This window comes from Cervus canadensis, chromosome 13 (genome assembly GCF_019320065.1).
Source record: "Cervus canadensis isolate Bull #8, Minnesota chromosome 13, ASM1932006v1, whole genome shotgun sequence".
Lineage (NCBI taxonomy): Eukaryota > Metazoa > Chordata > Mammalia > Artiodactyla > Cervidae > Cervus > Cervus canadensis.
The window spans coordinates 29,012,522-29,476,191 of NC_057398.1; the positions used below are offsets into that span (position 1 = coordinate 29,012,522).

Consider the following 463,670-nt stretch of genomic DNA (forward strand, 5'->3'; position numbering starts at 1 on the left):
AAATTATGGGGTTTTTCCTTTTCAGCTTTGCTTCTCTGGGCCTGTCCATATTAATGACTAATATACTTTCTACTAAAGAACAGAAGGACAACAAAAGGCTGAAAACAGCCCCTGTGTCCACCAGTAGGAGCTGGTTGAGTTCCAGCTGCACTGCCAAAGGCTGGGAAAGGTACAAGGACTGTCTCTGTGTTCTGCCCCGGAGTGACCCATGGGCAGAAGACATGGTTAAGCGGAAAACACTAAGATGCAGAACAGCTGATACAGTATTTTATCCGAGAAGGGGCAGGCCCACTAAGAATGTACTCACTCTTTTTTTACATTATAAAGTAACATTACAATGGTTGCCAACCAGGCATAGGAGGGTCAGCAGTAGAAACGACGTTTCTCTAAATGTGCTCATACATTTGGCTTGGAACTGTGTAATTATAAAACCCAAAATAAATCAAAACAGAGAAAAAAACCTCCCAAGATTTGCAAACAAATGGATGTAAAAAGAAGAAACCAACTGTATGTCAGCTTGGTGGCTTAACCAACAGAAAAGGATAATTTCAAGTGACTTTAAAACCCAACAATCTTATTGTGCATACCTAATAGACTGTATACTAAAGACAAAAAGAGTTGCAAAGAAATCTTAAACTGTTTCCAGTGATCCTGGTCTTTGTAATAATATTGATGCTGTTATTCTGGAACTATATAAAGTGGGGTAAAACAAATAAGTAGCATAGTAATATTAGGAAACATTATTTTTCACTTGACAGATAGAAATATAAAATAAATGGAAAAACCTATACTGCTGGAATTGGATATGAAATATTAGTATGAATTAATATAATTTGTAAAATGTATTGCTTAGCTTTGTCCACCGAAATTGTCTAGAACTATTCAATATGGTACCCACTGGACACGTGGCTATTTAAATTTAACTGAATTAAAATTAAACACTTGGACAAATATTTCTACACTTATGTTCACAAAAGCACTACACATATCACAATAGCCAGGAGCTGGAAACAATCCAAATGTCCATCAATGGATGGCTATAATGTGATAAATATATTAAAATTAAATGTGATAGATATATATGGTGGAATGTTACTAAGCCTTTTGAAAAGAATGAAATTCTGACACCTGCTACAACATGGATGAACCTCCAAGATGTGATGATAAGGGAAACAAGGCAGTCACAAAAGAACAAGTATTATTTGTTTTCACTCATATGAGCTACACAGTCAAGTTTATAGAGACAGAGAGAAGACTGTGGTTGTCAGGAATGGAGTTAGGGTGGTGAAGTCTGCGGTGAGTGTTTAGTGGTGACAGAGTTTCAGTCTGGAAAGATGAAAAGGTTCTGGAGGCAGACGGTGGTGATGGCTGCACCACAAAGTGAATGCACTTCCTGCTGCTGAACTGTACACTTAAAAATGGGCACAGGGGTAGTTTTAGGTTTTGTATATTTTACCTCTTTTTTTTTTTTTTTTGGCCATGTCTGGTGCTATGGTAAATAATCCACCTGCCAATGCAGGAGATGCAAGAAATGTGGGTTTGATCCTTGGGTTGGGAAGATCACCTGGAGAAGGAAACAGCAACTCACTCCTGTATTCTTGCCTGGAAAGTCCCATGGACAGAGGAGCTTGGCAGGTTACAGTCCATGGGGCTGCAAAAAGTCAGACACAATGGAGCGACTAACACGTGCATGTTATGGGATCTTAGTTCCCTGAGCAGGGATTGAAAAAGAAATGCAAAATTTCTTTTTTTTGCAAAAAAGGGATCGAAAAAGAAAATGCAAGGGAACATTTCATGCAAAGATGGGCACAATAAAGGACAGAAATGGTATGGACCTAACAGAAGCAGAAGATATTAAGAAGAGGTGGCAAGAATACAAGAAGAACTATACAAAAAAGATCTTCATGACCCAGATAACCACGATGGTATGATCACTCACCTAGAGCCAGACATCCTGGAATGTGAAGTCAAGTGGACCTTAGGAAGCATCACTACGAACAAAGCTAGTGGAAGTGATGGAATGCCAGTTGAGTTATTTCAAATCCTAAAAGATGATGCTGTGAAAGTGCTGCACTCAGTATGCGAGCAAATTTGAAAAACTCAGCAGTGGCCACAGGACTGGAAAAGGGCAGTTTTCATTCCAATCCCAAAGAAAGGCAATGCCAAAGAATGTTCAAACTACCGCACAACTGCACTCATTTCACACGCTAGTAAAGTGATGCTCAAAATTCTCCAAGCCAGGCTTCAACAGTACATGAACTGTGAACTTCCAGATGTTCAAGCTGGTTTTAGAAAAGGCAGAGGAACCAGAGATCAAATTGCCAACATCTGTTGGATCATCAAAAAAGCAACAGAGTTCCAGAAAAATATCTACTTCTTCTTTATTGACTATGCCAAAGCCTTTGACTGTGTGGATCACAACAAACTGTGGAAAATTCTTAAAGAGATGGGAATACCAGACCACTGTACCTGCCTTCTGAGAAATCTGTATGTAGGTCAAGAAGCAACAGTTAGAACTGGACATGGAACAATAGACTGGTTCCAAATCAGGAAAGAAGTACGTCAAGGCTGTATATTGTCACCACATGTGTCCCACATGCCTGCTGCCAAAAGTAAAACATAAAACAGAAGCAGTATTGTAACAAACTTAGTAAAGACTTTAAAAATGGTCCACATCAAAAAAATCTAAAAAAGGAATTTATTTTTATTTATTTATCTGTGCCAGCTCATAATTGCAGCATGTGGGATCTAGTTCCCTGGCCAGGGATGGAACCAGGGCCCCTTGCATTGTGAGTGCAGATTCTTAGCCACTAGACCACCAGGGAAGTCACTGTAAACTCTACTTCAATAAAGCTGACTAAAAATAAAACAAACCTAGATAACAGTCTGCATCTACTGGACCACACAGGACCTGGCTTCTGCCTACCTTGCTCCACAACCCTCACTCCCTCCCTCCTTCCCAGACCCACTGGCCTTGCCTTGCTCCTGCCTCACGGCTTTTGCACATTCCATTCTCTGCCCAGAACACTTACCTGGCTCTGGATGGGGCTGCCTTTTCCTCCAGAAGGGACGGAATCGAATCCAAGCCTCAGCTCAGATGTTACCCCTCAGGATGGTCCTCCCTGTCTGAACTGCCTACCCTCCTCATTACTTTTATCATTCTCCTCATTATTTTTATCTTTCTGAGATTCCTTCCCAGCATGCATTATACTTGAACTGATCTCTTTTGTCTATTTTGTTGTTGTTGTTCAATCGCTAAGTCATGTCCAACTCTTTGAGACCCCACGGACTGCAGCATGCCAGGCTTCCCTGTCCTTCACTATCTCCCAGAGCTTGCTCAAACTCATGTCCATTGAGTCAGTGATGCCATCCAAACATATCTTCTGCCACCCCTTTCTTCTCCCACCCTCAATCTTTCCCAGCATCAGGGTCTTATCCAATGAGTCAGCTCTTCTCATCAAGTGGCCAAAATATTGGAGCTTCAGCTTCAGCATCAGTCCTTCCAATGAATATTCAGGGTTGATTTCCTTTAGGATTGACTGGTTCGATCTCCTTGCTGTCCAAGGGACCCTCAAGAGTCTTCTCCAGCACCACAATTTGAAAGCATCAGTTCTTTGGCACTCAGCCTTCTTTATGGTCCCACTCTCACATCCGTACATGACTACTGGAAACACCAAAGCTTTGACTATACGGACCTTTGTTGGCAAAGTAATGTCTCTGCTTTTTGATACACCATCTGGGTTTGTCGTAGCTTGTTTGTTTACTCACGATTGTCCCTGTTCTTCCTCCTAGAAGGCGAGGCCACTAAAGGCAGGGACCTTTTAAATCTTATTCAGATCCAACATCTAGACCAGTATTTCACAGAATCAGATGAATAATTCCTTAAATGGTTAGATGTTGGTTAAATGAATGTTGGTCTGTGTTGGGGCCTTTCTTGAGGAAGTTTAATCAAAGCATCCATATATCAAGTGTGAAAAAGATTACAAAAAAAAAAAAAGATTACAGCAAACCTCCTGCTTTTATTTCTCCAACATCCTACCCAGGGGATCAGCATGTCAGAGCAGAGAGAGGCTCAGGGAGCTAGGTTGACTTCCTCAGACAGTCTGGGGAGCACAGCTGCCTGACATTTGGGACACTCTGCCAGCAGCCCGGTCAGGACTTTCACATTGATTCAGTCTTGCTGTGCCGTGCTGTTAGCTCAGTTGTACCCAACTCTGTGTGACCCTATGGTGGCCTGCCAGGCTCCTCTGTCCATGGGATTCTCCCTGCAAGAATACTGGAGTGGGTTGCCATGCCCTTCTCCAGGGTTTCTTCCCGATCCAGGGATCAAGCCAGCCTGTATTATGTCTAACCTGCATTGGCAGATGGATTCTTTACCACTAGCGCCACCTGGGAAGCCCTTGATTCAGTCTTGCTGGCCCCTAAAGCTGAGTCTCACTTGATAGGCAGAACTTTGTCAGTAGTGTTAATCTGTGTTTAGTGTTTTCCATCAGGTGAAAGAATCTCCACTTTAAAAAACATAAAATAGGAGAATAGAATTCTGACTTTTCCTCACTACATATGAGCAATTGTACTTGGACATCTATTCATCTTGTGGAGAAAAAATTCTCTAAATGGCCAAGTTTGATCACTTACTGGTCTTCAGGGCCTCAATGACTAAAAGAAGCCATGAAACCCAGCTTCCTCGTGTATCCTTTGTTTGAGCAGACATTGATCTCAGGCTGCTGCAAGGATTTTGCATGTGGTCCTTTCTGCCAAGTAGTCTCTGCTTCTCCAAATGAATGAATTCCATCTGGAAATCATGGGATTAATAATTACACTCTAAGCTCAGGAATATTTTTCTGTGTCACTGCCATCTCCTCTATTTGGTGCATTTTCCCAGGAAAATAATAAAACAGCGTCACCAATGTATCAAGCAGGGATTTTAAAATTAGCAAGTACAGTCTCCCCTCCCGGGTCCCCATGACTCACCTCTACCTCCCGGGGCCCATCCTGCTGCTGCAAGGGACTCAGGCCAGCTCTCTGCCCAAGCTCTGGACTCGGTGCCATGGCTTCCCAGACATTGAGAGCAAACAGCAAAGCCATCACCCCAAAGGAACACGGCAAAACAGGAGCAGGCTGAGGATCTCAAGAGTCAAGCAGACCCCAAACCACACTTCCCAGTTCCCTAGACACTTCCCGTGGTCTTGTCACCCAGATAAGTGTTGAGTTGGTGACCCTGGGGCAACCACGGAAGCAGAGTTTCCACACCTTCTAGGGCCAAGTGTGTGATGCCCCGCTCAGCACCATATGGGGAGAACAGAACGCCTCCCTGCACGGAACAGGAGGGAGGGACCGAAGCTGACACCCGGAGACTGTAACCAGAGCGCTCTGCATGCATCATGCAGCCGAGAAGCTGCCGTGTTACCTGTGAAATAAGAGGAAGGGGAGGGTGTGGGTGAGTTAACTAGACCCACAGGGACCACAGGCCTCACCATTCGGGCTTCCTGTTTATTCCTGTCTGCAGGCATGGACACCAGGTCCCTGACTGTGGTCTTGGTGTCCAGACACAGGGGTGGGACCATCATGTATCTGGGCGAAGAGCACAGACCTCACCTGAAGTGGACAGAGGCCCTTCATCTGACTGATTTGGAAAGTTTCAGCACAGTCAGACATGGTGTGTGGAGTTCTACTTCCCCCCTAAAAAAAATCACAGAGTGAATAAAGATGGGGAGACCCTACACTATTTTCCAGAGAAGGTGGAAGAGCCTGAGCACATACAAATTAGACCTCTGTCTTTAGTGAAGACAGTCCCTTTCTTTGTAACGGGTTCAGCCATGTGGACCTGTGCTCAGGACACCCATTGCTGAGCAGCCCCTCCTTCAGCAAATGAATAAAACAAAGCCAGGAGAAGTTACTCCCTGAGACCACACAGCCAGTTAGGAGCAGGACTGGGACTAGTTCCCAGACCTCTGACTTCAGGTCATTTCCTGAATTATCAAAATGGGGGGAGAAGTGGACTGTTAGCACTTCCCTGGGGCTTGCCTCAGCAGCAGGCCGACCACCCAGCACTGAGGTCCTGGCTTCTTGACCTTTGGTGGGGCTGCCTGAACAGGCTTCCTCATCTTGGGGTGTCTGGAGCTTGTCTGGGTGAAGCAGAAGACGAGGCTGGGGAGACCAACAGGGGGCACATCATAGGCTGTGACTGAGGTTCGGGAGAGTGACTAAGTGATTCTTGAGGAAGGAGCAATGAAGCTTCTCATTCTTGAGATCCAAGCTGAAGCCAATTAGGGGCAAAGTAGAACTGGAATAAAGTTTGTAGACTCTGGGGGAGAAATTTTGATTTAAGGTCAGTGAACAGCGGGCACCCCAGGAGGAGGTGGGAGGGAGGTGTGGTGTCATGGGGCCTGCAGGCGTGCTGAGCACTGCTTGACCTCTTTCTCTAGTCCTGGCTTTGAGTCCTGCTTCCTCCAGGGCTCCAGGAAGAAAAGGCAATTGCTCTTTATTTTGTTGTTGTTTTTAGACTGCACCATGCACTCTAGTAGCTTCCCTAGTGGCTCAGATGGTAAAGAATCTGCCTGCAGTGCAGGAGACCCGGGTTTGATCCCTGGGTTGGGAAGATCCTCTAGAGAAGGGAAGGACAACCCACTACAGTATTCTTACCTGGGAAATTCCATGGACAGAGGAGCCTGGCGGGCTACAGTTCACGGGGTCACTAAGAGTCGGACAAGACTGAATCGGCTTAACACACACATACACGCAGCATGTGCGATCTTGTCCCTCCACCAGGGAAGAATCCCCCAACCAATGCACTGGGAGCATAGACTCCTAACCAGTGGACTGCCAGGGAAGTCCCAGAAGAGATGCCGCACCCAGCACCCCGAGCTACAGCTGAGACGCCCGTGCAGGGAGTTCTCCAGGGAAAGCTCAGTATTAATGTTATGCCTCAGATAATAGAGGAGCATGTAGAAAACTGCAATAATCTGGTTCACTCTGAACCAACTGAATCAGGTGATTCAAGGTCAGCATATTTCTCAGAGGCCCTCAGCACCTGGATCTTCTCAGATCCAAGAAAAGAGTGTGACAGGATAGATGACCAGTGCAAGTTCAATGCATGAAGCAGGGCACCCAAAGCCGGTGCTCTGGAACAACCCAAAGGGATAGGGTGGGGAGAGTGGGAGGGGGCTTCAGTATGGGGGGACACATGTATACCTGTGGCCGATTCATGTTGATGTACGGCAAAAACCATCACAATATTGTAGAGTAATTATCTTCCAATTAAAAAAGAAAGAAAAGAGTGTGACAGGAGGCCAAGCACAAGAGCCAGAGCCCGGACCAGCACAGAGACCAGAACTTGGCGCCGTGCAGCCCCGAGCAGCCCTGAGCAGGTCTGACCACACCCGCTGTGCTGGCTGTCCTTGACTCTGAGCCTAAATTTTCCCACAGTTATTAAGCACCTATCATAACAGAGGCTGTTAGACCCAAGGTCTGCTTTGAAGAAGCAGACAGACAAGATCTCTATCCAGAGGAGGAATAAGGAAAAGGATCCGCTCTCCACACTTTCTCTTGGATTAATTTCTCAACTTCCCATCAGGCCTGTGGGAGGACATGTGGGAATGTGTCCAGAGAAGCACCCAGGACACCATAACAGGCACAGTAGGGCAGCACTTCCAGGTCCCAGAAGATCCTCCCAAGAGGCGGGGTTGGGGGGGCAGGGAGGGGCATTTATGCTGGGACCTGCCTGCCTGTCTTAGGTCTGGGTAACTTTAAGAAAGAAAGCTGAGTGGGTCTCAGCTTTGATCTGTGGCCCTCAGGACTGGAAATTCCCAGCAATGAAGCCTTTTCTAACTCCCCCCACTCCGCCCCCACTCAGGCCAAATGTCCACAGTCACCCACAGGACCCAACCCACTGCCAGACCAGTTTGCCCAGTTTTAAGATGAGGTGGTTGGATGGCATCACCAACTTGATGGACATGAGTCTGAGTAAGTTCTGGGAGTTGGTGATGGACAGAGAAGTTGGTGACGGACAGTGCTGCAGTCCATGGGGTCGCAAAGAGTCAGCCACCACTGAGTGACTGAACTGCACGAGACGCTCACTTCCGGTTGTCAGATGATATTCAGTCCAGAAGTTAATTGACGAGACCAAACCATTAAAGTCTGTGGTCAGCTTTTGGGGGAAACTGCAGAGCTTTATGTTGAGAAGAGTCATCCTAGAGAATTCGAGGCCTTGGCCTGCTCATCAGGTCCGTAGGGGTGGGGGTGGGGATGGGGTGGGGTGGGATGGGGGCGTCATCACGTCAGAGCCGGGCCTTCCGCTTGCCCTCGGACGGCATGTGGGCAGGTGTGATGGAGCTTGGCCCGGCCAGGCGGAGAAGTCCCTGCGTCCGGCGACCAGCGCGGGGTTCTGACTGCAGAACCGCGGGCAGCGGAACGGCAGCACGGCCACCCTCGCTCCGCTCACCGCCCACCCAGCCTAGGTGGGCGAGGCGCAGGCCTGAGGGTTTTGGAAGGAGCTGCGCGTGTTGGGGGTAGGTATCTCGTCGGGTGGAAGGTGGAGGCTTCTGAGGCGCTGGAACCCTCGTCACCCCGAACCTGCTCCCGGGGGCCGTGACCCCACAAATAGTCGACCTCCAACTTTTCCCAGGGCGGAGGTCCGGCCGCGCCCGTCGGTCCGCAGGCATCTGGCCGGCGGCGGGAGGCCGCGCCACGCTGGTCTTTCGCCTGGGTCGCCTCCGGATAGACGCGTGGAGGGACTGTTTGTGGTCGGCAAGGGCAGTGGCGACCGGACGGGGCGTGCCAGACCCCCCGGGGGACTGCGGCCCTCGGAGAGGGGCTAACAGAGGGGGCGGGGCGCGGCAGGCGGGGCGGCCCGAGTTGGGGGGCGGGGCGGCCGGCGCGGGGGGCGCGGCCCGGTTCGGGGCGGGGCGGCTCCGGGTTCCGCGCTCCGTCCGCCCTCGCTCCCGCGCCGCGCGCCCTCCGGCTCCCACCCGCCTGTGCCGCCACCGCGGCAGCCGGCGAAGCAACTTCCCGAGCGCCCGCGACCGCCGGACCCCGGCGCCGCCCCCGGCCCAGCGCACCGCCGGCCGAGGCCATGGACGCGCTGGCCTGGCTGCTGCCCCCGCTCCTGCTGCTCTGCGCGCAGCACCGCGGCGCCAGGTGAGCGAGAGCCGGTCCGCCCTGCGGCCGCCCTCGGTGCGGATCCCGCGCCGCCGCGCCCGGGCTGAGAGATGTAGCCCCGCGCGAAACCTGGTCTTCAGGGCCCCGGTCTGTCCCCCGCCCACCGGTTCCCACCGTGTCTGCCCCCATCCCCTCCTCCACGACTCTCCCCGCGCCGGCCCTCCTTTCTCCAAACTCGCCGCGACGATGCCCTTGGGCGCGGGCAGCGGCGTGTTCTAGGTTCCGGCTGCCCCGGTGCTGTCCGCCGTCCCGGTGCTGAACCCGGCCGCGGGGCCGGTCGAGGGCGTCACAGCAGCTCTCCGTTCCTCCCCAGCCGGGGCTCTCCTGCTGAGCTCCGGTTCCTCGGCCCCGGCCGCCACTTGGCCGGTCCCTGGCTGGCTGTTGTCCTTCCAGGCGCGGCTTGAGCGCTCAGCATGGAAGAAAGGAGGGGTCCTGAGAACACGGGGAGCAGGTTGTGCCCCTTCCCCTGACAGCATCGCTCCCGCAGCAGCTTCCGTGCAGCTAGCAGTCTGGGGTGGACACGAAGGCGCGTCCTGATAGCGGGTCTGGTTCTGGGTCTCCCTTTTGGGGCCATTTCAAATGCCACCCAACTCTAGAGCATGCGAGCGGGGGAGCCAGGTGCCCCTGGCAGGAGAGAGACTCCAGATTTCGCCTTAATTCTGTCAGGAGAGCGGATGAGGTGCCCTGTCTGCCCTAAAGAGGGAAGCGGCTAAGAAGAAAGGTCCCTGTGCTGGGGCTCCCTCACTGGCTCCCAGGGCCAGTGCAGTCCCAGCTCGCTTTTTGCATCTCTGCAGGCTGGACTTGACGTGGGCCCCGGGTCACCCAGTGTCCTGAGCACTGAGTCTGGTCACCTTTGAGGGGCCTTTTTGAAAATCAGCTGGGTACAAGGGCTGCAGAAAAAGCAGGGCAAAGCCAGCTCTCCCCACCCCCTTCCCCAGCATTCCAGACTTCATGGTCAACTAGCTGATGCCCCAGACTTTAAAAGCTAGAAATGGTTGAACGCTGACCTGTGTTTTGGCTGTAGGTGCTCGGTCAACATGTAGCATGACTCTGTGTGTGTGGTCTTACCTTCCTTGTTGGTGGGTAGGCATAGAGTCAGGAGGGCCTGGGTCTGGCTGGAGAGGCGGACATCCTGCTGAGGTCACAGGCAGTGCTGATGTGACCCCTGTCCCATGCCTTGTTTTTATCAAGCCCGATGGGCCGTTCTCCTCTCTCTTCTCCCGTTTCATGGTCCCAGGAAGGACAAAGTGTCCTGGTGTGGCCATGGGCAGATGTGCTGGGAGCTGGGTGGGGTCAGCTGCTGGCTCAAGCCCCGTCTTGTAGCCCCAGTTCTGAAATACAAGCTGCTCTGAACTCCCAAGTCTTTACCCAAGTTTGACACCAAAACTCACCTGGCAGCAAAGCCTGCCCTGCTCATTTTGTCTTTATTCATGCTACTCATGGGGCATATTTACATGTTTCCTGCTGGAGAATTCTCCAAACACCTCTTTCCCCCAACCAAATCCATAAGTGCCTCATATCGCCCTTCACCAATGTTCTGAACCCTGGCCCCATCTGGATCCTAGGTTGTGGGGTGAGGGGGACCTGTCTGCCTGCAGGAAGGCTGAGGCCCCAGTTGGGACAAGAACCTCCAGGCTTTGGGGGCCTTCGTCCATTCAGGCCTCCTTTCCTATCTGCTCTGTGTCCCTCCGCTCGAAAACCAGAGGAACAGTGTCCTCACTTCCTTCGTCACCTCCCCCCACCGGGGCAGTGTGGGGATGGGCCGTGGGGCTGAGGGAAGACCCTCTCTGCTGCAGCTACTAAGCCAGATCCCAGGGTTTCTGGTGGGATGAGAAGGGGGTGAGCCTCACAGACTTTGTGTGTCGGGTCAAGGCCATGCGTCCCTGAGTTTGAAGGGCGGCTCACACAGCGGCCACCCAAGCTTGCCGGCTGCACACCTGAGTGGGTGGCCTCCCCAGCTGCTGGCACCTCCGTCTCCCTGGAGAAGCTGCGCCTGCGGCTCCTGCCCGCCTTCACCTCCCGTGCGAGCATTGTGGTGTTTGCCTTGGTAACTGAGGTGCCAGCACGATGGTGGCTGCTCTAGAAGCAGAGCTGTCAGGGATCTGTGGGCTCTCATGTGCACGGGGGAGGCTCCTGGGGGGCACCTGCCGCCTTGCTCAGCTACGCCCACCTTCCCTTCCAGTCCCCAGGGACACAGACAAGTGATGGGTTGGGCTCTCTCTCAGGAGAGAGGAGAGGAGAGTGAGGCCAGGAGAGGGCGGGGCCTGGCTACAGCAGGGGTAGTCAGGGTGGAAGCTGCCTGTGATTTCAAGGCACCTGCTTCCTTCAGGAGCTTGAGCCTGGCATGTCTCTGAGCTCTAGGCCAGCGCTAGCCAGGACCCTTCTCAGGATAAGGTCGATGCCCCCGCTTTCTAACTCCATGCAGAGCTCCCCCCAGTGGAGCCGGTTCCTGGCCCACCCCCACTGCCTCTGCCTGAACCAGTGGCGGTGGGCGGGGTCCTCCAGGACTCAGAGCAGCATGGCCCTCGGGCCGCCCCAGCCCCAGCATCCCTTCACAGCTGCCGAAACAGCCATCCTCATCCCAGGTGAGATGTGACCCAGGGGAGCCTGCTCCCTTCTTGCCTCTGGAGACAGCAGAGGCTGACTGGGGTCCTGACACCTTCTGGTGAGCTTCAGGGGGGTGCTGCCCTTGACCTTGCCTCTGTGCCCCTGACTGGATGTGGGGGCCCTGGCCAAGGGCAGGTGTATCCACATGTGTGTCAGCCTGAGCTCAGGAAGGATGGCGTCTCCTAACAGCCCGGCTGCAGGTAGGCCAGCCACTGCACAAGATGGCATCTGGGCCGGTCCAAAAATAAAGCCTTGTTCAATCCCTTCACATCCGACCTTCAGGGTGACCTCCATTTGCATTTTCAATTGTGCTTTACTAGGGATCAGGGCTTCAGTTAATTCTGTCTTTTACTTTGTCACCAAAGAACCTGCCCTGTCCACACGCCCCACCCAGCCTTGCCTGGAGGGACCCCGTAGGCCTGCAGGGTGGGGCAGGCTTCGTGGGGCTCACTAGCTGAGGTCCTCCTGTCATGGTCAGCCTCTGCATAGGCACCCGGCCTGGTGCTTCCCAAGCCCCTGGCAGCCCCCAGGGCTTCTTGAGCCCGCCTGTATGGATGGCTTCAGGGCTGGTCCAGCGGGTTGCTCAGCCCCACCGACTGCAGTGGAGCTTGCACCTGGCCCTTCTCTTCCCACCACCCCCCGGTTGGTCTGGACTAGGCCCCTTCCTGTCTCCACAGCCTGGCCAACCCAGCCCAGCTTCCCACACCTCCACGACGGCCCCCAGTTTATCCCCAGGACACTCCCCAGCCCCTCCCTCACCAGTACCAGTTCCCCACCTCCGGCCCCCCGTCCACCCCTCTCCACTCTCTGCCCAATGCCTCCCGCTGCCCTCCAGGCCCCTCCCAGGGCCCCCCATGTGGAGTCCTTGCCTGCCTCCCACCTCTTCCCGTCCCTGAGACTCCCATTCTCTCTCTTTGGGCTCTGATGTCATTTTTCCCAGGGGGCCAGTGAGGGGTGGCTGTCCCTGCCTCCCCAGCCAGAGAACTCCTGACCTCACCTTTCAGTGACTCTGTTCACACTCACAGCCCTTGAGTTGTCACCCCTCACGGACACCGACCGTGTTGGGGTTGGCCCACAATTGACCTTGCCTGGCTCAGCCACATCCCTGGAGTAGGGCGGCACCTAGGGTCTTGCCTGCCAGATGAAGGGTGGATGAATACAGGAGTAACCAGGCAGCTTCCTGCAGGGCCAAGAGCAGGACCAGGAGAGGGATGGGGTCAGTGGAGGTGGGGGGAGTCAGCTTGAAGACGTGGGTGTGGTCAGAGTTAGGGCTGGAGAAAGAGGGGGGCCAGAGGGCAAGGTCTGGAGGGTGAAGCAGGCTTCTAAGAGGGGAGATGGGAGAGGCGAGTCAGGAAGCACTGCAGCCTGGGGGTGCTGGGGTGAGGGCAGAGCTGGGAGGGGTGGGGAGCAGCCCCGAGGGGGCCAGTGGGGCCAGTGGTCTCCTCAAGGTGGCCAGAAGGGCCCAGAGAGGGGACCCGGGCATGCAGCCACACCTGACTCAGGGACAGGGAGGAACAGCCTCAAGGCTCCTTGCAACCCTCATCCAGAACTGGCTGGTCATGCGTGTCCCCTCTCCCATGGGCAGTGGCCAGGCTCTGGCCAAGATGACCTGGAGGCCTTCTCTGCTCAAGGGGATGGAAGTGACTCAGGGGGAAACTCAAGGGTTGCTCCTAAATGTCCCTCCTCCTTCTGACTCTCCGGTTTAGGAGAAATGCCCCTCCCCCATGGTGGGCCGGAAGAGGAAGGGAGTGTGAGGGTCCCACAGCTGCTGTAACAGTGGCTGCAAGCTGGGGGATATAACAGGAATTTATCCTCCAGTAATTCTGGGGCCGGAAGTCTGAAGCCAAGATTTTGACAGGGCTGGGAGAGTCTGTCCATGCCTCTCCCCAGCCCCCGGGAATGCTGGAGTCCCCCGTGTCCCTTGGCTTGTGGCCGCATCACTCAGACCCCCGCCTCTGTGGGCATGTGGCTTCTCCCTGGCCACGTGGCTTCTCCCTGGATGTCCATTTCCTCTTCTTGTAAGGATATCCATCCTGGATTTAGAGCCCACCTAGTCTAGCATGACCTTATCGTAATTAATAACGTCTGTCAAGTCCCTATTTCCCGTTAGGGTTCCATTCTGGGGTTCTGGGTGAGTATGAATCTGGGGGGCACTGTTCCCCAGAGGATGGGTGAGCAGAGGAGAGGTGGGCCAGCAGAGCCACTGGGACATCCGGCAGTCAGCGTGTCCAGGACACAAAATGCCTGTGTGTGTGTGTGTGTGTGTCCCTGTGCGGCACCCCTAGAGACAAATATCACCAGCACCAGCCGACAGTAGGCTTCACCTGAACCAGCAGACATGGCCCACGGCTGCTCCAGGGTCAGGCTGAGCCCCAGAGACATGTGGTAATTTAGGGACTTCTGGGGCCTGCCTAGGAGGGGACAGACAGAGCTGGAAGCCAGACTGTGGCCTCCCCATGGGCCCCGGCCCAGCCCTGGGTCTCTCCCTGCCCCCAGCCTTTAGCCTCCTGGTCACACATTTTTTTTTCTCCCATCACCTCCTACGGGACACTTGGCCCTCAGAGCTGAATGAGAGGCCATGTGCTCTTCATGGGGTCCCCCAAGGCCAACTTGTTGAGGAACCCCAGAAGTGGAGGTGCAGTCTGGTTATGGAGGGAGGCTGGGGCTTCTGCCTGACCCGCCATCCATCCTTAGGGCCAGGGAGAGGGGGTGGGGGAAGAGGTCAAGGAGTTCTGGGTCCTGTACCTCCCGGGGTCCCTGTGTCCCTGGAGGGCCTTCTCCCTGTCCACTCCTGGCCTAGCTGACCAGGATAGGCTCTGTCCCTGGTGCCCTGCCTGTGAGCAGTGGACCTTGTGTTTCCAGGGCAATGAATGACATTGGCGACTATGTTGGCTCCAACCTGGAGATATCCTGGCTCCCCAACCTGGACGGCCTGATAGAGGGCTACGCTCGCAACTTTCGGCCCGGTATTGGAGGTGAGAGTGGCTGCTGGGCTCTGGGCTGGGGCAGACCCTGGGTCCCCAAGAGTGCATCAGAGCACCAGTCCCCAGGAAGCCGGCTGGGAAGGTGAGTCTGCTCAGGTCTGGGCAGGTCTGCACCAAGACAGCCTCCCCTGCCAATCCCCCCGCTGTTCCCTGTCCTGCCTGTGGGGGCATTTGCTGGCCTGGCCAAGTACTTGGGGATGCTGGGGCCTGGGCTCAGCCCAACCCGCCGCCAACCCTGCTCCTTCCTTGCAGGCCCCCCTGTGAACGTGGCACTCGCCATCGAGGTGGCCAGCATTGACCACATCTCGGAGGTGAACATGGTAGGTCCCATTGGCACCCCGCCCCTGCCCCAGCTGTGCGCCCCCAGGAGTGGAGGGACTGACGGCCAGGCCTCTGCACCCCCAGGAGTACACCATGACGGTGTTCCTGCACCAGAGCTGGCGTGACAGCAGGCTGTCCTACAACCACACCAATGAGACCCTGGGCTTGGACAGCCGCTTCGTGGACAAGCTGTGGCTCCCAGACACCTTCATCGTGAACGCCAAGTCCGCCTGGTTCCACGACGTGACCGTGGAGAACAAGCTCATCCGGCTGCAGCCCGACGGGGTGATTCTCTACAGCATCCGGTGGGCTGCCTGCAAGCGCCGCTGGGAGCTGGGGGTGGAGTTGGGGGGGACGGGGTGGTATTTATATCCCCAACAACCAGCAGCTGTGCAGGAAGCAGAGGTTGCTGGCCAGCAGCCAGCAGAGGCCGCTTTTTGGCTAACACGTGCCCTTTCCTTTTTAAATTGAGGTGAAGTTCACATAGCACCAAATCAAGCATTTAAAAGTGAACAATTCCGTGATTTTAGTATACTCCCCACGGTGTGCAAACACCACCTCCAGCCAGTTCTAACACATTTCACCCTCAAAAGGAGACCCTGTCCCCATCAGCAGTCACCCTCTTCCCTCCTCCTGGCTCCAGAACCGCCAATCTGCTTTCCAGCTCATAGATTTGCCAATTCTGCACATTTCACACAAAATTAATCCTACACCACGTGACCTTTCATGTTTGCTTTTTTCCACTTAGTGTAGTGTTTTCGGGGTTCATCTGTACTGTAACATTTATCAGAATTTCCTAACTCTTTATGGCTGAACCACATTCCATTGTGTGGACACACCAGTTTGTGTATCCACTTCTCCATCAATGGACAGCTGTGCTGCTGTGGACACACATGTACGTGTATTTGTTTGTTTTCTGATACATGCCATTTAAAAGTGGACTTAATCGCCAACATTTTAAAAATCAGGAGATTTACACAAAAACCTAAATTCTCTTGGAAAATCAGCCTTTTTCCAGGCTGCAGGGTCAGTGGGGACACCTTGAGGCCATCCCCTGTGATAGGCGGGGGGAGGATACTCAGCGTGGACCTGCCTTCTTGGCTCCTGACTTAGACAGGTGTTCTGAAGGATGAGTAAAGTGAACAAAATCCAGTTATTGATCCCTGAAGCGAGACCCACAAATATCTGTAAAGTGGCCACAGTTTCTGCCCAGATGTCAGCAGCTTGCTGACAAAACCCGAGGCAACCTGGCCACTGCCACCGCAGCAAGGTCCCACTGGCCGTATGCAGGGGCATCTCTGCCGTGGGGGGCAGGGGAGCCACCCGTGGCCCTGGGCTGGCCTCACCCCGGCAGACTGGTGTTGTCTGGGCAGAATCACGTCCACGGTGGCCTGCGACATGGACCTGGCCAAGTATCCCATGGATGAACAGGAGTGCATGCTGCACCTGGAGAGTTGTGAGTGTGGCTGGCCTGCCGGTAGGAGGGAGAGGTTGCAGGGGGTGGGGGTGGGGGCGGGCGTCAGGAGGCACTGGGGGGGCAGGGCACCGGAGGTGGGGGAAGGGGACTGGGTGGGGAGGTGGGCAGGGGGTGCTGGGGGGATGGGGGTGGGGTGCATGTGGGGGATGGGGGTGGCGCACGGGAGGTGGCGGTGGGGGGGGGAGGCAGGGGGCACTGGGGGAGGGGTGCGCTGGCCTGGGGGTGCATGGGGAGAGGTGGGGGCATGGGAGAGGGGCAGTGGGGTGGGGATGGGGGTAGAAGCATAAGGAAGAGAAGGGAGCATCCTGGCCCGCCTCCCTTGGGTCAGTGTCCTGCCCTAGACAGCCAGCCCCAGAGCCCAGATGAGACAGATATCTATGTCATTGTCCAGTATGGTGGCCCCTGCGGGCCACCTGGCAAGGGTGGCCTGCACTTTTGCCAGCTCCTCTGGACTCGCCCACCTTTCCAAGGCCCCAGGTGTGGTCCTGGGCTGCTTGCTCCCTGTGTCTGTGTATCAGACCCAGGGCAGTCCTGTAGGGGCCACCAGGGGCTGGGGAGGGGAGCTGCCAGGGGCTGGGGAGGGGGCTGCCAGGGGCTGGGGAGGGCGTTCCAGGCCCTGCAGCCCATCCACGGCCTCTCCTGCAGACGGCTACTCATCTGAGGACATCGTCTACTACTGGTCCGAGAACCAGGAGCAGATCCACGGGCTGGACAAGCTGCAGCTGGCCCAGTTCACCATCACCAGCTACCGCTTCACCACAGAGCTGATGAACTTCAAGTCAGGTAATGTGGTCTCTTCCTGTGAGCCCTACTGCTAGTTTTCTAGTGCTTTCCATGGGGCCCCTAGTCAGCTCTGAGGGCCCCGAGGTTGCAGCTAGAAAATTGCTGATCGGTGCAGGCCGTGCCTGGCCTAGCTGCTCGGGACAGGCTGCAGTGCAAGCCCAGGTCAGGTTTCCCCCATCTTGCTCCTCAGCCCTTCATTGCCTCCCAGGGTTTGGGGGGTATCTGGTGGGGTTGGGGGTACCCGGGGGGCACATTGTCTCCTGGCCTCTCCTGCCCCTTCCAACTCTTGCTGCACAGTCATTGGAGTCAGTGAGCCCAGACTGGCTCTTTCTTGGTGCGCAGTTGTGTACAGGGAGGGTGGAGAGACAGGGGTCGGGGGCCGTGCCCAGGGAGGGTCCTGGCCTGCCAGCAGCCACACTGGGCTCTCCTCTCCTTCCTCTGGTGGCCCCGCAGCAAGGCTGGCCCTTTCCTGACCCATCAGGCTGTCAGGGAGGTGGGGATGAAGGCCCTCCTTCCTTCGGAGGCTGGCAGTCGCCCTGCCGCTCCCCCAGCCCTCCTCTCCTGGCACTGCTGTGGGTGGTGGGCGTGGTGCTAATGCTGTGGGGGGCTCTCCGGCAGCTGGCCAGTTCCCCCGGCTCAGCCTTCACTTCCACCTGCGGAGGAACCGCGGCGTCTACATCATCCAGTCCTACATGCCCTCCGTCCTACTGGTCGCCATGTCCTGGGTCTCCTTCTGGATCAGCCAGGCAGCGGTGCCTGCCAGGGTGTCTCTAGGTAGAGGGCCCTGGCCTGTCCTCCAAGGGAGCTGGTGGGAGGGTGGGAGTCGGGCCTGGACCCGTCCTGAGCACTGGCCCACATCCTGGGGCAGAGGCCGGCCAGGCCAGACCTGGAAAGAGGAGCCTGACCTGCACTCAGGTTGGGTGGGGTGGCAGGGCTCTAGGGATGGCACCCTCTGTGCCCCCAGGCATCACCACAGTGCTGACCATGACCACGCTGATGGTCAGCGCCCGCTCCTCCCTCCCACGGGCGTCGGCCATTAAGGCATTGGACGTGTACTTCTGGATCTGCTATGTCTTTGTGTTCGCCGCCCTGGTGGAGTATGCCTTTGCCCACTTCAATGCTGACTACCGGAAGAAACAGAAAACCAAGGTCAAGGTTAAGGAGCAGAGGGCTGAGGTGAGGCTGGGCAGGGCAAAGGACAGTCCCTCCCCCACCCCAGCACTGCCAAGGGCCAGCATTGCCGGCAGGGTGGGGGGCATTTTGTCCTGCGCTCAGCCCGGCCCCCCTCTCCATGCACATAGCAGGAGCCACTGGTTGGGTTGGGGTCCCCCCTACTGGCTGGTCAGGGGTCCCCCTGCTGGCTAAGTTGGGGGTCTCTCTGGCTGTCAGGGTCTGGGCCCCCCTGCTGGCTGGGTTGGGGTCCCTGCTTCCCGCTTCCCGGTGCTCAGCCTGCCCCCTCCCCATGCAGATGGACGTGAAGAATGCCATCGTGCTCTTCTCCCTCTCCGCTGCGGGAGTCACTCAGGAGCTGGCCGTGTCCCGCCGGCCTTGCCGCGTGCCTGGGAACCTCATGGGCTCCTACAGGTCTGTGGAGGTGGAGACAGGGGAGACAAAGAAGCAGGGGGTCCAAGGGGGCCTCCGTGGGCTTCTCAAACCCATCGACGCGGACACCATTGACATCTATGCCCGTGCTGTGTTCCCTGCGGCCTTCGCCGCCGTCAATGTCATCTACTGGGCCGCATACACCATGTGAGGCCCACGGGGGGCTTCACCGGCCGAGGACCTCCTGGGGGAAGGATCCTGGGCAGCTCTGAGTATTTCAGAGGAGGCAGGACCACGGGCCAGATGAGATGAGAGGAAAGCTTAGGCCTCACTCAGCGCCCTGAGGCTCTGACCCCACATTTGCCAGGACCCTGTCTGCAGACACCTCCTCTCCAGCAGCCCAGACGCCTGACCCAGGAGCCAGGCAGGCACGGCCCTGGGAGCTTCACATCAACCTGGAGAAGGATCCTGACTCTGGGACTGGCTTTGTGGGTCTGGACCAGGGATGGGGAGGAGGCCGGGTGAGGATGGTGCTCAAGTCTCGCGAGACCTTGGGAAAGGCATTCCCAGGCCTTGGGTCCCAGCATGAAATAAAACGGAGTCTTTGGCCATCGCTCACACTGTGGCTGTGGCCTCCTCTCCTGTGGCCTGCACGGCTCTCCTCCACTGCGGGTTCCACAGGTTTGGGACAGAGGGGCTCCGGGTTGGGATGTGGGGGCTGAAGGTGTCCCTGAGGCTCATGGCAAGGTGCCACCATGGTGCCTTCTGAACATGGTGTTGGGACAACAGTGGCCACCAAGTCCCCACAAACGCCCAGTCCCTCCCACCTCTGCTGCCACCAGGGACTCAGGGTGACAGGGCCACTGCTCTCAGAAGGGCTCCAGGTGCTCCCACACCAGAGCAGAGCAGGTTGTCACACTGGAGGGAACAGAGGCTACCGTGGGGCAGCTGTGGGTGAGCCGTCTACTGCAGGGTGGGGAATGCCAAGCCCAGGGCCCTGCTGTGATCAGGTGGCAGCCAGGCCACGACCCCACTGGCCTGAGGTGCTCCCCAAGCCACCTTGACGGGTATGTGACAGTGACTTTGTGGGAATCAGAAAGGCTACCTGCTGGGCCACCTGCCCTCAGCCAGCATACATGCCCAGGACGTGCAGTGTCCCCAGGCTCTGGGGGTAGTTGCTGGGGACCCTCACCATGGGCAGGCTCAGCTGGCTGTGACCCCTGAGGCCAGCTGAGCCCACAGTGGGCTCCCACAGGAGCAGCCGTGTCTGAGGCCTGTACCTTCCCAGGGCCCACACCTCCAGCTTGAAGACCTTACCTCCTGAAGATGCCTTCCTGAAGGGCTGCCCTCTGGGCCTCTGCTCTAAAGGACTGGCCTGCAGCGCTGGGCAGGGTCATCCCAGGGGCAGGATCGGCCAGGGAGTGGGACCCCCCCCCAGGCCCCAGCATGACCCATGTGGGAGCAGGAGAAAGCAGGAGGCAAAGCCTGGACACACAGGCCCCAGGCCAACTCCAGACAGCGGGGGTGGCAGGCCATACCCGGCCAGCTCTGAGAATGAGGACAGTGAGACCTTTTTCTCCACCTCCCAGATGGGTACCTTCTGGCCTGCATGCCCAGCAGGGTCACTGCTCCCTCCTCCTAGAAGGTGGAGCATGGCCTGGGGGTGAGACATCAAGGCCCAGCTGGCACCCCGAAGCTACTGAGCCGGATCACAGCACCCCCAACCCTGGCACCTAGGGTTCTGCCCCAAGGCCTGCCTTCCCCATGACCTCTGATGGCCACACAGGTGGGTCCAAGATTTCTGGAACTGCTGTCCTTACCTGGTTCCAGAAGCCGGTGAGCCAACCCCCCTCTGCTGCCTGGACCCTGCCCACTCGGCGCCACCTCTCCGCACTGTCCCCACCACTCCCAGGCTGCCCTCTTTCTGCTGCACGTACCCACAGGAGCTATTTAAAGCCAGCTTTGTGACTGCCTCGGGCACCCACGCAGTGAGGCCCGCCCGGGCAGGAGCCTTCTGATTCCACAGCCAGCAATCACTCCCTCTAGCCTGCAGGCTGCTATTTCTGCCCACGTGTTTACAGGGCTGGAAAGAGGGATGGGAAGGGCTGATGCTCTTTAAACGCAGTTCTGTGCTGGTGCTGTTGACTCGAGCAGACTGAAGGCCAGGGGTGGATGCAGGTTTGCAGTTGAGAGGAGCCGAGTCGGACAGGGGGGCAGTATTTCCTGCAGGGGCACCCGGGCTGGGAGTGGGGTGGGGTGGCTGGGAGGGGGCCTGGACTCTGTTTATGGGGACTGGTGACTTTCTTTGCGACCCCAAGGGCTGTAGCCCATCAGGCTCCTCTGTCCATGGAATTTTCCAGGCAAGAATACTGGAGCAGGTTGTCATTTCCTACTCCAGGGGATCTTCCCCATCCAGGGATTGAATCCACATCTCCTGTGTCTCCTGCATTGGCGGGCAGGTTCTTTACCACTAGCGCCACCTGGGCTTCCTTGTCTGTGGTCTCCTGCAGAGGCTGGGACACCTGTGTTGTCTGGGTAGATGCCCAAATGCTTCCCTGAGAGCTAGACCAGCTCTTCCCCAAGGTTGGAGGGGCCGCAGTGTCGGGGGACAGGGCCTCAGCTTCCCTCCGCCCCCACTCACCCTTCCCTCTCCCTCCCTGTGAGGCTGACAGCCTGCCCACTGGGCGGAGCCCACACCTGGGTTGGGGGTGGGGGGCATCGCTTGAGACAAGGACCTGGTGCAGGGTGTTTATTTGGGGGAAGATGTTTCCTTGGGTGGCTGTTACAGAGTACCACAGACTGGCGGGCTTAAAATTCAGAAATTCAGGGACTTCCCTGGTGGCCCAGCAATCAGCACTCTAAACTTGCGGTACCTTAGCCTGGGTTTGACCCCTGCTTGATGAGGAAGTAAGATCCCACGAGCTGCGAGGCACAGCCAAAAAATAGAAAAAGAAAAAAAATGAAGACTTGGTGCTGTCAGAGTTCTGGGGGCCAGGTGTCCAGGACCCAGATGTGGGCAGGCGGGGCTCCCGAAGGCTGATGGCAAGCCTGCCCCAGGCCTCTGCCCAGCTCCCCGTGCTGCTGGCCATTGCTGGTGCCCCCGGATTGTGGATGCATCACCCCGTCTCCACCTCCGTCATCATGTGAGCTCTCTGTGTGCCCCTCCTCTCCTTGTAAAGGCAGCTCTCATCCGATCTGGGGCCAGTGTGCCCCAGTGTGCTTCATCTTAAGTCATCACAGCCATGAAGACCCTATTTCCAAATACGGTCACATTCTGAGGTTCTGTGTGGAAGTGAACTGGGGGGTCACTGTTTAACCCAGTACAGAGGATGACACCCCAGACACAGGAGCAGGGGTGGGGGGCGCAGAGGTAGAAGGGAAGTGCACAGGTGCTGGACTAGCCTGTGGACCCCTACAAAGCCCTGGGTGTGGGCCCCAAATTGTCCTTTTGAAGAAGGAGAGGCTGGGGCTTCACCACCGACTCCCACCCCCAGGCTGCCTGCCTGCCAGCTGAGTGGCACTATGGACACTCTGGACACTCTGGAGGGCACTTGGGGGGGGCTGCTGTTTACAGCAGCAGGGGCAGCGACAGGCAGTTACCCCCATGGTGCTCACGTCTACCAGGACGGCACTGGTCCATCAAGGTGGTGTCTGTCACAGCAGCAGCAGCAAAAAAAAAAAAAAGCGAGATTTAGTGGAACAAGCCATAGTTGGTGCCGCGGTGCCACCAGCTGGGGCTGTAATCAGCCATCCTCCCCTCCTCCCCTACTGTCCCCAGCCAGCACTTCTGCTTGCTTAGGTCACCTCCTGGAGCAGCGGCCAGACCCTGATCCCCAGGGGAAAGCCTCGGTCCTTTTGCCCTCGCCAGGTGTCTGTCTCCGTGGCCCACCCTGTGCCCACAGGCCGTGGGAGCCCGAGAGGTGAATCCTGTAAAATTGAAAGAGTGCCACTCAGATTTCTGCCTGGGGCAGGGGAGAGGGACTCTCCACCTGCCACTGTCACCAATGTTTTTTGACTTACCCTTGGGCAGGGCTAGCGGCCACCACAGTCCACTGGCACCTTTGATGGATGCGGAGCTGGTACCTCTGTGAACCAGGGTGCCTTCTCTGTCACTTGGTTTAGGGGCTCAGCCCCCCATGAGGCCACCAATTCGAGCTGAGCCAACCTGTCTGTGCCACGGCATCCAGGTAGCTCTTAACGTTAACTTCTTCACCCTTGAGACTCACTTGGTGCTAAACTGCAGTGACCGTCCCCACTGTTGCTGAACAGGGCTGTGCTAACTTGGCAACCTCAGCAGGCAGTGGGCAGCTCCTGGCGTGTCAGCACCCGCATTCCGAGATTAGGCACCCAGCCCCCCACCTTGAGGGCCTGGTCGCACTCTGGGAGCCGCTTTCATATGTGAACCAGTCTTCATGCCAGAGGTTCTGCTCACCCCAGACACTCCCCAGCTGGGCTTTAGCACCAGGTCAGAGGGTCCAGAGGGCAGGATGCCCTCACCCCAGCCCAGACCACAAGGTCTATGAGCCAGGGCTGCGGTTTCCTTGAGGCCCCTCCTCCCATTGCCATAACTGCACTCTCGTTGCCTGGATGGCTACAGGCTGCAGGGCTCTGCTCTCTCAGGACCCCAGGGTGTGTTTTCCCATCCACATGGCCACTCAGGCCAGTGCACCTTGCACTCCTTGGCAGCCCTGCACCCTCTTGATCACACTTTCTTGTTGTTTCAGTGAAAGGCCTGTCTCCTAGACCCTCTTGGGGGCCCAGCAGGTGGTGGTTCCAGTGGATTCATCCTCACAGTGCCTCCTGCTCCCCACCCCTGAGTCTTCAAGCTCCTCACACACAGCCCAGGGTCTCCACCATCATATCCCAGCTTCAGGGAGCTGCCCCAACTGTACAAGGTGCCACCTCCCTTGGATGGTCCACCCCAGTCATAGGTGAGCACTCACATCAATAAAGCTGTCCCCTTTCCAGCCTTACATCCACCCCATCCCCATTCCAACATACTGGAGACGGAAGGCGGGGGGAGGGGGGCAGATTCTGAAGAGCATGAGATAGTGGGGTGAATCGTGTCCCCCAGAAGATGCCTTAAGACCTCTTTGTGGCACCTGTGAGAGTGACATTGGGAAAAGGGTCTCAGAAGATGCAGTTAAGATGCAGGTTTAGAGGAAGTCCTGCTGGATTAGGGTGGGCCCAAGACCCACCCCCCACAACCTCAGTGAAGGAGAGGACACAGTGAGATGGGATAGAGGCAGGGAGGCATCCACAGGCCAAGGAGCCTGAGGGAGGGGCTGGCAGGGGTTCTCCCTGGAGAAGCTTCCAGCCTGCCCCACTCTCACCGCGGACTTCTGCCCTCGACCGTGGGAACAGAGTTCTGCTGTTTTCAAGACTCCCTAGTCCGTGGTCCTTTGTTACAGCAGCAGTCCTCAACCTTTCTGGCACCAGGGACTGGTTTTGTGGAAGATGATTTCTTCCACAGAGAAGGAGTTGGTTTCAGGATGATTCTCACAAGGAGCAGGCAAACTAGATCCCTCATGTGAGCAAGTCACAGTTCACAGTAGTGTTTCCACTCTTTGAGGGTCTGATGCTGCCACGGATCTGACAGGAGGCAGAGCTCCCCATATGAGCGATGGGGAGCAGCTGTGAACCCAGACAAAGCTTCACTCCCTCCCCTGCCTGCCACTCACCTCCCGCTGTGCAGCCCGGCTCCTAACAGAACCAGTACTGGTCTAGGGGTCTAGGGATTGGGAACCCCGGATTACAGCATCCATAGGAATCTCATACGGCAAGCACCCTTTGACAAAGATATTGTTGCTGAGTCACTCAGTTGTGTCTGACTCTTTGGGACCCCATGGACTGTAGCCCCCCAGGCTCCTCTCTCCATGGGATTTCCCAGGCAAGAATATTGGAGTGGGTTTTCATTCCCTTCTCCAGGGAATCTTCCTGACCCAGGGATGAAACCTGCATCTCCTGCATTGGAAGGGGGGTTCTTTACTGCTGAGCCACCTGGGAACCCTGCATGTATTTTTAGGGACTCCCAAACAAGGGCGATACGATTAGGGGTACAAGACCCTCAGGTGGACTCACTTATATGGACCGTGAACCTCAGGCCTATGCCTCCAGTCCAGGTCTGGATCTTAGCACAAGGCCTGGCAAGGGCTCAGGTCAGCCCTCTTGAGGGTCAAGGACTGGACCCGGGGCCTGATGTGACATCAGTACCGCCTGCCCTCCAACTGCAGGAGATGGGGTGACCTGGAGAACTTGCTGGCTCTCCCTGCCCCCAAGGCCGCAGCTGGCTCTGGACACAGCAGCGGGAGGTGTGCAAGCCCCTTCTCACCTCCCACATCCAACAGCAGAGCTGGACCCTTGGTGTCACCCTCGAGCAGCAACCCCAGGTCTCTTCCAGGACCCAGCAGTGCATCAGCCTCAAGGACCTCAGTATGTGCAGTGACCTTGGGAAGTGACGCCAGGAGGCAGGAGCAAGCTGGGGCTGGGGGGAGATGGAGGGAAAGCTGAGAGTGTGGTCTCCATCCCCGGAGCCCCTGAAGGGCCCCTCGCCACTGCCCTCTGAGGGTGATCAGCTGGGTCTCTTACCCCTGGCCAAGGGCCGCCCCTAGGGATGTTAACCCCCACCCTTTCAGGCTGCCCCATCCCGGGCCGAGCAGGTCAGAGCAAGTCCCAGGTGGGACAGTTGTGGAGACAGGGCACTGGCTGTGTGCCCAGGGACTGTCCACCTGCTGCTGAGGATGGAGGCGAGCTGAGGGGACCTGGCTGAGAGCCAAGAGCCCCCAAAACTAGGAGGTTCTGGATTTCTTGTGTCACAGGTAACGTTTGCAGGGAAAATGAACGTGTTTTCTCCTGTGCCCACCCTCTACTCCCCGCCCAGTGTGGCTCCTTGGTTGAGAAGTCCTAGAACATGGAGGCTGCAGTGTGGGCTCCTGACCCAGTGACTCTCACGTAAACTTGGGAGATGACTCACCCACCCGGGGACCCTCAGCTGTTAAGTAGGAGATGACGGTGTGTGGTCATTGTGAATGTGAACTGCTGTGAATAATAAAAAGAACCTGCAACAGTGCTTGCAGCCTGCTTCGTTCAGTTGCTGTTGAGTTGCTAAGTTGTGCCTGACTCTTTTGCAACCCTGTGGACGGCAGCCCACCAGGCTCTACTCAGTAGGTGCTATTTAACAGTTGTTGTTGCCCAAGGGCACCCATCTGCCAGGCTGGGAGGCGATTAGCCAGGTGGAGGAGACCGGCAGGAGAGCTTGGCTAGTGCTTGGGTTTGTTGTTGTTGTTTAGTCATGTCCAACTCTTTGCGACCCCATAGACTGCAGCATGCCAGGTTCCCCTGTCCTTCACTATCTCCTGGAGTTTGCTCAAACTCATGTCCACTCAGTCGGTGATGCCATCCAACCATCTCATCCTCTGTCTCCCCCTTCTCCTCCTGCCTTCAATCTCTCCCAGCATCAGTGTCTTTTCTGAGTCGGCTCTTTGCATCAGGTGGTCAAAGAGCTTGGAGCTGCAGCTACATCCTGTCTTTCCAATGAATATTCAGGGTAGATTTCCTTTAGGACTGACTGGTTTGATCTCCTTGCAGTCCAAGGGACTCTCAAGAGTCTTCTCCAACACCGCAGTTCAAAAGCATCAATTCTTGGATGTTCAGCCTTCTTTATGGTCCAACTCTTACATCTGTACATGGCTACTGGAAAAACTATAGCCTTGACTGTTCTTCACTTTGTGACTAGTCACTTTGTATCTACTACTTCCCTTCACAAAGTGACTATTCACCACTTTGTCAGCAAAGGGATGTTTCTGCTTTTAAACACTAAGTTTGTCATAGCTTTTCTTCCAAGAAGCAAGTGTCTTTTAAATTCATGGCTGCAGTCACCATCCACAGTGATTTGGGTTTAGACACTCGAAATAGGGTTTGCAGTGAAGACAGTGGACTTGCAATCTGGGCTGTCTTGAAAATTCCCTGAAGACTTTTAGCTCCTGTCTAGCAGAGCAAGGGCACCTCCAGGAGATGTTGGCCTCTTCCTCAGAGGGGGCTGCACTGCCCTCTGAAGAAGGATTGGTCCTGAAAAATGGGGGAGCCCCCTCTCCCAGCCTGGGAAGGTTTACTCCCATTTCCTGCTGGGAGGCCACTCTCCTTGGGGCTCAGGTCTCTGCACCTCTTAGGACCAAGGTGCCACCTGCCTGTCGCCCTGCAGGGTCTCTCCAAGGAGGCCTGTGCCCACTCAGCGTGCATCAACCCCTTGAGAGAAGCAGGTTGTCTGCCTAGTATAAACACCTGGGTTCCTGGAGCTCAGGTTCATCTCCTGTAAGGGACCCACTGTGCATGCAGCGCTCACCAGGGCTGCCTCCCTCAGGTGCCCACTGGGGGGCCCAGGTGCCCGAGTTCCTGGATGGGGTGGCCGTGGGTGTCAAGTCCTCAGCCTGGGGAGCCTGCAGCCCCACTCTGCTGGGTACAAGGGGCCCAGGCCTGGCCTTCATGGGTCCTGGGAACTCTCTGGCCAGGCTTCCTCTCAGAGTTACCCTGAGGCACCAGGCTGGGGGGTCAGCGGGGGCATGGAGGGGCCCGCCTTCAATCTGTGCTAGACCCTCGCAGGGCCTCAGAGTCCCACTCACCCACCTGGGAGGAGTTGCGGAGATGAAGTGCCGTGTGTCCTGAGGGCATCTGTCAACTCCAGCTGCTCTGCCCGGTGAGCGCCACCAGGGGTCCGTGAGGGCTGAGGGTGCAGCTGGCGGTCCCAAGGGGACAGTAGTGAGAGAATCAATTCCTAAGTAGGTTGATAAGAAGTCCAGGGTTCCCGAGGAGGAGTGAGGGGTCTGGGGTTCTTGAGGAAGAGGAAAGAACATTTTTTTTCTGCATTGCTTTGTCTTAGTCAATATAACAGTGTATTTCTCCTTAACAAGAGCCTTCTGACTAATCCTGTTCTCTTAAAATGTATGTTGTGGGAGTGGGTCTGGTAAGACCTGTCTATTGTTAGTTCTAATCTTGTTAATTTAAGATGTATGTTGTGAGAGTGGGTCTGGTAAAAGTATATAAGGCCTTAATAAGGCTAGTAAGTGGGGACACTCTCTGTCCCCCTTCTGATGTCTTGTCAGAAGCTTTCTCTGTCCCTTTTTCAGTTTAATAAAACTCTGCTACACAAAAGCTCTTGAGTGATCAAGCCTGGTCCCTGGTCCTGAAGCTAAATCTTTGGAGATCATGAATCCAACATCATTCACCGTAAGCTATCAGTAGCCAGGGCCGTGCCCGGAGGAGGCTGCTGACCCTGGGTGACGATGAGACCCCAGAGGGTCTTCTCCCTGTGTAGGAAAACACCTTCCTCAGACTGATGCCTGCACACAGCCTGGTTGGAGCTTCCTGCTGGGCAGGGTCCTGCTTGTCCATCTGCTGGCCTGCCTGGGCTACTCGGCAGGGGTGCTGGCGGTGCTGCTCCTGCCTGGCCACGTGTGCTGCATTGCATGTGTGTGTGCATGCCTGAGTGTGCACCTGTCTATCAAAGGGTCACACGGAGCCTGCAGCCAGGCGGGTCACCTCCCACCTTGGACCCTACAGCTGACGGGGGAACGTCTGGTTCGGAACTGTTGGCACTTCCAGTTCTTTCCTTAAAGCAGATCCCCAGGAGCAGAATGACGGGACCTGACGATGCAGGCGTGCTCTGTGCACTTGTCTCTGGAAGGCGGACCCTGCTGCACCTTCCCTGCTGGACGGGGGCCTTCTGCCTGCCCCAAACCCCCACCCCAGGGTTAAGGACAGCAGTTCAGAAGCAATGATGGGCTTCCAGCCTCGCCCGCCCACCTCGGGCTCCCATGGGCCAGGCTCAGTGATGTGGGGGCAGTGCAGCCAGGTGGGTCCTGACGCAGGTGGCCCACTGGGCAAGGGGCTTGGGCGGAGAGCTGGGGACCTGTCCCAGCTCTGCACCACGTCTCCCTGTGACGCCTCGTGGCTAAAATAGCCCTGGCTCAGTATTGCCATGGCGACCGTGCTGGGTGCTGCCTCCCCAGCTCACTTTGGGTTTTAAATATAATCCCAGGCAGCTGAGGGGATGGGGGAGCGGCTGTTTCCCACAGGAGGGGGAGCACCCCTCCCCCACAGTGCTCTGATGGCTCATCTTAGGTCCCGTCCAGTGGGCACATCCAGCCTGAAGGGAGAGATGTGTGTGTGTCCCCACTGGCCTGGGTAGGGCTGGTCTCAGCCCTGAGAACCTGGACAAAGCACTGGCCAATCTGACCTCAGTGTCCCCCTCTGGAGAGAGGCCATGTCCTAGGTAGGTGCCCAGGGCTGAGGCTGGCATAGGGCCTGCCCTGGGGTGCCTTGCCCAGTGATCCTCAGCTGGGTAATGGACAGCGTGAGGTCAGCCATGAGCGTGTGGGACGTGTCTGCTCTGCAGAGACCAGCCCTTGCCAGCAAAGCAGTCGGTGTCCTGCCGGTCCCCCTCCAACCTGGACACAGCCTGGACACTCACCCCCCTACCCTCTCCTCCCACTCCGCTGTCCTGCATCTGCGGACACGGCCTCTCCCAGCACCTCCAGCAGCACATACATGTGGAAACACATGCAGGCCCACAATCACACACCACAGTACACACACACAGACTGTCTGGGTCCACAGACAAGCCTCGTGGTGCCTTCAGACAGGGACCATGAGTGTAACTGGCGGCTGAGCTGAGAACGCATCGCTGTCGGGGGAAGACAGGGCTGATGCCCTCGGAGAGAGAAACCTGCAGGGGCCCCTCCCAGGTGGACTCGTGGTCTGAGCATATGGTGGAGAACATCCTTAGCCCTGAGCCCAGGACTCCCGCCGTGTCCAGCTGCGCCCTCTGCTGGGAACTCGCAACACTGCGCCTGCGGGAAGGCACTCGAGGTGAGGGAGGCCCAGATGCTCCTCCACACTGGCAAGGCACTGGGTCACCATGGTGACCCACCTGATCCAAGTGCCGGCGGTGCTGCGGGAGAGACCCTCAGCGTCACCTGGAAGGAACCCCATCCAGGGTCACAGGTAGGAAACGGTGCCTCTGAGTCTGAGAGACACACAGCTGCCCAGACATACACAGACATGTCTGCATGGACACAGGCATCCTCCCAACCTCCCTGCTCCCCAGGACCTAGGGCCACAGGCTCCTCCACCCCCCACTCCTCACATCCTCAGGTCCCCTGAGCAGGGTCCCTTCCAAGGCTGTGGGCAGACCCTACTGTCTCCTGTCTCTCTGCAAGGTCTGCCCTGCCCTGCGCCACCTGGGTGCAGGCTCTTATCTGCACGGTCAACAGAATGAAGGAGCAGGTGAAATGAATGTTGTCACTGAGCCAGTCTCTCCAGACTGTGAGGTCCCAGACAAGGAAAGGAAGCACTTCAGTTGTCCCCCTGACAGCTGTGTGCCCAATGCCTGTCAGCGGGTGCCTGGGCTTTCCAGTGACCTGTGCGGTCCTCACCTGGCCCTGCTCGGGTCAGTGTCACACCTGAAAGGATGACCAGACCCAACCCCCTACCTTCCAGGCTCAGGGAGATGCCAGCTCTGCCAGTAACCTCTTCCTGGGCTGCCCCAGGGCTGACTTGGCACAAATGTAGCCTGTGAACTTTGCTGAGAAAAGGGTCCCCAGGGGTGGGTGCTGAGACCAGCCCCTCGGATGGGACCACCGACCCCCCAGTGGAGGCCTTTGCTTCTGTCTGATGGGGCTCACTGAGCATAAACTCCACCTGACTTTTACCTTTCACCTAAAAGGTCTCAGTTGTTGATATTATTTCATAAAGAACATTTATCAAAGAAAATAAGGAGGCCAGCCATGCACCAGGGGCAGGGGGCACTCTGTCTTGCTCACCTCCTCCCAAAGGGCCCACAGTGGGTGGGGCGCACATGCAGCAGCCCTGCCCTGGGTCCCAGGTGACAGGAAGGGGCAGAAGGCCCAGTTGGGTTTGGGAGGGGGGTCAGGGTAGGGAGGAGGTCTTCTCTGCCTGCACCTACTGCTGTCAGAGCTCCACAGTGAGCCTCTGTCACTTTTAAAACCAGCTAAAAACAACACACCTTTGTACTTTCCACTTTGGAGATAATACATGTTTGTGATCATGAAAGTTTATGAGATCTTTGTGGAAAATTGGGAAATAGAGAAACTGCCCAGAGGTGAAAAGGACTGGCGCTCAGCAGCCAGGCTGTTCTCAGGTCTGTCTCCGCTGTTCCACACCCAGGCGCCAGGCGAGTCCTCTCATGACGTCATCACACTGCAGCCTGCTGGCAGGTGATCCCCAGAACAGGCCCAGGGTCCAAGGGTACAACTAGCCTCAGAGTTTCCAAGGGGTCTCCACCCACTCACTCATCATTCATTCCAGCTGTGCCAGACGCTGGACACAGCAGTGACTCAGGTTGATAGAGTCCCAGCCCGCCAACCACTGGAACACCCTGTGCCTGTGGCCGGGATGCAGGGTGAACGGTGGACACCAGGCAGGCACACCTGCCTGTCACTCACTGGGGACCAGCCCTATGCCCTCGAGGCCCTGGGGGGTGGGAGACTCAGCGACCTCACCCTCTGGAGGCAGGTCCATTGGCCTGGGCTGCCTGGAGTTGTTTTGCAAAGCTTGTTGGGGGGTGCGGGAGGGGCTCAGGGAAGCGTTCTGGGCATTCTGGACAACCCATGTACCCTCACCAGGGCCTGGGGCTGGTTATGGTCAGAGATCCCCATCCCAGAATAGGCCTTTCCCCTCCCCCAACCCTCATGGAGAACAGAGGCCCCACCCTCCAAACCCACCTGACCCCGAGCAGACAGTGACAGCCCCCACTGGACTTCCTCACCAAGACTGGTGGCCCCAGCTTCCAGCCTCCTGGACGGAGGGTCCCACGTGGCACTCAGGTCTTCAGGCAGAGGCCAGTATCCATGGGGCCACTTGGATGCGGAGGCTCCCATCGCGGCCAGGGCTTCCCTCCTTAGAAAGGGCTCTTGTGTTTGGTGGAGCCTTGGATGGAGCAGGTCCAGGAGATAGTGCCCAGGGAAGGGCCCCGGCTGGCCAGTGCTGCCTTCAGTGGGCATCAAGGACGGGACCCACTGACCCCTCCTCCTCTATCTCCATCCCACTCTGGGGCAGGAACGTGGGGGGAGGGTGCAGTGGGGCATCTTGCCCAAGGCCGCATGCCAGGCTGGGCTGCCGATAGCCCAGGGGACACAGCCCCAGTGCTGGCCATGGGGCCAGGAGAGGGGGGCTGGGGGCTGCATCCCACACTCTCACCCCTGGGCTGCAGCTTCCTGCTCCCTCGGGTGGTGGGCGTGGAGGGGTGCCCATGGGGTGGGGCTGGGAGCAGACTCACACGGGTGTCAGAAATGTTGAGTGGGCGCTGGAAGGAAGTGTGGGTCTGGGCAAAAGTGCCACCATATACACAAAGGCCTGGAGGCGGAGGCAGCTGGGGGCTGGTGGGGATGAACCAGAATGGGGCTGGTGGGAGACAGGGCAGGAAGGCCCGGGGTCCCTAAGGATGACGGGACCACTGCAACTCCTACGTCCAGAAAGATGGACATGGATGGACTTAGGTTTTAGGGAAACAGAAGGCTGATGCAAAAATCCCAGTTGGACCACGTGGCAGCAGTGGATGTAATCACCAAATGGAGGTGACCACCCAGCACCAGGGAACTCTGAGCTGAGAATGGGAAAAGAATGGGTGGGCACCCTGAGATGGAGAAGGGCCTATCTGAGGGAGGCCTGGTGGGATGAGAGATGGCGGGGGCAGGGCGGGTGTGGTCAGCCCAGGGGGCCATCAAGCTCGGGAACGAATCTCGAGCCTTAAGTGGACATGAGCAGCTCAAGGGCCTGAGAAGCACCAAAGGCGGAGGTGGAGGTGGTGGGGGTGCATTTCCAGGCTGCGGGAGGAAGCAGCAGAGGGAGGTGCAGGAGAGGTGGGAGACAGCAGTGTTCAGGGGTGAGTATGCTGCCAGGGGTCAGTTCAGGAAAAAGCAGAGAATTGGCCAGTGTGTGTAAAACACAGGAGTTGACAGTGACAGTGGGGGACGAGGAGGGCTGAGAAAGTGGAGATGAGGCTGCAGACAGTTGTGGGGGGAGGCAGGCGGGGATTATGTTGTAAAGAAGAGCAGAGAAGTGGGCAGGTGGGTGGAGGGGTGTGGTATAGAGAAGGCTTTGTTTTTTTTAGGATGGGGAGTTCAAACCACCCTAACTAGGAGAGAGGTGGGCTGTCAACAGATTTGTGTGTCCATCTCTAGGGAGGACATAGGTTCTACGACCATAGGGACGTGGCTCTTCAGGGACACCCAGCACCGTGTGCTGGGAGGCGCCAGGAAATGTCTGTGGAATGAAAGAGTGAATGAGAAAGCCTCACACTGTCCAGAGGAGGAGTTGTGAGGGCTTAGCCAGGACTGGAGGCGAGAGTCAGAGGTTGCCAACGGGGTGGCGGTGGGGGAGGGGAAGGAGGCAGGCAAGAGGGGGGTGGCCCAGCGGAGGACCGGACTTGATCCGGGAGGCAGGAATGCCGGGTCTGCAGATCCCCGAGCCCGGATGGGTACCTGGTACCCGGCTGAGGTCCCACAAATTGCAGATTTGGGTCCCTGTGGATGCAACCAGTTAAGGTCGTGCTCCTTAGGGAAAATCTCATCCCAAAGTTAAGGGGAATGGGCCCAGGATAGAGGCACCTGGGGGGTGGCGGCGTGGAGAGTGTTCCAAAGAGACAGTCCGGAACAAACTCCCGGTGTTAGTAAGACCCAGAGAGGATGTGGATTCAGAAGCGAAGGTCTCCGGCGGCCTGGACAAACGCAGCCCTTTTGTCCCGGACCGAGGAGTGAACTGAAGCAGAGGGAGCAAGCTAGCGAGCGTAGCCAAACCTTCCGCACGGAGAGGATGGCCGCTGAGTCCGGACCTGCCGGCTGTGACCTTCGCCGGGCTCTCGGCTCTTTGCAGTCTGTCTCCCCGTCTCCAAGCTGGTCGAACGCGGGTCACTCATTCCGAGCGCCGTTCGGAATCCAGGGTCGAAGGGGCGACACGTTGCCGCCGTCCCCTAGCCCAGCAGCTCGCAGACTCGCGCTCACCTGAATTACCCGGACTGTGAGCTCAGACTGCTGGAGTTTCAATTCAGCGAGTCTGAGCTGGAACCTGTATTTCCAACAAGTTCTCGAGACGCTCAGCGCGGGAGCCCACCTGGGAACTGCGGTCCCAGGAGCCCACTACACCCGGGAGCAGACGTGCCGGGCGGGCAGGGGGCGCGCGTGGCCGGGCGGAGCCGGGCCACGCGCGCTCCCATTGGCCGCAGGTGGGGCCGCACCCCTCCCGACAGGTATTCCGCCCCGCGCCCCGCCATTGGGCCGCAGCTGCGGGGTCCCCCGGGGATTGGCCCAGGTGGCGGCCCCACCTCGCCCTCATTGGCCGCAGGTGCCACCGCCCCCGCCCCGGGACCGCCCGCCCCGCCGATTGGCCGCCGGCGGGGCCTCGGGTCGGCCATGTTCGGACACCCCCCGCCCCCGCGAGGCCTGACGCTGGACTCCGTGCGCGCCCCCCAGCGCGCGCCCGCCGGCCGCGCCCCCGCCACTCCCCGCCCCGCCAGCCGCCAAGTTTCTAGAGTTGGCTGGACCCGTGTCCCTCGGTTCGTGCGCCGCGCGCTCCCTTCCGCGTTCCGCCGTCGGCCCCACCTGCGGCCCGGCTCGGCCGCTGGGGCCCCACGCCATGGCCCGAGCGTGCGGGGCGCGGCGCTGACGGCGACCGGCGCAGCGCGCAATGCCCAGCAGGACGGGCCCCAAGATGGACGGGAGCGGCGGCCGTGTCCGCCTAAAGGCGCACTACAGCGGGTAAGCGCGAGCGCCCGACGGCGGGGCTCGGCCGGGGCGGGGGGCGTGCGCGTCGAGGCGGCGCGGCCGAGTGCAGAGCCGGGAGCAGGAAGCTGCCCCCGACCGCACTGGCCGTCGGGGACCGTGCCGCCTCCGCTTCGGGAGGCCGAGGTTTCGGGGCAGCGGGCGGTGGCGCGGGAGGGCGGGGACAGCGAGGCCCCTCCGGGCCCAGGGGGTCCCAGGAGCTTCGGACGCGCCAGCGCTTAGAGACTGCCCTGGGCGATGCGGGCGCACCGGCCTCATTTGGACTTCACAGACGGAAAAGCTTGCGGGCAGGACTGGGTCAGCCTGCACCCGCCCTGCCGCCCCGACCCCGGCTCGGAGTCGCCGGCCCAGCTCCGACCGCCGCTGCCTCTCGGGTCAGCGGATCTCTCCCCGCCCCGACGGGATTGTCCTGGGCTGGAACTTGCCCGGAGGGGCCGGTGGCGCGGAAGACGGGCACCTTGACTCTCCGCGTCCCCGGGCCCCGTGTTGACATTCTCCCTGGGAAGTTGGCCGGTATCGGTGCTCTGGATTTGACCTGCCTCCCTGTGAAATGGGGCGAACCGGCGTCCACAGGGGTCAGTGGCCAGAACCCTGGACCGGCCCCGGGAGCGCTCGCTGGATTCTTGGCGGCTGGACAGCCCTGGTGGGGATGGAGGAGGCTGCAGCCGGCAGCGCTGTGCCGCGGTGTGCACGCAGAGACTGGAGGAGAATGAGGCTATTTGGCTGTTGCAGCTTTCTGCTCCTGTTGGTCTCCAAGAGCCCCCAAATCCGGCGGCTGCCCCTAGGGTCACCTCTGAGGGGTTGGGGGGTGGGGAAGCTGAACGCCACCTGCAGTTGTACTTGGTGGTTGGGCTGTAGGGCCTGGGGAACCCCAGCTCTTGACCTGGAGAGCACACTTTATTTGGGGTGTAGGTCAGGTTGTGCCTGCCCTCTCTGCTGTCCTCAGCCTGACCACCTTGGGAGCGTGGGGGTGGGGTGGGATGGGGTGGTGGGAGGGGAATTGGTGGCGGTACCCTAGAGAATAAGAATTTGTTGGGGGGGATGACTGGCCATCCCACCTGAAGAGGTTGAGGGGTCGTATCTTCTGGCCTGTCAAGGTGGACTGCAGTCTGAAGCTGGTAAGGTGTCAGCTGGGTCCCGGCCTCAGGCCTCCGCTTGTCCGAGAGGGAGGGGTGGCAGTCACACATCAGACAGTCCTCTTTCCTGTCCGGAACCGTGGGATTGAGCAACTAGTGACTGACTGTGAAAATCAGAGCCGATCCTTAGCCAGAGGAAGTCCACACCCGGAGAGGCAGAGGGCAGGTGGGAACCAGACCCCCAGCCCTCCACCCAGGGACCAGTTCCAGTCTGCGCCCGGGGAGGGGAGGGGAGGGGAGGTGGAGGTGGACTCGGCCGGTGTCCCGGCAGTGCTCTGGGAGTGCTGGCCGAGCAGCCTGTTTAGCCACCCCTCCCCATCCGCCCCAAGCTTGGGCCCCTGGAGAGCGCTTTGGTTACCTTGGGAAATGTGACCTGTTGAGTCTGGTTTCCTGGAGATGAGGCCACACCTTACACTCTTCCCTCTTCTTCCCCTTCCAACCTGCGCCCCTTCCTCTCTCCTCCCCAGCCCCCTCCTTTCCTCCCCTCCCCCTCTTTGTTCCTCTTCTTTCCGCCCCACTGAGGCTCCCACCTGTTTATGCCTCCTCCCTCCTTCTGCGTCCACCTTTCTCTTTTCTGCCCCAGGCTGACTGTCCCATCCCTGTCTGAGCTCCTCTCTCTTCCCAGTGCTTTTCCTAAAGGCTGTACACTGTCACCTGGGGAGGGGCCTGGGTTGGGAAACTTAGTCCTCAGGGACGGTAGATCTGACGCAGGCTCCAGAAAGTGTCCACCAGAATCCTCGCTCACTTATCCAAACCCCGAGGTCCAAGTGAAATTTTGTCCCTGCCCTGTGGCCCATGGAGGGAGGTTCTGTTTAAGCACCCAGGCCAGGAGCTGAGGATCAGATACACTGGAGAAGCTACTGTTAAAAATAGGGGTCTTTAGGGCCCCCCCCCCCCAGAATGGCTTCTGCGATTGCCCTTTCCCGTCCCTTCTCCTTCCCATGCCCTCCGGAAGCTTGAGATCAGGGTCACCCCCTTGCGAATGGGGCCTTTGGAGGGTGTGGTCACTGGAGTCTCAGGGGTGTCCTGTGTTTTGGGGGGTTTCCGGGTGATGTGTGCTGAGTTTGGAGACCCTGCTCTGCCTGGTTTTCTGAGATCACAGAAACACCCTGGCTGGATCTTCTTCTCTCCAGCTCAAGCCTGGTTTCCAGAACTCAAAGGTTGGGCTGCATGTGAGGCTTGGGTGGCCCCATGGGTGCTGCCCCTGCCCAGGGCTCTGTCTGAGCTGTTTGCTCAGGAGGCTGCCTGATTCCGGTTTGGGGTGATGCTCGGGGTGGTGGTCAGAGATCTGGTCAGGGAGTGGGACAACCTTTCCCTGCTGTGCTCAGGTTGTGCGGTGGAGGGAAGAGCTAAAGTGCTGTCACTGGGTGATGAGCTCAGAGCCCAGGGGTCCGACCTGGTGTCGGTTGCCTCCAAACCTCTGGGGAGCCATTCTCCTGACCCCTAGGCCCTGAAGCACAGGGCAGGGGGACGAGCTGCCACCTGGGGGTGGAACTGTGGGGGAGGGTCATGGGGCAGGGACAGATCAGGCGATGGGGTGGCAAACTCAGTTCCAGAGCTCCCCGTGGCAGGAGGACTGATGGGTGTGCCGGGTGGCACAGGTACGAGGTCTGGGAGATGTGGTGGGCATGGGAGGGCTTGGTCTCTGGGGCCCCCACTGATGAGCTGTGAGACCCCTCTATGCCTCAGTCACCCCAATTGCCAAGATGCCACAGGCTGTGGTGAGCTTGGGGCCCTGGGGTGGGCGCTGAGGGTCTGAGCAGATGGGGTGGGTTCCAACTGTGTCTCCCCACCCACTCGGGAGTAGGCCATGGGTTGGACACGGGCTGCCATGGGCACCCAGCAGATGGATCTTGGATCTTGGTGGCCCTGGGTCTGTTACCTGGTGGACCGAGAGGCTCTGTCAACACACGTTTGATGGAATTCAGAAGCCAGTGGTGTTAATGCTAAGTGGACCCTGTGTTTCTCTTGTTGGGGGTGTTTCAAAACTTTTTTCAGAGGCTCCCACCCTTGTGGTGTCAGATGTGGGTAAACTTCCCCCTAACTTCAGTGTATCCTGTGTGATTCCTGCCCAGAGTCTCAGCAGACATACGTTTACCCGTGTCAGCACCAGCCTTGCTTTGGGTGGTAGGTGATGTGGGGACAGTGCATGGGGGGGTCTGAACATCCCTCCCTCCCTGTCCTAGGGAGTCGAGTGTTCCCTGGTGCTGACTTGCCTTACCTCTAAAGGCCGTTCTCAAAGGCTAACCATGAATCCCTGGGTTGTCTTCAGCCATCCAGATTTTATCCCAAGTGTGGATGAAAAGATAAAAGGCAGTGGCATTCTGGGACTTGGTTTTCCCAAAAAACTGGGTCTGGAATTATGTTGTGGCCCTACCAAAGGCAATTGTCGAATGGTCTCTCCAGGGTTTCAAGAGGCTGTGGCACTGGGGTAATAAGTTATTCGCCCTCCCCATACCCCCCACCACTTCCCACTTCTCAAAGGTCCCACACCCTGGATACTGTGTGGCCCTGTTGGCACCATCGAGGTATTGGGACGATGTAATGAGGCCTGTGGGCTTGAACTGAACCTTCTGTGTCCAGTTGCACCCACCCCTCCTGGGTGACTGCCTCTTACCCTGTCCCTCTGCCCCTCGGAGGCATGTTCAGGTGCCGGGATGGGTGTTTCTGCAGGGTACTTATGGTGTAATTCACATGGCCTGTGGGCAGTGGTTCCAGGGTTGGGGGGGAGCTGTCATACCCTTGGGGACAACATAGCTTCCTGTATTTGATCAGCAACTTGGTTAGTTGATCATCAGTATTTCATGTGACTTAAACGTGCTCCCTGGTGAAACCTGTGTGTCCTCTCTGCCCAGGGACCTCCTCATCACCAGCCTGGACTCTGCCACCACCTTCGACGAGCTCTGCGCAGAGGTGCGGGAGATGTGCCGGCTGCACCCAGGCCACCCGCTCACCCTTAAGTGGGTGGACAGTGAAGGTGGGCCTGGGGGGTGTGGTGGTCGGGCAGTGTCCCTCTAAACCTGGGCACGGCCCCTTCCCTGGGGAGGTGGACAGTCCTGGGATTATGCTGATTCAAATTAACTAGCTTCCTGTTTCCAGGGAAGAGGCTGTGGCAGGTCACGGAGCAACTAGGGGGGGTGGGGGTGAGGGTCCTTTGGGGGTGGCTGTCCTCTCACAAGGCCAGCTCTGGTGCTGGGCCCCAGGAAGAGGCTGCAGGAGTCCCCCCACCTTGCGTGGGTCCTGACCTTCCTGACCCCCTTCCTCATGTTCTGGGTTTTTCTGGTGGGTGATTTGCTAGCTGAGCTGTGGTTTCTCAGGGAAGTGGGGAGGGGAGGGTGGCCAGCGCCCTAGGGTCCACCTCTCTTTTCCTTTCCCTCCCTCCTCTCCTGTAGCCAGACACACGTCTGAGATGGTGGAAGGTTTGGAAGACAGTTAAGGAGAGCCTGCCCACCAGCTCTCAGCCTGGACATGGGAGTGGAGGAGGGTGGGGGCAGGCAGACCTCTGGCCACGCCCCTTCCCGCTGAAGCCAGGCCACATTGTCCTGGCTGTGGCTGTCCAAGCATCTGTGCTCCTGTCCAGCCTCAGTAGACAAGGAGTCCTTCCTTCTGGTCTAGGACTGGATAGGAATGGTGCTCATTCTCTCCCAGGCCAGGAAACCTGCCCAGCTCAGCTCCCTATGTGGAGCTGTGGGTGACTTCATTGCCATTCTGGGGCTCGTTGGTTCTGACTTGGGCCTTTGGGTTGGGGGGTGACTCACTCTGGGACCGGCCAACTCTGCCCTGGGCGGCTGGTCACCAGCAGCAACACTTTGCCCTTCCAAAGTTGGGTGCCCACCACCGTGAACCCCTTTGCCTTGGGCCTGCAGTGGCCTCAGCTGTGTCTCTTGTCCGCCTAGGTGACCCCTGCACTGTGTCCTCCCAGATGGAGCTGGAGGAGGCCTTCCGCCTGTCCTGTCAACACAAGGACGAAGGGCTCACCCTTCACGGTCAGTGCTGGCCAGTGGGTGGTCTGGGGGTGGGGGTGGGCACTTGGGCACTTTGTCAGACCAGAAGCCACACAGATCACAGTTTAAGATCTTAGGATGCAGAGGATTTGAGAATGTGGAACAGGAAGCAATTTGGTTTTATTTTTTGCTCTTAGGTCTCATTATCCCAGATAAAAACTGCTCTTACTTGCTAGGAGTCAGTAAGGTGTCCTCTCACTGGACACGGAAGCCTGGGTTCTGGTGGTCAGCCCTCACTGCCTGTCCATGTGCAGGGTTTCCAAGGTTTTGCCTTAATAATCATCTGGCAAGAGCAGGCCATGGGGCTCCATGGGCAGTCAGACTCAGTGCAGAGCTCCTTGTAAGGCCACGGTGGTCACTGACCTTCACTCTCTCTCTGGCTTTCTCTGCATGCAGTTTTCCCGAGCATCCCCAAGGAGCCAGGCATGCCCTGTCCCGGTGAAGACAGTGAGTACTGTCCTCCTATGATGCATGTTCTGGTTGTGGGTTGATGTGTCTGTTATGCCAGGGAGGGGAGGATGGGAGACCGGTGGCTTGGGGCTCAGTGCTCCTCGTGAAGTGTGTGAGGGCAGAGTGGGTAGCTGGTGTGGCCTCAGAAGGGGTTCTCACTGGTGCCCCTGCCCTTGGCTGAGCGTGTTCAGGCACCAGTGCCACCATTGGACAGGTTGTCGGCTTGGTCATTGGTGCCATGAGAAAACATCCGGAAACACCCTGACCTCCCCAGGAGGCAGGACCCTGGGTGGGATGGCTGGATGCGGCTCCCGTGTGTCTGTCCCCACTCATACTGGCCCCGTTCTCCTTCGTGGAGGGTCTGTGGGTTGAAGGTGAGATCCCAGGGGCAGTGGGTCAGAGAAGAGCTTCTGACCACACCCCAGAGGCCCCTGACCCTGGGCAGTTTGGTCCACCTTGTCCTTCAGGGCAGTCTCTACTGACTGGAGCACAGAGAAGCTTACAGGACTGTGCTTGGCCCCTGGCATGGGGCTGAGAGCATGCCATGGTGCTGGGGGAGTTAGCTCAGCCCCTTTCCCGGCAGGGGTCCTGGGTGGGCTCTGGGTGCAGCAGTGCCGCAAGGGTGGGAGCAGATTCCAGCAGAGGCCAGGCTGAGTTTGTGTGCACCCAGAGATATTCAGTGGGCCCATGTGTGTGTGAGTCCTGGATTTAGAGGAGAAATCAGGGCTAAAGAGAGGTTTGGGGGTCGTTGAGACCGAGGGTCGGAGTGGCCGGTGAACAGGGCTGGCCCAGGGTCCCACGAGGAGAACAGGGGACCCTGAAGGAGTACCAGCAAGGCTGGGAAACCAGCAAGGCTGGAAACCAGCAGGCTGGATTCTTGATTTGTGGAATCCTGGCAGGAGGGGAGCAGGCAGCCTGAAGAGGCCGGAGCAGCCCAGGGCTTGGCAGGAGGTGCTGCCCCAGTGGTAGGTCGTGGGGGTGGACGTGAGGGGCAGTTTTGGGGGGGCAATGTGAGGAGCCCCAGGTCCCAGCTGGTGTCAGACTATGGTAAATAAAGCTAGAGGTGGCAGGGGGAGGGGGCCTAGAGATTCTGAGGCCTGGGAGTCGCCCTGAGAAGTGGGGGTGGGGGGCGATAACCAGTTCTGCAGGTGAGACTTTCCAGCCAGAGTGGGAGGGGCTGATGGGAGGCACCTATGCGCATGTGCAGTTTTGCTGTGAGTATACTTGAACCTGCAAGGATGTGGTCAAAGCAGGACCTTGGGGGGTGGGGTGGGTGGCCAGAGAGGAGCCTGTTCGTGGGGGACTCAGAGATGGGTGGGCTGCACGGGGGTTTCGGGGTCCTCATCCCCGTGTGGCTGCCCCTGCCTGGACTCCTGCCCGGGTGCCCATGTCTCCTGGAAGGGGCAGCATCACACTTGGGAGAGCTCACCTGTGTTTTCAGACACACGGAAAGGTAAAATGAGAGCGATGTTCCTGTTGGAGAAGAGGTCCTTTCCACTGTGCTCTGTGGGCGACTCTCAGCCACAGTGACAGGCTGGCTCACTGTCTGCCCAGAGCCGTCTCCAGCAGCCAGAGCTGGCCCGGGACACCTCTGCGTCTCAGCATCCCCAAGGCAGGAGCCAGCCGTTGGCTTAGCTCAGGGCCCTGGATGTGCTGCCTGAGGGCTCAAGTCTGCCCTTTCTGTCCCCACATTGGTGCCCTCCTGGCTTGATCCTCACTCATGTGGACGCTGCCCCATCTGGGGTCTCACATAGGGGATGGCAGTGGGAGCTGCACTCAAGCACCCTGGTGACGTGGGGTCACGGGGTCTCTGCTGGAGCTTGACATGGGATAACGTGTGGTCAGGGCCATGTCCCTGTGTGGGTATTCGGGGAATGTGGTGCCGTCTCTGCTCGCCAGCAGCTCCTTGAGATGCTCACCCGGGGCGGCTCCGAGGCTCCAGGCCCCTCGGTGTTGTTGGAACATTCCAGCAGTACTGTGGAGGATGGGGTGGGGGGGGTTGGGCAGAGAGGAAAGTGGACAGAGAGTGAGAATTGGCATCTCCTCCGCATTCTGCTCATCCGGCTCCGTTGTGATGCTGCCCTTGGGCAGTCAGGATGGCCCACCCTGGTCCCCTCGGGCAGTCAGGACGACTCCCACTGGTCCCATCATGGCCCAGCTACGGGTGTGATTCTAGCACCTGCATCTGTGTTCACTGCCAAGGTCGTGGCCAGTGAGAAGGGTCAGGCTGGTGGGATCAATGGCAGTCACGATCCGGATCAGGACCCCATGCGGAGGGCTGACGGTGTGACAAGCCGTGGCTGGAGGACATGCTGCAGAGATGCAGCTGCGGGGGTGCCTGGGCACATTGGCCGGAAGGGCCACGTCACACCTGCCAGGCCTGTGTTCCTGGCAGCAAAGCCCCTTCTGTGCACGTCCACAGCCTGAATTTAATTGGTTCTCTCGAGTTTTTAAAAAACTGTAAAGCACACCTAACATAAAACTTAACTATTTTAACCACTTTGAACAAATTCGGTGGCATTTAGTAAGTCCACCACCTCTGCCTGCTTCTGAAATGCATTCGGGAAGAAAAGCTTGAGCCCACGAGCAGTCACATCTCTTCTCTGCACCCCCTGATGGCCAGCAGACTGCGCCATCTCTACGGAGTCACCTGGTGTAGACATTGCGTGAAACGGAATGTACGATATGTGGTCTTTTGTGATGGCCTTTTTCACTGAGTGTGATATTTCTGAAGTTCATCCATGTTGTAACATGTATCAGAACTTCATTCCTTTTTTCTTCCAACTTTTAGTACAATGATGAAGTACACTTAAAGTAAATTCACCATCTTAACTTTTTAAATATAGAGTTTGTTGATATTAATTAAATTCACATTGTTGTGCAGCCATCCCCAATATCATCTCCAGAACTTTCTCATCTTCCCAAACCGAAGCTCTGTCCCCATGAAACACGCACTCCCCACCCCACTCCCAGCCCTTGGCCCCCACCCTCCCACTCTCTGTTTCTATGATTTTGACTCCAGGGACCTCCTAGAAGTGGGAACATATAGGATTTTTTTCTTTTGTGTCTGGCTTGTTTCATTCAGCATCATGTCCTCAGGGTTTATTTGTGCTGGAGCAGGTGTCAGATTCTCCTCACTTTTTAATGCTGAGACATATTCTGTTGTATGGACAGACTGCAGTCTGTTTATCTGTCATCTGATCATGGACACCTGGGTTACTTCGTGTTTTAGCTACTCTGAATAACTGTGAACACAGGTGTGCAAATATCTCCTTGAGACTCTGCTCTCAGTTCTTTTGGGTATATATATGCAAATGGAATTGCTAGGTTAGGGGATGAAATGGTTGGATGGCATCGCTGACTCAATGGACATGAGTTTGAGCAAACTCCAGGAGATGGTGAAGGACAGGGAAGCCTGGCGTGCTCTCCACGGGGTCGCAAAGAGTCGGACATGACTTAGTGACTGAACAACAGTGGTGCTGGTTCTGTTTGTAATTTTTTGAGCAGCTGCTGTACTGTTGTCTGTGGTGGCAGCACCGCCTTCCATCCCGCCAGCAGTGCAGACAGTGGCTCTCCTTGCCCCCTGTTTTCACCAGTGCTCATCCTGTTTCTGACACTGGTCTCTCTGGGCTGTGTGGAATCTTCGTTGCTGCCCTTGAGACCTTCCTTGTGCAACATGGGATTTCTTGTTATAGTTGGGGTGTGCAAACCCTTTGCTGTGGCATGTGGGATCCAGTTCCCTGACGGGAGATGGAATCTGGGCCTCCTGCGTTGGGGTCGTGAAGGTTTAGCCACTGGCCCACCAGCATAGTTCCTCCCCAGTGCTTGTTGTTTTCTGTTTTGTTGATGGTACCCTTCCTGATGGATGTTAGGTGGTATCTCATTGTGGTTTTGATTTTTGTTTTTCTGATGGTCAGTGATATTCAGCATCTTTTTAGTTCTTGTTGGCCATTTCTTTGGAGAAATGTCTACTCAAGTTTTTTGCCCACTTTGAACTGGGTTGTTTTGTTGTTGAGTTTTAGAAGTTCTCTACCTACTCAGCATATCAGATACACAATTTGCAAGTATTTTCTCATGTTCTGAGGTTTCTTCCTTACTTCGTTTGTGGTGACAAAATTATAAAATTTTCATGAACTCCAATTTGTTCTTCTTTTGTTGCATGTTTTGTTGTTGTTCAGTCGATAAGTTGTGTTGGACTCTGTAATCCCATAGACTGAGGCACACCAGGCTTCCCTGTCCTTCACTATCTCCCAGAGTTTGCTCAAACTCATGTCCCTTGAATCTGTGATGCCATCCAACCATCTCATTCTCTTTTGCCCCCTTCTTCTCCTGCCCTCAATCTTTCCCAGCATCAGGGTCTTTTCTAATGAGTCAGTTCTTTGCATCAGATGGCCAAAGTATTGGAGCTTTAGCTTCAGTCCTTCCAATGAACATTTGGGGTTGATTTCCTTGAGTTTTGACTGATTTGATCTCCTTGCTGTCCAAGGGACTCTAAAGAGTCTTCTCCAACACCACAGTTCAAAAGTATCAATTCTTTGGTGCTCAGCCTTCTTTATGGTCCAACTCTCACATCCATGCATGACTACTGGAAAACCAGAGCTTTGACTATATGGACCTTGGTCAGTAAAGTGATGTCTCTGTTTTTTAATATGCTGTCTAGGTTTCTCACAGCTTTCCTTGTGAGGAAATCATTGCTAAATCCCCTGTGGGGAGGCTTTGGTCCTTTGTTTTCTTCTTAGGGTCTTTGGTACATTTTGAGTTGACTTTTGCACATGATGTTAGATAAAGCTCTGGCTTTGTTCTGTTCCATGTGTAGGTCCAGTTTTCCCAGCACTATTTCTTGAGAAGACTGTCCTTTCCCCATTGAATGGTCCTGGCACCCTTGTTGGAAATCATTTGACCAAACTTGTGAGGGTTTATTTCTGGGCTCTCTGTTCTGGCCCATTGGTCCGTATGTCTTGTCTGTATGCAGCACCACAGTTTAGATCACTGTAGCTTTGCAGTAATATTTGAAACCAGAGAGTGTGTGTCTTCCAGCTTTGTTCTTTTTCAAGATTGTTTTGGCTGTTCTGGATCCCTTGTGATACCATATGAATTTTAGGATGTTTTTATGCAAAAAAAAAAAAAAAATGGGATTTTGGTAGGGAGTACACTGACTCTTTAGATTACTGTGAGTAGTATTGGGACTTCCTTGGCTCAGACTGTAAAGAATCCACCTGCAATGCAGGAGACCCTGGTTTGATCTCTGAGTGGGGAAGATCCTCTGGAGGAGGAAATGGCAACCCACTCCAGTATTCTTGCCTAGAGAATCCCATGGACAAAGGAGCCTGGCAGGTTATAGTCCATGAGGTCACAAAGAGTTGGACATGACTGAGCGACTAACACTTTATTGATGTCTCAACAATATTAAATCTTCTGGTCCATAGACATGATATCTCTTTCTGCTTGTTTATGTCATTTAATTTCTTTCAGCACTGTCTTAACAGTTTTCAGTGTACAAGTCTGTCACCTCCTTGTTAGATAATATTGTTAAGTATTTTATTCTTTTTTAAAAATAATTTTATTTTTGGCTATGCTGGCTCTTCATTGCTGCATGGGCTTTTCTCTAGTTGTGACAAGCTGTTAAGCTGTTTTGGTGAATTCGTTTATTAGTTCTAACATTGTTTGGAATTTTAGGGTTTTCTATGTTATATGTGGAGAGAGATAATTTTACTTTTCAGTTGCTATTGCTTTTTATCTCTTTTTCTTGCCTAATTGCTCTGGTTAGAACTTCTAGTACTTTGTTGAATAGAAATGATGATACTGGGCATCCCTGTCTTGTTCTTGGAGGAAAAGCTTTCAGCCTTTTTCCATTGAGTGTGGTATTTCTATGGGTTTTTTTTGTGTATAGTATTTCTTGTGTTGAGGTGGTTTCCTCCTGTGGTATAAGAAGTGTTTATGGTCCTCCTCCCTGGTTTATGGCAGGGAGCTCCTGAAACCCTTGGAATCTCTTGAGTGATAGGTGTGTCTTGTCATTCATTAGCAGTTGATTCTGGGTAGGGCCCTTGATAGCCTGAGGATGGGGCTGGTCACTGGAAACACCCAGAGATTAGAGGGTTGGAACCTGACCTCCAGGGAGAGGCAGGGGGCAGGTTGAACTAATCTCTGGTGGCCAGTGATTTAATCTATCGTGCCTCTGTGATGAAGCCTCCATAAAACCCCAAAAGGATGGGGTACCGAGGCTCTCCAGTCAGTGAATACATGGAGATTTGTGGGGAGTGACTCCAGGAGAGCCTCGCACCTCCCTGGTGCATCTTGCTTCTGGCTATTCCTGAATAATCTGAGTTCTGTGCTCTGCTCTAGCAAATTAATCGAATTGAGGAGGGGGTTGTGAGCCTGTAGCCTGTGGGTCAGACCTAGACAGCATATTAAAAAGCAGAGATGTTGCTTTGCTGACAAAGGTTCATCTTGTCAAAGGTATGGTTTTTCCAGTTGTCATGTATGTATGTGAGAGTTAGACCGTAAAGAAAGCTGAGCACCGAAGAATTGATGCTTGTCAACTGTAGTGAAGACTCTTGAGAGGCGCTTGGACTGCAAGGAGATCAAACCAGTCAATCCTAAAGGAAATAAGTCCTGAGTATTCATTGGAAGGACTGATGCTGAAGCTCCAATACTTTGGCCACCTGATGCGAAGAACTGACTCATTGGAAAAGACCCCAGTGCTGGGAAAGATTGAAGGCAGGAGGAGAAAGGGACGACAGAGGATGAGATGGTTGGATGGCATCACCAACTCGATGGACATGAGTTTGAGCAAGCTCTGGGAGTTTGTGATGGACAGAGAAACCTGGCGTGCTGCAGTCCATGGGGTCGCAAAGAGTTGGACACAACTGAGCGACTGAATTGAACTGATCCTGTGGGTCAGAAGCCCAGGCATCAGCCTGGACTGGCGGTTGGTGTCTGTAGTTGGGTTGGAGGGCAGTCTTGTAGAATTGAGCTCTTAATGTAGGGGATCTGCCACTGCCTGCAGGTAGATGGTGTCAGAATTGGTAGTATGAGAAAAAACCAGATCAGGTACCTGCTGTTCCTAGTTTGTTGAATATTTTTATCATGAAAGGATTTTCAGCTTTGTCAAATGCCCTTTCTGCATCAATTGAAATGATCGTTTTTTTCCCCTTTGTTCTATTAATGTGGTTTGTCGCTTTGATTGTTCGTCTTTTTATTCCAAGAGTAAATCTGACTTGGTCATGGTGTATAGTTCTTTTAATATGCTGCTGGATTTGGTTTGCTAGTATTTTGTTGAGGATTTTTCATAAGGTATGTTGGTTTTCTGTCTTCTTTTTCTTGTAGTGTCTTTGTCTGACTCTAGCATTAGGGTAAATCCACCTTCTGGAATAAGTTAGGAAGTGTTCCTTCCTCTTAAGTTTTTTGGAAAAGGAAGATTGGTGTTAGTTCTTCTTTAAATGTTTGGTAGAATTCACCAGCGTAGCCCTCAGGTCCAGGACTGTCCTTTGTCAGGAGATTATTATTATTTTTTTTAATTACTGATTCACCTTACTAGTTATTTGTTCCTGTTCAGTTGCTCAGGTGTGTCCAACTCTTTGCAACCCCATGGACTGCAGCACGCCAGGCTTCCTTCTCCTTCAGTTTCCTGGAGTTTGCTCAAACTCCTCCTGTCCATTGAGTCAATGATGGCATCCAACCATCTCATCCTCTGTCACCCCCTTCTCTTCCTACCCTCAATCTTTCTCAGCATCAGGGTCTTTTCCAATGAGTCGGTCCGGGCAACTAATGTAACTGGTTACAGGTCTATTCAGATTGTCTGTTTCCTAGTGATTTAATCTTGGTAGGTTCTTTGTTTCTAGGAAACACAGAATTTGTGCATTTCTCAATTTGTGCATGTCTCAGTTATCCAGTTTGTTGGTATACAGTTGTTTACAGTGCTCCCTTACAGTCCTTTTTATTTATGTGAAATCAGTAGTAATGTTCCCACTTTCATTTCTGATTTTAGTAATTTGAGCCTTTCTTTTTTCCATCTAGCTGAAAGGTGATCAGTTTCGATGGTTTCACTGATTTTCCTTTGTTTTTCTATTCTCTTTTGTTTATCTCTGCTCTGATCTTTATTGTTTCCTTTTGCTAACTGGGAGATGGTGAAGGACAGGGAAGCCTGGTGCGCTGCAGTCTATGGGGTTGGAAAGAGTCAGACACAACTTAGCCACTGAAAAACGACATAGTTTCGGATCTTAAGCTGTATAGTTAGACTGTTGATCTAAGATCTTTCTTGCTTTTAAAAGAAAGCGTTTATAGCTGTCAGTTTCCACTTAGCTTCACTTTCTCTGTATCCTTTGGGTTTTGGTATGCTGTGTTTTTGTTTGTCTCTGAGTATTTTCTTATTTCCCTTGTGATTTCTTCTTTGATCCATTGGTTGTTTGAATGTGTTGTTTAATTTCCACACATTTGTGTATTTTCCAGGTTTCTTTCCTATTGCTAATTTCTAACTTGATTCTGCCATGGTCGGAGAAGATAGTTTGTATGATATCTGTCCTTTGAAACTTGATTGAGACTTACTGTGTGGCCTGACATGGTCTGTCCTGGAAAATGTCCCTGTGTACCTGAGGACATGTGTGCTGCTGTTGGGGGTGGTTCTCTGTGTGTGTCCATCACGTCAGCTTGGCTTGTTGTGTAGTTCAAGCCCTTGATCGCATAATTTGTTTCCTGTCTGACTGCACTGTCATTGCTTCTTATGGCTGAGTAGTATTCCACTGGGTGTTTTGTCATATCTTACGTATCCATTCATTCATTGACGGACATTTGGGTTGTTTCTGCATCTCGGGTATTGTGGACATTCATGCAGAGATTATAGGTTTTTGAAACGCTGAATTGGTAATAATTTTGTTCTGGCCACAGCACAAAGAATTTTTCGAGTCTGTATGTGTAGAAGCGCCATAAGAGTAAACTGTCAGCAGAGCCCGCGAGGTGCCCACTTTAAAGGGGTCTGACTCCCGTCCAGTTCCTGGGTGAGTAGAGCCCCGTGTTGCCTGGGGGGCACAGGCAATGGAGGTGAACAGGCCATTGGCTCAGCCAGAGAGCCGTGCTCCCTGGTGTGGCAGCTGGGGTTGGGTGGCTCCCTGCCACCAAATGGAAGCACGTTTCTGGGGCTTTTGGGGTTGGGGGCCTGGCAGGATAAGGTGGTCTTGGTGGTTGGTGGGCTGGGTCTTTGTGGGGAGAGGTGAGCTGGCCGGTGAGATCCCTGGGCCAGGCGGAACCCCTGGCCAGTGGTGGCTCTGGGCGGCTTGCTGGAGCCCAGGAATGACGTGGCAGTGCAGGGGCCTGGGGGGGCCACCTGCTGGCTCTGGACAGGGGCAGCTGCAGCACAGAGGGGCTTTGTGACCTCATGGCCCCCAGCAGGCTTGTGTCAGCCCCTCTGTGCATTGTCCGTCCTGCACTGGGTGGGGAGGGGGGGGTGGGCTCCTCTGTCGTGTGTGTCGTCCTGCCTCTGTTCACATGGAGACGTTCATGTTTGATTTTTGTGTTAAATACCGTCAGATCTGTTTCACATTTTCCCATTGCCTGTGCTGGCCACTTGTGTACAGACTGTGGGTCCTCCAGCACGGAGCAGGCCCGGCAGGGGATAAGCATGGCCGAGGCCTTCAGCCCTGCTTCCAGGGACGCTGACGTCCTGCTGCCCACTGCCCCGTTGGCCCCTCTGATGGCCGCTGTCCTTAACATCCAGCCACACTCCCCACAATGTGACTGGACCCCCATCGGCCACTCCTGCCAGCCCTTCCTTCATAGAGCCTCTTCCTAGGGACCTGACTCCAGCCTGGGGGTGGGGTGGAGTGGCCTCCCTTGGTAGGTATGGGCTGCATGTGTGCGGCTGGGAATCAGGCAAGTGTCCAGGCGGCGGCTGGGGCTCCACCAGTGAGCAGCTGACGGGCCCACTGTTACCCATAAACCAGGGTCGTGGGGCTGTGAGTCAGACGTGGTTGTGAGAATGCTGACAGCTCTGTGGGGTGAGCGGTCACTCAGTGTGTCCTGAAGGACAGCTGGGGGGCACTTGCAAAGCAGAATAGATGCAGTAAAGAAGCCCTTTCCGTCAACTTGAGGATTTCCCTGTGGGTGGTGAGCGTTGGCCCCAGGAAGGCTTCCTGGAGGAGGAGTTGTGCCAAAGGCCCTGTCACGGGGAGCTAGCCACGGACACTGGGTGCTCAGGTGACCCCCTGGGAAGGGGTGAAGAAAGGAGGGCTTCTCAGTCCTTAATAGTCTCAGAGAAAAGCTGAAGCTGGGGGGGCGGTGTGTGGCGCTGCAGCCTGTCTTAAAGCCGGGGGTGTCCCTCGAGGCCATGGGAACCAGGCCCTGGCAGCCTGAGTGCTTCGTGTCCTTGGCCCCGCCCTGTCCGCGTGCTCAAGTGAGGAGGCGTCCCTGGATGGCGGGTGGACTGGCTGGTGTAGGATGGCCCCTCTCCAGCCTGCTCCCTGGAGGCAGGCAGCCCTGCAGAGGACCCTACTTGTCACCTGGGTGGCTGGCCTGTGGGACTGGTGCCCAGGGCAAGGAGACTGTTCCTGGTCAGACCCTGAGGAGCCAGGACCCTGTCCAGCTCTACTCCTCTGGTCCAGAGGTGCAGTCTGAGGGGGTCAGGGGCTGTTTGACCCCTGGCTTTGCCCACAGTTGTGCCCCTGCCAGCCCCCGTGGCCCAGGACTGAGTTGGGCTTCCTGGCCTGTCAAGAGTCCTGTCCTTGGGGGCTTTCAAAGTCCTCTAGCCCCTCATCAGTGAGGCTGGGGAGGTGACAGGCCCACCCCTGCTGTCCCTGCATCTGGAACCCAAGCCATTCCCTTTTCTACTCCAGCCACAAGGAAGCTTTCACAGCCCACTGTTAAAGAAGGTACATGCCAGTCAGCCTGTGTAGGGGGAGCTGAAGGGACATTCACTTGGGCTCACCTGGGCAGGTTCCTCCCGAAGCCCAGAGGAGTGGTGACCGTGGAGTGGGGCCAGGTGGGGGCTAGTGGGGTCAGCACGGGCCACAGGAGCCATGGTGGGGTGCAGAGGAAGGGGCGGCCTTTCCAGAGGCTGTGGGGAAGGATGGGGCTCATGCTGCAGCCCACCCCTCTTGCTCATGCCCCCTCCCAGTGGGCCCAGAACTGCTGTCTGTCTCTTCTCTGGCTCTGAAGCTTTGTGTGCTTCCCAGCCATGCTGGACACCCACCCAGGAGCAGAGTCGTGCAGGAGAGGCCATGCTGAGGCACGTCTCCCATGGCCACAACCCACCCAGGCAAGCAGGGGTCAGTTCTGTGGATGCAGGCGTGTTTGTGAGACCGCAGAAGGGGGTGCTTCTGTGTGCTGGGGCCAGACCCCGACTCTGGGCAGGCGGGGGCGGCTTTCTGTGCCTCAGCTCCCCCTGCTGTGTAAAGGCTCTGGAGTGACTGCCCCCTCGGGCGCCGTGTGAGCAAGAAGAGAGCTAGAAGGGCTTCAAGAATGGGCTGAGCGCATGGTGAGGTCAGCTCTCTGCCTCCCCTGCCCCCACTGGTGGGTTGCAGGGAGCAAGCTGCCCCGTCGTCGTCGTGTGCTCAAGGCCACCCAGCATCCTTGGATGAGAGAACAAGAACCAGACCCAGCCTGGGTGGGGGGCCAGGGGGCACTTGGGGTGGGGGGTCAAACTGGCAGGGCTGGACTGGTTACCACTGAATCCTTCCAAGGTAACGGACGCCTGTTATTCCCTGGTATTTATATGTGTGTGTATTGCTTTATTAAAAATCCAGTTTCATTCAGCTTTGTCTCAAATTATCTGCAACCTAGAAAAGCTACTTTTCCATCTAAAATAGGCTGCCATTAAAATGAACAGTCCCCCAGTTCAGGCTGGGTTTTCTAGAGCTCTGCAAAGCCGCACGTTTGGAATGTCTGGAGGAGAGTGGGCTGAAAGGTGGTGACTGTGATGTCCAGCTCACCTTACTTGGGTTTGCCTGTTGGACTCGGGGTAGATGCGTTTCCCATTGAAGCCCCCAGTAGAGGTGGTGGGTCTGTGATTTTGTGGTTTGATAGCCTGAGGGTGATGCAGACATTTCCAGTAAAGGTCCAGTAATGAATATGTTGATCTTTGTCTTGGGCGTTCATGTGCCATGCTGTGTGAAATCAGCCCCCGTGCAGAAACGGGGGGTGAGTGGGGAACAGGGCTGTGTCCCCACAAGGTGTTGTCAGTGGACAGTTTCTTGTGTCTTCTGGGGACCTTCTATTCCACTGGTGCTTCCGAAGTCACCTGAGTTTCAGATGCCATCACCTGATGACTCAACTCTCCCAGGTGACTTTAGGCCAGAGTGAGGGAAGGAGCTGGGTTTTGAACCCAGAGCTTTGGCCAGATTCTGTGCTGGGAACACAGATAAGTGTAGACTCCTGAGCTGGCCACCTGCCTAGAACCCATTGCAGGAGGGTCGCTCCCCTTCCCAGCCCTGGTGTCGCCTGGAGATTGTGGGGAGAAGCTTCCCAGACCTCTTGGGCCCCCAGTGTGGAGCCTGGCTGCACAGGTCAGCCCAGGCAGTTGGGGGTCTAGGCAGGGTCAGCATAGGCTCCTGGGGGTCCAGGGAGGTCGGCTGAGTCCCCTCGTGATTTTGGAATTGGAAGGAGAAGCTGGCAAGGACCAGATGTCACATGGGGGAGCTCAGAGTGACTGTTGGGGCCGAGGGTCTTCTCTGGCCGTAGCCAGCACAACAAAGGCCACCTGCTGGGGGCCCACCTCTTACCTCAGGCTGGAGTGGGTGTGATTCCAGGCTGGTTGCCCCAATACTCATCTCTCTGGGACCTTTGTTCCCTCATCTCTGCCCTTCCTGCTGCCCCCACCCCCACCCCTCAGAGGAGCAGTGGCACCCAGACACCTCCCGACCCGGGTCCAGTTCACCTCACTGACCAGAACCAGGCCTTCCCTCTTCTCCTCCTCCCAGCCATGGCACCCGGGGGCTTGGGACCTGTGAGCATTTGTGTTGGACCCGTTCTTGGCCTCTGCAGATGCAGGTCGGAGGTCACCCACAATCCGGGGGCCACTGCCACTCAGCCAGCGATCCTGGCATGCGACAGGCTGGGGCCCCACTGGGTCTGTTCCCCACAGACACCGCGTCCGGGAGACTCGGAGGCCGAGCTGCTGCCCCGGCTCCTGAGGTCCGTCTCCACGCAGAGACGCTGTGCTCCCGTGACGTCAGCTCCTCGGCATCCAGGCCATGTTTTAGTCGGTGCCTCAGCTGCCGGCTCCAGCTTCCCCGGGGAGCCGGGTACCACCCGGGCCTGGAGACATGAGGAGGCAGGGATGTGAGAGGCGGGGGTCGGGCCGGCCAGCCTTCCTTTAAATATCCATCTGCCCTAGTGTGTGAACCCCCCGCCTATTGTCAGGGCCCACGGGGAGCAGAGGGCAGCGTCCGCGCGTTTGCGGAAGGAGGATGCCTTCTTTCACGCCCACCGCTCCGTAGAGCATAAAGAATCTGCCGAGGAGGCAGGAGAAGAAAGCCCGGTGAGTAATGCGCATCGCCCGGTTGTGTACGGACGCAGCCTCCCTGCTGCACGGATGCTCCAGACCCAGGCATGCTGGTGCCGCTGGCCCGGGCAGGGATGTGGCCGCCGCAGCTCCGAGCTGAGCCGCGGGGGGAGCAGCACTGAGGGGTGACAGGTTTTAGAAAAACAAGCCCCAGGAGAGCCTGCCCAGCGAGGGATGCGGCCGATGCGGGGGTGGGGGAGGAAATGCGCCCCCCGAGATGGACAGTGTGTGCCCGAGGCCTGGCGGCTGGTTGGCTCCGGGAGCAGCCTCGTTTTCATCCGACACCCTGGCCTGGGGGCCCTGCTCGCTCGCTCCTGGGAGTCCTGCTGCTGGGCTCCCCTGCGGAGGGCCTGGGCGCGAGTGTGCATGCTCTGCTCAGCGCTTCGCGTCGCTGCCGCCCGAGTGTGGGCAGCTACCGAGATGGGGCCGCCCAGGCTGACCGTGGCCGGCACCTGTTTCCCCGCCCTGAGCCCTGTCCACAGAGCGGCTGCGCTTCTGCGGCCCTGGCAGTCCCGTGGACAGCGGGTCGTGTCAGTGTGGCTCTTCCACCCGGCCCTGGACTGTCGGCAGCGAGTGCGGCTGGGTCTCTGCTTCTTCGTCCTGACATGGTGGGAGGTACACGCGGATGCTGGGGCTGCGAGTCGCTGGTGGGGACAGGGGAATGTGGGTGCTCTTCTGACGTCCATTTTGCAAGATGTTTTTGTGAAAAACAAAAGCAGCAGGAGGCAGCCCCCCACCAGGCTGGTGGGGAGCAGGTCCCCCCATGTGGACGGTGCTGGGGTGATGGGAGGCTGTTCAGGCAGGGCCACCTCTCCCCCAGAAGCAGGACCCTTGAAATACTGGCCACTCTGCAGCCAGTCCGGGGTGCGGGGGTGACTCGTTTGTTTTGGATAAATCGCAGAATTTGGGATGCACTGGAGGGGTGCGTGGCAAGGGAGATGGAGCGGGAGTTGCTCGCATGTGTGTAGCCACGGAGCAGAAATTAGCTGTGTCATAGTTTCTCCGGGCCGTCTCGGCCTGTTCCCGTTCATGTGATCATGCGCTGCCCGTGCAGGGCTGGTGGGACCCTTGGTGCAGGCAGGCTGCCCGGGGGTCCAGGACATGGCCTCAGGGCCCAGCGTCCCAGCTGGGTTTAGTCAAAGCCTTGAATGGGGGACAGGTTGGAGGAGTGAGCCCCCCAGAACCACAGCCATCCTGTCTGCGTTGGCGCGGCCAGGTGGGGTTGTGGCGGGGCCCACCTGTATCTGTGTCCTGGTCCCATCTGTGTGGCTTCCCCACTCCTGTCTCCACTGCATCAGCCACCGATGGACCGCCTTCACAAAGTTGAGAGCCGCTGACACTTACGTAAGGAGCGTGAGCTCTGTAACCTTCCTGACTTTACCTCCAGGTTGCCTGCTGTTCAGTGGGTCACATGGAGTAGCGAGGAGCCCTCCTGGGCAGATGCCACCCTCAGGCCCCTCCCTGGGCACTGGCCTGGGGCCCCACAGAGAAAGCCTGCTTCAGAAGATCCCCGTCTTCCTGTCTTGTCCCTTTTCACATTTGTGCAGTGAGTCTGGGGGCTGTGTCTTTGCCCTAGAACGAAGCGGGGCCCACGGCAGTGCATCCGTCATGAGTCCTTTCCTCCTCAGTGCTCCAGCTGGCAGGTGCCTGGCTCAGGCCCCAAGCCCCACTGAACGTCCCAAGGCCCAGGGCCACCTGTCTCCTGCTGCTGTGGGGCAGCCCAGGGTAAGGGGGCCGTCCTGAGCGCTGCCCTTGGAGCCAGGGCCTGGTGATGCCAGCCCCTGGAGGACAGACCCTCCTTCCAGGTGTCGTGTCACTGTGTCTACGGCTAAGAACAGAGATTAGTTCCTTTCTGTATTTCCCTGTATTTCTTGGGAATGGCACGTTTGGGGTGGGGAGCCAGTAGGTCTGGCCCCCCCTTGGTAAATGCCTTGTGCCGCTGGGCCTCTGCTTTTGGGGGGCGGGTAGCACTTGGTACCACAGCTCCAGGAGGGTCAGATGTGTGTTTCGTGCTGGGGTGGAGGTGGGGCACCAGGCAGGCTCTCTGACCGTAAAAGCTGGCTGTTCTGTGTGAGGGGCAGGAACAGCTTTGTCCAAGATTAGCCACCTGAACCAGCTACTCATCCAGCGTTCGAGTTGTTTTGGTCCCAAAATCGTGGCTGTTATCTTTCACTCGGGAGGTGGCACTGCAGAATCCCCGCCATGCTTGTGGACGTGGCGGTTTATTTTTAGGATCATCCTAAAAAATGTGGAGTAGGCCACCTTGTTCATTCTGCCTGGGCCCAGTCAGATTCCACACCTCATCACCCTCAACCCCAGTTGCCGAACCACGAGCCTGCAAGTCTGTTTCCTCCAAGAGGCCTCCGGTCAGGAGGGGTGAGGATCCAAGTTGACAACTAACCAGCCTTCTTGGAGATTATCTTGGAGGCTGTTATCTGATGGCCATGGAGGCTGCTTCATCTTCATTTTACTCCGTGATGGTTTATGGGGTGAACAAGAAATTGTGCCCGGGATGCTGGAGCTGGGGGGACCCTGAGTTTGTGTTTTATTGTTTAATTTGGTAGTTACGTGTCTGGTCTTTTTAAAGGTTGCTCTTTTTCATGTGTTTTGTGCAGGAAGTTGAAGAGTTGATTTGCAGCAGCAAGGAGTATGTCTGTGTGTGGGCAGCACCCTAGGACTGCCCTGGTCACCTGCCGCATGACCCCCTGCTCTGTGCTTTGGTTTCCTTTTCTTTGACGTGGGATTGTCAGGAGGCTGGAACGAGGTCATGTCAAACAGGGTGGACGCCTCGTCCTGGTCGGGACATGCTTGTGTGTATGGTTCACATGATATATTGTTTTCACATCTTGAATTTAATTTTGAGTTTTATATATTTCTATTTTAAGGTGCTAAATAGTCCATGTGGCTTGAAGAGAGAAAACTGGTATCACTGCCCCTCCCCCACCCTTGGCACATGTTTTTGCATTTCTGAATCTTGCATTTCTGTCAGAGGTGTTCCTTGTTCTGCTGTGTCTCTGGACACGGCAGTGCAGCACTCCCTCCCTCTGCCCCCAGTGGGGTTGTTTAGTCACTGACCGTTTATGTCTTGTGGATAACATAAACATTCATGTAGATTATTCATGGGGCTTCCCTGGTGGCTCAGTGGTAAAGAACTTGCCTGCCAAAGCAGGAGATACAGGTTCAGTCCCTGGGTCAGGAAGATCCCCTACAGACAGATTTGGAAACCCACTCCAGTATTCTTGCCTGAGAAATCCCAGCGACAGAGGAGCCTGGCAGGCTACAGTCCACCGCATCGCAAGAGAGACAGACATAATTTAGTGACTAAACAACAACTCAGTGCACAAGTAAATGTTTAAGAGCCACCAGCATTGTATTTCCTGTCTTGCACAGCTTGTAGTTTCTCTTGCTATTGATACTTGTCTTGATTTTCTTCCTTAGAATTTTCTAGAAGTCCTGCCTGAAATATTCCCATCATCTTCTCAGTACATGGGCAGCACTCCTTTGCACACCCAGGACCTCTCTTTGATTTTATCCTGTGGATCTCCCACTGCTCTTCTGTATCTGCCTCTCCCATACCTGGTCCATCCCCCACCCTGTGATTTGGGAAAATGACCTGACCTTTCTGTGCCTTGCCCCCTGGCCCCTTTCTTGGCCTGATCTCCAGTTAAGATGTTCTCCAGATACGTTCTGAGAAAGGGGTCTGGAGGGAGAGGAGAGTAAGTCTTTCGAGGCCTGGAGTGGAAGCACGTCTACCCGAGTGGAACATTTGGTGACAGTTTAGCTGGGTATGGAAGCCTATGTTAGAATCGCCCCCATTGGCACATTGAAGGGACTGACCACGGCCCACTGGTCTCTGGTCTGATCATGAAGTCAGAGGCCAGTTTGATTGTTGTGGGATTTTTTTTCTGCTGAAGGTTTCTAGGATCTTTTGATTCCTACATCCTCGAGTTTCATGATGACGTGCTTTGATGAGAGGTGTTTTGTTTCCTGTGCTGGAACTTTCAGCATGGACACTCCAGGCATTCTTGGTGGGACACTTCTGTCAGTTATTCCTTTGATGGTTCACTCCCATCTGGTACCCTTTTCTAGAATGCCCACCAGTGGTTTATTGGAACTCCTGGACTGGTTCTCTGATTTTCTGTTTTCCACTTCTGTTTTATTTTCTAGGTGATACCTTTAATTTTTCTTGTCCAAATCATCTATTAAGTGTGTTGTTTTGTCCTTATTTTTTAAGAGTTCTGTTTTGTTCTCTGAAGGTTCATTTCTGGAATAGACTGTCCTGCCCTTGTTTCAGAGTTGGACAATCATAGTGTTTCTTTGAGGTTATTAATTGTGGCGAGACGCGCCATCATACACAGTGAGTCACTGAGCACTTTGATGGCTTTAAGGCTTCACACACATGAACGCTTTAGTCCTCACGATCCTCTCTGGGCACTTGTTGCTGTTGTCTGTGTTCTGTGGAGAGAATGCCACCCAAGGCACAGAGAGGTCAGATCATTTTCCCAAATCACACAGCTGTGCCTGGCAGAGCTGGGATTCATCTTCCGCAGGCTGAGTCCAAGTCCAGGCTCTCTGCTGAGAGTCTGGTTCCCACTCAGACCCTCTTAAATGGAGTGTGATCGTGGGCTCAAGTCCCCGCCACTTGGAGGACCTGGTTCGTGAATGAGGCACTGGCACCCATAGCCATCTGAGCAGAGGGGGGTGGGTGAAAGAGGAGCTAGTCTTCATTCTAAACATGTTCTTCATCCCTTCCCGTGACTCCATGTTCACCCAGGTTCTTTTTCTCAGCTTATTTTGCCAGGAGGTTTCCCTCGGCCCCTGTGACCCACGGTCACCAGCCCACAGTGACGGGCAGTTTGGTATCCCCACTGGGCTGCTTCCAAGAGGCTGGGGTCTCATACTGTGTGACCAGGTTGCCACCGTCCCCCTGGGTCGGGCCCTCATTCCATCTGCTGCCCAGGTGAGAATGGGGGTCTTCTCCTTAGAATCTAGGAGTCTCCGAGTCATGGCCTCAGGGGCTCCTCCCTGTCCCGTCTCCTATGACCGCACTTGGGTAGCTGCCTTCCGGGGTTCCATGTGGTGTCGTCACCCGCCTTCTCTTTGCTGTGTTGGGTTTATCGGTGTTTCTTTTCCTTTGACTGTGGTCTTGGAGGGAACATAGTAAATGACTGTGTTCCTGCTGCTGTTTGCCCGGACACCTTCTGTTAATAGATGGTTAAAACTGCAGAAGAACCTTGGCTGGCCAGGCCTTCATGGGTGAACGTGGGTGGGTGTGGATGTTGGGAATCAGTGCTTCCAAGGGCCCAAGTGCCCATGGGACAAGGACTGGTGCTGAGAGGTGAGGGTGAGCAGGGGAGCCCCCGGCGGCTGGAGGTGGCAGAGCTGGTACATTGTGGTTCTTCCCAGCCCAACTCTGCCTGTGGGTTGATGATATACACTATGTTTTAGAGCAGGCTTGGGTTTAGGGGGGGGTCGGGATGGTGGTGCGGGACACCGCACCACCCGTGTGTCATGGCTAATGATCCCGTGTTGGCGTGTTTCCTTGGGCTCGTGTCCCACCTCACCCGGTTTCCTCATTTCCCACCCAGGACCCCACGTGACGTCAGTCATCATGTGTGCTCGTCTTCTCTGGCTGCGACAGGCCCCAGACCCCTGTTGTTTCTGTGACCTTGGCCTGTGCAGGAGGTCTGGCTGGGTGTCCATCAAGTGCCCCTCTGCTGGGCTTTGTCTGATGTTTTTCTCATGCTTAGACTGGGGCAGGGCCTCAAGAGGAACCACAGGACTACCACCCTGCTTATCACATCACACCACGGCACCTGCTTTCTCACTTGTGCTCACATCACCAGGCGACGTGGCCTTGCACACCTGGCTGAGGCGTCTCTGTCAGGTGTCCCCTTGTAGAGTCCCTCTTTCCCCTTCTCACCCTGTTTTCTGAGGAAGGTTGTCAGCACAGCCCACCATGAGGGGAGGGGGTATCCACATGGATTTTCTGGACTTTTCTACTCGTGTTTGATGTCACGCCCATTTCTTTATTTATGTTGGTCTGTCTAGACTCACAGATGGTAATTTCATGCTCCTGTTTTGTTCTTCTTGTCTGCATTATTCCAACTTTGACCACTGGGAGCTTGTCAGATGGGCCTGGGGAGCAGAAGGGCCAGACCCTGGCCAGTAGGGTGATGCTGGGTGCTCAGTGGTGGGTGGTGGGCCTGGAGCCCCCCTGTGGAGGGGCAAGGCAGGGGGCTCTCCAACCCCCACAGGCAGGGACACAGACTTCCCTTAAGTCCCATCGTCCGGGAGAGGTGGCCAGGGCTCACGGGTGTGGAGGGCAGCACAGCTACAGCCGTGGACACAGGGTCTTCCCAGCGAGCACGGTCAGTTCTCTTCCACCTGTTCTCCTGTTAAGTGGTGGTAGTGACACAGGCTGATCTGGCTGTCACGGCTCCAGGCGAGTCCCCAGGTCAGACGCTGCAGTGCTGCCCCAGGAGAGCCCAGGCATATTCTGGCCTGAGCCAAAGTGGCTGCATGTGGCTCCCTTTAACCCTGGCTGCCTCCCCCACCTCCATCTCTGGTGCTGTCTGGGGAGGGAACCTGAGCGGGTAACCCTGTGGGGAGCTGGGGCTGCCGAGCAGTCATCCAGGATCAACCAGGCAGGGGCACCTTTCCTCTGGTGACAAGTGTCCCTCGGCCGGTGCGGGGTGAGTTTGCAGGAGACTGTGGGGGTAGCTGACTAAGCATCAGTGACGGTTTTGCACTGGAGGTGGCTGAGCGCTCGGAATGTGTAAGCTTGCTCTCCGATGTCGTTCCTGCCCATTTCCCTGGTGTCAGTGCCGCTGCTGCGGCCGACCTCGAGCTGCCCGGTGACCTGACTGCAGGCAGGGGATGCACAGTCATCAGAGAAGGTCAGAGGGCAACTCGGACACCGGGTCCCAGCTGGTTGATCCCCGCAGCTCAGAAATGCCACTTCCCCAGGCTGCCCACTTCAGAGCAGTACCCACTGCTGTTCACAGTCGATGGGTGAGCCTAGTGGTGGGTGACTTCCTGGAGCAGTCCTGAGGACGTGCGCAGGGGCAGAGCGCCTGCATGGTGACAGGACTGACTGAAGCTGTGGTGAGGGTTGTCACACTGCAGAGACCAGCTTTAAACACCCCGTTACCAGGCTAGCGTTCCACGTGTTGCTCTCCTGAAAGAACTGAGTCTCAGAACAGACCGTGTGGACCACGTACTCCTCCTCTTCTCGCCACACTGTGCTGTTTATCACATTTTTTCCAAATCCTTTGTTATCCGGAGCAGCCTTTCCAAGCCGGTGCCACCCACTCTGTGGTCCCGCTTCTAGCACCAGTGTCTCAGGTCGGTGGAATGAGGGGAGGTCTGGGATGGAGGCTGGGGTTGTGTGTCTGCCGCACATGGTGTCGGCCTCTGTGGGAGGGTTGTCATTGTTGGGGCACTCACGTAGCTGGTTTCTCTTTCCGTCACTCCCTTTCCTGGTGGTGGTGTTTGGTGGCTCAACTGTGTTGTACTCTTTCGCAAGCCCGTGGACTGTATGGCTCCCAGGCTCCTCTGTCTATGGGATTTCCCAGGCAAGAATACTGGAGTGGGTTGCCATTTCCTCTTCAGGGGATCTTTCCTGACCCAGGGTTCGAACCCATGTCTCCTGCATTGACAGGCAGATTTTTTATTGCTGAGCCACCAGGGAAGCCCTTACCAGTGTTAGTTAGCATTTTGTGCTGTAAGGAAGAGCTGTCCCCTGCCTTCCTGTTTAAAACCAACATTGTATCCATGTGGACTGGGATTTTTCTGAATTGTGAGTTTATTAAAATTCGTTTTCATCATTCCTTTTGAGGCTCCAATTTGCTGCATTTGGCTGGCAAGGCCTGCAGAAGTGGCTTCTGCCAGCGTGGGGCATGTTCCCCCAGCATTTAAGGGGGTCCCCACTTTCTGACACAGTTGCTTTTGGGACTAGCAGGCACGGTCCTCGTCCAGCCTGGAGCTGCTCCGGGGACCTGGCCTCCTTGGGGTGGAGGGGACTTTTGGAGGCAGGTCTGGGCTCTCTGTGCCCCTCACACCCAGGAGTGGGGCCTGGGCTCGTGCTCTGACCCTCGAGCTCCCACCTGGACTGGAACTGCCCTGGTTCCAGACGCCTGCTCCAGGCCTCCTGGGCTCCTCGGCCCCAGTCCACTGCATCAGGACACGTGTGCCCTGCCTACGTGCCAACACGCCTCCCTTGCAGCCTTGGTCCTTGGACTCAGCTACCCTGACATGGTTTCAGTTCAAGTGTGGCTCCTGGGGGGTCACCTGGGCCCCATGGCCCCCGTGGGTGTTGTCGATACAGTGGTCAGCTGGGTTTATTTATTTCTGTCTGCACTCACTTTTAGGGTATGTCCCCATCTTTGTTTATTGAGGAATTCTGTGATATTACATGAATTGAATAAAAAATAAAAACTCTGCACATAGATTCCTAGTCATGTACCTTCAGCCCATGTGCAACCAATTTCATTCATCTTTTGTGCTTATTCTTCCTGTGTTTCTTTTTGAAAAAATAGGGGTGTGTGTGTGTGTGTGTGTGTGTGTGTGTGTGTGTGTGTGTGGTTTAGTTGCTAAGTTGTGTCTGACTCTTGAGACCCCATGGACTGTAGCCCTCCAGGCTCCTCTGCCCTTGGGATTCTCCAGGCAGGAATACTGGAGTGGGTTGCCTTTTCCTTTTCTCCTTCTCCCAAGGAGGAAGTGTGTGTTTTGTTTACCCTTTTTTGCTACATGAGGAGTAGCGTGGTACATGTACACTTGTTTGCTTGTACTTTGTGCACTTGTCTGCTTTTACACATGTATGTGCATTTGTATTTAGTATGAGAAGTAAAGCTAAATGATAACTTTTAAAATATGAACAGCATCCCAAAATCTTTAAAAATCACCTTAATTAGACTCATCATTAAATATCTGCTTGGCATGATCCTATAATACATTTCTCCCAGTGTTTTCTAGGTGAAAACACTTTACTTTTCTTCTCAAATGACAGTTTTGCAATATTTCCTATAGAGAAACCTCAAAGATAATTACTTCAGTCTTTCCCATTGTATAGGGTTTCCCTTGTGGCTCAGACAGTAAAGAATCCACCTACAATGCGGGAGACCCTGGTTCAATTACTGGGTCAGAAGATCCACTGGAGAAGGGATTGGCTACCCACTCCAGTGTTCTTGGGCTTCCCTGGTGGCTCAGCAGGTAAAGAATCCGCCTGCAGTGTGGGAAACCTGGGTTCCATTCCCGGGTTGGGAAGACCTGGAGGAGGGCCTGGCAAGCTACAGTCCATGGGGTTACAAAGAGACACCACTGAGGGATTTTCACTTTCCTGTGGTATAGTTGACAAAAGTTTACTTTTGGGCCATTTAGAAAAAAATTTTTTTTCACCCCCACAAACTACTATTGGAGGGACTTCCCTGGTGTCCAGTGGCTAAGACTTCACACTCCCAGTGCAGGAGGTGTGGGTTCGATCCCTGGTCAGGGGACTAGATCCCACATAAGGAAGAGTTTGCATTGCTGGAGCTAAAAGACCAAAAAGAACTCTATTCCATAAAAAAAAAAGTTATTATTGGAAATGTCATGTCTATTTTTAGGACTGTTTTCTAATTTTGGAAAAACCTCAGTTTCTTTCATTTTTGACTTGTAAGACTTTAGAACATTTCAAATTTTCTCATGCAGTGATTCATCTTAAGTATTTTTTGAGATGATAATCATGCATTTACCATTTTGCTGTCCAGGTCCTCATTATAGATGCACACTGCATGAATTTTGTGTTACCTTCATTCACATTGTAGTTTTTAGAGATGCTTACAGTGTGTGACTTGACTCAGTATTTCTGTAAGTGGGTGAAGCACAGTGAGTCACACAGAAGCACCAGCAGCCCCTGGCCCTGCTGGAGACTTGTGCCCACAAATGTGATGATGCGTCAAAGCTGGGATGGAGGTGCCGGTCACTGTCCTGCAGAGCAGCTGGGAGCAGCCAACTCCAGAGCATCCACGACACCCCACGACCCCCTCGTCCCTCATACATCTCCTTCAGTCAGCTGTCGCCGCTTAACACAGGACATAAAAATCACCGTCTCAATCCTGTTTAGGATTCTCTTTTAAAGAAAAGGTTTCATTTTCTAGGGCAAGTTTAGGTTCGCAGCAAAATTGAGAGAGATACAGAGAGTTCCCATACATGCCCCACTACACACACAGCCTGCCCATTATCGACACCCCCACCAGAGGGTACCTTGTTACATCTCCCAGATCCCACAGTTTACGCTGGTGGTCACTCTCGGTGTTATGCATTCTATGTGTTGGGACAAATGTACAGTGATGTGTACCCACCATTGTTGTATCACACACAGCATTTCACTGCCCTGAAAGCCCTCTGTGCTCCCCCTGGCGACCCCTCCTGCAGCAACCACTCATCTTTTACTGTCTCCAGCATTTTTCCTTTTCCAGATTATCTTACTGTTGGAATTATTCAGTATGTAGCCTTTTCAGATTGGCATCTTTCACTTAGTCATATGCATTTAAGTTTCCTCCATGTCTTTTCATGACTTGATGGTTCATTTCCTTTTTTAAAAAAAAATTATTTTTGGCTGCCCTGGGTCTTCGTTGCTGCACATGGGCCTTCTCTTGTTGCGGCAAGTGGGGCTGCTCTCGAATCGTGGTCCACAGGCTTCTCTTTGCTGTGGAGCATGGGCTTAGTAGTTGCCACTGTCAGACTCTAGAGCACAGACCCAGTAGTTGTTGTGCACGGGCTTAGTTGCTCTGTGGCATGTGGGATCTTCCCGGACCAGGGCTTCAACCAACATCTGCATTGGCAGGTGGATCCTTTACTACTACACCACCAGGGAAACCCAGCTCATTTATTTTTAGCTGGATAATATTTCCGTTGCCTGGCTAGAACAGTTTATTTGTCCATCACCCACTGAAAGGTACCTTCATTGCTTCCAAGTTTTGACGGATATGAATAAAGCTATTGTAAACATCTAAGGGCACGTTTTTGTACAGACATAGTCTTCAGCTCCTTTGGGTAAACACCAAGGAGTGTGGCTGCTGGCTTGTCTGGTAAGACTGTGTTTAGTTTCATAAGAAAACTCTGAACTGTCTTCCCAAGTGGCTGCACCATCTGCATTCCCATCAGCGGCCAGCGAAGAGTTTCTGTTGCTCCAGTCCTCACCCGCATTTGGTGCCGTTGTGTTCTGGGTTTTGGTCATCTTAGCAGGGCATCTTAACCACTTTTAGTGTGTGGTTCAGGGGTGTTAACCGTATTCCCATGTTGGACAGCAGAGCCTGAGAACTCGTTCATCTTCTCATCTGCTTTTAAACAGAGTTCTGTGAGAAACAGAATAAAAGACAGGTTTGCCGCCTCATAGCTTAGAGTCATGGTGTTGTCATAGGCTGACCGTGCCCACAGCTGGGCAGAGCCCTGCCTCCCAGAGAGCAGTGGTGTTAGCACCTCTGACGGGGACCTGAGATGCCAGGTGGTCCTTGCACTTACAAGCCACTGGTAAGACCTTTGCTCAAAAGCATTTTAATGATTCCCTTGTTCTTGCATAATTTGGGGGTTTGGGGAGGGGAGGGGACTTTTTTTGGTCTTATCTCATCATCCAGAAATTCTTGTTGTTAGTACAGGGCTCTGACAAGGTATCTGAGCAGTGTGTGTGTTACATCATCAAGACTTGTGAGAAGAATAAATGAATAAGCCCAGGTGGTTTTTCTTCTGAAGCCGGCATTTAGGGGGTTGGGGTGCCATCTTTCTGCCCCCTTGTGTGGAGAAGTGACTCCCTGAGGAAGGATGTGTGACCTAATGGGGCAGGATCATCCCATCCTGCCAGCCTTCAGGGAGCTCGTGCCCCCAGGGAGCTCGTGCCTGGCATGGAGGCCCTGGGGGCAGCAGTGGAGGCAGTGTCCAGGCAGCCGTGGGGGGAGCCCTGGCTTCGCGGTGGGGCTGCAGGTGGGCTGCGGGGATGGCATGAGGGGCCGGCTGCCTGGTGACTGGCATGTGTTGGCCGCCTGGACACGTGGCCTGAAGGCATCCTTTGTTCTGCTGGGGCAGAGCCATGGCTGAATAGCGGCTTTCTCTGCGCCCTTCATTTCTCTGTGGCCTTTACTACCTCCATCCTGCTCTTTCCCTCTCTTGTGACCTGAGGACAGTCACAGCCTCTCCAGGTCTACCTGGCCCAGGCTCCGCCCCCTTACCTGATGACCCTGTCCCTACAGGCTGACAGAGCCTGTAAATGGGCTCTCCCTGGGCTATGACTACGCATGACTCCCCACCTCCATCTCACCAGGGTCGGGGGCCCTCGCTGCCCCAATCCCCACCTCCCTCTGCAAAGGCAGCTCGTGTCAGGAGGTTTGCAGGCCTCCCCCTTCCACCCTTGTCTCTCTCCCCACCACCTTCCACCCCATCTCCTTCCCCACCCCCCTCCCATCCCTGTCTCCCGCCCACCCTCTCCCATCCCCACCCCCATCTCCCTCCCCCACCTCCCAGCCCCGTATCCCTCCCCACCTCTTCCATACTGTCCTCCTCTCCATGAAGACCCCCCACAGTTTGTCCTCCCCCCGCCCAGTACACAGACTCTTGTGCTGGAGGTTGGAATAGGCCTGCTTTGATCTCGAGTGCAGTCTCCCTGGGCATTTATCAGATGGGCTTCTGTGAAGATGTCCCCTTCTTACACCAGAGGTCCCCCCAACCCCGGGACTGGTCAGCAATGGGCTGCACATGCTGCCCGCTGCCCGGGAGGACTGGCAGCCCTGCTATGTGGGTCAGCCTGCCAGGGCCTCGAGCCAACCAGGGCTGGGTCACGTGTGCTGTCCCCTGAAGCCTCTGCCACCGCAGCATCTTCACTCGCCATCTTGGGGGAACGGTGGTGACCGGGAGTGGACAAAAAGACCACATCAGACAGAAGGACTTTCCAGTTTGTATTTAGACAGCATTTCTGGTTGAAACGACAAGCACATGTTGGCCGCAGAAAATTTGAAACAGGCAATAAAACAGAAAGGAAAAATTTTAATTGCCCTTTCTGGAGCTACCCAGTGAGTGGATCCTTTTAAATTCTAATCTAGTCTCACATGCTTACTAATGGTGCTATGGAGACATCATGTTAAAATTCCTCCCCATCTTCAGCTTGGCTGCAGGCAGGTAGCAGCTGCTAGTGGCCCGGGGGCGGCAGGGTCCCCTGGGCTGCTCTGTGTCAGCCCCTCTGGTCGACTCGTCATTGCCTTGGTGCAGAATCCCAGACCAGCAATCACTCTGGCCAGGAACATCAATGTATTTTAATCATTCAGAATCATTTTATAAAGCCACCAGTCATTCGGATCAGGGGACACCCTGTGACCTCATTCTAACTTCAGACATCTGCAGCGACCCTATTTCCAAATGAGGGCATGGTCTGAGGTACTGGGGGTTAGGACTTAGCGTTTGGGTTTGGGGGGATGCAATTCGGCCAGAATGGGACCTGCAGAAGTTGAATCCTAGGGTTCCCACAGGCTCACAGCCTGGCAGGTCTACAATCCTTGTGGTCAGCTGTTGTTGGCGTCCTCTCCCAGTTGGGAACAAGAAAAATGCCTGAGGATTTATAGTGAACGGTGCGTGACTGACCACAGAGGACCCTGCTGACCAGGACCCCAAGCTCAGTGTCCCCAGGGTCCATCACACCACCCGGAGGACGTGGCCAGGCTGTGACATCCTACTCTGCAGCTGCCCCTTCCCAGACAGGATGGCCCGGTCACTGGGCAGAGTCCTGAGCTCATGTGGTCATGAAGAAACCCCTGACACTTCTCCAGGGAGGCCATTGCACATGTAGGAATGAAGGGTTGCACCTCATTTCCTGTGTCCAGCATGCGGTTTGCTCTTCAGATCTCACGTGGCTGAAGTGTCAGAGAGAGCCTGTCCAGATATTTCCACCATGTTAGTTTAGTTTTCCATACAGTCTGCAGAACCTCATTTTTCTTGACATTGTGATCTAAGCAGATCATTGAATACACTTTGTCAAGACCAGTTTTAAAGACCAGCCAATGTACCATCACATGGGCACACTTTAAAAAAAAGGATTAGAGAACTATGGCCCATGCACCAAATCCAGCCCACCATTGTTTTTTGTTGTTTTAAAAAATCGTGGTGAAAACACACTTGATCCCATGATCATGGCATCCGGTCCCATCATTTCATGCAAATAGAAGGGGAAAAAGTGGAAACAGTGACAGACTTTATTTTCTTGGGCTCCAAAATCACTGCAGATGGTGACTGCAGCCATGAAATTAAAAGACACTTGCTCCTTGGAAGAAAAGCTATGACAAACCTAGACAGCATATTAAAAAGCAGAGAGAGACCTCACTTTGCCGACAAAAGTCCATATAGCCAAAGCTATGATTTTTTCCAGTAGTCATGCAGAGATGTGAGAGTTGAACCACATTGAAGGCTGAGTGCCAAAGAATTGATGCTTTCGAAATGTGCTGGAGAAGACTCTGCAGAGTCCCTTAGACTGCACGGAGATCAAAGCAGTCAATCTTGAAGAAAATCAACCCTGACTATACATTGGAATGACTGATGCTGAAGCTGAAGCTCCAGTACTTTGGCCATCTAATGTGAAGAGCTGACTCAGTGGAAAAGACCCTGATGCTGGGAAAGATGGAGGGCAGAAGGAGAAGGGGATGACAGAGGATGAGATGGTTGGATGGCATCACTGACTAAACGGACATGAGTTTGAGCAAACTCCAGGAGATAGTCAAGGACAAGGGAGCCTGGCGTGCTGCAGTCCATGGGGTTGCAAAGAGTCAGACATGACTAAGTGAACAACAAGAAAAAAATACGCTTAATATAAAACTTACCATTTTAGCCATTTTTAAGTATGCAGTTCAGTAGTTAACGTATATTCACATAGTTGTGTAACCATCACCATGATCCGTCTCCAGAACTTTTTCCTCTTCCCAAATTGAAACTCTGTCTATCCCATTAAACACTCCCCACCCACTCCCCTCTGACACCCACCTTCCAGGTCCTTATAGAAGTGGGATCTTACACTGTGTGTTCCTTCATGTCTGCTGTGTCATTTAGCATCATGTCCTCGAGGTTCACCCATGTTTCAGTGGGTGTCAGACTCTCCTCCTTTTTAAGGCTGAATCATCATCCATCATGTGGATGGACCACATTTCACTTATCCATCATCCACTGATGGACACTTGGTTTGCTTCTATCTTTTGGCTGTTGTGAATAACTCTGCTCTGAACATGGGTGTACAAATACCTTTTCAAGTCCCTGCTTTCAGTTCTTTTGGGAATACACACAACTGGAATTGCTGGATCATAGGATAATTCCATTTTTAATTCTTTGAGGAACCATCAGACTGTTTTCCAAAGGAGTCGCACTAATTTACATTCCTACCAACAGTGCTCAGGCTTCCAGTTGCTTCACTTTCTCACCAACAGTTGGTTTCTGGTCTTATTTTCTGGGAGCCACCCTATTGGGTGTGAGGTGGTGTCTCATGGTGGTTTTGGTTGGCGTTTCCCTAGTGGTCAGTAATGTTGAGCATCTTTCCTCATGTTCATCAGCTGCCAGTCTGTCTTCTTTGGAGAAACATCTGTTCAGGTCCTTTGCCCATTTTAGAATGGGATTGTGTGCCTGTGTGTTTGTTGGTTGTCCTGGTCGGTGTATAATGACACACCCACTGTTGTGCACTTTGGGCTCAGCCTTCTCTACTTGAACCCACTGGTTGACACGTCAGAGCAAGGTTGTCCAAGGAATTGACTTCAGGTGAAGAACACATGGGCATCTGTGATGTTATTGCGAAGATGGACCAGTTTTCCTTCTCTTTTCTTTCTGATATTTTCCATGTCTCTTACCACCTATTTTTATAGCATAAAAATTCATTACAAAGGAGAAAGGCTCATGTGGAGGAGGGACTCTTGAATCAGAAGGTACTTGGGGGCCCGTGAGTCAATCAGTCCGTCCCCATGAGGACGTCCTTCTTCGTGCTCCTGCAGGGTCTGCCCAGTGGTGGCTACCCTCTCTGTCCAGAACCCCCAGATGCTTGGTGATGTCAGCAATCCCCCCGGCCCCCAGCATGTTTTGCTACGTGAAGCGACCCAGCGGGATAACAGAATGAGATGGAGTGAGTCTGGGGCCCTGGGCCGTCTGTGGGGTGACAGGGCACACCTGGGGTTGAGGAAGGAAGCCCTGCACCCGGTGGGCCGCTCAGCTGGGAGGAGAGCAGGCGGTGGGGTCCCACCTTGGGACAGCCCAGGGGAGCAGGGCCCAGAGCAGGCTCCTCCCTCCTCTCTGGCCCCCTTGGGAGCACCTGCTGGTGAATGCAGACCACCTTCGCCTTCTCAGCTTTGGGGCAGTGGAGACTCACCAGGGTCCTGTGGATCTGAAGGCCTTGGGTTCGTTTACAACGGAGACTGGAGACTTCGCCGAGCTCCGCAGTGACATTCTTGGGAGTGAACAGAACAAGCATAAATTATTCATGGATTTTAGCTGATCTGTTTTTGTACAAAGGGAGCTTTTAAAGTTAATTATTTTTAAGCAGTAGAGGATGGTTTATCTGAGAAAGCTGGAGGCGCGGTTTTCAAGGTGAGCAGATGGCAGGGGGGCGGGGCACGGGATGGGGGTCTGGGCCCTGTGCTCAGAAAGGAGAGAGGCCCAGATGTCGGGAAGAGCTTGTGGGTAGCTCTGTGTTCAGTCCCGGCCAAGACTTTAAACTCAGCTCCACCATCTTAAACCTTCCAGGCCTCTGACGCACCAACCCCCACAGTGGGGGCAGGCCTTACAGCTCTCCAGGTGCTGCCCTGCGGCCCAGGTGTAGACGCAGCCCTAGTGCACCGGAATGCCCTGTGGTGGGTCTCGGGAAACAGATGCACAGAGATGTTGCAATGCCTGCGAGGGTCTCCCGCCAGGAGGGAGGCTGAAGCCGGAGCCTCTGCAATCCCTGCCCAGTGGGGAGGAGGCGGGTAGCCCATGGGCTGAGCTGGCAGCTGCTGCTCCTTTGAAAAGTGCTTCCTCCTGGGATTAGACAGGTGTGGGCGGGTGCAGACACCATGTGGACATGACGTGGTCGGGCGTGGGTGCTGGGTAGACAGGTGTGGACATGCTGGACATGATGGTGTGGACAGAGGGCCTGCAGCACTTGGTCCCCTCCATTCCAGATGCCTGCCCACACTTGGATAGCCTTGGAGTGGGGTGCACCAGGTAATCACAGGTGTGGACACAAATGCTTGCATGTGGGCACAAGGGAGGGGCCTCAGTGCCAGGTCCAGTCCACACGTCCCTTGTCCAGTCTGACTTGGGGGCCATGTCCCCTGCCAGACACCCCCTTGTCACAACTGCTGTGGGTGATTTCCCAGTTTGTCACATCAGAGACTTCCCAGTGACTTCCTGGTTTGTCACGTCATAGCAGCCGCCTTCCAAGAGAGCCCACATGTCCTTCCATTTCGATGTACAGTGTCGGGGTTCTCCTTTGCCATCACCTCTCCACCCTTGGGGGGCAGCCCCCCTTATCTCTAGACACCGTCTTTGGTGAGAAGTGAAAGAAACCTGGTTCCAGCCTGAACTGCATGTCCCAGGGCCAGTGGCCTCCGTGTGGTCTCCCCATGTGGCCGTGTTCTTGTGTGTGATGTGCTGGCCCACAGCATGGACAGTGGTCACCAAGGGGTAATTAGGTCTTTTCTGAGGCTCCTGCTGCGGCACTCCACCCAGCCCAGCTCCCACCTCCCATATTGGCTGTTTTTGGCCTTGAATTAATTTCTTGTTCCCCAGTCATTTTTCTTAAAGCTCAGTTTCGGTCTCTTTCAGTCTCTTGTCTATAACAAGCTCTGCCCGGTTTCCCCTGGGCTCCCTGCTATTCTTGTGGTCTCCCACGACCCCCTCGGTTCGGTTGGCGGTGGCCATGAAAGAGCTGCTCCTTTCTTTCTGTGACCCTGGGGCTTTGTCCCTCTGACGGGGCAGGGGTTTCCGTGTGTCTGGAGCACTCAGGCCAACCGCTAGGGATCAGAGCTCGGGTCTCAGTGTCCAGCAGCCCCCACTTCCCCCTCTGGTCTTGGGTCTCTTCTGGTCCTCCTCAGAAGGCAGATGTAGACACAGGCAATGGAGTCACATGGATTTTGTGAAGCTTGTCTTTTTTTTTTTTGCAGCAGAGCCTTTTTTATTCAGAAAAACAAAAATGTTTTCCAGCCACACACAGGAGGGGTATGGGTTGGGGGCAGAGGTGTCTGTCCATCCAGCGCAGGCCCCTAGCCCATGTGGTTTGGGCAGCAATAAGGGGTGTGGGGTAATGGCCCCCAAAATAAAAATGGTGTGTGTGTGGGCGAGTCGGGGGGGGGAGAAGAGGGGTGCAAAAGCACTGGGGAGTGGTGTGGAGAGGGCCAGACGAGGTCTGTGCTGGGAACGCCGCAGGTGAGAGGCCACCTCATAACATGTCTTATTGATCATACCGCCGTGGACACCTTCTTTGCCCATCAGCAGGACTAGTGTCTTGACAGTCATGGTGACAGTGGTAAAAAAATATGGAATGCCTCATGAATTTGCATGTCATTCTTGTGCAGGGGCCATGCTAGTCTTCTCTGTATCGGTGAAGCTTGTCTTCAGTGGGTGCTCAAAAGCGACACTAGTGTGTTAGAGTTGTTGACGTATTTCTGAGCAGTGGGTGACAGTTCTAGGGGAAGTGGCTTCTGTGCTGCTCCCATGGTGTTTCCAATGGGAATTAGAAATGGTCCTGGGCTGCAAGTTGGGAGTCAGAAAACGTGGAGGCAGCAAGACCCCAGGTCTACTTCTGACTCCTGACTTCTCCTCTTGCAGAGCCAGGGGTCCACTCTCGCCTCAGTCTCTGCTGTGTCCTCAGCCCGAGTGTTAGCAGCACATGCGTGCACACACACAGACACACACCACACACACACACATATACATACACACATGCACACCACACACAGACGCATACATACATACACACATGCCGCACACGGACACACACACACCCCACATGCACACACAGACACATGCACACATACATACACACGCCCCCACACAATACATGTACAGACACACAACACACATACACACACACACCACACACACATACATTCGCAGACACACACAGAGACACAGACACACACACACATACTACACAGAGACACATGCACACCACACATACATACATGTACAGACACACAGCACACACACATACACACACCACACACACATACATTCACAGACACACACAGAGACACAGACACACACAGAGACACAGACACAGACATGCATACACACTGCACAGAGACACATGCACACCACACATAGACCCACCACACACACATACACACACACACACCCAGGAACGGGAATCCTTGCCCAGAGGGCTCTACTGCTGGCAGTGCAGGGAAGCTGTGACTCGCCCTTGTGTTGTGTTTTGCGGTGTTTAGGGAAGAGGACTGTCAGGAAGACTGATCAGCCGATGTGCACGAGTAACTGGTTTGTGTCAGTTGTCACGACAGAGGCAGGTCCTGCTGGCTTGTCACTGAGGGCATCCTTTGATGTCACCACTGATCAGGTCCCCGTGGCCCTGAGGAGGCTCGGGCAGCAAGCTGGCTCTGAGCTTTGCCTGCTCTACACACGTGGAGAATGGGAGGCTTCAGGGCCCAGCCGGGGAGCAGCAGAGGATCAGCAAGATGCTGTGGATCCACCAGGGGTCGAGGGAAGGAGTAGGGCAGGCTGACTCCATCTAGGCTTTGCCGTCTGGCCTTCCATTGTTCATGGAGGAGGGCAGGTCTCTGTAGGATTTTGACAGAGGTCCAGAGTGCTGCCTGGTCCTGGGCCCACCCCTTGACCCTTTGGTGTAGAAGGAGCATGGCACCCTGACCAGCCTTGGCCCCTGGCCCTGGATGAACCCATCCAGCACCCTGTGCTATTCCTGCTGCCTGTTGGTGGGGGGGGGGTGGTTGTCAGGTGGATGCTAGTGGGGGGTGGAGGGCTGGCACAGGCTGCAACCCCCCAGGAGCTGGTGAACTTGGATCCCCCTTCCAGGCGTTGGTGGACTTGGACATACACACATCCCCAGGAGCTGTTGGACTTGGATCCCTGGCCCCAGGAGCTGGTGAACTTGGTACCAACCACCACCCCCACCCCCAGGAGCTGGGAGGAATTAGATTTCACTTCTCAGGATGGTGGGGACACACCCACAGCCTGTGTGTGAAACACCATGTGGTCTTCCAGGAGGAGTGGTTGTTCTGGGTCCTGGGGGCCTCTCTTGGGGACCCGGGAGGAAGAAGAAACAACTCAGCTGATGAGGATGAGGGAGGGGTGGTGGGTCCCTGCTCTCTGCCCCCATGCCTGGGAGCCCTGGTGAGAGGGCAGTGCTGCCACAGCCAGGTTGAACCCAGGACCCCTGGCAACTCCTCCCTGGAACGCAGCCTGCGAGACCCAGGTCTTCAGGCCATTTCTCTAAACTCAGGAGATGCTTTACTTAAACACCCTGGGAAACATGAATGTGGGGTGCACTCTGTTCCCATGGGTGCTGCGCTCCTGCCTGAAGCCTCCATCATGGGCGCAGCACTGGTCTAAGGAGCTGACTGCCATCTGGGGTTCTCTCAGAGTGATGGGGTGGGCTGGATGGGGGCGGTGGGTGGCTTGTGATTCTGCTTCCAAACAACCCCTCATGCCTGTCCTCGAAGCTGCAGGGTCAGGTTTAAACTTCGGATTCCCCGGTGCCTGGACTCACAGATTCATCTAATAATAAGGCTCCTGCTGCCTTGGACCAGCTCGGTGCTGCCTCTGGGAGGGTGGGGGGATCTGTTCTGAGACCAAAGACTCCTCCCCCTCTGCACCCCCACACCCTCCTTCCCGCACCAGAATGGCAGGGACACCCCGTCCCCAGGAGTTGCGAGAATGAGTTAGGGGCTCTATATGGAATTACAGTGCATGGAGCCAGAGCAGGTGTTTTGCTGATATGAGCCTGAGTTTTCCTCCCTCCCTCTCTGCATCCCTTCCTTCCCTCCCTCCCTTCTCCCTCCCTCCTTTCCCTCCTCCCTCCTTCTTCCTTCCTTTCCCTTCTCCTTTCCCACATCTGAGCAGTGTGGCCCCAGATTCCAGGCCAGGCAGATACTGAGAGAACCATGACATAGAGGATGTGCTCCTAGTCTCACCTGGTTAATGAGCACATGTGCAGAAACAGATAAAGTTGCAGGTGGTAGTGAATGTAAGTGACACCAAGATGGAAACACCGGATGGGGAAGGGCTGGTGCTGGGGGCCCAGGAAGGAGGGGTAACAACCTGAGGTGAGGACTCGCTAACCTGGCCATGGAAAGAGACCGGCAAGGTTCCTGAAGGGTGGGGACCGTGGCCCCTCAGAGGAACTGGGAGAACCTGCTGGTAGAACCCCTGGGGAGGCCAGGGTGGGGGTGGGGCCACACAGGAGTCTCTGGTCACCCCTTAGTCCTCTGTTTTGTGAGCCTGTGAGGTGTTGGTTCAATAGCCCTGAATCCCAGTTATGACCTACTTGCTGTTCCAGTTAAGCTGAAAATCATTTGTCCACATCCAACTAAATCAAATGACTTGCAAGGAGCAGAGAAACCTTGAAATGCATTTTTAAAGCAATGAAAGTGAGACGAGGATTTTTTCTGAGGGAAAATGCAACACTCGAGGGCTTCCCTGGTGGCCCAATGGTTGAGAGTCCGCCTGCCAATGCAGGGGACATGGGGTCGATCCCTGGTCCAGGAAGATCCCACATGCCGCAGAGCAGCTAAGCCCATGCACCACAGCTGCTGAGGCCCACGCGCTTTAGAGCCTGTGCTCCGCAGCAAGAGAGGCCAGTGCAATGAGAAGCCCACAGCGAGAGAGTAGCTCCCGCTCCCACAACTAGAGAAAGCCTGAGCGCAGCAAACCAAGAGCCGGCACAGCCAAAAATAAGTAAGTCTGGAAAAAGGAAGAGAGAACACTCGGACTCCGCACCCTGGTGGCAGCGAGCTGTGTGCGCCTGCTCTGAACCAGCTGGTTAAAACCCTGTGTTACTTCCTGTCCCTGCAAAACATGCAGGCACTCCAGGGTCTTCTCCCGCCCCCAGCCCCTCTTCCTGTGATCATGGCCCTGGGGCAAAGGAGGAACTGGTCTCAGCTCCCTGGGCTGACTCTTCATTCCAGGCTTTTCTTCGGTTTTATTTTATTTTGCAGTGATAGAGGCTCTCTTGCTAAAATTATTTCAAAATCTGCCACCTGGAAAAACAGACCCATTGTGGGACCATCCATCTGTGGCACCAGGCCTGCAGCTTTTGTGCTGGCGTTTGCTTTTTCACCCTGCTTGCTCCTGTCCCCACCCCCGAGGCCCCGAGCTACCCTTTCCTCCCGGCCCCTGCCTGGTCCCCCGAGGTATGTGGTTTGCTTCCAAGGCTCTGCCTGTGGATCTTCAGGCTGCACCCTCTCCGTGGACAACCCCCCAGGGTTGCCATCATGGGGGTCAGCGCCTGTGGTTGAGGATGTCTGTGTGTCACGTTTTGGTAATTCTCACAGCATTTCAAGCTTCATTATTACCGCGTTAGTTGTGGTGATCTGTGATCTGTGTCATTGTTTCGGGGCCACGAACCACACCCGCTTAAGATGGTGAACTTCACCCATCAACGTGCTGTGTTCTGCCTGTCCCACTGATTGGCCATCCCCCCCATCTACCTCCCTCTCCTTGGGCCTTCCTGTTCCCTGACACAACAATATTGAAATCAGGACAATAAATAACCCTGCAATGGGGGGGACTTCCTTCGTGGTCCAGTGGTTAAGATGCCACTGGGCATGTGGCATGTGGGCCCCGGCTCCATCCCTGGTCAGGGATCTAAGATCCTGCAAGCTATGTGGCATGGCCCCAAAAAACCCAAACCAGGACAAAACGAACCTTGAAGTGGCCTCTTAAGTGTTCGAGTAAAAGGAAGAGTCTCAAGTCTCTGTTTTAATCAAAAGGTGGAAATGGTTAAGCTTAGTGAAGAAGGCAAGTCAAAAGCCAAGACAGACTGAAAGCTGGGTCACTTGCACCAAACAATTAGCCAAGTCATGAATACCAAGAAAAGCCCTGAAGGAAATTAAAAATGCTGCTGCTGTGAATGCAGAAATGGTAAGAGAGCAAAACAGCCTTATCGCTGATATGGAGGTTTTAGTGGCCCCGATAGAAGATCAAACCAGCTACAGTATTCCCTTAATACAGTATTCCCTCATGCAGAGCAAGGCCCTGACTCTTCAGTTCTGTGAAGGCTGAGAGAGGGGAGGAAGCTGCAGAAGAAAAGTCTGAAGCCACAGGGGTTGGTTCATGAAGTTTAAGGAAAGAAGCCATTTTTACAGCGTAAGGGACAAAGTGAAGCAGGAAGTGCTGATGGAGAAGCTGCAGCAAGTTTTCCAGAAGATCCAGCTCAAAGCATGAAGGGGCCACAAGTGCATGTGTGCTCAATCGCTCAGTCATGTCCAACTCTTTGCGACCCCATGGACTGTAGCCCACCAGGCTCCTCTGTCCATGGAATTTCCCAGGCAACAATACTGAAGTGGGTTGCCATTTCTTCCTCCAGGGGAACTTCCTGACCCAGGGATTGAACTCGTGTCTCTTGAATTGGCAGGTGGATTCTTTACCACTGAGCCACCTGGGAGTCCCCCACACAAGTGAAGGGGCCCTTAAGAATTAAGCTAAATGCACTGTGCGTGTGCTTTGGAAATGGGATAACAAAGCCTGAATGACAGCACATCTGTTTACCACATGGTTTCCTGCAAGATTTTAGGCCCATTGTTGAGACCTTCTGCTCAGAAAAAGATTCATTTTAAAATGTCAGTGCTCATTGACCACACACATGGTCATGCAAAGCTCTGATGGAGATGGACAAGATTCATGTTGTTTTCATGCTGCAAACACAGCATCCATTCCGCATCCATGGACCAGGAAGGAATTTCAAATTCAAGTCATATTATTTAAGAAATCCATTGTATAAAGCTATAGGTGCCATAGGTGGTGATTCCTCTGTTGTTTCTGGGAAAAGTCAATTGAAAACCTCCTGGAAAGATTCACCATTCTAGATGCCATTAAGAACATTCATGATTCATGGGAATATCAACAAAATACCAACGTTCACAGGAACTTGGAGGGGCTTCCCAAGTGGCACAGTGGTAAAGAATCTGCCTGCTAATACAGGAGATGCAGGAGACTCTGGTTCAATCTCTGGCTCGGGAAGATCCCCTAGAGGAGGAAGTGGCAACCTATTGCAGTACACTTGCCTGGGAAATCCCATGGACAGAGGAGCCTGGGGGCTACATTCCATGGGGTCACAAGAGAGTCGGACACAACTTAGTGACTAAACAACAACAGAAGTTTGGAGGAAGTTGATTCCAGTGCTCATGGATGACTTTGAGGAGTTCCAGACTTCAGTGGAGGAAGCAACTACAGATGTGGTGGAAACAGCAAGAGAGCTGGAATTAGAAGTGGGGCCTGCACTTCAGTGAGAAACCCCCACACCACACCAGAGTAGCTGCTGCTCGCCACAACTAGAGAGAGCCTAGTGCAGCAATAAAGACCCAGCACAGCCAAAAATCGTAATTAATTAATGCAGCTACAAAATTAAAATACACTTGCTCCTTGGAGGAAAAGCTGTGACAAACCTAGACAGCATATTAAAAGACAGAGACATCACTTTGCCAACAAAGGTCCATATAATTAAAGCTGTGGTGTTTCCAGTAGTCATGTACAGATGTGAGAGTTGGACCATAAAGAAGGCTGAACTTTCCAACTTTTCTGAAGAAGACTCTTGAGAGTCTCTTGGACTGCAGGGAGATCAAACCAGTCAATCCTAAAGGAAATCAACCCTGAATATTCACTGAAGCTTCAGCTTCGATACTTTGGCCATTGATTCAAAGAGCTGACTCGTTGGAAAAGACCCTGATGCTGGGGAAGACTGAGGGCAGGAGGAGAAAGGGGTGACAGATGAGATGGCTAGATGGTGTCACTGAATCAATGGACATGAGTTTGAACAAACTCCAAGAGATAGCGAAGGACAGGGGAGCCGGCCATGCTGCAGTCCATGGTGTTGCAAGTGACTTAGTGACTTGTTCAGTTGCTCAGTCATGACAAAGGTTTTAGCATAGTCAGTGAAGCAGAAGTAGATGTTTTCCTGGAATTCTCTTGCTCTTTCTGTGATCCAGCAGATGTTGGCGATTTGATCTCTGGTTCCCATGCCTTTTCTAAATCCAGCTTGTACATCTGGCAGTTATTGGTTCACGTACTGTTGAAGCCTAGCTTAGAGAATTTTGAGCATTACCTTGCTAGAATATGAAATGAGTGCAATTGTGTGGTAGTTTAAACATTCTTTAGCATTGCCCTTCTTTGGGATTGGAATGAAAACTGACCTTTTCCAGTCCTATGGCCACTGCTGAATTTTCCAAATTTTTTGGCATATTGAGTGCAGAACTTTCACAGCATCATGTTTTAGGGTTTGAAATAGCTCAGCTGGAATTCTATCACCTCCATTAGCTTTCTTCATAGTGATACTTCCTAAGGTCCACTTGACTTTGCACTCTAGGATGTCTGACTCTAGGTGAGTGATCGCACCATCATGGTTATCCAGGTCATTAAGATCTTTTTGTATAGTTCTGTGTATTCTTGCCACCTCTTCTTAATATCTTCTGTTTCTGTTAGGTCCAAACCATTTCTGTCCTTCATTGTGCCCATCTTTGCATGAAATGTTCCCTTGGTAGTTATGATTTTCTTGAAGAAATCTCTAATGACTTAGTGACTAGACAACAACAGATTGATTAAAAAAAAAAGAAGTTGGGCTGAAGACGTGGCTGAATTGCTGCATCTCAGGATAAAACTCTAACAGATGAGGAGTTGTTTTTTGTGGACAACAAGGAAGGTGGTTTCTTGAGATGGAATCTGCTCTTGGTGAAGATGCTGTGAAGATTGTTGACACGACAGCAGAGGATTTAGAATAAGAGGTAAACTTAGCTGAAAAAGCAGCATCGAGATTTGTGTTGCCTACCTCCCATTTTGAAGGAAGTTCTCCCATGTGTAAGATACTGTCAACCAGCATTACTGCTGTAGAGCAGTTGTGAATGAAGAATCCATCGATTTGGCAAACTTCATTGTTCTCATATTTTAAGAAATTGCTGCAGCCAGCCCAGCCTTCAGCAACCAGCACCCTGATCAATCAGCAGCCATCGGCATGGAGACTAGACCATTCTCCAGTGGGAAAAAAAAAAAGAGAGAGAGAGAGATTTGCTGAAGGCTAAGATGACACTTACCATTTTTTAGCAATAAAATATTTTTTATCTGAGGTATGTACATTCTTTTTAGACATAATGCTGTTGCAACACTTAATAGGCTACAGTATAGTATAAACGTAACTTTGCACCGAGAAACCAAAAAATCTGTGTGAATCACTTTATCATGATACTTGCTTTATGTTTGCTTGAACCAAACCCATAGCATCCCTGAGGTGTGCCTGTGCTGATACGTGATGTTTCCTGGCGTGCTGTCCCCGTGTGATGTCTCGCCTCCTGGAAGCCCTGGGCTCCTGGATTCCTTAGGTCTGACTTTCTAAAATGAGCAGGACAGGGAGGAAATACTTTATTTTGTAAAAAGACATTAAAAGGTTCTCCGTTGTGTGTGGGGGAATCCCTAGGGGGCTCCTCTGGTGCCGGCCCCACCCCTCCTCTTTCCCCCACCCTCGAGTCCTCTCTTTCTCTCTCTCTCTGTATATATATGTAAATCACACATCAAAATTTAGTTGTGACAGCTTGGGGCTTCCCCCCACCCCCTGCCCCTGATAAATTCTTAAAGCCTTTCAGAAGGCTTAATCTCAAGGAGAAGCCAGCCTCTTGTGTGTGTTTAATCACCAAAGCTGTTTTCAGTCTCAGACGTGATTTAAGAAACCTGGAAACTTGCAGCAGCTGAGTCCTCCGACCAGAGGACCAGAGGGAGGCTGGTGGGTGTCCTCCCTCCCCCTTCCCAGGCGGCCCAGGCTTTCCCGGGGCACTGTCCCCCCTCCCCTTCTCTCCCTTTGACCTGGTCATGAGACCCTGGGAAGACCTCCGTGGGGGTCTGAGGCTGATTGCTTTGTTCTTTCTTCAGCTTGTGTGTTTCATTTATTCACTCATTCATTCCAGCTCAGCTGTCAAGACCACGGCCAGGCACCTTGGGCTGAGCTGGCCTGAGTCAACTCTGGCTGGAGGAAGCAGGACAAGGCTCCCTGAGCCTCAGTTTCCTTTCTTGTGAGATAGGCGCGGGAGGGGCTGCTTTGCAGGGGAGGTGGGCAGGCCCGGCACCTGCCCCCACTCTCCGCCCCTGCCCTGCTTCGCGCCATTTCTCCCCAGCGGTAGTCACAGCTCCCTGACTGTTTGTCCTTCACCCCCTAGAATGAGACACTAGGACGAGAGCCAAGCACAGGGACACAGGCCTCGGCCAGGCTGAAGGGACTTCCGCCATTAGTGTGCGTTTTCCTGTCCACTGTGTGTCCCTTATGTCTGTTGCTCTGTTACTTGGAGGTTAAGGATGAAACCGAGTTTGGAAATAGCGGGCTGACCTGGAGTCCAGATGCTGTCCTGCAGGCCTGCCTGTGAAAGAGATGTCAGTGCTTGCCCCTTCAGAGGCCTGTGCGGGGATCTGGGTTCAGTGAGTCCTTGGTCTAGATCAGCATCTGATACAGTAGAGTGGACACATTCCAGGTTATATGTAACAGAGACACAGAGTCTCAGGCATAGTCACAGGCATATGGTACATGCAGAGGAGATACATAATAGATACAGAGTGACTCATAGATACAGAACAGATACGTCATAGACGTGTGGTATAGAATAGATATGTAGTAGATACATAGTAGATACAGAATGGATACATCATAGACATACAGTAGATACAGTGTAGACATGTAGATACATAGTAGATAGAGTATATACATCATAGACACATAGTAGATACATATTAGATATGTAATATATAGTAGCTACAGAATAGATATATCACAGACATACAATACATACAGAGTGAAGTGAAGTCGCTCAGTCGTGTCCGACTCTTTGCAACCCCATGGACTGCAGCCTACCAGGCTCCTCCATCCATGGAATTTTCTAGGCAAGAGTACTGGAGTGGGTTGCCATTTCCTTCTCCAGAGGATCTTCCTGACCCAGGGATCGAACCCGGGTCTCCCGCATTGCAGGCAGCGTCTTGACCATCTGAGCCACCAGGGAAGTCCAAGTAGATAGATATAAACAGATATAGATTAACTCCATCATAGATACATAGTAGATACAGAATAGATATATAATAGATACATGGTAGACACAGTAGATACATCATTGGCACATAGTAGATGCAGTGTAGATATAAGATATATAGTGGACACAGAGCAGATATATCATAGACATGGTGTAGATATATAATAGATACGTGGTAGACACAGAGCAGATACATCATAGGCACATACCGCAGAAATGCAACTATAGCAGACATATCACTGGTGTGTACATTGAAGGATTAATGTGTGCTAATAGTGGATCACGAATGTCCTGCATGGGGTTCACATCATTGTGGGATCCTTTTCACTGGGGAGGACTGTGATGGGAGTTTAGGAAAACATCCAGTTTTCTCTCCCTGTCCCCCTTTTCCTTTTTATCAGACACAGCAGAGCTGTGCTTCCTGTCTGGTGGGTGGAGGCTCATCCTTCTGGGTTGGGCCCTAAGGTCAGAAGGGTGATGGGCCAGGCTGGGAGGGTTGGGGGTGGTCCCAGAGCCAGTCCTCTCCCCACCCCACCCCTTGCTCTGCCACAGAAGTCTTTTGAATTTACATTTTTTTCCTTCAGAGTCTGCTGTAGGCTTTTCAAGGTCTGCTTACAAGTTTTTGTTGGTTTGTTTCTAGATTCATAGGAACTGTTTGTATTTTGCTCTCTTCTTTACTACAATTTTGCAGAAGAGTCTAAAACGCAGCTCCTCCTCGCCTTACTAAAGGGCCGCAAAGCAAAGATGTGCAGCCAACTGTGGGGTAAATGGCCCCACCATCACTTTTTCTGTTACTGTTTTTCTCATAAAGAGGCCTCTACTTCTGGGGAGAGGGCAGAGCTTCTCTTGACTGGGGATGTGTACACTACTGGGAAGGTGTGGAGAAAAAGCAGGTGTGTCTGTGGTGCCTAGGAGATGCTCTCACGCCCAGTGGGGGAGTGCACCACCCCTCCTGAACACATGTGAGGTGGTTGTGGACACGTAGCCCCGGTGCTCTTTCTAACTGTCTCTCAAATCAATTCACATCGCATCGACATGACAAATCTTTAACATGACGGTTGAATAAGCCGTTTTCTGTGGGAAGCCGTCCCCAGTGGGTGGGGCTGCAGTTTGCTCCTTTGTCCCTCTTGGGGTGGGGAGGGGGCTTGACTGGCAGGTGCTGCTTGTCCGTTTAGCCCTTGCTCCTGCTGCTCACCTGGAAGACACATGAACTCAGCTCCTGCCCCTGGGAAACCCACGGGCCAGGAGGAGAGTAATTCCTGGGGCTGCTGTGAGACTCGAGGGGCCAGTGTCTCCCAGGTTCCTGTTTGGGCAGCAGCGAGAGGCAGTGGAGGGGGGCACTGCACACCCTGTGACCCCGGCTCTACAGGGTGCCTGTCCTGTTCATGTTATGAGACGCATGGGAGAGCCATGGGCTCCCAAGCTGGTCCCAGATGACTGGAGGGGGCAGCTTGGGTTTCAGTTTTGGGGAGGGGGTGAGCCAGGCTGGGGCATTCAGGGTGTGAACCTCCCCCTCCCACCCCCTCCTCTAGGCTTTCTGTCAGCCCCCCCACCCCACCCCGAAACGTGGCGGGAAAGGCAGGGGGTGGAGGCTGTCAACTGCTGAGCATCACAGGTTACCTTCTCTGTGGCTGAAACCAGACGTGGGGCCTCAGAGCCGCAGGGGCTGGTGCGGTGGCCATGGATGCTGGGCCCTTCCTGCAGGGCAGCAAGCAGAGGGTGGGCCTCGCTGCTCACAGGCTGCCCGCACCTCTCGGCTTCTGTATGCAAGGCCCCTGTAACCCGTGTCTGGTTCAGGGACCCAGGTGTGCCACCTGTCCACATGAGCCTGTGCTCTGGAGGGGGGAGGACATACAGGTGCCAGAAGGTCACAGAGGGCTGCTGCCACCACAGGGAGATGCGGTTTTAGCTGAGACAAGAGGTGGGGTGGGGGTGGGGTGGGGCAGGCCTGGGCCCTGGTGTGGACAGAGTTTGGATGCTGAGGGACCTGGTGTGGCTGGAGGAGGAGAAGGAAGCCCGGTGTGGCTGTGAGGTGGAACTGCATGGTTGGGGTGTGGATCAGATGGGCACCCTGCTGCAGAGTGGGTTGGGGCCAGCAGGCCTGTGGGGCCCACTGCTGCCCACAAGGCCAAAGACAGTGGGGCCCAGGGTCAGGGAAAGGGAAAAGGGGCAGGAGTCCAGTGCCGAGAGAAGATTGGCAGGACCTGGGAGGAGCAAGAAAGGGAGAACTGGGGGGTAGGTCCTGTGTGAACCATGTGGGTAAGTGTGGGCGGCTAAGTGTGGACTGGTGAGCGTGGACAGGTGAGTGTGAGTAAGTGTGTGTGGGCAGGTGAACGTGGACAGGTGAGTGTGTTCAGGTGGGTGCAGGCAAGTTAACATGGGCGTAGACAGGTGTGCAAGCCCCATCTCTCCAGTGAGGGGAGAAGCCATTGGGATTGGAGGTGTTGACTCTGCACACATAGTCCCTATTTGAGGACAGATGTGTCCAAGGCACTTATTCAGCCAGGGACACTGGCCTCGGCAGGAGCTGCTGGGCTGACCCCGGGTTACTCCTGTCTCCTGCATAGCCACCATGTGCATTTGTGCATTGTGGCACTATTTTGGCGAGGATGCTGAGGACTCGGCATTGGTGGGAAGGTGGTCTTGTAACCGGGCCTGCAGATGACCAGGAGCCAGCTTGTTCCTGGCTGGGGAGATGGGACCCACAGGCCACCTGCACGAACAGCTTAAAAGGAGCTGGTGGGGGGTGGGAAATGGCAGCCGTGGGTGCACTCGGGGCTCACAGTTCATGAAACGGGGCTTTTCTCCTGTGGCCTGGGAGTGACCAAATGCAGCATGGATGGTGTGTGCAGTTCTCCCTAAGTGGTCATCTGAGCAAATGGATTTGGGATGAGGTGGTCATATGAGGCTAAGAGCTGCAAGGAGGAGCTGACTGGCTGCTTTGAGACATTGAGTGGGGATGGAGATCCTTCCTTTGGGGTGAACAGAGCTGTCCAGGAGGGCCCTGCCTGGCCCCCAGCATGGTTCCAGGACTGCAGCAGAAGGAAGGGAGTGGAGGCCAGTCATCTCTCTGTCTCTCTTGGAGACCTCCTTCTTGTTCCTTATTGGACCAGATGTGGTTGGGGCAGACGAGCCCCTGGGGGCTGGGTGAGTGAGGAGCATAGCCTGAGGCTTCTGTCCTCCTGTCTTCCCTCTCACTTGACCGTCCTGCTTCTCCCTTAGGAGGACTTTGTGATGACACTAACCCCCAGATAATCCAGGATCACCCCCTCCCAGAGTCCTTAACTTAACTGCAGCAGCAGCAGAGTCCCTGCCCCTGTGTGAGGAGGCTCAGGCTGGGGATTAGGACAGGACGTCCCTGGGGGCAGATACTTAGCCAACCACAGGTGCTTTTGGTTTCTGGCCTCCAGGGAGGGATTCCTGGGGTGAGACCCAGACAGAGAGCACCGACAGGAGCCCTGGGAGTGGTGGGGGCAGCCGGGACCCCTGGCCTTGGGTGGCTTCAGTTTGCTCATCTGTAAAGTGAAGTCACAGTAGCCGCCCCTTTCTCCTCTGATGATGAGCAGATGTTATCACAGGCATTCAAACACGCTGGGCTGAGCTGCATCAGGACACCGACAGAAGGCCTGAGGAAGAGGGGAGTGTGACAGCAGCTCTGACTCGGTGGCTGACACGGGGGGTGCCAGGTCTGGGCTCTGCCACCCTGCAGCCCTGTCTGCACACCATCTTACAGACCCACCTCGGGGCAGGGGGAGCCCACAGCATGGCCTGGGGGCGTGTGGATCCCTGAGATTTGATTGTGTCAGTGCTGAGAACCACATGGGACAGGCTGGGACCTGGGGCCCCGGTGGCGGGGGCGAATCAAGAGTCGTCTGAAGGCAGAACCAGTGGATGTGGGTGCAGGCTGGGCACTCAGGGAGGGCAGGTTTCTGCCAGGGGAGCTATGGCAGGGGAAGAGCTGGACAGGAGAGGGCTTTCGTTAGGGCTCCTGTGAGTGAGTGGAAACTGAAGACAGATCTCTAGTCTGGAAAGACTGGAAACCCAATGGCCAGTAGTGAGCTGACTTATCCTGGGGCGGCCGGACCTGCTTCTCTCTCTGCATGCTGACTTCCTCGGAGCAGTCACCCTCCATCAGGTGCCTCATCAGGGTCCCCTGGCTACTGGGTCACACTGATGCCTCATGCCCTTAGTCACTTGTCCACCTCAAACCACTGGTGGAAAACCCCACAGGTGGCCTGGACTGAGCTGGTGGGAGTGAAGCCTGCAGGGCTGTCAGGAGAGGGACTCCCACCTTCTGCATCCTCTGCTCTGGCCTTTTTCTCTTCCAGGAAGGACACTAATCCGTTTGTGAGAGCCCCACCCACCTGACCGCATCTAAACCCAGTCACCTCCTAATATCATCACTGGAGTGGGCTTCAACACAGGAATTTAGGGGGACATAGACATTCAGTCCGTAACAGCAGGTCGGGTGGAAAAAGATTAGGAAGGTATTTTGGGATCACCTAGGGGGTCAAGCCCACTCTGGTACTCTTACCTGGAAAATTCCACGGCCGGAGGAGCCTGGTAGGCTGCGGTCCATGGGGTCGCTAAAAGTTGGACACTGAGCAACTTCACTTTCACTTTCATACATTGGGGAAGGAGATGGCAACCCACTCCAGTGTTCTTGCCTGGAGAATTCCAGGGATGAGGGAGCCTGATGGACTGCCATCTATGGGGTTGCAGAGTTGGACATGACTGAAGTGACTTAGCAGCAGCAGCAGCAGGGGGTCAAGAGAGGACCACACATCAGCCAAAAAGTAGCAGTGGAGTGGAGAGCCAGGGAGCCAGACAGGGGAGATGGGAGCTGATGTGAGGGTCTTGGGGAAGGGAAGGGGGAGCAAGTGGATGCACCCTGGAGGCTGCAGGTACACTCGAGGTCTGTGGGGTCTGGGGGCCTGAGAGCGATGCGGAGGGGTGGAGGTTTAGAGAAGATGAGATATGACCAGTGTGGAGTCCAGGGCGGGAAGGAGTGATGGCGAAGAACTTTGAGTGGGGGGAGGCAGCCCAGCCCGCTGGGTCAGTTCCAGTTAGGAGCCCCACCCACACCCACACCCCCGCCCCCTCATCTGGTTTTGGATCTGCTCCTACGGGCTGGTTCATGCAGCAGAACCATCTTCCTTGCTGCTCGCTTGCTGCTGCCCCTGTGGGTGGCCCCAGCCTGCATTCTAAGGACACTCGCTCTTGAGCACTGCTTCCCCTCTCCCCCCAATCTCCCCAGCTCAGCTTGGACCCAGCTTGGACCACAGCCCTGTCTGGGATGAAGCCCACCCTTGCCAGACCCTTTCTGAGCTCCTGCATCATAAAGTGCAGATCCTCTCCCCAGACCTCATTCCTTATGATTCATCCTCAGACTCAGGATTTACAAAACTTAGCATGTGCGTGTGTCCAACCTGCTGCCCAACCATCTGTCCATCGAGGTTCCTAAATGTCCACCCATGTGGAAGAGATCAGCACAGGGTGAAGGGCAGGCTGGCTTCCTTTCAGGGGGGCCGGGAGTACCCCCCACACCTGGTTCATTCCATCAGGTCTAATGTGGCTGAAGCTGAGTGCATCCTGCAGCCTGGAGTTCCTGTTTAGTTGGCAGTGTCATTTTCTATCTTTCTGGTCCATAAGATCATGGTGTTTCGGAGAGCCATGGTCTCTGAGGTTGGATGAGGGCTGGCATCCGGGCAGAGGGAAAGTTGGGCGCAGCACAAATGCAGGCCTGGAAAGTGGGTGATTCTGAGGGATGTGGGTCTGAGGTGTAGGCGAAGACAGGAAAGGTCAGGGCCATCGATGTTGACAGAGAGATGGGGACCCGTGCCCAGATCTTTGAGGTCAGGATAGACAGTGTTGAAAGTGTGTGGAGAGAGGGGAGGGACGTGGCTGTATGGGCAGCCCACTGACCGTCTGTGACCCAGAGTCAGGCATGACCTTCTGTCCCTCTCACCTCCCCAGGGGTCAGGTGTGGGGCTGGAAGTTCTGACCCTCTAATCTTTCCTTGGACTTTGACGACCAACCCCCAACCTGAAGCCAGTCTCATCAGCTTACAAAGGATGCTCAGAGACTCCTGGGGTCTCAGGAGGCACATGTCAGGAGCCCAGCTGTGATGACCATCCACCCTCATCCCTGGGCTCCGGGGTCCCGCTCCCTGTCCTCCCCAGCCCTGGGGTTGTCAGAGCTCTCTGCCATCAGAGTAGACCTGTGAGTGGTATCACATCGTGGCCATAGTCTGCGTTTCCTATTTGCCCCTAAAGCTGAGCGTCTTCTCACTTATAAGCTGTTTAAGACCCACTGCTGTCAGCTGCTCCTCCAAGTCTTTTCCTCAGTTTCAGATTCAGGTTGTTTAAAAACAACTTAATGGGCCATGTGTCTACTTTACTGATTTGTAGGAACTCTGTGTGTTCTGTGTGTTTGTGACACTGCTGGCATCTCACTCAGCGGCTTGCCTTTCCACTCTTGGTGAACAAAAATGGACACTTCTTTACAGTGTGTGCCTTTTGTTAGAGAAACTGCCCCTGAACCCCAGGTCCTCAGTGTTTTCCCACCTGACAGAATCATAACCCTCATTAGTCCTACCACACCTGGGAGTAAACTGTGTATGGTGTGAGGTTCCCCCGCCCCTGCTCCCTGTGGTGATAGCCAGTTGAGCCAGGACCACTTATAGAAAAAGCATCCTCCTCTCACCATGATTCAGTGATGTCTTTATTATCGACTGTTGGCGGGGAGGGGGGCATTTCTGGACTTGTGTCCCTTTGGCCTTTTGCACAATGTCACATGGTTTTAAATTGGCTTTATAATAACTCTTAATATCATGTATTTTTGTTTTTCTTCAAGGGTATCTTTCTTGGTGGTGGTTAAGATTTTTTTTTTTTTTTTTTGGATGTTCAGTTCAGTTCAGTTCAGTTGCTCAGTTGTGTCCAACTCTTTGCGACCCCATGGACTACAGCACGCCAGGCCTCCCTGTCCATCACCAACTCACAGAGTTTACTCAAACTCATGTCCATTGAGTTGATGATGCCATCCAACAGTCTCATCCTCTGTCATCCCCTTCTCCTCCTGCCTTCAGTCTTTCTCAGCATCGGGGTCTTTTCTAATGAGTCAGTTCTTCGCATCAGGTGGCTAAAGTATTGGAGTTTTGGCTTCAGCATCAGTACTTCCAATGAATATTCAGGACTGATTTCCTTTAGGATGGACTGGTTGGATTTCCTTTCAGTCCGAGGGACTCTCAAGAGTCTTTTCCAACACTACAGTTTTTGATGTGGACCATTTTTAAAGTCTTTATTGAATTTGTGACAACATTGCTTCTGGTTTTTTTGTGGGTTTTTTTCTTTTTTTTTTTGGCATGTGGAATCTTAGTTCCTTGACTAGGGATCAAACCCACACCCCCTGCATTGGACAGCAAAGTCTTAACCCCTGGACCACCAGGGAAGTCCTCCTTGGTTGTTTTTTTCTTTTTCCATTTCTATACAAATTTTACAACTGGTTTTAAGTTTTCCAAAACCCAATGAGATTTTTTATTTGGATTACATTTGAGTTCATAGATCAGCATGGGAGAATGGACATCTTTGCAGCCTTGAGGTTTCCAAGCCATGAACATACACTCAACTCCTCTTCAGATTTTTCCGGTGACATCTGCATCTTCTATGGAGCTGTCCTGCACATTTTTTGCTGGAGCACTCCACTGCCATTTGGCTTTTCTATGCTGCTTTAAATGGTGTTCCTTTTACCATTTTATTTCCCATTTGTTTGCTTATAGAAACATATGGAGAAATACAGTTGACTGTTGATATCGAACCCTTGTCCAGCAGCTGTGTTAAATTCATGTATTCATCCTAGGACTTTATCTGTGGGTTCCTTTGGGTTTCCTCTGTACACTCCCAGTTGACCAGTGTTTTATTTCTCTTTCCAAACCTTCATCTGTTACCTTGCATCACTGGCACTGTTTATCTTTCCAAAACACTGTGGAACAGAAGTGCTGACCACAGGCAGCCTCTTGTTCTAGATTTCAGTGGAAGGTTTTCAGAATTTTGCCATTAAGGATGTTGTTTGCTGAATGACTCTTCTTTCTCTTGTAAATTCCCATCATCAAATTTAGGAGGTTCTATTCTGTTCCTTGTTGAGGATTTTTATCCTGAATGACATAAGATTTTATTAAAGTGCTTTTTTCCCTTCATCTGTTGACATGCTTTTCTCTTTTATTCTATTAATAAGGTGAATTATACTATTTGACTTTGTTTAACCAAACTTGCATTCCCTTAGTTCATCCTGTTTGGCTATAATGTGTTGTTTTTTCTATATTTTGCTGGATTCAGTTTGCGAACACTTATTTGGTATTTTTGCAGTTGTTTGAGAGAAGTTAACCTGTCACTTTCTTTCTTTCTTTTTTGGTAACTTTGTTTTCACAATTAAACATGGGAGGTTATTTTTGTTATTCTTTGCAACCCCGCAGACTGCAGCACTCCAGGTTTCCCTGTCCTTCACCATCTCCCGGACCCTATTCAAACTCATGCCCATCGAGTTGGTGGCGCCATCCAACCATCTCATCCTCTGTCGTCCCCTTCTCCTCCTGCCTTCAGTCTTTCGCAGCATCAGGGTCTTTTCCAGTGAGTCAGCTCTTCACATCATGTGGCCAAAGTATTGGAGCTTCAGCTTCAGCATCAGTCCTTCCAGTGACTATTCAGGACTGATTTCCTTTAGGATTGACTGGTTTGCTCTCCTTGCTGCCCAAGGGATTCTCAAGAGTCATCTCCAGCATCACAATTAGAAAGCATCAATTCTTCAGTGCTCAGCCTTCTTTATGGTCCAATTCTCACATCCATACATCACTACTGGAAAAACTATAGCTTGGACCTTGGTCAGCAAAAGTGCTATCTCTGGTTTTTAATACACTGTCTAAATCTGTCATTGTTTCCCTTCCAAGGAGCAAGCATTTTAATTTCATGGTTGTAGTTACTGTCTGCAGTTATTTTGGAGCCCAAGAAGATAAAATCTGTCATTGCTTTCACTTTTTCCCTTTCTTTTTGCCATGAAGTGATAGGGCTAGATGCCATGGTCTTAGTTTTTTTTTTAATGTTGAGGTATATTTGCCTTAAAAAATTAATTGAGCTTTTTTTTTTAGTTCTTGGGAAGATTTATGTTAAGATTAATCTTATTTCTAAATTAATTACTTGAAAGAATTCACAACAAAGGTCTGTGTTCCTTTGTGGGAATGTTTTAAATTCTAGATTTAATTTTTAAAATACAGATTATTCAGATTTTGTATTTCTTCTTTTGTCACCTTTAGTAAGTTGTGTTTTTAAGGATATTTTCAAGTCTGAAAGTGAAAAGAAAAAGTGAAAGTCGTTCAGTCGTGTCCAGCTCTTTCCAACCCCTATAGATTTTCAGGTCTAAACATACTAATTGGCATAGTGTGTATCTTTATTACCTTTAGAATATCTTTACTATTTATAGACATTAAATTATTACAGATTTGTCTTCTCTCTCTCTCTTTTTTAATGTACAACTTCTCCTTTTTTTTTTCCCACTCCCACCATGTTCAAGCCATTGGGTGTTTTAGTTTTCTGTGGTTAACATTTTAAATTTAATTGTGTTTCACTTATTTTTTGGTTCACTACTGTATTTCTTACTGAGGTAACTTTGTTTTATAACATTATTACAAGTTTCATGTGTATAACATTATGTTTCTACTTCGTCATATTTCTACCACAGCATGATCACCACCAAAAATTTAGTTTTCATTTGTTATCATACAGTTGATCCCCTTTACCCATTTGGAGATGTGTCTTTTTCCTTTTGTTTTCCTCCATGTATTTTGTGCTTTATTAGGTGCATACAAACCTAGGATCATTATATCTTCCTTTAAATGCGACACTTTTATCATCATGAAATTTTGCTCTTTTAGATGAAAAGGTATTATGACATTTAAGTCTCCTTTGTCTGACATCAGTACAACTATGCCTCTGTGTGTGTGTGTGTGTGTGTGTATGTGTGTGTGTGTGTGTGTGTGTGTGTGTGTGTGTGTGTGGCAGAGTGAGGGAGACATATTGTTCATGTGGTATATTTTTTCCATCCTATACTCTCAACTTCTGTGTATCATGTTTTGGAAATGGCTCTTATAAACAGAAGTTAATTGTTGTTTTTAACCTAGCATGAAATCTGTATCTTTTAACTGAAGCATTAGTTTATTTACACTTAATGTTATTCTGGTAAATTACAATTTAAATCTATCATCTTACTGTTTATTTTGTAATTGACCAATATGTTCTTTCTTTTAGCCTTCCTTTCTTGCCTTCTTTTGGTTTAATCAAGTGTTATTTTTCCACCTCCACCCCCACCTTTTATTATATTTGCTAAGTAATACTTTTTAAAAAATATTCCAGCTACCTTAGGAATTATACAAAACATTCTTGGAATGTACCTTAAGTTATTCCTTTTACTGTTTCCAGATAATGCAAGAACCTTACAATGCTTTAGTCTTATTTATCCCCTTATCGATTTTTATGCTGTTGTCTTATATGTAAACTCTACTTATATTTTAAGCCCCACAACCACTATTAATGTTGTTTTAAATAGCATTCATTCAGATTCCCCTTCTCGCGCGCCCATTTATTCCTGAAGGACTGTGCTTACGTCCAAGACCATTTTCCTTCCTGAAGTGCTCCTTTTAGTAGTTCTCCTAACGGAGGTTTGCTGGATTTTGGTTCGTGCAGACGTCTTTTGCCTGCCTTCATTTTTGAGGCTGTTTTCTCTGGGTGTGTTGCCCAGGGGGCAGTGATGCTCTCTCTGCATGCCTGGGGCTTGGTCTCTTGGCTGTGGCTGTGTTACTGTGTCTCTTGGAGACTCGCCTGACCACTCTGTTACTCCCTAGGAGGGGGTGCTTCTCTTTCTTCTCTGGCTGCCTGAAAAATGGTCTTTGGCCAAATTTGCCAAATTATATTCAAAATTACTAAATTGCATTTAAATTTCTTGTATTTATAAATGTGAGAAAATCATATCCCATGACCTATTCTTAGTCTTCAGAGTGTGTGAACTCATGTTTCATCTGTCAGACATGATATTTATTTTACATAATTGTCCTTCTTACACACATGAGTTTCAAAATCTTGGAAGCCAGACTGTGTTTTTATAGCTTGAGTGCCTTGGTCAAGCAACTTAGTCTCTTTATCCCTTAGTTTCTGTGAGTTTTAGAAAAATTTTAGGATACTTGAAACTTCATTGTAAGTGTGGGTCATGTTTAATGCGGTATTTCTGTAAAAAGCTTGAAAGTGAACATCACTCAGTCTTGTCTGACTTTCTCTAATCCCATGGACTGTAGCCCACCAGGCTCTTCTGTCCATGGAATTCTCCAGGCAAGAATATTGGAGTGGGTAGCCATCCCCTTCTCCAGGGGATCTTCCCAACCTAGGGATCGAACCTGGCTCTCCTGTACTGCAGGCAGATTCTTGACTGACTGAACCATCAGGGAAGTCTAGTAAAAAGCTCAGATGGATACTTTTATATAAATGCTTAATAAATATTATCAGTGATTTCAATGAAAAGAACAGCCTTCGTTCTTCTGTTTCAACAGACTTGAGAAAGAGGGGGAATATTGACTTTACCTTGAGATTATGAGCGTCTCATCTTGGGCACAGAGTCTCTTATCTCCACTGTAAGGTGTCAGTCCAGTCCTTTCAGGTGCTGCCTGGCCTCTCCCCGCTTGCCGCTACCCCCTCAGACTCCACATCCTCATCTCTGTCTTCTCACCGGGTCCCACGGGCCCTTTTGCTCTCTTCTGCACTTCCTTCCATCCTGCTTTCCCCTCTCTGTGTCTGAATCTTCTCATCTGAAAGTGAAAGTCGCTCATTCATGTCCAACTCTTTGCGACCCCATGGACTGACTATACAGTCCATGGAATTCTCCAGGCCAGAATACTGGAGTTTATATCCTTTCCCTTCCCCAGGGGATGATCTCAAACCAGGAATTGAACTGGGGTCTCCTGCATTGCAGGTGAATTCTTTACCAGCTGAGCTACCAGGGAAGTTCTGGATCTTCTACTGTCTCTTATTTTATCTAACCTGTTCTTTTTAAATTTTTTAATTTATTTTTCTGTGCTTGGTCTTCCTTGCCTCATGGACTTTTCTCTAGTTGCGGTGGGCAGGGGTTACTCTCTAGTTGCGGTGTCCAGGCTCCTCACTGCGATGGCTTCTCTTGTTGCGGAACACAGGCTCTAGGGTGAGCAGGCTTCCATAGTTGTGGCATATGGACTCAAGTAGTTTTGGCTCCCAGGCTTAGTTGCTCTGCAGCATGTGGGATCTTCCTGGACCAAGGATTGAACCCACGTCTCCTGCAGTGTCAGGCGGATTCTTTACCACTGAGCCACCAGGAAGCCCTAGCCTATTCTTAAATCTGTCTCCTGAATTATTAATTTCAGATGCTGTATTTTCACTTGGAGAATTTCTAAAATCCTAGGGTCTTTAGAATTTGACTCCTTTTTCAATAGATCCAGTTCTTGGGTAAAATTCTGTCCTTTTACCATCTTTTTCAAAGTGCGTTGAATATCTGGCTCTCCTGTGAGTCCGTTTCTATTGACTGTTGGACCAAATGCTCCTGCTTTTTGGCTGGCCTGGTGATTTCTGAATATCGGATCCTGTGTTTGCAAAGCAGCAGGAGCTCTGAGTGATGTTATTTCCTCCTGAAGGGACTTGATCTCATCCTGGCAGATGGACGGTGGATGGGTCACCTGGACTCCACTGATGCTGGTCTGTTCCTCATTTTCCTTTAATGTCTTGTAGTAATTGTAGCTGGAAAAGTCTGGGGGGGTGACTAGGACCCCAGTCTCCATCTTTTGTCTCCCCAACACCATGAGTCAGCCAGAAATCTCGTATTGGGCTTTTTTTCCCCATTTACAGCTGTGTAGCTTCGTTTCTTGGCCTTCTGCCCTGAACTCCACAGCGTAGGACTTGACAGATGCCTCGAAGGGAAGCCTGGATTTTAGGTTCATTTCTTCACATTCCCATTTCCTCGGGGAGTTTGCGAGAGCCCCATAGTGGGGGTCACCCCAATCCTCCAGTGAGGCTGGGGGACAGCGTCAAACCAGGTGGGTCATTCTTGAGCCTCATAGAGCCAGTGGACTTGCCTTGCCAAGTGTGGGCTCCCTGGGGACCTGTTGCTTTCCCTGCTTTTCCATTCGTCCTTTTGGAGCGGGACTGGCCATCCTCTTCCTGTCCAGTGTTGCTTTTTTTTTTCTCTTGCCATGCTGCATGGCTTGTGGGATCTTAGTTCCCTGACCAGGGATTGAACCTGGGCCCCAGCAGGAAGAGCACTGAGTCCTACCCACTGGACCGCCAGGAAGTTCCCCCAGCATTGCATTTTGGAAACACAGCTTATCTGGTCTAACAGGTCTGAACTGGGGCTGGGTGAGGGGTGGGGGTGGAGGTAGATTTCCTCAGGACAAATTACAGCTGAGTGTCACTCCTGCAATTTAGATAATTTTTAATGAGGCTGTGGATGTCAGAGTTGCTGCTGGAGTGGAGCCTCAGAGCTGTTGGATAGAGTGTTTTGCGTGCAAGAGAAGCATGAATCTGGGGGGACCAGGAGCAGATTGTTTGGGACCAAATGTGACCCCCAAAGTCCTGTGCAGAAGCCCCACCCCCAAATGTGTGTGAGGCCATGAGGACTTTGGGAGGTAATAGTTGGGATTGGAGGGGGCTTGTACCCCGTGAGAGGAGACCCTGGGGAGAGGCCATCGTCAGAACCCAGATCTCCAGCCCCCAGCCCTTGCTGGAGGCAGCCTGTGGGTCTGTCACACGTCTAGGTGGACTGAGGTGACCCCTCAGGGAGGCTTGTCTCTGCTTCCCTGAACCCCAGTTGTTTTTGTTTTTTATTTTTTTTAAATTTTAACTATAGTTGATTTACAATGTCATGTTAGTTTCACATGTACAGCAAAGTGATTTGGTTATACGTATATATTTTTTTTCTTTTTCTGTTTGGTTTATTATAGTGTATTAAATGTAGTTCCCCATAAACCCCAGCTTTTATCTACAGTTGGTTCCCACAAGCTGCGGGCCTTCCTCTTCGCTTGGCCTCCCAGGAACCAGCCTCGTCTTCTGCTCTGACCTGCACATCTGGCTGTGATGTGAGCGTCATTTTCACTGTGGCCCAGCGATCTCCCGCTGACCTTCAGAGGGCTGCATCCCCAGTCTCTGCCCATTGTTTCCCCGGGGCCATGCGGGACTCATGTTCTCCAGCCAGGGCTGCGTCTCCGTCGGCCTGGCCCTGTGCTCCCAGCCGTGGATGCAGCAGGTAACACTGGCCCTGACAGCACAGGTGGGCTGTGAGCAGCTCCAGGACTTGTGCTGTATTTGAAAGTGAGTCCGTAACGGAAAGTCTCCAGATGGAGATGGGCTGGTTCGGCGTGAGCTCACTGGCAGTAGGTGACTCGCAAGTCTCTGTGTTCTTCCAGGAGCTCTGAGAACACACTGGTCTTGGTCAGCTGTTTCATCAAAACTGAACTCACTTCATGACAATTTGTCTCTTTGTGATGAAACTTGTTAGAAAGTGGAACTGTTACAATACCCCACCCCCCAGAATGCCTCTGAGGTTGGCTTCCTTGTTTTTGCTTGTGCTGGGTCTTCATTGCTGTGCGGGCTTTTCTCTAGTTGTGGTGAGCAGGAGCTACTCTCTAGTTGTGATGCCTGGGCTTCTCACTGCAGTGGCTTCTCTCATGGAGTGTGGGCTCAGTTGCTCCACGGCATGTGGGATCTTCCGGGACCAGGGCTCAAATCCCTGTCTGCATAGGCAGACAGATTCTTTACTACTGAACCACCAGGCAAGTCCAGGTTGGGCTTCATAATGGTCTCTAATGGTGTCGGGGGGCAGAGGGACAGATTGAGGAGCCCAGGTAGGTGGCCTGCACCTCTTGGGACCCCCGAGGCTGTGACCCTAGGGGGTCTCCACTGCCTGAGCCTCATCAAGGTCTTTTTCTTTGATGGAGCATCGGGTCCTGTGACGGCAACTGAGCCGATGGGGATGGGCCTTGGGGTCTTGGTAGCTGGGGTCCAGGCCCTGGACCCTGGTGCACGGTGCTGGCCAGGCCCTGGCTCTACACGGAGGTCACTGTCCCAGCCTCAGGAAACAGAAGGCTTTGTTCCACTGAAGCGTTTCTCTTTACAAACATCAGAACCCTTGTCCTGTGCCAGTCTCTCATCACCTTTGTGGGAGTGAACCCACTCTCAGGGCCTCTCCTGTTGTCGTCCCTCAAGGGAGACATGAAGGCTTCCTGCCTCGAGGGCCACCTTGCCCTCCTCCCCTCCCCACCTTGGCTGCTCCGGGGCTCCCACAGCCACTCTTCTGTCAACGGAACCTAGAATCCAGACCTTCAGCTGTTGTGTCCTCACAGGCACGGCTCAGATGTCTGTCTTGGCCACTGGGTGGGGGAGTGTCTGGCGGGTAAACTCTGGGGACATGTCTGCCCCGCTGCTCGGCACACAGGGTGTTGCATTGGGTGGGGCCCCTGCACCTCTTCTCTCTGCTGCACGCGAGGCCCCAGGAGACAGGACACGGTCTGGCCCCAGGCTTCCCAGGGGAGGTTCCGTAGTGCACCCTCCAGTGCTGCTGGCCTTGCTGCTGGCAGGTGCTCCACAGACCTCCGGGCCCACAGCTGATGGAGGTTGTTCCCACAGCATGTGTCCAGAGGTGGCGGCGTGAGGTGGGTCCAGCCAAGCCCAGCCCCAGTCACTCCATCTTCCCATGGCTATTGCAGGACTGACCCGCCTTGTCCACGCAGCCAGCCATGCTGGGCCCTGTGTCCCTGCTCCTCTGGCCAGCAGGGGTGGCCAGCCTGGGGGAGGGAGGAAGCCTGCAGCCTGATTGGGTGGTTTTGGTCACATGATGGCCCTGAGGCCAGTCACATGCCAGGGTTGTCCTTCTTGGGTTGTGGTAAACCCAGGTGAGATCAGCTCCCTGCCAGCAATGTCAAGGCTTAGGAACCACGTCAGGACCATGTGAGGAGGACCAGGCTTTGTGGGAGCCAGCCTGCTGAGGGGACCAAACTGCTACCATCCCCACGTGGCTGACTTCCTGCCATAGCAGCTCCGAGACCCTTCCCAGTCTGCATCTGTGGCCTTGCGCCCCTTCACTCACCTCTCAGGGCAGCGGGACACAGTTCAGAGTGAGAAGCAGGAAGCCATGTGAGAGAGGACCGTGGAGGAGTGCCCCCCCCCATCAGCCCAGCCACGTACTGCTCACTGCTGCCCTGCCCCTGTCATGACCTGCAGGGCTGCAGGGGGACATGGGTCTGGGTCGTATGGCTCTAGGGGCAGTGTCAGGTCCCTCCTGAGACAGGTCACCTGGTGTGCCTAGCAGTGGGCGGCTGGATCCACGGTCAGGTGACACCAACCCTTGGGGGAAGGACCACAAGCTGTATGGCTCCATGGGCTTCGTGGGGCTTGTATCCACTCTCACTGTGTCCCTCAGGGATGCCAAGCCTGTGCGGCCACCAGGTTCCACAGCAGCTCCAGACATGTCCCCCAGTTCAGGCCAGCATCCCACCTAAATCTCAGACTTCTTTTTTTCAGATGGTCACATGCAGCCTGTAGTAGGAGGGTTTTGGTGGAACATGTGGTTGGTGAGGACAGGGCAACCTGAGTGAATGCCCTGCTGCCTGCGGCCTGGATCCCAGGGGACATGGCTCCCCCGCAGGAAGCCAGGCCTGGAGGCAGCAGCACTGATCTGCCAAGGACCCTAGCCCCAGCCCAGCCCCAGGGCTGCAGGTACCTCCCAGCTCCCTGGCCTTGCCTTGGGCTGGTCACCAACCTAGAACTGCCAGGGAGGCATTCAGCTGACAAAGTGCCCTGCTGCAGGTGCATTCCTGCTGTAGTTCTGAGTCTACGGGACTCTCTGGGGGCTGTGCTGGCTGGGCCAGTCACCTGGGTGGTGGGTCCATGTCTAGCAAAAAGCCAGAGAGGCCTCTGAGAGCATCATGACCTGCCCTGCAAGTTCAGCACTCCTCATGCCCTCCCCCAATCTGGGGGCTGCCTGGTTTGTTTCGACGCCTGTTGCTCTAAGCTCCCTTTTTAAAGTGTATTTTTTTCACCTTGTCAGAGCCCTCATGATGCTAGATTGCCATAGAAACAGAGCTCATTAAAGTTCCCTGCAGCCACCCTAATTATAGAATTCTAAAGACAAGCAGCGAGCTTCTCTGGGGGTGTCGCTGAAGCTGAGCGAAGGTACCAGAGTGGCCGAGCACAGGGGCCATGAGGGCTGCAGTTGTCCCCACTCTGCACTCAGATTGCAGGCACCCTGGAGACGACGGGATGCTCCCAAGTTGGACTGTGGCTTTGAGCAGCTCCAACTCTGGACTCAGCCGTGACACAGTGACTAAGGTGGAGCCTCCTGCTCCTCTGGGTGGAGCAGCCACAGGGTCAGCTGGGGTCACCCACCAGGGCCGCTTCTTGTGGAGGTCTTGCCAGCTACCCCCACCCACCCCTGGCTGGTTTTCAGGACTGTTTACCACTGAGAGCAGCTGCACGGGAAGGTGGACAAGCAGGGCCCACGGCGGGGGCGGGGGCAGGGACAGGTCATCCCCGTATGCCCGGCCCTCAAGCGCTCTGCACACGCGTGTGCTCTGCACACCTGCCCTTCTCCTTTTCCCGTTGTGTAGGGTGGGTCAGGATTCACACACACGTGTGCTCTGGGCACACATGTGTGCCCTTGTCCGTTTCCTGTTGGGTGAGTTGACACACACGTGTGCACAACACACATGTGTGCCCTGCACCATTTCCTGTTGTGTGGCGTGAGTCAGGATCTGCACAGACATGTGTTCTGCACATATCCTGTTGTGTGAGGTGAGTCAGGATCTGAATGTGCTTCCGTTCTTCGCTTTCTGCCATTAGAGTGGTTCAGTTCAGTCGCTCAGTCATGTCTGACTCTTTGTGACCCCATGGACTGCAGCACGCCAGGCTTCCCTGTCCATCACCAACTCTTGGAGCCTGCTTAATATCATGTCCATCGAGTCGGTAATGCCATCCAACCATCTCATGCTCTGTCGTCCCCTTCCCCTTCCTTCAATCTTTCCCAGCATCAGGGCCTTTTCAGATGAGTCAGTTCTTTGCATCAGGTGGCCAAAGCATTGGAGCTTCAGCTTAGAGTGGTATCATCCGCATATCTGAGGCTGTTGATATGTGGATGTTGTTGAGGCTGTTGATGTTTCTCCCTCCTATCTTGATTCTGCTTGTAATTCATCCAGCCTGGCATTTCTCACATGTGGTCAGTGTATAGGTTAAACAAGCAGGGTGACAGCAGACAGCCCCGTCATACTCCTTTTTTGACCTTGAATCAATCAGTTGTTCCATACAGGGTTCTAACTGTTGCTTCTTGACCCACATCCAGGTTTCTCAGAAGACAGGTAAGATGGTCTTGGTATTCCCATCTCTCTAAGAGCTTTCCACAGTTTGTCATGATCCACACAGTCAAAGGCTTTAGCATAGTTAATGAAATAGAGATAGATGTTTTTCTCAAATTCCTTCGCTTTCTCTATAATCCAGCAAATGTTGGCAATTTGATCTCTATATCCTCTTCCTTTTCGAAACCCTGCCTGGACATCTGGAAGTTCTTGGTTCGCATAATGCTGAAGCATGGCATGCAAGATTTTAAGCATGACCTTACTAGCACAGGAGATGAGTGCAATTGTCTGATGATTAACACATTCTTTAGTACTATCCTTCTTGGGAATTGGGATGAGGATTGACCTTTTCCAGTCCTGTGGCCACTTCTGGGTCTTCCAGATTTGCTGACATAATGAATGCAAAACCTTGACAGCATCATCCTTTAGGGATCTGAATAGTTTTGCTGGAATTTCGTCACATCCACTAGCTTTATTAACAGCAGTGCTTCTTAAGGCCCACTTGACTTGGCACTCCAGAATGTAAGTGTGAAATGGGGACTTTCCTAGCAGTCCATTGGTTAAGACTGCCTTCCAGTGCAGGGGGCACAGGTTTGATCCCACATGCCATGCAGTGTCCCTCCCCCCTCCAAAAAAAAAATGGTATGGGATTCCCTGTGGTCACTCATGGTTCCTTATTAGTCCATGGGGCACTGCTTTCCAGGTGGCAGTGTGGGTGTGGGTTGGACACGCAGGGGCTCCTGTGCCTCTGCTGGGATTGGGGCCAGGGTCTGCCCTGCTGGGGCTCTGACATCTCCCCATCCCTGCCAGGAGAGTCATTATTGTAAGGAGCCTGCTCACAGGGTCATGGAGGACGCAAGTCAGGCCTGCAGGCTGGAGATGTGGGAGGAGCTGCTGCCGTGGTCCAGGTCCAAAGCTGTCTGCCGCAGTATCCCTCGCGCTAGGGGAAGGCGGCCTTTCGGTCTGTTCAGGCTATCATCACGACGGAGAATGAGACAGTTGAATGGCATCACTAACTCAATAGACATGAATCTGAGCAAATGCCAAGAGGTAGTGAGGGACAGGAAAGCCTGGCACGCTGTAGTCCATGAGATCACAAAGAGTCAGACATGGCTGAGCGACTGAACAAAGCCGTCACCCGATCAGATGAAGCCCACCCGTGGGGGGCAATCTGCTCCACTCCGAGGCCATTGATTTAAATGTTCATCTCATCTGGAAGCACACTCATAGAAACATCCAAGATATTTTGACCACAAATCTGGGCACTGTGGTCCACCTAGCTGACACATGAAATGAACCATCACATCCCCACCCCCCACTGCCAAGAGGTGCCTCCTGAATCCACACTCAGTCTCCTGCTAAAGACGACAGCACAGTCACACCTCTGTCCGACATGCGTCTGTCCTGCATGTGCTGGACATACACTGACCCCTCCCCCAGGAGGGCTGGTTGTCTTCTGGGGCTTGGAGGATGCCACTTTCCTCCCATCTGCTCAATACTTCCTTCCTGCTTCTCTCTGAACTTACACACCTGCAACCTCTGCCACCTGGGAGCCGTGTTGCATCTGTCCTGTGGCTCCCTGAACCCACCCCTCTGGCCAGTGTCCTCCCACGATGTGGAGCGTGTGTCTGCAGGCACTGCTCCCCACTGGTCAGGGCACAAGCAGCAGCGGCATGGACATGGTTCCTGCAGTGGGCTCACAGCAACAGCTGGAGCCTCTGTGCAGAGACAACTCAGTGTTTCTCCTAGGATCTGAGATTCGTTTATAACCATGTCATTGTTGCCACTTCTGGCCCCTCCCCGTGTTTTTACAGTTCCTATTGTATATTGTTTACTGCAGCCTTTGAGGCACCCCAAGAACATGGGAATCACACATGTTATGAAATATACAGTGGAGTGGACATGCACACCCGTAGTAGCCAACCTGCCCAACACTGACGCACTGTCCCAGTCTTCCACTTACTAGGATGATGTCCCTTTATGAACATGCATCCTGAAACATCACACTGTCCATTTTCTTGATTTTTAGTTTGATCCTGTGGACTGTAGACCTCCAGGCTCCTCTGTCCATGGTATTCTCCAGGCAAGAATACTGGAGTGGGTTGCCATTCCCTTCTCCGCAGGATCTTCCCGACCCAGGGGTTGAACCCAGGTCCCCTGCATTGTGTGCAGAATCTTTACTGTCTGAGCCACCGGGCAAGCCCTTTTAGTTTGATAACAGGCATCGTTTTACAGAGCCCATTTCATATACATCAGTCTGTCATTTTATAATTTAAAATTCTTTTTGTTTATTTGTTTACCTTTGGCTGTGCTGGGTCTTTGTTGCTGCACAGGCTTTTCCCTGGTTGTGGTGAGCAGCGTCTACTCTCTAGTTGTGGTGCACAGGCTTCTCATTGCAGTGGCTTCTCTTGTTGTGGAGCACAAACTCTGGGGGCACTCAGACTTCAGTAGTTGTGGCTCCTGGGCTCTAGAGCAAGGCTCAATAGTTGTAGCGTACAGGCTTAGCTGCTCCATGGCACGTGGGGTCTTCCTGGATCAGGGATCAAACCCGTGTCTCCTGCATTGGCAGGTGGATTCTTTACCATTGAGCCGCTAGGGAAGCCCCTGTGATTTTATACTGATTTTTTTATTTGGTTTTGGAAGATGCGTTTGTGTGGCCGAAGGTGGCTCAAGCTGGGTTATGAATGAGAGTCCTCCCAGACAGCCTTGCCCAGGTCACCTGTCCTCTTGGACCTGGGTGGCCGCAGACATCCTCCGATGGCCGTGAGCCCACATATGAGGCCTGTCAGGTGCTGGTCTAGGAGCAGTGTGACTGCTGTGTCCCGGGGAAGCACACGTGCCCTCGACCATTGATTCTGGCCATGGTTAAGCTCCCCCAGAAGGACAGGCGACTTCCGTTTACTCTGATCCTTGACAGTATTTGATGTCACGGGAGACTCGTCTTCCGTTCCCGTTTCTGTTTTCCCTCATTGACTTGTGGGCATGCCTCCTATATCCTGAATCATTAGCCCATGTGGCATGGCTGATAATGAGACGGGGGTTTGTCTGGCCTCACGTGGCCTTAGGGTGAATGTGCCTCCTCTCCTTCTTTTGTTTTCAGGGTTTTCCCCACCTTCAATTAAGATCGTCCATGTTTCCTTCTAAGACTTGTCATTTTGCCCCTAGTTTCAGTCCTTATCCTTTTTTAGATGAATGTATTTGTGTGGTGGCACCAGATCTTGGTTGTGGCATGTGGGATCTAGTCCCCTGACCAGGAATTGAACTTGAGCCCCTGCATTCGGAGCACAGAGTCTTAGCCACTGGACCACCAGGGAAGTGCCTCAGTCCTCGTGTACTGAGGGGATGATTTGTGTGTGGAGTGAAGCAGGCGTCTGGTCTGCTCGAGCCACTGTCACAATACACTGGATGCAGTAGAGACCACAAGACCTCACTTCTCAGGATCTGGGGGTGGACGGCTGAGCTCCGGGTGCCAGAAGGGTCGGGGCCTGGTGAGCACCCTCTTCGTGGCTTATAGACACTGCCCCAGCTGGGTCTCCATGCAGTGGAGACAGAGGTCGGGTGTCTCCTCCTCTTCTTATGAGGGTACTGATCCCATCAGGGGGCCCCACGCAGGGGCCCTGCTCCCAAATACAGCCATGCATGGGGCTGGGGAGAGGGGCTGGAGGGGGCGGTCAGGGCTTCCATGTGTAATCAGGAAAGACACAACAGCGGGGTCCCGGCTTCTCTCACTGTGGACAACGGGACATCGCCCATGTTCCCTCGGCCCTGCTCAACACATAAGAGTCCCGAAGGACTCTGTTCTGTCCCCTCGCCTAGCTTTCCTGTCTGCTGGGGGCTCCCTTGGACTCTGCTTGGACATCTTTGAGTTCCTTATTTCGGGTGGCTTTACCGAAATGTGAAGGGCGTCCTGTGGATGCATTTTCAGGCTTTCGTGCTATGTGTGTGCTGAACACTGGAAGGAGCCAGAGCCTTGTGCCACCGAGTCCCTGCCTGACAACCCGGCTCCCTCTGCGTCTCGGGGTCTGTCACTCGACGCCTTACCCTGCCACGTGCAGGGATGGCTGGGGCTGGTGAATGGCGCACACAGGGCAGTCAGCCCTGTGGACGTCAGCAGGGACCTGCCGGGGGCCAGACTTCCCCCAGCTCTGGCTGGGAGGGCCACGCCCTGTGATCAGGCAGGGGCCCTGGGGCATCGGCAGGAACCCCTTGGAGCCCAGGGCAATATAGGCAGAGGAGCCCCATTCTGTCTGCATGTTGGCGTCTTGGCTTCCCCCTGCACCTCTCGTTTAATGGGAGGGGAGCCAGTTTTGCAGTCACTGTGACCAGGTTTCGCAGGTTCCAGCCAGAGCTGGTCATTTGCTTGTTTTAAAAACACTCCGTTACAGTTTCCACTTCTGTATGTTCCTGGCAGCTCCCTGACTCGCATGAAAGTCGCCTTCACTACGGAGCTCTGTAAAAGCACAAAGCTTCCCGTTGTAGCCCAAGTATTTTGTTTTCACATACTTTCAAAGCGTTGGGAAGGAGCAAAGTTGGAAATGTTTTTGAGGAGGAATGAAACCTCCCGCCCTGGTCATACGTGTAGCTCGGCGTGTTTCATGAGCCGCTGCTTCCACACAAGTCTGGTGCAGGTTGGGAACGTGTTTTTGGTGACTTTCAACTCAGCATAAGTGTGCGGTTGGTTTTGCTTTGTTTCTGCCCCTAGGTTTGTTCTTGAAGGGGAGCCAGGGGAGGGGGGGCAGTGCTGGCTGGACGCCTGCCTTGGGCTGACCGTGGATTTCCCAGTGGCCAGGGTCCCTCCCCAGACAATTGGGCGTAAAGGTCCGGAGAGCCCTTAGCTCCTATGTAGCCCGTCCCCATGTGGAACGGGACCTGCTTTTCACGCCCAGAGGGAAGGGAGTGGACAGGAAGCCCATGGGGGGTACACAGGCCCCGGTGGCCTCACAGCCTGACCCCCTGCAGACAGCCGTCCTTGTGGTCGTCTGGGGCACCGTCTCCCCACCCGGCAGTGTGGAACAGCTAACGAGGGTGCTGGCGTCTCAGCTCCGCGGCCACTGCCCCAGGCCGCCTGAAGTGGCGGCCTGTCCCCACTGCCCCCCATGTGGTAGAGCTGGGCTCTCAGCCCCAAGGCCGTTTCTTTACGCTCTTCTATTCTTTCCAGAATCCATCTACCGCCGTGGAGCCAGAAGATGGCGGAAGCTGTACCGCGCCAACGGCCACCTCTTCCAGGCCAAGCGCTTTAACAGGGTGAGTGCCCCCCGGGAGGAGATGCCAGGCTCTGCTCCACACTCAGCCCTGGATGACCACAAGCCCTTCACGAGCTCCCTGAGCTGGCAAGGCGCCAGCTCAGGTCTTTTCTGACAAACGTGACCTGTGTGTCCCTGTCGCGTGACCCCCGTCCAGGTACCGTGTCCCATCATGTGACCCTAGTCCTGGCACTAGGACTCCATGGGCATTCAGAAGGGACCCTGGATTTGTCCCGTAACCAGGATGCATGTGTTACCGCACAGTGTCCCCTGCTGGTTGCAAGGGTGTCCTGTGAAGGCCAGGGCCCGATAACGGCCCTCCATCCCGTGGCCCCGCTGCCCAGCTCACTCCGAAGGCTTTATAGCTACACGTATGGTGTTTCTCCTCCTGCTGCCCTGTGTCCTGTAGAGACCATGGGGCTCGCGTGGCTTTGTCATTGTCCTGTTGCCACGTGGAAAGGAGGTGCCTGCAGAGGCCCCGTGGCTGAAGACTGCCTGCCCCAGGGCTGCCCACAGAGAGCGCCACAGACTAGGCACTTAGCAGGTCGGTCTGGTGTCTGAAGTCCAAAACAAGGACTGCTCTCAGGGAGAGTCCTTCCTGCCTCGGTGTAGCTTCTAGGGTTGCTGCCATCCTCAGAAGCTCTGGGCTGGGAGCATAGCCCTCCAGCCTCTGCCGCCTCCTGTCTCTGCACCCCAGCCCCACCCCCCCAACTCCTCACCCCCGGGACACCAGTCATGACAAGGAGCCAATCATTTCTGGGTGGACATGAGTTTGGGGGACACCACTGAGTCCCATACAGCGGCTGAGCACCTGCTGACCTGGGGCCCCACGCATGCCGGGTACCCTGCCCTGACGGCTGGCCCCTGCACCTGGCACACAGCAGGCACACACACAGCGTGGCGGTGTGTCGTTCCCTGTAATGGATGATTGGAGGAAAGGGCGCCCTGGGGGCTGTGTCAGGAGCGAGGGAGGAATGAAGCATGTCTGTTGGGAAGGATGGGGCCCTGGGGCCTCTGACAATGACAAGAGGACACGCGGTCCTTGGGGCATCAGATACCGTGGGGAAGCTGGGCATCACTGCGCGTGGACAGAGGGCGGGGGCTGCAGGGATGATGGGCCACCCGATGGGTGTGGACGTGAGACTGGGACGTGAGACCCAGACAGACAAGATGAAACCTAGAGAAACCGAAACTTCCAGCCCCGACAACATGAGGTACCACTGTCTGCCCTCCCATGTTTATTTAAGAAACAGATGACCGACCAGCCTGTGGCCAGGCAGCTTCTCTCCTGTGTCTCTGGGCACCAGCTCAGTTCTGGCCAGAGATGGTCTCAGGCAGATGGGCCAGGCCACCCTGAAGGACCTCAGGACGCCCTTCTTGACAGAGTGACTCACTGGCCTACGATGAAGCCCACCCACTTGGCAAGGCTGCTCGGAGGGGCCTGGCCTCTCCTGCCTACAGGTTCTAGGAGGAAAACGCATTTCTCTGTTCATCGGGTGCAGAACCTGGCACTCTTCCTGCCACCCCCTCCCCAAAATTGTGGGCAAGGCTTTTCCTCTCTAAGGAAGAGCAGGAATTTGGGGTGAGGGTACCCACTGTAGCCCTCTCCCATCTGCTCTCCCTCCGAGCACCGACAAGCTTTTAACAAACACCATGAGGCCAAGGAGGGAGCCAACCCTGATACCCGCAGCCTTTCGGCAGCTGGCTGTTCACAGGTGGGGAAGTGGGCGTGTCGCCGTTCGTCCCCAGGCTGGTTTCCCACCTGGGTTCCCCAGACTGCATGTCTGGAGGCCACACCATCCACCTGTGTTCGCTGGGCAGTCACTCCACATGTCTCAGGAGCTGCACGCCTGGCTCTGCAGGGTCAGCAGGGCTCACAGGGACAAGCTGACGAAGGAGGTCATGTCTCTCCATCTTTGCTGGTAACCTAAGGACGAAAGCAAGGGCTGTCAGCCTCCCGGGCCAGAGCTCCCTTCACTGGACACAGCTGATCTTCTCGAGCAGAGAGAGGGGCTCAACCAAGGACGTGCATAGAGAGGAGAGGGGGGCAATGTCCTCCCCAGAACAGGAAGCACGAGGGGGCCGACGGGGACCCCAGTCTGTGGGATGGAACTGACGGTCAGAGCCTGGCCCTGGGACTCAGGATGCGAGTGTTTCCTGTAAGGGTGGAGGGTCATCCAGTCCATCCCAGGGAGATACTGGTTGAGTATGGGTCAGCAGGGAGGGGCTGTCCAGGGCTGGGTTCACGGCCGAGTGAGTCGGGGTGGATCATCAGGGAAGGTGTTCACTGGCGTGGCCCGGTTTGGGACTGAGATCCCACAAGCTGTGCAGTGCCACACACACACACACATAGAATCAAAACCTAGAAGCGCTGCGGGGCTCTAGGGAAACCTGGCAGTGGGGAGCAGGGGGAGTGGGTCTTCAGACTCAGCCATAGGCACTTGCCAGCTGTCTGCAGCCCCCAAACGTTGAACACGAAACACACGCAGGGAAGATGTTTGTAGCAAAACCTGGAATAAGAGATCAAGACAGTATGTGTGTTTAGTACCAAAGAGCTCTGGCCTTTTGCTAAATGCCTAAAATCAGAAATTGGGCAAGGGTGTGAGTGGTCAGTTAGAACAAGAGTGGTTGCTGCACATGAATGCAGGCACCCTTACCTTGTTCGTGACCAGAGAAACGCAGGACATTCAGAGCTGCCAGTGCCCCAGGCTGCTGTTTACACAGTGACAGTCCTCGTACTTCCAGGGGTGCAGACCCAGACCCCTGCTTTCTGGAAAGCAGTTGGGGAAAAGCTCGGTGGCTCTAAGGTGCCCTGTCCTGCTGTCCCTGCAGTGAGTCCATCCTAGAGGAGTGGCCACATCACTGTCATAGGCGGGCAGCATCTGAGCACCCTCCCTGTGCTGTGAGAACCCCCTGCTCTTAACCCCCCAGTGCAGGGGCTTGAACCTCGGCACTGTATATGCCCCCTTCCCATCCTGGGGCAACTGGAGGGGCCTCTGCTAGTGGCACATGGGCCACCTGTGCTGCAGGACTGGCTGGGTGGATGGTTCAGGAACTGCAGCCTTTATTATGAGCAGAGAGTCCTGCGGGGAGGGACAGTATGGAGCGAGAGGCGGGCGGGGAGACCCAGGTGAAGACACCAGCAGGGCTGGCCGTGCTGGTCAAGGATTTCTCCTGGGCTTTTCGAGCTGAGGAAACCTCCCCTGCAAAGGGCCAGAGAGTAAATGTTTCAGGCTTTATGGACCATGTAGTCTCTGTCACAACTGCACAACTCTGCGGTCAGTGTGACCACATAAGAGCAGCCCCAGAGGCTGATGACTGAAAACATGGCCAGCCAAGCAGCATGTGAGACAGACTGAAAAATACTTTCACCCATTAGTTTGTTGATTCATGTGATTTTCTGAGAGATGAAGCTTTATTTTTTTTGTTATTATTTTTACTATTTAATTAATCAATTTTTTTAATATTTTATATTTATTTTTATTTATTATTACTACTCCTTTTTGGCTATGCCACACAGCTTGCGGGATCTTGGTTCCCTGACCAGGGATTGAACCTGCATCTGCTGTGTTGCAAGACAGATTCTCAGACTGCCAGGGAAGTCCCCAAGGATGTAAATTTTTTTAATGGTTCCATGAATGCTGACGAACAGGGCTGGAAACAGGGGTGAAAGCACTCTTGGGCTTGACACTCCCTCCTTGGATCCTGGATTTGCTCATGAGCAGTCACCCTCCTGGGTGGAGGCACCAGTGCCAGTATTAAACTGGACTGGCCAGAGTCAGAGCTCTTAGGAGGGGTGACCCTGGGGTTGGCCTCCCATCTGGCCTTCGCGGCCATCCACTGTCTCTTGGGCCATTCCCAGAGGGAGCCCCGTCACCCATGCTTGCCTCCTTGGGGCGGGACAACTCGAGCAGTGTGGGGGATTGGGATACATGCTTCTTTTCCTGAAGTTGTAAGCAGTGGGGTGTGTGTGTGTGTGTGTGTGTGTGTGCGCGCGCGCACGTGTGCATGCATGCATGGACTTGTCTTCAGCAGAGCTTTACTGGGCCCCCACTGTGTGCTGGGTACCATCCCAAGTGCTGTGGCTGTGACTGAGATGTACATGCTCTATGTGGGGGAGAGGCTCCTTCCTGGGGGGAAATGAGCTCCTTGTGCCCACTGGCTGCCAGTAGCTGGTTCTGCACCCTTGGCTCACTCTTGGGGAAGATTCGCTCTGGTCAGCCACTGGTACAGTGCTTCCTTTCTGTTCTCCAGGAGTAATTTGAAACTTTCTCAAAGGAAAGAAATTTGTTAAACATGGCAAAAGAGGGTAAAACATGTAAATGAGATATGGCTGGAATAGAAGTAAGCGGGAGACTGCCAACATACAGACACCACGTAACCAAGGAGATGACTTGGGCTCCAAGTGGTGGGCGGGTGACCCCACTTCTGGACACACTCATCTTTGCATTTTGGGACTTCCAAAATCACAAAAACCTCACCAAACGAGCCAATCATGATCATGAGTTTCAAGTGTTTATAACCAAGAAGAACAAAGATTGACCACGTAAAATCTTTTTAAAATGCTGAGAAAAATACAAGGGTGGACTAGTACTAGCATGGACACTCACAGGCAAGTCTGGGTCAGTCTCTTGTGGGGTCACTGCTCCTTTGTCCTGGGTCCTGGAGTGCACAAGGTTTTGTTTGTGCCCTCCAAGAGTCTGTTTCCCCAGTCCTGTGTAAGTTCTGACAGCTCTGTGGCAGGGTTAATGGTGACCTCCTCCAAGAGGGCTTATACCACACCCAGGTCTACTGCACCCAGAGTCCCTGCCCCTGTCGCAGGCCACTGCTGACCTGTACCTCTGCAGGTGACACTCAAACACTCAAAGGCACTGTGATGCTAACTCTTGAGAGTCCCTTGGACAGCAAGGAGATCAAACCAGTCAATCCTAAAGGAAATCAGTCCTGAATATTCATTGGAAGGACTGATGCTGAAGCTGATACTCCAATACCTTGGCCACGTGATGCAAAGAACTGACTCACTGGAAAAGATTCTGATGCTGGGCAAGATTGAAGGCAGGAGGAGAAGGGGACGACAGAGGATGAGATGGTTGGATGGCATGACTGATTCAATGGACATGAATTTGTGCAAGCTCCAGGAGTTGGTGATGGACAGGGAGGCCTGGCATGCTGCAGCCCATGGGGTCGCAAAGAGTTGGACACAACTGAGCAGCTGAAATGAACTGAATTTCATGGAGCCCCAGAGCGGTTCAGAATCTAGATGCATTCAGTTGCCAGGCATGGTCGCCTCTGTGTTCACCATGCAGGGGTTATGAGTGGGTTTGGACGAGGGTCATGCAGTAGGTCAGGCTCCCCCACAGCCTTCTCACCTGGGTCAGTCCACTCAGGCGGGGCCCCTCAGCTGTTCTGAGCACAGACAGGCTGGATTTGCAACCCCGCTCCAGGTCCTGCAGGCAAGGAGGCCCTGCCCATGGAGAGGTCTCGTTATCTGCCCACAAGGTCCTATGGGGGCATAGCCCCAGCCCCTCGGGGCTTTGGTTCCCCCAACCTTGGGAGAGACCCAAGCTGGGGCTACTGGGCCTGGGTGGGGCCTGTTACCAGGTGTAAAGAGGCCTCTTCCTGGCCTGGCTGCATGTCCCCCCAGTGTGGAGGGACCACGGGGGCACAGGCCCGGCTGTGTGTTGTTACAGGCCAGTGTGTCCCCTTGGTGTGGAAGAACCACGGGGGCACCAGGCCTGGCTGATGGTGCCTATTCTTGTCCATGCAGAGAGCGTACTGCGGCCAGTGCAGCGAGAGGATATGGGGCCTCGCGAGGCAGGGCTACAGGTGCATCCACTGCAAACTACTGGTCCATAAGCGCTGCTACGTGCTCGTCCCACTGACCTGCAGCAGGCATATGGTGAGTGGACACCTCGGCCAGCTGGGGTGCAGTCCACACTGCTGCCCCTGGGACCCTCAGCCTCCCCCTGCCCAGCTTGGGTCCTAACCCCATCCCTGCTACCCATGAGATGAGAAGAGGGGGTGACGTAGGGGCTGCAGAGTGACGGCCCGGGTCAGCAGTTGGGCCAGGCCTTGTTCCCAAGCCCCAGGAGTCCCCCAGCCCTCTTGGGGCCCCAGGGCCCACCAATAGGGAGCTGCCTCAATTGTGATGTCAGCCATGGAACCTGGAGCTGGGGCCTGACTGTGGCCGCTGTGCGATGAGGGCAGGGCTGAGGGGACTAAGCGTTACTATGTGAAAAGACACATTTTATAAGCACCTGCTGGAACCTGAGGGCTGAGCGGCCACCTCCGCCTGTGGAAACGCAGGTAATTTCAGTGCTCATCTTGCCATGTTCAGGGCGATGCTGTAACAGGTGAATGACGTGTGTTGTGACGTCACAGTGTGTGTGACAGGTGACTCCCGGTCACGCAGTGTCTCCAGAAGCCCCGTGTGGTGCTGCCTAGTCACTCGGCCTGTCTCTCTGCAGGATTCCGTCATGCCTTCCCAGGAGCCTGCAGTGGATGACAAGAGCGATGATGTGGACCTTCCCTCTGAGGAGAGCGATGGAAGTAGGGCTGCTGCTCCCACCCCCAGAACCCTTTCTAGATCCTCCTCCCTCCCAAGCCAGGGCCTGTGAGCATGGCCGCTTGCTGCAGGGCTGGAATGGGCTCTCTAGAGCAGGGGTGGGTGGGTTGGCCTGCCCTGGGTGCCCACATCTCTGAGCTGCTGCCCGTGGGAGTCGGGGTGGAGGGTGGGGTTCCCTCTGTTCCAACCTCGGGAGTTCTAGGAGGCACTAGTGCAGTGGCCGCCACAGATATGCGTCTCTGGAAAGGCCTGCCGTGCCCAGTGTTGCATAGTTCTTGGGTTTTAGTAGGTTTGTTTTTTTTTGGTTGTGGAGAGTTGGTTTTGGTTTTTTTTTTTTTTTTTACTGCTAAGAAGCATTCAGAGAGCAATTTTTATTCCATTTGGACTGATGGCCCTGCTCTGAGCTTCTGCAGTTCTGTGCATGGTCACAAGGGTGTACGAGGGCCTAGACCTCACTCGATAAACACTTGTTCTTTCCCCAGGGGTGACATGAGGCCACGGAGCACGAAGTAGTACAGCACCTCATGTAAAGGAGACTCCCAACCACCACCCACCTGTCCACCCACCATCTACACACGTCCACTCACTCTCCACTCACCCCCACCATCCACACACATCCACCCACCACCCACCTACCCACCATATACACACATCCACCCACCCACCATCCACCCACCCACCATCTACACGTATCTACCCACTCTCCACCCACCTCCACCATCCACACACATCCACCCACCACCCACCCACCCACCATTCACCCACCCACCCACCATCTACACCTATCTACCCACTCTCCACCCACCCACCATCTACACCTATCTACCCACTCTCCACCCACCCCCACCATCCACACACATCCACCCACCATATACACACATCCACCCACCCACCATCCACCCACCCACCATCTACACATATCTACCCACTCTCCACCCACCCACCCACCATCTACACACATCCACGCACCACCCACCTACCATCTACACACATCCACCCACTCTCCACCCACCCCTACCATCTACACACCACCCACCCACCATCTATCCACCTGCCCACCTGTCTACCCACCCATCTGCACACCTTGAGAATAGAGACTGGAAGGCTTGACATCAAATCCTCTGCTCTCTCACTTTTAGAAGAACCATGAAGGAAAGTTGTCACAAATGCAGATTTCCAGGCCTTGGCCCCAGAATCTGAGAGTCAGCAGATGGGGGTGGGCTCTGGAAGCTGTGTTCTCCCAAGTCTCTGGTTGAGGCAGAAGTAGCTGCTCCAGGCCTTCCGCCTGAGCACCAGGTGGCCTGGCCTGGCCTGGCACTGCGTGTCCACAGAGGGACAGAGGCCGTGGGAGTCCCTAGGTCCTGGGCCACATCCCTGATGATGGCTTTGACCCCCTCCCCTTTTTCTTTCTCTTCACCAGTTGCTTATATTTCTTCAACCCGGAAACATGACAACATTAAAGATGATTCTGAGGTGAGTAGAAAATGGCTCGTCGGTGTCTGTGTCTGTTATAGAGGTTCATCAGCTCATTTCTGGGGCCACTGTGGGAACTTAAAGGTGAACTAAGGGTGTCCGGGGGCCTGGTGGGCATCGGGGATTGCATACACCAAGGCGGCGGGGTCACAGATCTGAGAAGTCTTTGAGACTTTTAGCAGAGGCGATCTCCGAACAGGAGGTGGGACTGACCCTCTAATCCCCGGGCTGGTTCCCCTGGCAACCAGCCACACCCTCAGGTGACCTAGAGGCTTCCCTCTAGGCACTTCGTTAACATGACAAAGGGACACTTGCTGGCTGTCTGCACCTGGAACCCCCTGGGGTTAGGAGCTCTGTGCCAGGAATGGGGCCCTGGAACAAGTAGGGACTTTGTATTACCAACCACAACATCACAGTTCGACTCTGGGTGATAAATGAGGCTTGAGAAGCTTGGTCCGAGCAAGGGCGGTTCCAGCTGGAGCTTCTGTCCACAGAACCTCCGAGAAGGGCAGTACCTAGCGAGGCCACGCCTTTCCCAAAGTGCTTGTCCCCTCTGGACTTGAGCTCTTTCTCCCTGGTCATCTGTGTGTGCAATGAGTCAGGAGCACTCGGTTACCTTTCCTCCAGCACAGAACCCTCTTCAGAGAGAGTCCTCAGGAGGAGTGCATGTGCTCACGTGGCCTTTCCCTGCCATTGAGGGTCACTAGAGTGACGCTTGCTGTGGCGGGTCTCCTGAGGCATTAGCAGGTTATGGTTTGTGCCCCCCGGGGAGGGCCAGGTGAGCTTCTGATCCCAGCACCGATGGCCCTGGGGTGTGTGAGCCCATGGTCACCTCCTCAGCAGTCAGGGCAGGCTGGCCCTGCACATCCCTCCTGGCTCACAGAGGGGCCACCTGTGACTGGTGATGGCTCCTGGATCTCTGCTCCTTCCATCAGAAGCACTAGGGGTCTGCTCCTGGGTGGGGAGGGCATGGGTGATGATGAGTCCCCTCCCGCTTCCTCCCATCTTGTCCACCCCCATCAGGACCTCAAACCAGTCATCGACGGGATGGACGGGATCAAGATATCTCAGGGGCTCGGGCTGCAGGACTTCGACCTGATCAGGGTCATCGGGCGCGGGAGCTACGCCAAGGTCCTTCTGGTGCGGCTGAAGAAGAACGACCAGGTCTACGCCATGAAGGTGGTAAAGAAGGAGCTGGTCCATGACGATGAGGTGAGACTGCATCTGTCCCCCGTTGTTGTTCAGTTGCCAAGTCGTATCCAACTCTGTGACACATGGCCTGCAGCACGTCGGGCCTCCCTGTCTGCTCCTCTGCGTGCAAGTAACGCACAGAACAAAATGTGTGCTTTGACCGCTTTCCAGTGTAAAGCTTAGTGACTTTTAGCGCATTCACGGTATTGGGTAACCGGTTACTGCCCAGCCCACGACGTTTCCTCCCCATGAGCAGTCCCTCCCCAGTCTCTTCCTGTCCCACAGTGCCTGGCCGCTTCTGTCTCTGTGCATTTGCCTGTTCTGGACGCTGCATGTAAATGGAACCATGCGCTGTGGGACCTTCTATGTCTGGCTTCTCTGACGGAGCATCTCGTTCTCACGGTCCATCCAAGTGTATCGAGGCGCGGCGCCTCCTCTTTCTTTTCTAGGCCTCAGTCGTGTTCTATTTTATGGACAGGCCCCGTTTGGCATGTGTGTCTGTCCCTGATGAGCACGTGGCTTGTCTCCATTTCTGGCTGCCGTGAACGTCTATGCGGCTGCCTGAGTCCCTGTTTTCACTCCTCTGGGTGTTCACCCGGGAGGGGACTACCAAGTTGTAGGGTCATCTTGTGTTTCACTCTGAGGAACAACTGAACCGTCTTCCCCTGTGTCGTTTTACGTCCCCACCAGCAACACACGAGGGTCCCACTTCTGCCCATTCTTGCCAATATTGGTTGTGTTCTATTTTTTGATTATCGCTCTTCTAGCGGGTGTTTAGTGGCTTTAACAGGCATTCAGCACCTTTTCATGGGCTTCTTGGCTTTGTGTACTTTTGATCTGTTCTTTGACCCCTGAACAGGGGTTACATCCCTTAGAAGCAGAGAGTGACTTCAGAGGGAGCAATGATGATGTCACTGTGAGACGACTTGATAGACATGGAGTGGGGGCCACGGGAGGGCTGCCTAGGCTTGCATCTCAGAGGGCAGAGCCAGGGCTTCACCAAGTCCCCACCTGCCCTCCCAGCAGTGCACACACCACCCAGTTGGCCGCCAGCCGCCGGTGCTGAGCTCACAACTGAGCTGGTGCAACCCTGCCTCTCAGCTGAGGAAGCGGAGCCCTGGGGAGGTGTGGAACCCAGCCGGCGTCTTCACTGATGGGAGGTGTGGGGCCCAGCCAGCATCTTCACTGATGGTCACAGCCCTGCAAGGTGATTCCAAGTCTCTGCCCAGTGCACGGCTGGCTGAAGGGTTGATGGTGTCTTTGGGGGTAGGGCAGTTTCTAGAATGCTGAGAGGAGAGGTCTCCAGGGAGGGTTACTGCTGTAGTTGATCCTGGCATCATCACATAGCCAGGGCCAGGGCTGGAGTCTGGACTTTGAGGTGGTCTCAGGAGAATGAGACACTAGGAGCCGGCAGATGGGCCAGCTGTTTGCATTCTGAAACTCTGCCATCCTGTGGCCCCGGCCCTGGGCCCTGGTCGGTGGACTGCCCTCATCTGATCCCCGGAACCTGTGAGCAGGACCTTATTTGGCGAGAAGTGATTACGGATCCTGGGATGGTCATTCTAGATTATCTGGAGGGGCCCTAAATCCAGGGACAAGTGTCCTTTTAGAGAAAGGCAGGGAAAGATTTGAGACAGAAAGAAGGAAAAACACAGTGAAACTGTTAAGAGGGAGGCAGACAGGAGCCAGAGGCCCCTGGAGGTGCAGGAAGGACCCTCCGTGGGGACCTGGGCGAGAGCGTGGCCCTGCCCACACCTGAGCTCAGGCTTCTGCCTCAAAACAACGAGAGGATGCAATCTGGAGTGTTAAAGCCCAGCAGTCTGTGGCATTTTGTTACAACAACCTGGAGAGTCCAGCAGGCGGGAGGAAGGCAGACCCGGGGGCTTGGCCTCCGTGTGGGGGAGGGGGTATCTTGTACCCACTGAGGTTTCCTTCCTGAGCACCTGGGTGGCCAGGCGCCCTGGAGAACAGACAGGGATGGTTGGCTGTGTTTAAGGCTGGGTTTGCACTTGAGACTCCGAGTGGAGACGCCAGTTGGCCATCGCTTGAGCAAGCAGAGCTGGGGTGGGTAGGGCTGGTCAGATGAAGCCATTCCTCCCAGAGCATCTCCTTGTGGGGGTGGAGGTCAGAGGGATCAGGACCCAGCCTACGATGAGGAACCCAGACGATCTTTGGCCCTCCAAATGTGTGCTGAGAGTTCGCTAATTTTTCCCAAATACCTTGGGGGGAGGCAGGCTACTCTGAACACATCTCATTCTCTCTCACTTTCTCTGAAAGAAGGGGTTTAACTTAGAGAATTTGGGGGCCTGGGCCTCATGCACTTCTTCTTTCTTGGGTTGGAATGGAACCAAAGCTGGGACTGTCAAGCTGACTTTTCTCCAGGTTTCAGCATGTACTGTGAGGGAGACAATCCTATTGTGGGAGCTGGTGCTTGGGAGATGAGTGTGGGGTTTGAGGAATCCTCCACTCTCTGTTCCTCCCTTCTTAAGTGGAGATGATATTACCAACCTTCCATGGCACCATGGGCAACACATGAGGCCAACTCACAGCTGGCGATGGTGGCTTTAGTGATGCTTTGGTAGAAATGGTGATAAATGATGATGGTGATAGCTGATGAGGTAATAGAGATGGTGATTGTGGTGGTGATGATGGTAAAGGCAATGGAGATGATAGTGATGATGGTGGGGATGGAGATGGTGGTCAGGGTGGTGGTGATGGTGGTGGTGGTAGTGATGGTGATGGTGGGGATGGAGATGGTGGTCAGGGTGGTGGTGATGGTGGTGGTGGTAGTGATGGTGATGGTGGGGATGATGATGGTGGTGAGGATGGTGATGGTGATAGTGTTGATAGCGATGGTGATGACAGTGAAGGTGGCAGATGGTAATAGGGACAATGGTGGGGATGGAGAATGTCTTAGTGGGCACTTTCTTTCCTCTCTGCATTGTCTCCCCTCAAGCAGAGTTGACAGAGTTCCTCTCTTGCCTCCCCTTCCCCAGGATGTCTGTGAAGTATTCACACTCGCTGGCTTCTATTTCAGGATATTGACTGGGTACAGACAGAGAAGCACGTGTTTGAACAGGCATCCAGCAACCCTTTCCTGGTCGGCTTACACTCCTGCTTCCAGACAACAAGTCGGTAAGATAAGGGGTGTTTCTCGGATTCTGCTGCTCTCTAGTCTGAACTGCGGAGAGGCTGAGTTGGCGTGAGGTTTCCGCTCTCATCTGCGGGGCCCTCCCATTTGCAAGTGTGGGGGCTTTTTGGTTCATCACATAACTTTGTTCTCAGCTGGTGTCATATAACTTGAATTTCATACAAATGAAGCTAAATTCTTTCATTCTATTTACAAAATATTTATTGAACACATCCCACTGCATGGGATAAAAGCATGGGATTGGGTGCTGGTATGGCCCTGTGAGTGGGAGGTCTATCTCTGTGCTTGTGGGTCTCACTGATAGTAGAATAAAGTAATAAACACCAGGAGCTTTACTTAAAAGCTTTGTATATGTTAGATTTCTGCTTTAAAATGGTTGGAACTACTGGTCTATGATATTCAGGGTATACTCAATTTGGAATTTTCTTGGCCAGATGACTTTAACTCACACAATTTGTTTTATTTGAAAAATTACCGTGTTCTGGGTCAGAGTCCTCAGGGCCCACCCCCAGGTTCGGTGACTTAGGAGAACTCGCAGGACTTAACACATTGTCGAATTCAGGGCTGAGACTTACTGCTGAGAAAGGGTATAAAGCAAAATTGGCAAAAGACAAAGATGCTTGAGGTAAAGTTGGGAGGAACCTGAGCATGCACTGGCCAGAGTCCCTTCACGTGGGGTCCCATGGGACTCCTTGAATTCCTCTGGAAGGAATCGTGAAACCTGGAGTTAACTAGGGTGAGTCATGTAGGCACCTCTGCCTAACACGTGCCAAATCCCAGGCTCCCAGTAAGCAGCAGGTGTCCAGGGCAGATGCGGTGTTTCTGCAATGTGATCGCATGAAGCAAGCTCACGTTTAGGGAGGGTTTGCATCAGCACAGGGAGCCGGTGACTCCACTGGAGTCAGCGTACGGCAGGGCGGTCTCAGCCCTGCTGTGCTCACTGTCTTTGCTCAGGGTCCCCTGTGAACGAGCAGTGAGTCACCCCCCACCCCCGTGTGCCCCCTCACCTCCCCCATCTCCACCCCCCTGTTCCCACAGAACTGGCCTTTCCCCAGGTGTGCAGTTGTCCCCCGGCCCTGTCCCCAAGCTCAGTGATTCTGCCTCCTGAGAGGGTCTCAGCCTCCTCCGTCTCCTCCCCCTGAATCCTGGCCACAGCCTCTCGGGGCATCCGGTCCCTGGGGCACCAGGTTGTCAGTTCCCCCACACAGAAACTGAGCCATGTTTGAAAATACGGATCCGAAACTTCTGACCCTGACCACTTTCCCAGTTGCTTCTGGGGAACATCCAGGCTCCTAGGCGCGTGGATGAGGCCCTGCGACCAGGCTCCACCCCAGTCTGTCCATCTTTGCCATGCAGCCCTTCCCTCACCTCTTCTTCCCCAGCCCGGGGTGCATGAAGAGCCCAGCACTTGTGTCCGGTGTGCTTTCCACACCTCTGTTTGGCCCTGACCAGTCTCTGGGATACGGGACAGACCCTAAGGAGGGCGTCCTCCTGACTTCACTCTTCCTAAATGGATTCTAAAACGGGTTTCACTGTGATGTTCTGTTACCTTTACTACATGGAACATGAAGAGTGTGGACAGACAGGGGTCAGATATTTCAGCCTCACTTCCAGCTTGATTGCTGGGAGCACAGCACCTTCCGAGCTCACACCCTGGCAACCCTCCGGTTCACATGCTCCCAGGTACATTAAAGTTAGGATCACCCCTGTGCGATCCCCACAATACGGGCGCACATGATACTGCCTTTCCAGACCACCGTGAGAAGACTTGTATAGAGCCTTCAGCACCATAGCCGGGAGGCACCCTGGAGCAGTTATCTTCTGTGTCTAGTTTCCTTGCCTCTAACGTTACAGAACCCAGCAGTAACCTCTAGAAGCACCTGAAACCTGGATGGTTGAAGCAGGTGTCTTTCCGGGCTGTTTCTCGGTGCCTGCTTGGACCCAGCCCCTCAGTGTGAACTCCCTAAGAACTGGGCTACACAGGCTTTTCTCATGCTTCGAGCAGTTGGTTGATCCTGGCACCTTATGGGCAGACACAATATTAAAGGATGATTCTGTAAGTGCAGTCATATTCTCGGTAAAGAGGCACAGTGAGTGTGTGTCAGAGTTCACGTGGCTCTCTGATTAATGAGAAAATAGTAAGAGGTCATGACCTGCCCACAGGAGTTCCAGGTCCCGTATGTGTCAACTGACAGGGACCTTGGGATGGACAGACACCCAGTGCAGAGCGGGCTGAGGGCCGGGAGGGGTCTGCACCGGGCATACCTCCTTTGCAAGTCTGTGGATGGCATTTTTGGCATAGAACCCACCGAGTCAGAAAGCATCTGACAAGTGCAGCCACCAAGACCCCCACGCAGACCAGAGTGGACCCTGCAGGGGGCAGCGAGGCCTAGGGCATTCAGGACGGCTGTGGGGATGTGGCTGGGGCAGCTGCTGGCTGCTGCACCATCTCCTCCAGGCTCCTCATGAGTTGTCGCCCCTGAGCACCTGCCATGGGGCCAGGGCCCACTGAGTCCTTGCAGTGCTGCCAAACAGTGGACACCTGCTCAAGCTGAGCTGTGCCCGTGGGCTCCCAGCAACAAAAACCTGGTGAATAAGGCCCAGCTTCTCATGAGCAGTTACCAGAAGGGGAGCAGGTGGGCCTGCAGTGAGCAGACCCAGGGCCCAGCCTGATCACCTACTCCTGATGGGGGTTGGGGAGAACTGGTTCCTGGGGGCCCTGGAGATGGTGGAGGTGCTCACGGTACACACCAGCAGCTGTGATGCAAGAACCTGCACAAGAGGCTGTGAACCCAACAGGAATCAGCTTTGACCTTGAGAGGACAGGTGCCCCCTCCCTAGGATCATGAGTCATGGTACTTTCAAAAGGTAGAGCATTTGTTCCTGTCATAATTTAAACCCAGAATAGAAAGCGGGGTGCTGAGTGACAGCGGGTGTGGGCGGAGCCACGTCAGCCTCTCTTCTCCATGCAGATCCCCTGAAATGGTCCACGTGCAGCCCCGACCCCATGGGCTAGAGTCTCAGCATGAGGGCGCACGTGGGGAGAGGGGCGTACCAGAAGGTGGCTTCCTTTCTTCCCAGTTTTGCTTGCTGTACTTTTCACATTTTCTAGGTAGTGATATCCTCAGTGTCCTGCAGCTGCTTCGCTGTTTTGGTCTCTCCTACTTTGCCTGATTTCGTCATCAGGCATGTCTCCTGTGAATGTGCGGTTCACGTTCCACGAGTCTTTCACATGTGATAGCACCTGCATTTGAGCTGGACTCAGCCCAGTCGCACTCGCCTTGGATCTCGGACATGTGTTGGGTGGTGTGTTGGGCACACGTCCTTTATGGGGAGATGGGGGCTTTTTGTCCTCTTATCCAGGAGGAGGTTTCTCTGGGCCGGTTCATCAATTTCTCCTCTGTCAGTGTCTGTCCCTGAGCCGTGGTCTCTGGTCTGCTTGCTCACAGTGAGCAAGTGAGCAAGCAGGATCATGTGAGCATCCTTCTGAGTCAGGGACTAGGTTCTGATCACGTGGGTCCAGGGGTTGCCTAGTGTTTCTGATCTGTGCTTTCTTTGGGAACAAGGCTGGTCCATCCTGAGATGCCCCTTTGGCTTTTGACTTCCTTTCTTGTCTGTCCTTCATCATCGGAAGCCCGGGCCCTTGTCTGCTTCCTCTGTTCCTTTCTTCTGTCCCCTACCTCCAAGGGGACAGGGGCAGCTACCCTGTGATTGGGGGGTCTATAACTGGAAGTCATGCTCCAGGTGTGGGTTCTGGATTCCTCCAAGCCGCCCAGTATCAGATCTCATAGACAGTAACTGTGGTCCTGGGAAAATTCCTTGACCTCCCAGCATCTCAATGTTCCTGTCTGTAAAATAAGGAAACTCCTAGAACCTACCGTGCGGTTCTTGGGTTAAGTTTCATACACAGGTGTGCTTAGAACAGCACCTGACATTTTGTGAGAGTTGTGAGAACTGTGTTCTTGTTATTTTTTATACCAGGGGTCAGCACTTTTTCTCAGAAGACCAGATAGTAGTATCACCTTTGAGGGCCACATGGTCTCTATGACAACTACTCACTGGGGTGCAGACAGACACAGGCAGTGTTCCAGTAAAGCCTTACTGACAGACATGGGTTGGGGAGTGGGTGTGGTCAGATGCTGGTGGCATTACTCTTGATCTCAGCACTGTCCCATGACATCTGGGTCTCCTCTAGGGTAGGGAGGCTGGCCTGACTTGGCCCTGAGATGAGGAAAGCTTCTCAGGTGGTCCCCTCCTGCCCCCTGGCACCCTCGACCCTCAGAGGGGCTGGCATTCGAGGTTTATCCTGGGTGAGAGGTTGGGTAGGTAGCGTCTCTGGCCCCCACTCTGCAGCCTGGCTCCTGCCCTGGTCTCTGGCCCAGGAGTGGACTGTGGTGTTTACACCGCTTTCTGTCTCCAGCTCTTGATGAATCCTGTTTTGTGAGTTTTTACTATGTTCTGCTTAACTACATTTAGTTAAGTACTAAGGAAACATGACCTGCTGTCTCAGCCCGGGGGGCGGGGGGGGGGGGGGGCGCTTCTTTCTTGTCCTGGCATCACACATGTGCCAACCAAGCCATGCAATCTGGGGCTCACAGGCAGAGCCCCAGTCATGGAGCCTGGAGACAGGCCCTTGGCTGTGCTTGGCCATGGACACTGGGGTGTTTGTCACAGCAGCCAGCTTATCTGAGTCACTTGAAGCGTCATCATTGGGGTGAATCAGCCCCTGGTGGCTCTTGGGGGGTTTGCTGCAAAGAAATGTTGAAGGTAGTACACCCAAACTAAGACAACATCGTAAGTCAACTAGACTCCAATATACATTTTTTTTAAATGTCAAAAGTAGTGTTAATGTTTATGTGTAGAAGGAAGAAAACATCAGGGAACTGGGAACCCATGTGCCACATGGCGCAGCCAAAAATATAGGGGAAAAAAACCATTCTGCCCTGTTGTTATAGCTGATCAGTGTTGCAAATTAAGTGAATTCCTTGATCGGTGACTTACCTGAGACCTGGGGCCCCAGGTGACAGTCACAGACCAGCCGAGTGTGCCTCTGTGTTCACTCCAGTCACATGGCTTCTGTTGAAACCCCCGTTATAGGCTTTCCTCCAGATCCAGAGAGGAAGCCACCATTGCTGCTACTTTTCTCAGTTTTTAAACATCTCTCCTGCTCCCTGAGGCCTCATGTTGGTGTCTGTCTCCAGCACCAGGATGGCACTTCTTTGTGTCCATGTGGGCGGCCACCATCCATTCCCTGGGGAACATCCACGTAGGGTGGACACGTCTCCTGGGGCAGCCCAACCCCTGCTCACCGTGGCAAATATCATCCTGTTCTTTGAAGTACAGCGTTCTGAATAAGCGCTCTTGTTTTTTAGCGGCGAGGCCTTTGGCCTATCCCCAGGGCTTGAGCACCTGCACAATGTTTCCCCCCAGGGTGGCTGCCAGGGTTCAATGTGCACACATGTTGGAACAGTGCGCGAAGGTCTGTGGGGGCTGTGCAGCCATCCTTGTCCTGTTTGTGCCACATCGGCAAGCCTTTTCCGTCTCTCGCCTCTGTTATAGCGTGAAAGCAGCCACAGGCAAATGTGTGAGTAAAACTTAGCTACGGTGCAGACCGCCCAGTGTCAGGGTCAGTGTCACTGGGCCCTCTGCAAGCGTGAGAGCCGCCCCACCCTGCAGGACACATGGAGAGCTCTGGCTGCTCCCCCAGTACTCAGCCCTCAGCCTCCATGTCTGCTGTGTGCGTTTAGGAATTGTTCCTTGTGTAAATATGTGATCAGAGGCTTGGTGGGCGGTCTGTAGCTTGTTCACATGCTCCACATGTGGGGCGTCACCATCATCGCACCAGTGATGCAGACAGGCTGCCAGTGCTCAGAGGGGCTCCCTCTGTGCTCTCAACTCTCTGAAAGCCGCCCCACTCCATACCCAGAGGAACTGTTGACCTAAAAATCCACAAGCCGGCCTCAGCAGGGCATTTCAGGGAAATTGTGTGTGAACTTAATTTTGAAAATGAAACCTTATTGTGAGGAGGATCCTATCAAGGAGGGAAACCACAAGGTAAATTGTCTGGGGACCCGAAGAGCCCTGCCTGCATCCAGAGGATGGGCCTGTCAATCACAGGCCTCTCCCACCAGCACCTCCACCCTCCTAGAGGCCTGTCAATCACAGGCCCCTCCAGCCAGCAGCCCCACCCTCCTTTGGGAGGCCGGTAGCATTGCAGATTCCCAGTGGCCAGGTCCCCGTGTCTGACCCTCTAACTCTGGACCTGCAGCTTGGGGTGGGTCCTATGGGAGGGGTGCATGGGACTATCCCGTGGTTCCAGCCAGCCCTTCCTCTCCTGACTGCTCACCCCACTGGCCATTTTGTAGGCTCTGCCTCAGGCCCTCCAGGCCAGCCACACCAGGAGGCTGAGCACCTCCTCCCCTTAGGCCTGCCCATCTCCCTGCCCCAGGTCCACCCAGACAGTGGCCAGAGGGCCACTGGCGTCCCCCAGATGGCGCACCCGCCCTTCTGGCTTCTCCAGCTGAACCAGGCCCCTCAACTTGCAGGGTTGTCCCTCAGCTCTGCCCTCCCCTACCTCTCCCTACGCACCATCCAGGCCTCTGCTCCCTGGGGAGGCCTTCCACAGCCACCAGCCACATAGCACCCTCCCAGCCCCAGTGAGCCCCCAGCCCTGCCTTATTTTTACATTGTTACCCCAAAGGCAGGCCAGGCATCATTGAAAGTGAAAAGTGAAAGTCACTCAGTCATATCTGACTCTTTGCAACCCCATGGACTGTAGCTTGCCAGGCTCTTCTGTCCATGGAATTCTCTAGGCCAGAATACTGGAGTGGGTAACTCCAGGGGATCTTCCCAACCCAGGGATCGAACTCAGGTCTCCCACATTACAGGTGGATTCTTTACCATCTGAGCCACCAGGGAAGCCCTCTAAAGGCATCATTGGGAGAGTAAATAACTGTGTTGAATGACATGAGTGGTGGACGAGAGTTTCTCTCCCAAGTTTTATTTCATCAGGATCAGAGCTGAGGGGCTCCCGCCACTGACCCCAGAGTTGGATGGCCTGGTCACCACCTGCCTGGGCCTCTCAGGACGAGGGTGACCCCAGCCTGTGTGTCCTGCAGGTTGTTCCTGGTCATCGAGTACGTCAACGGGGGCGACCTCATGTTCCACATGCAGAGGCAGAGGAAGCTGCCTGAGGAGCACGCCAGGTGGGTGCAGCTGGGGTGGGCACGGGGGTGGGGGGCAGGGCAGGGGAGGCCAGACCACAGCCCGGAGGGTCCTGGGAATGGCCCGGCCTTGGTCCCGACCCTCGGTGCGCAGAGTGCACAGTGGCACCGTCCGGCCTCAGCAGGACGATCTTTGTTTTTAAATGATTCTCAGGGACACTGACCACATTGCCCCCACCCCCACCCCCTGCAGCCTGGGCCTCACAGGCGGGTGGGGCGTTTATTTCCACCCCATACACATCCATTTCCTGTTTTCCCATACTTTTTTCCCTTTTCCTCATTTCCTCACTTAAAAATAATCCCATGTGGCACTGTGAGTCACCACCATAGGTCCTTTTTGGGGAGAGGCAAGTAATAAATCAAGAACCCCATACGCTCATGTTTTCCTTTTTTAATTGTGGAAAAATACGCATAACAGAAAATTCCCACCTCAACCATTTTTAAGTGCACAGTCAGTGGCATTGGGCACATTCACATTGCTGTGCAGCCATGCCCACCACCGTCTCCAGGACTTTCATCGCCAGGACTTTCTCTTCTTCCTGGACTGAAGCTCTCCCCATAAAACACTCGCTCCACACCCCCTCCCACAACCCACACTCTCCTACTTTGTCTCTGTGACTCTGACTCCTCCAGGGACCTCAGAGAAGTGGAATCCCATAGGATGCATCCTCCCTCATCTGGTTTGTTTCACTCTGTGTCATGTTCTAAGGTCCATCCATGTTGGAGCAGGTGTCAGTGTTGGGACCTCCTCCCTTTTCAAGGCTGGATCCTATTCTATCACAGGAATGGGCCACATTTTATCCTCATACTTTGATGAAAACTTGGGTTGCTTCCATGATTTAGCTACTGTGAATAGTACTGCTGTGAACAAGGGGGTACAAATACCCATTTGAGCCCCTGTTTTCAATTCTTTCGAGTTATTCACAGAAGTGGAATTGCTGAGTCACATGGTAATTCTATTTTTAATGTTTTGAGGACCTTCCAAGCTATTTCCCACAGCAGCTGCACCATTTTACATCCCAACCAGCAGTGCATGAGGGTTGCAGTTTCTCCACATCCTTGCCAGCACTTGTCATCTTCTGTTCAGAGGGATGGGGGGCCCGTTGTCTAGTGGCTGTCCTGGTAGGTGTGAGGTGGTGTCTCATGGTAGGTTTGGTTTGTGTCTCCCTGACCACAGGGATGCTGCATGCCTTTCCCGGTCCTGTGGGCCCACGTGTGTCTTGCCCAGTCCTGTTGGCCCATGAGCTCATCAGTGGAGAATTCCGACGTCTTGTGTCCTCCTGTCCAGGTTCCTGGTTGGGTTCTCTCTGCTGATGACAGGTGTCGCCCCCTCCCCAGGTTCTATGCTGCTGAGATTTGTATCGCACTCAACTTCCTACACGAGAGAGGGATTATCTACCGGGACCTGAAGCTGGACAATGTCCTCCTTGACGCCGACGGCCACATCAAGCTGACAGACTACGGCATGTGCAAGGTGAGCATCCCGCACACTGCTCCTGCCCACCCGCCTCCCGGGGTCATGGCCAGCCTGGCGCCCTCACCGTCTCACCCATGCCTGGTCTCTGGCACCTCTGCATGACCATGCGTTCTCCCACTAGTGGGGGCGTGTCTGGGGGGTGCCCTCCCTCCTAGTAATTAGCTTTGTCCCCACAGGAAGGCCTGGGCCCCGGTGACACAACAAGCACTTTCTGCGGAACCCCGAACTACATCGCCCCCGAAATCCTGCGGGGAGAGGAATATGGTGAGCACGGGTGGGACAGGCACTTGGCTCCAAGGTGGGAGTGGACCAGGACACTCTGAGCCCTGGGAGCCTCCTCTGCCCAGGGACTTTGCTCTGAGTCTGGAGTGGACCAGGACAGCCTGAGCCCTGGGAGCTGCCTCTGCCAGAGACTCTGTGATGGAGCAGACAGCGAAGGAGGCAGTCCTAGTGGGGCTGACGGGGTCCTAACCAGGGTCTCTGGGGAGCTGGCCCAGCTGCCAGGAAGAGGGTTTCCTGACCAGACTGCATTAAAACACACACCCTTACTTCACCAGCCCCAGGTCATCACATGGCCTCAGTCCCAGCTGTTGTCCCATGTGTCCACCTGAGTGTCCCCTGGGGAGGTCACTGGGCAAGATCCCTCTGGTCAAAAGGAGCCCGAAAGGTTGGGAAGGAGAAGACAATGCAAAGACAGGCCCCAAGCAGGGGTCCCAAGTCACTGGTGCCACCCACAAGTGTGGGTTCCCTAAACCCACCAGAACCACCCACAGCCCCTGTGACACTGGACTGTGTCCACCCTCTCCTTCTCTGAGTGTGAAATGAAAGTGAGATTAGAACATGTGTACATGTGTGTCTGTTTGTGTACAGCCCCTGCATTTTTGGGTTCTTCTGTTTTCCCATCACAAATACACTTTCAAATATTTCCACATATTTTCTTTGCCGTTGAAATTGGGGGGTGGGCAGGTTCTCGCCCCCTCAGATCCCTAGGCACCTAGGAGGCCAATACGATTGAAGTCACTTAGTAACCAAACAAGGAGGATGGACAGCAGCTGTTGTCCAGAGCAGAGTCTATAGCCCTCCCAGGATGGGGGCCCTATGTGTGATGGAGCTGCACACCTTTGGACAACAGGGGCAGGTGGCTGTCCCTGGGCTTCCTTGACATGAAGATAGCTTTGCAACCCCCAGAACAGTGGACAGAGGGGAGGCCAGGCCGCCTGGGAGATGCTGGGGACACCCAGCCTCAGCTGTGGTCCGGGTCCAGGTCACAGCTGTTGCCCCATGACTGGACAGCACAAATGGAGAGTCCTGGCCTGACCAGCCTGGCTCTCCCCCAGGGTTCAGTGTGGACTGGTGGGCGCTGGGCGTGCTGATGTTCGAGATGATGGCAGGCCGCTCCCCCTTCGACATCATCACCGACAACCCCGACATGAACACTGAAGACTACCTTTTCCAAGGTGCGCGGGCCATACATCAAGCTCCCTCCGTGCTCTGCGGGTTTTCCCCTTTTAGAAGTGGGGGTGAAAGGGTCCCCTGACTGGTCACCGTGGCTGCCACAGACTTGGTGTGGCCACCTGTCCACTACTGGCTCTCAGGGAGCAAAGCATGGTGGGCAGGGGGATACTGGTCTTTCACATCCACGGGAAAGAATCTGTCCTGATTTAGCCGAGGCCCCCTTCTCCCCACCTCCGGTGTGCCCGAGTCCTGGGCAGGGGCTGTGCTCAGCCTCAGCTCCTTGCCATCTGGGCCCCTGGACCAGAACTGACTGCCCCCAGGATGCTGGCCCAGGCTGTCCCCACAGTGCTTTCTTGTGCCTGTGGATGTGGGGAGACTGTCCCACAGTGCTCTCTTGCACCTGTGGATGTGGGGAGACTGTCCCCATGGTGCTCTCCTGTGCCTGTGGACGCGGGGATGCTGTCTCCATGGTGCTCTCCTGGGCCTGTGGACGTGGGGAAGCTGTCCAACAGTGTTGTCTTGCACCTGTGGACGTGGGGACATAGGGCCAGCTGAGCTGCTGTTGGTTCATCCCTGATCATGAGCATGCCTGACCGTGGGCACTGGGGCCTCTGAGGCCTGGAGGCCCTGCTGGGGTACAGGAAGAGGCCCAGGCCACCGTGACTGCCCCGACCCTCCTGCCCAGAAAAGGTTCCCAGTGCCCGGCAGGCTGCTTGGCAGAGCTGACAGGCTGGGGGCAGGGAAGGAGGAGCTGGCGGAGGGGCAGCAGAAGGAACGACTCTCTCCTCCGGTCCTGCAGTCATCCTGGAGAAGCCCATCCGGATCCCCCGGTTCCTCTCTGTCAAGGCCTCCCACGTGTTGAAAGGATTTTTAAACAAGGTACACTTGTGGCCCCCTGTGGCACCCCAGGGGCCATGGCCGCAGCCCTTCCTCAGCTACTGGGGTTGAGGCTTTACCACCTGGTCTGCTAGTTCAGTGCCGGACATGGGTGTGACTCTGCTTCCTTCCTTGGTGGTCCTGTGGATGCTTATTCAGACTTGACAAAAGATAATGAGGAGAAATTATGCCAGAGAGGCATTTCCTGAAGGAGCTTAACCCGCTGGGAGGAAGCAGTTTCACCTGGGTAGGGGGCTGGCCACGGGTGGTTTGCTGACGGTGTTTAAGACCCGCTTCTGACTTGGGCTGCCCTGCTCTGTGCTGATTCGTCCTCATTTGAACTCTGACCTCCCCAGGACCCCAAGGAGAGGCTCGGCTGCCGGCCGCAGACTGGATTTTCCGATATCAAGTCTCACGCCTTCTTCCGCAGTATAGACTGGGACCTGGTAAAGTGGTTGGAACCTGATACCTGCCTCCCCGGGGGAGAGGGGCCTCCAGGGAGCAGGATGGGTGGAAATGGGGGTGCCTTGGGAAACACTGATTTAGAACAATGAGGCAGGCTGTGACAAGGCCCTGGGGGCAGTGCTTCCTGAAGGTCCTGAGAGCAGCCTTGCTGGGGCATCCAATTCATGCTATGCTGGGTGTCCTGTCGGGGTGTGTTTGGGTAGATGAGCCCAGCCAGACACCCATTGATTGAGCTCCATGTCCATGCCCTGAGTCAGCTCACAGACACTTCCACTTAACCATCTAGCTAGTCCCAGCTAGACACCCAGGTGTGCTATGGCCCCTCCCCCTACAGTGGCCCTTGACCCACCCAGTACTGGGGACTCAACCTTCTGGGTCTGGGCCTTCTCTCACCCCCACTGCTGCCACCTGGGCCTGAGCTGCCCACATCCTGGACAGTCCCCTGCTTCCTGCCTGGGCCCTGCCAGCAGCCACCTCCTCCACTGGGCCTGTAGGAGTCCCTCGCTGCCCCGACACACTGGGCCCACTCCTGCCTCAGGGCCATGACACAGCTCTGCCCCTCCCAACCTCCACCCGTCACCTCCTTCAGACTGCCTCAGCGCACTCACTCCCAGCCCCTTTGGGCCTCCTCTTTCCCATCACACCTCAGGGCTGAGTGGCGGGACTCTGGGGTGTCACTCTAGGGCAGTACCATTCCAGTTCATTGCTTTTCACTGAGGGAAGAAGAGGCGACACTGTGTGCGGGGAGGTGAGGGGGCAGCCATGTGGCCAGGGATGGGGGGTGGGCTTGGAGGACCCCAGGCCAGCACCTGGCTGCATTTTCCTCATGGTCTGTTCTGACTTGATATTTAAATCTCTTTAAAGCAGCCTGAGACCTAAAGTAGGGAAAATAGTACAAGAGAAATGCTCCTTTTTCTCCTTTTTATCTGAATATATTTCACGCTGACAAGAATATGGAAATTTGCCTGACAGAGAGAAAGCCAGGGGAGAAGGGAAGGCCTTGTATCCCCAGAACAGTGTCCAGGGTGTGGCCATGCCCACCAGCTCCCGTAGCCCTGGGATCACAGCGTGCACATGGGCGTGTGGGCACATGCACACACACTGGTAGCCCCCTTCTGCCAGTGGGTCAGCCCGTCCCCTCTGTTCTGCACCTGTCTCCTGCATCCTCTGGGTGACAGTGATGGGCATGCCTCTCCAGGTGGCTACTGGGCGTGACTGGGGGATTCATCTCTGTGACATTCACTCTTCCTGCACCAACTTCATTAGCAGAACCTGTGTGTTCAGCTTCCCAAATCCCCCAAACTTATAGGACCTGTTTCAACCTTCCAGGCCCAGTTTGCTTTTGTTGCCATAAGTGGTGTTCCTAAGGGCCCTGGCCCCACAGTGCAAAGACGGGGTGTGAGCTGGGGTGGACTGGAGGCTTATTTCTGACTTGGTTGGAGCTCTCTCCCTACACAGGGCCTTGGGACAGTTCCATTTCTCCAACCGGGTCACATGGAGGCCCCACCCAGGCGGGGGGTTTCCAGGTTGGCTCATTCAGACCCTCCAAGGGAAGGCGGCAGCCAGTCGTGAAAGACCAGGATCATCCACCCCTTGAATCAAGCTGCCCTGGCTGTGAGAGCATAGTGGTCCAACCAGAGGGCTGGCTCCTGCCTGTCCTCTGGTTCCAGCTTCCCTTGTGACTGGGACGGTCCCTCCGGGCAGAGACCCCCATGCCTCAGTGTGGCTCTATCTGAGGTCTGAGGAGCAGGCCTGGCCCAGCACCTGTGTGCAGCACACACCTGAGGGGAAGGGAGAGGATGTAGTGTGTGAACGTGGGGGCCCAGGCGCCCCCCTTCGGTAACTGGAGCCACTCTGAGTTGCTCCACCTCCTCCACGTGACTCTGCCCTCTCCAGACACCACTGTGTCTCAGCCCCCAAGATGACAACTGGGAGGCAGGGTCTGGGTCCTCATGTGCCCCATTTCCTGCCTGACAAACCTTTCAATGCCATGCATCCCTTTGGGGTTGGGAACACTAGTCAGAAATGGCCATTTAAGACTTCTCGGGAGGAGGGGTACCAGTGGAACATAGGTATCCCCACCAAGCCCCAGCGCTCTCACGACCAGGGTTCCAAGATTAAAACTCCCCAAACCAGTCTCCTTTGGTTTAAGGAGCGGGGTTGCAGGCCCTTGATGGCGTGGGGTATGTCTCTCATGGCCTGTGTTGCCAGCACTTTTCAGCTCAAGTAGTTTTTCTGACTTTGAGGGAAATTTCTACACTTTAGAGAAAAACAATTGGCCATCAAATGAGGCTTATATACTTAAGCACCATATTTTCTGTTTGATTCTGTGGTTTGAGTTTGCGCAGCGCCGAGTTGGCGCTCGAGTCTCTGACCGTGTATCTTCCCACAGCTGGGGAAGAAGCAGGCCCTCCCGCCCTTCCAGCCGCAGATCACGGATGACTATGGCCTGGACAACTTCGATACGCAGTTCACCAGCGAGCCGGTGCAGCTGACCCCTGACGACGAGTAAGGCCTACAGCATGGTGGGGTGGGGTGTCCAGCTGCAGGGCCGGGACTGCAAGGGGAGGAAGAGTCCCAGGTGGAGGCCGGGCGTCCTGAACTGCTGGGGGCGGGGGGCGGGGGTGGGGGGGGCGGAGTCCTTAGCTCCTGGGGCGAGACAGGGCCGATCTCAAACACGCCCACTGAGCCTTCTCTGTCTGGCGCCACAGGGACGTAATCAAGAGGATCGACCAGTCGGAGTTTGAAGGGTTCGAGTACATCAACCCACTGCTGCTGTCCACCGAGGAGTCCGTGTGAGGCACCGCGCTCTCGTCATGGACGCGTGGATGGCGCTGGCCCTGGCCCTGGCCCTGACCCCTGCGCATGCATGCGGGGCCGGGCGTGGGTGGGTGCCCAGGGCAGAACAACCTCCCCGTGCGGCCCGTGGGCCTTAGGCCCAGAGGAACTTGCTTCTCGCGCCCGCGCCGCGGGGGCCGCGGCGACCGTGTCCGAGGGAGAAACTGCCCCCAACTTCGAAGGTGCACACTTTCCACAGAAGCAGAACTGACCTGCTCCACCGGGAGTTGGCCTGTAATGTCCCGAGGAATAAAGTGTCCCTCTGATGCTGGCGCTTCCCTCTGATGCCTTTTTTCAGCGGGGGGCACCCGCCCATAGTCGCAGGCGCGGCCCACGCGGAGGAGGCACGTCCGGAATGTAAGTGCCTGCGTAGTGGAGAGTTTATACAAATTCGGAACATTTTCTAAATCCTGGTAAGTTCCTGTTGTTAATATTTAACAAGTATTTTCATACCGAGCATGTCAGCAGCTCGTGGTCTGACGCCCAGGTCACACCTTCACCAGGTGGGCTCCATTGGTCCCAACCCGGGCCTTAGACTGACCAGGAAAATTGGGTCATAGAGGTTCTAAAACAAGGCTCACCAAAGCACCCGCAAACCAAAAAAAAAAAAACAACACAAAGTTGAAAACGAAATCTGCACAAAATATATTTCTGGAAACACTAAGCAGTGCCTACATATGTCTTGTGTTATGTATCAGATTTTTGGAGAGTATTTTTATCAGGAATAATAATGCTCAGAATTAGACATTTTAAGAGGGTATGTGTATGATGGGCCCTAGCCTTAAAGGAAAGGAATAAATTTAGCCCCCTCTGCTGGCAGGGCTCACCTCCTCCCTCCCATGACCTGCAGGGGGCACAGTCACTCGGCTACCCTCCTCCTTAGGTAAAAAGCTGAACCCAAGGTTTTCTAGAAAGAGGTAAATCATGTGGGTTTTTTAAGTCCCTGATATTGTCAAGTGTGGCTCAGGCCAGGCAAAGTGGGGAGGAGGGCCTTGTCCACCCTCAGGACAGCAGTTCCTGATGTCCCTTGTGGGTGTGGGTCCCACGTAGCCATGCATCCTTGGGCCTCACTTCTCCCAATGTGGCAGCAGCCTGGTGCAGATCACAGTTAAAAGCTAAATAAAGAAGCTGCTGGCTTGGCCCAACCCAGCACAGACACACCAGCCTCCCCGGGTGCCCCCAGATTCCCTGGGCACCCCAGCCAGGCCCTGATGGCAGAGCAGCATCTCTAGAACGTGGAGACTTGCACACACACACCCTCTCCACCCCCCCACCCCGCCCCCGGAAATGGAAGTGAAGGACCCTGGGACAGAGTCAGGGTGGCCTAGGCCTGGTGGGCATTCTGACCCTGTGGTGACATCATCAGGAGGGCTATGCAGTCACCTAGGGAGACCCCAGTGTGCCCGCAACGGGGTCCCGTGCCGCCTCAGGGACGGTAACACCTCTGCTCAGACAGTACAGGGGCCGTGGATTTGTTCACACTGACGGCATTGATGTCAACGCTGCAGTGGTGCCAGGTACAGCCTCCCAGTCGCCAGTGTGGTTGCTGGTGTACAGACCTGTGTGTAGCCTGGCCTCCCAGGCAGGGTGATTTCGTGCATGGTCCTATGCTTTTATAAATTTAGAAGGCGAAGGATATGCTCAGGTGGGTCCAGTGGCTCCAGTCACAACACAGTATATCCTCTGATATGGTTCTTGGAAACGGGCGCCTTCAGGACTGTGAAGCAGGAGACACGTCCTGTGGTTTTGTACAGTGAGCAGTGGGCCGTGGCCCTGGCCTGCCTTCTGCAGAGGGCATGCCCACAAAGGCCACAGCTGCTCAAGTCTTGCACATTATTAAAGACTTTAATGACAACGCGTGCTGTTATCATTTTCATTATAAGAAGGTGTCTCCAGGAACAAAGGCTTCTAAAGATGATTTTTAAAAACAAGTTTTATTTTTCAGAGCAGTTTTAGGTCCCTCACTTCCATTTCTGGTGGGGAGGAAGACAGAGACCCCTTCTCCCCCTGTTACATTCCCAGGGGGTGCACTTGTTGCAAACGAGAGGCTGCACTGACACGTCAGGTCATAAAGTTTTTCTGCCCTAAAAATCCTCTGTGCTCTGCCTGTTTATACCCTCTCCCCACTAATCCCTGATAACCACTGATCTTTTTGCTGTCTCCATGCGTTCTGCCTTTTCCAGAACAGCCTAGAGTTGGAATTGCTCAGCTTGTAGCCTTTCAGTGTACCGTGTGCACAGAGTTTTCCTCCATGTCTTTTCATGGCTTGCCTGAAGCCTTTCCTGAAAATACTGACTTCTGGATGGTAACCTTAGACTTTTGCAGCCATGGCTGAGCTGGAGATGAGACTCTTCCAGAACCTGTGGACTGACGGCACAGGAGAGAAGACCCCCCTGCACAGGGCCTCTGAGACAAAGCTCACACAGGACGTCAGCAGACGGACCTGATCCCTCTCCGCAGATTCCAGGGGCTGCTCTGCATCCCTGCAGCTGCAGGAGCAGGTTTACCTGGGGATTCAAACATGGTCATGAAGCCCGAGTCAAGTTCACGGAGTCAGCAAAGCGTCCATTCCCAAGCCACCCTGAGTTCAAATACTCACACTGCTGGCGACACTGTCCCTGTTACCCACCTGGGGTTAGTCCGTCTGCTGGGTGGCTCTGTCCACCTCAGTCATCACATCGCTCAGCATCAGCAAAAAAGGAAAAAGGACTCAATGTTTCAGTATCAACACAAAGAGATGGGACATGAGCACTTCACACCGAAGCACTTGAACATGCAGTTTTTGGGGACACAGCAGAGAGGAGGTGGCCCAGCCAGGGTGGGGGAGGCACTGGCCAGGCTGCTCACCACTCTATGTCGTCCGTGCTGTCTGCCAGGCACTGGGCCAGGTGGCTGTCGACATCCAGCTGCGCCAGCCTGTGAGCAGAGGAGAGGGGAGGGTCATCGGCGGGGAGGGCGCCCAGCCAGAGTATGTGTCTTGCACTTCCACGCCCCTCCTGGGAGCTGACTACATGAGAACCCGGGACGGTGCCCTCGGCTGGCAGAACAGGGGGCAGGGGTCCCCTCAATGAAAAAGGGCCTTTCCAAACCCTGTTCCTGGGTCCAAGGTCCCCAGGGCACCAGACTCCTCAAGCGCCTGCATCTGAGGGCTGGGACCCTGTGTCTGAAAAACCCCAAGAACCCACCTGCGGGTGAAGGGTGTGGGTGGGCTCAGCAGAATCGGCCCCAAGGTGGACGTTGGGGTCTTCCCCACCCCCTCCCAGGCAGAAGCCCTATCTCATCAATCAGATAAACTCTCTGGGTGTTTCTGCCTCCACACGTGCCCCAGGCGACCCTTCCCTCCTCTGAAGGCCACTGGGAAAAGACAGGGTGTGAAGGGTGGCGCCTCGGAGAGCGGTCACTATGAGGATGGGCGTACACCTCCGGCCAGACTCAGCCCTGCTGGGGAGAGGATGGCCCATGAGGGTCTGGGCGTTGCCTGTGCTGTCCCTCAGTGGGGAGCACTGTCTGGGCTTTCCTCAGAACCCCCTCAACGAGAGCTCTGAGGTGGATCCCACTCGAGCCCAAAGCCTGCTGCGTGGACTGATGGTCCAGACCCTCCAGGACACCCAGCAGTGCAAGGGGCCTAGGGACCAGTGAGACCCCATGGGCCGACCTGGGTCTCGTGCAAATGCAGGCACCCATCTCATGTCTAAAGTGGCAGGTGGAGCCAGTCTTCCTGACCACCCCGGAGCTCGTGGTACAGGGACCTGGAGGGGTGCTCACATGCAGTCTGTGGCATCCACCACGTGACAGCCCTCGGGTCAGAGAGGAAGCTCTAGAACCACTGGTTCTGAGTGACCTGGAAGCACTAGGCTGCCCAAAGCGCCCAGGCTGCCCGTGCTTCCTGCAGACCAGCAGCCCACCTCCCACTCGCCTCACCCCGCTGCTCAGAAGGTGGCAAGGCTTCCACCTCTGGTCACAAACATTGCCCAGAATCCTGAAAGCAAACAAGACTCATTTCGGCTCCCTTGTGCCCTGGCCTGTCCCCAAGGAGGGGGGTCCCCAAGTCACTCTGCAGCCTTGGGGTGGGGCCTGGGCAGGGCACGCTGTCCTTAATCAAAGGGAAGAACGTATAAGAAGCACTCCAGTCGCATGGAGACCTGGACCGCCCACACCAACACCTATGTTGAGGCACTCTGCCAAGCCTTAATCTGACTGCTCAAAGAGCTCAGACTGGAACATCCTTCCAAAGTCTTAGGAACTCCTTCTTAGACGTTTAGAAAAGCAAGCGATCCAAAAACAAAAGCTGCCCCTACAACAGAGAGGCAGGGCTGGGGTGCCCTGACAGTGTCAGGAAGCTTCAACGGCATCTTCTGCCAAGAAAATGAATTTCCCTCCAGGGCTTCCAATGACATTTCTGTCCCTGGGTTTCTCTCAACCGGTAGGAATCAAGGGGACTTAGTATTTTCAAAAGTGTTCACGGCTTCCTCAGGACGGGCAAGGGAGCTGGTGTCTTCAGACCACAACCATCCAACAGCCTCAATATGGGACAAGAGGTGTGTTTGGTGAAACACTGGGTCTGAGGACGTTTTACAAATTCTCCAGAGCACAGGCATCTCAGCGCAGCCGCCACACCTGCCCTCCCACCACGCCAGACCTGTGCCTACTGGGGGGGTTTCACCACAGGTCCTCCTGGGGACAGTCACCCCTCTTGCCCTCACTCCCTGCACACTGAGCTGTCCAAGCTCTCAAAGGCTTGGTTCCTATAAAACATCACCATTGGAGGAGCCTGGATATCTGAATGCAGACCGTGTTTCTTCTCCCCTCTGCAGTCTGTGCTGCACATTTTGCTAACTGTTTTGATGACTTTTGTCATCAGCTGCCATTCCCTTCACCACTAGGGCCGGTTTTGTTTCCAAAAAACCAGGGATGAGGCACATAATTCAACACAGTCTCCAGGCCACAGGACACACAAAGACCAGCTACCAAAACCTGCCATCTATCCCCTACATCCGACCAAGCTCCTTCCTGCTGTCCTGACCCCCACGATCCCCATGCCTGTGTCCTTAGCTATGTGACACGTGGCTCAAAAGCTGGGCAGGTGGGACTTCTTAGCAAAGTCAAATTCCATCACCTTACTTTACAAAATGCATATATGTTGGATTTCTAAAACAAAAAAGGCATCTCTAGACACTGAAAGTCTTCATTTCTAAAACTGGCAGTCCACCCACAGGGAAGGTTGCCAGAGGGACCATAACAAAAAGCTGCTCTGTGACCCACAGCCCAAACTGGCCCTGGAGGCAGTCTCACCAGAGGATGCCAGTCACCACCAAGTTCCCGGATGTCAGTGTGGACCCCATTAGAGCCAGAGTCTCCCTGCCCTCCCACTGTAGGGGCCACGTCTGGGAGGCTGCAGCCTGTCAGCAGGGCCCCAGGCCGGTGTACCTGCAGGGGGACCTTCAAACCCAGCCCTGTGCCCTCTGGCTGATCAGCACCACCTCTGCACTCTGCCAACTTTCTATGCATGAAATTTCACTTTAAAAAGCCAAAGTTGAGCTCAAGTACCCTAGCCTTCAGAAACTGCCTGTGGTTTCCAAACAGGGCGGGGGCCACGGGGGTGGCAGTGGAGGGGAGGGAGGCCCAGGGGGCCACTCACCCGGGGGCGAAGTCTACTTGGCACATGGGACAGCTCTGCAGGGTTGTCGCCGAGTCCACGGACGGCTGTCGCTGGGAGGGCTGCTCCTCCGACGGCTGCTCCTCAGCGCTGGGGGTTCCGCGGAGCTGGGGCGCTGGGTGTTTTGGGGGGGACCCCGTGCGCCCCCGGACCGCGCTGAGCACAAGGTCGGAGCCGCCCGAGTCCCCGCCTCGCCCCGGCGGGGGCGGCGGGAAAGGCGTCCAGAAGAAGGTCTCGGTTCCCACGGTGAATCTTTCCGGGGGCGGGCGCTCAGGGCTGCGACTGGGCTCCTGCAAGAAGAGGTCGTCGGACCGCGCCCGCCTGCCCGCCCTGGCCCAGCTGGAGACCCGGGGCCACGCGGGGGCCACTGCACACGCACCTGGCCGGGGAAGGCGGGCAGCGGCGGCAGCTCGCCGTCCACGTTCAGGTCTGCGCTTGCGATGCGCAGCAACTGAGTCCACAGCTTCGCGCACTCGCCGCCGTCCGGGAGGGACCCGGGGGGATTGCTCGGAGGCCTGGGGCGGCGAGGGTGGGCATAATAACTCAGCGCGGGGCAAGCGGGAAGCGGGGCCCTCGGGAACAGAAAGGAGGACTCAGCGGGGAGAGACTAGGGGTGCAGCTCTGCAGCCGGGAGGGAGTGGGGTGGGAGGAGGGCTGACGGGGCGGGATCGAGGCGGGTTCCAGGGAGCACGTGGGGGTGTGACACCCGGCTACCACTTGGCCGGGGACACGAGGCCCCACCCGGGACGCTTCCCGCCCCCAGCCCCGCGCCGTCCCCAGCCCCAGCCCCCGACCTCACCTGGCCCCCGAGGGTGGCTTCCGACGGCTCAAACTCAGCCGCGACCTCCGCGTAGCCTCCATCCGCCCAGACGCCGCGCGTCCGGCGGAAATGAGCGGCCGGCGCGCCAGACCCCGCCCCCGACACAGACCCCGCCCACAACAAGACACACCCCCAGGACCCCGCCCCGGGCAGCCCCGCCCAGATAAGACAGGTCCCAGGGGCCCCCTCTTCAATGCCCCAGCACCACCCAAAGACCTCTGTGGACCCAAACTCTCACTCCCACCGGGGCGCTGGACTCGACCCCCAGACTGTGGGGTGACCTCCCTCTTGTGGCAGTATCGGAGGGAGGTAGACGGAGGCCAGGGTTGCTCCTTCCCCCGCGATGGCAGGACTGAGGTCGCGAGGCTGCCTTGCCCTGAGGGATTTTCCAGCTGAGCCAGGGGTTGCCGCCCTCACCCCTTAGGCCCGGGTCTGCAGAGACCTCCGAGGAGGAGGAACTGGGCAGGAAGGCGGCCGGGGGCCCTGGCGTCCCCACCGGCCGCTGGTCCTGACTCTGCCCCCTTCCTCTCCCTGGACAATCCTGAGCCTGGGAGAACGTTTCCAGGACGTCCGCGTTTCCTTACAGGAGGGAGGAGCCTAGTTTCCTTAATTAAGAGACGGAGAAGTGAGAAGACCAGGACCCGGGTCCTCGGAGGGCCTGCGAGGGGCTTCCTGGACACCGTGGGCCCTGGGCGCTCTCTGAGCCAGCGACCTTGCAATCCGCCGCTTGGTGGCAGCAGATGCCCAGCCACCCTTGTCCGTTCCTCTGGTGCAGTCGGTGCCCTGGGGTCCCACCAGGGCTGAGCGGTGCAGGGGGTACTGGGTGGCAGCCGGCTCCTCTCCAGACCACAGACCGTGGTCATGGGCTCTCCCTGGCTCCTCCCCAGCCCCACAGCTTCGGGGACTCTGTTCTGCACCCCCTTCTGCCGGAGTTACCATAGCCTCCTCACCTCCGCCCCTCTTCACATCACAGACTGCCTTTTCCAACTCAGGTCTGTGGCACTCCCCATGTGGCACATTCCAGCCCCTGGGCACCCCAGTCCCCAAGCTGAGGCCACCCAAGTGACCTCCATCCAGCTGCCACGCAGACCTCCAGAGCAGAGTGGACTCTCCTGGGCCAGGGACTGGTCTAGAAGCTGAAGACGCCTGGGGGAGCGAATGAGACAGAGCTCTCACCTGGAGCCTGCCAGCTCCTGGGAAACAGCCTGTGCGTGTCTAAACGAGGGTACTGCTACAGTGGGTGGTCTCGGAGCCCCAGAGGAGGTGACCTGCCACTTTCCCAGGTGAGAGAAGCCCACGTGAGGGGATTCACAGGCGGGCCTGGAATGTCTCAGGGACTGGTTGACTGAGGACCCCCAAAAGGCTCGTGTCTGTGATCCCCAGCCACAGCCCCGCTACCCTCTCCCTGGCTTCAGTCTCCACTGCTTCAGAGCTGTTCCTGGAAGCGTCACTGCATATCTGCATGCCCTCCTGGAGACTCCCAGGAGGAACACCAGTCCTCCCCAAGGCAAGCAGGACCTACCAGGCCTCAGACAGCCAGCCTGTGCCCAGCTCTCAGGGCATGCTGGGAAGCTGTGTGGAGACATCTCTGTGAGCAGCTGATCCCCACAACAGGAACCCTGGGGTCTTCAGCATCCCAGCCACTTCCTCTAAGGACCTCACACTGCCAGCTCCCAGACCCAGGAAAGGTAGCTTGAGGAAGGAGCCAGGAGGGTCTCAGGTGGACCCAAGACAACAGGGAGGCCTGAGGGCAGGTGCCCCAAGGAGGTGCAGGTCCTGGGGGCTGCCAGGGGCTGGCTGAGCCTGGCTCCAGCCTTCAGCACGAGGTGAGCAGGCACCCACTCTCCTTTGGCCTTAACCACCCCAGGGGTCTCCTTTACCCTGGGCTGCTGGAGGGGGCAGAACGGAGGCCCTCAGGGCCTGCATGTGGGGATGGCAGAGCCAGAGCGACATGTCGAGGCTGTCTCCGGGGGCTTCTCCTCTCTGGTTTCATCCGGCTGCTGGGGATTAACTCCCCCATCATCACCAGGACCTCCAGCCTGGGACACTTCCACCAAGAACAGAGCCGGGGTGACCCCTGTGCCAAGCACACGGCAGGTGCCGGCCCCGGCAGGAGTCCTAGCCCCTCGGCCGGCGCTCTCCTGACAGCTGCCCGCCGCCTGCCCAGCCTGCATGGGGACCTTCTGGAGGTGGAAGGAGACTACCTTGTCCCAGCTGTCCCGGCGCTATAAGCAAGATGCAGTGCCAGGAGGGGGGCTGGAGGAAGTTTAAAAGTTGAACTTGATTAAAAGGCTCCCTTTTTCTGAGCCATCTGCTGCAGTGAGGGGCCATGGGCTTTATTGGGAAATAATTTCTGATTGGGACCGATGCTGCACTACGGAAATGAGATTTTTACAAGCCAAATTCATGTTTACAGAGAATGTTTCAGCGTTCTGAAGGAGGCACCCCTCCAGTGAAGCAGAAAGGGCTCCAGTGGGCGGGGGTGAGGGGTGACAACCCCACCCTGCAGTCACAGGCAAGGCCCAGCTGAGAGACTGCCACTCTCTGGTGCTCTGGCTTCATCTGTGATGGCGAACCAAGTCCCCTCTCCCCTTTCCTCTCCTCCCAGAATCAGGGTGCCGTCTGCTGCCAGCTGGTCAGGGTCCAGACCGCTCCAGCACCTTCCGACAACCAGGAGCCATAGGTGTCTGGGCTCCTGGTATCCTCGGAGCCTGGTGACTCTGCTCTGCCCTCCTCTCCATGGAGGGTCTTGCCACTGACTGACCCACACCAAGGCCTCCAACTCCAAGGCAGGCCGGCAGGGTAAGACCTGTCGGCTGGGCCCCAGCCGGCTGGCGAGGTCCGAGCCCCACATGGCTTCCCCATACCCTCCTTTGGTTGCTTGAGGGTCAGTTCTGCCATCAGAGCACCCGGCAAGTGGGGTCAAGACGGCGCAGGCAGGCAGAGTAGGGCCTGAGGCTGGCGGGCACAACCAGCCCTGTGGAGCAGCGGCAGCCTCCGACTGCCAAGTGGAAGTGGGGACTGGGCTCCTGTATTCCATGTGGGTGCTCTGTTGGTGCCTGCGCCACCCAACCTGGCCTTGAGAGCTGGAGCCCAGCTTTCCCAGGTGGCCACACCTGCTGGCCTGTGAGTGCCAAGCGGGCAAGCCGGCCTGGAGCCAGGTGGTGGCGTTCATGGGCATGCGGAGCTCCAGGCAAACAGGCTGGGTTGAGACAGTTGCCTGGGAAACATCGAAGGATCCACTGGGCAGCAGAGAGAGAGCTCAGGGCCCACTCACCCTTGTGGAAGTGAGGGCACCACGGCTTCCTCAGGGCCCCTTGTCACAGCTGCAGAGGAGTGGGTAGGCTCTGTAGCCAGGAGCCGCCACTGACAGTAGGCTAAAGCCAAGGACCAGCTGGGCCTCCAGCCCCCAGTTCAAGAGCCTGAAAGTCGCGGGGCAGTCAGGAGGCGGCGGGGAAGAGATGGTGGCCTGTGACCAGGAGTCCTCCCTGGCTACCACCTCTCGCCTGGACAGCCACCCTCTCCCAGCATGCATAGCGAACCTCGTCCTCCCTGAGGTCCCCACCGCTCCTGCCCCAACACCCTCCTCTGCTGCTGCCCTGTGCTCCCCGGCCCCGTCTCTGTCCCCGCATCTCCACTCCTGCTGACCCCCAGGCTCTCCTCTGGGGCCTGCCTGCAGAGAAGCCCTCCTGACCCTCCCCAACCCCATCGCCTGGCTGGGTTCTCCTGCCCCCAGTGGGACTCATGGGGCCAGGGTGCCATGTCCTTCTCACGGTGTCCCCAAGCTTCAGGAGTGCCGGGCCCAGAGGAGGGGGCGTGGGAGCCGGCGGGGACACCACCTTAGCTCCTGTGGAGAACGTCGGTCCGGCAGAGACCAAGCCTTGAGGCTACTGGGCTGAACAGTGTCCCTGGGAACATGAGAGTGTGACTTTGCTAGAAATGGAGTATTTGCAGCTGGAATAAGGTTCAGACAGTGCCGTGCTGGGTCAGGGTGGGCCCTGAGTCCAGCACGACTGGTGTCCTCGCATGAAGATGTGTGGCTGGACACAGCCACATAGAGACCAGCCAGGCAGCAGGGGAGGCAGCGGGCAGAGGGGTGCGGCAACGAACCCAGGAACACAGAGCCGCAGAAGGCCGGAGGTGGTAGGAAGGGTCCTCCCCAGTGCCTCCAGGGGGCTGGGGCCCCAGCAACACCCTGAGTGTGGAATTCTGGCCTCCAGAGTGTGAGGGTGGACCCCGTTGCTGAGGCCCCCGGCTGGTCATTTGTGCAGCAGCCACTGGACTCGGACACAGGGACTCTCCAAGCTGTCAGCACCACATTCGGCTTGAAGACCCCGAAAGCGGAGGAGGAAGGGGCAGCAGGGTGTCCTCTCTCGCCCAGGGTCCCATCAGCATCCCCCGGACGGGGGAAGCGGCTGTCCTGTGGCCGAGAACGTGGCCTGAGGAAAGCCAGCTCTGCAAGTGTTCTGGGGAGAAGGCCGGGTCCAGGGTGGGGCAGGACCCTCCCTTCCCCTCCACTGCCCCGCCTCTCCCCTTCCTTCCCCCTCCCCCTGCCTCTCCCCTCCCCCTCCCCCTCCTAGAGATGGCGGCCTCTCCAGATGGAGACCCGGGAGTGGCCTGGCTCCTCACTGCAGTGGCCTCTCACCTGCTTACAGCTGATCTGTTGGGCGAAGCCTGGCCTTCTGGGCCCCCACTGCATCACTCCCCTCCCCCGTTTCTGTGGAAGCCATCTCTGATCTCCCCTGCAGGGGGCCTGACATGGAAAGCTCCGAGCCCCTCCCCGGGGGCCTCTCGGGGCAGGGCCGTCTTGGGCAGGGCTGGGCATCCCCCAGAGGTGCTGCTGGGCTCAGCTGCATCCTCTCCCTGCTCCCCCTCCTCCCGCTCCTCCTCCCTTCCCCTCCCCCACCAGCCCCCTCCTCTTTTCACAAGGGCACAAAGGCTTTAGCCCCTCCTTGTATGGACTCAGAGGCTAGGTCAGGGGTCAGCAGACGGTTGTTTGGCCTCCCTGGCAGGCCAATGGGTAGGGGTGTGTTGGGGGCCCCCCACCACAAGCGGCTGTGCACCTGGAGTTATTTAACCTGCTTCTGAGTCTCACAGGGACCCCAGCCTTTAGCCACCAGAGGTCCCAGCAGCAACCACAGGTCATGAGTCACAGCCTGAGACTCTGCAAGAGACGCTAGCCCCTGGCAGAGGACCTGTGTCTCTTCTTTCCACTGCCAGGTTTGGGGCAGCAGCTGGTCAGGGCATGGCTGTCTGTGTCTGGTCTGGAGGTGGGGGGCAGGAGGGGGTGAAGCCAGCTCTCTGACCTGAGACTCCTTGGCCTCACCATCCAGGAGGCAGGAAGCAGGACCCTGAGGTCCCACCTCCCATTGCCCTGGGTACTAGGCTGCTCCAGCCTCAGCTGCCACACGGCCCCCAGGGGCCTGGCAACCCCCCAGGCCAGAGGGAAGCCCAGGTCCTGAGTGTCCCTTTTGAAGCCTGCAGTGGACTGTCCAGCCAGTGAGAGCCGTGGCTGCGGCCCTGTGAGTCACTTCTCTGAACAGGCTTCACTCCGGCCTGAAGCCCAAGGTGGGGCCAAGCAGGTCGTGGCTGGAGTCAAGCCAGATGGCCAGTAGGTACCACCCAGGCAGCCCCCCTCCTGCCCAAGCCTCCTCGGCCACTGAGACCACCCTGCCCTCTGCTCCTAGGGCCTCCATCTCCCCTCCTCCTCCTCCTGGGGCCTCCACCCCCTCAGCCATTCCACAGGGCCTGAGTGGGATGTTGGCAGGAGGGAGGGAGGGTTCCCAGCCGGGGCAGAAGCCCAGGGAGAGAGCAGGCCCTGCTCAGTCCCAAGGCACCTTCAGGCCCATCTGGCTGCTGAGAAGAAGGGTCGGGGAGGGGACCAGGAGGCAGGGACAGGGCACTTGTGTTGGGCCATTCTCCACCTCCCTGAGCTGCTGTGCCCACCTGCCGAGAGAGCAGTACCCCTGTCCCCAACATGACTGGGCCCCCAGTCGGGGCACTGAGGGCCCACTAGGGGTTCAGTAGACTCTGGAGAAAGGGTGCAGACCCCTCCTCCCCTGCTATGTCCTTCCTCTCCCTTGGGAGCAACCAGGGGCCCTCTGTGGCCAAGCCCTCCCGACCACATCACTGGTCACCCCACTTGGGCTGGGCGCAGCTGGGCCAGCCTTCCTGGCAGCCCCGGCACACGTGGGTACCCCTCTCTGGGGCCAACTGAGCCCACACGGTCCTCTTCTGGGCTCAGCCCGGCATTGACTGTACACCCACTCAGGAGGGGAGGTGAGGCAGGTCCCTGATGGCTCAGGACCACCAAGATGCAGGGCTTGGGGGCCGCATCAGGACCACAGCTGTGGAAGCTACTGGACAGGACTGGCAGCTGGGCGGCCTCCTCGAGCTGCTTCCCCCACACCTGGCCCACAGGCAGCCCAGTTCAGGGCTCACTTCTAGGGGTACCCACCCTATGTCAGAGGTGCCGTGCCTGCCCCGGCTGCCAGCCCCCATCATCAGCTGTGCTGATGAGCCCTGAGCTCTGAGCGGGGACTTGAGCCCAAGTCTTCTGTGCTGCTGCCTGGCTGGTGGCCTTGCTGACTCGTTGCCCCTGAGTGGCCACCTTGGGGGTGAAAGTGGTACAGGTGCTCCCAGCACTGCAGGGGGACAAGGGGCAGCTTCTCTGGCCTGGGAGACCCAGGCCAGTAACAGGCAGACAGTGAAGCCAACTCCTTCCATCCTGGGTGCCCATTTGTCCCACAGGCTGTTCCTGAGCTAGGAGAGGCCCCGTGAGGCCCTTGGGGAGAGGATTACCCACCCGACTGCCCACATGCAGCCACCCCAACTGCCAGGGTCTGCTGACCTGCAGATGGTGTGTGTGGCCAGTGTCTCTCTGGTGTCCCCAGGCCTGGGCACCTGGCCTGCCCCTCAGTTAATAAAGACTGCCCCAAATCTCCTGGACCACCACCTCCCTTGAGGGAGCCGTTCCCCACTAGGTGCCCTGGAGAAGTCGGTCCCCTGGAATAGCAAATTTTCCTCCCCACATGATGAGAATGGCTGGCCAGGTGGGCAGGGAGGATGCGGTTGAGACCTGGGGCCACCCAGGACTTCAGGCAGTAGTGGGCGATGGGCCTGCCCAAAGCTTCCCAGGGTACCCTGCACCATGGGACCCTATGAATCAACCCAAATGGCATGGCCCTCGCCAGGTCCTCAGCTCCTGTTCCCAGTGCTGTCCCGGGGCTGCAGTCAGTTGTCTCCAACTTGCCCCCCGTGCCCTTCTCCGACCTGCCCTCTCCCTCCCAGCCTTCGTCTGTCTGCCTGCTCCTCCTCTTGGGTCACTCAAAATTATAGCAGCCATCCCTGAAAAGGGAAAAGGAGAGAGAAATTAATCGTAAAAATATATTTCATTTTAACCCAACGTATCTAAAATACTGCCTTTCAACATGGAATCATATGTAAATTATTAGTATGTTTTCACACATTCTTCTCTTTACACTGGGCCTTTGCATTCAGAGTACAACTCCAGGAGCCCAGCTGATATATGGCTGCCTCCTGGGAAGGTGCCTGGGCACACAAGAGCCCCTGGCAGGTGCCCACTGGAGCCCGTGGTGGAGATCCAGGCTCCCTCTGACATGTCAGGGCTGCAGGCTCCAAGGAGGCTCTCCTATGAGCACGTGTGCTGTCACTTCAGGCGTGTCCAACTCTCTGCGACCCTATGGACTGTGGCCTGCCAGGCTCCTCTGTCCATAGGATTCTCCAGGCAAAAATACTAGAGTGGATTGCCATGCTCACTCCTACGGCATCTTTCTGACCCAGGGATCGAACCTGCATCTCTTACATCTCTTGCATTGGCTGGCTAGTTCTTTACCACTAGTGCCACCTGGGAAGTCTGAGACTCTCCTGACTGCCCCCCAGATACCACATCAGGGTGCCAGAGAATGCTGAGATGGGCAGCAGGAGCCCCCTCAAGGCCCGCCTTCTGTCCCTCACCTGTGGGCTGGCCTGGGCCCCACACCTTGGAAACACCCTCCAGGCAGGGAAGATGAGTGACCACAGGCCTCGGTTTCCCTGTTTCCTTTCAGCCTGGCCTGAGATCTGATGCCCACTGGCAGGGACAGAGATGCCAGGTGTCTTATTCTGTTTGGGCTATTGTAACAAGATACCACAGATGGCCACTGTAGAGAGCATAGATTTCTGTCTTGGTCCTGGAGGCTGGCAGTCTGAGGTTGGATGTCAGCATGGTTGGGTTCTGGTGAGACCACATCCAGGTCCTGTTCCTCATGGGGTAGGGCACAGCTGTGAGGGCGCTAATTCTGCTACTGAGGGCCCCACCCTCGAGACCCAGACACTTCCCAGAGGCCCTACCTTCCCGACTGGGGTTAGGTCTCAACATAGGAATTTGGGGGCCTCAAGCATTCAGGCCCCAGCATCTGTGTGGCTCTCAGGCCCCCTGCAGCCACGTTCTAGGTGCTTTCATCATAGGCACCCTCTGGGGTAGGGGAGGAATAGACGCCCCTATGGATTCCCTTGCAGGCCTGCCTGCAGACAGTAGGTGATGGCCCAGCTTCCTCCTGGGAAGCAAAGTCTCTTGTCCCAGAGACCTGAGTCCCCCTGCAAGCCCGCACAGCACCGTCAAACACACGCTCTGCAGGGAAGATCCTCACGCTGTCCAGGCTCCTTGCCAAGCCCGCCAGCCAGGCCATGAGTCCAAACGCTCAGACAGAGACGCTGCTGTCAGGGCCGGACTCTGACTCCCAAGAGGAAGTTCAAAATGAAACAGTTTCACTAGTGAAAGAAAAGTTGCAGAGCCAAGCACAGATACCAGAAGTGGGAAAGCAGCGCTCTGAGTGCTTCCACCAGATGGTGTGACTTGGTGAGGGTCCCTCCCCTGGGCAAGGCACCCCACTCCACCAGCTGCCAGATGCCCACCCAGCCAGTGCTGGTGGCCTGTCCTCAAGGTGGGGTACAGGGTTTTATGATACAGGCCCCCAGTGCCCCAGGGGTAGACAGGACAAACTACATGGCTGGAGAGGAGTGTATTTCTCCCCAGGAAATACATGCTTATGGAAAAGAAACTGAGAACTTCGATTGCTACATTCCAGAACAGAGGCAGCTTTTTACCTGGCATGATGGAGCAGCCCCAGACTCAAGGACTGCTGACAGGGCCGGGTCCTGGTTGAGGCGAGTAGGCCCCACGTGGCTTGGAGAGCCAGGGTGACCTGTCCCCTAGACGAGGGAGCCAGGGCCTCTCCCCTTGGTCCTCCAGATCAGGACCTGCCAGGGTCCCCTCTGCCTTCTTAGGTGTGGACGGTTGGACACCTAGAGCCAGGAGAGGTTCTGTGTTCCCAAACTCTCTGGAGCAGCCACTGCCAGAAAGTGGCCACGTTTCCCAGGGGAAAGGAGGGCACACTAGTGGGGCCCTGCCCAGCTGGGCACTGGGTGGTCAATTCTGCGTGCATAGACCTCAGGAGGGCCCTGGCCTGCCTGCCCTCCCAGCCAGCTGGACCTCGGTTGTGCTCCTGCCTGAGGGTTTTTCCATCTTGTGCTGAAGCCTCAGCGCTGCAGGCAGGCCATTCCGCTCAAAACCACAAGTTCTGCATGTGGATCTGTGTGTTTGTATGTGTGTATGGCTCTGTGTGTGTGTATGGCTGTGTGTGTGTGTATGGGTCTCTGTGTGTGTGGGTATATGTGGGTGACTGCATGCGTACGTCTTGTGTTCTCTGCCCCAGAGTTGAGTCCAAGGCTCACCCTGAACGAGGTGCTTCCTGCGGGGAGGGAGGCCAAGGCTGAGGGGCTGCCCGGTGTGCTGGGCGGTGCTGGGCCCCTCCTGGGAGCCTCCCTGGGGTGCTGGTCTCAGGCCCGCCTCCTGCCCTCCTTTCTTCCTCTCAACTTTGCCCTCACTCCCCTTCCCCCACTCCTTCCTGGCAAGCAGATGCAATCCAAACTTGTTGTGAATGTCTCCCCTGCAGTTGTCCACCGGCTCGTCCAAGTTAAATATTACTCACCGAGATGCGAGCCCGCTGGGCAGTGCTGGCCTGGAGGTGGACCGGTCTGGGGAAGGTGCTGGGCAGAGGCCAGTGCCAGGCCTGTGGCGTCTGTGGGTGCTGGGGGTGGGGCTGGGGTGGCAGCCAGGAGCCCGCCAGCCTCGGCCTCGCCCTTTGAAGGGGCTGTTTCCTTAACCCCTGCACTGTGCCCAGAGCAGGCAGGAGAGCCGGCAGTGGGTCCCTGGGCAGGGCGGGGCGTGGAGGGGCCACCCAGGGACCGAGAGGGGCTTGGAGTGGGCTGGGCAATGGCTTTCCTCCTGGTTGGTGGCTCCTGCCCTGTGCCAGGCTGGGGGCGGGACTAGGAACAAAGTGCTCGGAAGAATAGCCTGTCTCTTTCAAATCAACCCCTTTCCTGGCCCTCGGTTCTTCCCAGCAGCAAAGTAGAGGAACTGGGGTCTGGTGGCTGGACCCCTCCTCCTCTGGGGAAGAACCAGCTGCTTCCCCTGGCAGCTTCTCCATCCACCTACCAGCGACGGGCTGCAGCTCTGGGGTCCTCCCCAGCTGGCTCAGAGCAGACTGCCATCCTCTGCGGGCAGCAAAGCTGGGGGAGTCACCAGGGCCAACCTCCCCTTACCACCTGCTCTACTCTCTGCATGGACCCCAATGGGATCTGACCACACCCAGCCTCAGGGCCTTGGCACCTACTGTGCCCTGCACTCACCTCTTACCCATCACAGTGCCCATGGACCTCATGAGGAACACTATCCCCCTCGCTTCGTACCCCACCCACCTCCCCCTGGTCTGTTCTTAAAAGCATATGCCCCAGACTAATACAGAACATGTGGAAGTTTCATTTTTCATTGTCTCCCATGAAAACAGAAGCACTTGAGAACAGGAATTCCTTTCTGCTTGTCGACATGCGTATCAGTTTGGCCCTTGATAAACCTGGTGGAGGAGACCGATTCCACAGTCATGCCTGGTATGGGGGTCTCACCCACAGCCACACATCGCCTCTCAGGGCCAGAGCCCCTGGCCTGCACTTGAATCTCAGCTTAGGGTCCAAGAACTCCGAACAGGGCTCCCTGTGAGAGGCCTGCAGGGTGCAAAGGAAACGCGGGGCCGTGGCTGTCCCGGAAGTCTGAGCCACCACATAAAACCCTGTGGGAGGGAGCTGCCTGGTGGCCTAATGGTTAGGATTCCTGGCTTTACTACCTGGAAACCCTGACCAAGGAACTGAGATCCCTCAAGCTATGCAGAGTAGCCAATAAAATAAAATAAAATATTAAAAACAAAAACAAAAGCAAGAAAGAGAGTAGAAGAACAGAGTCCATGCAGTCACCTGTGGTAATAGTGGGGCTGCCCCTGATGTGTTCCAGGGCCACAGGCCTTTCATCCTTAATCTTCACACCTGTAGCATGAAGCCTGCCCCCCACCCCTCACTGTCCAAAGCCCCTCAGACCTGTGTCTTCTGTGGAGCTTGCAGGGGTGGGTGCTTAACTGGACAAAGCCACATGTCCCTCCTGCTGGAGCCACCTCCACTCAGGGAGCAGAGTGGATCCAGGCACCCAGAACCCAGTGCCTGGGTCTGCACCGGCCTAGGCCCACTCTCGAGGGGCCTCCTCCAGGCCTGAGCCCTTCCAGGGACCCAGCCTCAGGACGGGGAGGCCGCTGGGGGAGCCGTGGAAGGCCCACCTGTGCCCCCTGAAAGTTCTCTGCACACCTCTGTGCACGAGTCCACGTGGGGCTCTGGAGACAGGGCCGCCCACCTGCCTGCCTCCTGCCCAGACCTGCGAGTGTGCCTGCCGGTGTGGACGGGGGCGAGTTGGGACTTCGTACCTGAAATCCAGCGGGAGGGCAGGAATGTGAGTCTTGAAACTACCTTCCTGCTGTGTCTGTCGTTTCTGGGAGCAGACATGGCAGCTCACGGCTACCCCCAGTGTCTTCTCTGCCCTTCTAGATGCTGGCAAGACAGCATGTGACCACGACCCTCGGCCTGGCCCATGCCAGCACCTCTGACCCTCACAGAGCAGCCCTGCCTGCCCGCCCTCCCTTCGGCCCCAGACCCAGCATCTGCTTTCTGACTGAGGCTGGTGGGGGTGGGGCTGGGTTACTTTGGCCCCGGGCCCTGTGGGGTGATGGGAGGAGCAGACCCTCTGCAGGTCCAGGGCTGGCCCTCCAGGCTCCTCCGTGGAAGGAAAAGCTCCTTCTGACTGTGGCAAGGACATTGGGAATGTGGGCTCTCCAAGCCTTGCCTGTCCATTCTGCAAGGCCCTGCTGAGATGTCGCGGGCCTTTTGGCAAATGTCTGAGTCCGCAGGAGTGGGGTGGGCCTCCAGTCCTGAGTGCCCCCACTGTCGGTCTGGGCTGAGGGCAGCCCTCAGGCTGAGTGTTGAAGGGACAGTTGGGTAAAGTGTGGCCCAGATAGAGACACAGCCTCGTGACCAACTACAGGACACCTCGGCCAGGGGGAGGGACCATGGCCCCCCAATCCTGCAGTCAGACTAGGCCCAAGGTGTGGAGCCTGAGACCTGCAGACCACGCACTGGGGGTGGGGGAGGCAGCAACCCTGGAGCGGGGGGCAGTGTGACAGCTGGTGTGTATCAGACCAGGCCACAGGGCCTCCCTATGCTCCTGCCATCCTGATGGCCCAGCATGGTCACCAGAAGGGCTTCAGGGGCAAAGCCAATGAAGCCTGCCTCCTGGGCCGCCAGGGTTGCAGCAGCTCCCACAGGCACTGGCGTGGCAGGGAGCCCAGGCCTAGGGCCCCGGGGAAGGGCCTGGCTGGTGGGCAGCAGGTATGGGGAGGCAGCAGGGCCCACAGCTCTGGGGCTCAGCCGGGCGGGAGGCGGGGAGTGGCTGGGGCGGCCCCATGGCAGCGGCTGGAGGCCTGGGCGGCAGGAAAGGGACAGGTGACGTCATTGCCGCCTGGAATCTGCTGTTTGGAGGCGTCGCCATGGAGACCGGAAGGCTCAGGGTGGGTAAAAATAGCAAACCCAAGAGGGTGTAAGTTCCAAGAACGCGAGTCTGAAAAGAAAGGAAAACACGGTCTCCTTCCCTGTTTCTTGAGGAGGACAGAGACCCAGGGCTGCAAGCTGCAGGAGGGGCCTTGAGGCTTCCGGCTCGGCCCCACTGCAGCCCATAGTCCTGGGGTCCCAGCCGCCTGCCCTCCCAGAGCTTTGTCCCTAAGCAGGGCGTGGCGCAGCCAGGCTCCGGCGGGAATGTCTGGAGTCCGCTTTCTCCAGGCAGCGGAGGCATCGCTGCGGCCACTTTCCTCTCCTCTCCTCCCGTGGCAGAGGAAGCTCGAGGCAGGAGCTCGGGACGCCCAGCGGCCTCGATAAGCAGTCCGCATGGAGCCCCAAGGCTCAGTTGCCCAGGCCTGGGGGAGTGGGGGAGGGGTGTCCCAGGGGAGAAGCAGCAGTGGGTCCCTCCGGCCCCATGGCCACCCCTCTCCGAGTTTCCCTGAGGGGACTTGTCTTGCTTCTCTCCAGGCCAGGAGCCAGCATGACTCCGAAACACCCAGCACATGCTGTCTGGACACCCCTTCAGCTGCAGCCTCTGGGGGCCTGCTGTGTCCTCATGGTCCCAGGACACAGAAATGAGGCAGGAGGTCTGAGGTCCCTGGGCTCTTCTCCCCTGAATCCTGAGAGGACCCTGCAGCCTCAAGGGGCTCCTGGACTGCTGCCCACCTCCAGGAAACAGAGCTGCCCTGCTGGAAGCTCTGGTGGCACTTTGTGGGGAGGGGTCCTCTGTCCTGACCAAAGGGGACTCTGATTGCTACTCCTTCCAAGAACACAAGTCCTGGCTGAAATGTTGGGCTCAGGGCCCACGGATGAACCAGGTGCTCTCAGAGGGGCCAAGAGCACCAGGTAGGGGTGCTGAAAGCACAGCAGGGGGCCACTCCCAGGCCCAGAGGGAAGGCAATCCACCCCATTCGCTGTGCCCTGGGGAAATCCCTTCCTTCTCCCCCTCCCGCCTAGACTGGCAGTGGGGCTGCATCTCTGCCCACAGCCCCTCAACGAATCTGGAAGAACCTGTAGTCTCTTCTCTTACACCTTTGTTCTGCAGGGTTTGGGGAGCCCTCTCCCAACATGGGAGGGGCCCTGGGAGTGCAGGGATCTTGCCTCTGGTGCCCAGATGCCCTTGGCTGGTGGCGGTCGATGGCTGCAGAAGCGAGGGGGGAATGGAGCCCCGTGCAGGGGGAGCTCGTTCCCCCAAGAAATAGCTCAGATGCCTTATGTAAGGGTGAGCTCACTGCAGAGTCTGCCAGGAATGACGGCAGGAGGGCGGGGGGGATGCTTGGGCCGGAGTGTGGCTCCGATTTACGAGGAGAGAGGGGCCCAGGGCCTGGCGGCAGGAGGGGGCTGCTGGCCGGCCTGGGGTGCAGAGCCAGGGCACAGGTCCTCCTGGGGCTGGAGGGGCCAGGGAGGGACCAGGCCCACGTGCTGTGGATGGGCCTGGGGTTCTCAGACTGAGATCCACCCTGCTCCCCCATCCACCGGGCACCAGTAGGAGTGTGGTCAGAGCAGGGGCCCCTAAGTGACCAAGATTCTCTGGGAGCAGCCTGGGGGGCCTTGGATGGGGGTGGGCACCAGCTGCCCTCTGTCTTCAGCCCCTTCCGCAGATGCTCAGCCAGGGGGATGTGGTCTCCCTGTTCTTTCTTCCCTGCTGGAGGCCTGGTCCGCCACCCCTTGGTGTCCCCTCCCCTCTGGGGTGTGCAGCATCCCTCACCCACTGCGGGACAGGTCCAAACCTCAGAGCCAGCCCAGCAGCCCTGTCTCCTGGAGAGGCAACCTCAGGCCCAGAGGGGAGGGGCTCAGAGCAGCCGCAGTGGGTATGCCCACGGCCCCGGAGCAATCCACCCCCCCACCCCCAGTAGGAACCAGCTCCCAAAGCAGCCAGCTTGTGGACCTCTGACCCCCTTGGTTGCCTGGACTGGAGGAAGGTCCCTTGTCCCATGAAATTTCCATCAGATGTCCACTAATAGGTACCCAGAGTGCTTGCTCCTCACTGGAAAGGGCAGGTCACAAGCTAGAAGACATGACCCCAGGGCTTGGGGGGCGGTACACAGAGGACCTAGGAGAGGGCTGGGAGCTCAGGGTAGGCAGACCCTGCTCCTAGGAAGTGTGGCTAGGAAGGACGGTGAGAAGGAGGCAGCTGGAGGGGCCATGGGCCCAGGAGACGGGAGGTAGGACCTATTCTAGTGCTGGGGGATGTGGGGGTGAAGGTGGGAGAGGCTGGGGGTCCCTCTGGATCTCAGGCTTTACCTGGCTGCTGGGAGATCAACTGGGTGTGTCCTAAGGTAGGGGCTCCTTGTTGCCCCATGCTCCACGAGGGTCCCTGGGGTCTCTGAGTGGCCCTCAGAGCAGTTTCCTGCCTGGACAGCTCATCAGATCCCCCGTCCAACACCTGCTGTGGGCGGCAGGGCCTCACCTGGGTGCCCATGTCCTCCCCACACAGTGCCCTGGGCAGGCTCCAGGCCTCCAGAGCCCCTGTGTGCCCTGCCATGATGCAGGAAGTGACATCATGCCCTCAGAGCTGTGAGTGTAGGTGCGTGTATCACAGCAGCCCTGGCAACTGGTCTGGAGAGGCCATCCTGACCACCAGGCTCTACTGTCGATACCAACAGCAGGCAGCTCAGTCCCGGAGTCTTTGGAGTGTCTGGTGGGAAACTTCCTGCAGGCAAGGAGCTGCCTTTCCACCTGTCATGTCCCTGGTGCCCACCTGGCACCACTAAGCAGTGTCTGCTTGGCACGGGAACATTAGGGGTCCTTGAAGGGCTTGGCTCCCTGCTCCTTGCAGTTCAGCACCCTGGCTCCTCATCCCAGGGCCCAGGGCTAAAGGCCATAGGCGGCCACCCTGTGATCGGTGGGGTGTGGCCAGCAAGGGGCACGTTCCGCTTGGAGCAGCACAGGACGCTTCAGGGGACAGGGTCCTGTTGGGCGGGGGTGAGGCCGCAGGGCAGGCGCCCACAGAGCACCCTGCAGGGTGAGGCCAAATGCCCAGAGGCTGGGGCCAGGGCTGCTACAGTGAGGGGAGTGGATAGGGCTTCAGGGCCATGGGGTGGGCATTTGGGTGGCTGAGTCTGGCATGGGAAAGGGGCCCACTCGTCCCTCCCCACTCCAGGAAGACGGTGACAGCTCCTGGGTGGGAGCAGCGTTTGGGGCTGTTGCCTGCAGTGGGGGTGGGCAGGACCTGGGGCTCCAGGGGAGTCAGCCCCACCCTCTGCCAGCCTCTGCGGTGGTGTGCTGGACTCACCCTCACGGCCATTGGCGTTTCCCATGCCCTGTGGCCCAGTGCTCAGCTCAGCTTTCCAAGCACCACTCCAGTTGACCCCCATGAAGCAGGTCTGGGCTGAGTACTGGGTGCCAGACCCACGTGGGACCCAGCCTAGGCCTTGGCCCCCAACTACCCAGGTAAGGCACGCATACCCTTGGCCCCTGGGTGAGTAGTTCTTACACAGGCCAGGAGGCTGACCCTACGGAAGGTTCCATGGGGGGAGGGGAGAATCCTTCCCAGACAGAATGATCCAAAAGAAATGAGAGGAAAGGTCAACAAGACTGAAGCAGCTTCTTTGGAAAACTGGAAAATGCAGGTGAGCACGAAGAAGAAATTTAAAATATCTGTGGTTCCCCAACTTGGGAAAAACTACTTTCTTGTTTCTGACACAGAAACTGAGGACCATAAATGTCTGAGCACTACATCAGCTGCACCCATGATTGAAAGTGTTCCATTGACTTTCAGTTGAAAACTTGTGATTTCCATTTTGATTCCTTCTTTAATTGATGACTTATTCAAAGTGTATTCTTTAATGTCCCAAACTGCGTCATTTTGAGGGGGGAATGTGAGGATGAGATGGTTGGATGGCATCACTGACTCAATGGACATGGATTTGAGCAAACTAAAAGAGATGGTGAAGGACAGGGAAGCCTGTTGTGCTGCAGCATGGGGTTGCAAACAGTCAAACACGACTGAGCATCTGAACAGCAACAATAACAACATGCAACTACGTCTTTTTGTTGTTACTTATTTTTAGTTTAGAGTTCCGCTCTGTTTGCTTGAATTCTTATCAAAGAAAGATGCACAGATGAAAGGAACAAAAAGAACCCAAGAGGTTAGGACGCTCTGGACATGTCTGTAGTGGTCACTGAGCCACCTCCCCCTGACCCTGGGTCCAGTGGCCTGGCCTCAGCCTCTCTCAATTCTTTCAGCTGTTCCTTCTCTGATTTTTCTCCATTTTTCTGAATTATGTGCTCCTGCTGCTCCTTTCTTCAAGTTTTGGACTCTGTGACACATCACTGGAGCAGCTCTGATCCAACACCACCTGCCCCTGCCTAACTTTCTCTTCCTTTCTCCCCCCAAATGCGCTAAGTTGTTGTTTACACTATTATAACTCTGTCAATACATCCACTGCTTAAGCCAAGTGGTGAACTCTACTTAGATTTTCCCTTTGTTTTTCCTGGAGTTAATATTTGCCTTGCTTTCTTTTTCAACTGCTGAGCTTGTGCCTAGAGCTAATACTTTCCACCTCACCCAGCAGGCCCTCCATACAGTTGCTTGCTTGCTGAGTCACTTCAGTCATGTCCAGCTCTTTGTGCGACCCCATGGACTGTAGCCCACCAGGCTCCTCTGTCCGTGGGATTCTCCAGGTAAGAATACTGAAGTGGGCTGCCATGCCCTTCTCTAAGGCATCCTCCTGACCTGTGTCTCTTACATGTCCTGCATTAGCAGGTAGGTTCTTTACCACTAGTGCCACCTGGAAAGCCCTCCATACAGTTTGGAACTAGTCAAATGCATTCTATAGTCCATCACATCCTGGCACCCTCTGCTCTCTTGTCCTGCTCTGGGCTGGTTGCTTTCTGGGCTCCTCCTCTGGGCTGCTGGGAAGAATCTCTACATCCCGTTCAGGAACCAGACAGCCCCTTCTGAGCCTGTGTGGTCATGCTGGAAGCCTGGTTCCAGCTCCCATTTGAGAAATGGCCTGTGGCCTCAGCTGCATCCCATGGTGGCCTTAAGTCCCTGTCCTCGGGGGCATGAGGCCAGCTCCAAGCCCCAGGTAGGCTGCTCGGTCTCCACCCTGCTCCACCATGGGTCTTGCCTTCTGTCCTTGTCTCCAGGCCTGCAGAGTGCCTGCCTTCTGTCTTTTCACAGAACATTTAAAGAGCAGACCTATGTTCTCCAGTACACGTTCATGTTGGGCCAGGAAGGGGTCCAGCTCATCTGCCATCTCAGCTGGAGTTGCAGCAGACACTAGTGGAGTCTCACCTGCCTTGCCTGACTGGAGGGCTTTCAGTGGCCCTAGGCTGGTGTCCACTCCATTGGGCAGCTCAGGCTCATAGGACCCAACAGAGAACCCATGCCTCCTCCCTGTGACATTCTTAGAAATAAACTGGGTGTCTTCTAACAATCTCAGGTTAACAGAGAAGTTAGTTGCAAGAATTGTACAGGAACACACCCTCCCCAAACCCCATGTGCCATGTGACAGTGAACTGCTGGCATGGGACTCCATCACACCCTGCAGTGCCATGTCCTGGGCAGGGCTGCTGCCCTATGCTCCTCAGACACATTCTAGGCTTCTCTAATAACATTGTTGGCAGTCACTGTGTCCAGCCAGGGTCCACACATTGCCCTGAGCCTTTATATCTTTCTTCTTCATCGGTCTGGAATATTCTTTGGCCTTTCTCTGTCAGGACCCTGATGGCTTTGAAGGTTCCAGGCCCGCCTTTCTGTACAAAGTCCTTCTGTGTGGGTGCTGGAGGTTCAGCATGGTCAGATGCAGGCTATGCCTCTTTGGCAGGATAGAGGGGAGTGACTCCCCACCACCCCACCACCCCACAGTCAGGTGGTGCAGGGTCACAATTAATCTGATGATCGCTGGTGTCCACTTGGATGACTGGGTTTGGGCAGTGCCTGCCAGTATCCCCCCTGGGAACTTACTCATCTTCCCTTTGCAGATGATGGGAACCTTGTGGGGAAGAACTGTAAAACAAGGCAAATAGACCATTTCTCACCAAACTTTCAAGTTACAAATATTATTATTTTAATACATATTTAAATACATTGGTTATGCACAGCCCTCTGGTTTTCTATTTTGTTTTGTGGTTATGATCCCCTACCATTGTGAGCATCTCTGACTTGCCAGTGGGGGCCCGTCCTCTTAAAGTGGCAACACAGTCTCTCTTGACCAGTCCCTGTTATCCTTTGGATTTTCCTACTTCCTGACACGGTAAGATGTTTCGGACTCTGTCTTCCCTCTCTCTGCCCAAGCCCTATGACCAACTGTTTCTCCAAAGGACCCTGCTTCCTTTTAATGGAGGATGGCACTTAGAAGCCAAGACACAGCTTCTCAGGGTGCTTGATGCTGTTGGGGGTGTTTCTCCTCTCAGGGCCTCTCCCTGGGGAGAGCTCGGGGTTATACGGATGTCTGTACAAACATGCATCCACTTTTACAGTTTCATGGGTCCACATGGATAAGTCCAATCCAATGCCATGCACTTATTTATTCCTTTCCATTTTTAAATTCCCATCTGACTTGTCACCAATAATTCGTTTCCTTATTGGCTCAATCCCATAAGTAATCAAGCTGCCTGCCCAGGAGATGTCTTTTTCCTCCTTGGGCTCTGAGCTCAATCAGGACTGCCCCATGGAATGGCTCTGGGCCCCACAATCCAGTTCCAGGAGCCTGAAGTGACAGGCTGGTTACACACATGCCTTCCCTCCGCCCACCTTCCTCTCACCTGGAAACATCTCCCAGACACACTGTTTGGACCCAAATCTTTGTCTCAGGATCTGCTTAAGTGGAACCCAAGCTAAGACAAGGGAGTTAAGTTTTTATTAAACTTGTGTTACTTACGTGATATTTTTTTCAAATTTAAAGTTTTAAAACAGTATCTTAGAGACTTTCCCCAGTGGCGTAGTGGATAAGAATCTGCCTGCCAAAGCAGGGGACATAGGCTCAGTCCCTGGCCCGGGAAGATTCCACATGCCACAGAGCAACAAAGCCTGTGTACCACAACCACTGGGCCACGCCCTAGAGTCTGCGACAAAAGAAGCCACCGCAAGGAGAAGCCAAGCACTGCAATGAATGGTAGCCCCTGCTTGCGGCTAAGCAACGAAGACCCAGCACAGCCAAAAATCAAACAAACAAACCACTAAATAAAATAAAAATAAACAGGATCTTAGCCCTTTCCTGACAATGGCAGTCTGTGCTTGTCTGAGGCCAGGTGTTTTCTTCCCAAGGAACAGGGAGTAGGGAGCAGGTGGGACCAAGGAGGGCAGGGTTGGTCCTCTGGGGAAGCTGTCTGTGGGCGTCTCTGTAAGGACCTGCTGACCTGAGTCTTCCAGTCCATTCCCCCAGCTGGGCCTCTGAGCTGTTCCCTGTGGCAATGGATACCACATCATCGCCAGCATGCTCATCTCCTGGGTCCTGGGGCACTGCCAGCTCTGAAGCCAGCACCCAACTGCTAGAGGCCTCTGAGGGGCCTGAATGGCTTTGCTCCCTTACAAGCAGGTTTGTCCATCCCTGGCCTCCCTGGCTGCAGGAGACGGATGCCACCCAGGGCAGGATTTGACCTCCTTCCCCACTGGTCCCAAAGCTTGGCTCGTGCCCATCGGGGTACGCATCCCACAAGTGCGTGCTTATCTCTCGAGCGAACATGTGCATGACCAGCTGCCTACACCCATCAGCGCAGCAAGGGCTGGGGAGTGAGCTGGGTGGCCTGGTGCACTGGGTTCCTCCTCTGCCCCCCAACATGGCTGTGCCTGTGGCCTGGCCCCTCCACCTGCCAGTGGGGTGAGTGGCCTGTGGCAGTGGTCAGTGGGAGGAGTAGGCCACTGGCCAGGATAGCTGCGGTGATAAGTTGATGGGAGGAAGGTCAGCAGGTGGGGCCCCAGCTGGGCTTGTGGAGAAGACAGGACTGGGCTGACTCTCTAGGCACAGCTGTCCTGGTCCATGGTGGTTGGGGTGGGCTCGGCTGCTCTAGAAACTCCAACATCTTTTGAGGAAGGAAACCTCAAAGTCCACTGAAGCAGTGAAGTTTTACAGACCAGTCCAGGCCCTTTCCTGAATCTCAGGGCCCTTCACCCCTCATCTGTCCCCCTCACCTATGCAGTCACTTTGGCTTCAATCTGGGTTCTCAAGCTCCAGAAGTGTTGGCTCCTCCACCTGGTCCCCTCTTAAGACCCCTTCCTGGAGCAATGCAAAGCCAGAGGGCAGAGGGGAGGGGACCCCCGGGAGTCAGGCACTGCCCATCCAGGGGCGCCCAGGCTCTGGGCCCTCCTGAGAATGCTGACTTGGCTGAAGGAGCAGGAGGAATCGAGCATTTGTTTGACTGAAAACCCTTCCTGTCCAACCCTCCAACCACCTTCTTTCAATTACAAGTCACCTGATTGTATGGGAGTCAAAGCCATGTAGAAGGAACACACTCAGGTACAACAGAAAATTTTTGGTCTGGATGTTGTTGTTTACTTGTGAAGCCATGTCTGACTCTTTGTGACCCCATGGACAGCAGCATGCCAGGCTTCCCTGTCTTCCTTCACCATCTCCCAGAGTGCTCAAACTCATGTCCATTGAGTCGGCGCTGACATCCAACTGTCTCATCCTCTGATGCACCCTTCTCCTCCTGCTGTCAATCTTTCCCAGCATCAGGGTCTTCTCCAGTGAGTCAGTTCTTCGCATCAGGTGGCTGAAGTATTGGATCTTCAGCTTCAGCTTCAGTCCTTCTAATGAGTATTCAGGGTTGATTTCCTTTAGGATTGACTGGTTTGATTTCCTTGAAGTCCAAGAGACACACAAGAATCTTCTCCAGCACCATGGAGTCTGCGAAAGCAAAAACGTCTCTTGTTTTGTGTGGACCCCTTTCCTAGTTTTCCTGTGTTGGCAGCCATAGGAAAACCTGGTGTTGGCAGCACTGCAGTGAAGAGTGGACGTGTAGGTGGGAGAGGGTTCACGTCCATGGTAGGGAGCTGTCAGTTCTTCAGACGTGGAGCAATGCACCCTGAACCACAAGGTCCCCCCGTGAGATTCTGTGGCCATACAGGTATGGGGTCTCTGCCCATTCTTGCTGCCTCTCTGGACACCTGTCCATGCCTGTAGAGACACCCAGTCAGCTCCCCCGGGGCAGGAGTGCTGGTTTGGGGTCAGTTTCAGCCTCCACTGGGGAGTCAGGAGCAGTGAGGGCCAAGCTGAAGGTCACACAGGCTGAAGTGGGTGGGCCCCCCATGTGTCCTCCAATACCTGGGCCAGCTTGGCTGCCCTGGTCCTGTGGAAGAAAAGACACCACTGCCTAGCTGGGCTGGACTGTCCCTCTGCCCTTGAGTTGAGCACAACCAGAACTGTCTTCTAGATATCTCAAGTCCGCAGTCCCCAGGACTCTGCTAGACACTGTTTCCTCGGGGGGGCCACCGGGTCAGCATGTCCAACCTCAGGCCCTTGTCTTGTCCCACCCAGCGCTTTCTGGTCTGTCCATCCCTCTTGATAGAGCCAGGGTTCAGAAGGATGGACAGAGTGGTCTCACACTGGCCCTGCCCTGGGTGCCCTGCAGATGTATAAATGGCTCTTTGGGCCTGGGGGCTGTAGGGTAAGGGTCGGGCCAGCGTGCTGGGGGCACAAGCAGGAGACAGGGTCCTGAGGAGCCTGGGCCTCGCGGTAACCTGGACGCAAGCCCTGCCCTGGAAGTGGCGGTGGGCGCACCAAGTGTCTGTGTTGGGGACCATGGTGCAGGGTCATTGGGGTGGTCGGCCCTGCGGCCAGTCATCCTTTGGGGGTTGCTGTGTCGCGCCTGCATTGCTCGGGGGGACCCCCAGAACAGTCTGCACGGTGTCTGTCTCCTGTGTGGGGTCTCTGGGGTGTTGCCATCCTGTAGTAATCCACATCCTCTGGCTCGGTGTCCCAGTCCTGCGTGGGACTTGGGTCATATTGCCTGGCGTCCCCGTCACGTGCGTGGGGAACCCGGGGGCTGGGCTGGGAGGCGTGCGGTAGAGGGTGCGCAGGCCCCATCCGCCCGCCCCTCAGCTGGTTTGCGGTTGTGGTGGGGGGCCCTGTGTGGGTTTCTGGGCTCTGGCGGCGACACGGCGGCGGGACGGGCGCCTTCGCAGCCGCGCAGGAAGCGGCCTCCACCGGATGGGGGGCCCGGGGCGCAGCCACCGCCCCCGCCGAGCGACCTTCCGGCGGGCTGGCCCGAACGGAGCCGAACGAGGCTGAGTCCCGGACGGGCGGGGCCGAGCGTAGCCGAGCGAAGCCGAGTCGCGGCCGGGCAGGCCCGAGATCAGCCGAGCGGATCCGAGTCCCCGGCCGGAGGGCGGGCCCGAACGCGGCCGAGTGAGGCGGAGTGCCGAGAGCGGGCGGGGGGAGCGCGCGTTCCTGGAAGAGCCGGGCCGTGGGGGGGGGGCGGGCGCATTCCTGGCTGGCGCTCGGCTGAGGCCGACGCGCGGCCCCAGACGACGCTCGGGGCGGGGCGGCGGCGCGGGGCGGGGCGGGACGCGGGGCGGGGCGGCGGCGTGAGCTCAGCGCCCGGCGCTCAGTCCGAGCTGGAGCGAGCCGCCGGGAGGATGTGCGCCGAGCCCCGCGCCGCCGCCGCCGCCGCGGTCTGAGGCCGCCCCACAGGCGCTCCGCCGCCCCGGAAGCCGCGCGCGCGGGCGGGCGGGCGGGTGGGCAGGCCGCGGAGCCGGGCGCGGGCGGCGGGGTGGGCGCGGGCCGGGCCGGGAGGCCGGCGGTGGGCGCAACGCGGCCGGCCAGCGCCGCCGGGACGAGCCGGGCGGGCGCCGCGCGGTGGGAGGAGCGGGGCGGCGGCGGCGCGCCGCGCGAGGACGGCCCGGCGGGCCCCGCGCCCGCGCCCCCGCTCCTCCCGGGCCCCTCGGCCTCGGCCGCCGCGGCGATTCGCGCCTCGCGGCGCCGGCACCTGCCCGCGCGCCCCCCGCGAGCCCCGGGCCCGCGAGCGTTGGCGTTGGCGTTGGCGGCGCGCGCTGGGGCATGCCCCGCGCCTAGGGCCCGGGGGGCGCGCGGGGGGCGCGCGGGGGGCCCGGGCGGCGGCGGGCGCGGCGCGGGGCGCGTGGATGTGGCGCCGGGCCCGGGCGGCGGCGGCGGGCTCCAGCGGCGGGACCCCTTCGCCCCGCCCGCCTTCCCCTTCGCGCCCCCGGGCGAGGCCGAGGCCGCGGCCGTGATCGGCCGGGAGCCGGCGGCGGGGGGCGGCCGGGGCCGGGGCCGGGGGCGCCGCCGGGGCGCGCGGGGCGGCGGCGGGGGCCGCGGGGGCCCGGGCACGCGGGAGCGGGAGCGGCCTGGGGAGCCGGAGCGCACCATGGAGGCGGCGGCCGGCGGCCGCGGCGGCTTCCAACCGCACCCGGGGCTGCAGAAGACGCTGGAGCAGTTCCACCTCAGCTCCATGAGCTCGCTGGGCGGCCCGGCTGCCTTCTCGGCGCGCTGGGCGCAGGAGGCCTACAAGAAGGAGAGCGCCAAGGAGGCGGGCGCGGCCGCGGCGCCGGCGCCGGTGCCCGCGGCCGCCGAACCCCCGCCGGTGCTGCACCTGCCCGCCATCCAGCCGCCGCCGCCCGTGCTACCCGGGCCCTTCTTCATGCCGTCCGACCGCTCCACGGAGCGCTGCGAGACCGTGCTGGAGGGCGAGACCATCTCGTGTTTCGTGGTGGGCGGCGAGAAGCGGCTGTGTCTGCCGCAGATCCTCAACTCCGTGCTGCGCGACTTCTCTCTGCAGCAGATCAACTCGGTGTGCGACGAGCTTCACATCTACTGCTCGCGCTGCACGGCCGACCAGCTGGAGATCCTCAAAGTCATGGGCATCCTGCCCTTCTCGGCGCCCTCGTGCGGGCTCATCACCAAGACGGACGCCGAGCGCCTGTGCAACGCGCTGCTGTACGGCGGCGCCTACCCGCCGCCCTGCAAGAAGGAGCTGGCGGCCAGCCTGGCGCTGGGCCTGGAGCTGAGCGAGCGCAGTGTGCGTGTGTACCACGAGTGCTTCGGCAAGTGCAAGGGGTTGCTGGTGCCCGAGCTCTACAGCAGCCCGAGCGCCGCCTGCATCCAGTGCCTCGACTGCCGCCTCATGTACCCGCCGCACAAGTTCGTGGTGCATTCGCACAAGGCCCTGGAAAACCGGACCTGCCACTGGGGCTTCGACTCGGCCAATTGGCGGGCCTACATCCTGCTCAGCCAGGACTACACGGGCAAGGAGGAGCAGGCGCGGCTCGGCCGCTGTCTGGACGACGTCAAGGAGAAGTTCGACTATGGCAACAAGTACAAGCGGCGGGTGCCCCGGGTGAGTGTCCCTTGGCAGCTGTGCCTGGGGAGTGGGAGCGGGGCCTGGAGAGGGCGGGGTGCCCTCCTGGTTTGGGGGCTCAGCCTCCCCCATACGTTTCAGGGCTAGGTTTTGTTTTGTGGAAACTTGGTGGTGATGTTGGCGTCCCTGTACGCTGATCCGTATTGGGAGGAAGGTCCTTTGGTCTGACTCCTAGGATTAGCTCCTTGCCTGGTTGGGAGCCTGGGGGGCGGGCCTGGGGGGTGAAGCCCTCCTGAGGCCCACAGCTGTTGCCCAGCTGGGTCAGGAGGGGCAGGCCTCTTCTGCCCTTAGTCCCAGGAAGTTTGATCCTGCCCAGTTCCAGTCTGGAGCCTCCAGCCCAGGCCTTCCTGGGGACCAGGGGATGTCGACGCTGAGTGGGGGGCAGGGAACCGCCCTGGCCTTCCCACTCCCGGGCTGGCACACAGAGGGGCGCCTGCCCGTGTCCCCAGCAGGCGGAACTTGGCTGGGCAGGGTCTGTTTGTGCCTTGAAGTCTTGGGAGACAGACTCCAAAGCGAAGCCAGGTGTCTGGGCTGTGGTGGCCGGGGGCCGAGACTCGGCGACTCCAGCTCTGTGTGTGTGCCTGGCCTGCCAGAGAGTGAGTCTCAGAGTCCCCCGGGTGGGGGCGAGGGCCACTTGGCACCAGGCTCGGGGACTGGTCAGCGGGCGCCTGAGGATCTGAGTATTAGGGGAGCCATTGGCCTGTGGTTTGTTTTGGATGTGCACGTTTTCTCCTGTCCTTTCCTCTGAGACGCAAAGGGCGAGGTGGGGAGGGCCGCCTGTGTGGGGTCTGTTTGTTCACCAGACAGTGGATCCATGTGATCCAGCCTGCTAGCTCCTGGCCACTCACTGGGGTCCACACCAGCTTTGCATGGCACCTCCCCCCTCCCCAAGTATTTGTAACTTTTCTTTTGAGTATCCAGGCTTATTAAATTGCACACACAGAATGCTGCATTGGCTCTGCTATTCTTGGGAGGCCTAATTAATTCAGCTATTGCATCAAACTTTTTTTTCCGAATCTGTGAATAGATGTTCCCGCCCGGTTTTCTCTGGGCGCCCCTCCAGCGGAGTGTCAGAGTCTCTGGGAGCGGAGGAGGGGAGGGGAAGCCAGGCCTGTCGCCTGCGCTCGGGAGGCCCTTGTGCGCTCGTGGATGTGCTGGTTTTCCTGCCCTCGGCTCGGCTGGCGCCCAGGTGGCAGCTGTCTGCAGACCAGGGCTGGGATTGGGCGGGAGGGACGGTCTGAGTGGGCATTGTGGGTGGGGGAGGGTGCCGGTGGCAGGTCCCAGCAGGCTGATCGGGCCCCTCGTTTCAGACTGGGAGCTGGTTTCAGACTGGGAGCTGGCCGTGTGTGGCATGAGGGGTGTTCCCAGTGAACTGGAGGCCTCTCTGTTTGGGGTGCCTGCCCCCTCGACAGCCATTGTGGCCCGAGGGCACCCCGTGTGCAGGATTGTGGTGGGTTCTGGCCGCCTGGATAAGCCTGTGGTTGAAAGGCTGTGGCAGGTCACTTAGTGCAGGGTGGACAGGAGACGGTCTTGTCTGCAGGGTGTGTCTGTGTTTGTGTCCGAATCTGGGTCATGTGTGTTTGTGGTTGTCTTCCTGGGGTCGGCTGTGGCAGCTGCAGGCCCAGGCCTTGGCTCCCTTGCAGAAGGCCTTGCTGTTCTGGACATGAGTGTCCGTAGGCTCAGGGAAGGCCTGGCCTCAGCTTGTGGGCCCAGGCACTGCCAGGCGAGTGGGCAAGACGGCCCCCTGAGCCCCAGCCTCAGAGAGGGGTCCAGAGCGAGCTGTGGTGTCTAGTGATTCCCCAGATGGTCAGTGCCGCCCTTTCCTCTTGTGCCCCGCCAGCGCTGCTCAGAGCTCTCATTGATTCAGAAGGCTCCCCCGGGATGCTGATGGTGATGTGATCATCCTGAGAGTTTGGGGTCTCCAGACTGTGTGTCAGCACCACGTGTCGTCACAGTGGGGTCTGGGCCGGTGGTACCATGTGCCTCCGTCCAGGCCTGGGCTGTGCCACTGTCCGCGCTGGCTCCTGTGCCCTCCTGTCGCCCCCAGCTCAGTTGTCCTGTTCTCTGGCCTCTGCCCATGGCTTTGGCTCTGTGATCGTGCACTTGGGAGTCCTGGGGTGTGTGGTCCTTTTCAGGTCTCCCCAGCACAGCCTGTCTGTGCACCAGGGACACCACCCCAAGAGTGGGAAGGGGATTTCGGCCTCAGGGTGGGGAACTCATGGGGAGTTTTGGAAAAAGCTGCAGGGGAAGACCCCCTCCCCAGGCTGCGGGTCTCTGTTTGCTCCACCCACTCCTGACAGATTATTCATGGGATATGTTTTGATTTCTCCACTTCTTTCTGTAGTTCATTTTAATATTTTTGATCTCCTGAGGCCCAGGACAAAAAGCAGCAGAGACGTGCTGGAACTGCTCTTTGTGGGGGCCTCAGGTTGTGGTGAGATGAAGTGAGCTGATGTTCCTCCTGGGTACTGAGGGCTGCGGGGGCCACCTGGCTCTCTTGCCGCCAGCACTGGGGGGGCCTCAAGGGGGCCTCCTGGGGTCCAGTTGCCTTCACCTGCCCTTTTGTGCCCACAGCCTGAGCACAGCGGGGTGGCGGTCCCTGTGGTCGCCCCAGCATCGGGACAGGGCTCCAGCCTGAGCCTGGAAACCCTTGAAGGTGGTGTGTCTGTGCGTGCTGGCCGGGGGGGGGTGGGGGCGGGTGGTGCTCCTCAGTGATGCCCCTCACACCACAGGGGCCCCCAGGATGTGCCTCTGGTCATCCAGCCGCTGTCAGGGCTGCTTGGCCCTGGTGCCCTGCGCTGGGCGGGTCTGACCGTGGAAGTCCTCGGGGCTGCTCCTGTGTCTTCGCTCTGTCCCTCCCTGGCTGCCTGACTGAGCAAGCATGCACCTCAGTTTCTGCGTGTTGAAACAGGGACAGTATGCATAGCAGTTGTTGGCAGTGTGTTGGGGGCATGTTTGGGTGATGAATGTTGTAGGTGGGCAAGGATGTGTGTTTTTGCTGCTGGACCGTGTAGTAGTGAGTTGGGAGTCTCAGCCTTCCCACGCCCCCTTTCCTTGTCTTCTGCTTGGTTCCCTCATCTGATGGTCCTTGGACTAAGCTGGACCTGTCAGTCATGGAAGGGGCATTGGGATGTGTCCCTCGTTTTGAGGGATGGCTGCTCATGGGTCAGGTGGGCGGTGGGGGTGGCTGCCCGCCCTGGGCTGGAACTGGCCCGGCCCCTGCGTGGTTGAGAAACAGGCCGTTGGGAACTGCTCACTTTCCGAAGGTCCTGCTTCCCGGGGTGGAGACCGGGGATGCTGTTTGTTCATGGGGCCTCGTCCTTCAATGCTGAGTCCCTGCAGGAGTGTTTCCACAGAACTGCCTGCTTGGCAGGGGCTCGTGGACTGAGGGTCCCCATGCTGTGTGAGTGTCCAGAGTGGAGTCTGTGTGAACTCCCAGCAGTGGAGCGGTTTCCCCTGTCACCTGGGACGGCCAGGCCATCGGCGTGGAGGAACGTGGACTCTCATAGTCCCTGCTGGGCAACAGCTGAGGCTTTGGTGAGGGAGATAGGCCATAGGGATTCCGCTAAGGGGGCACGTGTTGTATGGTCAAGCTCAAGTGGCTATGGGAGAGATGGTGTCAAGAATGTCCATTGGGCTGGAAGGGACTTTGGCCAGCCTGCCTTTCCTAGGACCACCTCTTTATCGTGGGGCTAGGCTCACAGATGCCCTCAGTCTGGGCACAGGTGTAGAGGCTTGGCTGTTCTTCGTCCACTGGCTTTGCTCGAGGTTTTTGTGGGCCCCATTGTGATTTCCTGGCTCCTGACGCTTTGCTGAGAAGGTGGGGTGCTGTTGGTGCTCTGCAGCCAGGCTCCTGGATGGGCCCAGCCCCGCGTGCAGGAGAATGGAATCCGCAAGTTGGCCTGGTTCTCAGTGAAGGCCCCAGAGCGAAGGCCCGGGACTCATCAAATGGGATACAGCAGCCTCTGGTCAGCTGAGTGTGAGTGAGGGAGGGTGTGGGGGGCCGGCTGAGTGCCCTCATCTGTGTGTGGTGAGCAGGGCCACGTTGAGGTGGTCCTCCAGGTCGAGACTGTCAGCCCATCAGCCCGTCTTCAGCCATCCTGCTAGTTTCCAGCACTTCTCTTTGTAACTGGGCGGGGCTGTCGGGTTGCCGGGGGCAGCAAGTTCCCTGAGTGGCCCTTGCCTCTGTCCCTGCTGCCTGTCTGGGGACCCTCGACCAATGCAGGGCTTTGAGAGTAGAGCCATTGGCTCCCAACCTTGCTCACAGCCCGTCCGAGTACTGTCTGTCTGAGATGCCAAGCGAGGCCCACGAGGAAGTCTGGGGAGGTGACCGCCGGGCGCCGGGAGGGCCTGGGGGAGGTGGTGCTTCCGGGCCCTGCACCCTGGCCGTCTGGCGGGAGGTGTTGGTGGCTGGCGGCCGGACTCTCTGTGGCCCAGAGACTGTTACACAAGCAGCAATAATGTGTCTCTTTCTAAGGATTGCGAAAGCTGGGGAGGATTTCTCCACTGGAAGAATTATGCAAGTTTCAACTGAAATGTTTTTAAAAAGTTTCTTTGTTTTGAGTCAAAATACAGAGGCTGAATTATTTCCTTAAGATCTGTGAGAGCTGCGGGAGAGGGAGAAGCCTCCACTCTTCCTAGGGCCCTGCTTGCTTGCTTGCTTCCTTCCTTCCCTCCGGCTACCCGTCAGAGGGGATGGGGCGTGTTCGGGGGAGGTTGGGCGCCGAGGTCACGAGTGGGAGCTCCTGGCTACACGTGTCCGTGGGTTAGCAGGGGCTTGTCAGAGCCCCAAGTAGGGATGGGAAGTCATTTCTGGGAGTGTGAAGCTGTCACAGTGGGGTCTGAGGCGGGTTCCTGTTGGTGTCGGGTTAGAGCTGTGACTGGTGTCTGTGTGTCCATGTGAGTGGAGTGGGGCGGGTGGGGACTCAGGCTGTGTGTCCACAGTGTGGCCAGCGTGGCTCGGGCCCTGCAGGGTCCCAGGACGGGCGGAGGAGCCCGCACTGTGACCCACCTCTGTGCGTGCAGGGCCAGCTTCTCTGGTGGCCCGGGAGCAGCCGGGATGCTGTCGGGTTTATGGCGTTTGAGTCTCCTCTGATTTTACGTTTTTCACTTAGAAAGACTCAAAGAACGCTGCGACTTCTTGATTTTGCAGCTACAGATAATAATTCAGGAAGTCTCGGCGTGGCTCTGTGGCCGCACAGCCCGCAGCGGTCGGGCCTGCCCCGCGGTCTGGGCTCTCCGGGGAGACCTTTTTGCGGCCGACCTGGGGGTTGTGTGTTTGTGGTTGTGTTGTTGGCTTCGTGTGGGCCCCCAGTTCCGGGCCCGGAATAAATACTTGTCAAATGACTCACGGAGACATGAAATCACTAATGTCAAGGTTTATTGGCAGCTCGGCGCTCGCTGGCTAGAAATGGAAGGAGCGAGCGCTTTCCCTGGAGTGCACGGAGCCGTCCTGTGGGGCCTCAGGGCTGCTGGGGGTTCAGAGAGGGCTCCACCTGGACAGGCCCCGATGTGGCTTCCGCTTGGAGTTGGTTGGCCACTCTGTAAGGAATGTCTCTTGTTGAAAACAGGCTTCTCAGGGGCTACCATGCTGCTTGTCACAGAAAACGCGGTGACGGGTGGTGAGGGGGCTTTGTGGCTGTGGGGGAGGGAAGCTGGAGCCACTGGGCCTCAGGGTTGACAGGACTGCGGGTGGTTGGAGCGGAGGGGGTCTGAGGGCCCCGGGCACCCGTGAGACCTCACTCAACCCCTGAGCCCCTGTGAGGGGTGTTGCCGAGTGGAGGTGACCATCACGTGATGGGGAGGGTCTGGACCCCTGGGACAGGGCTGGCAGTGAGGAATGGGGCTGGGCTTCGGGACTGCAGGTGGGGGTCACCCACTGGGTGGCCCTGTGTGCCTCCGCTCACCTCCCTCTGCCCCAGGAGCTGTTGGCCACGTCTTCACAGGAGCCAGGCGGTGTGATTGGTGTCTGAGGACCTGGCTGGAACCTGAGCCTTCTCTGCACCCCACTCTCACCTGGTGCATCTCCTGGGCCGCATAGTGTCCCAGGAGGGCTGAGGGTCCAGGTTTGTGTGCAGTACACAACCCCCAATACCAGAGCCCCCCCATGTGTGGCGCTCGCCAGTGACAGCCACGTGGGCCCTGAGCCCCGGGGAGCCTGGCGGCCCTGCTGGCCTGGAGGGTGGTGGGGGCTGTGACTGGGCCTGCGTGTGGCCAGCTTTCTCTGTGCACGTCTGTCACCTTGGCTCTGTCGTGACCCCACGGCACTGGTTTGTGGTTCAGGCCTGGTGGGTGGGTGTGGCATCCACGCGCCGTGCTGTGGTCCTCCGGTCCACGTGAGCTGCCTTCAGAGCCTGACCTGCTTGCTGACTGGGGTCACTGTGGTCCCCATGGTGCTGGTGGTTCTCTTATGGCTGTCATGGTTCCTCCCGCCCGCCCCCGTGGATGCCTCCTGTTTGCCTGATGGTCTCCTCTTGCTGCCCTTCAACTGTTGGAACAAGAGGGGCCCTTGGTCCTGGGCACCCCCTCGCCCTGCGCGGGGCTGGGGCTTCTCTTGCAGGGACCCGTGGGTCTGGCCATGGACAGAGAGCTGCAGAGTCTTCACAGAGAGCCTTGGGGCCTGGCTGGCCTCCCCTGCGCCTCCCAGCCCAGCCGCTGTGGTTGTCTGGGTCTGACTGTTGCCCCCAGTGGGGCAAGTGTCTCAGGTGTTCTCTGAGTCCCTGGAGGAGGTGGGGCAGGGGCCACGGTGCTGCCCTGGGAGGAGGGCAGGTGCGTGTGTCCACGGGTGGTTCTGGAAGCTCCTGCCCAGCCCCCACCTCCAGGTCAAGGCAGGGAGGAGTCTCTGCTGGCCTTGCCTCTCCCTCCACTTGGTGTGGGGACCCTGGGTCTGGCGTGGTCCCTGGGGTGCAGCCTCTGCACGTACAGGGAGGGCAGGCTGGACGTGCAGAGGCTGCTGGCTCCCCCCACCTGCCGCCTCCCACTTCCTGGTGTTAGAACCAAGTTGCCCAAACCATTAAAAAAATTATACTCCCATGTTGAATGATATGCAAATGTAGTCAATTAAGCGAGGGGATTTTAATTAGCAGTTTAAGTTCATGTGTGAAGTGCCTAGCCTTAATTACTTGACAGTTTTGTTGTAAATTTGCTAAGTTTTTTTTTGCAGAACTATCAAAACTGTGATTTTTTTTTTAACATCCTTGTATGTAATAAGTGTCGCCCAGCTTGCCTGACCCTAGTGGGTCTTGTCTGCATTTACAAAGCTCCTTAATCTGTGAAAACAAGGTAGGCCCTGGGCTGACTCCATGCGGGGCTCCGATAGTTAAACTGTGTTCTGAGTGGCCGAGGGGTCCTGGGCTCCTGGGTGGTGGACCTGGGACCCTCCTCCCAGCTGGGGTCTGGCTGCCTGCAGTGGAGCTGGGGCTGGGCAGTGTACCGTGGGACCACAGAGAACTGAGGCTGCAGCCCCTGCCCAGCACCGTGAGCGGCACACGTGCACTGTGTGGCCCGGTCCCAAAGTCCCGCCCTGAGAGCCCTGGTCCCTTGCTGCTGAGGACCTGGAATTCCCAAATTCCCAATCTTGCTCCTTCCCCACCTCCAGGAAGGAGGACCCACTCCTGCTGCCGTGTACCCCCCACCCCCACTCCATTCTTCTGATGATGCAGCCCACCCAGCCTGGTGTCCAGTTTCTACTGAGGGAGAGGAGATGTGTGCTTGTTTGTTGGATTCGGATTCGTGTTGGACTCTTCTCCCCTTTGGGGAGGATCTGCTCTAATTTTCTTATTGCTGTTGTTGAGGTAGTCTCAAGTCATCCAGGGGTCTTCTGTGGTTTTTAGTGCCCCTCCCAGGTTTTATTATCTGAGCTCTGGGTGTTTCACATATGCAGTTAGGATTTTAAGTGTTTTCTCGAACTACTTTGTGATTTCTCTCAGCAGTCAATGTGACAGGGGCCCTGGCCGGGACCCTGCAGAGCAGGCGGCTGTGAGTTGGGGAGGGATGGGGCGCAGGCCTTCTGAGGGGCTCGAGGGAGAGCTGTGGAGCTCCGAGCCACCTGGGCCTCTGCCTTTGCTTGCTTAAGCTTTGAGGGGTGAGCAGAGTGGGCCCAAAGGGTGATCCCAGTCCAGGTTCCTGCCCAACAGTGAGCACCCAACCCCCAAAGGGCCAGCATGTGTGTGGACTTAACAGTGGGTGGTGGTGTGAGGGCAGATTCAGGTGCCCGCGAGTGGGGAAGTGGTTCATGCAGACACGTTCCTGGTTCCACACCTGCTTTCATCTCACTCATTTCCTCTAATGCCTTCTCGCTAAAGCAGACCCCAAGCATCATTTCACACGTGAGTGTTTCAGTATCCGTCTAACAGATACAGGATCGTGGGAAATCATTACCTTGGGGCTGTTAGCGTGTCTGGCAGAGTTGACAACAGTGTCTGAATGCCTGCGGGTCCCCAGCCTGTATTCAGATCGCACATCTCAGACATGGCTCTGCAGGCCTCCCTCATCCACGCCCCTGTGTACACATGTGTCATGTGCACGGCTGTGCCTGTGGGCAGCCACGGAGCACTTTGGTGAGCAGTCTGTGGTGTTGAGGGTCCTGGAATGTCTTTCACATCCAGGGACTGGGCTGTGTTGTTGTTATTATGCTAGAGTCTTCAGAGAGTGTCTTAATGTGGACTCCTCCCAGGAGCCTCAGGGCAGCAGTGCGGAAGGTCAAGTACACTTTCCACCAGCTTCCAGCGCCCCCCGCCCCTGACTCCACCATCCTGAACGTCCCTGTGTGGACCTGTGTCCAGCGCGTGTGTGGCCCTCACCTCCACCTCGTAGCTGGGGCTGGTCCCTGCTCTTGTGTGATGGGTGTTGGGCCTCCCGTGCGGGTGCCTATGGATGGGACTGTGGTGCATCCTTGCTGCAGGCGTGTGCATGTGTGTCTGGGTCAGAGGTCACGCTCAATTGTTTTCTGCAGGGAGGGTGGGACCTGTGTCCCAAGGGGCCTCAGGTCAGTGATCACCGCGGGCACATCTCCTCTAATGCCCAAGACTTGAGCTGAGGCTCTCATAGGAGATTTGGCAGCTCAGAGCGAGCTCCTGACCTTGTTGGTCGCATTTTTGTTTGTTCCATTTGGTTGCTCACACACAGGGTGCCTGTACTTCTCTGGGTATTCCCTTGGGAGACTCTGACCCAGAGAGGCAGGTCATCTTCATGGATTCTTGATTTTGTTGCCAAGATTCTCCCTCTTAACAGCATCAGGTGCCTGCCTATCTTCCTCCATCCTCACAGCCTTGCTCACTGTCATTCAGAATAGCCTTGTTAAAGGGAAATATCTCATTGATCCATTTTTTCTTAAAGGAGTGGGACATTTTATTATTTTTAGTATATTTTTTTCCTCTAATTTTCCGTGTGTGTGTTGTTCTTTATTGTGGTAAAATGACACTTACCATAAAATCCACCCTCCTCCTTTTTTTAAGTGCATAGCTCAGTGGCGTCGGGCACATTATTGTTGTTGGGCGGCCATGCCCACCATCATCTCCAGGACTTTCTCCTCTTCCCAAACTGAAGCTCCGCCCCCACCCTCCTACTTTGTGTCTCTGTGACTCTAACTCCTCCAGGGACCTCAGAGAAGTGGAATCGCATAGGATGTCTCCTCTTAGATCTGGTTTGTTTCACTCTGCGTCGTGTCCTAAGGTCTGTCCACGTTGGAGCCGGTGTCAGTGTCAGGACCGCCTCCCTGTTTAAGGCTGGATCCTGTTCTGTTGCATGGATGGACCACATTCTGTTTGTCCGTCATCTGAGCACGGGCACCTGGGTTGCTTCTGTGTTTCGGTTGCTGTGCACGGGGCAAGTCCCTGCTCTCAGTTCTGCTGGGCACATCCTCAGGTGGAATTGCCGGGTCGCACGGTAGTTCTGTGTCTGCTCCTTGAGGAACCTCTGTCCTGCCTTCCTCGGCAGTGGTGCCCCTGAGTCCCAGATTCCCCATGTCCTCGCCAGCACTGGTTTCTGGTTTTGACAGTATTTGTCCTGATAGGTGGGAGGCTGTCTTGCTGTGCTGTTGATTTGTGTCCCCTGATGATCAGTGATGTTGAGCATCTTGTCATGGGCTTGTTGGTTGTGTGAGTACGCTGGCCTCTGAGGGGTGGCCAGTGAGCTTGACGTGAGACTGTTCTCTCTGGAGCCTATGTCCTGCCCCTGTTTCTTGAGAAAGTTCTTCAGAGAGGAAGCGGCAGTCTTCTCATGCTTTTCCCCACACTGAGACCAGAAGTCGTGCTTTCCCCCTTGCAGAGACCGGAGTCTCTGCCTTTTAATCTTGTCACCACATGGGGGTTGCATGTTGGGCCCAGAGCAGGGGGACACCCACCTGTGTCCTGGATAGCTTGAGGGCAGTTCTGGGCAGGAGAGCCTGTCGGCTGGATGTGGACTTTCCCTCTGGCTCCGGGACAGCCAGGAGCCCACGCCTAGGACCGCCGGCCACTTGGCGTTCTCCCTCCGCCTTGGACATAGTTTCCTGAATGACTGGTGCGTGCGCCCCTCTCATGGGCTTTGGGTCCAGCCCAGCATCCAACCATGATTTCCACTAGTTTGTCTCCGTTGGTTTCAGGAGGCCACAGTGACAGGTGGCCCGGGAGACACAGGTTGTCCAGGCAGATCAGGCTGCTCTGGGCCCTGACTGGTGGCCCTGGCCAGGCTGGGCTGTGCCTGCACTGCCAGAGCAGTTGAGTGGCCTCTGAACCAACCCAGATGTTTGGTTTCCAGACGCCCCCATCTTGGCCTCTTGCAGGAGCAGGAGTGGGCGTGGGGCCGGGAGAAGTGACCCTCTGCTTCTGTGTCCACTTTGTCTTAGCTGTTGAATATTGATGAGCGTCTGGGGTGTGAGGGCGCCCTGCCGCGTAGCTCTTGAAAGGAGGGTCCTCGATTTTTGTTTTGCAAATACTGCCAGGTCTGCCTGCTGGATGGGGGTGACGCCACTGGTTGGATTCAAAAGGAAGGCCTGGTGGTGGGAACCTGGGCAGGGCCCGTGGGGACCTCAGTGAGGGTGGCTCTTTGTGCTCTGGCTGAAGAAAGAAAGAGGAGTTGGAAACCGCTTGGGGTGGGAGGGCCCCCCTCTGCCCCACCTGCTGCCCACAGTGAGCAGAAAGCACTGTCTTTGGATCTAATTTTAACCTCTTTCTTATCCCATTTTCTCTGTGCAGATGTTAGCAAGTATAATTTTTTGGTATCTGGTGAAGTCCAAGTTTCTAGAAGTCTAGAGAGGCAACATTGGGTAGGGGCAGGGATCCTTAAACTTGATTGCTGGGAATTCCCTGGCGGTCTAGTGGATAGGATGTAGCCTTTTCACTGCCAAGGGCATGGGTTTGATCCCTGGTCAGGTGAACCAAGATGCTTCAAGACACGTAGTGTGGCAAAAACAAAAAGAAAAAAGAGAAAACATTGGCTTTATTTTTTTTTTTTTTTTTTGTAAAAAAACCAGATAGAGCCCACTTGATTCCTGGGGCCAGATCCTGGCTCAGCCAACTTCTCACTTGTATTAGAGGCTTCGTCAATTCCCTGGGCCCTGGTGTCCCCGTCTGTAAAGTGGGTGGGGGAGTGGGGTGCTTCCTCTCATTGGTCATTACGAAGGCCTAGCACTGTGCCCGGCCCTGTCTCTCCCTTCCTAAGCCGGGGCATTTGACAGGAGGCAGCAGGCCGGACAGGCCATCCCAGGAGCCCGGCTGGGCCCACGTGTGGGCATCTGCAGGCTGGCACAGTGGCCTCCTTGCAGCCAAGCAGGCCAGCGGATGGGCGCCAGCAGGTGCTCTGAGCGGAGCCGGGCAGCCAGGCTCCCTGTGCCAGCAGCAGCTCCGGGTAGCCTGGGCCTGTGTGGTGCGTGGTCAGTGTGCCCACGCTGGCTGCCCTGATGGACTCGTAGAGTCTCGGCCGACTTCCATGCTGGGCCCCAGATGAGGCGGGTGCTGGTGCGTTTGGCCCGTGTTGGGGTCCTGTTGAAATGCTGGGAGCTGCCCGTCCTGGGTCCCCTGGGCTCTGTATGCAGCCAGGCGTGTGAGTGCGGACCCAGGTGTCCACTGCAGCATGGTGCTTGCTGACAGGCTGAGGGAGTCCCTTCTCTGTCAGGTGCAGCCTCCAGATGGCCCCCTGGACGGAGGGAGGACCTGCATCCTGTCAGAGCAGGGCAGGTGGTTCGGGTTTTCAGATGGGAAGATGGGAAGACTGGGGGTAACTCTTCACGTGGGGACTTGGGTAAACAGCCAACAGCGGTCAGCGCTTCATCCACAGCCTTGGTCTCAGTGGAGCAGCACTGATTCCAGAGCCGTTCTTACCCAGAAAGATGAGGTTTTCTGGAAAGCAGAAACAAGGCAGTGTGTTGAGAACCCTCTTAGGAGGCTCACTCGTTCCCTTCCTGCTCTTGGGGCAGAGCCTCAGGAGGGAGGAGCCCAGGGGCAGCGCCCAGGGTCCAGGGTCTTGGCTGGGGGTTGGCGAGGGGAGGGTCCCATCCACCTGCTCCTTGTCGCTACAGGTCCTCGCATGCTGGATTATGCATCACCCTTGCAGAGAGTTGAACAGAATTGGAGATCTGTTTTTCAAACTAGGGTTTGTTACTGTTCAGGAAAACTTGGAATTTTGAGAGGTTTTTTCATGCTATTGTTCCATTTCTGATGCTTTTGGGTCCGATTTAGAAAAACCACTCAGCGTGGGTTACATGTTGCAAGATGTCATTGCCCTGCCCAAGCTGGGCGTCCCCAGAGTGCCGCTGTCCCTTCTTGGCACATGTTCTTGTGTCCTCATGCCAGGGGGTGTCCACGCCCCTGCGGACAGCTCCCATGCCCCTGCAGACAGAGGAGCAGACAGTCACCCGTTGGTGAATCTGCCGCCTCTCCTTGGTTCAGGGCTTTTTATTTTTTAATTTGTTGTGTACTTGGCTGCGCCGAGTCTTTGTTGTGGCACTCAAGATCTTTTAGCTGTGGTGTGTGGGATCTATCCCTGATGAGGGATCGAACCCGGGTCCCCTGCACTGGGAGCACAGAATCTTACCCACTGGATCACCAGGGAAGTCCCTGGGGCTTTTTTATTATAAGAAATTTTCAAACCTGCAGTGAAGCTTTGAGGCAGGTTCCCGAGGGTTCACTGCCATCGTCCTGCTGCATTGGAGGGAGAGTGTCCGACGCTGTGGTCCTTGGTATGTGACCGTGGGGGCCCGGCTGCAGCACCGTCATGCTTCTCGCCCACTTAGCCCTCCCGTCCAGTTTGCTTCTGCCCAGGACCCACTAGGATGGGCCTTGCGATCCGGTGTCTCTGTCTGAGCCTGTCTGCTGGGATCCCCCCACCTGTGGTCCTGAGGGCGAGGGGCTGTCCTGTGGGCACGTGCCTCGTGTGTCTCCTGGCTGGTGTCGGTGGCAGGCTGGGAGCGAGCCCACCTCCCCTTGGAGACGGCAGCTTCGCTCACACTCGTGGGTGAGTCTGCTTCTTCCCTCTGTGGTTAATAAATAATCTGTGGGCAGACTTTAGACCCTGGCAGTGTCTGGTCCTCGTGAACTTTCTCCTGGTGGGTTGGCTGTCCCTCCAGGATGCTGCCCGACCGGCAATAGGTGGCTGGCCTGCTGCTCCTCTCCCGCCTCCCCTCCCCCCACCCCTCCTCTCCCCTCCCCCTTCCTCCTCCCCTCCCTCCTCCTCTGGCTGGTTGGTATCACCAGATTAGCCCCAGACAGTGCTGCGGTCATTCCTGCCATTATTTGATGCCTCAGTCATCCTCTTTGGGCCACCTGCTAGGGACTCAGTGTCTCCCAGTGGCTTTTCTCTGACCCCCGACACCTGCCCGACGCCCCCACACCTCCCTGCAGCATGTGGCCCATCCCCTCCTGACTGTAAGGCAGCTGGTCACTGGGGGTTTAGACACAGATGCAGCCCCTTAATGTGGTCACACCTACCCCCTAGCAGGAGTCCCCAGGGGGTGGGTGGGTTCCAGTCTCAGGGTTGTGTCACGGTGGGGCAGCAGTCGGTGGCTGCTGACAGTAGAGGGTCTCACTGCCCGTGAAAAGTTGGGCCATTTTCCGAGTCTTGTGGGTCATGGATGAGACCTGAGCCACTTCCCCTGATTTCTGTCCTGGGCCTCCCATGGGCTATATCTGTTGCCAGATAGCCCAGAGGCTATGTCTGTGCCTCTGTTCACTCCACTCTGGATGTGCCCTGACCTGGGATCACTCACCCTCTTCCTGCCTGGGGTGCTCCCAGGTTCCTATGTGACACATGGGGTCAGGAGGGGAGGGCTCCTGGTGGGCTGCACACCCTCCAGATGCCTGTTACTTCAGTTTGAGGTGAAATGGAGAGGATTGAAAACTGTCGCTTTTTCCATTTTAAAAACGAATATTCTACCTCAAATCTCTGAAAGCTCTGTAAAGTTAAAAAAATAATAATAAGGGTTGATTCATTTTAGCAGCCCTAATAAGAAAGATGATGTTGTTCAGTCACTAAATTGTGTCCGACTCTTTGTGACTCCAAGGACTGCAGCATGCCAGGCTTCCTTGCCTTTCACTATCTCCTGGAGTTTACTCAGACTTGTGTCCATTGAGTCAGTGATGCCGTCTAACCGTCTCATCCTCTGTCACCCCTTCTCCTTCTGCCTTCAGTCTTTTCAAACATCAGGGTCTTTTTCAATGAGTCAGCTGTTCACATCAAGTGACCAAAGTATTGAAGCTTCAACATGAGTCCTTCCAATGAATATTCAGGGTTGATTTCCTTTAGGATTGACTGGTTTGATCTCCTTGCTGCCCATGAGACTCTCAATCTTCCCCAGCACCACAATTTGAAAGCATCAGTTCTTGGTGCTTAGCCTTCTTTATGGTCCAGCTGTCACATCCATACAAGACTACTAGGAAAACCAGAGCTTTGAATACAAGTGTCTTGAGAGCAGTAGTCACTGTTCTGGGATGAGGTCCTGCCTTTGGTGTGACCTGATGGTCTGAAGGTCCTCTGGGTCATGGGGGGGGGGTGTTGGGGGTCACGATCCCAACAGGTGGCCCAAGGCCTCTGTGGCTGGGAAGGTGACCCCAAGTTCTGGGCCCTGTGCTGGGACACAGCCTCCCAGGGAGCGTGGGTGGAGTCCTTGAAGGCTCCAGTGCTCTGTACTTGCTGAGAGCTTCTGTCTCTGTCAGCTGCTGACCACAGTGATGCGAGAGCCTGAATGCAAGGACAGACACCTAAGAGAAGACAGACCTTGAAGACACACTGGGCCATGGCCACCTTGCCCTCCAGTCTTCCCATATAGTCCATGGCCCTCCAGAGAGGACTGAGCCCGTGTCCCCACAGCCCCTCCCAGCTTGAGGCTGGTTCCTTGGTGAGGCCAGTGTTGGGCCAGTGCCAGGCTCTGCCAGGAGTACCTGTGGGTCTAGCTATCGGCAGAAGGTTCTAAATACTGAGCCTCACAGGGACATAAGGATGGCCTGATTGGAATGAATGTTTAGGATCTAATGTGATTACAGCTGCTTTGGCCAATCTGTGGGGTACTGTGCACCATGAGTCACAGCCTCATCCGTCCAGATTTGCAGACAAGCACTCCGCCAGCACCACCACCACCCCCCACGGTCAGTGAGCATGGGCCTCGTGGGGCTGGGGGCCTCAGGTCCTCCCCAGCGAGGCTTCCAAAGCAGCATGTGTGCTTGTTTTCCACATACCCTGTGTGTATCCCTGTGTCCAGGCCTCCAGGGAGGGGAGGGGGACATTGTGTGTGTGGGTCTGTCTTTAGAAGGGCCCTTCGAGGAGACAGCCTGTGAAGCCAAATTCTCTCAAACCTTCCTGCACACGTGCCTGGTAACCAAGGCTGCCGCCTCCACCAGGGGCCTTGCTTTTATTCACGAGGACTTGTTCCCAGCATGCATGTATGTAGTCGCTCAGTTGTGTCGACTCTCTGTGACCCCATGGGCTATAGCCCGCCAGGCTCCTCTGTCCATGGGATCATGCATTTGTCAGTAAGGGAGCACATACTCCAAGCCTGGGAGTGAGGCGGAGGCTGAGACAGGCCCCTTGGGGATGAGGAGGAGCTGGCTCTGGCTGTGCTTCCAGCTGGGTGCCATGTGCAGGCCTGGCCTGCCTGCCGCTTGCAGGGCCCATGGGGGTGGGGGGCGGCGTGTGTGAGCAGCGGGAAGAGCAGGGCCTCCCTGTGGCGCTTTCTGTCGCCTGAGGCCCCAGAGCCATTAGTCCAGGGCCTTGCCCCCACCTTGCCTGGGCATCAGGTTCTGTGTGGCTCACGTGGAGCTGAGGGACCTTCATTCGGAAGCTGGAGGATATGTGGCCCTGGGAAGTCCAGCATGAGTGGGAAGAAGCCTCAGAGCTGCCCGGTGGCGTGAGGGGTACAGAGGGGTGGGGGCGACCCGTCAGCCAAGGCCTTGGCCAGGCGTGGCGCTGGTGGCCCCTGTCTGTCGTGGGCTGAAGTGGACCCCCGGGGACTGCTGCAGGGCGGTGCTGCCTTCTGGATGCCTCACACCTGCCCTACTCATCCCCTGCGAGGCCTGCTCTGATGGGGAGCCACCCCAGGCCCAATGTACACCCAGCATGCCTGCCACCTTGGCGGTGCCGCCTAGCCCTTGCCATGGGAGGGGACTGTGGACTGTGCTCACTGGATCCCCTCTGCCTCCCGCCCCTGCAGTCAAGAGAAGGGCTGGAGGTACCAGATGTCCCTGCGCCCTGGAGGACCCCGACAGTGGCAGGGGAGGTCGAGGGCCGTGTGAGCAGCCTTTGGGCTGCAGTCCTGCAGGTCTGAGTGCCTGTGGCCAGGAGCTGTCCTGAACTGTGGTACGGTGTTTCAGGCACCCCAGGCATGTTCCTTGGTGGGTCCAGGGGAACTTCTCTGTGTCTCCGAGACTTTCTGAGACACGTGGGAGCTGCTCGTCCATCTCTAGATGCTGATTCTGTAGAGTCGGGAGGGCCCACTGTGTTGACTGGGCTGTTACTCTGCGAGGTGCACCTGCTTGGAGTGCTGGCCGGCCTCTTGCCGACCCCTCTACCCTTAGATGAAGCACCATCCAGCCGTGATGGACTTGTTTCCAGTTTTGGCACTGATGGAAGGGCTGACCCAGGCTCTCCTGCCCATCGGGGAAACACCAGGGTGCAAGAACCCCTTGCAAGGACCACTGCTATCTGTCTCGTTGCTCTGTCCCTTGAGTCACCCTGCAGTGGAACTGCCTCCTCCCAGGAACGGCCAGACCGAAAGGTCAGGATCCTTGTCGGCTGCTGTCCATTTTGGTTTACGTGGTGCTCAGTCTGGACATGCTGACGTGCACCCTCTGGCTGTCAGACAGCCCTTGTGTGCGCTCCTGCTCGTCACTGTGGCCTCTGGGCGGGAGCAGAGTTAGGACCTTCTGTTTGCTTCTGATGTCCCCAGGGTCTAGGCCAGCCGACTCTGGCTGTGACTCAGCCTTTGCAGGTGGGATCGTGATGTCCTGGGTGGGCACGGCCATGGCGGCTCTTCTTCCTCCAGATGCCCTTCCCCCTGTGGGGCACAGGTGGGACCTTTAGCCCGGTAAGGCCCACTTTATCAAGTGGTAGGAGGTGTAGGCTTGTACCCCCACTCCCCAGGCACACGGACATCATTTCTTCATCTGCCTGGGGTTTGAGGGTTTGATATTTATTTTTACCATTACACAGGTGTCCTCTTACAGCTAAAGGGCAGAAGGCCCAAACTCAGTGTCCCCGTTGTGTCTTCCCCACTTGGCATTGGGCAGGGGCTTCCTGTGGTTCACAGCTTATCCTCTGTTGACTCCATGTTTCTCAGTCACCTCCAGGCCTGCCCAAGCCTGTGTGTCTCAGGTCTGGATAAATCGACCCTTCATGCTGACCACTGTGACTGTGGGACTGTTTACCCTGAGCTGATGGACAGTTCTGATCTCACTTCCTGTCTGCTCTAGGTCCTGCATGCTGACAGGTCCCACGTTCTGACCTCACTTCCTGTCTGCTCTGCGTCCTCCATCCTGGCAGGTCCCTTGGTTCTGACCTGTCTGCTCTAGGTCCTGCATTCTGACCTCACTTCCTGTCTGCTCTGTTTTCCACATCCTTACATCACTTCCTGTCTGTCTGTCGTGTGTCTGGGTTGGTCAGTCACTGTTTCCTGCTCCCTTGTCGGTGCTGTCCCCTCTCGGAGGCCGAGGTGCTGGACCTGGTGTGTGCCCTGCCTCTTCCTCCTGGGCCCAGCATCCGACAGGTGGCTACGCAGGCCTGGTGCTGGTGCCTGCCCCTTTTGGGGTGCCTGGTGGCATGTCCCAGATGTTGGTCCACTGCTCTCCGGTGACCTGGAGAGCTTTCTGGCTGGATGTCGGCCTCTCTGTCTCTTGGTGTCACTTTCTGGAGATTTCCTCCAGTTTATTGTCATGTTCATTTTTATTTTATTTCTAATTTTTATATTTTAAATTTATTTTTGGCTGTGCTGGGTCTTCATTGCTGTGCAGGGGCTTTCTAGTTGCGGTCAGTAGTGGCTACTCTCTAGTTGCTCTGCGAGGGCTTCTCATTGTGAGAGTTCTCATCACAGAGCCCAGGTTCGTTGTGGCTCATGGGCTTAGTTGCTTCTAGCATGTGGGATATCCCTGGATTAGGGATCGAACTGGTGTTGGCGGGCGGATTCTTAACCATTGGACTACCAGGGAAGTCCTGTGGTGTTCATCTGTAATACTTCTTTTGTTGTTGTTGTTTCTTCTGTAAAAGTGCTCACCTGTTCTGTTCCATGGCTTGTCTCCTAGCCCCAGGGGTATTGGCTGTGGTTTCCTCTGAAGTCAGCTTTCAGGGCCTGCTTTTCCCTCGATGGTGGTTCTCAACCATATGGTTTTATCATGGGGAAGCGTAGTGGGCATCAGGGCGGGGCAGGGCCGGGCACTTAGAGTCCACTGAACTGTTTCTGGTGATGTTCTCAAGAAACGTCCTCCTGTGGTCGCAGGCGCCTGCATCCTGTGCCTGTCCACTCGGTCCCTGGTCCTTCTCTGTGCTGCCCGCCCAGCCCCCTCCCACCCCCACATGTGTGCCTTTGCTGGAGAGCGGGGGCTTTGGCAGTTTCTGAGAGGAGAGCAGGGTTGAAGTATCTTTGTTCTTCCATCTTGAAACGAATTTTCTTTCGTTAGCATTTTAATTATTCTGCCTTGATGTGTTTCTCTGAATTTGTAGAAGGTTTTGGCATTTTAAGCATTCAGGAAGGAAGGGCATAAAGAGTTGCTTTAAAAAGGAGGATGCGTTGTTGCCAGTTATTTGTGATCTTAACCAGAAGTAACCTTCAAATAAGCAAGATTTATTTTCTGAAAGTGTTTTATTTCTTGCTAGTGTGTGTGTGCATGTGTGTGCACATGTGTGCGCGCGTGTCCACACAGGGTTCACTGCCATTGAAGGTCTCACACTCAGCGTCACTGGCTGAGTGTGGTCTTGACTGATGTTTGGACAAATGACTCAGACCCCTTATTCTAAGACTTAATCATCCCTGAAGGATGACTAAGTTCCAGATCCTGCCGAGCAGAGTGCAGTCAAGGGAGAATGTGAACCAGGACAATTTTAGAACTGCTTTTTAAAAATGGGTTGAAAACTCTTTGTCAAGAAGCGAAAAGAACCAGCAGGAGCTGTTTAGTAATAGAGGTTTGTCAGGATGAATCTCGTTTTCTTTTCTCTTTTTTTTTTTTTTTGAAATTTTCTCCCTTGGTTATTCTAAGTCAACACACGTGTTTTATCACAGACTGCCCCAGACCTTGGCTCTCCTCTGTGGACCGTGGTATGCAGCTGTAACGTGCTCATTCTTGGCTCTGGATCAGTCCCTCTGTCTTGCTGGTTTTCTAGGGCAGAGGTTCTAAAGCTTGAGCTTCAGAATTCTTCAGTGATGAGCCTGTGGGTTCCACCCTGGAGTTTCAGATTCCTGGGTCTGGGGTGGGTGCTGAGACTTTGCATTTCTAACAAGTTCCCAGGTGAGGCTGCCGCTGGGCCCCCCCACCCCGGCCCCAGAAGAAGCCCTGGGCCGAGGCCAGCCCCCACCGTCTGTGTAGATAAAGCTGTATCTACTCGCTCCTCACCCCTGGCGTCCACTTGGCCTGTGGCTGCTTTTGTGGGAGTCTGGAGCAGCTGGAGTGAGAATGCACACCCTGAAAAGCCAAAAAAAAAAAAAAAAAAAAAAAAGCCAAAAAGACAGTTTGTCCTTTGCAGGGAGTACGTGCTGGTTCTGATCTGGACAAAGAAATGACTTGAATGCATGGCGACGGCATTTTTGTGAATCTTTTTGGGACAGAAAAGGGCGTGTTTGGGATCGACCTCAGAAGAAATGGCGGCATGTGCTGCTCGTGTACACATGTCACTGACCTGTGGGGGTTGTTTCAAACCGTGGAACAAACGAGTCCTGGAATATAAAGGCTCTGGTTGGGATAATTGCTGTATAGTTATTTTAAAGGCAGCTTTTTAAAGGTATAATTAACATAATAAGCTGTGCACATTTAAAACATACAGTTTGATAACGTTGACGAATGTGTACACACGTGAGGCCATTGCTGCAGTCGAGGAGGAGGAGCTGTCCGTCACCCGCAGGGTGTCCCATGCCCCTTGGTCCCTCCCCACCCCTCCCCCACCCCAAACAGCTGCCAAGCCAGCTTCCTTCGCTCTAGATGGGTTTCCTTGTCTAGAGCTTTATGGGAAGGAAATCTTTTTTTTTTTTTTTCTTTTGGGTCTCATTTCTTCCACTCAGCACAATTATCTCAAGATTCTTCTGTGTGGTTGTGTCAGTGCTTGGTTTGTTTTGTTTTTGGCCCACTGTGGGAATTGCCATGGTTTCTTTCTTCATTCACCTGTGGACTGATGGGATCCTTCCCAGTTCTTGGCTGTTACTCACAAAGCTGCTGTGAACACTCCTTGCGAGTTTTGTTGGGACACACACATCTCACTCCCTTGTAGACACCTCGATGTGAATGGCTGGGTCCTGTGTGTGCAGGTTGGCTTTTCTGGAAATGCTGAGCTGGCCTAGGCATCCCCATCGGCTCCCGCGTCCTCACCAGCACTGTTGCTCTCTTTGGGTTCAGTTCTTTTAACAGGTGTGGAGAGATATCTCTCTTTGTGGTTTTAAGTTGCATTTCCCTAATGACTAATGGCTTTGGACATCTTTTCGTGGGCATATTTGCCGTCGTCTATGTACTATGGTGAAGTGTCTCTTGAAGTTTTTGTCTGTTATTTGAGTGGAGTTGTTACTGGTGAATTTTGAGAATTCTATATGTATTCCGAGTGCAAGTCCCTTTTCACATTTATGCTTTGCAAAGCTTTCTCCCTGTCTGTGGCTTTCTTTTTTTGCTCTTTTGAAGAGTAGAATTTGAACGTTTTCATCAACTCCAGTGTATCGATTGGTTCTTTTGGATTGGAGTTTTGATGTTCTAGATGAGAAATCTTCTCTGATGCAGGGTCACAAAGGTGTTTCTCTTCTGTTTTCTTCTAGAAATTTGTGGCTTTAAGATTTACATTTGATGCAAGGTCTGCATCCAAGTTCACCTTTTTGCATGTGGATGATTATTCCAGTCCTGTTTGTCATAGAGACTATACTTTCCTAATTGTGTTATCTTTCCACTTTTGTCAAAAATCAGTTGTGTGTGTGAGTTTATTTCTGGACTGTGTTATGTTCATTTGTATTCGATGTGTCTGTATCAATGCTGTGCTGTTTTTGCTTATTATAGCTTTATAGTTCTTGAAATCAGGTGACATTAGCTTTCCAACTCTGTTCCTTTTCAGAGTTGTTGTGGCTATTTTAGGTCCTCTGCATTTCTATGTGAATTTTATTTATTTATTTATTTTTTTCTATGTGAATTTTAGAATCAGTTTGTCAATTTCTATGAAAAACATCTTGCTGAAATTTTGATTGGCATTGAATTGAGTTACAGGTAACTTGGGAAGAACTGAGATTTTAACACTTTTTCATTTCCATCTCCTAGTCAAGTTACATTGCTGCATTTATTTAAGTTGTTCTTTGTTTCTCTCAGTAGTATTTTTGTAGTTTTCAGGGCATAGGTCTTTGATGCCTTTGGTCAGATTCATTGACTTCTCTCTAAGCTTTCTCTTTTTCTTTTTTGGTGTTATTGTGATGATTATTGGTGTTTTGAAATCAATCTACTTGACCATATTAAAGGAGAAATATCATATGATCATCTCAGTTGATCCAAGAATATGTGATAAAACTGTTCATCAAATTGGGCTTCCCAGGTGGTGCTAGTGGTAAAGAACCCATCTGCCAATGCAGGAGACATAAGAGACACTAGTTTGATCCCTAGGTTGGGAAGATCCCCTGGAGGGGGGCATGGCAACCCTCTCCAGTATTCTTGGCTGGAAAATCTCATGGACAGAGAAGCCTGGTGGGCTACAGTCCATAGGGTCGCAAAGAGTCAGACATGACTGAAGCGACCTAGCACACATGTACCATCAAATTAATGGTGCAGACTCTTGTCAAATTAGAACTAGAATTTTGTTTCCTAATAAAGGGGGTTTACCAAATACCTATAGCAAATAGTTGCCATAATTAACACTGAAATGTTAAAATCATCCTTTTTTAAAAAGCCTTTTCATTTTGTGTTGGAGTATAGCCGATTAACAATGTTGTGATAGTTTCAGGTGCAGAGCAGAGGGACTCAGCCATACTTATGGGTGTATTCATTGTCCCCCAAACTCCTCTCCCATCCAGGCTGCCACATACCATGGAGCAGAGTTCCCAGTGCTGTACAGTAGGTCCTTGCTAATTACCCATTTTAAATAGAGCAGTGTGTACATGTACCTTGCTTTTAAAAAAAAATTATTTCCTGATTATAAGTTGCTGGTACAATTGATTTTTGTATATTGATTTTGCATCTTGCAACTCCTTCTAGTAGCCTTTTTATAGATCCCTCAGGGTTTCCATCTGTGAGTAAAGACAGTGTTGCTTCCTCTCTGACTTGGACGCCTTTTCTTTGTCTTGCCTGATTGCACTGGCTGGAGCCTCCAGTGTTCTGAGAGCAGACAGTGCTGGCCTTGGGGGAGGCGTGGTGTCTCGCTGTCAGGCATGCTGTTAATAGGTTGCTGGGTTTTGTAGACGCTCTTCAGGAGACTGGAGAAGTTCCTGCAGTTCTGTCCTTTATTTTGGCCAGGGATGGATGTTGGGTTTTGTCCAGTGCTTTTTTTTTCTTTGCATTTATTGATATTATTAACATGGTGAGTATCTTTTGTTAGTTTATTAACATGGCGAGTTGCACTGGCTAATTCTTGAATCCAGTGAACCTTTCATTCCCAGGATAAACCTCCCTGGTCGTGGTGTCTCATACTTTTAGAATGTTGTTGAGTTTGACTTGATGAAATTTCATGTATAGCTTTTCCAATTGTATTCATTATGAACATTTGGCTGTAGTTTTGTTTTTTTTCTTCTTGTAATAGTCTGGTTTTTGTATCAGAGAAATGTTGGATTCACATAATTATTTGGGAAGTATTCCCTCCATAAACTTTCTGAAAGAACTAGTAATTCTTTTAGAAATACTTGGTAGCATGTATTTTTGAAGCCTATTTAGGTTTGGAGGTTATTTTTTGGGGGAAGTTTTTTAACTATTCAGATTATCTATTCTTGGTTGAGAGGTTTTTTGTTTGTTTGTATTTTAATGAGTAATTGCCCAGTTCATTTGAATTGTCAAATTTATTGGCATGGGCTGTTGACAGTGTTTTCCTGTTGCCCTTTCATAGTTGTAGAATTCAGGGCGATGGCACCTCTCATATTCCTGATGCTGATCAGTTTTCTTTTTTTATTTTCCTGATCAGTCTGCGTAGAAGTTTATCAGTGTTACTGGTCTTCTCAAAGAACCAGTTTGGTTTCACTGTTTTCTTCTGTTATTTTTCTGCTGTCTGTTTGTATTGATTTTTGTTTTAGTTTTTATGTTTCCCTTTCTTTGACTTGCTTTGTGTTAAGTTTGTCCTTTTTTTAGTTTCATACGGTGGATGTGGAGCCATTTGTTTGTGACCTTTCTTTTCTTTTTTTTTTGTGATCTAAATGTTTGGTTTTCTCCTGAGTCCTGTTTTAAGGGAATTGTACATTCTGATGCATTGTTTTCATTTTCATTCTGTTTAAAGCTCTTCTAATTACTTTTCAAAGTCATCTAAATAATGAGAGGAATCAATATATTTATGTATGTGGTAATCGTTTCTTGCTCTGCTCTTCCTTTGTGTAGTAGACACAAGTTTCCATCCGGGGGTGTTTTTCTTCTGTTAGAAGGATGTCCTTCCACATTCTTTGTTGGTATAGGACAGCTGGTGATGAGTTTATGTATAAAGCGCATTTACTTCCACCTCTTTTTTGAAAGATATTTGCAGTGGGTGTAGAATTCTAGGTTGATAGTTTTTTTCCAAGAAGAGGTGGCAAGAATACACAGAAGAACTATACAAAACAGATCTTAATGACCCAGATAATCACGATGTGATCACCCACCTAGAGCCAGACATCCTGGAGTGCAAAGTCAAGTGGGCCTTAGGAAGCATCACTACAAACAATAGTGGAGGTGATGGAATTCCAGCTGAACTATTTCAGATCCTAAAAGATGATGCTGTGAAAGTGCTGCACTCAATATGCCAGCAAATTTGGAAAACTCAGCAGTGGCCCCCGGACTAGAAGAGGTCAGTTTTCATTCCAATCCCAAAGCAAGGAGATGCTAAAGAATGTTCAAACTACTGCACAATTTGCACTTACCTCACATGCTAGCAAAGTAATGCTCAAAATTCTCCAAGCGAGGCTTCAACAGTTTGTGAACCAAGAACTTCCAGACTTTAAAGGTGGGTTTAGAAAAGGCAGAGGAACCAGAGATCAAATTGCCAACACCTGCTGGATCATAGAAAAAGCAAGAGAATTCCAGAAAAACATCTACTTCTGCTTCATTGACTACACTAAAGCCTTTGACTCTGGATCACAACAAGCTGTGGAAAATTCTTAAAGATTTGGGAATACCAGACCACCTGACCTGCCTCCTGTGAAATCTGTATGCAAGTCAAGAAGCTACAGTTAGAACTGGACATGGAACAACAGACTGGTTCCAAATTGGGAAAGGAGTATGTCAAGGCTGTATGTTGCCACCCTGCTTATTTAACTTATATGCAGAGTATATCATGCGAAATGCCAGGCTGGATGAAGCATAAGCTGGAATCAAGATTGCTGGGAGAAATATTAATAACCTCAGATATGCAGATGATACCATCCTTATGGCAGAAAATGAAGAGGAACTAAAGAGCCTCTTGATGGAGGAGAGTGAAAAAGCTGGCTTAAAACTCAACATTCAAAAAACAAAGATAATGGCATCTGGTCCCATCACTTCATGGCAAATAGATGAGGAAATAGTGACAGACTTATAAAGAAGGCTGAGCACTGAAGAACTGATGCTTTTGAACTGTGGTGTTGGAGAAGACTCTTGAGAGTTCCTTGGACAACAAGGAGATCAAACCAGTCAATCCTAAAGGAAATCAGTCCTGAATATTCTTTGGAAGGACTGATGCTGAAGCTCCAATACTTTGGCCACCTGATTAGAAGAGCCAACTCATTAGAAAAGACTGTTGTTGAGAAAGATTGAAGGCAAGTATTGAGGGTACAGTAGAAGACGAGATGGTTGGATGGCATCACCGACTCAATGGACATGAGTTTGAGAAAACTCTGGGAGATGGTGAAGGACAGGGAGGCCTGGCATGCTGCAGTCCATGGGGTCGCAAAGAATCATACACGGCTGATCGACTGAACAACAACTACTTTGAAAATACTGATATGCTGTGGTTCTTCATTCCTCTTTCTGGGATATCTTTATGATTTTCATTTTTATTAGCCACTTCCCAGGTAGTGCTAGTGGTAAAGAACTCAGCTGCCAGTGCAGGTAGATGTAAGAGATGTGGGTTCGATCCCTGGGTTGGGAAGATCCCCTGGAGGAGGGCACGGTAACCCGTTCCAGTATTCTTGCCTGGAGAATGCCATGGACAGAGGAGCCTGGTGGACTACAGTCCATTGGGTTGCAGAGTTGGACTTGATCGAAGCGACTTAGGATGCACGCACGCATGCACTGCTTTTGAGCATCTTGATTTTGATGCACTTTGCTGTAGCTTTCTTTAGATTGCATGTGTTTGGGGTTTATTGAGCTTTTGGGGTTCATAGTTTTGAAGTTTGGAGGGTTTCTGGTCAGTGTTTCTGAAGACTTTCTGCTCCCCCGCCGCCTGCAGGAACTCCAGGCACCCGTTGAGTCACTGTTTGAAGTAGCCCAGCGCAGGGGTGCTCTTCCCCTCGCTCTCTGTTCTGTTCTGAGCAGTTTGTCACCAGCCCCTCGGGCTCACCTGTGTCCCCTCAGCACATCCGCTCTGCCAGACCATCCAGTGTTGTCTTCATCTCGTGGGCGCTTGACTTCACAGACCTTCTGCATCTCTGTTTAACTCCTTGAATGTGTGGAGTTTGGCCTCAGTACATGTGTGTCAGTTCCGATCTGCCTTGGAGGGTTCATGAATCTCCTTGTGGTGGCTCATGTTTTCCCGCTTCCTTGGCTGTAGACGTGCTGATGCCAAGTGTCCTGAATTCCTGTGAATCTCCTCCGGCTTTGTCCTGGGTCACTTACTCTGAGGCAATTTAATTCTTACAGGTCTTGCTTCTCTGTTTTGGTAGGTTGCTCCACTGTCCCCTCGAGTACTTCTGGTGGGTGTTTCCCAGCCTCTGGCAGTCCTCACACACATGTGTGAAGGGGCTCCTTCAGGTCCCCCTGGACCATCAGCTCTGTCTCTGATTCTAGGGCCTTGGGCCCCACCTGGATCCCCTCCCTGCACTGCTGCCTGGGGGCTCAAGGCAGTGGGCTGGGTGGCCGGGAGCTCCCCATGAGAGCTTCTGCATCTGGGGTCACTGTCCTCGGTCGCCTGATGTCCAGTGCCATGAGGGCGATTGTCTCCTGGATCTTGTCTGAGTTTTAGCTGGATGTTGGAGGGGGTGATTAGTTCCTTTGATGCCATTTGGGCCACAGGTGCGTCCTCTCCCCGTGGTGTGGTTACTGCCCCCAAGTTGGCTTCCAGCTTGTCTAATCAGGCTCTCTTTTCATAAACAGCATTAGAAAAATGAGATCAAGAGTTTAAAATTGCCATTATCTCACCTGATGCTGGCATCTGCATCCGAGAGGCTTCCCTGCCCCGGGGAGCCCTGGTGGGGGACAGCCTGGTGCCACCAGAACCCACAAAAAGCAAAAACGACTGGAGACTGGAGTAGCAGAGCCTTGGGTCATCTCGACTACAGGAAGGAGGGGAGCATGTCCAGCTCTGAGGTAGAAGGTTTTGAAAGCTCTCTGAATTGTGCTGACTGGCATGTCCATTGTGAGCAGATATGTTTTCCTTTCTGCAGTAATTTTGGCTACATTAGATTCGTTTTTGTTAACATCTTCATTACTGCCTTTTCAATTTTAGTCAGAATTGATTATGAACAAAGTGCCGTGATTTTGACTATTCAGAGTAGCAGCTGTGTGGAGCCAGCACTTAACCAGCCTAGTGACAGACTTGTGTCCACACACTCCCTTGGCGGCTGCGCGAACAGGCTTGTGTCCACATGCTCCCGTAGCGCCTATGAGAAGGGGGACGTCCTGTCCATGCGCTCCCCTGGCGACTGCACAAACAGGCTCGTGTCCGCGCGTTTTTTATGGCGCCTACCAGAAGGGGCTTGTGTCTGCACGTCCCCCTGGTGGACCCCCCCCCCCACCCCCCAGAAGGGCAGCACTCATAGTTGAGGCCTTGGCCATTGGGGAAGGGGGTTATCAGCTGCCACTCACTTGAGCTTGAGCAGAGGCAGAGTTGAAAGTCCTGAATTTCAGACACTCCCAGGCGATGTGGTCCCTTTCAGAGGAGGAGATGTACGCTGGTGACTGTCTGGATGGAGCAGGGCTGTGGACAGTGCCTCTGTGCCCTCGTGTCCTCACCCTAGAACACCACATCTGTCCAGACCCTTCCTTTAGGTCTGGAGGCACGGTCAGTAGTTTGGGGTCCAGCCAGACCACGGGGGAGCCATGTTCTCCTGAGACTCCGAGAGGGAGGGGCTCAGGCCAGAAGGTCAGCACTGCGCTGTGGTCTCGCTGGGGGAGGGGCTGCACGACTGTGCCCGCGGTGGGCCCTGGGCATCCAGGTACGGTGGGAGAGGGTCATGGGCCTCCTGCATCCAGTGCCCCCTACCCTGTCTCTGCCCAGAGGTGCATTGGAGAGGCTTCACCAGGCAGCTTGAGCTCTGGGGTCAAGGGGTCCGGTTGCTGTGGTGGCCTGGGCACCAGGTGGGGAGCCCCTCGGCAGGGGTCACTCGCCCTGGACACCCATCCCCTGGTGCCTGGCTCAGGCCCAGGGCTCCGGCTCAGTGCGTTGCACAGCAGGACCTCAGCCCTGTTGGGTTCAGGGTGGGCTGAGGCCCCGGGGCACCTGATGAGTGGAGGGCTTCTGAGGGGTGGAGGTGGGGGGAGGTGCTGCCATGGCTTGGTTGCCAGGGGCGTTTTCCTTACTGAGTCAGGAAGGCCCCTCGAGGGCACATGACTGCCTGGAAAGTTGTGTCCAGGGCACAGGGCCCAATGTGCTGAGCTGACCACAGGGCAGCCTGGGACGGGAGGCTGGGAATGCTGGTGGTGACAAGGAAGGAGGGAAGGAGGCAGGGCCAGCTGAGACCCCAACCCTGTGCAGACTTCTCGTAGCTGCCGCAGGCCCCCGAGTGACCGGAGGGCCATGTGAGCCATATTTAACATCGTTTCCAGGGGTGGAAAAGAAAGGTTGAGTGCTGAAGAATAGATGCTATTGAACTGTGGTGTTGGAGAAGACTCTTGAAGAGTCCCTTGGATTGCAAGGAGATCAAACCAGTCCATCCTAAAAGAAATCAGTCCTGAATGTTCATTGGAAGGACCGATGTTGTAGCTGAAACTCCAACACTTTGGCCATCTGATACAAAGAACTGACTCATTTGAAAAGACCCTGATGCTGGGAAAGATTGAGGGTGGGAGGAGAAGGGGACGACAGGATGAGATGGTTGGATGGCATCACCGACTTGATGGACACGAGTTTGAGTAAACTCCGGGAGTTGGTGATGGACAGGGAGGCCTGGCGTGCTGCAGTCCATGTGGTCGCAGAATCGGACACGACTGAATGACTGAACTGAACTGAACCAGGGGTAGGGGTGAGGTTCCCTGCCCAGTTTAGAGCATGATCCTGCCCCTGGTCCTGGGGTATCGAACCTAATTTAATTTGCTCATGAAGGCTGCAGAGCAGAAGGGTCGAGGGGTGGTGGGCGAACATGTGGAGGAGGAGGCCCGGGAAGCTGCACTCACCCACTTGGGACCCCCTCGGTTCTGGCTCAGGGGTCCCTTCATGCTGGGCCCTCAGTGTGGCTGTGCTATTGGGGATTCTGGATGAGTGTGGTCCATTTGGGACCTTCTGTGATGTCCGGCGTGTCCTTCTGGACAGCAGGTCCCCAAGAGCCATTGCCTGCAAGTCCTCCGCAGGCCACGGGGCTGTTTAGGATGACGCCAGGTCTCACATGGGTGGTCGATGACGGAGGAGGAGCAGCAGTGAGTGCTAGGGCTCCCAGCCTTGCCCCCGGGAGAGGACCAGGTTCCAGGGGTATCTGGTCTCTGGGATGACGATGTGCTGCTTGTCCTCAACCCCTAGGAGAGGGGGTCACTGTACTGATGGTGCCTGGCTTCCTCCTGGCCTGGCCTGGGCTGAGGGAGCCACCGTGTCAGGGTCGGGGTGAGGGTCAGTCTGCACACGGAGTCCTGGGTGTCTTGCCGTGTCCACTGCCATGGCCGTGCCTGGAGAGGTGGCCTGGCCATGGAAGTGCCGTCAGGCAGGCTCTGAGCAGCGGGGCCTGTGCTTCTTCCTACCCTGTTCCCACTGGCAGGCTGACTTCTTCTCGGTTCTCACACAGCAGGTCTAGGAGACACTGGCTCATCACCCTGAGGCCAGAGCTGGATGGAGCCCTGGTGACCTTCGCTGGCCCCTCCCAGGTGGGGCTGTAGCCGCAGGTCCTTGCTGAGGTCGGGCAGTCACTGCGACTGAGGAGGCCTGCGGGCCCTGGGCCGCCATCTGGCGATTGTAAAACGGGCCCTACTGGGTTCTGGAGTGGGGATGGTGGTGTCGCCCCTCCCCTCCCGCTGCCGCGGGCAGACACCTCTGAGCCCTGCTCTCTGGTGTCTGTGCTGAGGGTGAAAAGTTCAGGCCACCAGCCCTAGGGATGGGGGTGGGGCAGCGCCATGCCTGCTCTCCGCCTGGGCCCTGGACTCCTCGCAGGCGGGGCAGTTTCAGGACCCACAGACATGTCCCGCCTGCTCTCCACGCACCCCTCCTCCCCCCGGACCAGCCAGGTCCAGAGTGGGTGCCAGGAGTTTGGGCACCAGGGACATGCCTTCCTGTGTGGTCAGCCTTCCAGCTGCCCCATGACTCTGGGTGGAGGGCACCCACCCCCATAGGGGCTTTTAGGAGGCCCCTATCCTGTGTTCTGTCACCTAGTTCTCAGGGAATGAGGGGCTGGTCTGGGCACTTGGAGCCACGGGACCCTCGGCACAAAGGCCTGGTGCTGCCGACTGAGACCCAGATGCTGCTTTGTGCTGAGTGTGTCCTGCCCACGGGAACCTTTGTTCCTCTGGGCCTGCCAGTGCCTGGTCCCCTCTGCCCACAGGACCTCTGGGCTGAGATTCAGCCCTTGTCCTCAAGGCTCCTGGTGGCTGCCTGTACCATGGGGACTTGGGGGACCCTGGGGTGCCCGTCCTCCCATCCGGGCCATTGCTGAAGGGCCAGGAGGCACTGATGACCTTTGTGCAGATGGCCTGAGAGGATGGTGCCGGGGGAAGGCCTACCCAGCTTACAGAAGTGTCTTCTGGGAAAGGGGACTTGGTCCCCCAAACAGTCAGTGTCCTGGGGACAAGCGCTGTGGGGTGGGTGTGCCAGCCCCATGGGCTTGTGTCTTCTCCCCAGGGGCACTGGCCCCCATGGGCAGGTGCAGGGTCAGCCGGCCCCTCCGGGGAGAGGCGCCCCACCCCCAGTGCTCTCTAGCAGCCCGGCCCTGTGGAGAGGCCGGGTCGAAAGGTCACTGCCCTGATTCTTACGCCATGTCGTGTGTTCTCACGACCCCTCGCCCTCTGCACAGACAGCTTTTCAGGGGCTGAAAGGCCTGGATTGTAGCTCCCAAAGTGAAACGTTTCAGTAGCTGCAAAATGGGGCTAAAACTAAGAAAACACACACACACACACACACACACACGTCTCTGTTTAGGACAAAGAGAAGCCAGGACGGCTCAGGACGACACCACCTGCTAAAGCAGAGTGAGGTGGGAAGGCCAGGTGGGGGGCCGCACCAGGAGCTCGTCCAGATGTGCAGGGTGAGAGGGCCCGGCTCGAGAAAGGCCTCCAGGACGTGCCTGAAACCGGGGCGAGTGGGCAAACTGGTGTTTCTGCGTGGTGACCATTCTGCCGCCGTGTCCTCTTGGTATCGCCCTTGACGTAACTCCATGTTGTGCCAAGCCCAAGACTCCCTGCTTTTCTGGCTTCCGTCCACGCGTGTCTCCGCAGTGTGGGACCCTCACCTCCCTGGAGCAGGTGAGGTGTGCTGCTCCCAGGATGACCCTGGTTCCTTTCTGAACCAAGTCATCACTCTGCTCGCGGCCAAGGTGACAGGGGCCTGGGTCTCAGGTCTGGGGAGTGCCCACTGACTTCTCCTCTGAGGGGACTTGGATTACATGGCTGAGAGTGTGCCAGGCCTGGGCATCAGGGCAAGTGGCCTTGGAGGCAGGCACGGTAGGTAGCCTTCAGGGGATGAGGTGCTGAGGGTCCTGGGAGGGCAGGGTGGATGGGGCCCTCCCCTCCTGCCCTGCCCAACCCCCAGCTCTGTCCCTCATTCTCCCTGTCACTGGGGGCAGGGAAGTGGTTCCACGCTGGAAAGGCTCATGTGTTTGGGGAAGCCTCCCTCTCACATCTGTTCTGGTCTCTCCTGTGGCTTTCCAGGCATTTGTGCAGTGAAATCTGCATGCCCTCCCTGCTCTCGCACCTTTCATGCGCTCATGTCCACCCGGGGGCTCTACATCCACATCCCGGCCACATGCTCCTTGTTTCTAGAAGTGGGAGTCTGGTTGGGACCCAGGGTGTGAGGGACGGCAAGGTGAACACACTGGGCCAGTTCCAGGAGGATGCGGTAATGGGGTTTCAGTCTCGTCCCCTCTCCGCATCCATCCATCATCACTCTCTGACCATTACGGGTGGCATCCACGGCCTGTAGGCTGTTTTGGGGACATGGCACTGTGGTCATGTCCGAGCTTCACTGCCCTTGGCTTTCTGGTCTTTGAGGGTCCCTCCCGCCCAGGGGACCTGCACCCACCAGGTCTTTGGTTTTTTTTTGCGCACCCTACTGCATCTGTCCTTAAACATTTGCTGGAAGCTGTGGCGGGGCCTTGAGGACCCTGAGCATGCCTTGGAGATGGGGTCGTGCGCACCTTTGCTCTCCGGCCTTTACCCTTGGGCCAGGGGGTGGTTGCTCAGAGCTGGCTTTGGCTTAGCTGTGGCTCAATCCTCCTTCGCCTGTCATGCCCACGGCCTGGTTTCAAGTTTCAGCCCACACTGCCAGCGTGCTGGAGGGAGTGGTCTGTCCTGGCACTCGCGCCCAAGGAGGCGGTGGGCCGAGCACACCCCAGGGGCACCGACCCCCTTCTCTGTGCTTTCCGGCCATTGTCTGCTCCAGGAATTGTACTCTTGGTGCCCAACATTTCACTCCAAAAGACGAGGCCCCAAGGTGAAAAGAGAAGCTTGGGCGACTGGGCCCTTGGGGATGTTGGACCCCTGGCTCTGCTGCTCCCTGGTAGAAAGGGCCCACCGGCAGGGCCTGCACTCCTGAGGTCCTGGCCCCAGCCCTAGATGCTGCGACCTCCTCTTGTCTGTCGGAGGACTGGTGCTCTTGTCAGCTCTGTGGATTCTCCATGGAAAAGGTGGAAAGCCTCCCAGGAGCCTCAGGGTTCCCAGCCTTGAGGTGTTTCTCTCTTGTTATGAGATTCAGGAGGTTCTCGGGCCATCATGTCCACACGTGCATTTGCAGTGGGCATCACATGTGTGCTTGGCCTTCAACCGCTCCCCCAGCAAGAATGGGCGTGGCCGTGGATGCAGCTGGGCTCCCCCAGAGGTGAGGAGGTGGGTGCCCATGACCACCAAGCCCTGCACTGGGGGAAGGGTTTCTGGCTGACCATAGAGAAAACAATTCTGTTTAGAAAGAAAGGCTTTTAAAAACCTTCCATGCTTAAAAAACTGAGACCTTTCAAACTGAAGTCCCTCTGTGCATGCAGAGCACACACAGTGTGCATACCTCTCTGGCGAGTGCAGCCTGGAGGCAGGAACCCCTATCCTCACTGATGTTATGCATACTTGCCGCCTCTTGACCCAAAGAGGCTGTTCAGGCCACCCTTCACACCCATGCACAGGAGAGGCTGTCACCCAGGGCAGGATGGAGTCATGTGGCCTTAGGTCATTGCAGGGAGTCCTTTCAGCTAAGCAGGGTGTGCTGGCTGCAAGTCCAGCCATGCTAGCCCCTGTCTGGCCTCCTCTGTCCTTGCCGGGAGGCCTTGCAGGGTGGCAGCTAAGATGGGCCCCGGGGCCAGACTAGTGGCTTTTATGGAGCCATTCTCACAAACTGCAGATTCCTGAACTTGCTTTGAAGATGATTCCCAGTGAGGTCCCCACGTGGTCACTCTCTACCTGGTCACTCCCCAAGCAGAATCACGTCCTCCTCACATGTCCTTCTCCCTTCACCCCGCCCTTCTCAGAGCAGGGGCCTGACCTTCCTGTTCTAAAGACAGAGGCATGGGTCCTGGCAGATTAGGGGGAGACGGAGGTGCTCTGAGGCTAAACAGAAATAGGGTGCTAGTCAGAGCCATGCATGGTCAATGGGGATGCAGCCTCAAGTGGTGTTTTGGTTTTTGACAGGTAAACAATGGAGGTTGCACGCTGGCCTATGGGGCTTTGGCCTTTTCTCTGCCTGCTGCCCTGGGCGGTGGGCGGAAGCCCTGATGAGCCCCAGGGTGGCTGTGGAGATCAGCCTGGCCTTGGGTGGGGATCCTGATCATCTAAGCCGATCTAAGCTGGGCTTCCTGCCAAAGGAAGAAACCATCCGGCCTCCTTCTGGCTCCAGCGCCTGCCAAAGGGCCAGCCTGGAGATGGGGCTCCCAGTACGCGGGGCTGTGGCCTGGGGTTTTTTTGACAGCCATCAACCTCGACCCTCAGGAAACTCAGACAGCCTTGTGTCCCCAGGACACCTAGGGCCTTGAGACGGCTGTAGCCTGGCTGCATGAGACAGATGGACGTGGCCTGTGTGGACCCCAGGGTGGCCCGGCAAGGTTCTTGTGGCCTCCCGGGGCATTGCAGCCCTGGCTGGGCTCCTCTCTCTGTGAGCCGGGTAGGAATCTCGTCCTGCCCTTGACTACACAGTTAGACTTGGATATCCAAGTCCTGCCTGGCCTGCAGGGGTTGGGGGTGTTGTCATCACAGCCGGGTGGGAGGAGTGGCCACCCATCCCCCGGGGCTCTGGTCATTCTGGGCGCTGCTTGCAGCACAGATTTCCTGGAGCAGTTGTCACAGACCTGGTATCCAGAGGCCCTGGGCTGCCCCCATGAGCAGCACAGAGCTGCCCTGGGGCAACTCTCCCAGTCTAGCTGGGGCCGCTGAGATGCTGGGTTGGGTGGCAGAGCCCTGCTGACTGGATAGTCACCTACCTCCTAGCCCCCTGGCATCTCTGTGTCCCTGAGCGTCTCCCACAGTCCTGGTGCCAGGACCCCCACTCAACTGCCCCTGGTCCTGGCCTCCTGTGTTGGTGGGTGCCATGGGTCTGGCGGATGCCCCAGGTGGGGAGACCCCAACATAGAGCCCCTCTCACCTCGTCACCCTTCTTGGAGCCAAGTCCTCCTACCCCCCACTTCCAAGCCCCTTCCCATCCGTGCCACCTCCTGTCCTTGGGGCTTGGCATGGAGATTGGAGGGGGACACAGGAAATGCCTCCTTCCTTCCAAGGACCGCTCCAGCTGCAAGTGCAGGGGTCGGGGAGGGGTGCGGGTGCAGAGAGTTGTCTTCCCCGCATCCCCTGTCCCCTTGCTGAGGCCACCCCGCACCTTCGCCCTGCACACATGGGGCACCTTGCCAGGGGGGCTGTGGCTGGAGGCTAGCGGGCTCCTCCTATCCTCCTAGGAGCTGTATGTCCTTTTCCTGTTTCAGGTGGGGTTTGATTCTGTGGTGACGCCCCGTGTCCTTACTGTTGAGGAGACACGTTAGTGGCCAGGGTGGAGCCTGCTCCTGTGTGGGCGGACGTCCCTTCTCCAGGAGGCACCCAGGTCACTGTCACTGAGGCAGGGCTGGTGTCCCGATGTGGCAGCAGGAACCTGGCCGCTGTGCCCGTGTGTGTCTGAGCCCCAGAACAGCCCTGGCCTGCAGAGAGGAGATTGTGTTCCCTCACAGCGCATGGCGCACCTTTGGTGATGGTGAACCCGCCTAAAGACAGCAGTGAACACAGGCCGCAGCGTGGCGGTTGGAAACTCAGACAGGAGACCCTAGTCTTCCTAATTAGATAATGTGAACTCAGGTCTCAGGTCAGTGAGGGTGGGAGACAGGTTGGGTTGGGAGGTGGGCCATGGACTCTGGTCCCTCTGCCTCAGTGAGCAGACCAGGCCTGGAGCCGGGTGAGGGGGCACTCACCAGCTCTGAAGGTGGCTGCAGCCCTTTGCCCTTGAAGGCCAGATCAGGCTGCGAAGGGCTGCAGGTCCTCCCTCTTGCCCCCACCCACACACAGGAGAAGGCACCAGAAGGCCCTGTCCTGTTCCCCACCCAGGCTTCAGGCACACCCCTCCTTCCCTGTGGGTTCTTCGGCTTCATGCACCAAGGAGAAGGGGGCCTGGCAGGGCGTGTGGCAGTGAGGAGACATTGCTGGGTGGGGCGGGGGTCAGGTCCCCTGGTGCAGCTGTGTCACCCGGCCGCTGGCCTGGCAACGCTGGGAGAACCTTGTGCCTGGGCCCCGGCCTCCTGCACCTGCCAGGCCCTGTCCCCCTCCATTTGCTGGGATGATCCACAGGAGGGGGAGTGTCAGGGGTTTCTGGTCGCTGACCAGCTCACCAGTGGTGGGGATCCTGCAGCTGAGGGTCAGCTGTGGATGGCGTGGTTCCTGCCGTGGGTGGATGACCCCAGTGCTTTCTGCTCTGAAGCAGCAGAACCTGTGTCCCCCACTTCTCAGATGAAAGATAGGAGTGGGTTCTGCAACCTTGTCCCATGCTCACCTTGTTGACCTTGTCCTGGCTCTCCTGGGCCTGGTGTGGCCCACGCAGCCCCTTCCCCACCCCAGCCTATCTCCCAGGCAGTGATGAACCTTGAACAGGAAGGGCCAGGCCCCCTGGGAGACCCTTATCTAAGTGTGAAAGTGACACGGTGTGCTTCACACGATGTGACCTGCGCTTTCCTCGGGACTCACTCTGGCGGCCCTGCCTTCCTGGGAGCTGGTCGGCGCTAACCACAGGCCCGTGGATTCTCAGCTCCGTCTCCACGTGAGCTGTCTTCCAGCTGGGACTCTGGGAATGTGCCAGGGACACACCGTGGTGACTTCCCCGGTCCCTCGCCAGCCCCAGTGCCTCAGCCCGGAAGCGGAGGCAGCCGCCGCGCCAGCTCTGAGCTGCTCCGAGGCCGGGCAGCGCCACCGTCCACCACGCTGGCCAGGGTGCTGGGCTCAGTGTTGTGTCGGTTTCTATGGAGAGAAAACAACCGAGGCTGCCACAGCCAGGAGAGGGAGGGGTGGGGAGGAGGCACTGAGGAAGCAAAACAGACCCGGCTGGGTGGGCGGGGCCGCCGCGTGGGCGGGGCCTTGGGGCCACTTCCTGGCCGGGAAGCTGGCGAGAAAGTGGTCTGTCCCTTGAGCTGGCCGCTGAGGCCAGGACGATCTCAAGAGCCAGGCTGGGCCTTGTAGGCTTTCTCTGCACATGCGGTGCCCAGGGGAGGAAGACCTGCCTCTGGGGGCCCTTCAGGCTGCTTCAGAGTTGGGGCAGCTCCCCTGGGACCCCTCCCACTGGCAGGAAAGGCCACACAGGGTCTGGCCAGGTACAGCGTGTCTTCCCTTCTGCCCACGCCACCCCACTGGCCCCACCGCCCACACCTGCCCTTCTGCAGCCTCCTCAGCACCGGGTCACCCTGCTTTTTCTTTGTGCTGCTTGCAGGTGTGGGTGAGGGGCCAGGCTGCACCTCCTCCGCCTTGCAGTGTGTCTCCGGCTTGGTCGAGTTCCCCTCCTTTCCCCCAGGAGACCTGTGCCCAGAGGAGGGAGGTGGGGGCAGACGGCCACCCTCCTCTGGGGGCACCTGCCTGACAGGCCACACCCATCCAGGGGCTGTGGCCATTGCAGCCGGAAGTGGGGCGGGTGCTCCACGCGGGTCCTGCGACTGCATCTCCGTCAGTGATCAGCGTGGACCGGGGATTTAAGGGCCCATGTGTGTGCTTTCCTGGACAAAAGCATCCCCAACAGTAAAAAGAAGGGACTTGTTTTGTTGTTTGAATTGGTAGTACAGAAAGCTCTTTGGCTCTGTGTTGTGTTTGGGCTGTGGCGGGCGGCCTGTGTGGTGTGTCGTGCTCTGATTCAGACGCCTGGGGTTTCTGCAGGCTTGTGCCACCTCTACCGTGAGTTTCCATCTCCTCGCCGTCACCAGCCGTCTGCATGCACTTGGGGTACGTTAACAGATGGGCTTTTAAAACTCTTTTGGAGGATCTTTCTTCTTACCAGGTTAGAAAGCAGTTTCCAAGTTCCCTCGCAAGGCTGTGCTCCACAGCTGGGGGTGCCCTTGACCCCGGGTCCCTGAGGACCGAACAGCCGTTGCTGAGTCTCTGCAGTCGCGCACTTGGCAGGTCCAGGTGACTGTATGTCTTGCGGGTTCTGGCCGGCTATGTAACTAGCCTTTTGTCCGGGAAGCAGAAAGAAGGGCTAAGATCTCTGACAGACTTGTCTTGGGGGTTTTTGTTGCTAATTAATGCCATTTCAAATAAAAATAAGCTGTTTTGAGTTGTCGCTCTTAAGTTCTTCCGTTCCTCTTTGTTCTGTGCGGTGCAGATGGGTGCGTCTGAGGTGTGTGTGGGGAGCTGCGGCGGGCTCTCAAGTGCTGTCCTTGCTTTGTGAGCATGGGGCCTCTGCAGCTCCCTCTGCCACCCTCTGAGGAGCAGAGGGCGGGACGATGACAACCTGGGAGCCTGACTGTCCTCTGGGCCGGGGTGGGGAGCGAGTGGCCCCCTCAGTCTGAAGGAAAGCCCAGACCCCTGGGGTCTCGTGCTGTCTCGCTCTACGCCTGCACTCTCGTCCCGTTGGACTTCATCTACCAAGCATCAGGTCGGAGTTGACCCCAGCCGGGCATCGGCCGTCATGTGTCCTGGGACGCAGCCCCAGTGTCTCATCCTCAGGTTAGAAAGGCTCTTGAGAGGCCTCCTGGGGCCTCCTCCTCCACCCGCCTCCTGCCCCGGGGCGCTGTGGGAGTCTGGCGTCAGGCTCCAGAGGGCCAGGCAGAGCCCCTTTCTGTGTGGAGATGGGCCTCATGCGACCTTTGGGTGGACACCACATACGGGTGTTTTTGCTTAGACTCTGAAGACAGGGAGCATGTTCCCCAGACAGGAGAAATCCTGATGTGGAGAGGAACAGGAATCTCCCGACACGGGCGGTTTGGACGCTGAGAACATTGTTAGCAGGCTGTCTGCCTGAGGACAGCGCAGGCTCTGTGGCTCCTATGAGGTAGGCAGGTCTGCCCCCATGGACTTGAGGTGCTGGAAGGTGGGGCCTGAGCGAGGGGCTCCCCTCAGTGGGTTGGGGTGTGGGGTCGTGGACCTTGTCCATGTGGGGCCTCCTGGGGCACAGGGAGTCAGGCCAGCTGGAGTGAGGGGGTCGTTGGAAAGCAAGGCTCCCCATCTCTCGCTCCCGCTGTGTCTTTGAGGCCCCCACCAGCTCCTGCATGGTCAGCACGTCTGGTCAGCAGATCTGTTTCCCTCTGGCCTCTCAGGACGCGCCGAGCTGGGGGCTCAGGGTCCATCGAGTGCCCTCTCCCAGTACCAGGTCTCATTCCTGGAGTCACGCCTGCCCGCTCAGAGGTCAGGGCATGCTTGATCAGTGGGGGTCATGTCAGTGCCCTCAGGACACAGATGGTGGCCAGGATCCGGGCATGGAGCTCTTGGTCCTCCAGCCTCCGCCACAGAACCGACTAGCCCCTGCACTGGGTCACCTCCTCCCGACGCCAGGCTTCCCGGTCCTCCTCCCATCACACAGGGACTTGGTGCTGCCCACCCTGCCCGTGCCGCCCTGGCGGCCCCTCTGCAGGAATGGGTCATGGGTGAGATGGTGGGGGCGCCTCTGGGGACACAGCCCTGGCTGCTTCTGCCTCTGACCACGTGTGCTCCGTGGCAGGATTCTGAGCAGTCCTCAGCCTCGTTCTCGCTGGGTCCCGTCCCGCTTGGCTCTCAGCTGAGGCGCAGGCCAGTAGAGGCTGAGGCCCTCAGTGGGCATGAGGCTGGCGTTCGGAGGAGCAGGAAGACCCCTTACTGGAAGGAGGCGGGGCTGCTGGGTCCCAGCGGCCTCTCATCGCGTGTGGCTCCCGTTTCCAGTGACGCTGTGGCTTAGCGGTGCCCCCCTGCCCCCAGTCAGCATCTGGGTCATTGTCTGAATGACAAGACCAGTTGCGGGGGGGCTCTCTTCCACCAGGCCCTGTCTCGGGGCCACCCGGACACCGCCCCCCCACCCCCCAGCCTGCCGGGTTTAGGGCTTTGCTCTGGGTAAGGCCTGTTGGGCCTCACCCGTCCCCCTCCTGACCCCATCCCCTAAGCTGACTCCCACCTGCCCCCTGCCTGGGGTTCTGTCTGAGGCTCTCACCTGGGGCAGTTGACGGATTACACATGAGAGTGTGCAGGCTGCATGTACACCCCCTGTGCCCCCACACACATATACATATGCTCCCCCACACGTGCCCTGACCTTGTCCTGACAACCAGTGCCCCTGTGAGTCCAGGAGCACGTTGGGGTGCTCTGTAGGTGTAGGGAGCAGAGGGTGGCCCAGAGCCGCCGCTGGGCAGAGCTTGCAGCTCTGAGGAAGAGGAGGCCGGTTAGTGGAAGCAGAGAGGGGCGGGGACCACACCCCCATGAGCCTAGAGGGAGATGCCGTGGGTGTGGTGAGGTGCCATGGCACCCCTGGTGGCAGATGCAGGTGTGAGAGGAGCGGCTGGGGGGCAGATCCGGGTCAGGAGGCATCAGGGGAGTGACCCTGCAGAGCGGCCGCCTGGCCTTCATCAGGGGACGGCACCCACGCATCCATCCTGGTTCCTGTGTTGGAGGCCAGTTGGGGGTCAAGAGGGTGGTTGAGCCTCCTGAGGGCCTGGCGGGGCCAGGGCTGCCCACGTGGACCACGGTGTGTCCAGCCCCCCTCCTGCCCTGTGAACTGTTCTGTTCTGGTGAGGCCGGGGCTCAGTCACCCTCCAGGAAGGGTGGCCGCTTTTCCTTTCTCGTTCTGGGTGGACAGTCTTGTTTGTCCCCCTCCCTCTCCCGGGGCTGGAGGCCTGCGTCTACTCCACACTGGCCAGTCAGGGTGCTCACCACCCTTTAAAATCAAGAATGGTGTTGTAGGAGTAAAATAAGCCCCCAAAACAAGAACCATAGATTTTCAGAACAGCTTCATTGTTCTTGGGTTCTGGTTGTTTGGGGTTTTTTGAAAGTCTTTTTACGGTTACTTTCCAGTGACTGCAAAGGAAAAGAAAGGTTCCATTCCCCTTGCCCGGTCCGGCGGGACTTTCCCCGACTTTCTGATTCTCAGAGGCCAGTTGTGCAGGGGCGGCGGGTGTGGGCGGCCTGGTACGGAGCTGGTGGCAGGGCTGTGGCGTGTGGGGACAAGGGCACCAGAGGCCTCTTGTGGTCAGGACAGACGTCCGGGGTGTTCAAGGACACACACCCCTGAGCCCTTCCCCCACCCCCTACAGTTTCCATGGGGGGGGGGGGCGCCAGCCACAGCTGGGGGGTGGTCTTGGGGCCTGCAGACAGTTCACCTGCCCAGGGTTCCTTTTGAGTGGTGTCCAGGGCTCCTTGGGGAGGGAAGGCCCCACCCCTGCCCCCACCCTTGCCAGCCGAGAGCTGCTGAGGTTTGCTTTGTGGGGGAGGGGCAGTGACTTTCATTAGAAAAGTCTTAACTTATTCTCATCAACGATGTGGAAGTAACAGAAAAGATGACCTACTTAAATTTAAAAAAAATCAAAGTGAATCTGTAAAATTGCTATTTTCACTTCATTTTGGGGTTTGGGGTTGTCTTGCAAATTTAATCTGCTTCCTCTGTACCACAATAATCAGAAAATAGGTTAATTTAAGCGTAATATGAAACATGAATGATCACGTGGAAAATATTAATGGTACTTACAAAAATAGCTCGGCAGTTTCTGGAACTGTAAAATCTCCCGGACTGTCCACGACACAGCCCTGGGCTGGACTTAGAGACGGTGGTCTGGAGCGTGGGGCCGAGAGCTGCCCTCCGGAGACCTGGGTGCTGTTGGCAGGGCTTAGTCTTGAAGCCTGGCTGGGACGTGGTAGCCCAGAGCTCCACGCCCACCCGGGGGCCACACTGTCCTCTGCAGCTGCCTTCCCTTGGGGTGGGCACCCCTGCAGGAAGGAGCCTGTGGGTTCCTGCTGTGCCCATCCCAGATGGGGGCATTCTGGGCGTGGCAGGGCTGGCCCTGGTCTTGAGTGGGGGGGTTGTCCACCTGCTGGAGCAGGGTTGACCCCCTGCCCCTGTGGGGCCTCGTGCCTGCCCGGAGCGGAGGCCGGTCCACACGAGGTTTCCCTGTGTCCACTCCTTGCAGGCTGGGTCTCTTTGGGCGTTTCCATCCTGTTTTCTTGCAGGGTCTGGGCATCTGCGTGGTGCTGCCCCTCACCCTGTTCCTCCCAGGGGTCTGTGCAGGCCTGAGGTAATGAGTTCTTGAGAGACTTTCCCTGCATGGCGGGCATGGGTCCTGGGATGCCCACTGCCCACCACAGGGTTTAGGATGTGGGGATCCGGTGGTCCTCAGGAATTAGGGGCCACCCCCTGTGCCTGGCCTCTGCGTTTGTGTGCAGCCCACCACCCCCACCTCAGAACCCCAACCAGGTCCATGCTGTTGTCCTGGACGTGTCCTGGCTGCGCAGCCAGGTGCCAAGTGGATGCCAGCCCCACTGGGACCTTCCCTGACCTCTGATGCCCTCTGGGCCCTGTGGGTCAGAGTGGTCCTGTGGGCGTGGGGCCATTACCCCTTCCAGGGCCAGCCACACGTGGCTCCCCAGGCGTCTTGCTCTGTCCTTTGCTGGAAGGACGGTGAGTCAGGAACCATTGATCCTCGGTGGTTTGGTTTTTCAACCAACAGTTCATTTCATTTTTATAATAGATAGTTTTAATAATAGCTTTATGGAGATGTAATTCACGTGCCATAAAGTCCACCCTTTCTGAGAGCACGACTCCATGCTCAGTCACCAGTGTCTAGTCTCAGCACATGTCCATCACCTGGAAGGAAACCGTACCCCATGGGCCCCCAGGGCCCACTAGTGCACTTCCTGTCTGTGGATCTGCCTGTTCTGGACGGTCCACGAGAACGGGGCTGGAACAGTGTGGCCTCTTGGGTCTGCTCCTCTTGCTGGGCTCCCGGTGTCAGATGTCAGAGCCTTGCACCTCACTGGGACCAAGGGGTGCTCTGCGGTGTAGATGGATGGACCACGTTTTGTTTACTCCTTCGCCCACTGATGGACATGTGGGACTTTCCACTCCTTGGCTGTTAGGAACAATGCTGCTGTGAACACATGTCTCATTTTTTTGTGGATGTGTTTTCAGTGATCTTGAGTGTGTCCATCCAGGAGTGGCATTGCTGGGTCGTGGGCTGTTCTTTGCTTTTGAGGAATTGCTGGGCTGTCCCATGACTGTTCCCCTCCAGTAGCATGGGGTTCCAGTTTTTCCACGTCCTCCCCAACGATGCCACGTATTGTCCGTCCTTGAAACAGCTCCAGCCGTCCTCATGAGTGTGAGGGGCACTCTGCAGGTTATTTAAATTCTCTTTCTTATTGAGATGATTGTGGATTCACGTGTGGGTGTAATAGATGTTCTTGTGCACTTTGTCTGGATTCCTGCAGGTTCTGGTCCCAGGCTGAGCCCCTGTCTCCAGTCCTCTAGGTGTTTACTGTGCTCACGGGGTGGTTCTACATTCAGCTGTGCGGCGGCTGCCTGGATCACGTCCCCAACAGCAACACACAAGCTCCCGCTTTCTCTCCTGCCTCCCAACACATGCTTTCTGGTTGTGATTGCAGTCACCCTGGTGGCCGTGAGGTGCATCGCCGTAATGTGAGACACCGAGTGTCTTCACACGCTTGACGGCCGTGTGTCCTCCTTGGAGACATGCCTGTTCGAGTCCTTTTCCCTGGACTTGGGTTGTTTTCAAAGTCTTTCTTCCATTCTGTGGGTTGTCTTCACTTTCTTGGTGGTGTCCTTTCAGGCACAAATGTTCTGATTATGCTGGATTCCCCCTTTGCTGTCTCACCTTTGGTTCCTTGTGCTTCAGCATCATTGGGGGTTCGTGGGGGTGGGGTTCACCCCTTTAGACCCTTGGTTTCTCCAGACGGTTCACCTTCAGGTTTCCTCTGAGCTGGTGTAAGGCTCTCCACGTTAGCTGCCGCCTGGTGAAAGAGGGCGCAGAAGCAGGTTGCTGGACAGGGTGGTGGAGACGGTGCAGGCAGGCATGTTGTACAGCAGAGCTGGTGTGTCTGGAAGGCAGGCCCAGCTTCATGTGAGCTTCACGTGGGGTTTCCTGCTCACCTGGAGGCTGTGTGCACACGCCAGCCATGTTGGGACATGGTCCTCAGCTGAGCTGTGAAGCTGCCTCTGGGGAGAGGCTGACAGTCCCCCAGCGTCTGATGGTGGGAGGCACGTGTGCCACTGGGGCTTGGCCAGGGCGGCCGTGCAGGCAGAGTCTGGGGGGGATCCGGTGGTTGACAGCAAGGCTAACATTGTCCTTCGAATCAGTTGATGACCAGGGTCTGGCGGCTGGACAGTGTGTTTCACTCCCTGGTTGAGTGCAGTGCCTAGCTAGACCCTCATCTGGGCCTGGTCCCCAGATGGCAGAACTCTCGTCCCCAGCAAGGAATCCAGGGAGCTGAGTGTCATTTTCTCCGTGGAGTGGGTCTTCCATCCAGGTTGTGCTCCTCATCCCTAGTGCAGTTCTCATCAGAGACTGTCCCGCTCGGTTCCCCAGCCACATCGCCCGGTGCCGCTGGACCCTCAGAGGGTGTGTGGGTGCTGGCTGCCCTCAGCCCTGCAGAGTGCCCAGGGTAGCGTGCATCCTGGCCTTAGGCCCCGAGGCCCCAGGGGACACCTTTGTGCTGGAGAGAACAGACCCACCCAGCTTAGGGGTGGGGATGGGGGGCACTGCTCTTTTCTGGGTGCCTGTGCATGCGGACTCCCCACTGAGCTCTGCGTGTGCACGACTGTGAACAGGGGCGTGTGCCCCCATGGGGAGGGTGCAAGGAGTCTCCACATCCTGACCACCCAGGGTGCCCTGGACAGGCACCCTGGACAGATGCCCAGCTGTACTCAGGTGGCATTTCTCAGGGCAGCACAGCGCTTGCCTGGGTAGGTGGAGCCCGGTCACCTCATGTTCCGGGGCCTCAGCCCAAAGCCCACAAGGGCTTGGGGATGAAATTGTGGACCTGGGTGGGGAGGTGACCCCAAGTGGCCACCCTCCTGCCAGGCAGCCACCTGGGTGGTCTCCGGATGTGCCGACCCGCTGCGCCGTACTCCGGCGGCGTCTCCCTCCACCCTGCCTCGTGTCCATGTGCAGACTGAGAGTCTGACCTTCCTCCTGGAGCCCGGGGCTGTTCAGGCCTGGTCCTGCCTCGTGCTGAGCTTCTCTCACTCCGGCCCATCCAGGTTGGCGCTGGGTGGCTGTGGGCTCGGCTGGGCCCCAGCTCTGCCTTTTGGTCAGAGAGAGCCTCTCCTCTGCACTGCCCAGTCACCCCAGAGCCAGGGGCCTGGGGGATGGGCCAGTCAGCGCTCCTGTGTGCAGAGCTCACACTGGGTGCTCTGGCCATAGTCCGGTGCCGTGGGCCAGTGTCAGGAATGTTCTCCTCTTCCTTCCTCCCCCATGTACGCTTTCTCTTTCTGTTTAAGGTGGACAGGGTGGGGCCTAGGAAATGGAGTGTGGAGCCGGGGCTCACAGTGCAGAAGCCAGGGAGGAAAACCCGAGACAGCTTCGTCCTCAGTGGCCCGAAGCCCTCCTCTCCCCTAGGAGCCCCCTGCCTGCAGAGAGGACCCCGGGTTTGCCTGGCTGAGCTGGCCTGCATGACCTTTGGGGCTCAGACACTGAGTACAGCCTTTGTGAGCACGAGGGGGGCTGCCAGGAGCCACCCCTGCTCTGCCTGTTGCCCCCTGGGCTGATCTCCAGGGTGGCCATGGCCTCAGCAGCCATGTGCACCCTGCTCTACCCATATGCAGCGGGCTCCACGGTTTGGGGCCTCTGACCTGGGAGGACAGGAAGGTCATGGGGGTGACGTCACCCCCAGTTGTACCCCAGATCTTGCACATGTATGCAGGTCCATGGGTGATGCACAGGCTCCACAGTGATAGACAGGCGTGGCCTCTGAGCAGTCCCGGGTGGGGGCTCCCTGTGGCACCAGGGGGTTTCTCCTGGAACCCACATCTCCGCGCTGTCCCCGCAGGCTTCTCTGTAAGGCAGGACGTGTATCTTGGAGTGTGGGGAAGCTGCCTCAGGCTCCCAATGCCCCTGCTGCTCGAGTGCGTCCTGGATTTCCAGGGTCCAGCAGGGTCAGGAGCTAGAGGCCACAGTCTCGCCCCCCACAGAGGTGGCCATGCGGCTATCACCACACACATGGCTGTGTCTCCAACCTTCTGCCATCTCCGTGGCCCATCCTTCCTGGGCTTTGAAGAGGGGTCACTCCCTCAGGCCCTGGTGGCCATGCCTCCTCCTCTGCTGCTTCCTCATTCCCATAACCAGCCAGCTGGACTTTGTGGAGAGCACACTGGGCTTTCCTTGGACGGAGTCCCTGAGGTTGCTCGGCTCCTGCATCCCGGGTGGACCAGGGCTCAGGCAGGTTGGGGGGGGCAGGAGGCTCCAGCCTTTCTACCCAGCAGGAAGCCGCCTCCGCCGTGTGGTGGGGCTTGCTGGCCGCGTGGGGGTGGCCTGCGGCCCGGGTCGTCTGACACCTCCCACGAGGGCTCCCTGAGGTTTCTCGGAATCGGAGGAGCCGGCAGGGCGCTGTGGCTTCTCTCCCGTGAGAACTCGGCTCAGACAGGAAGCCCCACCCTTGCGGGCGGCGCCCGGTCCAGCGCTATGCACCAAGCTTGGGAGGCCCCCAGGCATCACCCAACTCCTTTCCCCTCCACACCCCCACCAAGAGTACCAAGTGTGTTCAGGTCTGAGTTGTCTGTCCATGCCGTCTGAAGGACCCTCGACCAGTCTCCTAGGGGCTGGGGGGGCAGGCTGAGGGGGCAGCCACCCTGTGCTGGGACCAAGGCCAGAGCATGCTGCCCAGCCCCACGGGTCTGGGCCCGAGGGTTGCGCGTTTCCTGGAGTGGACTTAGGGAGCCTCGGTGGTGGGGTTGGGAGTGGCCCCTGCACACACCCAGAAGTGTGGGCTTTGTTGCCCTGGCAGCCTTGCACCCAGTTGGCTCCGTCCCTTGAGTTTTGTTGTGATGACCCTGCTGAGCATGGCAGCTGACCGACCACTTCCTCCCCCACAGACCTGGAAGCGCCGGCCCCTCAGGGCCAGTTCTGGGGTTTGGTATTCTCTCCAGGTGCTCCCTGGGGCCAGCAGGCAGGGGGCAGTTTGACACCAGCCGTGGAGGCCACTCTGCCTACAGTAACTAGAAGACACGAGGCTGTGTCCCAAGCTTCCTTCCCCGACCCGAGACTTTGGGGACGTCCAGGGGCTTTCTCAGCGGGCTGAGTGCACTCAGTTCATGTTGGGGCTGTTTCCTTCCAGCAGGGACGGGGCATGGCCCGAGCTTTCTGCTCACCCGTCATGCAGCTGGCCCAGCCCCACAAGTAGTTTCTAAAATTAGTACCATGTGGTGAAATCCAGGGCTCTGGGGGCGCTACGTGTGACGCCCCTGGTAAGCTCTGGGCAGCTCCAAGAAGGCCCTGTGCTCAGCCCGCGAGCCTGCCCGCCGCTGCCCCTTCCAGACCTGTCAGCCCGAGTTGGGGGGGAAGCGGCAGGGGTCCCTTCTGAACTGACGTGCTGTGGGTCCTTGGCCTCTGCCAGCTATCAGGCCTGCGTGGGGCCAGGTGCACCATGCAGTGTGTGCTTGAGGGGTCTGCGTGTCCCTGGGCATGCCTCGTATGTGGCTGCATCCTACCCAGCGTGTCAGCGGGAATTTCTGTGTCGCTCACAGGTCTCTGATCCCCCGGCCTCTGTAAGAAAAGCAGATGACGCCCCCTCCCAGCACCCCACGTCCTCCGAGAAGGACAAGCAGCCCGGCTGGCTGCGGACCCTGGCCGGCTCCTCCAGCAAGGTGTGGCTCGCGGCCCTGGCAGGCAGGGCGGGGGCGGGGTGGCCTGGGGCTCCCCTCTGACAGCCCCTGTTCCCACAGAGCCTGGGCTGTGTCCACCCTCGCCAGCGCCTATCCGCCTTCCGACCCTGGTCCCCTGCGGTTTCTGCGAGTGACAAAGAGCTCTCCCCGCACCTCCCGGCCCTGATTCGAGACAGGTGAGTGCCCACCCGCCATGACCACCAGCCGTGACCCACGGGGCTTGCGGACCAGCCAGAGAAGCAGATTCCTGCTTTTATCGTCCCTGAGTTTGGTGGGCAGGCGGTCTGGGGGCCTCGTGTCAGGCCCCAGCTGTCTGGGCGAGGCAGTCGCAGAAGTGCTGGTCCTTTGGGGGTATGGGGGAGGGTGTCTAGATTTTCTGTGCTCTAAAGTTGGCGGCACACAATGCTGGTGTGGCCTGTCCCACGTGTGGCGGCTGGGGGCCATGTTCCAGCTGCCCCCGGCTGAAGTGTCCGCTCCCTCACACTGTCTGCGGGAGCAGGGCCTGCGATGAGGGGGGCGTGCAGGGGCCGGGGCAGCTGCCAAGGACCCCAGTGCCTGCTCTGTCCCCACAGCTTCTACTCCTATAAGAGCTTTGAGACGGGCGTGGCCCCCAACGTGGCCCTGGCCCCGCCAGCCCAGCACAAGGCAGTGAGCAGCCCGCCCTGCGCCACAGTCGTCTCCCGGGCCCCCGAGCCCCTCCCCGCCTGCATCCAGCCCCGGAAGCGGAAGCTGCCTGCGGACACCCCTGGAGCCCCGGAGACGCCAGCACCTGGGCCCGCCCCCGAGGAGGACAAGGACTCGGAGGCCGAGGTGGAGGTGGAGAGCCGAGAGGAGTGTGAGTGCCCACGCCCCTCTGCCCTCGGGGGCGGTCGGTCCTCCCGGGAGGGGCCCGTCCCGGGAGAGGACGCTCTGCTAACTTGCATCTCCGTCTGTCTGTCTCTGCAGTCACCTCCTCCCTGTCCTCGCTGTCCTCTCCATCCTTTACCTCATCCAGCTCTGCCAAGGACCTGAGCTCCCCGGGCCTGCTCGCCCCGCCCGTGGCCCCCTCTGCCCCTGATGCCGCGGCCCCTGCCGATGCCCCGAGCAGCGGGCTGGAGGCGGAGCTTGAGCACCTGCGGCAGGCCCTGGAGGGCGGCCTGGACACCAAGGAAGCCAAAGAGAAGTTCCTGCACGAGGTGGTGAAGATGCGTGTGAAGCAGGAGGAGAAGCTGAGCGCCGCCCTGCAGGCCAAGCGCAGTCTGCACCAGGTGAGCGGCTGCACACCCGTCCCCACACCGGGCCCCAGGCCACTCCCCTGGGGCACATTCTTGCTTTCCAAAAGGCTCCTGCTGGCCTTCTCTGCCCACCTGACTTGATTGATGATGAGTCCTCAGCACTCGGGAGGGTGGGGCTGTCACCCAGGGCTCTGTGGCCTGGGCCCCCTGGTCTCTCTGCTCTCACACCTCAGCCAACGTCTGGCATGTAGGCTTGCTCAGCACAGCCCTGCCAGCCCCAGAGCCCGCTTGCAACCACTTGCTCGCTCAGCACCCCTGCGTCTCCCTGGTTCTGGTTGGAGGTGTGATTTCCCACATGCATATTCATGAGCATGTTTGTGGGGGCGGGGCTGAGTCCCCAGAACGGCCACCTCCTCTCCATCTGGCTGGCCATGGGGCCTCTGGGGCCCTCAGATGGTGCGGTGCCTGGGTGAGCCCCTCCCTGGCTCTTGAGGATACCCCTGGGGGCTGTGGGCAGTGCTCGGAGGGGACAGGGACCTATGGGGCAGGCGGGTGCTGGGGAGGCCTGGCGTGGGGGCACCCCTGAGCTGGCCCCTCACTCCAGGAGCTGGAGTTCCTGCGCGTGGCCAAGAAGGAGAAGCTGCGGGAGGCCACAGAGGCCAAGCGCAGCCTGCGGAAGGAGATCGAGCGGCTCCGCGCGGAGAACGAGAAGAAGATGAAGGAGGCCAACGAGGCGCGGCTGCGCCTGAAGCGGGAGCTGGAGCAGGCACGGCAAGCCCGCGTGTGTGACAAGGGCTGCGAGGCTGGCCGCCTGCGGGCCAAGTACTCGGCCCAGGTGCGCAGGGAGCCGCGGGAGGCAGAGGCTACAGGCGCGCCCTTGGCATAGCGGGGTCCCTCCCCTCCTCGCCGGGCCATCTGGGTGTGGGGAGCTGCTGGGCTTTGGGCCCGTCCTCCATGGGGTGGTGGTGTGGCCCCAGGCTTTCCTCTCCTGTCCTGGAGGAGGGCTGAGCTCATCCTCACATGCCCATGAAGGCATGTGGCCATTTCCCATTGGCCATCCTGCCATCTGGGGGCCGGGGCTGGGCAGCAGGCTCCCAGGGGTGGGGGGTGGGTGTCGTCCGCTGTCTCAGGGTCTTTGAGACTGTGCTGGTCCTCCTACCGAGCTCACCAGCCTAGGTCCAGTGGGTGGCATGGGAGGCGAGCCTGTGATGGCCTGAGGGTCAGCCCGGGGCCAGGGCAGCGTCAGGGTGGGTGAGGAGCAGCTGGCTAATGCAGGCGTCCCTTTCAGATCGAGGACCTGCAGGTGAAGCTGCAGCATGCAGAGGCCGATCGTGAGCAGCTGCGGGCTGACCTGCTGCGAGAGCGGGAGGCCCGGGAGCACCTGGAGAAGGTGGTGAAGGGGCTGCAGGAGCAGCTGTGGCCGCGGCCCTGCTCCGAGGCTGCAGGTGGCGAGAGCACGGCTGAGCTGGAGCCCTAGTGGAACCCACTGTCTGCTACGTGGGGCGGATGCCGCAGGGCGGGCGGGCGGCGGGGTTGGGGCTCCGTGCCAGCGGGGCGCCCCCCTCCAGTCCTTATAGCACAACGTCTTACTGTGCCTAGAACCAAGCAAGTGTTTGGAACCACATACTTTTGGAATCCACTGCAAAATTTTCTACTGGCCAAGTTCAAACGTGCAAGCCGGTTCCCAACTGCCCCGGAGACGAGGCCAGCTCGGTGGCTGTGGCTGGCCCTCCGCTTGCCGGAACGTTCTAACATTTACACTTTTGTTATAAGCTATTTAAAACCAATAAGGAGACTTGATATTCAGAAAAATCAACACGTTTTTTAATGACTAACTTTTAAAAGCCCCACCCTCACGTGATGCCCCCCGAGGACCCACATGGGAGCCGGGGTGGCCCCCGTCCTGCCCCTCGAAGCCATCGCAGCTCGTCTGCACCCGCGGCCGCGTGACCACACGAAGGGTTTTTCTCCAGAGTCTATTTTTTCAGCGACAAGGACCCGTCTCCCGCACTGTCAGGGGAGGACCTGGGGAGTGCCGCGCACGCGAGCTGGAACACTGCCGCCTTACCCGCCTACCGCCCCCGCCGCCCGCAGGGGCGTCCGCAGGGGCGTCCTCAGGGGTGCTCGGGCAGGCGGTGGGGGCGGGTCCGCACTGGCCGGGCATGTGCCCTCCTCCACGCGCCCCTCCGTCCGGCTGGCAGCCCGCAGGGGCGTCTGCAGGGGTGCTTGGGGGAGCGGCGGAGGCGGGTCTGCGCTGGCCAGGCACGCGCCCTCCTCGTGCCCCTCCATCTGGCCCGGTGGCGCGCCTTCTGTTTGGGCCGAGGCTGCAGCATTGCAACAAACACAGCATTATTTCAGTTTTTCTTTTTCCTTTTGTTCGTTCGTTCATTTAAACGTATACTTAGAACTGCACTTTGTCAAAAACCTTCCCCTTCTCTTTTTATTCCCCAGTTAACTGAGGTTTTTACTTTCAGATACTGCAAACCGATTTCTAGAGCATCCACATCCTAAGTGCTCGAGTGTCTAGAAACCCCTCTGGTGCTTGGTTGAACAAGGGAATCACACGAAAATGAAAACGCAAAAACTGAACTTCGGGGGGTGGTTCTGTGCCTTCCAGCGTCTTGTACAGCAAACCCTGACTCGTCTTCTTCCCCCAGAATACGTCTCCAGTAGCTGTTGGATCTGCCATGATCACAATGAGTTACCTGCATTTATTCCAAATAATCGCGTTTACTCTCAACTGTATGCGAATTGTATAAGGTTTTTTATGCCCAAGCTTGAAAAATGATTTCCTAGTAGACCAGGTGGCTCCCTGACCTAAATCATGGTATTTATTTACGTGGAGAGACCTGACCAGAACTCTCTGCTCATGTCCGTCCCAGCACCACGCAGCTGTGGCCATGGGAGGTGGTGCCATGGCCGCCGAGTAGAGCAGAGTTCGGGTGACCACGTCGGTGGTGGGGTTCTGCCCTTGGTTTGCTGGGTGGGGGCTGGGTGCTGCCAGCCCCCCTTCTAAAGTGCAATGCAAAAGGGACACCGTGTATATGCAGCGTGCGTTTGGTTGTTTTTCTTTTTTCTTTTTTTAAAATTTTTTTGCTTCTGTTTTTCTTTGCAGTTATTAAATCTGTATGCATGGACTTTTAAACCTCTGCCATACATATATCCACCGATGGGCATTATTACCGTGTCGTGTAGAGGGTCGGTTGTGTCACGCAACACTCAGAATGCTGTGTTTACCCTTGTTTTTCCAGAGTTGTGTTTTCCAGTCATTTCTTCAAGGGAAACTAAATGATTTAGTTGGAGCAAAGCTTTGAGTGTGTCAGTGTGCTTCTGTGCAGCTGTGCTCTGTCGCCGTCTGAACCTGCAGTGAGGTTGCAGGGCCCCCGGGACCCGCCACCTGAGGCCGCTGGGTTTGCTCCATTCACTTTCTGAGTTTTTAGACTCCAGAGGGAGACACATTTTTCCAAGTTGCGCATGGGGGCAATGTGTCTCCTCACCTCCCTTCCGCTCACCTGCACATCTGACCATCGGCTCGGTCTGCCCCGCCACCATCCAGCTTGGTCCCTGATATCGGGAAGAGCTGAGGTACAGCCGTGGGGTCAGGCAGCCTCATCCTCCCCACCCCAGGCCCACTGTGAGGGTCCCATGACCTGCCAGAGCCAGTGGCAGCCGTGGGCGAGGTCGGCGTGGGGCTCTCTGTCCTCGTCCCTGTCCTTGGGGGCAGGGTCCCCGGGCTCCCGCCTTGCAGCTGCAGTTGCATTTCTTTCAGAAGAGGCATCTCTCCGTAGGCTGTTGACTCTCCCCGTGTGTAATACCCATTACCAGAATGACCGTGTATTCATTCAGTTTAATCACTCATTATTTCTATGCTGAAAGAAGATTTTTAACGAAGGGAAAAAACAACAGCAATAACATTCATATCTATGGAGCAGCTAACTCACTCACATAGTGTCCTGCTTTTCGTACAGAACTCGCCAGTGTACAAAGCGACCGTGTAAATACTCTCTCCTCTTATACACTCGTGTATCATACGTGTACATGGTGGGTCCTCCCCCGGGACTCTCTCCTTACCGGTAGCTGTCCTATTTTCTGGGTTATTTCTAACAGAGGAAGAACACGCCCACCGGCTCACCCGGCTTCCTGGGCAACCCCACCTGTCCTTCATGCCTGCTCAGCGGGCTTGGGGGGCTGTCTTGTTCTTGCTTTAAGTCAGGAGTCACAAACGACACTTTTTTTTTTTTTTTTTCAATTAAGGAAAAAAACCACAGCTCCACCCTGGTGCCCGCCAGGAGCGTCCGCATCGCCGTCCCCTTCTCTCCTTTGCTGCTGCTAATGACAATATGACGACTTACTCTACTATTCGAAAACTATTTTTATGTAATTAATGTATGCTTTCTTGTTTATAAATGCCTGATTTAAAAAGAAAAAAGAAAGAGCTTGGCATATTTCTCTATTTCTCTGTGTACCCGTCAGTCCTTCGACGCCCCCCTCCCCCAAACAGATGACATGGCACGATCAAGGTCAAGGTTGGCCCTGCCCCTCCCTGGGCACCACCCAGGCCTGAGCCCAGGAAGAGTAAGGGGGTGCCTGTCTTCCCATCAGACCCTGGGGTCTTTCAGTTTCCACCAACTCCGGGTTGACAAGTGGCGGGTCCGGCTGGGGCCCTCTGTCCCTCCCTCTTGGTCATGCTAAACTGTGTCTCCTCCTTGTCCTGTGGGCATCCACTGGGGACGCCTCATCTGCCTGCTACAGTCCCCTGCAGAGCTGTCTCATGTCTTAATGGGGAGGGAGCTGGCGGCCTCAGAACTGCAGACCCCAATGTGCTGCCCTAAAAGATAAGCGGAGCCCCTCCCCCTACCTGTGTCTCTCTGGGGGTTTCTCCAGACCCCCTGCCCCTTGATGCTGGACCTCACCTCACTAGGCTGCCTTTCACCACCCAGGCCCAGCCTCCCAGCCCAGATCCCAGGGCCTCACAGGTCACCTGGAGGAACAGACCTCAGCCTGGGAGACCTCCTGGGTCCCTACCTCCCCCCCCCATCCTTAGTAAGCCCCCCAGAGCTGGGCCCAGGGGTGTTCCCCTGGAGCCCCTGGGGGGAAGCAGGATGGGCTTTGGTGTGGACAAGGAAGCAGATTCCACCCCACCCAGGGGTGGGACTCCACCCAGGCCAGGCAGGGGGCAGCGGGGCCCAGGGTCGCCGGGCGTCACCTTGGGTCTGAAAGGTCAGGCTGGGGACAGGTCAGGGGAAGGGAAGCAGGGGCCCCGAGGTGTGGGTGACAGACCAACCCCACTCATGGGGCATGACCAGGGCCCCCACACCTTCTGCCCCCTAGACACAGGTGTCACCTGGGTCTGACTCCCACTGAGCTGAGGGTCCCGGTAGGGCTGGACCTTTGGGCACTGCCCTGCATGAGGTGAGGTGAGCACGGCCCCTGGGCACTCCTGGCCCCATGTGCCCAGGGTGGGAGGGTAGGGGAGAAAGGTCGGCGACTAGACACTGCATGTCCCCGTTACTTGGTTGGGCAGCCCTTCTGTCCTCCTGACCACTGCCTTATGCCCGGACATCCAGGGCACCACCCAGTACTGTCTTCTCAGGTCTCCTGAGTGGACAGCCGTCCACTGTGGCCTGTAGAGGGTATCGGGGGCGCCCCTGCAAGTGTGGATGCAAGTCAAGAGCAGCTGAAGCCTTGTTCACTTGTGATGCCAAATACACACACCTTCCTCAAGACCTGCACGAAGCCCAGCAGAGTGGGCAGTGTGATGGGGAGGCAACTGTCCATGTCCAGACCCCCCCATCCCTGCAGGGCCCCATCCCCACCACTCATCCCCATCCGGATACCACGTGCTCCGCAGCCTAAGCTTGTCCCCAGAGATGGGTGCAAGGGCTTTTCCTCATCTGTGCCCAGCACCTGGGGCCTCCTGGCTCCACCGGGGGGGCCTCCTTGTTCCACCTGGCTCACCGCTCTGACGGTCCATGTCTCACCTGAGGTCTTGACCACAGGGAGGTGCGGGTGGGGAGGAGGTGTCCCCAAGGGAGGCTGGGGAGCCTGCTGGAGGGCCGTGTGTGTGTGTGTGTGTGCACGCGCGTGCGTGTGTGTGCATGGGCACACGTGTGCAGTCAGGGTCTTCACAGACAGCGCGCTGCTTAGCCTGTCGCGGGGGCCTCGGAGCTGGGCCAAGCACAGTCCCTGGGACTCCAGGCTCATCACCTTCTCTGGCCTTCATCTCTGGATGTGACCTTTCACCTCTGAATGTGACCTGCCAGCACTAAAGGGCCCTGGGCACCCCAGCCCAGAGAAGACAGAGTGGGGGCTGTCTGACCTCAAAACCCCCTTCCTGAGCCCTCGCTGAAGGGGTCAGAGAGCCTCAGGGAGAGAAGGGCCCCTCCTTGGGGATTCCTGGCAGCCCCCCACCCCCACTTCTGGTCCCCAGGCTCGGGACTGCCACACCAGCCAGGGCCTCTGTAGGGACCCCCCTGGTCCCGTCCCCTAGACTGGCCTGTGCCCCCTGCCCACATTGGTGCCAGTTCCCAGGCCCCTCCCCTGAGGCTTAGCGTGAAGTGAGCCTGGGGCAGGGGTGCTCCTGGGAACCTACTCAGCTCCCCAGCTTCTGTCCCTGCCCTGTGGCCCCCACCCCCAGCTTTCACTTCTGCTCAGTCACAGAAAGCACGGGGCCCCACCCCAGCCCCCTGGGCTCTCAGCTGTGCCTGCCTGTCTCTGTCCTGGGGTCCCCACCCCTCCCCTAGGCTGCCAGCCCCAGAGCCTCAGTTTGGCCCCCCCGCCCCCACCCAGCGTCCTGTGGTCAAGGGGGCTGACCGCAGGCCGAGAGCTGGGCCCTTGTCTGGGGAGGCGGGTGCCAGGCGCGCCGTGTGGAAAGAGGAAGCCGCTTGCCCTTTACAGGAACAGCTGGCACAGCCTGTCCTCCCTCCTCTGACCCCTGGCCCTCAATGTGGCCCCCAGTTCCACCCCACCCATACCCCCAGCACAGCCCAACTCTGGCCAGCAGCCCCCACCCTGGCCCACCTGGCCCCAGACCCCAGCCTGCTCTTAACCCCCACTACCTGCTCCCTCGTCTCTGGTAGTCTTGTCCCAGGGTCACTCCTTGTTGGCCAGGGAGAGAACGGCTGGAACATGCCACGAGAAGGTCCTGGTCAAATCAGGCTGCTTCACGACGTCCCAAGGCCTCTCCCCACACCATGCTCACCAGGGAGGGGGTGACCCGCTGCAGGGAAGTGGAATCCCATAGGAAAAAAGCCGGGCTGGTCTGCACCTCTGGCCTGGCCCCCAGGCCAGTCTGTGCCCTCAGGAAACGGTGTGGCCGTCAGCGGGATGTGAAACCAGGGCATGGAGGGAATCCTGTGTCCTCCCCACAGAAACCCCTGTGCTCAGGGGACAGCAACCCTGCACCCTCCTGTGTCTGTCCTGCCTGCTGACGGGCGACCCTGGGAAGGGTGGGGCAGAACTCTGGGGACCTCGGTGCCTGCTGGCCCCTGCCCCCAAGGGTTGAAGATGTCGGCCCTGCAGGCAGCCCCCCACATGGGGCCATCTGTGCCCAGGCCTGTGCCAGGGCTGGGGCCGCTGGGCGGGACTCCCAGCCCTGGAGCAGGTGGCCCCGTGGCAGGGGGTGGGCAGGCAGGTGGACCTGGCTTGTTGGAGCATCCTGTGCCAGTCAGGTGTCCGGCTGGGCTGGGGTCGGGTCTTCCTGCTCTGTGCCCGGCCTGGCAGGCGCCCTGCTGGCAGGAAGCTTGGCCCAGGCTCTCGCACGGGTCACTCCTGCTGCCATGGAGGCCTGTTCCGGAACCCTCAAGGGATAAGGCACCTTGTGCCGGAAGGACTTTGAGGTCACCCTCTCTGTAAGGCCCAGTTGCACATGTGTGTCCAGGGCCACTTGGGTTCAGCAGAGAGGGCAAGCAGGTACCTGGCTGAGCCCTCATCATGGTGCAGCTTTGCAGCCCTAGGGAGGCGGGTGGTGTCAGGTCCCCCCACCCCTCTCCGGGCACCCAGGCAGGCTGTGGGTGTGGCCGTGGGGCCCACACCCTGGCAGCTGAGTGTCGGGGTGCCTGCCCTCCCCCTCCTTGTCCCCACTTCTGCCCCTCAGGTTCCCTCCCCCCATTCTGCTCTCTCACACCAAGTCAGAAGGTGCCAGGTGCCCTGCCAGCTGGAGATCAAGTGTGCACAGACTCGGGGCAGGGCCCACCCCACAAGCCCTCCTAGGCTCCACCTTCTGTCACCCTGAGGCCCCCAGGTCCACAGCGAGGGCTGGGGTGGGGGCCTGCCTGAAAGCCTCCAAAACCAAACCTCCCTGTTCTGGCCAGGAGGGTGGGGGCAGGCAGCTGCTGACCCTGGCTGGACCTTGAGCATGTCTAGGCCGGGTGGGCAGAAGTGGCTAGGAGGGCTGGGTTGGGCGTCCAGGGCTGTGTCCACAGTATCCCTCCATGGGGCGCCCACCAGAGTGGCTGGCAGTGGGACTGCCAGGACAGGTGCCCTGAACACAAGGTGTCAGACAAAGGCAGAAGTGGAGACCCGGACCCTGTCCAGTGAAACCCCTGGGGCTCTGCTGGAGAAGAGGCAGGGCTGGGCCCCCAGAGGCTGGATGGGAGACCCAGGTCCTCAGGCCCAGGACAGGCACGGCCCCTTGTCTGGAGCTGGTGGTGTCCTGGCCTTGCGGGCAGGCCTTGCGTGCACTGCTCCAGTGAGTGTGCACACTTACTTGCTCACGTTTAAGGACAGGCCTGGTGGCAGGGCCGGATGGAGAGCACCAGTACCCCTGCTCCACACGCCTGGGGTTGCCTTCGTGGAGGTGGCAACGACAGGCTGAGTGACCCAGAGGTGGGGCTGCAGCCGCATGGGCTGCAGAGCCGGGGCGGCCAGGCCCCGCTTCTCCTGTTCCCCTCCCCTCTTCTCCCACCGTCCACCCTTTGGCTTCGATCGGGCGCCGATCGCCGAGAGCTGCAGGGGTTAGGCAGGGTGGCGCATTCCCATGGGTCCAAACCCCCACCATGCTCTGCCGACGGCGGGGCCTTGACCTGCGGGACGTGTGGCCCACACCCCAACTTCCTGTTTCTAAGAAAAAACAGTCCCAGAAAAGGCTCTGGTGGTGTGTGGAGGAGGCTCCCTGCCAAGGCCGGGCCGGCGGGGAGGGGAGTTGCTGCGTGCAGAGGGCAGTAGCCGGCGGGCCAGGCAGGTGTCACCGGCCCGTCACCGGGGGTGTCTGCCTTCCCCACGGCTGCTTCCCTGGCGGGAAAACAGCGGCGGCTAAGACACGCCCAGCGCCGGGAGGCCCAGCTGGTCCGGGCTCCTCCGCCCAGTGCGGCCTCCCTGCCTGGACGCGGGGCGCACCCCAACCCTGCTGTGCCCTCGGGCCTGAGGGAGGCGGTGGGCCCGGAGCCCGGGACGGAAGGCAGCGCCGTGGGGCGCCCGGGTCTCCCTCGGCCTGGATTTACCCCAGAACCCGTGAGATCGCGACCCGGCCAGACGCCAGGGTTGCCCCCAGCCCTGGAGTACCACCCCCTCCTCTGAGGCAGACTAGGCCCCGCCCCTTTCCCCGCCCCCTCTGGGCGGAGGGCGGGCTGGAGCGGAGAAGCCTCGGGAGAATTATAACTCCGGTTCCAAACATTCCAAATTCCTGCTCCTTCCGGCCTGGCCGGAAGCCGGGCTGGGGAGGGTGCGCAGGCCCGGGGGTGGGGAATGGTTGCAGGCCGTTTTGGGGTGAACCTGAGCCCCTCTGCTACCTCCCTTGCACGCGACTCCAGGTTCCCGGTGCCGAGTCTAGGGCGGCGGGTACGGGGGCCACGCCCTACTGGGCAGAGGCTGGACACACCCCAAGGCTGCACGGCACCCCAGAAGGCCTCTCCCAAGTCACGCGGGTTTCAGACGCCCCGCAAACGCACCGATGGGGGTACATAACGTGAACCCGAGATACACCCCAGCACTGGGTGTCCGTATGGGGCACGACGCCCAGTGAGTCAGGCAGAGTGGGTGTCACCGCCGGAGTGAGTCACCGAGAGGGTGTGCGCCCCTCGTGGGCGGTGCCAGGAGCCCGGCCCGCCCCAGGAAGACCACGCCCCAGTTGGGGACTAGGCAGATTCCCCCCACTTCCTTCCGCGAAGCTTCCTTCTGCGATCCAACGAGGCTGTTGAGAGCCGGGGAGGGGCGCGTGTTGCGCCCCATCCCGCGGCCGAGGGGCTTCCCGGGAAGGGCGGGGGCGCCTGGAACGCTGGCTGCCGGGTCCGGAAGGGCCGCGCGGCTGCCGCGCCCCCGCCCCGCGGCCCCAGTTTCCGATGACGCGTCTGCAGAAACCCCGACGCGGCCCCAGGCTCCGCTGCCCGGTTTCACTTCCCCTCCCCCTGCCCGGCGTGGGGCGCGGGGCTCAGTCCGCCTCGGATTCCGACGGGGGTGGGCACGGGGGCGCTTCCGGCCGTGGGGCGGGGTCGACGAAGGGGTTACGACGGGGCGGCCCGCCTCCGCACAGGCCCCTCCTCTCCACGCCTGCGCTGGCACCGGGGGTGGGGCCGCGCGATACCCCGCCGCCGCGAGATCGATCCCCTCCCCCGCGAGGGGCGGGATCAGGTTCAGGCCCCGTTGGGGGCCGAGCGGGCCGCGACAACCCCCACTCCGCAGCCTGGGCGCGCGGTTCGGGGGCCCGGAGGCGGCGCGCGCTCGGGAAGGAGGGGGCGGGCCGCAGGAAGTGCGCCCTCCCACCGCGTCCTGAGCGCAGTGACCACCTCCCGCCCGGCGCGCGGGGGAGAATTGGGATGGCGGGAGAGAGAGGGGTACTCTGGGGAGGCGGCGCCTCGCGGGCACGTTGCGCTGGAGCGAGCCCTCGCTCAGGGGTAGGGTGGTGGCTCCCCGGTTCTCTGAGCGTCTTCCTTGCGGGGGCGGACGGGCGCTGACGTGTCCACGCGTCTGAGTGTAGCTAGGTTTGGGGGGGTCGGGAGGGGTGTCGGCGCGGCCCCCGGCGGCGGAGGTGGGAACTGCAGCTCCCGACCGAGCGCGGGGAGGGGCGCGCCCTGGGGGTCCACATTCGAATAGAGGTTTCAGCTCAGCTTGGGTGCTGTTTTTCTGTGGGGGGTCGCTTGCCTAGTATGCCAGTTTCGAAGGAAAACCCCGATCCTTTAAAATCCCTTGAATTCTGGGAGCGCGATCCCACTGGTGTGGAAAAGCATCCCTGTGCCAAAACCTTGCCCCACTCAGCACAGGCCCTTGGCCCCATTTCTCTGCAGTGTTCTCCATCTAGGTCCCTCATCCAGGCCGGACTTTATCCTAGTCACTGCTAGGCGGCTAAGCGCTTCCTCTGGAGGGGCAACCCCAGGGCACCCCAGCAGCCAGGGTGGGAGGTGGGATGGGCCTTGAAGGACGTGACCAAAGAAGGCCTTACTGACCTTCCCCTGCGTTACACTCCCTCCCTGTTTTCTCTAGGCCTGATTATCTCTGTCCCTAAGCCTCTCCGTCATCAGGATGGTAACCCCCTAGTCCACACGGCTTACCTCTCTCTGGCACTGTCCAACACATGGACCCCCCACCCCACTGGCTTCCTGCCCTCCACCAGCTCACCACAGCTGGCCAGCTCCTTCCCCAGCCCTCCAGTGCAACGCTGGCCAGCAGGTTCTTGCCTAATCAGCACTTGTGTGGTGCCCAGGTGCACCCCAGCCCTGACCCTGGCATCTGCCTGATGGCTACCCTTTATGTCTGCTCCGTCTTTTCTAGTGGTGTCCTTAAGAGGAGCTCACCACGGATGAGCCCACAGGATGGGAAACTCCTGGAGGGCCAGCCTGGCCTGACCTGGTGCAGAGGTCCCCATGACTGCTGTGGCCAGGCTGGCACCTGTGCAGGGGGGAGGGCCAGGGAGCACTGAGGGGTTGGGGGCTGGGCAGCGCTCCTCCAGCCTGCCCTTGGAGGCAGGACTCCCATCCGGTCCACCCTGCTGGGCTCTGCAGCCCCATCTGTGGGAGGGCCTCTCCCGGTGTCGGGGCGGGGGGCAGCAGGACGAAAGGGGTGACACCCCTGTGGGCAGTGACCAGGAGAACGGGTAGGAGGGCTGGCCTGCTGGCTCAGTATACCGTACATCTGGCGCATGGTCAGGCTGCCTCCGACTGATGACAGTCCTATTTATAGCCTCCGCCAGAGAACGTCCCTGGCCGTGGCAGTGGGCACCCGCCTGCGCCTCGAGACCTCGGGCCTCCCGCCAGGAGGAGCCTGGGCGGGGGCCACTGTGGCCAGTGCGGGTCACTGCCTAGCTCGCTGCCTGCCCCGGCCGCTCCCTAGGCCTACTGAGGGGCCGAACCTCAGGGTTCCCAGCCTGAGGAGAGGGCCTACTGGAGCCACCACCCACCCATCTCCCAAGGTCCCCTGTGCCCAACCCAGCCTGGCTCTTCCATCAGAGAGGCCCCGGGTTGTTCTCAGTGGCTGACTGTGCCCTGCAGGGATGGGGCAGGAAGGAAGAGGCCTTGGGCGGCTGGCGTATGCCCCAGTGATCTGGCTGAAACAGGCCCAGAGACCCCTGCTGATGCTCCGAGGACCGAGGTTCCCAGGGTGCCTCGAGTCTGCAGTGAGCTGGCCATGCTGCACAGGCGCCAGACTGGTAGGCTGGTCCCCCTGCACCCTCCAGGAAGCTCTGCTTGGGGTGGCGGGAGGTGGTTCTCCACAGCTGGCCTCGCCACCTGCCTGGCACCGAGACTCGGCGGCCTGCCCAGGATGTGGAGAAGGGAGGCCTCCCCCGGCAGCATCCTGGGTGACCCACGGACCAGTGGGAGGGGAGGCCAGGAGGCGCTGCCTGTGCCAGGCTCTGTCCTGTGCTGACTGCTACGCCGCTGCTAATGGTCTGAGGGGCCGTGCCTGCCAAGGCTCTACAGGGAAGTGGGCTGAACAGAGGGCAGATACCCCCACCTCTCTCATCTCTTTGTCTCTGCGTCTCTTGTCTGTGGCTCCAGACTTCAGTCAAGGAAGGAAGACATTCTGTGTTTCTGGTGGTTCCTGACTCAGGACTCAGGCTCGTGCTTGTCACTCAGTAAATGTCCATTACATAAGTGGACCATCTGGAGCCGATGTTGCCACCCTTTCAGAAGTCAGAGGGCAGGAGGAGGGCCCACGGGGGACACTGAGGCCCCAGGGGAAAAGGTGCCCTCCTTGGGGTGTGAGGCACGTGGGGGCAGCCTCATGGCACCTCTACAACCACCTCTGTCTGCCTGCCCCTCACCCTGGCATGGAGGTGGGTGGCTTGGGGGCCCACCTGGCCTGTGGGAGGCCCCAGGAGGCCTGCTTCCTCTGAGAAGGTGGCGCCAGGGTCTTCAGGCCAGGGGCAGATGCAGAGTCCCCCCAGGGAGGCAGGCCCGATGGAGCCCAGCCGTCTGATGCTCTGGCTCTTCATGGTCCAGGCTGGACGCCGCCCTCTCAGGACCCTCCTCCCCACTCAGCTCCTCCTCCAGCCGACATGATGGCCAGGCCAGCACCTCTGGCTGCTGCTGACTCTCCCTCTTTTTTTGGTGTTTTTTTTGAGAATTCAGATTTTGTACAGATTTGTCTGTGGGACACAGGACTGGGGGGTCTTGTCAGGGTAGGGGCAGTACCTCTGTGAGCCTCCAGCTCCCCCACACCTTAAGCCGAAGTCCAGTGGGTTCCTGAGGCCATGGCCCCTAAAAGACCTGCTGGTCATCAACTCAGGTGCACTGGCCAGGAGTGGTGCCCACGCCCCACCCAGGACTCCTGCCAGGGGGTGGGCACGGGGTGGGGCAGGGGAAGTGCCTTTCACTCGGGACCAGAACTGTCATGGGTTCCCCACCTCCCAGACTCCGAGCCGCCCCTGATTTCAGGCTTTGGAAAGTATAGAGGTTTAACTGGTCTGCATTTGGAAGTCAGCTTTGCTCCAAGCTGCAGGGGCCCCACATGGGGAGCCCCTGCCCTGCGTCCGAGTAGGCCTGTGTCCTCATGAGACCGGCCCTGAGCTTGCAGCCCTGAGCTTGGTGACTGGAAACCATGATGTCGGTTTGGAGTTCAACCCCAGAAGATGCCTCCTGACCGGGGCATGCGGGAGACAGCAGCTGCTTCTGTTTCCAGCGTTTTTGTTTTCTAAATTGAAACATCATTTTCATTGTTTTCCTTTTGACAGAAATGTGGTTTCATCTTGAGGAGAAGGAAGAGCTGCAGAGAATTTGCTGTCTCAGGCGGGCCGGGTGGACTGTGGTGCCCAGAGGAAGTGGTCTCAGGGGGCTTTCAGGGGCACGTGGCCCTTTGGCTCCTGGCCCCACACTTGGGGTCCTGCTGGGAATCTGCCCCCACACTCATGCAGCCAAGTGTGGACACTGCTACCCCCCTCACCCCACAGCTCACCTGCACCCCCTTCTGGAGAGGACTGTCCTGCAGTCCCCTCTAGCTATCTCCATGCACTTTGGGCAGGACAGAGACCCCTGGGGCCCAGACACAACACAGGAGTCAGAGCTTCCCGAGAACAGGCCCCTCTGGGGACTCATTGCTGGGACACCATGGCCTATTACTCTCCTACTCTATTACAGATATTCAGAGGTCGAGGCCCGGCTGGACCAGGCTGACATCGTCAGTGGCTGCTTGAACTCCTGGAACAGAAAGAGGCCAGCAGGTGCGGCTTGCTCCAGGTGCCCAGCAGCCCCCTCACTTCTTAGACTCAGAACTAGGTCAGCCCTCTTTTTCCTGGACCCCCTTTTCCTCCCTGGCTGTCACTCCTCTCTGTTCTGTTGTCTCAGCTAGCCCTTTGGGGGCTCAGTGCCCAGCTGCCCCATCTGCTCTGGGAGCCGGGGCCCAGCAGAGGCAGAGGTCACCTGGTTCTGCAGGGGGACCAGCTCCACCCCAGCTGCCCCTACTGCTAGCTGTGTCTGTGTTGAGGCAGGTGTGTTGAGGGGAATTGGGTGGGAACCTACTAAGAGACAAGCAGCAATGGTGAAGGGATGGGTCCAAGGACATGACTGGAATGGTTCTGGTCATCAGACTCCTCTGGCTTTTCATGTGAGAACATAATTATCCCACGTAGTGTGGTATTAGTCTTCAGTTATGTCCAATTCTTTGCGACCCCATGGACTACTGTAGCCCTCCAGGCTCCTCTGTGGGATTCTCCAGGCAGGAATACTGGAGTGGGTTGCCATACCCTCCTCCAGACCTACCTCTTGCATCCATCCATCCATAATTACATCCATCCCCACCCACCATCACTCCATCTGTCTGCTCTCTGCCTGTTCTTCCAGCTGTCATCTGCCTCCTGCCCCGTCCTGCACACCTCCTCTGCCTGTTTGTCTCCAGTGCCTCTGGACACGTCTCAGAGTGGCTGCTGCACCAGCTGGGCGCTCCACGTCCACCCATTGGTTACAAGTACCTTCTGGGCACCTCCTGTAGGCCGCACACTTCACCAGGTGTCAAGCTGTGCTGGTGAACAGAACTGAAGAAGTGCCTGGCCTTCAGGAGATTCCTGTGTGAGATGCATGGCATGCTGGCCCGTAACACGTGTAGGGGAGGAGAGAGGTGGTGGCATGGGCAGGGGGGTGGGCAGTGTTGCTGGATGTGGGGCGAGGCTTTGGAGCAGGTGACCTAGGAAGGTCTTGTGAGCAGGTGAAAAGAGTTAGTTGCTCAGTTGTGTCTGACTCTTTGTGACCTCATGGATTGTAGCCTGCCAGGCTCTTCTGTCCATGGGATTCTCCAGGCAAAAATACTGGAGTGGGTTGCCATTTCCTTCTCCAGAGGATCTTCCCGACCCAGGGATGGAACCGGGGTCTCCTGCATTGTAGGCAGATTCCTCACCCACCAAGCAGGTGAAGGGCACATGCAGAGGCCATGAGGCAGAGCATACCTGGCTCAGCTGAAGGGCTGCAGGGAGCGGGGGGCTGTGGGGGTCAGGGCAGTGAGCGGTGAGGACCAGCTCTGGTTGGGCCTGCGGTCCTGGTCATGACGTGGCCCGACAGCCCCTTGTGTTGGGGAGGGGCGCCGTGGTGAGATGGGTCGTGCTGCAGATGCACCTTGAGCACCCGTAGGATCATTGGGGGCAGGGTGGGGATGTGACTCACAGAGCCAGAGAACAGTCAGATGCTGACGGTTTGGGCCTTGACAACAGAAGGTTGTGGTGTTCTCCGTGGAGCAGGAAGAGCTAGTATGGGGCACATCAGGTCTGAAGGGCCCTGGACTCCTGCCCAAGGGGGCTGCCCCACCATTGCTGCTGGCCATGTCGCTGGGAGAGATCAGGAACCTGGGGGAGGGAGCGGGCTCTGGGCCCCAAGGCTGAGTCGGGGGTGGGGGGCGGGGCATACCAGGGCCAAGAGTGATGTCTGGAGCTCCTTGGGGCGTGCTGGGTAGAGAGGAGGCAGGGAGCCCTGCTGGGAGTACTCATGGGTGGGATAGGGTGTTCATGGGGGAGAAGGAGGGCGTCGACGACCATAGGTGTGGGAGGGCAGTGGATGCTGGACGGAGGGTGATGGTCAGGAGGGCCTTTAGGATGGGAGATGGCAGCTGGGGCTTCAGTGGCCAGTCCACCCTGGCCCAGAGGTGACTGCTGGCCAGGACCAGAGGGCTCTGGGTGTCCCTTTCCCCATTCCATGAAGGAAGCAGGTGGTCAGGTTGGGGACCTGACTTAACCATCAGGAGAGGCTGGGGATGAGCTCGTTCCTTTTGGATGCAGGGAGGTGGGGGTCCTTGGATCTGAGGCTGGGGTGTGGTCAGCCCCAAGTAGAGGGTTGGCTGCCCCCAGGCTTCCCGGTGTGCTGGGCTTCTATCCCTGACCTGAGGCCTGGTTTATCCGCTGGGGTTGCATTTCAGAGGCTGCTGTAACATCTGAGAAGCGATCCCTGCAGACAAGGCCTCTCAGTTCAGTGTGTGACCCAGTCATCAGCTGGTGGCCTCTTGATTTCCCATTTGGGAGCTGTTGTGGCCCCCAGATTTGGGAAGGCCCCTGAGCCACCCTCCAGGGCAGGGATGGCAGGAAGCAGGTGCTGGCTGGCCTGGGCTCACCCTGGGGAAAGCATGGATGGTGCAGCTGAGACAGCGGAGAAGGGCACTGGTCACACCACCCGCCCAGCCTCGGGAGGCCCAGATGAGCCAGCATGGGTCTAGGTGTTCGGGCAGGGGCCGTGCCCTCTGGTTAGCACTCAGAAGTGGTTGTTGAGCATTTTATTAAAGCCAGTGGCAGGAGTCTCAGGCACACCTCTAGCTCAGGGCTTCTGGGTCTTCTCTGGGGACGTGGGGCTGTTGGCCTGCCCCCCTTGCCAAGACCCGAAGGTGTTTGAAGGCCGTGGGCAGCGTGTGGCTCAGGAATGGAGGGGTGGTCACGTCGTGAATCATGAGGACGTACTCGCCTGCAAGAGATGGGCACGTGGGCTCAGCTCCTGCCACCCTCAGATCCTCTGCTCCCACCCTCAGGGCCCCCAGCTCGGTGCCTGGTCTAGGGCGGCAGGCCTTTCTCTTCCAGGGGTGCTGGGGGTATAATGTAAGTAAGTGCACTGGGGGTGAGTGAAGCCACCTCCCATCTCAGGACACAGGCCCAGCGATGGTTCTGTGTCTTCGGGTGGAGTAGGGGCCACACCAGGGATGCAGACCCAGCTCTGCAAGGTGGGCCCGGCTCAAGGCCTCCCGTCCCCGCCAGTGGGGCCGTGTGGCTGAGGGCAGGGGTTCTTTTGAAAATACTTTCCTATCTTTTTAGGAGAAAAATAATTAACTTCCTCTAGAATGTTTTTTAAAAATAATTAGCCTCTGAAGACATGGCTGTCTGGCTTGTTTTGTGGGAAGGGGCAGCTCTGGGGGTGGGGCGGGGGGCCGCCCACTGGGGGACGTGGGGAGAGAAGGAAGTACTTTTCCTCCATAGTCTGTAACTGTCTGGAGAGCTTCAAAGTTGGAGAAACCATAAAAAAGAAAATAAGAAATAACAGAAAGTGAGGTTGCCGTGGAAACCGTCCTCTCCCGCCCGAGCCCGCGGGGGCTGGCACCAGATCGCGGAAAAAGCTCGCCGGGCTGGCCGGGGCTCCCACCAGGAATGCAGCCGCGGCTGAGGGGGGCGCGGAGGTCCGCTCCCACCGTCAGGGAACATTCCAGCACCCGGGCCTGGAAAACAGGCCGCCTCCCTGGCTGCACGGCTGCCCTCCGACTCAGGCCAGCCTGGGGGCCCGTGGCTGCCCCGTGTTCCCCGGGGCAGACGAGAAAGGGCCTCTGGGGCTGGCAGGAATTTGCTCAGCCTTGAGTCAGTTCCTTCAGAAGAAACCACGGTTCTGGGGGGCCGGGGGGCCAGGAGGGGGCCCACATTCCGCAGCCGGGGCACCGGGCCTCCCTGGCCAGTCTGGAGGAAAACTGCGCATGGCAACGCAGAGTGTTTCCAAGCAGCCGGTTTCTAGGTGTTCCCGGGAACATGCAGCCACTCCAGCCGCGGCCGAGGGCGCCGACCGGTGGGGGAGTGGCCTCAGAGCCGAGCCCTAGCCCTCAGCTGACCTTGTTCCTGAGGCCGCCCTTCTCCCAGCAGATGGGAAAGGCCTGGCTGGGGGCCCCCTTGCCTGCCTCAGAAACCACCCGAGGCCTGGCCCCAACCGCCACGACCGCCACGTGGTCCTGCCATGGGCCCAGCGCCCAGCCTGGCCTGGCCCGGCCTGACCCACGTTTCAGAGCCGTCGACCTGGCTTTGCCCCTCACAGCCTGGACGTCCAGCCTATCCCCTGCTGGCCTCCCCCAGGTGGTGCATGGGGTGGGGTGGGGGCAGTCTCTCCACTGCCTCCTTAGCATGCAGGGGTCCTAGGGTTCTGCTGGGGGTGACCTCGGTGCTGACCCTACTGGCTAGTTGGTAGGCGTGTGTGGCTGTTGGGGCAGCGAGCACCAGCCCAAAGGAAAGATGGGGGGCCTGCCCCGCACAAGGGCCTTTCTGGCTGCAGTCAGCCCGCAGGGCTTGCCGACACTCACCGCTGCACGAGGGGTCGGGGGGGCCCACACCTGAAGGCCTCCTGACCTTCTGATCAGGATCCCAGAGACAGGAGCCAGGGATTTTCACGTTGGCTGAGGGGACAGGAGGCACCCTGGCCTGGCATATGCAGTCCTTTGAAGGGACCAAGGCTTGGGAGGACCCTCGGCCCGTTGGCACACCCTCCTCCTGCCCAGGCCCTCTTGGTGCTTCTTCGGAGGGCCCGGAGAGCATGGTTGGGGGCAGCTTCATGCGCCCCAGGGCCCACCCGGAGCCCCAGAGCTGCCCTTTCTGATGATGTGCTCAGGGATTGACGCAAAGGGTCTGCTGGGATGGTGGAGTGACAGCTGGGGATGCCCTACCTGACCGTGTTCGCCAGCTGCCTGCCTACCTGGGAAGGCCTCCGCTGCTGGCTCCACCGTGGCCACCCCATCAAGCCTGCAGGGAGAGAGGAAGAGGCTCTGAATGTACAGCCCAGCACCTGAGTCCGGGCCCCTGGCATCCAGGCCTGAGGATGGCAGAGGCCGCAGGCTGGCCCTTGTGTGACCATCCTGTCCTCCCAGGCCCACTGCTGTCAGCTTCTCTTCGCTCTGCCTGCACCTGGTGGCGGGGGGTGTCCCTGTGAGGCTCTGAGCCCTCAGCCCCTGAACCCCACCATCTAATCCCAGACATGCCCATGGACGGATGGAGCTGGAGACGGACAAACCCGGTCCCGTCCACCCCACAGGCACTGCACGTGCAGAATGCATGCAGAATCCAGGGGCAGCTCTGAGAAGTGGGCACCAGAGCCGCAGCGGGCCTCGCGGACACGCAGTCTGTGTGGAGGGGACGTGAGAGCTATGCTTATTTTCCAGCAGGAAGTGACGAGCGGCAGCCAGGACTCAGCGGGGGCGGGGCCGTGGGGCACTGGCATCCCCCGCGTGAGGCGGGAGAGGAGAGGCAGCGGGTGAAGACAGGAGGGGCCGGGCCCACACGTCTGAGGGCTGGAGACCCTCACCTGTGGCGGCAGCTGCCACAGCTGTTCCCCTTGAGGCCCAGTCTCAGCGTGTCTGTCTCGACCACTCCAGCTTCCGCTCTGCTGTGTGACAGGCTCACCCTGCCTGCCCGCAGGGGAGGGTCACCTGCTCAGGAGGACCCAAATGTGTCCCTGTGTCCCTGGCAAGGACCACCTGGCATCGTCTCCAGGGAAATGCAGGTTGCCCACACGGGGCCCTGTGCCCAGCTGAGTCCTGGCCGCCTCCTCCATTTCTCCTCTGGGTCAGACCCTCAGGCCCCCCACACATCCTTGGGGGACAAGGGAGCCAGCAACGTGTGGATGGCCAGCCCGGATCCTCTCTGGGAGGCAGAGTCCGAGGTGTCAATTATCCTGAATTATTTGCCCTGAATTATCCTCCAAAGGGACCTGGGGGAACCAGGCAACACCCACCCCTGTCCTCCCTGGCTAGCGGTTTCCTGTTCTCAGAGCCCGGGGGGGCTCCTTGCGCAGGCTTGGTGACCCACCAGGTTCTGACCCCTTGCCAAGCTTCGATACCACATGCATGGTTTGGGTGATAAAAAATTAAAGACAAAAGATTTCAAAATTATTTCATTTCGAGTAGGGGAAAATGGGCCTTGGCTTGGACCCAGGAGCCACGTTAAAGATTTTGAAGTGCGGGTAAGGAGGGGAGGCGGATAAATAATTCAGCTCTAAGAATAACCAGAGCCTGTCAGGCTGCCAGCTTTAAGAGAAATAAACCGGGTTACAAGAATCCTGAGAGTTTTTACAGAACCCCCAGGGCTTCAAGAAAACAGAGGCAGAGTCAGGAAGGAGCCGCCGGAGGTGCAGGTTAACTGACGGTTCTGGTGGACCTGTGGGCGCAGCTGCAGCCTGGGCGGTGTGTGAGGTGGTGGTTCTGTCTGGGCCCAGAAGTGCCGACTGGGCCCCCCTGGTGTACACAGCACTGGAATCAGGAGGGCTTGGAGCTGGGACACTTAACGGGCTGCCTCTCAGACTCCACCTGGACCCCAGGTCGGTGGGAAAGCACATGGGGGAGACCCATGACTCGGGTTTGGGTGGGGTGGGGAGGGATGCGTGAGGGGCTGGGTGTACCCCAAGGTCCTGCAGTCCCCCGCCCTGTGGTTAGAGTCTTTGTGCTCCTTTTTCTTGTGCTTCGGGTTCTTCATTGTCTGGTACCTGTGGGTTCATAGTTGTCATCAAATTTGAAAAACTCCGGGCCATTATTTCTTCAAATATTTTTTCCATCTCCTCCTCACCGCATCACTTTGGAAGCTCTGATTTTTGTGTCTATTTGGCTTCTTGAAGTCGTCTCAGGGTTCAGTAAGCAGGATTGGTTTACTGGGTCTGGTCATGTCTTTCTCGCTGGGTTTCACTTTGGATCCACTTGCCTTCTTTACAGCTGTTACCCCTCCCTCGGACATTGCAGTTTCAACCTCCGGACGTTTGATTCAGTCTTTTCATACCTTCCATGTCCTGTCCAGTTATCACCCATCCAGCGTCCTTGTCTACAGATTCTTTCAGCTCTGTCATTCAGGCTCAGTTTTGATTGATGGTTTTACTCCCATTATGGGGCCTGCCTTCCTGCATTCCCTGCGTGCCTGGTGATCTTTGAAAAGATGCCAGACACTGGGGTTACCTTCTTGCAGGCTGGATACTTTCTGTTCTACCTATCCTCTGTGCTGTTACGCTGCTTAAAAAGTTTGATTCTTGTGGGTCTTTCTTTGAAGGTTCAGTGGGGTTTAAGGTAGGACCCCTGTGAGTATTATGCCAACCGACACTCTGTGAATTCAGCCTGGCTGTGAGAATGAGCCCCCACTTTTCACATCTTGCTTGAGCTCTGGGCATGACTCCTTTTGACCCTCTTGGTGGGTCTTTCCTGGCCTCCAGCATGATCGATCCTCACATGCACGGGTTGATCTGTGCTCTGCAGACTCCAGGGCTCCCTCCTCTCCAGGGCTTCTGTCCAGCAAACTCGCAGTGCCTTGGCTTTCCAGGCCTCCCACTCTGTGTCCCCCCTCGGGGGCACTCCTGAACCTGCCCGAGTCCCCTTCCTGCGCCACAGTTGGAGACTCTGGGGGCAGCATGCTGGGGGCTGGTGGGCTCATCATGATGGATCCCCACCCTTCAACATCAGACGTGAAATGTCTCCAGCTCTGTTGTATATCTTGTCCAGTTAATTACATGTGTCCTCGTGGGAGAGCAAGTCCGGCCCCTCGCGATCCACCTTGGCTGGAAGCAGAAGTCTGAATGGACCAAACCGAGGCCTGGCACCCAGAGAGCCCCAGCTTGTCTCCCAGTGACCTGCCCTGAAGGGTGGGACTTCTTGGTGAAGGGCGGCCTCCAACTCTTGCCCCCTCATCCTGCGCCTGCTGCGTGGGGTTGTCCTTCCAGGCCCCCCAGTGGCATCTCGATCTGAAGGATGTGTCCCTGTGAGACGATGCTTGTAGTGAAGCCCCTGGTGGCCCCCCAGCCCCCCAGGAGGACCGGGGGCCTTGCCCTCTGCCAGTCCACTGGCTGTCCCCTGGCCGTGCCTTTCCCTTCCGGAGGCCCAGAGAGCATCCTTCTGGAGCTGGCGCTACACAGGACTGCACCGGCATCACAGAGGCCCCAGGAGTCTGCCCTGGGTCCTGTCCACAGAAATGACCACAAGCACGTCTGTCCCCCAGCAGAGCCATTGCCAAGGCGATGCCCACTGATCCTGGGCACAGCGTGGGTGCCAGAGCCAAGCTCCATGTTCTGTGGCTTCTCAGTGCTTTTCCTCATGTCTTAGGTTGAGAGAGCCAATGGGTAGAGATGAGAAAAGGGCCCTGATTGGATAAGAAGCTTGAGGCTGTTTGGCCAGACCCTGGCGAGTGGGGCACCTGCACACATCACATTCTTTGGCTGGAGCAGAGTGGAGGCAGGCAGTGGGCTTCCCTGGCCAGATGCACCAAGGGCAGTGGCGAAGTGGTTCACATTCTGGGGAGACTGGTTCCCTAGTGGGTCAGGGGTTCCCAGTGGCCCTGTCCACCACAGACTGACAGGGCAGGGGGCTTGGGGCATGGGTTCTGGCCCTTGTGACTGTCAGTTTTCCAAGCTCTGAAATGGACACATAGACAGGGCATGGGGTGTGGATCCCCAGACCTGATCTGGCCATGGCAACCAGTCTGTGAGGCAGACTGGCTGCGAGAGGGCAGGGGCCCCCTCCTGCAGCCTGATCAGGGGACAGCCCTGGGCAGTCTGGGTTGAGTCCATCACCTTGGCAGTGGTGGTAGTGGGGAAGGATCAAACCGGCACTCATGGGAGCCCAGTCAAAACATGAATCAGGGAAATCGTTGCCCTGATGGTCTGCAGCTCATGGGGGCCGTGGACCCAGGGCTTCTGTGGCCCCCACTGAGAGCCTGTAAGAAACTTCCAAAATTGGAAGTCGGCTAATTGCAGCATTGCAGCTGACCCTGATTTGGGGCCAAGCTGGAAACTGTCACTGCCTCCCGAGGGCCCCCGAGAAACAGGAGCCGCAGGCCACGAGCTCCGAGCCCCGGCCCAGGCGCAGGCCCGGTGTCTGGCCTGGCTCCGCTCCCGGGGAGCTCGGCCTCGTCTGCAGAGGCTCTCCTGTCCCACAGGGCACCTGCTGGTACTCAGCTCTGGGCCCTGGACAGTCTGTAGGGTGCTTTCTGTTTGGGGGTGCCTGCCTGCCTGCTGCAGGGGTCGCCCCCCCAGGGGGAACTGTGGGTTGTACCTGTCAGGAGGTGTGTGAAGGGTTAAGGGCGCTGCCCGGCCTCCAGCTTCTCCATCTGCCGTGGGAGTGATTCTTCCAGGCCTGCGTCAGGCGGGAAACATCCTGCCGTGCCGGGGGTGGGGGGGCAGTCGGGGCACCAGAGCCACACGGCCTGGCCAGCTGTTCCCACCCGGCCCCCACACCTGCTCTGGTTTGTTATTCCCACTCCGACAAGGCTCACTTCTCAGTCTTTGAAAGTCGCTAATGGCGGTGCAGTGGTAAAGAACCTGCCTGCCCATGCAGGAGACGCGGGCTCGATCCCTAGATCAGGAAGATCCCCTGAAGAAGGAAATGGCAACCCACTCCAGTATTGTTGCTTGAGAAATCCCACGGACAGAGGAGCCTGGCAGGCTACAATCCATGGGTTCGCAAAGAGTCAGACACAACTAAGCAACTAACAACAACAGAAAGAACTTTCTGTTTTTCTTATTTTCCAGAGGCTCTCCTAACTGGGGTGGGGCGGGGGTGGGGAAGAGGGCCTTCGCCCTGGTCCTCATGTGGGGATTCTTAGGGTCATCTGAGATTCAGTTCTAGAGAATTTGCCTGCACACTCCAGGGCTGAGCTCTGGGTAGGACACAGAGAGGGGAGTTTGTTGTTGTTCAGTCATTAAGTCGTGTCCGACTCTTTGTGACCCTATGGACTGCAGCATGCCAGGTTCCCTGTCCTTCACTATCACCCAGGGTTTGCTCAAACTAGTGTCCATTGAGTCGATGATGCCATCCAACCTCTGTTGCCCCCTCAACTCCTGCACTCAATCTTCCCCAGCATCAGGGTCTTTTCCAATAAGTTGGCTCTTTGCATCAGGTGGCCAAAGTATCAGAGCTTCAGCTTCATCAGTAGTCCTTTCAATGAATGTTCAGGGCTTATTTCCTTTAGGATTGACTGGTTTGATTTCCTTGCTGTTCAAGGGACTCTCAAGAGTCTTTTTCAGCATCACAGTTCAAAAGCCTCATTTTTTTGGCTCTCAACCTTCTTTATGGTCCAACTCTCACATCTGTACGTGACTCCTGGAAAAACCATAGTTTTGACTACAGGGACTTCTGTCGGCAAAGTGATGTCTCTGCTTTTTAATACGCTGTCTAGGCTGGTCAGGATGCCCAGAATTGGCTCCCAGAAGCAGAGGGTGCAGGGAGAAGCCTGGGGACTGGGGGAGGCAGGCAGCCCCTGGCCCATGGCCATGGGGGGAGTTGCCTGTTTACTCAGTCATGGGGGCTGAGGTGGGCCCCATTCCTACCCCATGGCTAGGGGTGCACCTCTCTCAAGGCTGCCTGCCCGGCCTCACCAGGCCCGCCCCACTGGGCCCTGCACACCGCGGACGGGGTGCTGACGCCCAAGACGGCCCCAGTGCCCCCAGGGCTGTCTGGGACTTGGCAGGCAGGGGGACAGCAGGCAGGACACAGGCTCAGGGCGGGTAGCCTTTCGGGGGGATGAGAGCCTGTCCTAGGTGCTTGGCGGTCACGGCGACCCTGCATGGAGGTGGGGCTCGTGGGCCTCGGGCATCAACTATCTGTTCAAGTAAAAAATTGTCTCCATCTGTGTTGGCTAATGACTGATTAAATGACTAATAACGGAAGTCTTAATTAAACCCATTTTTCTCCGAGTGAGCGGGGGAGGGGCCCCATTCCTGGCATGTGTTAGGCTCTGACCGGTCCTCCGCGGAGCAGTTACGGGCAAGGTCAGTGCAGTCACTGCGCTGATGGGGCTGCAGTCGTGTCTTCCTGTGGCGGAGCCGGTGATCTGGATTTTGGGGAGGATGCGGCTGGAGCCACACGCCGTGCGTTTTGACGGGAGTCCGCTGTGTGGCCGGGCAGGCTCAAGGCCATGGTTCTGAGATGGAACCGGTCTTGTGCAGTGAGCGGACAGTCTCACGTCAGCCAGGAACTGCCGGGGCTCTGTGTCACGCTGTGAAATTCCGTAGCATGCCAGGAATGTCTCCACAGGAATGCAGCGGGGCCGGCGGCGGGGCCTGGGCTCGCCTCGGAAGCAGCACCGTGCAGGGCTGCCCGCCGGCCTCCCTGGTCCTGGGGCCGCCCTGTGTGCATACCGTCTCTCCCAACCCGGAGCTCAGAGCTGGGCGACCCGAGCAGGCTCCCCTAATCGTGCTGAGCCAGCCACTCAGGAACCAGACTTGAGATGTGACGAAGCCATGAGTGTGATTGCCAGGAAGGGCCGGAGCCCTGTGGACACAGGCCATTCCCAGGGGAGGAGGAGGTCAGGGAGGCCACACCTGTCTGTGACCCCCAGGCTCAGGCCCTCCAGGGTCGTGCACGCGCAAGGCCCCTTCCAGGCCTTGACTTTCTGGGGGTGGGGTCTGTGGTGAGGGGTCCCGGTGCGCTGAGGCCTGGGAGCCCCAGGACTTGGCAGTACCTGGGCACCTCTTCTCCGAAATTGGGGCACTCACCCCAAGACCAAACATTCTGTCTTTGCCCAGACCCCTAGGCCAAGGGTGCTAGTCTGCCCAGTGGACCCCTTCCTCCACTGTGTTTAGGGAACATGAAGGGAGTTTAATTAGACCTCAACATTGTGACAAAAGGCCAGAAGTTCCTCCTGAAGGCACCCCCTCGTCGCGTGAAATAAAGACCCACTTGGCCATGAAGTTGGGGGCCCGTGCCTTGCCAGACCTTGTGGGGATGAAGAGACAGTGTTTCAAACCTTCCTGTTCTTGGAACCCCTTGATGATGACGATGGGTGAAGCTAACACATGACCATGTGAGGTGTCCTGTGGCTCTGGGGGGTTACCAGGTGAGGACACACGGGGGCCCCAGGGCAGCAGGGCAAGGAAGGCGGTGACTGAATTTGGGGCCATGCAGGTTGTGGGCTGCCGGAGCCTGCTCTGAGGGTCAGGTAGCCCCGGGGCCTCAAGGTTGGCCTGTCCGGGGCCCAGCCCCGCAGTTGGCCGCCTGGGCCCCTTCCTTGGTCACCAGAAGCTGAGGAACAGCTGGCCTGCCCTTGATCTCCTCCTGGGCCACCACATGAATTCAGCAGCTTCTTCCACCCTTCCTGGACCTTGGGATCTGACATCGAGAGGCCAAAACCACGGGCCAGCCTGGAGGCTCCAGGGTCATGGCCGAACTCGGGCCTGTGGATGGGGCATGGACAAACTTGGGCCCCATGGGCGGGATTTTGGGGAAAATGGAAGGGTTTTAAGTGCCAGCTGCTGCATGCCCACTGACCAGACATCAGGGGTGGGCTGGGTTGTGCCCTGCTGGGCACTCCGTGCTCCTGTCTCCCTCCTTGCAGGTGGTCAGGAGGACTGTCCCTTTGCCCCGTCACGTCATGGGGAAGATCTGTGCAAACATCCTGCCCCTGGTGGGGGTTGGCATCAGTGTGTGCTAAGTTGCTTCAGTCGTATCCAACTCTTTGCGACCCCATGGACTATAATCTACCAGGCTCCTCTCTCCATGGGATCCTCCAGGTAAGAATACCGGAGTGAGTTGCCATTTCCTTCTCCAGGGGATCCTCCTGATCCAGGGATCGAACCCACATCTTCTGCATCTCTGGCATTGCAAACGGGATTCTTTACCACTGAGCCCCTGGGGAAGTCCCAGCAGGCCCAGCTGAAACAAAGTGTCCACAACCTCACAGGGAGTCTCAGTGCAAACCAGGTGCTTCTCATTTGCCTGAGCCAGTTGCTGGAAAGGATGGATTTCTCAGAAAACCTAAAAGTGGGCTTTTAGGGTCCAGAGCCAGGTTTGGATGCTGGCTCAAGGCGCTGGTGCCTGAACACGTGTGAGGAAGTAGTGGCGGGGATGGTGGATCAGGAGGCCCTGGGGGCCTCGGGCAGGCTCCCCGCCTCGTCTCTGGGTGGGAGCCTCAGACATACAGACACCCATTGGGGTGGGGGCTCAGGGGCACAGAGCTGGGCCTGGATTCAGGAGGTCTGGAGACCAGTGCCCGCAGGAAGGAAAGGCGCTCACGGCTGCAAAAGCCTGGCCCGGGGCCTCAGAGGCAGGCTCAGGCCGGGTAGGAGGGCTTGGGCCGGGGTGCTGTGGCCAGGCCAGGGTTGCCTGTCCACGCTGGCTTGTGTCTTTAACCAAGGTAACTCCAGGCCCATGGGGAGCTCTGTACACGGACACCTGTCTGTCCACAGCCAGCATGGCTGGGGGGTGGGGTGACCCGGGAGCTTTGGGAGAATATCTCCCCGGGGTTTCTGTATTTGGAGAACAAGCTCAGAGGGGCTCCCCGGGGAAAATGGGCCAGACTGCCCCTCGGGCCAAGATGAGGGAATGCAGCAGAGCACAGGGACCCTCTGCGATGGTCCCAGCCTGGGTGAGGACACTGCATTTCAAGAGCTTGGAGAGCCCTTGGCAGAGCGGACGGTGGGAGGAGGAGCTGGCTGCTCCTGTCTTTTCAGAAGAGGACAACAGTGAAAGGCTCCTTTTTTGCTGAAATCAGACATTTCCACATCAGCCTCAGCTGCCGAGTTACCACAGTTACTGAATCCAGCACACGCTTTGCTGTGAGCATCTGGGCCTGGGCTGTGTTGTGAGTTAGTCCTGGGGGTGTTTCAGCCTTTGGCCGGCTCGCACATCCCTAAGACCGAAACACCGGGTGACGTGGGGTCTCCGTGTCTCGCAGGAGCCTTTTCTTTTTTGGAGCCTGTGCTTCTTTGGTTGTTGTGTGAAGTGAGCTTCATATTTAGTTCACACACCATGACTCAGAACGATGCTGAAGGGTGGCCCCTTCCTCTGGAAATGGCGCATCCCCACTCAGCCTGCGACCCCGTGCCAGCCTCCGAGTGTCCCGGCCGGCCCACGCCCGCTGGCGTCATCGTCACTGATGAGCAAGCTAATTGCAGAGTGTTGGCGGATGCAGTGGCTCAAGGCCACTCGCCCCCTGCCCGTTTGGCCTGCATTTCTCATTTTCCTGGAGTTTTGTGGCCGCGTCTCTGCCTGCTGGCCTCTGCTCTTTTGCATGGCTGTTTCCACGTGTGCCCTAGGCTGGTGGCAAGAGGTGTCCATGGCACCCTGACCATGACTCTCAAGGGCTGACAAGCCTCATGCTGGGGTTGGAGGCCAGACCTTGGTGGGAAGTGGGAGTCTCGGAGGGCCTGAAAGGCCACATCCTCCCCTGGGTCTTGGTCTCTTCTCCAGAAGGAAGGTTCCTGTCTTTGGGGTTCCGTGGCCGAATTGCCAGCCAGGTCTTCTTTGCCTGGCCACACCTCACAGGTTCCACCCCAGAAGGAGACCTCAGGTGGGGGTGTGCTGGTGGCTCCTTGGGGGCTGCCTGGTGCTCAGGGCTCTTAGGTGGATGAGGATCAGTCCCGCCTGAACCTCTGGAGCTGTGGGGCTTGGTGGGGAGGTAGGGGGCAAGGGGCTCCCAGGAATTTCTCTGGAATCCAGCCTTCCTCCTGAGAAGGAACAGCTGAGGGATGTCCCCTCGCCTCCCCCCAGACCCCCATGCAGCCCTGCCTGCTTCTTCAGACAGAAACCTGAACTCAGCCTGGGTGAGCTCTGGTCTCCTTGCCTACAGGCCGGGTGGCTGTGGCCCTGGGTGTGTGACAGCCTGCACAGACAGAAAGGGAGGCACACAGACAAACTCCAGGCCACGGTGCCTGACGTCTGAGGGCCTGCTGCCCACCCGGTGGCCCCGGCCTCTGTCCATGTGCCAGAGTGACTGCAGGCCCCTTGAGGGAGGGGACCCCCTGTGACCACTCTGCTCCCCTGGCCTCAGGCCTGCCTGGGTGAATCCCCACGGGGACAGCTGCGGGACGTGGGTGGGCTCCACCCAGCTGCCCGCTCCCAGGCAAGGCCCTTGGTGCAGGAAGATCGCCATCCTAGACCAGGCCCCAGGCTCCATGGCGTTTGAGTCATCTCAGGCCCCGGGGATACCGGGCAGGCGGGTGGAGAAGGCCCCCGTCCTGGGATGCACACACCTGGGAGGCCTGGCTGTGGCCCAGCTGATGGGGAGGCCAGAGCGACCCCAGTGCCGATGAGTGCTCTTACCTGCTGCCTCCTGGCAGGCCTTGCGCTATGGGCGTCGTCCCCCCGTGGTCCTGGCCTCTGGGCCTGCTGCCCACCTTTTAGAAGCAGCGGGTGGGGGCAGGGTTCAGCTCCCAGCTCCCCCATGCATGGCCTTGGTGTCAGGCTGAGCCCTGTCGGGGGTGTCCCGCCCCTACCTCGCGGAGGCCCTCCAAAAACAGGACGGCGTGGTACCCTGGTGGTGGGGGCCCAAGGCAGACATCGGAGAACTGGACGCAGCCTTGCTTTGCTCGCCGACGGTTCCCGGGACAGCGGGGCTCGTGTCTCCCGGCTGAGGGGAAAGAGGATTCCAGAAAAACAAAGGAAAAGGCCCTTTAAGTATCACAAAACAAAAGTCAGAAAGGGCATTTCCTGTGGCCTCTCTGAAGTGAGACTTGTGTGGCTGAGGTTGTTGGGCCATGGATGGCCACATGGGCCCGGAGTGGGGGCCTGGCGCTACTGCCCAGAGTGCCGGCCACATGGCCATCTCCAGGGGAGTGGCTGGGCTGGCATAGACAGAGGGCTCCATGGGGCGTGGTTTTGGGTCCACCGCCCCTTGATGCCCCTTTGTCTGCGGTCCACCACCAGGCCTGACAGGTGATGCTTTGGGGCTGAGGGGGCCTCCTGTCACAACACCTGTGCCACTGAGGCCCTGGGGGTCCTGGACAGGACTGGACAGGCCCCGGGTCAGAGGCCTTGTGCTCAGCCAGGCAGAGCCTGGTGCCCTCTTCTGAACAGTATGACCGGAGGACATGCCTCCTTAATGAGGGCTGCCCCATGTGGTGACGTCAGACCACACCCATGACAAGCACAGAGCATGGAAGGGCCCACAGCCACCAGCCCAAGGGTTGGCTGCCCGCCCAGGGGACCAGAAACCCTCTAGTGCCGGAGAACGTCAGAGGGCTGGGTTTAATCTGCCTGTCCTGCCCTGGGGACCCCACTGGGACCCTTGCCCACTCTAGCTTCCTCCAGCCCCTCCCCCAGGAGTCCTAAGGTGTGACAGCCACAGGGAATGCTTCTACCCCTCCCCTTCCCCATGTCTCTTCTGCCTGCGGGGGACCCTGCGGTCTGGTGCTGTGCAGGGCCGCCCCACGACCATCCCAAACAGGCGCACATCAGGCTTGTTCTCATATGGGGTTGGACTCAGGGCTCTCCTGACACCCTGTGCCCCAAGGGCCCTGCCCACGTGTACACAAGTGGGGAGGGGCCTCGGGGAGGTGGCTGGACACTCCTGCCAGCCAACTCTGCAGGGTGGACCCTTCATCAGCCCCCTCGGTGGGGGTCTCGGTGAGTGGAGGGGTCTCTCCTCCATACTCTGGATGGCGCCCTGGGGTGCAGGCATTAACACCCCTTCCCTGGAGCCCAGCTTCTGCAGGAAGAGGTGGAGAAGGACCCCAGAAGTATTTCCAAATTACAGGTGGGGAATTATTTCTCTCGGCGGGGTCTTAATCTCATCATTACGGCGCATTATAAAAGCAGAGTCTTTGCTTCCGCAAGGACGTCCTCTGTGCATGCTGTCTCCCCGTCAGCTCGGCTGCCCGGGCACCATGGATGTCCTGGGCAGCGACGGGAACGCGCTGCTGACGGAATGGTTTCCAGCTCTTAACGCACCACGGCTTCTGTGCGGCTTCGTGGGAGCTAACGTCTCCCACCTCTGGACAGTAAAGACCCCGCGCTGTGTCCTCTGCCAAGGTGACCGGCTAGTGGGCCCCAGATGGAGCTGGGCTTTCTGAGGCCATGGTTCCTCCTGGGCAGCAACCAGACCTAGGCCCACAAAGCACCGTATCGGGGTGCTGGGGACTAGGGGCCTGTGTGGAAACAGCTGGTGTGCAAGTTCGTGCACGTCCACACCAAGCCCAAGCTGCTGCCCCCTGGCTCTGGGCACCGATGGGGCTGCTGGAAGAGGACGGTCAGTCCTCCCGACCCTGCAGGACGCCTGGAGCACAGATGCTCCTGTGTCTGCCCCGCGAGTGAGGAGGGACTGAGGAACCGAGGCTGGACCGTGGAGTGAGACCCCAGTGCTCTGGGTGCACACACGACCCTGAAACCAAGCAGGCGGATGTGGCGAGGAGGGGACACCGAAACCCTCCCTGACAGCGGCTCAAGACTGCCTCCGCCTGAGCCACCCTGACCCCCAGGAAGCCTGCTTACTGTCCAAAGACAGAAGAGGGAGGGCTCTAAGACCTTTTAGTTGCGAGTGACAGAACCCGGCTCTGTCTAGCTGAAATCCCATAGGCAGCTCTACCTGCAATCCTAGGAGGGAACCTTCTAGATTCGGGGACATGTGGACCCTGGCCTGGGGCTGGGGGCTGGGGTGGCGTCACCAAGGGGGCAGGAGGGCTGCCTTTGGAGTTGGGATCAGGGACAGAGGAGACGGGGGAGGGGTGTCCATCCGCACAGACGTGCACTGCCCATGCTGGACGGCTGGCAACTTCCTGCCACCTCCGCTCACGGGTCTCATACCTTTCAGGGGGACCCCCCCAGCTGCCCACTGCCCTCCCTGGTGATTGCCACCCCACTGAGCCTTTCAGCTTGGCTCTAGGCTCTGGATGTCCAGTCTACCCCTCATGCTCCAGTGCATGGATCCATCTCTGCCTGTACCCTGAGCACAAGCTGATCCTATCCTTGCTCATGGCTGAGTGGTGCTGAGCCCTCTGGTCCTTGGTGCTGCTGGCCTCTGCCCACACTTCCCCATCAGGTCCTTGCTGTGGGCACGATGACCCCTCCCCACCCTGTCTGCCCTGTGTCCAACCTGGTCCCGAGAGTTTCAACCATCCATAGGAGAGGTGGGTGCCCCACGGGAGGGAAGACCCCACTTCTGACAACAGACTCGGCCACAGAGACCCCGTCAGGCCCCTGGCTGCCCACTGCCTTCCCTGGTGGGGACAGGCTAGCCGTTCTCCTGGCCGAGTGTGCATGGGCCAAGTGGCCACTTCAAGTATACCCGAGTCCTGAGGATGCTGCAGGAGAGAGAGAGAGCCCCTACCCCTCGTGTCCTGAAAGGGTCATCACTCCTCGGTGAGGGTCCTGCCTGGGCCTCCGGGGCCCTTGAGGCGGCTCCTGGCATGTTTCTGCAGCCTCCCCAGCCAGGCGGCCCCGCGAGCAGGTTCGCGACTCCAGCTCTCTGGAGTGAATTCCGAACCTTTCTGTCGATTTTAATTACATCAATTATGGCTTTATCAGCAAGATAAAGGTCACTGTGCTGCCTCCAGGGAGCAGGAGGCCGAGCTGGCCAGGGAGAGCGGGCAGCTTGACCTCTCCGGGAGGGAAATGCCAATTAATTATCTTTTTACAGCCGACTCAATTAGACTCCCTAATCACCTGTGTAGGACACAGAGGAGGCGCAGAGACCTCGGGAATAAGCACCGCTGCTGTGGGCCTGGTGTCTCCCAGACAGCTGGCTCCTGGTGGGATGTTTGCTCTCTCTCAAGACTTGAGCCCCTAGGAGGTTATCAGCCTGAAGAGGACGAGCTGGCCCATCTGTTGGTGACCAGACACACCACGCCAGTCTCAGGGTGGACTCCTTCAGCAAGGGGCTGGTGGACGGCACCACAGAGACGGACACCTGGGCAGCTGGCAGCCAGGGAAGCAGGGAGGTCCACGCGGGAAGGACACCTGGGGCCCTGGGTCTTGATGGCCAAGGCCAGGCGAGGCAGCCTGAGGGCTGGGGGCCTCCCCACCCTTCTCCAGCTGCCTAAGACCTGGGCGACAGCTCCCTCTGAGTTGTGTGCCAGCCCTCTGGGCCCCGTTTGTCCCTGGGTGCACACAACTCTGCAGGGGCCTGGAGTCTGGCTTGGAGGGTCTGCCTTCAGCAGGTCAGCTGCCTCCCCACCTGGCACAGATGCGCACACACACGTACATGCGCACACACAAGTCCCGACTCTCGCACGTCCCTGCCCAAGAGGCCTCCAGCCCCAGGGCCACCGCACTGTGACCCTCTCCACGGGCTGCTTGGTGCCAACCTGTGGGTGTGGTTGAGGGTGCCGACCCCACCCCTGAACAACTAAGCTGCCCCCACAGACCAGGCCTTGGTCCTGTCAGTGGTGTTTGCCTGGGAGGGCTTCCTAATGTCTGTCGAAAAACCTCTTGAGTCTCCTCACAGGGCCCCTCCTCAGGCCTGCCGTGGTTCCTGTGGGAAGGGGAGGGGGAGGAAAGAGGAAGTGCCACCCCCCACAGTCATTGGATGCTGCCCAGGCTCCTCCATGTACATTTGGTGAACCAGCCGGAGGGAGCAACCTGGATGCCTGGGCGAGCTCCCCCAACACCCGTCCTGACGGCCATCCTGCAGAGCTGTCTGGGCTTCACTTCCCATGCAGTAGGCCCGAGAGCCAGGGTTCCTGCAGCAGTGGACCCACGCTCCTGTCCAGGGAGACGACAGTGACAGGAACACTGGAGTCAGGGATGAGCAGCTCTGAGCTACTGACATCTGAGGGGTCAGTCTGTCCTGTTGGCTGATGGGGTGAGCGGTGTGGCTGGGAGAGTCAAGTGCACCCTGAACCCCCCAGGTGACCAGAGGTGGAGCAGGGACCCCTAGCCCCTCTCAGTCCTGCCCTCCTGACCTTGGAGCCAGGAGTCATTTCTGGTGCCCGTGAACCACTTGATACCAGGAGATGGTCCAGGAAAGGAGGAGGTAAGAAAAGCCGTGGGTCTTGGTTGTTTGAGGCCAAAACTGCCTCAAAACCCTGCAGGTGGGTCCATGTGGCAGGGACCAGAGTGGATGGGCCACTGTGCCCCAAGCATGGCTGACTCACTCAGAGTCCTCCTTTCTGACCCCACCTGGCACCCCCTAGACAACACATCCTCTCTAAGGTTAGGCTGTGAGCATCCTTCACTAAGTGGGGATTGTTTCTGTACAGAAAACAAAGCCAGAGCCTCATCCATTTCCTCCTGGCTCCTCCCCATCTCCCAGGGTCCCTGTCTACCTGGGCCTTTCTCCAGCTTCGCTGTTGCTCACCTCTGCTGGCTCCTCCAACCCCAAACATGCTCCTCCCTAGACCTCCTTTCACACCTTGTTTGGATGCTGATACCCTGAGGAGTGAAGCCTGCTTCTCCTGGACAGTCCCTCCTGGCTCTTATGGCCTCAGTTCTTAGGTGTCCTTGGGACCAGCTCTGCCTGCTGCATTGTCCTCACCACCCTGGCTACCACCATCATCCCCATCACCATCATCATCCTCATCACCACCACTTCACCATCTTCATCACCATCACCACCATATCATCACCATAACCACCATCATCACCACCGTCATCACCACCATGACTGTTCTCACCTCCACGGTAGGGTCACTCTGCACTCTCCAGGGGCCAGATCCTTTGCTAAGCTCTTCCCAGGTGGTTTACACACATGGAACCCTCACCTCAGCCTAGAAGAGGAGCCATCGTCTCCCTGTTTACAGAGGAGGAAACTGAGGACAGCCAGCTCTGGCCAAGGTGCCTGCTGCTCTGCTGGTGCCACCAGGGTGGAGGCAGGCGCACAGAGCTTGTCTTTGAAGAGCCCCAGGCTGGGCCTGCAGGTCCCTCAGGAGCCCCTGCAAGGATGCCCTCCTCCATCTTGGTTGTACTTGTCCAGGCTTCCTGCACCTGAGATGGAGACATGGGCCTAAGATCAGCCCCAGAAATAAATTCTCCGTGTGGGGAACATGGAGCCTTATCTGTAACTGGGCCCTCTTCCCAGCTGGGGGACTCAGCTTGTTTTTTTAATAAGAGATTTCCAAACTCAAGAATTTCCAGGCCAGCCAGGGGACTGTCACCTGGCTTGGCCTGGCCTGGGAGGGGGTGGGCATGTGGAACCTCCAGTTCCCCTGGTGGGCAGCTGCAGATCATATACAGCCTTGACATACTCCTTTTCCAATTTTGAACCAGTCTGTTCCATGTCTGGTTGTAACTGTTGCTTCTTGACCCACATACAGGTTTCTCAGGAGACAGGTAAGGTGGTCTGATACTCCCATCTCTAAGAATTTTCCACAGTTTGCTGTGATCCACACAATCAAAGGCTTTAATGTAGTCAATGAAGATGTTTTTCTGGAACTCCCTTTCTTTCTCCATAATCCAATGAATGTTGGCAATTTGATCTCTGGTTCCTCTGCCTTTTCTTAATCTAGCTTGCACATCAGGAAATTCTCGGTTCAGGTACTATTGAAGCCAAGCTTGAAGGATTTTGAGCATAACCTTGCTAGCATGTGAAATGAGTGCAATTGTATGGTAGTTTGAACATTCTTTGGCATTGCCCTTCTTTGGGATTGGAATGAAAACCAACCTTTTCCAGTCTTGTGGCCACTGCTGAGTTTTCCAAATTTGCTGGCACGTTGAGTGCCGCATTGTAGCAGCTCCTGGAGATGCCCGCTAGCCCACAGGTTCCCATCCATCCCCCAGTCCTTGGCCAGAGACTGAAAAGCAGCCAATGGCCCCTGGGTGTTCCCTGTGTGTTCACTTTGTCTCGTGCAGGTGGCTCGCTAAGCAGCAGTCTCGTCCTGGCTGGAGGAGGAGTTGGGGTGGGGTGGGGCCCAGACCCCAGGAGTGGCCCAAGGATGCTTGCCCAAGGTCTTTCCTGTAGAGATGTGTCCTTTCACATGCTGGGAACTTGCCGTTTCTGAAGCTGCCACTTTGATGACAACCATCTGGGGGTCTCAGATGGCCCTGGTCAGAGGCCTCAGGGGCCATGAAGTGGCCTGAAGCAGGGCAACTGGCAGCTGCTTTCCACCATGAGGGTCACTGCGGGGAGCAGTCAGCAGGCAGGGAGGCTGGATAGCTGTAGGGGAGGCCTGGGGTCTCCAGGGGCAGAAGCTCCTCTCTCTGAGTGATTGAGTCAGCCTCAGACTGGGTGCGGCTTGTACTTTTCACAAGAAGGAACTCACGTGCTTCTGTTCTTCCAGAGAAGAGTGGAGGGGTGTTTGTCGCTCTCTCTAGGAGACCATCGGGCCAGGGAGCTTCTGGCTGGCATGTGGGGCCTGGCCTAGGTCATGCTGTCGCTGCCTCCAGCCCCCTCCTGCACAGGGCACGGCTGGTACAAGACCCTAGGCTCCGAGGAAGGAAGGAACTGAGTCAGCAAACTGCCTTTAAAGAGAAAAAGTGGGACTTCCCTGGTGGTCCAGCGGTTAAGAATCTGCCTTCCAATGCAGGGGACACAGGTTTGATCCTTCGTCAGGGAACTAAGATTTACATGCCATGGGACAAGTAAGCCTGTGGGCCACAACTACTGAGCCCACACTCTAAAACCTACACACCACAACTAGAGAGACAGCTGTGTTCCACAGGAAAGACCCAGCACAGCCGAGAAAAGGTGCTGATTCTGAGGCTTTGAGAAAAGGCTTGTAGGGGCTCCAGCCACCAGGCGCCTGGGAGCAGCTGGTGGTGGGTGGGTGGGGTCGGGGGTTTTGGGGGCGAGGGGGTTGGCGGGCGGGACCTGAGGAGGCCATGAGACTCACCCTCTTCCCTGCGCTGCTCCGGGAAGCATGCCCTGACTGAGGGGTGAGTGCACGGTCACGCACACACAGAGCATGCACACACTCATACTCATTCACACACGGGACTCAGTCACAGGGAAAACACCCTCCCTGGTGCAAGGCCCCCAGACTCCAATGCACACACACACATACGCGTGTACAGAGACTTACGTGTGCACACACACCCCCAAAAGTGCAGCCCCTCACCTGGCCCAGGCACCCAGTCCTGACTCTGTCCCCATCCCTGGGGGCCGGCTCAGGCCTGCCCTGCTGCCCCCGGGACCACAGTAACCCCCCCAAGTAGACCCCTTCCTCCATCCCGGGTGCCTTCGGCATGCGCTTCCTGAAAGAGGCCGGGTCCTGGCCTCTCGTGGGAGCCCTGGACAAGTTAGGGCACCCACCTTGCCTCCAGTCCTCCATAGTCTCCTGGCTGAAGCTGCTACTGGACCCCAGGGGCCAGACACTATACCACGAGCCCCCGTGCCTCCCCTCCGGGCCGTGGACCCATTGACCAGCTGCGGCATCTCAGTCAGTCAGTGCAGGAGCCTGACCCAGCACTGAGTTCTGGGTGTCCCCTGTGGACAGGGGCCCGCAGGCAGCATTTTGGCTGACGGAGGAAGCCATGGGTTCGGTGACATAGTGGGGTGACAGTGGGGGCAGAAACTGTTCCTGTGGGAACCCCTGGGGTGAGGCTGCAGACAGGCAGGGGCTCTGACCACAGAAGAAGGGCAGCCCCAGGGGGGGGGGCGCCCTGGTGGGAGGCAGAAGGGGTGACGGAGGGGGACGGCCACCCCATTTGATCCTGGAAGCTGCCAGCAGCCACTGGCTAGTTAGTTGGCTTCTTCGTCAGAATCTGAACATGAGGGAGACCAGGAAGCAAATAAGTGACCACCCTGGCTGGTCTGGTGGTTCTAAGTGGCCTGGGCCCCCATGACTCCCAAGGTCATGAAGAGAGCCCACTGGATGATCCCAGCAGTGGGGTCCTTGCCTCAGAGGCTGTGACCCGGGGCTGAGATGGGGGTCAGGCTGGTGCTGTGTTGCCGGGAGGCTCATTCGGCCCACCCACGGTTCAGTCCTTTCTAAGGACACAGGTGTACCCAGCGTGAGCATCCACATGGGTGCAGGTTCGTGGCCATGCCAGACCTTGGCTGCACAGGGAGCCTGGGTGCACACTCGCCTCCCTTTCTCTCTCCACTTCGTGCCGCCCACTGGACAGATGCCAGAGACCCACCGTCAGGGGCCAAAGGGCATAGGGTGTCTGAGACAGCATCAGAGTCCTTCTGCTGCCCGTGCCCATGGGGCTGCAAAACACACGGAGGGGCTGGTGTCCCACAGCTCCTGGCCGACCCCAGACCAGGTGTCCAGTCATGGGAAGGAGGAGCTGGCGGGGGCTCCCATTGGACGCTGGAGGTCAGGCCCCCACTGCCCTGCAGAAGGGCCCCTCTTCCTCCCTGGGCTCCCAGATCGCAGGATTGCCGCAGGGCCAGAGGGCTGTGTCCAGGAGAGCCACCAGCGAGGGCACCCCCTGAGGCCCCGGCTCCCAGAAGCTGTGGTCTCGGGGGCCTGCAGCCCCTACCCTTCTGATGCTAGTTCCAGGCAGACAGCCCCCTCCCATCTAGGTTCACTTCCCTTGTCCTCCATGGCATCGGCCCTGGAAGCAGCGCGGAATCTTTTTATATTTCTCTGGGACGTTCCTTCTAGCTGGGACAATTCCTAGATAAGAAATTTATAGCAAAAATTTCCCTTTAAAAATATGGATCTTTCATGCTATTCTGCCATAATTAACCATAGACAATTAATATTAAAATGCGTTATCACCCCAAGAGGCAATGAAATTTCCAGAAGATCTCTGCTATGCGTTCCGTCACTTTTATTGGCAAGACCGGATTAGTGGCAAAGGGCACCTTGATTTTTAAGATCGTCTCACAGATCCCCTCTGATGGACACTCAAAACCATGTTCAACAGTGAAAATGAGGGCCATTCAGATTAACTGGAAACATTTCCTGGTAGGGTTTTGTGCATTAAGAAAAAAACAAAAAACACAAAACAGCAATCTGAGGTTCTCCCTCCCTGCTTTGGCGTTTTTTTAGGTTCCCAAATCCAATTTACAGGGGATTGTCTGAGGCACCCGGGCTCTGCCAGCCTGACAATGTCCCTCCAGCAATTAGCAGCACCTGCATTAGGATTCAATGGACTTAAATTACTGGGGGGCGAGGCAGACACCCCACTGACAACAATTAACACAAAAGCCCTGCACCGTTTAAAGCTGTGGGTGGGAATTACAAAAGGTTAAGAGACTAAATATAAAAAAAATTTTTGAATATAAAATCAATGTGCTTTGTTACTAAAATCTGGGTGCTATAATTTAACCAAATTAGGGTTGAGAATATCTGGCAATGGTCCACGTCTATGACATCGTCTTTTATTCTCAACAAAAAGCAACTTGTCTATTCAAAAGTTAAAAACAATTAAACAACTGAAATATTTCATGTCAACAAAATAATAAAACACAGAGTTTTGAATTACGTACTACTGACATTAGGCCTTTGGAAAGGGAAAGCATTTTCTCTCCTCGTTTCACTTATTTGTATAATTGGAAGCCAAGTTCTCAGAGGTTCAGTTTTCTTAATTGCCTGCCTGATGCGGGAGTAGAGTGCTGACCCGCCATCTGTGAGAGCCTGGCCCCGCTGGGGCTGGGGCAGGTGAGGGCTGAGCCCCCAGGGTAGGGGGCCTGCGGGAGGCTGGAGTGGGGGGTGAGACCCTGAGTGGGGGTGCTTCCCAGTGGCCCCTCCTTTGCAAACAGGCATTGGCTCTGGGCACCCACAATTCTGAACCACTGACCAGGAGGCTACATTTCCTTCTGCCCAGAGAAGTCTGGGGTGCAGGGTCGGGGCGCAGGGGTGCCGAGCCCCTGTAGCTGCTCCTGCTGGCTGGGGTCTGTGCTTATGCACATCCGGGCTGTCAGAACAAGTTGAAACAGGAAAGCTGCTTTAAAATTAAGATGATGCGGGTTCCATTCTAACTTGTGGTCAGCCTCAGCTTCGAGGCTTCTGCTCAGGGCTGTCTTTCCTCCCTCCCTTCCCGGGGCAGCTGACCTCTGGGAGACCCCTAACCACTCCCGGGTTTGAACCTGACTTTGTGCTCCAGGGTGGGAAGGGGGTGGGCAGGAGGCCACAGCAGCTCCCCCCATCCGCTCGCTGAACGCAGCGCTTCCTCTAGGATCAGGGTTGCGGGTGCCCCTGCCAGGGTCCGTTAGACATGCCCACCGGGGCTTCAGCTCAGGGCAGGGCCCGGGGTTGGTGGCTCCTGACCCCCAGCACTCAGCCCTGGCTGGCCTGCCCCACTGAGTAGGCCTGGGGGGGGCCTCATCAGCTCCTAAGACTGCGACAACCCCATGGCACAACCACTCCATCTCCCTCGGTACCTGCTGGTCTAACAGAATCAGCATCTTTACCACCAGCCCATTTTACCAAATCCATTAACCACAGCCTACAGTCCTCTCATAGGGCTGGAGGGTGAGGTTGGGGGCAGGCAGGGGTCACAAATGGGCCTGCTTTCTACGAGGAGATGTGGGGGGAGGTGGGGGTACCTGCACGGAGGTGGCAGGAGGCCCAGATCCTTGCCCACAGGCTGTGTCCCATCCAGCTCTGTGCCCTCCAGGGACTGTTGATACAGCGAGATGATCGGGTTTCTGATTTGGTCTTCAAACCATTTGGCAGATGACGAGAAATATCCAGCCTCCACTTCTTCTCTGGTAGCAGAACCTGGTCCAAGCTGGCAAACTGCTTCTTGTTTCTGCATGGCCTAGTGGGGTCCTGTGACCAAGTTCTGGCCAGTGAGGTGTAGGCGGCAGTGGGAATGATAACTCCAGGAAGCTTTTTAGAAGGGAAAGGCTTCTGACTCCTTATGTTTCCCTCTTCCTACTAGCTGCAACATGGCAATGATGGCTGGCACTTGTGCAACCCTCAAGGGCCACGAGGTGGTGCACAGAGTAGCAGAACAGGGAACCGAAGCAGGAGTCCTTGGTCACCGAGAGATGGGTGACCACAGTGGGGCTGCCCGATGAGCACAAGGGGCCGGGTGACTAGGCTTTGGTGAGAGCCGCCCCATATCCGGCTGTGCTGGTCACAACAGGCAATCAGTAGTGCTCGCAACTCTGGGGGGGAAGCTGGATGTTTCACTGGACTCTTCTGGTTGGGGGCGGGGGTCCCTGTAAGTCGCTTCAGTAGGAACATTAACCTCAGAGGTTCTACTGGCCCGAGTTTCTTTCAGGACTTGTGCTGGGTTATCTTTGATCTGAAACCCACTGGGCTTTTCTTGAGACCTGTTTGTGCAGGGATCCTGGCTGCAGCCGGCAACCTAAAGAGATGTCCTCCAGGCTGGGCCCATGGCAATGCCCCTGACCTCAGACTCAGCAGGGGCCGCCCTCCGTGCTGTGTCCTGCCCCTCTCAGACCTCACCCAGGGGAGCACGCAGGCAGAGACAGCCACCTGAGACCCCTGGGGCCCTCAACAGGCTGGAGAAAGGGCTCTGGTCCCTGGCGAAGGTCTGGGTCTAAGAACCAAGCAAGAAAGGGTCATGGCTGTGTGTGGTGAGCATGAGGGGGACAGGGCTTAGTTTCCTGGTTCTGAGATACAGACATTCACCCAATGTGGAAAGGACTCCTTGTTTGTGATGCCCTTATGGTGAGCTGCCCCAGAACACTGTGCTCTCTGCTTTCCTTCCAGACAAGGGAGAGATAAAGAAAACTTGAAAGTTATCCTCATATAGCTGGGCTTCCCAGGTGGTGCAATGGTAAAGAATCCACCTGCAATATGGGAGACACAGGAGATGTGGGTTTGATCCCTGAGTGAGGAAGATCCCCTGGAGGAGGGAATGGCTGTCCACTCCAGTATTCTTGCCTGGGAAATCCTGTGGACAAAGGAGCCTGGCGGGCTATATAGTCCATGTGTTCGGACATGACTGAATGACTGAGCACATATACACACATCCCCATAGAGTCACTAAAGGAGGTTTTATCAGAGCCAGGAAAGGCCTGGTCACTCCTCTGGCCATTTCAGGGCTTTGCTCCACCCACCAGGGTCCTAGGTCTGACTGGGTGCCTCCCAGACCCCCTGCAACCCTGGGCCCTCCTTCCTGCTGACCGTGTATATGACCCACAAGTTTTAACCGTTATTGTTGTTGTTGTTGTTCAGTCGCTCAGTTGTGTCTGACTCTTTGTGACCCCGGGGACTGCAGCATACCAGGCTTCCCTGTCCTTCACCATCTCCCGGAGCTTGCTCAAACTCGTAGCCATCAAGTCGGTGATGCCATCCAACCACCTCATTCTCTGTCATCCCCTTCTCCTCCTGCTTTCAATCTTTCCCAGCATCAGGGTATTTTCTAATGAGTCGGCTCTGCGCATCAGGTGGCCAACGTGTTGGAGCTTCAGCTTCAGCATCAGTTCTTCCAGTGAACATTCAGGATGGGTGTTCTGTTATTTTCTTAGGGTTTCTCTCACTGGAGGCTGACCGCTCACCTCCTTGCAGCAGAGCTGGAGTGTGTACCACAGGACAGACAGATGCAGCATGTTCACCACCCTGGGCTGACCCAGGCTCCCTAGCAACAGGCCCGAGGGGGTGAGTGTTGTCGTGGGGGTGGGGACTTTCACCCGGAAGGGTCCCACGTGAACCCGCTCCCGCGAGAGGCAGGCTGAGTCCTAAGAGGGGCAGAAACAGGAGGAGTGTCCTCCTTGCCCTCTAGAGGGGGGCCCTGCTCCCTCCTCAGGGCACCGTCTGGGGCCAGACCTGGTGGCGGGGCAGAGGGCGCAGGGGAGCTCAGTCCATCGTCCTGCAGGCAGATGCTGAGGGCACCTCATTTTGTAGAAGAGGAGCTGAGCCCCAGGGAGGTTCAGGCGGAAAGGGACGGAGTTGCTCCTGCTGAGCACCCAGGGCCTGCGACTCGGCAGCGAACGCCAAAGGGGCTGGAGCCGACTGGGTGCGGACCCCTTGGCTTCCCCACGGGCCATTTTCTATGGCCCACATGACACCCACTTGACACCCACATGCTGGGTCCAGTCCATGGGCCTGCACATGGTCACTGACGCGGGGCTCACACTTGGGCTGGCAGAGAGCCTGCCGCCCAGTGAGAGCCTTCATGTAGAAATACCAGCACATTCTCCGATAATGACAATGACGATGACAACACAGCTAAATTTGCTTCCGTAAACAGAGGGGGACGCAGAGACAGGGTCCTGGGCCAGGTCACCAAGGGTCCCCTGAATCAGCCAGCCCTGCCCACCCTGGGAGGGAGGGACCCAGGCCTGGGTCTGGACGCTGCTCCATCTGACTCTGGCCCTGGAGGCGGCAAGTCTGTGCCCCCACCCACCCGGGGCATGCCCAGGCTGAAGGAGAGTGTGAGGCCCTAAACTGAAGAGTATGCACCTGCCCAGTGGGAACCCCAGCTCCAATTACCCAGGGGCCCTCCCAGAAGGGTTGAGGACCTGGGGTACCAGGTGGGACCCCCATGGCTGGGACACTGCTCTCCCGTAACTAAAACGCAGCCCCTCCCGACTAAGACAAGAGCCCCAGGTTTGCAAGAGGATTCGATTCTCAGCTCTAACTGCAGAGATTAAAAACAGACAGCCTCACTCTGCGTTCATGGCCACAAGGGACTTGCTCGTGCAGCGCGCAGGACAGTGGTGTGGCGGCCCGGACCACTCACCCCCTCACCCCTCCCCACCGGGGGCTCAGGATCTGCACTGTGAGCACGTCCAGCAGCCTGGACGCCGGGTCGGCCACCCCCAGCCCGCCTTCAAAACCCCGGCCACAGTGACTGCCCTCGGAACTGTCTGGCCAGGGCCTGGGTGTGTCTTCCCCGGACATCCCAGGTCTCCCAGGTCCGCTGTTCTCAGGGGTCAACTTCACTTCCTCCTGCCCAGCTCTGGGGGACACCGCTGTCAGCCGTGCCTCCCGGAGCTCACGTTGCCCATCGCAGACCCCTCAGTCAGCCCCACTCACCAGGCGGGCCACCGGGGTCCCCCTCAGGGAATGGTGAGTCAGCGCTGGCACTTCCCAGGGCAGCTCTGGGCTCCGGGCCCCCGGACTTGGGGCTGGACAGAGGGTAGGAGATGCACTGGAATCCACTGTGGAGGGAAGGACAGTGTCACCCAGCTGCAGAGACATGGGGTCCAGGGAGGAGAAAGGGCCGGGGTGGCTCCTCAGAGGCCAGGGGGTAGGGAGGAAGGAGGGAGGGGACGGTGTCTAACTCGGCCTCCCTGCCTCGCCGCCCTCGGCCCGGGACCCCTGTCTTGCTCCGCCACCACTGTCAGAAGAGGCCTCGGTTTCCCCTCCACCAGACCAGTGTGTGAGGACCCCAGTGCCCACGTCTTGGTGTGAGGAGTGGGCAGGGACAGTCCCAGCCAACCCTCCGTAGAGGACGGACCGCTCCTGCCATGCCTGCCCAGGTGCCGCCCAGGGCCACCCTTACTCACAACGGGGTCTGGATGGGCGTCTGCCCGAGGCCGTTGTCCACTCTGAAAAAGCTGACCTCCGAGTAGGCCGGGAGCTGCACGTACCGGACGCCTGCGGAGATCTCCAACTCCCGGCCGTCCTCACCTTCCAGAAGGAGAGAGAGGTTGCTGAGGGCCGTGAGGGGGGAGCGGCACGACATGGGCCCCCGTCTCCCTGGGCCTTTGTGAGGAGCAGGGCACTGGATGGGGCTGCAACCAGGCTCACCTTGCCCCACCCTTGCACTCCTGGACCCTCGGCTCCACCCTAATCTCAGCCAAGCTGCCCACGGCCCAGAGGAAAAGGACATTTATATAGAGATGTGAAGGCAGACTTCTCGGGGTAAACAGCACAGAGAGGCAACCCCATGCGGCAGTGGAAGATGAGCTGGGATCCTTGACATGGTAAAAAAACCATGACACAGGAGAGCTGAGAGAACTTATCACTAGCAGATGTATGTGGCAAGAAATGTTAAAAGTTAAGTCCTTTGGGCAGAAGGAAAATGGCAGCAATGGAAACCTGGGTCTACAGGAAGCCGTGAGGGCCAGAAATGGTACCTAGAAACAGATGAAACTTCCTTTTCTGTTTGTCAGCTACTCCCCAAAAGATAAACAACTGTTTAAACAAAAATGATCTACGTGTTATAAAGCTTATTAGATACTTGAATGTAAAATGTACTGAAACAAAAGCATAAAGATTGTATTGTAGACAGGAAGTATAAACTGTAAAGCTCTTATACGGTCCACGAAGGAGTATGATACCACTTGGAATTAGACTGATAATTTAAAGATGTATATTTACATCTTTAAGTAAACCTTAAAGTATCCTCTAAAACGACACAGAAAAGAGTTACAATTGATAATCCAGAAGAGGAGATAAATGGAATTAAAAAAAAAACTCAATGAATCCAAAAAAGAAAGGGATAGAATATAAGGGAAAAAAAACAGCCAGGGAAAATAGAGAAGAAATAGTAAAATGGTAAGTTTGAACCTACTATATTAAAAATTATATTAAATGTGAATGGTGTAAACCATTTAGTTAAAAGAGAGATGGTTAGACTGGATAAAAAAGTAAGACCTAGGTATATGCTGCCTACAAAATAATATATTTAAACTATAAAGACGTGAATAGGTTAAAGATAAAAGCATGGATAAGGACGCTGATACCAGTCAAAAGAAAACTGAGTGACTGCATTAGTATCAATGAAAGTAGGTGTCAGAGCATAGACTATTAGCAGGGGTAAAGAAGACAATTTCACAATGATATGGTCAATTAATTAAATGACATAAAAATACTAAATGTTTATGCCCCTAATAACAGAGTTTCAAAATACATGAAGCTAAAATTGATAGAAATGAAAGCAGAAATAAACAGAAACACAAGCATAATCAGAGATTTCAATATACCACTGTCAATAACTGATGGAACAAACAGAGATAAAATCAGTAAGGATACAGCAAACTCAACAAAAATATCAACACAGTTTACTTGATTGACGTTTATAGAATATCCTATCCAATTCCCCTCAAGAACAGAATCCACACTCTTCTCAAAGTGAACTCAAAACATTTCCCAAAACAGACCATATTTTGAGCCACAAGTCTCAAAAATTTTAGAGAATTTAAGATACAAAGTATGACTCTAACCACATAGAATTAAGTTAGAATCAGTAACAGAAAGATCTCTGGAAAATCTTCAAATATTTGGAAGTGAAACAACACACTTCTAAATAACTCTTGGGTCTCAAAGGAAATCAAAAGGGAAATCAGAAAGTATTTCAAATTGAATGAAAATGAAAGCATACCACATCAAAATTTGCAGGATGCAGTTAAAGTAGTACTAAGGGGGAAATTTATAGCAGCAAACTTCTATATTAGAAAAGTCTGAAATAACCTTGGAAACAATTCCACCTTAACAAGTGAAAAAAGAAAATAAAATTCAACCCAAACTAAGCAGAGGCAAGGAAGTAATAAGATCGAAATAGGAATTAATGAAATAAAAAGCAGACAATAGAGAAATGAAGGAAACCAAAAGTAGGCTATTTATCAATGAAACTGATAACGTCTCACTATACTATTCAGGAATAAAAAAAAAAAAAAGACACCTGTAATCCATATTAGGAACAAGAGAGGTGATATCAGTTCATTAAGTGGGGAGCAATGGTATATGCAGAGTACACCATGAGAAACACTGGGCTGGAAGAAGCACAAGCTGGAATCAAGATTGCCAGGAGAAATATCAATAACCTCAAATATGCAAATGACACCACCATTATGGCAGAAAGTGAAGAGGAACTAAAAAACGTCTTGATGAAAGTGAAAGAAGAGAGTGAAAAAGTTGGCTTAAAGCTCAACATTTAGAAAACTAAGATCATGGCATCCGGTCCCATCACTTCATGGGAAATAGATGGGGAAACAGTGGAAACAGTGTCAGACTTTATTTTTTTGGGTTCCAAAATCACTGCAGATGGTGATTGCAGCCATGAAATTAAAAGACGCTTACTCCTTGGAAGGAAAGTTATGACCAACCTAGATAGCATATAAAAAAGCAGAGACATTACTTTGCCAACAAAGGTCTGTCTAGTCAAGGCTATGATTTTTCCAGTGGTCATGTATGGATGTGAGAGTTGGACTGTGAAGAAAGCTAAGTGCTGAAGAATTGATGGTTTTGAACTGTGGTGTTGGAGAAGACTCTTGAGAGTCCCTTGGACTGAAAGGAGACCCAACCAGTCCATCCTAAAGGAGATCAGTCCTGGGTGTTCATTGGAAGGACTGATGCTGAAACTGAAACTCCAATACTTTGGCCACCTGATGTGAAGAGCTGACTCATTGGAAAAGACCCTGATGCTGAGAGGGATTGGGGGCAGGAGGAGAAGGGGACGACAGAGGATGAGATGGCTGGATGGCATTACCGACTCGATGAACTTCAGTTGAGTGAACTCCGGGAGTTGGTGATGGACAGGGAGGCCTGGCGTGCTGCGATTTATGGGGTCGCAAAGAGTCGGACACGACTGAGCAACTGAACTGAACTGAATTGAAGGGAATGTCATGAACATTCAAGAAATCGGACAACTTGGAAGACACAAAACACCAAAGCTCACTCGAGAGCAAACAGATAATCTGAACAGCCTTATATGTGAGGGAAATGGGATTAGTAGTTAACAATCTTCCCACAGAGAAATCTCCAGGCCCAGGTGGGCTTCGTATTAAATTCTACAAACATTTAAGAAACAACACTAATTTGACACAAACTCTTCCAGGAAATTAAAGAGGAGGGAATTTCCCCAACTTACTTTATGAGGTCGGCAATATCCTGATACCAAAATCAGACAAAGACATCACAAGGAAAAAAAAAATTAAGACCAATTTCCTTATGAACAGACATACAAATATGTGAAACAAAATGTAGCAAACTGAATGCCCAGGTAATTCAAGGGGGGAAGAGAGGAAAGAACAGTCTTTTAACAAACGAAGCTGGGACAACTGGACATCCACTTGCAAGAGAGGATGAAGTTGGACCCCAGCCTCACACTATATACAAAAGTTAACTCCAGATAGACATTAGGCTAGATGTAAGAGCTAAAAATATAAAATTCTTAGAAGAAAACAGAGGAATAAAACTTCATGACTCTGGGTTAGGCAGTCTTCTTAGACATGACACCAAAAGTACAAGCAACAAGAGAAATAAAAATAAACTGAACTTCATCAAAATTTAAACTTTTGTGTTTAAAGGACACAGTCAAGAAACCGCATGACAACCCACAAAACAGGGAAAAATATCTTCAAATCAGATATCTGATATGGCGCTTGTATCCAGAATATATAAGGAACTCTAGATTACTCAGAATAAAAAGACAAGTTTCCCAGTGTTTTAACAGGCAAAAGATCTGAATAGATTTTTCTCCAGAGAAGATCCACAGATGGCCAGCAAGTGCATGAAAAGATGCTGCACACATCATTACTTGTTAGGGAAAGGCAAGTCAAAACCGCAGTGAGACACCAGGACAACTAAAACCAGAAAAACAGTAACTGGGCTGGTGAGGAGGTGGAGCAACTGAGGCCCTCAGCCACTGCTGGCGGGAATGAAAAGGAAGAAAAGCAAACTGCATTTATTTGTAGATGACATGATCCTTTGTACAGAAAATCCTAAGAAATCCTCAGAAAAATTAGTAGGAATAAACAAGCTCAGCAAGGTAATAAAACATACATAAATCAGCTGTAGTCTTGCGATTTCTGAAGCGAAGATAACAAAACAATTCCATTTGTAATAACATAAGAAGATATAACAAATATATCAATAAACAAACTATAATTGAATAATGATAATTTTTGTTGTTGTTCAGTTGCTAAGTCGTATCTGATTCTTTGAAACCGCATGGACTGCAGCACGCTAGGCTTCCTCTTTACCATCTCCTGAGTTTGCTCAAACTTGTTTTTTGCTAACTACAGAGCTTCTCCATCTTCAGCTGTAAAGAACATAATCAATCTGATTTTGGTATTTACCATCTGGTGATATCCATGTGTAGAGCTGTCTCTTATGTTGGTGGAAAAGAGTGTCTGCTATGACCAGTGTGTTTTCTTGACAAAATTCTGTTAGCCTTTGCCCTGCTTCATCTTGTACTCCAAGGCCAAACTTGCCTGTTACTCCAGGTATCTCTTGACTTCCTACTTTTGCATTCCAGTCCCCTATGATGAAAAGGACATCTTTTTCTTGGTGTTAGTTCTAGAAGGTCTTGTAGGTCATCACAGAACCGTTCAACTTCAGCTTTTCGGCATTAGTGGTTGAAGCATAGACTTGGATTACTGTGATGTTGAATGGTTTGCCCTGGAAATGAACCAAGATCATCCTGTCTTTTTTGGGGTTGTACCCAAGTACTGCATTTCACACTCTCTTGTTGACTATGAGTGCTACTCCATTTCTTCCAAGGGATTCTTGCTCACAGTAGTAGATATAACGGTCATCTGAGTTAAATCCCTGTCCATTTTAGTTCATGGATTCCTAAGATGTTGACCACTTGATTTACCACTCCAATTTACCTTGATTCATGGAACAAACAATTCAGGTTCCTATGCAAATTATTAATTATTTATTAATAAGTTTACCAAAAGAGCGAGACTTGCACACTGAAAAATACTAACATTGATGAGCCTGAAGATAAATAGATGAAGAGATGTTTCAAGGTCAGTCAGAAGAGCCAGCTTCTCCCGGCTGGTTCAACCCATCCCAGACAGAATCCCAAAGAAGGCAGGCTTGCTTTTTTCCCTTTTTTGGGGCAAAAATTGACAAGTTGATCCCAGAATATTCAAACAGAAATACGAAGGTCCCAGAATAGCCAAAACAATTTTGAAACAGAAGAAAAGGCTGGAGGAATCTCCAGTTTCAAAACATGTGCTGTGTGCTCGCTCAGATGCTCAGGCGTGTCTGACTCTGCAACCTTATGGACTGTAGCTCACCAGGCTCCTCTGTCCATGGGATTTCCCAGGCAAGAATACTGGAGTGGGTAGTCATTCCCTTCTCCAGGGGATCGTCCCGATCCAGGGATCGATCTTGTGTCTCCTGCATTGGCAGGCAGATTTTTGTTTTTAACTGCTGAGCTTCTCGTGAAGCCCTTCAAAGCTTACTGGAAGGCTATGGTATAAGGACAGACACATTGATTGATGGAGTGGAAGTGACATCCATCCACATGTAAACCTTTACACTTACAGTCAAGTCACTTCTGACCCAGGTGCCCAGGCAATTCTGCAGGGAAAGGACAGTCTTTTCAACACATGGCACTGGGACAACTGGAATCCATGTGAGAAAAGATGAATTTAGACCTTCATCTGATCCACAAAAATTAACTCGAACCAAAGTTGTAAAAGAAAAGAGGAGAAAAATCTCTGTAAACTTGGGTTAAGAATCCTCAGATGCATGACTAAGACTGTAGTCGGTAAAAGAAGAAACTGACAAACTGGGCTTCATCAGAATTTTCAAACTTTGGGGACTTCTCTGGCAGTACAGTGGTTAGGACTCTGCACTTCCACTGTAGGGGGCACGGGTTTGATCCCTGGTCGGGGAACTAAGTAAGATCCCACAGGCTGTATGGCAAGAAAAAAAAAAAAAAAGAACTTTCAAAACTTTGAACATTAAAAGACAATGTTAACCAAAGACGAAGAGAGCAGCAGAGGATGAGATGGTTGGATGGCATCACCGACTCAATGGACATGAATTTGAGCAAACTCTGGGAGACAGTGGAGGACAGGGGAGCCTGGTATGCCGCAGCCCATGGGGTCACGAAGAGTGGGACACAACTGAGCGACTGAAAAACAACAACAAAAAGGTCACATTGAAAGAAAATATCTGCAAAGATACATGTGACAAAGGACTCCTATCCAGAACACATATAGAACTTGTATACAAGTAAAAAACTAAGACGAAACACCTAATTTTTTTAAAAAACTGGGAGAAATACGTGAATAAACATTTCTCTGTGAAGACGTACAAATGGCCAATAAGCACATGAAGAGCTGCTCAACATCATTAGTTTTGGGTTAACACGGATCAAAACCGTGAGGTGGTGCCACTGGACACCCTGAGGATGGCCTCTCCCTGGCGAGGACACGGAGAAGTCAGAACCTCGTAATGTTGCTGACGGGACTGTAAAATGGTGCCGCCACTTTGGAAAACCGTTTGGCTGTTTCTTTAGAAATTTAAATGCCAACCTGCCACATGACCCAGCAAGTCTACTCATGAGTGTGTGCCTGAGAGAAATGAAACATGTTTACACCAGGCCCTGCGCACAAATGTCCACCACAGCCAAGTGCCCAGGACAGGACCGGCCCCCCGGGGATGCAGGATAAGAGATGTGCGGCCCATGGAGGGGCGAGCAGGGCTGCATGGGTGGGCTGAGGGGCAGAGCGCAGCCACAGGCGGGATCCCATCCACGAGCAGCTTTTGGGAACGGGCATTGGTGGTGCCCAGGGTGGAGGGTGGGTATGGGGCAGGAGCCAGGGGTCTCTCTGGGCAGAAGGAAATGCTCCAAAACAGAGTGGGTGCGGTGATGGTTGCCCAACTCTGCAAGTTTACTACAAATCGTTGGCTCACTGAATATAGATGAGTTTTACGGTATGTAAGTGACACTGTGATGAAGTTGTTAAAATAAACCAATTGTGACTAAATATACTTGCTTTATGCTACACACTATGCCTCCTCACAGAGCTGCGGAGCCGAGGTGAACCAGTAGTGACTATCCCTGGTGGTCCTGCCCTGTCCCTCTGCCCCCAGCAGACCAGGGGCCTGCTCTGCTCATGGGTGAGGAGCCTGGTGGTCCTGCCCTGTCCCTCTGCCCCCAGCAGACCAGGGGTCTGCTCTGCTCATGGGTGAGAAGCCTGGTGGTCCCTCTGCTTGGCCTCAGGGCTGACCGAGCATCTAAATGCAGCCTGGATGGACGGGCGTCTGTCCACCTTGGTTACCCCGTGAGGAGTGAGAGAAGCCCTCTCCTGGCAGGCTGGACGGCTGGCCCTGACCTCTCACAACCTCCCCATCCGCTGACTCTGAGTGAGCGTCAGGGAGGGCTGCCCATGTGCACACACACAGACATACACATGTGCACATGCTCACACATGTGTACACATGCTCACACACAGAGCACACACAGAGTTCATGTGCTTACATACATGCACGTGGAGGCACACAGAGAGCCCAGGCACTCACACACACAGAGCCCACGTGCTCACACACACGCATATGGAAGCATGCATGGAGCCCATGCACTCAAACACACACAGGCATACGTGGAGGCACGCACGGAGCCCTCATGCTCACATGCACACGCAGGCCCCGTAAGGCTGGCTGCCTCCCGCCAGCTGGAGGCTCGCACCCTGCCATCCTTTCTGCCAGGGCCCCAGCAGCAAGAACTCAAAGACGGGGCACCTAGGCGGAGCCCCGATGCTAGGAGCCACCTGAGGCATCTTGAGTCGACAGTTGCTCGTTTTTCTGAAGAGCTGGCTGTGTTCCTGGAGACACTTACTCGTGGCCACTTCCCCATTGTCCTGCTGCAGCTGAACGGTCAACGTGAGGGAAGACCCTTGGGCTGTGTCCATCACCTCTGGACCCAAAATCACGATCCTTGTGGCTTGTGCTGCAGAGAACAGAGCACACGTGTGTGTGTTGGGGGGTGGGGCGGGGGCTCTGGGTCTGCATCGGCACCCCACACGCCCTGAGCAGGTGCTCAGCCCCGTCCCCGGGGCACCTGGGTGAGGGGGGTGTGGATGGCACGGCCGTCAGGGCTGGGGTCTCTCATGGAGGCTACGAACCCTATCCTGAGGGTCAGCCCTGAACCCACCTGATGGTGTTGGGGGAGGGCAGGGCAGAGGTGACCGCTGAGTGCAGGTGACCACCCAGCAGTGTCCGGTGCACACCGCCTCCCGCTCACCATTCTGACCTGGGCCCTGCCTTCATTGTGTTCGAGGCCATGACCTGACATGTGCTGGATGAGGCTGCGACCACCTGCCTGGAAGCTGGCCTGGCCAGGGGGCCACCTGCAGCTCTGAGCGAGCAGCTGCACCCATGGATCTGGTACCAAGGTTCTGATCATGGACTCGAGTCCCCAGCCAGACTGACCACTATGGTGGTGCCCTTGTCCTGGAGGCTAACAGAAGGTCCTCACACATGCCCGGGGAGCAATTCAGGGTCGGGGGAGGCCCCAGCAGAGGACCTGGCAGGCCCCAGGCCACCTGAGGTCACATGCAGTGCAGAGAGCTCAGGGTAGGGGCAGGACGGAGACCGGGCAGGGGGCCAGGCACCCAGAGCCCTGAGGCTGGGAGAGTCCCAGACTGGCAGACCCTGTGCTTGGGAGGCCTGCCTGCAGCAGGACCATGTGGCTCCAGAGTCCAGGGGCCTCTGTGTGTCTTGGGCCCGGTGAGACCACACAGAGCATGAACTTCTCAAAAGGGGATTGTAGATCCCTCTTCATCCCAGCCCCCTGGGCCACTTCTCCCGTGAAGCTGCCCAGCGCCAACCAGGAGAGGACATGGCCCGACCCAGATGTGACCCCTGGGAGGACTCCGTGAGGCCAGCAGCAAAGCTGGGGCACCTACCCATGGGGTGACCATTGATCCACATCCCTCGGTAGATGACCCCGGAGCAGTGGGCCATGCTGCCCTGTCCACTGAACACATCACTGTGCCACTGTCCCTGCGGAGAGAACCGTGGGCTCAGGCGGGCTGGGGCCCGAGGACACTTGGCCCTCCAGCTTTCAGGGGCCCCCAGGGACACAGGCTGAGGGGGACCCAATTTGCTCCACACGGTGCACTCTCCTGTGAATTGGGAGTTTAGGGACAATGGCCCGAATACAAAATGCAAGCAAAATACGGCTCCAAATACTTTACAGCACAAAACGCTTTTAGTACAAAGATGCTGCGTTTGTGCAGAGGCTCACAGGAGGCCTGTGGGGTGGGGGAGCTGAGCGCTCTGGCTCATTCCTTGATGATGAAAGGGCCAATTAAAAGCTCAGCGTGAACCCGCACAGCCCACCTGGGCAATGCCGGCTCATGTACACCGCAGCCCCGCTTCCCCATAACAAGCCTGCTTTGTAACCAATACACATTACAGAGTGGAAGAAGGATGGAAAATAGCAGAAAGATTATTTTCATGGAAAGTTCAAGATCTTAATGGTGTTTTACTGACTATGAATTGCTCCTGTTAGAAGAAGAATCAGCCCAAGGCATGTTTGGTGCAGAAGCTGACTGGGGTCCCACTTTTGTGGCCTGCCCTTCGAGGCCCCAAGGTCACCCAGCAGCTGGGCCCTGCAGCAGGCACTCTTGGCCCCTGGGACAGACCAGTAGGTGGGAACGGCCCCTGAAGGCTGCAGCCCTAAGGAGCTCAGATGCCCCCAGACCTGGGGGAGCAGGTTCCAAGGCTGTTTGGAGCAAGTAGCCACTGCGATCTCATTGTGAGTTGATGGGAAGGGCGTGGCCAAGGCTCACCCTCCAGCTGGGGCGTCGGGCAACTGTGGTGCCCAGTAGGTCAGCCCATGGCTTCAGGAGGAGCCAGGCAACCGGCTAGGTGGAAGGTGGGCAGAGGTCTGGCTCTCCTGGAGCTGAGGGGCAGTCTTGTCCCTTCAGCCCCCACACCCAGAGGGCAGAGCCAGCCAGATAGTGGCTGGGGCCTTCCCAAGACTGCCGTGGGCTGTGTTCCCAGAAAGCTCAGGGCTGGCTCGATGACCTGACAGTTGGTATATCGCATCCCTTAAGATGCACCTCACATCTGCAGGTAGCTGGCCAGGCTAAAGTGGGGGCGATGCCTCAGGTATCACGGCAGGTGGGGACTGCAACCAGCATGGAGGCCCTTGCTGCCATCCGGGCTAGGGGTGGAGAGCCCCAGAGTTGCCTGCTGACCATCTCTGGAAATGGCATGGCCTCTGAGGAGCATCTGCTGGGCTTGACGCCTGCTCCTAGGAAAGACCCCTGTGCACATGTGCATGCACTCAGGCTTCTGTGTTGTGAATCTGCATGCATCATTGTGTCATGCCATGTGTTGGCATGTGTGTGCCTGAGCTGGGCTGCCATCCCCCGAGTTGGGGTGGGGACAGCCCTGGGACGGCAGGGTGGCCTCCCAGGTACGTGGGGCAGGGTAACATGGGCACCAGACCTTTCCCTTGCTCGAGCCCCAGCAGTCTGTTGGCTGGGGGCGGCGGTGACGCTCGTGGATGAAGAACTCACTGGGACGCTCTGCTCTTCTCACTCAGGACACCGTCCCCAGACCTGACAGGTCACCAGCTTGCACTTGGGGAAGCAGGATCTCTGGCTGGTCAGACGCAGACCTCTCATGAGCCAAACTGAACTTGTCGCCCTTGCCCCGCCCCCTCAGCTCTTCTGCTTTGACGTCCGCGCCCTCTTCTGTGGCTCCGCACTGGGGAACAGAAGCCACCCTGGCTCAGGCCCCAGGCTTGGGCTCAGCAGATGGTCTAATGGGATGCACTGTGGCCTATGGCTCTGGGAAGGGTGGCCGCCTTCACAAAGCCCTCCTGTGGGGCTGCACTGCCCTTCGCCTCCACGTTTCTGTGGCAGGGGCTGCGCTCACTTTGCGCTGGGGTGTTGTCTGCCTGGGTGGTCGCAGGCCTCATCCTTGTCCCGCGTAGTGGTGCTGGGGTCACCTCCCCTCCCCCCACCCCACTGGGCTGGACGCCAGGCCCCCAGAGTCGGGCCACATGCCGAGGATGTCCAGGGGCAGGTGGGAGGCTGGGAGTCCAGCCGCAGAAAGCGGGAGGGAGCTCAATGTACATGGCCCTTCCCCAATGTGACCGCCTGGGCCTCCCCTCCGAGGGTCTCCATCACATGACCCCAAATCTTACTGCCACGGGAGGCCAAGCTCTGTGCCCATCGGCCCCTCCCTTCCCTCCCCATCGTGGCCATGGCCTGTCTGTCTGGTCAGGACACGAGCATCCTGGTGGCAGGGATCACACTTCCCTCAGAGGCCTCCTGAGACAATCAGGACAGGGATGCACACATGCTGACACTCTGACAGTGCTCTGGACCCAGGGCCACTCAACTATGACGGGGTCGGGGTGGAGGGTTGAGATGAGATGTGGGTTTTCACAAGTATGAAGGCAGAGCCTTGGGCTTAGCCAGAAGCAGATGCAGACAAATCCAGCACGCAGCACCTTGGAGGGCGGCCGGGGGCACACAGACTGCCAAGCAGACAGAATGTGAACCTGCACATCAAACCAGGAGCCCTCCACCGAGTGCAGCAGGATCAGCTCCCTGTGAGGTCTCTGTCCAGTGCTCGCTGTCTACTTGTCACCGGGGTCCTTCCCGACCCCTGACCGGCCATTAATCACACTCCTGGAATCTGGGCCGCTCTCCTTTCCCACCAGCTTAGGCTTTGACAAAGAACTCACTTGGGACAGAAAGACCCCAGGAAGGTAACTAATGCAACAGTGTAGAATCTAATTACTGTTACAAATCATGCCTTTGAAAATTCTGCCCTTTCTCAATCAGCCAACATGCTCCCAAGCAGGAACAAACATGGGTTAACCCATCTTACAGAGGAGGCCAGCCCCCACTGCCCCCGGTCCAGGTGAGGACCCTTGCCTGCTAGCGAGGGGCAGGGAGGAAGTGAGGAGGACAGGGCCACACAGGCCTCCGTTCACACCACACTTAAAGCCAGACGGGCATGGGGCCCCTGTTAGGACACAGGAGGGGACAGGGGTCCCTGTTAGGACATGGAAGGAGGGCCACAGGGGTCCCATTGGGACATGGGAGGAGGGCACGGAGGGCCCCATTAGGACACAGGGGAGGACGGGGGTCCCTGTTAGGACATGGAAGGAGGGCCACAGGGGTCCCATTGGGACATGGAAGGAGGGCACGGAGGGCCCCATTAGGACACAGGAGGGGACGGGGACACAGAAGGAGATGGTCGCCAGCGCTAAGTGAGCCACACCTTGTGGCAGATGGTTCCTGGGGGGCCCAGGGTCTCTCAGCTGCAGAATGGGGATGTACTTGTTCATAACTCCTTCCCTGGCCTTTTACTTGAGGAGCTGAGTCCCCTTCTCCTCCTGCCTTCAATCTTTCCCAGCATCAGGGTCTTTTCAAATGAGTCAGTTCTTCCCATCAGGTGGCCAAAGTATTGGGAGTTTCAGCTTTAGCATCAGTCCTTCCAATGAATATTCAGGACTGATTTCCTTTAGGATGTATTGGTTTGATCTCCTTGCTGTCCAAGGGACTCTCAAGAGTCTTCTCTAACACCACAGTTCTAGCAAGGAGAGATAAGAAAGCCTTCCATTCTCTAGTTAACTGATGCTATTTTTCCTTCCCGGGGAAAGTGCTGGTGGCTTTCCTGGAATTGTTTTTGTGGTTGTGTTGTCCCCTCTTGCGTTGTTGGCACTCGCAGGCACACTGAATCTCTGCCCTGGTCAGAAGGCCACCCTCCTGGCTCTTCAGTCTCTTCTTCACCTCCAGGTCTCCCCAGGGCACTGGGGTCTTGACGACACACCAGAGGGTCCAGCTCTGCAATGCCTGCCTTAATGGCATCTGCAGTCTGGAGGGGGCAGCCCCCACCGTCACCAAACTCACTCCTGGAGCAGGTGGTGGCTTTCCTGAGGCCTTGGCTCCCAGACCAGGCAGGGGCGTGGCCCTAGTCACCTGCCTGAGCCTGACTGCAGGGGCCAGGGTCTCCAGATTTCGAGGTGGCCTGCTGGGGCCACAGTGACCATGCAGGCCAGTGTTGGTGGCCCTGCCTGTCAGTCTCAGCAGACACAAGGCCCCTCACTTTCCTAAGGCATCAACTTTGGCCACCACGATCCTGGTCAAAAGTTCCTCGGGTTTCAAAGTATGACAAGTTCTGCTTATGCAAAAACAAGCTGCCTCCGTGGGTCCATCTGCATCTACCCTCCTCACCCGGGCCTGCAGGGTGGTGCGGGTTCCACTCTGGCAGCCCAGGCCCCTCCTCTGGCGATGCTACAACTGGCTGATACCTCTCATGGTGCTCCTAGGGTGAGGGCCCCCATTCCTAGACTGGCCTCTGGCTGGGCACTCAGGACTCTGGCATTCCTGTGGATGCACAGGTGAGAAGCAGGTGAGGATGCGCACAAGGCCACCACCTGCTCTGTGCAGTGAGCAGGTGTACCGACCAGCAGGCTTCCCTCCAGGAAAGCCAACACGAGAAATGCAGCCAATGTGCACGGAGGTGCCCTGGGGACGGATGGAAGCTGGCGGAACCATGTGCTACTGTTGCACAGGGAGAAATGATCCATGTGCACCCAAGGCTGAGCCTCAGTGGACAGCAAGCCTATGTCGCCTCTGCCTGGCATGTGCTCACCTCCACAGCCAACGATCATTCCCTGCGCTCACAGAGGTGGCTCCAAGGATGCCACTCTCCCAGGGGCTGCCTGGTGCTCCTGGGGGTCACCAGCCCACGCCACATCCTCAGGAAGAGCGATGAGCTTGCCGCTGCTGGGCATGTGTGTCCCCACCTTCCTTGGCAGGGGAGCAGCACAGTCTGGCACATGCCAGAGACACCCTCAGGCCCCAGGATGCACCAGATGACCTGGCTGCTGCAAACTATGGCCACCCAGCCTGACTGCCTGCCTGGCCCCACTGCAAGGCAGTGGGAGTCAGTTTGGGTTTGGGATTCATTGTTCTTACTTTACAACAGAAGCAGCTTTATTGCATTGATTTTCAGGGATAAAATTTTTCTAGAACTAATTTTTTTAAAGTTTCCCTGAGAAGCTCAGCTTTAGGAGGCACCGGGGACAAGGCAGCAGGGGCCCTTGTGCAGTGACGCCAGGGCTCTGGCTGCCCTTCTCCTGGGCCTTCCTGATCTCCACCCTGGACGTTTTCCCATTGGATGGGTTGGGCTGCTGGAAGAGAGGCAGGGGCAGGGAACTCAGGGCGGGGGGTGGGGGGGGGTGCACCTCTGACAAAAAACACTCACCGAAGACAAACCGTCTGTCTTCTGGAAAATCAAATCACTGCAGGAGAGATAAAGAGCAGTACACCGGGGGGTCTGCAGTGAGGGGAGCCCAGAATGGCTTTCTGGAGCAATGGGGTGCTGGGGAGGGTGCAGTCTGAGGAGGCCCGGGCCTCACTTTGGGGCAAAAACTCTGAGGGTGGAAGTCAAAAGGTGGAGGAACCCCCACCAAACACACGAGGCATCTCACACATCCCTAGATAATGAGCATGTGCTTCAAGCGGGGAACAGCTGTACCTGGGGCCGGCCTCAGGATATACCCCAGAGAGGGGAGAGCAGGGAGTCCCCCAGAAGGTTTGGCAGAGGCCAGACAGCCAAGCAGAGGCCACAGCTGCAGTGGACAAGGCTCACCTCCTGATCACCTTATTGCTGGGCTGACAGCCGGCACCTGGGTTGTTTAGAAAACAGAAAACACAAGCGTCGAGAGGATGTGGGGGAACTGGAACACTGGTGCTGCCAGTGGGGATGGAAAATGATGTGGAGTCTCCTCTAAAAGTTACAAATAGAATCACCATGTGACCCAGCAGGTGCACTGTTCTCAGGGAAGGCGGGAGCGGGACAGGCTGACAGCAGCGTCACTCACAGGAGGATGCCAAGGCCGGGACAGGCTGGGTGTCCATCAATGGACGAGCAGCCGGATGCATTGTGGACGGGTCATCTGTGTGATGGAGCAGGACCCAGTCTCAAACAGGGAGGAAGTCCTAACACCTGCTCCAACATGGATGGACCTTAGGACATGATGCTGAGTGAGACAAACCCGGGGACAAATCCTATTTGATCCCAGTTCTCTGAGGTCCCTGGAGCAGTCAGAGTCACAGACTCTGGAGGGTGGGGGTGGAGCTTCAGTTTGGGAAGAGGAGAAAGTCCTAGAGATGATGGTGGGGATGGCTGCCCAACATCAATGGGCCCGATGCCACTGAGCTGTGTGCTGAATTAAAATGATAAATTTTATGTTATTTGTATTTTACAATAAAATTAAAAAATAGAAAGCTAGCTGTTTGCCTAGTGACAGCCTGGGGACAGCTGTGCCCTCACGGGAGATGCGCCAACTCCTTGTGGCAGGTCCACCTCTGCCGGGTGACCCCTCACGCCCAGAGGTCAGACCAGCAGGCAGCCCTACAGCTCAGAAGTGGGCACTGAGACCCGGAGCCCATGTCTATGCGGTTCTGTCCTCCCACCAGCCCTGACCCCACAACCCTGAGTGAGCGGGCCTGGCCTGTGTCCAGGGTGTCAGGAAGCCATTTGGCAAAGGTGGCCTGAGGGCCTGGGGGATTTGAGGGCCTGGGTGTCTGCCCCAGGTGGGGGCTGTGACCATGGTGGGGGGTGGGAGGACAGGTGGCACTTCCTGACCATTCAGGCGATCAGGGCCTGGGTGGAGGGCAGGTCATCAGAGCACAAGGCCCTGAGGCTGGGAACTGCTAAACAATGGGAACACAGGTGGACAGTTCAAATCCTGGAGAAGGACTCTTGCTCACCTGTAAAGTGCCTAGGGGTGGAGGGGTGGGGATGGGGCTGCTGCCCCCTGGTGCTCTACCCTTTCCATCTGACATCCAACCCAGAGCCCAGCTCTGCACTGGAGAAGCCCCTGTGGGGACAGCAGCTGGCAGGGCTGGGCTGCCCCCTGGTGGAGGGCAGTGGGGTGGGCAGCTGAACTGAGACCTGCAAGGGAGGCAGAGAGGGGGAACCCAGGATGGCCCTGGAGGCACCCGCAGAGTCTCTGGGGGCAGGGCACGTGGGGTGGAGGTGGGGGCGAAGTCTTATGGGGCTCTCCGGGAGAAGGTGGGGTCTCTGCCACCCTCTGGGAGTGAGGCCTCCTCGTCTCTGAGTTGGGTTGTGAGAGTCAGCGAGGCCCTGAGGACAGTGTGGGGTGCTGTGATCCCTTGGTCGCCAGAGGTATGGATGCTGTGGGGGTTCTCTGGGTCCCCCTGTGTTTCTTCCACAGAAACTCTGCAGAATTCAGGCTGTGGCTGCCCAGGGGGAGCCCTAAAGGGCTCCATGAGGATAGACAGACATCCTCCCGGGGAGAAGAGACAAAGCTGTGGCTGGGTCACAGTGGCCTCTGCAAATAGGCTCCAGTGCAGACTGTCAACTGCAGCAGCCCAGACACAACATCCCGGGAGCAGCCAGCAGCTGGACAAGGGCCTGGGAGGTGGTGGTACCTGAGCAGAGCACTATTTTACCAGCACGTCAGAGAGCACGCTGTGGGGAGCTTTGCGGCCAGGGCAGGACTCTAAGATCCCCACCAGGCCACTCCATCTCAGGAAGGGCCCCGGTCAGTTACCAGTTTACCACCTCTCAGCCCCAAATCCATCCTTCTTGCCCAGCTCTGTGCTTTGGCAGACTCTGAAACATGTCCCTTCGCCGGCTGGTGCCATCCTGGGCAGGCACTGCAGGGATGCTGGGGGAAGGGGCTTCCCTTGGGCTCCAGCGTGCCCTCTCCTGACCCCTCAGGCTCAGCGGTGTGTGCTCGGTGAGCTCCTCTGCGTCCCAGGTTTCCTGCACACATGCCTGGCGCCCCGGGCAGCTCCCCAACCCGGTGGGCTGTGGCTGCAGCCTGCCTGCGTCTCCAAAGGGGCTGGGCTTTCCCTTGTGTCCTGGGACTTCCTTTCCAAACTTTGCTCTAACTTTCACATGAGAAAATTGGCAAAGATGTGAATTCAACTGACAGCCTAATCCTGCAACCCACATGATCAAATTCTATTTGAGCCCCGAGACTATGAGACAGGAGGGCCTCTTGGGGCTGTGGTGGAGTTGAACACAGACCTGAGCTTACATCATCTCCCTGAAAGTGTCCAGGATACCAGGGGCCTCATGGCCACTGTCACTCATTCACAGCCGTCCCGTCACAGCCAAGCACGATGGCAGCTTGGTCACTCCTAAAGCTGCGGCCACGAGTCACTCACATCTCCCAGGCACTCAGCCCGGTGGTTGGGCCCAAGTATGCAGACAAGCCAGTCCCAAAACACCACCTTTGGGGGCACCTCCTGGGCCAGTTTCACATTTGCCTTTTCCATATTCCTGCTTCCACCCCTTGCAGTATCTTCTTCCCTTTCACTCATTAACATTTTCAACTGATGGTGTGGCTCCTGTCTCCTGGTTCAGGTTCAGGCATCACTGCCATCCATCAATGTGGGGACATCCTCACTTTTGCTCTTGTCAAACAGTTCGACATCTTTACCTTCAAACCACCCCAAGTTTGGTCCCACACCCCACACTGGTTGCCATCACCTCTTTTCATGAGTGAGAAACAGAGAGACCTTTCAAACACAGGGATCAGGCCACCAACTTCTTCCAGCACTTTCCATGATGCTTAGAATAAAACTCCAACCCCTTGTGGCTCCAGGGCCTACACGTGAGACTGCCCCGACCTCCCGCCTTGTTGCTCCTACACCGCTCAGGCCATGAACCTGTAACCCAGTCTCACCCTGCTCTGCCTGCAGTGCCCTTCCATGCTGCCTGCATGCACAGCCTCTCCCATCCTTCAGGCTGGGCTCACATGATACTCTCTGACCCTGGGCATCTCTGCAGAGCTGGAGGGGCTCCTCATCCACCAGGTGGGCTGCTGGGCTGTCCCTGCCAGCTAACCACTAGACAGGACACACATCCTGGGCGCCAACATCCTGGCTCCCAGCCAGACACACGGGCTGGAGTCCAGGAAGCACAAGGATGACGGATTCTGGGGACCAAGAAGGTCTTCCCATGTGCCTGCCCCTCTTGGCCTCATGGCACCTGAACCCCATCGACCCGAGAGCAGCAGCTGCCATGATGTGGGGAGGGGGCACAGAGCCCTGTTTGTGAGGAGGGGGAGGGCCTTGCTTGCTTCCCCAGGTCTCTGGCTCACTGGGACTCCCGGGCATGTCCCCTCAAAAAGGCATCACCAACTGTTCCCACAGGCGACAGTGTTGGTCACAGGGTAGATCAGGAACCAGATGGATGAAGAGGTGTGAATGGCTGGACCTTAAGTTCCTGAACCTCAGCCTTCTCATCAGCGAAACGGGAACAGGGGCTGTCCCTACCCCGCGGGGTCAGAAGGCCAACACCTGGCTGCACCTGGGGGTGCCCAGGGCAGAGGACACTGGCTGGTTGGCCCCCAGTACCTCATAGGTGGAGCCATCCACGAGCCGCAGCATCCCATGGCCCTGGCGCTGGTCCCGGACCCAGTTGCCCTCGTATTCGTCTCCATTCCTGGGGGTAAGCGCAGAGGCTGCTCTCAGGCCGGGAAGGCCAGGTGGCCGCGCTGACGCAGACCAGCTCCCCGGCTGGGCCCCAGCGCATGTCCCCGGGACTGAGGCAAAAATAGGCCCAGAACAGATGGCATGAGCCACAGCCTTGCCAGGACCTGGCGGAGGGGCAGGCAGCCTGGGTGCCCGGCAGGGTGCAGTGACAGGCGGCCCTGCTTGCCGGGTCCCAGGTGTGAAGATTGGGGAGGATGGTGGGGAAGGAAGCGCAAAGAGGGAGGGACCCTGCAAATCCCAGGGCAGGATTTTGCATGAAAACTGCCCAGAATTTGGAAGATGCCCAGCCACAGGCCTGAAGGAGAGATCTGGGGGAGCGTGCTCTCAGCCCCACTCTACGCTCCCCCCAACCTCCACCTTCCTACCAGATATTTTATTTGTGGGGTGGAGAAGGGAGGTGGAGATTGATATTTTTTCTACTAAACACACATAGAACCAAGTTCAATAACTGAGAGAGAAATTATAGAATCCCTTCAAGGCACACAGACCCTCCTTTCAGGGCTAGGTGCTCGAGAGGGGATGGCCCGCTGGCCTGTGAACTCACCGGAAGATCATCCGCCCTCGGCCGTGACGCTTGTTGTCGTGAAACGACCCCAAGTACACTTGTCCGTCTGCGTCCACCAGACACCCGTGTCCTGGAGAAGGAGCCCAGAGCAGAAATCACCTTGTGCCTCCTTTAAGGGAGGGGATTGTCTGGAGGAAGCTAGCGCTGGCACCCCTGGGGACTGAGCTGCATGGGGTCCCTTGGCCCCAAGATCTGATCTGGGACAGCTGGGCAGCCACATGCAGCGGGAATATCTCTGGGTTCAGTTCTCAAGGTCCTGAGTGAGGGTGGGGGTGCCATTCAAGGGCCACGATCCCCCAGAATAGAGACTGAAATGCTGCTGTCCTGCTCGGGTGGTGCTGCAGGGTAGTCAAGGCCAGCTCGCAGAAGTGAGTTCATCCTGAGGATACATGGCCATCCTGGGCCTCCACCATCTACTCAAAGGACCCAGAGACCAGAGAAATCGCCAGCGTAGACACGGTGTCTCCAGGATCTGGACACTCAGGGAGGGGAGAACATCCAGACTCCATGGGGAGGCCTTGGAGGAGGCAGGGCCTTTTGCAGGGTGTGGGCTGTTGGGGGCGTAGCCACTCCCCTCACTCCCCGGGGCCTCACTCACACTGGCCTCCCACCAATGTGGCCTCCTGACCAGCGCTGATCCCCACCATGGTGGCCTCCTGACTGGCGCTGTTCCCCTCCATGTGGCCTACTGACTCACGCTGTCTGCCCTTCCCAACACGTGGCCTCTTGACTGGCTTGGTCTGGCAAGATGTGGAGACGACAACTGAGTGGAGGATCAGGAGGGGCCATCTGCCTCTCGCCCCAGGAGACCCACAGCCCTGCTCAAGGGCTGCGACCCTCCACGAGGCCAGAAGACCTGCCCAGCTGAGCCCAGACCAGCCCAGGATTTAGCACAAGGACAGAACGGGGACCCGAGTCACCAGATCTGGGTGGCTTGCTGTAAACCCCTTACTCTGAACCTCAGTGGACAGGGGAGTATGCTGGTGCTGGACCGTCCAGGCCCTGAGTCAGAATCCCAGGAGGGCTAGGTCTAGGCCCCGCAGTGCCTGCCCCACAGCCCACACCCTGCGCCTTCCTGCGGACACCCGACCTTCTCTCAGGCCATGGAAGAGCTCCCCTTCGTAATGTCCGCCGGCTTGGTACTTCATGACGCCGTGTCCCTGGGGCTCTCCCAGAACAAACTGTCCAGTGTAGGTGTTCCCTGGATGGGAGGTGGGAAGCCATGTCTAGGGTTAGAGCCGCTTCCTGAGTTCCTCAGGGTGATGATTACCCAGTTCTCACTTGACTCCTGGGCAGCAGTGGTCACAGAGCAGGGTATACGTTTATCTCACAGCTCACGCTGGTGGACGAGGGAGATGGGACAGAGTGTGTATGGTCCCATTACCTACGATCCTCTCCCTCTCTCCTAGGGACCCTCTCGGGTCTGTATGCCTGGAACAGAGGCCCCTCCAGGCCAGAATCTGTGGGGTAACACTTCTCTCCACCAAAAATCCACTTCACGCTTGCCCGTGAGGGTCTGAGGTCCTGCAGGCAGCACCGGGGCTGTCCAGCCCCAGGCTGGCACAAGGCTGCTACGAGACACCTTTGGGGAGCCAGGGGTCCTCAGGTTCTGGACACAAGTGCCTTCTGCATCCAGAAAGGAGGGGGCAGCTCACAGCAGGGTGGGTTCAGGAGGAAGGGCTGGAAAGCTGACCTGTCAGTGCCCAGTGCCGACAGCCCTCTCCTGTGATCTCTCCGTCCACAAAGTCGCCTTCGTAGTAACTCCCATCTTTAAACAGCAGCTTCCCCCGACCTGGTGAAAGACATCTTGATGTCAGGCTGTGGCTGGGAGTGACCGCTGAGGCCTGTGTGCAGCTGGGCTCGTTTCTCAGGGAGAAGAGCAGGTTGCAAGGTCTTTGTATTTGCTTCTGTCCGGGCCATCAAAAGCTCAGGGATCCTGCCTCTAGATCTCCTCAGAGGGCACTTGATGGCCACCTTGCCTCTGTCAGCGCAGGTGCAGAGGGACGTTGTGGGGGGAGAGAGAGAGAGAGAGAGAGAGAGAGAGAAAGGGCGAGAGAAAGAAAAGCATGGGGTGACACTGAAAAATACATTTTTAAAAGAAGGGACCACTTTGTCCAGGTCAGGAAGAGACTCACAGATTTCAGCACAAAAGGGAGAAACACCCGTGTGGCAAAAACACTCCCATAAAAGTCAAAAGTCTCAAAATACACTGGTAGCCAACTGATAAAGAAATAGTTCATGAGAAAATACTGGAAGATCAATCCTCTGGCAGAAAAATAGGCAGAGGCTTCCAGCAGACAGAACCCCAAACAGGCATAAAACTGTGATGGTAAACTTTGGAAAGTCCAGGTCTGCCTCTGGGGTGGACGCCAGGGGACTCTCACTTGCTACTTGCTCTCCTTGCTAATTTAGATTTTTTTAATAAAAATGGTCAGGCTCTTCATATTCAAGGAAAAAATAAAGACAGTTTTCATCAGCACCAAGGCGGCTGTCTGGGTCCCCCACTCTGCAGGAGATGGCCCCTCATGGGTACGAGTGAGGGCCTGGTGCAGCAGGCACGAGTGAGGGCCTGGTGTGGCGGCCACGAGTGAGGGCCTGGTGCGGAGGGCATGAGTAAGGGCCTGGTGTGGCAGGCACTCACGTGGCCCCAGCTCCTCTGGGACGTGTGCTGTCAGTGGAATGGCTACAGCAAGAGGCCATAGCCTGTCCGTACCGTGTTTCTTGCCTCCTCTCCATTCTCCTTCATATCGAAAGAATGAATTTGGATAAACGTAGACCCCATAACCTGAAGGTTGAAAGGACACCCAGGTGAGCACCAGGTACAGATGACGTGGCTGACGACCAGCACGCACATTCCAGGTGTCTGTCTTGACCTCTTAGTGAGCCTCACCCCCACTGCTCCCCAAAGGCTGTTTGGGTCACAGCTCTCCCTGTTCATCCGTTTATACAGCAGATATGCTGAGCGCCCAACCCGTGCAGAGGCGCCCACCCCGCCAACCTGGGTCTGGGGAGGTCCTCAGTCCCTCCCGACTGGGTCTCCAGGCCCCAGCCGGTTCTGCTATTCGGGGCCTGGGACCCCGCCCATACCATGGGCACCCAAACACCTGAGTTGGGGACGACAAAGCTCCCAGGGGTGCGAGCTGGGTTCGTAGTGAAGGTGCGGGAATGCTCAGCGAGTGCCCGGACCTGTCCGCCTCCCTCCCTTCCCGACGGAGGCCCGGTAGTGTAGTCGGCCGTTACCCTCCCGCGGTGGCCTCCCTGGAAGCTCCCGGCGTGGCATGCAGGTGGTCGCGCGCCCCTCACTGGCAGACGCCATCTTGCCGCTAGAGGTTTCCATTAGCAACCGCATAGTTCTTCTCTACTGGCTCGTTGGTTGTGAGGGGGCGTGGCCTCTAGTCAGTCCTTGGGCGTTACCAAGTTCTGGAGGTGAACTATCGGGGCCGGGAGCCAGAGGACTAGAATGCGCTTGCGCAGCACGGCGAATTTCCGCCGCTTATGTCTCTTCCGCCGACGTGACAGCCCAGCCAACGGCCTGGGCTCTCGCACCGGAAGCGGAAATGGTTGGAGGCTCTCGGCCCCGCCTCGGCGGCCATCTTGGAAGCCCGGGAGGCGGCGCCGCGCAGGACTGAGCGGAAGTGCTCGGTCGCCCCTTCCCGGACCTAGCGAAACGCCGGCGCGGCAGCCACCCGCGTCCTCCTTCCCGCGGCCCCCGGGAGACCGCGCTCGGCCGCAGTGGACCGCGAGGTGCTGGCGGGCGGGCCGGGGGTCAGGCTGGCGCCATGGTCCTGAGGGGCGCGCGTGAGGCTGGGGCCGGGCCGGACCCCAGGGGTCGCCGCGGTGACCGGCCCCAGTGCCCTGGTAGCGCGTCCTGGGAGGGGTCGGCTGCCTGCCCGGGGCCGTGGGACTTCGGTGTCCTCGCCGGTCCAGGGTGGCCTGCGGGATTTGGGTAGGAAACGCCGCGGTGGACTTGGGTCTCTCGGGGTCGAGTCCTGGCCCTTCTGCAAACCGAAGCTCCCGAGCGCTCGGGCTGACCCGCCCGACGGCGCCCCGCCTGTCCCACAGCTGCCTCCGGAAACCTGCCCCAGGCACCTGAGCCTGGGAGCGTCCCGGGGCGCCTGCTACTTGGTCGGGTTGGTCTCACTCCCGGAGATGTGTAAGGTGGCGCACTCCTCGTAGGTGAATATAGGGCCCCCAGGTCTTGGTGGTGCAGGTGTGGTGGAGACGGGAAGGTGGTCATGCCCAGGGAAAGGAGCCGGCCGTGATCCCTGGCCGAGTACTCGGGTGTATGAGGTCTGGAAGGGTTTTTCAGCGAAGGGAACAGCATCGGAGGATGAAAGTGTGGGAAATTAACAGCCTCGGGACCCAGGGGAAAGGGTCAGGGGAATGAGGGGAGACATAGAGGGTGCCAGGCAAGACTGTTCTCTGTGTGGGATGCGTCTGTGTGGGGACAGCTTCACAGACAGGTGCAGTGATGACTCTGATACTCTGCACACAAACTCGCAGAAGTGATACTCCTGGTCTCTGTTTGGAACAGTTTGATCTTGCTTTTTTCTTTGTTTCCTTTGTGGCTGAGCCTGAGTCAGTGACATCTGACAGAGAACTTAACCCACTGCTAGCTCTGTCCCGGGCATGGTGGATATCGGGACCGGCAGCGGAGGGACAAGGCTCCCTCTCCAGGAGCTTGCATTTTAGTAAGAGGAAATAGAGAAATGAGGCAGAAAGCAGTCAGAAGTGATTGTCCCACAAAATAGAACAGGGTGATGTGATCTGAGTGACAGGCGCCAGTTGGACAGTCACGGAAGGCCTCTTTGAACTGCCGAGGACTACAGACAGCCCAGCTGTGTGAGGGCCACCCTGATTGGAAACAAGTCCAAACAAGGCCAGCTTGCTGCCTTGGTCCCCGGGGCTGCTCCTGGTTAGAACTGGGCCCTACACTGGTTCTAACAAGGCTGGCTGTTGACTCCCCACCGAAGGCCTGGGAGGGGGTGCTGAGATGCTGTGGCCCTGTTTCACAGAGTGGAGTGGGGAGGACCACAGTGGCCTGCGAGTCACGCCATAGACAGGCCATTTGATCCAAAGTTCATCTTCTTAATGTTGATGGGAGTTCAGCCAAAGCGTGGAGTTATGTTAATGTATATGTCTTATGTCAGGTAATCTGAAGTTGGTCAACATGTTGTGGGAAGATCTTTCACACGTTCAGTTAAGAGAACGAGACTTAGAAGGGGTTGTCTCTGTGTAGGGCATACTTTAGAGGAATAGCAGGTGTTTCTCTAATGTTAATTTTAATACCTCAATTCAAGTAAAGGCATTTAAATGGTAGACACTTTGGTCATAAAAAAGTAAAACGGAAAAATTTGTATGGACTCGTAGGATAAATGATGTTACTGATGTGGTTTTCTTCTGGCCTGACTTTGGTCTAAATAGGGTGGCTGGCCTTCTCTAATTTAGCCCTTTTGAAAATAGGAAATTTTTCCCAGTTGAATATAGAGGCAAACTTCCCCAAAAGACAGGGCTAGGAGCCACAGTTCACCTGTTCAGTTCACTGCGGCTCCCAGGAAAGCAAAGGGCATTTCTGGGTCTCCTTGGCACGCTGCCCCTCCACTGTGGGGCTCCAGGAAATGGTGTTACGGAATCAGAGTAGACGTTCTAGCACAGATGTGCTGGTGCTTGTGGGACTGCTCAGGTTATCTTCATATCAAAGTTGTACTGTTGACCCTTGAACAACATGGGTTTGGACTGGATGGGTCCAGTCTCATGTGGATTTTTTTCACGAGAACAGTACCATAGTACTGCATGATCTGCGATTGGTTGAACTGCAGGTCCAGAGACTGACTAAAGTTATACTTGGATCGTTGACTGCTGGGGCCGACGCCCCTGCATTTGTTCAAGGACCCACTGCAATTGGTACTGTGTCCCATCTGGGATCTAGGATTATGTTGTGAGCCTGCTAACTAGCGGGTGCATGCAGGAAGAATGTGCAGATCCAGGCTCCAGCCTGGCCATGAACAGGCCAAGCAAGGGGTTGCTTAGGCCGTTGGAAGCCTCAGGTGTCTGCCCAAATGGGAAGGGCTGCTGTGCCAGCAGACGCTGCCTTCCAGATGAGGGATGGCGGCCTCACGATCATAACCACTCAAGGGCGGTGAAACAGACTCCATGTTGGAGTCCACTTCTGGTCCCCAGCCCTGCCATGGTGCCACATGCGGGAGGAAGCCGCCCGTGGTATGGGGGCAGCGAGAGCTTGGCCCCAGCATCTTCACCAGCTTTGGACTGGCGTGGCCTTCCGCCCTCTGCGTCCTTTTTGTTCTGCGGTTCAGATGGGGCCCATGCGGGGCTGCAAGAGCCAAGGCCAGAGCCGCTCTTGACTTTGAGCAAGTGGCCTGGACTGTCTGAGGCTGATGTGCTGCTGTGGCCTAGGAGTGATGGTGCCCACCCTTCTCTTGGCGATCTGGGCTCTCATGTGCTGAGTCCTCACGGAGTCACGTGGCCGGACGAAGTAGTCAGGAGCAGATAGGGTTACCTCCACGCACAGATAAGGAACTGGGGTTCAGACAGACTACTACTGGGAATCCTGACCATGGAGTGGGGACCTGGTCTGGACAGGGCCTGGTACCATGGGGGGCGGTCTGGACAGAGACCAGGTGGGGCCTAGAGAAGGGGGGCCACTTGGGAGCCTGTGGAGCGGCAGGAGGAGATGCTGGCAGTGGGTGAGTCTGGAGAGCCCTGGGGAGGTGGGCGTAGCCGCCTGTGCTGCAGACTGGCCCCAGGCAAGTGGACACAAATGTGTCCACAGGACTTTGCAGCCAGCGGGGCGGCCCTGGGACTGGTGGGAGGAGTGTGAGCAGGTGACAGGAGCGGAAATGAAAGTCCACCGGTGCTGCTTTGCATGTCACATGGCCTCCTGGCTCTCCACCAGAGCATGTCGTTGGCTTTTTTCTCTTTCCTGGATGACTCGTGGTAAAGACACAGGCCGGAAGCCTCGGTGTGTGTGAAATAGTGAATACTGGAAAAACCTGCTCAATGGTGTTGATGGAAATAGGGCAAGGTGATTAGGTCCTTGAATGCTGTATATTTAATATAAAAGTGTTTTGTGTTTTTTTTGTTTACAGAATGTCTGAAGGTGATAGTGTGGGAGATTCTGTCCATGGGAAGCCGTCTGTGGTCTACAGATTTTTCACACGACTTGGACAGGTTGGTTTTGGGTTGCAGAGCTGTATACACATTTAAGGAGAAGGCAGTGGCAACCCACTCCAGTATTCTTGCCTGGAAAATCCCATGGACAGAGGAGCCTGGTAGGCTGCAGTCCCTGGGGTCACTAGGAGTCAAACACGACTTCACTTTCACTTTCACTTTTCACTTTCATGCATTGGAGAAAGAAATGGCAACCTACTCCAGTATTCTTGCCTGGAGAATCTCAGGGACAGGGGAGCCTGGTGGGCTGCTGTCTATGGGGTCGCACAGAGTCGGACAGGACTGAAGCGACTTAGCAGCAGCATACACATTTAAATGAGACTTGACCCTGGGGCATTTCCCTGTGGAGCATAAGTGTGCTGGCAGCTCCCCTGGGCGGGGGACAACTCCTTCAGTCTCACGCTTACACTCAGGCTTCTTGTCTTGTTACTGTGAGGATGCTGGGTCTCCTGTGGTTCAGACCACATACTTGTCTTCTGCGTTTTTTCAACAGCTCTGAAAATGTGAAAACCTTGATTCTTAGCAGACACAGCTGCTCTGCCTCTGCCCCGCTGTCCCCTTGCTTAGCTACCCACATCCACCCTCGCCCACGTCTCCTCAACCCCCTGCACCCAGGTCCATGCTCCACTGCGGGACCACCCCTCAGACCACAGCAAGGCCTGTGAGTGTCTGTCTTGGAGGAAGAAGTCTGACTTGGTAGAGAATCATACAGACTGACATAGGGCTCAGAACTAAAACCGTGTTGACTTTTAAAAGAAAAAAGCATCTGGAAAACTTGATAATTATTGAAGCCAGGTCATGGGCCTCTGTGGCTCATATTCTCTCTTATGAATGACTAAAATTTTTCATAATTAGAATTTCAAAATGGGAATTAATTTCAAATTAAAACGAGAACACAGACATGTATATTAGTTAAATGTACAGATGTACACACGTATGTAGACGTGTGCACATGTGTGAATCTAGGAATTTGGCCATCTGCTCTGCAGCTGTGTCCATTCCCCGTCCCTTGCCCCCCCACTGCTGGGTGGGTGGGACCGGCTCCAGGGTAAGTGGCTATGAGACGGGGACCTGCCGCTGAGTCCCAGGTGTGGAATGGTAACATTCCCCTGTCTCTGCTGTCCTCTCTGTCTCCCCACAATGGCCCCTTGGGCCGATGCTGTAGGACCATCGACTGTGAGAGACAGATCCGTAATTATCTTTGATTAAAGGACAAGTGCATCTCCAAAACTGTTGCAAGTAACTTTTGGATTAACTGTAGTCACCGCTCGGCGCAAAGGTCAGCAACAGGCGTGCTGCGCAGCTCGAACTGCAGGGCGGCCGTAACATAGGCTGTGTCTCTCCTAGATCTACCAGTCCTGGCTGGACAAGTCTACGCCACACACGGCCGTGAGATGGGTGGTGACGCTGGGCTTGAGCTTCATCTACATGATCCGCGTTTACCTGCTGCAGGTCGGTGGGGCGGGACCTGGCCTTGTGTGCAGGTGGGAGGGTTGTTTCTCCTTCTGTCTCTGGGGTAGAAGTGTCCTGGTCTGCTCAGGGGACCTCCTGGCGCCCCTTGGGTGGGCCTCCTGGGGACTGGGGACAAAATCACCTTCTGTGCTGGCCACCTCATTCCCTGAGTGTGTGAGACAGGCTGGCGTCTGAGGAGGACCAGGTGAGGTGACTGAGGACTCTCCCTGAGGGGACGGGTATCCTTTCTGACCCCTGCTGACTGCCTGGGTCCCAGGTGGGAGTCCCTGTGGACCCTGAGAACAGGGAGGCTCAGGCCTCATCCAGAGCTTTTTTCCCTGGGCAGGACAGCTGTTTCCTCCATGAGAGCAGACCCATCCTCTTGGGTGTCTCCTAGGTTTAGAAGGATGTGGGTGTGAGGACAAGTACTTCACCCACTGGATACCTCCCTGCGTCCAGCCCTGGGGGAAACTCTCCCCTCAGCTGAGTATAGAGACTCATCCTTGGTGGTGGTGGTTGTGTCTGTGTTTCCGAGAGGAAGCCTAACCCTGGCTTAGTACAAAGGTGGCAGGCATGGTGCAGCTCTGTAGCAGGCACAGTTTGTGTCAGCAGTCTACAATTAATGTTGTTTGCTGTGATTGGGTCTAGGTGTTCTTAAGAAATTGGACCTTGGTCCAGTCTTCATGGAAAGAGTGACCTCGAAACCTTGAATTGGGGGATTTGGGCAGGATGTGGGTGCGTTTCGTACAGGCTAGTTTCCCAGGTTAGACTCACCAAGTGCCTGATTTGACATCCCTCCAGCCTCAGCCTTGCTACCAGGAGCTGGGTAAACACTCAGCTGTTAATTTTTCACATTTAGGATTTTGTTGTCTCACTTGAACATTTTTTAAGGTATCAGGACATCAAATGCCAGCATGATAGATCTCAACTGGTTTGTGTGAAAATGTTTGGGCTTTTAGAATTGGTCATGCAGTGCAGTCTGGTTCTGCCTGGATAAACTCACTCCTTTAGAATGAGCTGAGGACTTCCCTGGCAGTCCAGTGGCTAGGACCACCAGTGCAGGGGCCCAGGTGCAATCCTTGGTCGGGGAACTAAGATGCCACATGCCGTGCGGCCAAGAAGCCCATTGGCAGATACACCTCCTTCTCTGTGTCTCCTGAGGAAGGTTTTTCTCTGTAATACTCTGTGACTTGTTGGTTTCCTGAGGTTCTGGATTTCTTTTGGGCAGAGGTTGTGAGCAGTCCTTGCACGATGTGTGTGACGCCAGCCACCTGCTGGAAGGAGCTGAACCCTCAGGTCTTGGGCTGGTTTGGGGCTCGTGTCCAGGTTGGGGGCTGCCAGCGAGGACAAACCTGTGGCCTGGGTGTGTGGCTTTGTGAAGCACCCCATGTCTGCTGTCTTCCAGGGCTCTGGTGGCTTTAAGTGTTGGGTGCATCTAACTGGACACTGGCTTGTCCATGCTCAGGACCCAAAATGCAGCCTGAGACTCGCTGTCACTGTGGACGCTCACTGCTTTTCTATCACTTGTTCTGAGCTCATGTCCATGTGGGTTCAGTCCAGATGAGGACTGGGTTCGGGGTGGCCTCACTGACTGTGTCCCTTCTCTTCCAGGGTTGGTACATCGTGACCTATGCCTTGGGAATCTACCACCTGAATCTCTTCATAGCTTTCCTTTCTCCAAAAGTGGACCCTTCGTTAATGGAAGATTCAGGTACGGTGGAGCATGCCTCCTTCGCTGTCTGGGGAGAATTGTGATTTTATGTGCTTCACAGAACTGCTGTTTCCTCCAGAAACATTTGAAATCTCAACTTCGGAGACTGTTCTTTAGGTGTTTAAAATGTACCTGGAACTTCTGTGATCCTAGCAAGTTTGTTTGTAGAAGGACTGGTTAAACCCTTGTTAAACAGTCACAGGTGGCGGGTTCTTCTTTCTGTGTTTGGTAGATGAGGAAACTGAGCCTTGGGGCTGTGTATCCTGTACGGGGGCGGGATGGGGGGGTAGGGTGGGGTGAGCCGGGGCCTGCCTTCTGGGTAGCTGGCCTAGCCAAGGTACCTTCTCGCAAAAGCAGGCATCCATACCGCTTGGCGTGGCTCACTGAGGCTGCTGGCCCCTTGATGTCCCAGGACAGTGGGTTGGAAAGTTCTTGGCTCTGGCTGTTCCTGGCATACCTGGGCCAGATGGACGCCTCAGTGCATGCCTACCGGCCAGCTGGGGATGAGTCAGTGCATGACTGGATGCTGAGGGCTTCATTTGGGCTGATGCTGCCATGTTGGTAACACCCGCTACAGTTCCTGTGGAGCCTGTGGGATCCTGCTTGTTGTGGCAGAGACCACTGTCCAGACTGCAGATCGTGACTAGAACCGTGTGTTTTCTCTGTGGAGTATCTGATAGAAATTCCAAAGGGAACAACCCTTTCATTTACTGTTGCCAATTGGGGAATTAGAAAGCAAGAGGCCTGTCTGTAGGCCTCAGTTTCTTGATGTGTCACTGGGGAGGGCACCTTCCCAGGTGGGGTGGGGTGGGATGGGATTCCCGGCTCGTGGAGGAGGCGGCTGTCCCGAGCCTTGCGCCCCCAGAGCCAACACAGCTCTCGCCTCTGCCTGCTCGTGGCTGTGTGTGCTTATCTCTCCCCTTCCCTTCAGGTCTCAGGTTGTCTGGTTGATGGGTTCCTGAAAATCGGCGTTGGGGGTGAATTTACACGATCATTTGAAGTGGTCTTAACAAGAAATTCTCATACAAATCTTCTAAAGCTGTGAATCGGTTTCTAAATCAGCCGAAATCCCCATTTTGTGTTTGGTTAAAGTCTGGGTTAAATGTCAGGGCTGTTGGTTCAAAGCCCTAGGGGAGCTTAGAGCTGTAGGAAGGACGGGACTGCCCGCCTCACCCTGCTGACTCTCTCCTTTCAGACGACGGCCCCTCATTACCCACCAAACAGAACGAGGAGTTCCGACCCTTCATCAGGAGGCTCCCAGAGTTTAAGTTCTGGTGAGTCCCTCATCCCCTGTGTTCCTGCCCCCATGCTCATCTCGCCCCACCCTTGTACCACCCCCCCGTGCTCCTCCCCGCATGTTCCCCCTTTTCTTGCACATGCTCCTCCTCATGTGCTTGTTCCTCTGTGCCCACCCCCCTGCCCTGTGCTCCTCCCCCCCGCCCTGTGCTCTTCCCCCCGTGCTCATTCCCACTTGTGGCTCTGAGCTGGGCATGTGTCTTGGTTCTGGCAAGCTGGCAGCCTAGACTCCTCAGAGAAACACCAGCTCTTGGTGTGTTTCCCTGTCTTGGACGTCATCTCACCCAGAATGTGAGATGTGCCTGCTGGGCATGGGGGGGTCCTAGGGGCCTCCAGGGCCCACCCTGCTCTGGGTTGCAAAGTAACACCATTGTGCCTTGAAGCCACAAAAAGGGGGCTGCTTCGGGGTGGAGGGTCCTGAGTAGGTGACTGACTTGGCCTCTGGGGGTACACTGCTCTGCACTGAGGGGACTAGCTCCCTCCCCTCTCAGTCCTTGGATGACCTGGGCACAGGGCAGGTGTTGGTGTGAAGGGGGTTTGACTTGTCTGTAGGCCTCTTGGGAGGTGGTCCCGTGTGTGTGATGTAATGATGAGTGTGATGGGGTGGAGATGACCCTGCTGGCTGGGGAAGTGGGAGGGTCTGTGAGTGTGTCTGTCCTGTCCTGTCCTTCACCCTGCCCTCCTGGTGCAGGTGCAGTCCCGGTGGGGTGTGAAGTGCTGGACCCAGGGCTGCTAGGGGAGGGGTGGGAAGCGGGCAAGGCTGGATCCTATGTGCCCTCTGGGGTAGCCTTTGCTTGCTAGAAAGGGAGAGCCAGGCGGACTTAAGTAGGGCTGCGACCCTGGAGGGTTTGGCCCTGAGCTGGAGGGCAGGTGGCCCTGAGGTCTAACTGCACCTGTTTTTTACGGGATGCTGCTTCGTCACTGGGAGACAGCCTGCTGGGCATGTGGGACTTGGACTGGAGGCTTGGGACTAGGTTTCTAGACATGACCCTGCAGCACACGGCATCCCGGTCCAGCCACCAGCCTGAGCAGCAACAGCACCCCCACTGCTCATTTTACGCTTTGTGTCTGTCACATGCAGTACGTGACACATGCCACACGTAGCTCCCACCCCGCTTCTGGAGGAGACACCGCCCCTCCCCCAGGGCCGCCTCCTGTACTGACCACTGATCTTCTCTCCTGCCGCAGGCACGCGGCGACCAAGGGCATCCTGGTGGCCATGGTGTGCACCTTCTTTGAGGCCTTCAATGTCCCAGTGTTCTGGCCTATCCTGGTGATGTACTTCATCATGCTGTTCTGTATCACCATGAAGAGGCAGATAAAGGTAAAGCCCAGCTGCTGCTGTGCCGTGAGACAGCATGCCTGGTGTGAGGAGCTCTGAGCCAGGCTTCAGTCTGAGACACTGGGGCTGTGCACACCCTGCTCTCTGTGCAGTCTGGTGGGTGTGTGCGCTTGCCATGGGCATGAGTCACAACCGCCGTGTCTGGTCCGTGTACAGGGCCGGGCCCTCAGCACAGCCTTAAGTCACACCGTCAGGTGATGAAGTACATCACCGTCTGGTGCATCATCCAGGGACAGTCAGGCCCCAGGACGTGCTGTGTGATGCCAGCATCACCCTAAGCTGTCCTCGGTGACAGGGCGGCTCCGCTTTGTCCTCTTCTCCCCCAGTCCCAGGTTCCCAGCTCAGTAGCTCTAGCTCGTCCTGCACACAGGGTGGGGATTACGAAACCTGTCCCCTACCCTTGGGGTTTTCAGCAGCTCAGCTGGCTCAGCCAGGCTGGGCCCCCTGAGCAGGGGGACAGGGGTGTCTGAGGAGCCCTGGCTTCCCACCTGCACGCAGCAAAGATGGGGCTCAGAGCTGGAGGGGAGGTGGGCCATGGGGAGGCCATGCTGAGACTCGTCTGTCTGTCTGTCCCAGCACATGATCAAGTACCGGTACATCCCATTCACGCATGGCAAGAGGACATACAAGGGCAAAGAGGACGCGGGCAAGACATTCGCCAGCTAGACGGCCGCCTGCCACCTGACGGCGCCTTCTCTTCTCACATACAGTAGTTGAGTACAAGGGAGTTATTTTCTTTCTAAAAAGAAGCTTCGATTATTTGTAACTGAAGTATCAGGTTTTTGAAGAAACTGGCATTTAAACCGAATCGCATTGATTTATTTTCCAGCCGGTCAGGTGTGCAGACGCTGGACTTATAGTGGAACGCAGGCTGGGGGACAGCCAGGCGGTCTGGGGAGGGCGGGCGGCCAGCCGGCGGTGGGGTCAGGCCCGTGGAGGGATCTAGGATGCCCGACTGCTGCCTCTGAGGACACCTGCCGCCTGCGTGGAGGATACGCGCCCGCCGGAGGAGCCACTCCCTTAGCTGCGGGTTCTAATGCCAGTTTCCCAGTTCATCTCACGGGAGATGTGTCGAGTTGGCCTCTACCATGATGACTCAAAACTTTGTTCTTAACCACCATGATTGCTTTTGAAGGCCTGGAATTATAAATATATATTTTAATTGTTTGAGATTATTTTGACACCTTTCTTTGATACGTCAAGAGTTGTTTTAAGTGTGTTCTCGGCAGCAGCCCCTTTCAGAGACACCTGGCAGGAGGGCCAGTGCCATGGGCTTTAACACACGGCTTCTTACTTTCTACGGGGAAACAACTTTGACCTGCATGTCAGCTTTTTTGATGTGATAAAAACCAATACTCGTAAACATTTTACTAAGTGACTTTTTAATTCCAACTTTATTAAAGACAATGTCCCCGCTCTCGTGTAGTCTCTCTCTAACCCACCACAGCTCCTGCACCACGAGGGCCCGTGGGGTGCCCAGCTGCCCTGGGAGGCAGTCACACTGCCACACCGTTGACTCCTGGCTCCAAGCGCCATTTCCATCTGTCTCAGTTTTGGACCTCAAGTCTTCCCCTTGTGGCTTCTCTTTTGCCAGTTTTTGCAAATGTGAAGTAAGCAGCTCTTGCTTTTAAGAGGCCACATGAAGATCTTTGTGTACCTGACCCTGAATTTTAAACTTCACACGTAAATGACGTTCCGATCGGTACCCGTTACCAGGCCGTGGCACCTGCAGTGCTCGTGCTCTAGACCTGTTTCATACTGTTGTCCCGGTAAGCGCACTGGTGTGAGACTCGACGGGAAGTTGCAGCCACTCGGGGCCCATGTGAGGAGGCGGGGCTTAGGACCCATGGAGCCTCTCTCTGCTCCTGCCTGCCTGGAGCAGGGCCCGCGCGGTCACAGCTGGTCTCCGGGGCTGACCTCCGCAAGTCACGTGAAGAGGCCCTCCCACATGGGTGTGTGCACCGCTCACAGTGTCAGCACACCAGCACTTCTGTGGAAATGGTGCTGTAAGGATGCCTACACCAAAATTCAGTCTGCAGGATTTAAGTAGATCTAAAAACCTGAAGATAACAAAGGTGGCAGGAAGCAGGCTGGCCACAACAGTGAGTGGTGATGGCAAGCTGGCCGGGCCTGCCAGGTGCTCCACGTGGGAGGAGACCCCTCCTGTGGTGAGGCCGGAATGCACATTGCCATGTTCTAGAATGGGAAGCAGACTTGACCATTCACTAGATGGCACATGCCAGAGGTGTTAGGGTTGATGACAACTTCTGGCTTTCTGGGAACAGTTGTGCTCCCGCCCTCCAAAGCCAGCTCCAGTGACAAGGGTGAGGTCTGTAGGTCTTTGGGCTGGAGGACTATCATGCTGGGAAGGCAAACTGCTGGTGCTCGGCTGCAGGTCAGTCACGCCCCGCCCTATGAGTGACTGGGGAAGGGAGGGGCATTCTGAGGGTGGACTGACTGCCCCGCAGGTCCCCACCCACCCTGCATTAGCCAGGTCCAAGTCCAGGTCTAGCACCCATCCTCCTGGCAGCTGGCATGGTATCACATGTGACAAAAGTCTCAAGAATTTCTCGATGTCTGTGCAGGAGAAGTTGACGAGAATAAGACTGCTCTTCCCGCAAGAGGTCAGCGGTAGTGCCGCAGGTAGACCAGCTTCTGGGGAAGGAACTTCTCCCTGCAGAGGGGACACTCCGTCTGGGGAGAGTGGGGGACAGTCACAGGCCGCACCCAGCACAGCATCTCCAATAAAACAGGGATGTACCCATGTCTCTTAGAGAAAGCGTTTTTTGAGACACTGCAGGTGGTCGGGGCGCAGGGCAGGGACAGTGACCAAAGAGGGGATGATCAGGCCACAGGTGATGTGGGATGGGGAGGGCACTTGGCCATTGAAGGACCATGGCCACCCAGAGCCTCTCAGGAGTCTTAGGGTGTGAACTCAAGTGTTCTGTCCCTACTCCTCGGGACTGCGTCCCTCCTGTGAGGGTGGGTGCCCCACCTGGGCCGTATAGGGAGGCAGGGCCTGTGCTCTTTGGGCCTCTGCAGGGCGGCCTGGACCCCGGGAGGAGGCTGCAGCACCCCCACCCCTGGGGCCCTGTGGGCTCTGAGGAACCAGGTGGGCTGGGCCTCAGGCCCCCGGAAGAGATGGGGAGGTACACAGGGGCCCAGGGGTTGCCCCTCCTCGGAACCATCACAGGCCTAAGATCTAAGTGCCCTGCTCTGGCCCCCTGGCTTGCTGGACCCCACACTCCGAGGTCTCAAGGCCGAGCTCTGGCCCTAGGACTCTAGGGCCTTCCTTTCTCGGTCGGAGCTTCCCCAGCTTCCACCAGTGCAGTGCCCTGACTCCAGACATGGCCCCAGGTCCAGCCTACCTGGAGGCTTCTAGGAACAAGCCCCTACCCCAAATGACAGGCAGTTTTGGGGACAGGCACACTCCAGATGCCCACCTTGGTGTCGCCCCAGTGGGTGATACACTCCCAGCAGAACAGGTGGCCGCAGGGCGTGGCTGTCGAATGCCTGCGTTCCTCCAAGCACAGCGTGCACAGTGGGTTTCTGGAAATTGCTCGCTCCTCTGCATGGCTCCTGGCAGGAGTAGGTGGATGGGACACAACTGAGCTGGCGTCCTGCCGGGCACCTGGGGAGCCAGCCCCTGCCCCACGCCCCCGCCCTGCCCCATGCACCTGCGGTGGGACAGGCCGCGCTGCAGCCTCCACTCCTTCCGGGCACGCTGTTTCTGCTGGAAGCTATAGAGCTGCAGGCCTGCGGCCAGCACCAGGTGCAGCAGGGACACCAACCCCAGCAGCTGGTAGCTGGCGCGAACCCAAGGGTCCTCTGCGAGTGGGCGGCGGACACGGAGCTGTCAGGGATCCAGGGGACAGCCACATGGTCAGAGGGCATGAGGCGCTGAGCAGCCCAAGAGCCCGGCCTCATGGGTGGCATTAAGCCAAGGCCTGCCCTCTGGCTGCGGGAGGGCGCAGGAATGCCTGGTGGGCCCAGCACTGAGCAAGGAGGGTGGCGATGGAGCCTGCAGGTCACTGGTTGCAAGCAAGGCATTGTGGGAAGGGGAAACTGCTAGGCACCTAAGCCTCACAGAAAAGGAACCAGCAAAGAGGCCTGAGCGGGGGAGCCCTGCGTGGCAGATCCACTACTCAGCCCCATCCGGAAACAGAAGCTCCTGCTTGTATGAAGGCCCTGGGACTCCCAGCCACATCCTCCAATGGGAAGCTACTTGCCCTCCACTGCTGTCTCCTTCCCTAGCTGGAAGCAGGGACTGTTAGGTTAGCCAGACCAGCCAGAGCCCAAGAGATGGGGCCCTGGTATCTGTGGAGGAAGAGCCCCCGTGGCCACCCCGAGGCCCTGAGTGGGTTGCAGTAGCTCGGCAGACACCTGATGTAATGGGTACTGCAAGTGCAGTGAGGACTGGAGCTGGGAGAAGAAGGGGTAGAGGCGCTGGATACCCCTGTCAAGGGAGGCAAGGGGGTGGGGGAGAGCCTGGAGACCTTGGGGAGGCAGGGCCCAAGGGAAGGCCTTCCGGATGAACCTTGAAGCCAGGGCATCAGCTGAGACCCAGCAGGGTTGGAGTGCCCATGGTAGGCGGATACCACCAGGTCTGGAGACCACCAGACCTCCCCAGGTGGGAGGCCAGCAGGGATGCTGGTGGCACCAGGGTCCCTGTGGTTGCTATCGGGTCTCCCTCAGGGGCATGTCCCCAAATCTTACCCTCTGTCAGGGTGGCCTGGAAGGGGTGGGCATACGGCCCAGGAGCCCAGGTATACAGCAAGGTGGCCACAGGTGCTGGCGGTGGAAAACAGACTCACCCCACCCTCGTCAGGGTTTTTGGAAATCAGACTTCCTCTGGTCTTTTAGTAAAACAGGACCCGACAAGACCCATGCTTCCAGTGGGGATTTCAGCTCCAGCCCTGTGACTGCTTGTGGGCATAGTCCCCAAAGAACAGCCTCTGCAAATGAGCCAGACCTGTTACTTACGTAGGTGATGCCCGTGAACCTCTTGGCCAGGTGGTAGAAGGTGCCATGGATGTAGAACCAGGCCACATGGAGACGCTGGAGGCACCCGAGGCTCTGCTTGAGCACTGACACGGCCCGCAGGAGCACCCCCTGCTGCTGTTCCGTCAGGGTGGCCACGAACCGGTGCACCCAGCGCCTCATCCCTGACTGGCTGCTGGGGGCCAGACTGCCCCGTAAGGGCCAGGCGCTGTCGCCAGTGGCCTGCAGCTCGTGCTCCAGGTGGAGCAGGGCCTTATCCAGCAGGTAGGGCAGGACGGTGTGCAGCGCCACCAGGATCCCGCGTCGCAGCTTCGAGGGCACATGGCGCTGTGATGGGCCCACCTGCACGACGCTGACGTATTCCTCCCCAAGGGTCTGGTAGCCTGCAGGGAGAAGGGCCTCAGTGATCTCCTCTACTGGGTTCCCACCTCCCCTCCAAAGGACGATCCTCACAGCCCACGCCCTGTGGCAGGCGCAATGCTGGGACCCCTCTTGGGCCACGGGTTCAGCTGCGGAGAAACAGTCCCAGACAGACATGACAGGGAACCTCAGGGCTTCCAGAGGCCCGGACTGGACTCAGGGCCTGGACCCCACCTAGGGAGGGGTTTGGGCCCCTTCCTTCCCAGAGGCTGCATGCGGGCCAGTTGGGGGACACTGTGAAGCACCTTTAGAAAACTCCCTCTGCAGGCAGCCCTCTCCTGTCCTCGGGGCTCCTCAGGAGGTCGTGCTGTGGCCACTACCTGCTAGTGTGGTGAGGCTGAAGTAGGCGAGATCCGACACCAGTTCTACCTCTCTCCTCCACTCCAGCCACTTCTTCGCACCTAAGAGGAGGAACTGTACGTGTTATTCTTGAGGGCCTGGGGGTGGTGGGGCATGAGGGTCAGAACAATCCTCGCTCCTGCTGCCCAGGCCCAGCCCTGCAGCCCCTGACTCGCCCCCCACACTCTGCTCGCTCCCTGGACTCTCGCGCTGTTCACACTTTCCATTGACACCTGCCTTGCCTGGGCCCTGAGTGTCCTGAGAACCTACCCACCTGCAGCCATGCCCCCTCCAGGATCCACCTAGGCAACTGCTCTAGAACCCAGAGAACCAGAAGGACAGGCAGTGTAACACAGTGACCGGGAGCTCAAGCCAAGACCACTGACCAGCATCAAACCCCAGCTCCCACACTGCTGGCTGTGAGCTCAGGTGAGTTACATCTCTGGGATCCCCATTTCTCTGTCTCTGAGGAGGGTAATAGCAACAGGTCCTCCAGGCAGGCATGTATTAACAAAACGAGTTAATGTTCTGAAGCACGGACAGCAGTGTCTCGCATGGAGTAAGTGAATCTGTTAGCAAAATTAATACACGGGCCATTTGTTTTGATCCTGCGTGTTCCTCTCACGCTCAAAGCCGGCCCATGGCCACCCGGCCCCAGTGTACAGTCCAGCCTCCCTTCAGCTGCTCCGAAGGAGCCCGCTGTCGGCTGGAATCTACCCACGCTCTTGCCCCTACACTGGACTCCAACGCCCCTGCTCCACTGTAGCCTCGTGTCAGCAGAGCCGTGGACTCTTGCGCGCCTGCTGCCTGGCCCCCACCCCCGCCCTCTGCAGCAGGGATCAAAGACCGGAGCAGCCGCTCCTTCCTTCAGCTCAGGCCTCTGGGGGCGCGCAGGGTCAGGCCGAGCCTGCAGAGGGCTGACCGGCGGGCCTGGGGCTCGTCTCCCCGCCTCGCGCCCCCACGGCCCGTACGGCCCCCAAGACACCCCGCATCGGCCCTCACCTGCCAGGTTGTGCAGGGCGCCGCCCGCCGCGCTCCGCAGCCCGCCGCGGTAGTAGTCGTCCTTCTGCGCCGCGCGGACCACCTCCGGGGGGCTGGGGGCCGCGGAAGCCATGGTCAAGGGCCGCGGGGCCGCGGGGACCTTGGGGACCGGGAGACGGGGAGGCGACGCAGGGACCCAGATAGCCACGCCCACGCGGCGGCGCCAGATGACTGAGCTGCGCTCGGCGTGCGGCGCAGACCTTGAGCGTCACTGAGGGCGGGGCCTGGGGCGGGCCCTGGGGCCTGGGGCGGGGCGGGGCTGATGGAACGGCGGGGTCCAAGCGGCGCGAAAGAGGCCAGGGTGCAGACTCAAGGCTGGTGGGGGGGGGGAGGGGGGCGGGTGAGCCAGGGACTGGTGAGCGGCACAGTGTGGGGATTGGCCGCGGGGACAGCCCCCTGAAACTGGGAGAGGCGTCAGAGCCACAGCAGGTGCTGACTCCCTTTGGTGGGGCACTTGGCCGCCCCCGGCGCCGGAAGTAAGGTTGGCTGTGGTCTCTCCCCGCTCCCTGCAGTGCTCTCTGCGGGGCGCTGGCGCTCCTGTGCTCTAATCCCCGCGAAGCGCCTGTGGGCCCAGGGAAGGTGCTCTGGGGCCCGGGAGAGGGCAGGGAGCGCGGATTCTTGAACCGCGTTGTTTATACTGGCGGCTGCCCCACACGTGCAGACCCCGGACTCCTCTCAACTGCTCTCATCAGAACAGGGACCAAAGAGGGCCGCGGGGGGGTGGGGAGACTGGGATGCCATGCACCAGAGGGGACAGAGCTAGGAGATCCCGGTGCCCAGGCACAGGCCACAGCTGGACTTGAGCTGCAGTTCAGGGCCCCGGGAGGGGTCTGGGGAGAGGGCAGTGAGAGGAGGCAGTTGGGGTGTCCTAAGGGCTCTGGGTCTGTAGCAGGTTGTGTGTGTGTGTGTGCTTGTTCAGTCTGTCCAACTCTTTGCCACCCCGTGGACTGTCGCCCGCCAGGCTCCTCTGTCCATGGAATACTCCAGACAAGAATGCTGGAGTGGGTTGCCATTTCCTCCTCCAGGGGATCTTCACCACCGAGGGATCGAACCAGAGTCTCCTGTGTCTCATGCATTAGCAGGGGGCTTCTTTACCACTGAGTCACTTGAGAAGTGAGCAGGTCATCAGTTCAAACACTCGGTTGTGTCCGACTCTTTGTGTCCCCATGAACTGCAGCATCATAGCATCTGTATGTGTGCCTCAGTGGAGGGGGGTGCAGGGGCGCCCCACAAGGACCAGAGGGCCTTGTCCTTTCGGACCTAAGGGGTAGGAGAGAAAGGAGGCAGGTGACCCGAGGGCGTAGGGGAACCACCAGGGCCCTGACTTTGGCCTGGAGGGTGTGGGCTGAGACGGGCTGCAGCTCCTACCTCACTTTTGCTCCCACATGGATGTCAGTGTGGGTATGTGCCCAGGAAGCACAGCTCAGCTGCACGGAGCCAGCCTGGGGACAGACTTAGGTCTCGTTGGGCTCCACCAGGTGCAGGCAGGCCCCACCTAGAGGGAAGGGACAGGACCTGGGTGGTCCCACAGTCCCTCCTGCTACTGAAGCCCCAGTGACCCTTGGAGTGGTGCCTTTGTCTGTGTACCTTGGTCACAGGGGCCACCCACTGCTTTGGTTTGTAGTCTGGGGTGGACCCCCGGGCAGGGGCCAGGTGGAGACACAGGCCTCACTAGTTTCTGGCCAACTCTCATCAAACAGGCTGGCCCCAGAGACACCCTGGCCTGTGGGTTTGCACAGACAGACAGTGTCCACCAGCACCAAGTTGGATTTGAAGAGGTTTTGTCCCCTTCCTCAGGGTTACCACCTGGCTCCTTCAGAACCCTGAGGGGCGGGCCTAACCTGGGTCACCTCCCCCACTGGCTGGTTCCACCTCCCTGCCCCGCACTGCATGTCCAGGTCTTCCCACCAGCGCTGCCACACTGGGCAAGGCAAGGCCAGAAACTGTTACTGTGTGACTGTTCTCAGGGAAGTGGGGCCTGGGATCCAGCTGGGTCCAGGCCACCCCCAGTGTCTTCACGTGCCATGGAGCTGGTTAGTTGGGGTCCGAGGGCCTCTATTGCGACTTGAGTTTTTTGGGAGGAGGGTCAGAGCCCAGAATGGCCAGCAGGTGGCGCCATCGGCCCACCTGCTCCACCAGGGTAGCGGGTAGACTTGCAGGGGACTGGTTAGTGAGTCTCACCCTAAAGAGTGAATCTGGATCAAAACCAAAGAAGAAGGAGTGAGGCTAGCAGGGTGCAGAGATGGCCACATGGCCAAGGAGGAGGATGAGACAGTTTCAGAAGGAAGTCGGGGTGGATGGGAAGTCCCAGCCTGGTCAAGAGTCAGCTGTCCTTGTCCCCTGGTGGCCAGGCAAGTTGGAGCCCCGGGCGTGGGATGGTCTCCTGCTGGATGCCTCACACTGTGACTTCTGACCAACTCTGGTTCCTGGGACAGGAAGGGGAAGACCCGCAAGGACTTGGCCACTGGGACCAGGCAGATATCTAACCGGGTGTAGACCCTGCGTGGGGCTCAGACGTCCTCCACTTCATTTGGCTCCCTTTCTGCAGAAGCAGCTGAGCCAGGAACCTGCTGTGACCTCAGCTGTGTGACCTCGTCTACAGGAACTCACCTGCTCCCTCTGACACCCCTGGGCCTCAGTTTTCTGGTCTGCGGAATGGGGATGCAGATATAAGGAGCTGATGCTTATAAAGTGCCTATTCTGTGTGCATCAACAGCCGCAGGCTTGGGCAGAGCTGGGTCTGGGTCAGTGGGAGTGGGGTCCTCACCTCGCTGCTAATTCAGTCACTTCCTCACACTGTTGGTCCCTCCTTTGGGACACTTGTATGGCTCCTTATTGAGCCCAGCTTGGGGAGCAGCCCTATACACACTCTCTTGGTTCCCCTGCTCATCTCCCATCCTCCCCTAGCCCCACCCAGCAGCCAGGTGGTCAGGTTGGCCAGCTGGTCTGTGTCCCTCTGCTGAGAGACCAGCTTCACTGGACACACCTTGCTTGGGCAGCTGCTGTGCCCTCAAGCCCAGCTCAGGAATACCTGTCCAGAGAAGGAAGGAGGGGCATGGTGGGTCAGCTTGCAGCACTTGATTGTTGCCAAGGTGGTCTCGCTGTGTGACCCCCTCCTCCCGAATCTCCAGGGCATGGAGTCTTCCAAGCATGGCAGTATACCTGGCTGGGTGCACTGCTACCCTGGGACTAGGTGTGGTCTGCTCCCAGCAGAGCCTTTCCTGGAACCCTTGATCCCCTGGCACATCCTATGGAGGGAGCAGGTGCTTCTCATCATCTGAGGATGGCTGAGGAGCCAGTGAGGCTGAGATGCCAACCTGGAGGTGGCGTGGGGAGACGCAGATGGCTGGGGACCTTGGGTCAGCTTAGCTGTCGGGCCTGGGTCCTTGACTGAGTAGGCACTTTGTGGGGCGTGGAGCAGAGGTGCGCACTGCTGCCCCTGGTGGGAAAGTGGGGGTAGAATGGGGGGTGGGCTGCTGCAGTTCTGGCCCCAGGTGTGGGGTTGGACTGGCCCAGCTCTCCCCTTCCCTACAGCCCCTTAGGGCGCAGCTCTCCCTGGGGACAAACCTGGAGAACAGGTTCCTCTAGCTGGTGGTGCTGCTGGGCTGGGAGCACACCTTACCCGCCAGGCAGCTGACTTCTGAGGGTAGCCCCCCAGAACTGAGTTGGGACTCCCACCAGCCCCTGGGGCAGAGGCCTCCCCAACCCCCTCGACCCCCTGTCACAGGACCCAGAGCAGTGCCCAGCCTGGGGCTTGTTGGGAGAGGGGACAGGACAGGGGCTGCCTGGGGCTTGAGCTGGCCTGGGAAGTAATGTCGAGAGATTTTGGGGCACAGGTGCTGGCCAGGGGCTCTGCCAGTGGACAGGGCCAATATGATTACTGGCTCAATGGGGTGCTTGGATTCCGGGGCCCTGGGCCTCTGTCAGGCTTCAAGGGGGAATGGGGCAGGAATCTGGAGCTTGAGGGGCCAAGGTGGGAAGTGGTACCATCCTTGTGGCAGAGCTGCGACTGAGCTCGGAGAGGCCATGTCTAGTCCAAGGCAAGTGCAAGGTGAACCCCAAATCTGCCTGGTCCCACATTTGGATCTTGATGGTTTTTCCTGATGCTGGGGAGAAAGTGGAGGTGTGAGTGCAGCCATCATCCTAGGGTTGAGCTGGTTGATAACTAGGGCCTGGACACTAAGGGCCCAAGGAAAAGATCTGGGAGGACTTCCTGGAGGAAGAGGTTTTGCACTGGCATGTAAGAGAGGGGCTCCACCCAGACCAGAGGCCATTCTTCCAACCTCTCAGGGGGAAAAGGGAGGACCCTGCAAGGTGGGGAACCCACAAGGCGGAGGATCCGTGGGCATCAGGCAAGGCCAGGGAGGCCTAAAGAGGGTGGCCTGAGAAAGGCCCCTGGCTGGGCACAGGTCACCCACACACACTCCCGTGACTCCAGCCCGGGGAGCGGCATCCACTAGGGGTGCCACGTGTGGACAGTCTCAGGGAGGTCAGTCCTGTCTTGGGAGCTCATCTGCTGTAGGCTCCCTGGAGAAGTCCCCCCGACCCCATGTCACTGTCTCCATCACAGTGTCCTCCTAACAGGGCGGGCACTGGGGCTGCCACCTCTGCGCTGTAGGTGTGAGCTCAGCAGGTCCTCACCACCCTGGGCCTCAGGATCCTCACCTGCCAAATGGGGGATAGGAAGTCTTACCCACCACGGGCTCCACGTGTGTCCAGTGTGGGCGGCGTGGGGCAGACTAAGGGTTGAGGCTCGCTGTGGTTCCTCTTGTGAGCAGCCTGGGGCTGGGTGGCTCAGGGTTTGCAGGGAGGTGGGGCAGCAGGTGGTAAAGGCCTCAGGGGTTTGCAGGCTTCTCAGCAGCAGAAATGCTTTGTCTCTGACTCCAGTGGTGGTGCTGAGAGGGCAAGTCCAGAGGATATCTCCTATCTGGCCCCCTTGTCTGTTGGCAGTGGGCGCCTGGTGGGCAGCAGCGCTTGGAGGTCTGTGTGAACCAAGCTGCGAGGCCAGGGAGAGTGGATGCGGCTGGATGCGCAGCGGGCACGGTCCCCAGCTCGTGCTCATCAGGAAGGGAGGCCGTGGCCCATCTCGCCATCCCCCTGCTGGCCGGGGCTCCGGAGGGAACCGCGGTGCGCTGGTTTGGACCTCCAAGTCCACTTGGTTCTGAATTTGGGTTTGGGGCATGGGCTGTCCTGACTCACAGTGGCTGGTAGCTGCCAACGACCAGCTCTTCTCACAGCCCCTCTGCAGCCTTGAGGCTGCGCTGAGCACCCCCAAGGAGGGATGTTTATTTTTGAAGTAGAAGAGCAGAGGCTACTGAAGGCCCGCAGCCTCCTCACCTGGGGTGTGAGGGTCGGGAAGCGACCATGGCCTGGGGGCTGTGAGCGTGCTCCGCAAGGGCTCCCCAGGCAGGACACAGGAGTGTGGTCTGGTGGCTTCTCTTGTGAGCACCCGGCGAGGCATTGTGCAGACAGAGTGGCTTCTGTCTGGTGGAGGCCAGGGATCAGGAGCTGAGTCCCTCACAGGAGGCTCTGGGTGCCCTGAGCATCCGCAGGCTCCCTGATGTGGCCTGTCTGGGGGCTGTAAAATGACAGTTTACAGTGGAACCTGCCAAGACCCGTCCCCAAGACCAGGCTGAGGGGGATCCCCACGAGATGTCTTTAGTGTTCTCCCCCTGTGCAAATCTTCCCTTGCATTTGGGAGCTGTGGCTGCGTCCTCACTGCCCAGTGCCACCCAGTGCCCTCTTGACTGACTGGCGCACAGCTGGCCAATCGTGTTCATCCTACCCGGTACCCCCAGGGTGCGCTCTGGTGGTGTTCAGTGCCCATCTTTGGTTCTAGTTATTTTTCAGAATGCATAGTGTGTTCTGTTGCAATCACCTTAAAAGCTTTTAAATACAATTTTAAAGACTATACTCCATTTATAATTATTACAAAATATTGGCTGTATTCCCTGTGTTGTACAATGTATCCTTGTAGACTGTCTTGCACTGAATAACTTGTACCTCCCAGTCCTCTGTCCCCATGTGATCCCTCCTCCCAACTAGTAACCACGAGTTTGTTTTCTATATACTTAGTATAATCTCCAAGTCCATCCATGTTGCTGCAAATGGCACTATTTCATTCTTTTTATGGCTGAATAATATTCTGTTGTATATGTGTAGCATGCATGCATGCATGCTCAGTCACTTTAGTTGTGTCTGACTCTTTGCAGTCCTATGAACTGTAGCCTGCCAGGCTCCCCTGTCCATGGGATTCTCCAGGCAAGAAGTGGAATGGATTGCCATGCCCTCCTCTAGGCCATCTTCCTGACTCAGGAATCTCACTCCTATCTCCTGCATTACAGGCAGATTCTTTACCCCTGAGCCACCAGGGAAGCCCATATATGTACCACATCTTCTTTATCCATTCATCTGTTGATGGACATGATGGATACAGATTGCTTCGACATTTTGTGTTGTAATTACTTTTTAAAATTTATTTTTAATAAATAATTGGTTTACAATGCTGTATTGGTTTCTGTTGTACAACAAGGTGAATCAGCTTTAAGTATACATTTATCCTCTCTTGAGGGTCCTTCCCACCCCCTGCAATTACTTTGGATTCATATCTATATTAGGGGTGCAGAGGTTTTTGGTCTCTGTATCCCTTTCCACTCTGAACAATTGTTGGGGACCCCAAAGAGGCAGAGCTGGTGAGAGCTGGCTGTGAGCTCTTCAGTAATTCTGTGAGTTGGTTGGTAAACATAGCCATTATTAAAATCAAATTATGAAAATGAATAATCAAAAAGGTCCTAATGTACATCACAGGAAACTCTGCTCAGTGTTATGTGGCAGCGTGGATGGGAGGGGAGTCTGGGGGAGAATGGATCCTGGGGGAGAATGGATACATGTGCTTGTATGGCTGAGTCCCTTTGCTCTCCACCTGAAACTTTATAGTCAGAGCTATGGTTTTTCCAGTAGTCATGTACAGATGTGAGAGTTGGACCATAAGGAAGGCTGAGTGCCAAAGAATTGATGCTTTTGAATTGTGGTGCTGGAGAAGTCTCTTGAGAGTCCCTTGGACAGCAAGGAGATCAACCCAGTCAATCCTAAAGGAAATTAACCCTGAATATTCACTGGGAGGACTGATATTGAAGCTGAAGCTCTAATACCTGGCTACCTGATGCAAAGAGCTAACTCATTGGAAAAGACCCTGATGCTGGGAACGATTGAAGGCAGGAGGAGACAGGGGTGACAGAGGACGAGATGTTGGATGGTATCACTGACTCAATGGACAGGAGTTTGAGCAAACTCCAGGAGATGGTGAAGGACAGGGAAGCCTGGTGTGCTGCAGTTCATGGGGTTACAAAGAGTAGGACAGGACTTAGCGACTGAACAACCACAACAACATGTATGCCTCAGTCCCTTCACTGTCCACTTGAAATTTCACAATGTTGTTAATTGGTTATAGTCTGATACAAAATAAAATGTTAAAAATGAAAAAAAATCAAATTATATAAACCATATAAGTTATATAAAAACACAAGCAATCAACACTCAAAATTTAGCACTTCCTAATTATTCACTTCTTACTATAGATAGGATCTGTGTCTGTTCCATCTAAGGACTGGCAATCCCAGGGGACGGAATGTGCCCATTTCTTCCCAGCTCCTTGCTCCTGAATCTCACGGTCGTAGCTTGAAATTGGCCGAGGCAGGCACACTTAGAGCACAGACATCAGCGAGCATGACCCGCAGGGCTTTCCTCCCCAGAGAGCTGGTGGTCAGGCTTGACCTGCACACCCTGGGTTATGAGCTTCTGACAGTTTCCACAAAGAACATAAAAGAGGTCGTTTAAAACAATAGCTATGGGGGACTTCCTGCGTGGTCCAGTGGTTAAGAATCTGCCTTGCAGTGCATGGGGATGTGGGTTCGATCCCTGGTCAGGGAACTAGGATCCCTCATGCTGCGGGGGCAGCTAAGCCTGTGCACTGTGATTGGAAGCCCCTGCATACCGCATGGAAGACCCAGCACAGCAAAAAAAAAAAAAAAGAAAAGTTCTGGATGGAGTCTTACTAAAAATAACAATCAACACATTGCATGTTAATATAAATAACATTTTATGAAATAACTACGGCTTTTCCAAACAAAAAATTCAGCAAGAAGAGTGACATTTTTTACATTGCTGCAAATCTCTGTAATGTTTGGGTAGAGAAGAGAAGACAGCTCCATCTGCCCTACTGGTTGTGGTAAAGAATTCGAAGAAATCTTCTGATTCAGGTGTGTGCATGCTAGTTCACTTCAGTTCAGTTCAGTTCAGTTGCTCAGTCGTGTCCAACTCTTTGGGGCCCCAAGGACTGTAGCCCACCAGGTTCCTCTGTCCATGGGATTCCCCAGGCAGGAATACTAGAGTGAGTAGCCATTTCCTGCTCCAAGGGATCTTCCCGACCCAGGGATTGAACCCACGTCTCCTGCATTGGCAGGTGGATTCTTTACCAACTGTTCTACAGGGGAAGCCCAAGTAATGGTGGGTATTCTTCAATGAGTTGCCAAAACGGAACCAACGAGAGCTTCTTTAAGAAGTTGAGATGTGAAAGCTGCAACCAAGGGGAACTTCTCTGGTGGTCCAGTGTTTAAGAATCCGCCTGCCAATGGAGGGGACATGGGTTTGATCCCGGTCAGAGAACTAAGATCCCACATGCAGCAGGGCAACTAAGCCACAACACAGGATCCCTCGTGCCACAACTAAGACCTGATGCAGCCAAGCAGATAAATAAATACATTTTTAAAAAGTTGTAGCTGAATCAGTGGCCATCAGGGATTCTATTCCACCAACACCCACTGGTCCGGTTTTCGCTTGCAAAGGATCTTCACCATGATTTTGGACTATCTTGCTTTGGTCATTTGGGAAATACTCATTTTCTGGATTTTCCAAGTGTTGACACATTTCATTAGATCACATTAACACCACCAATCTCATGAGAAAAAGCCATCACTGATGGGAAGCTGTCAGACCCACAGAGGTGGGTACGAGTTCTCCCCAAAAGCTGATGTTCACTTAAGCTCTGACTTTTTAGCGTTGGCGGCAGCTCTTGTCATTTCATTTCTTTTCCTCTGAAGTGGCGGACTCACTCCATTTGTTTTTGAGAGCAGCTGGTAGATGTCTGCACACCCATACGGCAGGGCCAGCTGTTCTTCCGGGTAAAACGCCGTGTCTGTGGGCTGCATCCGTGGCCGGTTCAGGGGCGGCAGCTTTGCGAGCACGTGGGAGCCCCTCGTCGTCGTCTTGAACAGAAAACTAGAAAGATGCGAACCCAGAGCTGAGGTTTCACGGGATGCATCCTTCTTACTGCTTTGTTGAGGACGTGCTCAGGGAGACAGGCTTTCATTTGTTCAATCCTGAGCACGTGGTGATGCAGGGCATGAGGATGTGGCCCCGCAGCCTTGATCTGTGCAGAGCAAGTGCTACCCCCTGCCCCTGTTGGTGCACACATCTGAGTGGGGAAGGAGAAGGAATCGTGAGAACAGTTCTGACCTTGTGGCCCCCTGAAAGGTTCCGGGCACCCTGGGGTTCCGTGGGCTGCACTTTGGGAAGCAGCGCTCAGGGGCATGGCCTTGGTCGGCCGCCCCTCTGATCTCCGCTCCTTCGCTTGACGCTGTGCTCTCACTCACCGTGCACGTCTCTCCCATGAGACGTCTCTCTTTTTCCCTCTGATGTTGTTTTCCAAGTGTGTGACTTCCAGCACCCAGGTCCCTTGGGGCCTGGAGGGGTTTTCTCTGTGGCAGAGCGGCTGGGTCCCAGGCTGCACACACGGGCCCTGGCTGAGTGATCTCCGCTCGTACTCAGGACTTGCCCTCAACTGAAGCCCTTCCCTCCTTTCCCGGGCGTGGGTCCTGTTGTTCCATGAAGCCCCTGGACCCAGATGTGTGGGTGTGTTACCTGGTCACTCCTACCTAGCCTCGGGGTCAGGGCACAGGCCCAGATAGGCTGGAGGGTGGCCAGCCAAGCCCATATGTGCAGACGGCAATGCCCACACCCAGACCAGCAGACTCCCCTGCCTACAGTGGCCAATGCCCAGCCTTGAGGCTGGGCTGAAGTGGCTGCCAAGGAGCAGTTCCTGGTGCGTCAACAGCAGCCCCTACCTTCCCGCCCTGTCCTGGCTGGCCTCTGAGGGACAGGGGTCCAGTGGGCCTTGTGACCCCGTCCCCACCTACTCAGCCTGATTCTTAATGATGTCATGCTGACTGCACACCCGTGGGCAGCGGCCGGTTCCCAGGCCTGTCGCTGGCATCTGGGCTGGGGTCTGGGCAGAGGCTGGAGGTCTGAGTTGGGAGGTGTCCCCTCCTTAGCTGGGGGTCAGCCTGTGAGAGGAGGAAGGGCCGACCCACGGGGGTTGGGGTGGCTGGAATGAGGGGCACCACCAGGGTCCTGGCATAGCTCGGGGGCAGGGCCGGCAGCGAGAGCTCACGGCGCCGGTGCTGACCTCACAGTCCTCTGCGGCCTCGCCTCGGCGCGCAGTGGGTGCTGCTGCCTAATTAGGTTCTGCTGTGCCAACCCGAGCCCCACGCCCGGCCCCGCTCCGGCAGACGTGTCCGGGCACGGCTCCTGGGCTCCCGCTGCGGCAGGAAGCATAGGCCTGCTCGGATCCCCGGCAGCAGCCGGCACGGTGGCCGGAGCGGTGCCTGCCTCTTGGGCTGTGTGGCCAAGGGGCCGTGGGGGTCCAGTCGCCTCGGAGAAGCTACCTGCAGGTGAGCCGGGGGTCCAGGCCATGGTAAGGGGGGCCCAGGATGGGAGGTAGGCCTGTGGAGGGCAAGGGTGGGCCCAGTCTGGCTGGGGTGGATGAGGCCTTTGGGCTGGACGGAGGGCTGTGTGGCATTCCCCCTGTGCTCGTGGGATGAGTAGGACCCTGGGGAACTCCTGGGTGAGCAGGGCAGGATGAGCAAGGCTGGGGTGGGGGACCCTGGCGGTTGAGTCTAGGGAGTGGCAGCCTATTCTGCGGGGGCTGCTGCTGATCTTGGGGTGGGGCAAGAGAAGAGACTGTGGGGGGGGGATTGTAGCCTGCCGGAGTGGAGGAGGGGCCCTTCTTCCCAGGGGGGGACTGGAGAAGGGACACAAAGTAGGGCTGCTCTGAGGGGCCCTTGAGGGGGGTGCTGCCCCCACCCCCAGCTGTTTTTTCCCCCTTGGGCAGAGCGTGGCTCCCAGGGTCTCAGGGCCTAGGTGTCCCGATGTCCCTCCCAGGGCCAGGCCTCAGAAACTCTGTCCTGTGCACATCAGGAGAGCTCCAGAGCCCAGTGGCCGAGGCCCCCATCAGGCCTCTGTGGTCTCTCTGTGCCCCCAGGGAGGAGGCTCAGAGGAGGGAGTGGGCACTGAGGAAGCCTATGGAAGGACATGGCCTGGCGAGTGAGGAGCTGGGTAGATGCGGGGGAGGTGGGGGGGGGGCCGCACAGGGGCCTAAACAGAGGCTCGGGGCGCGACAGAGCCTATGTGGAGGCTGCAAGGAGGCCGGGTGGGGCCGGGGTGGTGAGAGCCCGGTCAGCCAGCCCAGGGGCAGGGGGCATCCTGAGAGGCTAGCACGACCTTGAGCCACTGCCCAGACCGAGTAGTGGCTGGGAGGGCCCGAGACCAGAGACCTGGGGGTGACAGTGCAGTGGGACCTGAGGGCCGGAGAAAGGGCGGAGGGGGGCCTAGCTGTGCCTTGGGCTCCCCCTGTGGTCTGTGGGGCCCCTGCGTGGCCAGGGCATCCAGCACCATCACAGCAGAAGGGGCAGTCTGGTTTCTGTAAAAACATCCCCTGTTTTGCCTTTGAAATTTATCGAGCTGTGGGACAAGTCCCAGCAGAGAGATGCAGTCGCACTTGGGTGATGAGGCCATTGATATGGTCCCGGCCTCTGGTTACACCTGTGCGTGTACGTGCGTGCTCAGCGTGTCCGCCTCTGTGCGACCCGGTGGACTGTAGCCCTCCAGGCTCCTCTGTCCATGGGATTTTCCAGGCAAGAATCCTGGAGTGAGTTGCCATTTCCTTCTCCAGGGGATCTTCCCCTGCCCCAGGGATCAGACCCGATCTCCTGCATCTCCTGCACTGGCAGGTGGATTCTTTACCACTGAGCCCCCTGGGAAGACCTTGGCTGCACCGGCTCCTCCCCCAAAGCCTTGATACTCCGGGCGGGTGGGGTCACCCTCCTGCCTGACTCCCGCCAGGCTGCCCTGCACGCTGCCCTGGACAGGGAGTGGGGCTGGACTGCCGTTCAGCTGCCTTCTGCCCTCCTGCCCCAGGATTAACCTGGACAGCTGGACAGGCCTCGCCCCACCAGCCCCGTGGCCCCTGCCTCTTGAGGTGTGGTGAGGGGCAGGCCCAGATTCCATCTGGGCAGGGGACACGGTGGGGGCCCTCGGGCAGAGGGACCTCAGTGCAGCCCTTCCCTGCCTCCTGCAGATGGCCGGCCTCAGCTACTAATCCAGGCCAGCCCTTCCTCTCACCTGCTGCCCCACTGCTGAGAGTCAAGGTCCCTCTGCAATGGCGCCCTCGCCCGAGGACCTGGGCCCTGATCTGGAGAACAGACGGTCTTTCCTGAGCACCAACATCGTGCCTGTGGGTGAGTGCAGTCTCCAGCCAGACGGTGATGTGGCTCTTAGCTCGCCCGGCAGGTGTGATGTCCTGGCCCCACCTGGGGAAAGGGTTAGGCCCGCTCCTCTGGAACGGTGGGGGGTGTCGTGGGCTGCCAGGAGTGGGACCTCTTCTGGGACAGGGGAAGCAGCACAAGACTTATTAGGAAGACAGCTTGGGGGCTGCCATCTCTCTCTCCGGCTCCGTCTGGCTCGGTCAGACCCCTGTGAGCCCTGCGCTGGCTTGGGGGGTCCTCAGCTGGTCTGGGCCTTCTATGACCATGTGCCATGCCTCCAGTCCTGGCCCTTGGTGTGCATTTCCTGGTGTTCTGTGGCCTGTTGGCTGGGACACTTGTGACCTCGGAAGTGGGTTGTGTGGGCTGAAGAGCCCGCTGTCGTCTCGATTTTAAAAACCACGGGAGTCTAGTGTCCAGACTGGAAAGTACACAGACCTCATGGGCGGAGCTGGGTGCAGTCATGCAGCTGGAATCATGGTCTCCACCTGCCCCCACACCCTGGCTCTTCGCTCTTCTCACGTCCATCACCCAACATCTGTCTGCTGCATCTCGACTTCTAACTTTCGGAATCAGGGAGGTGTGTGGGTGGACCTGGCCAGGTGTGAGCCCTTGCCTGAGGGGAGGGTGGGCACCTGGCAGTGCCCTGCTCCTCCCTGGGCCTCCTAGGTTCCACATCCCGCCAGACAGACCATGCCCGCAGCCCTCCATGTGGCAGACTTACAGGGAGGTGGGGGGCTTGTCCCTTCCCCACCCAGGGCAGTTGGCTGCTGTCTGCCCCGAGGTCCAGCATGCTGGGCTGAGATGAGGTTGCCACAGCGTGTGTGCCCCTCCCTGCTCTGGGCCTGCCAGCCCCGAGCCAGGAGCTGCAGGATGAGGGGGGCTGAGCCCACCTGGGAGGGGGGTGGGTGGGTCGCGGGGGCAGTACTCTGGGGCCCGGCACACTGCATCTCGGCAGTGTTTCCTTCTCAGGTGTGTGGTTGGCCTGGTGCCCGGGGGCGGTCTCTCACCCACCCAGAGGGAGAGACTCTAGGGTGCAGATTTCTGGCTGGTTGGCTGGGCCCTCTGCTGTGCAGCGTGTCTGTCTCTGCCTGTTGTTGGGGGGCGGGGGGCTCTTCCTGGCGCCTCCTTGGCAGCTCAGGGGACCCTGGCTCTCCTGGGATGTCCTGGGTGGGGGTCTGCATGGTGCCTGGCTAGCACCAGGCTGTGGGCATGATGACGGGTTTATGTCTCAGTAGGGCGTGCCTGTGTGTGCTCGTGCAGATGAGGGCCTGCTCTTCCTGGGGGGCCATGCCCCCAGCAGAGTGCATGGAGCTGAGAGTGTGTGCACACCTGTGGGCGTTACGCTCCCTGTCTCCCCCCTCCTGGGCCCCAAGGGAGCCACCCACCTCATTCCTCCACATTCCCTGGATGCGCCCAGACAAGCCTTCTCCGCCTGAGGGGGTGTCTGCTTGGAGGCACGTGGTCCCCTGCCTGGGCTCAGGGCCTGCCTTTCACCTCAGTCTGGGATGGACATCCAAGGAAGGGGTGCTTGGACAGGGGAGTGGAGGGGAGGGGAGGCCTCTGGGCCCCTGGCAGTTCTGGCTGTTGGGAGGGGCTGTGATGTTGAGGAAAGGGGGCCACACCCTCAGACTGATGGCCCTCCCCCTGCTCCAGCCCCCACCCCCATGCTTTCCTGTCTCCCCCATGCCTGGCTCGCTGATGCTGACGTCAGGCTAGGTCCTGTGCTGGGTGTGGGGCAGAAGGCAGGGCTGGTAGGCTTGGGCGGGGGCCTGATCTGGCCTGGAAGTCCTTCCAGACTGTCCTGAGGCAGCCCTGGTGAGCACCGGAGGGTAGGGGCGGCCCATGGGCTGGGTGACAGGCTCAGAGCTGGCGAGGCAGGCCAGTGTGTCCTGGAGGCTGTCTGGGATGGTCAGGAGGCTCCTTCTTGCCTTGGACTGAAGCATGTCTGGGCTCCTGCGGGCCACAGAGGTTGCCCTGGCCAGGCCAGTTCTGTCCCCAAGTGGAAACCAGTGTGGTGGGTGGGGCAGAGGCACCCAGGAAGTGGGGGCCTGGGGGCTGCTCTGGAGTCCTGGTCACTTGGGCTGTGGGGCCAGCGACACACCTGGTTCCCCATCGGTGCCACCCACACTGGACTTGTGTCCATGGTGTCCACGATGGGGCAGGCCCTGCTCCAGTCTGGGCAGTGCATGTGGCAGGCTCTCATCTCGGCCTAGGGCTCTTGGCCCAGAGCAGACCACACGCACCAACTCTTACTGGGCCTGGGCGGGTGGACAGGGTGGGGCCAGGCCCCACCCCCACAGCGTGGTCTCCTACCTAGGTTCTCCTGCATTTAGAGTTACTTAATCCCATGCAACAGGCAGGACAGTGCAAATGAGCTGCCCTGAGGTTATGGATCTGGGGGTGCCGTGGGAGGGGCTCGAAGCGTGAGTCTGGCCCCCCTTCACCCTAGGGCTTGCAGTGCTTGGGCAGTGGAGTGAGTGTCCTTGCTGACCTCGGGCAGAGGGTCTGTGGCGGCTGTGGCCTCTGGGCCATGAGGCTGGTGGTGGGGACTGGAGTGAGTCTATATGGCAGGAGGGTGAACTATGAGTCTATATGGCAGGAGGGCTTCGAAGTGTGTCCAGACTGCCTGCTTTACCTGGGAGTTGGTTCCCCCTGTGCTGGCCTTGCTGTGTTTCTTTTCTGCTGAGGGAGGAAGCAGGACTTGCTGGAGGAGATGGTCTGGAGGCTCAGAACACAGCCTTCCCTGAACCTCTGTGTGCAGGCTCTAGCTGCTGTAGGTCACCACCTGTGCCTCTCGCTGTCCTGCTCCCTTCTGTCGAGCCCTGCCCTGGGAGCCTAGACTTGTGGCTCCCTTCTAACCTTCGCATCTTCTTCCAGAGCATGAATCTTCCTGGCTGCCTCACTCTGGTGGACGCGGTGCCTCGGCCGTCACCGAGCACCTAGTGAGCCTGTGATCGCTGGCAGTTATGCGGCATCTCAGTCTGCACCTCTGGTTGTTTCCTTGGAGGCGCCATGGTCTTGGCATTTGATGTGCGCCAAGCTCTTTGAAGCTCCCGCCTTCAGCTTCCTGGGCAGCCTTGGCATCTGCTGCTCTTGTTCCGGCCTCCCCAGCCACTTTTCCTTGCTTGGTGCGGGGCCATGGGCTTTTTTGGAGGAGGCAGGACTCATGGACTCACCTTCAGGACGATCTGCATCTGGGCAAAGTGACTGTGGCTCCTTGGACAATAGCAGCTTTGGGCTCCTTCATTCTCTGGACACCCCTGGGGGCCTCTGGGCAGGGGTGCACTCCCCTCATGAAGAGTCCTTATCCTCAGGAATCCAGAATGCAGCCTGGTTTAGAGAAGCAAAACCAAACCCTGCCTGTGAGTAGACGACGTAGACATTATAAAGTCCAAGTACTGTGAGCTCATCCGCTTCCCTCAGGTGCTCACTCGTGGCCTATTAACTCTTCATTTACACACAGTTTCTAACAGGTGGCCCAGAGGGTGAGCAGGCCAATTGGACTCCCCAGTCTTGGAGTATTTCCTCTAGTAAATGCCCCACCCAAGCAAGTGGAGGAGCCCTCGACTGCAGGGTTTCCTGGCCGGGTGGACAGGGGGAGAGAACCTTTCTGATCATGTCCTCTGATCCTGTAGGCCGCTCTTCCTGGTGCCACGTGCACTGACGCTTCTTGTCATCATGAATCCTGGGCTGGTTGTGTGGATGAAGCCATGAGTTGTTTTGGTCCTGGGCATCCACCCAGGGCCTGGGTGTAGAGGGATACCCCAGCCTCCACACCTGGGGTGGAATGGGGGTCCCCCATGCTCAGAGCTTCTGCACAGGGGAAATTTCTTCTGACAAGTGTGGGGCCTGCAGCTCCTAACCACCCGTGCACCAGAAACCCAGCACACGTCAGAGCTGGGCCGGGCTCTGGGACAGAGACCTGGCTGTGATGGCGGATGGGGAGGCAGATGCCCCCAGACCATCCCGCTGGGTCTACGGGGGGGCGGGCACCCCAGGGCAGTGCGGAACCTGGGGCCGGACCACTGAACTCTGATCAGGATAAGGGAAGGGGCCGCGGCTTTAGAAGCAGGGGATGGAGTGGCTGGTCCAGTGTCTGGGGCCAGTGGATAGTTGGGGGCTGCAGCCAGTAGCCTGGGAGCTGCTTCCTGTGGGAGGAAACCTGGTCTTAGGGGTTTCCAGAGTGAGGCCAGGGGAGCAGGGGGCCTCATGCACTGGACACAGGACACGGCTGAGTTGACCAGTGCTGGTGGCTCACTCTCCAAGCACCGTACCAACCATCCTGGCCAGGGGAAGCCAGCCATGCTAGTAGCAAGCTCAGCAGAAGTCGTTTGGGTTTTGCTGAGGCCAGAGGGTGTATGAATGTGTTTGTGAGGTGAGGGGTGTTAGGGGTAGCAGGTGGGGAGCTCTCTGCAGGGACTGGTGAGGGAGCTGGTCCAATCTCTCCTGAGTTTGGCTAGATGAGGAGGGTTGGGGCCAGGAAGGACACCCTTCAGGTGGGAGTGGCTGTGGGGGTGAGGGGAGTGAAGTCCTGCTTGGCCCCTCCCAGGACCTACCCCGGAGGACAGTGCCCAGGGCTTCTGTCCTCCCACTGAGCTGGGCAGCCATGTGGGCAGGGGACAGGTAGCTCTCAGTGTGTGCGGGCACAGGACTCCAGACCCAAGCCGGTGGGAGAGGGAGCATGTAGTCCAGACCTGGCCCCTGGATGACAGCTTCGGGGTCTGCTTTCCACCCAGCTGGCCACGAGGCGGGCACCTGGGCAGCAGCAGGGTGCCACTCTGCCAGTTCAGAACCCCTGCTCTCTGAGCATGGTTGCCCACCTCAGAGACTTGAGGTCCACTCTCCACTCCCATCAGGGGTCACCCCACTCAAGATGCCCAGGTCCCCCTCCTGGCCAGGTGCACCATGGACCTCCCAAGGCCAGTCAGATGGCTCTGCCTGAATCTCAGACTTGTCAGCTTGAGAATTTGATGTCAGCTCAGTTTGAGAGGACAGGACCGCCCCCAAGGTCCAGGAGCCCAAGTCCTGCTCCTCAGTGTCTCGGGTCCCCACACTTTTCTCCATGCCCATGGCCCTGCCTGTCTGAACCACCTGGGTGTCCATGTCTGCCTAACAAGACCTGCAGCCAGACCTCTTGTTGCACAGCCTCCCATCTCCCCTCTCCTGCCCCCTCCCCACTAACCACCTGTCTTACTTATCTTCTGGACCTGACCCGAGAACACCCCCTCACTTTTGTCTCTAAGACCCTCTGTGATCTGGCCCCTGCATCCCTTTCCTATCTCGCACCTCCCAGCCCTTCTCCCTCTGCTCAGCCCCTCCACTCTGAGGATCTCTACTGCTGTGCTCCATCCAGGAAGCTGCCTAGGGTCAGCAGTGACAGTTTTCATCAACCAGGGTGCAAGGCGAGTTGGTTGGCTCATGCTGGTCAGTGGGCAGAGGCCTCTAGGGCAGGGGTCTTGGGATGAGGGCCCACTGAATTCCCAGTCATCCCACTGGGCACCCTGGGGACTCACAAAGAATGTCTGTCAGTGGTTACAGGACTGAAGGAACAAACAAATGAGGGAATGAATGAATGGGCTGGCCGCTGCATGGGAGCCATATTTGGTTCATAAGAGTGGTGGGTGGAATAGGCCAGGGGCTTGGGTATGGGGTAAGAAGAGGGGCAGGCCCCAATGTCTCCTGGTCCAGAGACCCCCTTGGGGTGGCCCTGGGGAGGGTCTCTCTGCTAGGACCACCCTCCTGTGCTCTGGCCACTCTCTCTCTGTCCCTCCCCACTATCCAAGGCACACTCCCCTCCCCGACCCATCTCCCTCCTTGTCACCCAGGTCCTTCCCTGCTGCTCCCGGGCCAGTGACCCCCAGCTAGGTGAGAAGGCAGTGGTGGGCACCGAGAGCGGGTTGGGGTGCCTTCAGGGAAGACGGGGAGGGTGCTGTGCTCCTTCACCCTGTCCTGTTCCCCACCCGGGGCAGGAGAGGGCACCTCCAGCCACCCCTGGCTTGGGCAGGTCAAGAACTCTGCCCTCCCCTCCCCAGCCCAGCCCAGCCCCATCCATACCTCCTCCCTGGCCTGCTGACATTCACATCCATGCTGCCGTGAGCTGCAGCCACTGACTGTTTTCTCCCCAGTTGACCTCGGCTCCTGCTCTGGAAGCAGCCCTCTGCCCCACCCCTGCCTATCCACCAGCCTCCCACCCTTCCTGTCCACAGGCAGCTCCCCTGCAGGTCCCAGGACTTGAGAGTCCCTGGTTGGGGGGTTGCTCATGTGCTCTACCTCCTTCATCTAGATGCGGACTGTGCTGCCCGACCCACGGGTTCAGGCTGGCCTGGCCCTGTGGATGGCCACATTATACATGGCTTGGACCAGGCTCCCTGAGTCCTGACCCAGCTCAGGCACCCTCCCTGTCCTGCCAGACCCAGATGTAGGTGCTCACCCTTGCCAATGAAAAAAGCACTTTGGGGGCCAAATACCTGGTCTCTGGTGGGGGAGGCCTGGGGCAGGTGCCTTCCTCTTCCTGCACCTCAGCTCCCTCTCCAAGGAAAAGCAGGGTCAGGAATCGATGAGCAGAGCCTGTAGAGACCTCCAGCCCATCAGAGATCCCCCTGGTCAGCGCCATCTCAGGGCAGCAAAGTTCCCGGGAGGTCTGGGGGCAGCTCAACCACTCCCCTTCCGGTGCCGGGCTGCCCCCTGCGTTGTGTGTAGAGGCGGGAGATGGGTGAGCTGGCTCTGATCCTGGATGTTGTCTTGAGTTCTGATGGAGAACGAGATGTCTTAAGACCAGATGCTGGTGAAAACTGAAACACTTTCTAAATTTAGTGGGTGAGAATTGCACATTTACCCAATTACGCTTATTGATCTGGTGAGCGTGCCCTTGCTCTGCCCATGGCGTGCGCTGTGCCTCTCGCTGCCTCTATGTGTGTGTCTCTGGGCCTCTGCCCTCAGGGGTGACCTTGGGCTCTTGCCTGGACCACCTGCTGCTCCCAGAGCCAGGCAATGCTGCCCATGGGGATGGTTTCCAGGTGCCTGGGGCAGCGGGTCAGTCTGGAGAGCAGATGTGCCTGAGGCCACCTGCAGCCAGAGAGGCTGGTGTGTTTGGGGGAGCAGTGGGCACAGGGTGCCCTGCCTGCAGGGCCCTCATCATCTTGCTGAAGACAGACTGGAAACAAGAGCAAAGCCCCTGTGACATCTCAAGGGAAGTTCTGTGTGGCAGTCCCAGGGGAAGTGAGCCCGGAGGATGAGGGAACCAGGGAAGGCTTCCTGGAGGAGGGGTCTCACTCCAGGCCTTGGGAGCCAAGTGACAGGGGTGGAGGCCAGTGGGTGGGGCCCCCTGGGCATCAGGCTGAGCGGCTGAACAGTCTGTGTTGAGTGACAAGAGAGCAGAGTCCCTGAGGGTTTGGAGCCAGAGCAGCCCGCTCAGGCCCATGTAGGAGAAGCAGGGGTGGGGTGCCTTGGAGGGAGGCCCTGAGGCCAGAGGGGGTGATGGGGAGGCCTGCATGGCAGCCAGCCAGGGACACCCGGGTAAGGAAGGGTGGCCAGGGGGGTCTCAGTGGGGGCACAGGTGGGTGAGGGGGGAGCAGGCTGTCCATCCTGGCTGCTGAGGCTGCCCCCAGAGGATCTGGAGGGCATGTCCACACAGACACCACATGCCGAGTGCAGTAGGCGTGTCCACACAGACCCCGCACACTGTGTGTGGCCGGTGCATCCACACACAGACACCCCATGCTTTGTGCGGCCTCCTTGTTTGGAAGCCCGGAGTCCCAGAGCTTCTGTGGTCCTCTTTGGGGATTCTTGGAGTCTCTGGCTCAGGATGGAGCCTTCTTTCAAAGCTTCCAATTTGCATTTAAGTTTTGGCTTCCTGTGCGAGCAAGCCCAGTTTTCCTGTCTCATCGTTTCCTTGGTTTCTGCGTGTCTGGGTGTCTCCGTGTCTCTCTGTCCCTGGGTCCTGGGCTCTCAGTTGTGTCCCCTGGGCATGGAGGGTGCATCTATGTGGGGGGTGGGGGCATGCCCTGACTGCTGCCTCTATAGCTCTGGATGCATCTCTCTGACTGGAAGATGCATCTCTCTGACTGGAAGTGCATCTCTCTGGGGGGGAGTGGGGGGGCGCGGTCTTTGTCTCCAGTTTGCAGCCCAGTGGGAGAGCCTGATGCCTGGGAGAGCCTGAGCAGAGGCTGCCAGAGCCAGGTCAGCCTTGACTAGACGAGCATCCCCAAGTACTTGTCTGGTTGCAGCTCCTAGTGCAGGTGTGTGGGCGGGGCTGGGAGCAGGAGTTCAGCCCTTATCCGGTGCACCGGGAAAGCAGAAATCTCAGGAGATAGGCTGGCCCTGGCCAGTGTCAGCATGCTGTCTCTCAGGGGTCAGCGAGGCCCTGCCTGGGAGGGATCTTGAGGTCCATCCCGCTGTCTGTGGCACATCATGGCACCTACCATGCAGCCTGGGGAAAGTTGAGCCCCTGCAGGCTGCAACAGTCAACGGGTCTTATATTCAGGGAAATTGAGGCCCAGAGAGGGGAGAGGTTGAGCTGAGGTTACATCTGCACCGGTCTGTGGGGAGCCTGGACCCGAGCCTGCATCTTATCTCCTGTCATTACTAGACCAGGGCCGGCAGGTGGGATCTCAGCCTCTCTGGACATGGGTGCCTGGCTGGACCTGTTCTCTGACCGGCCTGTCCCTGCCTCCTCCACTGCAGTAGAAAGGGGCAGTGGGGCGCTCTCAGGAAGCCTGATCTGGCTGGGAGGTCCCACGAAGGAGAGATTAGGGTCCAGAGCCTGTGTGTCACTGCTTAGGGGACCCCTGAGGACCTGGAACTTTGATAAGGAGTGTGCTGGGGCAGCTGCTAGGGAGTGTTGTCCTTTGTGGTGGGCGGGCAGTGGGCAGATCCACTGCTGCCCCTGGTGTCCAGGCTCTCTCCCGACTGCGGGGGGCGGGGGGTGGGGGGGGGGGAAGTGTTGCAGTTTCCAAGACAGCGGCAGCTAAGCGCCCCTCCTCCCCTCCTCCGACTCAGGGCCCTCGGCCCCCTGATGTGAGCTGAGGGTGGGGGGGTGCCTGGTGTCCTGCCCAGGAACCGCTCCGGGGCTGGGCCGCCACCCCTCCTTCACCAGCTCCAGGCACTCCTGCAGGTTTCTGCACGTGCCACCTTACGCCTTGGGTGAGGGGTGGCCCAGGTCCCTGCTTCAAGCACCAGGGCGGCGGTGGATGGGAGTGTGGTGGGAGGGCAACGCCTGGCACATATCCGTCTCACGGAGCCAGCTGCCGGCTCCACAAGTGCTCTGCCTCGGCATGGGGAAGCGGTTCTCGGCCCCGCCCCCTTCCCGGTCCCGCGGCCCGGGCGTACCCGAGGCCCGGAGACGGGGGAGTGGGGGCGGGGCGGGGAGGCTGCCGGCTCATCCTTGCCCCGAATGTATTATACTTTGGCCGGGCCGGCGTGGGGCCCGCCGGTTGGCCCCACTATGCGCCCGGCGCCCCGCGCTCTACGCTCCGGCTTCACGGCCCGCGCCCGCAGCTCTGCGCCGGTCGCGAGCCCGCGCCCCAGGCCCCCTCCCCGCGCGGGGCGGGCAGGGGGTGTGGTGCGGGAGGCACGAGTGACAGCGCTCTCCGCGCGCGGCGCCTCCACGGGGCGCAGTGTCAGCGCGCCGAGCCCGTCGCGCTCACAGCCCGCCGCGGGCTTCAGAGTCGGCGGGGCGATGCCGCCCGAGCTTGAGCCCCAGCCCCAGCCCAAGCCCCAGGCCGGCCGCTGACAGCGCCCCAGCCCGGACTGCCGCGGCCCCCCGCCGCCGCCGCTTCGGAAACAATGGACGCGGGAGCCGCCCCGCGGAAGCACAGTAGGTGCCGCGCCGCTCCTGTTGCTGCGCCCGGGGCTCCGTGGACGCGCGGGGGCGCCGCTGTCCTGGGCGGCGGGTCCGGGCCCCAGCGGGGAGGGGGCGCGAGCGGCTCCCCTCTTGCCGGCCTCCGCCGCCGCCTGGTGGGTCGAGCTGCTTCTGAGGTCCAGACCTCGCGAGGGGGCCCTGATCTTGGAGGGGTCGGGCCGGGGTGTGGGTGTAGGATGGCATGGGAAAGGTCCTGGGCTCTTTTGGAGGCTGCAGGTGTGGGCTGAGGGATCTGGGGGCCGCCCCCTGCAAACTTTCCTGTCCTGGTTGGGGATGGATGTCTGAGCTGAGACTGCGCCCCCCAGAGCCCTGGTCCAGAGGCCATGTTCTCTAGCCGGGTATGGACGGCGCAATAGGGGCCCTGCCTTTTGGGTGCTGGGTGGACATTGCGCAGAGAGGGGGCTGGCATGTCTCCTGGGGCTGCCGGTGCCGCTTCTGGCCTTGGGCCAGCCTCTCCCAGTGCTGGCAGGCAGGGGTGTGTGTGGTGGGCGCTGCTGTGGCTGGCAGGACACAGCCAGGCTCAGGGAAAGCTCTGCCCAGGTGGTCTGCTGGTGGGGGTGGGAGAAGCAGGCCTTCCTGGGGCCCGGGGCCTGCGAGTGGAGCTAGGGGGCCAGTGTCATTTTGGGGATGTGGACACCTCTGTGGCTGGCAGAGGGAGGAAGCCCAGGAAGCAGAAGGCCTCCCCACCCCTCTCTTCCATCCTGTCTTGCTCAGGGACTCTTGAGCAGCACAGAGTGACCACAGACCCCCTGCCCAGGCTGTCCTTTCCCCATGGCCTTCACCCCTGAAAATGTGTGGGCTCTGTGTCCTCTCTGTTCCTTTGTGCCTGACCCCTGGGAGGTGACACTGGGGCACCTGGGGCCCGAAGGCTGCACTCACGGCAGCATTTGTGATCAGACAGGGTCCTCTGAGCCCACAGCCCAGTCAGAGGGCTGCAGCCCCAGAGGGGGTTGACAGAGGTCAGAGGTCATCATTTCCTTTCCTGGGTGGTGAGAACAGGAGCCAGCAGGCCTGTCTCCCCTAGGATTCTGGGATAAGCAGCACCCCCACTCCCATCTGCATTTAACCCATAGCCACATCCTCTATGCGGCCCTGTGGGGGAGGATCAGAGGTTCCGGAAAGTGCGGGGAGGCAGGTGGAGTGTGTGCCCTTGGACCGTGGCTGAAGGGTCCCCACAGCCCCCTTTCCCAAGGTCCAACAGCTCGGTGGCCCTGGCATGTGCCTGACCAGAGGCTGTGACCCTGTGCCCGTGGTGGGAGAGGGGTCCCCCTTTCTCAGGCCAGGCAGTGTGTGCTGTGCCTGGGTGCCCTGGCCGGAGGTGGGGCGGTCTGCTGGCCTTGACCTCTTGTATGAGGCACGTCCAGGGAGTGCAGTGAGCCCGAGGCTGGGCTGGGGTCCCCGGGGTTGGGCCTGTCACCCAGCCACTGGCAGAGCTGATGCGGCTGCTGTCAGGGGGCCGCTGGGGGCACTGGGAAGACAACCAGCAGGCTGGCAGCGACCCCTCCTGGGGGTGGCCAGGCAGGGACTCCCTCACCTGGCACTTGGGGCAGGTCTGTGGGATCCCTTAGGTGCCAGAGGGGCCAGTGGATAGACCCTCTCGGAGGTTCCTCGAGGCCCTCACTCCTTGCAGCTGAGAGCTCAGCTTACATAATTCCCCACCCTGCACACAGGTTGCCGTAAGCGGCAGCAGCCAGGTTTGACAATACGAGTTGTAATTGGATTTTAATTTTTAATGTCTGCAGTAGATGAAGAGCTGTGGGCCAATTTGTATATATTCTGCTACCTTGCACTTATTTGGACTACTTCATTAGCTGGTAACTATCCTGCCCGCCCAGCCGGCTGCTCCCTGGAAGGAAGGGAGTCTGGGCTCGGGACCCATGGGTGGGTCCCCTGCTGCTCCCCACCTGCTCCCCTCCTGTCACTGCTGGGCCGACTGTCCCCTACCCTGTCCTGCACCCATGTCCACTGTAGCCCCCAGGCCCCACATGCTGGGAGCCACTGGGAAAGGACAGCCCTCAGGGGCTCGGGGCACATACCCACTGAACCTGCAGCTTTCTTGCAGCCCAGGAGGACTTTTGACCCCAAGGGCCACTGGACAGACAGGGCCCTGGGCCTTCTAGGGCTCTGCCTGCCCCTCCCAACTGCCAGACCTGTCCTGGGAGCCAGGGTTGGGGTGGGAGTCAGGACTCCACTGCCCAGTCTCCCAGGTGCTGGGGGTGGGAATGCCCCGGGGTGTCCCCGAGCCTCCAGACAGACCCCAGCCCCGGGCAGCAGCAGGACCTACATGCCATTGACTCCACCCCCTGCCGCAGCTCTAGGGGTCCCGGGAGGCAGGACAGCCTTCTCCCTGCACTGCCCGTCCTCCGGATTATTCTTAGGTCTGTTGTGTAACAGGCCCGCATCCACGGAACGGGGAGGGAGGGCTCCTGGGAGATGTCTCCAGCGCAGCCGCCAGCCAGCCAGTTTGTCCCTTCGCAGCCCAGCACAAAGGGACAAAGGAGCCCGCCTGGCTACCCAGCCCAGCCCGACCCGGGGAGAGGGCCTGGCCCGAGGGCATGTGCTCCCTGGGGCTCATCTGGCCTGGGTTCCAGCCCCTGCAGCTATGTGTGTGTGTGTGTATCCCTCTGGGGCAGAGTGGTCTAGGGGTCCACTCTGCTCCCAGTCTGCCCCCCAAGGCTCTTCTTCCTGCTTCTTCCCCGCTCTGTGCTCCCAGCAGCCTCTGGGGTTGATCACAGGGTCTCCACCCCCGCAGATCAGAGCAGACTCTTCACGCCTCTTTTCGCAGCTCTTGCTCCGCATCAGACAGGTTGGGCCAGGGGCTCCAGGAGGCTCAGGCTGAATGGCAAACAAGCCCATCCAGGTGGCCGTGAAAATGTTTGGGGAAGGCCCCGAAAGGCTCCCCTTGCCTGCATCCACTTCACTGGGGGGTCAGCAACCACTTCACTGCCTCCATCCCTGTGGTGCCTGCAGAGACGTGCATGGACCCTGGCTCTTGTGCAGGGTCTCGCTCCCAGACCCCGGGGAAGAGGGTGAATGGCTGGCGTGTTGGAGGCACCCACCACGGGTCCGTCCCACCGGTTAACGGGACCAAGCAGCTGGATGGATGTGCGGAGCACAGAGACATGTGAGCCAGACAGGAAAGCTGTGATGGAGGGAGGCAGGGACCACCTGTGTGGGTCGAGGTGTGGGCTATGACCCTGGGCTTCATTTATGACTGAGACCTCAACCCCAGGAGGCAGGAGGGCAGGGAAGGTGGTGGGAGGGGCAGGCTCTGAAATGTCCCTGCCCTCTCATGCAGGGAGGGAGTGCCTGGGGGAAACTCTGACTTGAGCAAGGCACTGGTTCTCCTGCCTGGCCTCCCCTGGTCCCTGAGCTGCCTCCATCCTCCGAGTCATTCTTTAAAGGGCTCCCTTTAAAGGGAGGCCAGGTGGGAGGCTCCTGGGCCTGAGGTCACTGTGGTCCTCGTCCTGGTGGCTCCCAGACAGTCAGACCCTGGCAGAGGCCTCAAGAAGATGTCTCGTTTCCTGAACCCACAAGCCCAGAAGGTAGCATGAATGCCCTGGGGCTTCTGGAACAAATGACCACAGACTGGGGGGCTTCAAATTACTGGTGCTAGTCTCACACGTCCTGGAGGTGGGAAGTCTGAGGTCAAGGTGTCGGCAGGAGCTCACTCCCTCTGAAGCCTGCAGCTGTATCCTCCAGCCTCGGCCTCTGTCCTCATTTGGCCTGGTCCTCTGTGCGTCCTGTCCCCCCTCTTCTTATAAGGACACTTGTTGGATTTAGGCTCCCTTGGGTAATCCAGGATGGCCTTGTCTCAAGATCCTTAACTTGATTACATCTGCAAAGACTTTTTTCCAAATAAGATTTGGGGTGTAGACACATCTTTTGGGGGCCACCATTCAGCACCCCACATTGGTTGTGTTGTCTGTCTACTGCACCCACTGGTGGACACATGTGAGCCAGGGCCTGGATCTCACCCCTCTGGGCCCCCCAGGATAAGGACGGGGCTGGCGTGGGGTTCTCTGACATATGAGCAGGGCTGCCCAGCTGTGGAGCCCTGCCTGGCTGCCTCCTGGTTTCCGACACCCCCGTCTCTCCTTGGCTGAGAGACTGGGATGTGAACTGACTTCAGAGGCTCCTGGGGGAAGGTGCGGAGGGGGCTCTGGAGGTCCTGGCCTCCTGGGGGGTGTGGAGGCTGGGTGTGTCCTGGGCAGGGGCTTCATCCTCTTAGTGAATGGCTGCTCCCAGATCCCACCAGCCATTGGTCACAGCATCCCCTGCGGGGGGGCGGGGGTGGTGGTTCTCCCAAATGCCCCCACGTCAGAGCCTGACCCTTGCAGCCAGTGGTTTGGGCGCTCTAGTGCCTCAGTCAGCTGCTCTGACCAGGCCCTTCTGGCCCCAGTGTGGCCCCTTGCGGCCCCAGAACTGTGTGTAGCGGGCTTTAGGTGTTAGCTGAGAGCATGGAAAACACAGACTCAAGAGAGGTATGGGCTACTAAATACGCGTTGTAAACAGGATGCCAGGTCAGGGATGGGTGGAGACCAGGTCTGCAGGTAGCTCTGCTTCCTGGGAGCGCCGTCTGCTCTGGGCTGGCCCTCCCAGGATGGCTGGGATGAGGGGTGGGAGGGCCCCGCCCCAGGGTGGGAAGGCCTGGCTCAGCTCCAGTTCTCCAGCCTCTCTGTGGCCTCCGGCAGGGACTCAACCTCAGTGTCTTCACCTCTGAAATGGGGAAGTAACAGCCTGCACTGCAGCAAAGGAGAGGCTGTTTGTATGTGTAGCTCTCTGCCCCACCCCAGCGGGGACCCCCTTGCCACTGCCCCCCACTTGGCTCTTGCCTGAAGAACCACCCCCCTTGGCCTCTGATGCTTCCGAGTGCCTAGCGCTGAGCGATGGCTGCTGGTAGCCTGCAGGTCTTGGAACTTGGGTGAGTACGGTCACTTCTCTGTACCCAGAGCTCAGCGGAGCCCAGTCTTCACCAGGGCCCCTAAGGGATTGCATAACAGCTTCCCTGCAGTGGCCTGCATCCTGAGGCTGGTCGGAGGGCTTGTCCCCTCCCGTGGCGGAGCTGAGGGCCTGGCTCTCCATCTGGAGTGAAGCCGGGGCCTCCTGCACCTCCTGCCTCCCAGGAGACCTTCCGTGTCCTCCGGGCTCCCTTCCTTCCTGGGTGGAAGGAAGGCCTTTCAGCATAGGGCGTTGCTCTGGCCTCCCGGGAGGTCTGGTGTAGTCTTCAGAAAACGGAGAGGGGCGAATCCACAGCCTGGTCCTGAGCCCCACCGTCTCCCAGCATTCCCGGACCTGCAGCTCCCTGGGCTGTGGGTTCCTGGGCCAGATGCTGGTTCCCCAAGCCTCATCATCTTCACCTGTCACAAGGGGTGTGGGTGATGGCAGAATGAGTAAGTTAACCTGTAGCCAAGGTGAGGAGCCTGCCAGAAGGTGGCAATTACTCCACTTGAGCTGAGGCTTCCTTGCTCTCCCCAGGGGACATGGGTTCCCGTCGCTTGGCCCCTCGAAGCAGAACCCAGGGTGCCAGGCAGTGGTTGGCGGATGGGGCCTGGTGGTCCAGGATGGAGGCCTCTGTTGACTTCCACATTGCCAAGGGGCCACAGGCTCCCGACCCCCCAGGTCCCACCATCTCTGGATGGAGGCGGAGTGGTGGGCCTGCCCCAGCTCCTCTGGGGGTCTGGAGTCCAGAGCTGTGTGCGCTCAGATGGGCTGCCACCCCTCACAGTTATTTGAGGGGATGTCCATCGGTTGCAGCCTTCAGCAACAGGCCAGAAACTGTCACCAAGAATATGGCTTATGAAGATGGCTTTGGGGGCAGTGCTGGCCATATACTCCTGCTCCCCAGAAGCCCCCTGCCCCCTGCCTGGTAGCTTCTCTTCAGCCCCAGGAACTGGCTCCATGGGCCAAAGCTCACCCCTGGAGCTGTAACCCTCACCGTTCCTCAGGAGAAGGGCCATGGGAAGCCCTGTTGGTTGGCATTGTGGGACCCTTACCCAGTGCAGGGGCCACCTGGAGAGGGTCCCCTGCGCTCGGAGCAGAAAGTTCCCCTGTAACTGTGGATCGACCCCTCAGTGGATGGCCTCTGCCTCCTGCGTCCATGGGCTCTGGGCCCCCAGCCCAGCCTGGCCCCTGCCCCCTACTGGGGCTGCCGGGAGGTGATGATTCAGGCTGAGCTGGGGGGAGGCGCTGGCACCCAGCACTCCCTGTGCCAGTGTCTGTTCACACAGAAAACATGTTCCGAGCCCGGGATCTTGTCACCCTCCAAAAATGCCAAGCCTGGGCAGTGGGGGTTGTGTTCCCCGCAGCCTGGAGGGCAGGCTGAGCAGGGCCCCTCTGGGAGGGGGCACCCCTGGGGACCCCATGGGGCTGTGGCAGTCACTGTCTCGCCCCCGGGCACCATGTCCACCTGGGTTTGCAAAAGGAGAGGTGAGCCCAGGGGACAGCTGGGCCTGGGTGCTGGATGGAGCCTTCAGGGAGCAAACAGGAGCTTCCCAGAGCAGTGCTGGGCTGGGGTCCCCCGGACTCACCCTGCGTGCAGGAGAGCAGTCTGGTGGGAGGATTTAATGTCAGTTTAGAGGCAGCGCTAACCTGGAGTGATCCCTGGGGACAGGGCTGGCCAGAGGCAGGCTGCCCCCGCCTCGTGTCGCCTCCCCCCACCTCGCCCTCCCCTCCGGCCTGGAGAGGCACCTAAATAATTCCTGTGTGGGGAGGCTTGGCCAGGGCTCTCCAGTCAGGTCCAGGGGCCTCGTCCCTCCATCTAGGTCTTGGGAAACCCCCTTATGTGTGTTTTTTCCAGGCCTAGAGGCCTTGGTCCTGTTATTATCCCATTTAAAAGTTGAGGACATGGAGGCTTGGTTGGGATGATCTGCTGGGGTCTCAGGGCAGCAGGTGGAGGCGTAGGTGAGACCCGTGGCGGCTGGTTAACTAGGACAGTCTGTGCACACAGTAGGAGCTCACTGGGCGCTGGTTCCTCTTCCTTTCATGGAAGGGGCCATGGGGCCCGGTCATGCTGGCTGTGGTGCGGGGGTTGGGACCACTGCTCCCAGCACAAACAGGACCCTCCACCTTCGGTGCTGCCCTCTGTCCCCCCACCGAGAGGAGAGCCGTGCCCTGGGATCCAGTCCTGCTGCCCTGCTGGGGTTCTCATTCCTGTGCACCCTCCCCCCTGAGGTCCTGTCATCCCACTCCTGCCAACCCCAGCAGTGGGCCCTGCCTGGGTGTGTGTGCCCCCCTCCCCCAGCTGGGGTGGGCTGCTGCAGCTGCCAGCATCCCCAGGACTGTGGCCCACACCGGGCTAGGGGTTGTTGGGAAATCCTTTTCTGCATTCCTCAGGTGGGGTGGGGTAGCAAAGGGAGCCCCCAGCCCCCGGTGAGCCCGAGGCTTGGAGTCCTCCGTACCCAGCACCTCCTGAGCCTTGCTGGGGGTGGGGCAGGCAGTGAGCATGGGATCTGGGCTGCTGGGGTCCGCTCCCCCAGGGGTGCAGAAGCGGATGGTTGGGAGCCCCACCCCAGGTCCAGGCACCTCAGCAGCAAGCGGCTCCCGCAGGCCGTCTGCTGCAGAGCAGACCCCGTGACCACGGAGCGTTTCTGAGCAACCGCTTTCCAGGCCAGGCCGTGGCCCACTTCTCAGCTGCAGCAGGATTGGTGCAGTGGAATTCCAGAGCAGCAGGTGGCCATCCACTCCGGCCCTCGGGCAGCAGCAAGGGCTGGGCTCCGGCGAACCTCTGCTTGCCTAGATGGGCTTGGGGTTGGCGGGGCCAGGCAGGGGGTCTGCTTCCCCAGAGCAAAGCCAGCCTGTGCCCCTCTGGGCGAAGCTATGTCCCAAGGGACTGAGTAAATGGCCTGTCCCTATTGCCGTCACCCTTCCAGCCTGCGTGGGGTGTGGCCTGCATGGCTGCCCTCCCAGGATGGCTCAATGAGGGGTCATTCCATGGAGGCTGCAGGTGTCCAAGTCCCAGCCCCTCATTCTGCCGGGGCTGGACCGGCAATGCTCTGGGTGGGCCTGGCCTCTTTACCAGGAGCAGGTGGCTTGATGGCTGACCTAACCTTCCTGGGAATCCTGTGATTGCGATCCTGGGATGTGGGGACCATGAGGGCCCTTAGAGCACCCCTCACGGATGAAGCCCCTGAGTTTGGGGAGGGGAGGATTTAGGCACCAGTGAGCTTCTCCTGACATTCAGGGGGTTCTGGGTTGGCCTCTGCAGTGTCTGGGCCCTTCTGTCCTCTCAGTAGCTAAAGAGCTGCTAGACTGGGTTTCTCAGGTGCAGCCCTGGGGCTGTGGGTGCAGGGAGCCGGCCAGGTCCGGGACCTTCCGGCGTGGAAGCTGAGGCCGGTGGGCATCTGGGACTGAGCACCAGAGGCTGAGTCGGCGTCTCCTCCACCTGCCTCAGGCAGACATGCACCCGTTCTGGGAGAGGCCCACCGTCCCCCAGCAGAGTTGAGGACGGCCCCTTGAAAGGCCCACCTGTACCTCCCTTGGCCGTGGTGGGCATTGGCGGCCCCTTGAGATGGCGGGGGTGGTGGCAAAGGAGAGGAGGAGGGGGCTGAGGGCCCAAGATGGGGCTGGGCTGGGTCGGGGAAGGTGGAGGTCCAGGCAGCCACGCCTTCCAGCAGAGGCGAACTCGCCCAGGGCACCGCCCCCCTCACTGGCCTCCCCACTGGGGTAGCATCATCCAATGGGGTCTTAGGGGCAGGGTTGGGAAAGGCTGGGGGTCAGAGCCGCGGTCAGGAGTGCAAGAGCACATTCGGGTGCCCTGTGCACCCCTCCACCTGTGCTGCTGTCTGGGGGCTCCTGTCAGCCCCTGGGGTCCCCCTCCTGCCTGTGCTCCCACCTTCACCCCCTACCTGCCGTGGGCGGGGCAGGCATCCTCGAAGCAGGTTTGTGTGTGTTTGCGTGTGCGTGTTTGGAGTATTTTTAAAGCGACTCTGCAGCTGTGCTTTGCTTGGCTACATTCTCCGGTGGGTGCTTGGCACGTGGCGCATTGTGGGGTTATTTTGGGCTTGGCATTATTGGGAGTTATATTCTGTGTCTGTAAGGAAACAGCATCAACACAGGCTGAGTTGGGGGACGCAACTTGATGCGTCTTAGGAAGCGGAGCCCAGAGTGAGATGGGGCCCTTGGGGGCTATAAGAGGGGCAGGGCAGGCGTCTCCCTGGGGCTGCCCACTTCCTCTGGCCCATGGGTTCTGACGGCCCTGCCTGGCGAGTCCTTCCCTGGTCCCCCTCACAGGGGCTGCTCTGCAGAGACCTGCCGGCTTGAGTTGGACAGCCGAGGAGCCAGACAGGACAGACTCTGGCTGGTGCCTGGCTCTGGGGGACTTTTCTCAGGAGAGCAGACAGGCAGATGGACAGGGGCCGACAGAGGCCCAGGGAGAGTCAGTATGGCCAGAGGGGGACATTAGGCACAGGGAGGCCACCAGCCCATACCCCTCGGTCTGTAGTCACAGTCAGGGTCAGCCAGCCACCTGACCAGATGATACATCAGACCACAGCGCCAGACCCCTGCTAGCCTCTGACCTCCTCCGCCTGCTGCCCAGGACAGAATAGGAGTGCGGTGGGGGCTGCTGGGCCACCCCTCCTAGAAAGACACTCAAAGAGCCACAGCTGGTCTCTAGGACCCACCCCCCCCCAGTCATGCAGCAAGGCCCACCCGGCTCCACCAGCCCAGCAAGCCCATCACACACCCCACCTCTGGGGTGCCTGCTCCCACCCCATCAAGGCCCCACGCTGCATCTGTGGCCCCCCGCCCACAGGAGCTGGGGGCCTCCCAATGAGGGGGGGGACACATGGCTGCGTGCTCAGTCCTGACCTCGTGTTCTCTATCACGTGTTCTCCCGTCTCCTCAAAAAGACCTAAATTGCCCCCTTGCACTCAGCTGTGCCTGAAAAAGCCCTGGGAGGTGACTCAGCCGTCACCACTGGGCCCCGCTCCTGGTGACACACAAGGTCACCGGGGCTGCTCAGCCCATCTGAAACCCGCAGGCTCGTCAGGTGGGGGCCCAGACAGCCCCCAGCAGTTGGCCTCCCACGGAGCCCAGACTGCGTTTGTGAGTGCCCCTTGGCCCTGCAAGGCAGGAGGGAAGATGGAAGGGCAGGGTGATGGTCCATGTGGAGGACTGGGCTGGAAGCCGCCAGCACCTCCGGCGCCTTCCCCTCACCTGGGCTTGTCCAGGGGTCTGGGTGGGAGGCGGGCCCTGGCTTGTAGCCCACCTAGTCCTCTGAGGACAACCCCTCCCATCCTTTCCTGGGCTGGGGGAGGGCTGTGCTCGGTAGGCGGAGAGTGGGTCCCAGGGCCACATCGGCTCCCAGGCAGAAAAAGACCGTGGGGTTGGCCCCCATGACTGGGGCACTGCAGGGTGGTCAGCACTGTCCCTGGGCCTTTGCTTCGGGTCCTCTGTCCAGCCTGGGTCCCTGGCTGCCATCCCCTTTCCTAAAGAGCCATCTCCAGGCTATTGCAGTGGCTTTCGGTCCTGCCCTGATGGTCATCACAGTGGTCAGTCCTTACCCAAGTGGTCTGGGGATAGGACACTCACAGATTTCTCAGGATGGACCAGGTGGGGCCACCCTCGGAAGCCAGCCTGGACCAACGGGCTGGTGGCTCCATCCTAGGTGAACAGGAGTGCGGTCTGGCCCTGAGGGGCTGTTCTGGGTCAGCCCGCCCTGGCTTGCTGGAATTCCAGCCTGCGGTCAGTTGGCCGGTTGCCCACTCGGTGGTCGGGGGCAGGTGCAGCAATGGGGTGGGGGCTGTGAGGGACCTGGGGTTTGGGGGGCCTTGTGCCTTGGCAGCCCCGAGGGCTATGATATGGGGTTCCTGACCCCTCTGCCCTCATTTCCAGCTGCCAACAGTGGGTCACTCAGAAGTATGAGGCTCAGCTGCTCCCTAGGGAACCATGGTCTGCTGAAGTGGGGGATGCCCTCTTCTTGAGCCTACTGGATGACTTCTCACCTCTGAGGGGCACCCGGAGATTGCAGGTGGTCAGTGAGGACTCCCTGGAGGAGGCAGCTTTCCTTGGAGCGACTAGCCAGAGGCTGACCAGTGTTCCTTCTGTGTCAAGGTGGCACACCTACAGGGGTGGGGGGTGGGGCCGTTCCCATCCCCACTGCAAGGTGCTGGGGGTTGCTCCCTGCCTCTGCTTGAACACCCCCAGTGACTCACCCGCTGGATCGGCCAACGTTCTTGCTTTTCTTTTTTTGTGCCCTAAGAGAAAATAAACATTTGCGTGTGTAGCACTTGATGGCTGCGGGGGCCCACACAATTGCAGGGGGGCTGGGGTGCATAGGGCAGGGGGAGAGCAGGAGGCCAAGGGCATGGCGCCTGGGCTCCCAGTGCTATGTCTGTCCAGGGCTTGATGCCCTGGGCTGTGGGCAGAAATGCATGTGGAGGGAACCTGGGTGGCGATCACCATGTGTCAGGGGAGTGACCTGTCACCACCCCAGGTTGTCGTCCCTGGGAGCCTGAAAGCAAACGAGAGGCGACTGCCTAGGGCCGAGGCTCAGGGAAGCTGAGAAGGAGGCTGATGGACACAGGGGCCCAGACTGCCTGTTCTGTGGGCAGTGTCCTCTGCACAGAGTCATGAGAGGGGCCGCCCCACATCCCACCAGGCCCTGAACCCTCGGCGACCTGGTGGGACCCCTGGTCCATTTGGATCTTGGTGTCTCTGTCTGAACGTGAGGGAAAGTATGATTTCCAGGTGTCCTGGTTCTGAATTGTGTGTTCACACCTTTCCCAGCTGTGTGTTCACACTTTACCTGGCCTGTGCGTTCATACCTCCCCCAGCAGTGTGTCCCCACCTTCCGCAGCTGTGTGTTCACACTTCTCCCAGCTGTGTGTTCACACCTCCCCAGCTGTGTATTCACACCTTCCCCAGCTATGTGTCCCCACCTCCCCAAGCTGTGTGTTCACACCTCTCCCAGCTGTGTGTTCACACCTCTCCCAGCTGTGTTTTCACACCCCCACTTATCTCTTGAGCTGTGTTCACACCCCCTTCCTGAACTGTGTTCACTCTCCCAGCTGTGCTCACACTTGCTCCCAGACACCCTGCACCCCTCTTGCTCAGGGCATTGCCCACCTCTCTGAAGGAGGAGGGTAATGATTAGGGCCCCACTAACTCCAGTGTGGGGCAGGAGTGTGGAGTGACAGTGGTTCTGTTTGGCACCTCCTGGGCAGACTTGTGCTCTCAAAACCTGGTGCCCACCCCACAGACCCGTCTTCATGGGACAGTCCCGATTTCATTCCCCATATCCGCCTCCTGGAGTCTTGCTGGGTTTGAACACTTGTGTGGATGCAAGCATCGTCCTGCTGGTGGAAAGCTGACTGTCTGGAGTGTCATGGTGCTAGTGGCTAACTCCTTGCTCTGGGGCCCCCTCTCCCAGTGAATGGGGTGGCCCTTGGCCACCGGTCAGGATTTGGTGACACCTAGAGTGTCCTTGCCCACACGCTGACCGTGGCTTCATAGGGACCTGGCTTCTCTTTGTAAAGGGTCAGTCCTGAAGGCCCCTTGTGGTCTGTGTCCAGACTGAGTTCAGCATGTGCTGCGGGAAAACTGGGAATCTGGTGGGTGCCGCGAGCTTGCAGGGTGCTCTCCACGTGCCTGGAGCCCCTAGGGCTAAACCGTGAGCCCTTCCCTCCTGGCCCTGTTCCAGTGGCCTCACCTTCCCCCTACAAGTCATCAGGACAGACTCTACCCTCATCGTAAACGCTTTCTAATTTGCTTATTCAGTTTTGTGGTTGGAGATGCATGTGCTAGTGCCCAGGATTTTTAAATGGTTTCCATTCTACCAATGAACACCCAGCAAGTGGCCGTCTGGATATAGCAATGGAGTAAATTTAGAAATAATTTGTACATGAAATTGCACCTCCGGGAAGACTGGGGCAGGCAGCATTTAGAGGACAGTTTCAGGCCAGCACCAGTGACAGGACTGTCTGTTTGTCCTTGGTGGGAGCAGGGTGGGAGCTGATGGCCAAGGAGGGGTCCAGTAATCCCCACCCCCACTCACCCCCCTCTGACTCCTCTGTGCCCTGAGCTGGGTCCTGGGCCCAGAACTCATCTCACTGTGGTGAATGTGGTCCAGCTGAAATCTCTGCTTCTGTTCTGGCCTCCTTGTGCCCTCAGCCCCATCTCTGCCCAGTCTGGGCCCAGCCTGAGGAGCGGCTCCCCACCCCTGTCAGAGGCGCCCCCGCGCCCCCCCACCGCCAGTGCAGTGACCTGTCCTCTCCCAGGGTTTGCAAACGCTGCCAGGCTCCAGGGGTCCCCTACTCTGCATACCCAACCCACGGCTCTCCCAGGAACCTGGGACTCCTGGCCACTCCTCCACCTTCCCTGAACCGCAAGCTCCCTGAGGGCATGGGCTGCTTCCACTTCACTCATCACTCCCTTCCCAGCCCCAAGCGCAATGCCTGGCACACAGCAGGTGCTTAATAAACATTGGCTGTTGGCTGGGATGGGGGTCTGTGTGTAGAAGTGGAACAGGTCGGGGGAAGAGCGAGGAAGGACAGCCCAGGGGCACGGGTGGCCGAATGTGGCCAGAGCATGGGGATGCATGCCACCTGTGCCTCTCTGACCCAGGAGGATATCCAAGGCTTGCGGGCCTGGTGGCCAAAGGCTGGGCTTGGCATGCACGTGCTTCTAATTTCAAAGATGTGTATAGTTTTAGTTGATGCAAGTGGCCAAGTGGCTTTCCGTCCCCGTGCCCAGGGGCACACAGGTGCCAAGATGGTGCACAGCTTGGTGAGGCTGAAGAGGACGCCCAGGTCCTGGGGGCTGGCCCAGCCTGCTATGGGATCAATGGTAGGCCACTTCTGGGGTGTTGGGGGTTGCCTTGGGTGGGCTGGGCCAGCGGCTCTGCGGCCACATTTAGCCTGGAAACCAGCCCACTGCTTGGTGCCAGGCGGCCATGGCTCTGCCCAGCTCTGCATGAGGGCGCAGAATCTAGGTCAGGTTGGTGCAGGGCGGCAACGCCAGGCAGTGAGGACAGTGCTGTTCCCGTGGGCTGTGTCTGGGGGGCCGCAGCAGCCTGGGGCTGGGCCCTGACCCAGTGACCTCGCCAGGCCCCTCTGGTGATCTAGGCACAAGACTGTCCCAGGGGAAGGGTGGGGGGAGGTGAGTGGATGTGTGTCATGGCTGCGGTGCCCCTGCCTGAGTGGGGACCGGGCCCCTGGGCAGCTGGGGGCCTGCACGTGAGGGTGTGGCCTTGGCCATTCAGGCAAAACCTTCTGGGAACTCCTTCTTCCTCCCCGCTGTCTATGTCCTCCTCTCTCTGCCAGCCTATTTTTCCTGCCTCCTCCCACGGGTTGACCTGAGGTCTTAGGGATCTGGCCATATTGGGGCCTTGGCCCTCATCCTGCCCGGTGACCCTTGAGGCGGCTGTGGCGATGGGAACCTCCCTTGTCAGTGGGACTCCACCGCCCCTATTGCCCCCTGAATCCACCGACCTCAAACCCAGCCCCTCCTTGCTGTGTGTGACTCTGTTTATCCCTCTCCTGCCTGGGGATCGAGCGACGATGTTCCTTTCGAAGGGTCGCTTGGCTCCGCCGGGCTTGGGGCCCCAGAAGGCAGGTTCATGCCCTTGTAGGGAGCTGGCGTGGGAGTGTGGGGGGTGGAGTGTGGTGGGGATGCTAGGCCCAGAGCAGCACCCTTCCCACCCAGGATGTCTGTGTCGGGGTCTCCTGGGCTGTTCACCCTGTACCCCACGATTCTGTCCAGTTCTTGGTTCCTTGGCTTCCACTTTCTCAGTCATCTTCCCAGATGCTCTCTGGAGCTTGGCCTGAGATGGCCACACACCTCACTGCTACCTCACACCCTGCCCCCGTCTCCTCCCATGGCCTGTGGTCTCTCTGGGCAGCTGTGGTCACTCCAGGCAGCTTGGTCAGGCTGCTTGCTCTTGGCCAGTCCTCTCCAGCCAGGCCAAGTGCTCCTCTGTGACTGCAACCTCAGGCCCAAGCCCTGGGCTCAGCTCATCACAGGGGTGACCCCATGGATCAGGGCCTGAGGGAGCAGGAAATCTTCATAGGGGGACATCTCAGGGCCCAGACAGCGGGGCTGACCCCTGCCTGGCCTCCGTGTGCCACTTGCCTCTGCCTCCCTGGCTACTTCCCAAGGCAGGATGTTGCTCAGCCCGTACTGGTGTGTTGAGTGCGTATCTAAGATGGTGTGGGTGCATCAGGCCACCCATGAAGGCCTCCCGGGCTTCTCAGTCCCTTAACAGAAGCCGTAACGTTTACAGAACTCTCAAACCAACCAAGAAAGCGACACTAAATTGGTTTCATTGTTGAATAATTAATAAAACTTCCCCAGTGCCGCTGCTGGGCTGTGTCACTCCCAGCAGCGGGGCTGTCAGTACCGCCTTGTTGCCCAAGGGGCCTCCTTTCCATCTTTAAACAAGCGCTCGACTCCTCGCAGAGGTGATTAAGACATGCGTGTGCGCGCTGGGCCACGGCGCCCACACTGGAGGCGGCAGCAGGGGCCAGTGTGACTGTTGGGGTGACCCATCTGGACGGGGTGCTGCCTGGGGGCAGGACCTAGGTCCTGGTCTCTGCTCTGCCTCTGCCTGGCCGTGAACCCTGGGTGAGACCCCTCTGCTTGGTTTTCCTTGTGGAAAAGAAGAGACGTTGGACCTGGTGCCTTGAGGGCCCTGCTAACTGGGATATTCTGAAGCAGCCTTGGAGAAGCAGAATCAGGGACCCACCAGGGCCTCTCTGCTGTGCGCTGGATCCCTGGTGACTATGGGCCCTCGGCAGAGCCTCACAGGCAACCGGGCTGTGGCCGCACGCTGGTGTCCTGCAGAGGGTCCTGGGGCACATCTCCCTGGAGGTTCATGTAGGAGTCGGAAGCCGGAACCTTGAGGTGCCCTGTGAAGGTCTCTGAGGGTTTCTTACTCCACCAGTGGGAAGGCGATTCCTCAAGGCTGTCTGCTCCTGAGGGCCATCTAGCTCCATGGCCACTGTCGCCCAGGCTGCCCAGCTGTCCTGCAGCCCAGGCACTGCTCAGGGCTGGGCTCCTCCCACGGTGGCCCCCACCAGGGGTGTCGCACTTGGACCTGTGGCACAAGATGGCCTGGCTGCAGCTACAATCCCTCCTGGTGCCCACTGCTCCTCATTGCCCTCCAGACCTTCATCCATGGTCTCAGCTGGGGCTCCAGGCTGGCCACCCCCTCAGAACTGCTGGAACTTCCTCAGTTACAGATGGGGTAGCTGAGGCCGGAGGGTCATGTAGAGGCTGCCACAGGCTGTGCACAGGGGTACCCTCTAGCCCCGGGGCACACACATGTGCATTCACATAGGCCATTGGGGGTCCCCTGAGCCCGAAGAGACTCTGTCCTGGTCATGGCCCAGGTCTCCAACCTTGCTCAGGGACAGGCTGCCTGATGCATCTTTGGGGATCAGAGGTTGTAGGACCTCTTCTGGCAGGACCACAGGACAGGGGCTGTGCCATCCCCTTTAAGTAAACCGTGAAACTCTTAAGTGGGAGGTGGGTTTTAGGCTGTGGAAGGGCACTGGTGGGCCGTGGGAGTTGGGGACCAGGTTCTGCCCTCTGAGACCCTGGGCGGCCCCGCGCCTCTCGGAGTCTCTCCAGTCTTTAGAGCCTCCCACCCCCAGCAGAGACAGAGCTAGGTGGAGACACTGTAGGGTCAGGGGTGATGGCGGTATACACGCATGACACTGAGCATGGCGCTAGCAGGAGGCGACCCCTGGTGCATGTCGTGGGGGATCAGGGCCAGCTCAGGTCTGGTCAGGGAGCCTGAGGCGGGGAGGATGGGCTCGGCAGGGTCCTGAGGTGGCCCTGGCTATCAGGAGCTGGTAGTGAGTGGCTGCCCCCATCCAGAGTCTGGTCATGGGGACACATGTGCAGTGTTTCCAGTTCGGGTAGGGAAACCAAGGTGGCATGTGAGGTCCGCCCAACTTGCAGGCCTGCCTGGAAACCAAGGGCTCTGGGTCCAAGGCTCAGGCTGGCGCCCGTGTCTTAGGGCACAGTCTCCTGACTCCTCCCAGCAGTGCTTGGGCACTGAAGTTTGAACCCAACTGGAGCTCATGACCAGATCCAACCTCAGACCAGCCCCTGCCAGACACAGCGTTTTAGAGCTGGGATGCGGCCCCGCCCTAGAGAGTGGGGTAGAGGGGCCACAGTGCTGGGCTTGGTCCTCGTCAACTGTTCTGACCTGTGGGGCCAAATGCACCGCCCAGCTCTGGGTGTCCAGGTCTTGGTTCTGTCCCCAGGGCTTGGGAAGCCCCTTCCTTCCTTGTAACCCCAGGCCCGAGCAAGGCCCTTGGTCCCCCAGTCAAGCCGAAGCAGGTTGAGGCAGCCGGGCCTGATCCCAAAGCAGGAGTGTCACACATAGGAGGGGGGTGGGGGAGAGGGCAGTGCGCCCAGCCTGGAGGACAGAATTGAGGCTCAGGGGCACAGGGCACCCACCCCAGAGAGGGGGCTTGGGCAGGGGCCCTGTGCCCACTCCCCATCACCTGACTGTCCTCCTGTTTGCTTCTTCAAACAAGAAGGAAATCAAACTCCTGAACTGGAGGCTGGTGGCCCTTCCTCCACGTGCAGCCCCATCCACACTAGCCAGGCCACATCACATGCTCCCAAAGGCGGAATTTTGCTTAAATGCCCAGAAAGGAGATTTAGGAGATCAGAATCTTAAGCAAATTAACATGTGCAGCAGGCAGCTTCTAATCACCGCCTTTAGTCGCAGGCCCCAGTAACGGAAATCACCTCGCTGGGCTGAGCTCAGTGGGCGGGGCTGGCGACACCGATGGATTATTCATTAGAACCTGAACTTGAGTTTCATCCGGCTGCTCTGCAGGGGAGGGCTAAGGGGCCTTTGGTCCACTCCAGGGAGACGTGCTGGGCTTTCCAGAACCCCGCCCCCAGGGTCCTGTGATTCCCCAACACCCCTGCCCCCCGTCCCCCACCTGGCACTTTCTCCATCTCAGATCTGGTCTAGCCTGTCATCTCCTCTCCCTTGTTCCCCCCTTCCTGCCCCGGTTTCTCCCCTTCTGAGAGTTTGGGACTGCTGGCCCATCCCCAGTGGGGACCGGACTTACCAAGCCCAGGTGTGGCTGCTGGACTGCCTCTCCCCGCTTTGCTCCCTGCCCTCTCAGGGGGCCGGGCAGGTGACCCTGGGCCCTCCCTGGGGAGGGTCCAGGTGGTGGTGGTGACAGCCCATGTGGCTCCATTCCCCATCCGTACTTGGGGGCCTCGCCTGGCAGGAAGCCATCAGCCCCTGGGGAGGCAGTGGCTCAGAGAGCCCCGAGGAGCCCCCAGTCCTCCTGCTCAGGCCCTTTGCCTGCCTGGCCCCAGGCCGGGCTCCCTCATCCCTGTAAACCTCCCCAGGATGCCCCTGGGCTGTGGGTCAGCCCTGTCAGACGGGGCTTCGGGCAGAAGCAGCAGCTTTCAAAGCAGCACCCGAGGGAGAGAAACCTCTTGTGTTGATCTGGGAAGTGTTGTTTCCCTGCGATGGTGCTACAGCAGGTCAAACTGGAGCACTGCCAGAGAGGCAGGCTTTGCTGGGGGTCGGGGCTGAGGCGGGGTGTTGCTCCACACTTGTCCTCCTGAGACTGTGCCCCTGCTTGGCTCCTGGCAGGGCCTGCCCTGGGCAGCATGCTAGGGGACTATTCTCTGGTACCCCACAGCCCCACCGCCTCCCAGACCCCACAGACTTTGGTAGGCAGGGGAGGGGACAGGAGGGATTTGGATGCTAATAGACTGGGCTGTCACCAGGGGCTCCTGGACCCCCACTGTTGTCATCCTGCACAACCCCCACCAGGACAGCCAGTGAAATGTCACCCCTGAAGTGCTGAACCTTCATGGGGGCCCCTTGTGGGGCAGAGTGACTTGTCCTGGATCCAGCCCACCTGCCTGGGAGGGGGCTGTGCAGTGATGTCGGGGGATGCCAGCTGGGGCCACATTTGGCTCCTGGGACAGTTGCATGCAGCTGCCCCTTCTGGTAGGAGGGCTGGCCCAGAGGATGGGAGTGAGGTCAGGGACAGCCAGGGGTGGTGCCCGGAGCCTCTGCTGGAGAAGTGTCTTCCTCATGCCAACCCCCACCCCCACCCCTGCCCGGGGTGCTCCGTCCCACTCTCTGTGGTTCCCAGCCTGGCCGTGGCAGTGGTAGTGAAGGGTTAAGGCGGGCGGGGCTCCCGCGGGAGGGGCGGTCCCGGCAGCAGCGGCAGCTCTGGCAGCACTCAGCTCGTTGATCGGGCATGGGCGCGCAAGGGGCGCCCGGTTCTGACGGACTCACGGGGCCAGCACGCTGCCTGGGGACCCCTCAAGCTGTTCCGGTAGCGGTGGGGGTGGCGCCTGCGGTCCATGGAAGCACCTGGGGACCCTGGCGGGCTCAGCCGGGACCAAGGTAAGGGGTCGGGAGGGGCTGGAGGAAGGCTGCGGTCCGCTCCGGAGCCCAGGACCGGGTGCTGAGATGCCCATTGGTGACCCTTTGACCCCACGTGGGCAATGCTTGACTCCCACCCACCTCCCACTCTGATCGAAGATCTCTGGGGCAATCCCATTCACACCAACACACACATATCCCCCCCTCTGCTCGCCCCTTGGCCCCACATCGTCCCTACCTGTGCTGGCATCCCACTCCCATGGGCAGTGGGAAGAGGTGCCTGGCAGAGCCAACACAGTCCCTGACTGCCAGCCTGCCCCCAGTGGACAGCAACCTTGGTGGGGGTGCAAATTTGGGGTGTCCTGACCTGAAGGACCCTGGGGCTGAGCCTGTTCACCCCCACCCCCATCCAGGGCAGTGGAGGCAGTCCCAACCCTCTATCAGCACCATGGACAGGGCAGCGGTAGCCTCTGCCTGAGGGACCTGCCCGTTGTTGCTGAATTCTGGCACCTATGTGGGCGATTTCCTGCTCAAATCTGTCATGCTGTGTTGACCCAGGGGCCTGGGCACTGCCCCGGGCAGACAACCCCAGCCAGCAGGGGTGGCAGGAGTCCTCTGAGGCTGCCCGGAGCTTCCTGGCACAAGGAACTTGAGTGTAGAGGGGCCAAGTGCTGGGTGTCGGGGTCTATCCTGCAGGGATGGGATGGACAGAACTTCTCCAAAGAGGGTCTCTGTGTGTCCCCAGTGCAGCACTTGGTCTGGATCAGGGGTGGGAGAGGCAGGGAGGGAAGGGGGCCAGCCCCACGGCTGCAGCAGGAGTGACTCTGGCCAGACAACATAAGAACTGGGATTCTAAGTTAAGGGCTGGGATTCCAAGGACAGCAGGAGCAGCCTTCTGGTGACTTGTCTGGATCCGGTTGTTCTAGACCTAGTTTGTTCTGCCCTCTGATTGGCATGGGCATGAGGGAGGGCCAGGGTTGAGGGGAGGGCCTTGGAGAGCCTGTGTAGAAGACAGGGGCTTTATTGCCAGCAGACTGAGCATGGGTCCCTGGTGGTGCCTCTGATGAGCTGTGTGACCTCAAGCAAGGCACTGGCCCTCTCTCAGCCTCTCGTGGAAGAGAAGGGCAGCATGGGATTGCCTGCATAGGGTGGCCTTGAGAAGAGTGTGCCTGGCCCATGTGGCTGCTCCAGGATTGCCTGTCCCCTCTCCTGTCCCTCCCCCGACTCCCCCGAGCTGAGTTACCTTTTATGAGTGGAGGACAGTGTGGCTGGTGGTACAGATGCAATGGTGGTACAGTTCCTGGCCTGGCTGCATGCTCATGCCACCCTGGGAGCACCCACTCCCTGACCGCAGCCCCCAGTGCAGGGCAGGGCTCCCATGGGTGGGTGGTCCCTGGGGAGGGCCTGACCCAGCGTGTTCCTGCCAGTCTGACCTGCGGGGAGCTCTGGCCTGGCCCAGCCTCCTTCAGAGCCTCAGGGTACAGGGTGCCCGCCTGCAGACTGTGTGGGTGTGGCTGCTGCCACGTGGCCCCAAGACCTCAAGGTCGAGGTAGCCCCGACATGGCCAGGGTCTGCCACCAGCAAGGGAGGAGACTGGTCCTGGGAGGGGAGTGGGCTGTCAATAGCAGGACCCATTGGGAGCCCACCCCCCGTGCCCCATCCTCTGGGCAGAGGGCTTGGCCAAGTTGGGGGGCACGCAGCCTGGCCCTTCTCTGCTGGGGTCCCTCTCCGGGGAGAGAACAGCCTCAAACGTGCAGCCGAGGATGGAGCAGATGGTTGGAGTTTTGGGTCCAGCTTCCATCTGCCCAGCTAATGAGCGGATGGCGGTGGTTTGGGGCTCCTGGAACGTCAGAGGCCCGGCTCCCACCGGGAAGTGCTCCTCTCCTGGGGTGGGATTGGGGGTGGGTGGTTGAGGGGCTCGGGGCCCCTCCTGTGCTGAGCCCAGGCCAGCTCCACGCTCACTGAGGGCTGTGGTGGGAGGGGCGTTGAGGAGGGGTATGAGTAATCGGAAACGTCTGTTTCTACCCGGGACTTCACTTTCTGCTCCGCTACGTGGGCTCCCACCGGCTGGACGGCCTTCCTGTGTGGGGCAGGCCAGTGGGCGTGGGCCTCCAGGTGGGACAGCAGGCTCCCTCCCCAGGACAGGCTGCTTCCCCACTCCTGGGAAGTGTGGGGAGAGGAAGTGGGCCAGGGTTTCCACCCCTGCTGGGCAGCCTGCGTGGAGGGGCCCAAGGTGGGTCAGCCAAGGGGGGGTGAGCAGCTCTGAGTCCACCTGCTCCCATTGCACCAGGACCCCTGGACCCCCTCTAGTTCTGTGTCCCAAGGGTGGGGAACACAGGCATGGTGGCCCAGGAAGTCTCCGAGCCATGAGGAAGTCACCCCGCAACCAGGTCCCGGGGGGTTTTTTCAGCCTGCTTAGATCCAGGGACCCACAGACAGGCTTCGAGGTGACTCAGGGTGGTCTCTACTTCACATTGAACAGGACCCAGCCTGGCCCAGGCCTCGGCCTGCCTCAGCCAAGCTCTGTTTCCTTCCGAAACTCCTCCTGGAGGTCAGGGCCCTGTGGTGGCCCTGCCAGTGGGACAGGTTCAGTGTCCCCCTCGGTCAGCAAGTGGTATGAGTATGGGGTCCACCGGGCCCCCAGAGCAGGAGGCAGGAGTGGGCTGTTTGGCCAGCCCTTGGTGGGGAGGGTGGGCAGCTTCAGGAAGTCAGACTCTGGGGGCCCGTCCGATCCTGGGACATCTTCTCAGTGCCCAGGCCCCAGGGTTCTCGAGGAAGCTGCCTGGAGGTGGCCAGTGCCCTGGCTGGGAGGCGTGGCTGGGCTGGGGGACGGGCCCGGGTGTCCTCTGTTTCTCTGCTTCTCTGTGGCTCTGTGCCCACTCTGCCTGGGGGCCATCCAGCCCACAGCTGCTGTGCGGCCTCCCCACGGGGCCTGGGTGGGTATGGGGTGGGGGCAGGACAGGCTCGTCAGTACACAAGGACCCCTCCCTCGGAGCTGCCCCCCCACCCCCAGCACGGCAGGAGTTTCCTCTCCTCCCCCCAGGTAGGCCAGGTTCCATCTGGTGACTTTTCAGGAAAGTGCCCCCCCTCCAGTGCCGCTGTGAGCTGCTCCCTCCCCCTCCAGCCACTCCCGGTGGCTCCCCGGGACCCATCCTGATGTGTGCTGGCCCACATGGCCTCACAGCCTTGCCCAGTGATGCCATGAGGAGACTTGGGAGCCCTCAGTACATGGCATTGGGGTGCGTTTGGGGGCTGGAGATCATGAACACTGCTAGAGGAGTCCTCTCCAGAAATCTGTGGAATGGGATGAGTACCACTATAGCCGGGCAGGGGACCCGGGGCTGGCACTGTCCCTGGCTGGTGCGAGGTGACTCCGGTTCTGCTATGTGGGCAGAGGAAGGCTGAATGTTGGAAACGGTGGTGCTCAGATGGCTCCAGGACAGTGTGGGGGCACACTGTGTGGTAAGGGGCTTCTCCAGGGTGCAGGTGCAGGGCGCCGGACACCCCCTGCCCCAGAAAGTGTCCTGTCCACCGTGCCCACTGCCACAGGAGGCTGTGGGACAGCTGTGGACAGCTTCGACCCCCGTGTGTGCTTCGGCTCTGCTTTCTGTTGGTTGGTGGACAGAAAGATTCCGCAGGCCCTCCTGGGACTGATCCTGGCGGGAACTTGGGCCACCGGCTGCAGAGGGAGCAGGGTGGTAGGGAGGCTGCTGCTGTCCCCGGCCAGAGCAGGAGCACCAAGGGCCTCTGGGCAGGTGGAAGGGACAAGCTCAGCCCGACTGGCCTGCTGGATGGGGCAAGGCTGGCCGTCAGTCTGTCCCCATCCTCTAGAACACTCTTGATCCCCAGCTTCCTGAGATCCAGTGCGCAGGCTAGCAGAGGGCTGGTAGTCAGAAGCAGCCCGAGATGGCAGAGCAGAGCCTGGCCGCTCACCCCTGCCCCCACTGACCCTCCTCACTGCCCAGCTGGGTGAGACATCCGGGCCAGGCCCCCGCCAACCAAAGGCTCCTCTTTGTGCTGGAGGACCGAGCTGCCTGCCTGCGGGAGGGGCCCAGCAGGAGGAAAAGGGCACAGCCTGGTGACAGTGTCTCCCTCCCCGGCAGCTGCCCCCGCCACCAGCCCTCAGCCCTACCCCAGGACTGTCGGGGGCCAGGCCCAGGCCTTGCTGACCTGGTGAAGTGGCCCTTCAACTCCACTGCCTGGTGTGGACCCCTCGGGCCAGCCTGGGCTCTGTGCCCCCAGGCCTTGGGCACAGCTTCCCCGAGGTCTCGCCTGGGAGGGTGGACTTGAAGGCGCCAGCTCACACTGCCTGGTAAAATAAAAATAGTTGGGGAGGAGGCTCCCAGACGTGCGGGGGGACGCGCTGCTTCTAGACGTTTAAATAATCTCCGCCATATGTGAGTGGGCCCGTCCCTCCCTCCTGGAGGCGCCGGCCAGGGGCTGAGGCCCCGTGGGCGCTGGAGCCCAGCGCACTGGCCCTGTCCTCCTTCCCCTTCTCCAGCCAAGCACTGTCTGAGCGCCCACTGCATGCTGAGCTGGGCCCTCCATGCAGTATGGGGAGAGGGCGGAGGGCTGAGGACCCAGTGGGAGCCTGCAGTGGGGGCAGGGCCAGAGCAGCCTTGGGCCCATGTGTCCCACTGTCGCTGACCACTCTGAGCAGAGTGGATGCAGGAATGGCCTGTTCAAAGGTTCTTCAGGAAAGTGCAGAAGCCTCAGAGGAGGGAGGGGCTGGAGGCAGGCGAGCAGGAGAGGAGATGCAGGTTTGCCCCTGAAAGGCGAGTGGACAAGGCAGATGCCCCGCGTGGAGAGCCCGGGCGCCGCAAGAGTCCGTGTGCATGCATGAGTGTGTGTGTGTGTGCGTGTGTGTGTGTGTGCTCACGCCAGGAAGACTGTGGGTGTAATTTGTGGGTTTTGTTGGAAGATTAAATTGATTTTCCAGTCTTCCTAAGGGGGAGGTGGAGGTGTTAGGACAAGATCGATCTTGGCCGTAAAAACAAAATTAAGCCAGAGCCGCCCAGCTTCTGACCGGACCGTGAGGGCACTCCCTCCTCGAAGCAGTGGCCGCTCGTGTCCCATGGCCGCCGTCCTCCTCAAGGCTTGGGGAAGGAAGGAGGGGAGGGCTGGGGGCCGCCTTCTGACAGTCAGCGGAACAGAGGCGGGGGCAAGGTGAGGCGCCTGAGGCCTCCACTTCCTGGCAGGTGCCACGGCCAGGCGTCCCGGCCAGCAGTCCTGCCGTGGGGCAGCAGCTGAGGCGGGGTGGGCCCCTGGGGCCTCTCTTCTGGGGGTTGCTGTGGGATCGAGGGCACTGTGCTCTCTCCCTGCCTCAGGAGGTGCCCGCCCCCTGTCTGCTGTGTCCACTGACCAGGGTCCCCCAGGGCTGCAGCTGGGGGAGTTGGCGCTGCCTCAGGAGGCTGAGCCTTAGAAGGTTGGACGGCTGGGCCAGACGCTGGCTCCGTGTCACCTCCTGGAGCTGGCTTGGTGGCCTGGGCCCTGTGCCCACCCACACTCGGGTGCCAAGTCCCAGCCAGTGCAGGGGCAGAGCAGGACAGGCTTGGGCTTCCTTGCCCGGAGGTGGGGATTGCAGAGGCGAATACACGGTCCCATCAGTAGCTGCAAGGTGGATGAGGAGCCTTGAAAGAGTCCCCAGGGTCACAGGACAGAGGACTCCAAACCCTGGAGGGGGTTTCTCAGGTCCTGGGCCCCAAGTGTAACTCTGATGGAGTGAAGGGTGGGATTGGCTCAGGCGACTGTGTGGATGTGGGTTCCCAGATGGTGTTGCCAGCCTGGTGCCCTTGGTGGGGGGTGGTGAGAAGCAGGGGACCCAGGCCTCCTGGTTTGAGGGACTGAGCCACTTGGGCTTGGGGCCTGTCATGGGTTCAAGCCCAGCTTGGCAATTACCTGGGGCATAGCTTTTGCACCTAGTGTCCTCAGGTGCACCATGGGGGTGATGCAGCGCTCCTGGGTGGGGGCTCCCCTCAGTGTCCTGCAGCCTTGCACAGTGGCTGCAGTCCTGTGCCCACCTGTCTCATGGAGCATCAGGGGTGGTGTGGGTCCCCTGGGCGGTAGAGGAGCCCTGGCTGCAGAGCCCAAAGTGAAGCTGGATTAGCCCGACCTCATCTGCCTGGTCAGTGCAGGATTACAGCCTAGGGTAGCCATGACGACGCAGGGAGTCTGGGACTCAGGAGTTGTGCCCTGCCCTCTCCCAGAGGCTCTGCCCAAGAAGATGGGGACCCAAGGCCCCCAGGTGGTGGTAGTAGGAGACCCTTGATCAGCTGAGAGCCCAAGGGCGTGACCTGAGCGGGGAGCCTTGGACGGGGTGGAAGGGGAGGACACCCCCATACTGGAGCCAGTGAGGTTCCCCATTGAGCCAATGAGGACCCCAGCGGGTGTTCCAGGCTGCCTGGTTTCCGGCGCCCTCTGTCCCGGTCTCTGTGGCCCAGGTCTGGCCCTGACCATCTGTGCTGGGGAGGGAAGGCTGACGCACCGCTCAGGAGCCATGGGGTTTATGGCAATGAGGACTCAGGGGTGCCAGCCCAGCACTGTCGCTGTCCCTGCGGGCCTGGGTGGGGGCACGGGGTGGCTGGGGCTTATGGACCAGGGGCAAGAGGAACGTGAGGTCCTCCCTGGGGTCAGCTGTTGTGACTCAGTGGGGTTCTGCCCTCTAGCCTGTGCCCTGTTGCCTGCCAGGCTGGCCTGCCCTGGAAGCTCCAGACACCCGGCGGTCCCTGGCCCACGAGAGGAGGGTGTGCTCTCTGCTTCACCTCTCCTGCTGCCCCAGAGCTGCCCACAGAGCAGTTGGCTCCTTCTGGGCTTGGCTGCACCCAGCCACCCTTGTCTGGGCCTTGGCTGGGTGGCCTTGACTGGGCCTTGTGTCCAGTCAGCGGGCAGAGGCTGGTCCTTCCTGGGCCCAGCTCTCCTCCTTCAGGACCGATCAGTCGTGAGCCAGGCAGCCAACCCTGCTGGCTGGGGCAGGGCCTCCTGCATGGGAAGGGTGGGGGACACTGCCTCTGAGGACCTGAGAGTGTGCTCCAGTGATGGTCCTGTGAGGATCATCACCCCAGGCCTCACAGCTGTGTTCTCTGGGTCCCCAGGGAGACCACCCATCTGTCCTGCCTGTCCTTACTCAGCCGGTTGTAGGGGCTGGTGACTTGGGGCCTCGAACGACACTGCCAGTCCCTGCCGGTCCCCAGCTGGGAGTTCCCTTGGCCTAAATCCTCTGGCCAGCTGGGCCGGATCCAGGCTTGGATTAGCGCAGGGGATTGGACAGAGGGTAGGCGGGGTGGGCAGCGGTGCTGCGGCTCTTCCACCTCCAGACCCTGCTTTGCAGCTTCTCCCAGGACCCCTCCGTGGCCCTGGAAGGGGGGCAGACTGGCACAGGGGCCATCAGAGACAGCAGGTGACAGTCAGGCCAATGCCAGAGGTGCCTGGGAGCAGCCCTGCGGGGGAGCTAGAGGCCAGTGAAGAGGGAAAGAAGAAGCCGTGGAGAGAAGGGGGCCCTGTGGAGCCCCGGGGCTGCCCGCCACTACCTGACCCACTGCCTAGGTAGGGTGGGGGGCACTGGTCCTCCCTGGCCTCTGTGAACCCACCCCGGCCATCATCGGGGCATGTCCGTCCCCTGGCCGCTTACCCCCAGCCGGACCAAGGGAACCATGGCCTGCCTGGCAGAGGCCCTCCTCTGGGTCGGTGGGAGCGTGGCTGTGTCCCCGCAGTGGCAGCTTGGTCCACTAGGTAAGGGGGCTGGCCTGCCCGCATGGTCGTCTGGGGCAGGGACTGGTTTGCTCCTCCCTGCCAGAGCCCTGCCCATCCCCAGGGTCACTGGAATCAGGAGGGTGGAGCTGCTCCTTGGGGTGTGAAAAGCCTGGGAGCTCCCACCACCCCCCATGCAAACCTATAACCTCCCAACCCCTCGGTTTCCCCCTGAGGGTCTTGGGACTCTGACAGCATCCCCCGGTCTGCCTCTCTGACCCCCCCACCTCAGGGTCTGGAGGCTGAACCCCAGGCGGGCAGTGGGGAAGGAAGGGGTGGGGGAGTCAGGGGCAAGGAGGGGCCAGGGGCATGGTGCTGGTGGATGTGCTGGCCGGACACTCTCTGAGGGGGTTCCTGGTACTTTGGGGTCAGTGGCACCTTCAGCCCCAGTGGGGCAAGGCCAGCATGTTGGGGTCAGAGGTGTCAGCCTGGGAGGCTGGCAGAGTGGGTGCTCTTGACTGTGGTGAGGCTCCGGGGAGGATGGGATGGTAGTGTCTATCCCAGAGGGGCTGGCCTGGCCCAGTTGTTCTAGGCCCCTGGACTGTCCCTGTCCTCACCCCCAGCCTCCTCCCTCCACCTGCTACTATGTCCCCAATGCCATGCCATCCCCTCACCTCCTGGTGTCTCAGCGGCGCCCACCACCCTGTGCTCCCCTCCCTGCTGTGTGCCCCCGCCCACCCCCCGCAGCCCACCATGCCTGCAGCTCAAGAACAGAGGTTGGCTTCCTCTGAGAAGCTCCCACTGCTTTGTCTCTTGGGGCTGGCACTGCTACAGGCCTCCACACCACTTAAGGGCCCCTCATCAGGGGATCCTGTGGGTTAATGACTTGGTGCTTCCCCAGAGAGCACCTCCTGGTCCTAGGCCTTCCATAAGCAGCTGTGAAGGGCCCAAGGGGGGCCCAGGACTGTCCTGTCCCTGGGACTTCAGGAGCCCGCTACCTCTCCAGCCCTGGGGGCCACTGTCCTGGCCAGTATCCCCTCCCCTGGGACATGGGAGATGTGCAGGCTGCAGACAGGAGGCTGAATGGATGGAGGAGGGAGGGGTCGGGGGGCAGTTAGGCCCTGTGAGGAAGGTGAGGGCTCAGCACCTTCTGGGACTTGTGCCCTTGGGTGCACCCTGGGCCTCATGGATCCTGGCTGGGCAGAGCTGGTCCAAACTGTGTGTGGACTCTGGCCACTGAGCAGGGTCCCAGATTGGATCTGTGGCCTGGGCCAGCACCTGGGGTCACAGGCAGCCCTGGAGGGGTCCGAGTTTGGTGCCCTGATGGGTGGGGGGTAGTCTCTGCACCCCGTGAGCACTTGGGGGTGCACCTGAGGCTGCGATGAGCAGGAGGCTGCCACAGCACTCACCGGTGCTCCGTCTGTCTGTCTGTGTCGGTCTGTCTGTGTGGCGGCTTGGCGGGCCTCCAGTGGAGCGATGTATGAGCGCCATGCAGGCGGGGACGCAGATGGTGAAGCTCCGGGGCAGCTCCAAGGGCCTGGTCCGCTTCTACTTCCTGGACGAGCATCGCTCCTGCATCCGCTGGCGGCCCTCACGCAAGAATGAGAAGGCCAAGAGTGAGTAGGGTGGTCCGGGGCAGGAGAGGGGGAGGGCAGGAGACCCTCCTCATGCAAGAATGAGAAGGCCAAGAGTGAGTGGGGCAGTCCTGGGGCAGGGGTGGGGGCAGGAGACCCTCCCAGAGCAGTCAACGGGCAGTGGGAGGGGGAGCAAGACCCTGAGCCCTGAAAGTCCCCAGGCCTGAAACACGGGCTCAGCTGGCCTTGGAGAGCTGCGGTGGCATCTAGATGCAGTTGGGGAGGGAGGGCCCCGGCCTTGCTGTCCACCCAGCAGATCCTCTGGGACTCTGTGGAGACTGGGTGGCACTCATGCCCAGTCCTGCGCCAGATGCTGGGAGGGGCTAAGAGGCAAAAAGACCTTTAGTCTGGCCCCCTGGGCACCCTGAGGACAGGACCCGGTGCCCAGGGCTGGCCCAGGCAGCCTGGGGTGTGAGCAGCTGGCAGGGGCATGGAGGCTGCAGGGCTGTCTGGATGGGTCAGGGGGGTAATGAGCTGTGAGGATTTGTGCAGGGACCATGCTGGGGGTCCTGGGAGTCAGGGAGGGACATGTGAGCCCTTTCAGGTGACAGAGGGGACTTTGCTGCCCCTCCTCTGGCTCTGGCAGCTGGAGAGACAAAGACGTGCCAGGGCAGGGCCTGAGCCCAGTGGTTGCTACGGGAGCTGCTGCCACCACGGGGCCTAGGAGAGACACACGGTGGAGCCCCCTGGGAGGGCATCTTGGAGGAAGGGGCTGGGACTGCTCTGTGGGCCCTGGGGAGGTAGAGTCGCCATGAGCCGTGCAGGCAGGAGCCCCTACGCTCCACTGGGAGGTGCTGTTCCTGTGCTGGGCTTGCTGTGGGAACTTAGCCCACGTGATTCTGGTCTTTGCGTGTGAGGTGGTGACACCACCTAATGGTGGGATAACTTCACATCGTGCTGAGTGATGAGGACACCGGATGGCAAATAGAGGGGAGAGGTGGACGGGGTCATGCTGGCCCCTCTGGGGAGGGGGTGGTAGGTCGAGGCCAGCAGGCTTGGGATGGGGGACACCAGCTGACTCTGGCCTTGGAGAGGTCCCTGGGAGAGAGGAACGGGGTGAGAGGCAGCTGTTTCCTGACTGTCAGCATCCCCTAATCTGGGGGCCCCAAACTCCTGCCTCCTTGCCAAGGACATGTGAGCCACAGGGAGCTGGATGGAGAAGCAGGCAGGACAGGCCCCCTTCAGGCAGGGGGTGCAGGGGAAGCGGGAGCCCCTGAGGAGAGGGCAGTAGGGGCAGCGGACAGAGGAGTGAGGCCACCCTTCACAGTGTGAGTGGGGGAGGCCCACCATTACTGCACCAGACACGGTAATGCCCACAGTAGTGCCGAGCCCGCCTCTGGGAGCAGGCACCGGGCGCTGGGGGTAGAGGCAGCAGGGGCCAGGCAGAGGGTACGATGCTAGGGGTCCCTGGTTATGCCGACTTCAGGGCACCTGCTCCCAGAGGGGCTGCTGGCTACCTGTGTTCTGGTATCTGTGAAAGGACCCTGCCAAATGCACAGGAACAGACCCTAAGGATGACCTCTGAGCTCATCTCTTCCTGAGGATTCAGTCTCTGAACACAGACTCCACGGAGCTCCAGGCGCTGTGGCCAGTAATGAAATTCTTCCTGCAGCCTGATCTGGCGCACGCGAAGCGGGACCCCACCACCCCCAGCCCCCACCTGCTGGCGCCAGAGTTTATCACAGAGGTCGCTGCAGGCTCTCGGCCGTGCTGGCCAGCAATTGCCTTCCCAGGATGAGAGGCAACTGGCCGGAGCTTGACAGATGGAATTGGCTTGTCTGGTTCTCCTCACTCTGGACGCAGAGGACAGACCCAGGGTGGCTGACCGGGGGAAGGCAGCCCTTCTCTTGGGGAGAATGGACCTCTTTCATGGCCAGAGGGAAGGCAGGCAAGGCAGACCCCAGAGTCAGAGAGGAGGGGGAAGAGGTGAGCTCACCAGCTCCAGCATATCTGTGGTTTTTCTTTCTCCCCAAGGGTGGGAAAGATTTCCCTGATGCTGGGAAAGATTGAGGGCAGGAGGAGAAGGGGGCAGCAGAGGATGAGATGGTTGGGTGATATCACTGACTCAATGGACATGAGTTTGAGCAAACTCCAGGAGATAGTGAAGGACAAGGAAGCCTGGGGTGCTGCAGTCCATGGGATTGCAAAGAGTCAGACACAACCGAGCGACAGAACAGCAACACCAAGGGCCCCTTGAAATGTCCCCTCCCCTAGCTTCAGACAAGAGGGAAACCCTGGGGAGGGCCATGACCATGCTGCACTCCCCCACCTCTGCAGTCTCCATCGACTCCATCCAGGAGGTAAGCGAGGGGCGGCAGTCGGAGATCTTCCAGCGCTACCCTGACGGCAGCTTCGACCCTAACTGCTGCTTCAGCATCTACCATGGCAGCCACCGGGAGTCGCTGGACCTGGTCTCACCCAGTGGCGACGAGGCACGCACCTGGGTCACGGGCCTGCGCTACCTCATGGCCGGCATCAGCGATGAGGACAGCCTGGCCCGCCGCCAGCGCACCCGGGACCAATATCCTCGCGTGCGGCGGGCGGGAGGGCCCCAGAACGCACCCTTGCTGTCCACCTCAGTGGTCTCCCCACCCCAGCTGGCTCATGTGTTTGGGGGAAGGGGCACTGGGGTGGGGTACTTCATGCCTTCCTGCCCGGGAATGGGAGGGGAGGGGAGGTATGGCTGGCCCTGCTGGACCCACGTTGGTCCCTAACTTGGCCCCAAAGTGGCTGAAGCAGACATTTGATGAAGCCGACAAGAATGGGGACGGCAGCCTGAGCATTGGCGAGGTTCTGCAGCTGCTGCACAAGCTGAACGTGAACCTGCCCCGGCAGAGGGTGAAACAGATGTTCAAGGTAAGCCCAGACCCAGGTGTGTGTCGGGAGCAGCCCCACCCTGTCTGAGCTGCAGAGGGTCCTGGGCGGTGCCGTCTGAGCTGAAGCAAATAGCGAGGTAGCAGCTGGTCTGGACCCTTGCGGGGCGGTCAGTCAGATACCCCAAGTTGCTGCCTCTGGCTGTGCTGGTTCCCTGAAGCAGCTCCCGGGGCCTCCCCTGGCCGATGGACTGGGCATGTGGTGGGTGCCTGGCCGGCAAAGGAAACCACTCACAGGGCCTGTACCCTCATCCCACCCCGCCCCACGACTCCCCAGCCCCGATGGCGGGTGGAAGCCCTGCCTTGCAGCAGCAGCGCTGGTCACCTGCCGCCTCCCCTGTGGTCCGCTGCCACTGCTGTTAGCAGTTTTGAAAATGCATCCTCAGCTGAGCAGCTGCCTTTATTGTCTGTAATGAGTTTCTCTCTTTCCGGAACCCCTGCTGGGATGGAGGAGGAAGCCAGGCCTTGTCAGTGGGTCCTGGTTCTGGGCGGGGCTGGGCCAGCAAAGCCTGCCCTCACTCAGGACTTGCTGTCTCACTGGTGGCTGCCGGGGAAAGGGTTCTGTGAGGTTGAATGAGGTGCCATGCCCCAACACACATGCAACACATGCATACGCACAGAAACACAGACACACAAACACAGAGACACACATGTGCACACACACACACACACATGAACACACATGCATGCACACACACACATGCACACACACAGCCAGCTGCCCCTCCAGGCACAAGCCCTGGCGGCTCCCTCCTGGGCTCCTGTGATGGACAGGAGGTCATGTTCAGCTGGAGCGAGGGGAGCTGGCCAGCTCAGAGTGTGTGGGTCTGTGTAAATAGCAGGGGTAGGACAGGGGCTTGGTGAGTTGGATGATCTCAGATGCTGGTTGAGGACTGGGGGTCTCACATGGTCCATCCTGAAGGCCCAATAGGGACAGAGCCTGCCTGGGCAGTTAGGAACCGGCAGGTGGCTAAGGTTTGCAGAGCCATACCCCCACCCCATTCTCTGCCTGCTCTGCTTCAGGACAGCTCGAGTGTCTGCAGTCCCTTCCAGAACATGAGGCTGTGCCAGGGGCCAGGCAACAGGGCTCAGATCGGCCTCAGAGGCAGGATGAGAGATGAGTGCCCCTCATGGAGTGGGCACAGGCTCCTGGCACCTTAAGGTCAAGTCCTGGTTTGAAAATGTCCCTGCTGGGAACTCCAGGGAGCCCACACCTCCGGCTCCTCTGGGCACAAGAGGGGCCCACGCAGAGCCCCCTGAGCAGCCCCAGGCCAGGTGGTGTCTGGCACTGTCCAGACCACTTTGAGAAGGACCTGGAGAGGTGGACTGGCAAGAGAGAAGGACCGGTAAGGATCTGGAGAGAGTCCAATGGGGGCTGTCACCAGGAGTGCAGCTCTACCCCCAGTGGTTGTTGTCCCCGGTGTTCCCTGAGCACCTGGGCCTCCTGGCCCATCTGCATGGGGCCCTACATGGGCACTCGGGGGCCCAGGGAAAGAGGGCTGACCTCCAGCCAGGCAGAGCCACACTGATAATTAACATCAATTTTATTGTCAAGAAATCTCAATGTTGTTTCTACTGCCTGGAACTTCCCTAATCAAAGGATAGATCTGTGTGGTGGGTAAAGAGAGGCTTGAGCATAATTTCATTAAGTCTAAAATAACAGTGGAATGTGGGCGAGGCCGGTGTGGCCCCTGGGCCTCCTGCATGATGAGCACCCTGGGCGGCTCCAGGCCTGGCTCAGCAGCGCGGCTCCGGCCAGCGTGTGCTTTCAGCCATGGCGGTTTCCCTTTGTGGAGAAGAGAGTGGCCATAGGACCACATCGGGAGGCATTCTTCGGGCCCAGGGGTCGGGGCAGTCCCTTTGGGCCCAGAGGGCCTCATCATCCCAAAGGGTTTTCAGTCATGCCATGAGTGTGCTGCCCAGCTCAGAGCCCACAGAGAGGCCAGGTGACCCTGTGGGTGGACGCTCAGCCGATGGGCATTCCTGCCAGCTCCAGCCTCGGCCCCAGGAAGTGCTCCCAGTCCAGCTCTGTCCCCAAGAGGCCCTTTGACCAGGGTGTGTCCTGCCAGCTCTGGACGCAGGGCCGCCCTCAAACCAGGCAGACACGGGGTCCTCACTGGCATCTGCTGGCCTCAGTACGGGTGACTCTGGGCTTGGTCCTGTTCCAGCCTTGGCATGGGCACCCCCATCTGGGTGCCTGGTTCTGGAAGGAGACAGGCTTACTGGACGCCCACCTTGGTGCCAGGCCACAGGGTCGGGAGAGGCAGGGCCAGACTTCCCGAGGGCCCCGCTCTCTCTGGGTCCGGGGACTTGGGGGTGTCTGTAGCCCCCTGGCTTGTGGGTAATTCTCCTTATTCAGAGGGGCCTGCTTCCAGCCATCCCAGATAGTGTGGCCACAGGAGGAAAGACGTGCAGACTGCGTGCAGGGCTGGCGAGCACTGCTGTCCATGGTGCTGAACCTGGTGTCGGTTTTTGCCAGGCAGTCACCTCCCCCCACATCCCCACCCCCACCCCGGCCGATGGGCCAAGGACCTGACCTCAGCACTCAGGGCCTGACTGCCCCATAACACCTCTGGCATCCTCTGGGCAGCCTAGACTTCGTTACTGAGTACCCTTGTCCTCTGAGTCTGCCCCGGCCTTGACTCTTGGTGTCCCCAGAGTCTGACATCTCAGTGCATGCTTCCTGAGCTAGTGGATTCATGAAGGAGCCTGTGGTCTCATTAGCAGCCCAGTGGGCTTGCCTGGGGCGGGGGTTCCTGTGGGTATCATGTAAGCTGTTCTCTGAGAAAAGTGAGGACAGTGGCTGAGATCAGGGGCCTGTCATTGCTGCTATAGAGGCTGAAGTCAGGGATTGCTGCATGCCCAGCAGTCCTGTGCTTTTCTAATCGATGGGCGACCAACTGTGATTACAGATCACAACTCAGTATGGGCACTGGGTGGGTGTTGTTGGCTGCAGGTGGGAGGACATTGCCGGATTCAGGTGCAGGTTGACTTTGGAAGGCTAGAGAAGGAGCCAGTGGGGTGAGATCTGTGTTAATGGATCACGTGGTGGCTTCTTGGTGGGAGAGGCAGAGTGAGGATGCTGCTGTAGGGCTTGGGGAGCGTGATGAGCCCCTCAGGAGCCTGTGATACAGGCAGTGTTGTTGGGAGGGGGAAAGGTGATTCTTGACTCAGGGTTGCCTGAGGAGTGGGGGGCTTGAAGGCCTCTTCTCGGTCAAGGCCCAGGATGGGACATGAGGGGACGCAGAGACGCTGCATTACAGGAGGCGGACACAGATGACCACCAGGGGACACTCGGCTTTGAGGAGTTCTGTGCCTTCTACAAGATGATGTCCACACGCCGGGACCTCTACCTGCTCATGCTCACCTACAGCAACCACAAGGACCACCTGGACGCTGCTGACCTGCTGCGCTTCCTAGAGGTGGAGCAGAAGGTGAGGGCACCCCAGCAGGAGCGAGGCTCCTGGTCGAGGTGGCCTCCCCTCAGCTTCCCTGGGCATTTGAGCCTGTCCACAGTGTGGGAGAAGGGTGGGCACCAGCCTGGTGTTTGAGGCCCATGTACTGGACCTGCCTAGGCTCTCATCAGCCATGCCGCCGCCAAGCAGGTGGGGAAGGAGGGCAGCTCAGCTCTGACTGCCCCAGCCCAGAGCTTGACCACAGTCCCGACTTTAGCATTGAGCATCTCCTGGCCTAGGATCCATGACCCAGCCTTCCCACCTGGGCTCACACCCCCAGGGTTCTGCGCCCATTGCCAACTCATTCAAACATTTGTCCAGCAGACGTGTGGGTGCCTGTGGGGGCCAGCTGAGTATGCCTGCCCATTGTCCTAGACCCTGGGCAGCTCCATCCCTCCAAGGGGCATTGCCTAACTAAAGCTCAGGGACCTGAAACTCAGGGGTCTTCGTGGAGGCCAGGTGCTGCCCGCTCTGGTGGATGGAGGCTGGAAGTCCATGGAGGGGGAGGGGAAGGTCAGCATCCTCTGAGGAGACAGCACTCACCAAGGGGGTGGGGGATAGGGGTGCTCAGACACAGACTGCATAGACACTGCCCCCAGGCTGGTGGAAGAAGGCCATGGGGACCAAGGTCCGGGCCTGTAACTTCCCGGGACCCTTGCAGAGCTACTTTTGGGGTAACCTTCAGGCCTCAGCTGCCTTGCCCTTCTGGGGTCAGACTTCCTGACCCCAGAACTGCTCAGGGCTCTCATCCCACCTGCCTCATGTGCAGTGTCGGCTCATGGTGATGGGCTGGGGGTCACCGCCACTGGGAAGGGCTAGGGGCTGGGTGTTGGGAACCAGGAGAGGCTGTGGACTCATCCTGGGTCTGGGTGGTGGTCACCTTGGACCTCTTGCCAGTGTCCTGACCTGGGGAGCTGCCCCCCGCACTGTGCTCCTGGGTCCCCTCCCCCACCACTACCATCATGCAGTTTGCTGAGGCCTCCCTCCTGTCCTGCTGATGGGGACACTGGGGTTTGCCCAGGCAGGAGAGGTGGGTACCAGGCTGGCTGTGGGCAGTGTTGGCATGAGGCTGAGGGGCAACTGTCCCAACAGCTGGCATACCTGGGGGTGGAGGAAGGGAATGAGGCCCAGTGTGGGAAGGGCAGCACTGACCCCTTGCTCCCTGACCTTTGCCCTAAGCTTTCCACAACTCTCCCTACAGTCTGGGACCCAAATCAGCCGGGTGGTTTGGCCTCCTGGGTCTGCAGCTGCTCCAAGCTCTGACCCCATCTGTCCACTCCACTATCCATACCTGCCCTAGATTCCTGGGGCTGTCCAGGAAGCCCTGCTGGTGGGCCTGTCTCCAAGAGCTGGGGGTTCCTGGGAGCTGCACTGTGGGGCCCTAAGAATCGCTCAGCCTCTGACATGGGGCCACCTGGGCTCCGCTGTTGTGTGCAACTTTCTTGAGAGGGACTTGGGCAGATGGCAGGAGGGGCCAGGTGAGCCCCCTCCGCTCCTCCAAGATGGGACATGATCCTGGCCCTCCTGTGCCTTCTTATACCGGGCCTCACTCCTGCTAGCGCACCCTGGGGGTCCTGAGACCCCCAGAATGGCGTCAGCTGGGGATGGCCCAGCTGATGAGGCCAAAGACCCTCCCCCTGTCAGGGATCCTCAACCAGCGCCAGCTCTTCCAAAGACAGGGGACCCTCTATCTTCTGCTGGCCATCGAGTCCCAAGTCTTGTGACACTAGGGGTGGCCAGTGAGCCTCCTGGTGGGGTGAGCACACTACAAGGAGCAGAGTCTCAGCCACGCCATGTTGGCCCCTGGGCGATGCAGTGGTCAGAGGTGGGGTGGGAGGGTTGGCCGTGGTGGAGGAGGACGAGGGGCTGCCTGAGGCCAGCTTGGTCTCAAGCCCCTGCTCTGGCCTAGATGACGGGCGTGACCCTCGAGAGCTGCCGCGACATCATTGAGCAGTTTGAACCCTGCCCAGAGAACAAGAGTAAAGGGGCAATGGGCATTGATGGTGAGTGGGTGCCACCCTGGCTGTGCTGCCAGGCCAGTGGGGTGCCAAGGGGGCCACATGCCTTGAGGGTGGGTGGTCTCAAGATGAGCCCAGTGCGGGACTGGTACACGGGGTCTAAACCCCTTGTTGCCCCCCCACACTCCTCCCCACAGGCTTCACCAACTACACGCGGAGCCCCGCTGGTGACATCTTCAACCCGGAGCACCACTGCGTGCACCAGGACATGACACGGCCGCTGAGCCACTACTTCATCACCTCGTCTCACAACACCTACCTCGTGGGCGACCAGCTCATGTCCCAGTCGAGGGCGGATATGTACGCCTGGGTCCTGCAGGCCGGCTGCCGCTGCGTGGAGGGTAAGTGCTGGGCTCCAGGACCCTGCACCCCTGCTCCGCCCTGGGGGCCGGGCCTTGGCTGTGGGCTGGCCTCTCCGAGGAGCCCTGTGTCTGGCAGGGGCTGGCATAGGTCTCTCTTGCTGTTAACTGCGGAGCAAGAAGACTGCTTCCAGTTGGAGCCCATGGGCTGTGGGTCCCTGGGCCTTGGTGGTCCAGTCCCTGGAACCCACTGAGGTCTGCCTGCCTGCAGTGGACTGCTGGGACGGGCCTGATGGGGAGCCCATCGTGCACCATGGCTACACGCTGACCTCCAAGATCCTCTTCAAAGACGTCATTGAGACCATCAACAAGTATGCCTTCATCAAGAATGAGTGAGTGACTGGGACTGGGGGGCTGGCCCCGGGGGGGGGTAGGTTGGGGAGGGAATCAAGGGGTTCTTCCTGCCCCTCCCCCATGTCCTTTCTGGGGAGCAGGGGTTGCAGTGGCCGCGGGGCTGGTTTCGGGCTTTCTTGTTGAGGATGAGGGGCAGGGAAGGGGTGGAGGAGGGGAGAGGTGGTGCATGCAAGAGCAGCAAGGGCTGGGAGGGGCGTGTGTGTCAGCAACCCCGCCCCCACACACTTGGTGGCAACACCAGGTGTCAGACGCCTCCAACAGTGGCTCTAGCACTGACTGTCCTTAAGAAGCTACTCGGCATCCAGACTCACTTTGCTGTCACTCAGCTGTGGCTATAGACACTATTGAACAAAATCCAGTTTAGTGTCTGAAAATAGAAGACCGCCTCCCCACACTGTTGGTTACCCCAAATCAGCTAGGCTCGCAGGCGAGGGAAGAGCTAATTGAATGAAGAGGAGAAGGAGGCTGACTTAAGAACTAGAAACAGAGGGGTTTCTCTGGGAGGACCTGGCCCAGGCTCTGTCTCGGAAGTGGGTGGGCATGGGGGCCCTCTGCAGAACAGCCTGGCCTCTGGAACTGCAGGTGCAGGGGCATCCTGGGCAGTGGGGCTGGGACACACAGGTCTCCTGAATCTGCCAAAGAGCCAGGGGCCTGCTGGGGTCTCAGGACAGGGACCGCACCTCCCATGCCAGCATCATGTTTACAGGCACTTGGTTCTTGCCTGAGAACTGAGGAGAGAAGCACCTTTGCCCCAGGCCCTGCCTCCCTGCATCACAGGATTCACCTGCCTCTTGCTCTAGTTTGTGACTTCTAGGTTGGGGTCACTTACATTTTCTAAAAGGATTATGTTGCCTTTTGGCAAAAATCCAAGTAACTGTGCACATGACTGAAAAGAATAAATCAAACAACTGAAGAGACTATTACAAAAATGCCCACACTGCTCTCCTTACCTGCACCATGCAGGTCATAGCTGTGCCAGACTGCATCTCCCTCCTTATTGGGCCAACACTGGGCCCCAGGGCCACACACCGGACAGGGTCTCCAGGATCTCGGTGAATGGGAATCTTTCTCACAGTCTGTCCGTTGCTCCACATTCCACCTCAGTTCTTTTGACCCCATTTCATGATTTGCTTGAATGTTTCCTTTTGTTTTTCCTGGAGTTTCTAATTGCCTTTGATTTTTTTCTTGTGGGGAGAAGTACATGCCTTCTTTACCTACCCTCAAGGTCTCCTGGTTCCTATCCTCCACACTCAGTTGCTTTAAAAAAATTTTTTTTATTTATTTCTTTTTGGCTGCACTGGGTGGATTCTGTTACTACAGTGCACAGGTTCCAGGGCACTCAGGCTTCTGTAGTTGTGGCCTGTGGGCTTAGTTGCCCCAAGTCTTGTGGAATCTTCCCAGACCAGAGATTGAACCCATATCCTCTGCATCGCCAGGTGGAGTTTTAACCGCTGGGCCACAGGGAAAAGTCCTCACCCTCCCAGAGTGGCTGGCAGCCACATCTCTCCTGGGCTCCTGTGAAGAACCCCCTTCCTCATACAGTGCTGCAGGTGACCTGTGGTCCTACATGGTGGGACCTGGCCTTCCCCCAGCCTCATCCTGCTCCTTCCATCTTGGGGCCATAGGTACCCAGTGATTCTGTCCATCGAGAACCACTGCAGTGTCATCCAGCAGAAGAAGATGGCCCAGTATCTGACCGACATTCTTGGGGACAAGCTGGACCTGTCATCAGTGAGCAGCGAGGATGCCACCATGCTGCCCTCTCCCCAGGTGCTCAAGGGCAAGATCCTGGTGAAGGTGAGACCCTGCCTGCCCTTCCTGGCGCCAGCATCCTGCTGAGCCTCTGACCTCCGACCTCTGACCCAGGGTCAGGGCAGGGTAGGGCCCCGCTCCAGACTGGCTGGGGTTCTACACCATCTGTGATAGATTTGAGGGGTCAGGACAAGATCTGCCCCTTCCCTGGCCTCCATCTCCCCAGGGAGGTCCATCAACCTTGGGCCCTTGGCATGCACATCAGGGCATGTCCCTCCTGTGATGCTGCTGCAGGGCTGGCCCTGCCCCTGGCCCGAGAGCCACAAACAAGCTTGGGAAAGGCACCCACCCTTAGCTGCTGCTCCTGTGGGTACTGGCTTCCTAGCACTTCCCACAGGGCCCCTCTCATGGCCCACCTGCTCCCCCAGGGCAAGAAGCTCCCAGCCAACATCAGCGAGGATGCTGAGGAGGGCGAGGTGTCTGATGAGGACAGCGCAGATGAGATCGATGAGGACTGCAAGCTCCTCAATGGGGATGTGAGTGAGGAGGGGGGACCTTCTTCCCAGATGGGGGAGCCACAGCCCTGAAGGGCCAGCTCATGGCCTGGTTGTGGGATGTAGGCAGCAGGGACAGAGGGGCATGGGGCAGCTTGAGGGTAAGTTGCACAGCTGCCAGGCTGCTGGGCATGCAGTCGGCCTGGGCCACAGGAGGCCCCCCCTGCCCAGCCACCCCCCCACAGGATACAAATCCCGAGTTCCCAGTGAGTGACTGTCACCTCTTTTCCCAGCATCATGAGACTGGGGCAGTGCTGAGAGGCTGAGGAGTCAGCACCAGCCTCGAGCAGCAGAGGAGTGGGCCATGGGGAGGTGGCCTTGGGAAGGTGGGGGGGCCTCTAATTAGCATCCTCCCTTTTCTGGGCGCTGCTGAGGTATTATTTCTCCCTGAGGGGCCATCGGTTGAGAAAGCAATTGTGTGGAGCTCTCGGCCCTGCTGGCTAATTGTTTTAGAAAGCCCTGAGGCAGTGGATTCTTCTGGCTCTGGGTGGGCCTGCACATTTCCCTGCCTGGCCCGAGGAGACGGTAAACCCTACATCTGCACTGGCCCCTTTGCACCAACTGTACCCTGGGTGTGGGTGTGCCCAGATACCCTGCCACACTGGGGCTGCTCCCCACCCCCATTCATCTCCTCCAGACACAAGGCGGCTAGTGGTCAGTTTCCGATCTTGAGCTGCCCCGAGCGCATGCATAGTGGCAGCTGGGCGTCCGTGATTCGTCTGCGGGTCCCACAGCAGCGTGGTGCAGCTGAAGGAGGCGGGTGTTGGAATCAGATGGGCCTGAGCCTGCTGGCACCATCTGGGGCCCCAGGACAAATTGCACACCTGCTGTGCACCCCGGGGGGAGCAGGGTGGGGGTGAGGACCAGCACCGTGATGCAGGAGTGAGCCTGTGGTCAGTGCCAAGTGTGAGAGGAGCGGTGGGGTGGCGCTGACCCTGCCGAGACCCCGGACGCTGTCCACACTGCTGCCCGCAGGCTGGGGATGAAGGCCAATGAGCTGGCTGTCTGCCTCTCGCAGGCCTCCACCAACCGGAAACGTGTGGAAAACATTGCCAAGAGGAAACTGGATTCCCTAATGAAGGAGTCTAAGATTCGGGACTGCGAGGACCCCAGCGACTTCACCGTGTCCACGCTGCCCCCACCTGGCAAACTTGGGCACAAGGCAGAGGCCAAAAAGGTGAGAGCCCAGAGGTCATGAGGGGGCTTGCCTGCAGCTGGGAGAGGGGCTGGCACGTGAGGTCTCTGCACACCTGCACACACACCTGCACACATACACCTGCACACTCACCTGCACACACACACCTACATACACCTGCACACACACACCTACATACACCTGCACACTCACCTGCACACACACACCTGCACACACACACCTGCACACTCACCTGCACACACACACCTACATACACCTGCACAATACACCTGCATACTCATACCTGCACACACACACCTACATACACTTGCACACTCATACCTGCACACACACACACCTACATCTGCACACACACACACCCATGCGCACATACACTGCCCCTGGTGCATATATCCACCCCGGGTCCTCCAGGAGCTCACACCTGGCTCTTCGGAGTCTCTTCTTGAGACACCTGCAGCCGTCAGTGTCACAAGGCAGATGACCACGGTGGGGCCTCCCCATGTGTATGGCTGACAGTTTGTCCCCAGAGGTCTGTGGGCAACTCCTCTAGCCTCCACCCTCCCCACCTGTGGGCAGGAGCGGATGGCAGCCCCCAAGGCACCTCCAGCTCCTCCCAGAAGAGGACTTGGGCATGGCCTCGGGGGTCTGGTGGTGACTGGGAGGAGCTCAGAGCGTTGAGTCCTGGCAGCTGTCCAGCTGCCTCCTGCCCAGAGGCCCCCAGCCTCACAGGGAAGCGCAGCTGAGCTCTGGGAAGTACCTTCGCAGGGAGAACAGTGTGGGGGCTGTCAGGGCAGACATAAAGCCTGGGGGCCAGGCTGGGCTGGCCAGGACCAGCGGCTGTGGTGCCATCTGGCGGGACTGGCCGACATTGGAGGGGGGTCACATCAGCAGAGTGGTCTGGGGGGAAACCCGTGGGGGCTGTGATGGGCAAGGTGGCTGGCCCTAGAGCTAGGAGGGTGCCATTTGGTCTTGCAGACCCCATTTTTCGAGACAAGATACATCCAGCTCTGTGTGCTGGTGGGAGGGGCTGACATGGCCCTGCTGCCCACACACCCCCACCGCCGAGGATGGAGAGGGGTGCTGTCTCCCTGCCAAGCTGGGGTGCCAGGGGAGGGGTTGGGTGACAGCGGATTCCGGCCCTGGCCACAGCACTTCTTCAGGATGCCGGGCCAGCACGCACCTCTCTGCTCTGTGCCCAGATTCAGGGGGACTGCTATGCTGGGTGACCATGGGGTTTCAGGCGAGGGTTAAAGAGCCAAGAAGTGTGTCAGCCTTGCTGGCTGCAAACACGGTGAACACAGATTCCCACACCTCTGCCAGCTCATGGGTTTCCTGAGCACCTCCGTTACCCAGGGTCTGCAGCTTGGGCTTTGCCAGCGCCCCTCCATGTAGCCTGCCAGCCGGTGGGAGACAGGACTCCCCTGGGGGGTGGAGGAGGGGACCGGGGTCAGAAGAGCAGCAGAATTGGTGGGGGGGGGCGACTCCCGGGAGCCTCCTGACACTGCAGGCAGTGTCTCCAGCCAGGTGCCCCTTCTCTAGCACGTGAGCAGAGAAGGCATCTGGGGGGATGGGCCTGTGGCTGTCCCCACCCCTCTTTGCTGGGCCTGAGGGCCTCCTATTCCTCGCTCCAGCTCCAGGCTCCCTGCTTGGTGACCAGAACCCAGACCTGAAGGGCTCTGCTCATCCGCTGGTTGAGGCCAGCGGACTGAGGGAGGAGTATGTGCAGGGGTGCCCCCAGGGGTGTGTGTACAAGCTCACACGCAGGGTGTGTACACCTGGCTGAAGCCCCTCCCTGACAGGGAACGTCGGCTTCAAAACCAGCTCCTGCCATGGTGTGGTAGGCACACCCTGAACAAACCTGGGAGGGTTGTGGGGGCATCTGTGGAAGGGGCTGGGGGAGGGCAGTTGGTGGTGGCTGCAGCGAGTGGCCTCAGGGACCGGGCACTCCAGGGGTGTAACTGAGCTTCAGCATGGGCTTCCCTAGATGTCTCAGCAGGTAAAGAATCTGCCGGCAATGCAGGAGACCTGGGTTCGATCCCTGGGTTGGAAAGATCCCCTGGAGAAGGGAATGGCTACCCACTCTAATATTCTGGCCTGGAGAATTCAATGGACTGTATAGTCCATGTTGTCACAAAGAGTCAGACACCACAGAGTGACTTTCACTTTCATGGATGACAGCTTTGGGCTTCAATGACAGATGACAGAGGTGGACAGGCCACAGTGCTGCCAGGACTGGGCCCCTGCCTGGTGAAGGGGGCAGGGGCTGGGAAGGGAGCTGCCCACATGTGTGTTCTGTAAATGGTGGTGAGGAGGCTCGGTCCTGTGGCTTCAGGAGTCTCGCTGCAGCCCCGAGTGCAAGCAGTGGATGGCTACAGCCCTGGGGACTGTCTAAGGAGGTAATACCTCTGCCGCTGTGAGAAGCGGGTCAGGGCTCCTGAGCTTGGGATCCTCGAACGAGGATTACATAAGCAGGCACTCCACGGAATATTCCAGACACACTGATGGTATTCATTATGCAATCACCATCCATGAGGAAGAATCAGAACTGGGCACTTGGTGAGTTTAGAGCGGGACATTGTGGGGAGCTGATTCAGCCAGGCCCCTGCTCCTGGCAACCGCCTCTTTGTACCCCATGTGGGTGGTGACTGTGCCTCCTGAGGGCCTGGGACAGCGGCCAGCCCAAGGTCCAGCTACCCCCTTCCTCCAGGCCCCTCTCAGCTCCTCCTCTTCCAGGAAGGAGTCACTGGGAGGAGCTGCCTGCCCATGCCCCTGGCCTGGCCGGAGGCTGGGCTCACTTGGGCCCCTGTTTGTCTCTGCTTCCAGTTCGAGGAGGACGTGGAGATCGGGGAGGAGGCCGGAACCAGCCGTCGGAACAGCCGGCTCCTCGTGGGCAGCTTCTCCAAGCGCAAGGTCTGCCGGGCTCCCAGGCAGGGAGCCTGCCCCTATGTCCCCCAGAGGTGGGGTGGGGGCTTCTCCAGCCCTGAGGGTCCCTGGGATTCCTGGCTGCCTTCTCGGGCTACAGGTGCCAAGTGTGGAGCCTTGGTCAGGGCTGGATGAAGCAGGTGTCTCGATGGCCCTCCCTCGGTCGACAGTGGCCAATGCCCAGAGCTCAGGTCCTCCGGGGCCCAGGTTGAGCAGGGCACTGCAGAGGAGGGGCAGGCCCAGCTGCAGCGTGGGTGCCAGGACCCCAGGTCAGCAGGTCCTTCTTTCCCCAAGCCTGAGGCTCCACCCATCTTGACTCTGCCCTGCTTCTGCACAGAAAAAGAGCAGCAAGCTGAAGAAGGCGGCCAGTGTGGAGGAGGGGGATGAGGACCTGGACTCGCAAGGCAGCCAGAGCCGGGGGTCAGTGCCCACCTCCATCCTCAGCCCTTGAAGAGATGGCTGCGTGGAAAGTGCTGAGGCCGTTGTTTCGGCAACAGCAGGCGTCAGCTGTGCAGGCTCAGAGGGGGCATGGAGGTCCGAGGCAGGGACCCCGGGGTGCAGGGCCGGCAGCTCCTTAGGATTGGTCAGGGTCGGTGCTCTTCCGTAGGTTCAGCACCTGCCCCCTCCCCCAGCGTCCCCTCTCAGTGCATCCATGTGTGACCCGAGCCCTGGAATACTCGGGCACAGTGGGTACCTGATGGACGCTCCCCAGAACTTCAAGGGGTGGAGTGCGACCCAGGTCCTGACCCCAACAACCCTCTCCCGCAGGGCCGCCCGGCAGAAGAAAACTATGAAGCTGTCTCGGGCTCTCTCGGACCTGGTCAAGTACACCAAGTCTGTGGGCACCCACGACGTGGAGACGGAGGGTGAGGGGCCGCTACAAGTGGGGCCCTGGGAGGAGCGGGGGCCATTGGGATGGGAGCATGGGGACAGGGCAAGGCCCTGGGGGCCCTCGGGGGCTGGGCCATTGGGGTGGGGCCGTGGGGGTTGAGCCATTGGGGGCAGGGCCCGGGGCGTGGCCATGGATGTGGGCGGTGCCATAGAGGGGCGGGGTCATTGGGAACTGGGCCCGGGGAGGGGCAGGGCCACTGGGGCGGAGTCCAGAGGGGGTTGCTCCCAGACCCGGTGCCCTAACGGTGCCCGTTCGGCCCACAGTGGCGTCCAGCTGGCAGGTGTCCTCCTTCAGCGAGACCAAGGCTCAGCAGATCCTGCAGCAGAAGCCGGCGCAGTACTTGCGCTTCAACCAGCACCAGCTCTCGCGCATCTACCCCTCCTCCTACCGCGTGGACTCCAGCAACTACAACCCGCAGCCCTTCTGGAACGCCGGCTGCCAGATGGGTGGGTGCCTGGGCCCTGGGGCAGCAAAGGCGGCTGGGGCGGCGACGGGGATGTGGCCGGATTCCGCAGTCGCTCTGCTTAGCTCTCTCGCCCTTGACTCTGGAGAATCTTGGAGGTATCCAGTTACCCTCACCAGGATGGCACTGGTGGGGGCCCTGAGGGCGGGGCCTTAGGACTCCAGGGTAAGGTGGTGAGAGACCCAGTCTGCCCGAGCTCTGCCCCTGCACCGGGGCAGCTGTTTCGGCTCTAAGAAAGTCCTGCGAGGTCGCACGGCCCTGGTTGTGCCCAGTGTGACCCTGGCAGACCTGGGCTCACCGGCAGTGCAGAGGTGGCACGCGTGCACCCGGCGCTGACCCGGCCATCTCGCGTCCTTCTTGGCAGTCGCCCTGAACTACCAGTCGGAGGGGCGGATGCTGCAGCTGAACCGGGCCAAGTTCAGCGCCAACGGCAGCTGCGGCTACGTGCTCAAGCCTCAGTGCATGTGCCAGGGTGAGAACACGGCCCCGGAACCCCCACCATGCCAGGATCTGGAGCCCCTCCCCAGCCCGCCCCTACACGAAGGTCCCCGGGTGAGGCGCCCTTGAGCGAGGTCTGGCTGGGCACTTGCTCCTCCTTCTCAGACACTTCAGCTTCTCCCGTATGTGCTGAAAGCAACCTGTGGGTCTTTTCCTGCTGTCATCCTGGGCCCCATCCCTGGGCACCCAGTCCCCCATCCAGAGGCAGTGTGACCTTGCACCCATGCTGAGCCCCTGTGGTTCACCCGTGGAGGAAACGAGCTGGGCCCACATCACGGGGTGGTCACAGAGGTGACCGGCCCCTCGACACCCCTGCACTGGAGCATTGCCTCCCCTCTCTGTCCTACACCTGGGACTCCCGTCCGGTCGATGGGGGAGAGGTGGGAGTGGGTACCCTGGGGCTGCCCCAGTGAGCCAGTCAGGGGCTCACCCTGCCTGCTCATCCTCTTGCCCCGGCCCCCCATAGGCATCTTCAACCCTAACTCCGAGGACCCCCTGCCTGGGCAACTCAAGAAGCAGCTGGTGCTGCGGATCATCAGTGGTCAGCAGCTGCCCAAGCCGCGGGACTCGATGCTGGGGGACCGAGGGGAGGTAGGCAGGAGGGCCTGGGTAGGCGGGAGGGCCTGGCTGTTGGCCTGGCCTGCAGTGCTACCCTGCCCTGTGTACCAGATCATCGACCCCTTCGTGGAGGTGGAGGTCATCGGGCTCCCGGTGGACTGCAACAAGGAGCAGACCCGAGTGGTGGACGACAATGGTGAGCATGTGGGCGGGTGGGGGTGCAGGAGGGGCGTGGGCACCCAGAGGCCAGCCTGTGCCCCCAGGCCCCATCACAGCTCCTGTGCTGGTGATGTTGGTCTGACCAGGTAGGGAGGGGCAAGGGCTGCAGCCTGTAACTCACATAACTGCCCAGGCTGCCCCCTTGGTGGGGAGCCCAGTGACAGCCACCTGGCCTTCCAGTGTTGCTTCTCTGTGTCAGTGGCCAGCCTAGGAGAAGCTGCTGGGAGAGGGTGTGGGCCCAGGTAGCCTCCGGGTTGGAGCTGTGACGGGGACAGGCCTGCCTGAGAGGTGGGGATGGGACAAAGGTGACAGACACCTCCTCCTGGTGGTCTCCAGGATTCAACCCCATGTGGGAGGAGACCCTGGTGTTCACGGTGCACATGCCTGAGATAGCGCTCGTACGCTTCCTCGTCTGGGACCACGACCCCATTGGGCGTGACTTCATCGGCCAAAGGACACTGGCCTTCAGCAGCATGATGCCAGGTGCGCAGGAGTCCTGTGAGGGTGGGGGAGGGCAGAGCCTGGGGCCAGTGCCCCTACAGTGTGTCCCCTGAGGGCCAGCAGAGGGCTCTAGGATGGGGCGAGTTGGCTCCTGCCTCTCCTGGGCCTGGGGACACTGCGGGAGCTGAGGAGGAGGGTTCAAGGCCATAGCACTGTGTGGCTGGATGGGGGAGGCGAGCTCTAACCACAGAGCCCCTCAGCTCCCAGAGGAGGAAAAGATCCTTGCAGCTGAGGCGGTCCTGGGAGGCTTCCTGGAGGAAGCAGAGTCCCCAGGACCCGGCTCGTGGGTTGTAATCAGGGCCTCGGGACCTATAAGTAGAGTGTGGGGTGAGCATGCCCCCTGCTGTTTCAGGCTATCGGCACGTGTACCTGGAGGGGATGGAAGAGGCCTCTATCTTTGTCCACGTGGCCGTCAGTGACATCAGTGGTAAGGTGAGTGCCACCTACAAGGTCACTTGTCGTAAGGGGCACACCAGCCCCACCCCACCCCTTCCATCCCTGTCCTTGGTGGATATCTTGATGGGCCTGTGTCTCCATCCAGGCAGGGGTTGGTGGGGCCCTCGATGAACCTCCGCCAGCCCTGCCTCCATGTCTGCCAGGATGTGGGAGCCATGGTCCTTCTCAGGCACCCTTGGTCCCTCCTGTCTCCCCTGAGCCCCCCTCTACTGCTTGGGGTCCCCGGTTCTCTGTCCATTGTTGAAGGCATCTGCCTGGCTTTGCCTCCTGTGTCCCCCTCATCCCAGCACATTTATCCCAGGAGAGGGTCTGCTCCCACTTCCCCAGTGTGCAGAGCCCAGGGGTCCCCGGATCTGTGTCCGGGGCCCAGCAGGGCTGTAGGAGGTGGTCTGTCAGGCACACACGGGGGTCCGCGTGTCTCCCGGCACTAACCGTCTCTCTCCTGCCTCGATCCTCGGCCCCGGGTGCTGCCAGCGGGGACCCTGCAGGCCTCCCAGCTCCATCGTGCGTCCGTGGTCGCCCTGTCTGTCCTGTGTCTCCGTCTCCTCGCTGCACGCCTGCTGTCGGTGTCTCACGGCCTCACTCTGTCTCTTTGGTCTTGCAGTGGGCTTCTGTGTGTCCAAAGTCTACTTTTAGAAGCACAGCTCTGTTAGAGCTCAAAGGTACCCCAGCGCGGGGGCGGCGTGGCCTGCCCGCCCCCACCTGCATGCTCAGGCCACCCCGTTAGCATCTGTGATTCCTGGTAGCATTTTGCAGACTGTCAGCTCACGTGACGTGGGTCGGGATGTGGTTCTGGGTCCCCGGGGCCATCCTCAGGCACAGAGCAGCATTTACGAGGCAGGTCCAGGACTTCAGCCAGGCCTCCCGTGTGTTCGCCCCGAGGTCCGGCCTGTCTCTTCTTGCCCCTCCCTGTGTCTGGTCCTCTAGCTGCCGGCCCTCCTGGCGCCTGTGCTCTTCCCTCCCCCTCCTTCTGTGTGCCCCCCCACCCACCCACAGCCTGCGTGCCCCTCTGATCTCTCTGTGCCTCGATGCCCCGTGCTAGGGGCGGGGAGGAGGGGAGAGGCCCCAGGGAGCAGGAGCTCTGAGCTTGAATTCTGGACCTTCCTCTAAATGACTTTCTCGCTGACTCTGACCAAATTGCTCTGGATTTGGGATCTTGAATCAGGCAGCTGATTCAAGTGCTGGCCACTAACGCCTCCACCCTGACGTGCTCCGTGTCGTGGGCACCGTGACTGTTTGCAGGGTCTCTGCATGCGAGGACCCAGTCGGCCTGTCCGGTGTTGACCGAGGCACTTGTCAGCCGGTCCTGGGGACCCTGGCTGCCCTCTGCAGGCAGGGAGGCTATGGGGAGAGGCCTTGCAGGGACTTCCTGGGCCCGGCTGCCCGGGAAGGCCCTGGACCAGCATTGGTTCAGTGAGCACCAAGTGAGCGTGGGCTCTGCTCCTGAGGCCCCATGACCAGAGAGCAGGGCAAGGCTGGAAGCATGGCCTGGCAGGAGCCCGGAAAGGCCTCCTGGAAGAAGCAGCACCTCCAGGCAGTGGGCCGGGCAGGGGCCTGGGCGAGAGCACGGGGCTGCACCTGGCTGTGCTTGCTGCCTCGGCCACAGTGCCTGGGGTGGGTGAATGGGACCGGGGCTGCTCCATTGGGTTCTCACCCCGCCACGCTCTCTGTACCAGCCCTGTGCCAGCCTGCCCTCAGAGCTGGGGGCTGAGGGCTGGAGGGGTGCAACGTGCTAGTGGGCACGGGGCTGGGGCCCAGGTCTCTGCTTAGGAGACCCTCCAGCCCTTCCTGGGACACTTGCCCTGAGACCTGCAGCCCCTCCGCCAGCGCCCACTCCCTCCACCTGGTGCAGGCTGGGTTGAAGCTGCAGATGCAGCCGCTGCTGACCCTGGTAGAGATGTCCCAGAGACCCTCCTCTTTAAGCTCAGCCCCGAGTGGTGCCTCAAAGCGAGCTGGTCTCTCAGGCTGCACCCTCTGGAGCTCAGCTGGATGGGGCTGGGCGGTCTCCAGCCCCCAGTGTCCGGCTGTCCCCTATGTATCTCCTTTTCTTGCAGGTCAAGCAGCCTCTGGGCCTAAAAGGCCTGTTCCTCCGAGGCCCAAAGCCCGGCTCCCTGGACAGTCATGCTGCTGGGCGGCCCCTGCCCCGGCCCTCCGTTAGCCAGCGGCTCCTGCGGCGCACGGCCAGCGCCCCAACCAAGAGTCAGAAGCCAGGCCGCAAGGCCTTCCCAGAGCTGGTCCTGGGCCTGCAGGATATGGGCTCTGAGGGGGAGGCTGGCGATGTGGCACCCTCCAGCCCTGGCCCCACCCCGGAGGCCCCAACCCGGGAAGAGCCAGGCAGCTGCAGCCCCCGAGGTAAGGCGCCGGCAGAGAGGAGTCCAGAGCAGGGGCGGCCCCCGCGGGTGCCCACAGGCCCCGGGCCTGCCAGTATGGCTGCCACCTGCATGAAGTGTGTGGTGGGCTCCTGTGCTGGCGAGGATGCCGAGGGCCTGCGCAGGGGGCGGCTGCCCAGCCCGGGGCCTGAGGGCGGGCACTTGGCCATCAGCCAGCAGCCTCGTGCCTGGGAGGACTCGCAGGGGGCCCCCCACGCTGCCCCTGGGAGAAGCAGAGGGGCCCCCAAGGGCTCCAGGGCCCGGCAGCCTGGGCTGGGCGGCAGCGGCTCCGTGTCCTCGGACTCCAGCAGCCCGGGCAGCCCTGAGGGGGCCACCCGCTGGCCCGAGGGTGCCCGCAGGCAGGCAGGGGCCCTGCAGAGGGAGATGAACGCCCTGTTCATTCAAAAGCTGGAGGAGATTAGAAGTAAATCCCCCGTGTTCTCCACCGGTAAGACCAGACGCTCCTCGGCAGTGTCCCCGTGCTGGCCCCGCCCCGCCCCGCATGGCCTGGCCGGCATCCTGCTGTGCTTCCGTGTCTAGAACCGTGGCCTTCGTGTGCTGTCTGTGCTCCATCAGCTGGTCCCGCGGGCCCTGATGCCCCCAGCTCCCTGTGTGCCCACGATGTGCCCCGCGGGCCTGACACCTCTGAGGCTGGGAAGTGACCCCAGGGTGGGGACTGAGGAGTCTGAGCTGGGCCCTGCTTGCCGAGGCCTGGAGGCCCAAGCGTGGCCTCTGAAGACCAGCTCCAGTGCTCAGCCCAGCCTCCCTCCTTGGCCTGACTGCCAGGATGCGAGGGCAGTTTCCAGGCCCTCTTGCCACCTCTCCCCAGCCCTGGCCTGCACCGCAGTCCTCTGGGAAGACTGGCCTGGGCTCCTGGAAGGGGCTCGGAGCCTTGATACCAGGGCTTCAGCTTGCAAAGTGTGAGGGGAGCAGATTGCAGGTGGCCCTCAGCCCTGGGGATGGGGACACACATGTGAGCAGCTCTGCTCTGGACCCTCCCCTTGCCCCTGCCCTTGGGGTGGTAGTGACAGACCTATTTGTGGCCCCTGCTCACTGGGAGCGGACCCTGGTCACAGGGAGCAGACCCAACCTGGGGAGGGTGCTCTAGAAGCTGAGCCTCCCTCCTGCACGTGCCCAGCCTCCCCTCCTGTGTCCATGGCCAGCCCCACACCCGCTGACCACCCTGTTCTCCTTTCTGTCCCCATGCTGCCTCCCTAGTTAGGAACTGAGAGCAGCCGAGTGCCAGGTAACAGGGCCTGGCCCCCATGTGCCCTGCTGCCCTGGCCTTGGGAGGCCCCTGCCTATGGGCATAGAACCCAGTTCCTTCCCCAGCAGCAGTAGAACCAGAGGGTGGGCTGGAGGGAGGGGGACGTGGGGGCAGCTGTATGCACGTGGAGGGGCCTGAATGCGGGCATCCTGTGGGCACGAAGCCCCAGGCCACCCCCGACACAGGCCTCTCTCTCTCTCCCCCACAGAGCCCCGCCCCTTCTCCATGCAGAGGTCGGTCTCCTCGCTGTGCAGCCTGGAAACCATTGCCGAGGAGCCAGCCCTGGGTCCCGGCCCCCTACTGCCAGGGGCAACTCCCCCCAGCCATGCCCCTGGAGGGCCCCAGTGCTCTGCAGGGCCCAGCGCCCACTCGGCGAGCCCCCCAAGGGCGGCTCTGGGAGCTCCCAGGCCCCTCCAGCTCCGGACAGGGAGCCAAGCGAGCGCTGAGCCAGCCCTGGGAAGCAGGCAGTGGGCGTGCAGCACTGGGGGCCCTGCTGGGGCCTGCAACGGGGCCCCCAGCGGCCATATAGACGGCAAGGGCCACCCCCGGGCTCTGGGCCACGTGCCCAGAAGGGCCAAGAGCGAGGGGCAGGTGCCCTCAGAGTCTCTGGGTGGACGGTGGCCTCTGGCTGGGCCCTGCCCCGCCGTGTCGTTGGATGCCACTGGAGGGGACCGGCTATGGCAGCGGCTGGAGCCAGGCAGCCACCGTGGCAGCGTGTCCTCGTCCTCCAGCCTGTCATCCAGTGACACGGTCATCGAGCTCGCTCTGCCGGGCCTGGGCCTGGGCCTGGGCTGCGACAGCCTCCCAGGGACCCTGGCGGGACGTCTGCCCTTGCGGCCCTGCTCGGCCCCGGTTGCCCGCCTGGACCCACCCGCTGTGACCAAGAGCAAATCCAACCCCAACCTGCGGGCTGCCGGCCAGCTGCCTGTGGGGCCTGACGGGCTGCAGCCCCCGCCCCTGGCCCCAGGGCCGCCCTGGCGCCGCTTCCCCCTGGCAGGCCTCCCGGACTGCACTGTGGCTGCCAAGTCTAAGAGCCTCGGGGACCTGACTGCGGACGACTTCACTCCCCGCATGGAGAGCCTGGGCCGCAGCCTGGGCCTAGCTGGAGAAAGACCGGCCGGGCGGAGGGTGCGGCCGGATGCCCTGACGGAGCAGCTGCGCTGGCTCACAGGGTTCCAGCAGGCCGGGGACATCACGTCGCCTACCAGCCTGGGACCCGCCGGGGAGGGTGTGGTGGGCGCCCCAGGCTTCCTGCGGCGCTCCTCCTCCCGCAGCCAGAGCCGCGTGCGCGCCATCGCCAGCCGGGCCCGCCAGGCTCAGGAGCGGGAGCAGCGGCTGCGGGGTCCGCGGGGGCCCCCGGAGGAGGAGCGAGGCACCCCTGAGGGCGCCTGCTCTGTGAGCCAAGAGGGTTGTGGGGATGTGCTGGCCCCTGCCAAGGGCGCCACCCACCAGCCCTTAGGTGCTGCCGCCACCAGCCTTCTGCTCCGATTCTGACCAGCCCAGGTGCCCCCTGCCCCCCTCACTGCAGTCCGGGCCTTGGCAGGCCAGTGTTTGCTCAGGATGGGAGGCTGCCCGCCTGTCCCTGGTGTGGCTGTGCCCCTTAGCCCCCACCCCTCCTCCCGGGGAGGAAGGGACCCCCGTCCCAGGGCCGGGTAAAGCTTCCATGACCTTTTAAGATTTATGTACACATAGAGGGATATTAAAATTTTTTAGAGACAAAAGCTTCTACAATATGAAAATGGTGCCGTGTCCCTTCCCACTTTTCCCAGTCTCAGCTGTGTGGCGTGTGCGGGCACGCGTCTGCCCGGTCCTGCTGTGCCAGGCCTGCTGTGCTTGTCAGGCGCCCAGGGTGACCAGGGCATGGCCGTCTCCACAGACTGCTGGCTGGCTCTGCACAAACCCTGCTCTGTATGGGACGTTGTATACGCTTGTAAACTCCTGAACAGAACTCCAATAAACACGTCTGTGCTTGCCCACGTGGGCTCCTGGCCCACTCCCTCTCTGGCCGCATACCCAGTGTTCCTGTCCGCTTACCTCTGTCCATGGATGGTTTGGCTGGACTTTGCCCAGGACCAGGGCCACAACCCCAACTACCCTGTAGCCTGCCCCCCGACCTGAGCCCTGCTTGTCTTGTTGGGGGCAGATGTTGGCCCTGCCGGGGACCCCAGATTGAGGTCCCCAGAGAAGTTCTGTGCACACCCTTCCAGGACTGCCCCTCCCTGGAGAAGCTGGGGAGCTGGCGGGGTCATAAGGAAGTCTGTTCACTCTTCCTGCTGAGAATCTGGCTGGCACAGGAGCCAGCTGAGGTGTCAGGGGCCACTCCAAGCCCCTATGCAAGGGACAGTGCTCCTGGGGTACTGGGGTGGCCCTGTCCAGGCTCAGCTTGGGGAGGCCGCAGGCCCGCACCAGGACCAGCTCTGTGGTCTGGGCTGAGGCCCCGGAGGCCATGGGTGCCGGAAATGTCTGAAAGGCTGGGTGCTGGTGGGTGTGGATGGCCTGGGGTAGGTGTTCTCTTGCCATGTCCCTCGTAGGCCCCAGGGACCTGTGCTGGTCACTTGCCCACATTCAGCAAAGGCCTGGGGGTGGGCAGCTGTACTGGCTCCACTTTCCTCCCAGGCCCCACCAGGCCCCCGGGAACTGGCAAGGCTGCCTCCATCCTCTGGTTGGTCAGAGGGGCTCAGTCTGTGGAGCTGGAGCTCAGCCTCGGGAGGCAGGGGGCTCCAAGGCAGGGCATCTGGGTTCCCAGGGTCTCGGGAACAGTGGGGGTGTGGGCATGGAGGGACATAGCCTGGGCGATCTGTGGGGCTTCTTCAGCCCCAAGTGGGTGCTGCCTCTGTGGCCAGTTAACTTCCAGAGGCTGCCCCAAAGGGGTTCCTTCCAGAGGCTCCCGAAGGCCCAGGGCCCTTCTGCTCCAGCTGAGAAAGGGAATGGGGGTTGCAGGAGGAACAATGGGTGGGGCAGGTGCTCAGAGCCCTGAAGCCCTCTCTGTGCGGCCCCTCAGGTTGCCCTGGCCTGTCCAGTGATGCTCAGGGGCCCAGCCAGACAGGTGGGAAGACCTGTGGGGGGGTCATGACCCAGGCCGAGTGGGGCTCCGATCAGACCCCTGGAGCCCTGCTGAGTGTCTGGGCCGGGCGCCCTCTGCACAGAGAGCCCCAGACCAACCAGGACAGTGCTGCCCTCCCACCAGGGAGAAGGGGAAGACAAGGGGCGGCCTGGGCAGAAGAGGGGCCAGGCCAGACTTCACAAAGGTAGCCACAGGAAGCTGAGCTGTGCCGGGGGTTGGGGGGAGTGTTGGGGTGGAGGTGGGGGAGCCCTGGAGGAAAGGGCCTCTCAGGGACCACATAGTGGGCAGGCCTGGCTGGGCCCTCTGCTCCCCCTGGCGGCCACTCACAAGAAAGCCGGCCCCTCTCTGCTGACCCAGTAGGAGCTCTGAGGTCCACCCAGGAGCAAGGCCAGCACCCAGGTCACCCAGGGTGGCTGCTGAGGTGCAAGACACATTGCACACCTTGGGGTTTGGTTTAGGTCCCAGACCACCAAGCTGAGGCTCCTGGAATGGGGCTCCCCAGGCCCAGCAGCACAAGTGTGAGGGGGTCTTGGGGAAAGAAGACCGGACCCTGGTCCCTGCAAGGACAGCCTCGCTGGCCTTCCTCATCCCGCCTGTCCACATGTTGCTGGGTTCTCCAGCCGCCCCGGGTGCTGGGCAGTTGGTCCTCCCCAGTGCACAGGGCTGTTCCAAGGCCGGAGCCCTGGCAGCAGGGCCTCACGTAACTCTTCACTCCTGAGACCCTGGCACATGCAGGCAGCCTCGCAGCTCCTCCACACCTTCTGCAGTGACCCAACATCTGCAGCTCAGGTCCGGCGCAGCCTGAGGGACGGGTCCAGAAGGAGAGGAGTACCCCCAGAGCCAGGAAGGGCTCTGAGCCTGGTTGCCCATGTGGTCGGAGGTGCTCTGAGCAGAACGGACTCATCACTAAGCCCAAGAGCCCTTGAGGGTTCTCGAAGCCAGGGCCTCCTCTCAGTGGGCTCTTGAGTTAGGAGAACTTCTCAGAGACCAGTCTGTCCCTGAGGCCATGGAAGGCAGACATGGGGGGAGATCTCCAGACATGCTGGAGGCCACCTAGGGAGAGACCCCACTGCCGGGCTCCCCAGGAGGGTGGACGGGCCCCCGTCACAGGAGACAGCAAAGACAGAGGCGCTCTGTTCTCACTCTGGCAACTCTATTTGCTGAGCCCCGACCTCGGCATCCTGTCGGAGGCGGATGTGTATATATATTTATATATATATATGTATATATATATAAAAGAGTATTTAACAGTTAAATAGATTCCAATACGAATGTCTCATGTGACAAAAGTTGTGTCTCCCACCACGAACACGGCAGCATTAAAGGAACACTGAGCCCAAGGCCATGAGCGCTGGGCCCACCCTGGCGCACCTGGCTCCGAGTCACTGAAGCACAATATAAATATTTTGATTTGAACACGGTTCCCTGTTGCAGTCAAAATACATTCCTGACGCGTGACCAGCAGAGCAGCCCAGGGGCCGCGCCTCACTCAGCTGGGACCTCATACTTGAAGATGACACTGAAGAGCTGGCCACCCAGCCGCTCAGCCAGCCAGGAGTTCTTGATGACGGCCAGCTTGAGGCTCTCACAGCACAGCGCCGCATGGTAGTTGGTGTGGACGGCACGGCCCATGCCCTCGATGACCACCAGGTCGGCACCACGCTCCCGCACCAGCACGGCCAGCCCCTTGTCCAGGCGGCTTTGGGGAGGAAGGAGGCAGTGAGGGAGGTGCAGGCACGGGCCTCGAGCCCTGCACTGAGTCACACCCCGCTTCCTGCCAAAGGCAGTGACCCTGATCCCACCAACTTTGTGAGCCCTGAGTCCAGCCTGCTCCCCAGACAACCAGTCAGGCAGCCGCCCTCCCAAGACCTGGGGATCAAGGCCTCAGGGACCCGCAGCAGCTGCGCTCTCATTTCTACAAGGCGCTCTCATTTCTACAAGGCGGCTTGTCCTGAAAACTGGGCCTTCGTGATGCTTTTCTATTTACATAGGGTTTTATTGTCCCCCCCGACCCCCCCATCCCCGCTTGGGAGGGATGAAGTCGACACCAGAGAGGCGTCACAAGGAGAGATGGAGAGGCTGACACCTTTACATGGGTGGCGCCACCTTCTAGGAGCCCTGGAGGGAGAGCTCTACAGCCATGAACTGATTATCTGAGGGCAACTACCCCCGGTGGGGAGCTGGCCCCGCCACTTACAGGGGGACAAAGGGCCCCTGCTCCCTCCACCCACCCTCCCAGGTCCCCTGCCACAGGGCTGCAGCCAGCCTGGCTGACCTCTGCTACGCCCAGGGAGCCCAGGGGTCCTGGGAGTGGAGGGCCACCTACCTGAGGTCCAGGCACGGGGAGCTGGAGCCTGTCTGTACCAGCAGGAGCCTCTCTTCTCTGAGCGCCGAGCTGCCAAGCACAGGAGTCAGCACTGTGAGGTGATGCCCCAGGAAGTGCCCCACCGTGTCCTTGCCCCTGCCCCCTCGGGGTGCCAGGCCCAGCCTCCCCCCCCAGCTTACTGGATGACGGGGTCCATGGCTGCAATGCGCTCGGCCACGATGAGGGACTCGTTGTAGGTCACGTCATTCAAGGCGGGTCCTGAGTTGCACGCCAGGATGACCTGTGGCAGGACGCCCAGCTCTTTAGTAACCATGACGGTGCTGGGACAGCCTGGGCTCACCTGCCCACCCCGCACCCCCAACCCCGGGGGCGCTACTGGCCAAGAGCACAGCTTCTGGCGACCTCTCACGGCCTGGACAGCTCTTAGGTCAGGCTGACCAAGGTCAGGCTGACATAAGCCCTGGAACCCGACACATGGGGTCTCTTCCTCTCCTCCCGCCCTGCCGCCGCCTCCCTGGCACCTACCTGCGCACGGAGGAGCCCAGGGCAACGCCAACCCCACCGGGCGCAGGTGCGCGGGGCAAGGGTCCTGCCACGTGGCCCCCACACTCACCTCCGTCCCTCTAGAGAGAAGCTCCCTGACAAAGGGGAAGACTCCCAAAATGACGTCTACTCCACTGTTATCTGCGAAAATTAAGGCACATTTGTGAGGGGGCCCCTGTAAGACAAAACCAGGACGTTCAGTTGGGAACAGGCGCGTCCAAGCGTTCCAGACACCTCCACAGTCCACTCCCCACGGCCGGGCAAGGGCTGCCAGATCTGCCAGCGCTGAGGGCACGGGGCAGCCCCGGCCTCTTCCAGGACGGCTGGCCTGAAGGACCTCTGAGCTGAGGCCAGCGACCTCATGTCTGTCCTGTGGGAGTCAGGCTTGTAGCAGGGAAGTCACCTTGTACTCCCAGCTTGGGGGTGGGGGGAGACTCTAGGGAGCCCTGGCTTACCCCTGGTCCCCACCCTGGGCAGCTCTATGCCCATCCCCTGCACCGCCTCCCGTCCTGTGAACCCCGCTCAGCCCCCTGCCCCTGGGGGCACAGGACAGAGGTGTGGCAGCTCCGTGTACCTTCAGTCTCTGGAGCCATTTGCCGTAGGAGTCCACGAGCCAGGGCCGCTCTGTGGGAACAGAGACGAGGTCACCTGCTGCCCGTTTCTCACCTGCCCCTGGCTTGGTTGGGACGCGTGGCCCCCACTACTCTCCCCCGAGTCCCCGCACCAGAGGTGAGCCCTGGGTGCCCCTACCTTGCAGCTTCTTTTTCGCCTCCTCGAACCCAAACTGCGGGTCAGACTCAAGGACGCTGCACAGGGAGAAAGACACAGTCACCCAAAGTCCAGACCTTAGCTTGGCCCTGACCTCAGCCCCCAATCTCAGTTCCCTGACCTCAGCTCCTGATCTCAGCTCCCTGACCTTAGCCTCTGACCTCAGCCCCCAATCTCAGCTTCCTGACCTCAGCCTCTGACCTCAGCCCCCAATCTCAGCTCCCTGACCTCAGCCCGACCTTAGCCTCTGACCTCAGCGCCCTGACCTCAGCCCCCAATCTCAGCTCCTGACCTTAGCCTCTGACCTCAGCCCCCGATCTCAGCTCCCTGACCTTAGCCTCTGACCTCAGCTCTGCTCCCTGATCTTAGCCCCCGACCTCAGCCTCCCTGATCTTAGCCCCCAACCGCAGTCTGCCTGATCTTAGCCCCTGAACTCAGCCCTGGACCTCAGACCCCTGACATCAGCCTCCCTGACCTTAGCCCCGACCTCAGCCCTGGTCGCCCGTGGCCCTGAGCTGGACAAGCACATGGTCACCATCACTGCCTCGTCCTCTGGGGACGGGGAGGTGGTGCAGGAACCTCCATGTTACAGCTGTGGGCTAGGCCCTGGGTGGTGCCGGCCACCAGCCTCACCCCAACATGCTGCCCAAGGGGTGGCCAGGGATGTGGGCAGGGAGGGAGGCGGCGGCTCTCCTAGGAGCCCAGGTCCAGGATCACCCAAGGGTGGACTAGGTGAGGCCCCTGCATGGAAGTGCTGCTTCTGCGGAGATGGAGGTGAGCCCAGGGAAGGCACTGAACGGGGCATGGGGGTCCTGGGAGACGCACCCCATGACCCAGGGCTGCTGAACTTGGTGAGGGACTTGCTTCCTCCACACACCCCGTACCATCTCCACCTACTCTACAGGGTCACCGTAAATGTGGAGTTTCCCACTGAAAAAACCCACACACCTGCTCTCCTATGGATGGGAAGGCTGACCCCTGTGCCTGTCCTGTCCACTTCCGAGGCCACAGGTGTCCAGCAGGCCCTGAGCTGTACCCCATCTGCTGAGACCCACTGCTGGTGGGCCAAGCTGAGCCAGCTGAGACCGGGGTTGGGGCTACCCAGGGCCACATGTGGCTGAGGGGCTGCGGCTCTGAGCCTGAGCTGGAAAAAGGGGGCGGGACAGGTCAGGGGCGGGGAGGCACCTACTCAGAGACAGCTTTTGCGCCCCAGTCAAAGACGTTGCCAGCCAGCAGCCCCTTCACCAAGGCCAGCTGCCTCTCCTCCCAGTCCAGGGCGTCCAGGGCACTGACCACCCTCTGGAAACACTTCAGCGCCACACCATTGTCCTTCTGCTTCACCTGTAGGGAGACGTGTGTGAAGATGCGGGCCAGCCTGCCCCAGCCCCGGCACCTTGCTGGGACCTGCAGGAACACCACCAACTGTGGGCCTGCCCGAGGGGACAGGAGACCCCAAGTGCCATCATCACAGGAGACCAAACAAACCCAGGTCATGTCAGTTTAACAATGGCACTGACTCAGAACAGTGGGGGTGAGAAGAGCCAGGGGCGCTGGTCGGTGCAGGTTTCTGAGGCCCAGGGGTGACTGTGTCATGGCCAAGGGCAGGGCAGAGCAGAGGAGAGCCAGGGCGGGGCCCAGATCCTCATGGGCACTGCTGATCTGACCATGAAATCCTCAGCACCCAGATCCTGTCCCAGACCCCCGTGTGCTGGGGAGGGGGTGGGGGGCAGAAGCCGACCTGTCATACTGGCCCTTGACCCCGCCCACTGCCCCGGGGCTACCCACCGCTCCCGGGCATGTGGCCTCCTGGTCAAAGAGCCCAAGGAGGTGCTTCCAGGCCACCCGCCAGGTCCTGGAAGGCTTGTCAGCAGGACAGACATCCTCAGGCACCAACTCTGAGCATCCGGGCCGACCTCAGGAGGCGCCATCACCCACACCCATACTGGCTGCTCGTCAGACCCACGACTCTGCTCTGCTGAGGTGGTCACCGTGCTGCCTGCGATCGATCCACAGCTGATGCTGCTGACAGGCCGCCCAGGGCTTCTAGGGGATGAGGCCTCACCAGGGTGACTCCAGGGTGCAGCTTGTCGCCAGGACCCCGCACCTCCCCACAAGCACGCACCTGCCCACCCACGAGACGGCAGTGCTTACCTTGGAATAGGGGTCTGGGAAGTTAAACTCATTCAGACAGTGCTCTCTTGTGTCCAGAAGGCTGCGCACAGTCAGGGTCCCATAGGCGCTAGGGACAGAGCCAGGTGGAAGGCGGCTAGGTGGGCTGGACAACGGAGTACCTGCCCATCGTGCCCTCCACCCCCAGAGACGTCCTCAAGGTGTCAGATGCCAACAGGAGAGGCCCAGGAAGCCAGTGGGTGGTGAGGCTAAGTAGGCACTGGGCTGTGCTTAGGGGCCCCAAAGGTGGGGGAAGGGCACCACCAGGTTCCGGAACCTGGCCTGGGCAGGTGTGGGGGCCACTCACAAAGGCTGGTGCCGCAGCGTCTGCAGCTTGTTCCAGTACTTCTGCCGGAACTTCTCGGCCCTCTCGGCTGCGTCCACAGAGCCCGGTTGGCTCGCCACAGCACGTTTCACGACCTGTCAAGGACAGGGTGGCCAGTGGTGCTTAGGGCAGCCCCAAGCCCATGGATGGCAGCCACTGGGGGCTTCCCCTGCCATGTGGAAACAGGGTCACCACTGCCCTGACCCAAAGCTCAGATTCATGTTCTCCGATATGATCCCCAGGGCCCACCGGCCACCAGCTCCCATCTGGCCAAGGGGACAGGCAATTCTGGACCATCTTCAGAGTCTGTGTGGGCAGAGTGGGACCCTCACTCTGAGGACAGACCCCATGGGCCTCTTTCAGGGGCTCCATGGAGAAGGAGGTGCTCCCAGGGGAGCTCTGTGGCTTGAGACATGACTAGCCTGAGTCCAGGGTCCAGCCCCTGCTGCTCCTGTGCCTCTGCAACCCACCTGCCTTCTTAGGAAACATGGGTTGCCGGGTGAGCCCAGGAGGATGAGCTTCGCTGACACCGTGTCCCAACCAGATACGATGCAGAGTCACGTTTTTGAACTATAAACAACGCTGCAAATAAACGGATCCTGGAAAAGTCCCTGTCCTTCACCATGCCTCTCATGACCCCTTGGGAACCTGAGGCGTTCAGAGATGTCTGTGATCAAAGGCCCACAGTCACCTTTCCTGACGGTTGGATGTCTTACTCCTGGGGGGATGTCCAGCTCCATCCCCATCTCTCACCCCATCCCCACCCCACCGGCTCTGGTCCTCACCCCGTCCAGGGCCTCCTCGAAGCAAGTGAGCCAGTACTTGCGGGCCAGGGCATCGTCTGTGAGGTCGACCGTGTCGGGCACATAGGAGGATGGGTCCAGAAGGAGAGGCAGGTTGACCAGTGGCCTCTCCAATCGGTCCATTTCCAGCAAGTCAAACTGAAAGGATGAGAAGCAGGTAGGTCCGTCAGTCATGTCTTTTCAGAAAAATTAAAACACGCTCCTACAAGTTCAAGAACTGGCTTCTCTGCACAGAGGGAAGCTGTCCCGTGGTAAGTGGACAGCCCTGTTCCCCCTATCTCTGGGCCCCTTGTGTCCTCTCTCAGGTTGGTGTCCCCTCCACTTGTCTGGGGCCTGAGCCTGATGCTCTGACCTCCTGGACACCCTCCGTCTTCCCGCTGCACCCCGTGTGCTGTGCTCTAAGCCTGGGACGCTGTGCACACAGCCACCTGTCTGGTCCTCACCTCTCCTGCTGGGGGCGCCACTGCCACCGTACTCACTCCCTGCCCAGAGCCAGTGCTCCTGCAAGGACACACTGCCCCTTCCAGAGGCCCCAGTGCTGAGCCACTGCTCCCACCATGCTCTTCGAGGGCCTGGACACTCGAGGCTGATGCCAGTGTCATGGGAATAAAAGGTTCCATGTACTCGGCCCTGACCTCGGATGAGGACTGGGGCGGGCCGCCACTCCGAGGCCACAAGAGCGAGCTCAGGCTCGCCTGCCAGGCATCCCCGCAACCCTCCAGGGAGTTGCCCACCTACGAGCGCTTCTGACTGGCCCACTAGTGGGTCGGGGCAAGAGGCATGCTTGGAGCCAGGGATGGTCAGGATGAGAAGATCCACCCCATGAGGGAAAGACTGGTTTTGAGGACGCTCCTAAACGCATGTTCAGCAGAGTAAAAGCTGCTGTGTTCCCAGGTCAAAGGTGGCAGCCTCCAGCTTGGCTGGCCTGCAAGGGCTCCCCACCTCCTTGATGGGTGGGAGCTCAGATCTGAGCTGGACCTCATCTAGGCCACGGATACTCAGAGAAGCGGCTCCAGGACACAGTGGGGATCCCCACACCCACCCGCAAGGCTGCAGGGAGCCCAGCACACCAGGTGGGCGCAGGTCCTGGAGGGTGACTGTGTGCACGTCAGGGCTGGCTTAAGGGTTTCTAGCTTTCCCACTTGCCCATTTAGTTTTGAAACCTGTAGAGCAGGGATCTGCATTGCCCGTCCTTGGAGAATCAGAAAAACGGGGCCTTCCTCTGAAAATCAGTCACAGCTCTGATCAGGCCTGGGCCTCACCACCCCTACCCCAGGCACCTGAGCTCAGAAAGGACCCAGCTACCCTGCATGGCTGGGCTGGGTGTGAAGGACGCAGCGTGGAGCATAGGCCTCGCCTGGGAACCAGGGCTGCCGCATGTGGGGGGCTCTCCCAGGAGAGAGAGTGTGGATAAGGCACGTTCTTACCATGTTTATGCCAACTCTTTAGAAACTGCATCCGTAACTGAAAAGCAATCTTCCCTCCAAACAGCCCACAGGCTTATCCTGAAGGAGGCGCCCTGACCCGCGTGCCCAGACCCGGCTCCTGCAGGCTCGGCCTGTCCTCCTGCCCCATGTGGTTCTCACAACCGCTCCTGGGCTATTTGGGATGTGTTGTCAACCAGCCAGCAACAGCATTCAAACACTGCCCTGGGCCAGGGTGGGCCATGAGGGACCACCCAGTCCCACCTGGAAGCCCCACTTCACATCAGCTCCACAGGCCTCAGCCCAAGGGGAGACTGAGCAACAGGCAGTATTTCACAAGGACAGCAAGCTCCGCACACCCAGGACTGCCGTGGAGCTGTAGTGCAGAGAACTGACCTAAGAGAAGGGGCCCCACTGGGTTTTCACTTGATTGTGCTATGAACGGGCCAGAGCCCTGGGGAGAGATCCCCAGCTTCCCTAAACTTTATCTTTACTCTGCAAACATGGGGTGGACTGCATGGCTCTGGGGCTCCAGCTAAATGTGAAAAAGCTGAGATGTTATAGAAGGAGGAAGGAAAGTCAGCTGCAGGTACAAACATCGCTCCTTAGCCCCAGAGTATGTGGTTTGAGACCGGCCTGCACCAGGAAGGGGCAGGATTGAGCCCGGCTGCAGCAACACAGGGCCTCTCTTGGGGGACCACAGAGGTGGCGCACGTGGGACCCCGGGCCCCTGACCCCGTACTCACGGTCCCGCTCCTTGCCCGCTGGGTGGGGCAGAGCTCGGGTGATGAGCTCATGAGCCCAGAGCTGCCGGCGTAGTTTTCTCCCCAGCTGTACTGGTTCGGGTCTGCAGGACAAGAGACCCAACGTCAGGGGGCGAGCAGCTTGGCAAGCTACAAGGTGGGGGTGGCTGGGCCACGTCTGGGAGGACCAGCCACTGAAGGTCTCCCTGGCGCCAGGCAAGCCGGGGGGTTTGTTCTGCTGTGCTGTTTCTCATGGGCTCGGAGACCTGGCAAGATAATCACTGAGACCTTTCCAAGCTTCTGAAAGGTCTCCCTGGTTTATCTCATCTCACGTAAGAAACTGGACTCAAGGACACAGCGAGGGTCAGCCCATGCCACTCTGATTGGCGCTGATCCCAAAGAAGCCTGCCCTGTGCTTCTGGGGACAGAATCACACCTGTGATTCCTTCACGTGTCCTTCAAAGAGGACAGACTAGAAGCACATCTCAACAGCTGGAGAGACGGTGACAAGTGGCCAAAGGGTGCAGGAGGGCCAGCGTCACGTGTGTGGAGCCTCTGCATGAAGCCCGCCATGCATGAGGACCCTGTGGGCTGATTGCATGGCACCCATGTGAGTTGGTTTCCACTGGTTCCTCAGGGATCACAGGAAAGGTTCCTGCCACTGCTGGGAGGGGCCCACGAAGCCCCCACATCCCACTCACAGTCTCCCCGAAACCTCCCCTTCTGGAATTGCCAGACACGGGCCAGGAGCCATAGCCAGGCTGGACTCACTGTCTTGCTCAGCTCCTTTGAGAAAGGCTCCGATGGCGCCCAGGTAGCCTTCGTGCCTCAGGAACAGTGCCTGGACCTCCCCCTGCCACAGAAACACCCCTGAAGCCAGCCTCGCACACGCAGTGCTTGGCCCAAGAACACACATCCACCTGAGGCAGGAGGCCTCCCTCCCAACATGGTGAAGGCTGCCCACAGTGCATTGGCCTCGGGGACTGTACGCACACACGTGTACTGGTCCCCAGGACTGGTACGCACACATGGAATTTAAAAGCCCATCACCTAGAGCATGTGGAGGGTCTTCCACAAAAACAGACAGCCACCCAGTTTCCTGTGCTCACCAGGTCGCCCCCGCAGCACCCCAGCCTCAAAGTTCACCCAGAGCTCTCAGTGAGAGGCAGTCCCTGGACCTCTCCCTTAGCAACACGCCAAACTCAGGGACAGCCATGGCGCCCCAAACACAGGACACCCAAAGCTAGCAGGTGGGAAGGGGCTGGGGGCTGGGGTTTGGGGGCACTCAGCTTCTGGTCCTGCCTCGCTCGCCCCTCCCCTCAGGCCTGCTAGTTTTAGAGACACAGTAGAGGGGAGGCCGGGCTGAGGGCGGGCAGAGCCAGGAGGGCAGCGGAGCTTGTTACCTTGGAGAAGAAGTTGATGCTGTAGGTGATGGTGCGCATGGTGACTGGATGGCCGCGGATGAAGAAGCCGCCGAAGTACACGCGGTCCAGGCAGTGGAGCCTGGCGTAGAGGCAGGCGAGCTGCCCGATGTCATTGCTGATCATGTGCAGCAGGCTCTTGGCCATGTCCTCCTTGGAGAATTCTGGGGGACGGAAGCAGCGCGCTGGGCAGGCAGCCAGGCGGGCGACATGCGCCGCGGTGAGCAAGAGCAGGCGCGGGGCCGGTACCTTGGTCCGCAGTGGCAGACTTCCCGAAGCTGCTGGCGATGAGGTTGCCACTTAGCCCCAGGGTCTCGTGGGCCCCTCCATAGATGTCCTGAACCAGCATGTCCACGTTCGTGTGTTGGCCTCTGGAGGCCAGCTGCAGCAACTCATCAAACTTCTGGGGGACAGAGCAGACGGGGTTGTCAGGGACCGAGAGCTGGGGGAGCTCCTCCGCTGGCCCCACAGCATGTGAAGGATGCCAGCTGCCAACTGGGGCCATCTCAAGACATGGGCCTGGGGGTATGGGGAGGGGGGAGGTGGGCACCCTCTTTGGAGCACCCAGCCGGGTGATGCTCTGGCTACTCAGACGCCCATCCTCCTGAGACTAAGTAACAGGAAGAGGCCAAGGGGAGAGCCACTTGCACACAACCCCCGCCAAGCACAGGCCCCAACCCCACAGCCTCCAGCCCTCTCCAGAGGGAACTGGAGCCGGAAGCATCCAACCCCAGTGGCCGAAATACCTTCGTCTTGGTGAGCAGAGCCCCAAGGCCCCAGAAGGTGCCACCCCCAATGGAGCTGCCGCCAATCCACTCGAACCTGTCCTCCGTCTCCACCTGGAGCAGAACAAGGGCAGATGCGTCAGCAAGCAGGCCCCCAGCCACCAGCCAGCAGATGTGGCGACTCGGGGTATCCCCTACCCAGGTGACAGCTCTCTTGGAGGCCAAGTCTGGGGATGCTTGGCAGGTGCTCATGGTGGAAGTAGAGACGCCACCTCCCCACAGACAGCCAGTGTCCAGCATTCTGCCTGTGGCCCATGAACACCGGAGCCAGGCCCACGTGTGTCCGTGTCCCTATGCCCAGCACGGCTCTGACACATGGCCAGGGCTTGACATGCCACTGTGGAAGCCCCGCCCTCTTCCACAAGCCAGGCCACACCTTCACGATAGAGACCCCTGAGCCGATGTTGACCAGGAGATATGGGAAGATGTTGGGGTGGTTCGTCTGAAACCGGAACTCAGGGTCGGAGTCTTTCTGGTACACGAAGGCTTCGTGTGGGATGTTCTTCAGCACAAAGTTGCAGCCCTTGATCAGGCAGGTCATCACGTCCTCCTTGTCAACCCTGAGAGGGAGAGGCCCGCTCACTGGAGCTGGTGTGCCCATGGACCCCAGAGCCTCCATCCAGTGGGCCAGGGAGCCTCATCACTGCGGGAGCAGGCAGACTCGGTCTCGGGGTTCCCCTCCCTTCCTTTCAGCCCTCGCCCCACCCTGCGCGGTTCCCTTCCTGAGGTTTGGCCACCCAAATCCCGCTGCAGCTGACCCAGAGCCTGATCGCAGGCCCATGGCCCCCTGGCAGCTCCCCAAAGCCTCATTGTGGTCGTGGGGTCTCAGAAGTCCCCAGAGCAGGGAGGAGGGGGTGTATAGCATCTGGGCCACTGTGGTCACTACTTCAGAGCCCGACCTGTGAGCCGAGGCCAACCAGCTTCCGAGCTCTCACCGTACCCCATCCTGAGGTCCACACTTACTTCAGCTGCAGCTTTTCTTCGATGAGGTCTTTGAACTTGTATGCACCGCCCCCAGTCGCCTGGATGACCTTGGTCTCAGTGTTGACGAGGTGGTCTTTAATGAAGTCCAGGCAGGCTTCTATGTAGGTGTTTTCAAACTTTACAAAGTGCAGCCTGGCGGTTACCTCCTCTTGGACGGAGATCTCGTAGGGTGGCTCGTGGTCCTGCTCTGTATCCTGGGGAGAAGTTGGGGAACCACGTGTGTGCACTGCTTTGGGGAGGGGGCAACGCTCAGACACAGCCCCGAGCACCCTGAACAGTGCAGACGCAGGTGGGAGCCAGAGGCATGAGAGGGGGCAGAAGGGGAACTGAGCTAGGAGGCACAAAGGGGTGTCAGCATTCAACACTGCCAGGGCCTGCCCAGGCCCTTCCCAGAAGCTCACCTTGCCGGAGTAGTCGAAGGACCGCACCTTGGCGACTTTGTGCTGCACGGTGGAGTAGTAGGCCAGCTTGGTCAGTGACCCGCCTGCGGGGGAGACACGGACGCGGCAGATTCAGAAGCGGCTGGAAGGGACCTGAGGCTGCCCCTCCACAGGCCCTCCTCTGCCAGACCCGGGTCCTGCCCACGAGGAGTTTGGTGCTACTTGAACTTGAAAAGCCTGCAGGGCACCAAACAGAGAAAGGGAGTGAACTGTGAGACCCCAACCCTTTGCCTTCCTTGAAAAGAAAGGTCTGTTCTTCCTCAGGGCCCAGCTAAAGTGGAAACTGTCTCTCCTCGAGGAGCAAAGAGATAGGGCTGCTTCTGGGTGACCTCGGTGACTGCTGGTGGTTTAGGAAAATTTGGTCTCAAGCTTTGATCGTGAGGATGAACCAAAGGAAAAAGCTGACGAATCCACTGTTTTCACTAAAAAGCACACACTTCACAGTCCACGGAGAAGCATTGGAGGAGGCGCTAAAAGAAGCATTTCTCAGAGTGGACGGCTGAGGGAGGGACTGTTTTCACCAGGAACATGGAAGGAAGGGCCCTGGGAGCAGCGGCCTGAGGCCTGGACTCGCCAGAGAGATCGGCAGCAGGACTTGTTAATGCCCTTGGCATGTGACCGAGAATGGAACATCAGGAAGCAGATGAGGCCTTTGGGCAAGTTAAAAAGATGCCCAGAGTGGTCCTTTCCGGAGTCAGAAAGGAGGCATCAGGGAAGCTCCAGGTGATGCAGGGCTGTGAAAGCAGCCAACCACACACAGAGTAGAGAGAGGCAAAGGTTCAGCTCTGCAAAGCGACTTCGGAACAAACTGTGCTTCTCAAAAGGCCCGACAAAAATATGGAGGAAGCCCTCATTGTGAGAGGAACTTAAAATCATCAACAACCACTGTTTTGTGACACAACACCAAGGGAGCATACTGGAAACGCTCAAGTCACAACACGTATCTGGAAACATCTCTGTACCCAAGGGCCACGGCTCTCCCACGTAACAAAAATCAAAGCCCCATTTCTGAGACCAAGCGCACTATCCTGGTTGGAGCTGCCCGCATGGCAGTGTGGACAGGGCCTCCAGAGACATCCTGTGAGCCAGCCTCATCAGGCACAGAGGGGCCCACGTCCGGTGACTGAATCCACTGTCCTGGGCTTGCTCCCATCCTGAGGCCACGAGCTTAAGACACAGAACTTGGCTTTAAGCCTCCTTATCCCTCCTCCCTGCCCCCAATCCCAGCTTGGCCTGCAGCACCTTTCACTGAAATGCCTGTTGCCGGATTCACCTCTGTGAACAAATCCTTTCCTAACAAGAGGCAACACAGGACCTGCCTGGAGGTCCAGTGGTTAAGACTGCTCCCCCGGGTTCAGTCGATCCCTGATTGGGGAACTAAGATCCCACATGCCACGTGGCATGGCCAAAAACACACACATACACACACACGGCAAACGCAAAGGGATGAAGACCTATTTGAGAAGCTCATCAGGAGTTACTATCAACAAACTCTCTGGTCACAGCAATCCAACTGCAGATGGTGTGTTCTCTGGGTCAGCTACAAATCACAACCATGACTGCGATGGTTTGTGGGGGGCCCTGGGTGGGGGGGGGGCAGTAAGCTGGGTTCTGTGCACTGCACATCATGTGCACCAATTGGGAGAAGCCTGGCCCTGCCCAGACTTGTCACCCAGCCCTGCTGAGAGCAGCAGAAGGGGCCAGTGGTGTGGCTGCAGCCTTTGCTCTGTCTGAGCCTAGATGTGCCCACAGGGCAGCATGCAGGAGCCTTCGGGGACCAGGAAATTCCGTCTGCTCTCAGGTCCCCTGGGATTAGAGTGCACGTCAACCTGTCCTCCCCCCAGCTCCACACGCCACACCAGACAAGGGCAGTGACCAGCTGCACCCACAAAGCACTGTGCTCTCTGGTAGACACCATGGGCTCTCCAGGCCTCCGGCCCCCCTGCTCCCACCCTGGGGGCCACAGCATCCCCGACTGATGGGAGGAACTGGAGCCAAGAGCTGTTTATCCAGATCCCTGGGGGCCTGGCGTGCGGCAGTCCCTCCTCTCTAGGCACCCAGAGGTGCAGGACATTACTGCGCACATTCCCGCCCTGGGGCCCCTTCCACTTCACCCAAGGAACCCTCCCTCCGCCCAGTAGAAACCTGGAGTCAGAGCTTCCCTGGTGGCACAGTGGATAAGAATCCACGTCTAGGAGACACAGGTTCCGTCCCTGGTCTGGGAAGACCCCACGTGCCGAGGAGCAACTCAGCCCGTGAGCCACCATGACTGAGCCGGCCCTCTGCAGTGAGCTGCAACTAACTACTGAAGCCTGAGCACCCCGGAGCCCATGCTCTGCAACAAGGAAAGTCACCACAGTGAGAAGCCTACAACTAGAGAAAGCCCGTGCAGCAACACAGGCTGAGCGCAGCCAAAACTAAAAAAAAAAAAAAAGCCTGGAGTCAAATCAGCTTCAAGTATGTGTTGATACAAAGCCTCCCTGAGGCTTTGGAAGCAGGGACTCCACCAGCAGACAGGGGTGCCCCACCACAGAGAGGGAGGGGCTCTCTGAGGACCCTGCAGCTGAGCCCTCCTGGATGGAGAGGCTTGGGGAGGGGAGACAAAAGGGGGAGCCTGCTCCTAAACTGAACACTGATAAGCACTGGGGCTTTGTGGATTCCTGGGTGAGGACCACTGCCCCAAGTGGTCCTTCACCAGCTAGCTGCACTAGCAAAAGTCAGTCCTTACTAGCAATGAACGTGTCCTTACCAGAGACAGAGGACCCAGACCGAGGTGGCGGGGGTGGGGGTGGGGGGAGGCGGCACGGCGGATTTCAGAGGAAATAAATACAAACACTGGAAACATCCGTTTGGGTCTGCCAAGGAACCTTGATTAGGGAGGACAGGCAGACACTCCTCCCTTTGCAGAGAAAAGCTGGGGCCACACCAAACAACCGAAGTAAGACTTGTGGCCAGGAACTTTTGGGGAGCACTTCAGAAACATTAGGTGCGGACTGGCTGGAGCAGAACTCCCAGAGCTGGGGCAGCAGCACCAAGTCTTGAAACTCAGAGCACAGGACCAGTGGATTGCGGTCACCTCCGGAGTGAGCAGGGCTCAGAGAACAGCGGTAGGGCTCACTCGAGCTCCCAGGCTGGGCCTCCGCTCACCGGCTTCCAGCCCAAAGTCCAGCAGGGCACCATTCTGGTGAGGTCTCTCCCAAGGAGGACGAGCTCCGGCTCACAGAGCTGCTCAAGTCCGCCCTCTGCCAGGCTCCGCCCGGCCTCGCGCTTTGCAGGTTGGGACTCAAGGAGCTCCCCATTTCCCTGGATGCCCCCCATCCAAATCCCTGATTCCAGGGACTCCCAAAGACGGGCGGGGGGGGGCGGGGAGGGGCTGGGCGGCCCGCCCAACCCTTCCAGGGAGAATCGCACGGTCAGTCCCAGCGTTTACTGAGCGGCCAGGCCTGGCCAGGCGCGTGGGAATCCCGGGCGCTCAGGCTGCAGCCCGGACTGGCCACTGACCAGTCCTCAGCGACCTCAGCGACCACATCTGAGGAATCTGTCGCCGGCAGACGTCAGCGCGTCGGGGAGGGAGGAGGGCCCCGTGGGGGGCGGGTCCTCCAAAACCCTGGTCCCAGATACTGGGTCCCCGATCTCCCGCCAGCGGGGAGACGCCTCGCGCGGCACCCGAACCTCACCCCACCCCCGCCCCGAGGCGGGTGCCAGAGCGGCCGCCCAGCGGCTTCTCCCTCAGGACTGCGAGCCCCAGCATGCCTTGCTCCGGCCACGCGGCGCCTGCTGGGAGCTGCAGTCCGGTCGCCGCGGCAAGCGCGCGCGCGCCGGCAGCCCACAGACTACAAGGACCTACAGGCGGTACGCGCCGGCCGCCACAGACCACAAGGCCCGACAAGCCGTGCGGCAGCAGCGGCCCGCGCCCCTCCCTTCGTCCTTGCCGCCACCCCGGCCCGCCGGCCCCGCCGCCGGCGCCTACGCCTGCCCCTGCCGCCCCGCTCCCTGTGCCAGCCCGCGGCGACCTATGTCTATGGCGAAGCGCTTGGCGTTCTCCAGGTTGCGGAAGATCTCGTCGGGGGGCAGCGTGATGCTCTTGTCCAGGCTGTCCCCGCTGCTCCCGCTGCCGCTCGCTCTACACTCCGCCATTTTGAAAGTGCCCGGCCAGCCTCATCAGCCATGGAGATATATGCGCATATATTTGACTGCTAAACGCCTCCCGTGCATATATTATGCTAATGAGCTCCCGCGCCGGCCCCGCCCCTCCCGCCGCCGCCGCGGTGAAGGCTGGAGGGCGGACACAGGCCGGCGGGCGCGGGTCTTAAGAGACTCTTGAGGCCAGCGAAGCAACTGACCACAAAACCTCTGGGCTGTCGTCGTCTCTGTTCTTTCGCTGAGCTAGCCGGCTGCTGACCTCGTGTGATATGAGCTAGTGCAAAGAGGGCACCTGGAACGTGCAGACCACCAGAGAGACCAACTCCTGCACGCGAAGGCGCTTGTGACCTCACCAGACTGGTTCCCTAGGAGCACAGGCCCGTCGCTGCCAAAAATCCCATGCAAACGGGGGGAGTTGGGTACCTTGCTCTCTAGGAGCCCCTCCCCCACCCCACCGCGGTGGGAGATACCCTTGCAGCTGCGCAAGAAGTGTGTTTTAATGGAGAGATCCTCAGTGTGCAGGGGAAAGCATATTCCTCGTGAAAGGTGGAGTCTGTGGGAGTTTGCAGGGAACAAGCTGAGAAAGCTCCCAGATGGTGTTGGGAACAGACTTCAGGGCCCTGGAAGGCTTGGAGACTCTTAAGGGGAGTGTACCCTGTAAAGGCAGTGGGAGCTTTGTGAAAGAGCCCAGTGTTGGAGGCAGACAGTGTGCCAGGTGTCTTTGGCACCTGCCTCCTAGGTGCCAAACTCCTGAGCCAGTTACTTTGGGTTTTGACCTCAGCCTCTTTCTGAGCATGCCACTGGCTGCCTGGCAAGGCCCACTGGAACACAGACCTGTGAGCAGCACAGACTCAGCGCTCCAGGATGATTCAGGCAGGGCTTCAGGAGAGGGAGGCAGCCTTGCTGGCTGGCCTGGCCAGGAGGCACACCCACAGGGACAGTTCAACCATGTATCTGCCACACAAACAATAAACGTGTGGGTGTGGGAGGGGCTGCTCCCAGGGCTCAGCAGGCACCCGAGGGCAGAGCAGAACTGTGCTCCTCCGCAAGGGGTGCTGTGGACCTCCCCTCCAGAGTGGACAGAAACGGTTGGAAGGCAGGGCCAAGAGAGGTGCTGAGGAGGAAGGAGGGAGCCCCGGCCTGGGTGGTTCCGGGTCTCTTGCAGGTTCAACCAACACCCCGTGCCTGCCTAAAAATAGACAGCTGCCCTTTCTGAGTCGAGGGCTAGCCCTCCTGTTGCCAGCACTGCTCAGCCCTGGTGAGCAGTCCACCTGCAGGGAGGCAGGCCGGCCATCTCTGGGCTGGCCAGGAAGGTGCCCCAGGGGCTGGTCCAGGGACACAGGGGCTCCAGGTGTGCGGGGAGGACCGTGGAGGGGAACGTCTCTCGTGTTTGGCACAACTAAACCCCTTTGACTGTAGCGAGATTGCTCAGGCTGTGGGGTCCCTCTTAGCACTCCACCCCCACCTGCAGGGAGCTAGTGAGAGGTCCTGCAGGCCCCCCCAACACCCCCCTTACTGCACAAGGGCACACAAGGTGTTCAGAGACCCTCTCCCCTCCAGCCTGCCTCTCCCTTGTTTCCCTGTCTCTAGTCACTTCCTACCCCACCTACTTGTCCCCTCACTCCTCATTCCCAGCTTCTCTTCCCTCCCTGATGGTCAACTCTGCTTCCCAGCACCCCTGCTTCTCCTCTGCTTCCCCTCCTCCCTCCCTCCTCAGCCGGAGCCCAGCCCTTCTTCGGGTGTCCAGGGTCACTGGCAAGGACAGCGCCCACCTGTGGCTGCATATATCACAATAGTGCCTACTTCCCTTTATCCCTGCCGACCTGCCTGCCTGGTGGCTGCCAAGGACATGTGTGAGGCACAGAGACAGATCGTGAGGGGGCTGAACAGTTGGATTTTATTATCAGTCTGCAGAGCAGTCCTGTGGTTCCCACATGACCAAGAGTACAAATTCTGAGTACAAAGTCGTGCCCACGTGCACCCGCCCACACAGAAATCCTTTAAGGATCATGGCGGAGACCCCCACCCGCCCCACACAGCCCACTGTGAGCCCCGACCAGACAACCAAGCAGATGTAGGGCCTTTCGGCCTGGCTCTGCCCAGCCCCACGCCCATCCTGGCTGACGCTTTCCTTCCTATGAGGATACACCTTGAGTTCCGCCTTCACAAAAGGCAAATGCGGCCCGGCAGCACCGGATCTGAGAAAGCCCTCTACGCACAGCACGGGGCGCCGGCTGGCCGAGCCCCGCCATCTACAAATATCATAGAACCCCAGCAGTGGGGACTTCCCAGAAGTCACTTGCGGAAATGCAAACATAGAGCAACCCCATAGGGTCAGACATTTGGCAGAAGACGGGCCCAGATTGTCCTAAATGACAAGGACTCTGCACACATTCTCTGAGAATGACTCTCCTGCTGGCCGGCCAGCCTGGAGAGAGAGCCTTCCGGAGAAGGGGTGCATCCAAGCCTGAGGCCGCACAGCCGATGGGAAGGCTCTTCCCCCTCCAGAGGAACGCCCAGGCCCTCTTGTCCTCGGGGCTGGGCGGCCGCCCGCGGGTCTCGCCGGTCACCAAGGCCGCCAGAGGCCACAGGCGGGCTGTCGCGCAGTGGCGGCAGCGGCGGCCTTGGCCGGGGCAGGCGCGGGCGTGGGGCTGGGCGCCTTGGGCTCCTTGGCGGGCACGGCGGGCGCGGCCGGGGGTCGCTGGAAATGGTACAGCAGCTTCATCTGCGTGTCGCTGGCCGCGTGCAGCGTCAGGAACTGCACGGCCTCCTGCAGGCACCATGAGTAGCCTTCGCTGTAGTCCTGGTGCAAGCTCTTGGGGCCGGCGGCGGCGGCGGCGAAGGCTGCGGGGAGCGGGGGCCGCGGTGAGCCGGGCCGGGGGGTGCGGGGAGCGGGGTAGCGGGCAACGGGGCCGGGGGCGCAGGGAGGTGGGCAGCGGTGAGGGGGGCGCCGGTGAACGGGGTCAGGGAGCGCGGGGCGGCGGTGAGCCGGTCGCGCGGCCCGACTCCTGGACGCAGGGCGGCTCACCTTTGCTGTGTTTCAGGTAACTGACGGCCATCTCCAGGATGTCGGCCTTCTCCAGCTTGGAGTTGGGCTGGTGGCGCGCGAACTCCTGCTCCAGCAGCAGCTTCAACTGCTCGATGCTGCTGTTGATGCGGTCGCGGCGCATCTTCTCCACCACCGGTTTCCGCAGCTGCAGGCGGGAGGAGGGGGCGTCAGCCGGGCTCGGGCCACGCCGGCGCGGGGGCCGCGGGGACCGCGCACCAAGCCGGCCGCGCACTTACTCGGTTTTTCTCTTTGGGGCTGAGCAGCTCCACGGCCACGGTGCTGGGAGCCATGCCTGGCGCGGGGAGAGGCGAGGCGGCAAGGCGGCAAGGCGGCAGGGAGCGGAGCAGGCGCGTCCCGGGCTGGCGCGGACCCCGGCCCCTATATAGGCGCGGGCGGCGGGCTGGCGCCTGGGGCCCGGGTGCCGCGGCCGTTCCCACACTCCGCGGCCAATGACGGCGCGGGCCGCACAAAGGCGCCGGCCCATTAGCGCACGCTAAATTGCCTGTGAATTGGCGCGGGCACAATGGGCGCTCCCCGAGGAGCAGGTGGGCCGCGCGGCACAATGTCCGGGCTGTGGGAACGCGCTCGCCCTCATTAGCATCCCGGGGCCTGATGCTGGGAGCCCCGCGCCTCAATATGCTGCCTTTTCCCAGGCCGCAGGGACGAGGGCGGGGGGCAGGAAGGAGCGGCGCCCTCCCCGCCCCTCGCCTCCCCAGCCCCCTTCTCTCCCTACAGCCCTCTCCCCAGCGACTCCGCGCTGATGGCTTGCAGAGGCCAGGAGCGCAGATACGGAGAGAGCTCTAGAATGTACAAGTGCGGTAGCTTCCAGAGGGCTGGGTACTCTCCCAGGCAGGGACCTGCTGCCCTCAGGGGAGGGGGAACGGAGGAAGCAGACACAGCCACCTCCCTCTGCTCAGGTGGAAGAGGGGCTCTCAGCATCAGACCTACTGGCCTATGTGGCAAGTCCCCAGGCTGTCACCTGGCACATGTGACTTAAGAGCTGGAAAAGGGGCTGCTGCGCCTCCTAGGCTGGGCTTTGGGTCGCTTCAGGGAGCCAGAGTCCCTGAAATGCCTTCCAGGAGCTTCTGTGCCCCCTCCTCTGGGGAGCTAAGGCTTATCAGGCTGTAGCATCTGGGGTGCTCTGACCCAACAGGTGGCTGCCATGGCCCCACTCCACCCCCATCTGGATGGGAGTCTGACCCTGGCTGTCACAGTGGCTCCAGGCATGCTCCTTACAGGTGTGTGGTCACTGCTCCCATGGGACAGGGGGGAAGCCTCAGCCACATGCTGTCCTATTCCAGCCCTGGGGGCACCTGTAAGGTCTGCTGTCCTTAAGCATTTTGCCAGTGGTGGGGAAGGGGTGCCAGGAGGCAGACATGAGGCCCCTGCCTGGAGCCCACATGAATGCTGTACCAGCTCAGACCCACTAGTGGAATGGCTGATCCTGGTCCCTGGTCAGTCCAGCTGAGGGCCAGTGATGACTTGGGGGCCAGCCCCACCCTGGGTCCCTAGGGGAGTGGCTGCTTGGAGCCCCCCTCCACCCAGAACAGTCACTGTCCTCTGATTCTCTGCAGCCAGGAATCCTGTTCTGTAGGGACTGAGCGAGGCGGTGGGGCTGGGGCTGCCTTCTAGGGGCAGGGAAGGATCCAGGAAGGTCCAAGGGGGAGCAGGGCTTCAGTCTTGGGAGCCAGCAGTTGGCATCAGGGCGCATTAGCTGGAGTTCAAATCCAGGAGCACAGTTCCCTGGACAGCAGCCACGTCCGAGCGCGGCTGGGAATCACAGGGCCCTAACAAAGGTCTTGGCAGGGACTCGCAGCTTTGAGTGGCCTGCTTGGTGGACCTGCTCAAGAAGTCCACAGAACAGGAAGCCTTTGGTGACCCAGAGAGGGGCCCATCCAGGAAGCAGGAAGATAGTGGGCAGGCTTGGCTCGGAGTCAGCCCAAGACAGCCCTGAGAGCCCCTGGTCACCCCTGGGATGGATTAGGTGAGGGGCTCTGGGGGTGGAAATATCAGGTGACTTTGGATAGAGATAGAAGGCAGCCCAACTTCACCCTTTGGCACCTGCTTCTCCCCTGAAGCACCTCTCCTGAAGGGACACAGGCCCAGGTTGGCTGTGGGAGGCAGGTGACCCTGAGGTTCCTGCTTTGGGCCTGGGCTCCTCTTTGAGCAGGGGGATCCCTGCCACAGATATCTGGCCATTTCTGGTTGGTGCCAAAGGACAGAGTGTACCTGGGCAAAATGGAGGTGAGTGTGCGGAGGACACGTGCTCTGTACTTTGCCCCACAGCCTATTTGGCAGCTCCCACAGGCTGCAAGGGGGACCTGGTGACACTCAGCCAAAGTAGGGCTTATGCTGGGCAGCTGGCCTGCATATGGATTCCCTGGGGGCCAGGCTGTGGGTGGAGAGCAGAGTGGCTGAGTCTCCTGTGTCCTCATTCCCACACCCTGCCAGCCCAGCACCCGGTGCCAAGGAGGAGCTTGGCCAGGAAAAGGGAACGCAGGAGTAAGGAGTGGGCCCTGACTGTAGCCCCCACCTGAGGCCATGTATGCCTGACTGCCCAGCTGCTGGCAGTGGCGCCCCAGAGTCCTGCCCAGAACTGAAAGCAGCACCCAAGCTGGGACCTGTCCCCTGCCCCCCTGGCTTCAGAGGGGCAGTTGGCTGGGGGCGTGTGCCCTGCCCTGGCTGCCTCCCCCAAGCCAGCTTTCGGCCCAGAGGAGACACGTGCCAGCAGAAGTGGTCCGGCCCCCACCACCCCAACTGCATGCCCACCTGCAGTGGGCCGGGATGGAGGTGAGGGTGGCGGGTGGTCCATGGGGAAGCTGCCTCTTCCCTCCCTCCACCCCTTCCCCCTGACAGGAGCAGCTTTGATCCAATTTTGAGTTGTGGGAAATATGAAATGAATGGTGTTAAATCTCAGCCCGGCCGGATGAAAGGCTCGCTGGCTCCCTCCCCGCGTGTGGGCCAGATGGCAGCGCGGCCTCCGAGGCACACGCCTGGCCTTTGTGGGCCGCTTAACACTGTGAATGGGGCCAAAGTGTGGGAAAGTCGCTGGGCTCCCGGCTCACACGTCCGAGGTGAGTGGCCCAGCAGACTGGGGGGGCTGCCGAGGAGGGAGGGTTTGGGGGCAGGGGGAGAACCCAGGGCTGCTCCTGGCTGGCAGTCTTAGCGCAGAGGCAGCCCATGGTGTGGAGGGGGTCAGATCTTCGGCCTCAGCAGCCCCCAGCAGCTGGGGAAGAGAGAGGGGAGCTTGTCTTACCCCCACCCTGAAGAGCTCAAAAGTCTGGGGTGGGGTATCTGGGAACAACCATTGAGACACCTTGCTGTGGATGTGGGGGCTCAGGCCAAACACACTAGCTGGGGGTGATTATGTTAGAATTCAGTAATCTAGGGCCACAACCCACACCCCAAGTCCACCCCTCCCAGGCTGACTGCAAAGCCAATAGCACCATGGGGAGGGCGTGCTCCAGGGGCATTTGCTCCCTGTGTTCAGGGAGGTCTTCTCGTTGGGAAGGCAAATGGTGCAAGCGGTGTGGAAAACAGTGTGGCAGTTCCTCCAAAGTTAAACAGAATCACCACGTGACCTGGCAATTCCACTCGTGCTCTGTACCCAAAATAATTGAAAGCGGGGTCTCAAAGAAACCCTTGAACACACACGTTCACAGCAGCATATTCACAATTACCAAGAGGTAGAAACAACCTGTGTCCATCAATGGATGAATGGATAAGCTAAATGTGGTTCATCTATATGACAGAATATGATCCAGCCTTAAACAGGGAGGAGGTCCTGACACCTGTTACAATGTGGATGGACGTTAGGACATGAAGCTGAGTGAAATAAACCAGACACAGGAGGACACATCCTATGTGATTCCACTTCTCTGAGGTCCCTGGAGGAGTCAAAGACACAGAGACACAAAGTAGGAGCGTGGGGGCCGGGGGAGGGGGAAGGGGTGGGGAGCGTTTGATGAGGATGGAGCTTTGATTTGGGAAGGTGAGAACATTCTGGAGACATGGGGACAACTGCACAACAACGTGAATGTCCTCAATGCCACTGAGCTGTGCACTTAAAAATGGTTGAGATGGTACTCTAATGTTATGTGTACTTTACCACAGTTTTAAAATATATATAAACAAGGAGGACTCCATGATGAAGAGCCACACATTCACTCCCGCCCAGCCTTGTATTTGGCCCCAGGCGACTCTGCCCCGGACCTCCCAGTCCCCTGCAGGCAGGACTGGTCTGGAGGGGACACTGCCATACCCATTAGCCTCTGCCCAGCTCCAGACTGCCCCTCCACCCTGCCTGGAGCCAGATTCCCTAACAGGTTGTGCCGTCCACAGGGCTGTATGAACCCCCAGTGTCTCAGGTACAGGAGGGTTTCCTCCTTGGCGTGTGGGGAGTGGGCAGGCTGGGGCAGGTAAGGAGCAAGGCTGGCCTTCTGGGAAAGCAGGGACTCCATCATCCACAGTGGTGCCCCCACATCCAGGGCCACCACAAGGACCCCAGGCTGTGCACAGGGCAGAGATGGGTGCCCCCTGGGATTGTTCTGTGCCATGGCCCTCGCCCTGGGCCCATCCAAACGCAGCAAGTGCTGTGCTGCCTCCTACTGTCTAGTGGCTTCCAGCGAGTCCCCGGCCAGCCCTCCATCACCACCTGGACCACCTGCTGTGACCCCTGAGGGAGCACCCAGGACAGCAGGGAGGCACCCGGCTCATCTCCCCAAGTGTGAAGGGACAAGGCTGCCACTCAGAGTCACCCCCAGCCAGGCAGGCCCCTGAGGGCCCTGGATGGCCAGGGTCTGCAGGCTGTTGAGTCTGTTGAGGGGTGGGAAGGGCATTGGGGTCTCTCTGTGGGGATCCAAGCGGAGCTGGATGGGGATAAGAGTTTCAGTTTTTCAGCATCTACTAAACACCACACAAGGAACAAAAATTTGCCTTCTTAGGACTGCCCAGGGAGGGGACTGTCCCTTCCCTGTTTGACAGGCAGCAACCAGGGGGTCACAGAGGTTAAATCTTGCCCACGGTCCCATGAACTCAGGGACAGCTAACATGATGGTGATGGTGGTGATTCCACGTTTTTGAGCACTTATTACTAGGTACGAGGCGGGGAGAGCCCATAGGCACACCGAGAGTTTGCTGAGGCCACAAGGAGGGTGAGGGTGGGAGCTGGGACTTGGACCTGCGGAGGTGGGGTTGGGGAGGGGAAGGAGTGCAGAGTCAGGGCTGGGGGCCTGGGGCGAGGACCTGAGTGGAGCCTGCTGTGGAGATGGGACTGGGGAGGGCCAACATGCTTCCCCCTCCCTTACCCCTGGGTGTGTGCGAGGGGACACATTGATCGCTCCCTGGATCCCCTGGCTGGAGCCACGCTCCAGATGGCGGGTGGCCAGGACTCTGGACAAAGGGCGGCCGCAGCTCCCAGGCAGGCTGCGAGGCACGCGGGCTGCCTTTGTGGCTTGAAGGCGGAGGGTCCAGAGTGTGGGAACCTCTGGCTACGTGGCCGCACTGTGGTGGAGGCGCTCTGGGGGAGGAGTGCTCTGGGGCCCTCCACTGTCTGCTCTCTTCCACCCTAGCTCCCCGCACCCCCAGAACCAGACCAGAGAACTGGGTGTGAGAGAGGGCTCTTCTCCCCTCTTCCCACTGTGGATGCTTCCCTCTCCTTCCCTGGGTCAGCAGACACCTGGATGATGCACCTGGCCCGAGAGGGGACTGAGGCCTGGCCCCTGTCCTGGGGCTGGGGCGGGGCTAAAATTGGGTTGGGAGAGCTTACACGTAGGAGGTCACTTTGAGGGAGTAGTTAGCCCACCATGGAGTTACAGGGAAGAAAGAATGTCCACCTGACATTAGCAGAGAGGTGGGGAGAAGCTTCCCAAATGCTGAGAGTTTGGGGTCAGAAACTTAGTTTTTCTTCTGTCTGCTTTCTTCAGATTTTCTGGAAGGAGCATCAGCTGCTTGTATAATTTCTAAACAGGTACATTTAGGCTCGCTCGGGGCCCCAGGGAACATGGGGCATCTTGGGGAAAGCTTGAGACACTGACATTTTTCAGAAGAGCCCTGGATTTAGAGGGCTGAAGAGAAAGGTGTGGGTACCAAGGGAGGACTTCCTGGAGGAGGCGGTGCCCAAGGAGGTCCTTGAAGGGAGACTGGCTGTGTGCCTGGTAAGGAATTCTGAGAAGCTTTATCCAGGTAAAGAGATTGGGAAGATACGGACTTGGGGGTGAGCCGAAGCAGGGATGGGAAGTCTCCAGGTCTGGCTGGAGGAGGCTTTCCCATGTGTGTGACATGCATGTGTGCCCTGGCATGCACACCCATGGATATGCACCCATGCCTGGGCTCTGGAGGTAAAGGGCCTGGCACTGCCCCCAGCCCCTCAGCCTGGCTCGCTTCCCTTGGTGGGTCAGTGTGTGTACGCACCTAAGGCGTCCTCTCCTCCCTCCTGCGGCTTGGCATTAGGGGCCCCAACTGGAGGAGGACCCAAGTTGGGCTACTCTGGGTGCCCCCTCCTGAAGCAGGTGAACTCGGGGCTCCGGGTGGGTGTGGGAAGACCTTGTCTGTTAGCAACCCGCGACCTCAACTGTCTGGGGGTCAGTGCCCTCCCCAGGGCAGCACCATGCCTCACCCAGGCCTGCAGCAACATTTAGAGGCAGGAAAGATTATCCCCATCTCACAGGAGAAACTGAGGTGTTGAGAGTGCCATGGTCTACCACCACCCTACCTGGGGCTGGGCTGTGGTGCCGGGCCACATGGCGGGTCAGCCAGCCCCCCGAGCCCAGAAGGGGCTGAGGGTTCAGGGTGACTGGGGAGGGTCCTCTCTCCAAGAACGACACTCAGAGCTCAGGACCAGTGCTCCCGGGTTGTGCTGGACCCAGGAGGTGGACTGGAAGTCCGGGGATGGCGGGCCAGGGGATGCTTTCAAACAGCAGGAAACCCGAGGCCCGGGGTGGAGGGGGCACACAGATGCCTCCTCCTGTCCCTCAGCCTGGAGCCCCCATTATAGAGGCCAGGTTGCAGAGAGGGGGCCCCCAGCCCTCTCCCCAGGGCAGTTGGGGTTCCACAGACAGCTTCTTGGCCAATTCTGGGTGCTGCTGGGCAGGGAATCCAGGGGTACCCCCTTTTGCTCCAGGACAGAAAGCAGGCTGTAGGGGGTGATTCAGGAAGTGGGGGCGGTCTGCCATACTCTCTCCACATCTCCTCCTCCAGTCAACCTGGAGGCTGGGCCACCCCAGCTCACAGGGCACTAAAGTAAAGCTGGCATTTCCTGAGTGCCCACCGCATGCTGAGCCCCAGAGGAGAGGCTTGGCATCTAACTCTGGGATCCAAGGATGATTATTATCATGTCCATTGCACAGATGAGGAAACTGAGGCTTCAAAAGAGGAGGGGTCTGGCCCAAGGCCGCAGACTGAGCCAGACAGCCAGGGCCGTGCAGCTCCTCCTGCCCACAGGTCAGAGGAGGTGGCAGCTCCAGGGGCTGAAGCAGGAGCTGGCGGCTTTGTCTTCTGTACTCCTCTCTACCCACCCTTTGCTCCTGCTAGTTTCGCTCCTGTGCCCTAAGGCCGCAGAGCCCCTGCCCAAGCCTGCTTCTGGGGGTCAGGCTCTCAGCCCCAGGCTCAAAGTTCTCCAGGCTGGGTGCCCAGAGAACCATGAGACCCCCATCCAAAGTGGGGTGGTTTCCAGGGGCACTGCTGAGGGCACAGACAATGCCCTTCTCGGCTCTCACTCCGGGTGCTGGGTGGGACCAAGTTGCCCATCCTGTGGTGGGGCAACTCTGCAGCCAGCTCCCAGTTTCTGGGGTCTGTACTGCCCCTGCCTGTGTAGACACAGACCCCCCACCCCCCACCACCTAGAAGATGGTCTCCTTCCCTTTGGCATTTCAGTAGTACACTGAGGGGACCTGGTTTTGGGGGAGGAGGGACTGGGCAGGATGGGGACAGAGTGCGTCCAGGCTGAGGCTGGGCTCTGTTCTTGCCTTCTGTGCCTCGATTTAGGGCTTTCTAAATAGGATGGGCTTTCTCTGCCAAGACCACCTGAGGCAGGGGACTGGCTCCAGGTTGCTGGAGCTAACTGAGGGTGGCCAAAGGGGGGCTGGGCCAGGTCATAAACCTGACAACTGGATCAGATTCTGGAATCCGAGAGCTTGGACCCTCCCCAGAAGTTGCCCTTGGATGGCTGCCTGGCCTCCCCCACCCCTTATCCCCTTTTCTCATCTCATCAAGGTTATGCTCTACCCTGGGGTTGAAGCAAGGTGTCCAGAGATCTGAGGGACCCCTGCATTCCATGAGGGGGTGGGGGGTCAGCCCCAGGGACTGTAGATTTGGGGACCCCCTCCCCCGGATTTTGCGGACCAAATAGGCCCCAGGTTCCCAAAAGAACTTCCTGGCAGACTTGGCAGACAGGAGCACAGACCCCGGGCTCCATCAGCCCCTACTTCGCGGGCTTCAGTTTTCCAGGTGTAAGGTGGTGGGGGTGGCGGGGGGGCACGGGGGGTGGCCACAGGGACGCGTGGAGGTGGGCGGTGGGAAAGCGCGGGAGCCGCGCGTCTCACGGCGCCTAGGGATTAGGGGCCGCGCGGGCCCACGTGGCCGCGCCCCGCCCCCGCCCCGCGAGGCCAGGGCAGGGCCAGGTCGCTGTCCCCAGCTGGTTAAAAACCCCGCGGTGTCAGAGAGCAGCTCGTTCCCAACCTCTGAAAGGCAGACAAGCCCTTTATTGCTCTATTATAACGCGGAGCCAGATGGTCTTTTGGGAGTTGCCCCCCCTCGCCCCCCGCGGCCGCCCTCATTCTTTCAGGGGCAGACCCCGGCGCTAATGCCGCCGGGAGGCTGGGGGCGGGGGAAGCAGGCACGCTTCCGCGGCCGCCGCGCAGTGTGGGAACCGCCGGGCAGTGCGGACCCACAGCCCCCCCGCGGGGAGGGGCACCGATGGGCACGCACGGAGCTCCCGCGGGGCTGCTCGCGCCTGTGGAGAGCTCGCGGGCCGAGCTGGGCGGGAGGACTCCTGGCGGCCCTCACCGGGTAGCCTGAACCCTACCGTTCCTCAGTTTCCTCATCTGTAAAGCAGGGAGGATGCCTGCGCCCACCTACTAGGTTTTGGAGTGCTGCACAGGGGCGGGCCGCGGCCTTCCACCATTTTCATGCCTTCCAAGAAGAGCGCTGTTACATGTTTAACTCCTTGAAAAAAACATCCAAAGAAGAAAAATATTTTGAGACACGTGAAAATGAGATGAAATTCAAATGTCAGCATCCAGAAATAAAATATTACTGGACCACAGCCAGGCGATCCCTCTGCTATTAATATGAGGAGTGCTGTTCTCCTGGATGGAGGCAGACCCGAGTGGGTGAACCACAGACCCCTAAACCCTGACATATTTTCTGTAGGGCAGGTTCGCTCACCTGCAGTCAGGAACGGCACCCACCACACGGTTGCTGTGTTAACTGCTATTCTTACCCGCTCCCCCAGCCCCAGCTCAGGGATAGGTCTTGCCCACCCACTCCATTCCTCTTGCTTCTGGGGCTGGTGTGGGAGCTCCACTCAGAGGGGACACCTTGCTGAGGGTGAGGGTTTTCATGGCCACTGTGCGTGCCAGGTTCCTCTGTCCATCGGATTCTCCAGGCAAGAATACTAGAGTGGGTTGCCATGCCCTCCTTCAGGGGATCTTCCTGATTCAGGGATCACACCAGGGATCAAATTCCGGTCTCTTAAGTCTCCTGCATTGGCAGGCAGATTCTTTACCACTAGTGCCAGCTGGGAAGCCCTCATGCCCATTGTACAGGTAAGCAAACTGAGGCCCAGTTGGTGGCTAAGACCAGACTGGACCCTGGGTTAGGGCAGATGGGGCAGCAGAAAGCACCACCGTTGTCACTCAGCTCCTAGACCCCACTTGCATGTCTTCCACTGCCTGGGGGGGATCTTCCCCTTCATAGCCATTGGGAGGAGTCCATGCCCCCCAGTACAGGTGCTGTTGTGCACCACAGAGAAGATCCGTTTTGTGCTAAAAGCACCCAGCTCCACCCCGTGCCCCCTGCCCGGGCTAAAGTTAGTTTTCACATGGCTGCCCCCATGGGCTCACTGGGGGCCCTAGGTTGGCTTGTCCAACCCCTTCCTCCACCGGCAGCCCAGATCTGGGCCTAGGTATCCCCACTGATGGTTGGATTGGTCTTGCTGATCTGTAAGGCGCTAGCCTGCCTTGTGCTTAGGTCACTGGGGGCTTGAGGGATGGGAAATACAGGGGGCAGCAGCTCAGAGGAAGGAGGCTTTGGGCAGGCCCATTGGGGCCTGCCTGCTGTTGGATCAATTATGGGGGGATGCCAAGGAGACCTGCAATTCTGGGGCACTGAGTTTGGAAATCCGTTCTCTTTGCCTCACTGGGCTGACCCAGCCCCATCCCCCTACCCTATGATGACTGAAAGGAGAAAAGAATCCAGCTCTGCAAGTACTGTCCCAGCCGGGACCCTCTGCTCCCAGGTATTATGGGGATCACAGATGTGAGGCTCCACATCCTTCTTGGTCATTCCTCCCTGATGCCTGGACCCTCAGTTCCTTCCCATCGCCCCCACAGGACCCCTGTCCTGATGCCAAACTACTTCATCAGCATTCCCTGTGGGTACCTGCTGGCCCCCACCTCCTGCAGACCCAACGTTATAACTGGCAGTCAGAGCCCAATGCCAGGGGCTCCAGGCTTCCAGCCCATTGAGGGGGCCCCTCAATGAGGCTCAGCAGTGGCCCAGGGCACACTTGGTGCTCCCTGAGCCACTGGGCTGGGGAGTCTCCTTGGACCCACTCAGTGGGGCAGGGGACACGATGCCCGGTTCACAGGTGAAGGCAAGTGTGGCCAAACCAGTCTTGGGCTCCCGTCCAGCCAAAAGCTTAGGGGAGGGGGCAAAATCAAGCCTGCCCACTCCCAGCTACTTAAAGTGGTGGTTAAATGCCAGGCAGAGTGCCCAGAGCCTGGCCATGAGGTCTCCGCTCAGGTAGAGGTGAGGGCTCCCTTCTCTGGTTGTCCCTAGGTCTGGCAATGACCCCATCTTCAGTGTCCCGCCTCTAGCCTCTGGGACTCAGACGGCTCCTGGTCTCAATCACAGGTGTCCAGCAGGCGACCCCCTGGGTTCACCCAGTAGCTCTGGGCCCCATGGGGCAGCTGCCCCCTACCCTGGAGCTCCTTGGTTTCCCTGCCTGTGGAACAAGACAGAGGGAACCCCAGTGGTCTCGCTGGCCCTGTGGACCCCCTTCTTCGGATGCTACTTGAGAAAGCCGGGGGGCCTGTGGACAGGGGGCCTGTGCTGCCCAAGCCTGATGCCGGCTCTTGGCTCTGGGGCTTTTTCTGAGCAGCCGCCCCGCAGCCCTGCCCACCCCCAGTCTGGGGGAATTTGGGTGGGAGGCCCGCTCCGGGTGGCTTCCCACACCCCGCCCCCTGCTGGGGACATTCATCCAGCACAAAAGGCGCGTGCCCGGCGACAAACTCATTCACACTGGCTGCCGGGCTTTGTGTGCGGGGCTGCGGACCCAGAGGCCATCTGGGGAGCAGTCGTCCCAGCAGGGCGGGGCCCCGGGCTGCCTTTGAAGGTTGAGGAAGCAGCAGCGGCTGGAAGGCCACACATCTGGCCTGGCATCTCCTTCCTGTCCCACAGCCCCCAGGGTGTCCCATGCATGTCCCAGCCTGGCATTGCTAGGATGATGAGGGGGCAAGAGGGATGTCTGCCTCCCCTCCCCAGCCCTTAGGATTGCTACCCTTTGGATGCACCCATCAGAGAGCCTCTGGGGGCAGCATGGCCTCAGGACAGGGCTGTGGGCTCAGGACTCAAACCCAGGCACTGCGACTACTACTACCACTAGCAGTAGACCTCAGTTTCTTCATCTGTAAAATGGGACTGACAACAGTCCACCGCAGGACCATGCTGAGGACGAAGGGAGGGGATAAAGGTGGCCATGTAGGCACTGCTGGTACTAATGCCTTTGTTCCCACCCACCCCACTTGGTTCCATTTCTTGGGTTGGTGATCCCTGTCCACATCTGGGCCACATGAAAGCCACCTGATGGAACAGGAAAAGGCCAGGTGCAGGGCCAAGGAGCACCCAGGACGATGTGATCTCAGCAGTAGTGGGGCTGGTCTGTCCTCTGTCCAGTAGAGCACAGGTGGGCCTGCCTCCATCTCAGGATTCCAAGCAATTCCAGGGAGAAGCCACATGTCCTGCTCAGTCTGCATGCCATAGGCACTAAGTAAGTGTGCCCCACTTTCCCCATTCAGGCCCCCTGACCTCCACCCTGGGCCTGCCCTGAGTCAGCCCAGGGTGGGCACAGCCCCAAGCATACCCTTCTGCTGACCAGCCCCTGAAGGGCCAGGGACCTGGACAATCCGAGGGGAGAGCCCCGAGGGGCAGGGTGGGGGGCTCCCCGAAAACTCCACCTCATGTGGCAGGCGGTTCTGAGCCTGGCAGCTGGACAGCTGGGGGCAGGGAGCGGGGCATCAGGGTTTCCCCCCGCTCAGGGATCCTTCCTGTCCAAGGGGCTGTGGGGCCAGGGCTTAGCGGACAGGACCTCTGCGGAGGCGCCCTGCCCCCACCCCCGCCGGGAGGGATGTCCTTGAGAGGGTGTCCTGCAGGCCCCGAGATAATCCCTGCCTTTGAGAGGCTGTGAGAGGCTGGCCGCGGACTTTCCCACAGCCCCACATAAAGGCCGGCCGCCAGCTGCTCTCCCACAAAAGGCTCCCAGCCTTTCAGGGCCCGGCTGCGGGCGGGGTGAGCAGAGGCTCAGTGCAGCCTACCTGGCCACCCCCAGGCAGAGCTCATGACCATGGGGGTGGTGGCTGCCCACTGACCACCGGGGGCTGGGAGGTCCCTGGGTCTGGGAACTTGGGAGAGCCCTATGGGGCCACCAGGCCAGCCACCCGCCCCTCCCCTCCCTCTGCTGGAAGCTGGCATGGTTCTCGGGCCTGTCACTCATCCTTGGCCTCCTCCCTCGGACTGGCACACTCCCACTGCCGTGCCTGCCTTGCCACCGGGCTGCCCTCCCCCACTCCCCCACTGGCCTCAGGTCACCCATCACCCGCTGGCACGCTGCCTTGCTGCTCTCACCTCCTTTTTACTTAGACAGCCTCACCTGCCCCAATCCCATTCTGCCACACCATGCAGGTGACAAGAGGGAGACATGGTGAAGGCAGAAGGCTGGGCGCAGCCTCCACCTTTACCTCAGCTTCCTCATCTGAGATGGGGGATAGCACTGCCACTTCCCTGGGCTGGTGTGAGAGCCCCCTAAATTCAGATGTTTCAAAATACCAAGTCCTGGAGGAAGCAGGGGGTGGGGTAAGGGAGGAGGGGAGGCAGGGTACCTGGCCTCAGGAATTAACTGCCCAGAGCACATCAGACAAGGACCAGCCTGGGGAGGCCAGGGGAGCTTCCTGGAGGAGATGGCAGCTGGAGGCTGGCTTCTCAAAAGCAAGGAGGAGTGTGGGAACTCCTGGGGGCAGAGGCAATGGCCTCTCAGTGCAGCCCAGCTGGTAGGACCCTTTTCTGATTCAGGCCATGTCTCCATGGGGCTCCACATTTGAGGGACCCTGCACCAATTGCCACCCAGTGAGGATGGCCTTCTCCAGAAGGTCCCCTGACTGGGAGAGCTCCTGGTCAGGTGTGAGCCACTGGAGAGGTTCATAGGAGGGACCAAATGTGTCACCAGTGGACAGACAGTGACCAGAATGTGGCCACTGGGGATGCCTGTTCTCAGTGTCCGGGAAGGAACTGATCCATATTCCAAGACCCCAGGGAGGGACACTTTGCCTGGTCCTGAGTCCTGCAAGGCTGCTGCCGCTGGGGGCCGGGCCATGGGGCTTTGAGGACTGGTATCAGGAGCAGAGATATCCAGCTTGGGCCCACGTGTCCCCCAGCGCCCCGCCCACACCCCCACCTGCTGGGGGCGGAGGCACTTCCTTATCCCAGCCAGCGGCCTCTGGCGTCCGAGCTTCGTCCAGCTCTGGCCTCCGATTGGCTGCTGAGTGAGCATGGGGAGGTGGGGAAGCGTGCCTGCCCTTGGGGCCCCTACCCTCGTCCCAACCCGGTCCCATAAAAGCACCGCCACTACCGCCTTCCTGTCGCCCTCCTGCACCAGGCGCCCCAGCCCTTGGCGTGACCCCGTGAGTACCCCCAGAGTGAACCCTGATCCGGGTCTGGTGAGACTGCAGCGCAGGGCGTCCCTGGGGGTTCCTGCAGGGTCCAGCGGACCCCTCGCGCTACCGCTCTGTTCTCCCTCCTGTTCGAGCAGTTTGCCCGGCGCTGTCAGGTCGGAGCCGGGGAAGGGACGTGCTGGAGATGGCGGTGGTACCATCCCTGGTGCGCTTTGCGTCCGTCCTGGCGAGGGTCGAGGAGGGGTGTCACCCAAACCCGGAGGTCGGGCCCCAGATAGCCCTCGCTCCCCCCGCGCAGTCCCCAGCTGGGTTCACTCTCCCTGACACTGTTCACACTGCGGATGGATCCAGGGAAAGCGTGACCTGCGGCCTCCGAGAAGCCTTCCGGACCTCTCCCTGCACCAAGTGAGGATGGAGACCTAGGAGGAGCTGAAGAGAGACTTGCGGAAGAACCGCCACCCCCGCCGCCCCAGAACCGCACGCGAACGCACTCCCCTCCCACTAGGGTGCGGATGAGGCCCAGGTCGGGGCTTAGCCGTGATGGCCAGGTGCAGTGCTCCTCCCGATGAAGGCAATGTGGATCCCCCCCTTTTCCCGCCAAGGCTGAGCAGCCCGACCTGCCACTGTCCACTGTGGGCTGTGCCCAGGCCTTCACCTTGAAGAGGAGTCCTGGGGACAAGGGTTTTGTATATTACAAAGGCGGTAAATGACCAAGTTTGTCCACGGCAGGGAGTGGGGTGGGGCCGGGGCGGGTGTGCCTGGTCATCCCAGCGGGGCCCTGCAGCTCCACCTCTCCTTCTTTCAGGCTGGGAGAGGACTGGATGCTTTATGTTAGAGAGGGAGTGAGGTGGTGGTGTGCTGTGCCCTTGAAGGGTGTGCCCACCTGCTGGACATCAGTGGGCTAAGGGGCACATGCCATCTCCGTGGCATACAGGGGTATGCATTGCAGAGGCGCAGGGTTCATACCATGTGTGTCTCAGCACTGGACCACGTGGAGCTTGAATAAAGGTCCTGGTCTGCAGACTCCACCTGAGTCTCTGCCCCACCCTCAAGGGGACCACCACCCCTGAGATTCGGGGTCCCTGCCTAGGGCATGGGGAGGGGTCTGGGCCTCCAGGGATGGGGCATTGTGCCAGGGTGTCCTGGGCTGGATCCCTGCTCTGCTGACCTCTTCCCTGGAACCGTGGTCATTGCCCAGTCCACTCCCTCAGCCTTTAAGGACAGAGAAGACCCTCTGTCTTCTGGGGCTGCTGTGAGCCAGGCCTCCTAGGGGGAGCCTCCTGTCTCTGTGAGCTCCCTATGGTGCCCACGATGTGGGTTCTGAGCCAGGGCGACATTGTCCCCAGTTCACGGCAGAGCATTCCTAGTGTGACCCAGCTGACCCAGGGACCCTGATAAGGACACACTGGGAATTGGGTGGGGGTGGGCTGGCCCTAACCTCCCTCCCTCCCTTTCTGCCCCTGTGGTGGCTGCCCAACGTTACTGAGCAGAGCAAGGACTGGGGCTCCCCCAGGTACCTCTTCGTGGACCCCTCAATCCTGCCCCCATCTGTTCCCCACGATTAGAGCCCCCTCCTCCCTTGGTGGCAAGGCTGAGAAGTCACGGGTCCTGGGCCCAGCCTGTGTCCTGCACTGAACCGGGATGGGAGGGGGCGGGGGGTCACAATCTTAAAGGGAGTGTGGCCCCAGGCTCCTTCCCCCGCCCGCCCCTCCGTGCTCCTTGACTAAAGTCCATTCAGGAAAGACCGGGGCACAGATCTGGGGTTTGCTGCCCCCTGGTGTCTCCTGGCCTGGTCCTGCCGCCTGGCGGCTTCCAGAAGGGAAGGGGCTCCGAGTTCCCTCGCTTCTCAGTAGAGGTGGAGGTGGAGGGTCCCTGGGCCCAAGCCTGCCCCAGGGCAGGTGCAGACAGACAGCCAGGGGCCGCCCCCGCCTGGGTGGGACTTCAGTCAAGCTCTGGGAAAGGGGTGGGATTATGCGGAGAGCAAGCAGGAGTCAGAGAAGGTGTTCAGCGGGCAGAGGTGGTGACCACAGCAGCGGGCAGCAGCCTTGTGGATGGCGCCGCTGCCTCTGTGCCTGGAGTGGCTCCAGATGGTGGGGTTGTGAGCCATCCCCCACCCCTATGAAGGTTTCCTCCTCTGAGCCCCCTGCTCCACACTCAGGGCTCCAGTTACTCCCCCTACCAGCAGGTCACTCCTCTGGGGGAGGGGGCAGCCACCAATGGGCCATCCCTCTGCCCCATTCCCCAGCATCCAGTAGGTGTTTAATAAATGTGGGTTACACAGAGCTTGGCTTCCTGGAGGCCTGAGGAGCCTGGACTCAGTGTAAGGCCCACTGGCTCAGAGCCCTCCAGTTTCCCTATCAAAGGCGGGCAGAGACCCTCAGCTGTGCAGCGGGTGACCGCCTGGTCCCTGGGCCCTGGAGGGTCCCCCTTCCCGCCAGCCTATCTGGGTACCTTGGCCCAGGGGCGGGAATGGGGCCGTGGACACGGTCCTCTGCTTCCGGGTCAATTGGGCAGTTGGTTAGCGTGGCTGGCTGGCGAATCCAGGGAGCCAATCTGTCATGTGTCAGATATCTCAGCAGCAGAATGTGGGGGATAGGTTGACCATGTCCATGTCACAGGCGGTGGAGACTCAGGGCTGCCTCACAAGTGCTGCTCAAAAGGGCAAGAACGCATGAGTTGAGGGTGGGGAGCCTCTCACCAGGCTGTGGCCACACAACATTCCCCTCATGTCCCAGGTTTTCTTTGTGAAATGAAGCCTGTGACCACGTTGAAACAAAGGAGACAGGCCGGGGTGAGCATCTTTTAAATGTCCTGATAACAGTTCGGGGGAAGGACATGATCATGGTTCACATTTAAAAAGGAAACCATAGCTCTTGAAGGTGGACAACACCAGCTCCCAGGCCCTGGGGCCCCACCCACCAGCGTCACCTCCTGGAGGCAGTGGTTCCTTTTTCTGGCCAAGGAAGGAAGCTGGAGCAACACCCTGGGGTGGCATCTCAAGGTGCAGGGTCCATGGCCCAGGAGCCTGGCTACCTGTTGGCCAACTCTTCCTGTGTGTAGCTGCAGACCTTTAGTTCACATGCTTCCTTTTATTTATATTCTTTTAGTTGAATGTTTTGTGTGGAGATAATTCACAAGGAAATGTACAGAACAACACAGAAGGAGCTCATGCACCCTTCACCATCAGTAATACCTCACAAAACTATAGTGCAGGGGGACTTCCGTGGCTGGCCGTGGTTAAGAATCCATGCTTTTGTTGCAGGGGTGAGGGGGCGTGGGTTTGATCCCTGGTCTCGCATGCTGCATGGCACAGTCGGGGGGTGGGGAGACCAACTATAGTACAGGGATCAGATTGGGGGTGCCGATTGGGTCCAGATATAGAACATTCTAAAACTGTGCGAGGATCACTCCTGCTTTCTTTGCAAACAAAACGTTATTGAATCATTAATTTCAGATTGTGATAAAACATACATACATACGACAAGTTACCACCTTAGCCATTTCTAAGTGTGTAATTCTGCGACCTTAAGGATATAAATATTGCTGTTCAGCCATCCGCACTATCCGTCTCCAGAACTTTTTCATCATCTCCATAGAAACTCTGTCCCCATTAAGCACTCATTCCCCTTCCCCCTCTTCACCTGCTATCTCTGTGGACTTGGCTGCTCTAGACGCTCACGTGACTGGAGTCATTCGGTGCTTGTCCCTTGACGTCAGCTTGTCACGTAGCATCATGTCCTCAAGGTTCATCCGCACTGTGGCAGGTGCCGGAGCTTTATCCCTTCTTCTGGATGAATAACCCTCCCTTGTGTGGGGGTGCCATTCCTCTGTGGCTGGATTCCCAGGTGTCTTCCACCTTTTGGTGACAAAGGTGACTAACTCTGCTGTGCCACGTGAGTGAGCAGAGTGCTGGACATGGCCCCTGGGGGCAGGACTAGGCCTGATTCATTTCTGAATCCCACAGTCCAGGGCTGAGGAGTGGGGGCCCATTGTGGAGGGTAGGAAGTGGGTGGTGCAGCAGGCAAGGAATACCTGGCAAGACTTCCTTCTGGGGACAGTATGGGGCCCCCAGGGCTGTCCTGGTCACCTGGCCTTGACCAGCAGTGAATGTTAATCCATATCCTCATCAGCTTTTTTCTTGTAAAAGTGAAAATGCAGTTCCGAAAACTCACAGCCTGCAGAAGAGGATAGAGGAGAAAGTGGAGGTTGTCTGTGGCAGCCCTTCCCCCTCCCCCCACACTCCTATCCCTCCATCCCCCATCCCCAGATCCAGAAGCTTTATCAGGCAAATGGGCCCATGGTGGGTGCCTTCCCTGAAAAACGGTGTCCCCACACAGGGGGATTTGGTGAGGAGTTTTACAGCAGTGGTTCAGGGGTGGGATTGCTAATAAGGATCAGGGTGCAGGCAGGGCCTGTACTCCTTTAATTTGGCCTCAGTTGCTCTCCTCCATTGTCCCCTTCCTTCCCTGATTAGCAACTGTCTGAATCTGCTCTTTGGAAGTCAGGGAAGGTTATGGAAGCTCGAATCTTTTCCTTACAAACAAGAAATGGTGGACACAGGAAGTCTTCCGTGCCTGGGAGCCCCAGAGGCTCTGATAGGTCTCACTGTCAGGGACACAGTAAGTCGATGATGGAGCATCTCAGTACATCCCGCTGAGCGGGTGGAGTGAGGCTGGAACTGAGGCTGAGGAAGGAAGGAGCAGCAGTCACTGCATCAGCAGGGTCACCTATGTGGCCTGACTGCGATTGTGTTCCGTCTGTGGTCAGATCTGGTTGGTGTTGCAGTTGTGACCGTCTGCAGTCTGACCTGGTTGGCGTGTCTTTGTGGGCATTGGCTGTGCTGTGCTGTTGTTCTGTTCACTAGGAGAGCAGTGAGGTGGACAAGCGGCTCTCCTCGACCTCACTGTTGCCCATCAGGTTTGTTCTGAGTCTCTGCTTGGTGCCAGGTGCTGGGGACACAGACAACACTGAACGAGGGGGAAAGTTTGTGACCCTTGGGAATTGCATTCTGCTCCAAGACTGTTTGCCCTGAGTCCCATCTACTCTCAGGAGGTGGGTAGGAGGGAGGGGCGCTGGTCCCAGGGGACTGGTGTGCTCCTAAGAAGAGAGACATGGGGGATGTGGGTGAGGACATGGCAAGAAGGCGGCCATCTGCAAGCCAAGGAGGGAGGCCTCAGGCCAACCCTGGACACCTTGATCTCAGACTTCCAGCCTCCAGACCAGTGAAAAATGAGTTTTTCTTGTTTAAGCCCTCCAGACTCAGGTACATTGCCATGGCAGCCCTCACCACTAGCCCTGCCCCCTTCCAGGCAGGCCCCGGCCCCATTCAAGCATCCCTGATCTCTGTCACTCATGGTGACGTCTGCCTGCTCCCAGATTTCATATCAGTGCAGACATGCAGCCTGGCTCTTCACTCAGCATAGTGACTGCAGGGTTCCTCTGATGCTGTGTGCACCAAGACTCATTGTCTTATTGCTGAGTAGGGTCCCATTGTACGAATATGCCACGTTTTATGTGTCTACTCATCTATCTGGATGGTGTGCTGCTCTTGGTTGTTACTGGGAAAGCTGCTCTGAACTTCTGTAAACAAGTTCTGATGTGGACTTGTGTGCAGGCTAGGTCGCTTCAGTCGTGTCTGACTCTGTCACCCTATGGACTGTATGTCGCCCTCCAGCCTCCTCTGTCCATGGGATCCTCCAGGCAAGAATACTGGAGTGGGTTGCCATTTCCTCCTCCACGGGATCTTCCCGACCCAGGGATCGAACAAGCGTCTCAGGTCTCCTGCATCGGCAGACGGGTTCTTTACCACTAGGAACCACCTGGGAAGCCCTCTGGTGTGGACACGTCTTCTCACTTCTCTTCCCTATTTACCCAGGAGGGGAATTGCCCGGTCCTGTGTTAGGTGTGTCTGTAAGTTCCTAACAACTTGCCAATCCGTGGTCCACAGTGGCCGTTCCATGTTCCACTCGTCCCTGGGAGTGATGAGATTCCCAATGGCTCTGTGTGCTCGTCAGCATTTGGTCAGACGTTAATCTTGGCTGTTCCGTTGGTTTCACTTTGCATTTCCCTGTTAACTCATGATGTTGCACTGCTTTGCCGGTGCTCTCTATTCATCTTCTTGGGTTTGACGGATTGTTCGAATCTCTGCAAATTGGATTGTCTTACTGTAACAGTTCCCTGGTGGCCCAGATGGTAAAGAATCCGCCTGCAATTCGGGAGACCTGGGTTTGATCTCTGGGTTGGGAAGATCCCCTGGAGGAGGGCATGACAACCCACTCTAGTATTCTTACCTGGAGAATCCCCATGGACAGAGGAGCCTGAAGGGCTACAGTCCTTGGGGTCGCAAAGAGTCAGACATGACTGAACGACTAAGCGCAGACCCTGTAACAGTTATATCTTTTGGCTCCAAGATATTAATGTATGCGATGTATTTTTTCCCTGCAGGTGATTTGCCTTTGCTCCAGCCCCTCTACAGGTTGGGCCATGGCCAGCAGTGTCACCACCCCCTCCAGATCTCACCAAGAGTGGACCCGGTCACACTGCTCAGCACACATCCTTCCTCACTATACACCTTTCTCACCTTGTCCCCTGGACTCCCGGGGCTCCTATTCATCCTTCAGAGCCCTGCCTGGCATCTGCTGCCCAGAAGTGAGCCTTCAGCACATGAAGCTACTTTGGCTTTTTAAAACATTTTATTTTTTAAAAAAGATTTACTTATATTTTTGGCTGTCCTGGGTCTTTGTTGCTGTGCACCGTATTTGTCTAGTTGCAGTGAGTGGGGGCTGCTCTACTTGCTGTGTGAGGGCTTTCCATTGAAGTGGTTTCTCTTGTTTTGGAGCATGGGCTCTAGGTGCTCGGGCTCAGTAGTTGTAGCTCGTGGGCTCTAGAGCTCAGGCTCAATAGTTGTGACACCTGGGGTTAGTTGCTCCACGGCGCGTGGGATCTTTCCTGACCAGGGATTAAACCCGTGTCCCCTGCTTTGGCAATGGACTTTTAACCACTAGACCACCACAAAAACCTTACTTTGACTTTTAGACTTGGCTTCCTCACTAGACTATGAGCCCCAGGAGGCCATCCAAGGCCTTGCAACCCAATGCTGGTGTGTAGTGGTGAGGGGGTGGGGCAGGGGGAGGATGGTCCAGCCAGCAGTGCGGCTCCCCATTCAGGCTTTGACTCACTGATTCGTGTGGGTAATGTCGGAGCAGTCCAAGAGCAAGTTGGAAAAACATTTCCAGACACAGAGCATTTCAGAAGGGAGTGAGTTTATTAAGAACAAAGAGCAGAGATAATGTGGGCACTGCAAGCGCAGTGGGCCGACCTCCTGACAAACCAGGGAAAATGGACAGTTTTTGTGGGTTAATAGCCAATTGTTATAACAAAATTCCTGCTGGATGGTTGGCATTAGGTGATTGGTTAGGGAGCTATAGGGTGCTTACTGGAGTGGATCTTTGCCTAATGGGGAGTCAGGAAGCTCCTTAGTGATCATCAGGGGCTTTTGGCAACAGTTACAAAGGGGCTCAGTCAGTTTCAGAGGTGACCTTGGTTCTGGGCTCTGCTTCTGTGGCCTTGGGGGCAGGCCTCAACAGGTAAGTCCTGCTCCTTGCTGTGCCTCAGTTTCCCTACCTGCCCAGCATGGGCAGGGTGAATGAAACGATCTCTGAGGATGTATCAGATGTGGGGGGGATTCAAGATGTTGGGGTAGTCCCATCTGGAGGAGTACCCCAGGAGATGGGAGGACAGTGAGGGTGTGGGAGGGAGCAGAGGAGGTGCTAGCGCCCCAGACCAGGCCATAGACCCCTGCTGTACTATTGGGGTTCCAGAATGTTCTAAAGCACTCCTCAGCGTCCATCATGGCTGAGCCAAGGCTTCAGGGGGGCGCAACCTTCACTGGAAACCCCCAGGTGCCTGCAGGCAGCAGGGAGACAGTGTCTGTGTAAATAGTGGGGCAGGAGCCCAATCTGATGTACCCTCCCAGGGGGATGAGAGCTGTGTTGGTGGGCGTCTCACAGGGGCTCCCAAGCTGCTGGGTCGAATGCCCTCCACGCTGCCTCCAACCCCTGGAGTCCATGGGGCTGGAGGCCGGTCTGGGGGCCAGCTCTGCCTCTGAGCTCTGGGAAGCCTTGTGGAACAGGAAGGTGGTCAATCCCTGCCTCACCCTCATGACTGAAACCCTGCCGTATCCCAGGTTCTCCTCCTCAGGCTCCCCTGGAAATGGAAGTAGGTGGTGACCATGAGCATGTGGTGGCTGCTAGCCAGTTCTACCAGCAGAACTCCTGCCCGGGGAGAGCTGGGCAAAAATGGCTGACCCATGTGCCTGCAGCCTGGGGATGTGACCTTCCCGTGGAGTCCTGCCCTCCCAGTGTCCTGCTCTGTGGGAAGCGGGGCTCCTCACACCCTCCTCCTGCAGCCCAGAGGTCCCTGTCCCCAGGCCAGCTCCCTGTCCATCTAAGGACTGCCGAGGAGCTGAGAAGCCTGGGTGGGGACAGCCCCAAGACCCACTGGACAGGAAGATCGGGGTTCAGATCTGAGCACAGTTGGCCAGGGTTGCGGGGGAGAGTCTGGGCGAGGCTTGTCCCTTTCTGAGCCCCATCTCCCTTTCAGCTAAGTGGAGCAAAACTGTCCAGCCCAGTCCTTTTCCAGAGACAGGTGGGGGTGGACACAGTGGGGAGCCCCTGTGGTCATCAGAGATGGCTCAGTACACCCTGCTGCAGCTCACGGGTCCTCCAGTGGTCGGGGAGGAGCCACCCTCTGCAGAGCTGAGGGAAATGGGGTAAACAGCCAGAACCACAGCCTGGCAGAGGTGGGGACACGCACTGGGCATGCTGCATGGGGGCTGCTGGTGCTTCTCTGGAGGACTGGTTACTGTTTCTGCAGAGTCTGAGACAGGTAACCGGGAAGCCAAGCTGAGCTCTTTGGTGGGCTCAGTGTTGTGGGGAGGAGCAGGTGGGCTCTCTGGGGGTCAGAGCAAGGGGAGGGGCAGATGACCTTGGGGGTCACCTGCTTCTATAGGAACTCTAATGCATGAGGGAGGGGCCAGGAAGCGGGTTCACTGGGTGAGGCAGGGGGAGGATCTGTGATTGTGGGGGGCCTCACCTCCCCACTTATGTGCCCCTCCCCTTGTGGCTCAACCAGTAAAGAGAATTTCTGCAGTGCAGGAGACCTGGGTTCATTCCCTGGGTTGGGAAGATCCCCTGGAGAAGGGCATGGCAACCCACTTAGTAGTCTTGCCTGGCAAATCCCATGGACAGAGGAGCCTGGCGGGATATAGTCCATGGGGTCGCAGAGAGTCAGACACGACTGAGTGACTAACACTCACTTTCACTCTCCCTCCTTCGACCTGGTCAGCTCTTGCCGCCCACACAGGCTGCACCCCTCCCAGCCTGACACTGGTCTCCCCAGTGGTCTCTCGCCTGAGCATAGCCTGCACCTGACTCTGAGCTGTCAACAAGGGGCCTGCTCCATCGGCAGCTGTGGGCCCAGGGGACACTGGGGAGTGGGGAGCAAACCCTTCCTGCCTCAGGTGACCCCTGTGTGGCTTTCCAGGGCACTGCAGCCAGGGTCTGAAGGGTCCTGAGGGGGGACATGGAGCCTCTGTGAGATGGGGTCCACCACTCTGGTGCCCGGGGCGCAAGGCTGACACTGGGAGCCTGGCGAGACCCCGAGCCTCTGCCTGTCTCACCAGCCAGCCTTGTCCCCACTCCTACCCCTTGGGTGCACCCCAGTGACCCCCTCTCCTCCCAGTCCCTGCCTGGGCCATGTCCCTGTCCTGACCTCACTTGGCCTCTGTCCCCTAGATCTCCTGGATTGACCCATATTGCTGGTACCCAGTCACCCTGACCTCAGGAGAGCCAGACCCACCCTCAGCAGAAGACCCCTCTGTGGGCCCCTCCCCAACAGCTCCACTCAGGGGTCTCAGGTGACCCCACTGCAGGTAAGGGTGTTCCCTGGCCTGGCTGCACTTGGCTGGAATGTGCCTTGGGGTGGGGCCCTGTGGCTGGCGCCCATCTCCACCCCCAGCTGGCAGCCGGTCTTGGGTGATAAGCCTAGATACTCCTGCAGCCGGGTGGAGACCACCTGCTCCTGGCCAGTGCGGCTCCCCTGCCAGTCCAGCCGTCACTCCTCAGGGAGGCCCCTGACGGCCAGGCAGAACCCGCTCTGGAACTAGGACACCCTGGCGGGGCTTCTCCCAGCCCCCGGCTCAGAGCAGTCTGTCTCTCTTGCCGGCCGGGCCTGCTGAGCCCCAGGCCCAGTGCAGGCCTGCAGGGAGGTTGATGAGCTGTCCAACCTAGAGGGCCTTGGGATCCCTGGGGGTGGGGTTCCCACTCTGCCACAGGGAGGCTGTGGCTTGAGCAGGGCAGTCATACTCAGCCATTTCTGGAGCTGGTCTTGGGTCCACTGTGGCATTTCTGCAGAGCGTGGTCAGCGGCAGGGCTGCTGCCCCATTTCACAGAGATAGAGACTGAGGCCAGTGCCATCTCCCTTAGGCGCTGTACCTCCTCCTCCTGCATCGCTGTGTCCTGGCAATGACCCTGGGCAAAGAGGAGGAGATGGGGGCTGGGTGCTGCCCGAGAGCAGCCCTGGAGGGACCTCCTCTGAGGGGCTGTTTCTGGGGGTCAGCACTATGCGCTGAGGGCAGACACCCCACCCCCCCGGGTCCAGGAGCCCCTCCATTCACAGCGCCCACCAGCAGCGGCATGAAGCTCCTGACAGGGGCACAGATGGGGCACCCCTGTGGCTCCCATTCTTTCCCCCGAGATCCTCACAGCCACACTGCACAGGGAACCTGGCCTGGGTACCTGCCAGTTCATTTTTGGCCAGAGCCTGGGGCTCAGAGCGGCCCCTGTGAGAGAACCAGGCCCCAAGAGGGCCTGACATTCTTGCAGAATGATCTGACATACCCCAGCAGGCTCACTGTGGGGCCAGGAAGAGCTCAGGTGCCTTTAGGTCCCTGTGGGTGGGGCGTACCTGCTGGAAGTATCCAGGTGGCAGTGGTGGGCGGGCCCCCTCTGCCCTGTCAGCCCTGAGTGCCCTCGGACCCCTGGGTGGCAGGGTACCAGGTAAAACAGCCCTGGGGGGAGTTGCCTGGTATGCTGTGTGCTCCCCGCACCCTGGGGAAGCCCACCATCCCCCCCTCAATGCCTGATCAAGGGTCTGCAGTGCCATCTGTGACCTGGGTAGGAAGCTGACCCTAACGCCGAAATCCTGCTGCCAACTGATGCATGCGCTTATTCCAGGCAGATGTGCTTCAGCACAGAGGGTACCACATGTGGCCGCCACCAAGACCACTTCTGTGATAGCAGGAATGGGGATGACCGTCCTGGGGCTGGCCCCACGCCATCTGCAGAGCAGGCCAGAGGTCTCAGGAGAGAGGTGAGCTGAAGAGGCTGGGTGCCCTGATCCCCAGGTCTCTGGCCAGCACAAGAGCAGCCTAGTCCCCTGAAACCCTCTGAAGACACAGACCCCAGATCCAAGCCTGAGGTGGCAAGCCCAGCTCCCCCTCCTGACCTGGGTCCTTGGGCCCTTCTGCCCGTCCCTCTCATTGCTCAGGCACTGAGTGGTAGGACAGGCCATGAAAACTGCCCTCCTGGGATCCTCTCTCCTGCCAGGACCCTGGAGGAGTGCCAGCCCCAGATCCAGTAGGTGGTCCTCCTGGTCTTAGCCCCATGTTCCTGGGAGGTAAGGGCCCTCCCCCAGCAGAAAGCCCACAGGCCTCACCCTGGCTGCTCCCCGTCATATGCCAGCATCCAGAAGACGTCACCTGCACCCTGGGCTCACACACACATCACCCCAGCAGAGAGAGCCAGAGCCAGCAGGTACCGGTTTCCTGGAGGTGGATGATGGCCCTTCTGTGGAGCGGATGCAGAGGGGTGCTGCTGCCCCTCCTGTGGTTCTGAGGTCAGGGCTGGGGGAGGGCTCCAGGGGTCCTGTAAGGGAGGTTCTGGAAGTGAGGAGCCCTCTCCTGCAGCGGGACCCCCACAGGCTGATCCCCTGGCCCCCGAGCTGACCTGGGTGCTCAAAGACTCTGGAGGGAGCCTGCGGTCACCGGGCAGCAGGGGGACTGCCACAGTTAGGGAGTCTGAGGGTCCTCTCTTCCCACCCTGCACCCCTTTCCTCTTCCCAGGTCTGTCCCTCTGTCTGCGGCGTTGGCTCCAACCTGACACGGTTCTCTCCATACTCCTCCTCCTCTGGGTCTGTCTCTCTCCCACTCTGGGTCTTGAGGCCTCACTCTCCTCTCTTCCTTGCCCTCCCCTTTCCCATCTCTCCTTCCTCACTCCATCCTGTTCTCCCTCCTCCAGCTCCCTCCTCTTGTCCCCACCCCCACCTGCCACCCTCCACCCCAGCATGGGGGCCGGAAAGTCAGATAGACCTGCGTTCACACCCAGAGCTGCTCACTAACCATGTCACCCAGGCCACTGCCTCTGCCTCTCTGAGCAGAGAGGCAGCTGTGGGGCCGGGGACCCTTGTGGGCATATGAGCCTCAGGCCGTCCAGCTGCTTTATTCAGGGAAGAAAATCAGTGGATAAAGAGCTTGATGAGAAATAGGATATTTACACAGTCTCAACATGTCTCCTGGAGCAGGCTCATTGCTGAGAAGTGTCCTTGCTTCTCATGACTTCCCAGAAAGTTTGAGGAGAAACAGATTTATAGAATCTCAAATCATCTCCCTCCAAATATATATATATTTTAAATTAATTAAGTTTTGGTCATGCTAGGTCTTTGTTGCTGCGCAGGCTTTCTTGGGTTCTGGTGAGTGGAGGGCTAGTCTTTGTTGCAGAGCTCAGACTTCTCATTGCAGTGGTGGAGCATGGGCTCTAGGTGCAAGGGCTTCCGTGGCATGGCTCCCGGGCTCTAGAGGGCGGGCTCAGTAGCAGTGGCTCACGGGCTTAGCTGCTCCCCGGGACGTGGAATCTTCCTGGACCAGGGATCGAGCCTGTGTCTCCTGCATTGGCAGGCAGATTCTTTACCACTGAGCCCCAAGGGAAGTCCCAAATATATTTTTCAACAACAAACTAAGGGAATTCCCTGGCTGTCCAGTGGTTAGAACTTGGGGCTTTCACTTCTGTGGACCCTGGTTGGAGATCTAAGGGGGCGTCGGTGGCTCAGACAGTAAAGAGTCTGCCTGCAATGCAGGAGACCTGGGTTCGATCCTTGGGTTGGGAAGATCTCCTGGAAGAGGAAATGGCAACCCACCCTAATATTCTTGCCCGAAAGATCCCCTGGACAGAGGAGCCTGGTAGGCTACAGTCCGTGGGGTCACAAGAGTCAGACATAACTTAGCGACTAAGCCACCAGAAGAGCCTGGTGGGCTACTGTCCATGGGGTCCTAAAGAGTTGGACATGACTGAGCGACTAACACTTTCACTTTTTCTGGGGAACTAAGATCCTGCAAACTTCGTGGCCAAAACCCAACCAACCAACAAAACAAAGAAACAAATGTAAGAAAGGAGGAAATGGAGCTGAACATGGCTCTTGTTTAGAAATCCCTTCCGAATGTGATATTCCCTACGAGGCTGCATTCAGGCCCACCCTGTCCAGTCCAGCCCCAGGAGGGAGGGGCCCAGAGAACTACTGGGGCTCAGGGGCTGGGGAAACAGGGGGGTGTGGCGCCACGAGGGGCTGGTGGTTGCCGCCTCACAGGGCTGGCTCAGTGCTTGCGCTGCTCAGGGGTGAGGGGCGGGCTCAGGCTGCCTGTGGCTGATGAGGATGTGGGTGGTGGTGGGGTCAAGCCCTTTGAGTAGTAGCCCCTTTCTCTGCAGGGTGGAGTCTGAAGCAAGCTCAGGAGGGGTCCCACCAGCTCCCTTTGCCTCCACACTTGGGCCTGGGTGACCTGAAGCCCCCAGCAGGCACGATCCGAGATACCTCAGGTGTCTGCGTCCTGGCCCCTTTGTCAGCAGGTCGGCCCCTCCCAGTGACCTCGGTTGCTGTGCCCTCCACAGCCCCTGCAGTGACATCCAGCAGGGCTTGCAGCTCCTGGGGAGCCGTGTCCATTTTTTATCCTGCGGGATGCATTCATTAGGCTCGGCCCAGCTCCAGCCCCCAGGTGTCTCAGGGCCCCTGTTTCTAAGGGAGGAGCTGGGTCTCTCTTTCCAGGTTTTCAGGCAGGGCTCTAGACAAAGGGCCCAGGAGCACCAGAGGCCTGGGAGCTTCTGCCCATCCTAGCAGCATCACCTGAGTTGGGTTGGAGGGACAGGCATTATCACCTGGAGAGAGACTCTCCCTCTGATGGGTCTCCTGTGAAACAGATACACCTGTCAGGAGGGGCCAAGCAAAGATGGGGGCCTCTCCCCAAGAAACTGACCCTTTCAGAGACAGGTGAGGCCAGGGGGACAGGGCTGCTTGCCAGCCTGACCCCCAATGGCCCAGGGCACATGAAGAGATACAGGGGCAACCCTGCCCACTTCCTCACTGCCAAACCCTGGTGCCTAGCTTGCCCCAGTCTGACCATCAGGCACAGAGTAGCGGGTCAGCACTTCAGCGAGGAGGGTCCCTCCACCTTTCAAGGAGGACATTGAGTGCTGCCTGGCTGGCCTGCTTGGAGACTGGAACCCGGGCAACCCAGGGTGAGGACATAGCAAGGATGTGCTGACACACCCTGAGATGACTGCCGACCTCCCTATTTTGGCTATCATTGCTGAGAATCTGCTCCTCTTCGGGTGTGCATGGGGCTTCCTAAAGGCCAGAGCTGGGTCTACGCAGCCCAGATCCTGGTGTCCAGCTGGGACCTGGTGCAGACGAGGAGCCCAGGGCAGGGCAGGAAAGAGGAGAAGGGAATAAATGAACAAACACAGCCCTGCTCACAGGACTGCTACATCTTTATCCCAGTGCCTCTCCCAGCTGCTTGCAGCCTGCCCTGTGCCCCCACTGCCCCCTCAGGGTGGACAGGAGCTTGAAGTCCATGGCAGTGAGTGGGCATCAGGGGGGCAGAGAGCTCCTTGGGCAGAGGCTTCCGCATCCTGTCCCCCTTGCCATCGAGAGACCTCATGACACGGTGGCTCTGGCTCCTCAGGAGGTCAGCATTCCCAAGGGGCAAGGAATGCTGGGGAGACTCTTGGGGTCTGCCTCCTCTGGGTCTGAGGGACGAAGCTTGGAGGGTCTCTGGGCTGTAACTCCTGGGGACCTGAGCCCGGATGGCCCACAGCTTTGCTCACCAGGTAACTTTCTGGTTTTCAGGCCTGGCCAGTGTATCATGCCAAGTCCCAGACGATAAACGCTCCAGGAGGAATGAGTCCTATGCCGTTGTGCTGTTAGTCCCAGGGCTTGCTTCCGTCTCAGAAGGGCTGCTGCACCCTGGAGAGACAAGAGGTGGGGTGTGGAACAACACACGTGGCACCTGGGTGCCCAATGCCCAGAGACCCCCAAGGTACCATGGCCTCCGGGGTTGCACTCCTGGCTTCGGGAACTGTGACATTTCCTGTTGTTTCTCCTTCCCTGGTGGACAAGGGGCTCCCTGCCACTGTTAGTCTCTGCATGGTCTTTCCTTCCTGCCTTCAATACCCAGAAAATGAAATCTTTCTCTTTTTGACATAGTAACTCAATTTTGGGGCCTGGACTTCCAGCCACCCCAGCACCCTCATCCTCCGAGGCCCAGGGGCAGGTTGGAGGCAGCAGCAGCCATCTTGGGCCTTCCTGTTCCCCCTGTTGGGGGCCCTGTGGAATACAGTGAGGTAGCAAGATGGGGTGCCCCTCTTCCCAAACCCCAGGTGGGCTGCTGGCTGTCGTTTCCTTCTCTAGCCAAGTCTGAAGCCTGGAGCCGCCAGAAACCGCAGACTCTCCATGGGGGTCAGGGGACAGCTAGGTGGGACTCTGCTGTCCGGCTTGCCTTGGCTCTACCTCTCAGCCTCCGTGCTAAGGGCCCTCGCTGATAAAGCTGAGCGATAGTGGAAGGCGCCGCAAGGCTGTGGCGAGGAATAAGACAAATTCACAAGGCACCTAGCAAACTGCTGTTGTTTCTTTCAGGTCTATTTCACCCGAAGTTTGGGGGTTAAAGCAGGTGTTTAGCTGGCATAATGGACAGTACTTTATGATGAAAGCCAGCACGGATGTGTAACTCAGAAAACGCTGCACTGTCATGGACATTCAAGATACGTTTTATCTTGGTCTTGTTAGACCACGGAAAAGCTAGGCCCTCGGGCTCCCTGGGCTCCTCCACCAGATGGGACCCCACCGGGATCCCAGGACCCTGGCCGCTCCGCCCCTTATCTTCCCGCACACCAGGATCCAGCCCGCTGCTCCGGGCAGAGCCCTGCACTCTGCCCAGGCGCGCCGCGTGCCTGGGGCTCGGTTGCCAAGCTCCGCCCGCTACCAGCGGCACCTTTGGCTGGCGGGCTCACGCATATACAAAACCAAAGCACTAACAAGTACTAAGCAGGCCCGACCCTGCTTAGCATCCGAGATCAGACGAGATCGAGATCGGGCGCGTTCAGGGTGGTAAGGCCGTAGACAAGAAATGCAGAGGCTATTTTGCAAACGAGCCGCTGCAGTAGGCGGGGCCAGGGCGGAGCCAGGCCGGGGCGGAGCGGGGCCAGTGCACTCCCAAAGCAGGGCGTGCCCATGGCGGAGCGGGGCTAGCTCACGCCCAAATTGGGGCGGGGCGACGTAAGGGGCGTGCCTGGGGCGGAGTGGAGTTGCGCGCTGGACTGGAGGAGAGGGCTGTTGGGGACCCGGGCTCGCGGCTGAGATCTGGAGTGGTCGGCGCCATGAGCACCGTGGACCTTGCCCGTGTTGGCGCGTGTGTCCTGAAGCACGCGGTCACCGGGGAGGTGAGGCCGAGCGGGCTCAGGGCGGTGGGTGCGCCCCGGCACCTGGCAGCGGCGTCCGAGTCCCGTGTCTGGGCGGGGGTGGTGGGGGTGGGGAGCTGGGCGCGATGGCTGGATGTGAGCGGCCCTGGCGCGGGGCTCGGGGTGCCGGAGACGGGCTCGGGGTGTGGACGTGCTCGCGGGCCGTGGTCTGGCGGCGCTACTTACCCGCCCACACGCAGGCCGTAGAGCTGCGGAGCCTGTGGCAGGAGCAGGCGTGCGTGGTGGCCGGCTTGCGGCGCTTCGGCTGCATGGTGTGTCGCTGGATCGCCCGGGACCTCAGCAACCTCAAGGGGCTCCTGGACCAGCACGGCGTGCGCCTGGTGGGCGTGGGGCCGGAGGCCCTAGGCCTGCAGGAGTTCCTGGATGGTGGCTACTTCACGGGAGGTGCCTGCGCTACCCACCCTCCTCCCCCAGCACGGGCCCCTCAACTGCCCAACCGCCCTGAGACCCCTCTTCTCCTCAGACTCAGGGCATTCGCTTGCCTCCTCCTCGTCCAGCCCTGACCCTTCTCTCTGCAGGAGCGGCTTTGACATGCTCCTGTGTCCTCTCCCCTCCCCTCCCCTCCTACTTCCACCCTTTCCCTTCCCCTGCCTCCTCCAGCCGTGGCCCCTACCTGCCTGCCCAGCCATGATGTTCCTCCTACTGTGGAGGCCTCAGTGGTGACTCTGGCCTGGAATCAAGACCAAAAGTCTTTACTGTGTCCTCTGCCAGTCTCCCACCTCCCTAGGAGCGATCCTGAACTTCCTTGGATGTTTCCCCACAAGCCCAGTAGGAGTGGCTGGGCCTAGAGCCCAGACTGCACCGGCTCCCACCCCACCCCTCTGGCCCACCTCTCTCTCCAACCTGTGATGTGCACTCACAGAGTCCTGCTCCTCCCTTTTCCCTTTGTCCCCTCTGGGCTTTTGCCCTTCTTCTTAACAGTGGGGACACTCAGCCCTGTTCTGCCTCTCCTGGTCATGGGTGGCTGAGCTGGGCACCAAGGGTGGACAGAGGGCCAGATGCAGAAGGGTGAGCCCCGGGGCGGGGGCTTGTGGGGGAGGGAAGACAGACCAGGGGCACACAACTGTGGTCTCTGCTTTCCAGAGCTCTACCTGGATGAAAGCAAGCAGTTTTACAAGGAGCTGGGCTTCAAGCGGTAAGCTGGGAGCTCCGGGTGTCACTGCTCCCCTCTTCTTCTGCCTGCCACCCTCTCCTTGGCCAAGTGGACTCTGGGGGCATCCACTGCTCCAGTCAGCCCTACTAGGCTCTCTCTTGGGTGCCTGTCTCTGTTATGGGCTATAGATTAGGCTTCTCACCCAGGACTTCTCCCTAGCTGGCGGCAGTGGGCGCCTGGGCCTAGGGCGCCAGTCAGGGGCCCCTCAACTACCTTGGGTGCCTTGCTACAGGCTGGCTGCCTTGTCTGATTGGCGGTGCCAGCTGAGCCAGATCCCTGGGCTCACCCCGTCCACACTCCCCACACCCTCTGTGGGGCCCCAGGCCTGCCAGCCGGTGGCTCTGGCAGCTGCTCCTGGGGCTGGGCCAGTTGCTGGCCTAGCTGCCCCATGTCCTCTGAGCCCCTGGCGAGTTGGGGTGGGGCTTGCTTGTGGGAACTGGTGGGTGCGTCTTGTGGAGTCCGGGTGGGGGGCAGGTTCTGGGGCCCAGTCTTTGGTGCAGAGTCAGAGCCTTCACGAGCCAGCTGTGTCTTGGCAGGTATAATAGCTTGAGCATCCTGCCGGCTGCCCTGGGGAAGCCTGTTCGCGATGTGGCTGCCAAGGTTTGTGAGGGCCAGGGTTGTATGGGGCTGGGGTGCAGGGCTTCTGTCTAGGACTTACCTGGGCTGCTCGCCTCCTCCAGGCCAAGGCTGTCGGCATCCAGGGGAATTTGTCCGGGGATCTACTGCAGAGCGGAGGGCTGCTCGTGGTTGCCAAAGGTGGGCTAGGGTACCGGTGTCAGGGGTTAATGTGTGGTCATGGGGTGGGGGTCGCGGGGCCACATGCTTAGGTGGGAAGGTCTTGCTGAACTTGACTCTGCCCTGACCCTTCCTCCCTCCCTCCCTCCCTCTGGCTTGTTAATCACAGTTTCCCTCTTTGCAGTGTGACCCAGCTCTCGGTGTCCTCTTAGCTGGGCAGGGTGTGGCCAGAGCAGCTCACGCATCTCCGTAACCAGGTGGGGCGGTGGCTGCACAGGGGCACCCTGACCACTCCAACCCCGCCCCCACCTGCTGCAGGTGGTGATAAAGTGCTGCTGCACTTTGTCCAGAAGTCCCCGGGTGACTACGCCCTGCCAGAGAGCATCCTGCAGGCCTTGGGCATCTCTGCAGAGGTTGGCCCCAGCGAGCCGCCCCAGGTGAGCCCAGGCCTGGGGTGCACTGCACTAAGAATGCCTCCCCCACAAACTCCCCAGGGTTGCGTGCTTGATGTGGCCATACTTTGAGCTGGACCTGGATGGCTTTAGGTGATTCTGTGCCCACGGCAGCCCCAGGATGTCACTGTCACCTGCCCCACTTTGTGGTGATGGGCCAGGGGCAGGGTGGCTGTATGGGTGGGCACAGCAGGGCCTCTTTGGAGGACAGGGGTCACTCAGGGGCTGCAGAGAAGAGGAGTGGCCTGTCCTCTCAGCCTAGGAGGGCCGGGGTTGTCCCAGGTGACGGTAGCCCTTATTAGCATGGTTCTAGTGGCCGACCTTCTGTGCCCCACGTGGAGGGGACTGTCCAGCACGCTCCTCCTACTTGGGCCTTATACCCTCCTGGAGGGTCTATGGCCCTGGATGGTAGGATGAGCGGCTCTTGGCCCCAGGGGCATGGCCTGCCTGATGGGGCCTCTGCTGCCTCCACAGTGCGATGAAGAGGCATGCTCAAGGTGAAGGTCCCAGGAGGCTGCCCCGGGCACACTGGGAGCTGGATGTGAGCAGACTCCAGAATATCTGGGCGACCTGGTCTGTGAGCAGCGATGAGCATTAAACTGTGGTTTCTGGGCAGCGTTTCTTCATTGCCTCTGAATCTTGCACTCAGCAGCTGGGGCCTTGATCACTGTTGGTTTCATCTGAGCAGGCAGGTGGTCATGCGTGCTGAGGCTTCACTTTCCCCGCTAGGAGAGTCACTTTGCCTGGTGGGTTGGTGGTGGTGGACACGCCCCTGGCAGTTTCTCTGGAGACCCTGGGCCTTTGGTGCCTACAGGTTAGGGGTCTGCAAACAGGCCCAGGGTGTGGGAGACGAGGGTGGGATGGGCTCCATCTGATAGGAAGCACCCCAGGTGGGAGCCCAGCCTGGAGGGCTCAGGGTCAGAGTTCACGTCTGGTGGGAGCTAGCTGGGTTCTAGGGAGCACTGTCAGACAGCCGGGGACTTGTAGGGAAGCCGTCCTGGGGGAGGGAATTGCCTAGGGAAGGTCCAGCTCCCTGAGGCCCTGTCACGTGGGGGTGACCAGCACCTCAAAGTTGACAGGTACAGAGCAGAACTCCTGTCCTGCCCGGCTTCAGGGGCTCTCATCTGAGTCCAGATGAGTTTCTCGGCAGTGCCCCCCTGCACCCGCCCTGCCCCGTGTCCCTTGGTCTGGGCCTGGACAACCATGGGGGCTTTCTAGCTGTTCTCCCTGTCCACCCGACACCCTCACCCAGCCTCTCTGTGGTCAATTAAAACTCAGGGCATGTGACAAGCTTTAATCCCTCACTGGCTTCCAGTTACACAAAACCCCACATCCAGATAGTGGGGTGCAACTTGCATCCCCTCTGCCCCATCCCCCATCTGAGTTCCTTCCTGAGTAAGGAGCCCCTTGCCTTGTCTGAACCCTTGGCATGGGGTGGGCATTTGGGGGCATCGTGGTCACTGCTGTGTGTCCAGCACAAGGACCCTGGGGGTCTGTCAGGAGTGCCCTGCCATGTTCCCACTCGGCCTCCAGCTGTCAGTGGCAAGTGCAGCAGGAGAGGGGGCACTTTCTTGGGCACTGTCACACTGACGGCTCGCCCTGGGCCCTGCTACACAGACAAGGCAGCCGCTTCTTTAAAGCGTTTACTTAGCTGAAGTCTGAAGCTCTTGGACATCTGAGGAAGACGCACTTTGGAGAGCGGGCGGAAGACGGATAACTGCGTCTACAGGGCTGCAGTGGGCGGCTTAGACCCTTGCGGGCGGGCGCAGAGGCGACACCGGGAAGAGCGGCGCTCAACTCCTGTTGTCTAAGGCGCCAGCTGGTTGTCTGAGGCGCCAGCCGGGGTCCAGGCCTGGTGTGGAGGCCCGGTGTGGCGCGGGTGGGTCGGCTGCTGGCTGCGGGGTCCCCGCCGGCGGCACTGCCTCTGTGCGGATGGGACGCCTCAGGGCGGCGGGTGGGCGTGGGCCGCGCAGCGCGGCTTGGCCTTGGCTACCAGACGCGGCATCGCACCTTTGGGTTCATGGGGGAGCCCTTCGTGCAGTGGAACGCATCTGCGAAGGCGCCCAGATTCTGCAGCGAGCCCAGCACCCTGCGGGTGGACGGGAGGGGCCTGAGACAGTGCCGGCCTGGGCGCGGGGCGCGGGGATGCCAGGGCCACTTGCCTGTACTTCAGGGGACTGTGGACATCAGTCTTGATGGACTGGATGGCGAACTCTGGCCGGTAGGATCCGCACCACACCTGTGGGCGCATGAGGGGCGTGGCTGCGGAACTGGGGAATGGGCGGGGGTGGGATGCAGGGGTAAGGAGGACCAGAGGGGATGCCCCCACCTACACCCCAACAAGGGCCTGGGGAGGCGGGCTCCCCTAGGGCTGTGGCCGTGCGGGAGTGTGGTCTCCTTCCTCTAGGCACAGAGGAGTTCCGCCAGGACCCCCTGCTCCTTGGGTAGGGAGAGGAAAGGCAGCCGGTTGCCCCCTCCCTCCACAGCTACATCTGAATCTTCCCCAGTCCCAGCTCCCCTGCCATCGTTTCCCTCCAGGAAGCCCTCTTGGCCCATTAGTTCTGGTTCTGCCTGGCTTGCTAGCCCACAGTGTCCCTGGAGGCACCCTGTAGTGAGGGCTCACCAAGGATAGGAGGTGGGAGCCAGTTCCCAGTGGTGGGTGAGGGGGCAAGTGGGGAGGGTGGGGGTAGGGGTGGGGAACTGACTCCCACCTGTGCATAGTTGATGAAGAACAGTTGCTGGTAGGTCAGTTCCAGGCCTGGCAGCTGCTGGTCCTTGCCGCCTTCTGCCACCCACTTCAGGTAAGCCTGCAGGCACCAAACGGGTGCTGGGCCAGGGCCTGCCCTCCCGGGGGCAGCACCAGCCTGGTCAGGACTCCTGGTCCTTGGCTTGGGGCAGGATGGAGGTCTGGCTCCCAGGCCTCCCCTGTTGGGGGTCCTGCCTCTGCAGCGTGAAGCTTCTGAGCACCCCAGGGACCATCTGAGCACGGAGCCTGGCTAGGCTCTGTGGGGGCTCACTGCCTGGGCAGCCTGCCCCACAAATGAGCTCCTGACACCCAGTGCCCAAGGCTGTCAGTGCAGGAGTGTCGCTGAGGCTGGAACGTGTGCAGTGACTGTCACTGTCTTATTTGGCAATGGACAGTGGTCTCCCCAGAGTGCAGAGGCCTCAGCTAAGATTGGAGTGAAGTAAGGGCCAAGTGGCTGTAGTCCTTGCCCACCTGTGGCCAGCAGGCTCCCCCAGGGCTCTGCTGCCTCCCCGTCAGATGAAGAAGGGTCCCGGGATACACCTGGGCTTGGGCAGGGGACAGTCCCTGCCACACTGAGGGGCCTGTCCCTGCCTGGGCCTGACCACTCCCTTCACCCACTTCCTCCGGGGGGCCTTACTTGGACCCACCTTGTATGCCTGCCGCACCCCTCCATTGTCGGCGATGTTTTCCCCGAGTGTGCTGAAGCCATTCACCTACAGGCGGGAGACAGGATCGGGGGTGGGGAGCGCCTGGGCTGCCCTCCTCTGCCCTCCCCCAGGCCAGGGCTGCGGCGTTGTCCGGGGATGGCTGCTCACATTCTGGTCATCAGCCAGGTCCCAGGAGTAGTTGCCATATTGGTAGACCATGCACTCTGACTGCTCCCTGAAGTGCTGGGCGGAGAAGTTGCTCCACCAGTCCAGCATGTTCCCGTTCTTGTCGAAGTTCCGGCCTGAATGGGGAGGTTAGGGGAGGGGTAGGCTACCCGTGATCCCCAGCGATCCCCAGCCTGCCCAGCGCCAGCCTCTCCCCCACGTCCTCCTGGAACCCCCGTGTCTGGAGCTCATATGAGCAGAGAATGGGCCCCAGGTTGGGGCTGCTTAGGCCCTGGGGGACAGAAGGCTTCAGTGGTGTCCACGCCACCCCCAAGGTCAGGGTCTGGGGTCTCTCTCAGGTCACTGTGGACTAGTGACTCTTGCTATGATTTCCAAACTCTCCAAACCCCAGGGGAGGGAGCATGGACCCTGGGGGCCCACGGCTGCCCTCAGAAGGTCTGGGTGGGTCAGCCCTAGGGGAAGGCCAGCCTCCCTGGGTGGCAGCTTGAGGCCCCTGGAAGCAGGTGGGGGGGGTCCCCCAGGCAACGGTGGGAGGAGTGAGTGTGTCACTGGAGGTGTGGCTCGGCGCCCCGGGCAGCCCCCCACCATTGTCGTCAAAGCCGTGGGTGATCTCGTGCCCGATCACCATCCCGATGCCCCCGAAGTTCAAGGCCTGTGGCTGCTCCTTGCTGAAAAAAGGGGGCTGGAGGATCCCGGCGGGGAACACTGTGGGGAGTGGGAGGTGGGGGGAGATAGAGTAAGCTGTAGGTGAGCACACCTGTGTGCGGAGCTCTGGGCGGGCACATCGAGGGGTCCTGCCATTTAACCCATGGCCGGGGAGGTAGAGGTTATGACCCCCCCATTTTACAGAGGAGAAAAACCAAGGCTCAGAAGGCGGGAGGGCAGGACTAGAGGAGCAGGATGGAGAGGGAACGTACCAATCTGGTTTCGGTTTGGAGAATAGAAGGCGTTCACCACGGCGGCCCCGATGATCCAGCTGTAGAAGACAGGTGCATCGTTCAGAGCTCAGCTCTCCTGGGCCTTCCCTCCAGGCCCCTCTGCTTGGCTGACCAAAGCCCAGTCTGACGCATGCACAGCGTTCACGTCACAGGGCCAGCACTGCCAATGGCCAGGCCTGGGTCTGGGCCAGTCTGACCACCTGGTTTCTCCCTGGAGCCCCACAAACAGAGGGCAGGTGCAAGGGGCTCGGAGTCAGACCACTGCCCTCCCCAGCTGGCCTGGCGCCTGGCCCATCCCCCACCCCACACCAACTCCACTCACAGGTTCTGGTCCACCTTTTCCCTAAGCTTCTTGAGGCTCCGCTGGGCGCCAGCCTTCAGATTCTGCAGTCCGTTCTCAAAGTACAGGTGCTCTGAGAAGTTCAGCTATAGGAGAGAGGTGGTCATTTCTGGACGTGCGTTCAGGGTCCTCGAGGGGCTGGCGGGGAAGGGAGGTCAAGGACGGCTACACACTGGCCTCAGGACTTGCCAGGCAGTCCTGCACGTGGCTCACAGGCTCTGGATACAGGTGGACTAAGGGCCAGCCCTGGCTCTGTGTGTTTACCAGGCAAGATCCAAGACCCTCCTGGCCTCAGTTTCCCCACTGGTAACGGAAGGTGATGCTGGAGCCCCGGCACATGGCCAGATGACTAAGTTAGGAGGGGTCCACCCCTGGTAGTTGAGGGCCCAAGGTCCCCTGGGCTGGTTCAGGGGCAGGTTGGGTTGTGGTGAGGGGACAGGTGGGGCTCTGGAGGGCCCCTGGCCTGGGGGTGGACCGGGGGGCCCCCATTGGAATACGCACATTGGAATACTCCTCATCCAGGTGTTTGTTCGCCTCCTCCAGGATGTAGTCGGGGTATCCAATCTGCTCCCGGATGTTCATGGCCTGGGGAGGAGAGGGGGCCAATTCATGCCCACCCCGCCATGGGCATCCTGGTTCTGCCCCCACCATGTGGGTCGGGGGCTAAGGGACTTGGCTTTCCTTGCAGGCTGGGGGGAGGCTAACGGGGACAGAACGTGGAAGGGCTTAACTGGAGACCAACCTTCACCACCGACCTTCATCCAGCTGCCAGCCAGGGTCTGGGGTAGGGGTAGGGCCGAGCTGCCATGCTGCCCTCTGTCACATGGGCCTAGAGGGACCCCTGCTTCTTGCAGCCGTGGCCACCCCCACCCCTTGCTGGGGGTGCTGGGGGAGGCCTCATATCTGTCCAAAGCCCCTTCCTGAGCGAGCCCCACCCCCCGCTCATTGCCCTCTCTCTGAAGTGGGTGTGGTGATGGTCACCCCGTGGCCATCGCACTGGGGCCTCCCTCCCTGGCCTCCTTCCCACCTTCTCCTGGGCCTTCTTCTTGGATGACTCGTCCATCCAGCTCAGCTCATCCAGAGTGTCCACGAACACTGCCCGCACCTTGTCAATGAGCTCTTTGACCTGCAGGAGTGCATGGCCCTGGTGCCTGGGGGGCCAGCACTGGGTCTCTGCAGTGGCTGGTACCTCCGAATGTGGAGGGGGTTTGGGGTGGGATCCAACCCCCTGGGCACTTTGTCCAGGGTGGGCCTTCCGACCTCCTGGGCAGGGTCCCCATGGCTGCACTTTGTCTGGGGTGGGCCTGTGGCCTGCTGGGCCCTGGACTCATGCCTCGTACGACTTGTCCCCCCTCCCAGGCAGGCCAGCAGGGCTGGGGGTGGGGCTGATGGTCCTATGGGGGGCACTGGGGCCAACACGTGCTCCCCAGCATGCACAGGCGCTGCTGGACAAGCAGGAGCCCCTGACCAAGGGCCAGGAGGTCCCTGCAGGGAGGCTGCACCGGGCCCAGGGTGGGTCATGGAGCACCCACCACATCCTTGCTGTCACCAGGGAAGGCCTCCTTGACGTAGAGCGAGCCCACGGCGCTCTCCATGTTGCTGTTGACGTAGCTGACGCACTCCCGCCAGCGAACCTCCTCTACCGTCGTGCCATAGAGTGCCTGGCATGGTTCACGTCGTCATCATATTTACCAACACCTACTCCCCTGGCCTCGGCCCCAGGGTGCCCAGGGACCAGTGGGGTACATGGGGGAACTCAGACACTCCCTTTGAACCCTGACCCCCAGGGGTGGGAAGACAGGGTGTGTGGCTTGGAGGGTGGGGCTCCCGGCCCAGGCTGGCCCACGGAGGCTGGGGGCCCTCCTTGTTCCCTGTCCATGGCCTGATTATCTGCTCTCCAGGAGTCCAGCCCCACCCGAAGCACAGGGTGGCATTGACCTTGGGGGCCTTGTCTAGCTCAACTGTGAGCCGCCAGCTGCCTGGGGCTCCGTTTTCCCATCTCCAAAGTGACGATGAGAATGCTTGTGGTCCTCGGGGACACAGGGCACAGCCCACCAGTCTCCTCTGTCCATGGGATTCTCCTGGCAAAAATACTGGAGTGGGTTGCCATTCCCTTCTCCAGGGGAATCTTCCTGACCCAGGGACTGAACCTGGGTATCCCACATTGTGGGCAAATTCTTTACCATCTAAGCCACCAGGGAACTGTCTGACTATATTTTTCCAGTTTCGAAAGTGATGGTGAGAATGTTTGCTGTCCTTGGGACACAGAGCACAAGATGGAAACGTTTCCCCTGTCAGATTTCCGGCTCCGAGTCCCGGCAAGCCTGGAGCTCTGGCCCCGCATCTGGCCCCACGCTTCAGGGCTGTGGGGTCTCCTGTCCCCAAAGCACTCTGACTCAGCTTCTCTCCACTGAGCTTCGGGCTCCACTGTCTTCCCCAGCTTGGGTGCTAGCGTCTCCAGCTTGGCTGCCCCAACCTGGCTACCACTCTTAACACCCCCAGGGCTCTCAGTGACTGTGGAACCTGAGAGCTGCTCCGGCCCACAGTTGCTGGTCCCCCACCTCATCTCCCTCCTTCCACAATGTGACCCTGGGGTTGCTGTCCCAAGACGTCTGTGCTGGCTATTTCTCTCCTGGGGAATCTGGCCGCGGTCTTTTCATGCCTGGGTCATCTTGTCGAAGGTCTCTACTGTCTACATGGAGAGGCCCTCCCTGCCCTCATCCCCTCCCTTCGCATCTTACTTGCTGGTTTTAAAGAGCAGATCAAGGTTTGTTCAGCTGGCCCAAGAGGACCAGTGCCTCGTCAGCCTCAATCGTGGCTCTGACCCCAGGGTGGGCTTTGGTGCTTGGCCCATGGCAGGTGGTCAGTGTCATAAAGGGACAAGTGGCAGGCCAGTTTCGGTGTACGGGGAGAGCCATGGGGGCGGGGTGTCACTCACCTTGCGGTAGCTTGCACGTGCTTCCTTAAACCTCTGGCTCAGGCTGCTGATACGGTCCAGCACCAGGCGCCAAATCAGGTAGTTCTGCATGGTCCTAGGGCAGGAGGCAGAGGGAAACGGATGGAACAGGTGGGTGGTGCTGGCCCAGGGAGAGGATGAGGTTTCCGGCCCTTGGACAGCAGGCTCCACACCAAGCAGGGTGTTCAGGGTGGTGGAGGAAACATCCAAGGCCACCCCCACATACATCCTGCCTGCCCCTGAATGCCTCAAGGAGGGGTTCGCGTCTCTAATGTAAGGTTCCATTGGCCACGAGCATTTACCCCCATTGTGTCCCTCACGCCTCAGAGTGATGCTTTATTGGGTCCTTTCCTGAGAGGAGGAGCTGTTATGGAGGAGGAGAGAGTGGGGGAAAGATGCTGAGGCCTCTTGGGGCCTTCCTTGGCCCTACCTGGGTGAGTAGACATCGATGATGCCTTCAAGATTCTGGAGGTAGGGGATGCCATAGACCACCACTTCTTCATCAGGCAGCAGATCGATTTTGACAAAGGATAGCACGGATTGTATGAAGAGAGTCCAGTTAAATCCCTGGGGACAGAGGGATGGGGAGAAAGAAGGGGAGACACAGTTCTTAGGCATCCAAGAAACCCACCCCTACCAGAGTATTCTGGTGGAGAAGGTGGGTTTCCTGGTGGCTCAGATGGTAAAGAATCTGCCTGCAGTGAGGGAGACCTGGGTTTGATCCCTGGGTCAGGAAGATTCCCTGACAAAGGGAATGGCAACCCATTCCAGTATTCTTGCCTGGAGAATTCCATGGACAGAAGAGCTACAGTCCTTGGGGTTGCAAAGAGTTGGACACGACTAACATGTTCACTTTTTCAGGGAGAAGGTGCAGGTAATCAGAATCAGGAAAAAGGTGGATGACATTATTGCAAGCCTAAAAATGGTGAGAAGAGATTATGCAATATATTTGAAAACTCAAGTACAATGGAAGAATTCCTAGAAAAACGCACTTAACAAAGATGAAAGAAGAAATAGAAAAAAAGTTTCATGTGTAATAATCTTGATGTGTGCATGCTCAGTTGTGCCTGACTCTTAGTAGCATGGACTATAGCTTGCCAGGCTCCTCTGTTGATGAAATTTTCCAGGCAAGAATACTGGAGTGGGTTGCCATTTCCTATCCCAGGGGATACTCCCAACCCAGGGATTGAACCCATGTCTCTGGCGTCTCCTACATTGGCAGATGGGTTCTTTACCATTGTGCCACCTGGGAAGCCCAAAGACATACAAAGGTAGTAAACTGGATATTTAATTAAAATATTTTCACATAGAATTTTCCATACTTATCTGGCTTTTCCGGTGGATACTGACATTTAAGGAAGACATAATGTCAATTTTACTCAAACTTTTCAGAGAAGGGAAAAAGAAAAACCTGTTACAACTTGATTTATGAGATGAAGAATAATCTTGATATGAAATAAGGATATTACAAGAAAAGAAAACAATAGGCCAGGGACCTGCCAGGCAGTCCAGTGGTTGAGATCTTTGCCTTTGGAAGCAGGGGGTGTGGATTCAAACCCTGGTTGGGGAGCTGAGATCCCACATGCTTCCCGGCCAAGGAATCAAAGCATATAACAGAAGCAATATTGTAGCGTGTTCAATAAAGACTTTAAAAAATGGTTCACATCAAAACATCAAAAAAAAAATCTTAAAAATGCAATTAGAATTCATCCATACCTGTATAAAATGATAATGCAACACAGCCAAATTAGATTTACTCAAGGAATACAAGTGTGGTGTAACATTTGAGAATCAAATCAATGTTATTCTCTATGATAACTGAATACAGGAGAAAGATCACATGGTAATTTCAGCAGAGGCAGAAAAGTTGTTTAAAAATGGACTATCTATTCATGATAAAGACTCTGAGCAAATTAGGAATAGGAGATAAGTTCCATAATCTAATGAAATGATCTATACAACAGGCTAAAGAATGCTGAGTGCCAAAGAATTAATGCTTTTGAACCGTGGTGTTGGAGAAGACTCTTGAGAGTCCCTTGGACTGCAAGGAGCTCAAGGCAGTCAATCCTAAAGAAGATCAATTCTGAATATTCATTGGAAGGACTGATGCTGAAGGTGAAGCTCCAATACTTTGGTCATCTAATGCGAAGAACTGACTCATTAGAAAAGATCCTGATCCTGGGAAAGGTTAAAGGCAGGAGGAGAAGGGGACGACAGAGGATGAGATGGTTGGATGGCATCCCTGACTCCATGGACATGAGTTTGAGCAAGCTCCGGAAGATGGTGAAGGACAGGAAGTCTGGTGTGCTACAGTCTGTGGTGTTGCAAAGAGTCAGACATGACTGAGTGACCGAACAACGAATACAACAGCAACAGTGACAACAAATAAAACCCCACTCTACAGCAAACAAAATTAAGTGAAAGCTTGTAAAACGTTGCAAGCTTTTCTTCTGAGATCAGGAAGGAAACAAGATATCGATTGTCATGATTTTTGCATTATACTAGAAGTCCTAGCCAGTTCAATAAGATAAGAAAAAAATAAAATCAGTAAGGATTGAAAAGGAAAGAACACATTTTTCATAAAGGACATGATTTTGTGTATATAAAATATGAAAGGATAAACTATTGGAACTACTACATGCTTTGAGTAAAATTGCTATATACAAAGTATTTTTATTAATATATACCAGGAACAAGCAAGATATATTACAAAATGATACCATTTGCAATGATATTTTAAAAACCTAGGAATAAATCTATTGAGAGATATGTAAGGCCTTGACATAGAAAACTATAAAACTTATTGAGAGAAACAAGAGAAAACATAAATATATAGAAGTAAATATATATGGAAGGTTCATGGATCAGAAGATTCAACTTGGTAAAGATGTTGATCTTCCGCCAAATTGACACTTAGATTTGAAGCAATCCCTATCAAAAATCTCAGCAGCTTTGTGTATGTGTGTGTGTGTGTGTGTGTGTGTGTATAATTGGCTAGCTGACTCTGAATCTTGTAAGAAATGTAAAAGTTCAAGAATAATCAGTTTGATCTTGAAGAACAGAGTTGGTAGACATCAAAACTTACCGAAAAGCTGTAGCAACAAAGGCAATGGGTGCTGGCATGTGAATAAACAGAGACCAATGGAACAGAAGAGAGTTCAGAGATAACACACGCAGGTACAAACACACAGACACAGACATGCATGCAGAGGCACACAAAGACACTCAGTCTTTAACAAGGGTGGCACACAGCGCAGAGGCTGATGATGGAGTCTTTTCAGTAAATGGTGCTAGATCATCTGGATGGCCACAGGGAGGAAATTAAACAATTCCTTCTCACTCTATATAAAAAACCAGGACCTCCTTGGTGGTGCAATGGATAAGAATCCTGCCAGTGCAGGGGACATGAGTTCGATCCCTGGTCTGGGAAGATTTCACACACTGTGGAGCAACTGAGCCCATGCACTGCAACTACTAAAGCCTGCAAACCTAAAGCCTGTGCTTCGCAGCAAGAGAAGCCACTGCAATGAGAAGCCCATGCACTGCAATGAAGAGCAGCCCCCACTCCCTGCAACTGGAGAAAGCCTGCTCAAAGCAATGAAGACCCAGAATAACCAAAAAGAAAAATAAGTAAAATAAATCAGCTCAAGGTAGACTTCAACCTAAATGACCTGGACAGGCAAAGATTTCTTAAGCAGAATGCAAAGAATACTAGACATAGATACAGTATCCATCCAACTTTAAAAAGTTGATAAACTGGACTGTTTTAAACCTCCTTAATAAAAAAATAACCAGTATGAGAATAAAATATAAGGCTACCCGTTGGAGAGGACATTCGATACACAGAAACTGACTGGGGGATCACATCCAGTGTCTATAAAGAACTAAAAACCAGTGAGAAAGCAGAGGTGGGAAGAGACTTGAACAGACACTTAGGAAAAGGGGGTCATTGCTGGCCAGATGGTGTGGAGTAGTTCAGGGAACATCAAATCCAACCCAGACAGAATTCCACAGCATATCCCTAGACTGGCTAAGATGGAAGGAATGGGCACACCCAAGCAACAGAGGGAGCGTTTCACTCCTGTTGGAGAGTGTAAATGGGTATGAAGCTTTGGAATGACCTGTGTCCTACCCCTGTGTGGATGCCTGGCAGAGATGCTTGCGTGTGTGTGCTAAAAGACATGCAAGAAATGAGTGCAGCAACATCGCTCAGAAAAGTCCAGAACTGGAACTGGCCCAGAGGTGCAGCAAGAGTAGAAGAGATGCACAAACTGTTGTGTGTTCTTAGAATCGATCGTGCAGCGATCAGGACAAGTGGGAGGTCGCTGCTGCACCAGTGAGGTGAGATGTCGACTCGTCCAGGGAACGTAGAACAAGGCAACTGGTATGAGCGTGTGGTGGGAGAAGCAGGTGGCACTGTTTCAGGGGAGGGCAGTATGGGGGCTATGTGGATATGCTCACACATGACAGTTCTAAGCTTTATAAGCCCATTATCATCCAGACATTCTGAGCTCTGGGTTCCTGGATATGCCCCCTGCTGTTCCAGGGCTGTCTCCTGGGCAACTTCTGGCCATCTTGAGTTCCCTTCCTCTCACTTCCCATGTTGAGTCCATTTGCAAGTCCTGCCCCATCTCCTTTCCAAATTAACCCACAGTCCAGGTCTCTCAGCACTTCTGCTGCTGCTGGTCCCAGGCTGCCACCTGTCTGGGTTGTGCATCAGCCTCCTGAGCTGTCTGCTTCTGGCCCTCGGTCCCCTCCCTGTGACCTCAGCAGCCAGGTCCTCTTTGTGAGCCAAGTCCTGTCCCATCACAGCTGGAGCCTTCAGAACGGCCCTAGAGGCCCGACATGGTCCACCCCTCCCCGCTGGCCTCCACTTGCCCCCAGACATCCCTCAGGCCTGGCCTCAGGACCTTAGCACGCACTATACCTGTCTCTACCTTGCTGGCCCTCTGACATACTCTGTAGGCCACCTCTCTTTTTCCTGACCTGAGCTCCAGGCAGGGGCTGCCTTCTTTGTTCATGGATGCAACTAGTGCCAGAGCAGGGCTGGCCCCGAAAGTGCCCGCTGGGGAGTGGGTTGTGGATGAGGGGTGTCACAGCAGGCCATGGCTGAGAGTAGGGAAGGAAGAGTAGGATTGGGAGCCATGGGTCCTTCTAGAGCACCAGGTGCAGAGCCCCAGGCGGGGCCTCTCCTGAGTCCTGTCTTGTTCCCCTGAGTCCTGTCTTGTTCCCCAAGTCCTCCTCTCTTGTTCCCTGAGTCCCCTTATGTTCCGTGGCTCCAGACACTCAGGTTTTTTGGTCAGAGGAAGGAGCTTTCTGCTTCTGCCTTCCTCCTGCTGACTTGGTTCTGTTCCCAGCTGCACCCTCCTCTGACTTGGGCCTCAGTTGCTGCCTTCAGTTGGCAATGGCTAGAATGGCTTTCCTGTCCCTCCTCCCACTGGGGGAGGACCCTCTGACTGCTCAGGGCGGTCAGAGCAGGCTGTGGGTGGGTAGGGGGTGGGGAAGGGCCCAAAGCCAACCTCCCCTCTTCCTAGGCTGGGCTGCCTCTCCCCAGCCCCTGGCGCTGAGCATGAAGCTTGGCCAGTGGGGAGGGTAGGATTGGAGGGTCTGGTCACAGTGGGGGTCTGAGCTGGGCCTGGGGACAGAAAGCCCCAGGTGGGGGTCTGCACGAATCAGCCAGGTGAGTCCACAACCCCTACCATGCTGTTTCCTGCTCAGAAAACTGGGGATGTTGCAGCAGCCACCTCATGGGAGGGTAGCCCCCCCCCATCCACAGACAGCCAGCTGATGTCTGTTGTCCCAGTGTGAAGGGGTCCCTGTTGAGTGACCGGTTCCACAGCCCCTCTCAGGGGGGCATGTATCTAGGGGTCTCATGGCTCCTCTTGAGGGGGTGTACCTGGGGGGGTCCCATCGCCCCTTTCAGGGGGTGTCTTGAGGTTTAGACTGGCCTGGTGTGGAAGTAGCCTTGTTGAGTGTACCTAGGGGTCCCATGGCCCCTCTCAAAGGGGTCCCACGGCCTCTCTGGGGGGGTATATCTAGGGGGTCCCACGGCCCCTCTTGGGAGGTGTCTTGAAGTTTAGACTGTCCTGGTGTGGAAGTGTTCCTGTTGGGTGTATCTAGGGGTCCCATGGCCCCTCTCGAGGTGGGTATCTAGGGGTCCCAGGGCCCCTCTTGGGGGGTGTCTTGAGGTTTAGACTGTCCTGGTGTGGAAGTATCCCTGTTGGGTGTATCTAGGGGTCCCATGGCCCCTCTTGAGGGGGTGTATGGCCCCTCTTGGGGGGCATATGTGGGGGGACATCCCACGGCCCCTCTTAGGGGGGAGTATCAAGGCTAAGAGGAGAGGCAGGCAGGCGGGGGCGGGGCTCACCTTCAGACCGAACCTGTTCTGGAGCTGCTCCAGGTCCATCCTGTGGTACAGGGCAGTGACGTCGTGGCGCTCCTCCTGGGGGGCCGTGGCCTGCAGCAGGGCGGGTGGTCACAGGGGCCGGCATGGCCGGCCGGTCCCCCCGCACCCCCCCGCCCGGGGCACAGCCTCACGTTGGCCAGCTGTGTCTCCAGCTCCAGCACCTGGGCCATGTCTTCCTGCACCAGGTCGTTGTTCTCGGGGAGGTTCAAGTCCGCCCGCAGCATCGTGGCCACCGACACCATGAACTGCAGGTAAGCTTCCCGTACCTGGGCCAAAGGACGCAGGACAAAGTCTGGTGGCCTCGGCCGCCTTGGCCCCCATGGTGCTCTCTGTGGGGGTGGGGTGGGCATATGACAGAGAGCAGCCCTCAGGCGCTCACCCAGACAGGCATTGCAGACGGCTTGTGCCTCCCAGAACAGCGCCCTCAGTCCTGGGGCTCACCACTAAGCCTGGGTAGGGGGCTGCGAGCTCTGTGTGGATGGCACCTATGTGACCTGCATCAGGCACTCAGGGCCAGGCTTCCCGCTCCATCCCTCCGGTGTGTGACCAGGGCCTGAGACCTAATCCAGAGAACCGCACGGCCACATGGGAAGTGCAGGGCACACAGTAGGTGCTGGAAAAGGCTCAGGGTTCAGGGGGGCTGCCCCAGCCAGGCTGGCCACAGCTGGGCACTGGGAATCAGTCCTGAGGACGTGTGCCCGTCTTGGACCCGTCTTCTTTGTGGCCCATCATCTGTGGGCCGGAACCACAGAGGCCTCCTCCTCTCAGTTGCCTGGCGTCAGGCTGGGCTAGTGCCCACACGCTAGTGTTGGTAGGCTCCGCTCCCTGGCTGCCAGGTGTGAGCCCATCCACATGCTCCAGCCCCTGCTGCTCTGAGCTGGGTTCCTAGGTCTGATCTCCTACCCCACAGCCCATCCACAGTTTCTGCTTTTGGTTACCCTTGTCCTTTGTCTTGGCTGGTCCCATCCTTCACAGCCTAGCTCACAGCCTGCCTCTTGCGGGAGGCCCATCATATTGCTTCCGGGTCATGGGTCATGTCACCTCCTGCCTTCCCAGCCCACTCCCAGTCTTTCCTCTCCAACTTCCCCCTCTTCCCCTCGCTGGCCCTGTCCTTGCCACTATTTGGTTCCCCATTTCTCTCCTCCTGCGTGCACAAGCAGGACAGCTCAGGGAGCAGACTTAGGGCCTAGTTGGTGGCTGTGTTCAGATCTCTACAGGCCCTGAGCTGGCCGCATGGACTCTAGTCCTGCCCTGGCAAGGGGGCGGGCAGGGTGTGCCCCTCAGGGCTGCAGGGCTGAGCTGATTGCCAAGCCTGGCTCCAGGGGTCCAAGGGCACCTCTGCAACAGTGACAAAGGCAGGGGTCCAAGTCTGCATGTCTAGCCCTCAGCACCGGGATTGAGCAATGCAGGTGCCCACAAAGGCTAGCTGTGGGACAAGGGTGGGGCAGACACACAGGGAGCTGGGCCTCAGGGGGCCCTCAAGTGACACGCAGGGGGCACCCGGAGCAGAGGGGGCAGGCAGGAAAGTGCCGGGGGTACGGGGCTGATCTAGCATCGGGCAGCCCCTGACTCACCTTCTGGTTGTTGCCCTCCTTGAAGTAGTACTCTCGGGATGGCATGCCCAGGGTGGGTTGGTCTATCTGCAGACAGAGTGTGGGAACCTGGGCACGGAGCCAGGTCCCCAGCTTCGCCCCTCCCCCAGACTGTGCCTGGCAGGAACCTGAGCTCCATGTGGAGTGCTTGCAGGCACCAGCCCCAGCTCCTGCCCTGGGCTGGCCTGCGGGTGGGCTGAGGGTAGGCCTACCTGCAGGGCCTTGGGCACCCTCTCCCGCCCCCCAAAGTGAGGGCACATTCCACACGGGTCCTCTGTGGCCTTCTAGCTGTGGCCAGTGGTAGCTCTCTGAGGTCACACTTTCTGAGCTGGTGCCAAAGGTCTGGACAGAGTGTCCCGAAGACCAGCTCGGCACATGGGCTTACTCCTGGTCAGGACCTGGGTCCCAGAAACCCAGATGGTCGGCACCGGTCCCCTGTGCTGCAGGTGTGGATGAGCGCAGGGCCCCGGAGCACACCAGGCCCACCCGGCCCTGCGGAGCCCCGCCTCCCCGGCCCCCTGGCTCGTACGTAGATGATGTGCCGGCTGGAGTTCTGGTCGTCGTTCCAGATGAAGAGGTCGATGAGCACCCGCCGGTTGAACTGTGCGTTCATCACGGCCAGCTGCTGTTCCAGCTCCCACTGGGGGCCTGAGGGTCAGGGCCTCATGCTGGAGACCCGCCGGCCTTGGGGTCTAGCCCAGCCCCTCGTCTGATGGGGAATCCCAGAACTCGGGGGTGTTGGGGACCCCAGCTTGTGGCAGCAAGCACACCAGTGGGCCTTGGAGGGGGGTTGGGGTCGCCCTTCCCCACATTGTCCACAGGGAACAACAGTGAGGGAAGCAGAGCCTGCCCTGAGAGCTGGAGCCCTGGGTCTCTCCTTAGGGCTCTGGAAGGGATGCCACTCTGTAGAGCTGGAAGGGACCAGCTGCCCAGAGCCCACTAGCAGCTGCTGCACACTGCCCAGCTCAGGCCTAGAAGGCCTCGGCTCCAAGGAGCCCCAGGCCCAGGGCCACCTGCCCTGCCTTACCTACGCTCTTGTTCCACTTGTCCATGGCCACTGGCCAGCCTCCCACCACCTCTAGGATATTCAGCAGGGGCTGTGAGTCTCGCTTCTCTATCTCACCTGAAAGGGGAGGGAGCGGTCACTCACCCGATGCCCGGGTGTGTGTATGTGTGTGACACCTGCTGCACACCCAGGTATGCTGATGCCCAACACTAAGTCCGACCCTCCCTACATAGACTCTGCAGAGTGGGACATGTGGGGCCCTGGAAAGAGCAGAGACGGGACACAGGCGGGGAGGGGCCCAGGGTTGATGAAAGCCAAGGTGCCACCAGGACAAGGGTATTGGGGTCTGTGACCCAGAGCAGGTGGAACTCAAGAGGCCCAGGCAGCACTCTGGGCAGGGGTGGGGGACCAACTCGACGGTGGGGAAGCCCTCGAGCCCTCCAGTCCCAGCATCGAGTGGTTGAACTGCTGACAGAGCTCGACACACAACCTCCCAGTGTGTGGTGGTTCAGGAAGTTTGGGAGAACCTGGGTCAAGAATCAGTGTAAGTGGGAACAGAGAGGCCTGTGGAGTAAGCAGAAACTTCGGGATGGGGAGGGACTGGCCAGTCACTTGATCTGGACGGGCTTGAGAACCGGCTGGTGGGGGAGTGGTCCGGGGGGAGGGGGGCCAGGGCCTGGGGGAGTGAGAAGTATGGTATCCCACGTGGCTGGTGAGGGCACACTGGGTTTGCTTTCTTGGGTCCCAAGCTGAGAGCAGGTTCAAAACTTAGGGAATCCTGGCAGTCTCAGGCCGGTTGTGGCAAGAGTCACCGGCTTGCTGGGCTAGTTCCCACAGGTGATGGACTGGCCACCAGGCTGCAGGCCGTGGGTCACACCTGTACTTCTATACTCAGTCTGGCATTGTCCTTTTGGATATTTGGTCTCTCAGGTCAGAAACTCTATACATGTGGGAACCCAGGACACCTCCTTCACCTGGCAAGTGCTGGCCAGACCAGATCAGGTGACCTCTTGTTTCCATGGGGAGGAGGGAGTGCACCAGCCAGGGGTTGCAAAGAGACACCCAGATAATGCTGGGGTCCCCACAAGTCCCACTCAGCTACACCAGGAACAAGCTCCTCCTTCCAGAGACCTCGGGGAAACAGCCAGCCTTGAACCCTGGCACCGAGGAGCTGTCCCCAGAGCAGCCAAAAGCATGAGCTAGGCTTGAAAGCCCCAAGGCAGGTGGCCAAAGGGAGATGGTCGGAGGGGCCCAAGTATGTGAATACTCCTAATAGGGACCAGCGCCCCGAGAAATCCCCCAATACCCCCCCAACATACACACAGGCATACACATATACACACAAATCACACAGACACACAGATACATATACATACACACACACAAAGACACACACACACATATACACACAAGCATACAAAGACACACACAAACACATATGCCTATACACACAAAGACATACATATGCATATGTATACAGAACATGCACACATATACACAGACACACACTACACATATCCACATATATGTGTACACACACACACACACAAATGCATAAATACACAGACATACATACACCAATACACATTCAAACATATACACACACATTCCTACACATGCATATATACACAAGCACACACACAATAGACATACATTCGCATCTATGCACACACATGCATCCCTCACTATCTCTCTACTGCCTGAAGATGTGCTGCCCACAAGGGTCAGGGTGTGAGCTGGTTCTGAGTAGCTGGCAGTCAGCCCATGCTCACAGGAAGCCTGGACCCTATGGTCAGGCAGTAGGGGCACACGGTCCCCCCAGATGAGTTTGCGGTGGTGCCCTGTCCCTTGCTCTGCCGAGGGTCCTGGCAGGGAGGCCCCATTGGCCACTCACTCTCGTTCATGCAGGAGCGGTAGAGCACCTTGGCCTTCTGCACGGCCGGCCGGTCCTTGGAGGTGGAGTTCTCCAGCACCGCTGCGGGCAGAGAAGCCGAACAGAGGCCTCAGGTGACTGCTGGTGGGGGGGAGGATCAAAGTCCTAGCCCAGGGTGAGGCTTCATCCCAAGGGACTCCCTCTCCCCAGCCCGCTGGGTGAGGAGGGCTCTGCTGGCTGTCCCCCTGCTCCCCGTGGTGGAGGCTGTGCTCACCTTTGAGGATGATCTCCAGCTCGTCCCGAAGGATGTCGAAGACGCTGTAGCGCGAGTTGGTCTCAGGGATCACGTGGCGCCGCAGCCAGCCCCCGCACGCGTACTGGTAGAAGTCGTCACACGGCTCCATGGACGGGTCCATGTTCTGGAGGATCCTGGCAGCTGTTCGTCCCCAGAGGGTGCGGAGGGAGAGGGGGGACCCGGTGTGGATGGCCCGATGGGCGGTCAGATATTCAGTCACAGCCAAGTGCCCTCAGGAGCGTTAGTCACCCTGGGACCTCAGGGCGGTTGGAAGCAGGGGCTCCAGCTCTAGTGTGTGTTAGTCGCTCAGTCGTGTCTGACTGTTTGCGATTCCATGGACTGTAGCCCCTAGGCTCCTCTGTTCATGGGATTCTCCAGACAAGAACACTGGAGTGGGTTGCCATTTCCTTCTCCAGGGGATCTTCCCAATCCAGGAATTGAACCCAGGTTTCCCACACTGCAGGCAGATTCTTTACCGTCTGAGCCACCAGGGAAGCCCCCAGATCTAGGGACCCCAGTTATCAGCCACACAACCTTGGACCCCTGTGACCGCTCTTATCCTCCCCTTCCACATCTGCAAATCTGTGATGCCGGTGGTCTGGGCCCACATGACTTGCAGCAAGTGCTCGACGCTGGCCCTGCCCCAGAGCCCTTAATGGGTCACTGTGTCCGTGGGGGATGGTGGCTGTCATCCACTACGGGGCTTCATTTCCTGTTGGAGGGCTGTCTTTGTCCCCAGAACCCCAAGTGGCAGGGACAGTGGTGGGATGCTTTCAGCCGGGCTGGCCAGGCTGGACCCCCACCCAGGACCCTCCCTCACCTTCTGCTTTACGTGGCTGGGACCTTGCAGGAGGCAGCACTACACGGGTCTCTCCACGGCCCCAGTGTGGGCTGAAGAATCACATTTCTGGGTTTTTACACTAGTGTTTCTTTGTACCCTTTTCACTGTGTTTTATCTGCAAATAGCTGCACGTGGCACCCAATTTTAAGATGAATTCCTGGGAGAAAACTCGAGAGTGTGTGTGTGTGTGATCTTCTTTCTGTAAATGCGAAAAAGAGCATGTGGGGTCCCTGTGCTAGCTTCGCTGTGGTCACAAGGGCCTCAGTGGGCAGGGAGCGACTTCCTGGGCAGCACAGCGGGTGAGACACCCGCAGAGGAGTCCCTGCCTGTGTTCACAGCTGGGTCTGCCCACCAGCCCAGCACCGTGTGTGTGTGTGTGTGTGTGTGTGTGTGTATACGTGTATATATGGGTTTATGTGTATATGTGTAGGTATGTGCATGGGTGTATATGTGTGTATGTAGTGTCTGTGTGTATGTGTATATGTGTGTGTGTGGCTCCTCCTGGCCTTGGACAGTGCCTACACCACCATCACCGCCACCCCCCTACCCGGGGCAATGCTCGGCAGGGAGGCGGGCTTACCTGCCATCACGCAGCCAGGGGTGGTGCAGGTCTCGACCTTGTCCTTGGGGGTTCTGATCTCTGCAGGTAAGGAGCAATGAGCGTGAGTGCAGGACGAGGACGGTCAGGTGCCAGTGGGGCAGGCAGGGGTGGGCGGGGCACCCGTGGGGTGGGGACGGCTGAAGTGGGCAGGGTCAAGCTTCAAAGTCATCCCACCCCCTTGTGGCCCAGCCTGGGCCCTGAGGGCTTCCTCCCCGGGTTGCCCAGGCCTGGGCCTTAAGTGAGGGTAAGCTCATTCTGGCTTGACCCCTGCAGTGACCCTGGAACCCCTTTACACCCTCTGAGCCCCCTCTGAGTGCTGAAGCCGGACATGGTGCCCTCCACCCTGTGGCCCAGCCATCTCCCACCCATGAGCTGTCACCTCCTCCAGGCAGTCTGCTTGTGCTGCCCTGTCGCTGCACGCCCCTACTCTCTCCCTACTTTCAACCCCCACCATCTGGCCATGTCCGTGGAGCAGCTCCCAGTAGGGCTGCAGTGTGACTCCTGCCGGTCCCCAGGCTTGGGGAAGCATCCTGCATCTAGCAGGTGCTCATGACTGCATCCTTACCACTGCCTCCCCCCACCTCCCGGACACTGTGTCCTGGGCAGGACCACACCCTCCTGCTGCACACTCCAGCTTGCAGTGGAACCCGGACTGGCTATAGGCTCCCCGGCCCTTGCTGGTGGCTTGGCCCACGGGGGTGCAGATTCCTAGCCCCCTCCCCGTGTTGAGAGGGGAGGCAGGGCTACCTCGGGGTGCTCGTTTTACAGTGTTCTTCTCTTCCTTGGAGAAGCAAAGCCGGCTAGAAAAGAGTGGCAGCGGCTTCCCTGGGGAGAAACACAGCACTCAGCTCTGGGGTGGTAGGGCCTGTCTGGGGCAGTACAGGCATTCTCCTGCGGCATTGGGGGGTGGAATCGTGCATGGGGTGGTGGCCCTTGCCCGCTGTAATGAGGGCAGGTCATCAGTCAACCAAGACAGGGGCCCCAGCAGAACTCAAATCAGTGGAGGGGGTGGAGCTCCCCTGGCTTGCCAGCCTCTTTCTCTGGGCCCACCTGCCTGGTGCCCCCCTCCCACTGCCGGACCCGTAGGGGTCCTGAGGCAGGACCTCTTCCCCTAATGAAGTGCCTTCTGACATCCTCCTTGACCGGGGGATCATGGGCCTCACCCAGGTCAGGGTGGGCAGCTTCTGGAGTCTGCTAAGGCAGGGACAATGCACTCCTTTAGGGTGAAAGGATGTCCTCTGGGGGGGTGGTGGGTAACTTCCTGACCCACCCTCCACACCCTCAGCTCCAGTTCTACCACTTTTATTGGCAGCTGAGAGTGCAAAGCTGCCCTCCATCATTTGTCTACTGCGTGGGAGGGACCACTGCTTGGTCAGCATCGGCCTGAAGGGGTTGTGAGAAAGACAGGCCAGTGGCAGGAGGGGGTTGATCAGGTCCAGGGAGAGTACCCACCAGCCCTGGCCACCTTCCCCACCAGGGAGACACGCAGAGGGCCTTGTCCAGGTCAAGGCTGAGGGATACAACTATGGGGGGTGCAGGAGGCCCTGGACATTCTGGTGTCTCCTGGGGGCTGTGATCTGGGATAGGGGTAGGGAGAGAAGTTTCCCTGCCATCTGTTTCTTTGTCCGTGAGTCCAACTTGTGTTAATATTATCAACCAGTCCTGGTGCTGGACCCCGGAGAATCAGATCTAAGGCCCACACAAGCCCTGCCCTTAAGGGGCCCCCGGTTCAGTGGAAACAGGAGATAAGTGATACATAGATTGAGGCAAACGGTTTAAAAGCAAATCTGAGCTTTGGAGATGAGGAGGACAGTCTCACAGATAAGAAACAGAAATGCAGTGCTGAGTGGGTGCAACATCTGTCTGCCCCATGGGCATGTGCCAATTACAAAAACCCACAGGGCCTCCAGACAAAGGCCATGCCTTTGTGGAAGAGTGGACTAGTTATCTGAGCTCTGGCCAAAGAGACAGTGGTGAATTGGGGGTGGCAGGGAGGACAGGGAGGAAGAGGCCTTTGCTTCTGATTAGGGCGTGGATTGTGGCTCCCACCTGAATAAGGACAGCAAGCTAGAGAAGCGACACGAGAATTTTAGAAAGCAGCAGAGAGCTGAAGACATAAAGAAACCCAAATGAATTCCACAAAGAGCCAAGCCCTCCCAGGACCAGAGGGACCTGTGGCTATTTCACCTGTGCCTGGGGCGGGGGAGGGGCAGGGGGAGGGGCAGGGGGAGGAACATGCCTCCTACAGAGTGGAAGGATTGGTAACAAGCCCTTTGCACCTGCTGGGCAGAGAATCCACCTGCAAAGCAGGAAACACAAGAAATGCGGTTTTGATCCCTGGGTCAGGAAGATCTCCTGCAGAAGGAAATGGCAACCCAGTCCTGTATTCTTGCCTGAAAAATCTCACAGACAGAGGAGCCTGGCGGGCTACAGTCCATGGAGTCCCAGAGAGTTGGACATGACTGAGTGACTAAGCATGCACGCCTGCATTGCACCTGCCCTTGGGCTGGTGGGAGGGATACTGGGTTCCAAGGAGCCCCTGTCATAAGGCTCTGTTTCTTTCTCTGGGGCCTCCCCTGATGCACTGCAGTGATGCAGATGAAGGCAGGGCCAGGGCAGGAAAGCTGGGAGAAATCCTCCCCCATGAGGAAGCAGGCAACTGTGACCCATAACCAAGAAAATAAAAGCCCAAAGTGGATTTGTTGGTGAACAGATACCAGAGTTATTTAACTTATTTAACTTCTATGCAGAGTACATCATACAAAATGCCAGGCTGGATGAATCACAAGCTGGAATAAAGATTGCTGGGAGAAATATCAACAACCTCAGATATGCAGATGATATCACTCTAATGGCAGAAAGTGAAGAGGAACTAAAGAGCCTCTTGATGAGGGTGAAAGAGGAGAGTGAAAAAGCTGGCTTAAAACTCAACATTCAAAAAACGAAGATCATGGCATCCAGTCCCATCACTTCATGGCAAATAGATGGGGAAAAATTGGAAACAGTGACAGATTTTATTTTCTTGGGCTCCAAAATCACTGTGGATGGTGACTACAGCCACGAAATTAAAAGATGCTTGTTCCTTGGAAGAAAAGCTATGACAAACCTAGACAGTGTATTGAAAAGCAGAGACATTTCTTTGCTGACAAAGGTTCATATAATCAAAGCTATGGTTTTTCCAGTAGTCATGCATGGATGTGAGAGTTGGACTATAAAGAAAGCTGAGCACTGAAGAATTGATGCTTTTGAACTGTGGTGTTGGAGAAGACTCTTGGGAGTCTCTTGGACTGCAAGGAGATCAAACCAGTCCATCCTAAAGGAACTCCAACCTGAATATTCATTGGAAGGACTGATGCTGAAGCTGAAGCTCCAATACTTTGGCCACCTAATGTGAAGAGCCGACTCATTGGAAAAGACCCTGCATAGTATACACTCTCTGGTATAAAGATCAATGCAACAAAATAGAGGATCCAGAAATGAACCCACACAAATATAGTCAACTGACATTTGACAGAGGCACAAAGGCAATTCAATGGAGAAAGTGTAGCCATTCAATAAGTGTTTCAAAATGAACAACTGGATGTTCAAATACAAAAACAAACCAAAAAAAATTAGACACAGGTCTTATGCTTTACACAAAAATTAACTCAAAATGAACCATAGAGATAAATATAATATACACAGTTTTAGCATTTCTTGAAGTAGACAGGAGAAAATCTTACATGACCTTGGTGATGACCTTTAAAATAGGACACAAACTGTGGTCCAGGAAAGAAAATACTTGACAATTGAGACTTAAAGAATTAAACTGAGAATTAAGAATTAAAGTGAAAAACTTCTGCTCTGTGAAAGTCTTGCTAAGAATGAAAATATGAGCCACAAACTGAGAGAAAATATTTGGAAACACACATTTGATGAAACACTGGTATCCAAAAGTTACAAAGAACTCTTAAAACTCAAAAGTAAGAGAACATAAAAGATATGAAGACACCTAACCAAAGAAAATATACAGTTGAAAAGCAAACATATGAAAAGATGCTTAACATCATTTTTCATTAGGGAATGTACATTAAAACAACAGTGAGGTAACATAACAGACCTATTTGAATGGACAAAATAAGCAACTGATGATATCAAATGCTAATGAGGGTACAGAGCACTGGGAACTCTCACTCATTGCTGGTGGGGATGAAAAATGCTACAGTTGGAACTGTTGTCTTAGAAGACAGTTTGCCAGTTTCTTACAAAACCACAGACTTACAACATGACCAGCAACTCCACTCCTAGGTGGCTACAGAACTGACTTCAAAACTTACATCTATGCAAAAACCTAAATGTGAATATTTACAGCAGCTTTATCTATAACTTCAAAAAAACTAGAAGCAACCCTGATGTCCTTCAATAGGATAATGAATAAATTGCATTATATTTATTGAATGGAATTTTCATTCAGCAATAAAAAGGAAAAAGCTATCAAGTCACAAAAAGGTGTGAATGAATCTTAAGTTGTATATTGCTAAGTGAAAGAAGCCAGATTGAAAAAGCTACATACATTGATTCCAATTATATGACATTCCAGGAAAATAAAGCTATAGAGAAAGTAAACAATGACTGCCAGGGATTTGGTAGAAGGTATGAAGTAGAGGTGGTACTGGTGGATGCAGGAGAGGTGAAGCACAGGGAAATTTAGGGCAGTGAAACTATTCTTTCTAATACTGTAATGGTGGGTATGACATATTAAACACTTGCAAAACCCCACAGAACTTTATACCAGAGAGTGTAAACACTGATGTATATAAATTTTAAAAAGACCGTTTAGAAGGTCATGAGACCCCAGGATGAAGTGCAGCATGAGAATTTAAATATATCACAGTGAGTGCAGTAACCTCACTGAAAGGGGTGGGAGCACAACATGCTGAGCTCACTCACCTTGGAAATGAGTAGATTCCACAAGACTGAAGGCAAAAGAGCTGTATGCAGCACTGTGCTCTAGTTGATAAAGTTCTCCCCCATGGGAATACATGTTAACAATTCTGAAACCATAATATGAGTATGTTGGAATTGAATAAGTAGGCAAGTAAATAACAGAAGGCCAGGTGCATCAATGCTGCAAGAGGAGTTACAGATAAACAAGGAGAGGGGGCAGAATGATCCTTGTGGTCATGGAGTAGAGGTGGGGACATCAAAATAAATTCATGTTTAGCTTACATACACTGACAGATACATATACAAATGTTTATAGATAAAATGAAAGACATTAGCCTACAGATTCCAAAACTGCAATATATCTCAAGTAGGACAAATACAAAGAAACTGCATGTAGCAGCATTAAAATCAAACTACTAAGAACTACACAGAGAGAGAGACATTTGTAAAGGCAGCCAGAGGAGAAAAAGACTTCAATTCACGGGAGCTACAAAAAACAGTGGGTCTTCCCTGGTGGCTCAGTGGTAAAGACTCTGCCTGCCAATGCAGGAGATGTGGGTTCAATCCCTGGGTTGGGTAGATTCCCGGGAGAAGGAAATGGCAACCTGCTCCAGTATTCTTGTCTGGGAAATCTCATGAACAGAGGAGCTTGGTGGGCTAAAGTCCATAGGGTTGCAAAGAGTTGGACACAACTTAGCAAATAAATGACAGCAACAATAAGATTAATGGCTGGCTTCTCATCACAAATAATGTTGCTCAGGAGATGAGGCAATGAACCTTTGAATGGATGCATGAAGAAAACAAACTATCAACTTAGAATTCTATATTCAGCAAAAATTTAGTTAACAAGTGAAAATGAGATAAAGATATCTCAGGTAAAAATAGACAGACTTTGTCTCCATTACAGATGCACTCACTACAACAAACATTGGGTTGGCCAAAAAGTTCATTTGGGTGTTCTGTAGCATCTCACAAATGAACTTTTTGGCCTACCTAATACTAAAGAAAGGATTCCCACAGGAAGAACAGCTAACTAGTTGGGAGTACAGGTTTGTGGGAAGGAATGACCATGACCAGAAAGGAAAGCACAGAGTAAATGGGGTGAATGAAGCATCATGGGGACCCAAACAGTGCATCTGTCTGACCTGCTGTCTGTCTAGTCAGACAAAACCAGAACCTATGACCAGCACTGTGGAGGTAAGTTCATTTCTTCTCCATGCTATGTCCCTCTCTCATTTCCTCCACTGCATTCCCAGCACAGGCTGCTGTAACTTTCTGAGTGGGGAACATTCCTGGGGTAAGTTCATGTGATGCTATAGCTCAAGAATTGCCCGAGGATGCAGTGGGATATTGACAAAATGTTTTTGAAATGGAATAAGGCAAGACCACTGTGTTTGTGCACATCACCTTTAACTTACACCACCTCATTTGTGTCACCACCTCCACTTGCCTAATGAAAAAACCAGCCGGCATGTGAGGTCATGCACCTATGGCCAGTCACTCACTAGTGAGTGGGCAAGTTTGGCCTTCCAGCCCCCATATTCTCATTCAGAATCTGTTCTTCTGAGCAAGAGAAAAAGCAAATCAGCAAGGGCTTGACACAAAAGCTGAACAGGAATGAAGTCTTCCTCTAAATCTAAAATAGGATCAATGGACACAAGCAAACAGACCCTCAAAAGGGATATTTCCCCATGGATTCCAGAAAGAAGTAGCCTTCCTTATACCAAATTGACATGTGTTCTTTGTTCTTTTTTATATATGCTTGAATAACTTCTGTAATATACCAATTATTTTCATACAGACTCTCTACATTAAAAAATAACTAAATTTTCCTTTGAATGATCTGTTCTCCTAAAGGTTGTCCTTGATGTGAATAATTTGTTACCTCTTTCTGTTTCTCTGCTCTTCCTGTTTCTGTCTCTATATCTAACAAAAGAGGGCAAAGAAGAACTTTATTGGGTGGAAAACAACTGTCCTCCCTGGAGAATGTATACTCCCAGGCTGATTGTCATGCAGGTATGGAGCATGAGTCTACATGATCCTGTGTCAAGGAAACCTCAAGCTGAGAAATTAATTTTAGGCTGGTAGTGTCTCCAGGTGCCTGATGGAGATAAACACACATATTCTCTGGAGGAAAACTTAGCTCAAGTAACAAAGGATTCTCACAGACAAAGCCAATTTGAACATGGTCTTAGGTTTATGAAAAGACCAGCTTCCATGAGTGAGAAACAGCTAACAGCAGGACTAGAAACCCAAGGATTCATATTTTGGGATTATCTGATCCAGAATGTGTGGAGGCTGGCATCACGGGTCCCAAACCTTGACATCTCTCTGCCTCTATGCCTTTGTAGTTGCTACTCCCGAGGAGGCAGAAAATATGTCCTCCCTCCCTTCAGTGTGGGTTTGCCCCTGTAGCTTTGGTAATGATGTGTTCCAGTTCTGAGGCCAGGTCCTAAGTGTGCTCCTACTTGTCTCCATGAATTTGTACATGGAGAAGGACGTGCTTGCTTGTCCTCATAGGAAGATGAAGTTCATGGTACAGAGCTGCCCTAGCCGAGCCTGACCCACATTAGGTGAGCTGCCACCAACCCACTGATGAATGTGTGTCGTGATAAATAATTGTTGTTTTAAGCCCCTGAGTATGGGGGCAATTTGTCAGGCAGCAGTAGCTAGCTGATGTAGAAATAACTCAAGTATGTTTGAAACATTAAAAAAAATAGAAAAAAATCAATTTGGAAAAGAATCACTTGGAAATTATAGAGATAAAAAATGTAATTGTTGAAATTAAATTTAAAAAAATCCAAAATGGATGGGCTAGTGGGAGATACAACAGAACTGAAGACAGATTTAGTCTTCAGATTTAGTAAATTTGAAGTAGTTCTAAAGAATTTACCCACAATGTGGGGCAAAATCAAAGAGATGGAAATTTTTCTCTAAAAGATATATGAAAGGTAGAGTGAGAAAAATTGAGTGCATACATAATCAGAATTTAAGAAGGAGAAAAAAAGATTACATGGTAGCATGTGTATGCACTTGTGCTAAGTCGTTTCAGTCATGCCTGACTCTTTGTGACCCCATGGACTGTGGCCTACCAGGCTTCTGTCCATGGAATTCTCCAGGCAAGAATATTGGAGTGGGTTGCCATGCCCTTCTCCAGGGGATCCTCCCTACACAGGGATCGAACACACATCTCTTATGTCTCTTGCAATGGCATGTGGGTTGTTTACCTCTAGTGCCACCTGGGAAGCCACAATATTAAAAAGACGGTAGCAAAAAATAAATAAATAAATAAAAAAATAAAAAGACAGTAGCGACAAGTTTCCAAAATTAATAAATGTTATTAATGTTCAGATTCAAGAATCATAACAGACCCAAAACAGAATAAATAGAGTCCCATAGTTAGGCGCCTCATGGTAAAAATGCAGGATACCAAGGGGAAAACAGTTCAGTGAGGAAAACAGTTCATCTGACAAGAAGGACAACTCATAACAGCAGCAGCAGAAGTCAGAGACAGTAAAGCTAAATCTTCAGGATACTAAGTCTGTAGGTCCAGATTTTTTAACCAGTTAAACTATTACTGAAGGATGAGTACCAAATAAAGTCATATTCAATTAAACAAAACTAAGGTTTGCAATTGAAAAGAGTATTTCAAAGCTGTGCTCCCAAACCTGCTTGATCACAGGAAAGGCCTAACATGCTGGTTATATATAGTACAGTTTCAGAGTTCTTACCTTATAAGATTTCTTGGTTTTGCCCAGATGGAGGCCTATTATGGACTAAATGTTTGTCTCCCCCTCCCCACTCCTTATTAATGTGTTGAAGCCTTAACCCACAATATGACTGCATTAGGTGATGGCAGTCAGGAGGTGATGAAGGTTAAATAAGGCCATGTGGTGGGGTCCTGATCCACTGGGGCTGGTGCCTTATACGAAGAGGAAGACACCACAGAACTGACCCTCTCTGCTGCATGAGGGCATAGTGAGAAGGTGGCTGTCCACAAGCCAAGAAGAGTCCTCACCAGGAACTGAATTGGCTGGTACCCCAACCTTGGACTTCTAGACTCGAGAACTTGGAGAAATAGATTTCTGTTGTTGAAGTCACCCCAACTATGGTATTTTGTTATGGTGGCCCAAGCAGTAACAGTTAGGACCAGACATGGAACAACTGAGTGGTTTGAAATTGAGAAAAGAGTATGACAAGGTGGTATATTGTCACCCTGCTTATTTATCTTCAATGCAGAGTACATCATACAAAATGCAGGGCTGGATGAATCACAAGCTGGAATCAAGATTGCTGGGAGAAATATCAACAACCTCAGATATGCAGATGATACCACCCTAATGGTAAAACATGAAGAAGAACTAAAGAGCCTCTTGATGATGGTGAAAGAGGAAGTGAAAAAGCTGGCTTAAAACTCAGCATTCAAAAAACTAAGATCATGGCAATCCATCCCATTACTTCATGACAAATAGAAGGGGAAAAAGTGGGAACAGTGGCAGATTTTGTTTTCTTGGGCTCCAAAATCACTGTGGACAGTGACTACAGCCATGAAATTAAAAGACGCTTGCTCCTTGGAAGGAAAGCTATAAGAAACCTAGACAGTGTATTAAAAAGCAGAGACATTATTTTGCTGACAAAGGTCTATCTAGTCAAAGCTATGGTTTTTCCAGTAGTTATGTATGGACATGAGAGTTGGACCATAAAAAGGCTGAGTGCCAAAGAATTGATGCTTTTGAATTATGGTGTTGGAGAAGACTCTCGAGAGTCCATTGAACTGCAAGGAGATAAAACCAGTCAATCTTAAAGGAAACCGGTCCTGAATATTCATTGGAAGGACTGATGCTGAAGCTGAAGCTCCAATACTCTGGCCACCTGATGTGAAGAGCCCACTCACTGGAAAAAAACCCTGTTGCTGGGAAAGAGTAAAGGCAAGAGGAAACGGGAATGATGAGAAGGCAAGAGGACAAGATGGTTGGATGGCATCACTGACTCAATGGACATGAGTTTGAGCAAGCTCTGGAAGATGGTAAAGGACAGGGAAGCCTGGTATGCTGCCGCCCATGGGGTCACAAAGAATTGGACACAACTTAGTGACTGAACAACAGCAAGTGGATTGAGATGGGGCCAGAGGTTCCTGGGCAGACAACTGCCCCAGGTTCCTCTGATTATCAAGCAAGTTCAGCAAACGCCACCCTAATCAGCGCTCCCCAAATTTAAGTGCAGAGGATCCCCTGGGGATTAGGAGCAGGTCCTCATTGAGCAGGCCTAGGGTGGGCCCTGAGTTTCTGAATTTCTAACAAACCCCAAGGTTACACACTGTCTGTGGACACACTGTGAACAGGAGACTCCAAAAGCATGTACTTCAGAAAGAAGGAAAACTACTTCATAAGGTGGAAACCACGGACTTATCCACAACAATATGTGATCAGGGTGGAGGACAAGAAGAGTAAAACTACTCTAAATGCTTGTGTTATTTGGGAGAAACATGAAGATATTGACTAACTGAGTAAGTCAAATATGCAAATAAGATTTAAGGTATATTAGTTTAGCTTTCTGTTTATGACATCAAATGCCACAATAGAACATCATTCCCTTTGTAACAATAGGAAAATAGTCTACAGAAATCAATACTTTTCTGGAGACCTTCTAGGATATGCAGAGGTCAGAAGGGGACCCAGAAAACAGAGTGACAAGCCCCACCAAGCAGAGATGGGACTGTTATACCTTTGACAGGAGGAGTAAGAGACGGTCACCATACAAGTGACAAAGTAAAAAGAAATCTGCTAACGTTTTAGTGAATTCTTTTTTTAAAGGTCTGAAATGTTCTTTTTAAAACTATTTATTTTTGGCTGTGCTGGGTCTTCGTTGCTACACATGGGCTTTCTCTAGTTGTGGTGAGTGGGAGCTACTCTTTGTTGAGGTGCACAAGCTTCTCATTGCAGTGGCTTCTCTTGTTGCAGAGCACTGGCTCTAGGCTTCAGGAGTTGCGGGACGTGGACTCAGTAGTTGCGCTTCCCAGGCTGTAGAGCACAGGCTCAATAGCTGTGGCACACGAGCTTAGTTGCTCTGTGGCATGTGGGATCTTCCTGGATCAGGGATTGAACCCATATCTCCTGCATTGGCAGGTGGATTCTTTACCACTGATCCACCATGGAAGCCCCTTAAAGTGTTCTTGAAGGCTAAATGTGAGTTAGCCAGTGTGGAACAGCTGGAGCTTCAACACATGGGGATTTTGCATTTATTCACCAGCTATTTCCATGAACCCTTACCAGGTGCTGATGAGAAAGAGTGGGGCAGTTCTCAGGAGGCCAGAGAGAGTCCCCCTCAGTGGCACAGGCATGCAGGAGATTATCTGCTTCTGCCGCAGTGCCTGCACATTGTGTCTCATGCTTGCCTGGACTTTCCTCTTGTGGGAAGCAAGAACTTTACACCACTGAGAGGAAGGGCAGTAAACCTTCTCACCCTCCAGGGACCAGGTGAAAATCTACTGGTCTGGAGGAGAGTCTGATGTAAAAATCCTCTGCTCATGGAAGAGGCAAAGGAGAGCCTTGTGGGCCCAGGATCTTAGCTGAGGTCTGCTGCTACTAGGTAAGTGGGAGGGGACTTAGGGAGACAGCAAAGTTTGATGGACATGGGGATCAGGGCAGGGATGCTGTGACAGCTCCACTTCAAGACTGAGCCTGGGCCAGGACACCAGAGCTCCCCCACCCCTTGCCAGCATAAGCCAAGCACTAAAGAGCAAGGGCCACCTACCACCTGTGGAGGGACAGAGGCACAGAGGAGAGAGAGACACAGAACTCTGTGTCACACACCTCTAGGGACTGCTGATTGCTGAGGCTGGAGCAGGAGCAAAGTGGGGCCAGAGGTTCCTTCTCTAAGCACAAGTAATCATCACTCACTGCTGGAGAAAGGTGAAGTCTGCAGGGCACCGAGGGTGACAAGGGTGAAAACAAAACCCCAGATCAGCTGCCTCCTGACTAGATGGATTCAACCACTCACACTAAGACTGACAGAACAGGTGTGCTTATTTCTGGGTACAAGTACTATTTACTCCAGTCTCTGCTCTTTCTTTAGATGTCCAGCATTCAGTAAAAATGTGTGACACAGAGACACACATACACACAGGGAAGAAAAAGCAATCCACTACCATGAGATAAATTAATCAATAAAACTAGACTCAGAGATGGCTCAGATACTGGCATTATCAGAAAAGGACTTCAGAATAATTATGATTAATATGTTAAAGGATCTAATGGAAAAGGTGGATAATATGCATGAACAGATAAGAAATTTCAGCAAAGAGATGGAAGCTGAAAAGTGGAAAATGGGAAACATCAGAAATATAAAGCATGTTATTAGAGATGAATTTAGGGTTTCTTTAACTGGCTGACCAGTCCAGTAGATACAGCTGAGGAAAGAGCCAGTGAACCTGAAGATTAATTAGGGTCAAACTCTTCAAATTGTATCACAGAGAGTAAAAGAATGAACAAAATCTGAACTGGGCATCCAAATACATGTGGGATAATATCACACCATCCTACAGACATGTATGCAGAGTCTGAGGAGGGTGGAAGAAGCAAGAGAAAAAGGAGAGTCCTTAAACAAGATTGCTATTAAAAAACCAAAAATAACAAGGAAAGGAAATATAATCCAGCTAGTCTTCATACCTCAGCTATGAAAAATACTCAGTCAGTAAAACTATTGTAGTGATGAATATGGATTTATCAAAGGCAATGATGTAGTTATACTGGGACCATAGAAGCCTGGGTGGCTTAAGAAGCCAAATCTGCCTCCCATTTGGGATGTCAATAATAATACTGATAGAGGATCAATGACAAATCTAACATTCTATTACAAAATCTGATCCTAATATCATGATAGACATTTTTCTAAGTGTTTTTGATGTATTAAATCATTGAACCCTCAAGTAAGCCTCTAACTATGTTATGTGCCGTTTTACAGATAAGGAAACTGAAGCACAAAGGTGTGATGAAAACCCTCCAAGGTCACATAGCTGGGATTTGGGGAGGCTGGCAAGCCCACGAGGCTGTCAGACTTTGGAGCCTGGGTATTAACCACAATCTTATAGTGCCTCCCTGTGATATAGCAATGACAGTAGAGAGAGAAGAGTCCAGAGATGAAGTTTAGACATTCCAGTCCAGGGATTGGCAGTATTTTTCTGTAAAAGGCCAGATAAGTATTTTAGCCTTTGTGAGTCACATACAGACCCTGTCTCACCTACCTGATTTAGCTCTTGTAGCATGAAAACATCCATAGGCAATATCCAAGTGAATGGACACAGCTGTGTTCCAATAAAACTTTATTTAGAAAAACAGGCAATGGGCCAGAGGTATCCAACCTCTGCACTAGACAATGAATATGACAGCTTCTGAGGAGCATAATCCCAGGATGGGCAGGAGTATAGGCCTGGGACTGTATTTGTTACTATAAATTCTATTTTAAAAAGTTGCTTTTATGAAAAAGGCTTGTCTATAACTTTTGAAAAACATATTAAAATGAAAAAATCTGAGATAACCATTAAAAAGGATTAGAAATATAAAACTTTCAAGCTAGTTAAGGTAAAATGGAGTGAAAAATAATAACCCAATCCAACAGAAGGTGAGGAAAAAAGAAAAAAGGCATTGAAGCACAAAATTACACAATAGAAAAAAACATACATTTTTGTGTGAATAGACATAGTCTAAATCCTCCAGGTAGAAGACAGAGAATCCACCTATACATGGTTCCAAAAGACACACACGTAAAGCTAAAGAGACAAAGCTTCAAAGAAAAAGGATGGAGGAAATAGAGAGCAAATGCTAACTCCGATCAGATAAAACAGAATTTCAAACAAAACATAATAAGGCAAAAGGCATAGTAAGACATAAAGAGGCACTACACCATTATACAGACTTCCCTGCGGCTCCGCTGTTAAAGAATCTTCCTGCAATGTGGGAGACCTGGGTTTGATCCCTGGGTTGGGAAGATCTCCTGGAAAAGGAAAAGGCTTCCCACTCCAGTATTCTGGCCTAGATAATTCCATGGACTGTATAGTCCATGGGGTGGCAAAGAGTCTGACACAACTGAGTGACTTCCACTTTCACACCATTACACTGAGTGAAGATACACTGATTCTAAATTTGTATCCGTATAATAATGTTGCTTTTTTTTTTTTTTGGTCATGCCCTTGGTACTGAAAGCATGGAGTCCTAACCACAGGACTGTCAGGGAATTCCCTTAATGTAGCCTGCCAGTGCAGGAGACTGAAGAGACTTGTGTTCGATCTCTGGGTTGGGAAGATTCCTTGAAGAACGGAATGGCAATTCACTCGGTGTTCTTGCCTGGAGAATCCCATGGACAGAGGAGCCTGGCGGGCTAAAGCCCACGGGGTTGCACAGAGTTGGACATGGCTGAAGTGATACAGCACACAGCACAGACAGTCTTAAAACAGGCAATTTAATACTTGACATAACTACAAGGAAAATTGAAAGTTCTCTAGGGCTAAGTTTTAGTACACACATCTTTCAATAATTAAAAGATCAAGAAAATGGAAAGAAGCAAATATATAGATTTGATTGACCTAATAGATGTACTAAGCCTCATCTGTGTCTCCACTTTCACCTAATGGTGATTGGGTGTATTCCACATGCACATGTGGATTATTTACAAAACTGACCTTGTATTGGCCCTAAAACAAGTCTCAGCAAATACCAATGAATCAGTATCACGTAAACCATGGTTTCTGATGAAAATTCAATTAAGTTAGAGACCAATTACAAAAGGCAACTAAGAAAAAAATCTCCATGTATCTAGAAATTTAAAAGAGAGATTTCTAAGTAATTCATGAATCAATGAAAAGAAAAAAAAAAACAAAAACAGTGGATGAGAAAGTACTTAAGAATAAATAATAACACAGCATATAAACCCTTCCACAGGCTCTACAGGACCTGAGGCAGAGACTGGCTATGGGTCATTTGTGGGGGTAGGGGAGGACACAGGAGCCCTGGAAGATACCCCACTTGTATTTAGGGAACCAGGCGGAGGAGGAAAGGCCGTTACAGTCAGGGTGGGCTCACACTTCTCAGTACTGCCTGGATGAGGACTGGGGTGGGGTGGGGGGTCAGCCCAGTCCCCAGGAAGCCCCTCAGCTGGGTTTCTGCAGCCCAGTAGCTGTGAACAGAGGTTCCCTGGGGTCCCTCTGAGAGCTCTGTGATGCAGTGCTCATCTACCCTGACAGAAGACCCAGGGTGGCCAGAGACCAAAGCAGCTGGCAGGGTCCAGCCGGGCACCTGGTCAGGCAGGAGCAGCCCTGGGTGGAGGGGGAATGCCCACTACATCTGGGGGTGGTGCCCACTTTTGGTTCAGAGAAACAGCACTGCCCAGCAATGTCTGGATGGTCCCACAGCAGTGCAGGTGGCTCCGGTCAGTGAAGGAACATTCTAGTACAAAGACTGCCACTGCCCTATTGTTGAGGGTGCTGGGGTGGTGGTGGAGATGGTGTCTTTTCCTGCAGATCCTCCTGAGTCCTGAGCCTGCTGCCCACCCATCCGCCTGCAGGAGGAACCTAGAGCACCTCCCAGCTGGTGTCCACCCATTGCACATGCCCCTTGGGGCAGCAAGGTGCTCCAGTGGGGACAGTTGGCACCCCAGGGCTTGACCTGGGCTACCTGGTGCCCAGGTGCAGACACGTGAGCGCCTCCCCTTGTTTCCCATGCCTCGTGACCCCAGGAGGGGACAGTTTGGGCTCTGTGAGTGGGGGTGTTCCAGCAGGGTGTTCTCGCTCCCCCACCTCCCTAGGACCCCAGCCTGCTCCCACCCTCCCCTACAAGGGTCGAAAAGCAGAGCCTGAGACGCCAAGAGGCCGGGAAACCCAGGCCGTCAGGGGCCGAGGAGGAGGATCCCAGCGAGGTCCCTGCTGGCGGAAGCCAGGGAGGCGGCAGGTGAGCGCGGCGGCCGGAGGATGCTGCTCCCCGAGTCCCAGTGCCGGAGCGCGGGCTCCTGCTGCTGGGCCGGCCGGGAACTGCAGCGCTCTGTGCGGCAGCGGAGGGGAGGGGGCGCGCGGATGGGGCGGGGGACAGGGTCTACCGCTTCTCGGAAGTCCGGCAGAGGCCCGCCGAATCAGAACCAGCATGGTGCCAGCCCGCGCCTGGGCAGAGCCTTCCAGAAAGGGCCCCGGTCCCCACAGGTCAGTGCCCCTCATCTCCAGGCTACAGCAGAGCCGGGCCGCCCGCGGTGCCCCGCGCAGACCCCGCCTGCCCTGCTCGTCAGGCGGGCTCATCCGAGTGGGCGGGCGCGCAGACCTTCCGGAGGTCGGGTGCGGACGAGCGCAGCGAGCAGGATGCTCGTGACCCGTCCGGGGGAAGGGGGCGCCCCCACTCACCTCTGCTGTCGGCGTAGAGGAGGCCCAGGGTGACCAGGGCGCCGGTCACCAGGAGCAGCAGCAGCAGCAGCCCCGCCTCCAGGAAGCCTCGGTGCTTCTGCCCCGAGCGGCCGGCGATCTCCACCATCCCCACTGGGCTCTCGGGCTTGCCCATCGCAAGTCTCTAGACGGGGAAAGAGCACAGCGGAGGAGCCCCAAGGCCAAGGCAGGGGCGGCGTCCACCCGGGGTGGGGCGTCAGGGCAGCGGGGGCTGGGTGTGGCGCTAGGGAGGCCCTGCCCGAGGCTGGAGGGTGCTTGGCCCTTTTCTCCATTCCAGGTCCTGCGCCTGAGGGCTCTCCTCCCTCTCCCAGGGAGTCTGAGTGCCGGAGGCGGCCCGGGATGGGTCAGGCCCGGCCCTGGCCCATTGACAGTCCCTTTTGGAGGTTGGCCTCTCTAAGTCTGCTTTCGGGCAGAGATTGGTCTGGGGTCGCTCAGCTCACAGCTTGGGGTGGGCACGCAGGACCCAGGAGACCCAGCTCCCAAGCAATCGAGGGGCTTCTGCAGCGGATCCTGCCTGGGGCTCTTGTCCCGATTTGGGGGATGTCCTGGAGCTGTGGGCCCCCTGCATCAGGGACA

General features: G+C 57.4%; 13 protein-coding genes, 2 long non-coding RNA genes and 1 other non-coding gene across 34 annotated transcripts; 7 read left to right on the forward strand and 9 right to left on the reverse strand.

Annotated features, from left to right (window-relative positions):
• The first annotated feature begins 8,884 nt into the window (after positions 1 to 8,884).
• On the forward strand, positions 8,885 to 19,495 carry GABRD (gamma-aminobutyric acid type A receptor subunit delta). The gene is made up of 9 exons (XM_043485385.1): positions 8,885 to 9,135; positions 14,626 to 14,738; positions 15,000 to 15,067; positions 15,153 to 15,373; positions 16,442 to 16,524; positions 17,191 to 17,328; positions 17,947 to 18,102; positions 18,293 to 18,504; positions 18,797 to 19,495. The coding sequence occupies exons 1-9, from the start codon at positions 9,071 to 9,073 to the stop codon at positions 19,079 to 19,081; spliced, it is 1,341 nt and encodes a 446-aa protein (XP_043341320.1). The 5' UTR covers positions 8,885 to 9,070; the 3' UTR covers positions 19,082 to 19,495.
• Positions 19,496 to 21,616: 2,121 nt separating this feature from the next.
• On the reverse strand, positions 21,617 to 35,181 carry LOC122452073 (uncharacterized protein DKFZp434B061-like). 5 transcript variants are annotated; one of them, XM_043485396.1, is made up of 4 exons: positions 33,681 to 34,037; positions 31,652 to 31,782; positions 27,493 to 27,601; positions 21,617 to 22,521 (listed from the first exon to the last, which is right to left on the reverse strand). In XM_043485396.1, the coding sequence occupies exons 1-4, from the start codon at positions 33,797 to 33,799 to the stop codon at positions 22,488 to 22,490; spliced, it is 393 nt and encodes a 130-aa protein (XP_043341331.1). In that variant the 5' UTR covers positions 33,800 to 34,037; the 3' UTR covers positions 21,617 to 22,487. The 5 variants fall into 5 exon arrangements, 3 of the variants coding, with proteins under 3 accessions (XP_043341331.1, XP_043341330.1, XP_043341329.1); XM_043485395.1 differs by lacking the exon at positions 21,617 to 22,521 and adding an exon at positions 35,119 to 35,181 and having other exon boundaries at positions 26,459 to 27,601; positions 33,681 to 33,948; XM_043485394.1 differs by lacking the exon at positions 21,617 to 22,521 and having other exon boundaries at positions 26,459 to 27,601.
• Positions 34,340 to 132,582, forward strand: PRKCZ (protein kinase C zeta). 3 transcript variants are annotated; one of them, XM_043485392.1, is made up of 18 exons: positions 34,340 to 34,637; positions 38,653 to 38,774; positions 39,694 to 39,783; positions 40,198 to 40,248; positions 105,516 to 105,601; positions 111,368 to 111,499; positions 112,068 to 112,149; positions 113,586 to 113,638; positions 114,662 to 114,850; positions 117,867 to 117,964; positions 125,099 to 125,185; positions 126,542 to 126,677; positions 126,857 to 126,944; positions 128,018 to 128,137; positions 128,935 to 129,014; positions 129,368 to 129,457; positions 131,869 to 131,984; positions 132,188 to 132,582. In XM_043485392.1, exons 1-18 carry the CDS (start codon positions 34,567 to 34,569, stop codon positions 132,273 to 132,275), a joined length of 1,779 nt encoding a protein of 592 aa, XP_043341327.1. In that variant the 5' UTR covers positions 34,340 to 34,566; the 3' UTR covers positions 132,276 to 132,582. The 3 variants fall into 3 exon arrangements, with proteins under 3 accessions (XP_043341327.1, XP_043341328.1, XP_043341326.1); XM_043485393.1 differs by lacking the exons at positions 34,340 to 34,637; positions 38,653 to 38,774; positions 39,694 to 39,783; positions 40,198 to 40,248 and adding an exon at positions 53,420 to 53,716; XM_043485391.1 differs by lacking the exons at positions 34,340 to 34,637; positions 38,653 to 38,774; positions 39,694 to 39,783; positions 40,198 to 40,248 and adding an exon at positions 53,929 to 54,355.
• On the reverse strand, positions 67,286 to 70,232 carry LOC122452076. Its single transcript, XR_006272586.1, has 3 exons — positions 70,101 to 70,232; positions 68,738 to 69,591; positions 67,286 to 67,636 (listed from the first exon to the last, which is right to left on the reverse strand). It is a non-coding gene; the product is annotated as an uncharacterized LOC122452076 (long non-coding RNA).
• Positions 72,241 to 72,345, reverse strand: LOC122452620. Its single transcript, XR_006272783.1, has one exon. It is a non-coding gene; the product is annotated as a U6 spliceosomal RNA (small nuclear RNA).
• Positions 132,538 to 138,964, reverse strand: FAAP20 (FA core complex associated protein 20). Of its 5 annotated transcripts, none has more exons than XM_043485398.1 (6): positions 138,770 to 138,910; positions 138,350 to 138,542; positions 137,953 to 138,260; positions 135,162 to 135,230; positions 132,768 to 134,031; positions 132,538 to 132,679 (listed from the first exon to the last, which is right to left on the reverse strand). In XM_043485398.1, exons 1-5 carry the CDS (start codon positions 138,829 to 138,831, stop codon positions 133,956 to 133,958), a joined length of 708 nt encoding a protein of 235 aa, XP_043341333.1. In that variant the 5' UTR covers positions 138,832 to 138,910; the 3' UTR covers positions 132,538 to 132,679; positions 132,768 to 133,955. The 5 variants fall into 5 exon arrangements, with proteins under 5 accessions (XP_043341333.1, XP_043341332.1, XP_043341335.1 ...); XM_043485397.1 differs by lacking the exon at positions 132,538 to 132,679 and having other exon boundaries at positions 133,285 to 133,409; positions 133,954 to 134,031; positions 138,770 to 138,907; XM_043485399.1 differs by lacking the exons at positions 132,538 to 132,679; positions 132,768 to 134,031 and adding exons at positions 134,230 to 134,821; positions 134,944 to 134,995 and having other exon boundaries at positions 138,770 to 138,898.
• Positions 138,965 to 159,412: 20,448 nt separating this feature from the next.
• On the forward strand, positions 159,413 to 216,064 carry SKI (SKI proto-oncogene). The gene is made up of 9 exons (XM_043484646.1): positions 159,413 to 159,549; positions 161,770 to 162,075; positions 162,361 to 164,020; positions 211,406 to 211,525; positions 211,604 to 211,719; positions 212,116 to 212,378; positions 212,489 to 212,790; positions 213,362 to 213,592; positions 214,046 to 216,064. Exons 1-9 carry the CDS (start codon positions 159,413 to 159,415, stop codon positions 214,232 to 214,234), a joined length of 3,324 nt encoding a protein of 1,107 aa, XP_043340581.1. The 3' UTR covers positions 214,235 to 216,064.
• Positions 216,065 to 229,857: 13,793 nt separating this feature from the next.
• Positions 229,858 to 279,957, reverse strand: MORN1 (MORN repeat containing 1). Of its 4 annotated transcripts, none has more exons than XM_043485738.1 (14): positions 279,774 to 279,957; positions 279,247 to 279,318; positions 278,227 to 278,325; positions 277,624 to 277,734; positions 276,513 to 276,603; positions 275,831 to 275,918; positions 266,363 to 266,459; positions 265,294 to 265,404; positions 257,270 to 257,393; positions 256,797 to 256,921; positions 242,514 to 242,647; positions 242,341 to 242,414; positions 232,032 to 232,078; positions 229,858 to 230,057 (listed from the first exon to the last, which is right to left on the reverse strand). In XM_043485738.1, the coding sequence occupies exons 1-14, from the start codon at positions 279,880 to 279,882 to the stop codon at positions 229,909 to 229,911; spliced, it is 1,431 nt and encodes a 476-aa protein (XP_043341673.1). In that variant the 5' UTR covers positions 279,883 to 279,957; the 3' UTR covers positions 229,858 to 229,908. The 4 variants fall into 4 exon arrangements, with proteins under 4 accessions (XP_043341673.1, XP_043341672.1, XP_043341675.1 ...); XM_043485737.1 differs by having other exon boundaries at positions 279,720 to 279,957; XM_043485740.1 differs by lacking the exon at positions 279,247 to 279,318.
• A 138-nt stretch (positions 279,958 to 280,095) lies between these two features.
• Positions 280,096 to 290,938, forward strand: RER1 (retention in endoplasmic reticulum sorting receptor 1). Of its 2 annotated transcripts, none has more exons than XM_043485281.1 (7): positions 280,096 to 280,277; positions 283,640 to 283,721; positions 285,069 to 285,173; positions 286,785 to 286,884; positions 288,080 to 288,158; positions 289,369 to 289,504; positions 290,099 to 290,938. In XM_043485281.1, exons 2-7 carry the CDS (start codon positions 283,641 to 283,643, stop codon positions 290,186 to 290,188), a joined length of 591 nt encoding a protein of 196 aa, XP_043341216.1. In that variant the 5' UTR covers positions 280,096 to 280,277; position 283,640; the 3' UTR covers positions 290,189 to 290,938. The 2 variants fall into 2 exon arrangements, with proteins under 2 accessions (XP_043341216.1, XP_043341217.1); XM_043485282.1 differs by lacking the exon at positions 280,096 to 280,277 and adding an exon at positions 280,435 to 280,709.
• Positions 290,888 to 296,495, reverse strand: PEX10 (peroxisomal biogenesis factor 10). Of its 2 annotated transcripts, XM_043485278.1 has the most exons (6): positions 296,285 to 296,495; positions 295,264 to 295,344; positions 294,506 to 294,906; positions 293,200 to 293,375; positions 292,966 to 293,101; positions 290,888 to 292,216 (listed from the first exon to the last, which is right to left on the reverse strand). In XM_043485278.1, the coding sequence occupies exons 1-6, from the start codon at positions 296,394 to 296,396 to the stop codon at positions 292,148 to 292,150; spliced, it is 975 nt and encodes a 324-aa protein (XP_043341213.1). In that variant the 5' UTR covers positions 296,397 to 296,495; the 3' UTR covers positions 290,888 to 292,147. The 2 variants fall into 2 exon arrangements, with proteins under 2 accessions (XP_043341213.1, XP_043341215.1); XM_043485280.1 differs by lacking the exon at positions 296,285 to 296,495 and having other exon boundaries at positions 295,189 to 295,330.
• Positions 296,496 to 306,921: 10,426 nt separating this feature from the next.
• PLCH2 (phospholipase C eta 2) lies at positions 306,922 to 372,067 on the forward strand. Of its 3 annotated transcripts, XM_043486082.1 has the most exons (24): positions 306,922 to 307,050; positions 308,736 to 308,895; positions 347,261 to 347,407; positions 349,703 to 349,946; positions 350,152 to 350,281; positions 353,562 to 353,732; positions 355,663 to 355,756; positions 355,909 to 356,112; positions 356,342 to 356,462; positions 358,110 to 358,281; positions 358,665 to 358,772; positions 359,809 to 359,967; positions 362,770 to 362,856; positions 363,206 to 363,288; positions 363,637 to 363,734; positions 364,024 to 364,206; positions 364,588 to 364,695; positions 365,188 to 365,312; positions 365,391 to 365,475; positions 365,835 to 365,981; positions 366,352 to 366,431; positions 368,510 to 368,807; positions 370,047 to 370,070; positions 370,300 to 372,067. In XM_043486082.1, the coding sequence occupies exons 2-24, from the start codon at positions 308,817 to 308,819 to the stop codon at positions 371,583 to 371,585; spliced, it is 4,233 nt and encodes a 1,410-aa protein (XP_043342017.1). In that variant the 5' UTR covers positions 306,922 to 307,050; positions 308,736 to 308,816; the 3' UTR covers positions 371,586 to 372,067. The 3 variants fall into 3 exon arrangements, with proteins under 3 accessions (XP_043342017.1, XP_043342018.1, XP_043342019.1); XM_043486083.1 differs by lacking the exon at positions 370,047 to 370,070; XM_043486084.1 differs by lacking the exons at positions 306,922 to 307,050; positions 308,736 to 308,895 and adding an exon at positions 337,973 to 338,126.
• Positions 372,068 to 374,287: 2,220 nt separating this feature from the next.
• On the reverse strand, positions 374,288 to 390,065 carry PANK4 (pantothenate kinase 4 (inactive)). Of its 2 annotated transcripts, XM_043485687.1 has the most exons (19): positions 389,900 to 390,065; positions 385,848 to 385,930; positions 385,426 to 385,640; positions 384,839 to 385,022; positions 384,424 to 384,516; positions 383,927 to 384,080; positions 383,660 to 383,841; positions 383,028 to 383,109; positions 382,260 to 382,360; positions 380,072 to 380,227; positions 379,269 to 379,381; positions 378,944 to 379,031; positions 377,982 to 378,133; positions 376,775 to 376,830; positions 376,599 to 376,648; positions 376,095 to 376,199; positions 375,661 to 375,761; positions 375,482 to 375,550; positions 374,288 to 374,854 (listed from the first exon to the last, which is right to left on the reverse strand). In XM_043485687.1, the coding sequence occupies exons 1-19, from the start codon at positions 390,021 to 390,023 to the stop codon at positions 374,641 to 374,643; spliced, it is 2,322 nt and encodes a 773-aa protein (XP_043341622.1). In that variant the 5' UTR covers positions 390,024 to 390,065; the 3' UTR covers positions 374,288 to 374,640. The 2 variants fall into 2 exon arrangements, with proteins under 2 accessions (XP_043341622.1, XP_043341623.1); XM_043485688.1 differs by lacking the exon at positions 376,599 to 376,648 and having other exon boundaries at positions 376,095 to 376,165; positions 389,900 to 390,032.
• A 1,839-nt stretch (positions 390,066 to 391,904) lies between these two features.
• On the reverse strand, positions 391,905 to 393,656 carry HES5 (hes family bHLH transcription factor 5). The gene is made up of 3 exons (XM_043485760.1): positions 393,315 to 393,656; positions 393,058 to 393,223; positions 391,905 to 392,873 (listed from the first exon to the last, which is right to left on the reverse strand). Exons 1-3 carry the CDS (start codon positions 393,366 to 393,368, stop codon positions 392,596 to 392,598), a joined length of 498 nt encoding a protein of 165 aa, XP_043341695.1. The 5' UTR covers positions 393,369 to 393,656; the 3' UTR covers positions 391,905 to 392,595.
• Positions 393,657 to 407,062: 13,406 nt separating this feature from the next.
• Positions 407,063 to 413,870, forward strand: LOC122452349. The gene is made up of 3 exons (XR_006272660.1): positions 407,063 to 407,192; positions 407,535 to 407,885; positions 413,628 to 413,870. It is a non-coding gene; the product is annotated as an uncharacterized LOC122452349 (long non-coding RNA).
• A 9,912-nt stretch (positions 413,871 to 423,782) lies between these two features.
• PRXL2B (peroxiredoxin like 2B) lies at positions 423,783 to 426,937 on the forward strand. The gene is made up of 7 exons (XM_043485906.1): positions 423,783 to 423,943; positions 424,162 to 424,366; positions 425,066 to 425,117; positions 425,672 to 425,735; positions 425,816 to 425,891; positions 426,189 to 426,307; positions 426,797 to 426,937. The coding sequence occupies exons 1-7, from the start codon at positions 423,881 to 423,883 to the stop codon at positions 426,821 to 426,823; spliced, it is 606 nt and encodes a 201-aa protein (XP_043341841.1). The 5' UTR covers positions 423,783 to 423,880; the 3' UTR covers positions 426,824 to 426,937.
• Positions 426,938 to 427,717: 780 nt separating this feature from the next.
• MMEL1 (membrane metalloendopeptidase like 1) lies at positions 427,718 to 463,264 on the reverse strand. Its single transcript, XM_043485904.1, has 23 exons — positions 463,056 to 463,264; positions 447,497 to 447,574; positions 446,729 to 446,788; positions 445,287 to 445,448; positions 445,034 to 445,114; positions 443,161 to 443,256; positions 442,663 to 442,781; positions 442,116 to 442,181; positions 440,673 to 440,807; positions 440,503 to 440,592; positions 434,566 to 434,702; positions 434,118 to 434,211; positions 432,712 to 432,840; positions 432,207 to 432,305; positions 431,681 to 431,764; positions 431,162 to 431,265; positions 430,819 to 430,877; positions 430,487 to 430,606; positions 429,884 to 430,017; positions 429,716 to 429,781; positions 429,034 to 429,129; positions 428,485 to 428,561; positions 427,718 to 428,411 (listed from the first exon to the last, which is right to left on the reverse strand). Exons 1-23 carry the CDS (start codon positions 463,207 to 463,209, stop codon positions 428,312 to 428,314), a joined length of 2,340 nt encoding a protein of 779 aa, XP_043341839.1. The 5' UTR covers positions 463,210 to 463,264; the 3' UTR covers positions 427,718 to 428,311.
• Between the last annotated feature and the right edge of the window lie 406 nt (positions 463,265 to 463,670).

What these genes read in the sequence shown, in the direction of transcription:
- GABRD (XM_043485385.1), top strand. Translation starts at nt 9,071, where the DNA reads ATGGACGCGCTGGCCTGGCTGCTGCCCCCGCTCCTGCTGCTCTGCGCG. An exon ending in ACATCTCGGAGGTGAACATG is followed by an intron (nt 15,068 to 15,152) that starts GTAGGTCCCATT and finishes CTGCACCCCCAG; the next exon opens with GAGTACACCATGACGGTGTT. An exon ending in GTGATTCTCTACAGCATCCG is followed by an intron (nt 15,374 to 16,441) that starts GTGGGCTGCCTG and finishes TTGTCTGGGCAG; the next exon opens with AATCACGTCCACGGTGGCCT.
- LOC122452073 (XM_043485395.1), bottom strand. Translation starts at nt 33,799, where the DNA reads ATGAGTGACCCGCGTTCGACCAGCTTGGAGACGGGGAGACAGACTGCA. An exon ending in CCATCCTCTCCGTGCGGAAG is followed by an intron (nt 31,783 to 33,680) that starts GTTTGGCTACGC and finishes GCCCTTTCTAAG; the next exon opens with GAGGGAAGCCCTGGCCGCGA. An exon ending in AGCTGGGGCCACCAGTCTTG is followed by an intron (nt 27,602 to 31,651) that starts GTGAGGAAGTCC and finishes TGGGACCGCCAG; the next exon opens with CTGCACCCTCAGCCCTCACG.
- PRKCZ (XM_043485391.1), top strand. Translation starts at nt 53,944, where the DNA reads ATGCGCCCCCCGAGATGGACAGTGTGTGCCCGAGGCCTGGCGGCTGGT. An exon ending in AGGCCAAGCGCTTTAACAGG is followed by an intron (nt 105,602 to 111,367) that starts GTGAGTGCCCCC and finishes TTGTCCATGCAG; the next exon opens with AGAGCGTACTGCGGCCAGTG. An exon ending in GCAGTATAGACTGGGACCTG is followed by an intron (nt 129,458 to 131,868) that starts GTAAAGTGGTTG and finishes ATCTTCCCACAG; the next exon opens with CTGGGGAAGAAGCAGGCCCT.
- FAAP20 (XM_043485398.1), bottom strand. Translation starts at nt 138,831, where the DNA reads ATGGAGGCTACGCGGAGGTCGCGGCTGAGTTTGAGCCGTCGGAAGCCA. An exon ending in AAGCCACCCTCGGGGGCCAG is followed by an intron (nt 138,543 to 138,769) that starts GTGAGGTCGGGG and finishes TCTGTTCCCGAG; the next exon opens with GGCCCCGCTTCCCGCTTGCC. An exon ending in CAAGTAGACTTCGCCCCCGG is followed by an intron (nt 135,231 to 137,952) that starts GTGAGTGGCCCC and finishes CTCTGCTCACAG; the next exon opens with GCTGGCGCAGCTGGATGTCG.
- SKI (XM_043484646.1), top strand. Translation starts at nt 159,413, where the DNA reads ATGTGCATGACCAGCTGCCTACACCCATCAGCGCAGCAAGGGCTGGGG. An exon ending in GCGGGCCCGAACGCGGCCGA is followed by an intron (nt 162,076 to 162,360) that starts GTGAGGCGGAGT and finishes GCCGCCCCACAG; the next exon opens with GCGCTCCGCCGCCCCGGAAG. An exon ending in ACAAGCGGCGGGTGCCCCGG is followed by an intron (nt 164,021 to 211,405) that starts GTGAGTGTCCCT and finishes TGTCGCTCACAG; the next exon opens with GTCTCTGATCCCCCGGCCTC.
- MORN1 (XM_043485737.1), bottom strand. Translation starts at nt 279,882, where the DNA reads ATGCGGTTGCTAATGGAAACCTCTAGCGGCAAGATGGCGTCTGCCAGT. An exon ending in TGGATGGCTCCACCTATGAG is followed by an intron (nt 266,460 to 275,830) that starts GTACTGGGGGCC and finishes TTCTCTCCGCAG; the next exon opens with GGACAGTGGCACAGTGATGT. An exon ending in AGCAGCGGAGGCCTTCCCAG is followed by an intron (nt 230,058 to 232,031) that starts GTAGGCAGGCAG and finishes CATCTCTTGCAG; the next exon opens with GCGAGTACGTCCTCATGATT.
- RER1 (XM_043485281.1), top strand. Translation starts at nt 283,641, where the DNA reads ATGTCTGAAGGTGATAGTGTGGGAGATTCTGTCCATGGGAAGCCGTCT. An exon ending in TTTTCACACGACTTGGACAG is followed by an intron (nt 283,722 to 285,068) that starts GTTGGTTTTGGG and finishes TGTCTCTCCTAG; the next exon opens with ATCTACCAGTCCTGGCTGGA. An exon ending in TTCGTTAATGGAAGATTCAG is followed by an intron (nt 286,885 to 288,079) that starts GTACGGTGGAGC and finishes CTCTCCTTTCAG; the next exon opens with ACGACGGCCCCTCATTACCC.
- PEX10 (XM_043485278.1), bottom strand. Translation starts at nt 296,396, where the DNA reads ATGGCTTCCGCGGCCCCCAGCCCCCCGGAGGTGGTCCGCGCGGCGCAG. An exon ending in CGCCCTGCACAACCTGGCAG is followed by an intron (nt 295,345 to 296,284) that starts GTGAGGGCCGAT and finishes TCCTCCTCTTAG; the next exon opens with GTGCGAAGAAGTGGCTGGAG. An exon ending in GGTTCACGGGCATCACCTAC is followed by an intron (nt 293,376 to 294,505) that starts GTAAGTAACAGG and finishes GATCCCTGACAG; the next exon opens with CTCCGTGTCCGCCGCCCACT.
- PLCH2 (XM_043486082.1), top strand. Translation starts at nt 308,817, where the DNA reads ATGGCGCCCTCGCCCGAGGACCTGGGCCCTGATCTGGAGAACAGACGG. An exon ending in GGGTGAAACAGATGTTCAAG is followed by an intron (nt 350,282 to 353,561) that starts GTAAGCCCAGAC and finishes GCTGCATTACAG; the next exon opens with GAGGCGGACACAGATGACCA. An exon ending in AGGCAGCTGCAGCCCCCGAG is followed by an intron (nt 368,808 to 370,046) that starts GTAAGGCGCCGG and finishes CTCCCTAGTTAG; the next exon opens with GAACTGAGAGCAGCCGAGTG.
- PANK4 (XM_043485687.1), bottom strand. Translation starts at nt 390,023, where the DNA reads ATGGCGGAGTGTAGAGCGAGCGGCAGCGGGAGCAGCGGGGACAGCCTG. An exon ending in CAGGGGTCTCTATCGTGAAG is followed by an intron (nt 384,517 to 384,838) that starts GTGTGGCCTGGC and finishes GTTCTGCTCCAG; the next exon opens with GTGGAGACGGAGGACAGGTT. An exon ending in TCCCCGTGCCTGGACCTCAG is followed by an intron (nt 374,855 to 375,481) that starts GTAGGTGGCCCT and finishes TCCTCCCCAAAG; the next exon opens with CCGCCTGGACAAGGGGCTGG.
- HES5 (XM_043485760.1), bottom strand. Translation starts at nt 393,368, where the DNA reads ATGGCTCCCAGCACCGTGGCCGTGGAGCTGCTCAGCCCCAAAGAGAAA. An exon ending in GCCCCAAAGAGAAAAACCGA is followed by an intron (nt 393,224 to 393,314) that starts GTAAGTGCGCGG and finishes TCCCGCCTGCAG; the next exon opens with CTGCGGAAACCGGTGGTGGA. An exon ending in TTACCTGAAACACAGCAAAG is followed by an intron (nt 392,874 to 393,057) that starts GTGAGCCGCCCT and finishes CGCTCCCCGCAG; the next exon opens with CCTTCGCCGCCGCCGCCGCC.
- PRXL2B (XM_043485906.1), top strand. Translation starts at nt 423,881, where the DNA reads ATGAGCACCGTGGACCTTGCCCGTGTTGGCGCGTGTGTCCTGAAGCAC. An exon ending in TGGTGGCTACTTCACGGGAG is followed by an intron (nt 424,367 to 425,065) that starts GTGCCTGCGCTA and finishes TCTGCTTTCCAG; the next exon opens with AGCTCTACCTGGATGAAAGC. An exon ending in TTCGCGATGTGGCTGCCAAG is followed by an intron (nt 425,736 to 425,815) that starts GTTTGTGAGGGC and finishes CGCCTCCTCCAG; the next exon opens with GCCAAGGCTGTCGGCATCCA.
- MMEL1 (XM_043485904.1), bottom strand. Translation starts at nt 463,209, where the DNA reads ATGGGCAAGCCCGAGAGCCCAGTGGGGATGGTGGAGATCGCCGGCCGC. An exon ending in CCGCTCCTGCATGAACGAGA is followed by an intron (nt 443,257 to 445,033) that starts GTGAGTGGCCAA and finishes CTCCCCTTTCAG; the next exon opens with GTGAGATAGAGAAGCGAGAC. An exon ending in CCACGGCTTTGACGACAATG is followed by an intron (nt 430,018 to 430,486) that starts GTGGGGGGCTGC and finishes CTCCCCATTCAG; the next exon opens with GCCGGAACTTCGACAAGAAC.